Source organism: Canis lupus, chromosome 13 (genome assembly GCF_003254725.2).
Source record: "Canis lupus dingo isolate Sandy chromosome 13, ASM325472v2, whole genome shotgun sequence".
NCBI classification, from domain to species: domain Eukaryota; kingdom Metazoa; phylum Chordata; class Mammalia; order Carnivora; family Canidae; genus Canis; species Canis lupus.
The window spans coordinates 48,703,721-49,235,845 of NC_064255.1; the positions used below are offsets into that span (position 1 = coordinate 48,703,721).

Consider the following 532,125-nt stretch of genomic DNA (forward strand, 5'->3'; position numbering starts at 1 on the left):
GTGTGACTCTTACTACAACCAATTTTAGAACATTTTCATCATCCCCCAAAAGAAGCATACTCACTGAGAGTTACTCACCACTTTCCTCCAACTTTCTTCCTCCAACCATGAAATCTGTTACTATCTCTATAGATTAACCTGTCATACAGGTTAATTTGGTAAAGGTGGAATCATACAGTATGTGGTCCTTTATGTCTGGCTTTTAGTTAGCATAAGATTTTCAAGGTTCATCCATGCAGTAGCATGTATCAGTATTTCATTTCTTTTAATCTCCAAATAGTAGTATTCCATTGTATGGATAAGAGCACATTTTGTTCAATCCATTCATCAGTTGATGGACATTTGTATTGTTTCCACTTTTTGGCCATAATGCTACTATAAATATTCATGTACATTTTTTTTTCATGTACATGTTTTAGAGGGATATGTTTTCATTTCTTGAATGTATACTTTGGATGGAAATTCTGGGTCATGTGATATCTCCATATTTAACATTTTATTTTCTTTTTTTAAAATATTTATTTATTCATGAGACACAGAGAGAGAGAGAGAGAGGCAGAGACACAGGCTCTATGCAGGGAGCCTGACATGGGACTCGATCCCTGGTCTCCAGGATCACACCCTGGGCTGAAGGCAGCGCTAAACCGCTGAGCCACCTGGGCTACACGATATTTAACATTTTAAAGAACTGCCAATTATTTCCTTAAGTGGCTGCACCATTTTATGTCATCACCAGCAATATATGAGGATTCCAGTTTTTCTACATTCTCACCAACACGTTATTATATATTTTTAATTATAGCTATCCTAATAGGTATTTCATTGTGATTTTGATTTGCACATCCCTCTTGGTTAATGGTGTTGAGCATCTTTTCATTTTCTTATTGCCTACTTGCATATCATCATTGGAAAAATATCTATTTAGACCCTTTGCTCATTTTAAAATTAGGATGCTTGCCTTTTTAATTATTGAGTTATACAAGTTCTTTATATGTTCTGTATACAAGTCCCTTTATCAGACATATAATTTTCTTTTTTTAATTGGTTAATTTTTTTTTTGAAGATTTTATTTATTCTTGAGAGACACAGAGAGAGAGAGGCAGAGACACAGGCAGAGGGAGAAGCAAGCTCCTCACAGGAAGCCTGATGCGGGACTCAATCCTGGGACTCCAGGATCATGCCCTGAGCCAAAGGCAGACGCTCAACCGCTGAGCCACCCAGGTGTCCCCAGACATATAATTTTCAAATATATTTTTTCATTCTGTGACTCATATTTTCACTCTCTTGATGGTATCATTTGTAGCACAAAAGTTTTTAATTTCGATGTAGTTTAATTTACTTTTTTGTTGTTGTTGTTGCTTTGTGCTTTTGGATGTCATCTAAGAAACCATCGTCTGACTCAGGAATGTAAAGATTTACTCATGTTTTCTTCTAAGAGTTTTATAATTTTAGCTCTTTCCTTTAGGTTTACAATTCATTTTGAATTAATTTTTGTGAATGGTGTGAGATAGTTGTCCAGCTTCATTCTTTTGCATCTGGATATCCAGTGGTCTCCTTTGCTTTTTTAAATTAGTATTTGCCTTCCTCTATCATCTATCTATATCTATCATCTATTTATTTTTAAAAGATATTACTTATTCATTAATGAGAGACACAGAGAGAGAGGCAGAGACCTACCTAGACAGAGGGAGAAGCAGGTTCCTTGCAGGGAGCCTCGTGCTGCACTCTATTCCCGGACTAGGATCACACCCTGAGCCGAAGGCAGATGCTCAAACTCTGAGCCACGCAGGTGTCCCTGCTTTATTTTTAGATACCATCATAACTTTGTAATTTAGTTGTTATGTATATGAGATCCAACAGTTATCCTCATTTCGTAGATTTGATGAAGTGTCTGAATGACAGACCCATGCATAAAGAGAAAGTACAATGGATAGGATAGGTGTTCTGATTTCTCACCCCATCCCAGGAGCTATTGATTGCCCTCTGAGCCATTTAAATAAGGCCGCCTCACTCACAATAAAAATTCAGAATATGGGGCACCTGGGTGGCTCAGCTGTTGAGCATCTGCCTTCAGCTCAGGTCATTATCCGGGGTCCTAGGATTGAGTCCCACCTTGGGCTCCTCGCAGGGAGTCTGCTTCTCCCTCTGCCTATGTCTCTTTCTTACAGCCTTTCCATAACCCCTAATATAGCAGTTAAGTGGTTAAATATTTTAAAAATTCCCAATGTTCTTCATCTTTTGTGTTATATTATGGTCTCTGAAAATCTGTCTTAACTGAAAGGCAGCTATTTCAAACATTTTTTAAAAGATTTTATTCATTTATTCATGAGAGACAGAGAGAAAGAGGCAGAGACACCGGTAGAGGGAGAAGCAGGCTCCATGCAGGGAGCCCGACGTGGGACTCGATCCCGGGTCTCCAGGATCACACCCTGGGCTGAAGGCAACACTAAACCGCAGAGCGACCCAGGGAAAGGCAGCTATTTCAAAAGTGAAATACTGGGCTGATACCTGGTTTACTGTGTCACACTATTATTACAGCACCAAATGTAGGAACTATGAATGAATGTGTTTGAAAAGTGAAGGAAAAAAACAGAACCTGTTAAAAGTGGTGCCTGACAGCTTTGATTTCTGAGGCCCATGAGACACAAAGCCCAACTAGAAAGCTCTCCTATGAGCATTAAATTCTCTAGGACTCTTTCAATATATTTTTAAAAAGATTTTATTTATTTATTCATGAAAGACACAGAGAGGCAGAGACACGGGCAGAGGGAGAACCAGGCTCCATGCAGGGGGGCTGACAAGTCCCAAGACTCCAGGGTGACGCGCCCCCCCTCCCAAAAGCAGGCGCTAAACGCTGAGCCACCCAGGCGTCCCAACTCTTTCAATATTTGAAGGCTGTATAATTGGGAGTACCTTGCCCTGCAAAATTTTTTTTTTTTTTTATTTATGATAGTCAGAGAGAGAGAGAGAGAGAGAGAGAGGCAGAGACACAGGCAGAGGGAGAAGCAGGCTCCATGCACTGGGAGCCTGATGTGGGATTCGATCCCAGGTCTCCAGGATCACGCCCTGGGCCAAAGGCAGGCGCCAAACCGCTGCGCCACCCAGGGATCCCCTTGCCCTGCAAATTTAGAAGATGGAGATCTACACTTGATTTGTGTACATTTGAGTTTTCATACAGTCTGTTTTCATGTAGTTGGCAAGACTAAATATGTCAAGAAAAAAATCTCAGTTATATGTTCTACACAGATTTAAATTTTGGCTCTGAGAACTTCTAGTGCTACTGGATCAGATCAGAAAGAATTAAAAAAAAAATTCCAGTATAGTTAACATACAACGTTAAATTAGTTTCAGATGTACAATATAGGGGTTCTCAAATCAGAAGACACTCGCTCAGCTCCTGGTAAAATTCTTCTTTATGCTTATTTGGAATGAAGCAGACATCATTTAGAATACGCAAACACTGAACAACTGAATTTTACCTATATTCACAATGTTTATTTAGAAAAACCCAGTTGGGGCAGGCCCGGTGGCTCAGCGGTTTAGCGCCGCCTTCAGCCCAGGATGTGAGCCTGGAGATCCAGGATCGAGTCCCACGTCGGGCTCCCTGCATGGAGCCTGCTTCTCCCTCTGCCTGTGTCTCTCATGAATAAATAAATAAGATCTTAAAAAACAACAACAAAGAAAAGCCCAGTTGGATAAAGCAACATGCACTAGACTCTCTCAGTATCAAAGTTTATTCTTTGAAGTCCTGCAGTTACATCATAACTATTAGTTCTGCTTTTGGCATCAGGAGATGTGACTCAATATTCAGCCCCTATTAGATCACCTGTCATCTTTTGTTACAGGCGTTTTTCCTAAACTTTGTTTCCATTTTCTTTATTAATAACGATACCGCATTATGTTTTAGCGTCTTTGCGGGTCTAGCGAAGGCAAAGATCCCTAGAGACTGATTTCCGAGTTTCACTGAAGCGGCCACAGCGAAACGTATGGAGAAAAAAAAGTCTCAGCGTCTCCAGTTAGGCCACAAAATGAAAAGCGATCCCGATTTTCCTTAAAACATCAAACTTCGGCGCAGCCCCGGTGGCGCAGCGGTTTAGCGCCGCCTGCGGCCCAGGGCGTGACCTTGGAGACCCGGGATCGAGTCCCGCGTCGGGCTCCCTGCGTGGAGCCTGCTCCTCCCTCTGCCTGTGTCTCTGCCTCTCCCTCTCTTTCTCGGTCTCCAATGCATAAATGAATAAAATCATTTATTCTAGTGAATAAAATCTTAAAAAAAAACCCATCAAACTTCGTATTGAATCTCCACACGGATGGGGACAACGATGCCTCGGTGCAGAGGCATCTTCCAGCGCCCGGTGTGGCGGCGTGGGCGCTCCGCGGGGACCTGCGGGGACTTGCCTGTGGCGCCGGCTTCGCGTGCTGCGGGCGACGACCGGCGGGACCCCCCGCGGCGGCAGACCCAGCGCCCAGCGCAGCCGCCGCCGGTGCGGGGCGGGAGCCGTCGGACGCGCGCTTCCCCGCGGCCCGGGCCCGGGGTCTGGGTCGGGGGCGGAGGCGGGCGGGGGCGGGCGGGGCGGCGGCGCGGGTCCGAGCGCCTGAGGCGCCGGCGGAGCACGTGACCACGGCGCGCGGGGCCGGGCGCGCAGTGCCGCGCGGCGGCGGCGGCGGGGAGAGCAATGGAGGCCGCGGCCGCCTGAGGGGCGGGTGCGCTGCCGGGGCTGCTGCGGGGGCTGCCGCTGCCGAGCCGCCGGCGGGGTCGCGTCCGCCCGCCGCGCGCGCGGGGCCGCCGGTCGCCGTCCGGTCGCTGTGGCCGCGGGGGACTCAGGTGAGCGCCCCGTCGGCCCCGCGGCCGCAGCCACACAATGGGGGCAGCGCGCGGGCTTCCCCGCTGCCCTCGCGACCCCCTCCCGCCTCCTCGTCGGCGCCGCGCCCTGGGGCGTGCGGGCTCCGCGGACTGCGGGGCGGGCCCTGCCTGAGGAGCCGGCGCAGGGAGCCCGGGCGGCCGAGCCTGCGGGCGGGCTGCGCCCCGGGAGCTCGCGGAGAGCGCGGGAGCTGGTAACGCCCGCTGCCCGCCCCGCGCCGGGCGCCCTGACCCGGGGGCCGGGGGTCCGGGGGTCCGGGGGTCCCCGCTGCGGCCGGGGCAGCGCGACACCTCGCCGTCTGGGGTCTCGGACGCCGACGGCGCGCAGCCCTCTCCCTCGCCGGAGCTGCCGGGCTTTGTTTAACCTCCGCCAAGCCATTTCGCACAAACTCCGGTCGCCCCGGTTCTGATGAGCCACCACTTTGATGGCCGAGGCAAGACAAAGGTTCTCCCTGTTTGAGGGCTGCGGCCGGGGCGGGGGGCCGCACTCCGCCGCCGCCAGGGCTGTGAAAAGGGCTGTGAAACGCGCTCCGCTTATCTCCCCTCAGGCGCTCCTGGCGATGCTTTCCCCGGTCCTGTGACCGTCCTTCCTCGCCGAGGTCTGCCGGGGTGAGATTGGACCTCCCGACCCCACGGATACGGTAGGTGGGGTATGGCTTTTATGTTCGTGGTTATCGGCAAACCCAAGGGCGGACGTTTACGTTTCGTGTTTGTCGTTCTCAGAAAAAAAAAAAAAGAGGCATCGTGGTAATTTTGTGAATTCTGGATTTTTTGAGAAAGAACGTGTTTTTGAGAAAGGGCGCGTTGACTCAGTAGGTGGAGGGGGGCACCTGGTGACTACGACCGTGTGTTGTGAAATTTTAAGACGGTTTTAGGGGATAATGGCCCGGAAACTGATCTGGGGTAGGTGAGGGAGTGTGAGTATGTTGGGGGTGGTGGGGATGGAGAGGGAGTGGTTAGAATACAAAGGATAAGGCAATTTTAGTAAAGGGTCCTTAGTAAATACCGCGAAGCAAGATTTCAAGTCACCAAGTTGCCAGTACATCTATATTCACCTTTGTCAGAATCACCTATCTTAGTCGTTGCATTATATTTAAAATGGCCAACAGTTACTTGGTGTTGTATGCGACTCAGGAATCCGAATACAACAATCAATTTTGAGTCCTTTTTAAAACGTCAACAAAGGAAATACACCTTCGCCACCGCCTCCTTTATAAGAAACCTGAATCCTAGTTCAAAATTATTCAACAGAAAATTGCCTGTAAGAGAAGAAATTTCAAAGGCAAGTTTTCTAAAAGAACATTTTGGAAAATGCATCTTATGTAGGTGATAGGGTTGCGCTGTAGATTACTTCAACTCAGAAATGGGAAGGGGAAAAAAAAATCATGCTACTAGATTGCCCATTTCCAATATTAAAATGTGTTTTCTTCAAAACCTTATTTTTACAGTCACCTCTGACATCGAGGAACTTTCACGCCAAAGGCTTAGTACTTAGCACTAAAATTGGAGTCAAGAAAATAGTAATATCTACTCACCATACTTAGGCATTTGGTGCAGGAAACAAAAGCTACCACGTAGTTTTTTCTAAACTGTAAAGCACTATAGTAAATGTAAGCTATTTTTGCTGGATGAACTTGTGGCTTACAAAAATTAATTAAAATTAATATGAAGTTCTCCAGGCAAGGGATAGTTTATAGTATTTTTCTGTAGTGTACATTTCTAATTTGGCTTATGGTAGGTGTTCAATAAATAGTTATGGAAAGAATAAATTAATGGAAAATAGAATACAGATGGATAAAACATGCTACAGATTGAATTGGCTTTCTTTTTTTGGTTTAATGAAGAGTTGCTGAAGGCCTACTGTGTGTCAAAACTGTGCAAAATGTTTCCACAGATAGTTTATAAAAGCCTGGTGAGCTTCCTTTTTTGATCATTTTTTGATATATGTTTCTATGAAGAACAGGGCCCATTGGGTGGTATTAATGATCATCTCATATAACTGGGTTGCACAATAAAGCATTTCACTTGTTGTGTATACATATACTTTCTCATAATGGCCTCTGAGAAGGCAGGCCAGATATTATCATTCTTGTTTTGTAGGTGAGGAAATCCAGACACAGTGAGATTAAATGACTTGCCAACTCCTTGCCACTGAAGCAACAATGCCAGGGACAGAGGCTGGATCTCATACCTAGTGTTTTCACCTCTGAATCACACTGTCTTTTTCAAGACATACTATACTCTAGAAAATCACTCTCAAAATAGGCTTCATGAAAAAGTCTAACTTTGGGGACGCCTGGGTGGCTTAGTGGTTGAACACCTGCCTTCGGTTCAGGGCGTGATCCTGGAGTCCCGAGATCGAGTCCCACATTGGGCTCCCTGCATGGAGCCTGCTTCTCTCTCTGCCTGTGTCTCTGTCTCTCTCTCTTTCTTTCTGTGTCTCTCATGAATTAAAAAAAAAAAAATTCTAACTTTTAAATAACTTTTATATAAGGAAAACTTCTATTTTAACAACCTAGTAATTGCTGAAGTGGTTAAATGTGCAAGTTCTAGAGTCAGGTGACTAAATTTGAACTAGCACTGCATCTTTGGCAAGTGACTAGATATCTTCAAGTCTCAGTTTCCTCATCTGTAGAATGGTGGAAGTAATAGTACCTATCTTATAGGGTTTGGGGAAGTATCAAATGAAATCATGTGCATAGCACAATGTCTTGCAAAAACTAAGCATTCACTGTCAACTGATTATCATTATTATACTGTAAAGTAGTGACTTTAGTTATTTTAAAAAGATGTTATTTATTTGAGAGAGTGAGAGCGAGAGAGCGTGTGCAGGTGTGCTAGGGGTCAAGGGAAGGAGCAGAGGGGGAAGGAGAAGGAGAGGGAAAGAATCTCAAGCAGACTCTGCCAAGTGTAGACTCCCAGTCAGGGCTCAGTTGCCAAGCGTAGACTCCCAGTCAGGGCTCAGTCTCATGACCTCGAGATCATGACCCCAGCTGAAACCAAGAGTTCGATGCACAACTGACTGAGCCACCCAGGCGCCTTTAAAACAGTGGCTTTTAGTTTTTTTGCCCAGTAAGAGGTGAATTTTATATTGCCAGTCAGTATACAGACACATTACAAATACGTTAAAAAAATTCATAAATCAATGCTTAGGCTTCCTATGTGGAATGCATTCTTATATTTCTATCTTATTTAAAAATGCTGGTTAAGAATCTCAGATTCATTAATGGTTAGAACCTGAAGTTTGAAAAGCACTAATGTAAGGGATGATCAGGTTAAATGAAAGAAAAATCTGCTATTGAATCTTTATATTTTTCCTTTTAACCATTTATATCATTTGGAATGAATATTAAATCACACTGAAAATGGATTCTTAAATATTTTGTAGTAATTACAGCCGTTTATTGAATATCATGATCTAGGTAGTGTGCTAAGCAGCCTATTTATGTATGTTATCTAATTTAGTGCTCACGACAGCCTGTAATTTGGCCCTGTGTTTCCATTTGATAATTGAGATTAAGACTCAGAGAGGTTTTATTAACTTGCCCAAGGTCATAAAGTTAGTAGAGATGAAGCAAGAATTCATACTGAGTTCTGTTTGACCCCAGAGTTCTCTGCTGTCTTCCCCCCCCACACTCTGTTCCTATGTTCTGTCACAGGTGATTGCTGTAGATGTATCATTCTTTTTGTGTAAATTCTTTTTGTTGTATCAAGAATTTACCTCTTGAGGTACATCTTTGTAGTTTCCTTTGAAAGGACCCACCTGAAGAAAATTTTCTACTTAAAGTAGGAAAGCATATTGGGTAGACTAGTACTTCATTTTGACTTGGCCATTCTTTGATGTAAATATTTTGGAATAGCTTCTCAGGTTTTTACGATAGAGTCAATTAATTGGTCAGTTTTATTGAGCACCCAGAGGCTTAATATGTCTTCAAAAGAGAGATGAAATAGCTGTGTAACCATAAAAAGACTTCATTACAAATGAATGCCAGCTTTTGTTAAGGCACAAAATGAAGACTTAAGAGCTGCAAAGAGTATTTTATAGTATATTGGTTTGTCTCAAAATCATCAGGCAGTAAAAATATTTATTTTGTAAGGTACTTGTAAGGAAGTACAACTAACTGCCCTATTTTAAAAAATTAAAAAAACATTTTTTTTTGTATTTCAGTTCTTTGCAAGTGTTTCTTAATTTCTTTTTTAAAGATTTTATTTATTTATTCATGATAGACTTCGAGAGAGAGAGAGGCAGAGAGACACAGGCAGAGGGAGAAGCAGGCTCCATACTGGCAGCCCGACGTGGGACTCGATCCCGGGACTCCAGGATTGCGCCCTGGGCCAGAGGCAGGCGCTAAACCGCTGAGCCACCCAGGGATCCCCAGTGTTTCTTACTTTTTAGCAGTATTTCAATTTTAATTTTTCTGATTTTTGGGAATTTTTCTCTTCTAAAAATATTGTCAGAAAGAATTAAGGAATGTTTTGAGGGAATATATTTTATAAATAGTACTTAGAATTTACAATAGATGATTTTAAATGACAGTGGAAAAGCAGATTTCACTGTTTCACATTTACATCTTAAAATTCAGACTCTTGCAGTATTTGGTTTGCCTATTACTGTCGACATACAGGAGTGTCTCTTAATAAATAAGATGATTATTAGGTGCTTAAATATATACAAATATGCTCCTGTTTTTACATTATAGTGTCTCTGTGCATGGAGCTTTAAACTATTAACTGTATGTTTAAACACTTTATTTGTTGAATTAGGGTTAGTCTTTTCAGATTTGATAATTTTAAAGTCAGTTTGTCATGATATATTAGACAAAGAACAGCAGTTTCATGGTTTATTTATGTGGTTTGAAAATCCATATGTTTCTCTTCATCAGTCTTCATTTTCTGTTAAGATTAGATAAAAGTGAATTTATTGTTTTATATCAGATTTCATCTTAGGTTAGCCCTCAAAAAATTGTTTTGCCGCTAATGAAATTTGTGTACATTTAGTAAGCTTAGATCTAATGCTTAATTTATTAACTTCTTTTGTTTAATACTCGACCCTTAGTGAAGTGGTATAGTTTGTGTGAGCATCAAGAAACATTCCAGCTATTGAATAGTTGTTGTAATTTGAATACTAAACCTGGTTACCATTACATTTTGTACTATTATTTTTTTCTTAAAGTATAATTGATATAACACGTATATCATATGGTGTACAACATATGGATAGTACTATTCTCAATGTGAAAATTCTTAGAGATAAGAGCACAATCAATTTAGATGTTATACTAGTGGCTTTGAGGCAGATACATATGCATATCGTAGATTTACATTTATGTATGATTTCCACAGATATGAGAAGTGCAAGACTATAAACTCTTAATCTATAAATTGAAAAAATTCTTACATAACTTTGAGAAAATTAAAAAACAGTAAAAACCTTTGAGATGTTGAATGTCTTATAGTTACATGTTATCAGAAACAGTTAAGAAGCTAAATAGCCCAACCATGTGGAATAACTTTTATATTGTAATAAGTTTGCATATGAAAAGGTGATTCCATTTGAAATGTGAAAATTAAAAGCAGGAATATTTTCAATCAGATTTTAAAATCTTCACCAGCTCTTTCAGATGTTTGTAGAGTTTTTCAAAACTGTACTTTAAGGCTTACGGGGAAATTTCAATAAACTTGCTTCTAAAACTTGTGCTACATTAAATATTAGGAGTTTGAGGCAAAGATACAGAAACTGCAGCCCTGAAACACTTTGGGAAATATTTATTTATTTATTTATTTATTTTTTTTTTAATATTTTTTTCTTTATTTATTTATGATAGTCACAGAGAGAGAGAGAGAGAGAGAGAGAGGCAGAGGGAGAAGCAGGCTCCATGCACCGGGAGCCCGATGTGGGATTCGATCCCGGGTCTCCAGGATCGCGCCCTGGGCCAAAGGCAGGCGCCAAACCGCTGCGCCACCCAGGGATCCCCACTTTGGGAAATATTTAAATCAGAAGTGAGTACTCAGCTCATTAGAGACAGGTTGTTAGAATGTAAAACAGGTAGCAGCTGCTAAGAGGAATTATTCCCAGTAACAAGAAGGACAATTTACTAGAAAGGTGTTGGTTTTTTACCAGAGGAGGTAAGAACAATCTACCCAGAGGTCCACTGGCCTCCCTGGGGAGGGATTGGCTGGCACTGTGGGACAAGGGGAACAGTCAGGGAGGGGATGCAATAGAGAAATTTGGTGATTATTTCAATCTGAGATAAGCTGGATTCAGTATATAATCTGTGAAGATTCTTGTTAACCCATGGTTTATAATTGTTAACCCATGGTTTCCTCACAAAGGAGACAGAGAAGGGAAAGGCCATGGTCCTATGATCACTGTTTTTGGAAGAGTCAACATCAGTACACTGAACCCCCTTGACAAAGCCATTTGTGGGCTTAGGTGGAGGTCTAATGTTCTTAGGGAAGCTTGTGACTGATCGAGCAGAGCTAGTAAGACACTGCTGGTGAATTCCAGATTGCTTTAAAGGTTGCATGCAGGATTTTCTTCATTTTGAAAAGTTCTTATTAAATGTAGAGTGACTTTTTCTCTACCAGGGTATTGTGACAGACACAGTGGACTTTCTTGGCACTATTAATGATGCAGCTGCCCAGGCATGTTTGTGATGGGTTAACTGTTTTCTAGAGTTAATGAGGTCAGGGTCACAGGTTCAATTCTTGGGAAGGCCAGTTAGCTTTGCTTTGTTCTCTGATCTCATATTGTACTCTTAACCCAGACTAGCCATCTGGTGAAGGCAGATCATTGATCACAAAGGGACTAATAAACAAGACAGTGTGAGAAGAGCAGCATGACTCTTTCTAGAACAGTGGATATTGAGTAATTAGAGAAACAATCCCAAAGCGTGTGCAAATTGTGTGTCATAGCATTATCTTAATATCTGGAAGATAACATGGTTGTTGATTTTTTTCTTTGCCATTTCTGTTGAAGTCTCATTTTAACAATTGTTTTTTTTTTTTCCTAGTTAGAACTAGATTTTCTAGAAGTCTCATTCATTAAGCAGTTATACACTGTCCTGAATGTTTTTTTTTTTTTTTAAGATTTTATTTATTTATTTACAAGAGACAGAGAGAGAGAGGCAGAGACACAGGCAGAGGGAGAAGCAGGCTCCATGCAAGGATCCCGACGTGGGACTCGATCCTGGGACTCCAGGATCATGCCCTGGGCCAAAGGCAGGCGCTAAACCGCTGAGCCACCCAGGGATCCCCCTGTCCTGAATGTTCTTAACCTCCCTTTAGGTTTATAGGATGATGGCTATGGTAGTGAGAACAGGGTAAGTCTACAAGTAGTAAATTAAACCACCTACTCTGTTGCTTACAGATCCAACTTCACTGAGTTTAACAGGAGAACACTTACAATTTTTCTAAGTCTTTTGTGATGTACGCATCTCTTCTTCCCTTTATTAAAATTACCTATAGTAATGAGAGAAATGCCAAAGATCATTAGATTGTGCAATCTCATGTGGTCCATGTGGCTCTTGAATATTTGAAATGTGGCTTGTCCAAATGGAGATGTGGTGTAGGTTTCAAATACTTGGTATGAAAAAAGAATCTAAAATACTTTATTAATAATTTCAAAATAGACTATGTTGAAATAATATTTTAGCTATGTTAGGTTGAATAAAAACATTATTAAAATTAGTTTTACCTGTTTCTTTTTACTTTTTAAAATGTGCCTACTAGAAAATTTAAAACTATATATACAGCTCACATTTGTGGCTTGCATTCTCTGGGCAGCCGTATTCTAAACCAGCCCCTCATTTTACAGATGAGAAGGCTAAAGTTCAGAGGTTAAGTAACTGAGCTGAGTTCTTTCCGTTGCCTGTAATCTCTTCTTGCTAATAGGTTCGGTGCCCTGGAAGATGGAACTCTTTGAACAATTAGAGGACCATTTAGTGCATGGCAATTATGATTAAATTGCAAGATCTGTGTGTTTGAGTCATTGTATATTAGTGTGAAGCCAATTTGTGTGTGTATGTGAACATGCACATGTGTAGGAGGAGAGTTTGTTTATAATGTTGATGTTTTTTCTCTCATTTTTTTTCTTAAAGATTTTATTTATCCATGAGAGACACAGAGAAGGAAAGAGAAAGAGGGGCAGAGACACAGGCAGAGGCAGAAGCAGGCTCCATGCAGGAAGCCTGACGTGGGACTCGATCCCGGGTCTCCAGGATCAGGCCCTGGGCTGAAGGCGGCGCTAAACTGCTGAGCCACCTGGGCTGCCCTATTTCTTTCACTTTTTTAAAAAGATTTTTTTCATGAGAGACACACAGAGAGAGGCAGAGACATAGGCAGAGGGAGAAGCGGGCTCCTTATGGGAGGGAGCCTGATGTGGGACTCAGTCCCAGGGTCCTGGGATCACAACCTGAGCCAAAGGTGGGTGCTCAACCACTGAGCCACCCAGAATCCCAGTGTAGATGTTTAGATTCAGTTTTAGCTTCCTATCTGGGTCAGAGGCCTTACAGCTTTATTTACTTCTGAGAAAAACACATTAAGATATTAGACATTAACAGTTGTAACTTGGGTGGTAAATAAGGTGGTGCTCATTAAAGAGGTACTTTAATATGTATTTCTTATTACAAAAATTTTGTATAGTTTTGAATGAACCTTAATGGACAAAACAGCAAGATTTTCAGGCTGTATCTCTTCTGGAAGGAAAAGAGCTAAAGTGAAGAGACCTTGCTTACTTAGTCTATGTTCTGAAGAAGGATACATGAGCTATTATTCTCTCTTAATCATGAATGCTCCTGATGTTGCAGCTGAGAAAGAAATAGCCGGAGTTGACTGGTACAAAGCCGTGGCCCCAGAATGTGGGTTTTCTGTCAGTTTTGTGAACATAATGGTCTTTAGTTGGCGATGGTAAAAAGGAAGAAAACCTTAGGACCAAATTTGTTGCCTTTATTATTTCTAGTTGAGATTTTAGTTTTCTCAATCAGCATGGGCAGCTCAAATTAATATCTTAAAGATGTTCACTTTATGCACCTTCAGATCTGGTCTTTCTTTTTGGCCCATACAGTTCTAAGACACTATCAGTTTGTTATCAGTGACCTAATGACCACTAGTGAACAATGACTTTGTGAGGCAGCCTCTAACACTTCAATTAATCTCATCATCCATGCTGGCTAGAAATGTGCAGGAATTTATCTTTTTTTTTTAATTTTTATTTATTTATGATAGTCACAGAGAGAGAGAGAGAGAGAGAGAGGCAGAGACATAGGCAGAGGGAGAAGCAGGCTCCATGCACCGGGAGCCCGATGTGGGATTCGATCCCGGGTCTCCAGGATCGCGCCCTGGGCCAAAGGCAGGTGCTAAACTGCTGCGCCACCCAGGGATCCCCTCTTTTTTTTTTTTTTTTTTTTTAACCATTTTATTTATTTGAGAGGGAGAACACGAGATGGGGAGAGGGAGGGGGAAAAGCAGGCTCCTATCTGAGCAGGAAGCCTGATGTGGAGTTTGATCCCAGGACCCCAGGATCATGACCTGAGCTGAGGGCATATGCTTACCCAGCTGAGCCACCCAGATGCTCCAGGAATTTATCTTTTTAAGTAGGAGTGGTATGGAGGTGAAAGAAGATATGTGATTACTTCCAGAAGATTGGCTAATAAAAATATTTCCTGATTACCATTTTTCTATGTTTTTTGTCTGTAATAAAAACCTAGTTGATTCTGGGTATGGAGAAAGCAAGATAGCAATCTCTTAATGGTTACCATTGAGTAGGCCAAAATAAGTAACAGTGCCCTGTGGTATGAAGTTTAATGAAAAGTATGTTAACCTTAAAAATAAAACTGCCAGTTATTTACCAGCAAAAGATGTGCTTATTTGGGAATAGAGAATTGCAATCTGGGACATGGAAGCTATGGCAGACCCATAGACAAGACTGGAGAACAAAGGAGAGGACTGCTCTTTTATAGGGAAAAGGGGGGCATTGGAGGGCTGTCATAAACTAAGTAAAAGTCCATTGGAATAAACTGGGGGTTGGAAGTAGAGTGGCTCCTCCTTGCCTGAACTGTGACTGCCTCTCACTGGCTGGACTGCTGGGATTGCAAAAATGGTATCCACCTGCGGCATCCCCCTCCCCTTGGGTCTGAAGTTGAATGAGTGCTGGGTGTGAGAGCTCCCCCTGCTGGTCTCATGACTTCCCTCTAAATGAGGTATCCTTTTATTAATTTTCACTAGTACGGGGACCATCCACATCCCATCTAGCCTGAGTCATCGGAAACCCACTTTATCTTATGGCGGCAGATGTATATTGAGTACACATAATATGCTGGGCACCATGGGTAAAACATGAACAAAGGTTGGGGGAGTGCAGATTACTTGAATGTAAAAATATTAATGACTTTGTCTTAGAGTCTAACTTAAGAATGTAGCATTTTTACATTGGGGCAGAACAAATGCATTTTAATTTATATTCTTTTCACCAGCTGATTTCACATGCTGTCATGTTTAATGTCACCTCTAATTTTTATTTTACTATTATTTTAAAAAAGATTTTATTTATTCATGAGAGACACACAGAGAGAGAGATAGGCAGAGACATCTGGCAGAGGGACAGATAAATAGGGACAGGCAGATAAATAGGGACATCTGGCAGAGGGACAATAAATTTTATGTTTATTTCTAAAAATGAGGCATCTTGATATGCTTATCTAAAGGAAAAAAGTGAGAGAACACAACTCTGACAGAGAGGATCCCTAAGATGGTAGAAGGTCAGTGCATAGTAGTGCAGCAGTTCTTCATTAAGACAATACCATCCAGACATCTTGGGAATTTCAAGGATTAGATTGATAGATAGTCTAACAGTATAGTTGTACCTAAAATTTTCTAATTAAATCATTATTTTGAATTATTTTTATGGTGAAATAATTTTGTAGGGAGAAGCAGGCTCCCTACAGAGGGAGAAGGGAGAGGGAGAAGCAGGCTCCATGCAGGGAGCCCGATGTGGGACTTGATCCCGTGACTTCAGGATCATGTCCTGGGCCAAAGACAGGCGGTCAACCAGTGAGCCACCCAGACATCCCTCACCTCTAATTTTTGACATCTATTTTTTTCCTTTGTCATTGGGATAGCCAGTTGGGGTGCCGGATGGGTATTGTTGCATTGGGAGTCATATTGAGCATGGAAGGGTAGCATACTTCCCTGTATTCCTTCCTTTCCCCCCCTGATCCAGCTGTTTATATCAGGCAGTGTAGAATTGCTAGTGAATATAAAAATGAAGAACTGACAGTCTAGTGAAGAAGAAACACAAGGCAAGCTGTAAAGTGTGATATAATAGATCAGAATGCTATGGGAACTCAGAAGGAGTGATTATTCTGGTGAAGAAGGATAGAATAAAGAAAGATGAGGTAGCTTACAGAGGAAGTGATATTTGAGCTGAGTCTGGAAAGATGGGGAGAATTTTGACAGATGGAGAGGGGGTGGAAAGGTAAGCATGAAAGCCATGGTATATTGATGTGGCAAGAACATCTGGCAGAGAAAACAGTGGGAGAGGCAGGACTAGAAAAAGTGGGTCAGGCAAAGTTTGGAGAAATTTGAAAAAGGTAAGGAGTACTGACTTTTTTTAGGCAATGGAGAACTACCAAAAGCAGCGATTGACATAATCGCATTGACTTTGGAAGGATGACTGGGATTTAAGAGGCCTGGTTCTAAGGGCACCTTTCCCTCTAATTAGCCTGGTGACCTTGTGCAAGTCACTTTACTTCTCTGGGCCTCAAATAGTCTTATGTATAAAATAAAAGGGTATGGGGCAAGAATGACCCAATCAGTCCGTAAACAGATACAGTAGTTACCAGGGGCGTGGTCCTTGCCCAGTGCTGTTGTTGATGCTTTAATACAGGAGCAAACACACGGGGCCCCTTGCTATGGAGGTGATGATCCTAGAATGTCATAGGTGCTTTAAAGAAAGTAAAGCTGAGTGAGTGGAGTGAAACGTGGTATTGCTTCTGCTTAAAGTACTTTGAAGAGTACTTTGAAGTAGAAGAGCTGTGGGAATATTTGGAATCTCTTTCAGCTTTCAAATCATAGGTATAATTAAGTGAAAAGCTGTAGGAGTTCAGCTCTCTTCAACATTGATTAAAATCAGTTTCCAGATAGATGTTCTTACAGTTTCGATTAGTTCCACAAATATGGTTATTGCTGGGCAGAATCTTTTAGCACACCATCTTTTAAATAGCTTAAGTACAGCATAATTTCCTTTTAGAAAACAGTTTCTTTGGTGTCCTGAAAAAATGCCCCTCATGTTGGTAATTTGGATGCCACCTCTCTCCCTAGCGCATTCCATCTCAAAACTTGTGGCTTATGGAAAGGGAAGATGCTAACATTTAACCATGTAGATTTAAGGCGGTCATTCAATATATTGAATAGCTCTTCTGAGTTATTTTAATATAAATTAAAATTAAGTGGGAGCTCTGGGACAGCCCTGTTTTAATTAGAGCTGGAATGCATCTTAGGAGACCATTTCTGCCAGTTATAATCATAACAGTGGCATTATGATTTTTTTTTAAAAGAATCATTAATAAGTTAGGTCTATCCTGATGTCTTCCAGGCTTGATGTATAGATCATCCTTGTTGAATCAAGTAAAAGGCTAAAGAATGCAAACATTTTTCTTTGGCCCATAACCTTTTTCTTGGGGATGTGAAGTTGTTGGGCAATAATCATCAGAAGAGTATGCATATAACTGGCTTGTTCTTTAGGAGATACTAGGTTGGGAAATCTGGACTTACTATTTATTGAGGACCGTTAGAGTTTTAAATTGATTTCCCACAAATGATGTCTGCAGCGTTGGGAAGCTGGAGTGGTAGGCTGTACTTTTGAGATGGTGTAAGATGCGATCCCCAACCTGTGCTGACCTGGAATCCAGGCTATGTTGCTTTGTTTCTTTGCCTAGCAATTCAGTGAAACTGGCCCTGCTTGAATTATTTAACTCATTTTATCCTTTAAGATAGTTACAAGGACTTGTTACAGAACTGAATGATTTATAATTTGGGGCTTGCGCATTTATTTTTGTTCTTCATTTTCCCTTTTGCTGAAGATACAAGTACCTTCTGGGTCTTTGGTTCTGCCTGCTGGTTGTTTATAATTCCTGCTCTAGATTACCTCATTCTGCTGGCCCCTGTTGTAATATGATTTGTCTTTTTAAAATTAAATTTCATTAAAATTTTCTCATGCATCCATCTTCCTCAGGATGTTTAGTTGTTTGATATAGAGCCTGAGAAGGAAGGAAAGACCTAAGGAAGAAAGGAAAGAAGGAAGGAAGAAGGAGAGGGAGGAGGGAGAGAGAAAGGGGGATTCTGTTTGGACACAATACTGGTATGTCGGGATCCCCGGGTGGCGCAGCGGTTTAGCGCCTTGGCCCAGGGCGCGATCCTGGAGACCCAGGATCGAATCCCACGTCAGGCTCCCAGTGCATGGAGCCAGCTTCTCCCTCTGCTTGTGTCTCTGCCTCTCTCTCTCTCTGATAGTGTGACTATCATAAATAAATAAAAATTAAAAAAAATACTAGATTAAAAAAATACTATGCCATGTTAGTATGTGATTATTATATTTGAATTTCCAATATTTTTTTCTTCTCAAATGTTTAAGAATATTTTTATTATGGCGAAATATATGTAACATAAAATTTACCATTTTAAACTTAAAAAAAAATATTTTGTTTATTTAATCATGAAAGACACAGAGGAGAGAGGGGAGAAGCAGGCTCCATGCAGGGAGCCAGACATGGGACTCGATCCCGGGTCTCCACAATCATGCTGAAGACGGTGCTAAACTGCTGAGCCACTGGGGCTGCCCCTCATTTTAAACTTAAAAAAAAAAAAGATTTACTTATTCATTTTATTTTTTATTTTTTTAAAGATTTTATTTATTTATTCATGAGAGACAGAGAGAGAGGCAGAGATACAGGCAGAGAGAGAAGCAGGCTCCATGCAGGGAGCCCGACGTGGGACTCAATCCCAGGTCTCCAGGATCACCCCCTGGGCTGAAGGCAGACGCTAAACGGCTGAGCCACCTGGGCTGCCCTACTTACTCATTTTAGAGAGAGAAAGAGTGCAGGCACTGCAGGAGCAGAGGTAGGTGCAGAGGGACAGGAAGAGAAGCAGACTTCCCTCTGAGTGTGGATTCCCAACACCAGGGTGACGTCACAACCCTGAGATCATGACCTGAGCTGAAATAAGAGTGAGGCACTTAACTGAGCCACCCAGGCGCCCCATCATTTTAACCATTTTAAGTATGTAGTTCATTGGTATTAAGTACGCTTAGAATGTTATAGAACCATCTCCATTGTTCATTTCCAGAACTTTTTCACTGTCCCAAGCAGAAACTCTGTACCTGTTAAACAGTAACTCCTCATTCCCCCATCTCCTGATAGCTCTATTCCACTGTTTCTATGAATTTGCCTATCCTAGATACTCCATATAAATGGAATCACACAATATTTGTCCTTTTGTGGCTGATTTACTTCATGCAGTTTAATATTTTAAAGATCTATCCATGTTGAAGCATATATCAGACCTTTATTTCCTTTTGTGGCTGAGCAAAATCATGTTGTATGTATATAACCTATCTTAAAAATATTCATCTGTTGATGGACATTTGGGTTGTTTCTACCTTTGACTATTATGGATAATACTGCTATGGACATTATTGTATACATATCTTTTTGGATTGTTGCTTTCTTTTCTGCTGGATATATACCTAGGAGTAAAATTGTTGGAATCATATGGTAATTTTATGTTTAACTTTTTGAGGACCTGCCATACTATTTTCTGTAATGACTATACCATTTTAAAATCTCACCAGCAATTGCACAAGGGTTCTGATTTCTCCACATCCTCTTGTTATTACTTGTTGTAATAGGTAACACAGATTTCTCTTGTTGTCCAAAGGTCAACATTCCTATGAAACCCTTTGTAAGATGAAACGGCATAAAATGAAGAAACAATTACGATTAATTTACTTGAAAAATATTTTGAGCATTCCTAGACCACAAAAATAACCTCTTAGGTTTTACTGATACCTACACCACCTCTTGCTAACAGATGCACAAAATAAATCATGATGAAGCACAGTTTTACTGATACCTACAACACCTCTTGCTAACAGATGCACAAAATAGATCACGATAAAGCACAGATGCACACAGGCACAGCTCAAAGGAGGCTCGATGCTAAGATGCTGAGTGTAGTGCTTGGAGAAGGAGCTTAGCAGCGCCACTCTCAGGATGGCAGCTCAGGATGTATACTGCCTCTATAATGGCTCACTGCAAAATAGATGCTGAATGCTATTTTTACTTCTTGCCCTTTTTTTTGGTACTGGTTTTCTTTTAATGTCTTTGTCTGGCTTTGGTATCAGGGTTATGCTGGCCTCATAGAATGAGTTAGGAAGTGTTCCCTCTTCAATTCTTTTGAAAACTTTGAGAAGGATTGGTGTTAGTTCTTTACATGTTTGGTAGAATTAATCAGTGAAACTCTCAAGTCCAGGACTCTCCTTTGTTGGGAGATTTTTGCTTTTGTTTTTATTTTTTAATAGATTTTATTTATTTATTCATGGGAGACACAGAGAGAGAGAGAGAGAGAGAGAGAGAGAGAGGCAGAGAGACACAGGCAGAGGAGGAGCAGGCTCCCTGCAAGGAGCCTGATGTGGGACTTGATCCCGGGACTCGAGGATCACGCCCTGGGCCAAAGGCAGGCACCAAACCGTTGAGCCACCCAGGGATCCCTGCTTTTTGGTTTTAAAAAAATATTTTATTTTATTTTATTTTATTTTATTTTATTTTATTTTATTTTATTTTATTTATTTATTTATTTATTTATTTATTTATTTATTCATTCATTCATTCATTCATTCATGAAAGATCTAGAGAGAGGCAGAGATGTAGGCAGAGGAGAAGCAGGCTCCCTCCAGGGAGCCTGATGAGGGGCTTGATCCCAGGACTCCAGGATCACGACCTGAGCCAAAGGCAGATGCTCAACCACTGAGCCACCCAGGTGCCCCTGTTGGGAGACTTTTGATTACTGATACTATTTCCTTACTAGGTCTCTTCAGATTTTTTTCTTTCTTCATGAATTAATCTTAGTAGGATTTGTGTTTTAAGGAATTTGCCCATTTTATGTAGGTTATTGAATTTTTTGGCATACAGTTGTTCATAATACTCTTATAATCCAGTAAAAATGTTTCTTCCTCAAGAAGGATAAACTATAAGACTAATTTGAATTAACTAATTCTGAGCTTGAATTTGTAATTTCTGTTCCCTTTAAAGTAGGACTATGTAGGAGTAATAACGTATGAATTAAAAAGTTTTTGTTTCTGGGATGCCTGAGTGGCTCACCAGTTGAGTGTCTGCCTTTGGCTCAGGTTGTGATCCTGGGGTCCGGGGATCGAGTCCTGCATCGGGCTCCCTGCAGGGAGCCTCCCTCTCCCTCTGCCTCTTCTTGTCTCTGCCTCTCTCTCTCTCTCTCTCTCTCTGTGTGTGTCTCTCATGAATAAATAAAATATTTTTTTAAAAAATAAAAGTTTTTGTTTCTGTGGAATTAGTAATGTCCCCAGTTTCATTTCTGATTTTAGTAATTTTAAGTGTTTTTTTTTTCTTAGTTTATTTAGCTAAAAGTGTGTCAATTTTATTTATCTTTTCAAAGAACCAAATTTTGGTTTCATTTTTTTTCATATTTTCTGCTCTAATTTTAATTTTCTACCTTCTGGTAGCTTTGAGTGTAGTTCTTTTTCTGGTTCTTTAAGTTGTAAAAGTTAAGTTGCCGATTTGAGCTCTTGTTTTTTAATATAAGTGTTTATAGCTATATATTTCTCTTAGCACCTTTTGCTGTACTCCATAAGTTTTGGTGTCTTATGCTTCATTTTCATTTTATTTCTTAAGTATTTTCTAATTTTTCTTATGATTTCTTCTTTGGTCCATTGGTTGTTTAAAAGTGTAGTGTTTAATTTCCACAGTTTTGTGCATTGTTTCCAGTTTTGCTATTGATTTCTAACTTTATCCCATTGTGGTCAGAGAAGGTACCTATTGAACCTATTGAGACTTAATTTGTGGCCTAGCATATGGTCTCTCCTGGAAAATGTCACATGTCTAGTTTTCGCTTCATATATTTTGATGGTCTGTCATTAGATGTGTTTATAATTGTTACATCTTTTTGCTCTATTGAACCTTTTATTAATGTTTAATATCTTTCTTTGTCTCTTGTACTTTGCTGATAAACCCCCATATTCCTTGTTGCTTTTATATATGTATCAACACTAATATTTTATCTGTGGTATTTACCCTTTTCCCCATCATATCTTCTTCTGTGTTAATTGTACATTTTTGTAGTTGTACATTTGTCCTGGTATGTCCATAGCTCATGTTGATGAGAGAAAAACTACCCACTAGCTCAGTCAGTGACCAAATAAGCTTTCTCTCTGGTTATTTCTTTTGGGGATAGGGTTATGTACTATAATTCCATCTATAAGATGTCTTTCATTAAGTCTTCTTTTTGCAACTACTTTATCCAGCTTTCTCAAAAAACTTGCCCGTTTGACCCAAATTATCATTGTTTATAAATCGAAGCTGCAGTAGCGTGCTTGCAGTTTTCATTGTTAAAACAAAGAAAATTGCCTTTACTGCTTTACCCAAACCTATAGTTAGGATAATGGGAAGAAAACACCAATGTACACTTATTGGCTCTTTGAGTCTGGCAAAGACTGCAGTGATTATGTGAAACTGAGTGAGCAAAAAATGTGCAGCACAGATTTTCAGGAAATTGTCTTTACAATGTGCTAGATGGAGGAATAGCATGAGGAGCAAAGATGGAAGATGGAAACCTAACCTCTATAGTTCTTTTTTTAATTGATCAAGATGGGTACATACAAGAGCCCACTTTTTTTTTTTTTTTGCACCTGATCAACTCCAAGTGTGGTCTGCTGTAGAGTTAGCATTGACAAATATGTTGATATCAAAGCAGGAACTATTAATCACATTTTTTTCCACTCCCAGGGTTCCATCTCAGTTAAGAATGGATAAATTTCATGATGGCAGTATTGCACAAATAGATTAAACAAGTATAGATTTTTTTTTTATTTGGCAGTTTTGTCTTTTTATAAGAGAACAAGAGTTGTTCTCAGATGCAGTCAAATCTTCATTTTTGGGGCACTTGAGTGTCTCAGTTGGTTAAATATCTGCCTTCGGCTCAGGTCATGATGCCAGGGTCCTGGGACTGAGCCCATGTCCAGCTCCCTGCTTGGTCTGTTTCTTTCTCCTCCCCCCCCCCCCACTCTTGCTCGCCCCCTCTCTCACTCATTCTCTCTCTCAAATAAGTAAATAAAGTCTTTTTAAAAATCTTTATTTTTAGGGCAGCCTGGGTGGCTCAGTAGTTTAGTGCTGCCTTCATCCCAGGGCGTGATCCTGGAGACCTGGGATCTAGTCCCACATCAGGCTCCCTGCATGGAGCCTGCTTCTCACTCAGCCTGTGTCTTTGCCTCTCTATCTCTCTCTCTCTGTCGCTCATGAATAAATGAATAAAATATTTTAAAAAACCTTCATTTTTAGTTAGTGAAATAGTAACATCATAAAGCTGCAATTTTATAGTTACCAAATTTTTTTAAAAAGATTTTATTTATTTATTTAGAGAGACAGAGAGAGAGAGGCAGAGACATAGGCAGAGGGAGAAGCAGGCTCCACGCAGGGATCCTGATATAGGACTCGATCCAGGACTCCAGGATCACTGGGCCAAAGGCAGGTGCTAAACCGCTGAGCCACCCAGGGGTCCTACCAAATTTTTATATGCATTCACATATGACTTTATAAAACATTTTTAAAAGATTTATTTACTTATTTTAGAGAGAGTGAGCACAAGCAGGGAGAGGGGAGGGGAGGGGGAGAAGAAGACCTTGCTGAGCACAGAGTCCAGAGCCTCATGTGGGGCTCTATCCCAAGACCCTGAGATCACAACCTGAATCAAAAGCAAGAGTCGGATGCTTAACCAACAGAGCTACCCAGGCACCTCTATGACTTTGTTTTTATGCAATCTTATTTATAAATAGTTTCTCAAAATTTAGCATTTGTGTTTGATTGGTTAGAGAATAAGTATCTTCAAAAATGTAATAGGAAAACAAGTATTTCTTCAGAGGATATTTCAGAGTTTTATTGCACTGAGTAATGTTTCAGTGTAAGACAATGAGCCATTTCTGTACCTAGCCTCAGGTTATTGAGTCTTGCAGTATTTTTTGGACTCCTTCCTTCATCCACGACAAATGTGTTAGCATCTGTCTTAGAGCTAAGAATAGTTTAATATAAATTCCATACCACCCACCATATTTGGAACAAGAGAAGAAATAAATAAGGACTTTCCCATTCCCAGTAGGTTGAAACTTCTAGACCCTGACTTCAGCGGATCTTATTTCATCCAACATCTCTAAATATCTCTGTACTATACACAGGGTAGAAACAATATATTTAGGCAATCAGGATTCAAGATCAAGCTATGAACTCGTAGGACACCTCTCTACCTACCAGTATGCTGTGGACTTCTTGCTCTAAATCCTATAGACTGGATCTCCCCTCTCTGATCATAGTCTTCTTGCTTTGAATCCCTTTTCAGGTATTTCAGTCCTCAGTTCTTTTTTTTTTTTTTTTTTAGGATTTTATTTATTTATTTGACAGAGTGTGTTACAAGCAGGAGGAGGGGCTGAGCTAGAGGGAGAAACAGGCTCCTCACTGAGGAAGAAGCTTGATGCAAGAAGCTTGAGGGGGGGGGGGGGGGCGCTGAGTCCTAGGACCCACAATCATGATCTAAACTGAAGGGAAGGCAGATGCTTAACCAACTGAGCCACCCAGGCTCCTCAAGATCTCAGTTCTTCCAACAGACTTTTTTTTTTTTTTTTTTTTTTTTTTTTTAGTGCTTGCTCAGTTGACATTTGGTAGGTGCTGGATAATAATTACTTACATTAGGGCAGTCCAGGTGGCTCAGTGGGTTAGTGCTGCCTTCTGCCCAGGACGTGATCCTGGAGACCTGGGATTGAGTCCCACATCAGGCTACCTGCATGGAGCCTGCTTCTCCCTCTGCCTGTGTCTCTGCCTGTCTCTCTCTCTCATGAATAAATAAATAAAATCTTAAAGAAAAATTACATTAGTATGAATCAGTACACTTTATAAGGTATTTGCATATATGTTATCTCACTTAACCATTATCCATGCTCCTTTTCTTTAGTGTTTCAGAAGAAAAACTTCCCTTTTGCAAAGCTGAACTTTCTAGTTGCTTTTTATCCTCATTACTTCCCATCTTCTCAGAAACTTTTGTTTGAGGTTATCTCCTTTCTGCCACTTGTTCTTTCCCTTCTTGATATAAATAGCCGTAGGCCTGGCGTATTATTAAAAAACAACTCTCTCTTCCTCTCCCTCTGTCTTTCCCCTTGTTCACCTGCTCATTCTTTCTCTCAAATAAATAAATATTAACAAGAAAAGGGGGAGAGGGCATGTTGGATGATTCAGTTTGTTGAGCAACTAACTCTTGGTTACAGCTTAGGTCATGATCTCAGAGTCATGGGATCAAGCCCTTTGTTTGGTTCCCCACTCAGCTGGGAGTCTGCTTGAGATTCTCTCTCTCCTCCTTTTGCCCCTCTCCCCACTCGTGTGTGTGCATGTGCTCTCTCTCCTCTGTCAAATAAATAACTCTTTAATATTTTATTTATTTGACAGAAAAGAGAGAGAGAGTGAGCGCATGAGAGCACAAGCAAGGGGAGAGGGAGAAGCAGACTCCCTGCTGAGCAGGGAGCCCTTTGGGGGGCTGATCCCAGGACCCTGAGATCATGACCTGAGCCAAAGGCAGACCCTTAACCGATTGAGCTAGCCAGGTGCCCCTAAATAAATAAATCTTTCTAAAAAAAAAGAAAAACAAACAGCTACCAGGGCTTACTCTTGGAGATGCTATTCAGTCTTTTTCTCCCACTGGCTTGCTCGCTCACTCACTCACTCACTCACTCACAGGTTTTTCCCAAGTATAGCCTCAAGTATTTACCTTAACTCTTAGCATTTCTACAAATTCCTCATGTTATGTATTCTGGCCTCCAATTCTCCTCTTTTTTTTTTCCCCAAAGATTTTATTTATTTATTCATAGAGACACAGAGAGAGAGAGGCAGAGACACAGGCAGAGGGAGAAGCAGGCTCCATGCAGGGAGCCCGACGCGGGACTCGATCCCAGGTCTCCAGGATCAGACCCTGGGCTGCAGGCAGTGCTAAACCGCTGCGCCACCGGGGCTGCCCTCCAATTCTCCTCTTGAACTGAAACTGCTTTTTACAGATTCACCAAAAGTTCACCCACAACTGAAAAAATGAAGTGACCTTTCTGCAGCCTGTATCTGGACACAGGCTGATCATAGATGTCTGAAGTGACTCTTCACCCTTTAAGACAACAGAAGTCACCTGAGATTTGGCAGTGTGACTCAGAACCACTAGCTATGATTGTTGGGCAGTGAGTTAAGGAGACAAGCCAAAAACAGGGCTATTCAGAGCTGTCAGTCTTTGAGGAAGTTGACGAAGTGCCTCTGGAACCTCTTGAGGTGAGTCTTTATGTTCACACAGGTGACAGGGGGCCATTATTTTCTATGACTCATCACTTTTGTAGTTATGTATTTGTGGGATGAGACCATTGACAAAAGTACCTCTGCTTTTTCCTTATGTCCTTAGGGGTGAGCCCCAACTCCTCTGTAATACCTGCAAATTCTAGTGAGATAAAGTACAGGCTGGTCTATCTTCAAACAGAGTATGTGCTGTCTTGGTTGACTTGTTGGCCTCATACTTTTCAAGGTGCCTTCAGATTGCCTTACAATGCAGAGCAGGGGCTGTGGTTCTCCTCAAACACCAGAAGGCAGCCATGCAGTTGGTTAGTTTTTTTTGTTTTGTTTTTCAAAATTTTTTTTTTAAGATTTTACTTCTTTATTCACGAGAGAGAGAGAGAGAGAGGGAGAGGCAGAGACACAGGCAGAGGGAGAAGCAGGCTCCATGCAGGGAGCCCAATGTGGGACCTGATCCCGGGACTCCAGGATCACACCCTGGGCTGAAGGCGGCGCTAAACCGCTGAGCCACCTGCACTGCCCAGTTGGTTAGTTTTGAATACCTCCTTAAGCAATAAAAAGTCAGACAATGTTATTACCTCCATCTTTAAGTTTTCTTGGGAGCATTGTTAAATATGTCAAATCTGTTTGACACAAGGTTCTGTGTGGGGAATCTTCCACTTCATTTGGGGATCAGTAGTTTAAAATTTTAATTGCAGTCATGATTCCTAACAATGTGGCTAAGAGGGAGATATAGAACAGTAGGAGTGACTCTCCTTGGTAGACAGAATTGCTTGGCTCTGGTCCTATATGCCTGTCTGGAAAACACATGCACACACAAATGCATACACTCACACACACGGCATAGGGAAGGCCTGTTATAGTGCCGTGTGCACTGAAGAAAATAAATAGCTTGTTGAATTATTGCATGAAAATATAAATGAGCATATGAAGACCAGAGGTTCCTGAATGTTATAGGTTACTGGAAAATAGCATAGAGGAGGAAAGAAGATGATGATAGGAAAAAATAGAGGAAAGTAAATGAGTAAGACAGAAGAGTAGAAGTTAGATACATTCAAAAGAAATGTAATGAATAAGTTAAAATTAGTCAAAATGGCACAAAACATCAATCAATAGAACAGGATGGAGAACCCAGAAACAGACTCACAACTATACAGTCAACTAATCTTTGACAAACCAGGAAAGAATATCCAAAGGAAAAAAGTCTCCAACAAATGGTGTTAGAAAAACTGGACAGTAACATGCAGAAGAATGAAACTGGCCCATTTTCTTTATACCACACACAAAAATAAATTCAAAATGGAAGGAAGACCTAAATGTGAGGCAGGAAACCATCAAACCATCAAAATCCTAGAGGAGAACACAGGCAGAAACATCTTTGACATCAGCCATAACAACTTCTTACTACACACATCATTGGAGGCAAGGGTAACAAAAGAAAAAATGAACTAATGGGACCTCATCAAGATAAAAAAGTTTTTGCACCGTGAAGGAAACAGCCAATAAAACTACTAGTAAGGCAGCCTATGGAATGGGAAAAGATCTTTGCAGATGACATAATCTGATAGTGTTAGTATCCAAAGTCCATAAGGAACTTATTGAACTCGAAACCAAAAAAAAACAAATAATCCAGTTAAGAAATGGGTAGAAGACATGAAAAGACACTTCTTTTTCAAAGAAGACATTCAGCTGGCTAACAGACACATGAAAAGATGCTCAATATCTCTCATCATCAAGGAAATACAAATCAAAACCACAACAAGAGATCACCTCACACCTGTCAGAATGGCTAAAATTAATGAGTCAGGAAATGGCAGATGTTGGTTTGGATGCAGAGAAAAGGGAACCCTCTTATATATACTGTTGGTGGGAATGCAAACTGGTGCAAGCCACTCTGTAAAATAGTATGGAGGTTTCTCAAAAAGTTAAAAGTAGAACTACCCTACAACCCATCAATTGCACCACTACTAGGTGTTTACCCAAAGTATGTAAAAATACAGATCGAAAGAGGTACGTGCACCCCAATATTTACAGCAGCAATGTCCACAATAGCTAAATGAGAGAACCCAAATGTCCATCGGTTGATGAATGGATAAAGAAGATGTGGTATGGATATACAATGGAATATTATTCAGCCATCAGAAAGAATGAAATCGTGCCATTTGCAACAATGTAGATGGCGCTCTAGTGCATTATGCTAAGTGAAGTAAGACAGAGAAAGACAAATACCATATGATCTCACTCTGTTTTCTTAAGAAAGAAAATAGATGAACATATGGGAAGGGAGAGAAAAAGGAGAGAGGGAAACAAACCAAGAGACTCTTAACTATAGAGAACAAACAGGGTTGATGGAGGGATGTAGGTGGGGGATGGGCTAGATGGGTGATGTGTATTCTAGAGAGGGCTCTTGTAGTGAACACTGGGTATTGTATGTAAGTGGTGAACCACTGAATTCTACTCCAGAAACCAATATTGCATTGTATGTTAACTAACTAAAATTAAAAAAAAAAATTAGTCAAGACCGTTTAGATGGGGAAAGTTGTATGATAGAATAAGAATTACTTCTATTATATAAGATTATATAAGATGCTTACCTTTTAAGGAAAGAATAGAAGTCTTTAGCTGGGAGCCTCTGTTTCTTTCTTCCTCTTTTTAAAAATATTATATCTGTTTATTCATGAGATATACACAGAGAGAGACCAAGACATAGAGGGAGAATATCTTTAAAAAAACCGAAAAACTCAGGTAAATAGTTCTTCTTTAGAGAAAGGCCAGAGCAGGAGAGTATTTTTTTTAAAGCTGTGTTTTTTAAATATATATATATATATATGTATATATATATACATATATATATATTTAAATATTTTATTTATTCATGAAGAGAGAGAGAGAGAGAGAGAGAGAGAGAGAGGCAGAGGGAGAAGCAGGCTCCATGCAGGAAGCCCGATGTGGGACTCGATCCTGGGACTCCAGGATCAGGCCCTGGGCTGAAGGGGGTGCTAAACCACTGATCCACCCGGGCTGCCCAGGAGAGGAGTATTTATTAGGTGAGAGGGGATGAGTGTCATGGAATAGGAGCCAATTCCCTGCCCTTGCTCAGGTCTGCCATTGGCTACTGATGTGACTTGATTTTTAGAAGAATCTGGCCTGTCTCAGAATGTGCCTTATAATATCTCAAGTTTTTCATCATTTGCTTTATTTCTTTGGTTTTGGTTACCTTTCTCTAAAGGATTCCTCTTAAAAATGCAGTTTTTGGGGATCCCTGGGTGGCGCAGCGGTTTGGCGCCTGCCTTTGGCCCAGGGCGCGATCCTGGAGACCCTGGGATCGAATCCCACGTCGGGCTCCCGGTGCATGGAGCCTGCTTCTCCCTCTGCCTGTGTCTCTGCCTCTCTGTCTCTCTCTGTGTGACTCTCATGAATAAATAAATAAAAATCTTTAAAAAAAAAAATGCAGTTTTTTTTTGGGTTGGGAGTTGTAACCTGTCATTAGTATAATGTATTTAATTAGCATAAATCACTTAACAAAAATAAGTTCTGGTTCTTTTTTTTAACTCTTTTTTTTTTTTTTAAGATTTATTTATTTATTTATTCATGAGAGACACACAGAGAGAGAGGCAGAGACACAAGCAGAGGGAGAAGCAGGCTCCATGCAGGGAGCTGGATGTGGGACTTGATCTGGGACTCCAGGACCAAGCATGGGCTGAAGGCGGCACTAAACCGCTGAGCCACCGGGCTGCCCAAAATAGGTTCTGGTTCTACAGCTCATTGTATGACAAGGCTAAATCTTTCTACCTCATTTCTCAGATCAGATGAATGTACTAGATTCTGTCATTTATTCAGAAATGCTTATTGAGCGACAATTATGTGCTAGAGATAGTTTTAGATCCTGGGAAAACTACCATGAACAAAACAGAGTAAACTTCCTGTCTTGTAGAGCTCACATTCTAGTGCATATGTTGCGGGGGGTGGGAGCAGGCAAACAAACGAATAAGTGAAATACATAGTATTGGGGCATCTGGGTGGCTCAGTGGTTGAGCGTCTGCCTTTGGCTCAGGTTGTGATCCCAGGGTCCTGGGATCAAGTCCTGCATCAGGCTCCCTGCAGGGAGCCTGCTTCTCCCTGTGCCTATGTCTCTGCCTCTCTCTCTGTCTCTCTCATTAATAAGTAAGTAAAATTTTTAAAAAAAGTATATGGTATTTCAGGCCATGGTTCAGGTTTGGAGGAAAAAAAACAGGGAAGGGGGATGGACATATGAGAGTGGGATGATGGTGGTGTTGGCAATTTTAGGGAGGGTGTCAGGGACAGCCTTTCTGAGAAGTTAACATTTGAAGGAGGTGAGGGATCTAGAAACCATGTGGTTATCTGGAGGAGAAGCATTTCAAGCAGAGGGAATAGTAAGTGTCATGGGCCTAAGGCAGAGTCTGCTTCGCATGTCTAAGGGAAAGTGAAGAGTCCCTGTAGCCCTCACTGAGGAAAGGGAGAGAGGAGAAGTAGAAAAGGTCTGAGGAATGTAGGAACAGATTCTGTGGGTTCTTGTGGGCATTGCAAGGGCTTTGACTTTTACTCCAAATGAGACAGGAAGACACTGGATGGATTTAAGCCTCAGAGTGGCATGACTTTAGGGGAGTAAGGGTGTCCATTAGAAGGAGTCCATTAGAAGTTTATTCTAAATGGCTTGGACTGGAGGGATAGTGATGGAAAAGTGTTAGATTCTGGGTATGTTTTCGAGGGAGAGGATATATATGGACACAAGGGAGAAGGCCATGTAAAGGTCGAAGTAGAGATTAGGGTTGTGCCACCACATGTCAAAGAATGCTGTGGTGAGAAGCTAGAAGAGGCAAAGAAGGATCCTCTCCTAGAGCCTTTGTCGGAAGCATGGCCCAGCTGACATCTTGATTTCACATTTCTGGCCTCCAGAATTGAGAGAATGAGTTTCTGTTATTTTAAACCCCCAAGTTTGTGGAGCTTTGTTATGGGACCCCTAGGAAACTAATACAGGTGCCTGTTAGACATCAAAGTGACAATGTTGACATGACAAATGAGTTTGAATTTCAGAAAAAAGATCTGGGTTGGAGATATAAAATTGGTAATCTTTAGTACAGAGCTGATGTTTAAAGCAATGAGAGTAGGGGTGCCTGGTTGGCTCAGTTGGTGGATCATCTTGATCTCAGGGTTGTGAGTTTGAGACCCATGTTGGGTATGGAGGTTAGTAAATAAAATCTTAAAAAAAAACAAAAACAAAAACAAAAAAGAAACGAGAATAGATGAGACTCTCAGGGAGAAAGGGTCTCCAGAAGAGAGTAGGTCCAAGGATTGAGTCCCAGGGTGCTTCTGTGTTCAGAGGTTGGGCAGGTGAAGAGGATTTAGGAAGACCAGCTGGTGAAATCATTCCAGCAGAAGTCTGGAGGAAGCTCTCTTTCTCCCTTTCTGAGTATGAAGGGGAAAAGTGATGAATTACATGAGAGACTTCCTACTTTTAAGGTATCCAGCAAGCTTTTGTTCTGTTCTAACCTCAGATATCTTCCACCAGGGAACATTTTATATTATGGGAAGAAGAAAGGAGATAGAGGACCCTTTATCTTGCTTAAGAAGGAGCTTGAGTAGAAAGCTGCCAGAATTCTGCTGGAGCTGCAGGGAAGCTGTGTCTTTGGTCCTTTTCTCCTCCTACTCTAAAAGAATGTACTCGATCAAAGTAGGAATTAGAATCAATTAGAGAGAGACTCTTTCAAGTAATCATAGCAGGTTGAGAGTAGAAGGGGCTTAATAAATGTAGTAATGTGTGTTCAAGCTCAGCATATAGCTTGACATGTAATGGGTAAGCAACTCATGAAACTATTATTAGTTAATAGCTATTTTTTTTCATCCTAAACTTTCATTTTGCAGATAAGGAAATTGAGACTCAGATGTTCAGGAACCAACAGTGACTCCCTTAATCTACACAGAAAGGAGAAATTAGCAAAGAGTCCTTAGCTTGGCATCCAAGGCCCTCTGCTTTCTGGTTCCAACTCCATGTCTGTTCCAAGTCCTCACCCACCACTCTCTCCTCACCCTGGACTCTGTGGGTCCAGGTATCTCCCTCCCCTCTGTGCATATGTCCTTCCCTCTTGATTCCGTGCCTTTAATCCCTTCCACTTTGCCTGCCAGCCCTTCCTCTCTCCCTTTCCGGTTCCTTGCCCATTTCTATGGCTGTAACACCACCTGTGAATTCTTTCCTGACCTACCTAGCCACCCTACTCTCTTCCTTTTTCTTTTTTTAAAGATTTTATTTATTCATTCATGAGAGACATACAGAGCGAGAGAGGCAGACACATAGGCAGAGGGAGAAGCAGGCTCCATGCAGGGAGCCCGATGTGGGACTCGATCCCGGGACTCCAGTATCATGCCCTGGGTCGAAGGTGGTGCTAAACTGCTGGGCCAGCCAGGCAGCCTCCTTCTTCTTTTTTCTAATTCTCTAGAAGAATTCCCAGGGTACTATTTGGCTGCTGCTTAGCTTCTAGTCTCTCTTATGACATTTCCAGCCTGTGTTGCAGGACAGAGCTTGCTGGGTAAATTCTGAGGGAAGCAGCCCAGGGGCTGTGCAGTATGTGTGTATGTGTGTGTATATACAATGTGTGTTTGTGTACCTTTGGGTTCTTGAGAAGAAGAGAACTGTTTTTCTTCTCTTTTTGTTTGTTTGTTTGTTTTTGGCCTGGCAGCCACTCTGCAGAAGCCCTGCTAACAGAAGTTGTGTGTTGTGTCTGGCATGGCCTGTGGGACATTTTGCTCTCAATTATTACCTTGTAGAAAGTCCTTGTAAGGCTTTAAAAGTTAGATCCCTTTCATAGTATTTGAATTGAAATAGCTAGTGTCATAGCCCTATTTGAACTTCTAAGAATCAAAGAGGTTACTTCTTTTGGTAAGGCTCTTATTCTCCTAAATTTTTTGCACTAGGATAAACTTAGGGTAATCCAGGAAAAGAAAACTCGATTTCTCACAGGAAGATACTGATAATGGTAATGTGTGCCCACAGTAACCAATGTCTTCAGTTGGATGCTTTTTTGCTTCAGGGGCAGACAAATGAATACCAGAGTTTCCTTGGTGACAGTAATGACAGATCAGTCATCTTGTATTTACCTTCCTCCTCTAAAATTGTGTTTGCCTTGTCAATATATGATCTAAGTTGTTTTCCTCTACCTTAATATGTTGTGATTGTAGCGATTACTTTAAGTGCAGGTTGCATTTCTTCCTTTAACTCTGAACAAGTTTCAGGATTGGAATATTTGGGTCCAGATAAAGTATGAACTCTGGCTAAGGTACATAGTGTAAGAAACATAAATTCTGTTTCTGTTTATACTTTCAGTCTCATAAATCATTTTTTTTTACATTTTTAAAATATAAATTCAATTTGCCAACATATAGTATAACACCCAATGCTTATCCCTCCTAGGGTGCTCAAGTGCCCTCCTAGGTGCTCGTCACCCAGTTACCCCATCCCCCCTCCCTACCTCCCCTTCTGCAACCATTTGTTTGTTTCCCAGAGTTAGGAGTCTCTCATGGTTTGTCTCCCTTTCTAATTTTTCCCACTCATTTTCTTTTGTATTCCCTTTCATCATTTCTGATATTCCCCGTATGAGTGAAACCATATGATGATTGTCCTACTCCGATTGACTTACTCAGCATAATACCCTCCAGTTCCATCCACTTTGTTTTTTTTTTTTTTTTTTTTTTTTTTTTATGATAGTCACAGAGAGAGAGAGAGAGGCAGAGACACAGGCAGAGGGAGAAGCAGGCTCCATGCACCGGGAGCCCGACGTGGGACTCGATCCCGGGTCCCCAGGATCGCGCCCTGGGCCAAAGGCAGGCGCCAAACCGCTGCACCACCCAGGGATCCCCTTCCATCCACTTTGAAGCAAATGGTGCGTATTTGTCTTTTCTGATGGTTGAGTAATATTCAGCCATCTGATGTGTATATATAGACCACATCTTCTTTATCCATTCAACTGTCAGAGGACACTGAGGCTCCTTCCACAGTTTGGCTATTGTGGACATTGCTGCTATGAACATTGGGGTGCAGGTGTTTCACTACATTTCACTACTACAATTGCTGAGTCATCGGTAGCTCTATTTTTAACTTCTTGAGGAACCTCCACACAGTTTTCCAGAGTAGCTCTACTAGTTCACATTCCCACCAACAGTGCAAGAGGGTTCCCCTTTCTCCACATCCTCTCCAACATTTGTTGTTTCCTGTCTTGTTAATTTTTGCCATTCTCACTGGTATGAGGTGATATTTCATTGTGGTTTTGATTTGTATTTCCCTGATGGCAAGTGATGTAGAGCATTTTTTCATGGGCTTGTTGGCCATGTGTATGTCTTCTTTGGAGAAATGGCTGTTCCTGTCTACTGCCCATTTCATGACTGGATTGTTTGTTTCTTGGGTGTTGAGTGTTTGATAAATTCTTTATAGATCTTGGATGCTAGCCCTTTATCTGATATGTCATTTGCAGATATCTTCTGTAGGTTGTCTTTTAGTTTTGTTGACTGTTTCTTTCGCTGAGCAGAAGCTTTTTATCTTGATGAAGTCCCAATAGTTCTTAGTGCTTTTGTTTCCCTTGACTTCATAGATGTGTCTTGCAAGTTGCTGTGGCCAAGTTCAAAAAGGTTGTTGCCTGTGTTCTCCTCTAGGATTTTGATGGATTCTTGTCTCACATTTAGACCTTTCAACTATTTTGAGTGTATCTTTGTGTATGGTGTAAGAGAATGGTCCAATTTCATTCTTCTACATGTGGCTGTCCAATTTTCCCAACACCATTTATTGAGGAGACTGTCCTTTTTTCAGTGGATATTCTTTCCTGCTTTGTTGAATGTCCATTGACCATAGAGGATTATTCACCATGACCAAGTGGGATTTATCCCCGGGATGCAAGGGTGCTTCAACACTTGTAAAAACAATCAACGTGATAGATCAATCACATCAATAAGAGAAAATAAAAACAAGAGCCATATGATCCTCTCAATAGATGCAGAGAAAGCATTTGACAAAATACAGCATCCATCCCTGATTAAAACTCTTCAAAGTGTAGGGATAGAGGGAACATTCCTCAATATCTTAAAAGCCATTTATGAAAAGCCTACAGCGAATATCATTCTCAATGGGGAAACACTGAGAGCCTTTCCCGTAAGATCAGGAACATGACAGAGATGTCCACTCTCACCACTGCTATTCAACATATTACTAGGAGTCCCAGCCTCAGCAATCAGACAACAAAAAGAAATAAAAGGCATTCACATTGGCCCAAAAAAAGTCAAACTCCCCCTCTTCACAGATGACATGATGCTGAATATAGAAAACCCAAAAGGATTCCACCCCAAGATTGCTAGAACTCATACAACGATTTCAGCAATGTGGCAGGATACAAAATCAATGCACAGAAATCAGTGGCATTTCTATACACTAACAATGAGATTGAAGAAAGAGAAATTAAGGAGTCAGTCCCATTTACAATTGCACCCAAAAGCATAAGATACCTAGGAATAAACCTAACCAAAGAGGTAAAGAATCTATACCCTAAAAACTACAGAACACTTCTGAAAGAAATTGAGGAAGACGTAAAGAGATGGAAAAACATTCCATGCTCATGGATTGGAAAATAAATATTGTGAAAATGTCAATGTTACCCAGGGCAATTTATACATTCAGTGCAATCCCTGTCAAAATACCATGGAGTTTCTTCACAGAGTTGAAACAAATAATCTTAAGACTTGTATGGAATCAGAAAAGACCTTGAATAGCCAGAGGAATATTGAAAAAGAAAACCAATGCCAGGGTCATCACAATACTGGAATTCAACCTGTATTACAAAGCTGTGAACATCAGCGCAGTATGGCACAGAAACAGACACATAGATTAATGGAACAGAAAAGAGAACCCAGAAATGGACGCTCATAAATCATTTTTAAAAAGATTTTATTTATTTACTTGATAGAACATGAGCAGGGGGAGGGGGCAAAAGGAGAAGGAGAAGCTGACTCCCCACTGAGCAAGAAGCCCAACATAGGGCTTGATCCCAGGACCCTGAGATCATGACCCAAGCCAAAGGCAGATGCTTAACCCTCTAGGCCACCCAGGTACCACCCCTCCGCCATATATCATTTTTATTTAAGGCTTTCTATGTTGCCTTAAAGGTGTTCCATAAAGGTGTTCATTTAAACTCTGAGTAAATGAGTGGATATGTTCTATTTGATAGCATAGCACAGTTGTATTCCCTTGTAGTTTATAACTTGAAGGTAATTCATTTGAAGTTGTTGACATTAATGAAAGATAGTTTATGGAAATGGAGACTTATTTGCTTTAATATAAGTCTTGCTTCATGTATGGTAACAAGTAAGGGCGGAGAAGAAAATTCGCTTATGTTCCACCATGTCATTTCTACTTTTTTTCCTTTTAAATAAAAAAATCCCTAGCTTTTAAAGATTCAATTCATATACTATAACATTCACTCTCTTATTTTTTATTTCTTACAATTTTTTGGAGGGGAAAGAGACAGAACATGGGATGTGGGAGGGGGGAGACAGAAGGACAAAGAGAATCTTTTTTTAAAATTTTTTTTTAAATTTTTATTTATGATAGGCACAGAGAGAGAGAGAGAGAGAGGCAGAGATTTTTTAAATTTTTTTTTAAATTTTCATTTATTTATGATAGGCACAGAGAGAGAGAGAGAGAGAGAGAGGCAGAGACACAGGCAGAGGGAGAAGCAGGCTCCACGCACTGGGAGCCCGACATGGGATTCGATCCCAGGTCCCCAGGATCGCGCCCTGGGCCAAAGGCAGGCGCAAAACCGCTGCGCCACCCAGGGATCCCGACAAAGAGAATCTTAAGCAGGCTCCATGCCCAGCACAGAGCCTGACATGGGCTTAATCTCAAACCCTGAGATCATGACCTGAGCCAAAACTGAAAATGGAGCCACCCAGACACCCCTAATATTCACCCTTTTAAAGAGCACAATTTGGTGGTTTTCAGTGTGTGCACAGGATTGTCTAGTTATTACTATTATCTTATTCCAGACTATCTTCATCACTCCAAGGAGAAACTTTTGGCAGTCATTCCTTGTTACGCTGTCCCTGCAGCCCGTGGTAGCCACTAGTTTACCTTTTTTAATTTTTATTATTTTTTATTTTTTTAATTCATTCATGAGGACCAGAGAGAGGGAGAGAGAAAGAGAGAGAGAGACAGGCAGAGGGAGAAGCAGGCTCCATGCAGGGAGACCGATGTGGGACCTGATCCTGGGACTCCAGGATCATGCCCTGGGCTGAAGGTGGGTGCCAAACCGCTGAGCCACCCAGGGATCCCTTAGTTTACTTTTTATCTCTATGGTTTTACCTATTCTGGTGCTCGCTTCGGCAGCACATATACTAAAATTGGTTTTACCTATTCTGGGCATTTCATACAAATGGAATCATACAATATGTTTTTTTTTTTTTTTTTTTTTTTTTTTGTGACCACTGTTCTCTTTCACTTAGCATATTATTTTTAAGGTTTATCCACATTGTAGCATATATCAGTGCTCTGTTCTGTTTCCTTGCTGAATACTATTCCATCATGAGGATGTATCATATTGTATCGATCTGTTCATCAGTTGATAGATGTTTGAGTTGTTTCCACTTTCTAGCTATTACAAATAAAGATGCAGTGAACATTTGTGTACAAGTTTTTGTATGGGCATATGTTTTCTGTCTAGGAGATATTCCTGAGAGTCAGTTCCTGGACCATGTGATTCATCCTGTTTAATGTTTTGAGGAACCACCTGACTTTTTTCCATAGTGGCTATATACCATTTTTTATTCTCACTAGTGGTACATGAGGGTTCTGATTTCTCCATATTCTTGTTCACACTAATTAGTATTGGTCTTTTTTTTTTTTTTTTAAGATTTTATTTATTTATTCATGAGAGATAAGAGAGAGAGGCAGAGACATAGGTGGAGGGAGAAGCAGGCTTCCTGCAGGAGAGAAATGTCTATGGAGATTCTTTAGTAATTTTATATTTGGTTTTTCAAAAATTGTTTTGTAAGAATTCTTTAGTCCTTTGTGTGTGTTTTTTTTTTTAAAGACTTTATTTATTCATAGAGACAGAGAGAGAGGCAGAGACACAGGCAGAGGGAGAAGCAGGCATCATACAGAGAGCCCGACGCGGGACTCGATCCAAGGTCTCCAGGATCACGCCCCAGGCTGCAGGCGGTGCTAAACCGCTGCACCACCGGGGCTGCCCCTTCTTTAGTTCTTTGACAGATGATTTGCAAATATTTTCTTCTGTGGTGTAGGTTGTCTTCTCACTCTCCTGATGGTGTCCTTTGAAGCACAGAAGTTTTACATTGTGATATAGTTCAGTTTATTTTTTCTTTTGTCATTTGTACTTTTGGTGTCAGAGTTATGAAGGCATTGCCTAATTGTGGTCACAAAGATTTGTTCCTGTGTTTTCTCCCAAGAACTATATAGCTTTAGCTTTTACACTTAGGTGTTTGATCCACTTTAGTTAATTTTTGTGTATGATAGAAGGTAGAGCTTCAACTTCAGTCTTTTACATGTGGATATGCAGTTGTCTGGCACCATTTGTTGAAAAGACTATTCTTTTCGTCAATGAATTGTCTTGACACTCTTGTTGAAAATCAGTTGACCATAAAGGTGAGAGTTTATTTTTGGACTGTCAATTCCATTCCATTGTTCTGTGTTTATTCTTATGCCAGTGCCACGAAGTCTTGATTGATGTGGCTTTATTCTTCTTTTAATACTCACATTACAAAAATGGGCATTTATATTGTATACAGTGGTGTTGTCTTTTATTGGATTAGGTAACACAGCTTGTGGGAAAGGCACAGAACAAACATAGGAGCTATTATCCTTGCAAATCCTTAGGAAGGTGCACCATTGGACATCACCATTTTTCATTGGTTCAAAATAGGAAGTTTTTCACCTATTTCCTTAGTTGAGCACCAGCTGAAGGACTTGGCTTCTATTAAGGGGGTCTGCTATTTGAAGAATACTTACTTTTAAGTGCACCTAGCTGACACAGTTGGTTAAGCATCTGACTTGATGTTAGCTCAAGTCATGGTCTCAGGCTTGTGAGATTGAGCCCCTTGTTGGGCTCCTAGCTCAGCAGGGAGTCTGCTGGAGATTCTCTCTCTCCCTCTCTCTCTGTCCCTCCTCCTGCTCGCTTGTGCACTCTCTCTCTCATCTTAAAAAAAGATTTGTTTGCAATTTGCAATGAAAGATTCATTTTTTTTCTTAAAAAAAATTTGCAAATCATCTGTCAAGGGATTTGTATCTAGAATAAAGAACTCTTAAAAACAATTTTTGAAAATTATTTACCTTTAAACACTAGAGTTTCTGTACATATAGAAATTGAGTCCAAAGCAGGTTCCTATCTCCTTTCTTAAGCCCTCACTGTACATATATACTCACGGACTGGATGGCTGAAGTGCTGACATTACTCATGTCAGTTGTTCCTTTCCCCGCCTTCTATTCTCTTTTGCCTTCTGCCTCTACTTCCCTCTCTTCCTTCCCTTTTCTTCTTTCTCTTTCCTCCTCTTCTCTTCTCCCTTCTCCTTTCTCTCAGTCTACGTTGCTGAGTGGCTGTATCTTCATGTGGCCGTGATGTGACTTATCCAAATTAAAATCTACACAAAATGAGCCAACTCTGTCTCTTACAGTTTTGATTTTCGCAGTTAAAGTAACTTTGGCAAGCAGTCAAACTTTAGGCTATAGTAAATACTTTTAAGGGTTTCAGCTTGCTGGTGGCCGGGCAGCAGAAGTAATGTTTTAACTATCTACTACTCGGGCAGCCTGGGGCAGCCTGGGTGGCTCCGCGGTTTAGCGCCGCTTTCGGCCTGGGGCGTGATCCTGGGGACCTGGGATCGAGTCCCATGTCGGACTCCCTGCATGGAGCCTGCTTTTCCCTCTGCCTGTGTCTCTGCCTCTCTCTCTGCCTCTCTCTCTCTCTCTCTGTATGTCTCTCATTAATAAATAAATAAAATCTTAAAAAAAATCTACTTTTTTTTTTTTAAAGATTTTATTTTTAAGTAATCTCTGCACCCAGCATGGGACTTGAACTCATAACCCCGAGATCAAGAACCTACCTACTGAGCCAGCCAGGTGCCCCAACTATCTAGTGCTCTTAAATATATATATGTGCTGCCAAAGTGAGCACATAGTGCTCTTAAATAAATAAGTCTTCGGACTTGTTTTTTTTTTTTTTTTTTTTTTTTTTTTAGTCCTCGGACTTGTATACACAAAATTAGCCAGTGAGGAATTGTCTGCCCTTCTCTCATCCCACCCACTTCTCTCAGTCTGCCTTTTGGTGACTTCTTTCCTAGTGAATGACCTTGTTCATATATCTTGATTTCACTGAGATGAGGCTCTTTTGAGAGGGGTAGGGTGGGGGGCAGGAGAGTACACAGTGTGACCTCTCAATGCAGCCCTTAGGAACAACTATTAAGCAGTTTTCCATACCTTTAACATTTTTTCTAGAGTTTAATTCCATTTTGTCAGTATTTATTGCGCCAGCATCAGATTACCAAGATCTTCAGGACACTGACCAATGGGAGATGGAAGAACAAATAGAGAATCAAAACAAACAGTATGGAGATACTTCAAAAAGTTAAAAATAGAGCTACCATATGTCCCAGCAATTGCACTACTTGGTATTTACCCAGAAGATACAAACATAGTGATCTGAAGGGGCACATGCACCCCAATGTTTATAGCAGCAAAGTCCACAGTAGCCAGACTATGGAAGGAGCCCAGAAGTCTATCGACAAATGAATGGATAAAGAAGATGTGGTATATATATATATATATATATGTAATATGTACAATGGAGTATTACTTGCCATCAGAAAGAATAAAATCTTGCCATTTGCAGTGATGTGGATAGAACTAGAGGATGTTATACTAAGTGATCTAAGTCAGTCAGAGAAAGACAAATACTATGATTTCACTCATATGTGGAATTTAAGGAAACATAGACCTAGGGGAAGAGAAGGAAAAATAATAAAAACAGGGAGGCAAACTGTATGAGAATCTTTTGTATAGGGAATGAACTGAGGTTACTGGAAGGGAGGTGAGTGGGGGGTGGTGATGAGCATTAAGGAGGAGGGCACTTGATGTTAGGAGCACCGGATATTTTTTTTTTTTTAATTTTTATTTATTTATGATAGTTACACAGAGAGAGAGAGAGAAAGGCAGAGACATAGGCAGAGGGAGAAGCAGGCTCCACGCACCGGGAGCCCGACGTGGGACTCGATCCCGGGTCTCCAAGATCGCGCCCTGGGCCAAAGGCAGGCGCTAAACCACTGCGCCACCCAGGGATCCCAGGAGCACCGGATATTATATGCAGCTAATGAATCACTAAATTCTAACCTTGAAATTAATAATACACTATATGCTAACTAACTTGAATTTAAATAAAATCTAAAAAAAAAATAGTTTGCTATTTTCCTGATTAAAGAGTATAACTTAATCATTGTAAAAAATGTATGAAACTCAGAAAAAGTGTTAACAGAAAAGTAAAACATACATTCTCAGTGAAGGTGATGTTGCCCCCAAGGGGACAAAAATTGTTTTCTTTGGGGGCAGCTAAAATTTTAGATATAACGGATATTTAAATTTTATGAGGGAAGGATGATTAGGAGAAAATGTCTAAAAAAGGCTCATTGGTGGGGGGGGGTGCTTCCTCCTCAAATTCATATGTTGAAGTCCTAACCTCTAATATCTCAGAATGTTAACTGTATTTGGATATAGAGCCTTGTAGAGGTAATTAGGGCAAAAATGAAGTCCTTAGGAGGGCTCCTAATTCAGTACGACTGGTGTCTTTATTAGAAGTGACTAGAACAAAGACAAAAGGAAAGACCATGTGAAGGCACTAGTCTTCAGTTAATTGTATGCTCCACGTGAGCTGAGGGCTCTTTTATTCATTGTTCGGTTTTATAATCTTACTAAGGGCCATTCACAAAGGAATTTACCCTTCCATTTCAATACCCAATTTGAACTTTAAAATTGCTCTATATGGTTATTAGGTATTAAGATTCCTATTATGTAGATGCCTCTGGGCCTTTATCATATTGTTCCCTCTGCCTAGAAAGACCCTTCCTTACGCCTACCCCTTTTCTCTGTTAAAATCTTTCGGGACCTACCTTCCTCCAGGAATCTTTCCTTGACCCTCCAACATGTGTCCTTAGCACTCAGTATTTCCTACGATGGTGCCAACCATACTGTGCTGTGGTTGCCTATTTATTATCTATTTCTTCTACCAGACTGGCAGTACTGTTGAGTCGGGACTCTGCCTTTTATCACTGTATTCCCAGCATCTAGCAGAATGCCAGGATATTTTGTTGATTGATGAATCAGATCATAGAGCTAATAAACTTGAACTTAGTTTAGCATCTAAATTCAGTTCTTTCTCAATTATACCATGCTGCAGCTCTAATAATTCATCTGAGTTATTTGTATAATGAATGGGTGTGGTTTTATCTCTGAATACAGAAGAATGCTGGTGGGTTCTGCCCTCTGCACCATGCTGGAGGCCTCTTTCATATTCTGACGTGGGCGAGTGCGTGCATACACGTGTGTGTGTGTGTCTGTGTGTGTAATGGGTGTGAAGTATACCTTGATTCATTTCCCACAGGATTTTATGTTACCTACCACAGTGAGAAAGCCTCTTGGAAGCCCTTTTCTAGTTTTTCAGTAACTTCTTATTAGAGATTGTGATGCAAGCAGACTCCTTTCTTGAAACTAACAGTTGCTGAAGATGGGTACTGGACACTATGGTATTACAGGAAGTTAACAAAGATGAATCCAAATTATATGTACACCTGGATCTTAGTTGTTTCATTTCTTTTTTTTTTCGCATAGACTTGGATGGTATCAAGTCCTGGGATACAAGGGTAAATAAGAAAGATCTCCACTCACATGGAACATACAATTTATTGAAGACTAGTTATGAAAACAGATGAATTCTATTGCAGTGGGGTAGTGCTGTAGCAGAGATAGGGACAGAATGTTGTGAGGCCTGATGAGCTCGGCAGCTGCTCTTCCTGGCGGTATTTTGGGAAGTCATCATATATGAGCTGTTTTTTTTTTTTTTAAGATTTATTTTTATTTATGATAGACATAGAGAGAGGCAGAGACACAGGCAGAGGGAAAAGCAGGCTCCATGCCGGGAGCCCGACGCAGGACTCGACCCTGGGACTCCAGGATCGCGCCCTGGGCCAAAGGCAGGCGCCAAACTGCTGAGCCACCCAGGGATCCTCTGAGCTGGGTTGTGAAAGGAGAGTAGGAATTTGTCAGATTAAAAGGAGAAAGAAATATACGAAGGCACTAATCTATGGAAAGTTCCGGTCTAAAAATAAATATATATTTAGTAGAGTAGAAAAAGGAATATCTCCAAGTCAGTAGTTGGTGTTTCATGGTTGTGGAGTTATGAGTAGGTTTCTATCTTTCTTTTTCAGAATTAGTTTTAATGTTGTTGTTCTATTGTTTTTATAACAAAATAAAATGAAATAGGAACCTATGATTATTGTAGCAGAGTATTAGAATGAGTTAGTTTATTTCTTATTGCTTGTATTTGTACTTAATTTTAACATCCAGATTAATAAACTAGTAATACCCAATTGACTACATTTTATTAGGTTTTTAGGAGAGGGTGTAGAACAGGATAGCGTTTTGTTCCTTTTTTGATAAACAGAACCCAAGTTTCCTTTCCCCTTGAGTTTCCATTGACTGGGTCTGGGAGGCCAGGATAAGCCTGGTTGGGGGTGGGGGCAGGGTTACCTTTTTTGGCAGTATATGAGGAAAAGGTGTCTATAGCCTTGTTGAGCAGAGGGTTTACTTTGGATACAATTAGAGCGTGTTCAACCTAGAAGGTGAGACAGAAAAGTCTGGCTGGGAGGGATCTGGGAAAGAGCAGATAATTTTAGTTACAAGGGAGGAATCCACAGATGGAACTTCCAGAGGCACTGCAGGTCTAGAGAATGGAGTGAGAAACACTGAGCAGGTGAAGTCAGGCTGTACAGGAAACGAAGTCTGCAGACACTTGGCTGGTGATGGAAGGTTCTTTTATGTGCAGTCCAGCAAGTCTTGCCAGGGCAGGGGAAGCCATTTACAGGTATTGCGCCAGATCCAACTCCAGGCTCTGGAGGTTTTCCCAAAGCAACTTTAGAGTGAGGCTGGGTAGACCTCTCTTCAGTTTACTGATGATTATAGCAGACTTGAAAGGTATATATTAAAGATGTCTCTTTTCTGATTTTATTTGTGGAAGGAGGCTTTTAAAATTATTTTATTTATTTGTTTAAAGATTTTATTTATTCATGAGAGACACAGAGAGAGAGAGAGAGAGAGAGAGACATAGGCAGAGGAAGACGTGGGCTCCCCATGGGGAGCCTGATGTGGCACTCCATCCCAGAACCCCGGGATCACTCCCTGAACAGAAGGCAGATGATCAACCACGGAGCCACCCAGGCATCCCAAAGCACTGTTTTGTAATGACTTATAATTGGTGTTATTAGGTAAGTATTTAATGTTTTAAAATACCTTTCATGGGCAGCCTGAGTGGTTCAGCGATTTAGCGCCGCCTTCAGCCCAGGGCCTGATCCTGGAGACCCGGGATTGAGTCCCGTGTCAGGTTCCCTGAATAAGGCCTGCTTCTCCCTCTGCCTGCGCCTGTGCCTCTCTCTCTGTCTCTCATGAATAAATAAAATCTTAAAATAAATTAAAATACCTTTCATAACTACATTAAAAGAAATGATAGTAAAAACAGGAAGGAATTACCTCCAAGTGGTAGTATTTGCTAGACATATGACCATTCATCTGGCCCATAAAATACTGTTTTTTAATATTTTTTCTTAAATTTAAATTCAATTTGTTAACATATATGCTCATCACATCGTGTGCTCTTAATGCCCATCACCCAGTTATCCCTCAGATATAGTTTAAGCAATTCTAAATCATACATTATTTGTAGGCAGCAAAGTACATTGGATCTGATATTAAACTGCAGCAGATTTTTACTTGTCTTAAGGACTTGCTATGGTATAAGTCCAAAGATCTATGTCACCTCTGCCTAAGAAGTCTTACACAATTTTTAATTTTTTTTTGCAGTGTTACTACAATGCACGCATGTTACTACATGGATGATTAAAGATTCTTGTTTATTAGATACTCTCTGATTATAAACTGTAGAGTGGCTCCTGCTTTCATAGAACCTCTTTTGAACTTGAGTATGGTGCATGCTGTGGTAGATGGTGTTTTCTAGATGAGGTAGTTAGAAAATAGAGGCCCTTCTCTCATCAGATAGTTTCAGTAGCAAAGTCAAAGTGATAAGACTTAAAATATTTACTACCTTTTTTTTTTTTTTTTTACTTTTAAGCAGGCTCCTTGCTAGGCATGGAGCCCAATGTGGGGCTTGAACTCATGATTCTGAGATCAAGACCTGAGCTGAGATCAAGAGTTGGATGCCCAACCCATGGAGGCCACCCAGGAACCCCAGGAATGCTCAGTTGGTTAAGCGTCTGACTCTTGATTTCAGCTCAGATCATAATCTCACGGTTGTGAGATCAAGCCCTGCCTCAAGGTCTGTACAAGACGTGGAACCTGCTTTAGTTTTTCTTTCCCTCTTCATCTGTTTCCCCCTTCCTCTCTCTAAAAAATAAAAAATTTTAGAAAGCACCCATCCTTTAGTGGTCAGTAACCAGCACACCACCCCTTTTTAAAATTTTTTTTTTTTTTTCCTTTTTAAAATTTTTTAAAAAGATTTTATTTATTTATTCATGAGATACACAGAAAGAGGGAGAGAGAGGCAGAGACACAGGCAGAGGGAGAAGCAAACTCCATTCAGGGAGCCCAATGTGGGACTCGATCCTGGGACTCCAGGACCATGCCCTGGGCCTAAAGCAGGCGCCAAACTGCTGAGCTACCCAGGGATCTCCATCACCACACCTTTTAAAACAAAGACAACTGATATGTTCAGAGTAGAGATGTCTTTTTCTAAAAAAAAAAAAAAAAATTTCCTAAAGTGTATCATTTCTCAAGCTATATTAGATCTGTACAGCATTTTCTCTCTTATCCCAGTTATTTCCTTAGATCAAATTAAACACCTGAATGATGTCTTTTGTTCAGATTCTTTGATAGCAACATTTTGTACTTAGCATTACTTTGCCTAAGACCCACCTAGGTGATCTATGGAGAGTGTATCACGTTTATTTTTAATGATCAAGACACTTGTGCATGGTGACAGCTAGAAAAAAAAAATCTCATTGAAATAGAATGCTCAGGTAAAAGGGCTAATTGGTTTTCTGATAAAAGCAGTTTTTGTTTCCTGTCTTTATTCATTCAGCTATAGGAGGTACATGCTTAATACTTGTGGTATAATGATGACATCATGGAAAGTTAAATAATATGTTAATGTAAAGCATCAGTGTAATAGATTTAACAAGACATTGAATCAAATTAATTCATGGAGTCATAAAGGAAAAATATTGTTGTCGGCTAGAGTGGTAAGGGAGAGCTTTGGGAGGACTAGGGTTTTTTTTGTTCATTCATTTATCACATGTTTATTTATTTAATTTTTTTAGAATTTTTTATATATTCATGAGGGAGAGAGAGAGAGAGAGAGAGGCAGAGACACAGGCAGAGGGAGAAGCAGGCCCATGCAGGGAGCCCGACATGAGACTCAATCCCGGGTCTCCAGGATCACACCCTGGGCTGAAAGCGGTGTTAAACCACTGAGCCACCCAGGTTGCCCCATTATCACATGTTTATTGAGAGCTTACTAAATTCTTTCTTGGAACTTTGGGAATACAGCAGTGTTCTTACTAAGTTCTATATGTTCTCTAGAAGTTCTGTAAGTTCTATATGTTGGGAATATAGCAGTGGACAGGATTCAGCAGTTCTCTGCTCTTGAAGTGTTTACATTCTGGTGGGGAGAACAAGACATAAAAAGAAAACATCAGTTTAACAAGAAATATCTGACAATGGCCCTGTAGAACTTTTTTTTTTTTTAAGATTTTTAAATTTATTTATGACAGACACGGGGGTGGGGGGCAGAAACACAGGCAGAGGGAGAGGGAGAAGCAGGCTCCATTCAGGGAGTCTGACTTTGGACTCGATCCCGGGTCTCCAGGATCACACCCCGGGCCAAAGGCAGCGCTAAACTGCTAGGCCACCGGGCTGCCACCTGTAGAACTTTAATACAGAGTGCTAAGATAGCATAGCTTGAGAGGATACTTTAGATTGTTGGCCAATATAGGGTGCTTTAAAGAGGTGACATTAAGCTGAGACCTGAATGATAAGGAACCAGCCATCCTGTGATGTGCATGTTATAAGCAGAGCGGCATCCAGTGCCCAGACCCTTAGGCAGAAAGGAGCTTGATATGTTGGAGGGACAAAAAGATGAGACCAGAAAGGTTGGTAGGAACCAGATGATGTTGGACCTGTGTTTTTTGATGAGTTTGGATTAAATGCTAATTGCAGTGGTAAGCTCTAAGCAAAAGAGGGCCATGAGCTGGGTTTTTTAAATCTTACTTTATTTACATCCAGTTAATTAGAATATAGTGTATCATTAGTTTCAGATGTAGAATTCATTTATTCATCAACTGCATATAGCACCCTGTGCTCATTACATCACGTGCCCTCCTTAATGCCCATCACCCAGTTACCCATCCCCCTACTTAGAGCTGGTTAATTTTTTAAAATTTCATTCTGGATGCTGTGTAAAGAATGGATTTAAGGAAGGCAAGAGCAGAAGCAGAGATACTAATGAGGGACAGCTGTAGAAGTCTAAGCAAAAGACTATGGTGTCTTTTATGAGGAGGGTGGTAGAGGGGAATGCAGTAAAATGGATAAATTTGGGATGTGTTTTGGTATAGAGCCTACAGGACCTGCTAATGCATTTGAAATGGGACATGGGGGAAATAGAAATCAGGGATGACTTCTCAGTTTCTGGTAAGCAACTGGGTAAATGGTGATGAACTTTAAAGAAAGGCTTGGATTTGGAGGGAAAGAGCCAGGAATCTCAGTTACGGAGGTAACAATAGACATGGATTATGAGTAGGCTTTTTGGATTTGGTAAAAACAAAACTTTTATTCAATGCTTCCAAGAACAGAGGACATCAAATTCTACTTGATAAATTGAAAACTGTTATAAAAAAAATAAAATAAAAAAGAAAACTGTTATAAATGTATAGTTTTTCCCCCTACATCATGAGTTGTCAGAAGTAGTAGACCAGAAAGGTTGGGGAAATAAAGAAAGTGGAAAATAGAAACAAGAGGAATAAACAAATGAGGAAGACACAGAGATGGAGAGATACAGAAAGAAAAATTACAGACAAAAAAAAAAAAAGACATTCAAAATTAGAGACGCAAAGGATATGCATATGCACATAGATTCTCTACACTTAGAGCTACAGAGAGATAAAGGAGGCAGTTGTAAAGGAGGTCAGAACATTTTTCTTTTATTGTAATTAACTATAGAAGTGATGCTCAGATACTGGCCAAAAGCAGATGAGACAAAAACCTTTGCAAAAGGAGGAAAATAGCCTTATTTTATCTTATTTTTTTGCTAGAGAGGATCTTGCACCCTGAAATACTTTCAGGATGAAATGGTTTTTATAATTTGTTATTAGTTAAGGGGGCAGGTTGAATAATGATCTGAAAAATATATCAGTGACAAAGCAGAATTTACTTTTGTAAAGAAAAGAGACACTTCAAAGGGGTTCTTTCTCCTTAATGGAAAAAGTAACAAGTTAACTTTCAATTAATGGGTAAAGTTGAGCTATGAGAAGAAACACATAAATACACAGTGAATATATACATACATTCTACATCATACTATACCCTAAACCCATCTAAATTTCTTGATGTAATAAGTAGTTTCCATTTAGACTAGAAAAACACTTTGAGATATTTGTTTGAATATTGTAAATAGGATCTGTATTCATGCTAGATCCATTGTTTATTTTCTTTAAAATTGGTTATTGGTTAAAAATGTGTTTACTAGAAATCCACAGAACTTATAAATGAATCAGTTCAGCAGGGAGATACGAGTAACAAGATATTTTAGGTAAGTGTATTATTAGAAGTCCAAGAAACACACTATGTGTACTATTAGAGGAAATATATTATCAGGACCTCCACTCTGCTTCCCTCCAAAAGGCCAGTGAAGCTCAATCACAAATAATAAAAATAATTGAGAGAGTTTAAGCTATGGAACTACATTGGGTTGAAAAGTCGGGAACTGTGCATGGCTGAGGATTATTTTCTTTCCTTTTTTTTTTTTTTTTTTTTTTTAAGGTAATCTCTACACCCAGTGTGGGTCTCAAACTTATAGTCCTGAGATCAAGAATCTCCTGCTCCAGGGGATCCCTGGGTGGCGCAGCGGTTTGGCGCCTGCCTTTGGCCCAGGGCGCGATCCTGGAGACCCAGGATCGAATCCCACGTCGGGCTCCCGGTGCATGGAGCCTGCTTCTCCCTCTGCCTGTGTCTCTGCCTCTCTCTCTCTCACTGTGTGCCTATCATAAATAAAAAAAAAAAAAAAAAAAAAAAAAAAAAAGAATCTCCTGCTCCACTGACTGAGCCAGTGAGATGCCCCACGATTTTTCTTTTTATCTCTACCCTTTCCTCCTTTTCTCTGTTCCTTCCTCCTTCTCTCTCTCCTTTTCTTTTTTTTTTTTTTTAATATTTTATTTATTTATTCATGAGAGACACACACACACACAGAGAGGTAGAGACACAGGCAGAGGGAGAAGCAGGCTCCATGCCGGGGGCCCTATGTGGGATTCGATCCTGGGTCTCCAGGATCACGCCCTAGGCTGAAGGCTAAACCGCTGAGCCGCTGAGCCACCCATTCTCCTCCTTCTTTTCTTTTTAAAATTCTTATATTTCCTCAAGAGGACATGCAGACGACACTTATTTAAAACATTACACATGGGTTCTGTTATTTATGAATATGTCCCAGTATTTCTGTGAAAAAACTGGACTAGATTTTCTAAAATCTATTAAAATAATACTATGAAACTATCCTCTTTTCTTGGCTTCTTGCCTTTTAGGATATTTATGACAATATTCATAGTACTATTAGCATCAGGGCCAGCTCTACTGGCTTCAGGACAGAAAGAGGCCATGGGCGATGAGAAATGTCTGATGAGATGACTGGGGATATATTAGGATTTATAAAGACAGACAAAATATCAGTACTCATTAGCGAATGAAATTAAATGTCTGCCACAGAGGAGTTCTGTATGAATGGTCATTCAGAATAGAGAGCTACAATAGAAAATAGTCTAGTTTGTTTGTTAGTATGGAAAGTTTTATGCAGGAAGTATTACCGTTTGAGTTTTCCTTAGAAGTTTTGAGGTGAATTTTGATTATTACGCATAACTTGAAAGGTTGGGTGAATGGGTTACATGTGATGAAACTGTGTTATGTATTGAAAGAGAATTTTGATCTGAAATGCCGTTTAAACCACACAGCAGCTGATGCCTATGGATTGCCACATAGCAGTTCAGCTAGGTTTTATATGATAATGGGGGTGGGTAGAGTGGAGTGGAGTGCTGATGCTTTCTTGGCCAAGAACAAGGTATAGTTCCAGACATACCTTCTCTACAAACACCTTTACACAGGTGACAGGAGATTAGATTTTATTTTATTTTATTTTATTTTAGGAGATTAGATTTTAGGAGGCACTTTAAGAGGAAGAGATGAGGGGATCCCTGGGTGGCTCAGCGGTTTGGCGCCTGCCTTTGGCCCAGGTGAGCGATCCTGGAGTTCCAGGATCGAGTCCCATGTCGGGCTCTCGGCATGGAGCCTGCTTCTCCCTGTCTCTGCCTCTCTTTTTCCTCTCTCTATATCAATCAATCATGAATGAATGAATAAATAAACAAATCTTTAAAAAAAAAAGAGGAAGAGAGGAGAGTGGACATGGAGAGTCTGAGAGATGTGTTGCCCATCACTAAATATTTTCCTTCCATTTGATACTACTCAACTAGGAGTCCTTGAAAAATTAGTAGTATTTATTTAGTTTATTTATGTGGCTCTCACGAATACCCTTAACAACTCCCTTTTTACCTTCAAGTGGGAATTACTGCCAGTCTGTATTTGGCTGATGGTCATATCAGCACTAAGTGTGGTGGTTGAGAGAGCTCCCTGGACCCAGAGCCAAGGAAACAATTGTATAAGCTCTCCTGCTAATCAGCTGTGTGCCCTCAAGAAAGCCTCTGCCTTGCTGGGGACCATAGTTTTCATCTATAACAGGAATTGAGAGCCTTTTTTGTAATGTACCAGAAAGTAAGTGTTTTAGGCTTCCCAGGCCACATGGGGTCTCTTGAATATTCTACTATTCTACTTTGGTTTTACTTGTTTGTTATAACCCTTAAAAAAATAAAAACCATTCTTAGCTCTTGGGCCATACAAAAGCAGATTGTGTGCTGGATTTGATTCCCTCGCCTAGGTTGCTGACCCCTGATCTATGTAATAGAAAAGGAGGGGGGAAAATAAAAAGGAAGAATTTGAACTGGCAGTTTTTAGATGTAGGACTGTGAGGAATAGCACACTAAAGAGTAGATTCTGAGAGCAAGCGTTTTTGTTTGCTTGCTTGTTTTTTTGTCATGTATTTTCATGATATAATTTCTCTTGTAATTTTCTTGGTTTTAAATTTGATTCCATTCTTACCTCCCGTTCTTCTGTTCTCCAAATATATTATTACTTACTATTCTGTAGTAGTCATCAAATTTCCTCTTGCATACAGATTGCTAGGAGAAGGAAACAGGTTAGAGGAATGGCTGTCTTTGCAGATGGAGATGTGACCTTTCCCTTACAGAAAGGGAAATGGCCTGTTATATTGCTCCTGGAGGCCTGAGCAAAGACCTGAGTATTAAACAGGCCGACCCCAGCAACTCTGAATTCTGGGAGGGACCTGGGAATGGCAGGGGAAGGCTGGGAGTGAATGTTAAGAAAGACTCCAATTCTTCCTTTCTGATAATGTTGAATGTTTTTACTCACACTTAACCAACAGTCCAAAGCTCTGTTTAGAGTCTCCTTGGCTTATTTTGGAATGTGATGACATTTTGGTTTCCTGGAAGATAACACCCCCAAGAGGGCACTATGGACCACATGCCCCAGAATCCCCCCACAATATATCTGTGTCCTGTGCTCCCTCCTACTTTTCTCCTCTTCTCTGCCCACTTATGTGATTTCCACAGCAGTCAGGAGCTGTCCAGCCACATCGCTTTCCCAACATGTGAGTTTCTCCATTGTGGTTTTTGGCAGGTACAGTTGGTGAATTGCATGTGGTCCAATTATTGACTTCAGCGCTTTGATTCTAGAACCACTTTGAACATTTTCCTTCTATCCTCAGGCAGGCACATTTGACGAGAAAGCCTACACCAAGCTCTACTTTTTCGCCTTCTGTTTACTTCCCTACCACAGTAATTGGGTAATGGCTCCTAACACTCCACAAAAATGCTCTGTCTCTTTTTTCCTTTGGAAGGCTCACTAGTGATTTTGGCACTGATACATGGAATGGACACTTTTTTAATCTTTTCCTGACTGAACATCTTTGTTGCAAGGACACTGTTGGCCATTGGCATACGGTGAAATGCTTTATTACCAGGTTTCTTGGATCCTTCCCTAGCTTTTTGCCACTCCTTTCCCTGCAGCACTGCCCCGGTTTTACCCGTAACCCCTCTGTCCACCCCTCTAATGTTTCAGTTTTTTAGAGTTCCTTCTAAAACTCTCTTCTACATGCTCCATTTATTTTTGAGGTGTTAACTGTCACCTCCATGCTTGTGGCTGTCAAATTTGTAATCCATCTCTACCTTTCCTCTAACTTTACTCTCCTTCATCCTGATGCTTGACAGACATCGTAGAATTCACTTCACATCAAACTTTACCCCAATGCCTTTTTATTATTATTTTTTATTTATTTATTTTTAAAGATTTTATTTATTTATTCATGAGAGACAGAGAGAGAGAGAGAGGCAGAGACACAGGCAGAGGGAGAAGCAGGCTCCATGCAGGGAGCCTGATGTGGGACTCGATCCCAGGTCTCCAGAATCAGGCCCTGGGCTGAAGGCAGCGCTAAACTGCTGAGCCACCCGGGCTGCCCCCCATTGGCTTTTTAAAACCTGAAGTCACTCAGCCAGAAGTGTGAACATCTTCGTAGACCTACATGTTTCTCTATTTTTTTAGAAAAGCTTTTTTTCTTTTTTTAATGATTTTATTTATTTATTCATGAGAGACACACACAGAGAGAGAGGCAGAGACACAGGCAGAGGGAGAAGCAGGCTCCATGCAGGGAACCTGACATGGGACTCGATCGTGGGTCTCCAGGATCACACCCTGGAGGCGCTAAACTGCTGAAGGCGGCGCTAAACCGCTGAGCCACCTGGGCTGCCCTAAAAAAAGCTTTAAGAATTTTTTATGTATTATTTCTTAAAGATTTATTTATTTATTAGAGTGTGTGTGTGTGTGTGTGTGTGTGTGTGTATGGGAGGGGCAGAGGGAGAGAGAAAGAGAGAGAATCTTCAGCAGACTCCCTGCTGAGCACAGATCCCAATCCCAGGACCCTGACATCATGAGCTGAGCCAAAATGAAGAGTCAGATGCTTAACTGCCTGAGACACCCAGGTGTTCCTACCTGTTTCTCTTTTGGTCACTTCCTTCCCCACCTAATCGTTTAGCAAATAATGTTGATTTTATCTCCTAACTGCTTTTCCCCTGTGTCTCTCCTCTCTGCTACCACGTTATTAATTCAGGCTCTCATCCTGCCTTTCTGCTTTTTCTCTAAAATTTTGTTTTTCTTAAATCCGTCCTTCCCTGGGTAGCCATACCGAATATTCAAACCTGTTGCCATGTCACACTCCCTAAAATTCTTCAGTGGCTAACAGAATAAAACCCAAACTCTTTAGCATGATCCAGCTCCTCTACCTCTCCAGACCCGTTTCTTGATAATCTTTGTCCACTTTACCTTCCAGTAATGCCACATTTTTAGAGTTCCTGGAGCAGTACTTGCACTTTCATGTTTCCATGCCTTTCCTTGTTTTGCTCCTTTTGTCCTTGCTAATTTCTATGTGTACTTCAAAACAAAGTTTATATTTGTTCCCACACATTATGCATCCCTTTCTCTTAACCACTTTTATTTTTTATTTTATTTTTTTGATGGTATTAACCACTTTTATTGAAGTGATCTGTTGATAGCTCTGTGTCTGTGGATGGCACTCCTCCAAGACAAAGGAATCCTGTTTGTCCCTCATTGAATCCCAAAGCTTCCCTCTCATTTAGCCCTTATGACAACCCTAGGCAGTTGACATTATTGTGCCTGTTCTATAGATGAAGAAACTAAAGGTCAAAAGAAGCTAAATAAGTATCTTGCTGGGACGCCTGGGTGGCTCAGCGGTTGAGCGTCTCCCTTTGGTTCAGGGTGTGGGCTCCCCACAGGGAGCCTGTTTCTCCCTCTGCCTGTGTCTCTGCCTCTCTCTCTGTTTCTCATGAATAAATAAATAAAATCTTATTAAATAAATAAATAAATAAATAAATATCTTGCCTAATAGCACATAGATAATGTAACAGGAGTGTAAGCGATTCGTCAGTATTTACACAGACTAGCTACACATTCAGAATGAAACAATAACTTGCATTAATTGTAAGCTTAAGAAATACTTTTGCCAACATTATCTTGTGACTTTTTGGACAATGGATAGAACAGTAGGTTTGGCGTTAAAGGCCTAGGTTAATATATTGTTTTGGCCATTTCTAGCCAAACTGATTCATGCCAGGTTACCTCCTCTGAGCTTTGCCTCATCTTACTTAAAGTGGGCATAATAATAATTGAACAAGTACTGCATGTGGAAGTGCTTTGTAAGGGATGTACAAATATGACTTATTAGTTTTTCACTTGAGTTTACATATATGGATACACCTCAGAGAACAGATTCTGGCCAAGTTATCCTTGTTCTTTCATGGTATTTTACCTCAGCCTGTTTACTTATAAATTAGAGAGATTTTCCTTTAGTTGTGAAGAATAAATGAATTAGTGTTTAGTATAACGAGGAGAGTGCAACACTTAGAGTGCCTGGTATAGTTTAGGAGTACAAATGTACAGGCCTTAAAAATCTCCTACCTTAATTTGAAGTAGGATTTCATGTGCCAGATAAATTGGGTCAGTCTGTAAGTGAAAGGAGCTTGTATTGCTCCAGCCACAGAGCTTCTTATCCTGCCTTTTGTTAGCAGTAAACATGATGCTTCCCTCTCCCTCTCTGCTCTGTTGCTGCTTTTGTTACCGGAGGGTTCACTTTGCAGATTTTTTTTCTGAGCCCTATCACTTTTCTTGATAGAATGTCTGCTGTTAAGTTGCCACCTATGGGCATTATTTCCTGTAGGGAACCTAGCCGGTGTGTGTATAAGAATCATTCAGACAAAGTCATTTTGGTGAGAATATTACAGGATTTTATGGTCTGCAACACTGGGTTCCCAGTTGAATTGCTTCAAGTACTTACCTATAAAGGAGAAGGTTTTATTTCATGGGCTGAGTTTCAAGTTATCCTTAATTTGTATAAAAAGTTCTTGATGAGAAGTTTTACATTTACTATGTATCTTCACTTGAAAATTTTATTTAAAAATGGTTTCATTTATTTAACAGAAATACATTGAACGGCACCTATGTGCCAGAAACTACTCTGGTGAGGGGATTGAGTAGAGACACACATTCTCCCTTCCTTGAGTTTATGTAGTAATCTGGAAGGTATACTTTTTTTTTCTCCGTTAAAGTTTAATAGAAACAACAGAAGATCAAAAGTGATGCCCTGCTACTGTACACATCAGTTGGCCTGCCCCATAGCACAGCTCAGGCCATTCTCTCCAGAGGAAGAAAGGCTGGCCTCCCCAAACCCTGCAGGAAAGGCCTGTCTTGTCCCATACCACATCTGCACAGAGTCTAAAGTCTTGTTTTAAGCATGACAGTAGTACAAAAAAAGATTCTGTTTTCATGGATGCCCACTACAGCCCGGCCCTAAAATGGCGAGGCGCTCACTTCTGCTTAGAGAAATATTCTTTGCTCTTCTGGGCATCAGGCTTTATGGTATCACTGCCAGGCTTCCAGCCAGCTGGGCACAATTCCCCATGCTTGTCAGTGAACTGGAAGGCCTGAACCAGTTGCAGAGTCTCATCCACAGAGTGACCAACAGGAAGGTCATTTACAGTGATCTGCCAAAGGATACCTTTATCTATGATAAAGAGGCCCCTGAACAAGATGCCTTCATCAGCCTTTAAGACTCCATACTCCTGAGCAGTGGTATGCTTGGGGTCTGATACCAAGGGAATGTTCATAGGTCCCAGTCCTCCTTGTTTCATGCCAGGTGACAGAAATGAGAATCCACAGAAGCACCAATCACTTGACAGTTGAGTTTCTTAAATTCTTCTGCCCTGTCACAGAAAGCAATGATCTCCGTGGGGCACACCAAGGTGAAGTCAAGAGGATGAAAGAAGAATACGATGTATTTTCCTTTGTAGTCAGACAGGCTGAGGTCTTTGAACTGGCCATCTGGCATAACAGCCGTGGCTTTGAAGTTGGGAGCAGGATGCCCAATTTTGGCATTTCCTGAAGACATCTTGCTATCTGAAGAGAATAAGCGCCGAAGACCAGTCAGAAAGAAGATGCTGGAAGGTATACTTTAAATGAGTAGTTAAATTCACATGTGATGACTATAATGACAAGGGAAATGCAGGGTTCAGGGAAGTTCTAACAGACTGTTGCAGGGTCATCTGCCTCACACCCCATTTCTAGGATCACCGCTTATACCCAGTCATCCACCTACTTATTGTTAAAGCTGACCCAATGATGGGATCATGGTTGATTGGTTCAAAGGTGAGCACCTGTTAAGCTAGGCCAATTACTTCTCCCCCAGGAATTTTTGAAAGGTAACGGAGGTGGGGATCCCTGGGTGGCTCAGCAGTTTAGCGCCTGCCTTCGGCCCAGGGCGTGATCCTGGAGTTCCCGGGATCAAGTCCCGCATCAGGCTCCCTGCATGGAGCCTGCTTCTTTTTCTGCCTGTGTCTCTGCCTCTGTCTTTCTGTGTGTCTCTCATGAATGAATAAATATAATCTTTAAAAAAAAAAAAGAAAAAAAATATAACAACAGAAAATCCAAGGACTTTCTGGATGTCTAAACATGGGAGCTCTTCTGGCAGCCAGAAGGCCTGGAGGAGGGGAAAAAGCCCCCAGTAAGAGCATGGGAGGAAATGAATCTGAAACTCAGAGAGGTATGGAAACCAGAGACAGATAGAAAGTTCTGGCAGCATTTGGGTTGCTGGTTAGAGGTCTTTGTGAGATCCAACCTGGGTACCCAGAATTTTTAAAATAAATTTCCCTTTCTTTTTTTGCTTAAGGTAGTTTGGGTTGAATATCTGTTGTATGACACCAGAGCACATACAGACATGTATGGCTTGGGAACCTAACCCAAATGAAGGAATCAGGGAAAGCCACTTGCAACATATGTTTACACGGTGTTTTATTTCTAGTTAGATTCCCTGGTTAGCCCATAAATGATTGTTTAACCCCTAGTGTAGCTACAATTGATTTTTGTTTCTCCTTAGAATGGATGGATTCATTCATTCATATTGAAGACCTGGTACGTTCTAGGGGCTAGGCATTGGAGAAGTAAAAATATTTACAATGTACTGCCTCTGAGGAGCATTTGCTCTCTACTAAATCTCTTGCCTATGTTGTCATACGCAGACACAGGCTAATCTGTGAAACTAACTTCTATATGATATTATGTCTATGGTAAATGCATTTACTAGTTAGTGGGGAGAAAAATTTGTGCCCTTTAACTATTGCAGTTCATTAACGCAATGAATATTTTTTTGAATACCTTTTTTTTTTTTTTTTTTTTTTTTTAAAAAAGATTTTATTGGAGAGAAAGCACATGAGCAGGGGGAGGAGCAGAGAGAGACACGCTGACTCCCCGTCAAGACCTGAGCCAAAGGCAGATGCTTAGCAGACAGAGCCACACAGGCGTCCCCTAGCCACACTTTAAATACTTTGTTGTCAAGGGCCATTTCTATCACTGCAGAAAGTTCTATCAGACGGTGCTATGTGAGATCTGACAGGAGGGGCAATTCAGTACTTCACAAATCAGGACACAACAGCAGCTCAGCTGAAAGGTCTCACATTTATTACTGAACCAACCTACTGGTATAGAGGCATAGTAACAGAGAAAATCATTCTCTTGATAAGACATGTCTATTGGCCAGGTAGGAAGGATGTTTCCATATTGATAAGATAGGAACATGTGATCTCCATGTGGCTTAAATATGTGTGCCAATTATGTTTGCTATTTCATGATGTGCGATGCTTCCTCACAGACCCAGTTTGGTTCTTCTCCAGTGTCTCCTCTTGGAATTGTACCTGATTTTATTACCAGTTTTCATCCGAATCCACTGGGGAATAGGACGATTCTGCTTTTGTTTCTTGGCCAGGAATCGCTTGATTCTGAAAGTCTTGTGAGAAGACATGGCGATCACAGTCAACCACACGCAACCGGGATGGCGGCGGAAAGGAGAGACTTTTTTTGAATACCTTTTATGTGTCAGGCACTGTTCCAAGCTCTGGAAATAGTGATGAAGAAAAGGTTCTGCTGTTTTGAAGCTTAAATTTTAGTTGGGGGGGATCCCTGGGTGGCGCAGTGGTTTGGCGCCTGCCTTTGGCCCAGGGTGCGATCCTGGAGACCCGGGATCGAATCCCACATCGGGCTCCTGGTGCATGGAGCCTGCTTCTCCCTCTGCCTGTGTCTCTGCCTCTCTCTCTCTCTCTGTGTGTGACTATCGTAAATAAAAAAAAAAAAAATTAAAAAAAAATTTTAGTTGGGGGAGATGGGCAATAAACAGGGAACAAGAGACACCTAGGTGGCTCAGTCAGTTGAGTGTCTGCCTTTGGTTCAGGTCATAATCCCAGGCCCCTGGGATGGAGTTCTGCATCGAGCTGAGCAAGGAGCCTGCTTCTCCCTCTCCTATCTGCTCGTTCTCTCTCTATCTCTGTCTCTCTCAAATAAATAAAATCTTAAAAAAAAAAAAAGAACAAATAAGCAGAAAATTTACTCAATGGCATGTGCCATGAAGAAAAATAAAAGAAGAGCCCCTAAGTGATGTAGCCAGTTAAGCATCTGACTCTTGGTTTTATCTCAGGCCATGATCTTAGGGTTGTGAGATCAAGCCTATGTCAGGCTCTGCACTCAACACGAAGTCTGCTTCAGATTCTTTCTCTCCTTCTCCCCCCATGCCCCACTTGTGCTCTCTTACTCTCTCTCTCTCTTTCTAAAGTAAATAAATCTTTAAGAAGAAAAAAGAGAATGCTGTGGACAAGGGTGACTGAGGAACGGGGCAGTGGAGAGTGACTTAGGGATCAGAGAAGATGTCACTATAGAAGGAGCTTTTCAGCTGAGATGCACCTGACTCAGGGAAAGAAGGGAACAAGGTGCTTCCAGAAATGTGCTTCTCCACCAGCTATGAGATGGGGAGTACTGGGTCCTGAGGAGCAGTCCTTTTGGTATAGGCATGGACTGTCCCAGGTAGAGGCCTGGACTGACAAGTAGCTGTGGGTGGCATTTGAGCACTAAATTGACTGGTCCAAATCAAAATATTCAAGGGTTAAATGTATACTGGATTCTGAAGACTTAGTATGAAAAGAAAAAATAATGTATTATTTAAATATTAATATTGAGTATACAATGAATTGATAATATTTTGACATAATTATATAAAATAAATGATTAAAATAAATTTCATTGGTTCCTTTTACTTTTTTAATGCGACTGCTAGAAAATTCAAAATTGGACCTGTGACTCGTGTTGTTTTTCTGTTGGACAGCACTGGTATGGGTGAATTAGCCAGTGCTTTGGACTTAGACTGATGGAGGTTTGAGTACTTACTGGGGTGTTGTAGTGTTTTGTTTTTTTTTTTAATCAAATTTCTTTTTTTTTTTTTTAAGATTTTATTTAGTTGTCTTTTATTTTTTTTAATTTTTATTTATTTATGATAGTCACAGAGAGAGAGAGAGAGAGAGACAGAGACACAGGCAGAGGGACAAGCAGGCTCCATGCACCGGGAGCCCGACGTGGGATTCGATCCAGGGTCTCCAGGATCGCGCCCTGGGCCAAAGGCAGGCGCCAAACCGCTGCGCCACCCAGGGATCCCTTAAGATTTTATTTATTCATTCATAGAGACACAGGGAGAGAGAGAGAGAGGCAGAGACACAAGCAGAGGGAGAAGCAGGCTCCATGCAGGGACCCGACGTGGGACTCCATCCCCGGTCTCCAGGATCATGCCCTGGGCTGTAGGCAGCGCTAAACAGCTGCGCCATCGGGGCTGCCCTGTTGTAGTGGTTTCTGTTTTTGTTTTGTTTTGTTTTGTTTTGTTTTTTACTGTGGACAGTTTACTTGATTCTCCTCAGTTGGTTTTCATCTATAGTGGAGCTAATCATACTGTCTTGTAGAGTTGTCTTGAGGATTAAATCAGACTTGATAGAGTGTCTTCTGTGTGCCAGGCACTGGGAAGTCATGATGGCCTGATTTAGAAATGTTAGTTCCTTTCCCCACTCTGTGATGTGACATAAGTTAGGCCTGCCTTGTGGTTACTTGAGTTTGTTTGGAACTAAGGAGTGACTGTTGAGAAATTGCTGTACAGGTTTATGACACTATATATATTGATTTGCATTTTTGCCTTATATTTATTCTCATCTTAAAGAGATTACAAATTTAGCCAGGTTGGCCCTGTAGAATTACCTAGGCACACAGAACCTGGCCTCCTGTTTCCTGCCTCCCGGCTAACTATCCTTCCTTTGAATGGCTGTCGTTTTTCTCCACAAGGTAGGTGAGTTCTTCCACTGGAAGCCCTGAAAAGGAATTCTGCTGCCAGATTCCATGCCAAAGTGATGCCTTATCTTCTAAATGTCGTTGATACTCTTGTTCTACAAAAGTGACAATACCAGAATCCTGAAGACCTTGTTTATGCTTCAAGAGATTAGGTAACCAGAAGCCCTTCTGGCCCAAGGCCATGTAAGATAGTGATTGGTTGGAAGAGAATGCTGATGCCTTTTATTTTGGCAGAAACTCAAAGGCTTTTCCTTCCTTGGTGGTCTCTGTTTCTCTGTCAGTAATGGATGCACCTTGCTGGCACGTCCTGGGCTTCGGGTTTGGGACACTGGCAATTAAAATGATTTGGTTCCGATAGGGAAACTTTAAAATGATCTCATTTGGAAGACTGAATGCGGCTTCTTGTTAAGATCGGAAGTCAATTGCATAGCATGGACAAGTTTGCCTAAATTTTAGTTCAAGTGTTATTTATTGACCCTGGTGTTAGAAAAAATGGTTTTCTATCTTTCTTTTTTTAAAGATTTATTTGAGAGAGAGCACATGAGAGTGAGCATGGGGTGGTGAAGGGGCAGAGGGAGAGGGAGAGGGAGAGGGAGAGAATCTTGAGCAGATTCTCCACGAAGCATGGAGCCTCAAACCCAATGTGGGGCTTCATTTCACAACCCTGAGATCATGACCTAAGCTGAAATTATTAAGAGTCGGCTGCTTAACCAACTGAGCCACCCAGGCATCTTGGTGTTTTACTATCTTATTAAATATCTGAGGGATTTGAAAATTGTATTTGGAAAACTATTCTAAATATAGTGAAAACTGTGTTGGCTTATACATATATGTTTTCTTCCACTAATTACTTGCTTCCTTTGAATCCTTGTGTCTCAAATTGCTTACACTATCTTCCCTAACAGGTCTTAATAATGTTTGCAACTCCACTCCATTGGCTACTGCAGTCCTTTGACTGGAAATGTGGGCATAAGAAAATATAGGAGAAATTTATGTATAATAATCTATGCATTTATATTCATTTATATGTATTCCAGAATTCCATATACATTTAACAGAATTCTCTGAAATCTTAAAAATTATATTTCTTGTAACAAAAGCAAAGAAATGTAATTATTTTATGTACCGATTTATATATCCACCAGTAGAGGAAGAGGTACAATTTATCTACATCCTTATCACCATTCATTATTGACAGCTTGCTTGTTGCCCATTTCATGAGAATAAAATGATATTTCTTAGGATTTTTGACCTGTTGGATCTTCCCCTCTGTGAATTTGCTCCGTCATCAGTGTTATTCATTTACCATTTGTGTTTTGGTTTTGTTTTTTGCCTTCGAGTTTCAAGGAAATCTTTATATATTGTGGATCTTCTCTCTGTCAGTTCTTTGTCTTTTAGCTTTGTTCATATTGTCATCAGTCAGGAAGAAGTAAGGAACCCTAACAGTTTCTTCCTTTATGATTGATAGTTTTTTTTTTTTTTTTTTTAAGAAATGGCATAAAGCTAAATGTGAGTTGAGAATGGTATTTTAAACAAGATGTTAAAATAGAACTAATAAAAATATTGATAAATTATATTACATCAGGGATCCCTGGGTGGCGCAGCGGTTTGGCGCCTGCCTTTGACCCAGGGCGCGATCCTGGAGACCTGGGATCGAATCCCACATCGGGCTCCCGATGCATGGAGCCTGCTTCTCCCTCTGCCTGTGTCTCTGCCTCTCTCTCTCTCTCTCTCTCTGTGAGACTATCATATAAAAAAAAATTAAATTATATTACATCAAAGTTTAAAACATAATGTATAGTTTAAATCCTATCATATTCTCATTCTTTCATTCATTCAACAAATATTTATCCTCCACAGTGTGCCAGGAACTTTCCTAGGCTCTGAGGATATAGTTGTGTACAAAAATCCCTATTCTCTTTCACTTCCATTTTGGTCACAGGGTCAAAAATAAATTTAAAATCAAGAACATGCAGTTTAGGCATGCCTGGGTGGCTCAGTAGTTGAGCATCTGCCTTTGGCTCAGGTCATGATCTCAGGGTCCTGGGATTGAGTTCTGCATCGGGCTCCCCTTGAGGAGCCTGCTTCTCCCTCTGCCTATGTCTCTGCGTCTCTCTCTGTGTCTCTTATGAATAAATTTAAAAAAACTTAAAAAGGGGATCCTTGGGTGGCTCAGCGGTTTCGCACCTGCCTTTGGCCCAGGGTGTGGTCCTGGGTCCTGGGATCGAGTCCTGTGTCGGGCTCCCAGCATGGAGCCTACTTCTCCCTCTGCCTGTCTCTCTCTCTCTCTCTCTCTCTCTCTCTCTCTATGTTTATCATAAAAAAAAAAAACCTTAAAAAAAAAAACATGCAGTTTATCAATACTGTCATTATCACAATGGGGAAATATCAATGACTGCCATAGAGAAACAGCAGGGAAGGGGAATATGGGAGTGTTACAGTTATAAATAGAATTGTTAGGGAAGCCTCACTCAGGAGTAATGTTTGGGCAAAGACCTGAAGAAATCAGGGTTGTAGCATGTGGCTGTAATGGGAAAGAGTAAACTAAGCTGAGGACAGAGAGGGTGGAAAGGCTCTGAATTGATGGTGTGCCTGGAATAGCAGGCACTGGGTGGCTGGAGTGGACTTAGGTAGGGGAAATGTAGTGGGAGATGAGGTAACCTAGTACCCTCATGTGAGACCTTGAAGGCCATTGCAAAGACTTTGGCTTTTACCTCAGTGGGATGGAAAGTCGTTGGACGATTCTGACAGAGAATGATATAATCTAACTTTAAGGGTCACTTTGATGTCTGCATGGAGAATAATAGGGGGCAGAGACCAGGTAGGAGGCTCTTGCTTATATAGTTGAAACATAATGGTCTGTTGGAGTGATGAGTAGTAGTCAGATTTTAGATATGTTTTTATATATTTCATATTTTTCAAAGGTAGAACCCAGAAAATTTGATGATGGTTTGGATGTGGGAAGTGAGAGAAAGACAAGAGTCAAGGATGATGCTGAAGTTTTCTGTCTGAGCCATTGGAAGTTTGGAGTTGCTATTTATTGAGATGGGGAAGATTGTGGAAGGAGCAGGTTTGGAGGGGAAGGTCAGAGGTTCAGCTTTGGGCATATTACATTGGAGATGTCTATTAGCTATTCAAGGAGAGTTGGTAGAAGTTGCAAAGGAATATATGAGGTTGGAGTTCAGGGGAGAGAACCAAATTGGAAATAAACATTCAGGAAACATCAGTATATGCTGAATAGTTGGTATTTAAAGGTATGAGACTGGATGAAGTTACCCAGAGAATGAGTATAAATTATGAGAAGAAGAGACTCAAGATCTGAGCCCTGGACTACTTCAATGTTTAGAGGCTTGGGACATGAGGAAGACTCAGCAGAGACTGAGAAAGTCTCCAGTGAGGTAGTGATGAGGAAATTCTGGAGCCAAGATAGTGTTTTGAGAAAAGAAGGAGCAATCCACTGTGTGTGTGATGCTGCTGACAGAAAAAGGATAATAAGGACTGAGAATTGACCATTGGATTTAGCCATATGAAGGTCATTGGCGACATAAGAGCAGTTGAGTGGAATGGTGGTAGAGACAGACTTATTAGAATAGGTTTAAGGGATAGTCGAAGGATCTGAATTGGAGACAGCAAAGAGAGACGGCTTTTTAAATTTTGCTGTAATGTAGAGCAGAGAGATGGGACAGAAGTTATAAATGGAGACAAAGAATTTTTTTTAAGATGGGAAATATAGCCTGTTTATGTTCCAACATATGCCAACTGGATGCTTGAGTGGGAAAATTAATGATGTAGGAAAAGGGGGGAGAATTGGTGGAGCCTGCCCTGTTGAGTGGCTAAGAGTGGATGAAGTCTGATTTACAAAGTGGAGTGGTTAGCCTTAGGAAAATGGAAACATCATTCACAGTAGTAGGAGGGAAGAGAGAATACCATACATGCAGCCAGCTACAGATAGGCAAGTGGATGCAGTGGTGAGAGCTTGTGGAAGTTTTAGAGAAGCGGCATTTTCATTTTTGATCTGATTTTTAGTTGGCAGTTATTTTTATTTATATATTTTTAGGATTTTATTTATTTATTCCTGAGAGACAGAGAGAGAGAGAGAGAGGCAGAGACACAGGCAGAGGGAGAAGCCAGCTCCATGCAGGGAGCCCCACATGGGACTCGATCCCGGGACTTCCCAAGATCATGCCCTGGGCCGAAGGCAGGTGCCAAACCGCTGAGCCACCCAGGGATCCCCTAGTTGGCATTTTAAGGAATGATCTTTGACCCGTTCTTCCCTTAGTTGCTAATATTCTATACATCAACACTTAAATTTCTCTAAAGGAACCCTAAAATAAAATTGTATGTTTGTTTAGTTTTCAAACCATGAATATTTTGCTGGATTTTGCTTATCCTTTAATATATATATATATTTTTTTAGATTTTTAAAAAAGATTTTATGTATTTATTCATGAAAGACACACAGAGACAGAGACACAGGCAGAGAAGCAGGCTCCCCACAGGGAGCCTGATGTGGGACTTGATCCCAGGACCACAGGATTATGCTCTGAGCCAAAGGCAGATGAGCCACCCAAGCATCCCTATATTTTTTAGGTTTAATCAATTAATTTATTTGAGAGAGAAAGAGTGTGTGCACATGTGAGTGGGAGGAGGGGCGGAGGCAGAGAATCTCAAGCAGATTGTATGCTGAGCGTGGAGCCTGATGCAGGGCTTGATCTCATGACTTGGGCCGAAAAACTGGGAGTTGGACACTTAATGACTGAGCCATTCAGGTGCTCCAAAGTATTTTTTAATGGCAAGTCTAATGAACCAAACTTCCAGTTTGAAGTTCTGGTATTTTAAGCTGTGTTTGCACATTGACTTGATGAATGTTCTTTTTTGTTTTGTTTTGTTTTAAGATTTTATTTATTTATTCATGAGAGACACAGAAAGAGAGGCAGAGACATAGGTAGAGGGAGAAGCAGGCTCCCTGTGGGGAACCTGATGTGAGACTCGATCCCGGGACCCTGGGATCATGCCCTGAGCCAAAGGCAGATGCCCAACTGCTGAGCCACCCAGGTGCCCCAATTTGGTGAAAGTTTTATTGCAGCACACACAGAGTACCTAGTAAAGTTACTTCGAAATTAAAGGAAAATTATCTGGCACCTATGTGAAAAAATGTGTGAAACACAAAGAACTTAAGGATTTCTGGTGGAGTGGCACAATAGATTCTGCTATGGACAGGTTGTAAAATCTGCCTTGATTTTTCATATTTTCATAGATGAAATTTTGAAAATTTTTTGAAATTTTAAATTTTCATATATGATGACATAAGTTTAGTGTTAACTTTTTATATATGCATATACTTGTACTATTTTGGTAAAAATGGAAGTAACTATTAGTATGGTCTTAGGAAATTCTACAAAGTGTGATCAACTTCTAAAAATAATATTAATTATTGAGGCTTATTCTGACCTAGTCTATAAGAATAATTTTAATTGTCACAGATTAGAGCTCTTACTTCATTTTTAGTAACTGATATAATTAACACTTCTTCCACTTAATAATAACAAGAACTTAAGGTGTCAACAGGATAATTCCCAGAGGTCAAGAGCTAGTTTCCCAGGAGACCTCCATATTGACACTTGATACTACCACCAATACCTACCTATTCTTTACCAAGGTAAACAATGTGAATTCTCTGCTGAATTTCTGCTCTGTTCGTTACATTAAAAACAGCATTGGTGTAGATTTGGTGAGCATTGATTGAGGAGCGGGTAGCTGTTTACTTTTACTTAAGATATAGGTAATTGTGGACCTCTGTCTGAATCATCAAAATCTGATTTGAGAACTTGGATCTTCATCTTTCAAGAGTATTGTAGGCCCTTTAGAGTCACATAGAAGACTTTGGGGAGGCTGGACTTGTAACCTTCTGCTAATGACTACCTTATTCAAGTACTATTTTTTAAGGCCAGGATCTGACATTAGTGTTTGATAATCTCTGTTTTTCTTTTTCTCTCCTCTTTTTTTTTTTTTAATTTTAATTTTTTTTTCTCTCCTTTATTTTCTTGAATGAATTTGGACCTTGTAAATACCTATTCTTTTGGGACATGCTTTGATGCTGTATTCACCTGCCTTTGGTATGACTTGGTCTAAACCACATTTTATCTAGGTTAAAAATAACAATGTGGCTTAAGAACAGTGTCCTTCAGCTGCCCACATTGGGCATTTTAAGTTTTGGCGTATTAACTGTTCCGAAATGGCCAGTTTCCATGATCCTCAGTGTCCTTTGATGGTTTTGCCCTAATGAGACCTGGCTCTCTTTCCTGTGGCTTACAGGCTCAAGAAAGGAGGCTCTGTGTGGGTTAGCAGACATTGAGACTTTTGCAGGCCAAGCCAACAGAGTTCAATTTGTCACTCACTGGGCTAAATTAAGTGAGCAGCATGCTGGAAATGGGACAGACTGGCCAACTGTGCCTCGTACAATGCCATATGTGTTGCTATAGACTATGGAATGGCGATGTCTGTTGATTAGCAGAGCCTATTGAAGTAAATGCTGAGGAAATCATATGTATGTCATTTTTGGCACCAGATGTTAGTTCGTGGAAACCAGTTGTGTGGTGTTTTTCCAATCAGATTATTTCTAGACAATGAATTTTTGTTAAAAGACAGTTATTTATTTTTAATGTCAGAAAGAATTAACCTTGCTTGAATAGCATACCTAGATATGTAATAATTGATGTACCCAATTTTAAGCAGCCCTAAATACAAATTGTCCATAGGTTAATTATGGAAAAGTGTGACATTTTAGTAACTAGAAGCAAACAGTTATAAAATTAGAACGGTTAACAAATTTAAATTAGTTTAAGTTAGTAGTTTTGCTATCTCTTCCTACAAACCCGTCAGTATGAAGATTTAAAGCTTTTCTATTGTTACGGGTTCAGTTGTGTCCTCAGCAAAGTTCATATGTTGAAATCCTAACTCCTAGTATCTCAGACTGTGACTACTTGGAGATAAGATCTTTACAGAAATAATTAAGTTAAAATGAGGATTTTTCAGTAGACCCTAATCCAACGTGACTAGTATTCTTGTAAGAAGAGAAAAGCTGGACAGAGACATACACAGGTGAGAGGCAACGCGAGGACACAGGAAAAAGATAAGGCATGGTGAGAGGCTTTAGAAGGAACCAGCCCTGTTCCCACCTTGATCTTAGACTACTAGGCTCCACAACTGTGAGAAAATAAAGCCACCCAGTCTGGCGGTACTCTGTTAAAACAGAATTGCAAACTAATACTAATACTGGTGTCAGCAAGAGAATAAAAACATAAAAGATTTTATGGGTCAATAAATAAATGGAAATTTTAAAACCTTAATCTAGATTTCAAATGATCTGAGTGGGGAAACCATTGCATGGGCCTTCTGCTGCCTGGTGTCAGAGCCCCTGCTGAGATGGCAAGTAGTGAGCACAATAGAAAACCATGAGATTTTAGATCTGTAAGGGAAGGACCTTAGATATCATCTGTTGCAACTTCCTTGGTTACAGAGGAGGAAACTAACACTTGAAGCACTGGAGGATTCATCTAGGAGCACATGGTTACTTATTGACATATCCATGCCTGGAACCCAGATCTTTCTGGTTCAAGACCCAACCCCTTTTTTCCTCAAGGTGGTACCTATATGACATCAGGTTCTGCTGTTTTGGCAAATTCGATTTGAGAAACAATGTGTTTTTCTTCTGTTCTTTCTTGTTGATGTTGTTAAGAAAATTTTCCAGTTCAAGGGATCCCTGGGTGGCTCAGCGGTTTGGCCCAGGGTGCAATCCTGGATTCCGGGGATCGAGTCCCGCGTCAGGTTCCCAGCATTGGAGCCTGCTTCTCCCTCCTCCTGTGTTTCTCCCTCTCTCTCTCTCTCTATCATAAATAAATAAATAAATCTTTTTAAAAAAATAATATTTTCCACTTCAAAAAGGTATAAAGAATAACATAATAATTACCTGGGCCTCCACCACCTACTTTAAGCTATTAAAATATTACACATTGAATTAAAGCACCTTCCCTGGTCATATAGCCTTCCCTATCCTTTCGAGGTAACTACTGTCTCAAATTTGTCATTTAGCTTTCCTATGTATCTCTCTGTACTCTTATTAAAATTGAGTGTATTACAAAGCAATATATAGATTCATTGTACAAATATTAAACATATAAAAGGTATGTCAAATATATCCTTCTTAGTTGGTATTCCACTCATTCTTGTATATGAAAGTCAGCTTTCTTCGTATATATTGCTCCACTTCACTCATTTCCACTGCTATATTGTTTTCCATTTTATGAATATACTATATTTCTGTATTCTTTTTGCTGATATTTAGGCTGTTTTTAGTTCCAAAATGCTGCTGCTATGAATATTCTTAAATGTAATTTCCTGTGCATGCGTGTGAAAGCTTATTTAGGATATGTATCTGTGGGTGGAAGTGCTAAGTCATAGGTTGTGTACATTTTCAGTCTTTCCAGATACTGCCAAATTGTTCTGCAAAGTGGTTGCACCAGTTTACATTCCTACTTAGTAGTATGGGTACCCGTTCTTTCACATCCTTGCCAGCCATGATTTTGTGCCAGTCTAATGCATTTTAATTTCCCTCATTATGAATGAATATCAGCATCTCTTTATGTTTATTGGCCACTTGGGTTTTTTTAAGTGTATTTTTTTTTTCTTTTTCTAGTCAGAGTCCTAGAGACAGAATGGGTTTGAGTGGTCCTGGTGTCCATCTCTTCATTTTATAAGTGAGGAAACAGGGGCTAGAGAAATGTAGGGACTAGTTTAAGGTCCCCAAACAAAAATTTGGGGGCTATGCTTCCCTGTCCTCTGTTCTATTTTACCAAATAGTCAAATCATGCATTTGGGTGAATTACCTTTTTGGTTTTGTTAAGAACAGAGTCTAGAGCTAAACTGACTAATCAGAAGAGTTTAATTAGTGAGTATGTGGATTACATATGTGACACTGTTTTATTGGAATTTTCTGAAAACCCAAACCATCATCTCCTTGTTTAAAACCCTTCTGGGTTTCCCATTGCTCCTTGGAAAGTCAAAACTGCTTAGCTCTCTCTGTTGGATTGGGTCCCTCCTGCCTCTTCAGGCTCTTCTGGGTCCCTCCTTGTCTGTTCTCCAGCCAGACTGGCTTTCTTTTGGCTTCACACTTGGCTTCACAACTTGCTGTGCTCCGTTCCTCAGCAGGGCCTGTGTGTTCTCACTCTGCCTGCAGCTCTCTCCCCCACCTTCCCTCCTTCTGGCTCATTCTTGTACAGGTCTCCCATTGTCACTTCCTCAGGGAAGCCTTCCTGAACACTCCCACTAGCCCATATCCCTTCTCAGTGCTCACAAGGCCCAATACCTTTCATAACACTCATCACAGCTGTAGGTTTACACTTATGTGTACAGTTATTAAGGTATCACTTCTTCGTGAGCCCTTAGTCCCAATGAAGTCAGGGACTGTGTTTTGGCTCACCATTCAATCCCTGGCTTTTAGCAGTGTGCCTGACATATGGTTGGAACTCACTAAATATTCGTGGAATAAGTAAATGAGTAAATGGTTCATCTTTAAAAAGCTCATCTTACCTAACTCTCTGGAGGCAAACTGTCTATAGCTGATTGGACTCACCCATTTGCTTCTCAGTATAGCCCTGCGCTACGTTCTTCAGGAAAAGAGCAATACTAAATGGACTGTGTTGAAGATTTATATTCATGACTCAAAGTATATAGCAAGGAGAGAGGAGAGAAAAAGGAAAAAGGAGAATTAGAGCTTGGAAGGAGGAATGCTAGACGAATAGTTGCCTGATCAGAGAGCCTGCAGAATGGGCCATTTGAACTCTCGGAGTTAGGCTGGGTGAACTCCTAATCTAAGAGAGTCTGGACAGTGGTTTGATGGGCCACTTATTAACATAGAAGGGAAAGCTTCTGAATAGATCTTAGCTGGGCCTTTCCTTTGAAGATTCTGGTTTGAAGAACTCAAAATGAGGGTGCACTGTAAGAATAAAAAGCAGTTTTGCTCCCTCTCTCAAACTATTGCTTTTACTTGTACAAGACAAATATGGGTTCTGTATATGACTAATATTTTGTTACCTTAATCCTTAAAGAATAATGTAACTCCTAGCACAGTCCTTTGAGAGTCTGTTTCCAAATAGAAATCTTGCTTTAATTATTAGATTTTTCTTATTCTGTGTCTTTTGTACATCTCAGTATTGTCCAGGATAGAAGAAAAGAGGGGACTTCTTTACCCTTTCCTGAGTATGTCCATAATTCTTAAAACACTACATCTCCATAATTCCTCAATGTTATTCTTTTTTTTTTTTACAGATTTCTTTATTATTTTAGAGAGAGAGCATGAGTGGGGGTGGAGGGGAGGAGAGAGGAGCAAAGGGAGAGGGAGAGGAAGAGAGAATCCCAAGCAGACTCCCTGCTGAGCACGGAGTCCAATGTGGGGCTTGATCTCATGACCCCAAGATCATGACCGGAGCTGAAATAAAGAGTCGGACACTTAACTTATTGTGCCATCCAGGTACCCCACTTCAATGTTATTCTTAATTCACTACGAAAAGAAATAAGTTATTTCTGGATTGTTCACTTAGCAGTAGGTAGCAAGCATATGTTTTCAAGATGTGATAACAAACTCAAATTTTCTGTTTAGTTTTGTTATCTCTTTCTTAGCCAGAGAGTTAAGAACTTCCTTTGTAAATCTTCATTTCCTTCATAGCTGTGAGAAGTCAGGGTTCTCAATGGAACATGCTCCATGAGCTCTATGCTTTCACTAAAGGCAAAGAACAGCTATGGTGTTGCAAGAATGCCAAGTAGGAATATTGAAGCAAATAAGCAAAACTGCCTGTGCCCAAGTAAGTGTAATGTCTTTTGTTATAAAACAGAAGGTATTTGCCTCTAGTACATTATTGATCTTTCAAATGACTCTTTAAGGTAGTTATGAGTGTTCAGTTATTTTTATATTTATTTATTTATTTATTTAATTTATTTTTAAAAAGATTATTTATTCATGAAAGAGAGAGGCAGAGGGAGAAGCAGGCTCCATGCAGGGAGCCCAATGTGGGACTCGATCCTCGGTTTCCAGGATTACGGCCTGAGCCAAAGGCAGGTGCCAAACCGCTGAGCTACCCAGGGATCCCCTATTTTTATTTTTGACAAGGTAACAATAACTGAAACTCTTGAGTTTGGGTTGTTTTGTATGGTAGGAACACAGTGCAAAGTTAAATCTGTTCCCATTTTTAATAAAATAATAAGACTTAGCTGTAATTAAAAGGACCTATTTTGTTTTTTTTTTAATTTATTTTTTATTGGTGTTCCATTTACCAACATACAGAATAACCCCCAGTGCCTGTCACCCATTCACTCCCCCCTTCTACCACCCCTAGTTCTTTTCCCAGAGTTAGCAGTCTTTACGTTCTGTCTCTCTTTCTGATATTTCCCACACATTTCTTCTCCCTTCCCTTATATTCCCTTTCACTATTATTTATGTTCCCCAAATGAATGAGAACATATAATGTTTGTCCTTCTCCGACTGACTTACTTCACTCAGCATAATACCCTCCAGTTCCATCCACATCCAAATAAATGGTGGGTATTTGTCATTTCTAATAGCTGAGTAATATTCCATTGTATACATAGACCACATCTTCTTTATCCACTCATCTTTCGATGGACACCGAGGCTCCTTCCACAGTTTGGCTATTGTGGCCATTGCTGCTATAAACATCGGGGTGTAGGTGTCCCGGCGTTTCATTGCATCTGAATCTTTGGGGTAAATCCCCAACAGTGCAATTGCTGGGTCGTAGGGCAGGTCTATTTTTAACTCTTTGAGGAATCTCCACACAGTTTTCCAGAGTGGCTGCACCAGTTCACATTCCCACCAACAGTGTAAGAGGGTTCCCTTTTCTCCGCAACCTCTCCAACATTTGTTGTTTCCTGCCTTGTTAATTTGCCCCATTCTCACTGGTGTGAGGTGGTATCTCATTGTGGTTTTGATTTGTATTTCCCTGATGGCAAGTGATGCAGAGCATTTTCTCATATGCATGTTGGCCATGTCTATGTCTTCCTCTGTGAGATTTCTGTTCATGTCTTTTGCCCATTTCATGATTGGATTGTTTGTTTCTTTGGTGTTGAGTTTAAGAAGTTCTTTATAGATCTTGGAAACTAGCCCTTTATCTGATAGGTCATTTGCAAATATCTTCTCCCATTCTGTAGGTTGTCTTTTAGTTTTGTTGACTGTATCCTTTGCTGTGCAAAAGCTTCTTATCTTGATGAAGTCCCAATAGTTCATTTTTGCTTTTGTTTCTTTTGCCTTCGTGGATGTATCTTGCAAGAAGTTACTGTGGCCGAGTTCAAAAAGGGTGTTGCCTGTGTTCTCCTCTAGGATTTTGATGGAATCTTGTCTCACATTTAGATCTTTCATCCATTTTGAGTTTATCTTTGTGTATGGTGAAAGAGAGTGGTCCAGTTTCATTCATCTGCATGTGGATGTCCAATTTTCCCAGCACCATTTATTGAAGAGACTTCTTTCTTCCAATGGATAGTCTTTCCTCCTTTATCGAATATTAGTTGACCATAAAGTTCAGGGTCCAATTCTGGGTTCTCTCTTCTGTTCCATTGATCTATGTGTCTGTTTTTGTGCCAGTACCACACTATCTTGATGACCACAGCTTTGTAGTACAACCTGAAATCTGGCATTGTGATGCCCCCAGATATGTTTTTTTTTTTTTTTAAATTCCCCTGGCTATTTGGGGTCTTTTCTGATTCCACACAAATCTTAAAATAATTTGTTCTAACTCTCTGAAGAAAGTCCATGGTATTTTGATAGGGGTTGCATTAAATGTGTATATTGCCCTGGGTAACATTGACATTTTCACAATATTAATTCTGCCAATCCATGAGAATGGAATATTTTTCTATCTCTTTGTGTCTTCCTCAATTTCTTTCAGAAGTGTTCTATAGTTTTGAGGGCATAGATCCTTTACATCTTTGGTTAGGTTTATTCCTAGGTATCTTAGGCTTTTGGGTGCAATTGTAAATGGGATTGACTCCTTAATTTCTCTTTCTTCAGTCTCATTGTTAGTGTATAGAAATGCCACTGATTTCTGGGCATTGATTTTGTATCCAACAAAAATGTCTTTTTGTTGTCTGATTGCTGAGGCTAGGACTTCCAGTACTATGTTGAATAGCAGTGGTGAGAGTGGACATCCCTGTCTTGTTCCTGATCTTAGGGGAAAGGCTCCCAGTGCTTCCCCATTAAGAATGATATTTGCTGTGGGCTTTTCGTAGATGGCTTTTAAGATGTTGAGGAATGTTCCCTCTATCCCTACACTCTGAAGAGTTTTGATCAGAAATGGATGCTGTATTTTGTCAAATGCTTTCTCTGCATCGAATGAGAGGATCATATGGTTCTTGGTTTTTCTCTTGCTGATATGATGAATCACATTGATTGTTTTACGGGTGTTGAACCAGCCTTGTGTCCCAGGGATAAATCCTACTTGGTCATGGTAAATAATTTTCTTAATGTACTGTTGGATCCTATTGGCCAGTATCTTGTTGAGAATTTTTGCATCCATGTTCATCAGGGATATTGGTCTGTAATTCTCCCTTTTGGTGGGGTCTTTGGTTTTGAAATTAAGGTGATGCTGGCCTCATGGAACGAATTTGGAAGTACTCCATCTCTTTCTATCTTTCCAAACAGCTTTAGGAGAATAGGTATGGTTTCTTCTTTAAACGTTTGATAGAATTCCCCTGGGAAGCCCTCTGGCCCTGGACTCTTGTGTCTTGGGAGGTTTTTGATGACTGCTTCAATTTCCTCCCTGGTTATTGGCCTGTTAAGGTTTTCTATTTCTTCCTGTTCCAGTTTTGGTAGTTTGTGGCTTTCCAGGAATGCGTCCATTTCTTCTAGATTGCCTAATTTATTGGCGTATAGTTGTTCATAATATGTTTTTAAAATCGTTTGTATTTCCTTTTGTTGGTAGTGATCTCTCCTTTCTCATTCATGATTTTAATTTGAGTCTTCTCTCTCTTCTTTTTAATAAGGCTGGCTAATGGTTTATCTATCTTATTAATTCTTTCAAAGAACCAACTCCTGGTTCTGTTGATCTGTTCCACAGTTCTTCTGGTCTCGATTTCGTTGAGTTCTGCTCGAATCTTTATTAACTCCCTTCTTCTCTTGGGTGTGGGATCTATTTGCTGTTTTTTCTCTAGCTCCTTTATGTGTAAGGTTAGCTTTTGTATTTGAGTTCTTTCCAGTTTTTGAATGGATGCTTGTATTGCGATGTATTTCCCCCTTAGGACTGCTTTTGCTGCATCCCAATGATTTTGAACGGTTGTATCTTCATTCTCATTAGTTTCCATGAATCTTTTTAATTCTTCCTTAATTTCCTGGTTGACCCTTTCATCTTGTAGCAGGATGGTCCTTAACCTCCACGTGTTTGAGGTCCTTCCAAACTTCTTGTTGTGATTTAGTTCTAATTTCAAGGCATTATGGTCTGAGAATATGCAGGGGACGATCCCAATCTTTTGGTATTGGTTCAGACCCGATTTGTGACCCAGTATGTGGTCTATTCTGGAGAAAGTTCCATGTGCGCTTGAGAAGAATGTGTATTCAGTTGAGTTTGGATGTAAAGTTCTGTAGATATCTGTGAAATCCATCTGGTGTAGTGTATCATTTAAAGCTCTCATTTCTTTAGAGATGTTGTGCTTATTTAGAAGACCTATCCCGGGTAGAAAGAGCTAGATTGAAGTCACCAAGTATAAGTGTATTATTATCTAAGTATTTCCTCACTTTGGTTATTAATTGATTTATATATTTGGCAGCTCCCACATTTGGGGCATATATATTGAGGATTGTTAAGTCCTCTTGTTGGATAGATCCTTTAAGTATGATATAGTGTCCCTCTTCATCTCTCACTACAATCTTCGGGGTAAATTTTAGTTTATCTGATATAAGGATGGTTACCCTTGCTTTCTTTTGAGGACCATTTGAATGGTAAATGGTTCTCCAACCTTTTATTTTCAGGCTGTAGGTGTCCTTCTGTCTAAAATGAGTCTCTTGTAGACAGCAAATGGATGGGTCCTGCTTTTTTATCCAGTCTGAAACCCTGCGCCTTTTGATGGGGTCATTAAGCCCGTTCACGTTCAGAGTTACTATTGAGAGATATGAGTTTAGTGTCATCATGATATCTATTCAGTCCTTGTTTTTGTGGATTGTTCCACTGAACTTCTTCTTAAAGGGGAATTTTAAGAGTCCCCCTTAAAATTTCTTGCAGAGCTGGTTTGGAGGTCACATATTCTTTCAGTTGCTGCCTGTCTTGGAAGCTCTTTCTCTCTCCTTCCATTTTGAATGAGAGCCTTGCTGGATAAAGTATTCTTGGTTGCATGTTCTTCTCATTTAGGACCCTGAATATATCCTGCCAGCCCTTTCTGGCCTGCCAGGTCTCTGTGGAGAGGTCTGCTGTTACGCTAATTCTCCTCCCCATAAAAGTCAGGGATTTCTTGTCTCTTGCTGATTTAAGGATCTTCTCTTTATCTTTGGTATTTGCAAGTTTCACTATTAAATGTTGAGGTGTTGAACGATTTTTATTGATTTTTATGGAGGGATCTCTCTATTTCCTGGATCTGAATGCCTGTTTCCCTTCCCAGATTAGGAAAGTTTTCAGCTAGAATTTGTTCAAATACATATTCTGGCCCTCTGTCCCTTTCGGCACCCTCGGGAACCCCAATTAAACGTAGGTTTTTCTTCCTCAGGCTGTCGTTTATTTCCCTTAATCTATCTTCATGGTCTTTTAATTGTTTGTCTCTTTTTTCCTCAGTTTTCCTCTTTGCCATCAACTTGTCTTCTATGTCACTCACTCGTTCTTCCACCTCGTTAACCCTCGTCGTTAGGACTTCTAGTTTGGATTGCATCTCATTCAATTGATTTTTAATTTATGCCTGATTAGCTCTAAATTCTGCAGTCATGAAGTCTCTTGAGTCCTTTATGCTTTTTTTTTAGAGCCACCAGTAGCTGTATAATAGTGCTTCTGAATTGGCTTTCTGACATTGAATTATAATCCAGATTTTGTAACTCTGTGGGAGAGAGGACTGTTTCTGATTCTTTCTTTTGAGGTGAGGTGTTCCTTCTAGTCATTTTGCTCAGTGAAGAGTGGCCAAAAGCGAGTTGTATTGGGAAAAGGAGAAAAAGAGAGGAGAGAAAGAAGGAAAGAAAAGAGAAAGAGAAAAAAGAAAAAAGGAAGAAAAAAAAAAGAAAGAAAGGAAAAAGGTGGGGGAACGAAACAAATCAAAAAGCAAAACAAAACAAAACAGAAACAAACAAAAAAACCTCGGGGGAGTATCTTCTGATTCTGTGTACTTTAAGTCCCTTGACTTCCCCTGGAACTTGTCCCTCTAGCTGGTCTTCTGGGGGAGGGGCCCGTTGTGCTGATTTTCAGGTGTTAGCACTTGGGGGAGCTGCTCTGCCCACTGCCTGGTGCAGGGCTCAGTGGGGTTGTTTACCCCGTGAGGCCCCAGTAGGACCAACCCCAGTGGCTGCGGCAGGTCTACAGCCCTGGATTCAGCTCCCGCAGGAACTACTCGGTCTGCAGGGCCTGGAGGCTCTGGGGCGGGGCCGCTGATCTGCTCAGCTCGGGGCAGGAGCGTCCTTGCTGTCCTGGGCCCTCCCGGCCTCTGCCTGTCCCGGGGGGAGGCCAGATCCTGGGTTGTGTCCCGGCGCCCAGTGCTCCGGGGCCTGCGCTGTTGGATTCGTGCTCCGGGCTGCGCAGCCCCCTCCACGGAGCCGCCGCCCGAGCCCCTCGAGCTGCTCCCGGAGCTGTACAGCCCCCTCTGCTCGGAGCCTCTTCCTCCGCCCGAGCCCCTCGGAGCTGCTCCCGGCCGCGCAGCCCCCTCCTCACGGTGCCTCTTCCTCAGCCCGAGCCCTCCGAGCTGCTCCGGGTCCCGCCGTGCGCGCTGCAGCCTTTAGGGAGCTCGGCGCACTCTCCTGGGGCGCAGGTGTCTGTTACTGTCCCAGGGAGCCCGAGGGCATCCCCGCCCTCCTGGGTCCTGCTCCAACTCCCTGCGGGCCCCTTTCCGCCTGGGAAGGTTGGTGCAGCTCCTGCTTCTCCGGGACGGGGCTCTCCTGTCCTGGGGACGCTCGCCCCGGCCTCAGCCCGGCTCCTCGCGGGGCCGCTCCCTCTTGGAGGCCTTTTGTTTATTTCTTTTTTCCCCTCTTCCTACCTTGATAGAAGCACGAACTCTTCTCACTGTAGCATTCCAGGTGTTCTCTCTTTAATTCTCAGGCCGAATTCATAGATTTTCAGGAAAATTTGAAGGTTTTCTAGGTGATTTGGTGGGGACAGGTGATTTGGAGACCCTACTCTTCCGCTATCTTGCCCCTCCCCTCCAAAGGACCTATTTTTTGTGATTGTATGAGGGTAAGATGAAATAAATGTGAGTTTTTAGGTTTATTGATTGCTTCCTACGTGATAAGTTCTGTGTTAACTGTTGGCTATTAATTATTATTGTTATAATTATCTGATGCCTTTCAATATTGCAAATTTAGGTTGTCTTTTTCAGTGAAGAGACAGCATCCTCTCTAACTACTAATACCTATATTTCTTTTCTTTTCTTTTTTCTTTCTTTTATTTTGGATATACCTATATTTTCTGTCAAAATTTATCAAGTCTATAGATTTAGCTAGAGCATCATTCTAAATGTGAAATATCTATGATGTTGGATATTTATTAAGCTAATCATACTCCTATCTTTCCATTCTTGATACTCTGCAGTTCCATCCCTGGAAAATCTAATTGCTTCTTCCAGAGCTTTGGCCTAGTACCCTATGTAATCTTTTTGTGACCTTTACCTACAGAATTCTTCTAACCCCAAGCTCTTGTCCTTATTAAAACCTATTTTCTGAAAAGTTGCTGGGTAGGTATTGAAGTTACTATGGTATAGCTTGGTCTCGTTTTGAAGGACTTTCAGACCCAGGTGGAATGGGGTATGGGGTGTTTTTCTGTGGGTAGTGTCCTTTCTGATATACCTTGATGCAGAGACAGAATTGTCCCTTCAAGTTTGGCCTTCTTGGCTTTTTAAAGCTCTTCATAAAAACCCATTTGTTCTCAGGCCACAGTTCCTCAAGCCAAATCTTCCCCATCCTTTAGACTTCTGCTGGAGTTGGGAGAGGCCCTTGGGGTCCTTAGAATTAGAAACCATGAATAGCTAACAAAGCACAGGAGATATGATAAAGGAGATACGAAGTTCATGTCCCACAAGTGGATCCTACTCTATAATGAATTCTAAGACTAAATTCTGGAGACTGCTGTTGTTTAAAAGCACCTCATCCTTGTTGAAGGAGATTTGTACGTTTCTTGACCTTCTGACACTGCCAGTCTTAAGAGTATATTTGGAAAGTTCCAAAGCTGGCTGGATTGATTTATTCTACCTGCACACCTTTTCAGTATGAGCTGTGTGGAAATTTTCTCATCAATCATAAGAAAGCTACTTTATAGTCCACACAGGTCATGTAGTTCCCTAATGCAAATAGCAGGCCGCTTATCTGAACATGGTGAGGGAAATCATTATTCTTTTTCCCTCTCTTTTCTTGGTTCCTCTGTAATAGCTTGGTCTTTGATAATTGGATCTTATTTGGGTTGTGTAAGAACATGAGAATATTTAATGAGCACCACTGAGCTGTGATGGTGGTCCTGGTAGAAAAGACTAATATATATTTACTAGAAAAGCACAAGACGTTTTCAAGCCCAAGCTCTCTGGATTCATCTTTTTTTTTTCTCTGGATTCATCTTAAGGCTGTGCAACTTAGAAGGTGCTTTGGGTGGCACCAGAGATAATTCGTGACACTTGCCAGCCTTGCACATGAACAACCTTTTTTTTTTTTTTTTTTAAAGATTTATTTATTTATTTATTCAGAGAGAGCAAAAGAGAGGCAGAGACACAGGCAGAGAGAGAAGCAGGGTCCATGCGGGGAGCCGGACGTGGGATTCGATCCCGGGTCTCCAGGATCACACCCCGGGCTGCAGGCGGCGCTAAACCGCTGCGCCACCGGGGCTGCCCTGCACATGAACTTCTAATGGAAGCAGGTACATACTGTTGAAAGAGCATTAGTGCCTAACTCAAACTGCCTGGGGTCATATCCTGGGCTGACCACATACTGAATGACCTTGAACAGGTTGTTTGCCTTCTTAGTACCTCTGTTTTTCCCCTGTATGTAATAGAGGCAGTGATAATACTTACTTCAAAGGGCTGTTGTATTTATAATGTGCTTATAACAATGTCTAGCACATATGTACTCAGTAAATTTTAGCTACTGTCATTCCTTTTCTCCTTTTTTCTTGTTTCTACCTGACACATTTCATCCTTTCTTTCCTTCTTTACAGTTCTCCATCTTGTCATTTCTTTAGCTTTTGGACCTGGCAGGGCCCACCAGCTCTGTCAGTCCCAGTGGTCTGTGCAGGGCTACCTCTTGTAGAAATGAGGTGTCTTTCTTTCTGTTTAGTAAGCTTCCAAGTTAAAGTTTCCTTTTTAGGTCACTGGATGGAGATACTCATTCTGCCTTGGGGGAGGTGAACACAATTGGTTGTGCTAGCTGATATAGGGATTTATTGCTGGGAGGCAAGAAGAGAATGTGTTGATTCCAACAAAGAAGTTATTTTAGGCCATGGGTCTCACACATTAGTAAATAAATACTTAACTCTTTAGGAAGGTAACTACAGTTTAGTCTAAGTTAGGATTCAAACATTAGGCAATTGCTAGTTATTGCCAAATTTTTAATCTTATTTAATAAAAGAGACCATAAACACTGTGTATGTAGATCCCCAGACTATGTTAGATCTAAAGATGCTGAGGGTCTTTTTGCTCTGGAAAGGTAATTATTGAAGTTTTCAGAGGGAAAATAACTCTGTTCCGTTTGTTTTAGATGGAGTACATGAAAAACAGGTAACTATTTTAGGCCAGATAGGCTAGTTAGCTTAGTTGTCTGCCTGCTTCCATTTTTTAACTCCAAAGAGAAAGATATATTTATATTTGAGAAACATGGCCTTAACTAAGTGATCAAGATTAACACTACCAATAATACAATATATCAGTACCCCTGATACAATGCACATGAAGGACATAAATCACTTCTCTCGTATTTTTGCCTAAAATGCATAACCTCAATCTAGTCATGAGAAAATATCAGACAAATTCAAATTGAGAAAATACACAAATACAAATAACTCACCAGTACTTATCAAAAGTGTCAAGGTCACCAAGGATAAGGAAAGACTGAGGAGGACCTGTCACAGATTAGAAGAGATCAAGTAGTGGTAACAACTAAATGCACGTGGAATCCTGGATTGGATCCTGAAACAAAAACAGGGTCATTAGGAGAACAACTGGTAGAATTTGAATAAGGTATGTAAATTTAGTTAATATTGTTACGCCACTCCTGATTTCCTGGTTTTGATAATTGTACTGTGGTTTTATAGGTTATTAACATTAAGGAATGGTGAGTAAAAGCTATATATGAATTCTAAAATGTTGGTAACTTTAGGGGTAACTGGGTGGTTCATTCAGTTAAACGTCTGCCTTCGCCTCAGGTCATAATCCCAGGGTCCTGGGATCAAGCCCTGCATGGGGCTCCCTGCTCAGTGCAGAACCTGCTTCTCCCTCTCCTTCTGCCTGCTGCTCCCCACTACATGTGCTGTTTCTCTCTCCCAATAAATAAATAAAATCTTAAAAAAAAGTTTGCAACTTTTATGTAAATTTGAAGTTATTTCAAAGTTAAATATAAAAAAGAAGAAATTAAAATAACATAGGTAAAAATTTTAAATGTAATAAGATTTGGAAGATAAAGTTGAGGAAAACTCCCAGAAAGTACAGAAAAAAGAGAAAAATATAAGAAAATTAGACTGTCAATACTAGAGACCCAACATCCAATCACAGGAAATACACAGAGAAGGAGAAATGGAGGGAAGAAGGTCATCAAAGGTATAATTCAAGATTTCACGGAACTGGAGGACATTAAAAACTTAGCACAACAGATGCAAGTAGATCCACATTGAAGTTTAGGTGTGACATTGCAAAATATTTGGGTTAAAGAGAAGACCTTAAAAGCTTTCAGAGAAAATGGAGAGAATAGGTTGTATACCCAACGTTAAGAATCAAACTGGCATCAAACTTCTCAGCAGCACTGCTGAAACCCATGGGCACAGTAAAGCAGTAGAAAGAATATAGTACGAAAATGAAGCAGTGGCCTTCAGATTCTGAGGGAGGTATTTCTAGCCATCCCCTTTTACCTGAAGTATGCCTATCCCTTTCCCTGGAACCCCCAACCAGGATATTGGAAGCAGAACTCCTGAGCATAGCTGCTCCATCAATTCAGCCCCTGCCCCCTGCCTACCCTCCTCATCCCTGCAATCCTGCTCACCTGCTCCTTTCTGGCTACTTCCTTTTGGTGATACTGTTTTGTATGCCAGAACAGGAAAGAGAAAAAAATAAAGTGAAATCCAATACCCACCCACCCCTCAAATAATTACACCTTCAGTGTATGAGGGTAAAATAAGTATATTTTCATACATTCAGGATTTCACCATTTTTACTTCCTAGCAAATTACTAAAAGAGAATCTTCATCAAAGTAAAGATGTCAAAAAAGAGAGGGACAAATCTGATAAGCAGGAAACAGTAGCTTTAACACAAAAGTGAAGCAAAGGGAATGCACAGGGTGTTGGTGAAGGAAAAATCTCAAAGATGACAACTCTGTTGTTAGCCTAGAGAGCAAAATAGTCCAAATTTGAACAGATCCAAAATCTTCAGGGGCCATGTAACTACAAAGATGAAATCAACAGAATTTGTTATTTAACTCATTAAGAGAAATACAGTTTGTGGAGTATTTTCAAAATAATTGCAGTTATGTACATTCAAAAAATTAAAAACAAGATAGTTGCTGAGGTTGGGGTTAGGGTAGGAAGAGGAGTTGTTCAGGAAAATGTAATCATTAATATAGCATGTGGTCAGCTGGAAATATCATTTATGTAGTAATAATGTAAACATTGAAAATAGAGTCATACAAAATGATAATAACTGTAGTTGGGAGGATGGGAAAGATGGGTGACATCCATAGTAGAAATCTAAAAATAATAGACTTTTATAACTAAAAAATCAAAAGCAGCAATATAACATTGCATTTGGAGATATAGAGATCATTGCCAAAATAAACAATTAAAACATTTTAGTGTGTTTTGCCTCTGGGAAATGGGAAATGGGAAAAATGGGACCAGGAAGGCACTGCTATTTTGTGTAATGAGCCATGTAAAACTATTTGGTTTTTTATTCTTATTTGTATTTTTTTAAGGATTTATTTTTATTTATTTATGATAGACATAGACAGCAAGAGAGAGAGAGAGGCAGAGACACAGGCAGAGGGAGAAGCAGGCTCCATGCCAGGAGCCCGACGCGGAACTCGATCCCAGGACTCCAGGATTGCGCCCTGGGCCAAAGGCAGGCACGAAACCGCTGAGCCACCCAGGGATCCCCTACTATTTGGTTTTTTAAACTACTTGTATATATAACTTTGCGATTAAAGGAAACATAAATATAAAATAGCCACGTTAGTAAAAATAAAAGGAAAACCGAATGCCCAAAAGTAAATTAAAGTATTTGAAAAGTTTAAGATATTTAATTTACCCTAAGAAAATGAAATTTTTATGATCTGGACGTGGTAACTTTGAGTGAAGAAAGAGATAAAAAGTAGCTGAAGGAGTTACTGTTAGAGGAAGCATTAACTTCATATACATGACAGTTTGCCAGTTGTCCTGGTTATCTAAACCTTCTCAAAAACCTTTTGTTTTCTTTGAGAAAAAAGATCCTCAGGAGCTAAAATAGAAATTGCACGAAGACCATATTCCTTAACTCTGTATTTAATACAGTCCTTGACTTTGCCTCACCCCCATTTCTTCTGGCTGGGTAGGAGGCAGGCATGGTGATTATTTGTATCAGATTATTGGCTTTTTAGGTTAGTTTCAATTTCAGTAATTAGGCTCCGTTAATTTTTGGCTTGAAATATGATCACTGGAAGTAGAGGTGTTGCATCTAAGACGAAAAAGTTATCCCAAATAGCATGCCTGTCTAGTTGTCATGTGAAGCCACCGTGAGGTCAGTGGGATCCTAATGTGTACTTTATTTCAGTAGCTTGATTTGATTAACTTAGTCTCTGGATTAATAAAAATTCTTGTTTCTGGGATGCACGGGTGGCTCAGTGGTTGAATGTCTGCCTTTGGCTCAGGGCGTGATCCTGGGGTCCCGGGATCGAGGCCCATATCAGGCTCCCTGCATGGCGCCTGCTTCTCCCTCTGCCTATGTCTCTGCCTCTCTCTTGTTCTGTGTCTCTCATGAATAAATAAATAAAGTCTTTAATAAAAGATTCTTGTTTCTAAACTTAATCTGTTAGTCAAAGCGGCCAAGAAGGAATAAAAAAATTGTTTCTGCTATGTGTTACTTAAAATTTTGGTCTTAATATTTTTGTTTGACAAAACTTACTGTCTTATTGTTCTACTGTCTATTCTAGTGTGTGTTAATAAAAGTATCCGTTATCTTTGGTTGCATTTTCTTTTCTTTTTTTTTTTTTTAAGATTTATTTATTTATTTATGATAGACAGAGAGAGAGAGAGAGAGGCAGAGACACAGGCAGTGGGAGAAGCAGGCTCCATGCCAGGAGCCCGACGTGGGACTCAATCCCGGGACTCCAGGATCGCGTCCTGGGCCAAAGGCAGGTGCTAAACCGCTGAGCCACCTAGGGATCCCTGGTTGCATTTTCTAAATCCCAGAATATCAGGATGACTTTTGGACAAATCATCCTTACTTCCAGGTCTTGGGTAATAATTGGCCATTCTTATCTTACTGGAAAAATTTGATCATATACTCCTTTATTTTTCTAATAAAGCTTTGCTATTATGGAAATATAAGATTGGTGTTGCTATAAAATAAAACTTGTTTAAAAAAATCAAACTGCTCCAGATTCATAGAGTCTTAAGTGTTGGACGATGCTTGAGATAGATGTGGTCCAACCTCACCTCATTTATACTGAGGAAATGGAGATTCAAAAACAAAGTAATGAAGCATAACCCAGGAACCCAGCCTGGGTCATTGACTTTTCAGTCCATTGCCATTTTTACTACCTTCAGTTAGTAATTTTAAGAAGGAAGAGGAAGAAGCCAGGAGAATGCTATTTTTGGACTCTATTCTTGCTAAATGTAAGATTTCACACCTTGAAAATTATTTGATGATAATAATGTAGTCAGAACTACCAAGTTAATTATTTTCATCCCACTGCTCTGTTCCTCTGGTCAGCATTCTCTGGGTTCCACAGTCATTAGAATTCCGAGGTTACTGCTAAGGATACAGTGACCCATTTTCAGAATAAAAAAGATCAGCTAATTTGTCTCCTTGCCAGTCAGTGTTAGGTGTTTACTGCTCCTTGTTTTCTTCTGCCTGCGTTCTTGAATAATTGCTTTAATCAGCAAGCTTAGTCATCTTCTCTGTGTGGTGAAGGTGATAAGAAGTTGTACCAGCCCTATCCAGTAAGAAATAGTAATAAATTTTCTTTCTCATGTGCATATATAGATCTTATCTAGTTCCTTGAGTAATATGACTCCTGTGCTTTGACTCAGGAACATAGCAGTCACATTCTGGTTTCATAATAGCATAGGGGAAAAGGAACTTCTATAAGAAAAAAAAATTTATCTAGAGCCTAAACATGGCAAGATAGACCCCTTACACAATCAGTGTGGATATTATTGTCTTCATTTATATGTGGGTAGACATTCTTGTCTTCATTTTACAGGGGGTAAATAATGGAGCTGTAATTCAATCCCAGATCATTCTAATTTTACTTTCTTCAGCACCATGGTGATCATATAGGATTAGAAAGGGATCTTTGCTTAGTAGATTTCTTAAAAGGATTGGATATTCATAGGCTTTGGTGCAGCAGATTCAGTTCTCATCTTCAACTTTGTCAAACCTCTGCCCTATCTTTTTATAGCCTCCTTTTTGTAAGTAAATGTATGTAATTTAAAAATATGCACAAAACAAAAACACTAACTTGAAAAGATATGTGCACCCCCATGTTCATTGCAGCATCATTTATACATAGACAAGATAAAGAAATAACATAAATGTCCATTGATGGATAAACAGATTATGAAATTGTGGTTTTTATACACAGTGGAATATTACTGAATCGTAAAAGAGAATGAAATCTTGCCATTTACAACAACATGGATGGGACTTAAGAGCATTATGCTAAGTGCAATAAGTTAGGGAAAGACAAATACTGTAGTACTATATGATCTTCCTCATATGTGGAATCTTAAAAGACAAGTTCATAGGTACTGAGAACAGAATGGTGGTTGCCAGAGGCAAGGGGTGGAGGTGGGGTGGGAGAAATGGTTAAACTGGTTTTTTTTTTGTTGTTGTTGTTGTTTACGTATATTGAATAAAAAATTTAAGAAAATTTCTGTACCAGGAGAATAAAAGATGTAAGGTCAAGCCAGTGTGGAAGCTTCTGGGAAAGGTTTTCCTCTGTGATAAATCAAGGAGCCACAAGACTAGAAAATCCTTTCTTACCACCACTCCTTCCTTCCCGTTGGGAAATGGACTTGTGAGGAAGAATGAGATACTTAGAACTTTGGCTGCCATTTTGTGACAAGGCCTCCCCAGTATTCTGGCGAAGGAGGGAGGGGAAGCACAGAAAGAGTCTGAATCCTCAATGACCTTGCTGAGTTCTAAACCAATTCTGAAAACCTAAGACTTTTTGTTATGTAGAGAATGGAATGCATTTATTGCTTAAGCCTCTGTTAATTGGGTTTTCTTTTACCTGTGGTCCAAAGTATTTAAATAATATGGTTTCTTTTTGTAATGATACCTCTCAGAGCGATGACATTTAAAAAAAAATGTTATCTTTAATATGGGCAAAGGATCTGGGTACCTGGGATGGCTTAGGCGTTTAAACATCCGAGTCTTGGTTTTGGCTCATGATCTCGTGGATTGTGGGAATGAGCCCTGAGGTGGGCTCCATGCTCAGCAAGGAGTCGGCTTGAGGATTCTTTCTCTGCCCCTCTTCCCACATGCTCTTGCAGGCACACACTCTCTCCCTCAAATAAATCCCTTTTTAAAAATGGGCTAAAGATCAGTTATTTAGAAACCTCTTTAATCTGGCATGATGTCTTTACCCCTAAGTGTTCCATAAAATACAAAATTACTATATTTGATTGCACCCATAGTCATATGATCTGTGACATATACCATCTCTGCATTTGCATGCTAATTTGATGTTCATAATTTCCATTCACAGACAATATTGCAGAATGGCACTTTGAACCTCTTTCTTCCTCTTTGGTGGTCCATCATCTCCACCCCTACACAAGGTAGAACCGGTTCATTTGCCTGGTAAGTGCAGGGTTAAAAACAAAAAAAATTTTTAAGTGCCATAGTACATATTTTTCCAACTGAGTGGATTTTTAAATTTTAAGATTGCTTTTCCATAAAAATACCAATACTTTATGAATATTGAAACTGTAGCATTTATTTCTATCCAACTGACAGATTTTCATCATTAATGACAGTGAAACATACTTAATACCATTATGATAAAACACATCAACCATTGAGTAATCTTCAACTGAATCATAGAGAACTGCAGAGATCATCTGGCCTACATTCTTTATTTTGTGCGATCCAGATTATCCCTTTCCTTGAGTTCTTTCATTTGCTCATTCATTACTTCGTTCTTTTGTTCAATCCTTCGTTCATTCTTTCCTTCCTTCCTATAATCAGAATACTTATTGAGTATCTAGCACATGCTAAAAACTATATTGGATTCTGAGGATGCAATGATGATTCATTTTTTGACCTCAATGTGCCTATGAATCTGTGGGAAGAAACAGACTCACATGTTGCTGACTGTGATACAATTTTTTTTTTTTTTTTTTTTTGGTGGTGGTACAATTTAATAAGTAGAGTAGTGGAACTATAACTGTGGGAGCTTTGAGGACACATTAGTTCACTCTGACTAAGCATTTTCATCCGTTTCAGTGGATGATTAGGAAACTTTGGGTTTTGTTTTGTTTTTATTCATAGATACTTAGAATGTTTAAAGTAGAAAAAGATCAAGAAGCAGCAGGTTACTTAATATCAACACAGAGGGAAATGATTGCACTCATTTCCCAATCAAGTTCTTTTGTATAGTGACAATTGTATGTACATAATCAGAGAATGAGTTCATTCTGTATTGTATAGTGAATTATTTTTTATTCAACTCAACAAAATACTCTTTATATGGGCCTTTCATTGAAAGATGGAAACAGATTTTTAAAAAATATAGAGCAATATAGACAGGATTTATTAAGTACCTGCCATATGGCCAGAATTATAGTAAGATTGATCACTGTCACCATTATGGTAGCTAACACTTACTGAGTGCTTTCTCTGTGCCACTCACTGTATGAAGCACTTTACATGCCTCATCTAATTCTCACAAACACTGTACATAATGTGGTGGTGACTATGATATTCTTATTGTACAGATAAGGAAACTGAGGTCTGCATATTGTGTAACTTGCCCATAACCACCCAGCTTCTGAGTGGCAGTTAGTACTCTTTCTCAGAGCCCATGCGTAGGAGAGCTGACAACACTGACTCTTGGCCTTTCATCTTGTTTGTGCCTATGCAGTGATCTCCCTGTGGGCTATGTGTTCCAGGCCCCTGGGAGGTTAACATATGCCCTGACCAGAATGTAGAATGGCTTGTTTTGATTGTTCCTGGAGTTATGTGCAGAAGGCCCCCCTTTAGGTAACTAGTAGAGATGGCTGGCACACCTGAGGTGCCACTTTAGAGAAATACCCTCTGACCTCACCACCATGTCCCTTGCCCCATAAAAGTTGTGGATTAAGGTCCGGACGGGGTAGAACAGAGGGCAGAGAACGGCTGCATAGTGCATGGATCATCTGTCACCTTGATTCCCCTGTCGTCAGTCAGTTACCCTGAATGAAACTGCAAACACTAGGGAGTGGCTTGCTCTGGTTTTCTGTCTCAGAGTGCCTTCTCAGTCTGGAGGATACTCTACTGACCCTTCTCTACCTTCTAACATCATGTTCTTAGCAACCTTTCTGGATAAAAGAAAGATAGGGATCTATAGCTTAGGAAAGTTTATACTTTTTTTATCACATGGTAAAATTTTAAGGAATGATGTGAAACTGTATATAATCAAGTTCCATTCTCAGTCTTTTTTCTCTCATATGACATCCTCTCCCTAAGCCGACCTCATCCAGTCCCTTGATTCTAATCCCTGTCTCTCACATGGTGATTTCTAAAACTGTATCAGCAAGCCCCACCTTTCTTAGAACTCCAAACTGCTTTTTCACCTTCTACTGGACGTCAGTATACGGTTGTCCCGTAGACAGACAGTTCATACACAGGGTGTCTAAAGAGAAACTTAAGAGTGGCTCATCTGTCTCTGTACATTCTGTTCCAGAATTCATTAATGGCTTGCCATCTACACCCTTCTTCAAGCATCCAGATGTTGCCCTCCCTTTCTTTCACCATCCTGTAGCTGTCTCTACTCTAATCCATGATTTTCACTGCCCCCAGTCATTTATCTAAAGTATTCTGATTTTAGGATTTTGTGGTAAAATTAATTAAATAGATCTATTGGAGGTGAAACTACTCAAAATGATTGGACTATTTAGATATAAAGAAAAAAAAGTCCATGCTGAATGAACTTTCACTGGTTATATATTTAATTCTGACATGTCTGTCTTGATTTCAAAGTAGTTGAGGTTTAGAGCTTATTTTGAGTTATTCCTTTTTGCTTCTGTAGCATTTGTATGTTTCTCTATGATCTCACTGGTCACATTTTTATAAGTATTTGTTTATATTTATCATTCCATTGAATAGCAGAGACTTTTCTCCTTTGGTTTGGTCTGTGAGGCCCAGCCATCACCAACAAACACACTGCTAGACAGCATGAACATTTACCAGCGTTTGCCAGTCTAAGGAATGAGTCATACAATTTTAAAATCGAAAATTAATCATAAATAGGTTAGGAAAGCATAATTTAATTTTCTAAGTTATCAAATTGTTCTCCATTAGTAAGCATCCAATCAAATAGTTTTAGCAAGTCTTTGCCTTTTTCACATCAATTCACCCAATATGAGTTGTTAAATTTCAGAATATAATTTCTCTGCTTAAAAATTTGAGTGGCTGTGTTACCTACTAATCAAGTAGCCTTTCAACTCTGACTAGAAAGCTCCCATTTATTATTTCATCCTGAAGGATTCTAAAATCTGATGTAAAAATAAGATAGATAATATGTCATAGTAACTAGGTTAATGGTTATAAATGAGCCATGATTCAGTAGCATTAATGCCAGCAATTAGCAGTTTAGTCTTTTTTCCTATTTCTTTTGCGAATGACCATTATCTGATTAGGGCTGTTCTGCCCATTCTAAAATATGTTTGACTTCTAAAACATGTGAATTATCACAGAATAACAGAGATTTGTTTGTGCATTTGGACAGCTAGAACCCGGTGGCAGTCAACACTACTAGTTCTGATACTCATTCTCAAGGTCTTGGGTTTTTTTTTTAACGCTGCAAGTGGAGTTAATTGCAGAACCGAAGAGTATCAAAGACAATAGTGTACTTTGTACATTTAACCTGGGGTTCATCACTTTTTTAACCCCCTGTATACAACATAATTATTTTTGCTAATAACTATTTAATATCAGCAACAATTATTATTTTCTGCATAATGATTATAATATCAGTAAATCTTTCACTGATTATTATATATATATTTATTGATATATATCATGTTTAGTTTACTGATATATTTAGTCTTGAAAAAAGTTAAAAACAAGTTCTGATTTAAAGGATATTATTTATATCCATTAAAATATTTCCTGTATAAAATAAAATCTGCACTTCCCAAACAAAAATATCACACCTGTTCTCACTGTTTCACTGTTCTCGTGCAAGTTAAAAACTTCAAATGGTCACATATATGACAGAAATGAAGCAACGAAAACTCACTTTCTTCATTTTATTATCGTCAGACTATCATTGTCTGTTTGAATCTGCTCTTTAAGTGCAAAAATATTTAGAGGGATCCCTGGGTGGCGCAGCGGTTTGGCGCCTGCCTTTGGCTCAGGGCGCGATCCTGGAGACCCGGGATCGAATCCCACGTCGGGCTCCCGGTGCATGGAGCCTGCTTCTCCCTCTGCTTGTGTCTCTGCCTCTCTCTCTCTCTGTGTGTGTGACTATCATAAATAAATAAAAATTAAAAAAAAATATTTAGAGTGGTAGGCTACACAAACTATGAAGCCAGACTGAGCAATTTGGAACCGTTACAAACTTACTCTGAGAATGCATTGGTGTAGCTCAATCTGCTTCCACACAGGTATAAATGGGTGTTCTCCAAACTAAATTCCACTTGGAGTAAGTGTTTAGTAGAGATACAGATTGTAAAGTGTGCTAATTTGAAGCTTCTATATATATCATTAAAATTTCAGCAGTGACTACAGTAATTGTTTGGAATTTAAACGAACAAAAGATTGGGGGTAGGGAGGAATATTTTATCAGTGACATTGTATTGATTTGCCAATGCATGATGTTAATAAAAAGTGGTCCGGGTTTTGGTCATTTCATCCATATTTTTGGATTTTCTATAGATACCTGGAGTAGACTACTTCCACTGCCCTGCTCTTTTTTTTTTTTTTTTCCACTGCTCTGCTCTTGAGATACTACTCATCAGTCTTGAATTACTGTTGTTTTGATTTCCTACTTATTGTAACCCACCCAGTAAACATACGTTACACCATCTACCTAGGTGGAACCTGAACCAGTGCCTCCAGTGTCTTCCACCACCTTCCCTTCCAACGTTCATTCCCCATCCTCAGCGCATCAGCAGTTTCACCAAATCCTCACTGTCAGAGAAAGAGGCAGGAGGTTGTCCCTCTTTATTATGTTTCAGCTTTATTATATTTCAAAATCTCAACAGTAGGAACAGTTATTGATGAATCAACTTAATTTGTGTTTTCCAGCCCTGCTTATGGTGATGTGACCTTATATTCACAGATGAATATCAGCAATGTACTGCCAGAGGACAGAATACATTTCCAAATAAATTGGTTCACTAAAGGGCAGCTGGGGTGACATCTTGCCGTTTGGCATCTTGGTATCTTTTTTTGTCAATTAATATAAAGGAACATAATGTCTCCTCAAACTGTTATAAGCATAGATTTGTCACAAGCAGATGCCACAACCATTAAATTTTAGGAAATCTGGAATGGTATTAAAGCGTTTAATAGCTATCAAGAGTAAGAGGAGATTTTCAGTGACAGTGGAATGGGAGTCAGATTTCCTTTTAATATGATTGATGAACACTGATAATAATAGCCGACATTTGTTGAATGTTTACTATATATGAGGCACTGTTATAAGTACTTCATAGGTATTCTGAGGCAGGTGCTCTTATTCCCATTTTATAGATGAGGAAACTGAGAGATCAAGCCATTTTCTTTGTATCATACAGCTAGTAAGTGGCAGAGCTGGGATTCCAGTGGGTGATCTGACTCCAGAGACCACACTATTAATCACTACATTCTTGGTGATACTTAAAAGCACTTTGGGTATCACCGAATTCCAGAGACACCAGAAACTAGCAGGTATTCAGTAAATGGTTACTGACATAAAATCAGTTTATACATAGATCCAGAAGCTGGGCAACCATACATCTTAACTGATCATAATTCCTCCATACCTATAACTAATAGAGCTTCTTTACTTAAGAAAAAATTCTTTAATGATGAAAATTTCCAAACATACAAATAGAGAGTGGTAGTATGATGAACCCTTGCAAATACATCACCCAGATTTGACAGTTTTATCAACACATAACCAATCTTAGCACCACCCAGTTGTAATATTTGAAGGCAAATTCCAGACATCATACTATTTTATTCATAAATTCTTCAGTGTGTGTCTTATCAAAAAGAATTCTTAAAAAAAATCTAATCTCAATCATATCATACCTAAAACTTAAAGATAATTAATATCTAATACCTATTCAGTGTTGACATTTTCCTATTTAATAAATGTATTTTTATGGTTGGTTTGTGTGAATCAGAATCCAACTAAGGTTCTTACATTGTGTTTGATACATTTCTTAAGACTCTTAATCTGTGAACACTCCTTTTTTCCCCCCTTCCTCTTACCATTTGTTGAAGAAACATGGTCATATATGTCCTGTAGAAGTTTCTGCATCATCTCACCCTCCTTTTGGTGAAGAAGACTTGCTTTTCATTTCCCTAAAGCCTAGGAAGGGACAGTAGAACAGTTGTAGACTGAGATATCCCTAACTGGAACTACTGGCCACTGGGAAGCAGAAATGGACAACAGCCAGCTTGACAATCCTAGTGTACTGTGTGGGGACCTACTTTTGTGCAGTGATCCTTTTATCTTTTGTGTTCATCTGATAATAAAGAGGCATAATAAGGCACAGGAGTGCCTTCTGAATCCTCAAATAATTGTCAAATGATACTGAATGTATATTAAGTGATACATTCTAATTCTTTGAAAACTGGTAAGTTGACAGATGCTTGAAAAAATTAATTCCCATTAACATGATATCATTTAATTAGAATAGCCAATGCTTTGTTCATTCTTAAAATGTAGATTCAGAGAATGGATACCTTGGTAATAAGGAATATGTCGAGTGATGCTTTGAGACCATGTGAATATCTTAGTCCCCAGTGATTTTTTGCATCCATTGACAATCCTTGCCTAAATCACCTGTTATGTGGGGGTTGTAAAATGGTGGTTTTTCTGATGTTATTTTTTTAAGAGATTTTTTATTTATTTATTTATTTTATTTTATTTATTTTTTTTTTAATTTTTTAAATTTATTTATGATAGTCACACAGAGAGAGAGAGAGAGGCAGAGACATAGGCAGAGGGAGAAGCAGGCTCCATGCACTGGGAGCCTGACGTGGGATTCGATCCCGGGTCTCCAGGATCGCGCCCTGGGCCAAAGGCAGGCGCCAAACCACTGCGCCACCCAGGGATCCCTTATTTATTTATGACAGAGAGTGAGAGAGGCAGAGACACAGGCAGAGGGAGAAACAGGCTCCATGTATGGAGCCTGACATGGGACTCGATCCCGAGACCCCAGGATCACACCCTGGGCTGAAGGCGGCGCTAAACCCTGAACCACCCGGGCTGCCCTTCTTGTTTCTTCTACATTATCAGTTTGCATTCTTCTGTAAAGAAAAGTTTCTCCTGTTTTTCTCTCTTGTCTGTTATTTGCTCTTTCATTATACTGCCTCTCATTCTCTTATCATTTTGTACTCATGGACTTTAAATTTTTAGAGTTTATGATACATTATTCTCATTATTCTTTTTGATGTTCATGTTGCACAAATTTGGCCCTTCAAACCTGTTCCTGTTGACTTTTAACATGGTCCTTTAGTCTTTGGTACTTCCTTGTTTTTTGGCGTAGCAAGATGTCCCAGGGTCACCTTACTATCCTTGCCCCAGACTAAAACTCAATCATTTCCTTAAGGATTCCACCTCTGTTGTGGGTAGTGGTATTTTAACAACCAAGATCTGGGTGTAGGCATTGCTTTTTTTCCATGCGCTTTTTGACATGGCCTGAAGTCTTCAGCTGAGGGTGAAGGAAGGATATCTAGCCTTTGAACCTTGCTGAGAGAATTCCTTAATCTCTTCCAGATCCCTTAGGATTGTTGATAGTTGAATGAATAGTATTTCCAGTTTTTCCATTCTCTGAGGATGAAAATTTGTAGGCTGTTTTCTATTCCAGTTGACTTAAAATTTTACCTACTTTGTTGTTACACAGGAATCATAAAATTATACACTCTTTATAACTTTTTACTTAAAAATTGTCTTCATCAGTGTGTTTACCAATTTTGAAAATCTGCTATAAGTGAATTTTAGCCCTAGAAAAATGCTCATCCACAAAAGTATTTTTTACATAGAATTTTATTGGGTTCTTGTACTTCTAAAGTTCAGTTGTGGGCAGCCCCGGTGGCGCAGCGGTTTAGCGCGGCCTGCAGCCTGGGGTGTGATCCTGGAGACCCAGGATTGAGTCCCACGTCAGGGTCCCTGTATGGAACCTGCTTCTCCCTCTGCAGGGGTCTCTGCCTCTCTCTCTCTCTCTCTCTCTCTGAATAAATGAATAAAAAAATCTTAAAAAAAAAAAAAAAGTTGTCACTATGAAGCCCCACTTATGATCCATCCCAGTTGTGTTTCACCCCTGCTGTGGTATGTATAAAGAAGCTTGAGATCAGTGAAGGTTTAGGTCACTTCCTTAAGGTTACACACTAGCAGAAACAAGACTAGAGCTGAGGATTTTTTGTTTGTTTGTTTTATTCTCATGAAAAATAATTAGTTTACCCCCATTTATTATCTTAGAGTAAGTTCTGGAATGTAGTGAGAAAAGGACCTTCAAATAAAAAGAATGGCCTTATGGAGTGAAAAAAGGAAGAATAAATTTTTATTTTAAGAGCAGGCATCAATTAGAAGCAGGGAACCTGAATTTTCTAGCTTAAAAAGAATAGAATTCTCTGTTATTGAAATCTTTTTTTCTCAAATTCATTTTTCTTGCTTCCTCCGCCCCTGATATTTAACATGAAAAGTGGCTGATGTTTTTGGAGGCAGAGGCTACATACGGTGTTTTGGGAAAGGAGTGAACTGTGAACTTTTCTACCTATAAACTAGAGCTTTCCCTGTTGTACAGCATATGTTACTTTAGACTCTTGTAAGGTAGGTATCTAGGTGTGTCTGCCTGGCTTTATGAAATACTGTTACTGGTTATTGATTGTCTTTTATTAGTGTGTCTCAGTTGCCCATTAGCCATATGTAGTTCTTTGGTTTTATTAAAGTATGGTTCTCTGTAAAAACCCTCTTATTCAGTACACCACTGTGACCTTCAATCTGGTAAGCCTCATTAAATCTCGGCTTTGCTCCAGAGAGCCAAAGCTAGCTCCAAGGCAGCACATATCGAAGCTGTCTGTAGGCTTTGTTTGCACAGAGGGACACTTCTATTACACTGTCCTTGGTATCACAATGGGTGGAAGAGGGAAATGTTACTTTCTTTTCTCCAGGATTTTCTTGTAGTGGAAGAGATTGATTGAGACACAGGCAGGCACTAGAATTTGAGCAAAATAAAATGGGAGTTGTCACTGTGTCCCATCTTATCAATTTTCCCTCATGAGTGTATGGGGGAGCAATGTGGTATGGTACAGAAGGGACTGAAAGTTAACTCACACTGGCTAGATGTAGAGCCTGTAAAATAATAGATGACTTTAATTTATTGCTTTTCATAGAGTATAATGTAGTCTGCAAAGCATAAGCTACAGAGCACTGCGAACACTGATTGCAGAGCTTTTTATCAGGATGAAACAGTTCCTGTTTCTCTTTGTGTGTAAAGGAATCCTTAGTCACTGCTGATTCTGGAATTCTTTAGTCTGGTGCTTAATTAATTTGTTTGCTGGGCAGATCCTTCATGCCATCACTGTACATGCTTCTTAACAAGGGTGATCAGGTCATTTTCTGCTTTTTTTGAGATGCGCCCAAACTAGAAGTAGAAAGTCCATTAGGAACACGTCTCAATTTTTATTATTATGAAATAGATAAATAATAGTTCAAATAGGTATGAAAAATATTGCTTAAATTTCTGTACCTCCCACACAAATGTACTCTTTTACATTAAAAAAAAAATAAAAGACCGTATTTTGTTATAACTGGACAAGGTTAAAGACACTTTAAAATAGATAATAGACTTGGCTATAGTGAATAACCTTGAGTCAACAAGAAAGAATATTTCTGAGGTAAAATTATTTGAACTCATTATTTATTCAGTAGCCAAGAAAATATGTCAAATAGTTATTTTGGGAATCTGTTAAAAAATTAAAAGTATTACTAAATTGTTTTATCTGTTTATGAAACTTTTTCTTTTTTGTCTGAGGAAAACAAGAAACTCAGCCTTACTCAGTTGATAGACCACTGTGGGTTAGATGATAAACTGCTACACTACAACAGAAATGAAGAATTTATGGGTGTTTAATTCATAATTTTTTTCTCTGGAATATTTTTGAGAATGACAAATTTACTTAATACATCTTAAAAGGAAGGTAGAAACCATTAGGGCTTAGAGAAAGGTGTCTTGATGAATGTCAATTTAGGGCACTCTGCTATGTAAAGTAAGTTCTAAAATGAAAATTTAGTATTTTGAATAAATTTGCCAGAGAAAACTTGGCATTTAAAGAAATGTGAAAAAAATTAAATCATGTTTACAAAGTAATTGGGTCATTTCTGGAGGTCAATTTTAATACGTTTTGTTTATTGTGGTAAAAAAGTTTTAGAGTTTTATTTTAAATGTTAAAAATTAGTTCAGTCTGGTGAATGTCTAAACCTAAAGTTGTCTAAAAATGCTGGCCTGTCTCCTCTAAGTTTATGACCCTTGTTTCTATCCATTTACCCCACCTTTCCATCTGAATGGTGTAGCAGGTAATTAAACATATTTATATGTCCAAAAAAGAAAAAAAGGGATCCCTGGGTGGCGCAGCGGTTTAGCGCCTGCCTTTGGCTCAGGGCACGATCCTGGAGACCCGGGATCGAATCCCACGTCAGGCTCCCGGTGCATGGAGCCTGCTTCTCCCTCTGCCTATGTCTCTGCCCCCCCCCCCCCCGTGTGACTATCATAAATAAATTTAAAAAATTAAAAAAAAAAAACGAAAAAAAAACCTTTTTCTTTTTACTTTGTTCATCACAAGTATTATTGGCTTGATTCTGAGGAAACAAAAAGCATTAGAACTGTGTGTTAACTGGCTTTTTGTTGCATGGATTTAGATACTTAGGTGGGGGAAGTGGTGGAGGGAAAGTGCGGGGGGAGTTGGAGTATACATAGATTTACTATTACTTTACAGGTTTTTTTGGCTTATAAGACAAACTCTCCATAAACTTTTTACTTTCTCCCTGGTATACTGCACCATGGGGCTGCTGCCACCAGGGGATGTTGATGTCTAGGAGGGGCTACATGATTCAAACTGGAAGACATCTCAGTGACTCATCATTTTGATAAGCATTGATTGATTGATTGATTGATTATTTATTCATGAGAGACACACAGAGAGAGGCAGAGACATAGGCAGAGAGAGAAGCAGACTTCCTGCAAGGAGCCTGATGTGGGACTCGATTCCAGGACCCCGGGATCATAACCCAAGCCAAAGGCAGATGCTCAACTGCTGAGCCACCCAGACGTCCCATCAATAAGTATTTATTGAACTTAATATGCATCAGGCAGTGTGCTACACCTTGGGGATACAAAGATGAATAAAGCACAAAACCGGCAAAGTGATAAAATTATGCATACAGTTCCATAGAAGGACAAAAACAGAGCTAACTTGATATTATGGAAGATGTCCTGAAGGGAATGTGTGAGTCATACCTTGAGGGATGATTGTGAGTTCTGTTAAAGTAAGGATAGTTTTGCAGATAACGGATTCCAAGAGAACATAACTTATGTAAGTTATGCAACTAATATATGTTTTCCTGTAAAGCTGCAATCATAAATTCAAATTAGAAAGTCCTAATTATTAAAAATAATATTTATTATCTTTAAAATTTTTATTTATTAGAGCACAGGCACACAAGCAGGGAGGGGCAAAGGAGAGGGAGAAGCTGACTTCTTGCTGATTAGGGAGCCTGATATGGGGCTCAATCCCAGGACCCCAAGATTGTGACAAAAACTGAAGGCAGCTGCTTAACCAACTGAGCCACCCAGAGATCCCTAAAAATAATATCTCATATAGAACATGTAGGACTATTATTTGGAGCAAGATTTTAAAAGAATATAAATGTTTTAATATGTTTAATTATCTTTTGGTTAATCTCTTTCTGTTAACAACCAATTTTTAGGCTAATTTGTTTTTAAACCATCTTAAAATTACCCTAAACTTTTTAAGATCAAAATGCAATGGATCCTCCCTTCCCCATCTCTTTTTGTCTATTTTATTTGTTTGTCTATCTATATCTCATTATCTGTCATAATTCAGGAACTCCAGAGAGCTTAGAATAAAAAAAAAAGACTTCATTCTATTTAATTTTCTCACCTGCTAATACATTAGTTTATAATGTACAACAGTTGCACAGTTGTTTTCTTCTGTGCCTGAGACAAAATTGGCTTTCTGCCAATTCAGCTTACACTTTATCCCATGAAGCTACTTTAACCAGGTCACTGTCTCCTTGTTACCAAATCCAGAGGATTCCTCAATCACTTCCTAGTGCACAGCTTGAAAAGATTGTCACTTCTCTGCTTAAGACCATTCCATTTTCTCAATTGCTTTTAGTATGAAGTTTAGACTCTGTAATATGTCCACATCTGACCCCATTTTTACCTCCAGCCTTGTCTCTTACTGCATTTCTCCACCCACTGTCAAGATCCCAAATAATTGATTTTCTTTCAGTTCTTTGAATGAACCATGTTCTTTCTTACCTCTGGGACTTGCTGTCCCCATGTGTTTCTTTTTCTACTCCTGTGCTGGCCAACTATTACTCAGCCTTTAGGCCTGAGTTCAGAACTATGCTTTGTTTTTAAAAAAAACAAAACCTCAACCATGTTTTTAAAAATCCATCCACAGTTTCAGTATCTCTAGTCTAAACAGTCATTCTAACATGTCAAAACTACTCTGAAACCCCACAACTGGTGTTTCTGTTTCTACTCCTGCCCCTCAGCATCATCCATTCTCTGTATAGTCACAAGTGTGAGATCTTAAAAATATAAATCACATTGTGTCGCTTTTATTTAAATCATTCAGTGGCTTAGCATATAATTCAGCTTAGGTGTTTAGGCATTTGACTTGACCATGTCACAATTGCAGATCCTACTCTCATTCTTGCCTACAGATATAAAGTGGGCATCCAGGTGATCCAGTATGTGCTTATATAATTTTTTAGAAAGATTTTATTTATTTATTCATGAGAGAGACACAGAGAGGGTGGGACATAGGCAGAAAGAGAAGCAGGCTCCCAGGGGGGAGCCTGATACAGGACTCGATCCCAGGACCCCAGGATCATGACCTGAGCCAAAGGCAGATGCTCAACCACTGAGCCATCCAGACATTCCTGCTTGTATAATTTTTTAGGAATGTTACTAAAATAAAAATACAAAGCTAAAAAATTCTTACAAGTGGTATTCCACCTTTTGAGGTACCTTTAGTCTTTAAGAAACACTAATTCAAGGGGTGCCTGGGTGGATTGGTCGGTTAAGCGTCCAACTTTGGTTTCATCTCAGGTCATGGTCTCAGGGTCATGGGATTGAGCCTTGTATGGGGCTCTGCGCTTGGCACAAAGTCTGCTGGTGATTATCTCCCTCTCTCTTTCCCTATGTTCCTCCCCCCTGCTCATGCTCTCTCTCCCTCTCTAAAATACATAAATAAAACCTTAAAAAAAAAAAAAAAGAAACAAACAAAAGAAACAACCAACATTAATTCAAGCCTTTCCCTGGAAAGTCTTTTCTGACATCCTTGTACCCTGCCTCCCACTACTCTGGGTGATGAACCTCTTTTTTGTTGTTCTTTCCTTAGGATTTACCGTTTGTTGAAATAACTTCTTAAGCTACTTGAGGAATCCTAGGTGATAGTAATGAAGAACCTGGCTATGAATTTAATTACATTTTAATATATATTTTAAAAATTAAAATTAAAGATAATAGTAATCATATACATTCAGAACATAGTATCTCTGTGTGAAACACAGTATGGTGTTCAGACAATGCTTGGTGCTTATATGAATTTACTGGGATCCTTGGAATAACTCCATCATGTTTCCCATGAATTTAGAACTACTGCAGTAGAGAACTAGCTTAGCTATGGATGTTCTGTACAGACTAGTCACCCAGGGGTGTGCCATTTTGGAGTAGTTAACATCTTCCAGAGAAGCTGCAGTAGAGTGGTAATCATTTGATGGTTGTAGTAAATGTTCTGTTACATATGTAACAATGCCCTTTTCCTGGCCTTTAGTGATGACAGCAATTTCAGGGGCTCTTTTAAAAAATTGGGACCCACCCAAAAGCCACTTAGTAAAGTCTTAATCAGGTTAGATTTTGCAACCTGGATCTGGCAGTGGATTGTTACCTACTCTGAGGGAGATCAGATTCAACATGGACTTTTGGAAGTATTCCGATTTCAAGTAGATTGTAACTTTCGGGATTTGCCCTCTTTCCTGAAGATCCCCATTCATTTACCACTTTAAATTCTACATTTTTTTCTTCAAAACTCCACTCATCCATAAACATCCCTCTTATCCTTCTCTGTTCTGATTAGCTGCACCACAAACTCTCATACTTCCTTACATTCCACTTTATATTGTTCTATAATGGCTTTAGTATCAATCAATCATACTATAGGCCATACTATTTTAGTATTAATCAGTCATACTATAGGGCTTCTAGAGGACAGAAATTTTTTTCCCAAAGGATATGGGATAAGACTGGATAATCAGTAGTCACTTACTAAATACATACTTATTTTTTTAAAAAAATACATACTTATTTAAGTTATTAAGTATGCACTCACTGGGACTTTATTTTTCTTCCTTCCCTTTCTAATCAATTAGCTAACAAATCTAAATCTGAGCATCTAAAATAAATGTATGCTGTAGTGCTGCTAAGCTTCTGAAGGAAGGTCAAGGGACCTCTATGAGGCTGAGATGCACCAATTGCCATTGGCTCTGGATAGCAGAGATCTTGAATGTCTGACCCATTTTGCAATAGCAAACACAGCAGAAAGCTATTGGATGTCTGATTGCCCTTGTAGCTTACACTCTTGCTGAGTCACTATTTCAGAATTCTCTTAGTTTGGCTGGATTCTATTTCCAAGACTTCCTTATATCTGCAATGTGAAAAACCTATTTTTCATTAGAAAATGATCATTTAGAAACAAGAGCAATCAGTGATGATGCAAATTAGATTTTGCCCTTTGTACTGAATACACTAAATAGATTAGTAATTTGTAAGTATGAAAACTCCAAAAGACAAAGTGTGTGTAAAGGAGGAACTTTTATCGTTTTACTGTTATCTACAAAGTAGGTACATATTTGTTGTTATTGATGTTTTGATCTTAGTTATTCTAAAACTAAATAAGATGGCACTTTAATTTTATATTCATCTTCCACATCTCACTCTCCTCCTATCAATCATTCAGCAAACAAATATTTATTAGGTGTGGATATGAATGTGTAAGAGAAAATATAATTGAGTTCAGCAAATATTTATGGAGAATTTATTTTGTGTCAAGCTCCGTGCCAGTGGAAGAGATACAGCATTACTAAGAAGTGACTTCCTGTCTCCTGGAGTTTACAGTCTGCCTAAAAACAAGCAGTAAACAATTAGAAAGGTGATCCAGATCAAAGGTATATAAAAATTAAACTGAATTGATACAAAAGATAAATTTAACATAGCCCCTTCTTTTAAAGAGCTTATAGCTTAAGTGTCAAAAGAGAGAGATACAACTTACTAGAATGACAAGCAGAATAAATATTGTAGAAGTAATAGTAATAGTACTTAGGGACAAAGGCTAGACAATGATAAATTGGGACCTGAAGAATTATAAAAGACTCCATGAATAAGAAGGCACCCCGGAAAGGTAGACATTTCGACAGTCATGTAAAGGACGGTAAGGCATTCTGGATGTTGGTGGTATTAATTAGTCATACCCATCATCCAATCCTGTTGATGGTGGAGGTTAAAATATATTATCAGCCATATTGCCGGATTGAGGAATGTGGCTTGGACATAGGGCCAACATGGGGCCTACAGCATTTCTCCTTTCTCCATGGTTACGAGTGTCAACTCCATTGGAGGCATAACAGCTAGAAAACTGCATGCCACCTTCAAAAAGAGGGTGTGCTATGCCGATGGGCTGGCAACTCTGAGAGAATGGGCTAGTCAGAAGCTGGCTCATACCTGAGTACTGACCTTCTCCCCAGTCAGATTGTTTATCTCTTGAGAGGAGGAAATATAAGAAATGGTAAGCGTGAAAGCTTATTCCTCATTACTTCCTGAATACAGCAGAACTATGGGCAGAAGTGCCCATAGGCTAAGCCAGACACTTGGGGAGAATAGATGAAATCTCCCTATACTTGATAAGAAAACAGACAATTGTAATGGTAAATTGCATGATACAAACAGAAAATTCTACAGAGATCAAAGATGGGGGGGGGCTGTTGAGAGGGGAGAAGGGATATCATCAGATCCTAGAAGGGTCAGGGAAGACTGCCTGGAGAAGGGCTAACTTGAACTGTATCTGTGATTCAGATTGAAAAAACAGATTCACACTGGTTTTTCTTTTCTGAATAGCATGTAAGTACATCAATAGAAAACCGAATTACATGTTTTTTGCTAAAAGACATGGGGCAACTCATGCAGTTTCTTGGAACAGTGCATTATTTGCCTAAGAAAGATCGACTTTGGGAGCTTCAAACCAGTTCCACATAGGAGGGTGCCCAGCTAGCATGAAAAGCAACAAGGAAATGCCAAATGTCCATTTTTAATGCTTTCTCCATCCCCCAGTTAGCGTTGATCAAGTATCTGCTCTATTTCCTGACCCCTTCACCTCCATCTATATTTTTCTGGCAAAGGAAAACAGGTATCTTATTTTAAGTAGTATTTCATGGGGATGCTTGAGTGGCTCAGTTGGTTAAATGTCTGACTTTTGGTTTCGGATCAGGTTGTGATTTCAGGGTCATGAGATTGAGCCTCCCCCAGCGGGCTCTGCACTGGGCATGAAGCCTGCTTGAGATTCTTTCTCTCCTTCTGTCTTTCCTCTCCCCTTTCCCCTTTGCTCACATGCACACACTCTATTTCTCTTAAAATAAAATAGTATTTCATGGATAGGTGCCAACACCATGAAGACAGCCTTCCCATCCTCCTTTAAAAAGATATTATGAGTGGGTTGGGAGTGAGGAAATACAAAATTACGGGTTGAAGGAACAGCAAACAGTTGAATGCTCAAGGTGCTTTTAAACAGTTTTATTGAAGTAAAATTGATGTATAGTATTTAAGGCATGCAATTTGATGAGATTTGACATAAATACAATCTGAAATTTCCCTCTATGTAAGGCCTTAGCCTCCCTCAAATGTTGATATGTCATATTTTCATTTCATTCAATTCAAAACATTTTCTGATTTCCTTGTTGATTTCTTTGTCTCAGGGGGTTATTTAGAAGGGTATTTTTTAGTTTTCAGGTATTTGGATATTTCAGATATCTTTGTCCTCTTAATACCTATTTTTGCTGTGGTCAGAGATCATGCTTTGTATGATTTCAGTGCTTTTAAATTTATTTGGCCTGACTTTTGTGGTCACTTGAGAGGAATATGTTGTATTTTTCTGTCATTGGATCAATGGAGTTAACTAGGTCCAATCAACTAGGCTACTTTGTTGATAATATTGTTCATGTTTTCTGTTGTCTTACGGATTTTCTGTGTACTTGTTCTGTTAATTATTGAAAGAGGTATTGAAATCTCTGATCTAATTGTAAATTTGTCCGTTTCAATACCTTTTCATTTTAATCATTTTTGCTTGTATTTTGAAGCTCTGTTATTAGGTACATAATTATTATTATGAAATGACCCTCCTTATTGTTGGTAATAGTTACTGCTCTGAATTCTACTTTGTCTAATATTAATATAGCCATTCTAGCTTTTTAAAAATTGTTATTGTGGTATATCTTTTCCCATTTTTTTACTTTGTATTTGAAATGAATTTTATTTTTTTTTGTATAGCCTGACAAGCTCTCCTTTTTTATTTAGAATTAATTTGGTTAATGATATGATTAAGTTTAAAGCTACTATCTGTTTTTTGTTTTCACATTTTTTCTTTGTTCTCCTTTTCTTTTTCCTGCCTTTTTGGAGGCAGAATTGAGTTTTTTACAGGGGGTGGGTGGGCAGGACTGAGTATTTTTTTATGGTTCCAATTATTTCCAGTATTGTTGTTATATTTTTTGTGATTGTCCAGAATTTACTGTGTACATCTTTAACTTATCAATACCTCATATACAAGTAATATTATCTCACTTTACATACACTATATGAATCTTACAATAGTATATTTCCACTTTCCCCTACTAACCTTCATTTATTATTGTCCTGTATTTTACTTCTACATGATTTTAGGTTAAAATCATATACTTTATTATTATTGTTGCTTTATTTATTTTATTTTATTTTATTTTATTTTATTTTTTATTATTGTTGCTTTAAATAACTATCTTTTAAAAACATTTTAAAATTAAACAAGTATTTCATACTTAGTCCCATGTTTGCCATTTTTGGCCATCTTCATGCTTTTGTATAGACCCACATTTCTATCTGGCATCACTGTTCATCTACCTAAAGAACTTCCTTTAAAATTTCTTCCTTTAAAATTTGATTGCTGGTGATGAATTTCATTTCACCTTTGTTTTTGAAAGCAATTTTCACTGAATAGAAAATTCTAGGTTAACAGGGTTTCTTTTCCTTTCAGTTTTTACAAATACACTGCTGTTTTCTGTCCTCGACTGAAATCTGTCATTCTTATCTTTATTCTTCTGTATATGCTGTATCTTTTTTCTCTGGCTCTTTAAAGATTTTCCTCTTTTCCACTGGTTTTCAATAATTTGATTTTGTTATACCTTGATATGGTTTTCTTTATATTTCTCATGCCCGAGGATTTGTTTAGCAAAACTTTTCAGCCATTATTTCTCTCTCTTTTTTTTGGGCCATTATTTTTTCAAATAATTTTTCTCTCTTCTCACTTTTATCTTCTCCTTCTGAGACTCCAATTATACATGTTAGGCCACTTAATATTGTCTTACAGCTTAGTGAATTCATTTCCTTCATTTCAGTGATTTTGCAGTCTTCCGTTTTAGAGACTTTTTATTGCTGTGCCTTCACATTTACTCATTTTTTCTAATATACTATCTTATCTGCTGTTAATCTTGCCCAGAGTATTTTATCCTTTAGAAGTTTGATTTGGTCTTCTTTATATCTTCACTTTCTCTCTTTATCATGCTCATACTTTCTTTTACCTTCCAGAACATATGGAGCATATTTTGTATATGTTCAGGTTCAAATAAACAAATTCCCAGGTTATTAGCATTTTTAATAACTTTGTTTACCAAGGGACGCCTGGGTGGCTCAGCGGTTGAGCGTCTGCCTTCGGCTTGGTACAATCCTGAGGTCCAGGATCGAGTCCCATATCAGGCTCCTTGCTGGGAGCCTGCTTCTCCTTCCGCCTATGTCTTTGCCTCTCCCTCTGTGTGTCTCTCATGAATAAATCAATAAAATCTTTAAAAAAACCAACAACTTTGCCAAGTCATTCATCCATGTCATTTCTGGGTTTGTTTCTATTGATTGACTTTTCTTCTGATTATTGGTCATGGTTTTTGCTTATTTGCATATCTGGAAATTTTTATTGGATGCTGGACATTGTGATTTTTATGTTGCTGGATGCTGGATTTTTCTTTAATTCTTTGAAATGGTTTTGGATTTTGTACTAAGATGTAGTACCTGGAGAAGAGTTTGATCTTATGGGAAAGTTGATGTGTTCAAGTTTTTCTGTTGGCCTTTGTTAAGCAAACTGATTTACAGCCTTTGGTCTAGTGCTATATTGTTCCCACTACTCAGGCAATACCCTTCTGAGGATTGTATTCCTTGACCTTATGTTAGAAAGCCTTTCCATTCTGGCTGGTGGGGACATGAACTAATCATGGTCTGTGAACTCTACTTCTTGTGCCCTCTAATCCATGCTTTAGGTAGTTTTTTCACATGAATGTGCCAATCAGTATATAGTCTCTGCTAAAGACTGAAGGATAATTCTCTGCAGATCTTCAGACCTTCTCTGTGTAGCCCTCTCATTTTTATTACCCTGTCCCTGAATTCTAGCTGCCTTGGTTTCTCTTTCAACTCTCATCAGCTCAGACCACGGGGCTGCACCTGGCCTCCTTCCACCTGCATTGTTGGCTCTAAATTCTCTACAGTCAGTAAAGTGTGCTCACCTCTTCTTTACCTTCTGTTAGGGACCTCTGTCCTACACTTCATATATTTTGTCCAAAACTTTTTTCGTTGTCTTAAGCTGAGAAGGAAAATCTGGTCCCACATGGCGACAATTCAGGTAACATTTTAAAGAGTGAAAAAATGGAAACAGCCGTAAAGAGTTTATTTCAGATATTCTTCTTTTTGATTAACTTTGAGGGTAACCAGTTGGGTAGCCTGCTTTCTCCACTGAACTTCAACGGAAAACTTTTGCATTAAGCCTACTTTAGCTGATTAAGCCTTTCCTTTCAATATCTCCCTCAAAGGATTTGACATTCTAGTCTAGGTTTAGGTGACAGTGATCCACAATTGTCCTTGATGACTTTCTCTGAGATTATGATCTTGAGGTTTAAACCATCGATTTAGGAGATAGATAGCATGATGAAGTAATGTTATTAAATCACTGACACTTCAGTTCTCTGATTTTTAATTCAGACTATTTATTAATCTGCACCATGTGACTGCACTTGAACTCTCTGTGGGTAAAAGGACAGTTTATTATTCCTCTATCAAAAGAGTCTGAAACATGAGATTTGAAAAGGTTTGACCCTACTTGATACTAGAAGAGATGCCTGTTCTAATTTTAAACGTTTTAACCTAGAAAACTGAAAATAACTTGCCTTTCCTTTAACAAACAAAGAAAAAACACATTTGATGATTACTGTTTCTCATTCTTTCCCGAAGATGTCTTCCTTTTTCTCAGCAGATTTCAAAAAGCTCTGATTATTTGAGCCTCCAGTAATAAATATAACTTTATAGGTTTCAGAATTAGGCCAATGTATGTAACAGTTCTTCTGATGAAAGGCCTGCTGATGGCATGAAGAAAAGTGCTAGTGAAGTTGTTATGGCATCTATATATCAGTAGGTCCAAATGAAGCTGGAGAAGCCATTCTCAAGTTTGTTTTCACTAAAAGGTACTTCCGTGTACTCAATTACAACTGTCTTTAAGTGATAAAATCTCTTTTCCTCATGTATTGAATTTGTGAAATCACTCCAATATTTACTAATTATCATCTGTCATAATATTACCATCATGCCTCTAAAGCTTTAAGAGCAAGAAAAAAAAAAAACTTTGCTTTACCTTTCTCTCTTCTTTTTGAGTCTGAAAATAAGAGTCCTTTCTGTCTTTCTAGTTTCTCTTTTTCTTGATCACCTGGCAAAGAGCCTTGTTCATTTCACTACATCTCTAGAGGCAAGAATGTAGAGGAGAAAAGTGATTGTCTTTAAACCCTTGTAACTAGAAAGCTTAGAGTGCTTCCTTTGTTTTTGAATAAAGATGAAGTTCTGAAAGGAAGGCTGAGGCCTTGTAGTTGCTCAGCTTTCATCCTGTGTCACAGCCCCGCATCTCTAGCCTGCCTCTGAAGGAACACTTGTGTGAGGAAGAGAAGTGCTTCAGCATGCTGAGGTGATTGACACGTACCTAGAACAGAGCTTATGTCTCTGGGAATACAGTGAATGTGAAAATTCTATAGAAGAGGAGAAAGTAGGTTTTATGTATTTTCCTTTTTTTTTCACAAATAAAACTACATTTATATATTAAAAAAAGACAACAGTTCATAAACGTCCCCACAATTTAAACTCTTTTCCTTTTTTTTATTTTATTTTATTTTATTTTTCTATTCCCTTTCAGTATTTGCCAACCTGCATAATGATTTTGAAGTAAAAATCATAACATAAATAAAACTTGACATTCGAGTTTTTAAAGTCTGCTTTACATATTACAGATTTTGTATGCTTTCAGCAATTTCTTTTGGATTACTGTGTACTCGTTTTGTCTCACTATGTATATCTTTTAAAGTATCATTACCAGAAGACAGAATTAATTTCTCTTTTTATGGGGAAATGTATGTTTTAACTCCTTTTAGCATTTTATGCCTCAGCAATTTTGCCCTTTATCCCTTCTGTCCACAGATACTCGCCAAAGTTAATTTTGACTGATATCTAGAAGATCTAGAAGTCTCTCAGGCACTGTCACTGTGCATCAAATTTACCTTGTTCTTTAGCATTGGTCTAGATTTTTGCTGAAACTACAAATGATTCTGTGTGAATTTGGGAAGCTTTGTTGGCTAATACATACTGCTTAGTTATTAGCATACTCTTTTTGATGTCCCATGCACCACCTATTGTAGTTTCCCTTTCTGTTTGTGTTTTTTAATAACCTCTGTCTCTGAAGCATTCATATGCACATCAGTAAAAAAGAGAAAAATCTTTCTTTAATAAGTGTGATTGATGGAACTTTTCTTTCCTATTGAATTTCTATGTTTCTTATTCCTAATAATATTTTATTAGGCATAAATGTTCCTATATTATATAACTGCTGTGTACACAAACATTACTATTCTCTGAAAATGTGTATTTATAGTCTCAGATAATGAAAGATAAATGAAAAACAATCCTGCATAGCATAGTTAGCATTTCAAAGGGCTAGATCTCTGAAACATCCCATTTTTTCCCTGTCAGCTCTCTTTTATCCACATTTTTATCCCATCCACATTAAGAGTTCATAGTCCTTCTAACAACCACTGTCTTGGCAATAATCCCTTGCTCTTCCATAATGCAAGCCCAGTTAAAAACTAAACCCCGAATAAATCTCAACCTCTTCATGCCTGTTCCCAGGCTCCTGAATTTATCTAGAAAACAAGTCATACAACTAAGCATGAAGGAATGAACGAAAGAAAAGTATTCTTCACTGGTATATAAAAGTTATGGTAGTGGGGCACCTGGGTGGTTCAGTGGATGAGCATCTGCCTTTGGCTCAGGTTGTGATTCTGGAGTCCTGAGATCAAGTACACATCAGGCTCCCTATAGGGAGCCTGCTTCTCCCTCGGCTTATGTCTCTGTGTCTCATGAATAAATAAATAAATAAAATCTTTAAAAAAAAGTTATGGTGGCACAAAATAATTGTTTTAGAAGTCAGACAAAGAGCAGATCATTGTGAATTGTGGGGGGTAATCAGGGAAGGGATGAGATTTAACTTCTCTTCAGTTTTTTGCTATTACTTCTGGGAGCTGCTACCAAGTAAGATTTTGTGAAGAGTTAAACCTAGACATTTAATGACAAAATTAAAATTGTTTAAACTCTCCATACCAGAGATAGACACCAGATTTTTTTGTTTTTTACCAAAGGAAAAAAAATTACTGACTCGACGGAGTGTTTATGCTGGGAGTAATGAGAGACTGAAAGATAAAGTTGGGCCAGTTGATGGAAAGGTCTTGAAATACTGGGCAGAGGACTTTAAGACATACTGGAAATATTTTCTTGTAGTTACCTGTCATCTAACAGTGATTTATCTTCACTAAATCTTTCAAGAAGATTCTCTAGAACTTGGAGTGAGTTTTTTAAATTTTTATTTATATATTTTTAAGATTTTATTTATTTATTCATGAGAGACACACAGAGAGAGGCAGATATACAGGCAGAGGGAGAAGTAGGCTCCATGCAGACAGCTCGACACGGGACTCGATCCTGGGTCTTGGGCTGAAGGTGGCGCTAAACCGCTGAGCCACCTGGGCTGCCCAGTTTTTTTAAAGATAATTCTTTTACACTTTTGATATTTACTTGCGATATATAAGAATTTCGACTTCTCTTGTTTTGAACAAGTTTGCTTTAATACTCTTCACTAATTACGTAGATATTCTTGAGAAATCTGGGGATTATCAAATCTTTTTCCAATTTACCTTTAAAAAAAACAAAAATTTTTATGCTAGATATTTTATATGAGTTGGAAAAGACTTCTAGTCTTTTCTCTCATGATTTTGGCTTTGTTTTCTTGCTTATAAAAGCCTGCTTCTTTCCTCATCGTAACATTTTCTTTTAGTATTCTAACGAGCTTTTAAAATATTTACTCAAAAAAATATTTGCTCCTTTAATATACTTGTATATAAGAACTCATAAAGTAGTCACCTATCTTAGTTTTTCCCAGGTGTTTACTTTATTGTCAGAAGGAAATTTATTTAACCATACATTGTTTCCATGCTAATTTAAAAGTCCAAATGTTACCTATACTAAATTCTAGTAAGTTCAGATCTATTTATGTATTTCTTAGTCTGCCCCCATGATTATTTTTGGATATTCCTGTTCTGGTAACACACCATTGAAATATCAGTGTTAAATTCCATTTACCATATGGTAAGGCAAGCCACGTTTCATTGATTTCCACAATTTCTTTTTTACATATTGTCGATTGATTATTTTATTAGAAGAATATCGGGGGCACCTGGATGCCTCAGTTGGTTAGGCATCTGTCTTCAGCTCAAATCATGATCCCAGGGTATTGAGATCCAGGCCCATACCTGCTCAGTGGGGAATCTCCTTTTCCATTTTACCTTTGTCTCTCTCCCCAGCTCATGCTCGCGCGCTCTCTCTCTCAAATAAATAAATAAAAGTTTTTTAAAAGAGAAGAATATCAGATTATAAAATCCAATTCCAGCTGTAAAAATTTCATTGGCTTGGTTTGACTTGAGTTAGAGATCACTTTGAGGAATTTTTCTTCTTTTAAGGTCTGTATATTTTTTTAAGTTTATTTTTAGGGGTTTTATGTTTTTCATGAATGGTACTTTTTTTTCCTATTGTATTCTTTTTAAGTTTTTTTTTTAATTATTACTTATTTATGATAGTCACAGAGAGAGAGAGAGAGAGAGAGGCAGAGACATAGGCAGAGGGAGAAGCAGGCTCTATGCACCGGGAGCCTGACGTGGGATTCGATCTCGGGTCTCCAGGATCGCGCCCTGGGCCAAAGGCAGGCGCTAAACCGCTTTGCCACCCAGGGATCCCTCCTATTGTATTTTCTAACTAGTTTATGTAACTGGAAAACTTACTAAAATTTGTAATTAGTCCTAAGTAGTATCGAGGTAGATAACTATAAGCTGAAATAATGATAATTTTTGTCTCTTTTTTTCCAGTATTTTTAGTGTTTCTTTTTTTTCTTACTGCCTTGAGCTAAAATGTTTAAAACAGGAATAGCAGCTTTTACAGGCCTCCTGTCTCATTTGTTTTGTCTCTTGATTCATCATTAAGGTTGAATTTTCTATTCTTTTATGATAAATTCTTCATATAAAGTTAATTATCTATCTAATTTAAATTTACTGAGTTCATCATGATAGATTTTGAAATGTATCAAATCTTCTTTATCATCTATCAAAATGATTATATATTTTTCTTTTCAGGTTTCCTAATGTTGGGTCATCCTTGCTGTGTTAGAATAAACCTACCTTGACCATGATGTATTATTCTTTTATTAGACTGCTGGATTTGATTCACTAATATTCTTTTTTTTTTTTTTTGATTCACTAATATTCTAATTTAGATTTTATATCTATACTTATAAATGAGATTGATCTACAGTTTTATTGTGGATGCTATCTTTTTTATCTTTGGTGTCAAAGCTAAACTTCATTTATTCTTCTAATAAACTTCAATATTGAACTTCTGTTATGCCCCTGGAATGTTGTTTGGTACTGGAGATTAAATGGAACTAGATGATAAAATCTCTGCCATCTTGGAGTTGTAGTCTATTGAGGGATGGAGTTAAGGGACCAGGAAATTAAAAGTCAGTGTTGTAAATGCTACAATAAGGAGAGTACATGGCCTATGGGAAAAAATAAGAGGGGCTTCTATTTCAGATTTGAGGAAATCAGAAAATGCTTTCCAGAGGAAGCGTCACTTAAACTGACATTTAAGTAAGAATGTCTACTCAATTGACTTACTTCACTCAGCATAATACCTTCCAGTTCATCCACGTTGAAGCAAATGGTGGGTATTTGTCATTTCTAATGGCTGAGTAATATTCCATTGTATACATAAACCACATCTTCTCTATCCATTCATCTTTCGATGGACACCGAGGCTCCTTCCACAGTTTGGCTATTGTGGGCATTGCTGCTATAAACATCGGGGTGCAGGTGTCCCGGCATTTCATTGCATCTGTATCTTTGGGGTAAATCCCCACCAGTGCAATTGCTGGGTCATAGGGCAGGTCTATTTTTAAATCTTTGAGGAACCTCCACACAGTTTTCCAGAGTGACTGCACCAGTTCACATTCCCACCAACAGTGTAAGAGGGTTCCCTTTTCTCCTCATCCTCTCCCACATTTGTTGTTTCCTGCCTCGTTAATTTGCCCCATTCTCACTGGTGTGAGGTGGTATCTCATTGTGGTTTTGATTTGTATTTCCCTGATGGCAAGTGATGCAGAGCATTTTCTCATGTGCTTCTTGGCCATGTCTATGTCTTCCTCTGTGAGATTTCTGTTCATGTCTTTTGCCCATTTCATGATTGGATTGTTTTGAGTGTTGAGTTTAAGAAGTTCTTTATAGATCTTGGAAATTAGTTTAAGAAGTTCTTTATAGATCTTGGAAATTAGTTTAAGAAGTTCTTTATAGATCTTGGAAATTAGCCCTTTATCTGATAGGTCATTTGCAAATATCTTCTCCTATTCTGTAGGTTGTCTTTTAGTTTTGTTGACTGTATCCTTTGCTGTGCAAAAGCTTCTTATCTTGATGAAGTCCCAATAGTTCATTTTTGCTTTTGTTTCTTTTGCCTTTGTGGATGTATCTTGCAAGAAGTTACTGTGGACAAACATTATATGTTCTCATTCATTTGGGGAATATAAATAATAGTGAAAGGGAATATAAGGGAAGGGAGAAGAAATGTGTGGGACATATCAGAAAGGGAGACAGAACATAAAGACTCTTAACTCTGGGAAATGAACTAGGGGTGGTGGAAGGGGAGGAGGGCAGGGGGTAGGGGTGAATGGGTGACGGGCACTGGGGGGGGCACTTGACGGGATGAGCACTGGGTGTTATTCTGTATGTTGGTAAATTGAACACCAATAAAAAATAAATTTATTAAAAAAAGAAGGAATGTCTACTCAAAAGAGTTAGTGGGGAGTGGAGAGAAGAGTGTCCTTAGGAGATGGAAGAGCCTGTGAGGAAAACCTGAAAGTGAGGGAGAACATGATGCTTCTGAGAAAAAGAAAAATCTTCAGGAGGACTGGAGCAAACGTGGGTGAAGGAGAGGGTTGCGAGATGAGGCTAGAGTGCTTCCCAGAGACCAGAACTTGCAGAGCTTTGTAGAACATGCCCAGAAGTTTAGACTTTCTTCCTAAGATTAATGGGGACCCTTTAAAGGGTTTTAGGCAGAGAAGTGACATGATCGGATTCCTTTATTAGAGGAATCTCACTTGTTGGCTAAGCAGAGAAGCAAGAATGGAGGGAGCCAGGAGGCCAGTTGGAAGGTCATTGTGGTAACCTAGAGAGGGATAAAGGTGGTAAGAACCACAGTAACTGGATGCCAGAGAAGTATAAAGTTCTTTTGTTTTAAAAAGATCTAATAGATTTTGACCGTACTTGGGCTACAGCCAATAAATGGGGTGTTGAATCATACATTTTTGTATTTCTTTCATGATTATTAGATTATTCCTTTTTCTGAACCTTTCTGAGTAAATTTTGGCAATGTGTATTTTTCTTAAAAATCATCCATTTTGTTATATATTTTCAAAAATTTAAGTACAAAGCTTACATGCAATTCTTTTACCATTTTAACCTCACCCATATAGGTTATATTCCATTTCTCATATTCATATTTTTTCATTTATTTTTGATTATACACACCAGAGATTTACCTGTGTCAGCATTTCCCAAATGGGCATTCCATGGGACACTATTAAAAAGAATGCTCACAAGTAAAAAGTGTTTGTGCCTAAATAAATTTGTGAGACTGGATCATACTACTTAAAACAGTTACATGCTTTAGGACTTTTCAGCCTTTAAGATTTATTTATTTGTGAGAGTGGGGAAGAGGCAGAAGGAGAGGAAGAGAGAATCCTCAAGTAGACTCCCTGCTGTGTGGGGAACCCAACAGGGGGCTCGATTCTAGCCCTGAGATCATGACATGAGCCAAAATCAGCAGTAGATTGCTCAACTAATGGAGTCACCCAGGCGCCCCAGGACTTTTCAGTTTTTAATTAACTAGTGTGCATTATGAGTTCTTAAGTGGAAGATTTTTGTTTTTTAAGATTTATTTATTTATTTTAGAGAGACTGCCTGAGTGCAAGTGAGGGGAGGGGCAGAGGGGAAGAATCTCAAGCAGACTTTCTGATGAGCACAGAGCCCAATTTGGGGCTTGATATCCCCAACCCTGAGATCATGACCTGAGCTGAAATTGAGAGAGTTTCAACTGACTGAGGTACCCATGTGTCTCATTATGTGGAAGATTTACAATGTTTTTCAAATATTTTTGCTGCAAAAGATTTTTTCTTCATATTGCACTTATCAGTATCTCCTGGAATGGCTATTCGGTAGAACACTTTGGTGATTTCAAAGAACCAACTCTTAGTTTTATTTATTAATTTCATCTTTGTTTTCTAATTCATTAATGTAAGCTTTTTTTTATGGGTTATTTTTCTCTTCTTTTGATTTGTTACTCTTTTTCTAGTTTCCTAGTGTTAAATGCTTAGCTTATTCATTAGTAGCTTTCAAGGTTATTTTAAAGAACATTTTAAGGCTATTAATTTTCCTCTGTAATGTAGCTGTGATTGCATCCTATAGATTGTAGTATGAACCATCTATTGTTAATTTCTGAATAATCTGTAATTTCAAGTTTGTATTCTGTTTTGACCCAAGAATTAATCAATAAAGTACTTTTTAATATTCAGTGATTAGACTTGCTTGTGATGTTAATTTATAGTTGACTATATATATATATTCAATATTTTATTCTTTTGTAATAGGCATGATCAGAGAATATTTTATCTAATTATAATTTGCCACTCTTTGTTTTCTTCTTGAATTCTTCTGATATATATTTTGCCCAGACCTTTATTTTAAAAATTTCCCTGTGATTTTTTTTTATTTCAGGTATTTCTTGTCACTGATACATGATAAAAAAAATTTAACCCGGGACTTCTGGGTGGCTCAGTGGTTAAGAGCCTGCCTTTGGCTCAGGGCATGATCCTGGAGTCCCAGGATCAAGTCCCACATCAGGCTCCTGGCATGGAGCCTGCTTCTCCTTCTTCCTATGTCTCTACCTCTCTGTCTCTCTGTGTCTTTCATGAATAAATAAATAAAATTAAAAAAAAATTTAACCCATGCTAAGGGCCCTGCTCTTTTATTTATTTATTTGACAGAGAGAGATCGAGCTAGCACAAGAAAGAGGAGCAGCAGGCAGAGGCAGAGGGACAAGCAGACTCACCACTGAGCAGAGAGCCTGACGTGGGATTTAATCCCAGGATCCTCAGATCATGACCTGAGCCAAATGCAGATGCCCAACTGACTGAGCCACCCAGGTGCCCCCAATAGTCCTGCTCTTTTAATAAAGGAACAAAATCATTTACATTGAGGTCCCAATAATATATTTGTTCTTTTCTATCAGCTCTATTGAGATATCACTCATATATAATTAACTCATTCAAAGTTTATATAATTCAATATTTTTAGTATATTCACAGGGTTTTGCAACTATTATCACAATTGTAGAACATTTCATCACCCTGAATAGAAATCCTGTGTCCACTAGCAGTCACTTTCTTTTTTCCCTCAGCATCCCTCTCATCCCTAGTGTGTGTTTTTTTTTTTTTAAGATTTTATTTATTTATTAGAGAGAGAGAGAGAGAGAGAGAACAAGTGGGGAGGAGAGGGAGAACCAGGTTCCCCTGGAGCAGGGAGCCCGATGTGGGACTCAATCCCAAGACCCTGAGATCATGACCTGAGCCAAAGGCAAATGCCTCACCACCCGAGCCACCCAGGCATCCCTCATTCCTAGTCCTAGGCAACTACTAATCTACTTTGTGTCTGTATGGATTTGCCTATTCTGGACATTTTATATAAATGGGATTATATAATGGCTGTCTTTTTAATTAATTAATTTATTAATTAATTAATTTATTTATGATAGAGAGAGAGAGAGAGAGGCAGAGACACAGGTAGAGGGAGAAGCAGGCTCCATGCACCGAGAGCCCGATGTGGGATTCGATCCCGGGTCTCCAGGATCGCGCCCTGGGCCAAAAGCAGGCGCTAAACTGCTGCGCCACCCAGGGATCCCATGGCTGTCTTCTTTAACTTAGTATAACATTTTCAAGCTTAATCCATGTTATAGTATGTATAGAATAGAATAGAATAGAATAGAATATGTATAGAATACTTTATTCATTTTTATTCCTAAACAATATTCCATTATATGGCTATTTCAGGTATTATTTATCCATTCATCAGGGGATGAACATTGTGTTTTTTCCACCTTTTTTTTTTTAAAGATTTTATTTATTCATGAGTGACTCAGACAGAGAGTGAGCATGCCCCATACAGGGTGCCTAATGTGGAATTCAATCCCAGATCTCCAGGATCACGACCTGGGCCAAAGGTGGCACTGAACCACTGAGCCACCCAGGCTGCCCTGTTTCCACTTTTTAACTATTTTGAATAATTCTGCTATGAATATTCATGCACATGTTTTTGTATGGACATGCACAAAAACATTTCTTTTATATACTTAGGAGTGAAATTGCTGGGTGATATGATAACTGTATGTTTAACCTGTTGGGGAAATTACAGACTGTTTTCCAAGTGACTATGCTATTTTACCAGCAATGAGTGAATGAAGGTTGTAATTTCTCCACATCCTCATTCACTCTCCTTATTGCAATTCTTTTTTATTATAGCCACTTGTGTCAACTGAATTGTGTAGTGCCCCCCATCCCCACCGCAGCTCCCCATTCATATGTGGAAGTCCTAACCCCTCATTGTGACTGTATTTGGAAATAGGTCCTTTAAATAGATAATTAAGGTTAAATGAGATCATAAAGATGGGGCCATTACCCAATAGGATTGGTGTCCTTATAAGAAGAGGAAGAGACACCTGGGGTGCCCATTCACATAAAAAGACCATGTGAGATCACAGCAAGGTGGCAGCTATCTGTAAGCCAAAGACAGAGCCTCAGGAGAAAACATACCTACAGTATCTAGATCTTGGACTTTTGGCCTCTAGAACTGTGAGAAAATAAAGTTCTATTGTTTAAGCACCCTCAGTCTGTGATATTTTGTTATGGTAGCCCTAGCAAACTAATAGACCACCCTCGTTGGTAAGAAGTAATATCTCATTGGGGTTTTGGTTTACATTTTCCTAATAGCTAATGATATTGAGCATCCTTTTATATTTCTCATTATCCCTTGCATATTTTATGTCTTCTACTTATTAGGATTTAATGTTGTTCTCTATATTTTATTTCCTATCATTTGCTCAGTTGACTAGGTTCATAAGTTAAATATCCTATTTCAATTATAGTAATGCTTATCCTCAGATTTTTTTTAAAGATTTTATTCATTTATCCACAAGAGACACAGAGAGAGAGAGAGGCAGAGACACAGGCAGAGGGAGAAGCAGGCTCCATGCAGGGAGCCCGATGTGGGACCCGATCCCAGGTCTCCAGGATCACGCCCTGGGCTGCAGACGATGCCAAACCGCTGCGCCACCAGGGCTGCCCTTATCCTCAGATTTTTTTTTTTTTAAGATTTTGTTTATTTATTCATAGAGACAGAGAGAGAGGGAGAGAGAGAGGCAGAGACACAAAGGGAGAAGCAGGCTCCATGCAGGAAGTCTGACGTGGTACTCGAGCCCGGGTCTCCAGGATCACACCCCAGGCTGCAGGCGGCGCTAAACCGCTGTGCCACCAGGGCTTCCCATCCTCAGATTTTATAAATGTATTTAAAAATAATTTTGTCTACGGAAAGAATGAAACAGTGAGACCCTTAGCAATCTTTTTCTCCTCTTCAGTATCACAACTGCCTGCTCTCTTTCCTGTTCACTTGCCAATGCTGCTAATTGATCTCAACTCCATTTCCTATGTCCTAAAACTGATTAGAGTTACTTAGAGGATGATCCTATTGGTGGATCATACTACAAGTTCAGTAGAAAACTCTAGTTTTTAGAGAAGAAATATACAGTTTTCAAACTCTTAAATCCTATTGCTTGAGATTGGTTAATCTTTTTTACTAATACTTTTTTTTTTTAAGATTTTATTTTTAACTAATCTCTACACCCAGTGTTGGACTCAAATTTACAATCCCAAGATCAAGAGTCACATGCTCTACCAGCTGAGCCAGCCAGGTGCCCACTTACCAATACTTTCTAAAAGTTATTTATTATTTATTTATTTATTATTTATTTATTTATTTATTTATTTATTTATTTAAATGTTTTATTTATTTATTCATGAGAGAGAGAGAGAGAGAGGCAGCGACACAGGTAGGGGGAGAAGCAGGCTTCATGCAGGGAGCCCGATGTGGGACTCAATCCCGGGTCTCCAGGGTCACGCCCTGGGCTGAAAGTGGCGCAAAACCGCTGAGCCACCTGGGTAGCCCTTAAAGTTTCTTTTAGATGTTCTATTAAACATCTGTTTGTTTATCTATAAATTTGGAAGTAAAACTTCTGAAAAAACGGATAATGTTTTAGTGAAACAAAATGTAGAGGTTTATTTTTTTTAAGATTTTATTTATTCATGAAAGACAGAGAGAGAGAGAGAGAGAGAGAGAGAGGCAGAGACACAGGTAGAGGGAGAAGAAGCAGGCTCTATGCAGGGAGCCCAATGTGGGACTCGATCCCGGGACTCCAGGATCACGCCCCTAGCTGAAGGTAGGCGCTAAACTGCTGAGCCACCCAGGGATTCCCTAGAGGTTTTATTTTATTTTATTTTATTTTATTTTATTTTATTTTATTTTATTTTATTTTATTTTATATTTTATTTTATTTTATTTTATTTTATTTTTTTATTTTATTTTATTTTATTTTATTTTATTTTATTTTATTTTATTTTATTTTATTTTATTTTATTGGGAGAAAGACATTACATAAGTCCAGAGCCAATAAAATTAAAAGCTATGACTTAAAAATAAATACAATTGGTGTGGGCTGCCTGGATGGCTCACTTTGCTAGGCGTCTGCCTTCAACTCAAGTCATGATCTCAGGGTCTTGGGATCGAGCCCTGCATCAGACTCTCTGCTTGTGCACGATCTCCCTGTCAAATAAATAAATAAACTCTTAAAAAAAAAAAAAAAAACAGTTGATGAGGGGTGCCTGGGTGGCTCATTCGGTTGAGTGTCAGACTCTTGATTTTGCCTCACTCATGATCTCCTCAGGGTTGTAAGACCGAGCCCCATGGCTGGCTTCCTGCCTAATGAAGAGTCTGCTTCGCTCCCTTTCCCTCTGCCACTTTCTCCAATCTTATGTGCTCTCCTTCTCTCTCTAAAATAAATAAATCTTTAAGAAAAATACAATTGGTGAAATTGGCTTAATAAAATTTGTCAAGTATAAAAGTGTGGTTTTCCAAAGCGAGTCTTAATTTTTATAGCTGCATATAATTTCTTCACATGAGCTGTATGTGGAATACTGTCTCAACTCCATTGGTCTTGAGATTGCTGTAATATGCTTATACTCATTCTTGTCAAAGTCATACAAACCTTTTGCCTTTGATTTCAATATAAATGTTTTCCTAGTTCAAATGTCTTTAAAGTCTTTTGTCTGATAATTTAAGCTCAAGCTGTCACCTCTGATTGATGCACTGAAAAATACCTGAGGACATTATACAGCAGTTTATGGTTCCTTTAGAAATAACAGATTGTTGAGCTAGTCAGCAATACTTATCGAGCCTCAATTTTAAGCATTTTACTAAACAGTATGGGAATTATAGAGAAATCTCAGAAGAAGCCCAAATTCTAATAACATATATTGTAAAATAGAGAAAAATCAAAGCAATACTTGAAAGGACATATTAATGGCTAAATTTGCAAGCTTCAACTGAGCCTGAATGAAGTCATGTCCCCATTTGTTAGTGTGGAAATTGGATAATTTATGAAGTTTCAGTTTACACATATATAAAATGGAGAATGTAGTAATGGTACCTGCCTTATAAGCTTGGAAGGTTCAAGTTGGATAAAATATGTATATGTTCTCAATATAGTAGGTGGCAAATAGTAATCTTTCAGTAAACATAAGCAGTTGTTTTTAATAATTTTAAAATTAAGAAATATATATTCAGAAAGTACACAGATGATACATGTACACCTTAACAATGATAAAACGAGCAACATTCTGAAGGCAAGAAATGGAACACTGCCAGCATTCAGAAAGCACCCCTACTCTCAGTGCATCTTCTGCCTCATAACCCTTTCCCTCTCCACCTTCCCTACCTTGAGTTTTAGGATAATTATTTCCTTAAATTTCTTAAATTTTTACTGCCTTAAACCATATAGTTTAGTTTTGTCTGTTTTTGAACTTTGTCAAATGTCTGTATTGCCTTCTTTCATTCCACATTGTGTTTGAGTCCATCCTTGTTGATGAGTGTTGCTCTAATTCATTCATTGTATGATATTTCACTATATAAATATCATAAATAATTTATTGGTTTATTCTACTATGATGAATATTTAAGGTATTTCCATTTTTTGATTCTTAGAAACAGTGCCACATGAACTTGGTTCACACATTTAGGATATTCTGTAGGAATGCAATCTCTGAGTCACAGGGGATGTGTAGCTTCAATTTTATTAAACAATACCAAATTGTTTGTTAACACGATTCTTCCCATTTCACTCTCTCCAACTCAGCATGGAGGTTTCTGATACTTCATATCCTCACAAATACTTGATATTGGTCAGTCTTTTAATGTTTACAATTTGGTATGTTGGTATATTGTTGCAACTCATTGCTTTTTTTTTTTTTTTTTGCAACTCATTTCTTTTAAAAAAAAATCTCAAACTTACAGAAAAATTGCCAGTACAAATATAACCTTCTCTTTCTTGAGCCATTTGAGAATAAATTACTAACGTGATACCCTAACATTCTAGAATACTTTACTTTGTGTTTTCTACAAATGAGAACATTCTTCTTGGTATCTGTAAGGTAACAAAATCATGAAGTTTACGTGATTGCATTGTTACCATCTAATCTACAGATCCTATACAAGTTTTGCTAAGTATCTGAGTCATGTCCTTTAAGATAAAAGAATCCAACTCACCAGCGCTTGGGTGGCTCAGTTCGTTAAGCATCTGCCTTCAGCTCAGGTCATGATCTCAGGGTCCTGGGATCAAGCATCACATCGGGCTTTCTGCTCAGCAGGGAATCTGCTTCTACCTCTCCCTGTGTGCGTGCACACTCTCTCAAATAAACAAATCTTAAAAATAAAAAAACTAGAATCCAGTTCAGATTGTATGTTGCATTTGGTTACTGTGTCCTTCTGGTGTCTAATCTGGAACCATTTCTTAGTCTTTCCTTGATTCTCATGACCTTAATACTTTTAGAGGTTACAGACCAGTTATTTTGTTGAGTATCTCTCAACAATGGTTGTCTGTTGTTTCCTCACAATTAAATTCAAGTTGAGTATCCTCTAGGAATATGACAGGTGATTTTCTATTTCTTCTCATTGTATTATATTCAGTTGTAGATGATTTGGATTCATCCCGTTACTGATGGTGTTAGTTTTAAAAACTTGATTAAGGTGGTGATCACTGAGCTTCTTCTCTATACAATTACTCTTTTCTCTTTCTGTAATATTTCTGAGCCACTGAGAGTCACTTCAAGGAGATTCTGTCTTTTTGACACATCACCCTCTTTCTTCTACTACTTCCTTACCTTCTGGCATCGATTCTCCATGCTGAGTCATCCGCCAGTGGGAACGCCCTCCTCACCTATAGGTGATCACTCCTAAGTTTACTGCTTGCTCAGCTCTCTCTTCTAAATTCCATTCCTATCTATCCAATTCACTACCTGACCTTTCAGTTGGATATCTCAGCGGCATCTTAAATTGTACTTGTTCAAAATAGAATTCTGACTTTACCCATTAAATGTATTCCTCTCCCAGTCACCTTCATCTAATTCAGTTGTAGTAGCAAATTCCTCCTTCCTCAGGCTGGAAACTACCATCAGCCTTTAGCCTTTGCTCTCTTCCTCACCAAACCAAAACTGACAGCTTCAGTCTGTCAGCAGATTTTATACATTCTATTTCCAACATATACTACATGTGTTTCCGTTTTTCTCCAACTCCTCTTGGCTTGCTCTCTCTTTCTTCACTGGTTTCTCCACTTTGACTCTTTCTTCTCTCTAGTCCATTTCCACATTTTATTGATGCAGATTGGATCACAACACTTGCATGCTTAAAACCCTGCAACATCTTCTCTTTCCTTTCAAAATAAAATACAAACCAGTGAAGCTAACTATGGCTTTGCTCAGCACCTCCATTTCATGTTCCTCTTGCTGAAATGTGAAAGCAAGGGAAATGTTCCCTTCTTTCAGCGCCTGAAACATTCTCACCTCTTTTCTACCCCAGAACCTCGCCTGAACAGTTTCTTCTTATTCTTTACCCAGTTGTACTTTCCTTTTCCTCCTCTGGATGAGAAAGGGTAACAGCCTCTTACTTAGATGGGTCTTCCCTGATTACCAGTTAAGTTCATCTCACTCCATGCTTCATTATTTTCTGTTAAAGCACTCTCTTTTCTTCATAATACTTAATGTGATTTGAAGGCATTTGCTTATTTACTTATTGTCTTATTTTTCCTATTAGACTCCAAGCCCATGAGAATAGTGGCTTGTACCCAAAGTACTCACAGTGTAAGAAAGGAACAATAGTTTAGTACTTTTGCCAAAAATGAGCACAGTGCAGTTGCCTAGAAGAGGAAATGCACCCTATGTAAGGTGTACAGAAGATTAAATGCTGTTGTTGATGTAATAGAATAAAATGATTTTTAGAAGCTAATTTTTCTAAAAACTACAAAAGACCGATATAGGAAAACAGAATCAATAAGAATCTATTAAATAACTGTGATAAAATCTGCGTTAATGAATCCTCTTTAAGATGAAAATTAACTTGTCATACAAGCTAATTATAAGGGAGACCTTTGAAAGCCAGTCTCCTCCTGACTTTCGTTTTGTAAATCATTGGCTCCCGTGGAGGATATATATGTAGAGTGGAACAATGAGCTCATCAGAGATGTTCATCATTATCTTTAAGGTTTGTCAGGGGGTGTAGCTACTAGATATAGGAAAAAATAGTAATAAAGAATAGGAAGTAAGTTGCTTTCTTTCTTTCTTTTTTTTTTTAGAGAGAGAGTGCATGCATGGGGAAGGGCAAGGGCAGAGAGAGAGAGAGAGAATCTTAAAGCAGACTCCACACTGAGTGCAGAGTCCACCACTGGGCTTGATCTCACAACCTTGAGACCATGACCTGAGCTGAAATCAAGAGTCAGAAGCTTAACTGACTGAGCCACCCCAGGAACTAAATTATTCACTTTCTGAGAGATGTTTGTAACAATTATTATTATTTTTAAAATTTATTTATTCATAGAGAGAGAGAGAGAGAGGCAGAGACACAGGCTGAGGGAGAAGCAGGCTCCATGCAGGGAGCCCGACATGGGACTCGATCCTGAGTCTCTAGGATCATGCCCCGGGCTGCAGGTGGCGCTGAATCGCTGCGCCACCGGGGCTGCCCTGTTTGTAACAATTAGACACATTCAGATCTGTGGTGAGAAATCTGTTCTGATGATCTGAGATATATACATCTATTGATTTTTTAAAACATTTTTCAAAACTATTTTTTGTTAAAATTGAAATAATAGTAGCTGTTTTAGTCAGCTGTTACGTGGTAACAAATAGTCCCAAAATTTCAGTGGCTTGCAAGAACAGAGGCTCTTTGTTGCCTACATTACTCATCTTTGGCAGATTGGCATTAGATCTGGTACTGCTCCCTGTGTCTTTTTTTTTTTTAAGATTTTATTTATTTATTTTTGGGAGTACGCTCGTGAGCAGGGAGGTGAGGGATAGGGAGAGAGAGAATCTCAAGTAGACTCCCTGCAGAGCCTAGAGCCCAGCATGGGACTTATCCCACTACCCCAAGATCTTGACCTGAGCCAAAACCAAGAGTCAGACACTCAACCAACCGAGTCATTCAGGTGCCCCTCCCAGTGTCTTTTTAATCCATAATCCAGGCTGAAGGAACAGCACTATTTGGGGCATAGTGTACTCATAACAGAAGGAAAAGAGAGCCAATGAAAGCCCACATTGGCTGTTAAGATTTCTGCCCAGACAACGTGTATAGTGTCTATGCGTGTGCTGATGTCCAAGGCCAAGTCCATTGTCAATGGATTGGGGATAAATAATCATGCTACAGGATCCTGCAAATGACATGGCACCAGTGGAGATACCAGAAGATATTTTGGGGACACCTGAGGAACCTAGAAGGGGACTATTTTGGAAACATTAGTACTATGTCCTACACTGGCAAATATTGACTGAATACTATTTTAGGTGCTTTACATTTATTAACTCATTGCATCCCCACAATTATCCTATCAGATAAGTATTATTAATTCTCTTTTACAGATGAAGAAACTGAGGCCCAGGTTCACATAGCTAGTAAATAGCAGAGCCAGGCTTTAAACCCAGGCCATCCAAAACAAAAGACAAACTGTGAAATCATGTAATAAGTGCTTTTAGTGAAGCATGGAAAATGCTGTTCTTTGTATCATTCCTTCTAAGTTGCCATGAAGAGTTACTCTAAAAATTTACTCTACTTGGAGAAAAGGTCCCTGATAAAAAATATCTTTGGAAATCAGACTTTACTGAACTGTGAGTTCTTCAAGAATTGGGAATATGTCTTATTATACCTTTAAATCCTTAGCACCTTACTTGATTCCTAACATTTAGGAGAAGCTTAAGAAATGAATGACTGAAAGAATGACTATCTGTTCTCTGGAAGATTGCCTGAAAGAAATGTCCCCCATCTACTCATTTTTGAACTCCTGAGTCCTATCAGCCAGTCTGCTGGCAAGTAACATTGTTGAATAAAATCACCTTAGTTGCTTAAAGATGTCCTTCATGAAGCTGAGTTTTAATGTTTGTCCTGTTGTTGTGTTTTTTTTTTTTTAATCAAAGGATGGTAAGGGGAAGAAAAAAATCAGTTACTGCATTTAACACAGAAGTTTTGAGGGCAGTGTCTACTGTCTCATTTTAGTGCCCTCTAAATAATGCTCCATCTGAAAATTTCCTTTTAAAATTCAAGGCCAGGAAAACGTTGCTTTCCTGAGGTGTTGTAAGCCTTTTCCTTTCTATTAATGAGAATGATGGGACTAATTGTACCTCTTTTTTTTTTTCATTTTGATGGCTTAGGCCCCAAAATCTAACTTGAAGTTTAATTATGACATGCATATTTGTGCCTTTCATTTCAGTGGTCTTGAATTTCTACTCTTACTTAAGTATTCCCTGTCTGGACTTCAGAATTTCTGTAATATTGTACTGTTCTTTGGTTCTACACGTACTTGCTGAACGCTACCCCAAATTTCAATGGAAGGAGGTAAATTGTAAATAAATACTCACATGCATATATGGATTCTTACAGTCCTAGAAAGAACTCCTAGAAAGGTCTCTAAATGGGTTGTTGACACTTAGTGTGAACAATCTCTCTTCCACAGATCAAGTAGAAATACCAAATGCTGTTTCTCTGTTGTTCCTGTAGGATAAATATGCTCTTTAAAATGTTTGGATTATGCATGTGTAGCTTTCTGAAAATGAGTGGCCTGCTTTTGTGTTCTTTCAGTTTGCTAAAATAGTGCTTTTGCCTGAAAGTCTTGTGGCTCTTACAGAAAATCCTGTAAATAAATTGATGTCTTTTCTAATTCTTTCGAAGGAAAGAACAAAGATCATCCAGCTCTTGCCTTCTTGGGTAAAGGTGGACCTTGTTTGTATTCTGTTACTCTCGAGAAAGGACATTTTGGGGAGTTGTAATCATTTCAGCTCAGTTGGCAATTATTTTATTAGTGTTTTGTAGAAGATGATAAATCTCTGTGTAAGTCTCACAACTTGTCTACTTGATATTTGTTTTAGGGGAAAATTATACCTTATCTTTATGGCCGGCTATCACCTGTGTGATATGTCAACATGGAGAAAGAAGAATGTATATCACAAGGTGACAGCAAACTGCCACATCCATCAGGGTGATGTCACTGAGCTGGCACCACTATCAGTCAATTCTTTAAGGTTTCTGTCTGAATTCTAATTTTGCATTTGGATGGAAGGTGGAGAACTATTCCCAGGACAGAGCCTAGCGCACAACTTCTTTGTCAGCATTGTTACTTGAAGTCCGGAGAGATGCAAGCTTATGCTCTCAGTCCTCTGAACCTGTAAATGCTCTTTTCTCTTTTTTTCCCCAGCTGGCAAAAATTGGATTCTTTCTTCGTATTCAATCCAAAATCATTTTCTCTGTGGAACACTTCCCACCTCCCTTATGCAGAAGTAGTTACATGTTGTATGTGCTGTGAGAGCAGTTATTACTCTTTTTTTTTTAAAGAGTAGTTATTACTCTATAATGTTGCAGTAGCTCATCCCCCTCAGGAAGGTAGTTGCCCTTAAAGTCCTGGTTATAGGGGCACCTTGGTTGCTCAGTCAGTTGAGCATCTGACTCTCAATTTTGACTCAGGTCGTGATCTGTGGCTTGTGATGTGGATCTCTACATCCAACTCCTCACTCAGTAGGGAGTCTGCTTGAGATTCTCTCTCTCCCTCTGCCCCCCTCCCATCTCACACTCTGTCTAAAATAAATAAATAAATCTAAAAAAAAAAAAAAGTCCTGGTTTAAAGTTATCATGAAAAGGAAGAAAAAGTTTTCGTTAGTATCCACAGAGGAGAAAAAAGTTCTGGCACTTAACTTCTGTATCACTAGTACATTTTCTCCTGTTTCTTGAGGGGGGGTCTCTAGGAAAGCTATGCAAAATCTTTCTAGCCATGGTCACATTGTGCAAATATAGTCATCACCAGTGCTATAACTAGTCCCAGGAGCCTCTTCTTCAGCCTGCTAGGTACAGTACTATGTAGTACCTGGCCTTTATCCTTGATTTTAAAAATATTAAAAATAACTTTTATTGGAATTATGCTTTCTATAAAAATTAATGCCTATTTATTATAGAAAATCTAGCAAAAACAGCCGTACTAGAGAACTCACCTAGCTAAGTCACTCTCATTCTTTGATATTTCAACCATCCCATATTTTGAATAGTGAAAGATTTCATACTGTTTTTCTAGCTGCTTTTTAAAGCAAGCTGCTTACAAAGTTCATGTTAACATGAACAGATTCTAGAGAAGACAGGTGCTGCATGGCAGATAATTAGTACATCAGGTAAAAGTGACTGCACTGAATCCATGTTTGAATTCTGCTTTTGTCCATTGTCAGCTATGTGACTTTGGGCAAGCTGCTTAAACCTTGGAGACCTCAGTTTCTTCATCAGTAAAATGAGGACAGTTATACCTGCCTTTCTCAAGCATCATAAAAATAAAATGATTTGATATGCATACGTGTACCTGTTACACAGCATGGGTTTTAGTGTGTTCACCTCTGCTTACCCATCTTACTTCACGCTCAGTACTTTCTGCCCCATGTGCTCCTGCCCTTAGAACCTCCTGCACTTTGTAAAATAGACCAGAATACATGTGAATATTTCTTTAGCCTTTATCCTGAAGATGTGCACTAGAGCAGGAGGAAGACATAGAGGGCTCCAGACGAAGGCTCTGTCTGGGGGGTCTGGATAGGGTTAAGAAAACCACAGAGATATTCCTCGTCCTAAATAAGATCTGTAGTTTTAAAAAAAAATCCATTAATGTCTGTAAGGAAAATAATTAGCTGAAAAATCTTCATTATCCCTGGTAATTGTAATAATTAGTTCTCGGTCTTTGGATTTGTAGGGGTAACTCAGCGGGAGATGTTTGTTTTTATAGGAAGATAACAATAAAGTGATTCTGTCAGGAACGACTAAAATAACATTTTGTTTGTGCATAAATTTACATGTTTTGGCAATGTGTAAAATTAGGAGGGACTGTGGAAAGAAAAAAAAAACGTATCTTCTGGCATTTGGAGATTAGAAAAAAGAGTCACACAGATTGATATAGTTTGGGGCCTGATATTGTTACGTATGCCCACCAGACTCTTCATACTTCTGGCAAATGAAATTTCTTCCTTTTTAAGATCTTAACACCTGTTTTGTGTTTTGGCACATCTCTACTTCTTATTCTTTTAGCTGCTGTTAACCACAGCCTAACCAGAATAGGTGAGGCTACAAATAACTTACTTTATTGAAAAGCACAAATTTGGGTCAGAAGTGTGTAGGTTTAATTTTAATTTTTAAGCTTGGATTTTTAAATTGTATATATTCTGAATTGTATGAATAGTAAATATTGTAAATCTGTAAGTATTGCTCGCTGCAACAAAGATCTTTGCTGCATGTAACTTTTTCCCATATGTTAAGATTACTTCCTAAAGATAAAATCATATATTTTTTTAAATTTATATTTGAGAGAGAGAGTGCACACATGTGTGCGCACACCAGCAGGGGGCAGGGAGGGGCAGAATGAGAAGGAGTAGCAGACTCCCCACTGAGCAGGGAGCCCAATGTGGGGCTTGATCCCAGGACCCTGAGATCATGACCTGAGCTGAAGGCAGACGCTTAACCTACCGAGCCACCCAAGCACCCCAAGATAAAGTCATATTAAGTGGGAAAAACTAGGTTAAAGGAAATAAGTATTTTCTGGCTTAGAATGGAAACCGCCTTTCAATCTGTATTAATTTACATTTCCATTAGCAATACATCAGTCTTTTCAGTCTCCATTTGAATTCTTTGCTTGCTAATTTAATAAGCAAAACATTAAGTCTCATTTTGTTTTATTTCTGTGATTATAAGGTAAGCATTTTTCTGTGTATGTTAATTCATATTTCCTTTTGAAAAAATTATTAATGTTGTTTAATCTTATATCATGAGGTAACACTGTTTCTATATAGATGGGATAGCATTCTTTAATGTTAAAGTCATTCCCTAGGCATCTAGTCCTGATATCCTGGGATTATGTTAGTACAACCTTTGTGCTGATTGTATCCTACTCAGACAGAGTGTAGCTAGGAGCATGGGCTGAGGGAGCAGCTTGGCCTGGGCTTAAACTCAGGTTCTGCTGCTTACTAGCCATGTGTCCTTGGATTTGTGTGTGCTTACTTAACTCTCAGGGCTTTAGTTTCCTCACCTTTAAATGGGGATGATAGGGATCCCTGGGTGACGCAGCGATTTAGCGCCTGCCTTTGGCCCAGGGCGTGATCCTGGAGACCCGGGATCGAATCCCATGTCAGGCTTCTGGTGCATGGAGCCTGTTTCTCCCTCTGCCTATGTCTCTGCCTCTCTCTCTCTCTGTGTGACTATCATAAATAAATAAAAATAAAAAAAAATAATAAATGGGGATGATAATAAGAGCATTTGCCCACTTAGTAGTTGCATGAATTAAATGAGTCAGTCCACATAGCACCTGGCATATTGTGAGCACTCAATAAGTGTGAGCTGTTAGCTGTCCTTTGGAATATAAGCTCCAGGACAGCAGGGATTTGGGTTGTGTTTGCTGCTCTGTTGCTGCTCAGCAAATGGTAGCCTCTCAGTGGATATTCTTGAAATGACTGGCCTCGGAAACATTTCTGAATGCAGTAATACATAAAGTAAGTTGAAGTGGTGGCAGTTGGTGATTTCCATTTTCCCAGGCGGTTTGAGGCAAAGATATGGGTCAGACCAAATGTAGCAGAATGTGATATAATTTTAACTAAATTTAATTCACACCGTGAAACAAGAGCTTCTCAGGCATCTGAAGAATGGCCAGAAACTGCCATTTGGGTCAAGACATTCCAACTGCCTAACTTGTGTTCTCTTTCCTCCCACTTTGAGAGACCAGCCCTGCCCCAGGGTTCTCACGGGGTCTGTCTTTGAGAGTAAACAAATGGAGTGCATTTGACCCAAATCACAATATTAGCTCCTGTTCAGAACTTAACCTGACCAGTAATTTATGGGAACCTCTTAGGCTGATTTATCTTTGTCTGAGGAATTCTCTATAACAGTTTTGGAAAGACTTTTTTTTTTTAAGACTTTATTCACTTATTCATGAGAGCCACAGAGAGAGAGAGAGAGAGAGAGAGAGAGAGAGAGAGAGAGAGAGGGAGAGGCAAAGACACAGGCAGAGGGAGAAGCAGGCTCCATGCAGGGAGCCCAATGTGGGACTCGATCCCAGGATTCCGGGATCATGCTCCAAGCCAAAGGCAGACGCTTAACCACTGAACCACTTGGGCATCCCTGGATAGACTTATTGAGGTCTAATTTACATGCAGTAAACATCACCCTTTGTGAGGTGCAGTTTGGGCCCATGTATCACCACGTTGACAATACCACAGAGTATTAAGACATTTGCATCACTCTGAAGAATTCCCTCACATCCCTTCCTCCTGTTCTGAGCCCCTGGCAACCACCCATCTGAGATACGTCCCAATAGTTCTGCCTTCTCCCAAGTGTCATATGAATGGGATCATATAGGATTTAGCCTTTGTACTTCTTTTACTCAGCATAAAGCTTTTGAGATTCATCCTTGTTGTTGTGCATAGCAGGAGTTCGTTCCTTTTTATTTTTGAGTGTATAATTGTTCAAACAATTTAAAAATTATCTTCTTTACACCCTAAAAGTAATGTCTGGCTCTTCCTGCCTGTTTTTTTATGGAAGCTTCATGAGGGTCAAAATGCCCATGAGATGATACCCTCAAAGAACTTCTATAACTCAGAAAACCTAACAGGAAGATACCGTGGATGTGTAACTTGAGGAGGACACAGTGCAGTGTTTTTGGATTATACAGATTTTTTTCTTTCCCATCATGTTAAAAAAATAAACGTTCAAAAGTTCTTTGGTCCTAAGAGAAAATGTCCTGCAACATAAATTTTAAAAGTGCATCATAAAAATAAAGTGTGTGGCAATCAAATCAGATAAAAATTTCTAGTAATTAACATAAAGGGATTTCTGTATGTTCAAAGAAAAGATTGATTTATTTACTCATCTCCTTTGGAACTGATAAAGACCAAGCATCAATTTAACATTAAAAAAATGACATTTGGGCAGCCCCGGTGGCCCAGCGGTTTAGCGCCACCTTTGGCCTGGTGTTTGATCCTGGAGTCCCGGGGCGAGTCCCACATCGGGCTTCCTGCATAGAGCCTGCTCCTCCCTCTGCCTGTGTCTCTGCCTCTCTCTCTCTCTCTCTCTCTCTCTCTGTCTGTGTCTCTCATGAATAAGTAAAATCTTTAAAAAAAAATTTTTTTTTTAAATAGTAAACCGTGTTGTAAACAGATGTGCTGTTATCTAGGCTTTGTTGTACTATTTCTAGAGAATAGAGTAGATTTAGCATAATTCCTAGGGATCTTAGGATTTTCAGAATGGTAAATGAGCATTGGCTTCAGCTTAAAGTCACCAGCTACATTAGCCTCTGACAAGAGAGTCGGTCTCTCTTTTGAAGCTTTGAAGCCAGACATTGACTTCTCTCCAGCTAGAAGGGTCCTAATTGGCATCTTCCAATAGGAGGCTGTTTTGTCTACACTGAAAACCTGTCGTTTAGTGTAGCCACCTTGATTAATTATCTCAGCTAAATCTTCTGAGTAACTTGCTGCAGCTTCTTTGTCAGCACTTGGCTGCTTCACCTTATACTTTCATTTTTTTTAAATACATTTTATGTATCTTTTTTTTTTAAATTTTTATTTATTTATGATAGTCACACACACATAGAGAGAGAGAGGCAGAGACACAGGCAGAGGGAGAAGCAGGCTCCATGCACCGGGAGCCTGATGTGGGATTCGATCCAGGGTCTCCAGGATCACGCCCTGAGCCAAAGGCAGGTGCTAAACTGCTGCGCCACCCAGGGATCCCTTACTTTCATTTTTTTAATTTAAATTCAACCTGTCAACACATAGTATGTCATTAGTTTCAGATATAGTTTTCAATAATTCATCAGTTGTATATAACACCCCAACGCTCATCACATCATATGCTTTACTTAATGCCCCTCACCAAATTACCCTATCCCTCACTCTCCCCTTCAGCAACCCTCAGTTTGTTTCCCAGAGTTAAGAGTCTCTCATTATTTATTTTCCTCTCTGATTTTTCCCCATTCAGTTTCCCCTCTTCCCTTATGGTCCCTTGTTCTATTTATTTTTTTATATAATATTTATTTATTCATGATAAACACTCACACACACAGAGAGAGAGAGGCAGAGGGAGAAGCAGGCTCCATGCAGGGAGCCCGATGTGGGACTCCATCCCAGGACCCCATCCTGGGACTCCAGGATCACGCCCTGGGCTGAAGGCAGGTGCTGAACCACTGAGCCACCCAGGGATCCCCCCCTTGTTCTATTTTTTGTAGTGTTTTTTATGTTACAGAGATGGATTCTTACCTTAAACCTTATGAATCAACCTCTGCTAACTTCAAACTTTCTTCTGTGTGTTCCTTACCTCTGTCAGCCTTAATAAAACACAAGAGTCAGGACCCTTGCTCTGGATTAGACTTTGGTTTAAGGGAATGTTGTGACTGGCTTGATCTATCCACACCATTCAGAACTTTCTCCATGTTCTGCTGTTTTGCTTCCTTACCATTTGTGTGTGTTCACTGGGGTAGCACTTTTAATTTCCTTCAAGAACGTTTCCTTTATATTCACATCTTGGCCAGCTGGTCCAAGAGGCCTTATGTTTCAGCCTGTTGGTATTTGGCATGCCTTCCTTAATCATTTGTAGCTTTTGATTTAAAGTAAGAGACATGTGACTCTTCCTTTCTCTTGAACACTTACAGGCCTTTGTAGGCTTATTAATTGGCCTCACTTCAATATTGTGTCTCAGGGAATAGGGAGGCTGCAGGAGAGGGAGAGAGTTAGAGGAACAACTGGTTGGTGGAGCAATCAGAACACACACAACATTTATCTATTAAGTTCGCCATCTTATATGGACACAGTTCATGGCTCCCTGAAGCAATTACAATAGTAAGATCAAAGATCACTGATCCCAGGTCACCATAACTAATATAATAACAATGAAAAAGTTTGAATTACCAAAATGTGACAGACATGAAGTGTTGGATAACTGGCACTGATAGTCTTGCTCGACCCAGGGTTGCCACAAACTGTCTATTTGTAAAAAATACAGTATCTGTGAAGCATAGTAAAGCAAAGTGCAATGAAACAAGATATGCCTGTACTCTCAAAATTAAATGATCATTGGGTATCTGTCTCAAAGCTTTAATTTCCATAGTTGGTGAACAGGTGTATAGGTTCATGACCCCTTTCTAGGCTTATCTTTTCATCCATGAACCCTAGATTTTTCTCGAAAAATATAGGAAATTAATAGCCATTTATTCTCCAGCTATCGAGGTACAGTTTATTTCCTAAGATGTGCTTATAAACAGTTACCTTTGAGAAGCTGAAATAAAGCAATAGATGAGTTTACTCATCTGTAATTCAGACAACCAGTAGAAGTATGTATCTGGTGAGCTGCCATACTGCCAAGAATTGAATGAGTTCAGTCTATAATACTCAGGTTTTGTTTGTACTTTCACTGAGCAGCAGAGCAAAAACCCCTCCTTTTCCCCTATTCTCCTTCCTCTGTCCTCCATAATGGAATAACCTCCTGAGGCCAACATCACAAACATAGAGGACCCTTCACTTCTTGGCTTGTCACTCCTATCTATCACATGGTTTCTGATTTGAGTGAAATAATAGTTCCTGGTGGAATCCAATTAGCCATGAAGAGTGAGGCTCTTTGTAGCACTATGCATGTGCTGTTGCTCTGTTGGGAGTGGTGATCATGAATCACTGGTAGTGGGAATGCTAATTGGAAGGTCCAGGAAACATCACATTCTTTTTTTTTTTTTTTTTTTTTCTGTGCTTACTATTTAAAGTAAGAAAGGCTTAGATTTGAGACTCATCCTGGATACTTGTGGGATACAAGGACACTGATTTTCTCAGATCAGGCAATTTGTGAGAGGGGGTGGTAGGTGTAGGTAATAGGAAGGGGTTAGATGGATTAAGTGGGGCCAGGTTTAGTGGGGAGATCTTGAATGACAGGGAGTCATTGAATGTTTTGTAGGAAGGAAGTAACTTAATGCAAGTAGAATTTCCTGAACTAAGCAGGTAATAATGTTTAGTACATAGCAGAGGCTGACTAACTCGATAGTAGGATATTGCAGCAAGTCAGGCATGAATAGATGAAAGCCTGGATTAGGATGGGGACAGAGAGAACAGATTAAAGAGACATTTAAGGAAAGAAAAAAAGATTTTTAAAAAACCAACTAGGCATGGAAAATAATGGAGAATGACTAAGTGAAATGACCGGTGTTAGTCTTAGTAGAACTGTGTTATCATTGCAGCAGGTGAGAAATAGATATTTGATTTGCTTTGAAGATTTATTAAAGAGAGGGAAAAAATTACATGGAGAGTTAGAAGCAACAAGGAAGATACAGTCACTGAAGATACTAAAGAAACAGAAAATTTTAAATTGTGTCTACATAGCATTGTATATTAGGGGGCTGCAGATGGGACAGGGTTGAGTGTCAAGAAATGTAGGTATTGAGCAAAGACTTTTATTTGGGAGTCAGAGGTCATTGTTGAATTTCAGAAATTCAATTTGAGAAGATTGACAACATCAGGAATTATTTGGGGGAGGTTAAGGAGAGAACAGTGCTGAGATGATGGAAAATAAAAGGTATAGACCGCTTGCCTCTGAAATTTAACAGTGAAAGGAAGATGAGAAATGAAAAGTAATAGTAGCAGCAACCTTTCAGATTACCAAAACTTGTCGTTTGGTAAGAAGTATTTCCTGTACAGAGGAATAGTAGAAAATTATAAGATCCAGGAGGGGGTTAGGGGAAGATTTCAACCCTTCAGCCCGACTCTGTGGATAAAGCATCTGTGGAGATGTTCCCGGTGAGCTCATGGCTTTAAATTTCCTTCTTTAATAGCTCCAACCACATAGTGTTGGGCAGGTATTTTGCACCTGTGTGTTCCCAGAAGTTCTGCTGGAACTTAGAAGGCAGAGGAAGTCAGGAGGTGAAGGAGCAAAGTTCCTGTTCTCCTCTTACTAGTGCATGAATGTAAAGAAGAAAGGGAAGGAGGTAATTTATACCCTTTTTTTCCCACCAACCTTATACCATAATTTCATATCCTGCCCAAACTGGAATTTGGGTTTCTTGGCCCAGAGTTCAGATATTCCTAATACTCTGTGCTGTCAGATTGGAGGCCTTGGAGAAGGAAAAGAAGAAGAGTATCACAGTGTGGGTCCTGCTGTCTGCTGGGAGCTGCCCAAAGTGGAGTCCCAGCTACTCTTGCCAACTGCTGTTGAGAATGGGCTGAGAATACGCTGCGCAGAGTGACTGGGTTGTGTCTGCATGCAGAATGGAAGCTGCCCAGGTAGAAACCTAATTCTGCCTGGCCCAAACCAGCAGCATAGTTACTCCCAGGCAGAAACTTTCTTAGTGATTCAGCTGTAGTTTCTCTGTTACAGTCTGTTCTCAAGTGGCAGGTCATAGGCATTATGACTTGCAGAAGTAAGTGAATCCTGGAGATGTGGTCTTGACACCTGGACTGAGAGCTTGAACTACAAGCAACTGACTCTTAGAACTTGCTTATTAGGGTGGACTCCCACAGACGGCAGGTGCTGTGCAACATCCTACTTGTGGCCATGGCAAATGGAAAAAGTCTATTTGTCAACTTGTTCAGAGTAATTTACCTGGACATACTTACTCGGGGCCCACTGAAGGATCCCATTGTTCTTCCCTCTTCCTCTTCTTTATCAGTCCCCAGGGTGTCATACCAAACATATATTGCTTCATTATTGCTCATTTTGTTGTTGTAACTGAAAAAAGAGACCCAGATATAGTTACTCTTGATTCACAAACAAATTGTTAACATTTCAAGTGTTCTGCAGAGTTCCACCTGAGGATACAAGAAAGGAAATGAATAGACATGGGACTAAGTTTCCAAGCCTGAGTGTTCATAGGACAAGTTGTAGATTGCTACCTCAACAGTAAATGGGCTTCCATAGAGCTAGTTTAATTGAACTAGGAATCATAAAATTTATTGGAGTTTCACTGGGCTTCTTTTGCCTAAATGGGAAGGAATTTAAGAGAGGAAAACCAGATTTTGGACCTGGAACCATGCATACAAAATACAGTCAATAGGCATTATTCATGGATTGTATATGTATCAGTTTGCTTGCTAGCTAAAATTTATTTGTAAGCCTAAAATCAATAGTTGGAGCATGTTAGTGGCCATTTGCTGACATGCACAGATCAGTGAAAAATTTTAGTTGCCCAGGATGCATGTTCCCAGCTGAAGTCAGACAAGGCTATATGCTGCCTTCTTTTTTCAGCTCTTGTACTGTTAACAAATATCCTTGTCATGGTCAATTCAATACCATGGTTTGTTTTTGTATTTTTGTGGTCCTTTGTTGGTGGTGGTGGTGGTTGTGCTGTTAAAGATGGCCCCCACACATAGTGTCAACGTGCTGTTGAGTGTTCCCTGCGCGCAAGAAGACTGTGAAGTCCTTTACAGAGAAAAATGTGTTAGGTAAGCCTCAGTCACAAGTTATAGTGCTGTTGACCATGAGTTCAATCTTTTTTTTTTCTTTTTTTTTTTTTTTTATTTATGATAGTCACACACAGAGAGAGAGAGAGAGAGAGAGAGAGAGAGAGAGAGGAGAGAGACAGAGACATAGGCAGAGGGAGAAGCAGGCTCCATGCACCGGGAGCCCGATGTGGGATTCGATCCCAGGTCTCCAGGATCGCGCCCTAGGCCAAAGGCAGGCACTAAACCACTGCCCATCCAGGGATCCTGACCATGAGTTCAATCTTAACAGATCTATAATATATATATTAAATAAGATGTCTTTAAGTAGAAGCTCACATGAAATAAGATTATGTGCATATATTGATTGCTTGATCACAATGTGACCAGAGGCTCTCAGGAACCTAACCCTGTATTTCTCCTAGGAGCAGTGGTTCCATGGTTGCTAATTCAGTATCCACGGCAACTTAGTAGAGCATACCTACATAAATAACGAGAATTGACTGTACACAAAGGGAGTGCTTCCTTTAGAGTAACATATATTTCGCTAATAATGTTGGGTTAATGGTGAATATCAAATGACATTCCAATTGACTAAAGAGAATTATAGCATCATGAGATTTGAGCTGAGCTCCCAAGGCCTACGCAGCACAGGTACTGGCATCACTGGTTGCTGCCCAGGTCCTGGAGCCCTGTGATAGAAGGTGTCTTCTTTAAGAGAAAGGATGAGCTCATTTCAGCATTTGGTCAGTTGTGAGAGGCCCTTTAGAAAGTTTTCTTCAATGATTTCATTTCAGTGTAGTTCTCACTTGCCACCTAAAGGAGGTAAGAGTTGAGAGAAAGAAACATTTCTTAAGGAGTGTCTTTTTTTCCCTTTCTTGCTCTTTTGCTACTTTCTGCCTTTACTGTTTTCTTAGGGAAATCCATGTTGATAATTATTTTTGTTTCTAGCCACCCAGAAAATGGCATTCTGTATTTTACCTGGCCACCCTAAATTGAAGTAAATAGGTCCAGAATCAAGAATTGTGCATGAGAAATTACTAAAAGTTAGCTCTCGGCTGGAGCACGAACTTTGTAAAATTTGAGTCATTTAGGGAGTCATGAGGGACAAAGCTGCAGAGGAGGGCAGAGACCAAGTTATAAAGGACCTTTCATGGTAATACTTAACCACACTGTGGTAATTATTTGGTGGTTTTTTATATTTCTATCAACTGGGGCAAGATGTGCCTTTTCTTTCCTTCCCAAGTCTTTAACACCGTGATTTACAAGCTGTAAATGAAGATTTTTTTCCCCAATGGTTGTTTGCTTATTTATAAATGTTGAATATATGAGTATTTTGAATACCATAAAACATATAGAAAAGTGACATTTTTAAAGGATGAGACAAAGATAAAATATTAAAATTTTTATTTTATTAATAGTACAAAAATTCCTTTTGCTCAATGAGAGTGCATTCATTGAATATATGTCATTACTTTTTGCCTTGTTTTGTCTTGATTTAACACTGTGATATAGACATTTGATGGTATGGTTATAAGTTCATTTATTTTCATAATGTAAGTAGTTAAAAAAGATAATCCATAAAGAGATGTTTCTCCAAATAGAAGAATGACATTGTTAGTTCCACTTGGTAAATCATAATATATGTTTTTCAATTATATCCACCAGCTGTGCCAAAATTTTTGTTTTAATTCGGCTAATGTTTTATTTCCCAATGTTATTCAGTTATTTTTGTTAATTATTATTAAGGTATTACGTTTTTATATTTCTAGCAAAGAGTTTAAGACTCATTAAAATTCATTTGGAAGATTTAGAAAAAATCTGTTTTCAAGCTTTTAAACTATGCAGTTAGGAAGGTTCTTACTGACTACTTGTTCTTTCAGCATTCACATATTCAAATACTAGTGCTAGTAATCATTGTTCGAGACTAGAACAATAAGTACACAACAGACAAAAAATTCCTGCCTTCATTCAGTGGAAAAAGGAGATCAGCAATAAATTGATAAACAAGTAGTTAAAATGTTAGATGGTGAGAAGCATTAAAGAGAAAAAATAAAGGAAGGAAGGGGAATAATGGGGGAGTGCTGGGAATAGTTGCTATTTTAGATAGGGAGGGCAGAGAAAGCCTTGTGGAAAAGTGATGGTTAAGTAAAAACTTGAAGGAAGCAAGGGAAGGTATCTGGGGACATACTCCAGGCAAAGGGAATAGCCAGTGGAAAGCCCTGAGACGAAGTGTCCCTGACCTCTGAGGCACAGCATCATAGGGTCTTGAGTAGATAGAGTAAGTAAACACAAGAGCAGTAGGAAATGATGTCGGTAGGTAATGATAAAAATCATGTAATGACTTGTAGGCATTGTAGGGAATTTGGCTTTTATGCTGAGACATACAGGAAATCATTACATGACTTTGGGTGAATGAGAGGTATGATTTGACTTTGGTGTTAATAAGGTGATTGGCTGCTGGGGGCGTAGTACTGGAGTTGGGCAAGGGAGGTCATCTGGGAAGCTGTAGCCCTGATTTGGGTTGAGAAGATTTTGGTTGAGACTAACATGGTAGTATAGACAGTACGAAGTGATTGTATTCTTGAGGTATTTGGAAGGTAGATCAAACAAAATTAAAAAAAAAAATTTGCTGACATTAATTGTGGGAAGTGTGAGAAAGAGAATTCAGGGATGACTTCTCTAGGTGATGCTTTCATCATATTCAACAACAACAAAATCACCTCATAAAAACCTCTCCAAATACCCATTTTCAAAATATTATTTCTATAGAATAATTTCCTTGAAAAGTAATTATCACTTATTGTTAAAGCATCAACTTTATCAGAAAAATAAATAACAACTGGTTATGGGCAGAATTGCTATTTAGGAATTATTTTTGAAAAAATATTAAACCTGGTTTTTTTTAACATCAAAAATATCTCTTCTGAAGTGGACAGCTGATAGCTGGCATCACTGAAGCAGTCATGATATTTTAGAACACTTGTCTATTTTAAAAGAAAAAAATGTCAGGCAACTTAAAATTTGGTGCAGTGGTAAGCAAATAACCACTGTGCCTCTGGTATAAAAAGTTTTCTTCATCGTTCCCCATGTTATTATAGCATTTTTATAATGATTCTACTAAATTAACTATGCCACTGACATTCTTGGTGCTCTTTTAGATTTAACTTCTTTGCAGTAATGATTTGCCTATGAGTGAGGCAATGAGTGCATTTCTTTCATGTGTGGTATTAACTTTTCCAGGACTCCTTTCTTCACTCAATCAGTGCATATGTGCTCTATAAAACAGTTTTTATTAAAGAAGTCATTTATTAGAACATGTATTTCTTCCACAGTACTCCTTTAGTGGTTCACTAAAAAAAAATAGTTCTTTATGTATTTCATTACTGAGACAGAAACCTCTGTACTTTCATTGAATAGTATGGTAAATTTTGCATGTTGAATAATTTTTGAATATTTACTTCCTCAAATATCCACCAACATTTTCTTCACCTGTTGACTAAGGAATGTATTTGTTTGCCACATTTTATCTGTGCACTACTTAATTATCAATAAATTACTAATGCAAGTGATTGATTTTGCTGTATTATTTAAATCAGTTTTTACAGTGGCAGAACAGATATTTCACAGATGATGTGTGGCTTTTTATCTTTTGTATGAAAATACTTAATACTATGTATTGTATTGAGTATCCCAGTGACAACATCAGTGAAAAATATTTATTTATGTTTACATTCTGGAGACTTAATGTAATTTTATTATTTTTTTATTTCAAGTTTTTATTTAAATTGTAGTTGGTTAGCATATAGAGTAATATTAGTTTCAGGTGTAGAATTTAGTGATTCATCACTTACCTATAACACCCAGGGCTCATCACAAGTGCGCCCTTTAATCTCCATCACCCATTTAGCCCATCGCCTGCCCACCTCCCTCTAGCAACCCTCATTTTGTTCTCGATAGTTAAGAGTCTTATGGTTTGCTTCCCTCTCTTTTTCCCCCTTCCCCTATGTTCATCTGTTTTGTTTCTTAAATTCCACATGAGTGAAATCATATGGTATTTGTCTTTCTCTTTGACTTATTTCACTTAGCTTAATATTTCTAACGCCATCCATGTTGTTGCAAATGGCAAGATTTCATTCTTTTTGATGGCTGAGTCATTTATATTTATGTGTGTGTATGTGTGTGCGCACGCACGTGTGTGTGCACACATACACACCACCTCATGCATTCATCAGTAAATGGGACATTTGGGGTTTTTCCCTTAATTTAGCTGTTGTTGGTAATGCTGCTATAAACATTGGGATACACGTGCCCCTTCAAATCAGTATTTTTGTATCCTTTGGGTAAATACCTAGTAGTGCAAAAGCTGGGTCATAGGGCTGGAGACTTCATTTTAAGATGTCTTTCTAATCACACTGGCTTATCATGTTGTTAATTGACCTTTTAAGGCAGAGTATGCACTAAGAATATAGTTCACTGCTAATAATAGTGGATGTAAATCAGTATTTTAGAAATCATTTCTTTTGATTCACATCTTGGGACTGATGATGTCTTGTCAGATCTTTAGGTCAACATTGTTTTGACCTCATAATGGTGCTGATAAAGAGCTCATGTTTGAGATTCCTGGAACTTTGCAATGTCCCCCTCTTTATTTCTGTTACTCTGAGTTGTCTCTGTAAAAAAATAAAAGCAAAACTCTCATGAACAAAATAGACCTGTGCTTGTCTTTCGGAACAACAATAGAGTAATTAAGGAGACATATTAATCTGTCTGAAATCAACATTGTGGGAAGAAGACTCTTAGGTAATAGAGTTGAGAATGACCAGCTTTGGCTGTTGAGCCTACTGAAGGATTTATTAGTATTACTTGTCTTTTTCAAAGAATCAACTTTTTGCATTTGATGACTTTTTACTTTAAAGTTTGTTGATTTCTGCTCTTATTTTTTATTTACTTCCTCATTCTTTGGATTTATCTGTTCTTTCTCTAATTCCTTGAGATAGACACATAAATGATTGCTTTCTAAACTTTTAAAATATAACTTTAGATGCATTTCACCGTTTTTTATCATTTCTCTATTACGTTAAGTCAAAAATTTTTTCTAATTACCATTGTGATTTCTTCTTTGATCCAATGGTTATTTAGATGTGTACTGCTTAATTGTCAAATACTTAAGGACTCTGGTTATCACTTATATGTTGATTTGTAGCTTAATTGAAGACATACCGTGCTGTCAGTTAATTGGTGAGAGTGCTATGACAATTCAGTTGGGGGTGATAGTCTTCTCAACAAATGTTACTGGAATGAGTGGGAGAAAAGTTAACCTTCTTGCCTTTGGATTACACCACAAACAAAAGTTAATCTGAGATCATAAAGCTAAAACTACAAAACTTCTGAAGAATATTTTTTAGGCTTTTAAGTAGACTTTAAGCAAAGATTGTTAAAGGACACTGAAAGCACTAAGGGTAAAGAAAAAGTGAGAAATCAGAATTCATCAACATTAAACTATTCGGATTATCAAAAAGACAAATTGTAAAGGAAAACCACAGAAGGGAGAAAATATATGTAATACGTATATCTGACAAAGAACTGGTATCAGAATATAAAAAGAGCTGCTGTACATCAGTAATTAAAAAACTATAATTTGGGCAGCCCGGGTGGCTCAGCGGTTTAGTGCCACCTTCAGCCTGGGGCGTGATCCTGGAGACCAGGATCAAGTCCTATGTCAGGTTCCCTGTGGGGAACCTGCTTCTCCCTCTGCCTGTGTCTCTACCTTTCTCTCTGTGTCTCTCATTAATAAATAAATAAAATCTTAAAAAAAAAACAACTACAATTTAAGAAATGGACAAAATACTTAGAACAGATGTTGCATAAAAGAAGATATTTAAAAAGCTACCATTATTAGTCACCAGGGAGTTACAAATCAAAACTTCACACTAGAATGGCTCAAATTGAAAGTCTGCCAACATCGAAGGTTGATGAGGCTGTGTAAACTGGAACTCCTATGTATTACTGATAGGAGTATAAAATGATACGGCCATTTTGGAAAAATATTTACTATTTTCTTATAAAGTTAAACATTCGTCAATTCTGTAACCTAGCAGTTCCACTCCTAGGTGTTTATCCAAGAAAAATGGAAATACATGTTTATAAAAAGGTTTGTACAAGAATATTTATAGCAGTGTTATTTATAATGACCCTAAAATGGAAACTACCAAAGGGCCACTCATAGGGGAATATATTATAAGTTGTAGTATTTTCGTATAAAAGAGTACATTTTGTATGAGTCCATTTGTATGAAGTTTAGAACTAATCTATGGTAAAGAAATGAGAACAGTGTCTTGGGGTTGTGGCAACTGACAAAAAGGGGCATGAAGGAACTTCCTGGAGTGATAGTACGGCTCTATAGGAGCATTTTACTTTAAAAAAGTTATTATTTTTGCGATTTCCTTTGAATCTATATTATGTCAGAATAGTAAGTTCAAAAAAGTACTCTATGGTTTCTATTTGTTGAAATTTCTTGAAACTTACTTTATGACCCACTTTTGATTAATTTCTATAAATGTTTCATGTGTACCTTAAAAGAATATGTAGTCACAGTTGTTAGGTGCAGTCTTCTACATAGGTTATGAAGGCTGAGTTTAATTGTGTTACTCAAATCTTTTGTCTTCTTGTTCTTTGTCTTTTTTTTTTTTTTTCTCTTCTGTGACTTACTGAGAACTATATGTTAAAATATTTTATAGTCTTTATAATTTCAAACACACACATCGCAGTTATTTTAAAGACCATATCCTATGACTCCTCACCTCTGGGTCCTGTTTCATTGTCCATTTCTTTCTTGAACCTATGCCCTGGTGTGCCTGGTTATTGTTGATTGAATGTGGGACATTTTGTATAAGAATCAGATACTGTAGATGGTGGTATCTTTCTCTGTGGGGTTTACTTTTGCTTCTGTTAGGCAGTTAGAGCAGGGCAAACGTCCTTCATCCAATGGAGGACCGAACAGATTTGATACTCAGCTCTGGCACTTTTTTGGTTTGCTCACTTTATGTGCCTCTAAGCAGCTGCTTTCTGCTTGACTTCTCAGCAGTTTTGCCCTGTGTCTCTTACAGATAAGTAGATGTCTTTTTTCTTCTTCATTTTTTTTTTTCTTTTTTTAAAGAGAGAGAGGAAGAGGAGGGGAGGGGCCAAGGGAGAAAGAGAATCTTAAGCAGGCTCCACCCCCCAGCATGGAGCCCAACACGGAGCTGATCTCACAACTCTGAGACCATGACCTGAGCCAAAATCAAGAGTTGAATGACCAACCAACCGACTGAAACACTCAGGTGCCCCAAGATCAGTAGATGTCTTGAAAGGAAAAGCAGCATAGTGATTTGCCTCAGTTTTGTTTCTCTTTTCCTCAAGATATTGGCCTCTCATGTCCTGGTTACCTTGGTAGTACTCCAGTGCCTTCAGACAGGTTTTTAAATACCCAGCTTTCCTAGTTCAGTGGAAAGTTGGTCTGGTACAAACCAGCCCCTTGTAGCCAGAGCTGGGAATCCTTCTCTAAGCCCATACAGTCAACTCCTTGTCAGGGCCAGATACCCATTGTCACCCTGAGATTTGAAAAGATTTCTTTCTGTATCATTGCCCCAGAACATTGTCTTCTTGAGCTATGCAAAAGGCATATTTGAATCTGGGGCTGTCTCCTGGACATTTACACATCCATTCTATTTAAAATCTGCAGTCGCTGTGTGATGGTTTTCACTCTGGCATGTTTGTAAGAGATCCAGCGTGCCCAACCCACAGGGAGCCCATTAACCTAATTAACTCTGTGATTGGTATTTGAATAAAAAGGTTCCTTTGCTACCTCTGGGGGAGGAAACATTCTAATGATTACTGCCTTCAATTCTCTGCTAGGTTGAATTTGTCTTCTAGCTCCTTGAATTTTAGCTAAACTACCATGAAAAATAAATCTGAAAATTCTGTATATAAGAAGGATTGGAAGTCTCAGTATTCATGGATATGATTCTTCCAGTCCCTTCAAAAGTAGAAACAATTTATAAGAAATGCTTTTAAGGCCATAGAATAAATTTAGGCTAAGGAATGCAAGCTTAATATTATTAAACCTAATTTAAAATCTCAGCAAAAACCCACAAAAAAAAACAAAAAAAAAACAAAACCAACAACTCCTGTTGTACTTCTGCCAGAATGGAAAAGAGATTGATTCTGAAGGCTTCCCAAGAGGACTGAAGTTATAAAGCTCTTGATGTTTTGTTTTTTTCTCAACAGTTCGCAAGAGCAGTGATGCCCAGGTTTTCTCAACAATGTACCCCATTTCCTGGCACGCTTACCCACTGATCTCCTTTTTATAAGAAGAAAATTTTGGTGGAGAGTTACCCAGCAAGGAAAGGACGTGTGGCTATTAAGTTAGGTAAGTCGTTTGTTTAGAGGATGAGGAGGAAAGTAGCTTATTGGGTAAGTACTAAATAACATTTTTATATATTGTGAGTGGGACTCTAGAAATGGATAGTATGCATTTCACTGTGAAGTTAAAAGATCCTTGTTACTGATGACCTAATTCTAGATTTAATTCTTAGCTCTTCTTTTAGCAGCTGTATAAACTTGGACATGTCACTTAAATTCTCTGATCCCCTTGTCTTTCATCTATAAGAAAAAATTAATATAAAAAGCTTTTGCAAATGGGAGGATGTAATATTAAAATGTAATTATCACTGTTGTTTTGTAACTACTATAAAATTCTATGAAATAATTAGTGGTCTTGTATCTCATGGTGCTTTTGGACCTTGGAGCTTTGTACTGTGAATTTGGGGGCTTCATCTTGAGTGCCAGTTGTGGGAGACCTTCCCCACCTGCCTCCCCTGTAAGAATACATTATACCATTCTCTTGTGTACAGGTATATGCTACTTTTTAGAAGGTAGCAAGGGATGAAAGTTAAAGTCAAGATCAAAGGAAAGAAAATAACTACCTATATAAGTTGTTATGGCAAGCATTTATATTAAGTGTTTGGATACATTATTTCATTAAATCTGCTACCAAATCTTGTAAGGTGGATGTTATCCATACCATGACATTTTTCCTTAAGAGACAGAATCCCTTAGGGAGTCACTTAGAAGAAGATAAAAACCATCCTGATTTATTAAAATTTGAAAGATATTATTGGATGGTAGGAATCTGAAGTTTTAAATTTTTTCTAATGTTTTACAGTACACATGTATGGCTTCTATAATTATAAAGTGGTTAATTAAAAATAAATAATGGATTTTAAGGAATCTTTGTCAAGCACCTATTATGAACTAGATACTGTTTTAGGTGCTTGTTCATATCAGTGAGCAAAACATGAAGATCCCTGCCCTCATGGCACTTATGTTCTAGCATAGAAAGAGACAGAGGATAAATAATGCATGTAATAGAGAAATAAATTACTAAGCTATTAGAAAACCAATAAGAATATGGAAAAGAGAAAAACAAGAGCTAAGGGGAATTGGGAGTGCTGGGTGGCACTTGGAATACAAATTGAAATGTTAAATGAAACTTCCAAGATCAGCTTCACTGAGAAAGACAGGAAATCAGGAGTTCACCCTGGGCAAGCTCCAGGCAGAGGAAGTAGCCGCTGCAAAGACCCTAAGGAGTGAACATGGTGGGATATTTCAGGCATAGTCAGGAGGCCAGTGAACTGGAGCAGTGTGAACAGGATAATAGTGGGAGGTGGGTTTAGAGAGGCAGTGTCAGCTTTGGAGAAAATAATGTCATTTCCTTAGTTCAAATTCATAAGAAAAGTTACCTGTTTTCTTCCTGCCTACTTGGTTTATTCTATGTGTATTCTTCTTCATTTAAAACACACACACACACACACACACACACACACACACACACAATTATAACTCCACCACTGTATTAGTTTTTTAGGGCTACTCTAACAAAGAACCACAAACCTAGGTGGCTTGAAATCACAGAAATGTATTGTCTCACAATCCTATAGGCTAGGAATCTAAAATCAAGAGAGGGCCATGCTCCCTCTGAGACATGAAGGGGGAATCCTTTCTTACCCCTTCATAGCTTCTGGTGGTGACCATCAATCCTGTCTTTCCTAGGTTTGCTGCTGCATCATTTCAGTCTCTGTCCTCACATGTCATTCTCCGTCTGTGTGTGTGTGTTTGTGTGTTTATCTGTGTGTCTTCGTCTTCACAGTGCTATCTTTCCTTTTCTTAGGATAGCAGGCATACTAGATTCAGGACTCTACTGCAGCATGATCTCCCTTTAACTAATATACTTACAGTGATGCTCTTTCCAAATAAGGTCACATTCTGAGGTACTAATAGGGTAGGATTTCAGTATACCTTTTGGGGGCATAGTTTACCCATAACCATAATGAACAATAGTTGTTACTGTTCCCATCTTATTAGGGGTGAAGCAGCCTCAGAAAGCTTAAGTAGTTTGCCCAAAGTCAGAGTCAGCAGAAGCACTAGGTTAGTGCACTGCTGTGGCAGGGATATGAGATGGAGGTGATAGGGAACTATTATGGCTGAGGACAGGAATTGTGCACACACAACATTGCAGTCCCCATTCAACTCCTGAACCCCAAGATAGCTCACAATTGATGCTCTATCTCAGCATTCCTGTCAAAGGGAAAATAAATGCCCCCTCCATGACCCAACTCCCCATTTTGTGTTTCATTACATAGCATGACACACAGAGGAAACAGATGCTGTTTCCCTATTTTCGGAATTTTTCCCAAAAAATAATACTGTAATTTCTTTGACGTGTAGAACATTTTGTGACGAGACCACATGGGTTTTTCTTACACAACATAGGAAAATATACGGCTGTCTGAGTCAGTTGGCATATTGCAGTCGAATTAGGGGATTCTGAAAGCATTTGATAGATTTTGCTCTCATTATATTTAAAAATTCTTCCTTATTATGAAGCTTGTCTAGCCATTTGTGAGTCTGAAATCAGCATTAGAACTTTATTTCTAGTCTTAGTCTTGAGGGATATACCTGAGAAAAGGAAGGGTACACCAAAAGAGAACTGAACACTTTTTTTTTTTTTTTTTAATTTATGATAGTCACAGAGAGAGAGAGAGAGAGAGGCAGAGACATAGGCAGAGGGAGAAGCAGGCTCCATGCACCGGGAGCCCGATGTGGGACTTGATCCCAGGTCTCCAGGATCGCGCCCTGGGCCAAAGGCAGGCGCTAAACCGCTGCGCCACCCAGGGATCCCCTGAACACTTTTCTGTGAGTCTTAGTAACATCCCTGGGTCAGGCTACATGTGCATGAAGCCAACAAAGGCAATATTCCCAGAGGAATGTCTAGATCTTGGTCAAGGAAAAACAAATCCCAAAGCTAAGTGTTAAGTCTAGGTGGTAAGACAAAGCATGGCTGGAAAAAAGGTCATAAGGTCAAAATCAGAAAAATTAGAGGTATGTTAAGAAGTAGAATGTGAGACATATTGAATGGTTCAGAAAGTTGGTTGGGTGAGGGCTTAGGAGGCTTATTTGTCCATGGCCCTGACTGCATGGTGTGAAGTGAGAAGGAGGAGGTGTCCTGTAGGACTGGGCAATCCCCTACCTGCTTTTAAATAGAGTCATTAGCTATTTCTTATTACATACCCTTGTAGTTTCTTTTCAGGGCCCCTTCTTTTTACCTCTGTTTTCAGTATGATTTTATTCCTCCTAAGTTCTTGGACTTCTCGTTTCACTTAACAGCTGACTGCTTTGGATCTGTGTGTTGAAGCATTCATTCTTCTTAGTATCAGAAAAGGGAAAAACTGCCTCTCTTCCAAAGATGCTTCTGCTCTGTTAAAATCGATTTTCTTTGATCCTGAAAGAGTGTGGCAAGAGTAAGTTCTTCATATTTTCTGCTGAATTAAAAAGACCCATAGTCTTTGTTTGATGTCCCCACCACAGAAGGCCACTCCCCAGAATGCAGCAGTCACCTGGGTCTGGTGTGGAGGAGGAGTGCAGGGTTCATAAACACAGGTGCACCCCTTTGACTGTTGATTATCTAGCCGGCCCTTTGTAACTGCAGATAAGCAGTTGCTGCTCTTGTTACTGCTGCTGCTCGCTAATTGTCAAAGGCCAAGCAAGCCAGGGGTCACTGGTTTTAATTACTTCCCTATTATAGACATTTTGTGAAAATACTAGGCTTTTCACAAGAAAGGCCTAAAGGTGACAAGTATTAGGACGTAGGGTCTGCTTAGTTCCTCTAAGCACTATGAGATGGGAATAAAATCCTCCTTATTTCCCAGTAGCAGTAGATTGTTGAGCAGTGAGAAATACAGAGGCCTTCAATTAGAAAACAATTATAAAACATGTATTTTTTTTTTATTCAGGTGAAATTCACATAGCATAAAATTAGCCATTGTAACAATTTATTTATTATTTGAGAGGGGGAAGAAAGCACACTCATGAGCGGGAGGGGCAGAGGGAGAAGGGGAGAGAATTTGAAGCAGACTCTGCACTGGATGCGAAGCCTGACATGGGGCTCTCTGCCTTACGATCCTGAGATCACCACTTGAACCGAAACTAAGAGTCGGACACTCAGACCAGCTGCACCACCCAGGCACCCTAGAATTAGCCATTTAGAAGTGAACCATTTAGTGGCAGTTAGTACATTCACAATGTTGTGCGACAATCCCAGAACACTTCCATCACCCCCTGAATTAAAGCCCCGTACACATTAAGCAGTTATTGCCCATTTCTCCTTCCCCTCAGCTGCTGACAACCATCCATCATCTTTCTGTCTCTAGGGGTTTACCTATTCTAGCTTTTTAGTATAAATGGAATCATATAAAATGTGATTTTTTTTGTGTGTCTGATAAAACACTTCTTTTTAAGTGCAACAAATGCAAATCATTTGTTTTTTTCAGTCTCCTCTTGTCATAACACTGGGAGAGCTGGGGTGCTGCAGAAGTATTAACATCTCTGTAATTAGGCCCTCACAGAGAAAAACCTCTTCAGGAATACCTGCTTCACTTCCACTGTGGGTGGGTTTCTCCATACAAGATAACTAGCAGTTTAGAATTAAGTCGCCTAATCTGCAAGGATATGAAGAATTCGATTTCGCTTTAGGAAAGAGATCAATTCCTTCTGGCATCCTTTTCCCCCACCTCCAATTTAGGTCCTTGTCTAGTGGTCCGAACACCAATTTATCCCATCATCCAAATGAAGCTGTAATTGATACTTTGGCTTCAGGATAGCTGGAGATTATATTGCTAGCTAAGCAAGAAAGCAGAGTCTTTCCCGCAGGGAATTGAATGATACCAGCTGTGGAAGATGAAAATTTGAGAAATACTTTAGTCTCATCTTTTGAGGAGGTTGATCATCCTGCCACCTCCCTTCTCTTTCTGGTGAAATAGAGGCTGCTCAGGGAGGGCTGTGGGATGCAGACAGCAGAGGCCTGAAATGAGATTCCTCTCTCTGTCTGCCAGACGTAACCCAAGTCGGTTGCACAGATGAAGCCGGCAGAAAAAGGAGCTGGATGGCAAACAAGGTTCTGAGGGGACCAGGATTCCAGTTAAATCCTTTTGTGGAAGCAAAAGAACCTGCTAGTCTAGTGATGCAGAACTCAAGAATTAAATTGGCACAGAGCTAGTGCTTTCAGTAAATGTAACCTCTGTAAGTCTTTTCTGTAGATGCCTTGGGAGCGGGAGGACAGTTAAATGCAGGACAAATTATGGCTTGTTGCCCTCAGATGGTGATTATCATGTATGTATTAGCCAGGTGTGTTTGACACATTGACTGTCTGCTCCAAAATATCTCTTCCCCAGATCTGAGAATACCACCTGTAGAGTAACTGAGGGGTGGGGTGGGGCACTTTTGTTGATTTCCCTCCCTTCTCTCCTTTCCTCCCCCTTCTTTCATCTTTTTCTATCTCCTTCCCTCCATTAACATATATGGAACTTGTTATATGCCAGACACTGTGCTAAGGATATGAACTGTGACCCCGCCATCCCTCCCATTGTCTCCTCTCTAAATGTGTTCTCTTGCAGTTGCCGAGAATAAGTAGTTGTATACTTGTCTGTCTCTCAGAGAAGGAAGTAGCTTCTAAAGCCCAGAGTCCTCGCCTTGGAGCTTTTGAATCTAACATGGCCCAGCAGAACTTTATGGAATTGAATTCAGATATGTAAGCAGATAACTATATAAAATGTGCTTAGTGACATTTGAGAGAGTTCTGCACAGAGTGCTGGGAAACACAAAAGGCAGAGTAAACAACTGCCAAAGGGAGCCACAGGGCCTCCCAGAGGTGTCATTTGAGCTGTCTTGAAAGATGAGAAGGTGTTTTGCCAGACAAACAAGGTGGAGGGCACACAATCTCCAGAGGTCACACCTATGTGAATATGTTTCTTGGGAGGAGCCTGTGATCCTCTAAATCCTGCCCTTTCTTTCTTTAATGAAACTTCAGAAGATTAGTACCTGATTCACCATTCACCACTATCTTTGGATCAAGCCCACAAACAGTGTAGGCATCTCTTCCAGAAAGTGATAAGCCGGTTTCTTTTTCAGGGCTACAAGCCCCTCCCCCACCCAAAATTCCTGTTGAATTCCTTATCTCTAAACTGTCATGTATTTTAATCTTCCTTTTCTTTTCTTTTTTTTTTTTTAAGATTTTATTTATTTATTCATGAAAGACACACAGAGAGAGAGAGAGAGAGAGGCAGAGACATAAGCAGGCTCCATGAAGGGAACCCGACGTGGGACTCGATCCTGGGTCTCCAGGATCAGGCCCTGGGCTGAAGGCGGCGCCAAACCACTGAGCCACTCGGGCTGCCCTAATCTTCCTTTTCTGTGTTGAAATAAATGTTTTTTTTAAAAATCTTTTTCTAAATTAGTTTGAGGGGAGCCAAGAGTTCACTTCGATAATCCTTTCACTGTTTCAACAAACATATGCGGAATGCTTCCACTGCTCTGGAGTCTCAGGTTACAGAGAACAGTGAGATAGTTCTCCCAAGAAGACTAAAACGGACAAGAAGACTAAAACAGGAAGCTAAAGTAACACAGAAATGGTCCTCCTTTAGCATTTATGAAAGCATGGTCTTTTGGGGTTGAGTCCCACATCGGGCTTCCTGCATAGAGCCTTCTTCTCCCTCTGCCTATGTCTTTGCCCCCCCTCACCCCCCTGCCCCCCCCCTCATATGAATAGATAAATAAAATCTTAGAAAAAAAAAAGCATAGTCTTCACACACAGAGTTGGCATTGAAACTTTTTGGAATATATGACTCCAATTCTGAACTGAAGTTTAGAGGTCTAAGGAACAAGAAAGCCATCCTTACCACTAGGAATGCTTACAAGGAAAAGTAAAAAACACCTTTAGTCTAAGCTTTACTGGGTACATATTTTAAGGAGCCTCAGGAAGTCCCATTCCATGCAGAAAGATACCCCAAAGGGAGCATGTAAGATAAAGTTTTGTATTCTATTAAGTATTTGATCACATGTACTTATGTATTTTATTTATTTTTTTAAGTAGGCTCCACACCTAACAAGGACCCCAACATGGGGCCTGAACCCATAACCCTAAGATCAAGACCTGAGCTTGAGATGAAAAGCCTGAGATCAAGAACTACCCAGGCACCCCTATACTTGTATATTTTAAAAACATGCCGGGATCCCTGGGTGGCGCAGCGGTTTGGCGCCTGCCTTTGGCCCGGGGCGCGATCCTGGAGACCCGGGATCGAATCCCACATCGGGCTCCCGGTGCATGGAGCCTGCTTCTCCCTCTGCCTATGTCTCTGCCTCTCTCTCTCTCTCTCTCTCTCTCTCTCTCTCTGTGTGACTATCATAAATAAATAATAAAAAAAAAATTAAAAAAAAAAACATGTCATTTGATGTTCATTTATTTGCTATAAATTTTGGTGTTTTTGTAAGGACTTCAGAATTTTCTGGAACTAGAACCCCAATTTATTATTCTGGTCATAGGTCATATAAGGACATAGCTTACCAGGGCTTGTCTTACTTTCCATAGTAGGGAACAGCTTAGTTCTTGAGTCAGATAATGCCTATAATTGGTAAGGTTGCTCACCTAGGTGCCACCTCTTTAGAATGCCCTCCTTTTCTCTCTTCCCATCAGCCTAGCTGCCCCTAAGACAAATTTATATCCCAGCTCTTCCATAATTCATTCTCTCATACCCCCCACTTCCCAAAAATGATTCATTTTTTTCTTCTAGACTTCCACAAAGCTCATCCTGCCGCCGCCCCACCTGCCACACACACACACACACACACACACACACACACACACACACAGAACCTAACATTTTTCTACCCAGTTTATAGTTTTTGGTAAATGTCATATCACTATGAAATGATAATTTCCTTGGATTCAGGAATATTTTGATTTTTCTTTATATCTCATCCCTTTTTCCCTCATTCCAGTACCTGTCACAATGTAAAGCTATAATGGATATTCAATAATAATCCACTGAAGTGGCATCAGGGGATGAATTTCAATCTAGATAAATGAATGTCTGCATCCCTTCTGGGATGCCATCATCCATAGTATAAATTCTTAAACTATTGTTTTCCAAAGTAGATTCCAGTTAAATAGTCCTTAAGATATCTATGATTAAATATTTTTGGGGGAAAGTCTAGTATAAACAAAGTTAAACAGGATTCTGTATTGTAGGACTTCTCAAATTGTAGACACCAAGAGGGAGATACAGTGAATAACGTTTCCCCAAATTATTTGACCACAGAAACCTTGATAATTTTCTCAGGATATATATTAGTTTCCTATTGCTGTTATCAAACAAATTACCTTGAAGTTAGTGGCTAAAAATGATGCAAGTTTATCATCTTAAAGTTCTGGAGGTCAGAGGTCTAAAATGAGGTAGTAGGGCAGTGTTCCTTTTGGATGCCCAAGGGGAGAATCCCTTTCCATGCTTTTTCTAGCTTCTAGAGACTGCCCACCTTCCTTGGCCTGTGGCTTCTTCCTCCCATCCTCAAAGCCAGCAGTGTAGTGTAGGGGTGGAAAAATGTTTCCTTCTAGGTTCTTTGGCTGGTTTAATAACTAAATGGACATAAGATATTAACAGGAAAAAAATTTGATTTCATACATATAGGAGCCCCCTAAAAATATGAGACTCAAAGAAGTAACCTGAGCAAGAAGCTTCTGTACCTCTTAGACAAATAATAAATTTGTGATAAATTGACAACAAAAAGATTTGGGTTTGGGGGTACTAAATTAGTGAAAAAGTAACAAAGTTTATTTATATAGCCTCTTGGCCCTAATTTGCCTCTCTAGTAATAAGAGTAGTAAGGATGCCTTCCATCTTCCTGGTACAGGGAGGGTACCTTTTGCATGAGAGATTTATGTTTTGCTTTCGGGGGGGGGAGACAGAAGAGTCAAGCATGTCCTTCTTGCACTGGCTGTCCCCCAAGTAACTTGGCATGGGGGCGCCCTGCTCAGCGGGGAGTCTGCCTCTCCCTCTCTCTCTCTCTCTCCCCCCAGCCCCGCGCACTCAGTGTGCTCTCTCTCTCAAATAAATAAAGTCTTTAAAAGAAATAAAAGAAAGTGGCCATCTCTGGAGGGCCATCATTCTACGACCTCATGACATTCATTCTATAATAGCACTATTGCATTTAGAGGAATAAGCCTTTAATCCCTCAATGGAAATCTGTGTGAAATACCACAACCATAATTTACAACACTATTTCTAAGGGAGAATGAATTCTCAGTTGTGATACAAAAAATTCACATCTGTGATCCACAACCATGGATAAACTAGGAACTCTTTGTGTAGTAACCACAGCAGACTCATCATAGCCTTCCAGCACACAAATCTGCTTGAGCAAACATCAAAGATGAAACCTATATGAGGTTAATAATGTGAAGACTTATGGGGAGAGATTGACCATGAGGAAGAGTAGAGAAATGAAATGAGAGATGAAGAGAGAGATGACTGAGGAATAGAAAAATGACTTGAAGTCTGACGTGTCATGTTTTAAAAACTTTGGGAAGAAAGAAACAAACATTGTCCTATGCAAAGGAAAATAAGTAACCTAAGGAAGATACTTGATTTCAAATAGGTAGAATGAGAAGACTTTTTCTGATCTCAAAAACATGAACCTTTTCTTACAAAATACAGGCATATGAGAGATCTTTGAAATTCCACATAGAATTATGATAACAGACATTAGGGAGAAGTGTTTTAGGATTGACTCATATCAGCCTCCCTTCACCCTCTGCAGGCAACACTCTCAAAGACTGAGTTCCTCCAGGGCAGGAACAATGTCTGATTAATCTTTGAGGCCTAGCCCTAGCATGTACTTTGGCAGAATCCTGTAATGTTTGTCAGGCACCAAGTAGAATGATCACAGAGATAGTTCCTACTTGCGTATCACAGCAGTATTCATATGGAGGAAATTATGGGTTGTTTTTTTTTTTTTTTTTCATTTGGAGGAAATTATGTTTGAAAAAAAAAAAAAGGCCAAAAAAACAAAAACTGAGGCACCGGGGTGGCTCAGTAAGTTAAGCATCTGGCTCTTGATTTTGGCTCAAGTCATGAGATGGAACCCCATGTGGAGCCTGCTTCAGATTCTCTATCTCAATAAAACAAAACAAAACAAAACAAAAACAAAAAAACTGACACGAGAAAGGGTATATTAGAAAAGAGACAAAAAAAAAAAAGAAAAGAGACATAAAAAGTATAATATGTTATGATTTTCATAGGACATGTCTAGAGATTTTCTTCATTCCCAAATTGTTCATTTTACTACAGCAGGTAATTTCCCCCCAAATCAGGTACATTATGAATAGAAAAGAAATGGATTGAGATGTTGCTATTATTAAAATCATTCTTCAATTAAATTGCAAATTGTTACTTATTGTATGGCCATTATTGTATCCATAATCTAAGGGAACCCCTTGCAAATAACCAAATTGGCAAGCTACTAAATCAAAGAATGCTTATAGCCAACTGTTTTATTTAGAAGATCAAGAAGAAAAGTGTATTTTTTTTTTTTTATATTCCAGTACTGGAGCATTCTCTATCTTGCCTCTGTTGAAATTATAGATTTTTTTTTTAGGACAGATTATGATTTGTGCTTCTTTTTCTGTTCCCGGTTTGTATAGTTCAATATTGTAGGCTTCATTGGCACTTAATAAATAGTTGATAGACTTGGGTTAAATGGAAAAATATACCAATATGAGCACAGTAAAAGTCAGTGCAGGTAGGCATAAAATAGAGACACATTCTTATGTAGAGTGAATGATATTGATACATTTTCCTAGCTCTTGGCTAACTTTCCACCATCAGATGGGTAGATTGTAAAAGACAAATTCATAGGCAATACTTTGCAGTATACAGTAACAGAAGATCCTACAAAAGAAAACAGGTAACTGATTTCAGCCTAATCCAACAGAGGACATTTGTAAGTCAGGCCAAGAAAATTGCATTCTAAAGCAATATTGTGGTATTTACAGCAGTATGACAGCAGCAGTAACAAAAAAGTAGTGAAGCTTCAAAATAGCCAGTTCTTAAGTGACAATGGGATTTAAGATTACCACTAACAAAGTAATTAAGCTAAGGAAGCAGCTAAGAGATACATAAAAAGAATCTAAATTGAATAAGAAACCACGAATACTATAGTTTATGTTTTAGAAATAGATGAAAAATGAAAAATAAAACCAGGGGAAGTAGGGCTAGTTCTCTGAAAGTGTTTGGATCCTCCAGTGGTTCAAGTGTAAATGCAGGGATGACATTTATATTGAGATTGTGTTAATTGTCATAGCAATAAATTCAATAGATTAAGAAGGGGTGGGAGTAATAAATTTAGGAATTTTTAAAGGAAGAGACTTTTGTTGTAGTGTTGATAAAAGTATAAGAAAAGTATTCAGTTTATTTAGTTTCATGTTTCTACTTGAGATTTTTCATGAGTGATGTGATTCCTTTAAAAAAATAAGACCTAGGAAAGGAACAACTCAAGAAAAGTATTATTTTGAGTTTCAAATATGATGATGCAGAAGTAGGGAGGATATATAGCTTGCTTAATAGAGCCATGTGCCAGGATATAGGATTTTCAGGGCATAGAGGGGAGCATAGTCAAAACATGGCTATAAACATGTAGGAAAAAGATACACAAATGCTTCATGGCAAAATGTTGCAAGAAAACAGATAAAAGCTGTACAAATTACAAAGATAAAAAGTTTAGCAGTGCCTACGTGGCTTGGTAGGTTAAGCATCTGACTCTTGATCTTGGCTCAAGTCTATGTCAGAATTGTGAGTTCAGGCCCTACATTGGGCTCCATGCTGGGCATGAAATGTACTTAAAAAAGTATTAATAAGAAAAAATAAGTTTAAAGTTTACAGAAATGCAGAGAAATTTCTACTTTAAAATGTCGTTGGTATTTGAAAAAATATAAGAAAGGTAGATAAAAGGTATTATTAAGACAGCTAGGAACATGGATGCCAAAAGAACCTATGGGCATAGTTAGAAAAGCACATGGAACTTAATTCTTCTAAAGGAATACAATTTGAAATAGAAATTTATTATACCTGGCAAAGCAGGAGGGTAAAACTTGACCTTTTTATAAATTTAAATGTTTCAAGAATTATTTTTGCCTTAGTTTGTCAGTCCAGGATAATTTTTTTCCTAATGAACAACCTCTGTGAGTGAATATTTACAAAATATGTTGAGCTACTTGGAAAATAATGTGGGAACAAAAGAAAACATCACCATGATTATTGTTACATTTTATAAACCTATTATTCTCCTAGCTTAAAAACATTACAAGAAATTAGACTATAATAACAGAATACAAATTTTTGGATATTAGAGGGCATTTTGAAGCAGAAGAGATTAAGATGTGAGAGGGTTGTAAATTTGGCAAGATAGTGTTTTCTTCTTTATAGTTTGGGAATTATGTAATTTCATGTAGTGTAAACACTGACTCCATTAACACTGAAAGGGAAAACATCCATGAACTAATCCTACCTTTCCTTTTCAGGTATGAGGAGTGCAGTAAATTTCTCGCTCTTGACAGGGGTCAGAAGTTTGATGGAGACTGTAATTCTGTGAATTTTTATAGACTGTGAAATGCAATAATAATTTCAGTGTTTTATTACAGGTATCAGTTTGTTTCCTCCATCTATGTCATTTTATTACAAATTATATGCATCAGTATGATGAAGGTAATGTGTTTTCTTTCACTGAAGTGGAAGACACAGAGCAGAATTGATAATACAAGTGTGGGGCACTTTTTTTTTTTTTTTTTACAATTTCATAAGCTTTGTGCTCACAGATTGCATGCTATACTTTTTATTACAGTAACATTTAACAAAATCATGGCCATGGAGGAAATTAAACTTACACAGAATGTCCCTAATGAGGCTCTGGGTGCTGTTGTTTCAGGTATGGTACAGAGTGGTTACTCTGAGTGGCAAATTAAAGAGACAAAAGCCATCTTTTCCTTGTTGCTTTTAGTGTACAAAATTACTTGGATTTAACCATAAATTACTTGTACAATAACCTCAACTGTCTGGGACACAGCAAAGCAAAGGCAGCTCAAACAGATCCCATTCATCCTCTAAACTCCTAGGGGAGCTTCTTAGGCTTTTGATTGACACCTAATGATTCTCTTGACACATATAATTCTATCCGGCTTGATTATTTAATCTCCTATTTCACAGGCACAAAAAGCATACATTTCAAAGGAGAGGGAATTATGAGAATCAGACTCACCAACCTAGTAAGAAGTAACAATGAAACACATAATAGGAGCAGAATACTTATTTTAAAATAGGGCCAAAAATGTTTTAAGGCAGAAGGGCACTGATAAGAACAGACCATCTTGAGTACTTCCCTTAAGACACCATTTTATTGCATCTGAGCCTTATAGTAGTGGCACTGAGACCCCAAAAACAGTTTACGTTCTGTTCATGTATAATTTACCATAGAGAAATTTCTGTTTAAAATGCTTTTATTTTTGAAAATGTTGATACTGAAAGGGATAGCATTTACTTAACCTCATCCTTCAGTAAAACCATATAAATAAGAATTATCGTCTTATATTGCATCGAATAAGCCCCAAAATACATCTATTTTTACTACTAGTGATAAGAATATTTTGATTTTAAACTCCCATTTCAGTTTTTTTCCCCCAAAATTCCTTCAAATGACTTACATGGAAACCAACAATGATTGGATTTACCCCACCCTTTCTTGGTGGAGATAAAAAGAATCTGTGTTTATTAATTCATCCTTGCTGGTTGATTTCCTGAGGGTTATGTATTTTTGTTTTGTTTTATTTTATCTGGAGCAGTTTCTCTCCTTTAAAAAATAGGTTTAAAATAGCTTGTTTGGATGTTACAAACTTTCTTCTTTGGGAAAGTAGAAATCAAAATTAAGATAAATGAGAGCTTTGGAAGACATTCTGCATTATCTCTGCACTGAACTTCTCTTCTTCCTCCCCCCTCTCCTTCAATAACACAGACCCTCTGGCCAGTATGACTTATCAGTGTGTGAGAGCCTGGGCCCAGAATAATTTTCTGTGACTCATGTTATAAAGGTTTTTACTATATCCCTAAGGGGGCTTACAAAGAAGTCTATTAGGCCTTCCTAGTTCCTTATTGTTTAGGGTGAATGTTTGGGGGGTGTGGGAAAATGTTTTTCTTTTTTTCTTGATTATGTGGCTTCCTTGACAAATTAGAAATCACAGCTTTATTTTGCTGTGTGGTTCATCTGTATAGTTCTGTGATTATAAAGTTGATTTCTCAAGTATCTCTTATCCAAACCCCAAGTACACCAGGTTTCATTTTAAGCTATTGTTTCTTTGAATCATGAGAAATTGTGTTATCCATTGACCATGAGCCTCAAATAGTAGGTAGGAAAAGGCACCAGAACAAATCTGTGTTATTGTAGGTCTTTGACATTAGAAGTTGGCTCTGGCATTTAATCAGGGAAGAAGCAGATGCATAATGATCTATCTCATTCCTACTCCCCTAGGATACAGCAAGGTATTTGTCTTTTAGATGGGTAGGAGGTAGCATTTAATTCAGAAACAGGAAAAAATGGTCTGCGCTGAACTGCTTTGTACCTGTGAAGATGTAGATAGAACCTTCAAAAGCAGAGCTCTCATTTTCTACTTAATGGGAGTTTATTATCTATATTGTGCCAGGTACTGTGCTCTGTGTGACTTCACAAGTAACATTTTTCTTAGAGCCATACCCATGTCCTTTTAGTGCCCATAGGATAGAATAAGAAAATTTGTTTCTTCCCCATGCTGACTTCAAAAAAAAAAAAAAAAAAAAAAAAGCCAGAGAGAGGATTTGTACCCTTACAATTGAAGGGGAAAATAAAAGGCATAGAGAAAATAATATACTTTAAAGTGAGACCAAAGTATTAACCTTAGGTTACTAGTTTTTGTTTTGATGAATGGTGATTTGATGAGTGATTCAAATTTAATGAAACCCCAGCAGCCATAGGTCACTTAAGTTCAGTCAAAACTTTCCTTTTTCATTCATCAGGTGGATTCCTTTGTACTTTTTCAGCTTCTGAGTTATTATTTGTTTGCATTTTCTTGGGCTCCTTTTTACCTCTTTGAAAATAAAGTAGCTGTTTGGGGAGGTCAGTCCCCACAGCTTGATCTATAGAAATCAAAACAAATCCTTCAGATTGTCTCTAGTCACAGACCCTCCTCCTAAATTACACTGTCACAGGAAGAGGATCTGAAAACGCAGCCACTTGAATGAGATATAGCTCCCCAAAAAACTTATATCAACATACCAAATTGAAGGAAGAAATGTGAAATTTTGTGACAAATATTGTTTAGATCTTGTTTCATGTTTTTAGCAGTACTATGATTTAGGTGTGAGGTAGGCTTGGCTAGAAAGAACCTAACATTTCCTAATGCCCTTAGTTTGAAATCTAACCAGTATTCAAGGATTTCTCCTAAGGATTTCTCAAGTTTTCTTTCAGTAAAAGGCATTCTCCTATCTGAGCTTCCAAGAGCAGATTTTACAATACTTGGAGTTAATTTAAACTTGTAAGATCCTAAGTTGGGGGTAGTGGCTTTTTCCATACTCTAGACTGCCATACACAGAAATATTCTTTTATTTCCATTCATTATTTGGGCATAAAAATGGATCTTATTTTATATATCATTTTGAAGAACAGAAACATTAAAAAAACGGGATCCCTGGGTGGTGCAACAGTTTGGCGCCTGCTTTTGGCCCAGGGCGCGATCCTGGAGACCCGGGATCGAATCCCACGACGGGCTCCCGGTGCATGGAGCCTGCTTCTCCCTCTGCCTGTATCTCTGCCTCTCTCTCTCTCTCTGTGACTATCATAAATAAATAAAATTAAAAAAAAAAAAGAAACATTAAAAAACACTCAGAAATCTATTTTTACCAAATTCATAATAGAACAGTTCCACTTGTACCTTGATGATTACTATGGCTTCTTGTTTAGCACTTTAGATGTAGTATTTGTTAAGTTCTCTTTTTTTGGCTCAGCCTTCATATAGAAAGTTCTAAAAGAATACCTAGCCCCCAGACAGCTCTTGTCCATTATAGTACACTGGTGATAAATGGAATCAATTTATTCCTGGTGGCTTTTTAATTAACCTAGAACTTATTTTTTTATAATTTTTTTTATTTATTTATGATAGTCACACAGAGAGAGAGAGAGAGAGAGAGGCAGAGACATAGGCAGAGGGAGAAGCAGGCTCCATGCACCGGGAGCCCGACGTGGGATTCGATCCCGGGTCTCCAGGATCGTGCCCTGGGCCAAAGGCAGGCGCTAAACCGCTGCGCCACCCAGGGATCCCTAGAACTTATTTTTTTTTTATATGAAACAGTTCAACACAAAGAAATTTTCATTAATCATCAGCTGGGACTCCAGAAGCTGAGCCAGAATAGAAAGAAAAAGAATGAATATCTCTACCATACTGTCTCTCTCAATATTAATATTATTAATTCTACTATGCATAGTGGGAGCATAGATCACTCTACACAGGCTCAATAAGTTGCCTTAGGATCAAAGTCACCCAGAAGTTTTTGAATATGCTGACACAAATTTCATTGGTACTTTAAGAAGCCACATTCAACTGCTTATCAAATATTATTGCCAAGAACAAGGGGTTGCAAAGAGATTTGTCCATGCTGTAGCTTTTATATATTCTACTGCCTTCCAGAATTTTTAACAAAATTAGTGGAAAATTAACAAAGACTGCATCATAGTATTTTCTTAAAATATACTTTATTTTTTAGAGCAGTTTTAGTTTTATAGCAAAATTAAACAAGCACAGAGTTCCCATATATTGTCTGCCCCTACAATGCAGTATTTTAACTTCAAAATTTTACTTTTATGAAGATCACGACTTTATTGAGAAATAATAATACATATATCATCACATTTAGCTTTTTAAGGTATACAGTTCTGTGTTTTAGTATATTCATGGAGTTGTGCAGCCACAACCACCCTAATTTCAGAATTAAAACTTATTCTTAAATGATAAAATTAAAATACCATTTAGAAAATTTAAGAAAAAAATAACTCCCAAACTCACCATTCTAACCAAAACATTTCTCATTTTTTGTAAATTTTATTCTTTTTTTTTAAACATCCAGATATTTTTACAAAGGATGATGACTATTCTGTACAGTTGTTTAAAATTTTTCTGGTGAGAGTAGATGGCTCTGTCTCTTTAAGGCTGCTCACGGTGTGATGAAGTGTGCTGTGATTCTTACTGCTGTGTGTACACATGAAATTATTCCAACAAAGAAAATAACTTCATGGCTGTGTATGCTGTGGTGTGTTGCTTTCCACTAAGCCATCTCTTGGTATTTGAACATTCCGGAGCACTATTAAAGCTTTATACTTTTGGTCATTAGTAGCTGGTAGACATCTTTTATTCTTTCGTGCTAGGATGTGAGAATAAAAGATAAATTAACTAATGAGGCTAGTGTCTTCTTGGATGCTGCTGTCCCCTCAGTCTAAGGGCAGCCTCAGCACTGGGCATTGTGAAGAAGTAACTGAGCTAGCATCAGTGGGGGTACTGAGCAATGAGTATATAAAAGTGAACAACAAGAGAAAGATAGAGAAACGTAGGCATGGATATGAACACATTTACAGAAGTTTCACAAGTGGCCAAAAATTATATGAAAAGATGTTCTGGGATGTGAATGAAAACACTTCTTTTAGAATCAGGTTAAGAACATTTAAAAAACATTGGTAATGTTATATGCATTAAAGGATGTGAGAAATGGGATACTCATATGCTGTGAGAGTATAATTGATCAATCTTTTAAGAGGCTAATTTGATAGGGTTTATTAAGATTTAAAATGTCCTCTTTTTTTTTAAGATTTTATTTATTTATTCATGAGAGACACAGAAACAGAGAGAGAGAGGCAGAGACACAGGCAGAGGGAGAAGCAGGCTCCATGCAGAGAGCCCAACGTGGGAATCGATCCCGGGTCTCCAGGATCACGCCCTAGGCTGAAGGTGGCGCTAAACCTCTGCCACCGGGCTGCCCTGAAATGTCCTTTTTAATTGGAGAATAACACTCTTAAGAATTTTGCAGAAGTAGGGGTGCCTGGGTGGCTTAGTCGGTTAAGTGTCTGACTGTTGGTCTCAGCTCAAGTCTTGATCTCAGGGTTATGAGTTTGAACCCCACTTTGTGCTCCATATTGGCCATGGAGCCTACTTAAAAAAAAATTTACAGAAGTAATAGCATTATATATAAAAATACATGTGCAGAAATTTTCATTGAAGCCATATTTGCGGTAGCAAGAAACTATGCTCAGCAATAGGAAAATTGACTAAATAAATCATGGTTCAGACAGCCATTAAAAAGAACAAGGTTCATAGGTGTGTGTGTATGCTGCCCATTGTAGATGTGCAATGATATATGTGGAAAAAAATGAAAATTTTATAATCTCCCTTTTATTTAAAAGAAGTGTATTCTCACCTGGCAGTGGCAGTAGGCCCTGGGTGCACTGTCATTACTGGTCCATGGATTACAGGTGGGCCTAGTCAGTAGCTTCTTGAAGTCCCTTTGTCTCTTCACCCCCAAGTCCAGAATTGCATAGTAAACTGTGTTCCCAGAGGCTGCAGCATTGAGTGGTTTCCAAATCCTCAGCTTTACTATGCCACCTTTATCTTAAGGAATAGCTACTTAATTTGTGGGGTCCTGTACAAAATGAAAACGTGGGGCCACTTGTTCAAAAACTAAGAATTTTAAAACGGCACAAGCAAAACATTAGAACAAGCACTGGGGTCTTTGGGACCATACAGGTTATATGCCCACAACACTTACCTCCTAACCCAGGGGTACCCTATTACTGAAAGAGTGTGCATAGATAGTATCCCCAATTCTTCTTCTCTTTTTGAGATCATCTGGTACTTAATTCCATACAGGGCTATAGACCTTCTAATTCTTGAAACAAAACTGCTCTTTGAGCTGAAATCAAGAGTAACATTTAACCAACTGAGCCACTTAGGCGCCCCTGAAAAGACGTTTTTTAATGTGTGCATCACACTTAGAATGGGAGTACCCAGAGATGATAATAACTTCAAGGGATGGTTAGAATTTGATCTTATATACCATCTTAGTAAGGGGACAATAAATATTTAGAGATCTGACAAGGCAAAGGAAAGGGGCTTTGAATTTCCAGGGGTGACAAATTGTGGGAAGGCAAAATATATGGAGAAATTAATGAAAGATAAAAGCTAGATAGATTCTTCTGGTGCCATCTCCAGGCTGATAAGGATCTAAATTGTCTCCAGTACTTAACTTTTGTCCTTCTTGGTAGAGAGGGGGAGGATAGGATGATACCTTTGTAAATGTATGTTAAATGTATGTCCTCGGTCTAGGCAAATAAAGGCAGGGCAGAGAGCTTTTCTTGTATCTTCTGCTCAATTGCCTTCAGCTCAAAATAATCCATATACTAAAGAGGCATATGCTGAAATGGCATTATCTACTATCCTACAGTTTCCTCTCTGGGCAGATGCAACCCCATGGGCCCATGATTCAAAACCTTGTGCATATTCAAAAAAGCTGCCCTCCTTCCGGCAGACACAGCTCTATGCCAGAGCACCTGGCCTGGCACTTAATGAGTGGTAGGCAAGCTGGGGTTCATTCACTTCTAGCATACTTGGCTGAACATCCTCATGCAGGGGGTATCCTGCATCATCCTACAGTCACCTTGCCTGGGGGACAGCCTGGCTGGTCCTTTGATGCAGTGGCAAGATAGATAAGCTAGAGTGTCCTTTCTTTTGCTTTTTAAAAATTTATTTATTTGAGAGAGTATGCATGGGGTGGAAGGGCAGAGGGAGAGCACGTCTCAAGCAGACTCCATGCTGAGCAGAGTCCAATGCGGGGCTCAGTCCCACAACCCTGAGATCATGACCTGAGCCAAAACCAAGAGTCAGATGTTCAACCTACTGCACCACCCAGGCGCCCTTGTCCTTTCTTCTTGATACAATAATCGAAATCCCTTGATTTGGGGTCCTTGAGTACCTAAGCTTCTCTGGTTTACACTTTAGGCTGTAGCTCTTGGCCCTTTTTTGGGTTGTTTTTGCTTTTATATATTTAAAATTCCTTTTCTTATGATTTAAATGGTTTATTATTGGGATAGGGCAGTCCATCTCCCCAGCTTCACTGAATGAGATGTTTTAGTAGTAGGCAAACATCCATTAGACTCTTCTTCCATCATTCTAAATTGGTGAGGTTTTAGGTCTCACTTCTTAAGTGAGATGAAACATGTTTAAACAAGGAAAAATTTCAATGAAATATACCAAGAGAAAAGTGAGTCATTGTGATCCTTATAGTCTTGTGATTATTGGCTACCTTTGCCTGGGAATAAGCCAGGAAAAGGTGAGGATTGAGGTAAATAAGGTCAGGTCCTAAGAAGGTTTTTTAAAATGGGTGCTGACATTAAAAATTAGGAAATTAGATTCTCTTCCTTTCCCATACCCACCAGAAATAAATAATGCACATACCAAGAGTTATGGGAGATGGAATCTGTTCTTATTCACCTTTGAAAATTTTGTATTTGTTCTTACCATGAAATTACAGTAGGGTAACAGAAGGGCCATGCTGAGTTGCTATACAACTGTCTTACCTTGGTATCCAGACTGCAGTAGTACCAAGGAATGGTTTAAAGTGGGTCAGAGACTATGGCAATGTACTTTATAAGAGCCTAAATCATCCAGAACCAATGACTAAGCTCCCATTTCTTTTTTAAACTCTTTATTACCTGTGTAAATGTTTTGTTTGTATGCATTTCTCTGTGTGGAGTATAAGCATGGATGTGTTTGAGTGTTCAGGTGTGTGTGTGTGTGTGTGCATGTCTGTGCACATGTTAGGAAAAGAGCTGGAAGTTAAAATAAGTTCAGTACTCATTATAGAAAAACATACTTTATTTATTTACTAGTGTAGATCCTCAGATTTGTTTCAGATTTGTTTGCCATTTCTGATGGCAAAGAGGGTCTATGGTTTTGAAACAGAGTTCAGTATTCCTGTGGCTCAGTATTGTAGGAACTTCCATATGAAATATTCCATATGATCAGATTTATATGCAAAGATAGATGTGTGCTTGCTCACCCTTTCTCTCCATAAATGCAAAATTTATTGGCATATGAGATTCTTACCCCTGGAAATATTTAAAGCAGATTGGAGGAAAATTGTCTTTGATTTTTATTTGAAAGCAAAACTTCCTTTTACCCTTCCATATTGCTTTGTTCCTGATAAAAGAATTGGTTCACTAGGTTAGCATGAATTAATAGGTGCTTATTTTACCAGTCAGGTTATATAAGCTTGACCACAAAGAGCAGTACCAAAATAACAGTAACTCAAATACAATAGAAATTTATTTCTATCTCTTGTAACAACCTAGGGGTAGACACCTCAGCACAATATGGTGACTCTTTGCATAAAGATGTCTGGGACCTAAGTTCTTTCTTGTTCCTTGGCCAACCCTAATGTGCGTTCTCCACCCATTTAGGCACACATCCTGGAAGTTCACTGTATCCCATTACCCAGAACTTAGCTGTAGACTTTTTAGCAGATAGCCAGGTATCCCACTAAAAATGGAGCTTAACATTTTATTAAGGAACTGGAGAATGGATACTGGGATGTAGCTGTCCCTCACTGTCACATTTGTCTTTGAATCATGCTCTCTGCTCATCACATTTTCAACCCAGAGCAGTTCTTATATGACATAATTAGCTTATTAAGCAGTTAGACATAAAAATTTGACTTTAATTGCAAATAGCTTCAGTTATCACAAGTCAATTTTGATTATTTACTAGTGGTTTCCAGTGGTACTATGTTAAAAAAGATTGTAGAGCTGTATTTGTGCTGAGCAGAAAAATAATGACATGATCAATAAGTGATACCTACCCTTAGCGCACAGGATAGGAGAATAATATCATGTGTTAGCTTTAGTCTTAATCCAGAGAACAGCTCCTATAACATCATAGAGTTCATCATATGTGGCACTGTTAGATATGTGTTATTTTTTTCCCCAGTGATTCATTCCACTGCCAGCAAGCAAGGGTGTAAAATGGGGGAATGGGCTGGGACTTTATGTATAGTGGAAATACCACTTACTAGTGGAAAGGAAGATTGAATTGAATGACCAATTGAAATAAATTTTTAGAACACACAGGTAAACCTTAGAGTGCCCAGAAAGCTGCCGTTATATGATCATATTCAGGGAAGAAAGGGTGAAAAATAGATTGGTAAGAGTCAATTAATTTTCTCCTTGCTCTGAACTTGTTTATATGCCTAAATTAGGTGTTTAAAATACAGTATATGTACTGCCTTGTTTTGCATTCTCTCTTTGTATCTTATCTCTTTAACCAGACTTAGCTCTTAAGAAACAAGTCTAAATGTGACACCCCTCTGTGTCCCTGACAGTTTCTAGCACATTGTACACAAAGAGGGAACACAGTAGATATTTGTTGATTGCTGGATTGCATGATGATCTAGTTAGCAGGGTTTCTTTTTTGTATTCAAGGAGTTTTCTCACTGCACAAGCATTACTATCCTCAATTTATCTTTCGGACACTGAGGTTGAAGGTGACTAAGTGAATTGTACCATTCTTCCGGTAGTTCGGAATGCATTATTGATTAGTAACAGAATTGACTAGCATAAATGGCAGTTGAGGATTTTCTTCCCCTCTTTCACCTGTGTTTTTCTGGCAGAAGTGAAGGACAATATTCAAGCTTCTCCAAGAACTGCATGATAAATAATTGCTGGATAAATTAATAGTCTCGTCTAGATGAGAGCAAAACAAGGGGCCAGATCTGGCTGTCCTGATTTTGCTTTCCTTGTTCAGGCCACTGGCGGGAGTCACCCTTGTTCTTGGTTCAGGTCCCAGCTCCTCCCTTTCTTGTCTGTAACTGTGGGTGAGTCATGGCAACCTTGCTGGCCCTCCTTTTTCCGATTGTAAAAGAGAGATGAGTCTCTACCAGATGATGACTTAGAGCGCCTCTGACTTCTGGGATGGAGGACCCTCTGGAAACATAGGGCATTGTTGTTGCTATGCTCTTTGCATGATAACTCATCTTCTTTTCTCGCCTCAACCAAATTTCCTGCTGAGGTAAGTAATGTGGAGTGGGGTTTTTTCTTTTAGCTCTTATTTCCTTTTGTGTATGTCTGGCCTTGTAAATGTGGTGAATAAATGCTATTATTATAACCCTTTTTGACAGCTCTGTAATTGTAATTCATTCTGAGCATCTTTTTAAGACAATGATGTGTATTGAAGATGCAGCTGTTCAATCTCATCTGCTTAAATTGACAGGAATTGTTGCAATCGTAGTCCCAGCAACTGTGGGAACTTCTGATCTATTCAAAGCCAAATAGAGGGATACACTCTGTGTGTGTGTGCATGCATGTGTATGTGTGTGGGGGAGAGGGGGCGGGCATGCACACATGCTTGCGGCCACTCTCCCCTAGTTTGGAAAAAGTGTCAGTGTGGTATTTAGAGAAGCATCATTTAAAATTGGCCTTTGCATAAATATGTAAATTATTCTGAAGTGGAAAAACTCTTGGATTTGTTTTCTGTGGTGAGCTAAGCTATATACCTTCTGTTAGCATTAAGAGGTAGTCCCTGTGTTAACCTGAAGTTGATTCCTGCCAGCATTGGCTGGGGGTTATTAGAATCCCTTTGGTCATCAGTTGTTGTTTTAGTTTGTTAGGGCTGCCATAAGAGAGTACCATGTACTAGTGGTTTACACAACAGAAAGTGAAAACAAATCAAGAACCAGAAATTCATTTCTTCATAGTTCTGGAGACTAGAAGTCCAAATCAAGGTGTTGGCAGGATTGAATCCTTCAGAAAGCTCTGAAAGAGAATCTGCTTCATTTCTCTCCCCAGAATCGAAGGTTCTGGTAGCCTCAGGTGTTCTCCGGCTAGTACAATATTCTCTCTGTGTTTTCAGATTATCTTCCCTCTCTATCTGCCTCTCTCCAGATTTCCCCTTTTTATAAGGACATGGATTAGGGCCCACCCTAATGACCTCATTTTAATGTGATGATTCTGTAAAGACCCTGTCTCTGAATAAGTTCACATTCTGAAGTCCTGGGGGTTAGGACTCCAAAGTATTCTGGGAGGGACAAAGTTTGATTCATAACAGATGTCTACTTGAATATGCAGGAATTTTCTTCTTATTGTGGCTACAAATAATTTGTTCCCCAAAAGGCTTTTGGATGATTGCAGGAAGATTCTCACTGGAAATATTTATCTTATACTGATAACTGTTCCTTTCACTTACTTTGGGCTATAACACAGAGCAATGAAATCTGCCATCTTTCTTGATACTTGGCAAGTAGTTGTAGTGGAGCCTAGTCTGCCTTATGACCTTTACTGCCCTGAATGCAACTTACTCATGTTATGAGAGAGATATAATACCAGGTCACTTCAGAACTAGATGAACTAAGGATGAATTCATCTAACTGAAGATGAATAGCTCCCCCCAAGTCCAGCTCTCTGCCCACCCTGCCTCTACCTCTTTGACTCCTGTTGCAAAGGGAGTTTTAATAATTCAATACAGTGCTCCTGGTACCAGAAAATTCCTTTGTTTGAGGATTCTGGTGGGCTTGCCCATAGTCTGTTAGGAAACAGAAATTTGAAAACTGTATCTAAGAGTAAGGGGAAAAAAATGAAAGGAATGGAGATAGTTCGATATGATAGAAATAACAGTGAACTGAATATTAGGAAAACAAGACTCTGATCAAGGTTCTGCAGGTAACTACGATGATCTTGGACAAATAAGTTCATCTCTCTGTCTCTCACATACCTTCCAGCTCAGTCATGTGATCCCAGGGTTGCCACAGGGTAAGAAGAGGTTCTTAGTAATGATTTAGGTCAGTGCTTAAATGTTGTGTTTGGTGAAATTTTAAATGGTGTTGGGTCAGAGATTGAGCATAACCTGTGAAAACATAAATGACTTTTAGGTGCACTGAAGCTTGCAGTATGATAACACTGCAGGTAAGTAAAAAGGAAGAAGAGGGAAGTAAAATTAGGGCAGTTTGGTTGTAAGAAATATGGGAAAGGAGACCAAAAGATTACATTTGAGTAAAAGAAAAAAGGAGTAAAAGCCCTCAGACACCTACCTGTGGGTGGGGCCTGCAGCCACTTGTCTGGAGGGCCACCTCCACTCCAGCACTTTGATTAGCACCCACGCCTTTTCTTTATCAATGCTCAGCAGTATTTCTATAGCCATATACTTGTTCATCAGGTCAAATATCCTATACATGCAAGGAAAAAAAGTAGTAAAATTGAAGGTTTCCCTTGCTTTCTGGGAGATTAGCACAGGGATCTAATTAGGAGTGTGTGTGATTTCTGGTATCTGTCCTTATGACTCTTGATTCTCCATTAACAAGCTCTTCAGCTTCACTCTCCTCCCTAAGAAACTAGACAGTGGAGTTTTAGTTGGTATATGCCTAGGGGAAAGTTGTTCCTATTTGAAGGAGTCACATAGCCTGCTGGAGCCTGTTGGACGAAGGGCACAAGCTTCACTGCCACTCTCAATGTGTTGTGTGAGTAATACAGGATGTTGATTTCAAGAACCATCTGGATTGAAGACAAGACAATAAATTCATTTCAGTGAACTAGTAATTTTTTTTTTACAAGCCTGGCTTTTGATTCTCTTTTGGAATCCCATTCTTTGAATTTAGGATCATTGGAGAAGGAGTTGGGGTGGCTGTAAGGCATGATAATTCACTTATTAAGTACTGGCTAGACCAAATAATAGTAGTGGCCAGCTGTGACATGCACTATCTTATTTGAACAAAGGACTCTGTGAGCCTGATGGAAGGGGGAAATTAGTTCTGCTAGGGGAGCATGGTCCCTGCAAGTTCTGCTTGGGGGAAGTAAGGGCAGCCATCCTAAAGTTGGAGCATGTTAGCTGGGTCTTAGCTGGAGAAGAGAAGACACGAGTTAGAGGCAGGGAGATTACCATGGACAGAGAAAAAAGTGATTTATTCAGAATCCAATCAGTAATCCAGTGTGTTTGGGGTTTAGGATTTGTAGGGAAAAGTTACAAGGCAAACCCTTGGAAAAGGGGTAGGTTAAAGGTAGACTATGAAAGATGTTGAATGTTGTGCCATGCTAGGGAGTTGAACTTGATCCAGTAGGTAAGAGAGAGACACTGAAAGTTTTTTGTTTAATTGAGGTTTAATTGACATCTAACATTATATTAGTTTCAGGTGTACAGGATGATTCCATATTTGTATATGTTGGAAAATGATTACTATAATAAGTCTAACATTTGCACCATATATAGTTACAGATTATTTTCTTGTGATAAAAACTTTTAAGATCTCTCTTAGCAACTTTCAAATATGCAACCACAGTATTATTAATTTTTTTTTAAAGATTTTATTTTTAGACCACATGTGCATGAGAGAGAGAGAAAAAGCAAGCAAGCACGCATGTGCTCACAGGGGCAGAGGGAGAGGGAGAAGCAGACTCCCTGCTGAGCAGGGAGCCCAATGCAGGGATCAGTCCCAAGACCCGGGGATCATGACCCGAACTGAAGGCAGACACTAAACCAACTGAGCCACCCACGCTCTCCACAATACAGTATTAACTATAGTCACAATGCTGTACATTATGTCCCCATAGCTTATTCGTTTTATAACTGGAAGTTACCTTTTAATCCCCTTCACCCATATCCCCATCCCCTCTCCGCTGACACCTCTGGCAACCACAAGTCTGTTCTCTGTAAGAGCTCAGTTTTTTGGAATTTTATTTCACTTAGGAAAATGCTCTCAGGATCCATCCATGTTGTTCCAGATGGCGAGATTTCGTTCTTTTTAATGGCTGAATATTTCATTGTATCCATATATATTACATTTTCTTTCTACACTCATCAGTCAGTGGACACTTAGGTTGTTTCCATGTCTTGGCTATTAAAATAATGCTGCAGTGAACACGGAGGTGCAGATATCTTTTTGACTTAGTGTTTCATTTTTTTCAGATAGATACCAAGACGTAAAATTGCTGGATCATGTGGTAGTTCTTTTTTTGGGGGGGGTGGAGGGTAGTTCTATTTTTTAATTTTTTAGGAAACCTCCAAAAGTTTTTAAACATGATTAGATCTGCATTTTAGGAAGATCATTGCAATGTTTAGGAAGATATTCTAACAGCCCCATGGAGTATGGATTGGAATGTGCAAGACTGCAATCAGGAAAATGAATTTGGAAACTATTGGAATATTCCAGTGAAAAAAGCAAGACACATTACCTTAATTCAGGTGCTCATTATCTCTTGCTTGCTGTTAACTTCTACAGAAACTTCTGCTTGGGAGCTTTTATCATGGTCATATCAAGGTGAAGAGCTGCTGTCCTTTTTTTTTTTTTTTTTTAAGTTCACTGGTACTTTTAATTTTGTTTTCTTTCTCTAATTTTTAAATAGGTGACAGATTTCCAAAGGTCAAAAATTCGAGTTTAGAAAGTATAAAGAAGTCTTCTTCCCATCTCATCCCTAATGCCAATTTTTCCCTCCTTAAGATACCACTGTTTTTAGTTTTATACGAATCTCTTTAGAGATTTTTAATATGTATACAAGAAAATATTAATCTATAGTTTTTCCTTCCATATATTTTTTAAAGATTTTATTTATTTATTCATGGGAGGCACAGAGAGGCAGAGACATCGGCAGAGGGAGCAAACTCCCTATGTGGAGTTTGATGTGGGACTCAATCCCAGAACTCTGGGATCACAACCTGAGCCACCCAGAAGTCCCTCTTTCCTTCCTTCTAACAAATATGTATGCAGACATACTATTCTTACATTTTTCACTGGAGTATTATACTCTGAATGTCCTGAGTCTCAGAATGTCCCATAATATGGATTTTACAGATTCATCCCTGCAGTGTAGTTTCTGTGTTCTTCTGTTTCTTTAAATTGGTCATTGGATCAAGGCCGGACTATCAGATTTAAGTAGTTGTTTGTTTGTTTTGTTTTTGAAGACTACTTCATAGGAGTCCTTCCACCAGGGGGCAGATAATATCAGGTTCTCATTTTTTGTGTGTGGCTTCTTGTGCTTCCTTGGTTACATATTTAGCATTTTAATTTTTGCTCAGCTTGGAGTTTGATTTGGGGTATTGTGTGAATATTGGTTCTAAATTTATCTTTTTCCAGTTGGCTGTCAAGCTATACAAACAACATATATTGAATGGTTCCCCCCTGATTTAAGATGCCATTTTAAATTAATTAAATTCCAAAATGTATTTGGATTGATTTTCTGAACTTTCTGTTCTCATCTGAATCTGTGTATTCATGCAATAGTTTCATGCTGTTTTAATTATTGAGAGTCTGTAAAACATCTTAATATCTGGTAGGACTATCTGGTTTTGCCTTATTACTCTCCTCTTCAGAGATTTTCCTACTATTTTTACTGGAATTGCATTTGACTTCTAGATGAAGTTCAAGAGAATGATGTCACATTTTTCTGTCCAAGACCATGGTGTGCCTTTCCATTTGGTCCCTTGCTTGTCCCTTAGAAGTGTCTTGAAGTTTTCTTCCTATATTCCTTCATTTTCCTAGTAACTTTACTCCTTGGGATTTTGTTGTTTTGGCTGTTACTATAGTTGAGATCTTTTCATCTATTATATCTTTAGTTTACTGTTTCTGAAAGCCTTATTCATACTCCATCAGACTTACTGAATAATGTTCAGTTTTAGTAGTTTTTTAGGCGACTTTCTTGGGTTTTTCATCGTATCATCTATAAGTAGTGATGGTTTAACCTACTCTTTTCCAGTCTTTTATTCATCATTCCTTTCCATTGTGTTGATTAAACCTCCCACTTCTTTAATCCTGATTCAAACCTGTTTTTTTCCTCAGTTGCTAGTACTGTTTTATCATATATTTGCTTTTGTCTTAAACCGAGTTTTTTCTTCATTACCTGACAGCAGATGACATACAGGTTTCCTTTGCCCTGGAGCTGAAAGCCAGGTATCCTTAAAGTTGGTATCAGATTTGGTTTATTAAGTGTCAGAGGATATACACCTTAGGCCATAAAATATCAGTCTTCCCCTTAGGCACATTCTTATTCTTGTAAGATAAATAGCTCTTCATTTGTGATCTTCTCTCAACATTGTAATTTTTTTTGAATAAAAACAACTTGAGTGGGTATTAATCTTCTTTATCTTTCTCCTCTTGATCTTCTTTTCTCTTCCCTCTTTGTCCCCGCCTTCCTCAACCCTTTCCTTCTTTCTTCCCGTTTATTTCTCTCTTCTCTCTCTTCCATCTTTCTCTTGTTCCAGGTACCCTTTATTTTTTGTATTATATTTGATTTTGAGTCATGAGGTGATTAAATTCTCCTTAGAAAGGAAAAATCTTACAGCTAGATTTACCCTTTATCAGGTAGAAATATTTAGGACTTTCCTTTAGTTCATCATTGTTAAATGGAGACAATTCTCTTCCTCTTTCTCTGCCCCTGCCCCAGCCCCCTGCCCCGTGTGAGAGTATGCATACTATCCCTCCTATAATAAATATAGCTTAAAAAAAAAAATATATATATATATATATATATTATTTTTTTAATGATTTGGTGAACTAAACTAGACCAGACTGCTGTCATTTCAATGCTTGTGTTTCCCCAAGATTTGTATGTTGAAATTCTAATGCCTAAGGTGATGGTGTTAGAGGGTGGGGCCTTTGGGAGGTGACAAGGTCATGAAAGCAAAGCTTTCCTGAATGGGATTAATGCTTTTATAGAAGACACTCGAGAGAGCTCCCTGGCCCCCTCCACCATGTGAGGACATAATAGGAAGTCTGGAGTCCAGAAGAGGGCCCTCACTGGACCGTGCTGGCACCTGATCTCCAACTTCCAGCCTCCAGAACTGTGAGAAATAAATTTCTATAGTTTATAAGCCACCCAGTCTATGCTATTTTGTTATAGCAGCCTAAATGGGCTAAGACACAAACCATCCCATTAAATCAGCACTTTTTTTTTTAATCTAGGAATTTCAGCATGAGATTGTTAGTGCATTTATTTATTTATTTTTAAAGATTTATTTATTTATTTATTCATTCATTCATTCATTCATTCATTCATTCATGATAGACATAGAGAGAGGCAGAGACACAGGCAGAGGGAGAAGCAGGCTCCATGCCGGGAGCCTGACGTGGAACTCGATCCCCGGACTCCAGGATTGTGCCCTGGGCCAAAGGCAGACGCCAAACCGCTAAGCCACCCAGGGATCCCCGAGATTGTTAGTGCATTTAGACCACTTTCCAGTTCTAGCATTCTCCTGTAGGAGGGCTGCTGAGAATGCAAAGAGAAAAGCAGGTACAAGAACTACAAAATCAGCTTTCTTAGCTCTTTTGTGTTAGCTCAATTAACCTCCATTCTTTAGTGGCCCTAGAGGACTATAATGTAACAAATTTCATTATGATGATTCTGAGTCAGCAAAAAATGGTTAAAATGTGTTTAATATACTCTGTTCCAATGACAAAATTTATGATGAAATACATTCAAGAAAGGATTCCACTAAAAATGATAAACATAATGTGAAGGATATACTTTTGTTAACTCAAAAAATCTACTGCTTCCTTATAGTCAGATAAGCAAGTTGTTGCTGTAATTACTTTACCTGACTGTCATACACTGACAACTCATTCTCTGCCTGCCCTAACATTTCTTTTTTTTTTTTTTTTGCCCTAACATTTCTCATGAACATGAGCATTAGTAAATAATCTTAGATAGACATAGTACACAGGTGCCAGGAAATTTCAGTCCTAGGAGATAAGAGTAGGTAAAATAATCTCAGCTTCACATATAAATACATTAAGAATGATCAAGTGATGGGGTTATAGACCAAAGCAATGGATTGTCAGTAACAGAAAGAAATGTTCTGGCCTCCCTGAATCTGTGGACATCTTCTGAGTCTCCCTTGCCATAGATTGCTTTGTGATCTCTATAAAAAGCGGAACCAGATTTTATAGCAGAGGTGGGCAAACTTCTTTAAAGGGCCAGATAGTGAGTATTTTAGGCTTTGCCGCAGCAGCGACTCAACTCCATCTTTGTAGTACAAAAGTAGCCATAGGCAGGGCTTAAAAAAATGCATGTGCCTGTGTTCCAATAACACTTTATTTACAAAAGCAAATGTGGGCTGGGCATTGTCTTAGAGAATTACCTGGATTTTAAAAATATACTTCTATATCCCATGATCAGCGGCAGGTGTCTTATATATATCATACCTACCAATTGTCCTCCAGAAGGTAACTTTTTTAGGTCAGAGCTCACACTCTTTCTCTTTTCCTCTCTTCCTTTCCCTCTCTCTGTCTCTTAGGAGCAATTTAATGTCCACCTAGAGCTCATTCCTGGCCCACTATTGAAGCTAGTCTTCTTTCTCAAGTAGGACATGTATATGGAGCATCAGATCAGCCTTGCTGCTTGTTCAGCTTTCATTGTATACCTAGTTTCAGGAGGTAGCTCCCTACCTTGGAGCCCTCCTGGTACCTCGGTTCCTTTAAGACTGAAACTCTGCCTTATTTTCCTAACCCTAGTCATCTTGATGACCATGCCCTCCTATGATGCTAGGTACAGCACTGAAACAAAAACAAAAATCATCTGTTTTTGCTATTGAGTGCCTCCTCTGTGCTAGATACTAGTACATGTTCATGAGTAAAGGTATATTATATCATGCTTTACCACTGAAGGATTTGGTCTTTAACAGGAACAAAATTTCAACACATTGAACAAATATAAAATAACTGATGTGTTGGGATCCCTGAGTGGCTCAGCGGTTTAGCGCCTGCCTTTGGTCCAGGGCGAGATCCTAGATTCCTGGGATTGAGTCCCGCGTCGGGCTCCCAGCATGGAGCCTGCTTCTTCCTCTGCCTGTGTCTCTGCCTCTCTCTCTCTCTCTCTCTCTCTCTATGTCTATCATGAATAAATAAAAAATCTTAAAAAAAGAATAAATAACTGATGTGGTGTAACAAATAACTTAACAGTTATGGTTTACTGCAAATTATATTGAATATAATGAAATGTCAAAACGTGCGGTTCAGACATAAATTGCTTTTAGTGGAAGATTATATCTGTCAGACATTTGTGCTGAGCCTTGAAGGCTGTATAGAATTTGGTGGAATGAAAAGGAAAAAAGGATATTCTGGGTGAGGGTATTGTTTTTGAGCAAGCAGCTAGTGTGTATTGGACAGAAGTGTGAGAGAAGGTTAAACAGGAGAAGGCACCAGATAGGGAGGAAGTGAAAAGCCACATGGAGGCTGTGGTGGTATTTATCAAAAGGACATTAGGAAACATCGGATAGTGTTATATGTGTTTTAGTAGAAAGTAAGGTGTAATAGAAGAATGATGGACTAAAAACTTGAAGTTTGAGGTTCTTTTTTTTTTTTTTAAGATTTTATTTATTCATGAGAGACAGAGAGAGAGAGAGAGAGAGAGAGAGAGAGAGAGGCAGAGACACAGGTGGAGGGAGAAGCAGGCTCCATGCAGGGAACCCGATGTGGGACTTGATTCGGGGTCTCCAGGATCACGCCCTGGGCTGAAGGCAGTGCTAAACCGCTGAGCCACCTGGGCTGCGCGAAGTTCAAGGTTCTTGTTTCACCTGGTCACTTATTAACCATGAGATCTTGGAGTCATCACTCACAATCTTACAGCATAATTTTCTTTTTTAACTTAAATTTCAGTGAACATACAGTGCAATATTTGTTTCTGGAATAGAATTCAGTGATTCATCACTTATATGTAACACCCAGTGCTCACCACAACAAATGCCCTCTTTTTTTTTTTTTTAATTTATTTTTTAAAAAAGATTTGAGAGAGAGAAAGTGAGTACACAAGTGAGCATGTGTGAGAGCAGAGGAAGGGCAGAGGGAGAGGCAGAGAGAGAGAATCTCAAGCAAACTCCACACTGGACATGGAGCCTGATGTGGGACTTGATTTCACGACCCTGAGATCATGACCTCCACTGTAATCAAGAGTCAGTCAGTTGAGCCACCAAGGCACCCCACAAATGCCTTCTTTAATACCCATTACCCATCTACCTCCCTCCATCAATCCTCAGTTTGTTCTCTATTGTTAAGAGTCTTATGGTTTAGGGGTGCCTGGGCTCGGTTGGTTAAGTGGCCAACTCTTCATCTCAGGGTCATGAGTTCAAGCCCTCCATGCTCACCATGGAGCCTACTTTATAAAAGAAAAAAGAAGAGTCTCTTATGGTTTGTTTCCCTCTCCCCTTTTTTTCCTTTTTCCCCTCCCCATATGTTCACCTGTTTTCTTTCTTAAATTCCACTTATGAGTGACATCATGTGGTATTTGTCTTTCTTTGACTTATTACACTTAGTATAATATACTCTAGCTCCATCCACATCATTGCAAATAGCAAAATATTCTTTTTGATGGCTGAGTAATATTCCGTGGTATATATATACCACATCTTCTTTATCCATTCATCAGTTGATGGACATTTGGCTTTTCTTCATAGTTTGCTTATTGTTAATAATGTGGAGCATAAGTTTCTTTATCTAAGTCCAGTGGCAAGTACACATCACAGAGATGTCATGAGGGTAAAATGAGAAAATAGATGTGAAAAATACTTTGAAAGTCATAAAGTCTTCTACAAATGTCAGAAATTATGATAACATTATGACAGTGGTGACACAGGAAGAATAAGCTTGCAAGTGTGACCAAATGAATTATAATGGGAGAAACTACACACAGGACAAGCTTATTCAGTAGCTTGTGAATCGACAGAGGAGGACTTGTGCTATGCTGTGTGTGTGGACTACCAGTGGAGGAAATAACTTCAACACAATAAAAAATCCACAACAAAACTTCACTGAACATATGCCCTGATCCTTTCTTACTGATACAAATGCCACCTCATGATGATCATCATATGCACCAATTCTAAAAGTATTGCACCCTATTTTATGAATATAGGGAAGGCTGCCTTTTTATAAACTCAGCTTGGGGTAAGACACATACCAGAATTTGGAAGTTCATTTTCATCCCTCTTGCATCCATTGATGCCCCTGCTCTGTGATTCCATTCTGGATTTTTAATTCTGTCTCTCCAGTACTCAGTTCCTTCATAATGATGGAAAAACAACTACAGGGAAACACTTTGAGCAGTTACTGCCAGCACTAAAAATCTCTTTTGGAAAAAAGAAAAACATGTCCTTGTGTTTGCTCCTGCACTGGGGGTTTACAGCTTATAATTTCTTCATATCTCTTATCTTCCCTTTAAAGCCTGAAAATAGTCTGCTTCCCTTCCCATCTGTTCACCACATTAATTGCTCTGGGCAGGAAGAAGTTTCTTCAGTCTTAAGACTTTTTCCTGCTTTTGGTTTTTAAGTCCATTACATACGCAGCTGCTTTATTATTTAAGTTCTTAATCTACCCCTTACTGGTACTGGGAAATGTCCTTGGTGTCACTGAGGAGGCTAGGCATGGAGACTGAGATGATCCTTAGCTCCTTTTATAAAAAGCATGTATAGCATTTTCTATATATAATTAACTTTGGGTAATAATCTGGCCTTTTCCAATTGAATAGCTATTGAATATCAATTCTTTGATTTAAAAAAAAAAAAAAGATGTTCTGAGCACTGCTGTCTGTCTGTGCTGGCCTGGGTGGGAGACATAGGGGTGTAGAAATTGTTACTGTGTTTGGAGAGTATCAGGTCCACTTGAAAAGCAGTGATGTGTTGGAAAACATTAGACTCCAAATCAGAAAATTTGATTCTGTAGCTAACATGCTTTATGGCCTTGCTTCAGCTTCTTTTTCCAGAAAATGAATGGATTGAATTGGATCAGTGGTTTTTAAACAGTATCTTAAAGATTCTTGACATTTCAAACCTATTCACTTTAGAGGACTCAGCAGACAGGGCTCTGATTCCCAAGCCTCTTTAAAATGCTCCCAGTGTCTCACTTGTATATATTAAGTTTGATGTGAAATTTCAAATAAAGGCTTCCAGAGCCAAAAATATTTGAAAGCAAGTAGACCAGAGGAGTCCTATCATTTTTTCCAATTCTGATTTTCTGTGAGTCTAAGACTTTGCCACAAAGTATAAGAAAAGAACATATAAACATGGGCTAGGTAGGTGACATAGAATTCTGTATTAATCATTCAACAATCCTTCACAAAATTCCTTGCAGATTGGAGAATGTCATAGCTTCTGAACATCATACCTGTCTTCTCTTTGGTACTCTGTGGGTTTGGATCAAAATGTATATGAGAGGTAATATGCTCAATAGTCCTAGAAAATAGAGAAAAGTTGAAAAGAAATTGCTGATAGATACTCCCCTTAGAAACAGTCACTTTTACATTTCTGATTTGTTTTCCTTCCAGGTCATTTTCCTGTGTGCCATGATAGTTTAACATAGTTTTTGGGGGTTCCTGGATGGCTCAGTCAGTAGGACATGTGACTCTTGATCTCAGGGTCATGAGTTTGAGCCCTACATTGGGCACAGAGTTTACTTTAAAAATTTTTGAAAAATTAAAAAAACAGAAAACCCCATGTAGTTTTGAATATATATAGTTTTATATCCTGGCTTTTTGTTTAATTTTAGAGTGTAAAGTTTTTCTCAAGTGCTATTTCTGTCCTTTTTTTGAATGATATTAAAACTCCCATTGCCTGTCTTCTAGAGCTGAATGTATGCATACCCTAGGAACCAGCAGCTCTACTCTTAACTAAGTATCTAACAGATATGCATGCATATATTCACTGGAACACCTGTTCTGAAATGTTATAGGAGTAATACTAATAGTTGCCTCAAACCAGAAACTACTAGGATGCCTATATGTTGAAATAAATATGTGGATTCATACAAACAATGCAAAACAGCAGTAATAATTAACAATCCACAACTAGGCCCAAAGCCAGTCACAAAACAGAGCATGCTCCATGATTCCATTAAAAAGTATAGGAAAAACTGGGACACCTGGGTGGCTCAGTCAATTAAGTGTCCAACTCTTTTTTTTTTTTTAGAATTTTATTCATTTATTCATGAGGGGGGGCCGCCGGGGCAGAGACACAGGCAGAGGTAGAAAGAAGCAGGCTCCATGCAGGGAGCCTGACGCAGGACTCAATCCTGGGTCCCCAGGACCATGCCCTGGGCCAAAGGCAGCACCAAACCGCTGAGCCACCCGGGCTGCCCGAAGTGTCCAACTCTTGATCTCAGCCCAGGTCTTGATCTCACAGTTGTAAGTTCAAGCCCTGCTTTGGCCTCCACGCTGGATGGCGAGTCTACTTAAAATATATAAGAAAAACCTATCTGTGCTATTTTAAATCAGTATCTGTGCTATTACAAGTCAGCTTAAGAAAAACTTCTAGATGCTGCTATTCTTTGATATCTTGATCTGGGTGCTGGTTGCACATCAAGCTGTACACTTAAGATATGTCCACTTTTTGTATATATATATTGTACTTTAAAAATTTGAAAGAACCCCTATAGGGCACCTGGGTGGCTCAGTCAAATATCCAACTCTTGGTTTCTGCCCAGGTCATGATCTTAGGGTTGTGGAATTGAGCCCCCAAGTCAGGCTCTGCACTCAGTGCAATCTGCTCCAGATTCTCTCTCCCTCTCTCTCAAATAAATAAATAAAATCTTAAAAAAAAAAAAAAAGGAAAGAGTTTCTATAGTTTTCTAAATTATACATGATTCAGTATAATAGTAAAGTGCTGTTGAGTACCTTAAGGATTTGATCATATTTCACTCATAAAAGTAGAATTGAATCTCTTATGAATCCATTTATTAAGCTACCCCTTGGATATACTTCAGTGTACTTCTCCATTATAGTACCTACCACACTATAATTTTCTACTTCTTTTTCCCCCATTAGACCAAAAGTTTGCTGGAGGCAGGAACTTTTTTTAAATTTAATTTTAATTTATTTATTTACTTATTTATTGAGAGAGAACACTAGCAGTGGGGGGGCAGGGGCAGAAGAAGAGGGAGAGAGAGAATCTCAAGCAGGCTCCATGCGGGGCTCGATCTCACAATCCTGAGATCATGACCAGAGTTAAAATCGAGTCAGATGCTTAACTGACTAAGCCACCCAAACACCCCTTAATTTTATTTTTAATTGAAGTATAATTGACACACAATATTATACTAGTTTCACATATACAACATAGTGATTTGACAATTACATACATTGTGCAGTGCTTTCCATGATGAAGTGTAGTTATTGTCTGTCAACCTACAAAGTTATTGTCACCTTACAATATTATTGCCTATATTCTTTATGCTATACTTCTCATTCCTGTGAATTATTTATTTTATACCCCTTAATCCCTTTAAATTTGTACCTCTTAATCCCCTTTATCTATTTTGTTCATTCTACCACCCTCATCCCTTCTTGGCAACTACCAGTTTGTTCTCTGTATTTTTGAGTCTGTCTCTGTTTTGTTTTTTAGATTCCACATGTAAGTGAAATTGCATAGTCAGTCTCTGTCTGACTTATTTCACTTAGCTTAATGTCCTTTAGGTCCATCCATGTTGTTGCAAATGGCAAGATTTTATTTTTGATGGCTGAGTAATTCTCTCTCTCTCTCTCTCTCTCTCTCTCTCTATATATATATATATATATATATCACTTTTTTATTCATTCATCTGTTGATGGACACTCATCTGTTGATGCTCTATATTTTGGGTATTGTAAATAATGTTGCAGTAAACATAGGGGTGCATGTGTCTTTCTGAAATACTTTAGGTAAATAGCCATGGAATTATTAGATTGTACGGTATTTTTACTTTTAATTTCCTTAGGAACTTCCATACTGTTTTCTATAGTGGCTGCAACAATTTGTTTCCACCTACAGTGTACAAGGGTTCTTTTTTTCTCTGCATTCTTGCCAATATCTGTTACTTCTTATCTTTTTGATACTAGTCTTTCTGACTGTTGTGAGGTGATAACTCATTGTGATTTTGATTTGGCTTCCTTGATGATTAGTGATGTTGAGCATCTTCTCATGTGTCTCTTGACCACCTATATATGTCTGTCCTCTTTGGAAAATGTCAGGTCATCTGCCCATGTTTTAATTTGGACTATTTTGAGTTTTTGGTGTCAAGTTTTATAAGTTCTTTGTATATTTTGGATAGTAATCCCTTATCAGATTTATCATTTGCAGATATCTTCTATTTAGTAGGTTGCCTTTTCATTTTGTTGATGGTTTCCTTTACTGTGCAAACACTTTTTAGTTTGATATGGTCCCAATAGTTTATTTTTGTTTTCATTTCCCTTGCCTGAGGTGATATAAAGACAAATATTGGGATCCCTGGGTGGCGCAGCGGTTTAGCGCCTGCCTTTGGCCCAGGGCACGATCCTGGGGACCCGGGATCAAATCCCACATCGGGCTCCCGGAGCATGGAGCCTGCTTCTCCCTCTGTCTATGTCTCTGCCTCTCTCTCTCTCTCTCTCTCTCTGTGTGACTATCATAAATAAATAAAAATAAAAAAAAAAGACAAATATTGCTAAAGCTGATGTCCAATAAATTATTACCTTTATTTTCTTTTAGGAGTTTTATGGTTTCAAGTTTCGCATTTAGGTCTTTCATCAATTTTGGGTTTATTTTTATGCAATGTGTAAAAGAGTGGTCCAGTTTCATTCTTTTGCATGTAGCTTTCCAGTTTTCCCAGCACCATTTATTGAAGAGACTGTCTTTTCCCTATTGTATATTTTTACCTCTTTTGTAATAGATTAATTGACCATATAAGTGTGGGTTTATTTCTGGGCTCTTTCATTGCACTGATAAATCTATTGTTGTGCCAGTGACTGCTTTCATTACTAGAACTATGTAATATATTTTGAAATCTGGAATTGTGATACCTTGTGCTTTGTTCTTTTTCCCAAGATTGCTTTGGTATTTGGGATCTTTTGTGGTTCCATACAAATTTGTGATTGTTCTAGTTCTGTAAAAAATACCATTGGAATTTTTTTAAAAAGATTTATTTATTTATTCATGATAGAGAGAGAGGCAGAGACACAGGCAGAGGGAGAAGCAGGCTCCATGCTGGGAGCTCGACGTGGGATTTGATCCTGGGACTCCAGGATTGCTCCCTGGGCCAAAGGCAGGTGCCAAACCGCTGAGCCACCCAGGGATCCCCATACCATTGGAATTTTGATAATTATTGCATTGAATCTATAGATTGCTTTGGGTAGTATGGACTTTTTAACGATATTAATTTGTACAATCCAGAACATGGCATATTTTTCCATTTATTTTTGTTGTCTTCAGTTTCTTACAGTTTTCAGGATACAGGTCTTTCACCTCCTTGGTTAAATTTATTCCTAGGCATTTTATTCTTTTTAATGCAATTGTAAATAAGATTGTTTTCTTAATTTCTCTTTCTGCTGTTTTCTTGCATAGACATGTAACAGATCTCTATATATTGATTTTGTGCCATGTTTACTGAATTTATTTATTTATTTTTTAAAGATTTCATTTATTCATGAGAGACACACAGAGAGAGAGAAAGAGAGACAGAGACACAGGCAGAGGGAGAAGCAAGCCCCATGCAGGAAGGCCGCTGCGGGACTAGATCCCGGGTCTCCAGGACCACACCCTGGGCCGAAGGCAGGCGCTAAACCGCTGCACCATCCAGGGATCCCCATGTTTACTGAATTTATTTATCAGTTCTTATAGTTTTTTGGTGGAGTCATTAAGGTTTTCTATATATAGTATCATGTCATTTACAAATAGTGACAGTTTTACTCCTTCCTTACCAATGTGATGCCTTTTTCTTTCCTCTTGTCTAATTGTTTTTGCTAAGACTTCTAGTAGCTTTTTGAATAATAGTCATAATACTGGACATCTTTGTCTTGTTTCTGATCTTAGAGGAAAAGCTTTTAGCTTTTCACTATTGAGTATCTATGAATTTTTCATATAAGGCCTTTCTTATGTTGACATATGTTCTCAACTCTAAGCCCACTTTGTTGAGAGTTTTTTTTATCATGAGTGGGTATTGAAGTTTGTCACATGCTTTTTATGTATCTATTGAGATGTTTATATGATATTTATCTTTTATTTTGTTAATGTGGTATATCCCAGTGATTGATTTATGAATATTGAGACATCCTTGCATCCCTGGAATAAATCCAACCTTTTATCATGGATGACACTTATAATGTATCACTGAATTTGGCTTGCTAATATTTTGAACATACATATCAATGTTCATCCAGGGAAATTTGGCTATAATATTATTTTTTTGTGGTCCCTTTGGTTTGTTGTCAAGATAATGTGGGCCTCAAAGAATGAATTTGGAAGCATTCCTTTCTCTACTATTTTTTAGAATAGTTTGAGAAGAATAGGTATTAACTCTTCTTTAGATGTTTGGTTTAATTCATTTGTGAAGCCATCTAATCCTGGACTTTTGTTTGTTGGGAGTTTTTTTTATTACTGGTCCAATTTCATTATTAGTAATTGGTCTCTTCATATTTTCTATTTATTCCTGATTCAGTTTTAGAAAACTGTATGTTTCTAGTTTATCCATTTTTTCTAAGTTGTTTGTTTTGGTGGCATATAATTTTTCATAGTAGTCTCTTTACTCTTTTTTCCGTGATATCGGATGTAACTTCTCTTTCATTTCTTTTTTTTTTTTTTTTAAGATTTTATTTATCTATTCATGAGAAGCACAGAGAGAGAGAGAGAGAGAAGCAGAAACACAGGCAGAGGGAGAAGGAGGCTCCATGCAGGGAGCCCAATGTGGGACTCGATCCCGGATCCCGAGCGGCTTGGGTCCCGCTCCAAGCCAAAGGCAGGTGCTCAACCACTGAGCCACCCATGTGTTCCTTCTCTTTCATTTCTGATTTTATTTATTTGCATATTCTCTCTCTCTCTCTCTCTTTCTCATTTTTGATGAGTCTGGCTAAAGATTTACCAATTTTGTTGATCTTTTCAAAGAACTAGCTCCTGATTTAATTGATCTGTTCTATTGTGTTTTTATTTTATTTTATTTTTTTATTTTATTTTTTTAAATTTTTATTTATTTATGATAGTCACAGAGAGAGAGAGAGAAAGAGGCAGAGACACAGGCAGAGGGAGAAAGAAGCAGGCTCCATGCACCGGGAGCCCGATGTGGGACTCGATCCCGGGTCTCCAGGATCACGCCCTGGGCCAAAGGCAGGCACCAGACCGCTGCTCCACCCAGGGATCCCCTATTGTGTTTTTAGTTTCTATTTCATTTATTTTGTTTCTGAGCTTTATGATTTCTTTTCTTTTACTACTCACTTGGGTTTTGTTTGTCTTTTTTCTAGTTCCTTTTGGTGTGAGGTTAAGTTGTTTGAGATTTTTTTGTTTGTTTCTTGAGGTAGGTCTGTAACACTATATATTTCACTCTTTTTTTTTTTAAGATTTATTTATTTATTTATGATAGACACAGAGAGAGAGAGAGCGAGAGAGGCAGAGACACAGGCAGAGGGAGAAGCAGGCTCCATGCTAGGAGCCTGATGCAGGACTCGATCCCGGGACTCCAGGATCGCGCCCTGGGCCAAAGGCAGGCGCCAAACTGCTGAGCCACCCAGCAATCTCCCTATACTTCACTCTTAAAACAGCTTTTGCTGCATCCCAAAGATTCTGAACTGCTATGTTTCATTTTCATTTATCTCCATATATTTTTTATGTCCTCTTTGATTTCTGCATTGACCCCTGGTTGTTTAGTAGCATGTCATTTAGCCTTCACATGTTTGCATTTTTTCCAGTTTTTTTTCCTTATAATTAATTCTAGTTTCATAACCTTGTGGTTGGAAAAGATGCTTGATATGATTTTAATCTTCTTAAATTTATTGAAATTTGCTTTATGGCATAACTTGTGATCTCAAAGAATATTCCATGTGTACCTGAAAAGAATCTGTATTCTGTTTTGGTAAGGAATGTTCTATATATGTCTGTTAAATCTATCTGGTCTAATGTGTTGTTCAAAGCCAGTATCCTTATTGATTTTGTCTGGATGATCTATCCATTGATAGAAGATACAAGTGGGGTGCTAAAGTTCCCTACTGGCACTGTAATACTGTCAATTTATCCCCTTTCTATCTGTTAATATTGCTTTATATATTTTTTAGGTGCTCCCATTGTTGGGTGCATAGATACATAAAAATGTTATATCTTGTTGGATTGACCCCTTTATCAATACATAAATCTGTTCTTTGTTTCCTGCTATAGTGTTTGCTTTCGAGTCCATTTTGTCTGATAAACAAGTATTGCTACCCTAGCTTTTTTTTTTTTTTTTTGCTTGTAAAAATCTCTTTATATCTCTTCATTTTCAATGTCTATTTGTCCTTAGATCTGAATTGAATCTCTTGTGGGCAGTATATAGATGAGTCTTGTTTTTTTTATCCATTCAGTCACTCTGTGTCTTTTGATTGGGTCATTTAGTGTATTTACATTTAAATTATTGACTGCCATTTGTTTAATTATTTTCTGGGGCTATTTTGGTAGTTATTCTTTCTTCCTTTCTTCTTTTTTCCCTTGAGCTTTGATGACTTTTATTCTCTTTATTCCTTTCTCTTTATGTTTTGGGTATCCTATTACAGGTTTTTTGGTTTGTGGTTGCCATGGGGTTCACATATAGCATCCTGTGTATATAGCAGTCTGCATTAAGCTGATGGTCACTTAAGTTCAAACACATTCTGGAAGTACTACATTTTTACTACTCCCCTCAATGTTTTATGTGAATGACATAATACTTTACATTTTTAAATTTTGTGTATCTCTTAACTAATTTTTATAGATATAATTCATGTTACTACTTATGTTTCTAATCTTCATATAGCTTTATAAATGATCTACTACCTTTATTGTATGTTTACTTTTACCAATGAAATTTTTTTCTTTCAGAATTTTCATGAACTAATAATTTTCTTACTTCTAGCTATAGCCTTCCTTTTTTTTTTTTTCTTTTTTCTTTTTTCTTGAAGGAGTTCTTTTAACATTTTTTGTAAGGCCAGTTTACTGGTAATGAACTCCTTTAACTTTTTTTCCCTTGTCCTTGAAACTCTATTTCTCCTTCAGTTCTTCTTCTTTTTTTTTAAGTAAGCTTCACTCTGCGTGTGGAGCACAACACAGGGCTTGAACTCACAACCCTGAGATCAAGGCCTGAGCTGAGATCAAGAGTCAGATGCTTAACTGACTGAACCACTCAGGTACCCTTCTCCTTCAATTCTTATTGATAACTTGCCAAGTAGAATTTTTTTGGTTATAGTTTTTTTTTTTCCCTTTCAGTATTTTGACTATATTGTTCCATTTCCTTCTAGATTGGAAAGTTTTCTCTGAAAAACTCAGCTGATAGCCTTATGGAATTTCCTTCCTATTTACCTGTTTGTTTCTCTCTTGCTGCTTTTATGAATCTTTCTTCATCTTTAACTTTTGACATTTTAATTATGTGTCTTGATGTGGACCGGCTTGGGTTCATCTTGTTTGGTACTCTTTGCTTGGACTTAGATGTAGGTTTCCTTCCCCAGGTTAGGAAATTTTTCAGCTAATATTTCTTCGTATAAATTTTCTGCCTCTTTTTCTCTCTTCTTCTTCTGGGACCCCTATAATGTGAATGTACATATATTTGATATTGTCCCAGAGATTTATTAGCCTTTTCTTACTAAATTTTATTTTTTTCCCCACTATTCAACTTGGGTACTTTCCACTACCCTGTCTTCCAGCTTGGTAATTCTTTCTTCTACATCTTCTGATCTGTTGTTGATTTACTCTAGTGTATTTTTTCATTTCAACTATTGTATCATTGAGTTGTGATTAGTTCTGGTTTTTTAAGTTTTTATTTAAGTAATCTCTACACCCAATATGGGGTTCAAACTCAAAACTCCAGGATCAAGAGTCACATGCTCTTCTGACTGAGCCAGCTAGGTGTCCCTAATTCTTTTTAATATTTTCTATCTTTGTTGAAGTTTTCACTGAGTTTATCCACTCCTCTCTCAAGTCTGGTAAGTATCTTTATGACCATTACTTTGAACTCTTTATCAGGTAGATGGCTTATCTCCGTTTTGTTTAGTTTTTCTTTTTCTTGAAATTTGTCTTGTTCTTTCCTTGGAACATATTCTTCTGTCTCTTCATTTTTTTTTCAGTTTTTGTTCCTATAAATTAGGTGGAACAGCTACTGTTCCCAGTCTCAAATGAGTGGCCTTGTGTAGGAATGTGTTCTGTGTAGATTGCATGTGTCTGGCAACTTTGGTTGGCTGACTAGAGCTGGACTAGGCAGGGCTAAGAGATCCTGACATACCCTATATCCAAGCCACCCTAGGAAGACTGCTAGAGCTGGAGTTAGTGTGGGCTGATGCAATTTGTGCAGGGAGGGATAGCTAGGGTGGGTACTGGCAGAGTGTTGTCTGATGTGGGCTTAGAGGCCCAGGGCTTACTGTGGTAGCCCTATCAGGCTGTCTAGAGCACCTAATTCTACTCCCCTCTGTGTTTTTAAAGGAGGAGAAGATAATAAGGTGGTGCTCAGCAGAGCCTTTGACCCTGGAGACAGTGAGAGTTCCAGGAGTTTTCCTACTGTTTGGTAGATGCTCTACATTTGTAGGTGGATTTTCCTCTACTTATAGTTTCTCTTTAAACCACTGTTTTGTTTTGTTTTTTTCTTTTGTTTTTTGCCGTGTCCCAGGTCAGTTGAATCTGTGCTTGGCCCCTCAATGATATTCTTCCCTTTTGTGGGTTGTAGGGTAAGGGTCGTATTCCTACCATTACCTTGTCTCCATTTCTCTTGCTCTTTTCTTTGTGATCCCTCTGTATTGTGTAGAAACTGTTTAATCAGCCCTCTGTTCTCTTCAGGAGGCATTGCTGTATATGTAGGCAGAGACTCAGTGTGTCCATGAGAAGAGATGAGTTCAGGATGTTCCTTTGCTGCAATCTTGGGCCCCCAATTTCTGAAACATTGTCTTATATCCTTAGGACCTAGTGGGTACTCAAGTACTTACTGAGTGCACAGAATGAATAGTTCTTATGAGGAAGATAAGACTGTGAATAGGGACACTGTCCTGAGCTCCTGGTAGACATTCTCCTGTTTTATTTATGATCTGCCAAATTGATACCCTCCTTCAGAATTTGCACACATTTTATACAGGGAATAGCTATAGCTAAAGAAATATCCTCTTAAAAAAAAAAAAGAAATATCCTCTAAACCACACTAAAAACAATGATGTAAGAACTATAGTTAGAATCCTGTTAGAGGAGCACTCTACCTTATCCTTCGATAATCTTTTGTTTCTTGAATCAGATCATCCACTAATTATGTATGACTGGATTATATCATCTGCCTTTACATTGGTAATGTTAATCAGTATGGTCCCTATATCAATTAACTTAAATTCAACTTAAAAAAATATAGGAAAATAAGGGAGAAAAAGGAAAAAAAGAAAAATATCTTTCTTATATACCTAGGAAAAAACATTAGTGAATAATAATATAGCATGCTGGGAATATAAAACCAACACTGGAATCTCATAAGAGGCCTAGCCAAGCCACCACGTAAGCTACACAAATGACAACAGCAACATACATAACCACATCTTACATTAAGATGATAAAGTGCCAGAATGTTCAGTACAAATAGAAATTCATCTATTTGTACTGAAATTCATCTATTTCATTCCTTACTGTATTGTAAGGAATGAAAATGGCTAATAAGCAAATAAACAATACAAAAATGAGACTCATTAATAGATAAATATTAGCAAATTGAAACAAGGGTGAACATTTTTACCTACAAATCAGCAGTTGATTTATATGCATAAATAATGATATGGTAGAGATAAATATAGTATCTCTTACCAATTGGCATTTTTCTGGAGTAAAATTTGCCACTGTATAAAACAGTATTAAAATCTGTTCTTTGACCCAGAAATTTTGTTTTTTATACTTTATATTCAAGCATCTGTAAAATTGAGGTTTCAGTGATTAATTCACTATAGAACATTTACTGCATAAACACTGTATCTCAAAAAAAAAAAAAAACACTGTATCTCATAAATACCTAAGGATACACAAAGAAATTAGTAAGTATAATGGTATTTATTATACCTAGAGTAGTCAGATTCATAGACAGAAAGTAGACTAGTGGTTGCCAGGGCCTGCAAGGGAGATGGGAATGGGGAATTTCCATTTAATAGGTACAGAATTTCATTTTGAGATAATGAAGAGATTCTAGAGGTGAATGGTGGTAATGGTTGTACCATAATGTGAAGGTGCTTATGCCACTGGACTGTACACTGAGGTATGGTTAAAATGTAAATTTGATCTTACATGTATTTTACCATAATGAAGAATATATAGTAGATGTGCAATAAATGTTTTTTGAATGCATAAATTGTTTAAGAATCAAGGGATTTGATAGGGTGAAGAAAAGGTAGGGGCAAAGGTGACTATAAGATTTAAAGATGTAAATGGTGCCATAGGTAGAAATGGTAGGGATGTTGATTGATTTGCTTTCATGACATAATTATATATGACATATATATTATATATGTCTCATATATATGATTATGATATGATATATATGTATCATATATGATAATTATATATGACATATATGACTATATTTATATTCATATATGTATATATGAATATATATGCATGTATATATTTATGGATCACAAATATATATGACTGAAGTAGAAAAGTTTTTGTGGACAATTAGAACTTAGAAGATAAAGGCTGAAAATACAAACTTAGAAATTATCGTAGAGGTAATATTAAAGTGAAGGGAGCCCTCTGATTTCCTCCTAAGCACTACATAGGGGATTAAGCACATAATGCCCTCTGCTTTGCCCTCTGATCTGATTCATACGTTAGAGTCCTATTCTGTTTAAGGGCATGTTTCCAACAATTCATTGACATTTGTACACTTATGATAAAATTGACTTTTCAAGGTGTCTGCAAACTGTAGATTTTGAAATAATTAAAATGCCTCCCCTTACTTTCACTTGATAGAAAAAACGAAAGATTATGTTCTTGAAAAAATACAATGGGAATAGGGGTAGAAAGATTGTAAAAGCTCTTATTAATTCATAGCTGACCAGATGCTGTGAAGCAATAAATCTCAAGGTATTTGTCAAGTCAAGGCTTTCATCAAAGACAGATGGGATATCTAAAGCCGGAGCTGCCTGGATTTGCATAAACCAAAAGTTTGTTTATTAACAATGAAATATTATGGAACTTAGAAACTTGCATTTTGTGAGATGTCTATAGGAAGATTATTTTGAAGGTTACTTTTATTTCCTTGAAGGAACAAGAAATAGATTAGCATGTTTTATAATGCTATAGACTCATATACCAGCTCACATCTCCACCAGTAAAGCTAAGTTCTTTGAGGATTGGAATTGCTTTTTTGAACAAAGGTATCAGGCAAACCCCCTTGTCCAAACCACTTGTTTAGAACTCACAATGGCACAGATACACAGTCTCTCTGGACAGTGGCAGCAAAGTAATAATTTGTTTGTACTTCAAGTGCTCAGTGTAGAAAAAATAGTCTTGTGCAGGTCAGTCTCTTCCACCACGCCCACACCCACAAATGCTAATCATTGACAGTGTACTGAGCTTTTAAGACAAAGGTCTAAGCAGCCATAAAGAAAAGATTGTTAGATTTGACATAAAACATTTAAGACTTTCGTGCTGCAAAATATGCCGTGAGAAAAGTTTAATGGCAAACAGAAAAAATACTTGCAGCATATGACAAGTGATTTGTATCCTAAATATATGAAAAGTATATAACATTGAGACAGGTTTCCACCCATGAGAGAAAGACGGAGGGAGGAAGAGAGAAAATATGTTGCTGGTAAGGGTGCACAGAAATTGTTGGAGGGAATATGAATTGCTGTATCCCTTTTGGAAAGTAATCTAACAATGTATATTAAAATTTACTGACCTAGGAAGCCTACTGTTTAGAATTTATGTTATAGAAATAGAAGCATCAGTGCCTGAAGATATATGAACCAAGACATTTATTTTAACATTGCTTGTAGTGATAGAAAAGAAAAATCTGGAACAACTTGAATACCCATCTATGGGAGAAAAATTTGAATAAATTATGGTAAGCTGTTAGGTAGAATGAGTTAAATCCAAATCTGTTACCTGGAGAAATATGATATGATATACATAATCTGTGGTAATTATGAGATGAAAAAGCAAATTGCAGAGTAATTTATAGAGTAAAATTTTTGTTAAAAAGAGAAAAACCCATATGCTTTAATGTCTTTGTACATATGAATAAATAAATAAATAAATAAAGGAGAGCTGGGCATGAACCAATGATGAATATTCATGAACCAATGAATATGAATGCTAACCTAGTTTTTACGTTAGAGGTCCATTTATTTGCACATAAGGTGCTATAAAAAATTATAGGAAAAATGGACCTTAGGTGCAAAGAGTTAGATTAATTATAATTTTTGATTCATGACTTACTATCTTGTCAGTAAATGCATCACTTTTTGTGTTGCTGCCTTGTGATTGATTGTATGAATATAAAATATTTAATCAGTTCCCAGTTGCTGAACATTTTAGATGGTTTAAAAACGTTTGGTTTTATTAATAATGATCTATAGCTATTTTGGGGTATTTTTTAAAAAGATTTTTATTTATTTATGAGGGAGCGGGGGCAGAGACACAGGCACAGGGAAGAGCAGGCTCCATGCAGGGAGCCTGATGTGGGACTTGATCCCGGGTCTCCAGATCAGGCCCTGGGCTGAAGGCAGCGCTAAACTCCTGAGCCACCTGAGCTGCCCTTTTTTTTTTTTTTTTTTAAAGATTTTTATTTACTTATTAAGATTTTTATTTATTTATGAGAGAGAGAGAGAGAGAGTATTTTTGTGTATTTTCTAAATATTTTCTTAGCACAGATTTCTAGAACTGAAACTGCTAGGTTAAAAGATAGCTGTATCTCTATGTATTTCTATCTATCAATATACATATAAATATAGATATAGATATCTTTTAACCCAGCAGTGTATATAATGTTCTACTTCTCTATTGCTACATAGCCAACTACCCCAAAACGTAGTACTTCTTTTTTAAAAAAGATATTTATTTATTTGAGAGATAAAGAGAGACAGCAAGAGAGAACAGGAGCAGAGTAGGGAGTGAGAGGGAGAAGCAGGCTCCCCATTGAACAGGGAGCACAATGTGGGGCTTGATCCCAAGACCCTGGGATCACAACCTGAGCCAAAGGCAGCTGCTTAACCGACTGAGCCCCCAGATGCCCCACCAAAACTTAGTACTTCTAACAACACTTATTTTACTCATGAATCTGTTAGACTAAGCCTATCTTACTTAGGATAGCTTATTTTTGTTCCACTTGACATGGGCTAGGTTGGCACTAGGGTGGGAGGCTGGAATCTTTGAAGCCTCTTTTACTCGTGTGATGCTATGGCTGGGAAGAGTCAGCTAGTTGGGAGCTGGCACAACTTGGACTCCTTAGATGCCATTCTCTATTTGTATGTGGTCTTTCTACCATGTTGATTTGGAGGTAGCTAGACTTCTTCCGTGCAGCTTAGGGCTTCCTAATAGAGTGCCCAGTGGAAGCAATGTCGCCTTTTCTAACTTAGCCTTGGAAGCCAGGCACTATCACTTCTACTCTACAGAACTGCCCAGGGCACATAGACTCCCACCTCTCAATGAAGGTGCATCCACATCACATTATAGGAAGAGCAGATGGGATTATGGATTATATATTGGTGTGGCTGTCTTTGAAAAATATAATCTGCATCATACTTTGTAAGACTTTTGATACATATTGCTAAATAGCTACTCCAAATAAGGTACAATGATGAAAATGATTTTTCTTGAAACTGCTAAATAAGGATATCTTTTTCCATCTTTACCAATCTCATCTGAAAAGTTACTATCTCATTTTTTAATTTACTTTTTTGGTTACTCCTGAAGTTTGTTGGCCATTTGTGTGTGTGTGTGCGTGCGCGCGTGCACACTGCTGGTTCACATCTTTTGCAGAAATAATATAATCCAGTATCTGAAATTTGAATTAGAGTCTTAGAAAGCAAATAGTTCATACCTATCCTTTTACCGATAGGGAGACTGAGTCACAAGAACCCCAAGTTCAAAGTTCTGTAAACTCAAGCAAAGCTTATGTCAGGTAATTCAGTACTTTGAATAGATACTACACACTTTGGGTAGATGGAGCAGTGATTCAAAATAATTTGTCATTGGGAACTGTAGTGGATGGGAAGTAACGTTCTGATAGAAGTTTTATAATAAGGAAGCCTGTCTCTGTAAAGAGGATCCTAACCATATAGTACCCTTAGAGAAGCATTTAGTAGTACTCCAAGTATATCCCCAACAAAACTGTATATGATTAACAAATGCCTTTTTGCTTCTACTTGCTCAGCAGTGAATCAAGCGATGCATTGTATCCTATATATACAGTGGTGCAGAGAACAGATTCTCTGCCTTCATGGAGCCTTTTCTCCCCTGGTAGTGATGGACATTAAACAGTGAAATAAATATAAAACTGTAAGTTGCAATGAGTGTTGTGAAGAAAAGCATAGGGTGCGTGAGAGCACAGAGTTGGGGGTCTGTTTAAATATCCTTCAGAAAGAGACATTTCAGTTGAAACCTGCAAAATGAGTAGGAGGTATCTAGGCAAAAGTTAGGATTTTCACTAAGGAAGCAAAAACCCAAAGAAAGGAGGAAATGTGTGTTTGAGGAACCAAAAGGAAACCAGTGTGACCCCAGGAGAGTGAGCAAAGATGAGATTGGTGAGGCAGGCAAGGCCAGAGTAGGTGAGCCAATAATAAAGATTCTGGACCTTATTGGACTTACCTTGTTAAAAGATCCTTTAGCTACTGAAGGATCAACTTTTAAAGGATCAACCTTTAGCTACTCAACTCTGCTGAGAAAGGACTGGAGGTAGCTAAATGTGTGTAAGTGGATTACAGTCATCCAGCCAAAAACGAGAGTGTCTTGATCAGGTGTGCTGATGTGGATAGGCAAAATTTTGACAAATATTTTAAGGTAGGAGTTATTGGACTTCTGTTTCACATTTCAATACTACCCTTAATTCATTACATTTTGCAGGATGATGATGTGTTCAGCCTTTTTCTTAGTGTCCTTGTCTCATTCCATCTCTAATATGTCAAAGTGGCTTCAGTATGGTCACATGACTATCCTGAGTGAAATGTGGTTTTCTGATGTGATACTCCACTAGGCGAGGAAGGAAAAGACACCTTAGAAGATGTTAGAAGTTTTCTGATTCCTCTTTGGCTTCTTATCACTTCCTGAAGCAAGGGAGAAACAGCATGATGAAGACCTAGGGTTTCTCAGTGGAATAGAATTGAGTGAGTTTAGAGCAGTTTAGAGGGAAATGGGAATGATATCTAAGTCCTTTGTTTTTCAGATTTTATGTTTCTGATGGTTGTATCAAAACCTATTTTATCTGCTGCAGTCCTCTGAGAAAGAAATTCTTTGTCAGAAAAGTTGCTTTCCACACATCTTTGGCTAGCACCCTTATTTAATTCAATTGATTCAGATCCACAAACACCTATGTAGAACCTACTATGTATCAGACACTGTGTTGCACTGACATCATCCCCTTTATCCCTCACCACAGCCCTGTGAGATAGGTATCATCATGCTCAATTTACAGATGTGGAAATTGACCTTTAATGTAAAAAGTCAATATCTACTTTCTGTTTTCATCAAAGAATGACAGAGAGAACCATCAACACATCCCTTTCCCCCAAGTTTAGCCAAAATGAGCAATGACCTAAATGCCATCTAAATGCATTTAAGCAGAACTGAACCTGGAGCAAATTCAAGTCATCTTAACAGCTTAAAAAATAAAGAAATTTAGAAATAAGATGGATACTGTCAGACAAAATGGACCATTGTGGAAAAACCAACTAAGCCACCATCAGGGTCAATTAGCATGCAGCTTTAGGATATCTTGGACCTCACCCCCACCCCTTGCTCCAGTCTCCTAATGTGTTAAGAACACTAGACCAAAATAAAAGGCCTCATGTTATAATTACCTCAGAACTTACAGACTTCTGGAATACAAACACTTTATAAAGGACAGATGGCCATCAGCTGTGCTGATGTTTATGTGTGAAATAAATCGGATGAAAGTCGCGAGAAATTTTTAAACCTACAACTCCATAAGGGGAGGAAAACTTTTTCCTTCTTCCCTTCTACATTCTTTGGCTGGTCTTGTAATTAAATTGACATAAGCAAATTAACAAGAGAAAAGCAAAATCAATTTGGTACATATGGGAACCTATATAAATATGAGATTCAAACAATGACCAAAACATGCAGCATTTATATCTTTCAGACAAAGAAACAACAAATCTGGTGAAGAATTGAAGGAAATAAAAAGACAGAGAAGTTTGAAGTTTGGGCTTGGGGTAATAAATTAGTGAGGGAGTAACAAGTTTTGTTTATATAGTCTTCATGGCCTTGAATTCCCTATCTCTGGTGATAAGGATGCTTTCTGCCTACTTGTTAAAGAAAGCATACCTTTCACATGGGAGATTTATTTCCTGCTCTCAGGAAGACAAAGGATAGTCAGAGTGTCATTCTTTTTTTTTTTTTTTTAATTTTATTTATTTATTTATTTATGAAAGTCACACATAGAGAGAGAGGCAGAGACACAGGCAGAGGGAGAGGGAGAAGCAGGCTCCATGCACCGGGAGTCCGACGTGGGATTCGATCCCGGGTCTCCAGGATCGCGCCCTGGGCCAAAGGCAGGCGCCAAACCGCTGCGCCACCCAGGGATCCCCAGAGTGTCATTCTTGCACTGGCTGTTTCTTAAGTAACTTTAATTCGAAATCATCAGTATGCCAAAGCAGCGTATTTTGCTCCCCTTCAACTCTTACTATAGAACTTTTTTAAAGCAATTAAATTCTGGGTATTTTAATTTCATTCATTTTTTAATTATTCATCCATGTATATGACCCAGGCATATATTAGGTTCTAAGAATACAGAACTGTACAGCATTATATTCATTTGTTAAATATGTATACCAAAGGTATATGAATAACATCATTCCCAACCTTAAGAAATGGTAAAGATTGGCAAGGGTATGGAAATAAATACCCTGATTAGAGATAGGCCAGAGATCTACCATAGCGTGTGATGATTGGGGAGGGGAGGACCTACACAGACTAGGTTGGGGAAGTAGGGTAACCCCAAGAGAGATTTCCTGGAGGAATAAATCAACTACACAAAAACATCACTACAGTTGAGCTCAGTATGTGTGTTTTATGTTTTACTCTGCCTCTTTCCTTTGCCAGCTGGGTCTCATAATTAAATTGACATATGGTTGGAAATCAACCTCAATCTTAAGCAGGGTGTGTAGGTGGCTGAGCTCAGTCACAGAGTTGCCCTTCCATTTGGCTGTGCCTCATCTTTAAAAAGAAGATTCTTACATTTTGTCTTCTTCTCCTTCAGCCCATTCCTCTGCATCTCGGAAACCTGTTCATACGGTGCCCACCTCCCACAAGAGTTCCATTAGTGCAGCCATGATTAAGTCTGTCTGCACATCCACCATGGCTTGGGAGACATCCTGCCGCACTGTCAGCATGATAAATGGATCTACATCATGGCAGCTGTGGTGGATGAAAGCAGTAAAGGAGCTCAGATCTTCCAGTTAGCAGTTCAGCCTACAAGTCTGTATTGGAGTCATTGCTGTTCTCTTCCATGTATCTGGTTGACATATGGAGAAGGGCAGACCATCACCCACAATGCTCACAAAGTTTTCCTACCCTCAGTGGTTCTTCTCTCCAAAGTGACTACTCATTATAAGGCTTTTGTGTTTTCTGGGTCCATCAACTCCCATCTTTAACCTGGGTGGATTTCTGACCATTAAAGCCAAAGAGCCTTGTAAAACAAATACTCAAAGAACAAATTTATGCATCTTTTTGTCCAGCCAGCAATTCAGTGGCTTAATTTCCAAGGTAAATTTTTATTTCTGAAGTTTTATTTAATTGAGGCTTATAGAAAACATTTTCTGTGCTTGGCTCAGTTAATATTGAGTCACTAAGGGAAAGAGTGAATAAAAGTAACCAAGGTAAATTATCTCTCTCGATTCCTCTTTCCTTGATTTCACTGAAGAACTTTTATATCCAACTGGAAATTAGCATTTCCCTTATTCATTCAATAAGTGAATATATAACTAGCAACTGCTATGTTCCAGGCATGGTTTATAGATGCTAGGAATGTGAAGATAAATAAGACATGACCTTTGTCCTCCAGCAGCTCAAAGTATAGTGGGAGAGACTAACAAATAAACCAGTGATTATAATATAATAAATGCTATTTATGGGGGAACACTGGATGCTGTGAAATACACAGGTGCAGCACCTGATCAGTCTTTGGGAGAGCCTAGGAGGTAGTCAAGGAAGGCTTCTCATAGGAGCTGACAACCGAAATGAGTCTTGAAGGATCAGTGTGAGTTGGTCAGAGAAAGGAGCTGAAGAGGGCATGTTGTGTACATGTTGTAACAGCACAAATGAGAAAAGACAGTCTAGGAGCACCTGGGTGGCTGTCTGTTGTGTCTGCCTTCACCTCAGGTCATGATCTCAGAATCCTGGGATTGATCCCCGTATCTGGGCTCCCTACTCAGAGGGAAGTCTACTTCTCCCTCTCCCTCTGTGTCTTCTTTCTCTCTCGCTCTCTGTTAAGTAAATAAATTAAAAATATTTTTTTTTAAAGGCTAATTCTTTCATGCCAAATTAAAAGTTTTTATATTAAGTTTTATTCCCCAAAATTATCTTTCAGAATAAATAGAGTTGCCTTATATTTGGGTCTTTATTTTTTTTTTTTTATTTGGGTCTTTAAAACCCTCTTACACTATAGGGCACTCTTTTACATTATTCTGAACCACAAACGATTGTTTAAGAAAGGCACAATAACCTGGAATTACCTCTGTCAGTGCTGGTTTATATCCTTATAGAAGTCATTTGACAAAAGAAGCAAAGAAATTCAATATAGATTTACTGTAAGTATGGGAGGTGGTGGGAAATGACTTCACAACTGTAAGTCTTAGATATCCTTGCAAATAAGCCTTTTAAAGATCACTTTAAAATGAAATGCAATTAGTGGTTACTTTGTGGAGATCGTGAATATATACCCACAGGATGAATGGAAAAATAAAACTCTTCTTATTTTAAGCAAATGGACATTTGTGGCTTGAGATAAAATTTCCAGTGATAACATCATGTACAGACAAAAAAATATCCATTTTCAAGGTAATAAAGCCATTTTCACTTGCTTCTTTTTCAAATCCCCTAAACAATAAAGAGAACAAGAAACAGAAATTCAGACTTCCATCTTTGACGATGCTAGGAGATAGATTTAACCCTGAACTGGAATTTATGAAGACTAACAAGTGGCAGAGAAATGGGAAGGGAAGAGCAAGTTCAACTCTAAGTTCTCGCCATGCAGGCATTCAAGGAATCCCTGAAAAGCTCAGAAATAAAGGTATTAGGGACCACAGGAGATAGGGGCCGGGTGGGAGAGCAAGAGGGTGGCTTTTAGGAGAAAGTCTGTCCAAAAGCAGTCTCTCCCAGCTCCCATTCCACACAGACAATTAACTACGCCTCCTCTACCTCCAGGACATCAACCAGAGGGCCACCAGACTCCGAGATGTCAGGCAGAGAGGAGGTAGGAGTGAAAAGCCCTAATTTGTGCACTTGACGGTGATTACCAGTAGCCTGGATATGCCAAGCTACTGATTCACTCCTAGAGAAAATGAATTATCCTGGAGAAAAATCTGGAGGTACTGACATCTGAGAGTCCCTTTGTATCAACAGACCCCTCCTGAGTTTTGGCAAGGAGCATGGCTGTCTAGAGACTACATTTTCTGGGCTCCTTTACAGGGAGGTTTAACCACTAACTAAATTCTTATCAGCAGCTTGAGCAGCAGCTTTTAGCTCACTTAAGAGAAAATTTGCCTGTCCTCCTCTTTTCCCTCACTCCTTCCAAGGGTAGGATGTGAATGTGCTGCTGAGGCCACCCCAGCCATGTGGGCAAGGGAGAGACTCTGGGGGATGGTGGAGCAGCAAGGCAGAAAGAGCAACAGCTTGTCCAGCACTAACCATCAACTGTGGAATGTTAAAAGAGAAAGAAAAGAACTCCTTGACTTCTTTGAGCCACTGTATTTGGGGACCTCTTTGTTGTAGCAACTTAGCCTGTAACCTTCTAATACATTATGTATGTTAAAAACAACAAAAGAGACCAACGTCTCCTTTTGCCCAAATACTCTATAGTGAAGCCTACCAGTGCATATCATGTGCCAGCTTCAAAACAACTTTTTAGCACCTCATTATTAAATATGAATGGACAGCTAAGAAGCACTAGACACTTGATTAAAGAAACCAGCATGAAAGGCAGAAACCAGAGTGAAGAAACAGGAAAAGGGAACTCAGAGGAATCAGAAACAATGCAAGGAGCCAAAGAAAACTTCAAAGAAAACAGTTAAATCCTCAGTGGGTTAAGAGAAAGAAACTGTCTACGTGAAAAAAGAGTAAGATGCTATTCATTCAGAGAGTAAGAATGAACTCTTGGAATTTAATCATTTAGGAAGCAGGTAGTTCAACAAAAGTGTTGGACGATGAAATTAGAGATTTCCTAGAAGGTAAAATTAAAAAAAAAAAAAACAACAATGGTCAGTGGTGAGCAAAAATAAAAAAAATGTAGATTATTAAGTCCAACATATTACTAACATGTTTCAGAAAGATTGAGAGAGAAAATAGTGAAGGGGACTATCAAAGAAATTATCAAAACCAATGTGTCTCCCATCCAAGTACTAACCAGGCTCGACCGTACTTAGCTTCTGAGATCAGACGAGATTGGCACGTTCAGGGTGGTATGGCCATAGACTCAAAACCAATTGGTGTATCACTGATTTATAAAATGTCCGAAATGAATAATACAGTATTTTCAGATTAATGTATTTAATTAAATAAATGCATTAAGTTAATATAACATTGTAAGAACACATTTGACTATTTTTCAACTATATCCCTAAAATGTTACACATGTAAATAGGCCAGGAAGTCTTGGCCAAGATTTCTTGGCTGGGGTTAGGAAGGCAATCTTATTGAGAAAATGAGAGAGTGCCTGAGATTCAGGATCACCTTATATTTGATATGTTCTGGAAACTCTAGAGCATTCTTAGGGGAAAAACGTAGAGCATGAAAGAGAGAGATTGCTCTGGCTCCTATTAAAATTTATACAGCATTGGTTTCCCAAAACTAAGAAGGGAGTTCATATGCTGGCCATGATGTTAGAGCCTAATAGTGATTGCCAGATTTCTGACATGAGTACCTCAGTACCATAAGCTTATGGTGACATTTCCTGAAGTAATCATAAGATGTTACATGTTTAGGAAATATTATGATAGTTTTCGTTTTAGACATACTGAGGTTTGAGGTATCTTTGGGGCATCCAAATAGAGGTCCATTCTATAGATCTGAAAAACAAATGGTTTTAATTAGCTTTTTACTTTTTAAAAAATTACTGTAGGGATCCCTAGGTGGCGCAGCGGTTTAGCGCCTGCCTTTGGCCCAGGGCGCGATCCTGGGGATCCAGGATCGAATCCCACGTCAGGCTCCCGGTGCATGGAGCCTGCTTCTCCCTCTGCCTGTGTCTCTGCCTCTCTCTCTCTCTGTGTGACTATCATAAATAAATAAAAGTTTAAAAAAAAAAAAGGAAAAAAAATTACTGTGGAACTGAAATTCAGCTAGTATACATTGGTGTGGTTGTGTTGATTGCTAAAATTTTGAAAATCTTTGTACTCATTGGTGAATGGTCACTTCTCCTAAAACCTCAAATGCCATCCTTGCCCACACCCTGGCTGTTCTGTCCCATTTGTTCATCTTTACACATTACTACCCCACAGTCCAGCAACCAGAAGGTTAACACCTGGCCCAGAAGTGGGCCTCTAAAACCATGTTCCAGCTCCACAGCTGTCCTGTCTGGTCTAATTGTTAAAGTTTTTAATTTAATTCATACTCATAGCTCATGAAGGCTGAACTCCTTTCCCACATATCAACGTTCTTAGTTTGTGTCATGACCTTCCACAAATCTGATCCCCACATCTGGTAGCACTTCTCTCAAGTCTCCTCCACTCCTGCCAGTCTGAACTGCTCATTGCTCCCTGACTCCCTACATTTTCCCATCTTCATTTCTTTGTGCTCACTACTCAAAAACTTTTCTCTGATTTCTGAACATTCTATGTTCAGAATAAATTCATCCTTCAAGGTTAGTCCATTTTTCCCTTCTACTAGCAAGACTTACTCATTTAGAAGTGATAATTCTCTCCTCAAAATAACCATCCCTTTCCCATGGAACAACGTATCACTTCCTCTCTTATATTAGAGATAACTTACTACTTCCTATAAAGTCTTTTTTTTTAAATCATGGAAAGGCAACAAAAATTGTTGAGTAAATGAGAGTGTAAGTTAGTTTGCTTGCTTATTTATTTATTTATTTATTTATTTATTTATTTATTTATGATTGTATTTATTTATTCATGAGAGACACAGAGAAAGAGGCAGAAACATAGACAGAGAGAGAAGCAGGCTCCCCGCAGGGAACCCAATGCAGAACTCAATCCCAGGACCTCGGGATCATGACCTGAGCCAAAGGCAGACCCTCAACCACTGAGCCACCCAGGTGTCCAGAAAGTGTGAGTTTAAAGAACTCCTTGCCAGTCGTCATTGGTGTGTAGTTGCTGGCAGTTTCACCATTTCTTTAGAATGTCTATGTAGAATAATCTCAGACTCCCACTCCCCTCCAAAATCTCCCTGAGTCTGTTTTCTATAATTCAATATTTGGTTACATGTCAAAAAACAAAAGTAAACCACAACAACCAAAAACCAACAGATGCAGAAATGTTTGCTGATTTTCTGAACTAAAGTTTTTAGTACATTCAAGGTGTGTTTTGGTCATCTGTCTCTAATGTAAAACAGTGATAGTAATTTTCCATTTTCTGCACTTAATTAATCGTTCAGAAATGCTAGAGCAGAGCTTTTCTAAGGAGTGTTGCACTGTTTGCTGCAGCAAATCAAGTTCCTATTGTGACACTGGCAGCAGAAGATGAGTCATTGCTTTGGCTGGCACGAAGTGTTTCCTGGAGTCAGACACAAGAGCAGAATACCTAATGGTTACCTTGCTACCTATAATCTCTCTCTAACACTCACTCTCCTGTTGCCCTTCACAGAAGTCAAGTAAAAATCAAATTTCCAGTGTTTGATTGAAGTAGCAAATAATTTGCACTTAAGATCGTTGGTATAAAAAAAAAAAAAAAAGGTCGTTGGTATATATAGACAAATATATTTTCTTGGCATACATCTAATTCATTTTTCTCTTCCTTTTTTTTTTTTTAAAGAATTCAGGCAAAATATAGGCCAGGATGTGTTTCTCATGTGGTACCTCAGTCTGTTTTACCCTGGGGTGGTGTTTAGCATTTGTTCTGTGTAGATACTGATGGAGAGGAGGATACATGGAGGCATTAGCCAGGACCTGAGACAGCACTTGCCAGCCCCAGCCTGCTGGCCCAAGCACCCAGCCAGAGCTCACATCTGCACTGCAGTTCTCCACAAATCTTTATGTTTTCAGATATAGGGGAAATGGAACTTCCTTGAGATGTCATTTTCCTATCCTCTGAACCCAGAAAATGCTAAATATAACTAAGCAACTAATCTCTCTCATCTCCCTTACTTTTTCACTGGTATCTTTTAATGAGATTACATATCTTCACCTGGGGCAAATGTGAGAGGTGAATGTAAATAAAATTAGCTGATGTACAAATGATGTCACGGTCAGGAAGGAAAGTGCGCGCAGTAGCACGGAGGGCACTATGCTGTTTCACACATGCTTCTCAGGGCGACTGTTAGGAGCAGAATCCTGAGTAGAATACTCCATTGGCCATTTTCTCCTTACTGGAATTAGAATTATGTCAAACACCAAATCAATGGTACCTGTACCTAACCTGAGTCATACTGTAAAATTTTTACCATAACATAGTAAATGCCCTACTGGCCCCTGCATCCCCTGTGTTGCAGTGTCTCTGACTGGGATAAGCTACCAGATAGAAGAGTCTCATATGTTTAATTGGGAAACTTTAGTTGGCCCAGAAGGTAAGTGTATGAGATGTGAAGGAAAGGCCCTGGACTTGTCCTGATCTGGGAAATGGAAGAGAAAGGCAACCAACATTAACTCTAATGCCATCGCAGTATAACCTCCAGCTTTTTACACAGTGTGTCACCAACTTTATACAATGGTGTATTTTCCAGTCACTTACTATTAGTGAGGTACCTAAGTTCTCCAAAATGTTAGAGTGCATTCAGAGTTAGCACTCTGTAGATGATTCCCACTTACCTGCATTTTAATAAGCTTTGTTGAATGGGAGATGAAAGGGTGCATTATTGCTAGGGCAGAGGTGTTACACATAATCTAAGCTTTGTGCTCTATACCATCATCCATCATGGAGGTTATGGGGAAAGTGAGGCTAAAACCCACTATGGCGTGAGCCCCTTTGTGAACTATGTCTTCTCTTTCTTCCTTGTAAGAGTTGGGACCCAGATATAGTCAGTATCTTTTGAAGCTCTTAATTCTCTCTTACTAGATCCTTCTTATTCACTCAAGCACTATTCCACAGATAGCCTTTTCTAACCTGGCTTATTTCTGTGTTGTGAGTGATTAACATAGCAGCCACTTTTCCAGCTATATGATCTGGCCGTCACTGAGTGGCCGCTGACAGTAACTTGAGAATCTGAAGAAAAGCTCATTTTCAGAGTTACGTGAGGGACCTCAGCTCCCTTCCTCTTTCCCCATAGATGAAAGCCTTCCAGTTAGTAGCTGGGAGGGGAATGCTCACTAGAAAGTTGTGACACTTGGGAGAAGATTTTACATGGGATGCTTCATACTTACTGCATTCCGCGGTGTTTTATCAAGACAAAAAATATGAAAGAGTGCATTCTACAAGGCAGAGGATAATTCGAGATGGTATCCCCCTCCAATAAAGAAGTAAATGAATAAAACATCACAGCAGCACCAGAATGTAGAATTAATCTTTCAAGTGGCAGGGTTATGGGGTCCTGTTAGAGAATACTCTGTTTATTGTCCTTGTATAGGCTCTATTGCAGACAGACCAGGAGCATGATTTGTTTCCCACTGAAAAGTTGGGAGCATCATGGAGGATGGCACAGTGCAATTTGTTCTCAGAGCTTCTTTCACTCAGGTTATTAGAGAGTATTTCTTGGAATAACTTGTCCTGAGTCAGAGCTGGCATCTTACTCTGCACATTTGAGGGATCTAGTTTTGCTTATACATGAAAGACTCTATGTTTTAAACTTTTGGCAATTAATATGCACACTTTGAGTGAACTAGTACTACATCCTGGTCAGAAGTATTTATTAGGTGTCTCTTTGCTCCTACCACAATTAGGTAGATCACATAAGGGATGCAAGGAAGCAGAGGACACTGCCCTCCTGGAGCTGACAGACAGCCTACTTGTTTAGATAGCATAAGCTGTCTGTTGCCTATTGAGAGGCACTAAATTTTACTACAACACCAGGCACCTACCTTCACAGTTCTGCTAAAGCCTCCACCTCCACAAAGTCCTCTTGGATTGTGTTGGAGGAATGAAGATTCCTCTTGGAATGTGACTGTTTGCTCTTTACCCCAGAGCCCTGCAGCATACCTACAGAGTCCAGTGACATTATCAGGATATAGGTTGGTTTCTAGCCTGCCCAGAAAAAGGAAGAATGCTGCCTCTCATGGTTCTTTGAACTCTAATTTTAAATTGTATATGTATCTATTACTGTCTGTGTATCTGGTATATAATATTACTTATTTATATGTTTGTCTAGAATTGTGGGCAGCTGGAAAAGAGGGTTAACATTATTTTCTTGCTCTCTAGAATACTCCTGCATGGAGTGAGATTTACTTCTTCTGGGATTGGGGTAAAACAGAATAAGCACCTTATTTACATCTTCTGAGTAAACCTATATTACTCTGAAAACTAACTAAAGCTCCTAAACTTTTGTATTATGTACTTCCTTACATTCTTTTTTCTTCTTCTTTCTCTTCTTTTGCTTCCATATTTCCCACTCTTCTTCCTCATCTCTTTTTCTAAGAGATGCCACATAAAGGTCAATATGTATCTATTTATTAATTCAGTGAATTTCTTAATACTCAGTACCAGCACTGTAATAGCTAATGTTTCTTGAGTACTAAGTGCCAGATATTCTGCAAAATGCTTTATATGCAGTACTTAATTTAATCAGTAAGCTTCATATTACTATTATCCCTATTTTATAGACAAGAAAACAGAAAATTAAGAGATTATGGAGCTTGCTCAAAGTCTTTTTTTTTTTTTTAAAGATTTTATTTATTCATGAGAGACACAGAGAGAGGGGCAGAGACACAGGCAGAGAGAGAAGCAGGCTCCATGCAGGGAGCCTGATGTGGGACTCGATCCCGGGACTCCAGGACTACGCCCTGGACCAAAGGCAGAAGCTACGCTGAGCCATCCAGGGATCCTCTCACTCAAAGTCTTATAAACAGTAAGTGAATTGAGACTCAAACCCTTCAGAGGCCATTTGCTTCATATACAGTGAGGTCTCAGTCATGTGACATCTCCAAGACACACTTTTGGAATGCAGCAGAATGATTAAGAATGTGGGATTTGGAATTAGACTCAGTTTGAATCTCTCAGCAATGCCACATATTAGCCTTATTAATACTGGCCAAATAATTTTACCTCTCCAAGACTCCCCTTCCTCACCTATAAATGTGGAAAATAGTAACTTACAGAGTGCTTGTGATATTATTACATGTAAAACTTCAAGGTTTACATGTAAACTTTGGCACATAGCCAAAGTTTAATAAAGTTTGCTAGAATTATTATTTATGGGGAAAAAAATAGCATCTGCCCTTTCTGCTATAAACTTCATTTGATTACAAACATATTTTGAAATATTTTTCATTGTCCTCAGTTACCATTGGGAATTTACCATTAATAAATGTGTCTAAATATTTCTTGAATCTGTTCATGTCCTCATTCTGTGTTGTTCTTTTTTTTTTTTGAGTTTTCATTCTAATCCAGTTTGTTAACATACCGTGTAATATTAGTTTCAGGTGTATAATATAGTGATCCAGCACTTCTCCGGTGTTCCTTACAAGTGCCCTCCTTAATCCCCTTCACTTATTTCCCTATTCCCCCAAGTATCTTACCCCTCCTGGTAACCATTAGTTTGTTCTCTGTAGTTAACAGTCTGTTTCTTGGTTTGCTTCTCTTTCTCCCCCCTCACTTTGTTTTATTTCTTAAATTTCTCATCTGAGTGAAAGCATATGGTATTTGTCCTTCTCTAACTGACTTTGCTTAGCATAGTTGTATCCCATGTTGTTAGCAAATGGCAAGATTTCATTCTTTTTCATGGCTGAATAATATTCCTGTGTGTGTGTATGTATCATATCTTCTTTTTCCATTCATCAATTGATGGATATTTAGGCTACCTCCGTAATTTAGCTATTGTAAATAATGTTGCTATAAACAGAGGTGCATGTATCCCTTTGAACGTCTTGTGCAGTTCTGGAAGTTAGTAACAGGTTCTAAAATTTCCTACATGTTGTATAAGGGAACATAATATAGTGCTTCCAACTTATGGTACCAGAATGATCTTCAGTCTTCTGCCTAAAACCCTTTTGTTTCATCAGTACTTTGGATATTGGTCTCGGAAAGGAATCTGTGAAAAACTTATGGAGAAGAATGGAATATTCTGCACCAGTCTGTCTTCTGACCTCAGTGCCTGTCTCTCTATATGGCTAGAGATCAGGCTCAGAATACAGAGACCTGGTTTCTTTACTCTTGACATCTGACCTTGTTCAGCTAACAGCTTCTCCAGTCTGATGTGGAAAGCAGGTAGTGACTTCACCATCACGCCCAACTCCTTGAAATTGTTATATAAAAGGCACTTGAAAAATACCAAATAATGTGATTCAGCAGAAATGAATCTGGTACATACAGATTTTATTTCCTGCATGAAATTGTATATTTCAGTAATTTTCTGTAAAAGGCAAAACATATACAAAAGTAAAGCATAGTACTTTTTTAAAGTTATGCCCCAAATTATGAGTTTTTAAGTTATGCCCAAACCAAGCTCAGCAGGCACAGAATCTCAAATTTAATAAAGCTCTCTTCTTTAACTAAAAAGTAGGAGGTTCTGTTCAACCCTGAGATAGTTTCAGTACTTGAGAAACAAAAAGATCAAAGCCTAAGTTGAAATTTCAACAGTATGCACACATCAGCTCTGGCTTTAGTAGCTCATCTTCCTTTAGCCAAAGTGACTCCCCATATACAGTGGCTTGTGTTGACAAATAGTTGTTGACTGTAGGCATCTAAATGTCTAACTTACTGGGACGTGTGGCAATTTTTCTTGATTAGTGTTTCTCAAATATTTATGACTTGATCTAAAGAAAGAAATATGTTTTATGTCAGAACATATGTATGTATAAGGCCATGTATACAAACATACATATATAAAAACTAGAAACAAGTTTCATGAAATAGAGCTCACTCTTTTGTATTCCACATTATTCCCTTCTTTTCTTTTCTACTTAGTTTTAAAGGACTCAGGACTTTTAAAGGCAGCCCTGGTGGCTCAGCGGTTTAGTGCCGCCTTTAGCCCAGGGCATGATCCTGGAGACCCGGGATCGAGTCCCACGTCAGGCTCTCTGCATGGAGCCTGCTTCTACCTCTGCCTGTGTCTCTGCTTCTCTCTCTCTGTGTATCTGTCATGAATAAATAAATAAAATCTTAAAAATAAATAAAGGACTCATGGTCATGGCTCACTAAATGGGTTGTTGTCTATTATTTGAAAGACGCTGGCCTGAGGATTCACCTTGGTCCAAACATTGTTGGGCTTCACATGCCCTCAAGGGAAGATTCTACAACCTCTTCAGCTCATCCCCAATGTACCACCTTCCTGACCACCAACACTATCACTAAAACCCTTTGGACCTTCAGGTAGAGAGGGCCCCAGGGAGTTTTCTCCTAGTAAGACTCCAGCTTTTTCTCACAGGAGGCCAGAATCTTGAAAACTTTGTGAATTTTGAAAAGCAACTTACTCTCCTAAATTTTGAGTACTAGCAGGTGTCAGAAACTGAAGAATTCCTGTGATATGCCAGTTCATTGCTCAGTACACAGTAGGACTGCAGTATTTGTCCATTAGTCATGGTCTGGGATCTGCACTGAATAAACATCATGGAATAGGGCTCTTGTGGAGGTAACATTGATCTGTGCTGGATAGAAGAGTACTGCTTCTCTGTAGACGGCAGAGTTTAGTAGACAGTGTATAAAATTGTAGGGTTATTAGGTAGAGTAAGAGTCCAGGTAGGGCATAGATTCTTGAATATACAAGATACCAAGAAAATCAGATAGGGATTCTGCTTAGATTTGAGGCTCACACTTTAGTCACTTTTCTTAGAAAACTTCACTGAATCAGACCTCAGGATGGCGATGGGGTGATGGAGGTTGGGGGTTCAAATTCTAGGTTCCTTCTCCATCAGTGTTGTCATTCCTAATATAGGGACCTGGATCCTGACACAAAGAGAAGGAATGATGATTGTCCTCTTTTACCAACTTGGAAACTATGTTATTGCTTCTCCCAAGCCCCAAATGTCATTAATTTTCCTAAATAAACATGGTAACAAAAGCAGCATCATTTAGAGACAAGCCAGGAGTAGACATTTTTCTTTTTAATCCTTAGGATGAGCTTTATTGCCAGCACCCTCTGGTGAGGTTCCGCGACTCGGGGACAGGAGAGTCAGGGAAGTTGCTGAGTAGACAAAATATAATGAATATAATTTTTTTTTAAAGATTTTATTCATAGAGAGACAGCTAGAGAGAGAGAGGCAGAGACACAGGCAGAGAGAGAAGCAGGCACCATGCAGGGAGCCCGATGCGGGACTCGATCCCGGGTCTCCAGGATCACGCCCCAGGCCGCAGGTGGTGCTAAACCGCTGCGCCACCGGGGCTGCCCCTATAATGAATATAATTAATAGATAATTTATGGAAAGAGTTACAAATTTTATGAGTTAGAATATATTCAAACTTGCCTTGCTTTTCAAGGAAACAGTTCATAGAATTTTGGAATTGGGCAGGGGACCTTAGGTAGTATATGACTCTGTCACTTCATTTTGTGGATGTGGAAGCTGAGGTCCCAAGAAGCTAGCAAATGGCAAAGGTGACTAAATAAGCCCAAATCAGAAGATATTTGCAAATGACATATCAGATAAAGGGCTAGTATCCAAGCTCTATAAAGAACTTACTAAACTCGACAGCAAAGAAACAAACAATCCAGTCAAGAAATGGGCAAAAGACATGAACAGAAATTTCACAGAGGAAGACATAGACATGGCCAAAAAGCACATGAGAAAACGCTCCGCATCACTTGCCATCAGGGAAATACAAATCAAAACCACAATGAGATACCACCTCACACCAGTGGGAATGGTGAAAATTAACAAGACAGGAAAACAAATGTCGGAGAGGATGTGAAGAAAGGGGAACCCTCTTGCACTATTGGTGGGAATGTGAACTGGTACGGCCACTCTGGAAAACTGTGTGGAGGTTCCTCAAAGAGTTAAAAATAGAATTGCCCTACAGCCCAGCAATTGCACTGCTGAGGATTTACCCCAAAGATACAGATGCAGTGAAACGCCAGGACACCTGCACCCCAATGTTTATAGCAGCAATGTCCACAATAGCCAAACTGTGGAAGGAGCCTCGGTGTCCATCAAAAGATGAATGGATAAAGAAGATGTGGACTATGTATACAATGGAATGTAACTCAGTCATTAGAAATGATAAATACCCACCATTTGCTTCGACGTGGGTGGAATTGGAGGGTATTATGCTGAGTGAAGTAAATCAATCAGGACAAACATTCTATGGTCTCATTCATTTGGGGAATATAAAAATTAGTGAAAGGGAATAAAGGGGAAAGGAGAGAAAATGAGTGGGAAATCTCAGTGAGGGTGACAGAACATGAGAGACACCTAACTGGGAAACAAGGGATGGTGGAAAAGGAGGTGGGCGGGGCGTTGGGGTGACTGGGTGACAGGCACTGAGGGGAGCACTTGACGGGATGAGCACTGGGTGATATATGTTGGCAAATTGAACTCCAATTAAAATAAGCCCAGATCTTCGAGACTCGGGAGCTCATTTCCCCATATTCACACAACATCTTGAGGTGAAGAGCATTTCTCCTTTGGGAAGAAACAGTAAACAAAAATGTCAGTTTTAGCCATTGTTGGACTTGGTGATGCTAAAACAGACATAAACAGAAAAGCAGCAATATTTGCCCAGAGGGGCTGCCTTTAGGTAACAAAACTCAAGCCACAACGTTTGTGGTTTAGGAGTGACCGTTGTAAAGTGTCCTGATGGTAGTTGTGGAGCTCCTTTGACTCCTTGAAGTGACTCATTTCAGACAGTGAGTTAGTTGCATGACAAACATTTGCATTTCTAAGACACTTGTCACTACAGAACCTAGATTGCCTCACAAAAGTGATTCCCAACCATGAAAGGAGAAAGGGCAGCTTTGGTTTTCTCCCCTACTCCCACATCACACAGACCTGGTAGTCAGAAAGACGTTACATCCAAGATACAGGTGAAAATTTAAATCATTGACCCTTGTAATCGCAGAATTGGGTTGCCATTCTACCAATGTCTAGTGCATGAATTAATGGAAAAATCCTACAAAACTGGTAGTGGTATCTTTTTTAAAATTTCTCCCTAGAATGGAGCAGTGCCAGAGTAAATCTGTTACCTGTCTGAGCTATTGACCAAGAGTTAGTCTGGGAAGGAGAAATCCAGGGGGGAGGACAGTGATTCTCAAAGAAATGTGTCATCCCTGCCTAGTGCTCTCCAGTGAGAACTGAATAAGGAGCAAATGAAATAAACTTAGCATCAGCACAAGAGAATGGGGTTCAGATCAAGGAAGAATAGCTTGACAGGACTACTTGACACAATCTGGAACACTGAGACAGACTCGAATTTTTAAAAATCTTTTAAGAAAATATTTCTTTCTGTTCTCAGAAATGATAACAGAGCAGCTCTACCCTTAGGCACAGAGGACCAGGTGAGTTCTTATTCCTTTCTTAGACCATCTGAACACTCAACAGTTTCATTCTGCTACTCCTGGGATCTGTCTTTCATAGGTCATCTATGCAAGCCACAAACACCTTGCCTGATGGTTCTACAACACTTTAATGTCACTTTGACCTTGGTCCACTTGCTGCTGGTACCATCAGGAGTTTCAGCTAAGCTTATTAAGAACTGATGCTCACATAGTAGAACTAGGGACTTCTATCCTTTATCTCTAAGAACATTTATATATTCAGTCATGGTTTGAGAATTTGACCCCAAACTTACCTTCTATCCAGCAGGAACTAAGATTACACCTGCCAGTAGGTTAAAAAAAATTATTAGTGAATCAAATCCTCCTGAAATCTGTAACTAAATAATTATTGCACAAACCTTTATTGAGTCTCTGTATTATCAATAATTACAATTTTTGTCATGATTTCCAGCTGTCTAACCACTGAGCTCATTTACAGTTATAGCCACCCAAGTTACTAAATGTCCTCTACTTGACAGTCCTCAACATTACATTCTTCAGAGCTTAGTTCTGGTTTATCAGTGCCACCCAGCTTTCAATTTAATGAAGGTATTTATGCAAGGGCACATAGACTTTGAAACTAGTTCAGGGGTACCTCACTGAGATACTGAGTCTTTTAAAAATGAGCTTGTTTTTCAAAGAAATCACTAATACAAAATGATATTACAGAGGCTAAAAACTTATAAACATGGTGATAGGACCAGCTGAGCAGGATGTAGCAGTTACTCTAGACAAAGTGGGAAGACATCTTCATGCCAGAAAATGGGAAATAAATCCCACTGAAATTCAGGGGCCTTTCATGTTAGCAAAACTGCTAGCGGTCTACTGGTCTGGAGCATGTTGTGATATCTCCCCTAAGGTGAAAGAGAAATTGTTGCATCTGGCCTGTCCAACCACCAAAAAGAGGCACAACACCTAGTAGGTATCTTTGGTTTTGGGAAGCAGCCTATTCCTCTTTTGCGTGTGGCCACTTACTGAGTGATCAAAGATCTGCTAATTTTGAGTAATGCCTAGAACAAGAGAAGGTTCTGTAACAGGTCCAGGCTGCCATGAAAACTGCTCTGCCATTTGGTCCAGCAGATCCAGAGGTGCTTGAACGTCACTGACAGAGAGGGATACTATTTGAAGCCTTTGGCAGGCTCTATATGAGTCACAGCAAACACTCAGGATTTGGGGATAGAACTCTACTATCCTCTGCAGATAACTCTAGGTCTTTTGAGAAACAGCTTTTGGCTTAATAGACACTAAACATTTCACCTTGCACCATCAAATTATCATGTGACCTGAGCTGCCCATCATGAACTGGGTGTTGCCTAACCTACCAAGTCATAAAGCTGGGTGTGCACAGTATTCCATTATCAAAAGGAAGTAGAATATGCAAGACAGGCTCGAGCAGGCCCAAAAGGCACAAGTAAGTTACATGAGGAAGTGGCCTAATTACCTACAGTCCCCATTCCTGCTACACTGCCTTCTTTCTCACATTCTGTACCTACAACCTCATGGGGAGATCTCTATGACTAGTTAACTGAGAAAAAGAAAACTTAGTCCTGGTTTATGGATAGTTTTGCATAATATTGAGGCACCATTCAAAAGCTGTAATTCTGTAGCCCTATTCTGGGACAGCCGCCAAAGGACAGTGAAGGGGAATCCTCCCAGTGGACAGAATTTCAATCAGTATATCTGATTGTTTTGTTTATAAGAAAAAATGGCCAAAGGTACAAGTCTATAAAACAGTTCATAGGTAGTAGCCAGTGGTTTAGATAGTCAGAGATTTGGAAGGATTATTATTAGAAAATTGGTGACAAAGAGGTCTCTGGAAGAAGTATGTAGGTAGACATCTCTGAATGGGCAAGGATTTCAGGATATTCGTGTCCCATGTGAACACTAACTAAAGGATGACCTCAGGAGGATTTTAATAATGAAGTGCATTGGATGACACATTTTGGGAGTATCTATCAGCCTCTTTCCCCATCTGTTTGTCAGTGGGCCTGTGGATACAATAGTGACAAGGATAGAAGTTATGCATGAGGTCAGCAACACTGATTTCCACCAGCCAAGCCAACAGAGACCTACACTGAGTCCCCAATATGACACCATGCCCTGGAATGAACAGCTACCTACCTGGTACAGATTCATTAGACTGGACCACTTCCATCATGGAAGGAGCAACACTTTGTTCTTATTAGAACAGACACTTATTCTGGATACAGATTCACCTTTTTTTGCACACAGTGCTTCTGCCAAAACTGTCATCTGTGGACTTATGAATACCTTATCTGCTGTAATGGTATTTGACACAGACATCACTTCTGATCAAGGAGCTTGATAGGCCTATGCTCATGGAATTCCCTGGTCCTACCATGTTCCCATCCTCCTGAAGTGGCTGGCTTGATAAATTGGTGGAATAGCCTTTAGAAGACTCAAGTTACAGTACCAGCTAAGTGGCAATACTAGGGCTGGGACTCTCACAGCCAGGCTTCATGGGTCTAGGAATAAAGGAGTAGAAGTAGAAATGGTCACTATTACTCCTAGTAACCTCCTAGGAAAATTTTCATTTGCTATCCCCTTGACCTAAGGTTCTACTTGTCTAGAGTTCTTAGTTATGGTGGGAGGAATGCTTCCACAGGGGACATACAGTGATTCCATTGAACTGAGACTGTCACCCAGCCTCAGGGGCTCCTCATGACTCTGAGTGAACAGGTAAAGAAGGGGGTAACTGTACTGGCCAGAGTGATTGATCCTGACTACCAACAAAAAAATTGGGCTGCAATTGCATAATAGAGGTAATAAGGAAGAGTATGTCTGGAATATAGATGTTTTATGGCATCTCCTAGTACTCCCGGGTCCTCTGGAGTAATAGAAAACTACAACAGCCCAGTTCAGGACAGCTAATGGCCCAGGTTCTTCAGGAATGTAGTGTCCCCTTACCATCCAGAGAACCTAGCCAACCGAGTTCCTTGCCAAGGACATGAGGAATGTGGAATGGGTAGTGGAACAAGACGGCTCCAGAGATTACATAGAAAGACTACATACATGTATTCATGTAAACATGCATATGCATATAAAGAAAGCTATGACCACATGACCAGTTGCCAAAACAAGGACCCATAGTATGGGTATTTCTTCCATATCTTGTAATGAATATGGTTGTATATATATATTAACCAAATATTTTTGTTTTCTTCCCTTTCCTCTCCTTATCCTTTAATGTAAGATACATTAATAATAGCATTATACCTCAGTATGTAGTTATAGGAGAAGTGTGAATATTACTCAAGGACTTTGCATCCTCTTCTAGGGAGCAAGTTAGTGTGTTTTCAAATGTATGTGGGATATTGGTATCATGTTAGTGGAAGTATGGCTTTGTTACTGACTTTATTTGGAAATTAAATATGGTTAAAGGAGATGTATATGGTTGCCAGGTTGACAAAGGATGAAGTGTGATGATTATTTTTTTAAAGATTTTTTTTGTGTGTGTGTAGAGAGTGCTTGCCTGAGCAGGGAAAGTGATAGAGGGAAAGGAAGAATCTCAAGGAGACTCCCCCAGAGCACTCAGTGTGATGCAGGGCTGCATCTCACTACCCTGATTTCACAAAATGAGCCGAAATCGAGAGTGGGAAACTTAACCACTGAGCCATTCCTTTGTGTCCCAGAGTGTGATGATCATTTTGATGTGTTAATTTGTCCCTAGTTGTTTAATCAAACACAAATACTGTTTAATTGAACTATTGCTGTGAAGGTATTTTAGAGATATAATGAAAGTCCATAATTCATCGATTTAAAATAAGGGAGATTATTCAAGATAATCTGAGGGGGGATACCTGAGTGGCTCAGTGGTTGAGCATCTGCCTTTGGCTCAGGGCATGATCCTGGGGTCCTGGTATTGAGTCCCTCATCAGGCTCCCCTCAGGGAGCCTGCTTCTCCATCTGCCTATGTCTCTGCCTCTCTCTGTGTGTCTCTCATGAATAAATAAATCTTAAAAAAAAAAAAGATAATCTGAGTGAGCCTGAATCAATAAATTGAAAGGCCTTGGGTCACCTGGGTGGCTCAGGCAGTTAAGTGTCTGACTCTTGATTTTGGCTCAGGTCACAATCTCAGGGTTGTGAGATGGAGTGCTGTGCTAGGCTCTGTGCTGGGTGAAGAGGCTGCTTGGGATTCTCTCTCTCCATCTTAATAGATAGACAGGCCTTAAAAATAGGACTGAGCCTTCCCTGAGAGAAGAAATTCCATCTGTGAACAGCAGTTGTAGTCTGTGCTCTTGAATTCTAGCCTTCCTTCTTAAGGACTTGCCCTGTGCATTTCAGACTTGCTTAGCCAGCCACCACCTGGTATAAGACAATTCCTTGCAGTAAATCCTTTAATATATCTTACACATGTGCATGCACGTTTCTACCTCTATCTCCTACTGGTTCTGTTTCTCTGATTAAACCCTGATCAATACAGCCTCTGATGTCCCTAAAACTTTTGTCCTACTACACTAAATATGTGGGGTAAAGTAGCAAGCAACTCCCACTTGCCAATTTTTTCCACTCAAAGTCAGCCTGATTTTTTGTATTCACAGCACTCTTTGAAACTCAAGTGGCACAATTTGGCAGTGAAAAGAACCAGCACCCACACATATTCTAGCGTGTGGGAGAAATGTGTCCAGACACAGATTTCACATTAGCAATCATATCTGCCTCTGTTACTATTTCTAAATATCATTTCGTTTTACTTGTGAATTGTTGTAAGACATATCAAAGGACGTTCTGAGACAGACCAATGGGAAAAACAGAAAACTATAAATTGATGTGGTTTTGAGAAATAATAGGCCCCAAAAAACTGCCAAATTGTTGTCATTTTGATAGTCCCTTACCTAGATCTGGGTTAAGTACAGACATAATTCAGTAGGTTTTGTGTAGGTATTTACAGTCAGTGCTGCTGTTATGTGACCTAAACATTGCCCAAAATCAACATGTTATGCAAAATTATAAAATGAAAACCAAGTCTATTGGGAAAAATAGGATATTTAACACAACACACGAAAAATTTATCAATGACATATTTTATTTTATTTTATTTTCAATGACATATTTTAAAAGAATAGGACCCTACTAAAAGAAATAGTTGTTTTCCACATATTAAATTATAATGAAATATGTAAATACTATAATAAATATGTAAGCCTTGAAAAAGACCTGAAGTTTGCTTGTGGACTAGCACATTAGAAGGGCTGCAGCTTGTGAGGTAGGGGAAGGCAGGTTATCAAATTGGACAGCAGCTGCAATGCCACATGTGTTGTATGAATGCATCTTCTGACACAAGGAGCAACGTGGGGTAACTGGTAGGTATTTGAGGGGTGTGCATGTGTGCATTTTGCTACATATCTCACTTTAACTGGGTGAAATTATCTGTATTCACCTCATGTTTCTCATGGGTGAGGTACCCTAGGTCAATCACGCTTGAACACATTTGCATTGTCAAAACAAGTACTTTTAATATACTACATAAAGAGATCACCATCCTTTATCTGCATTTTCAAAATCTCAAACTTCTTTGGAAGTTTGGCACAGGTGTATATATTAGCAAAACTTAAAATGAATAAAGGTGTTTTTCAGAAATCCTACATTTGATTATGAATTGTCACAGACCCCCTGGGGTCTAAATACACCCTTATACAATCTGAAAAATTCTGATTTCTAAAACACATCTACTCTGAAGGAGATAGGGAATAGTAGGTACGTTTTATTGAGTGCTCCAGGCATCATGATGGGCGCTGTAGATGTAGAATAAACAAGGTTCAGTCCCTGTACCCAGGGAACTTGCAGTCTAGGAGCTATAGCATGCTCTGTGGTATTGTAGTAGATGTCTGTGCATGCACAAATGGAGAACAGAGGAGAGAGTCATTCTTTCTGGCCAGAGAGTGTAAGGACATCTATCCAAGGAACATGACACCTGGAATGTGCTTGGGGTAACAGTTGGGAATTCTCTAGGCAAAGGCAGAGAGGTATTCCTCACATGCCCTTTCCTTTATGTGTATCTGTTTTCCTAATCTCTTTATAAGGACACCAGTATATTTGAATAGGGCCCACCTAATGACCTCCGTTTATCTTAATTAGCTCTTTAAAGACTCTATCTCCAATACAGTCATATTCTGAGGTACTTGGGGGTTAGGACTTTAACGTATGAATTTTGAGTGGACACAGTTCAGCAGTTAGGTTCATAACATACAGTGGCACAAAAGAAGGGTGAACAAAGCACACGGAAGCCAGAGGAAGGTGTGGTCAATTACTATTTGGCTTAGTGACTTGGGAAAGGCTTCAAGGACATAGGTCTTGAAAAATGAATAGAACCTCATCAAATTGAGAAGGAAAAAGATGATATTTTTGTCTGAGGAAATAGCAAATCCAAACCTTAGGCCCACCTCAGATCTACACCATATGCCATAGCCTGTGTCCAGGACTTGGTATTCCCTGATATGGGCCAGTCACCACCTGCTCTGTTTGTGCCCCCTGACTTGTGAAAGCCAGTCACTACCATCTGTGGACCTCTCACCATTTGTTCTAGCCACCCCTGCCCTCTTATAAAAGAACATTATTGATCTTGTCTCTTCATTTTCTGAAAAAGCACAGCAGTAAATATCTGCTTCCCCCTGTGCTTCCCCAGAAAAAGAAACAACTCTTCCTTCTTCCCTCATGTAACTTGACAGCCACCATTGATACCCCTTCCCTCCTCTCTAGAAGGAGAATCTCAGTCCTTAGCCTTTTTATGATATGACACTGGAGGGTGCTGCCTACCTGACATGTTGCCAACTCCTTAGTCAGAATGTACTGGGAAACTGGACACAGTAAAAAGGTGATAACTACCAAGTGCTTGTGTATCACTGTACTTCTAGTGATTTTTTTTTTTTTTTCAAGAGAGGGAGAGAGAATCTTAAGCAGTCTCCATGCCCAGAGTGGGAACCCAACATGGGGCTTGATCTCACAACCCTGAGATCATGACCCAAGCCGAAATCAAGAGTCAGATGCTTAAGTAACTGAGCTGCCCAAGTGCCCCTCTAGTAATCTTTTTTAACTGAACAGTTTCCTCTCAAAAATACTCTGATGTTCCAGAGCCAAAAAAAGATGTTGTGAAATTACCTTTATTTTTTTTTAAGATTTTATTTATTTATTCATGAGAGACACGGAGACAGAGAGAGAGGCAGAGACACAGGCAGAGGGAGAAGCAGGCTCCATACAGGGAGCCCGATGTGTGGGACTCGATCCTGGGTCTCCAGGATCACACCCCGGGCTGAAGGCAGCTCTAAACCACTAAGCCACAGGGGCTTCCCGTGAAATTACCTTTAAATTAGATTACAGGATTCAGACAGTTGTTGTGTACTGTGTCCTAACATACACTGTTTACTTACATGAGTGAAATCAGAACTTTACATAAATATTAGGCTTAATTAACCAAAATGTTTCAGTTAACTCACTTGAGTTTACTGAGCAGTGCACTGTAGATTGTAGGGGAGGTGTGTGTACGAAATATATGGTACCTACAGAAAATAAATGATTTTTGAGAGAGGATTGCCTGGCTGGCTTAGTTAGTAAAGCATGTGGCTTTTGATCTCAGGTTATAAGTTTGAGCCCTGTGTTGGGTGTGAAGGTAACTTAAAAATTAAATTAAAAAGAGATTTTTGAAGGAAATAATAAAGTGATTCCCAGGGTATCTTCAGAGGAACACTTACTCATGACCAATATCAGAAAATGAACTCTGGGAAGCACTGCATATTCTCTCCTCTTTTGGAAAGCAGTAATGATACCAGCATATTAAAGACTCTGAAAGGTCTCATAGTAAAGAAACATATTTAACTTTATTTTACATGGATTCTCAAATGTACTGGTCTTTGAATAAGAACCTGGTACCAACCACAGAGCACATTCTGAGAAACTCCAAACCAAGGCGCTTATGATGCTTAAAATGAACTACAATAGGAAATTCTGTTTCTCACTTGGAAGCATACTATATAAATCCAATACAGATAAATTGCACATTTTTATTGTTTTAGGTTTAGAAATGAAAATGTAAGAATTGCATCTTTATGACAAATGGAAAATGAAGCAGATTTGCTTGACTTGCCCAGTGATTTTTAATTTTTAGAATATTCTATATAAACTAGCAATTATGATGATGCAGCCATCAAATGGCATGTAATTATATCCATGAAATAATGGATAATGTGCACTCTTTTAAACTGATAAGAACAGATACTACACTTGATCTTAGCCAAAAGGCCGAGAAGCGATGTGCACTCTTTTAAATGAAAAAAAATTCCCTAAAGTAATTATTGGATGATGAAAATAAATTAATTCAATGCAGTACTTAAAGAATGAAAATTACTGTGATCCCTGAAGCAATCTTTATGCATATATAGATTCTTTCATGTGAAAAATTGCAACAGAAAATTGCTGAAATATTAAGAAAATATAGCACCCACTGTCTTTTCTATAATAAATTCAATCTTATAACTTAAGACCGTAAATTAAAAAAAAAAAAAAAAGACAGTAAATGTACAGAGAGGCTGGTAAGCAGATGTTTTATGGCTAGTAAGAGATGGGATCAGAATTCAGGCCATGTATTCTTTGTCTCTAGGGCCCACACACTTAACCCTTAACTAGCTGCAGCCAGTAAAAAACAAATTTTAGTAGGAATTCCTTCTCTCTTCCCTTCCCCTTACCCCATACCAGCCACCCAGTGAAAGCAGATTTGTGTTACTAAATTCTAAAATGCAGGCGTTTCCGTAGTGTAGGGGTTATCACGTTCGCCTCACTAAATTCTAAAATGCCATCTCAAATACAGTAATGTTGGATATGACTTTGCTAAACTACTTACACTTCTAATGTATGGCAGTTGTATTTTGGAATATTTCACACTACCATTGCAGAAGTGCTTTACTACATTGTCAAAATTGCTTTGATCTTTTAGACCCTATCTGTACAAAAATTTTCACAGTAAGGGTTGGTGTTACCTATGAAGAAGATAGCTGCTGGTGATAACCATACACTTAATCCAGTTGATTCTATGGAGACAGGGTATCCCCCAAATCATAAACTGATCACAAAATAGTTAATTTAATGACTATTTGTAGACATATGCTCAGGATTTCATAATGGTTGTTGTGCCATAGATTTGCAAATATTTCATAAAATTTAGTTACTTTTTTGATGCAAGAGATCTTATACCAAACTTTGAGAGTAAAACTGGGGAACTGAATAAGTATAACTCCCTCTCTGATTTATTATTATTATTATTTTTTAAAGATTTTATTTATTTATTCATAGAGACACAGCTAGAGAGAGAGAGAGAGAGGCAGAGACACAGGCAGAGGGAGAAGCAAGCACCATGCAGGGAGCCTGATGTGGGACTCGATCCCGGGTCTCCAGGATCACACCCCGGGCTGCAGGCGGCGCCAAACCGCTGCGCCACTGGGGCTGCCCCCTCTCTGATTTATAAGATTTCATTTCCTATTAACGTTGCTTAGTTATGATTTGGTGTCAGAATGTAGGGTGGGCCTAAATGTAATTACTGAGTCTTTTAATAAAATTAATCCTGGAAAATTAATTAATTGTCCCAATCAATAATAAAATAATCATACAAACAAATATTTAAACTGTATTTCAGATGAAAAATATTTCTGACAGGAAATATTTTAGGGGATGCCTGGGTGGCTCAGTGGTTGAGTGTCTGCATTCTGCTCAGCACGTGATCCCAGAGTTCCAAGATCGAGTACCACATCAGGCTCCCTGCGAGGAGCCTGCTTCTCCCTCTCCTGTGTCTCTCTCTGTGTCTCTCATTAATAAATAAAATCTTAAAAAAAAGAAAAAGGAAATGTATTTTGGAAATGAGAAGGGGGAAAATTTATTTTTTATTTTTGAAAATTATTTTTTATAACTCAGATGTGACCAAACACTAAGACTCTGGAGTATACTTGTAAGTTTCTGCATTCTCACTCCTCCTCTGAAGAGAAATTGATGTTCTTAGGCCTAGAATCTCTTTTTCTCATGGTAAGAAGGATTGGTTGTTGGATGGATAGTTCAGATAGGTTTTACTGTTCTTTTACCTTTCCCATAATAACTAAGGCATTAAAAAAAAATAAGGCATTGCTAAAATGGCCTTTCTGGAGTAATCCTTGAGAAATATGCTCACATTTGGACTTTGACACATCTTCCTAGATAATGTGTGTGTACTCATACAAGTGATTGCCCATATAATGTGCAGGACAGAGTGCCTGGTTCACAAGGCACTCAAATGGGGCCAGCTTTACAGACGAAGCGCCTGAGGGAGGCCATTCTGTGCTTGCATGAAGCCTATCAAGTTCACCTCCCAGCTAAGGCTTCCATACCCTGGTGTCCTCCCCAAGGCTGTCTTTATCCCATCCTTAACTTTGTATTCAGTTCCTTCCGGGTTCTCTTCACTCACTTGCTCTCCCCCAACAATATGATCAATGCAGACTAATTTTATATGGTGGCTGCCACCATTCTGAACACTGAAGCAATACAAAAAATACATATCAGCCTCCTTGGCTGACTGTATAGACCACCCATTAGTGAAATGCGCAAGTCACCTGTTGTTACTGTAAGAAACTGTGGTTTATCTAGTAAATTAGTAGTTATAGTTAACTCCCTTGGTTCCAACTCAACTGAAGACCACCAAATCCACCTTGACTTCAGAGCAAGTGTTGATTTGTTTCCCCATCAATAAACTCTGACATGATCTAAAATTATCTACTTAGCTAAAAAGCTAGGTTTGTGGGTCCAGACTGGGGATAATGATTTCATAACTGATACTTTTAGAATTTTGCTATGGTCTTTTAGAATATTTCTGATTAGAGAATTAAGGACTAGATATTTCTGTAGTGGGGAAAAAGGCAATCAATATGAAAGGAAAAAGGAAAAGTTTCACCTCAAAAATAAGTAAAATGTAGCACAAATTACTCTTTGACCATATATAATAATGCTGCCAAATCAAGAAATCAGGTGTCATTTGCATATTTTGAGCTTTGGACAGTCATAGAGAAAATAATTCATTTATTTCATCAGTCAGTGCCAAAGACCAACTATATAATATAATGATACTTGTAGTGTCTTATAGAATACTTTAAAATTTTTAATTGACTCATTTTATATAAGGTTAGCTCTTTTAACACTTGATGTTCTTTGATGGTCTTCAGAGACTATTGATTATAATTTTAAAAAATTATTTATTGATGGGAACCAGAAGTAGGTGTCATGAAAATCTCTGGCTTATTTTCCTGAATTAAATAACCACTGAAAACAAGCAGTCTGAAATCAAACCCTCCCATTTGTATTGTTTGTTTTTACCATTTTTAAGTGGTTTTTTTTTTTTTTTAGATTTTATTTATTTATTCATGAGAGACAGAGAGAGAGAGGCAGAGACATAGGCAGAGGGAGAAGCAGGCTCAGAAGCAGGCTCCCTGGGGGAGCCCCATGCAAGCCTCGATCCTGGGACCCTGGGATCACGCCCTGAGCCAAAGGCAACCACTGAGCCACCCAGACGTCCCACCATTTTTAAGTGTTATGATTTCAATTGTATTGCACACACTTCTTGTCTTTTAAATAAACATAATGAAAAGAATTTAACTCTGGTTTGAGGACTGCATAGCTGGCACAGAACATTGTGGATGGGAGGCATCTGATACAAGTGCCCTTTCCTCTTAAGTGTGATATAATTCATTACTGTTTCAGGGGCCACTGAGGTTGGAAGGTCTGTTTGCACCTATAGTAAGGATCCCAGACTGTTGTCTTTTTGTGGTTGGCAACTGTTTTGTGTGCTTTCTCAGTGTTTTATGTTACAGTTTAGGGCAGAGAGGTTTAAACCACTTTTTCTGGGCAGCCCCAGTGGCCCAGCAGTTTAGTGCCGCCGGTTCAGCCCCGGGGTGTGATCCTGGAGACTCGGGATCGAGTCCTACGTCAGGCTCCCTGCACGGAGCCTCCTTCTCTCTCTCTCTGTCTCTCTCTCTGTCTTGAATAAATAAATAAATCTTAAAAAAAATAATAAACCACTTTTTCTGTGCTTCAGACTTGGTCTCAGGAAGGCCAGAACTGAAGATCACTAAAAGAAATGAGATGATTACCTTGCACATCTTGAACCTCATTTTTATACGCCGATTTTTCTCTGGCCAGCAGAGGTCCAGGGTATCTGATACTCAGATGCAGACTCATACCTAGGTGTTTTGTGCAGGTACTTTTCCATATGCTTTGCAAGCTTCCATCTTTTCTTTTCCCTCAGAGCTCTTGACTCCAGCTTCAGAGACACATTTCCCCTGACATAGACAAGTTAGTTCATCTGTCTGTGCCTGAGGATCCTCTTCTGTAACATGGGGATGTTAATAGTATCAACCTCATACGGTCATTGTGAGGATTAACTAAATTAATACTTGGAAAGTTCTTGAAGCAGGGGTGCATGTTAAGGGTTAAGTAATTAAAAATAAGATGACCACTGGGTGACTGGCTTCTTAAAGAAAAGGAAGGCCCTGAAGAGATGCTGCTTCTGGTACAGTGTGATACACACTTTCTTTCCTGAGGTAGGAGCGGAGTGATGTGGATGGATTTGTGATTGAAGAAGCAGAACTGAACGGTATAAACTAAAATATCTGTTGGAAATGCTGGCACTGAGCCCTGGGTCCTGACTGGATGAAGTAATATATGGAGAGACGTTCATAGCAACTCTTTTGGGACTCTTTGTAGTGGATTTTAAGAGGAGAAAAGAGAAATAAACTGGAAATACATAGAGGTGGAGGGAATTGGGGGCAAAGCTTATGCCAAGAGTTAGCAGTTACCTTCCGTATCTGACAATGGCTAAAACAGGGTGATTCTCAGGGGAGTGTGTGTGTGTGTGTGTGTGTGTGTGTGTGTGTATACACACACGCACACACATGCACAAAGTTATATACGTAAAGGTATATACATTTTTTTAAGCACCTGTCTGACTTAACATATTTTCTCAGCTTCTTCTGTGGAGAAGGGCACTGGCCATCTGCTTTGTTAAAGAAAGCAGGCACCACCTTTGTGTAGCATGTGCCCGGGGGTGCTGTGCGGCCACTGTGATGCTTGGGACCCCTCCGTGTTGACCCAGGTGCTTTTTTGGGAGCCTGGTGGCAAAAGCCTTTCCATGCCCTTGGCTTGTCTCTGCCTGACTGTGCCCAGACAGGGGCTGGCCCTGCCGTTGCTGGCACAGGGCTTGGTCGCTCACTCACTCTGATGGCTGCCCTTTGCCCCAGCTCCCTTGGCCAGAGGCAGCTCACTTGTAATTTGCTCTCAGGCTCAGAGGTGCAGCTCTGTCAAACTGCAGCATATGTTTATCTTCTAATCCACAGACAAGAAGAAAGGAGGTAAATTCCAGCCTTTTAAGAAGTTGTTTGGCAGAAGGAAAAAGAAAGACACTTTGTTGTCCCAGGAGGTGTCAACAGGGACTAAGATTCGCTCTTCCCGGAGTGTCAGCAATGGGACCTTCTCTTCAGATGAGGAGACCCTGGAAGACAATCTAAGGTAACAATTCATACTCCACCCACCCCCACCCTCCAGATCTTTGGCAGAGTCCCAAGGTGGAGAATGGGATTCCAGAGGAGGCAAGGGTGGAATCACAGCTGTGTTGTATCTATGGGAAGGTGGAAGACGTGGGGTACTTTGTGCATTCTGTGTGGAGAAGTCACCGTAGCAGGGGGATCAGCAATGAATCTGACCCCATTTTCCAGGAGAGCACAGGGATCTGCACCTTCATTTTGCTGCCCTCACTGGTGGTAGAGGCAACACCCCCACTGCATTGGCTCAGCAAGTTAACCTGGATAGAAGGAGACTGCATTCCCGTGTCCTGTTGCTTGACATAGAGAAAGGGTGGTCACAGATTAGGTGGGACATCCACGTTGAGAACACAGACTGCTCAGGCACTGAGTGGTCACCCTTCATACCTCTGGCAATCTCTAGCAGCTTCTGGAACCTGTCACGGAACTTGTAACTTCTACTCATTGTTTTCTTTTTCTTTTTTCTTTAAAGGCTTGTTTATTTATTTGAGAGAAATAAAGATTTATTTATTTGAGAGGGAGGGAGAGGGGCAGAGGGGAGACAGAATCGCAGGTGGTCTCCAGCTGAGTGTAGAACCCACTGGGGGCTCTGTCCTACCACCCAGGGATCACCGGCTGAGCCAAAACCAAGAGCCTGACAGAGGCTTACCCAACTGAGCCACCAGGGCACCCCCTGCTCTTTGTTTTCTGTTTCTCCGTCTCTCCCTCTTGCTTCCCTCTTCACCCCTTCCCTTTCTCCTTCCCTCCCTCTCTCCTTCCCTTCTTCATCTTCCTTCCCTCTCCCTCTCTTTCTTTCTGAGACCACAGGCTATAAATCTGGCCATGACAGTGTCAAGAACTCAGAAAAGCAGGGTCAGGAGGTACTTTCTCACCTGAGTGCTGGGAATTGAAATCGGAGTCAGAGATGGTTCAACTCTGCTACTGATGGCTTAAAGTCAGCTCCTCTGAGTAGCGTCTTCCCGTGACGTGATCTGATTAGTTTACCCTTGCCAGTATTCCCCCAGCGTCATGCACCTGGCTCCAGCAGAGAACTTGTCACTTTCTATGGAAATTACTGATTTGCTGGTCTGTCTCTCTCATTTGACTGCCAGTTCCATGAAGTCAGGGACCAGGTTTTATTCGGTCTTGTATTAGGTGCTCCAAAAACGTTTCCTGTGAATGCCTGGCACAGTACGAGTTTCCCTAATACACATGGAAGGAATTGACAATGTCATCTGTGATGGTTTTTCTATGATTCAAGGATGAGAACAAAAACATCCTCTGTGTTGTGTGTCAGTAAGTAAATTGTAATAAACACTGCCGTTGAGCATAACTTACAGACTTCTTAGGCAAGCAGGAAACATGAAACTGCAGTGCTCAGCCACCGCATTTGTGGGTCCTGACTAATACTGACTCTTCCTTCACAGGCCTGTATTTGTTTTCCATTATCTTTAGTAAGAAAACTGAAGGAAATTATTTTACTGAAAGAAGAACACAGCTAGCACTGAATTCATCCAGTTGTTGGAATCTCAGTTATGTACTGATGTATGCTTGAGTATTGTTCAGTATGAATGTTTTGATTTTACTTCAGTTTATTTGGTTGTAAAACAGGAATGCAAACCCTTTTGCCTCAGAGTATCAGAATGAGGTGTACAAATAACTAAAATGTGACGAACTAGTAGTTGAATGCGAATGAAGTTGAGTCTAGAAAGTTCTCCTTTAAAAGGACTGTTCTGTGAAAACACAGCCTGTCCTTTTTATGATTTTGCCAAATCCCTGATTGCTTACTGAATGACTTTGGACCTTTAGAGGAGCCTGGATCCTGGGGGTTCTCTTCTCCTCTAAGTTCTATTCCATCTACTCCCTTGGAGTTTTCCATAGGTTTTAAGTTGTACAAAGCCTTGGAATTCCATAGGGGTTCAAACAGCTACATTTTTATAAAATACAGGTAAACATTCCCTGTCCTTGTTATTGGCTTTTGTTAATAAACCTATATTTTTGAGACATACACTATATTTTAATTATTTAATACTTATTTTTATAATAAAAGAAGCTGGAAGGATAAGCTTTGGGTAAAGAGTTTTTTAAAATGTCTCCTTAAATATTTTTTTAAGATTTTATTTATTTAAAAAAAAAAGATTTTATTTGTTTATTCATGAGAGACAGAGAGAGAGAGGCAGAGACACAGAGGAAAAAGCAGGCTCCATACAGGGAGCCCGATGTGCAACTCGATCCCGGGGGACTCCAGCATCATGCCCTGGGCCAAATGCAGGCGCTAAACCGCTGAGCCACCCAAGGATCCCTTATTTTTTAAATTAAAAAGACAAGAAAGGGATCCCTGGGTGGCGCAGCAGTTTAGCGCCTGCCTTTGGCCCAGGGCGCGATCCTGGAGACCCGGGATCGAATCCCACGTTGGGCTCCCGGTGCATGGAGCCTGCTTCGCCCTCTGCCTATGTCTCTGCCTCTCTCTGTCTCTCTCTGTGTGGCTATCATTAAATAAATAAATAAATAAATAAATAAATAAATAAATAATAAATAATAAAAATAAAAAAACAAGAAACAGGAGTCATTTAAAATATGTTTCCTTTTTCTTCTTAGAAATTGACAGTTGCAAAATAACTCCACCTGCAAAATAAACCCTATATCCATTGCTTACCGTATAGCTGAATTTCTGATTATTCACCCCCTTTACAGATGGAGAAAATGAAAGATGCTGTTTCCAACACTTCCTTTTTTTTTTAACTAAAGTATAATTAATGTGTTTCCAATAATTTTTATTTTCCACTTACTGCTCAATTAATAATCATGTTACTTTAGATTGTATAATGATTCACAAAATCTCTGTGCATTTTATTTGCTATCTCCACGATGGACAGCTCTCATTGAAACACAAACCTCAAAATTCTGCTGGCACCGTCTTGGGTGGAGGTTCCATGGAGGCAGATTTCAGCCCAGGGTGAGGGAGAATTTCCTAAGTACTAGAGCTGCCTAAAACGGGAGGCTGGGTATGTGCCAGCAAGGGTTTGGACTGATGAAGGGAAATTCTGCATTGGGTGAGAATTTAAAGGAGTTGAACTTTAATACGCTGTCAAACTCCAAGAATCTGTTATTCTAGAAGTGTCTCCATGGCCAAAAATAGCTCATTATTGATCTTCCTCCTGCCTGAAATTTCTCATTTCCTTTGAGCTTTCTGTTCTTTCGCTAGGTTATAAGCCTTTTTTCTCCTTGGCTGCTGCTTTTAAATTATACATACCTGCGGGGAAAGCAAAATAGTAAAACATGTTCAGTTTTTAACAATTTAAGACTTCCTTTATTAATTAAATATAACTAAAATTGTATTTCCCCAAATGTGTTGAATTTAAAAAGGGGAAGAGGGTCAGCTTGGAAAATAGGTTTGGGGAATTCTTGGCCAAAACAAATTAAATAGGATCCTTTACATAAGACTTTTCAGAGCTTTTACTATGCTAATGTGCCCTGGGAATCTCTGAGAAGGGAGATGCAGTATGGAACATTTCCAAGACTCCTTTAACCACAAACCTTTTTTTTTCACAGAGAACATCCAATGGCATATTATTAAAGCCACCACTTGTTGAGCTTAATGCAGTGTGTTTTGCATAGGTGAACTCATAGTGCCACACTATGAGATTGATGTTATTATCCTCATTTCTTTCTTCCAGAAATTGAAATTCTAAAAAATTGAGATATAATTGACATATACCGTGTTTCAGGTTTACAACATAATGATTTATTATTTTGTATATATTGCAAGATGATCACCACAATCTGTTACCATACAAAAGTTACAAAAAATTTTTTTTCTTGAGAACTTTTTTTTTTTAAGATTTTATTTATTTATTCATGAGAGATGCAGAGAGAGAGAGGCAGAGACACAGGCAGAGGGAGAAGCAGGCTCCATGCAGGGAGCCCGACATGGGACTCGATCCCGGAACCCTGGGATCACGCCCTGGGCCAGAGGCAGATGCTCAACTGCTGAGCCACCCAGTCATCCTCCTGATGAGAACTTTTAAGATTTATCTTCTTAGCAACTTTCAAGTACATGATACTGATAATATATACAATGCATAGAATAATATATATCATACAATATAAATAATTGTATTATTAACCATAGTCACCATGCTGTACATCTCCATGACCTATTTGATAACTGGAAATTTGTACCCCTTCACCTTTTTCACCCACTCTTCAACCTCCTCCCCTCTGGCAACCATCAATCTGTTTCTGTATTTAATAGTTTTGTTTTGCATGTTCATTTGTTGTAGTTTTTAGATTCCATGTATTAGTGAGATCATACTATATTTCTTCTCTGACTTAGCATAATACCCTCAAGGTATGTTCATGTTATCACAAATGGCGAGATTTCATTTTTTATGGCTAAATAATATTCCTGTGTGTGTGTGTTTAACATCTTCTTCGTCCGTTCATCCATTTATGGACATTTAGGTTGTTTCTGTATCTTGGCTAGTCTAAATAATGCTGCAGTAGACAAGACGTGCATGTATCTTTTCAAAATAGTGTTTTTGTTTTCTTTAGATAAATACCAGTAGTGAGGACACCTCGGTGGCTCAGTTGGTTAAGCATCTGTCTTTGGCTCAGGTCATGATCTCGAGGTCCTAGGATCAAGCCCTGCATCGGGCTCCCTGCTAGGTGGAGAGTCTGCTTCTCCCTCTGCCTCTGCCCCACACTTGTGCTCACTGTCTCTCTCTCAAACAAATAAATAAAAGCTTTTAAAAATTAATTAATTAATTTAAAATAAATAAATAAATAAATAAATAAATGCATACTAGTAGTGGAATTGCTGGATCACATGGTAGTTCTATTTTTATAATTTTTGTGGAACCTCCAGACTGTTTTCCATGGTTGCTACACCAATTTATATTTTGACCCACCAGTGCAGAAGGGTTCGTTCCCTTTTCTTCACATCCTCGCCAACACTTGTTATTTCTTGTCTTTTTGGTGATGGCCATTCTAACATTCATAGCTCATTGTGGTTTTGATTTGTGTTTCCCTGATTAGTGTTGGCTAGTATCTTTTTATGTGACTGATGGCCATCTTTATGTTTTCTTTGGGAAAATGTTCAGATCCTTTGCCCATTTTTTAATCATACTGTTTTTTTGTTATTGAGTTGTAGGAGTTCTATATATTTTGGATATTAACCCCTTTTCAGATATATGGTACGCAAATATCTTCTCCCAATCAGTAGGTTGCTTTTTCATATTGTCAGTGGTTACCTTTGCTGTGCAGAAGCTTTGTAGTTTGATGTAGTCCCACTTGGTTATTTTTTATTTTGTTGTGCTTACCTTTAGAGTCAGATCTAAAAAATCATCACTAAGACTGATATCCATGAGCTTATTGCCTGTTTTCTTCTAGTTTTATGGTTTCAGGTCTTACATTCAAGTCTTTAATCCATTTTGAGTTATTTTTGTACATGGTATAAGATAGTCGTCTAATTTCCTTCTTTTGCATGTGGCTATCCAGTTTTCTGTACACCATTTATTTAAGAGACTGTCCTTCCCCCATTATATATTCTTACCGCCTTTGTTGTAAATTAACCATTTACATAGGTGTTTATTTCTGGGCTTTCTCTTCTGTACCATTGATCCATAAATCTCTTTTTATGCTGATACCATAATGTCTTGATTACTGCAGTTTTATAACGTAGTTTGGAATCAGGGATTGTGGTATCTCCAACTTTGTTCTTGTTTCTCAAGATTGTTTTGGCTATTTGGGGTCTTTTGTGGTTCCATATGTTTAGGAATGTTTGTTCTATTTCTGTGAAAAAAACCATTGGGATTTTGATAAGGATTGCATTGAATCTGTAGGTTTGGGTGGTATGGACATTTTAACAGTTCTTCCAATCCATGAGCACAGAATATCATTGTTTATGTCTTCATTTTCTTTTAGCAATGTCTTATAGTTTTCAGTGCACAGGTCTTTCACTTCCTTGGTTAAATTTATTCCTGGGTATCTTTTTTTTGGATGCAATTGTAAATGGGATTATTTTCTTAATTCTCTTTCTGATAGTTCATTGTTAGTATACAAAAGTGCAACAGATTTTTATATATTGATTTTGTATCCTGCAACTTTATCGAATTCATTTATCAGTTCTTTTTTTTTTTTTTTTCATTTATCAGTTCTAATAGATTTTTTTGGTGGAGTCTTTAGGGTTTTCCATATATAAAATCATATCCACAGATAATGACAGTTTTACTTCTTCCTTTCCAATTTGAACGCCTTTTATTTCTTTTTCCTGTCTAATTGCCCTGGCTGGGACTTTCAGTAGTAGGCTGAATAAAAGTGGCAAGAGTAGACATTCTTACCTTGTTCCTGACACTATTGCAGTTTCAAAGATAAGAAAACTATGGCTAGATAGTGACTTGCTGATAAGTTCCTGAGTCAGTAATTAAGCAGTAAAGAGTTCATTCTTCACCATCCACTGTTCTGCCTCTCAAGAGGCCTCAGCCTTCTAGTCCCATGGCCCTGAGTTGTTCTACTGGTCCTGAGTCATCAGGCTCAGGTGTCTTCCTGCCTTAGCTGCCCTCCCCTCCTTAGGCTCTGCTACTCACTAGGACTCCACTTGTCCTGCTTCCAGCTTCTACCTCACACCCAGCATTTACCATTTCATTTCAGCTACAGCTCTTTAGAGTAAATTTCAGCTATAAGCACATTCAGAACCGAAGGGGCTTTTGGAAGGGGGAGCTCACTCTGGGACTAGAGCAGTTAAGAAAGGGTTCAGGAATGAGGAGGCCTTGAACTGGCTCCAAACGATGGACAGGACTTAGAATGGCTAATGGAAAGGCATGAACATTTCAGATCTGGAATGGCATGAGTAGACTCACATATAAGAATGAATGTGGCAAATAGAATAGGAGGGAACTTTCCAAGTCACTGTGTGTGGCCATTGTTACCCTAACACCACAACCAGGTGAAAGCATCACAAAAAAGAAGCCTAGAGACCAATATCCCTTATGAATATAGACATAAAAATCTTCAACAGAATACTATCAAACTGAATCAAGCAACGTATACAAAGGATTCTACACCATGATCAAGCAGGATTTATCCAAAGAGTGTAAGGTTAATTTAACATACGTAATCAATCAATGTAATATACCATATTAAATAAAGGACAAAGACCACATCATCATCTCAGTAGATGCATAGAAAGTTTTTGACAAAGTCCAACACACTTTCATGATAAAAACTCTCAAAACTAGGACTAACATAGAATGTCTTTAACTTGAGGAAGTACAGCTACAAAAAATTCACAGCTAATATTATACTTAATGGTGAAAGAATGGATGTGTTCCCATTAAGATCAGGAACAAGACAATAATGTCTATTCGATACTGTACTGTAGATTATAGCTAGGATAATTAGGCAAGAAAAAAAAATAAAAAGCATCAGTCTTAAAAAGGAAGAAGTAGATGCACCTGGATGACTCACTTAAGTGCCCAACTCTTGATTTCAGCTCAGGTTATGATCTCAGGGTCATGGGATCGAGTCCCACGTTGGCTCTGCACTCAGTGTGAAGTGTGCTTAAGAGTCTCTCTTTCCAAAAAAAAAAAAAAAAGTCTCTCTTTCCCTCTACCCTTCCTCCCACTCACACACTCTCTTTCAAAATAAATAAAATCTTTTTTTAAAAAGGGAAAAAATAAAACTATTTGCAGATGCCATGATCTTATATATATAAAAATCCTAAAGAATCCACAAGAAACCTACTAAACTAATAAACCAAGTTGAACAAAGCTGCAGAATACAAGATTGGAATTTTTGTGTTTCAGCTATATTTCAGTACACTAACAATGAACAATCTGAAAATGAACTTAGGAAAGTAATTCCATTTACAATAGCATCAAAGGAATAAAATAGTAATAAATTTTTAAAAAATATTTATTTATTTATTTTTTAAGATTTTATTTATTTGTTCATGAGAGACAGAGAGAGAGGCAGAGACAGAAGCAGGCTCCATGCCGGGAGCCCGATGTGGGACTTGATCCTGGGTCTCCAGGATCACGCCCTGAGCCAAAGGCAGGCGCTAAACCGCTGAGCCACCCAGGGATCCCCAGTAATAAATTTTTATAAAAGAAATACAAAGGGTGCCTGGCTGGCTCAGTCAGAAGAGCATGAGTTCAGGGTTATTAATTGAAGCCCCGTGTTGGGTATATAGATTACTAAAAAGAAAATAAACTAAAAAAATAATAACAACAGTAAATGGTATTGGGAAAATAGGACAGCCAAGTACAGAAGAATGAAACTAGACCATTCTCTTACACCATACACAAAGATAAACTTAAAATGGTTGAAAGATCTAAATGTGAGACAAGAATCCATCAAAATCCTAGAAGAGAACACAGGCAACAACCTTTTTTTTTTTTTTTTAACATTTTTATTTATTTATTCATGGAAGACACAGCAAGAGAGAGAAGCAGAGACATAGGCTGAGGGAAGAGCAGGCTCCCTGCAAGGAGCCCGATGTGGGACTCGATCCCGGATCCCAGTATCACACTCTGGGCCAAGGGCAGATGCCCAACTGCTGAGCCACCCAGGTATCCCAGCAACAACCTTTTTGAATCTGGCCACAGCAACTGCTTGCAAGATACATCTATGAAGGCAAGGGAAACAAAAGCAAAAATGAGCTATTGGAACTTAATCAAGATATAAAGATTCTGCACAGCAGAAGAAACAGTCAACAAAACTAAAGGACAACCTACAGAATGGGAGAAGATATTTGCAAATGACATATCAGATAAAGGGTTAGTATCCAAGATCTATACAGAACTTATTGAACTCAACACCCAAGAAACAAACAATCCAGTCATGAAATGGGCAGAAGACGGGAACAGCCATTTCTCCAAAGAAGACCTACACGTGGCCAACAAGCACATAAAAAAATGCTCCACATCACTGCTATCAGGGAAATACAAATCAAAACCACAATAAGATCCCACCTCACGCCAGTGAGAATGGTGAAAATTAACAAGACAAGAAACAACCAATGTTGGAGAGGATGTGGAGAAAGGGGAGCCCTCTTGCACTGTTGGTGGGAATGTGAGCTGGTACAGCCATTCTGGAAAACAGTATAGAGGTTCCTCAAGAAGTTAAAAATAGAGCTACCCTACAACCCAGCAATTACAGTACTGGATATTTACGCCAAAGATACTGATGTAATGAAATGCCGGGACACCTGCACCCCAATGTTCATAGCAGTAATGTCCACAATAGCCAAACTGTGGAAGGAGCCACGATGTCTTTCGACAGATGAATGGATAAAGATGTGGTATGTGTGTGTGTGTATATATATATATACATACACACATACACACATATTCCATTATATGTATATATATATGTGTACATACAATGGAATATTAGTCAGCCATCAGAAGAGACGAATACCCACCATTTGCTTCAACATGGTTGGAACTGGAGTGAAGTAAGTCAGTCGGAGGACAATCATCTTATGGTTTCACTCATATGTGGAATATGAGAAATAGTAAAAAGGATTGTAAGAGAAAGGAAGGGAACTGAGTGGGAAAAATTAGAGAGGGGGACAAACCATGAGAGACTCCTAACTCTGGGAAACAAAGGGTTGCAGAAGGGGCAGTGGGCAGGGGGATGGGGTAACTGGGTGATGGGCTCAGAAAAGGGCATTTGATGGGATGAGCACTGGGTGTTATACTATATGCTGGCAAATCGAACTTAAATAAAAACAAATTTAAAAAACAGTAAAAAAATAAACAAAAGATTTGTACACTGAAAATGATAAAACACCATTGAAAGAATTTAAAAAAATCTAAATAGATGGGAAGACTTCCTCATTCATGGATTGGAAAAGTTAATATTATTATGATGGCAATTCCCCCCGAATTGATCTATAGATTCAGTGCAATTCCTATCAGAATCGCAACTGACTCTTTGGCAGAAATTGGCAAACAGGTTCTAAAATTCATATGGGAATGCAAGGGACCAAAGTAACCAAAACAATCTTCGAGGGCTCATGCTTCTCAAGTTTAAATCTTATTACAAAGCTACTTTAACCTATGCGGTGTTGTACTGGCATATGGGTACATAGGTCAATGGAATTTAAATGAGAGTACAAATGTAAACCCTCACATTTGTGATCAGATGATTGTCACCACATTTGCCAAGCAATTCAGTGGGTAAAGAATAATCTTTCTCAATAAGTGGTGCTGGGACAATTGAATAGTCAGCCACATGCCACAGAATGAAGTTGGACTCCTTCACTATTCACAAAAGTGAATTCAAAATAGATTACATACTAAATGTAAAGTCTAAAACTATAAAATTCTTAAATGAAAAGAATGAAGTTGGACTCCTTCACTATTCACAAAAGTGAATTAGAAATAGATTACATACTAAATGTAGAATCTAAAACTATAAAATTCTTAAATGAAAACAAAGGAGCCAGTGTTCATGATTAGTGATTTCTAGATACCAAAAGCACAGGTGACAAAAGAAAAAATTGGTAAATTGGGCTTCATTAAAACTTTTGTGCTACAAACAATGCCATCAAAAAATGAAAAGACAATCCACAGAGTGGAAGAAAACATTTGCAAATCATAAATCGGGTAAGAGACATCTTCAGAATAGATAAAGAACTCTTAAAACTTAGTAATAAGATGATCACAACAATTTTATTTTTTAAAAGATTTTATTTATTTGAGAGAGAGAACAAGTGGGTGGAAGCTCAGATTGAGAGAGGGAGAAGCAGAGTCCCCACTGAGCATGGAGCCTGATGAGGGGCTCTATCCCAGGACCCTGGGATCATGACCTGAGCTGAAGGTGGACACTTAACTGACTGAGCCACTCAGGCACCACAACCAAAACAATTTTAAATGGGTAAACTATTTGAATAGACATGTCTCCAAAGAAGATAAAGAAGGTCCATTATGTATGAAAACATACTCATTCAACATCATTAGTTATCAGGGAAATGCAAATCAAAACCACAATGAGATATCACTTCATGCTAGTAGGAAGGTTATAATAAAAAAAAGACAGGCAGTAACATATGTTGGTAAGAATGTAGAGAAATTGGAATCCTTATATGTTGTTGATGGTAATGTAAAATGGTACAGCCATTGTTTGACAGTTCCTCAAAATGTTAAACATAGAGTTACCATATGACCCAGAATTCCAATCCTAGGTATATATCCATGAGAAATGAAAACACATGTATGTCTACACAAAAACTTGTATACAAATGTTCATAGCAGCATTATTCTTAATAGCCAAAAAGTTGAAGCAAGCCAAAAGTCCATCAAAAGATGAATGGATAAGGGTACCTGACTGGCTCAGTCAGTAGAGCATGTGACCTTGGTCTGGAGTCTTGAGTTCAAGTCCATGTTGGCATGAAGCTTACTTAAAAAAAAGAAGATGAATGGATAAATACAATGGGTTGTATATCCATACAATGGAATATTATTTGGGAATTAAAAAAAGAATGAAGTACTGATACATAATGTGACATGGATAAACTTTGAAAACATTATGCTCAGTGAAAGAAGAGGGTTAGAAAATACCACCTATTGTATGATTCCATTTATTTGAATGTTTCAAATAGGCACATTCATGCAAATAGAAAGATTAGTGGTTGCCAGGCATGGGGTGGGTAGGAGGGTGGCTGTTAATGGGTATGGGGTTTCTTTTTGGGATGATAAAAACTAAGGTGGTGGTGATAATTGCTCAGTTTCTTGCATATACTAAAAAACAATGGAAATCATTGACTATACTATAAATCGTTGAATTCATCCTTTGAAAGGATGAATTTTATAGTATGTGAATTATATCCAATAAAGATTTTGTTTTAAAGTAATGAATGTGGCATTGATGAGGTCATACCTGGCTGAGGCGATAAGCTCATACTGGCAGGGGAGATTCAGGGCTTATTCTTCTCTCATAAATCCCTAAAATAGGAGATAGAAATGTGGGGCAAAACAGAAAAGGATAATTTTGAAGTAGGACATCACTGCAGAGTAGAGTAGGCTGGCTTGGAAGGAGAAGCAGTGGCACACATTCACTCCAGGGTATTGAACGCCCTGCTCTGAGGGAAGCAGTTGGCTCAAAGGGACAGAGGACATGAGGAAAGAGCCACAGGTCATGTTTGAGACTGCCTCTTGAAAACAGTTGCCTGTGCCTTTTAGGAAACATAGAGCTGTCCCTTTGGCCACGTACATGTGAGTCTACAAGAAAAGTGATTACAGACATCAAGGGAATGGGCACCGTCAGAAAGTAAGGCCGCACAAATGTTACCATGACAAAACTGTTAGAGTCCGCAGTATTACCCAGGATGCTATAGGTCCTGTTGGACAAGATTCTTGTCAAGAGAATTCATATATATACATTGACCATATTAAACCCTCTACTAGCCCAGATAGCTTTCTGAAATGTGTGAAGGAAAATGGTCATAAAAAGAAGGAAGCAAAAGAGAAAAGTACTTGGGTTCCAGTGCCGGCTTGCTCCACCCAGGAAAGCACAAACTTTTCTAGAACCAGTGGAAAGGAACCTGAGCTGTTAGAATCCTTTCCTTTGAATTCCTGGCATGATACGCACTTAAAAATAAAAAAGATATCTGGACTATAAAAAGAAGAAAAAATTGCGTATGGTTGACCTCATGCAGACACACACACACACACACACACATACACACCCCAATATTAAAAGTCTAAGGTAATTTTTAGTCCTAATCCAATACCTTCACTTTACAAATAGGAACACTGAGTCTTGAAGTAATCTTATTAGTGTGGTGCTGTTGGTGTTAGAGGTGTGAATACAATCCAAGCCAGCCAATTTTACATACAGTAGTCCTTTTATCTAGAACAATCCCATCTCCCATCTCCACTTGCTTCACCCAGCTCATTACTCTTTATCCTGTGGCTTTTGCGCAAATATGCCTTCCTCGAGGAATAAGCTTGCTCTGGACTCCCTCAGCCTAGATCAGGCCTTCCTGCCATTGTTCTCACAGTTTACCTTTCTATAAGGGCAGGCCTGCGTGTGCATTCACTGTATTTCCAGCCTCTAGAACTATGCCTGGTACATAGCAGTTGTTCAGATTGTTCGTTTACTGAATGTACAAATACTGCTCTTTTTTTGCCATGCTGACTCTTCCCACTGTACGTTCAATGTTCCTCTATTTCATCCTTCGGTTTCCCACCACGGTAAAGAGTATCACTGTCCCCTTGACCCACTGGGAAAAGAATATTACGCAGTGTAGTAAGACAACATGTCATCAGTGAGATTGCAGTGGAGCTTAGGCTCCCTGGTTACCATGTGGTACCTTAGATCACTCGGCCTTGCTGCTTTTCAGGTGAAGTCAGAAAAGACTTAGGTGACTTGATCAGTTATACTCCACCCTTAGGAACCTGGGATGTGCTGATTGAACAGGAACCAGAAAAGAGGGACAAGACCATTAAATGAATGAAATTTAGGGACTAAATGGGAGAAGAAATGGATCTGAGCTGAGTAAGTCTAGAGGGAATGAAGGTTGATGAATCTGCAGTTACTGGTGATATGGTATGTGGGAGAGCAACAGAGCGGGAGCCAGGGTCTCTTGTGCATGCAGTTGCTTTCACTCATGAGCTGTTTGATCTTAAGCCGCCCGTTCATCTTTTAGATGGATGTGTTCTCTCCCCAGCTTATAATGAGAAAGAAAGAAAGAGAGAGAAAGAGAGAGAGAGAGAGAGAGAAAGAAAAGAAAAGAAAAGAAAAGAAAAGAAAAGAAAAGAAAAGAAAGAAAAGAAGAAAGAAAAACCATTATCCGCTATAAAATCCCAGTTTGCAAATGCAGGGTAATATTATTACTGAGATAAAGAGGGTGTTGATACTAGTTTTCTATTTCCAGAGCATAGACCAAGACTAAATTGATTCAGCAGGTGACTAGAGAAGTTTCTGAAAACATCTTTCTTCAGGTGGAGAAACTGAGAAGTGAAACAGACAGCATGCAGACCCGTGGAGTCCTTCCAGAATTTTACAGGCAGGTTAGACAATTGCTCATCCTATGTGCTGGAGACACAGGATTGAGCCCAGGGGCTGGAGTAAATGATCCTTTGACTTCCAGTTCTAAGAGTGTGTGTTTTAAGATTCCAAAATTCCCTCCTCTTCCTTGATTTTTTTTTTAACCTATCCTGTCTTTGTTGTAATTCTTAGGTGATTGGTGCTCCATAGCTTGTTGAGCACCATCTGTCTTCATAGGATACCAAAGTCTGGGATGAGCCTCCAAGATGCCACACAAAATATAATCTGATTCCAGTCTCTTCCAGCAGCTCTAGTTTATTTGATGAGGGTACTTAATTGCTCTTTAGCATTTCATTTGAATGAGGCTCACGGATCTGTTTAGAAGAAAACTGCTGATCAATTGCAATTGCCCCCTGTTGTCATGGAAACAAGCTGCCATGGGACTATAATTATATTTCCTTATTTCTGAAGTGAATCCCTAATCATTTCTATGGTAATTACCCAATATCTGTGGTCCCAAATTACATGATGCTTATCAAAAAAAAAAAAAACAAAGAATAAGGAGTAGGGGGACTGGCCTGAGACATGTGTTAACTGTGCAGCTGCAGAAAGTCCTCTCCTTTTTTGGGTGGGGTGAATTTCCCTGTGTAGGCTCATACTCCAAGGTTAGATGATGTCATGGCATCTTAGAATGTGGCCAGTGTGAAGAGTAGTTGCTAGAAGGCTGTATCAGGTAGGATGGTTTCAGCTGTAACAAAAAACACAATTGGTATCTTCAACTTAGGTAAAGAAATATATTACCTAACGTACCCGGAAGTCTGGAGGACTTGTCAAGTTTCAAAGTCCATTAATGAAGCAGCCCAACAACAGCATCGAGATCTAGGCTGATTCCTTCCTAGCTCATCTTCAGCAAGTAGGCTTTGGTCCTCAGGTTTATCCCTTTATAGCCCCAAGGTGGCTGCCAGGTGTCACATGTTGTTCCAGCTGTTACATGCAGACGACAAAGACTGGGGAAGAAAGAGGACCTTCCCTGTCTTGTGTCATGTTTTGTGGATGAGGAGAGCTTTCCCAGAAACCCTTCCTCCAGAACACTTTCCCTCACTTTGTATTGTTCCTTTCAGTTTGTCATGAGGTGTCTCTGCTTTTTTAAAAAAATTTATTTAATTATTCATGAAATACAGAGAGAGGCAGAGACATAGGCAGAGGGAGAAGCAGGCTCCTTGCAGGGAGCTCGATGTGGGACTCAACCCCAGGACCCCAGGATCAGGCCCTGAGCCAAAGGCAGACACTCAACCGCTGAGCCACCCAGGCATCCCAACGAAGTGACTCTTCTTGACACCTGCTGTCCCTAGCACCAAGTGCACATGGGTGAGGGATGGAGTAGCATGACTACAGGGCCAACGACAAGAAAGTCTTGCTTTCCTTCTCACATTCTCTTTCTCTCTCTCTCTCTCTCTCACCCTCCTCCCCCCCACCTCTGCATCTGGTGGCCTAAGTTCCAGGCCGTGGTCCCATCATGTGCCCGCTGTCTGATCTCTCCCACTTTAGTAAATAAGCATGGGCACAAGGCACTGCACCTGGGCTTGGGCATCCCAGTAGCATGGGAGACAGCATTGCTGGCTCTCAGGCAGCAGCACATGCTACCAGGAAGAAAGCCAGCTTCTTGCAAAAGCAGAGTCAGAACCCCAGAGTGCTTTTCCAATGACTTGTCCATCCAGCTGGGCTAAATTGGAAAGGAGAATCAAGACACAGGATCAGAAGCATGGTGTGGTGGCTGTTTCTTTTCCCAACAGTTTTTTTCCCCCCAGTTTTTTCCCCCCAGGGAATCAAGTTTATCTGTGTGTACCTCTAATAGGACATAGCACCTGCTTCCTGTGACAGAAGCCAAAGGGCCAGATCCTCCACTTTCCTCCACCTGCAGCCTGACATGAGCGTGTGACCCACCTGGCCATTTGGTCTTTCTCTCCTGGACTTTGGCTTGCTCAAGGATGTAAGGAGCACAACTGTGGCAACAGCCTGTAACCAGGCTCTTCCTGTGGTGTGGCAGCAGCTGTGGTTCCTGACGCTGGGACCTCTACAGTTCTAACTCCTGTCTTTTTCTAAGCTTTGACTCTAGCTTCTTTTGTTCTTTGAACGCCCACCATTCTTCCAGTAAATTTTCTTTTGGTTAAGTGCAACCAAGTTAATTTCTTTTGCTTGCAACCGAGAACTATAACTGATAGAGGATAAAACCAGGAAAACTAGGTGAGAGAGAGTTTGACGCAGAAGGTAGGAAGCAAAACCTGGAGCAGATTGAAAAGAAGACCCAGAAGAACCTTTTAAAGATGCTGAATGTCCTCCTGACTTGCCCACCCATTGGCTTCTCAGAGTTCCACAGTGGCCTGCACCTGCTGTACCTAAAAAATGCCCATGCTCTGAAAATACACCTCCTCCGCACATCAACGCATTTGCCTCAAGCTTTCCATTCCCTTAGTGACCTACACATCTGGTAAACTAACTATTCTACAATATTAATCATTTACTCTTCTGTTGAAAAATTTACTACATATTTTATCATATAAAGCACTGTGGGAGGAACAAAGACAACAGATATGATCCCTGCCCTCAGGCAGCTCCTAGTACTGTGGTGGGGATAAGGTAACACCATTATTGTTGGAATCACGTCTCTGTAGCACTCTACAATATGCACAACACTTTTATTTTCTCTCTCATTTAAAGCATGATTATAGTAACCATAACATAAAACAGTAAGAGATATGTGCATAGGCCTTTCAGAGGAAAAGACTCCTTTCCTCCAGGCTGCAGGAGGGGCTGTGTGGGGTCGGTATGATTTCAGCTAGACTTTGAAGGATGAGTAGGGCCTGAACCGAGAGACTGGCACTGGGCAGTCCATGGAGGGGAAGAACCCAGAGAGGATGTTTGGGGAATGGTGTGATTTGCCTTACAGGGTGTTTGAAGTAGGGTGACACTTTTGTAAGTGCTTACACTATTCTCAGTGCTTTACATGTCATAATTCATTTAATCCTAACAGAAGCTTCATGAGGTATAGGTCCTCTTATCCTCTCCATTCACTGATAGGGAAATTGAGACACCTAGAGATTTAGTGACTTGCACAAGGCCATTCCGCTGGTAAGTGGGAGAACTAGGTTTGAGTAGTAGGCACACTGGCTCGAGTCTGAGCACGCACTTCCTACACTCCATGATCTCCATTTCATAGAGCCGAGGCATTTGGGGCCTGTTGTGCAGAGCTTTAAGTGCCAGCAAGCATTGCAGCTTCATCTGGTAAGATTTTAGCAAAAGGGAACTGCTGGAAGTTTCTGAGCTGGCAAATTAACTGCTTTAAGGTTACTGCAGAGTTTGAGAGGAAGCGGTATTGGAGAGGACTTCAGTTGGAGATCATTTACAGATATCAATCATATTCCAACAGGCTGGAGGTAAAACCAGGGTAACAGTGACAATTATACAGCTGCCATCAGTGTTCTGAGGTCTCCCTCACACGTGCTTTTATGTGTTTGAGACAAATCCTTGAGCCTCCACTGTCCACCTAGATTGGAGGTAAGGAAGGGCACCATGCCAGCAGCTTTCCTCCAGTGGTCCAGGAAAACAAAAGTTCTTCATAATTGCAGAGATTTTAGAAGTCTGAAGTAGTTTTAAAATTAAAAATAATTTAAAAAGCTTCTCCTGAGCAAAGGTTAAATGTGCAAACTTTATATTATTTTTGACATGGTTATTAGCATAATCATCCAATTCTGGGTATTATAGCAGAGTGGGACAGTCCATTCAGGCCTCAGCTGAGTTTTCTGAAATCTTTGACAACTTTAAGTGTAGAAATGGGCCCTTCCAAACAGCCCTGTAATTTGGCCTATGTGCTGCCAAAGTGTGCCCAAGAGTACTATATTATTTATTCTTAAAAAGCCTTCTAGAGCTTCTGGGTAGAATAGTGAGTCCAGCTGACTCTGGGTAAATAAAAGAGAAGGAGGTAGAGTTGGGGAACAGCAGTGTGTCTTTCTTTCTCTCTTTCTCTTTCTTTCTCTCTCTTTGACTTAGATCAAAGGGCTTAAACGTAATAAGATGTGGGTAGAACAGGACTGCCTAAGCCACTCCAAGCCTGTCTCAGTGCTAATAATCTATTACAAGCCCCTGGTCTCCAGTTAGTAGTCCTGTTCATGGTGTTTAAACTTCCTGGGGTACTTGAGATCAGGATGCAGCCCTAGGGGCCGTTGCTCTGTGACTCCGATACTATGATCAGCATTTCAAGCATTGCACCTCCAAATTTCCCATGATTTTAGGCAAATGTCAAGAAATCCTTCTTCCTCCCTCTCCTCCTCCTCCTTTTTTTTTCTTCTTTTGTCCTGTAAAGTCTACTAATCTTTATAGAAAATGACTATTTAGTTTGGGTAGAGGATATGAAAGTAATGTCAGATCTTTGGTGTGAAATGAGGACATAGGGCATACCTACATATCTTTCAGCCATATGTATACAAAGTTATAAGTCATGATGCTATACTTACACATTTTTTAAAATCTTGCTTAAGGGCAGCCCGGGTGGCTCAGCGGTTTAGAGCCACCTTCAGCCCAGGGCCTGATCCTGGAGACCCGGGATCGAGTCCCACGTCGGGCTTGCCTGTCTCTGTCTGTGTCTCTGCCTCTCTCTCTCTCTCTCTCTCTCATGAATAAATAAATAAAATCTTAAAAAAAAATCTTGCTTAATACCAGTGTTCATAGCAGCATTATTCACATTGGCCAAAAGGTAGAAACAAAATGCTCATCCATAGATGAATGGGTAAACAAAATGTTGTATTCCACGTCTAGTAGAATATTATTTAATCTTAAATGATGAAATTCTGACACATGCTACATGGATGAACCTTGAAGACGCCAAGCTAAGTAAAATAAAAGCCAGACACAAAAGGACAAATGTATGATTCCACTTATATGAAGTGCCTGGAATAGTCAAATTCATAGGCATAGAAAGGAGAATAATGGGGCACCATTATTGGTTGGTTAGCCATCCAACTCTTGATTTTGGCTCAGGTCATGATCTTGGGGCCATGGGATTGAGCCCCTCATTGTGCTGTATACTGAGCATGGAGTCTGCTTGGATTCTCTCTTCCTCTCCCTGTGTCCCTACCCCCAGTGCTCGCTCTCTTGAATAAATATTAAAAAGAAGAAAGGAAGGGGAATAGTGGTTACCCAGGGGATGGGGAAGGGGAGATGGATAGTTACTGTTGAATGGGGATAGTTTCAGTTTGAAATAGTGAAAAGTTCTAGAGACAGATGCAGTGATAATTGTGAATGTACTTAATGCCACTGAACTGTGCATTTAAAAATAGCTAAAACAACAGATTTTAAGTATATTTTACTATAACAAAAAATCTCAGTCACTATTTTATAAATACAAAAAATACACAGATGCTGGGATCTCATTTGGTGTTCACAGATATGGTATTTAAGCAATAAAATTGGCTCACCTTCTTTTGTGTAAGATTTGTAGTCGTGGGTGAATTGAGTGTCTCTTAACATTACTTTGTTGTCATAGTCTAGCAGCTGTTGTTCACATAGCATCTTTGTTCCCAAAGAAATCCGAACATCTACAAGCACCATGTTAAAATAGAAAGTTCGTCAGCTGTGACTCAGGAGCCTGAGTTCTGGTTTCAGTTCTGTCTTGGTCAAGTCTGTCTCTCACCTTCTGGGACCTCAGCTTCTCTTGTCCAAAAGGAGTCTGGTCATGGACCCTGTGATCACAGGAGGGCCTGTGAACAGTGACTGTTGGAAGGACTGCCATCTGTTACTGTGGATGGTGCCCTGGATTAGCAGCTCCCCCTCCAGCTGCTGGTTCCCTTGGAGAGACCCACTGGAGATGTGGAGAGCAGCAGCCTGAGCCTCCAGGCAGCAGTGGTGGAGGAGCACAGGCAGGCAGAGTGGAGTGCAGGCTTGGAGTAGGTCTTGGAGCTCGGGATTTTCAGTCTTCCCCATTGATTTACACATTGTTTTTGAAGGATTTCTGAGTGTGAAAGGACAGATGGTGGTTTTCATTAGGGTCTAATGCACTGTAGTTTTTCCCTAACCTGGACCTGACCTCACTTTATAAGATCATACAGCACAGAGTCTGAGGGGCGATAGTAACAAAGAAATAGGAAACAGAGGAGTTTTGTGGGAAACACTGATGACTTTGGTTGCATTGATGTTGAGTTTGCAGGCAGTGGGACAGCCAAGTAGCAGGGTCCACTGCATAGCTGGAGACATGCGGGGAGACGAGAGTGTCGTGTTGGAGTCACATAGACCATTTTTAAAAGTGATTGTTAAAACCAGAAGAGTAGTTTCAGGCTGTTCTACCATCTGTGCCTTTGAAAAGATAACCATAGAAGTCAGCAAAGAGTGGAGGGGAAAGACCAAAAGCTGGTCTCTATGGGCTGATTGGAGGCCTCTGATTAGATGTTTGAAATTTGAACCTTTCTACCAATAACAATAACATCAGTACAACAGCAACAAAGCCATGACAGAGATACAGAAATGAGAGTTATGACATCTCAGCCATGCTCTCTGGCCATAGAGCCCCAGGAACTTCTGCTGCCTGAACCTCCCAAGTCCAAAGGGACCATTTTTCTGACCTCTATAAGGCATGGCTGTGCTTCTTCCCTGAACTAATGAAGACTTCCTGTGAGATCAGTGTTACTATAAATTTCCCAAGTGGGCCTCTTTTTCTTTCCTTCTAGAGTTTGTTTTTACTACAGGTGCTTTGCATTGGAATTTAGATCTTATTTAAATTTAAAGGAGTGTTAAACATATTGACAATCCTTCATTTAGAAGTTAAAAATCTAGGGGATTTTAGGGGCAGCCCAGGTGGCTCAGTGGTTTAGCACCGCCCTCAGCCCAGGGTGTGATTCTGGAGACCTGGGATGGAGTCCCGGATCGGGCTCCCTACACGGAGCCTACTTCTCCCTCTGCCTGTGTCTCTGCCTCTCTCTCGCTCTGTGACTCTCATGAATAAATAAATAAAATCTTTAAAAAGAAAATCGAGGGGGTTTTAAAGGGCTTTATACATCTCTTCTCTTGATCAAGAGGCTGCTCTGTGTTCTTGGCATGGGAAGAGAAGGTTCCCACACAGGGTGACCCCTTTTTTTTTCCATTTAAGAACGTAAAGCCTGAGGGAAAGTTGTGGCCCCTGCCTCTAGGTTCACTCATAATAAAAGGAAAGGGAGAATTGGCCTGCTTCACAATCAGTTGTGAAAGATCTTTAAATGTCAAGAATAAAGAAGTCCAGGTGAACTCGCTAAGGTACAATTTGTGCTAAATTCCCCCTCCACCTCCCAGTCATGTAATTCCTAGTTCCCAGCTGGTAACCACAATGATTCCACCAAGCTCTTCGTAAGAACATAGTTTCAAGCTGAGATCTCTACACGTGGCCTTTTCAGTTTGAATTCCAGCCCTTCTTCAAATTCTGGAACTCTGGGCAGTATTTTTACCTAGTCTTTGTCTTAGCTTCCGCTTCAAAGAAAAGGAAATAATTTACCTTGTAGAGTTGTTTGAAATCAGAACTGTTAACTATGATTATCAAAGATTTAAAATTATACAAATTGCCAAGAATTTAATGTTAATTTGCATTATGTAAAATGAAATATTTAGAAGAGAGTGTTCGTTCATGTAACTAATAAACCAATTACCATTCACCTCCACTGTTGCTTCTCAGAGCTTTAAAATAGGATAAAAACTAGATCTAAGAAGAAAAAGGTAGAAATGTTTTTAGTCACTTTGAAAAGTAATTCTCTTAAGAGTAATGGCCTTAAAAATGAGTAGATTCTGACAAAGGTAGAAACTTCATAAATATCAAAAAGTTATTTAATCACTTCTACTTATGGCTGTGATGAAGTAGCTTGTAGCAAATCAGTGCTCCCACCAAGAACAACTAGAAATGCAGATAGAATATTAAAACAAAGACTTCTGTTTGAAGGCATCAGATTGCTGCTAGTGCACCAGAATTGAACAGTGAGATACTGGAGAGAATAGAAGTCCACTGAGTTGAGCCCAACTTTCTGCATATAGCTTCTCCCCTGTGGGCATTAATTGACCCTTCGTGGAGGACAGGAGACCAAGAAGCCTGAGCATTGCTGCCAAGAGGAAGAGAAGACAGCAGAGTTGTAGGCAATCTCCTGGAGCCTAGAATACAAAAACTGGAGTTTGCAGCTGCTGAAATAGCCAGGACTGGAGGGAATTAAAATCCCCAAGAGAAGAGAAACTCCGAAGAATGAGTCTAAATCTAGGCAATAGTTTTCCTTTTGATGAATTTGTTGATAAAGCTGCACAGGGATGGAGACTGGAAGGCAGGTCAGAGTTGTAGATGGTCTGTGATGTTGAAAAGATGAAAATTGGGGTTTGAAGCCTACCAAGGAGGGGGACCTTAGGAAGTAGCCTAGGCTGTCAGTTGAGATGACAACAGGAGGTCTATACCCTAGAAGTGGAGACAGAGCAGAGGTAGTCTGAGCCTTACAAAGATTGTTAATTAGCCATGATCAGGTCAGTCCTTGATTGGATTAAGGTGCTCTGCTCCTCCACATGACTAGCAGATTGGGTGGATCCTCTCTGGAAGGAGAGAACCCAGCTCTACAGTGTTCCATTCTTGATATATAGAATTCAATCGGGATGCCTGGGTGGCTCAGCAGTTGAGCATCTGCCTTAGGCTCAGGGTGTGATCCCAGTATCCGGGATCGAGTCCCACATCAGGCTCCGCAGGGAGCCTGCTTCTCCCTCTGCCTGTGTCTCTGCCTCTCTCTCTCTCTCTCTCTGTGTGTGTGTGTGTCTCTCATGAATAAATAAATAAAATCTTAAAAAAAGAATTCAATAAAAAAAATTAACAGGCAGTTGAGAAACAGACTATGAGAAAAAATAATGGAAGTAGACCCAAAGATGATAAAAATACTGGGAGTTTCAGATATTTAAATAATTGTGATTAATACAGTCAGTAAAATAGTTGGCAAGATAAAGAATTTTACCAGAGAACTGGAATCTACTAAAAAGAATCAAATGGAAATTATAGATAGGAAAAACACTACTGAAAGTAAACGCTCAATAGATAGTTTTAACAGCAGATTAGATTCAGCTAAAGAGAATTAAGGAGCTGAAGGTTAGGTCAGCAGAAAAATCCATACTAACTCATATTGAGTAAAAAGAATTGACAGATATGGAAAACAGCATAAGGACATCTGGTTCATGGGGAGGCATTCTAACACCAGAGAATCAGAGGAGGAATAAATGAAAAAAGGGGTAGAAGTGATATTTGATGGAATAATGGCTGAGAATTTTCCAGAACTGGTGAAAGCCACCAAGCAACAGGTTTAGGAAGTATGATGTATCTCCAACTAGATAAATTAGAGGAAATTCACACTAGCTTGTGTAAAACTGCTGTAAACCAATGCAGAGAGAAGAATCTTCATATCAACTATAAAAAAAAGATGATAGATTGCCTGTCTTTTCAGAAGCAGTGATATAGCCTTTAAAAACTCTATAGGAGGGATCCCTGGGTGGCACAGCGGTTTGGCGCCTGCCTTTGGCCCAGGGCGCGATCCTGGTGACCCAGGATCGAATCCCACGTCGGGCTCCCGGTGCATGGAGCCTGCTTCTCCCTCTGCCTGTGTCTCTGCCCCTCTCTCTCTCTCTCTCTCTCTCTGTGTGACTATCATGAATAAATAAATAAAATCTTTAAAAAAAAAATAAAAATAAAATAAAAACTCTATAGGAAAAAAAAACTATAGGAAAAAAAAAACTATAGGTTACAGCATAACTTAATGGTAAAATATTGAATGCATTTTTGCTTAGTTTGAGAACATAACAAAGTCCACCATCACAATTCTCTTCAACTTTGTATGAAGTTCCTAGATAATGCTATGTGACAAAAAAGAAAAGAGAAAAAGGGTGGGGGGGAGGGAGGGAAGAAAGAAGGAAAGAAGGATTTAAAGTAAAGAAAACTGCTTTTTGTCACAGGCAACCTGATTGTGTAAATAGAAAATCCAAAATAATCAAATTATTATAATTAATAAATTTAGCTAAGTCTAGTTTTAAGAACAATATGTAAAGAACAATTGTAATTTAATATTCCACCAATAAACAATTAGAAAATAAAAATTTGAAGCTATACCATTTAGTCTTCTCAGAAACATCAATATATGGGAATAAATCTATCAAAATATGTATAAGACCTCTACACACAAAACTACAAAATACTGAGAGAAAGTAAGTGGAATCTAAACAAATGAAGGGCTGATATTCATGGATTATAAGATCAAATATTGTGAAGATGTTAGTTATCCCAAAACTTATCCGTAGATCTAATATCATCACAAAAGCAATTCTAGGAGTGTGTTGAAGTGTGTATGTATGTAAATTTATGCAGAAATGCTAAGATAAGAATAGCCATTTTGACCCAAAAAAAATCAGAGATGGAGAGGTTAAACTACTATTTACCGAGACTCGTTAAAAAGCTGTAGTAATTAAGACAGTGTGGGATTATTGCTGTAAAAAATAGACAAGTAGACCAATGGGGACGAGGCCAGAGACAGATCCACATATATACAGTCACTTAGTTTATTGCAAGTCACCCAGTGTTTTCAAGTCTTAATCACCTCTTCTGTAAATAGGCTTCATAATAGTGCCTACCACATAAAGTTGAAATATGACATTTTACTGAAGAGGTTAACACATGCAAGAGACACAGCAAGTGTCTGATAAAATTTAGCCAGTATTAATATTACCATTGTGACTGCCACTATTATCGTAATTATTACAATTGCTATTGTTACTGTTCATTTTCTGTTTTTCAGTATAATCATCTGGAAGTGGGGAATGGGTAGACATTAAATAGTGGTTTAAGCAAGCAACATTTGACGCAACACAACCTACCTGGAAAAAGAATGGGACCAGGGAGATAAAGTTCATGATTCAGTCAAAGTTGACTTAGAAACTGGAATGGGACTTGGCCTAGCATCAGGGTAATGTGGCCACACAACCATAGTAAACATTTATTAAGTAAACATTTACTAAGCTTCAAACTAGGTTTGTATATATATGTGTTTGTAAGAGTATTTGAAAGCATGTGTATGTGTATAAGCCACTTGTAAAAACACTGTGTAGAAATGCAGTCAGTTAGCAATTCTCGCATCTGAATCATAGCCAGGGGTCTGAGAGAGAAGTTTAGACAGAATATTAAAAGATCTGATTCTATAACTTTATTTTTTTTATTCCATAACTTTAAATGGAAAATTTATTTTATAGCCTCTTTTGGGTAAACCTGGATGTTCATTTTGTAACATAGGTCACAGAGTCTCTGCAGACAGGGAGATAATGATGTATTTAATTCTTTTCATATTCATTTCCTAAACAATGCCTCATATTTCATAAAATGAGTTGCTGTATAGTATCTGGTGTTATGTAGCTGAAAGCTTACCAGTTCTTCCAGTCAGTTAGTATCTCGAATCCTCCCATATTCCAGCCCACGTGGCATTTCCCCTCCTGCTGGCCCAGCTACACCCTATTTCATTCACAAGAGAAGACTCTAAGACATGCTACTGCTTTAAAACCCTTCAGCTGTCTGGTGAGAAATTGTACTCAGCAGCTCTGAATTCATTTTCTCATTTTACTACTACTTTTTGGATGACTTTAGATAGAGTTATTTACCCCTGAGTTTCATCTGCAACGAGGGTTGGGGCCGAAATAATGAAAGTAAAACCTCTTGGCACAGTGTTTCACTGAGGTGAGGGTTGGTGTGGCTATTACTATTATTGACAAAGATCTTCCAGCCAGGAGGCTCGTATCCAAGTCTTGTTTCTAAACCGCATGTGCTTTTTTACCATGCTGCCTGTAATTTGGCAAGTGAGAAGATGGGCCTTGGTACTCAGTCTTCCTCACTCCATCTAGATTGGGTTAGGACCCCACCCACTGCTTGTCTGTAACTCAGTTTAGAACCACCAGCTGGAGCGCCTTTCCCCCAGTGCTGGCACATGGTCACTGGTAAAACCTCAAGGTGGGACCCCTTTTTAAGGAAGGGAGAGGGAGAAGTGCTTTCTCACCCCCGGGAGTCGGCCCTGTGCCTGGATCATGGAAATGCGCCTGCCTTGCCTTACAGAGTGTGATGCTGCCCAGCCCCATGAGAGGCTTGGCATGGATTCCTTCCCAGAGAGCGGTTAGTGTCCCCCACGCAGTAAGCAGTGGTTGGTTTCCGCTGCTTCCTCTTCCCTCCTGCAGTTCACCCCTTCAGGCGGGAGTCCAGACTCCTGGACGTAAACCCTTCAACTGGAAAGTGCTTGTTGTTGGGTACCTACCCCTTATGAGCTGCTCACTGCACACGAGGCTCATCAGAGTTGCCCTAACACACGTGTCTCTTAGGAGTCCAGCCCGAGACGCTATACCTGTAGGCCCTGTCAGCAGTTCTCATCTTTGTCAAGTCTTTGTTTGAGATGTACGTATCTTTCTAACAATTTGATTGTAATCTGAAAGAATCTGGCCTCTAACTTCTAGATATGCATGTTACATAAAAAGCTCTGGTTGACAGGGCCTCCTGGGCAAAAACCAACAGTGGCAGCACATCAGGACCTGGGCTTCTCCAGTGAGAATTCCTGCCGGGCGCCGTGTACTGGGTCCTCTGCAGATCAGTAGCTGTCTCTGAGTTCTCTCATTGAGCCGCTCTAAAACATCGTGCTGGCGACATGCTGCTTTATTCTGGGAGACCCTTTCTTCTGCCCAGCTATTTGGCTGACCCCCAGCAAAAAAGGACACAGTGCCGGAAGTGCTTTCTGAACGAGACTGGGGTTGTGGGGGGAGTCCCCTAAATCAGGAGGAACAGGAAACTGAATTGCCAAAAGAAACATTATCATCCTAATAAAATGAAGCCCATGATTTGCATTCCAGGTCCTTCAACTATTCTATGGGAACCCGGGCATTTTCCCATGACAGTATTTTTATCCCTGATGGGGGAGCAGAAAGTGAGCAGACAGTTCAAGCAATGTCACAGGACAACATCCTGGGCAAAGTCAAAACTCTTCAGGTAAGACAGCTGGAGATTGGAAAGTCAGAGCCGTAGGAGGGGGCCCAGCTGTGGCGGGAAGTGGGGAAATCCCTAGAGTGACCTTGAGTAAGGGATCCGGAGATCCATGGGTAGCTTCTGGTCAGGATGTTTGCTTTCTCAACTCTGCCTCTGTTCGCTGGAAGCCTGCTGTCAACCTTGTCACCATCGTACCTGCCTATATAACAGCCCCACTCCTTTTCTGTCAACCTGTTCCCTCATTTTTAACTGCGTATCACGAGGGCAGGTACCCAAGAGAAGCTGCTGGATTTGGGGGGTAGGGGAGAGTTGGAAAAGTAACCATGAAATGTTGCCCATAATCCCTGAGCACGGGGTTGACTATTGGCAGAGGCCATGCCGCATATCCGTACTTGGACGGTGAACGGAGGGATGCTCTATTATTTGCTATGTTCTTAAATCTGGCTCCCCCTGAGCCACCCTGTCTTGGAGGAATGCCAGGAAGCTCCCAAACCTCCCTCCTGCTGCAGAATCGGGCAGTTGTCCTCCATAAAATCGACTCAGGTGGTAACTCCTGATAATGAAAATATAATAAAATAATGATTCACTAAATGTGACTGAGATAATGGGAAATCTAGGGAAAGCAAAAGGAGCAAGTACACCTGGGATCCGACCACATAGGTTTGCCTGCTAGCCTAGTAGAATTCACTCACCCGAGAGAAGTGCCTCAGCAAGCACTTCTCCGAGATGGGAAGGCTTGGAGGCCATCCAAATTATGAACGGGGGACTCTGGTTTGCTGGTTTCCATCTGTCTCTAAGTCTACAATAACGAATGTATAAATGAATGAATGAGGGGGGGAGGAACAGCTGGCTTGAGTAGCTGCCAATACAATGAAGCATTATACTCAAAGGAAATTTTCTATTTTCTTGAAATGTTCTTGTTTCTACTGAGCATTAGCTATGCATTTTGTGACCTGTGTTTGGTTACATGTCCGCACACACTCAGCTGAATATAGCATATGGCAGGCGGGGAAATAGCAAACACCCTGGAAACAGACCGAACTTGCCTGGATCTTCAGCCCTCCTGCCAAGCACTACCCAGGGCCACCGTCCTGCCTTCAGGGCTAACCTCGGCCCTTCCTTCAGATTCCAGCATGTCCTACCCAGGCTCTGCTCTTAGTTCTTGCTAAGAACTTGCTAAGAAAAAGCAAGCTGTCACTTCTCATAGGTTGGAGAAGAGGAAGGGGTGGTGATCGCCGCAGAAAACCTTGGGCCCCTCCCCACCTTACCTTTCCTTCTTGAAGTCTTTTGATTTCTGGACCATTTTTCTTAAGTTCTGAGGCCCTGGCTCATAATACGCCCTTTCCAAGAGAAGTGACGTCCAGAGTTCAGTCCATGAAACAGCTGGATTTTATGAGGGCTTTCAAGGAGTTTTTTAAAGATTAGATAATAGTGTGTTGTCTTAAATGATGTCTGTGCTAACATCACACTGCATGCCACTGCCTTTCTGGGAAGTGGGTTTGGAGTTGTAAAAAATATGTAATTCTGCACTGTTGCAACTCGGTAAAAATATGTGTCAGTTATTCCTAATAACACTGCAAGGCGCAAGTTTAAAGAATCTGATCTCACAATTAAGATGTAAGCCAACTTCCCTGAAGCAACAATTCTATTAATAACAAGAAAAATATGAGTAAATAACTAATCTGAGTGCTCTCTTTTGGACAATATCTACTCATACAAGGTCTGCCTAATGTTGCTTCTGTCTGTGTACTCACAGTCTTCCTTACAGCTCCATCATTATATTTTTTAAAAAAATAAAGAGACTTTACTCTTTGAGGAGGGAAACGGGGACTGTTATCATAGAAAGTGTGATTTTTGGAGTGACATTAAGATATAACTGTATCACCCCCAAAAGACTGTGCTTTATTTTTCAGTCGACTAAGCAGTATGTTCCTGGTAAGTCATAGAAATAGTAGTTAACTTTATTAACTTGCATGAATGCTTTGCATTTTTCATGACAACGTTATGCTGGTATTGATGCTTAGTAAGCAGCATAAAAGACCACCCCCTCGTAGACTCCAGCATGGAATGAGGGTGTTTAGTTATGTCAGAGGCATGTATGTTTTTTATGTCCAAAATTGTGTTTGTCTATGTATGTGTGTTTATTAAAAACAGAGAGGAGTAATGGACACCTATTTGATGGTAGACATCCTGGCAGGCTGATTAGCCACTATTATTAAGACATTTTTTTGAAATGAGATTTGTATCATAATGCCATGGGGTGGGGGGAGGCCATTTTCCTCTGGTCTGAGAAACTTCTCAGCCCTTGGAAAACCCCAGAACAGTGAGTGCACTGACTGTGTTGGGAAAGGTTGCCCTCTAGTGTCCACACGTGGTCAGCCCAGCCCGCCAGCCATACCTTGCACTGCAGCGGTCTGGAACCTCTCTGAGTGCAGGATGGCTAAATTCAGCATGAATAATAAGCCTACACTTTTCCAAATCAAGTCAGTCTATCACTGGGCGAAATTTCTGTGGCAGATGATTGAACCTTTACAAGAAAAATTACTCTCTTTTTTCCCCCCGAGTATTAAAAAAATACATGTTTGTAGGGAGAACAAACTTTAATATACAGGATAGTTATAGGGACAAAGCCAACAGTGGCGCCCCTTTCAAAGACCCTACACACAACCATCAGTTGTTCACGGCCAGTGGGTGAAATAAAAAATCTGTGCCAGTTCCCCCACCACCACCTGGCCGTGTGGCTTCCAGTGCAGTCTTTATACCTCCCTGACCCTCAGTGTCCCCATCTGAAAAATAAGGGGATGAATATGATGGATGACCTGGCCCACCTCCAGTTCTTAAAGTCTGCCATCTATATGGAATCACTCCTCACTTGCCATAGCACAGAGCAGTTTGGTGAGCTTCACGCTTCTGTGCACTTGGACCTCAGTGACCTTGAGGTTCCTTACAGCTGCCCAGGTGAGGGGTCAGGGAGGTGCCTACTTATTTCAGGTCAGACCCAGTTGTGTAACAACTGATGATGACACTCAGGCGGGAACATCACGGTCCAAGCCTGCAGGTGATACTTAGAATTATGCCACACCCTTGTCAGGAAGAGCTAACTCTGTTAGTCCATGGATTATTCAGCTCAGGAGGGAAAGCCTCCATTTTCAGTAGCCCCTGGCTCCTGCTGAGCTGGATCTCACTTAAAAATGCCAAAGTCTCATATATTTGAGGATTTTTGACACCTCCTGCAGCTGTCAAGGACACAGAGAAGAAATACCCGCTCTTAGCCACTTCTGCATAGAGCAGATGTCTTTAAATCTACATGCTTTTTCTTCCGCCTCTCTTTAAAAATTCATTTTAACTGTGGGCATATCTGTAGTTGACTCAGAAGACAGCAACTTTATTTTTCCTCTGCTTTGTTCTCACAGACATGGTCTGTGAAAAATCTGGGGGAACCTAAATACTGGCAGCGTGAGAGCTGCAGAATATGATGTGCTTGGAATTCCCACACCATAGGAAAAAAGACTCATAAATATGGATGTGCATTCCTATAACATCATTCTCTGGCATTCCATATTACAACAAAATGGCCCAATTTGAATGAATAAAATATAGTCCCTTTTAGCTCACATTCCAGTCCCAACAGTAACCCCATTCACAGCCACAGGCAGCACTGACGGTCAGCGTAGGCACAGCGTTCTCCCCTCCTCTCTGGCTGTAAGTGCAGTGTATCCGAAGAGCCCCCGGGTAGTAGGTGGAAGGGAGGGAGTGGTCCTAGTTGACGAGGGTAAGCTCCCTCTGAACCATCTGGTTTTCAGTGATTCCTAATATCATGACAATGCCTGAATGCGGGCAGAATGAAAGTCACAAAAGAAAGTCACACTGATCCCTCTATTTAAGTAACATGACACCCGAGATTGCCAAATGGGTTTCAGGAGTCACCTTTTAATTGTCAGTAAATCACACAGTGTCTTGACAACCCTGTCTCTTTTGAGTCAGCTGAAGGAAGCATTTGGAGCAGGAACCACAGGTGAGGGAAAACATGCAGGTGCAGGAGCCTCGGCCTTGACAACCTGAGGATCAGTCACCATAGCCTTGAACCCTAAGTCCTAACCCTGGTGTACTTCTGCAGTCTCATCCCTGACAGCTGCAGGTGTGTCTAGGAAGACAGTCCTTTGTCTGGACAGAGAGGCTGCAGCCCGATCCCCGAAAGCAGCCAGCGTTTCTGTGATGACCAGGGTCCTCCCCTCCTCCATTCCCCTCAGCTCACAGCCACTAGCCTGAATTTATTTTTTCTAGAGGGATTTTAAATCAGCGGCTTTACAGAAACGCACATTGTTATTCTCAAAGGCAACAGCATTGTGTTTCTTTTGCCAGGATGAACATCTCTGTGACATAAATCATCCCTTTGATATGCACACGTTCTCATTCCCTCCCGCCACCTCTTCTTCCCTCCCTTTCTCTCCACCCTCAGCTGTCACACCTGCCGCCAGGCCCATGGCCACACCCCTGCACCCTCCTCCCTGCTCAGCCTCTGCCCCTGCACCCTTCTCTCATCCCGCCTCTTTGATTTCATTCTCTGCTTCAGTTCTCAGCGCCACCCTCTCCACTTCCCTGCTCCATCCCGTGTGCCTTATTTCTCCTGTTCTTATTCCCTCCATTTCCTCCTGCCATTGTCTCGTAGCTCTTCCACTGCTCACCACGACACCCATCCCACCTTGGAGCTTATTTCCACTTAGACTGCGATTACATCGTGTCATATGCTTGTTTGTCTCTTAAGCATCAGGGGGGGAGCAACATCAGTATTCTAAAAAGTGCCCTAAAGAAGAAAAATATTAGCATATTCATTCTTTTTTTGTGTGTGATGGTGGCAAAAAGTCCTAACCGAATGGCATTAGAGTGTTAGGCCAGGTTCTCCTTGGAAGCTCGTTAAAGAATATTCTGTGATAACTAGAAGAAATACCCTCATCTTAGTGGTTCAGGAGCACTGAGAGAGGGTAGCCGCTGACAACGGAGTCTCCGTCTACAGGGATTTAGAACACTCTCTAGCTCTTGGCCAGTACTCCCAGAGCAGGGATAACTGGTAAACCAAAGGCTGGGCTGGGAGTCTCCGAGGGACCTGCTAGGGCTTTCACTAGGACACAGGAACCAACCATGCCACCTCTTCTGCCCAGGTCCCTGTTCCTCTCCCACAGGTCAGCAGAGTGAGCTGGGCTTGTGACTTTGTTACACCATGTCCTCTTGTCTATCTCCATCGGCTGCTCTAACCGTGCCTGCTTATTGATCTGCATAGCGTAGATACTAACTGCCGCTTCCTGCTAAACTCGTTTTGAGAAGACACCCTTTTGCAGCCTTCTCTTCCCAGAAGCCCTTTCAGGCTGCTCAGGCTGTACTTCACTGGCTGAACTCGGGGCTTTGGATGTGTGTTCCTCCCCTGTGGCACCAGGGGAGCCAGGCTCAGGCTGAATAGCAGATCAAATACAAGTCCTCTGTCTTTCTGTGCTCCTGACTTGGCATGCTGGGGGGTGCCCTGGGGTGCGGGGAGGGGAGTCTTGGGCTCATCTCTTCCATGTCTCTGCAGTCTCACCGTCTGCCATGCAAGGCTGAGAGGGAGCTGGGCACAGGTGGGTGGATTTAGTACCCTTGAGTTCAGAAGGGGCATTTCCCTCAAAGGATTCCCCTGCCAGGGAACTTCGGCAAGGTATTAAAATTGCCACATCATCTCTTTATTTCTGCCCCTAAAAGAAGAAAGAAGCACAATGTCAAATTTGTGAGAACTTGTGGAATGCAATGCAAATAACACTGAGATGGTTTTAGGAGACCTGGATTCAAATCACTTTGTGGCCACTCATTCTTTCCATAAGCTTGAGCCAGTCACCTCTCACCACTAACCTCTGACATTTTTAATAAAATGAGGGTGTTGGACTATGTGATTGCTAAGGCTCTTTGCAGCTCTATGGGCATAAAAAGACTATGCAGCTCAAGTACCTAGATCTAGAGCAGTAGCTCTTAGCCACAAGCAGTTTTATCCCCACAGTGGATATTGGGCAACTTACAGAGACATTTTTGGTTGTCTCGATGGGGAAGGAATTGCTACTGGCATCTAGTGCCTAGAGGCGAGGGTGCTGTAAACATTTTACAATGCTCAGGACATCTCCCCACGACAAAAAATTATCTGGCCTAAAGTGTCAGTAGTGCTGAGGTTGAGAAACCCTGCTGCCGATGAAAGCAGGAGCTTCTACAGATTTAATTCAGTGGTCTTGCAGGTGGCCACGGCATAGCCTTTTTTCTTTCTGAATGTTGTTCATTTTCTCTGCCACAGCCCATTAAATATTTTGCCCTTTCTTTAATATTTATATATATTTTTTCTTCTTCAGAGAATATATTTCTTTTCTAATCTGGCTTTTCTCGAATTCTAAACACTACTTCTCTTCTAATTTCTACCCTGTTTCCATCCCCCCACACACACCCTTCTCGCTACCTGCCGCCTATAACAAATCCCTTCGTGGCCCTTCCCTTCTGCCTACTCTCTGTCCCTTCCCCGTGGTCCCTTCTGTCCCACAGTTCACAGCGCCTAGCTGCAGCAAGGCAAAAAGAAGCCCCTGTGGCAGGACAAAATTATTCCTGTGCCTTCCGTGATTTCTGCATTGATCACGGAAAGACTTGCCAGCCCTGGGGCTTCCCTCACCTTGGTGCCCACTGGGACTGGAACATGGTATTCAAGCTAGGGGCTGGTGAGGAAGGTGGCTAACGCATATTCAAGGAGAATGTCTCCAAAACATTTCCTCCAGTGGTTCCTACATTTCATGTGACTATTTTCTATACAATGTTTATACTTTGAAGACTTTTTTATGAATAAATGTATAGGTTAATCAGAACATTTTTGTCATAATGTGTATCCCAACTTTTGGTTCAGAAATATGGACTCTCTACCCCCTGGATAATGTTGGCATTTCCATGAAAGAGGTGGCTGGATGAAAAAGCTCATGGCTTGAAGGTGGGAAAGGAAAAGAAAGGAAACAGGACAACAAATTCACTTATTACAGGACTGCATCGTGGCTTACTGGCATGGTATTTAGTCTAGAAAGGTGCACAGAACATGCCTCAGTGCCTACTAGATATGCTGGGGCATCTGGTTGCACTTGTTATGAACTGCTTCACTGCTTCAGAACATCTTTCTTTTGTCTGTCTCCAGCGACAGTTGAGCAAAAACATCAAGTTTGGGCAGCCACCACCCAATGCCATTCCCATGAAGAAGGCAGACAGTGGTGAGGCTAGCTTAGAAGAGGATCTGTTCCTGACCAGTCCCATGGAAATTGTGACTCAGGAGGATATCATTCTCTCAGACACCGAGAACAAAGTAAGGCTCCTCCAGGAAATGACTTGATTGCTAAGGGAGGGGAGGATGTCGGGTAGTGGACAGGGGCATCCAATAGCTTTTGGGGCGCAGTGCAGGGAATATGTGAGAGAAGCTTCTCTGATGAGTGGCCCTGGGCCGGAGGGCACTTCCTGGTCAGTCGCCACTGGGAGAGGCGGCTGGGCCTGGGGAAGTGGAAACATGCCCTTGGCATTCACTCCTCACAGCATCTGCCACTTCCTCAAGACTCAGGGTGGCCCACCTCTCCTGGGAAGCCTTACCCAGCCTTACCCCCCAGCCGTGCTATCTCCTCTGTACCTTCATTGCACCAACTCCGTGCTTCTTACACATCCGTACTCTCCACATCTGCGTAATTGTTCTCCCTCTGTCTCTAAATGTTGACTTCCTTGAGCACAAACTGGATCTTACACATCTCTGTCTCCCCAGGACTTAGTTAGTGCTTACTTAGTAGCACGGAGTAATTACTTGTCAAAGTGGAGTCATTTAAAGGGAAATGAGAAAAGAAAGAAGTAGGTGCTTAGGGAGACAGAATGATCAAACAGGCCAGCTTGAAGTCTACTTAATGAGGGAAGAAAGTCACATTCGTCCAGCATTGTCCTATCTGAATTCAGTCTTGATACTTGGAAAGAAACCCCGTGAGCATATCCCAGAATGAGAGTCCTTCCAGCAGCAGAAGGGATATCCTCAGGCATCTAGTGGGGAAGGAGGGAAGGCCTCGCCAGCAGCTGGAGCAGGGAGCTCTCTAGGTGAGGCACAGAATCTTCCAGTCTCAACAGAAAGCATCTTCGGTACTCTGCCTGCCAAGGCACCTGAAATTACGCTGGATGTTATTAAAATGGATGTGCCCCAAGAAGTCATGCTTATGGCCAGCTAATAGGTCATAAGGGCAGTAACAAAGAGAAGTGATTTGCAAAGCAAAGTGAGGAAGGAAAGAGCAGGCCGTTCCCCACTGTTGCCCACCTCTGTCCGGCCCGAAGACTCCTGGTTCCCAGACATGTGGGTGGTGGGCGGTGTGGTGGGTAAAGTAGGATGGGGCCCATCCCTCCACTAGGTCCAGCCTCTGCAGTGCTAGGCGGCAGCAACAGCCACCAGCCTTAATGCAGAGATTTCCCAAGGACTGAGCAATGTCCTCACTGTTACTGAGGAGCTCATAAGTGCCAGGGACTGTGGCCTGAGGGAGAAGGAGGCGCTACCCCAGCTGCGGGTATTACAGAGGTGAGTCAGATTAGTCACATGGCAAGTCAACAGAGATAAATACAATAACTTATTTATATAATAAATGTAATATATATAATAACTCTGGATCAAGAAAAATGCACAGAAAGTAAAACAGAGCGATGGAAAAGTGAGTAACAAGGTGGGCCAGGGGTTGTTCTTTAGATAAGGTCAGCAGCCAGAGTGACCTGGAGGTGGGGGCTGTGTTCCAGGTGGAGGGAAGAGCAAGTACAGAGGCCCAAAGATGGGGCTGACGGCTGACGGTGTCCCAAAAGAAATCAGGTCGGTGTGGCTGGCCCGACCCTGGAGGGGGCAAAGGGAGGATATAGCGAGACATAGAGGCCAGATTGTATAGACCACAGGAAAAGGGTGAATTCTATTCTGAGAATAACAGAAGCCTCTGAGTATATTAAGCAGGATGCTGACATAATCTAACTTGTATTTTCTTTTTTTTTTTTTTTTCTTAATTTTTTTTGGGGGAAAGAGAGCATGAGCAATGGGGGAGGGACAGAGGGAGAAGAGAGAGAGAATCCCAAGCAGTCTCCACACTCAGCTCAATGCCGAGCCTGACTCTGGGCTCAGTCCCACCACCGTGAGATCATTGACTTGAGCTGAAACCAAGAGTCGATGCCCAACCAACTGAGCCACCCAGGCATCCCTGATTTGTGTTTTCTAAAGATGCTTCTAAGTGTGGTGCAGAAAACAGGCTGAGATAGGACAAGCTGACACTATTGCTCTGGGAGGGACGATAACAGCTGTTTGCAGATCTTGGCCATGCACAGTAGAAGGTATGGTGGGCCATCAGAAAGGTGCAGGTGATGTGGTGTGGGGTGTGGGCATTCCTGGGGCAGGTGAGCAGCTGGGCTGGGATCTTCAGCCTTTCTCTTCTTCCTCCTATCCTGAGGTCTTTTTCTCCTCTGGTCATCCACCTTCTCAGCCCAGTCGTTTGCACACAGCATCGCTAGGTCCTTTTCTTCTCACAGAGAAGAGGTCTGGCATAGAGTGGGGAGGTCCAGCAGGCAAAGGGGGTGGAAGGCAGCGAGCACAGCCAAACCTCGGAGGTTGCAGGCCGAGTGCGACACCCTCCTGCTTCCCAGGTGGGGTGGCTAGGGGGTGGCACCTGGCGTCTCTGAGAGGTGGGGAAACACATCAAAGACTGAGCTTAGAGACTGCCTGGATGGAAGTGTGCCGAACCAGGAAAAGAAGAAAGTGTACACTCTGTGCCTCAGGAGTCCTTGTCTGGACATTAGCAAGGTCCCCACCATGCCTCCTGCCGACTCCCTGAAGCCAGCTGCAGCCTTTTCCACCCGCGGCGGTGTCTGGTTGTCTGCCCAGAACCCACTGTTCCGGCGTTTGACTCGAGTGCTCTCTTTCCTGTTCCAGCCCAGTGATACGCCAAGTTCTCGGAGTCCTCTGAATCTGCCTGGCACCAGAAGTGAGATGGAAGAGAAGGTAATAGGATTTGAACTTATGTATTTAGTTTCTTTATTTCAACTTCCATTTCCGCCCCCCCCCCCCTTTATTCAATCTGCTGTCTCATTTTTCCAATCATAAATGCTGCCTTCACCCCTTACCTTAAATCCCTTCAGAACGGAACCAGTGGTAGAGGTTAGAGCATCTGTTTCCAAAGCAGTGCACCTGCTGGGACTGACCCCTGCCCTGAAAAACAGCCCCCTCCCAACACGTGCATATTTGAGCACAGAGACGCTGGTCATTTTCCTAAATGTGCCGGGTACTTCAGGACACTGTTCAGCCATTGAAAAAGACTTTGCAGAACACCTGGAGGTACACAGGTCTGTAAGGAAAAGAGTCTCCTTCTATTTAGAGATTTAAAAAAAGAAAAGAAAAAAGACCTTGGCATGTCTCTACTTGTGTGTATTTTTGCTTTTTAACTATTCTATGTTCTGTTGAAACTGGGGCCTGGGCCTGCAGGTGTCCAGGAAACTCTGGGGGGCCTGTGTGCCCCTCTCCTGTAGAGGCCAGTCAACTGCCATGAGCAGTCTCCACTTGCACAGGGGTCCAGGCATACCCCCAGGGTCTGGTACAGTGAGCAGAGTAGGTCCCAGAATCTTTTGAAGGGCGGATGGCTCAAGACCGTGCCACCATCCAGAGAGTGAAGCAGCCCAGCTGGAATAAACCAGAAACGAAGCTTTGCATTTAAATCTCAGCTTCAGATCCTTCTCTGTGCCCCTAGTCTATCACATTGGGCTCTAACGTCTTTTATTCATGCATCTAATAGGGGATGGAAATAAATGTTTGATTCATCTCTTTTCAACAGGAGTTCAGAATATGATACCTTTTATAAAGATAACAATAAATAAATAAAAGCTAGGAGCCCAAAGGCTGGGATTATTTTGCCTTACTTCTGTGCTGCTTATTGTAAGTTTATTTACTGAGCATCCATTTGGCCTTGGACCTGGCTTGGTCCTTTATCTTCTGCATAAATATGGAAGGTAATTTTAAAAAGCAAAGCTGTCAGCTAAGCCCCACTGGGTCTGCATGTATAGCATGAGTGCCAGCACATGAACCCTGGCCTCGCCAGGGCTGCCCCCGCGCCAGGGAGCTGCGGGCAGCGCAGCCAGGGCCGTGAGTGCCCCCTGCCGCACGCAGGCGGGTGGAGCTGGGAGCCCTCACCTGGCTGCCTGCCCGGGAATGCTCAGTAGTTACAGGGGTGCCCTCTGGGTGCAGGCTGAGCTGTGGTCTCTCTGACCTCTCTAAATATGTACAGTTTGTTGAGGCTGCGCATCTGCATTACGGTGCTGCAGTTCATCCTGTGAGGGACTGCCCTTGCCCCTGTGCGGCACGTTTCTGCCCGCCCTTTTTCCACCTGGGGGCCTCCCCCTTTCAGTTGCTTGGGGCACTCGACTCAGGGCTCTGTGGCTTTGGAGTGATTGTGCTAGAACATTTTTGTGGGTAGCAGTTTTGTGCTAGAACATTTTTGTGGGTAGCAATTTCATGGCCTAGGTATAGATGATAGATATACTTTGTTGTTGTTCTTTCATTCCTCCAAAAAATATTTATTGAGCACTTGCCAAATGAGATTTGCTACTTGGGCATAAAGGAGAATGAAAAGATGAAAAAGACACGTTCCCTGACTCAAAGGGCTAAGGTAGAAGCTGAGGGACGTTTGCAGGTGTCTGATGCCGTGTCTTAGATGATAGAGTCCTCAACATAGAGATGAGCTAATCCAGGGCTCAGCAAACTATGTCTTATTTTAGGCTTTGTGGCCATAAAGTCCAACCAGGCTACTCTCCTGCCTCTTCCTTTGTAGCACAAAAGCAACAGAAGACAACGGACCATGGGTATGGCTGTGTGCTGGCAAAAGTTTATTTACCAAAATAGGCTGTGGGCAGGATTGGGCCCCCTGGCTAAGTTTTGTCAACCACCCCATCTAATCTAACCTTCCCCACGTATTATTCAGAGCAGGAAAATTAGTCCCTGAAAGGTTATATAACCTTTATGAGTTAATGCAAATGTCACTGGCCAAATAAAAAGTCAGAGTCTTCTTTTAATTCCCAAAGCAAAAAAAATAAAATAAAAAATAAAAATAAAAATTCCCAAAGCAGTGCTCACTTCGCTGTCCCAGTGAGCCCTGTTTGCTTGAAGTGGTCCCTGGGCCGGGCCAGGCAAGGTGCAGTCTCTAGCAAGTGCTGCCGCTCTGGGATTCCTCACACATTGTTCTGATCTGGGCTGTGTGGTTTAATCTCCATACAGGTGGCTCCAGTTAAACCGTCTCGGCCAAAAAGGCACTTCTCTTCTGCTGGAACCATCGAAAGTGTCAACCTAGATGCCATCCCCCTGGCCATCGCTCGCCTGGACAACAGTGCTGCCAAGCACAAATTGTCCGTTAAGCCAAAAAACCAGAGGGTGTCAAAGAAGCACAGGCGACTTGCCAGGGTATGTAGAGCCCTTCCAGGCTGACCGGGCAGATGCCCTTGCTTGCTTTTTTGCCAAAGGAGGTGGTGCTGGGAGGGGCCAGTAGAAGGACCTAGGTCTCTCCCATCAGGGACCTGGTGTGTTGCAGTGAACAAGGGCCAGCAGGCCCATTTCCTTTCCATCGCCCCTTCTAACATGCTGTCTGCCTGGGGGCTGGTGGACCTCAGAATGAGAGGCTGCCCTTTGAGGGCCTCTTGAACACTTTGTACTTGGTTTGCCACAGAAAGGTGACCCAGCTCTCCTGCTATGGCTTAGCCAAAGGTTCTTCAGTGTGACAAGGGTGGACTTTATTTCCTCATCGTTCTAATGCTGGGCTATTGGTTTTCCTACGATTCATTTGTACTGAGCAAAAGGAATGTGAGAATGACCAATAAAGGGGCTACTGAGTAAACACGAAGGTGATGTGTTTTCCTCCACCCTTGCAATTACTCCTGGTGTGCTGGCCTGGGTTTACCTAGCTCTATACTTAGGAACAGCGGCCCCTTCTTTTGAGATGAAGAGGGCCACCGACATTGTGATAGGGTGGGAAGTGGTTGCCTGTGCCAAAGGCAAAGGCTAATTCTTTTTTCCTTACCAACATTAGGATCGACCAAATGAACAAGGTGGCCTTCCACGTCAGCTGTCCCTCGACCAGAACGGACACTCTGGAGAAGACAAGCCAATTTGGCACGAAGAGGAACCAGAGCTGCTGGAGTCCGAAGAAGAAAAGAGATGCCAAGAAGAATACTGGCTAGAACTTGAGGCCAAGTGCAAACGGCAAAAGGCCGAGGCAGCAGAGAGGAGACGTCTGGAAGAGCAGAGACTCCAGGCCCTGGAGAGGAGGCTTTGGGAAGAGAATAGAAGACAAGAGCTCTTGGAGGAGGAAGGAGAGGACAGGGAGGGAGAGGAGACAGAACTACAGCTGGAGGCAGAAGAGGGGCAGGGCAAAGAGGAGAAGCAGAGACTCAAAGAGCAAGGTGGCCAAGGCCAAGAGTGGAGAGAGCAAGAGGAAGGAAGGCACCTGGAGGCCCAAGAACAGGCGGTGTGGAGAGGGCAGGAGGCTGAGAGGCAGCGGCAGTTAGAAGAGCAAAGAGAGTTGAAGGAGCTCAGGAGGCAGGAGGAGCTGGAGGAGCAGCAGAGGCAGGAAGCCGAGAAGCAGCAGCAGGAGTTGGAGCAGCGGCAAAGGGAGGAGCAGCAGAGGCTGGAAGAGGAGCAGCGGCAAAGGGAGGAGCAGCGTAGGCTGGAAGAGGAGCATTGGCAGAGGGAGGAGCAGCAGAGGCTGGAAGAGGAGCAGCGGCGAAGGGAGGAGGAGGAGCAGCGGCGGCGTGAGGAGCAGCAGAGGCTGGAAGAGGAGCAACGGAGGCGGGACGAGGAACAGCGGCAAAGGGAGGAGCAGCTGCTTTTGGAAGAGGAGCAGCGGCGGCTGGAGGAGGAGCAGAGGGAAAGGGAGGAGCAGCGGCGGGAGGAGGAGGAGGAGGAGGAGGCGGCCACGGCGGCGGTGGCGGCGGCAGAGAGAAGGGCGGAGCTGGGAAAGCGGGAGGAGGTGGAGGTGCCCCGGCGGCCGGAAGCGGAGGCCGCCCGAGGGCACGAGGAGAAGCGGCCGCAGCCGGAGGAGCTGAGGGGCTCGAGGAGCGCGCTGCACGTGGACTCTGCAGAGAAGCCCGGGAAACGCGAGCACCTGAAGCTCGAGAAGCAAGGAGAAAACTCTGAGGAATCAAGGGTTTGCGAGAAGCAGAGCCGGGAGGCCGAGCCGTCCGGGGAGCAGCAGGCGCAGCGCGGGGGTCTTCCGGGGCACGGCCGTCGGGCACCGCAGGGCATGAGACCCGAAAGCGGCCCGCAGCCTCCGCAGAAGCCGGAGGCGCCCGTGGAAGAGACGCCGGCCCCCGGGGGGAAGAAGGAAGCTGCCGCGCCGGAGACCGACCGGAAGGTGGAGGAACTGCGCTGGCAGGAGGTGGATGAGCGGCAGACCATGCCCAGGCCCTACACCTTCCAGGTGTCGTCGGGAGGGAAACAGATTCTCTTCCCCAAAGTCAATTTGAGCCCGGTGACGCCCGTGAAAGAGGCGGGGCCCGCCCCTGCTGCCCACGAGCCCGGGACCCCCAGGCCCAGCCCAGCGCCCCCCGCCCTGCCCTCCTCCCTCAGCGTCCCCCACACGGCCATCCTGGTCACCGGAGCGCAGCTGTGCGGCCCGGCCGTCAACCTGAGCCAGATCAAGGACACGGCGTGCAAGTCTCTCCTGGGCTTGTCGGAAGAGAAGAGGCGCGCGGATGGCCCCGGCCCGGAGCAGCCGCCCCGAGCCGCCGAGCCGCGGGCGGGCAGCGGGAAGGCCCGCGCCCCGGAGTCCGCGGCCGCAGGGGCCGCGCTGGCCGAGTGGGCGTCCATCCGGTCCCGAATCCTGAGGGGCGCCGAGACTGAGCGGCGCGGCGACGGGGGCCCGTGCCGGCCGGCGGAGGAGCCGCCGCCCCGGGCCCGGTGGGATTCCCGCGGGAGCCTCCGGAAGACGCCGCCGCTGAACGCCAAGTTCTCCATTAAGCCCGCTTGGCAGAAATTCTCCGACGGCGGCGCCGAGACCTCCCGACGGAACGCGGAGGCCGAGGGCGGTAGGAGGCGGCCCGCGCCGTGGCCCGGGGACGCGTCGGGGCCGCAGCCCCCGGCTACTGGCGAGCGCCCCCGGGGCGCAGACGGGCCCGAGCCCGACGCCACGGAGGGATGCAAATTTGCCAAAGACCTCCCGTCCTTCCTGGTTCCGAGCCCTCCGTACCCGCCGCAGAAAGCGGGGGCCCCCGCGGAGGCCGGCGCCGCGCCGGACGGGGAGCCCACCGGGGCCGGGGGCAGGCCGGACCCCGCGGCGCCTGGCCAGGAGGAGAAGGCCTCGCCCTTTGGAATAAAATTGCGAAGGACCAACTACTCCTTGCGCTTCCACTGCGACCAACAGACCGAACAGAAGAAGAAGAAAAGGCACAGCAGCACCGGGGACAGTGCGGAGGGCGGGCCGCCGGCGGGCAGCGCGCCGGGAGAGGAGACGGCGGGCGCGGCCCCCACGCCCGGCCCGGCGCCGCCCGCAGCCTGGAAGGACCCTGCCGACCGGCCGGCCAGCAGGGGGCCCGCGGCGCCCAAGCCCGCCCTGGCGCCCAAGCCGGCCGGCCAGACGCCCCCGTCCTCCCCGCTCGCCAAGCTCAGCCGGCCCTACCTGGTGGAGCTGCTGGCGCGCCGGCCGGGGAGGCCGGAGCCCGAGGCCGCCGAGCCGGGCAGGGAGGCTCGGGAGAGCAGCGCCCCCTGGCCGCCGTCGCCGCCGCCCGCCGAGAGGAGGAAGGCGCCCCGGCGGGCCGACGAGGAAGCGGCGGACCCCGAGAGGAAGCCCGCGCGGCCCGAGAAGCCTCCCCAGACCCCCGAGGCCGCGAGGAAAGGTACGTGGGGGACACGGACCGCCTCGCCTGCCCGGCGCGCCCGCTGCGCCCGCTGTGCCCCGGGTGGCAAGTTCAGGTGCCGCACGGACCGCCGCGCTGCCGGGTGACCCGGAACGTGGAATGCGGCCCCCGTGCACGCGCTTGCCCGCAGTCCCGGGCCCGAGCAGGGACGCACGGGAGGCTGGGCTCGTCTCGGGGCCGTAGTGGCACCAAGGTGCATCGGCCTGAGGAGCTTCCAGGTGGATGATTGGCTTCGGCTGGGTTTTGTGCAAAATGCTCCGCACGTGCCTCCCGGTGCCGGCAGCTTGCGGCGCGAGGCCTCCTACCGAGGAGCTGGCGCGGGCCTCGCTGCCGCTGCCCCTCCGGCGTCTCCAGCCGGGCCGCGGTCAGGGCTGTGGTCACCTGCGTTGGCTTCGGGGCCCTTGAGAATCTTCATCTATTGCTTTTTCTTTCCTGTTTTGTAGAGTCGGAGGTAAAGTTGGGTCCTAGTCCAGGAAGTTGCATTCCTCAGAGAAATTCTTCCCGAGGTGTTTTAGGAAGCCCGCAGGCCTCTCTGGGTTAACCGTTTAGGAAGCTTCCTGCGGAGGCCGGAGCTGCTTCCCCAGCAGCGCCGGCTTGGTTACTTGCCTCGCAGAAGGAAGGTCCGCCGTCCTTTTTAACCACGCCTCAGACGGACCGCGTGTCGACCAGCAGTTTCCAGACCCTTTCTCCCTCATTTCCGTCGGTCCTGCTGATGAGCCCACTTTCAACCTTTTGTTTGCATTTTCGTTTTTACGTCCGTCCGTGCTCGGGTCTGTGCTGGGGTAGCCGAGGGGAGTCCCGCAGACCCGGTAAGAGCCGCCCCTTAGTTCCCTGTCACCTTGTGGGGCTCATGCTCGCCAGCCCCATTGGCTCTCAGAGCTGGGCGTTTTGTGGGCCTGTCAGGTAGAAGCCTTAAAAGTTGGGGCACCAGATGTGGAGTCCAAACCCTTTGTTCCTCAAGGAGGAGCCAGGACTTGTGAGTTCCCTGCTTCCCAGTTGTGGGTTGCTGCACAGGAGGGTGGGTTTATGGTGAGCTTGTGCCTCAGCCTCCTCAGCCCCTTCCACATGGGGTTTTCCTCTTTCACCCAGCGTGTAGGAATTGCTGGGCTAGCTTTTGGATTTATTTTAAAGGGATTTGTTGCTGTGTAGCTGTATATTGGGTGTGTCCATGGGAGGAGAGGAGTTCAGGAAACTTCTATGTTGCCATCTTGAACTGGAGCCCAATTTTTAGTCTTAACATTAGTGTTTGTCATTAGATTTTATTGTCTCGTCAAAGTCCTTCAGTCTGGGGGACTCCATCCCTCTCCTTAGCTTCTCTCCAAAGAAATAACTCTGTTGTGCTTCTTACTCTTAGAGAAGTCCCTTTGATTATTAAAATTTTCTACCAAAAACCGTTACTGTCTTCTCTCCAAGTATCTAGATTCTGGGCTGTCAGGCTCTGCTGATTGAATTGGTCTTTGTTAGAAAAGAAGCGTGAGAGCGAGGTCCATAGGCCCTGTTGGTGTTGCCAGAGACCGCTGGCATTTTCCCACCTCATTCGAGGCCAGGCTGACCAATGCGTCTGACCGAACACCCCCATCAGCAGAAAAATGTTAAGCCTGGGTCTCCAGTTTCATTTGTGAAGTGTGTACCGGTGGTGCCGTCATTAGCTAAAGCCCCCACAGCACCATATACATTTAGGGCAAAGGTCCCTGAAACAGGGGTGGACATAAGTCTATGTTGCAAATCACGGTGCTACCTTTTCTTTTCCTTGGCCAAGTCCTCCTCCGACCAGCCGCCTTCATAAAGTGACAGGCAAAGAGCTTGTCAGCTCCGCTAGTTCTTCTGTTTGTGTTCTTAGTAGCCTCGCCGTGGGCCGCAAGCACACACTGAGGACAGCGCTTGGTGTCCTCCTGCCTAGTCCTCCTGCCTCGCTGCGCTTGGTGCTTCCAACTTCCCCCGGGGGTCTGTAAATACACGTTCGTTCTGTATGGCCTTCTGGTATTTAGGCTGAGTGAGGATGTCAGTGCCAATCTAAATATTAAATATTAGAAAAGCTTGATTTCAATTTTTCTTTTCAGATTTACAGATATATCAGAAATTCTAACTTTTTCTTCCTTTAGCCCCTGAATTGCCTTGCACATACTCCCCTCTTTTTTTGGTGGACCACTGCTTTATTTATTTATTTTTTAAGGACTCTATTTTTGTTGAGAGAGAAACCATGAGTGAGCACAAGCTGGGTAAGGAGCAGGGATCCCCTGCTAACCTGGGAGCCCCATATGGGGGGGCTCGACCCCTGGACTCCAGGATAATGACCTGAGTCAAAGGCAGACCCTTAACCCTCTGAGCCACCCAGGGACCACTGCTTTAGAAAGAGATTCCAAACCCCAAAGCCGAGGCTGGTGAGGTCCAGTCCATAGGCTGAGCCACTGGGAGGGCTTTGACTCTGAATCCACCCACAGTGGGAATTAAAATAACAGTGGTAATCCCCGTTTGTCCTCTAGAGGTCATCTCATTCTGAAATTCCTACCTCCTTAAGGCAGCCCTTTGTCCAAGTACTTACCTGCGGCAGCAGTGGCTGAAGCCCTGGAAAGGCCAGCTCTTGTCCCCAGAACCTGAAGGGGAGAGAATCTGAATGGGCTCTGGTTCCCCTTGTCCACTGAGTTTAGAATGAGAGAGAATAGGTTTAAATAAATGTTTTACCCCTGCTTCTTCCACCTCAACTCTGATTTTTCTGTGACCTTGTGGTAGCTCTCTGAGCCAGTCCCAAGTAGGTGATCTAGAACTTTATTTTAGGATGTGAGAGTCGAGTCATTATTTGTTGAAGGCCTTTGGGTAACCCGGGCTGAAGTTCAGACAGGATCCCCATTTTACCATCCTAAAAGGTTTTTTATTTGTTGATCCCCAGGTACAAACCAGACTTGTTAGGCCTTTACATGTATTGTGTTACAGCCTTTTTAAAGTCTGGTCATAACTCTAAAATATGCTATTCAAGCCACCGTTCTAAGGAAACTAAAATTGGGCTAGTGATTTACCGTTGTCTTTTTTTATTTTTTTTTAAAGATTTATTTATTTATGATAGAGAGAGAGAGGCAGAGACACCGGTAGAGGGAGAAACAGGCTCCGTGCCGGAGCCTGATGCAGGACTCGATCCTGGGACTCCAGGATCATGCCCTGGGCCAAAGGCAGGAGCCAAACGGCTGAGCCACCCAGGGATCCCCTGATTTACCCTTTTAAATTAAAAAAAAAAAAAAAAAAAACAGGCAATCATACTTTAAAGGTATTTTGACTCTGTGATAAAACACAGTTCAAAATTGTCTGGAAACTGGCCAGCTGTTTTAATGACCTTCAGATGGAATGTTTAGTGTAGGATTCCTTTCACATAATAGCTTTAAATAGAAATCATTTTGATCTTGGCAATTTGATTTTTCAGGTATTTTACACACAGGTGTCACATTGCCCTGGAGTAAAAGACAAACAAACAAACAAAACTTTAGTTCCCATGTATCTAAAGCTTCTCGGTTAAGCTTAATGCTTGCATGTGGTGAATACAGTTGACCCTTAAACATTGTGAGGGTTAGGGGCGCCAACTTCCTGCACAGTCTTAAATCCTTGTATAACCTTTGACTCCCCAAAAACTAAACTCTTAGCCTACAATTGACTGATAGCCTTACTGATAATGTAAACAGTGGATTAACTCATATTTTACATATTTATATGTATTATACTGTATTCTTAAAGTAAGCTAGAGAAAAAATGTTAAGAAAACCGTAAGAGAAAATACATTTACAGTTACTGTACTGTGTTTATTTTTAAAAATCCACACATAAATAGACTTGCACAGTTCAAACCCATGTTTTCAAATGTCAGCTGTATTTTTTAGATTTTTTTTGGTTAAAGATTAATTAAAAATACCTTTCAGATTTTTTTAATACTTCTGAAAAAATGCTGGTTTTCTTTACTGTGAGAGATCCCACCTGAATCTTTATTTGTGATGATTAGGGATCGTGTAATGACCAAGAGTCATTACAAATAGGAATTCTCAGGGCAACTGGGTGGCTCAGTTGGATGTCTGCCTTCAGCTCAGGTCATGATCTCAGGGTCCCGGGATAGAGCCCCACATTGGGCTCCCTGCTTAGGGGTGGAGTCTGCTTCTCTCTCTCCCTTTCCCTCCACCGTGCGTGCGCGCTCTCTCTCTCAGGTAAATAAAATCTTAAATAGGAATTCTCTTTGTGCAGTGTCATAGATCTAAAAGTATAGAAAATCAGAATCTGCCCCTTTTTGGTGCTTGAATTCTTAATTTGATTTTACTTTGGTTCTTTCTCCTCAATGTAAAGTCAAGTTGAGGGCAGTCCAGGTGGCTCAGCGGTTTAGCGCCGCCTTCACCCCAGGATGTGACCCTGGAGACCTGGGATCGAGTCCCACGTCGGGCTCCCTGCATGGAGCCTGCTTCTCCCTCTGCCTGTGTCTCTCTCTCTCTCTCTCTCTCTCTCTCTCTCTCTCTCTCTCTCTGTGTGTGTGTATCATGAATAAATAAAATATTAAAAAAAGGTCAAGTTGACTTAGAGCCCTGGTTGGTAAGGTTCTGGATCATCAAAGGGTAAACTTCTAGTGGATTTCAAAAAGAACAGGACTATAGTGAGCCCTTTTCCTTTGGCATAGTAAAGGATTCAGTGCCAGAATAATTCTCTCTCCAAAAGGACATAATTTTTCCTTGAGGGGAAAACAAGGGGGTGATTTTCATAGACCTAAATGGTAAAGAACAAGTCACTTTGTAGAGCCACTTTTGCCAAGCACTGTTCTAAATGTCCTGACCCAGGATCTCTTCATCTTCGGGGCAGCCTGATGAGGCATGTCACATGCCATTATTGTCTCTACTTTGTGGGTTAGAAAACTGTAGGGAAGTTAAGTAGCTTTTGTTTGACGTGAGGTCAAACCTGTAGCTGCTCAGTTTAAAAGTCTAGTTACTCAACCTCTGATACCAACCACCTGTGAAGCGTGTTTACCCCCGTTGCATAGGTGAGGCCATCACCCGCAAGAAAAGCACAGACTGGAAGGCAGAAGTCCTAGGTTCCAGCTTCAGCCTGTACACTTAACTGCCAGGTGGCCTTGGGCAGGGCACTGGGTGGCTGCGGACACTCATGCCTCCTGCCTGTCGGGGGAGAGCATTCGACCCAAATCACAGTTTCCTTCCGCATTCCTCACAGCCCTGCTCCCCCCCCCACCCCCAGCAGCCTCACTAAGTAGAGCAGTATCCCTTTTACCTCTTTCATACATTGGGGTTCCATGTAGGATGTTTGGGGGCAAGGGGTTTAATAAACAATAAGAATAACAAATCAAATAACAGCCTGGGTCCCCTGTAGGCCTGAGATTTTCTGACACAGGAGATCTTATTTTGAAGGAAGGAAAATGCTTCTGTGTCTGTTGATCAGATATGTGACCTCCCCACCGAGGGAAGTCGCTCAGGCATCAGAGCACAGTTCGTGTCAGGAAAGGCAGCTGAATAGTTCGTATCACAAGTGTTGGGGGGGAAGTGAGCAGCCTCACTGCAAACCTGCTGTTGCTCTTGCGGGTTCTGATCACAGAACGTGATCGTGGCTCGTGGAGGTTGTGGCTCTCCACGCCACCAGACAGCCCTTGGTTCTGATGCCGGCTACCTGGAGACAGCATCAGGCCCCACAGGTTAAGGACTCAGTCCTGCAAGACGGTCCCCACATCAGATGCCATTCCCAAATCCAGGCCATCGCCTGTGCTTCTGATTCACCTAAATCAGAGATTCCCACGACCTCCTCCTTAGGTTCAGTTAACTTGCGAGAGTGGCTCCCAGAACTCGGGGAAACATTTTACTTGCCAGGTAACCAGGATGTAACTCAGGAACAGGCAGATGGAAATGATACAGAAGGGCACGGTATGGGGAACGGCATGGAGCTTCTGTGCCCTCAGAGCACACCTCTCCCCTCAAATCTCCATGTGCTCACCAAGCAGAAACGCCCCAACCCCTATCCTTTTGGGTTTTGTGGAGGCTTTGTTACGTAGGCGGAACTGATTAAATCCTCAGACACTGGCGACTAAACTCAATCTCTGGTCCCTCTCCCCTCCACAGAGGTGGAGAGGGTGGGGGGTGGCGTTGCTAACAAAAGATCCAGTTCATCTAAGTCACATGGTTGGCTCCTCTGGCAACCAGCCCCATCCTTAGGGGTGGTCCCAAAGCCATCTCCTTAACAGAACCAGAGACACCTTATGCTCTCATGCTCTCGATCACTTAGGAAATTCCAAGGGTTTTAGGAGCTCTGTGCTCTAGAAATGGGCACAAAGACCAAATACATATTTCTCTTTTCATTTTTTTAAAGTTTATTTAATCTCTACACCTAGTGTGGGGCTTAAACACATGACTCCCAAGATCAAGAGCCATATGCTCCACTGACTGACCCAGCCAGGTGTCCCCAAATATATTTCTTCTAAATCACAGTATCAGGGCACCTGGGTGGCTCAGTTGGTTAAGCATCTGCCTTTGGCTCAGGTCATGGTCCCGGCGTCCTGGGAAGGAGCTGGGTGTCAGGCTTCCTGCTCACTGGGGAGCCTGCTTCTCCCTCCCCCCTGCTGGTGCTCGTTCTCAAATAGATAAAATCCTTTTAGAAAAGGGGAAGGGCGCTTGGGTGGCTCAGTCAGCTAAGTGTCTGAGTCTTGATTTCCGCTCAGGTCATGATCTATGCTCAGCACAGTCTGCTTGTCCCTCTCCCTCTGCTTTCTTATCTAAAACAAAATCTTTAGGGGATCCCTGGGTGGCTCAGTGGTTTGGCGCCTGCCATCAGCATAGGGCATGATCCTGGAGTCCTGGGATCGAGTCCCACAGTGGGCTCCATGCATGGAGCCTGCTTCTCCCCCTGCCTGTGTCTCTGCCTCTCTCCCTCCCTCCCTCTCTCTCTCTCTCTCTCTGTCTCTCATGAATGAATTAAAACATCTTTAAAAAAATAAAACAAAATCTTTAAAAAAAATAATAATTGCAACATCACGTCTCTTTTTCCACAGAAAAGCCGGTCCTTCAGAGCAGGCACTCTTTAGATGGCTCCAAACTTGCGGAGAAGGTTGAAACCGCGCAGCCGCTGTGGATAACGTTAGCGCTGCAGAAGCAGAAGGGGTTTCGGGAGCAGCAAGCAACTCGAGAGGAGAGGAAGCAAGCCAGGGAGGCCAAACAGGCAGAAAAGCTCTCCAAAGAGAATGTGAGTAGCCTGGTCTTCAGCTTGAACTCTGCCTTCCCCGAGTTTGGCTCTTTTAGGTCACGAGGATTTAAAAATAAATAAATGAAGCTAGCTGGGAGTCGGGAAGAAATACTTAGCGCAGAGCAATAGATTGACCACCGTTAAGCCCGGGAAGTGTTCTCAGTGATTTTGCCTGGTCTCCACGTGCTCTTCGGTCAACCTGACTTGGTAGACTGCATGACCCCTAGCAGCCGTCCCCCTCTGCCGTGGTTACGGGAGGAGTTGGGGAAATCCAGAGTCTTGCTCTGTGGCCCTGGCTTTCTGTGGCCCAGTCTGTTCAGTGGGCCTCTCCTCGGGAAGCAGTTTCTCCTCTTTGAGACCTTCGTACTGAAGTGCTCCGTGCTTCCAGGTGGAGTCCAGCCGCCCCTGAGGAGCAGGGCTTGGGGGCTGGCAGGCAGAGGCCCCAAGGCCTTGCAGAGCCAGCCTTCCCATGACCTTCAGTAGAAAGCACACTTGTCCTGCCTCTCTGCCCACCAGGTCAGTGTCAGCCTGCAGCCCGGGAGCAGCGGTGTCAGCAGAGCCGGGGCCCTGCACAAGCCCACCACCCAACTGGAAGAGAAGAAGCCGGAGACTGCTGCGTCCAGGCTTGAGCGCAGAGAACAGCTGAAAAAGGCCAACACTCTTCCTACGTCCGTAACAGGTAGGGAATGGCCCCTGCATCACCATGGTTACAGGCTTGTCTTTTCATAGCTGCTCTACATCCTGAGTGTGAGCACAAGCACAGCCTGTGAGGCCCTTGCCTCTCAGCCCTGCAAGTCCACTTGTCCATCTGACAGAGATCACCAGGAACTCCCCACCATCATGGTGTGAGGGTATGTGGTTGTCACCCTGCAGCGAGCGGGGAGACCTCAGATTTGGAGCATTTGAGTTTTCATGGGGTAGATCCTCCCACCGTGGCCAGTTTCAAGCTACCAGTGTGGTATCAACTGGTCCCCTAAATTCCTGAGTGTCGAATAAGCCCTCTCCACGCCCTACTGCCTCTAGTCCCAGCAAAATGAGGTTTATTAACTTGCTCCTGCAAGGGAGCCAATACACCATAGGAATCACCTAAAGAAAGGAAAAGGCAAGATTATAATAGGATTTGGGGGGAAGGGTGAAGTTTAGGTTAAAATTTAAGTGGAATGGGCAGCCCCGGTGACGCAGTGGTTTAGCACCACCTGCAGCCCAGGGCGTGATCCCGGAGACCCAGGACTGAGTCCCACATTGGGCTCCCTGCATGGAGTCTGCTTCTCCCTCTGCCTGTGTCTCTGCCTCTCTTTCTCTGTGTCTCTATAAATAAATAAAATAAAAAATCTTAAAAAATTTTTTAAGTGGAATGGGGTCTTCGCAGTTTCCAAGCAAAGCAGGGATTGTATATAAAGGGGTTGATTTCAAACCTGAGCCGAAAAGTGGACTCAGGGTCCCATTTCCTTTGACACTCAGAAGTGAAATGCGTGGAAGCTGCATCTGAAAAGCCCTACTTGGAGCTCTGCACCCAGGTTGGAAATGGAAGCTGCTTCTCTGAATCAGTGACCCACGTGGCTCAGATACTCCAGGCAAAAGTGGGACAGTCTCTACTCACTGATGGGATTTCAAATGACAAGTTTCTGACTAGCATGACTTTAGAGAGCAGGGTTTTTCAGCTGAGTCCTTAATATTAATTAACAGCAGTGTTTCCTATTCATGACACACAAGACATTTTAAAAAAATTCTTTATTGTTAAAGTCATCCAGTAATGTTTCTAGCTGTTTCCTTGATAGACATCACTTGGAGGATGGCCAGAAGTCAGAAAGAGCTTCCTCCCATCTGTTTTCTGTTCTGGGTAACCTGTTCCCTAGAGGTCACCCCCCCCCCCCACACACACACACACATGTTTTATGCCTTTGTTACCTGCTGGCTTATAGGATGGAAATAGAAGTTTCACCACTAAAGCCATATATACTGTTTTGGTGAGGAGAAAAAGAAAACTTCTATTTGAAAACCACCTTGGAGCACTGCATAATTTCTCAAGAACCTCCATGGGCAAAATTTCATTTGATCTTACACCGAAGAATTGAGGATTCTAAACATATGTGTGTCACAGAGATCATTCTTTCTAAATAAAATTCCAGTCAGAGATCACACCTTTCTCTGCCAGACTTCTGTGGAAGTACCAGAGTTAATGCAGTGCAGAGCGGCTACAGCTCAGTAAAGCAAACCTTTGTTTTGAAGCATTTGTCTTTTCCATCAGTATTTCTTGAGTTCTGTTTCTGTGCAGGCCATTGCCATGGGCACTAAATAAGACTCAGAGATAAGCCCAGATCCCTCACCTTAGAGGCCCCTAAGGTCTAGTAAAGAAAGTGTTAGAATTGTGAGACAAGCTTGGAAGTGGGGAGAGCTGGCAGGGGGAGCCAAGGGCCTCAAGAGTCGGGGAGGGGGAGCGCCCAGGGCACCCTTGGAGAGGGTAACTTTTGACCTCACCTGTTCAATAAATTCAGACTGCTGGTTTGATCTCCTGGTTGTATAACGAGAATCACAGAACTTACCTTGTATTTCTTATCATGTAGGTATAGCTTCTGTGCAGAAAAAATTAGGCTTCTAGAAACTCTGAAATTAAAAGGAGCTGCACTATACTTCTGCATGCAACAGTTCTGATCACGTCGCTTTCTTTCTGTAATTCTTCTCACTAAAGATGCCCAGTGATTCACTGGGTTTTCCTTACTGAATCTTGTACTTCTAATACATCAGAATGTGGCTGTGACTTACTCTTATCCTTTTCCTTCAAAACGCAATCCAGTGGAGATCTCTGATTCAGCTCCCCCCACGCCGCTGGTGAAAGAAGTCACAAAGAGGTTCTCAACCCCAGATGCTGCCCCCGTGTCAACAGAACCAGCCTGGCTGGCTTTGGCCAAAAGGAAAGCCAAGGCCTGGAGCGACTGTCCACAGATCATTAAGTAGAATGACTTTTATCCACTCCTGTTGCCATTTATTGGCTCTTCTCTTGCCCATGTTATTTATTTTTTATAGGAGGTAAAGAAACCAAGCTAGGGAAAAGCAGCATGTTTTTATAGGCTCTAAAATAATGTTTAGAAACTGAATCAGTGGCGTTCCTTGTAAAGAGTGTATTTCCACAATCCTAGGTCCTGGTGTCTTGAGCTCCTCCTCGTTCTCAAGAGAAAATTCCATCCGAGGGACCACATGAAGCAAAATCTCCAAACTAAGAACTTCTCACAAGAGCCTACCATGCCCCTTCCACAGCCTTTGCACACACACCCACACACACCATTTAGAACATGACTCTTGTCAATCTTTGTAATGGTTTTTTGATTCTCCGATTTTTTTTACCTGGAACATTTACCCTACCGTATGTTTGGTAGTTTCTTTCCTTTTCTACCATAATGGAGAAAGAGAGGGTCATATAAACAAGAATGCCCATGCTCCTGAATGCAGTAAGTGCGAGTCGTAAGTTAAGTCTGGCGGCCAGCTCTGCCCATGTCTGCTTTTCTGAATTCTCCTTGATCCAGAACTGTAACGCGGAAAGTCAGTTCTCACTCCCATGACACTGTTGTCCCACAGGTCCTGTCGTACCAGTTCTCTCCCTTAAGGACGTGTTAAACATTTGGCCCCGTTGGCTCCTAGGGAACATTTTTATTTTAGGATCATGAAGAAAGGAAGCTACAGATTCTCTTTCCATCTCTAAGAATCTAAATGCAGTGGTTAAGATGTCCTGGCTCCATCTCGGTCCTGCCCACCAAACTAGATCCTGTGAGTCTGGGTCAGGAAAGTCTGTTTTGGCAAAACTCTTCAGACGAATTTCTGATCCGTTCCAAAGGAGAACCTTGAGATACACTGCTTCCAGTGTCATCTAGCTTTTAAAACCCTGAGGGGGGGGTTCATTTCACCCAAAGAAGAAAAGTGGGAGGAAAGTAAAACCAATCCCCCCAAACCAGATATTACAAAGTAAGAGAGGCTACTCACATTGACTATCTCCGAATATTCCCTTAGGTCTTTAAGGAAAATTAACAGGAAGCCAAGATTTGGAGCCTTTGTAGTAAGGACTTCTGTGGAAAGTTTCTTTCTTTACTGTAATCGAGTGATTTCATATTTATCGAGTTGAATGTTATTCAATAGCATTTATAGTTTTGAGCATTCACCTTGCTACCTTTAAAAAACAGCTCAGAGTCTTAAGTGGCCTTGCTATCCCACACATACCTGTGGTCCAAAGAAGGGGACATGGCAATTTAAAAGCATGAAGCATAGACCACCAGCAAACCTACACGTTGCCAATACTAACTTCTTAGATTCTGACTCCACAGTAGAAGTACATGTCCTTTGCCCAGCGCATGGGGAATTGCATTCCTTTTTCCTCTCCTGCAAAAACACATTTTATCCATCATTATCTTCCTTTATGCTGAGCTCATTTGACAGGCAATGTATTGTTATTCTGTCATTCACCATAAAGAAAGCATTTCTTTCTGGAATGACGGCTCAGCCTCATGGTAGCAGCTGTCAGGTGTGGTCAAGCAGATAGTTGTACTCTTGCAAGTTGGATCTAATATTCTCTTTACTAGACCTTCAGACTGTTAAGAATCAGTGTAACTTTAATCATTTTTATTCCTGTGGGAAGCAGTTACTATTCCACTGCATGTTTTCCATACTGCTGTTCATTTATAAATCAAACACGTAGGCATTTGTTAGTTTTCAGTGATTTCATTACTAACATAACACACTTTTTAATGGGAATCTTTCCACCTAGAACCCTGGTATTATAGTGCTATGATAATTCTTCTGAGCTTTTCCTTTCATTCTGTCAACTTTGGGTAATACCACAGTAAGGGTGGAGAACAGGGGAAGAAATCAGGTCATTGATGAAGAATCCTAGATGAGTCCACCACTACTGGCTCACATACCACTGAGCACATAACAAAGTAGGAAGAAATACCTCAGTTACAAAGTTTATATTAAAGTCTTCAAAAATAAAAGAGTACACTGAGGAAAGGACAGTCACAGCACTTCCAGCAACTTCTAAAGGGTACATGTTCAATATTTCATGTAAAATGACTCCAAATTTGCACTAAATACCAATGAAGTGTTATTTTGCTTTAGTTGTGTTGCAGTCTTTTCTGATCAACAAACTATGGGGGAAATTCTGTAAAAAGAAAAGACTTTTTTTTTTAAATGAATGATTGCTATGTTAAATTTTTTTTTTTAACTTAAACATACACTTCTCTTGGCAAAGATAACAAATTAACCTCTGTTCATAAATTTGTATATTAACTAGTTTTTTGTTTACTTTTTTAATTTTTCAAGTGCAATTGTTTCTTACGCATTACAATTAAATTATCATTTTAGCCAGTTATCAGCAAATTATAGTATGTATTGTCTCTTCTTGTGACATTTAGTTTAATTGCTTATTTTAAAGCAGAAATATTAGTTACAAGTGTCTTGCGATATTTTTACCAATAATAAAACTAAGTAGAGACAACAATGAAAAATATCTTAGTGTGATTTTAATATTATTTTGAGATTTTTGGTTGTATAAAGTTTTAATGTAAAATGTCCATTATTGAAGGAAAGTGATCTTTCAATAAAAAATACCTGTAAGATCTTCAGCACATATGGAATTTCCTTTTCAGGTTGAAGCTTTTGCTAATTTCAATAACTATCCACAAGCAAGCTCATACATAACTTTTGTTAAGAAAAATTACAAGGGATTTTATGTGCTACCTTGTATTTTTTACTAGGTGTTTTAGAGAAAAAAATTTAGTGGCAAATAAAATGTTTATCTCAATTCTAAATTGGAATTGAATGGTATGCATCTCAGAGAAAATATTACACAGCCGCCTTGCTCCACATGTGGGCTCTAGAACTGTAGCACTGGCTGGGGCTGGAAGCTTGTGAGAAAGGCAACGTGGGGCCCAGGCCAGACTTATTGCTGACTCACAGGTCTCCCCTAGGGTAAAAGTGAGTGATGGGAGTGAGGCCCTCACGCTGGGTGCCACAAAACTAAGATAAATCCTGTTCTAATGCAGTATCTTTTAAAAAATACAAATGAGTACTTGGGGGCACTTGTCTCAGTTGGCAGAGCATATGACTTGATTCGGGAACTGCTGAGTTCAAGCCTGAGATTACCTAATTGGGCACAGAGAGTAACCTAATAAAATTATTTAAAATTTTGATATTTGTTCACAGTGGAATTTGTACTCAAGACAAGGATCAGTATTACTGATTTTTCTTTTGGCCTCAGGATCTATTATGGCTCAGCAAAGCACCCTTTCAGCCTCTTGGAATGTGCATTTGATTTTAGCAAGAGCTGCAGGTGGTTAATACACATATTAAGGTTTAAGCAGCACTGATATAAGACTTGACAGATGTGTTCTTTTTGGCCAATCTGTACCTCAAGTCCCCTTTCTAGGTGTGGGAGCTCTCCCACCTCATGGGTCTTGCACTCCCCCTCCCACCACCACAGACGAAATGCCTGATACATGCTTTGCTGTACTCTCTCATGGGCATGGATCCTTTTTCACTTAAAACTGGAAGAGGCTCTGAATTGATCTCCCAACTCAACTCTGTGTGGAAGTCTGGCAGTGGGAGGGAACAGGGTCCAACGTTTGTTAGTGATTTGAGCATTTAGAGCTTCAAGAAAAGCAGATGTGTCTTCCCCAGGCCAAAGTCATGGTGATTTCAAGCATTCATTATTCCTGGGCTGTATAGCTCTGGCCCTTGTCACAATTCGCCAAGCTATTCGGTATATTTTTTTTTTAGAAAATTCTTTTCTCCTTAAAATAGCCTAAGTTGACTTCTATAGCTTGCAGCTAAGAACTTTGGCATGTTTGATATTTGGGACTTTATTTGAGGCATAAATGAACAAATGAAATTGATACCACAGTTGACTGTAGAGATAAAGGGCAGGTAAGCATTAGGATACATTTTTGTTACTTGTGCTTTAGCATGAGTGTCTGGGGTGTAATATGCCCTAAATAGTAGTTATTAGTACTACTAGTGGCTAAAGCTTTGGGGTGCCTGGGTGGTTCAGTTGGTCAAGCATCTACCTTCGGCTCAGGTCATGATCTCTACTACTACTACCTAAAACTTACTTCCTTAACATACTACCCTAAAATTTAGTGGCTTAAAATGACTGCCATTTTTATTATTTCTTAGGACTCTGTGGGTGAGAAATTAAATGGTACCAGGATAGCCTGAACAGCTGGGGTGGGCTGGAATGCTGGGAGCCAAATGTCTGGGTTTCACCTGTCCCTGTTATCTGGCCTCCTCAGTTTTTTTAGTGTAGTGTCAGGGCCACTCCCTTACCACATGGCCTCTCCATCTGGCTGCCAGACTCTATGTCTGGGATCGCATGAAAGCAGACGCTGCCAGGCCTTCCTAAAGCCTGGGGCTCAGAAGCAACATTCATGTCACCTCCACTACATTCTACTGGTTAAGGTAAATCATGGACTAAGCTCAGGTACCAGAGGAGGAGAATGCATAAAGGGCATGACTACTGGGGGGAGATGGTAGTTCACTGGGGGCAACTTCATGCCAGGCAAATGCAGGTTGATGCAAAGTGCTATGGGACTGGAGGAGCAGCTCTAGCCCAAAACCATATATACACATTCTGAGAAATAGGATACTTCCAAGTATATAGACTTTTTTTTCCTTCCTGGTTTCTGTTGTTTCCTACCACCAAGCCAATGAACAAAAGACATACAACCACGAAGTCCAGTAAATTGAGAAATATAGATAAAAAATATTCATCAAGGTTTATAAATCAAAAATTGAAAAAAAGAGGGTAAATCAACTTCAAACTCTACTATAGAAGCGATATATATAGATAGAATTCAATATTGGTGTTTTGTTCATTTAAAAATACTAAATAAGAAACCTAATTTGATAAAAAGATCCTTTGAAAACCCTTTGTTATGAATCTCACTGTAAAGAAGTAAATGATGGGACACCTGGGTGGCTCAGTGGTTAAGCACATCTGCCTTCAGCTCAGGGCATGGTCCTGGAGTCCCAAGATCGAGTCCCACCATCAGGTTCCCTGAATGGAGCCTGCTTCTCCCTCTGCCTGTGTCTCTGTCTCTTTCTGTCTCTCTCATGAATAAATAAGTAAAATCTTTAAAAAAATAAAGAAATGGTACATAACATCATAAACTAAGTTTTTAACCCCCAAGTGTATTCTGATATCTTTTTCACAGAAGTCTATTAAAAAAAGAAAAAAACTCAAAGTAGAATATCTGTAGCCTAATTAAAAGAAAGTACAACTAAATAAATTGATGTTTTTGTTCTATAATTCCTCTTAAAAGCATTTGTTAAAAAAAAAAGCATTTGTTGCTCCTACAGAAAGTAAAATATGATCATTCTCCAATAAAGTATAATAAACAAGTTTCTTAGGCAAAATATAATCTTTCGTATAAAAAAGACTATCCAAATGCTCTATAATGATATTTTCAGACATCTCAGATAACCTAATAAGGACTGAACTTGATTATATTTGATAGCCACCCAATAAATCCAGACAATAAACATAATTATTTCTACATCCAATAATAAGCATTGATTCCCAGACCACAGGAGAAGAGAAAACTTCCCCAGGAAGTTCATACACACTTTGCAATCGTCCACTCTTAGATTCCAAGATCCACAGTTTCCCATCAGTAGATGCTGCTGCCAGCAACATTTCATCACCACCTTCTTGGTAATGGAAAGCAAATGGTGTTGCATACACCTGTGAAGTAGTTTCAAATTTCCACTGGAGGTGACCTTTCATATTACAACAGTAGATAAAGCAATCATGGGAACCAAAAAATATTTCTTGCTCTGATGCTGAGGTACATGGGGATGAAAAGATTGGTTCGCTGGTAGAGAACTGCCAAACCTGAAGGATGACAAAAAAGGCCAAAATAATTTATTAGTTTCAGTTCTCCTGTATAAATATAAGCAGTGTAGGCTACCGAAATGGTAACTACACACACACACTGAGGAACTAATAGTTCTTCTGAAAAGTAGCATTCTCAAAGTAGACCTCTGTCCCAGTGGTAAAGTCTAGGACAAAGTACATGAGTGTTATTACACGAGTCACTGCCATGCATGATATAATAAAGTTAATTTTGAACCCCATTCATGAAAGAGCTACTATTACTATGTTTAATGATGCAAAGTTCAAAGACAGAATTGCACTCAGTTTTCAATGTTTATCTTATTAGAAACTGTTCCTTATTCTCTTCTCCTAATGTAAGGAGAAGGAAGTAAGTGGACTAAAAGGAAGAGTTCATGTGCAATAATTCAAATTAAAGGTTTAAACAAAAAGCTAGGAGTTCTGTCTCTGTCCTGTGGATATATATACTATTTGCTTATTTTAAAGCTACCACAGCGGTGCCTGGGTGGTTCAGTGGTTGAGGATCTGCCTTTGGCTTGGGTTGTGATCCTGGGGTTCTGGGATCGAGTCCCGTATCAGGCTCCCCACGGGGAGCCTGCTTCTCCCTCTGCCCACGTCTCTACCTTTCTCTCTGTGTCTCTTGTGAATAATCTTTAAAAATGAAATAAGTGGCAGTCAGCTGTTGATACAGAGGTGGAGATTATGCTCCCAACAAAAAAGATCTAATATCACCCAGAAACAGCCTCCCTGCCAGTCATGAAGAGGGACCTCCATGCAATGCAATTTGGGTTGTGCAACCTATTTTAGTTTTCATAGAAAAAGCAGGGGTTTCAAAACCTTCAAAGAAGTCATAATAAAATTAGCTAAAAGCTGGTAAAGTTTTTAAAATTAGAGGGGGGCATGGCACAAGTGTAACAATGTTTGGGTAGAATCTTCAATCTACTATACTATCATTCAAAAATTAAGAAACCCATGGCTTGACAATTAAAATCAAACCAATTTTCAACACAATGAGTTGAATGATGATGTTTAAAATTTTACTTTAGTTGTCACCAATTCCTATGATTTGGAGGAAGATATGTAAAATAGAACCAGAAACTTTTCACCTGTTCTCCAGAGTGGGTAAAGCAGAGTAGGTTCCCATCCACGCAGCCAATACAAACATACTGTAGGCAACACCGTGGAGAAGAAAAGAGGGGTTTTCCACAGGAATGTTTCCAAACTCTGTTCCCAGTGGCCTGCCATGGGTAAAAGCAATTGACAGCATTTAAATCATTCTACTAATCAATTACCCTTTCTAAAACTCAAATCTCCCAGAGGCAAAGCTTTAAACATCAGAAAAAGCTGTAATGGTAAACTGATACCATAAATGAAGCTGGTATACACACACAGCTATAAAATTAATTGGTGTTCTTTATGAGAGCAGAGATAAAAACTTACAGTAAAGCCAGGAAATAATTATTACATGAGATCTATCCTTAAACCATTTTAAGTTCTAATATGACTGAGAAATTCCTGCCAATTAAAAAAATTGATAAACGATATACATAGAACTTCTATTTTCTCATTTTTCTAGACTTCATGCTAATCATTTTTAATGAGTTTGGGTTCAGTGAGAGCTGAACTATGTCTAATTAAAAACTACTTCAACTTTTCAGAATTCAAAGCAAAAATAAAACATTTAAAAAACAGGTAATGAAATCAATACATATTTTATGCCTACAGGATTTATAGCCAGTAACAGTCCTCCCAGTGTAGCCACATATAAATGATGTGGAATCAGGCTCAAACAAGGGGAAGAAAAGACAGTTCCTCCACATTGTGACTTCCAAACACACTTCTTTTTCTGCAAATAAGAAAGCAAATTAATTGGATTCTGTTGGTGGTTAACAAATTCACTTGTCCTAGTCCTCATGATATTACATCTATTTAGTTAATGTACCTAATTTATTTTTAGTATAAAAGTAATACAGCCTCCTCGTAGAGATTCAAGTTAGTATAAATAAGACAAGGACCTGGTGCCTGGGTGACTCAGTCGGTTAAGCATCTGACTTCAGCTCAGGTCATGATCTCAGGGTTCTGGGATCCAGCCCTGTGTCAGAGCCTGCTTCTCCCACTCCCTTTACTCCTCCCCCCAATCCCCCCTCCCTTGTGCGCTCTCTCAAATAAAATCTTAAAAAAAAAAAAAAAAGGACCACCCACAGATAACCACTGTTAATAGTTTAACATTTTCCCTTTTGATCTTTTTGGGACATACACAGTTTAATACAGTTGAGATCATTCTGAATATATACTTGATATATATTAATATATATTTAGCTCAATTTGGTAAAACTCTTTAGATATTACTTTAAGGCCTCATCTGAACATAAAATAATTTCTCTACCTTATCACTGAAAATTATTTGGAACTAATTTCTTGGTATTATGAACTTAGAAATAGACATCTTGGTGTATAGATTTGTCCATGTTTCTGATAACTTTGCCAGGATAGAATCCTAGAAGAATTTTAGTGAATCAAAGGATATGAAGTTACCTTTGGCCAAACTGTTTTCCTGAGAGGCTTCACTAGTTACAACCTCCCTCTACTCTCAGCAGCATTTACCATACCATTCTGATCTAATACTGTGTGATGAAGAAACAGTTCAAATTTTCATTCCTTTGATTATTAAAGGTATGAAACATTTAAATATATTTACTAGGCATTTCTTCTTTGGGGTCTCTTATGTGTATATCTCTTGTTTATTTTTCTATCTGGGTCTTTATAATTTGTGTTTGTTCTTTATTTCCATTTATTCTTATCAATGATTTTTAACCATCACATTTGCTTCAAATTACTTACCCAACTTATCAGGTCTTACTGATATTTTCCCTTGTGATTAGTTTCTATTGTCAAGATAGTAATTCTAAGTTCTTTATATTTAAAAACTCTGAGTAGAAAATTTATTTGTGAAAATCTGGTAAGGAAGTTAAAAATGTCTTAAGATATTAAGACTGTTAATTAACTCATTCTTCCCAGACCACACTGCTAAACTTAGGAAATAGTTAATACTTGCTCCCTTACTCAAGAGCACCTGACAGTTTCACACTCTTCTGAGCTTATGATAAACTGATGAGGTGAATTCTCACATAAATATCCAAAGCATATGAATGCTGGTCATGAGATCCAATGTAAAGGAGTCCTGTGGTTGGATCCATGGTTGCTGAGCTTTTGACAGCATCCTCAGTACTAAACATCCAGTATTTTTCTCCACTATTACTTTTCAGAACATAAACTAATCCATTATAACAGCCTGTTGGGAAACAAAATATAAAAGATGAGATTTAAATACATCACTGGACAAAAAATTCTTTAGCCTAAATCATGACAATTTATATTCAGTGCTCTTCATGTATATGTCTGTGTTCAGCTCAGATTTAAATTACAGCAATGTAAAGCAGAAACCGAACAGTAATCACTTGTAAAAAATAAAACTTACTTAGTAGGCATACCTTATTTTAAAATACCATATAGTGCTTCACTACTGAGAAAACCATGAAGCACACTTCAATAGAGAGGCTTTGATAGACCCAGAATCAAAGCTCTTCATGGCCATCCTTGGGCAAATCATTCAGCATCACTGAGCCTCAGATTATTTTTCTGCTGCATGTGGATAGATCTACTCCAATGTTGTTATGATAATTAAGATAATATAGATAAATACCCAGTGCATAGGTGTTCAAGAAATGCTAACATTAACAATAGCCAACATGTACTGAGCCTTTGCTGTGTAAAGTGTTCTAAGAATTTTACATCTATTAATTCATATAATAGCACTTGCTTCACTGTGAGGATTACATCTGCATTTTACAGATGACAAAAGGAAGCACAGAGAGATTAAGTTACTAGAGCAAAACTATTCAGCTGACTTGTGGCAGAGCCAGAATTTGAATCTAAGAAGTCAAGCTCCAGAGCCTATGCACTTAACTAGTACAGGAGTTCGCTTTTCCCAAACTGCTGCAATAGATGAGAAGGTAGGGCAGGAGTCCTTGACTTGTGCAGCCAGAGTAACCCAGGGGGAGATAGGGGTGCTCAAAACCTACAAAGTGAAGATCACTCAAATTCCCTGCAGTACATGTCAATCAGAGGAAGCTGACTTTGGGCACTGGCCCACCACTCCTAGATGGCTTTGGAGGCCCTATTCCAGAGTAACTGTCTTGCTGTTTTCTTTCGAGCAGTTACTCTTAGTTGCAAGAAAGTGGCCTGCTGGGCAGCCCGGGGGGCTCAGCGGTTTAGCGCCGCCTTCAGCCCAGGACCTGATCCTGGAGACCCGGGATCGAGTCCCACGTCAGGCTCCCTGCCTGGATCCTGCTTCTCCCTCTGCCTGTGTCTCTGCTGCTCTCTCTCTCTATCTATCTCTCATTAATAAATAACCAAATAAATCTTTAAAAAAAAAAAAAAGAAAGAAAGGAAAGAAAGAGGCCTGCTTAGTGATGGTGAAGAAAAATGTCCTCCTACACAGTGCAGTACCCCAGGACTCAGCTGGGTAATGAAAAATCACTTTCAGTTCAGTTCATTTCCAGAAGAAAATCTTTGTGACCTTGGGTTAGGCAAAAATTTCTTGGATAAGACATCAAAAGTATGATCCATAAAAGAAAATAAATAATAAACTGGACTTTATTAAAACTGAGAACTCCTCTTCAAAAGATATTATGTTAATGAAAGTAAGGAAAAACAAGCCACAGACTAGGAGAAACTATGCAAAACACATATCTGGTAAGGGACTTGCATGCAGAATACATAATATTCTCAGAGCCCAATAAGAAAACAAACATGACAATAAAAAACTGGACAAAAGATCTGAAGAGACACGTCATAAAAGACACAGATGGCAATTAAGTTCATAAAAAGAAACATCATTTGTCACCAGGGAAATGCAAATTAAAGCCATAATGAAATACCATACCATTAACAATCTGAATGGTTAAAATAAAAAATCTCCCTCTGCCTGTGTCTCTGCCTCTGCCTCTCTCTCTCTCTCTCTCTCTGTGAGTGTCTCTCATGAATAAATTAAAAAATCTTAAAAAGAAAATAAAAGGGATGCCTGGGTGGCTCAGCGGTTTAGTGCCGCCTTCAGCCTAGGGTGTGATCCTGGAGTCCTGGGATCGAGTACCGCATTGGGCTCCCCACATGGAGCCTGCTTCTCCCTCTGCCTGTGTGTCCCTCATGAATAAATTAAAAATCTTAAAAAAAATAAAATAAATTTTCAAATCCACCACACCAGGTGTTATAACAAGGATGTGAAACAGCTGGACCTCTCATATACTGATGGTGGGAATGCAAAGTGGTTCTGTCAACTTGGAAAATATTTTGGCCATTTTTTACAAACTTAAAACTATGCTTATTGTACATTTTCCACCTCCTAGGTACTGACCCAAGTGAAATAAAAACTTATATTCACACAAAATCCTGTTCACAAATGCTTATAGCAGTCTTATTCAAAATTATCAAAAACTGGGGGGGGGGGGGCAAAAAACTGGAAATAACCCACATGTGAATGGACAAACTATGGTACATCCACACAACAGAATACTCACCAATAAAAAAAAAAAAAAAAAAAAACCTCTTGGGGTGCCTGGGTGGCTCAGTCAGTCGAAAGTCCCACTCTTGATTTCAACTCAGCTCATGATCTCAGGGTTGTGAGAGTGAGCCCCCTGTTGGGCTCTACTCTGGGCATGAAGCCTCCTTAAGATTCTCTCTCTCCCTCTGCCCTCCACCCCCTGCTAGCATGAGCCCTCTCTCATTCTTAAAAAAATTTAAGAAAGGAACAAACCTCTTGATATATGCAATATGGATGAATCTCAAACACATGCTAAGTAAGAGAAGTCAGACTCAAAAACAAAAACTAGAAAAAGCAAAACTAGAGAGACAGAAAACAGATCAGTGGTGCCTTGAGTTAGGAATAGGAGGAAGGAGGACTACAAACTGATACAGAAACTTTTGAGTAATGAACCCTTGATTGTGCTAGTGGAAACATGACAGTACAAATCTGTCAAAACACAGAACTATAAAGAGGGTAAGTTTTATTGTATATAGGGACACCTGGGTGGCTCTGCAGTTAGGCATTTGCCTTCAGCTCAAGGCATGATCTTGGGGTCCCAGGATCAAGTACCACATCGAGCTCCCTGTATGGGGCCTGCTTCTCCCTCTGCCTGTGTCTCTGCCTCTGTGACTCTCATGAATGGATAAATAAAATCTTAGAAAAAAAAAGTTTTATTGTATATAAATTATATATATTTTTAAAGATTTTATTTATTCATGAAAGACACAGAGATAGAGACATAGGCAGAGGGAGAAGCAGGCTCTCCACGAGGAGCCTGATGCAGGACTCGATCCCAGGACCCAAGGATGACAACCTGAGACAAAGGAAGATGCTCAACCACTGAGCCACCCAGGTGCCCCTATAAATTACATCTTAATTAAAAAATGTTGGGGTACCTGGGTGGCTTAGTCAGTTAAGCACCCGACTTCAGCTCAGGTCATCATCTCAGGGTCCTAGGATCCAGCCTTGTGTCAGGCTCCCCCCTCAGTGGGGAGTCTGCTTGTCCCTCTGCCCCTCCCCCTGCTTGTGTTTTCTCTCAAATAAATAAAATCTTAAAAAAAAAAAAAGTTTGAAATCCTAAGTGACCACCATGTGCCACAGGCCTTTACAGACACTCTGGTTACAAACAGTAACTTCAGTGAGCTGGCTTTCACGGATGGGAATTACACATGCTCACGCACACGTATCACCGAAAGTTCCTGGTAGATTTTTCAAAATGTATGTGAGCGAAAAGGAAGGATCAAACTCAGATTCAAGTAGATCCCAGCTAGGATATCGTAAGTAGGGAGACATAGTCCTAAGCACTCAGCATAGATTTGGACAAGCAGATAAAGTAAAACTTAATGCAGTGGATGGAGTAAAAAGAATGGTAGCCAAGGAAAGGCATTACACCTAGACCCCATATTCTAAGTAGAGTAAAAATCACCTATACCTTTAATGAAACTAAAAAGCAGCTAGTGGCTAACCCTTAATGAGGCTGTATCTAGCAACATACTAAGGATTCATAAGCAATTATCTCACTTCATCTTCTCAAAAGCTCTATGATGTATGTGGAATTTAAGAAACAAAACAAGGGCAGCCCCGGTGGCCCAGCAGTTTGGCGCCGCCTTTGGCCGGGATGTGATCCTGGAGACCCGGGATCGAGTCCCATATCAGGCTCCCTGCATGGGGCCTGCTTCTGTCTCTGTGTCTCTGCCTCTCTCTGTCTGTCATGAATGAATGAATGAATGAATGAATGAATGAATGAATAAATAAATAAATAAATAAATAAATAAATAAATAAATAAAACCTTTAAAACAAAAACAAAACGAAACAAGAGGCGCCTAGGTGGCTCAGTCAGTTGGGTGTCTGCCTTCAGCTCAGGTCATGATCCCAGAGTCCTGGGATAGAGTCCTGTGCTGGGCGACTTGCTCAGCAGGATGTCTGCTTCTCCCTCTGCTCCTACCCCTGGCTCATGTTCTCTCTTACTCACTTTCTGTCTTTCAAAATAAATAAATCTTAAATGAGAAACCAGGGGAAAAAAGAGACACACCAAGAAACAGATCCTTACATGAGGTGTTCTAGAGGTTTAGCAACTTATCAAAGTTCACAGAGCTGATAACAGTTCAAATTCAAATCCCAAAGCCCACAATGAATTAGCACATGGGTATTATTCTTTAATAGCCAAACCTACCATACATAAGGTTTTAAATTTAACTTGCTCCTACTAGCATTATTGTATGGTAATTGTTTAACTCTAAAACCTCAAATTCAGAAACTTACCCACTACAATAAAGTTTCCACACTTAGATATACACGCTGAAGATTCAATTCGATCTTCCAAAATCTGTTCCCATTTCACCTTCCCAGAGTAAAGGTCAAGTGCCATCATTCTATGAGAATGGGAGCCAATGTACACAGTTGCAGACGACTCATCAACAGCTGGGATTACAACTAGAGGTGAAGCATCCACACATTTGCCTGTGTCTGACCTCCACCTCACATGTAGCTCCATTTTCTTGGCTGCTGTCCCATATGTTCCCTCTTCAGAAACTTTTGCAGTACAGGATGGATCTTTTGACTTCCCAATAAGAGCTGGAGGATTTAAGCTTTTCACATTTTGAATATTAGTCTGTGAAATTAAATCAGAAGATTGGGCTGAAGAGCAAAGTCCTAACTTAGTTAAAAACTTACTGTTCAGTGACAAAATCTGACTCCCTCTGCTCACTGTAGTAAAAGCAGTTAGCTCATTGTCATAGTTTAAAGTCATGACAGATTTCTGATGTAAAGATTTTCCACTGGTTTCTTCTTGATAAATGTCGCTGAATTTTCTTTTTGTGGCATAATTCTTGCTAAATACCAGATCTTCATCTGGAAACACTGTTTGAAGGACATGATTGTAAATCTCTAAAATGGAACTGCTAAGAATAATTTCCAGAAGCCCAGGTACTGATGTGCCAACTAGTTTTTCAATCTCATTGAGGAGCCGTATGGACTTTAAGGAATCTCCACCACTATTTAAGAAGAGTGACTCATCAGAAACCTTCAAAGGATCTTCGGAGAGATTCAGAATAGACTACAGATGAGAAAAGGGAGAAATATGGTGAAGTAAAGGTCTAAAACCAAAACAATTCAACAATTTATAGGTAATCTATATAGCATAGTACTTACAATAATGATATGAACAAAAAACAAAATAAATATTTTTAATAATCAAAATTAAAGTTATTTTCTTTAAAGGGGTCTATTACTATGCTACCAATTTGTCATAAACTCACTCTAAAACTACAAGTTATATCTCCTTTTAGAGCACTTTTCCCTACCCATAAAATAGCGAGTAGAATTTTTAAAATATGATTTACTAATTATAAAGTCCACAAAATACCAATATCTGATATTTCTTTAAATGGGAACATATTTATCTTCATTTGCTTCACTAAATCAAAATTATTTTCCAAGAATCTAACAATTAAGTGAATAAGACTTTTAACAAGATACCTTTATTTTCAGACCAGACTATACAATTACATTCTCTTTTCAGAACCCTTCAGAAAGCTACACATTTTATCTAAGAAAAACTATACTGACCTATGGTTGTAATATATACATATTTCAAAATAAATTTTTTAAATTGTTTGCTATACACACTTCTATATATACAAACAGTCCCCAACTTACAATGATTTGACTTAGGTTGGTTTTTGTTTTAAGTAGGCTTCATGCCCAGCATGGAGCCCAATGCAGGGCTTGAACTGATGACCCTGAGATTAAGACCTGAGCCTAAATCAAGAGTGGGATGCTTAACTGACTGAGCCACCCAAGCACCCCTCCTTAAGACTTTTTAACATCACAATGGTGTGAAAACAATACACATTCAGTGGAAACTACTTCAAATTCTGATCTTTTTCCAGTCAAGCAACATGCATTATATCAAGATGCTGGGCAGGAACAGCAAACCACAGCTCCCAGTCAGCCATGTGATCACAAGAGTAAACAACTGATACACTTTAATCATTCTGTACCCATACAACCATTCTGTTTTTCACTTTCAGTATAGTATTCAATAAATTACTTGAGATATTCAACAATTTGTTATAAAATAGGCTTTGTGTCAGTGTTGGGCAACTCTCAGTCTGCCCAACACTGTAAGCTAATGTAAGTGTTCTGAGTACATTTAAGGTAGGCTAAATCAAGCTATTCTATAGGTGTATTAAATGCATTTTGATTATGAAATTTTCAACTTACAATGGGTTTATCTGAATGCAACGCCATCATAAGTTGAGGAAGATCTCTATAAATAAATTCAATTAAGCAGAAACATTTATGCTGCAAGGTCTTCAGGAATAATGACATAGCCCGTATACCACAGATTGTAGTATACAGCAAAATTTGGCCATTTTCTCAACTCTGATAAGCAATGCACTCCACTGACCTATTAGGGAAAAGTTATGTCACAATGGGTCTTGTCTACCTGTGCATTTCATGTGTACTTCACTTCCAATAAATTTCTTTATGGAGAACTTAATCTTACAGTAGAGAACCTAATCCTTATTTTAATACAAATTGATTAAACAAAGGTATATTACTTAACATTTAGTCATCAATAACATTCTTGAAAACTTTATCAGCCTCATTAGGATGTTAACAGTCCCAAAAGATATAATATGACCTCTTTATAATAACAAATTTGTATCTTAAAAGTTGTACCTTCCACAAATACTGTAATTTTTCCCAAAGTTCCTCTTTTCCATTGAGTTTGCACTCAGGCTTCAAGTTTAAATATATCTTGTTTAACTCTGAAACATCAATTTTGCCTTAAAAGAGAAATAATTTTAAAATTTCAGCTTAACTCTATCTTCATCAGTCATAATAATACACTCATTTTTCAATGTAAAAGTTTGAAATCATATAGAATAGTTTGTGAAAGATAATCAATTCTAAATAAAGTAGTCCTATGCTACCAAGAATGTGGTGGGTAATAAGAAACGAAGAGCTAATGTTTATCTTAAAAAGTTAAATGGCCCTACTAATAACTGAGCAATTACTACATGTTGATGTAAATATGAAAGATGAAACTGAGAAGGCAATATGGTCATTAAGAACACACGTTTTGAAACCAAAAAGTCTTAGAATTTCAACTCTACCACTAATCAGCAATGTAATTTTGTGAAAATTACTTAACCTGTTTAATAAGCCTTAGTTTCCATAGCTATAAATGAGACTACTACTACTCACAGGATTTTCTAGGGATAAAATGAGTTAGTTATACAAAGCATTGAACAGAGGGTCCACTACAAAATATCCTAATATTACTTAGAGTAATAAGGAATTAAAAGGCCTTTAAACTAGTTATGAATGGAATTAATAATCACTTGGTACCAAAACATATCTGCTTAAAATGATTTTACCATGAGATGTAAATGGTAGAGAATCAATCAACACCAGTTCATCTGGGATTGCATGACTTGGAAGATGTTTCTGCAGTTCTTTAAAGATGTATTCCTTTACTAAGTCATTTTTGGACACCATGAACAGAATTAATTTTTCCTGATTATACCATGTAACTGCACAAGACTCCACTTGCTGAAGTCCTTCAGCAACCTATGAGAGAGATCATCCCAATTTGTCAGAGGACATTTTTTTTATTATTAAGTCTTTCTTAGCTTTATTAAGGTATAGTTGATATAAAAAAAATTACATACATTTCATGTACTATCTTGATGACTTTGGGACATATGCATACACTCATGATGCCATCACAACCAAGTACTAAACATATCCTCACATCAAAATAAATGAGTAATTCTTGTACAATATTAAAATATATATATACAAAGTTTAAAAACTAAAGCAGGGACTCCTGGGTGGCTCCGCGGTTAAGCATCTGCCTTTGGCTCAGGGCGTGATCCTGGAGCCCCAAGATTGAGGCCCTCGTTGGGCTCCCTGCAGGGAGCTTGTTTTTCCCTCTGCTTGTGTCTCTGCCTCTCTGTCAGAGGATATTTAAAAGCAAACTTCCCAAATGCTCAAACTTCTCATGTCTGAAATCAACACAGTCAAATTAAATTGTAAAATAACTAGAAACTTAAAAAAATTGATTGCTACTATCACTATTACCAGTGCACCGGGTTCTTCATGTTTTTCAAAAATAATTGCTCCTTGAGCAAAGTAAACCATTATTTCCACAGTTCTCAAAATCCATTCTGTCACTTATTTAAAAAAACAACTCTAGGGATGCCTGAGTGGCTGAGAGGTTGAGCATCTGCCTTTGGCTCAGGGCGTGATCCTGGAGTCCCGGGATCAAGTTCCACGTCATGCCTGCTTCTCCCTCTGCCTGTGTCTCTCATGAATAAATAAATAAATCTTTAAAAAACAAAAACCTCTTCATGCTGGGAATAAGGGGCACACTGAATAACCCACATCTTTTATTGTAATGCATCATTAATGCAAAAAAATCTTAGGCTTAAACAATACTAATAGAGAATGCTGGCACAGAAAATTGGTGGTGGCTACCTCTAATACCTACATATGTTGGTAGAATACTTAATATTTAAATAGTTCTACCTGTTGCACAAGTTCAATGTTAAGACGTTTGCCATGTCGTTTTATTTGACTGTCCTTTCGTCCCAAGAAAAACATCTCTCCATCTTTCACCATCACCAAGTCTCCTGTGGCTCGCATTGTGCCAAGTGGTACTGTCATTTCATCATCAAGAAAACATACTCTATTTCTGCCACCTTCACAAGAATAAACACCAACATTATAAAAAAATAAATCCATGGAAAATATATTAAAAACCATCAAATCAAGAACATCTTCAAAAGTTGTTACTAAGTTTCACATTTTGAATATTCATATTCATATTTAAGTGTTACCTGATAAAATAAATACAATAACCTCAGTAAAATAGAGGAATAAAACAAAATTTCTAAAAACATATGTTATTTAAAAAATTCTTAAGAATAGTAATTAAAGAGAATTTTGGCTATAAGTACAAAATACATTTTCTAAATTCCTTTTTATATTCCTTAAGGGTATCAAATATTGTTATCTGAAATAATTATGGTAATATATTAAATGCTTCATGACTGTGAGAATGAGATTAAAAATTATCACTGAAAAAGAGTACTGGACATAAGGCAAATTGATGAAAGAATAAAATTAACATCAGATTTCTTTTTCAAGGGAAAAAAAAAGGTTTGCCCAATCAGCAAATGTAAAACAACCTAAAAATACTTGGCCATGGCCTTCTTGAATTGTGAATCCATCAGTATCTCTGACTTCAACTACTGTTCCAAGCAGTGGAAATCCCAGGGGTACAGGCAATTCACATCTATGAAAACACAACCCAAACCACATTAAAATTTTTCATTTGAATAGAATATTTTCCAATGTATTTAAATCACATCATACCAAATAAAGAAAAAAAAAAGTTTTGGTTATATTGTAATTCAAAGACTGCCAAGAGGAAAAGGTTAGGTGGAAAAGTTATCCTAGGTTATTTATTCCTGTTTAGTCACTAAAAAGTTATAGCAGGATCTGCAGCACCAGGTATAAGAGAGGTTCTGGACCCTCAGCTTAAAATTCTAGATAAAACAGGGGGGCCTGGGTGGCTCAGTTGGTTAAGCAACTGATGCTTGATTTTGGGTCATGATCTCAGGGTTGTGAGACTGGGCTCTGCACTGGGCATTGAACATGCTTAAGATTCTCTCCCAAGGTGCCTGGGTGGCTCACTTAAGCATCTGCCTTCAGCTCAGGTCATGATCCCAGGGTCCTGAGATGGAGCCCAGCATTGGGCTCCCTGCTCAGGGGCAGGGGCCTGCTTCTCCCTCTCCCTCTGCCCCCCACCCCTCATGCTCTCTCTCTCAAAATCTTAAAAAAAAATTCTCTTACCCTTCCCCTGTGCCTTCCTTCTTGCTCTAAAAAAATAAAATTCTAGATAAAGTACTGTTTCTAAAATTACTACTGCAGTGCCTATCAAAAACATTATTAGTGTTAATGTTACGATACTAGAAAAATAGTTTTTTTGTAGTCTGTTTAGCAATTGAAATCCTTACTTCAAAGTAGAATTAAGAAACTTCTCTGGAATCCTGTGAAAAGTTGCCCAACTTGATACCTCTGTGATACCATATACATTAAATATTTGTGTTTTATTGTCTACTCCTCTCCAGCTTTTGAGAACAGTCAATGATGGAAATGCTTCACCACCAAGGGCTAATATTCGAAGAGAAGTACTGGCTGATAAAACGGTTGACTTGATAAGCTGAGATCCAAATCTTCTAAGCAATGTTGGTGTTGCCTGTGAATACATTAAAGATACTCCCTTCACCTCTTTAAAAAAGTAAATACTGTAATAATTAGTTCAATAATTAGACACCCACATGGAAATTAAGGCCGTGTTTATCAAATTGTTAAGTAATTTTGGAAATCTACTGAGGCAGCATTACCTTCTTACCGTGGATATCAATTTTGCTTTAGCAAAAAAACTTAAAAATATTAGTTATGTTTCACTGGATAGTTTAGACAAAATAGTTTAAAGACAAAAAGGACAAAATAGATCAAATCCGTTCATATTTCCTTTCCCATCATCTCCATGTAGAAAAATGTAAATAAAGGTGTAAACCTGTTCCTAACAATATGAAAAAAGATCTTTTAAAAACAGCTCTGGTGGGAGTCCCTGGCTGGCTCAGAGGTTTAGCACCTGCCTTCAGCCCAGGGTGTGATCCTGGAGACCCGGTATCAAGTCCCACGTTGGGCTCCCTGCAAGGAGCCTGCTTCTCCCTCTGCCTGTGTCTCTCTACCTCTCTCTTTCTGTGTCTCTCATGAATAAATAAATCTTTTATTTATTTTTTTTTTTTTAAGATTTTATTTATTTATTTATTCATGAAAGACTGAGAGCGCCAGAGACAAAGGCAGAGGGAGAAGCAGGCTGCATGCACCGGTAGCCTGATGTGGGACTCGATCCCGGGTCTCCAGGATCGCGCCCTGGGCCAAAGGCAGGCGCCAAACCGCTGCGCCACCCAGGGATCCCTAAATAAATCTTTTAAAAAAATAAATAAATAAATAAAAACAGCTCTGGTGAAGTATTTAATTGACATACAATAAACTGTACATATTTAAAGCATACAGTATAAATTGAGATACAGATATATAGATAAAAATCAATGAAAACTATCACCATACTCTAAATAATGAATATATTCTTCAGCCCTAAAATTACCTATTTCCCATCAACTGGACCTTTCCAGACAACCACTGATCTATTTCCTAATGATTAGCTGGCATTTTCCAGAATTTTATGAAAACAGAATCACACAACACATTGTTTTTTTATGTCAGTTTTTTTTTTTTTTTAAGATTTTATTTATTTATTCATGGGGGCGGGGGGACAGAGACACAGGCAGATGGAGAAGCAGGCTCCATGCAGGGAGCCCGATGTAGGACTCAATCCCGGGTCTCCTGGATCAGACCCTGGGCTGAAGGCAGTTCTAAACCGCTGAGCCACCTGGGCTGCCAACACATTCTGTTTTGACCTGACTTCTTTTACTCCATATAAATACTTTGTGACTCACCTAAGTTGTACTTATCAATTCCCTTTGTCCGTTTTGTCTCAGCTCAGGCTTATATATAACAAAATAGCACAGACTAGGTAGGTTACAAACAACAGAAATTTACTTCTAACAGTTCTGGGGCTTTAAGTCCAAGATCGGGATGCCAGCATGGCCGGGCTCTGGTAAAAGCCCTCTTTCAAGGTGAAAGACTGCCAACTTGTTTTATTCACCCGGTTAGAAGGGGCTAGGGAACTCTGTTAGGGTCTCTTCCTAGAGCACTAAGCCCATTCATGAAAGCATTCCCAAGGGCCACATCTCCTAATACTATTACATTGTTCATTAGGATTTTAACAAATGAATGTGGCAGGGGGGAGCACAAACACTCAGACCACAGGACTCTATTGCTGAGTAGTAGTCCATTGTACAGATCAGGACTAAGGTTCACATTTCCATATAAAATTTAGGATCAATTGTCAATTTCTACCCAAAAAAAGTCTACTAGGATTTTTTTTTTAATTTTTATTTATTTATGATAGTCACAGAGAGAGAGAGAGAGAGGCAGAGACACAGGCAGAGGGAGAAGCAGGCTCCATGCACCGGGAGCCCCACGTGGGATTCGATCCTGGGTCACCAGGATTGCACCCTGGGCCAAAGGCAGGCGCTAAACTGCTGCGCCACCCAGGGATCCCTCTACTAGGATTTTTATAGGAACTGTGTTTAAATTATAGATCTTGACAATATTAAGACTTCAATCCATAAACACGAAATGTCTGAGGGGTGCTTGGATGGCTCAGTCGGTTGAGGGTCTGCCTTTGGCAGGTCACGGTCTTGGGGTCCTGGGACGGAGCCCCTCATCAGGCTATCTGGCTCAGCAGGGAATCTGCTTCTCCTTCCCACTCCACTCCTGCCCCCAGCTTGCTCTCTCTCCTGCTCAAATAAAATATTTTAAAACATGAAATTCGGGATCCCTGGGTGGCGCAGTGGTTTAGCGCCTGCCTTTGGCCCAGGGCGCGATCCTGGAGACCCGGGATCGAATCCCACGTCAGGCTCCCGGTGCATGGAGCCTGCTTCTCCCTCTGCCTGTGTCTCTGCCTCTCTCTCTCTCTCTCTCTGTGACTATCATAAATAAATAAAAATTAAAAAAAAAAATTAAAAAAAAAAAACAAAAAAACATGAAATTCTTTTTATTGAGCTCTTTAACTTCTATCAGTAATGTGTTGGGTGTTTTTTTTTTTTTTCCTTATTGCACTGCCTAGAACAACGAGAGTAATAATGAAGAGAAGTGACAAAAGCAAACATCCTTGTCTTGTTTCCAATTTAAGGGCGAAAGCATGTAGTCTTTCACCAAATAGGATGTTACAGTTTTTTGTAGATGCCTTTCATATTGGGGAAGTTCTTCTATTCCTACTTAAGGTTTTTTTTCCTTCATCACAAGTGTTGGATTTTGCCAATACATCTGCATCTGTTGAGATAATATATGTCACATAAATAATGGACAGGCAGAAGGCATAATTATCAGTGGATTTTTGGATGTTAAACCAAATGTGCATTCCTGGGATAAATGCTAATTGGTCACATTTTAAATTTATGGTAACTTGTTTGGTGGTTAAGAATATGATCTACCCTAGAAAATGTTCAACGTGGGATGCCTGTGGGTGGCTCAGTGGTTGAGCATCTGCCTTTGGCTCAGGTTGTGATCCTGGAGACCCAGGATCGAGTCCCACCGTCGGGCTCCCTGCATGGAGCCTGCTTCTCCCTCAGCCTGCATCTCTGCTTCTCTCTCTTGTGCGGTCTCTCATGAATAAATAAGTAAAATCTTAAAAAAAAAAGTTCAATGTGCTTGCAAAGAATATGTATTCTGTATTTATTGGATGCTGTGTTCTATAAACAGAATTTGGCTGATAATGTTGTTCAAGTGTTCTATAGTATATGTTCTGATTTCTGTCTAGCTTTTCATTCAATTGTTAAAAGTAGGGTATTAAAATTTCAAACTATTGGGTTGCCTAATTCTCATTTCAGTCCTGTCCATTTTTGCTTCATGTATCTGCAGTCTCTATTTTTAGGTGGATATACATTTATAATCATTACATCTTCTTGATAACACAATGTACTCCTTGATATCCTGACCATATCACTATGAAATCTTCTTGTTGCTTGTTAGCTTGTTTCTTTGTTACTAACTAGCCTGGATTAAATCTATAAATCTGTCTTCCTAGTGATGTGTGCCACTAATATCATTGCTCAGTTGTTCTTTTAGATATGTATTTTTTTTAAAAATCATTTGAGAGACAGTAGGACCCAGGGGGTGGGAGGCAGAAAGAGAGGGAGAAGCAGACTCCCCACTGAGCAGGAAGCCCAATGCAGGGCTTGATTCCAGGACCCAAAGATCATGACCTGAGCTGAAAACAGATCTTAACCATCTGACCCACCCAGGTGCTCCTTAAAAATGAAAACAAGGGATCCCTGGGTGGCGCAGCGGTTTGGCGCCTGCCTTTGGCCCAGGGCGTGATCCTGGAGACCCGGGATCGAATCCCACATCGGGCTTCCGGTACATGGAGCCTGCTTCTCCCTCTGCCTGTGTCTCTGCCTCTCTCTCTTTCTCTCTCTGTGACTATCATAAATAAATAAAAATTAAAAAAAAAAAAAGAAAACAAGAATATATATTTAAGGGACACCTGGGCTCAGCAGTTAAGTCTGCTTTCGGCTCAGCAGTTAAGTCTGCTTTCGGCTCAGGGCATGATCCTGGAGTGCCAGGATCAAGTCCCACATCAGGCTCCCTCCATGGAGCCTGCTTCTCCCTCTGCCTGTGTCTCTGCCTCTCTCATGAATAAATAAAATCTTAAAATATATATTACATATATATTTTTTTAAATCTTAAAATATATATTATATATGTATATATATAATATGTATATATTTATATACAGATATACATGTATACACACACACACACATATATATAAGTCTTACTTCCTACAGGTCACCATGTGTCTGTCTGCTTAGCTCAGCAGTCAAGCAACAACTGCACTGTCCACAGAGATGGATTATATGTACAGATAGATGAGCTCAAAGTTTAGGCCATTTTCAAGCCTAATGCAGCTTTTGTTTTCCATGGGTCCTTCTGGGTCTCTAGGGCACATGCACATAGGCTCAAGGTCAGCCAGGAATCTACTTGGGCTCTCTGATCTGATCACAAATGCAGCCTTAGCCAGAATGTGCTATCCCTATCACCAACAACCTCAAACCAGAAGAGTTTTCAGCCCTTCGTGCTGGCCCACTTCAACATTTCCACAGACAGGTTTTTGAGCATGGACATAACCAGCACTCCAAACTGATTAAATGCCCTGAAACAGGCCTTGACAGAAAAGTCTGTTTTGACTGAGCTGGGGAAGCAGGGAGAGCAGCTAGAATGCCACACATTCCATGTTTATGCAAAACTCAACAATTATAAAGACACACACTTTTCAGGTAGTTGTATGCCTTTGATTGATTTCCAAAGTGTTAACGTAGTTGCTTTTGTCAATTTTGTCCAGCTTTATAGTTGCTCCTCAGGGAGAGGCTCTGCCAATCTCTTATTTGATCATAGAATATTTCCACATGAATCAAGACTTTTAAATGGTTTCTTTCAATAAAAGCTAGAAGCAGCCCTAATGGACAACTTGAATTTTAATTCAAAAAGATGATTTAAAGTCTTGGTTTGCCAAAAATATTTAAATAGGATAACCCCACATCCCAGTACGAAATATTATTCCAGATTCCTGCTAGCAATTTAGCACCTCCATTCACTCTCAAGATTCTGGGTTTTTGGTAATAAATTATATTGGCCACCTTATTTACCAGGCATTCTAAATCCAGTTAACTGTTCCATCAAGTTTTATCATGAGGAAACTCTTGCCAAAAATGAGATGTTCTGGGGTGCCTCAGTTGATTGGGCACCTGACTCCTCGTTTCAACTCAGGTTGTGATCTCAGGGTCCTGAGAGAGAGCCCTACATTGAGCTCAGCACTCAGCACACAGTTTGCTTGTTCCTCTCCCTCTTGCTCCTCCTCCTGCATGCACATGTGCGTACTCTTTTTCTCATAAATAAATAAAATCTTAAAAAAAATGTTCTGGCCTAATTTCTGGTGCTAAAGATAATCTCAACTTTGAACTCTACATATAAATGCACAGCTATGAACATTCATCAAGATAAGGCATGGTAACACTTCAGATACTCATAAACTGAAATGACAAAATTTAGTGGCAGAATGTTAGTATACTTTGTTACCAAATCATCCTAGTCATAGAAAAAAGAGCTCAGTAAATTAACAGAAAAAACATGGAATGTTAAGGTTCCTTCTAAAATTTCTAAGGAAAAATTCATATAAAAATGAAACACTATTATGGTGACATTTTGTAGCTAGAAACCTGAGATTTTGCTCTAATTAAATGGTTTCACTTTCAAAGGGCATCAAGTTTAATATAAAGTTGTCACCCAGGGATCCCTGGGTGGCGCAGTGGTTTGGCGCCTGCCTTTGGCCCAGGGCGCGATCCTGGAGACCCGGGATCGAATCCCACATCGGGCTCCCGGTGCATGGAGCCTGCTTCTCCCTCTGCCTATGTCTCTGCCTCTCTCTCTCTCTTTCTCTCTCTCTCTGTGTGTGACTATCATAAATAAATAAAAATTTTAAAAAATAAAATAAAATAAAGTTGTCACCCAGAATATTGGGGGGAAAAAAACAAAAAACAAAACTCAAATGCATTTTAGGTTTCTAAAAAGCTAAAAAGTAGACCTTTCTTTCTGAAAGGTCCTTATTCCTGAAATAAAGTATAGGCTTTAACTTCCTCAAAAGCTCAGTGCACTTCATTTTGGGGCTTTTCTCCTCCACAGTAAATCAAGATGTTCTATTTTTTTGTAATTTTTAAAACTTCAGTAAAGCATGTATTCTCTTTTAAGCTTTTAAGATCCTTGCTTAATGTCCAATTGGGTTTTTAGGTAAGGTTATTTTTTGTAAATATAATCTATACAGGAAGCTCTTTTCTTAAAGTATAATATATAATACATAGGCAAAAAGGCAAAAATTCTTGATGACTTACATATCACTTGATAAGAAATTTGACTTTGGAAGGAAAAGATGAACCCTAACAACAAATGTCTCATTATGAGACATGTAAAAAAACCAACAAAACTGAATCTATCTTTAGCCCTCCATATTGTTCATGTCAGTGGTTTAATGTTCATGTCGGTGGCTAGGTGTTACAGGCTCTTTGGAAATTAATATACGTATCTTAGAAATGCACACTGAGGCCAGGGTGGGGGAGAGGGAGGCTTGCTTTAGCCCTCCATAAATTTGGTCAAGATAACACAGCCTCTCCCCTTTGTGACAGATATCTTTGTATCTTTAATTTTTTTTTTTAAGATTTTGTTTATTTATTCATGAGAGACACAGAGAGAGAGAGGCAGAGACATAGGCAGAGGGAAAAGCAGGCTCTATGCAGGGAGCCCGATATGGGACTCGATTCCAGGTCTCCAGGATCACGCCCTGGGCCAAAGGCAGACGCTCAACCGCTGAGCCACCCAGGCGTCCCTAATTCTCTTTAATATCTTTAACCACTTGTAATATATTAACGCTTGTATACCAGTCATATACTTTCAGATACATATTTTTTAAATCTTTAAAAGTGACAAACCTAAATATTTGTTTCTATAAGTTTATGTAAAATATACTGATATAAAAAGTCAGAAAATCTAAATTCCTAACTAATTATAATTTAACTTACTTAAACTAAGTTTGTGTTTTTCACTACATGCTAAAGCTTAAGATAGGAGGGCCAGCATAACCCAACAGATGTGAGTGAAGGTCAACTTCCTCCAGTTATTATTGTACAAGATAGACAGTAAAATAATTTTCTAGACAGAATTAACTGATTTTTTTTCATTCTCAAGCAAATTAAGTGATATCAGGAAACAACCTTTAATAATCTAACTAGATTATCATTAATCCATTGGGGGGAAAAATACAGGAATACAGGAATACAAAATATTCTTTAAAACATTTAAAATATTAAATAAAAGACAAAGCATTTCATTTGCCCTGAAATGTACCTGCAAAATAGTTACTCTGTGATGGGAAAAGAGAACAGCAGCTAATTTTGATGGAAGCATTTTGACAGATGTTGGTACAATTAGCAGACAGGCACCACTTGATAGAGCAACAAATATTTCCACAACGGAAGGATCAAAGGTCAGAGGTGAAGCCAGAAACAAAACATCTTCCTGTGTGATCTCGAAAAGTACCCTAAAACACAACAGAATGCAGTTATAAGAAACGTCTAACATTTGGTAATCACATATCCTAAAAAATTATTTATGACCATAAGTTTAGTTTCTAGATGTTGGCCAGATTTTTACTGTTTCTCGTAGGTTAACAAAAATGGTACTCCTAGTTCTAGAACTCTTCTTTATAAAAAGAAGGATTAAAGGCCATTTGAAGCAGGGTGCCTGGGTGGCTCAGTCCCTTAAGCATCTACTTCAACTCAGGTCATGATTCCAGGGTCCTGGCATCGAGTCCCCCCACATCGGGCTCCCTGCTCAGTGGGGAGCCTGCTTTTCCCTCTGCCTGCCACTTCCCTTGCTTGTGCTACCTCTGTCAAATATTTTTTTTAAAAAAGCCATTTAAAGCAATATCCACTTCCTACTGTGATATATTTTATCATCTGTGATGGCTTTCTGATGAGTAAGTGTGGCTGGATTGAACCAGAGTCCCCAGAATTTCTAGTATGTTTTCCATTAGGGTAGAAAACAAGGGACACACTCTCTCAAGAGCTGAAGGACAAAAGGGAAGCAGCTGCCATTTAGTAGAACACACATCTCTCTGTTATTCCAACCATTAACCTAGGTGCTGCTGTGAAGGGATTTTGTAGACAGAGTCTCTAATTAGGGGACTTTAATCAAAAGGGAGATTATCCTGGAATACTGGAGATTACTCAACTGGAAGGACTTTTAAAGAACATTTAGGCATTCTCTGAAAAAGAGACTCATCCCTTCCCCCTAGATCTTCTTTCCTGACTTGCCTGTGAACAAGCACATGCCTATGGGGTTCCAGCCTCCTCATGATCATCTCTTAGTATTTACTCTATAGACGTCAGTGTTGCTTAGCCAGCACCCACAAACATAAGTGAGTCCTCATATATCCTCCTGGTTCTGCTTTACTGGTAGAATCTTGATTTATTCTACCCTAATATATAATGATGCTTAGTAGAGACCTCTGATTTCCTTGTCCCCACTATTTGGCATTTTCTCTCAACAGCTGAACAAAGAGCTGAATGTATGTAGTTAGGATATTACCAAGTATTAGTCAGTGTTAAGCCTGCAGAATTCCTCATTTTCAACACAAAAAACCCACTCTATCTAAAAGGCAGGGATTACCTTAACTTCAAAAGATCTTCAAGTATAATATTGTGGTACCAACTTAAGAAGCCCAGAGTTAGTATGAAGATTACTTTAAGCTGAGGACATTTTGGATTTAACAGATGCGGAAAGAAGCCTTCTTAGAGCTTCCTTTATATGACTAATTGTAAAAACTTCTGGAAAATGAAATTGCCATAAATTCCTTCTTCAGAGTGACTTTTATTCCCAGGACAGAAACCAAGAATGAACCTACTATAAATCCCCTCTGCGAGTGACTTTTATGGCCCTGAAAGTAAGCCAAAAGGGGATTTTAAACAGGTAAATAGATTTCAATAAATTCAAGCACTACCAGCAATCAAGAAATTCCTATTCTTTGGGACACCTGGATGGCTCCCAGGTCGTGATCCTGGGGTCCTGGAATAGAGTCTTGCATCTTATTCCCCACGGGGAGCCTGCTTCTCCCTCTGCCCATGTTTCTGTCTCTATAGGTCTCTCCTGAATAAATAAAATCTAAAAAAAAAAAAAAAAAAAAAATCCTATACTTTAAATTAGCCCTTTACCCCTCACCGGGTAGATACTTGCTCCTACTTACACATAATTCCTGCCTCTGTCAGCCCAGAGCCTCTCCCATTCCACCATATTCCAAATCTACTCCACTCTCTTCAAGTTCCCTGCATCTCTATCCCACCTCACCTCTCAAAGTCTTAACGTATGACTTTGCCTTCTGCATAGGAAAGTCATAATTCATCTTAAATAGATTTAATTATCTTAAATCTAGCTTCATCATGCTAAATTTAAGATAATCATAAAGAGTGTAAAATACCTCACTAATTTTCATATTGATTTCATATTGATATTTTAGAGATATTGAATTAAATAAGATATTGTTAAATTTTCTCTACTCTCTTTGTACTTTTTTTTGAGAGAGAGAGCAGAGGGACAGAGGGAGAGGGAGAGAAAGAATCTTAAGGAGGCTCCAACGACCAGCAGAGAGCCTGACAGGGAGCTCGATCTCACGACCCTGAGAGCATGACCTGAACTGAACTCAAGAGTTGGATGCTTAACTGACCCATTTCTTTGTACTTATAAAATGTGGTTGTTAGCAAGTTTTAATTATATAAAACTTAAAATGACGTAAAAATACGTATTTGTCTAAGTTTCTATATTTGTTTCTGTTTCCTCTTGATCTCCTAAGACTACTCTCCTTTGGTTCCCTTTCTGTTTCCTTCTTTCCTCTCAAATGAGAGTCAACTACATAGAGATTCCTCATCTGCCAATGAGCAAACCAAACTTTACAATACTATAGGAATGAACTTAATGAAATGCAAACCTTTTTACATATACTGGATTTAAGTGCGAAATTCTTCAACAGGGCATACCAGACTCCTGCCCTCTCAGGTCACACGGCTCCTGCCTTCCCACTCCTTCCTCAGCTCTCATATACCCTAGAAACCCAAACTCCTTTCTTCCAGATCTCTGCTGTACCTCTGCCAGGTATATACTTTCTTCCTCTTAATAATTAAGAAACAAAGCTTCAACCATATTATTTGTTTGCTCCCTATTTGATCCAGGTCTGGATCAGAGAAATGAAGTCCAAACTAGCAAAGAACTAAAGTTCAGATATAGCCACAACAAAAGACCTAATTACTTGTGACTATCAATTTAGGAACAAAGGTTTTAAAACCCAGAGGCATCCAGGTGGCTCAGTCAGTTAAAGCATCTGACTCTTAATTTTGGCTCAGGTCACCATCTCAGTGTCTTGAAATTGAGCCCCGCATCAGGCTCCACACTTAGCAGAGTTGGCTTGAGATTATCTCTCTCTCCTTCCTGCTTGTGTGCACACACATTCTCTCTCAACTAAGTCAATCTTAAAAAAAAAAAAAAAAAGTTATAAAGAGATTAAAATTTTTCCCTTGGGGTACCTGGCTGGCTCAATTGGTACAGCATGCAACTCTTAATCTTGGGGTGGTGAGATCAAGCCCCATGTTAGGGATAGAGTTTACTTAAAGAAAAATTTTTTCCCCTTTAAAATACAAATTTTGAAGAAGGATTTGAAGGACAAAACTCACCGAAAATGTTGGATGTTTGGCACTATACATGCATGAGGGACTCTGACAATCTTAGGGATCCCTGTAGTGCCTGATGTATGGAGAACATATGCCAAGCAATTCTTTTGCCTCACATCCATACGCTCTTCTGTCTTTTCTGCATTGCTGTTCTCAGAATTTGTGCTGTTTGCCATTTTCTCTTTTTCATAATTCTGTTTTCTGTCATTTAGCATCAAGCTCGCTTCAGCATTTTTCCAGTGAAGTCTGAAGAGTACTAGGTCATTATATTCCTTAGGTGTATCATAATTCAATAATGTTTCATAGGAAGATTTGAATTTCTGTTACACAGGGAACAAAGTTCACGATATTAATATGTAAAAACTTTTTTTTTTTACACAGAAGTAATACAAAATATTCATTTACTTCTTCAATATGGTTTTGAGTACTTCTATATAACTAGAGATTAAAAAAATAAATCAGAGGGACGCCTGGATGGCTCAGCAGTTGAGCGTCTGCCTTCAGCTAGGGCAGGATCCTAGGTCTGAGGATTGAGTTGAGTCCGGCACCAGGCTCCCTGCAAGGGGCCTGCTTCTCCCTCTGTCTATGTTTCTGCCTCCTCTGTGTATCTCTCATGAATAAATAAAATATTTTAAAAATAAATAAATAAATTAGAAACTTGCAAGAATACAGTGCTATCCTTACTTTCAAGGTCACCTTCAAAATAAAAAAAAGACACAAAAACAACTGCAGGGCAATGTGATAATTGTGACAGTGAATATGTTTCAAACGTCAATGGGAACAGAGAAGACTGAATTTACCTCTGCCTGGAAGGTCTGAGATTGCTACATCACATGTAATATTTGCATTTTAAGTAGCTTTTGTCCAAATAAAGGAGTGCTTTATTAGGCAAATAGCTAATGCAGAGTATATGATAGTGAGAAAGCCAGTGTTAATGGAGAATGTTAGGCATTCCAATAAGTTGAAGAACTGGGGGAGAGGGAGAAAGTAAGTAGTGTTGTTAATAGGAGAGGAGACACTATCCTTAATAACTCTGTATACTCCATACTAAGGGGTATAGGGCAGCCCGGGTGGCTCAGCAGTTTAGTGCCGCCTTCAGCGCAGGGCCTGATCCTGGAGACCCGGAATCGAGTCCCACGTCGGACTCCCTGCATGAAGCTTGCTTCTCCCTCTGCCTGTGTCTCTGCCTCTTTCTCTCTCTCTCTCATATGAATAAATAAATAAAATCTTAAAAAAAAATACTAAGGGGTTTACAACTTAACCTAAACAATAAGATCCAGTTGAAGGTGGCAATAGCATAGGTAGACTTTACTCCATCAAGGATAGACTGATAAGACTTTTGATAAGTGAGGGTCTTCTAACGAACCTTTTGCAACAAGTGAGATAGGCTATGTAGGCCCGAACTAGTCTGCTGCAACAAAGAGTGGACAAAAAGAGCCTAAGAGCAAGAATCAATAGGGCTGCAGAACTTTCTGGATACAGAGTGAGCCTAAGAAGATTGCTGAGTTTCTGGCTCAGTTATTTGGTAGATGGAAACAAATTAATACAGATTTACTTTAGATAAAAAGATGCTAAATTCAATTTTTACATGCTTACAAGTAGGTTCCCTTGAATATACCTTTTCAGGTTGATAAAGAAATTTAATGAAACATTACATTTCAAATTACTATAAGTGAGATGAATAAGAGAAAAATAAGAGGAGAGAAATGAGAAAAAGGTCACAACACAGGAGCCTATATTGTTTTTGTTCGTTATGTGTATATTAAGGGTCCGGTATGGTATCTTATAATATTAAAAAAAAAAATGGAGGACCTATATAATATATATTTTTAAGACTTAGTTCAAAACCATCTTTTCCTATTAAAATTTTCTCATCTCGGGCAGCCCCAGTGGCACAGCGGTTTGGCGTCGCCTGCGGCCTGGGGTGTGATCCTGGAAACCCAGGATCGAGTCCCATATCGGGCTCCCTGCATGGAGCCTGCTTCTCCCTCTGTCTGTGTCTCTGCCTCTCTCTCTCTCTCTATGAATAAATTAAAAAAAATGTTTTCTCATCTCTACTATGTTACATTTACTTCCCTTAGCACAATATCACACTATGTAGAATTTACAGATTCAGGATTATGGTCTTTTTCTAACCACAGCTGACCCTTGAACAACACAAGGGTTATTAGAGGCACCAACCCTAATATCCATGAATAACTCTTGATGCCCCCAAAACTTTACTAATAGCATACAGCTGACCAGAAACCTTACTGAGGACATAAAGTCAATTAATCTATACTTTGAATATTACAAGTATTATATTCTATATTCATATTTTAACATAAGCTAGACAAATAAAATGTTAAAAAAAACTGTAAGGAAGATTCCCTAACCTGGGAAGTGAAAGAGATATCCAAGTTCAGAAAGCACAAAGAGTTCTAATCAAGGTAAACCCACGGAGGTCTACACCATAACATACTGAAATGTAAATGTTTGCAGCAGCTAAACAACATGCTAGTGAACAACCAATGGGTCAACAAAGATATCAAAGAAGAAATAAAAATAAAAAAATACATGGAGACAAATGAAAACAACAGTCTAAAACCTTTAAGATGCACCAAAATCAGTTCTGAGAGAATTTATAGTGATGCTGGATTACCTCAAGAAACAAGAAAAAAATCAAACAATCTAATCTTACACCTAAAGGAACTAGAAAAGGAACAAAGCAAGCCCAAGGTTAACGGAAGGAAATAAAGATCAAAACAGAAACAAATGAAACAGACTAAAAAGATCCATGAATAGAAAAGATCCATGAAACCAAGAGACAGTTTTTGAAAAGACAAAAGTGATAAATCTTTAGCCAGACTCACAAAAACAAAAACCTGAATAAACACTAAATGCAAAAAAATTTTTTTTAAAGACCCTACAAAAAAAACTGCTGGACAACATAACATCCCTGATGAACATGGATACAAAAATCCTCAAGATACTAGCAAATCTAATTCAACAATACATTAAAAGGATCATTCACCATAATCAAATGTGATTTATTCCAAGGACACAAGAATGGTCCAATATTCACAAATCAATGTAATAAACCACATTAACAAACTGGATAAAAATCACATCCTTTTGAGATGCCTGGGTGGCTCAGCAGTTAAGCGCCTACCTTCAGCTCAGGGCGTGATCCTGGAGCCCCGGGATTGAATCCCACATCAGGCTTCCTGCATGGAGCCTGCTTCTCCCTCTGTCTATGTCTCTGCCTCTCTCTTTCTGTGTCTCTCATGAATAAATTTTAAAAAAAAATTTATTTGCATCCTCTCAATAGATGCAGAAAAAGCATTTGACAAAATTCAACATCGTTCATGATAAAAACTCCCAGGGACACCTGGGTGGCTCAGCAGTTGAGCATCCTGTCTTTGGCTCAGGGCATGATTCCTGTGGTCCTGGGATCGAGTCCTCCATTGGGCTCCCTGCAGGGAGCCTGCTTCTCCCTCTGCCTCTGCCTCTGTCTCTCTCATGAATAAATAAATAAAATCTTTAAAACAAACCAAAAAAAACCTCCCAAAGAGAGGGAACATGCCTCAACATAATAAAGGCCATACTCAATGGTGAAAAATAGATTTTCCTCCAAGATCAGGAACAAGACAAGGATACCCACTCACTTTTATTTAACATGGTATTGAAAGTCCTAGCCACAGCAATAAGAGGGGAAAGAAAAAAGACATCTAAACTGGTAAGAAAAAAATTAAATTGTTACTATTTACAGATGACATGATACTAATAGAAAACCCTAAAGACTTCATCAAAAAACTAAGTAATAAATGAATTCAGTAAAGTTGCAGAATACAAAATTAACATACAGAAACTTGTTGCATACCTATATACTAACAAGGAAGTAGCAGAATAAAGAAATAATCCCATTTACAATTATATCAATAATAAAATACCTATTAATAAATTTAAGGTGGTAAAAACTGTACTAAAAAACTGTAAGACACTGATGAAAGAAAGTGAAGATAACATAAACGAAAAGTATTTCATGGTCAATGATTGGAAGAATATTGTTAAAACATCCATATCATGCAAAGAAATCTACAGATTCAAAGCAATCTCTTTGCACTGATTGCAATGATTTAAAATACCATTTTTTTTCTGATCTAGAACAAAGAATCCTAAAATTTGTATAGAACCATAAAAGACAAAAAAAAAAAAAAAAAAAACCATAAAAGACCCCAAATAGCTAAAGCAATCTTAGGAAAGAAGAAAGCCAGAGGTATCACAATGCCAGTTTCAAAATATACTACAAAACTTTAGTAATCAAACAGTATGGTATTGGCACAAAAACAGACAACAGATCAACAGAACAGAGTCCAGAAAGAAACACATGCTTACATGGTCAATTAATCTACAACACAAGAGGCAAGAATATGCAATTAGGAAAAGAGTCTCTTCAATAAATGGTGCTGGGAAAACTGGACAGTTAAATTCAAAAGTATAAAACTGGGCCACTCTCTAACACCACACACAAATATAAACCCAATGTGGACTAAAGACCTAAATGTGAGATCTGACACCATTAAACTCTTAGAAAAAAACACAGAACATCATCACCTTGACATCATCCTAGCACATTTTGCTAGATACATCTCCTCAAGCAAGAAAAACAAAAGCAAATTACTGGGACACCAGCAAAATAAAAAAGACTTTGCACAGAGAAGTAAACCATCAACAAAACAAAAGGGCAACCTACTAAATGGGAGAAGATGATATATCTGATAAGGGGTTAATATCCAAAATATATGAAGAACTTATCCAATTCAACACACACAAAAATAAACAAAAACCAAAACGAATAATCCAATTAAAATATAGGCAGAGGAACTGAATAGACATTTCTAAAGCTGACTTACAAATGGTGAACAGACATGTGAAAGATGCTCAACATCAGTAATCATCAGGGAAATGCAAATCAAAACCACAATGAGCTATCACTTCATATCTGTCAGAATGTCTAGAATTAAAAAGACAAGAAATAGAGAGATGCCTGGGTGGCTCACCAGTTGAGCATCTGTCTTTTGTTCAGGGAGTGATTCCGGGGTCCAGGATCAAGTCCCGCATTGGGCTCCTTGCAGGGAGCCTGCTTCTCCTTCTGCTTCTCTCTGTGTCTCTCATGAATAAATAAATAAAATCTTTTTAAAAAAAATTTTTTTAAAGATATAGGCATTGGTGAGGATGTAGAGGAAAAAAGGAACCCCCTCACACAATGTTGGTAAAAATGTAAACTGGTGCAGTCACTGTGGCAAACGGTATGGAGGTTCCTCAAAAATGCCATAGGACCCAGTGATTCTACTACTGGGTATTTATTTTATTTTATTTTATTTTTAAAATATTTTATTTATTCATGAGAGACACAGAGAGAGAGAAAGGCAGAGACACAGGCAGAGGGAGAAGCAGGCTCCATGCAGGGAGCCTGACGCGGGACTCGATCCCGGGTCTCCAGGATCAGGCCCTGGGCTGAAGGAGGCACTAAACTGCTGAGCCACCCGGGCTGCCCACTACTGGGTATTTAACCAAAGAAAATGAAAACAATAATTCAAGAAGATATACGCATTCCTGTTTATTGCAGCACTATTTACAGTACACAAGATATGGAAGCAACCTGGTCCAATAAATAAATGGATAAAGATGCTGTGATGTACGTACGTACATACACACAAACACCCTTCAACTGAAAGATAAACGTAGCACATAAATTTAAACACACTTACATTAATTTGCTGTTTTTCAACAAGAATATAACTTAGATTACATTTTTTCATGAAATGAGTTGATAATGCTGGTGGTGAATCTGGATCAATAGGAGCATAAGCAGCAGGGACTTGGAGAATTCTAAAGAAACAGTACAGAGTCAGCAAAGAAGATCTGTTGAAAATGATCTTTAAGTATTTCTATTTCTCTATGCGCTTTACTACTGAATCAGAAATGCCAAATGTTTTTGATGACCCCATCTTTATAGTTATTTTTATTTTGTCTTTTAAGACAGAATACCTATCATTAAATTTCTATCACTTAACTTACAGAAATCCAAGATTTTTTTAAAGCTAATGTATTACAGTAGAATATACTTGGTTAATGCTACTACTAAAATACCAAACAGGTAGCAGAGTCATTTCTTCATCTAACTAGGATAACATAAGCTAAATACCCACATATAACTTACTAGTATGCAGATTAATACAATCTGTATACTAAAAGACATCTCGACAAAACCAGGATACCTTAAAGGGGAGGGGACAACTTTAAAATTCATTTTTAAGTGGCAATAAGATGCAAAATCAGTTAGCTGTTTTAACTAAAAGTACTTTGAGGTAGGGAGACCTGGCTGGCTCAGTTGGTAGAGTATATGACTCTTGATCTTGTGGTTGTGGATTCAAGCCCCACTTTGGGTGTATAGATTATCTCAAAATAAAATCTAAAAAAAACAAGTTCTTTGAAGACAACAGATTTTTGTAGTAATTCTCAATAAAATTTTGTCAATGATTGGATAAAAGGGAAACTAACTTTTTTTTTTTTGCTTTACATTTATACAACTAACCTACTAACACACATCCTATGGGATGAATATCAACTTCTAATTCTTTAGCAGCCTTGATTTCTTGCAGAACCCTACGACGTAAGTCATGATATAAGGATAATATTCTAGAACAGCTTAATAATGAACATTTTGCAAATGACTGTTTGAATTAGCGTCTTCTGCAGTTCACTGCTCAATTTTTATGAACCATCACCCAAAACGCTCATTCATTCATTCATTCACTTACTGAATACTTGAGTACCTAAAACTTCTGTCTCAGGAGGAAAAAAAAGTCACATTATTTCTGAAATAATTGTTTTCATTGATATAAGAACAGAATTTATGACTGTTTTCTTTTGGTAGACAAATGAAACCCATGTATTTTGGAGATATTTAAATATTCTATTAGTAAAAGCTTCTTGGCTCTCCTATGTAAGTTCAGATTAATTAACTTAAAATGATTAAAAATAATCTTGGGGAAATATGAACTCATTTAGCCTAAAACTGAACAAGCAATACATAAAGATACAATAGTAAAAATAACAGTAAGTTACAACATATTCTATATATTAAAGAATTATATTAGGCTAGAAAACAATTTAATATTAAAAGAATTACCCTAAAATCCAAGAGGGTAAGTTTATTCCGGGATGGCAGTAGAGACCAACTTCCTGAATTTCTTGAAAGTCACAGTGTAGGAGTAGAAAATTTGATAATTCTGAAGCAGCATTCACCACAGTCTTATAGGTGTAATAAACTGGAGGCTGGTTGTTACACTCATCAAAACATACAGCTATTTTATCTGAATAAATGGAGGCAGCCTGATGCACCAATTCCTGAAGAGTCATTTCACTGAAGTTTCTCTAAACATCATTGGTAGCAGAGAACTCTACCTATATACAAAAATATGGGGACAGGGAGTTTTAGGGAACCTGGTAGGGTGAGAAAGGGAGAAAGAAAATTCTATACAAATCATTCCTCACAAAAACAACTATATCAAAAACAATCTCTGAACCTAGGAATTGTCTATGGTGAGAACAAGGAGGATGAAAATTAATCTGATACCATTGACCTAACACTGGGTCAAAGCTGGAAGAAAATTTGGGGAAAGAGCAGTATGAACAAAACATGAGGAGACTGAAACAGGTAAAAATGTGGTCTCTCTCAACCGTCCACAATGTGAAAAAAAATACAAAAAATTAACCAATAAAACTAAATTTAAAGCACTATATGCTTAATTTTTTCATCTTTCTTTCATTATTGTCCCAGATTAAGATAAGTGGTTAAAATCCTGCACAATATCTTTGCAAAGACTAATGCGAATAAACTGTGCTTTTAGGAAATGAACTTAGGGAAGATTAAATAAACCTTAGGTAGAAAAAGGGAAAAACTATCTAAATCCATCCAATTTTAACCCAATAATATGAACTATATTATTTATTATGACACTTCAGGTCACATCAAGTCACATTTATAATTCTTGAGGAACTTATTTTTAAAATGCCAATAAATTGGGCAGCCCTGGTGGCTCAACAGGTTAGCGCCGCCTTCAGCCCAGGGCGTGATCCTGGAGTCCCCGGACAGAGTCCCTTGTTGGGCTTCCTGCATGGAGCCTGCTTCTCCCTCTGCCTGTGTCTCTGCCTCTCTCTCTCTCTAATGAATAAATGAATAAAATCTTAAAAAAAAGTAAAAATAAGATGCCAGTAAATTCATTTAAACTATAGTTTTACAACTCCAGACAGCACTGTATCAATGCAATATTCTCTGAACTTCTCAAAAATATAAAAGATTTTAAACAGTATTTCATCAAAAAAAAAAAAAACCAACAAAACCCAAAAAACTTTAGGGATCATTGTTTTAGAAGAAATAACAGCTAGTATTTCCTTGAGAATAAAGGTGATTTTTTTCCTTCTGTGAACTCTTTTCCAGATTTCAAGTAACCTATTTTAAGTTTTATTTGTTCATACGTATTTGAGCTGATTTCATGTATTCAAAATTAAATCTTACAGATGAAAGTTAATTTATATGAATTAGAAAAAATATTCCTAAAGAGCAAAATGAACCAACTATTGAGACTCATAGGTTTGAAAATGTTAGGATTTCTAAATATAAAGTTTAAAAATATAACTTTAATACAGTATTTTTAGTAAGCATTTCCACATTCTTTTATGATGTACAAGATTAAAATTTTAAACTTTTCCTCCTACACATAAATGATCATTATATAAAGAAGATGGTCCATAGCACACATTAATTATGCCAAACGAGTTTATCAGAGGAGGTATAGTCAGTGCAGAAGGAGATCTTCTGCTATTCTTTCTATGACAATAGATTGTTTACACTATAGTAAAGCATTTTCACAAAAATGTTAGTGTAGGTGTCCCCAAAAATGCATTTTTTTTCAAAAATGCATTTTTTAATGCAAAAAACAATTACAGCAGTTAGTTTTTCACAAGGACATTCTGTTTACTATATTCCAAAATACCTGACATCAAAAGGGCAAGATTATAAGGTGAACTTAAATGACATTTTTATAACAAATTGCAACACTCACTACATATGTTCATGTTTTTCTACTTTTAACTACCAGTTTCCGAGCAGTTGCTACAGAGACTTAAGGCAAGATCTATTGTGTAAGGTTTTTATTTTTTATTTTTTATTTTTTAAAGATTTTGTTTATTTATTCATGAGAGACACAGAGAGAGAGAGGCAGAGACACAGGGGGAGAAGCAGGCTCCATGCAGGGAGCCCGACATGGGTGGGGCTCCATCCCAGGTCTCCAGGATCACGGCCTGGGTCAAAGGCAGCGCCAAACCGCTGAGCCAGCGGGGTTGCCCGGGTTTTTATTTTCCTTAACAATCACAAATCCATCCTCTCCAATAAATACTATATTAAAAAAAACCAAAAAAAAAAACAAAAAAACCAAGACCTTGGTCACCCAATAAGTATCTTCTGAGACCTCATAAAGAGGGGGGGAAGCAAAACAGGAAAAAAAAAAAAAAAAAGAAAAACTGGCAAGCTGATTTTATACGTAATGGAATCATTAAGTTAAAAATAGTCAAAAATAAAAATAAAAAATAAAGATACTCGCTACTTCATTTACAGCAGCAGGGGCCATGTATTTAGTCCTCAAAGCGCTTACAAGTGTCAACAAATTCTAGGGCTGGGGGGCGGGGCCCTCTCCCTAGGTTACCAGTTAAAGACAGTTAGATAACCTAGACACTTTATTTTGCCGTATCCACGGGCTTAATTTACATCATACAACTTCATTTAATAACAATGCCCTTGGGACACCTGGGTGGCTCAGCGGTTTGGCGCCTGCCTTTGGCCCAGGGCGTGATCCTGGGGTTCCGGGGTCGAGGCCCGCATCGGGCTCCCCGCATGGAGCCTCCTCCTCCTCTGCCTGTGTCTCTGCCGCTCTGTGTGTAGGTCTCTCATGAATGAATAAATAAAATAACAATGCACCTTAGAGCTCCCCCAAAACACGTTTTCATTTGCGCTTCCAAACCACAGCAGGCTGGTCTCTCAGAATGAAGGGGCAGAGGGTCCGAGGCTGAGGAGCTCTGAAGAAATCACACACGTCAGGTTAGTCTTGGCTCGACACCACCTGCCGGAGGCCACTGACCTACCTCGGAGGCGAGGCGGTGGCGGTGGCCCCGAGGCCTCACCCTCCTTCACCTCCCTCACACAGGCCGCCGCGGGATACCGCCTCCCGCGAGACTCACTCGGAAGGCGTGAGGGTCGCGGCAGAAGCCTGAGCCCGTCTGGACCGTCCAGCAGCCCGACCCCGGGATCTCTCCACACACACACACACACACACACACACACACACACGCGTGAGAGACGCAGCCGCTCTCCCGGGGGGGTGGGGGGAAGCGTGCCCACCGCGCGGGCCGCCGGGACGTAAGAGGCGCGCTCTTGCGTAGTGTTTGCGTCGCCGCGGTGACGTCAGCTCGCGCGATCGGCGGCAGCCACTGTGCCCCGCCCCCTCCCGAGGGGACCGAGCGGGCCTGCGAGGAGAGCAGGTCATGTTTTCGCTCCAGGCACCTGTTGGGGTCACGCTGGGCTCGTGACAGCGTTTGCAAAGACTGTGGAGCTGCCCAGCTTGGTGTCGCGCCCTTTCATACTTGCCAAGATACTTAGGTTCAGAGCCGCAGTCTCTCCTTGTCCGCGAAGTGGAGAGAAAGACACTGTCTAGGATTGTGAAGGAAGAGGAAATAGTGAACTACCACAGTAGGTGGATTTTTTTAAAAAGCTTTTTTTTTTTTTAAGATTTATTTATTTATTCATGATAGAGAGAGAAAGAGAGAGAGAGAGAGAGAGGCAGAGACCACAGGCAGCTGGAGGAGCAGGCTCCATGCAGGGAGCCTGACGCGGGACTCGATCCCGAGGCTCCAGGGTCACGCCCTGGGCTGAAGGCAGCGCTAAACCGTTGAGCCACCCACGGATCCCCAATAGTGTTATTTTAAAGGTACTCTGCAACAGCACAGAGGAAATGATCAGTTTTTTATTTTTTTGCTGAAGAACTGAGGAAACAGCCCAGTATTGACACCTATATATGAAAAGTCATGGGACATCCTCCTGTCCTTAGGTATCAGTGGCAAGAAACCAGCATTAATCCAAGCAAAGAGATAGCTACATGGCAGTTTCACCCGGTTGTACCACAGGCTACTTAAACTATCGTCTTTTTTCTGGAGGCCTGGGTTCCCCAAACATGTTTCTGTATTTGAGAATGACACTATCATCCACCTTGCTGGTAGAGAAACCTAGATGCCACCCCACACACACACACTTTTTCTTTACCCTCCTCTAGCCAACTAGACCCTAGGTCTCCAGTCCCCAATCTCAAAGTCTAGCTGATTACATCAAAATCACCCGTGGTGATGTTAATCTGATTCCTGTCTCCACAGGTTCTGAACTAGTTTTCTACTGAGGGGCCTACAATCCGCATTTTAAAAATGTTCTTGGGGATCCCTGGGTGGCGCAGCGGTTTAGCGCCTGCCTTTGGCCCAGGGCGCGATCCTGGAGACCCGGGATCGAATCCCACGTCGGGCTCCTGGTGCATGGAGCCTGCTTCTCCTTCTACCTGTGTCTCTGCCTCTCTCTCTCTCTCTCTCTCTCTGTGACTATCATAAATAAATAAAAATTAAAAAATTTAATAAATAAATAAATAAAAAATAAAAATGTTCTTGGGGCACCTGGGTGGCTCAGTCAGGTAAGTGTCTGCCTTTGACTAAGGTCATAAACTCAGGTGTCTGGATTGAATCCCTGAGTCCAGCTCCCTGCTCCGTGGGGAGTCTGCTTCTCCCACTGCCTCTCCTCCCTACTCATGCATGAGCCTCTGTCTCTCAAATAAAAATTTTTATTTTTTTAATATTTATTTATTTATTCATGAGACACGGCGGGGGGTGGGGGGGGAGAGAGAGAGAGAGAGGCAGAGACACAGGCAGAGGGAGAAGCAGGCCCCATGCAGGGAGCCCGACATGGGACTCGATCCCGGGTCTCCAGGATCAGGCCCCAGGCTGAAGGCTGCACCGAACCGCTGAGCCACCTGGGCTGCCCATAAAAATCTTTTAAAAAAATGCTCTTGTCTTCATTTCCACAACTACGACCCTTAGTTCAAGTCCTCTTGGTCAACTTTTCCCTAAAGCTTATCCAGTCTCCCTCAGCTTCAACTCTAAATTGCTGCCAGAGTGAAGGTTTTTTTTTTTTTTTAAGATTTTATTTAGTTATTAATGAGAGAGAGAGAGAGGCAGAGACACAGGCAGAGGGAGAAGCAGGCTCCATGCAGGGAGCCCGATGTGGGACTCGACCCCACGTCTCCAGGATCATACCCTGGGCTGAAGGCGGCGCTAAACCGCTGAGCCACCACCCAGGGATCCCCAAGACACCATTTTTAACTCATAATCCAGAGTGATCATTCTAAAACATACACCAGATTAATCATAGCATTCTCCGGCTTACGATCTCCTCATTGCCTACATGACATTCAGACTTTTTACCAAGGTAGACAAGATGCTTCATTATCTTTAGAACCCTCTGTCACAGTGGACCACTGCTTCCCTACCCTTCACATTCGTCATACCTTGTCCTGGAAGCTACAGCTATGAGGAGACCCTAGTAAAACTTCTGAGCATACCAAACCTTTATCAAATTTCGACACCTGTGTTCCGGCTGGATCTCAGGCCGAATTACCTTTTCTTCTTCCCATGTCTGCTTGATGAACATTTACCCCCCCTTACGAAAACACAGCTTAAATATCACCTCCTTGAAGCCTTTGTTCAAGCCTTGTAATAGAATTTACCCATCCTCTTCCACCGTCCCATGAACCTAGCATACTATTGGGAGGGACACTCTGCCATGGCCCTTAATGTCTTTGTGAATTCTTGCTAGGTATACCCAAAACAAGAGGTTTTGATTGGTCTTTATTCAGGTCATTTCTCAGGGTTTTGGGGGGTGACAGATCTTCAGAGCTGAGTTAATGTCTTTCCCTAGGAGCAGGCTTGCTTCCATTTACTTTAAAAGGAAATCCCCCCAACTCAGTATTCCTTTCCTGTAACACAACCCACTGCATGGGCAGACATCCATTTCTGCCTGACTCCCCGTCTCCTCAATGAGACTTGGGGAGCATGGGAAACTTGACAAATGAAGCTCTGGCCACTGCTTTTGTCATGAGTAGTAGATTTCTCTTTGATCCAGAATGTGTCTACTACCATGGAACAGTAACAGATTAGCATATTAGCTTTTCAGTAGGCTACAAACGTAGGTCATTCCCCCATGGTGACTTATACTTCTCATAGAACCTGACAACAGCGGCATGATTTCTAAGTTTTACTTCTTATACTAATTAGTTAAGTACTTTGAAAGCAGAGTTGCACATCTTATGACCAGAACTTTGCAGATCCCTTGAACATTTATTGGTGCTAATTTCACTGCTTCTCTTCACCTAATCCCCCACACCTTTTGTTGTCATTTGTTTTAGAAATAAAAATGATTTGAAACTCGATTTTGAGTATTCTTGACCCTACCTCCAACATGTGGGCTTCCCATCCACCAATTAACTGAGGAACAGCCAGTTGTAAGAAATGCAGAGCATGGAGCTACCATGCTCTTCAAGCATACCATTCACTTCAAATCTCCGTGTCACCACCCAGGAAGCTCTCCAAACTCTAGCCTTCTGAGTTTTTATCTTAGGCTTAATGATGAGGGATCGATTGAATTATTGGCCATTATCTGTTGATTCAACTTGTAGCTCTTCTCCCCTCCCTGAAAGTCAGGGAGGTGGGGCAGAAAATTCAACCCCTAATCACACATGAGTTCCCCTGGCAACTAGCCCGTTTTTTTTGTTTTTGTTTTTTTTTTTATGATAGTCACAGAGAGAGAGAGAGAGAGAGAGAGAGAGGCAGAGACACAGGCAGAGGGAGAAGCAGGCTCCATGCACCGGGAGCCTGATGTGGGATTCGATCCCAGGTCTCCAAGATCGCGCCCTGAGCCAAAGGCAGGCGCCAAACCGCTGCGCCACCCAGGGATCCCTAGCCCCTGTTCTTAGGTGTTTTCAGAAAGTCATCTCATTAATATAAACAGGTGTGGTTGAAAGGAGTTGGTTATGAATATCAAGACACTTTTATTAGAGGAAAACCAAAAAACACTCAAATACAGAGAACAAATGGTTACCAGAGGGGTGGTGGTGGGGTGGGGGATGAATGAAATAGGTGAAGAGGATTAAGGAGGGCACTTATCCTAATGAGCACTGAGTAACATATGAAACTGTTGAATCACTATGTTGTACACCTGCAACTAATACCACTGTGTGTTGACTATACTGGAATTTTTTAAAAACACACCTTTACTGCTCTTACCGCTTAGGAAATACCAAGGACTTTAGGATATCTGGGCTAGAAATAAGACAAAGACCAAATATATATGTGTGTGTGTGTGTGTGTGTGTGTGTATATATATATAGATTTTTAAAGATTTTTATTTATTGAGAGACCCAGGGAGAGAGGCAGAGACACAGGCAGAGGGAGAAGCAGGCTCCATGCAGGGAGCCCGACATGGGACTCCATCCTGGGTCTCCAGGATCACGCCCTAGGCCAAAGGCAGGCACTAAACTGCTGAGCCACCCAAGGATCCCCTCCTTTTGGGCCTCTTTTGTGCAGTCATTTTCCATTTTGTCACAGTACAAGGAATTCAGTATTATGGGAGATCCTAAGGACTTCCAAAAAAGTTTAAGAAGCATTGGTTCCTTCCATCTAACAACTTATCAGCTATATTAAAATCTATGCACACAAAAAAAGTGCTTTTACATTGCATACTGTAGCTTAGTCTAAAATGTCTAAGGGGAAAAAAGGTGATCATGGAGGAAAAAGGTACTGGAAAAAAGTAAACTTCAAACCTGAGGGCGGGAGCACTAAAACCAAAATACATGTATTATTTATAGAAAATGTTTTCTGTTTTAATCTTTTCTTTTTAAACAAGGACTCATACTTTTAAAAAAACCACATCTGTTTAGCAAAAAAAAAAAAAAAAGTTGAGAACTTTTAATTTATTTTAAGGACTGCAAATGCCAGTGTAATTTTTTAATTTGCAGTTTCTGTAAACAACTTGTATAATAGAAAAGCAGAGAAATAAATTTCCCTCCCCTTCAGATGCACCTCACGTTTGTTTTAAAGCATAGTAGTTAGTCCAGATTTAAGAAGGTTTGGGGTGAATAAGGTAAGAAAGATTTTTTTTTTTTTTTGGCATCAAATCTTTCTGCCTGCCTCTCAGCTTGCTTCAGAAAATTAAAAAAAAATCACAATAGTAATCAAAACATACGTAACCTTGGAACAGAAGGAAATGCTGTGGACCAGAGAACTCCAAGAATTGTTTTAAAAATTTTAAAAAAAAGTGCTACCCTGGGAAAAGTACTCTTAATACTTTTGAAATCTTTAGAGCAACTTTAAGGCTTGTAAATATATAGAACAGGGATCCCTGGGTGGCGCAGCGGTTTGGCGCCTGCCTTTGGCCCAGGGCGTGATCCTGGAGACCCGGGATCGAATCCCACATTAGGCTCCCGGTGCATGGAGCCTGCTTCTCCCTCTGCCTGTGTCTCTGCCTCCCTCTCTCTCTGTGTGACTATCATAAATAAATAAAAAATTAAAAAAAAATAAAAATAAAAAAGTAAATATATAGAACAAATATTAAAAAAAAACAAAGAAATTGACTTAATACTATTTCTTTTCACTTTCAAAGACAAACATCGCAAGTTTAAAAAAAAATTTAAAAAAATAAAATCTCTAAGGGGCACGCAGGTTTTCCTGAGTGGCTTGGATTTTCGTTTTGACTTAAGAAACAAGAAGGCAATTTTCCTTAGGAGTTGACCAGGCTCTATTTGATATCCAAAGAAAGAAGGCATGAGAAGTCATGCCCTATGGCAAGACTTTCAGAGGCAAGAACATAAATGCATATATTATATTTTGTTTTAAGTTGGGACTTGGTATGTTTATTTTTTAAAATAGCTATATTTTAGAACAGTTTTAGGTTCACAACAAAATTGAGCATAACTACAGAGTTCTTACAAACCCCTGTCCACACATATGCACAGTCTCCTCCATTAACAACATCCCCCACCAGAATAGTACATTTGTTTCAACTGATAAACCTACATGGACATATCATTATCATCCAAAGTCTATAATTTACATTAAGGTTTACTCCTCTTGGTGTTGTATACTATGTGTTTTAACAAATACATAATGACATGTATCCACCATTATAGTTATCACACAGAGTAGTTTCACTGTCCTAAAATTCCTCTGTGCCCCTCCTATTCATCCCTTCCTCCCCGCCAACCCCTGGCAACCTCTGACGTCTCCAGTTTTGTCTTTTCCAGAATGGCACATAGTTGGACTCACAGAGTATGTAGCTTTCACAGATTGCTGCTTTCACTTGATAATATACATTGAAGTTCCCTCTGTGTCTTTCAATGGTTTAATAGCTTATTTCTTTTTATGACTGAATATTATGTCTGGATGTACCACTGTTAATTGATTTACCTACTTTAAATTGATTTAAAAAAATTCTGGGGCACCTGGGTGGCTCAGTGGTTGAGCGTCTGCCTTTGGCTCAGGTTGTAATCCCGGGGTCCTGGGACAGAGTCCCGCATCGGGATCCCTGCAGGGAGCCTGCTTCTCCCTCTGCCTATGTCTCTGTCTTTGTGTCTCTCATGAATAAATAAAATCTTAAATAAATTCCCCTAACACACACTTTTTAGAAACCAAAGCCACCTCTTCTGTGACACTCCCTATTCCCACTAGTATTTCTGCAGAACTTACTACTATTATACTGCTTACTTAGCATTACATCTCAAATAACTTTATGTGTCCTTCCTACTCAGCCAGGAGTTTTGCTCTGTTCATAAGCAATGGCCTATTTATTGAAATGTCTGGATCAGAGAAATAAGATCTGACTAGTTGGTGCCAAGAATGGAGCCTAGATGTAACTATTACTGTGCTATTCATCATAATGGACTAACTAAAGGTCATTATTTAAAAAAAAAAAAAGCACACACATTTAAATATACCTATTACATATATTTGTCACCAACGCATCACAATGAAGTCACAAAAAAAGTAGGCTTACTTTAATTCACAACAGTATAGATCCTGTGAAAACACATTTTTCATCTTTGTGATTTTCAATACTCTGCTTATTTTAATTTAAAGCAGTTTAACAACATTTGAGATTAAATGTAAAAACCTGTAATTTCATTCAGACTTTAGAAACTTGGGAAATAAAAGGTCATGATGGAGAAACATTAAGAAATTTGTAGAATTACCAAACTCACAGTACCACATTCCTTTATAAAAGCATCTCGATAAAACAAAAAACAATGGGAGACAAAAAGTATGGAAAACACAGAAGTCAAATAAGAGATTTTGGTTTAGTACTTTCCCTGAGTCTCTTGTTTTTACAATTCAAATACAAGTGAGGCCAATTCAAAATTGACTCACAGGTCTTGCCTCCTCCACGCTGATATGAGGAATACATTTAAGACAAGAGGCTATACACTCAAATGGTCCCAGGGCTGTATTCAAATGCCAATTTGCTTATGTCACTGCTACAGGGTTATCTGAACTGCTGCTGCCTGCTGCACATGGGCGTAAAGAGCTGTCAAGATTTTATCTTGGCCTGCCATAATATAACATGTGAGACTTATACCAAATGAAGACAGAAGATTTCAAATATTAATAAATATTAATTTTCTAAATGGATTTGGACACTATGTACATCAAATTAAGGTAACTCAACACAGAAACACTTTTATGTTTTAAAAAATCTTACATGAACAGGAATTGGGGTAAGTCATTTTACAATTTTAAATCTCAGATGTTATATAAGAAAACATTTTTTAAAAACTCTGTCTGTTAAATCCCAATAAAACAAAGTAGAAAAAGGTGGTAAGGTGATGCTTAGAATTAGATGGGCATACTAATTCCAAAATAGTTGTCACCTTGATTCCTAAACAAAATTGGCCCCTACAAATGTTTTTACTTGATTATTTAATCACAAGTATGTATATGTATTTATACATATATGTATATATTTTTGCAAATGATCAAGCACTTCATTAAAAGAAAATATAATAAGGATAAAAGGGTTGTTAGAATCTAAAAATTTGTTTTTACTTCAAATGTACTAGGTTACTTGCTGGACTTATACTATACGGGTACTAAGTAGTATGAATCATACTTTATAGTCAAATGTAGGAAAACACCTTCCACAGACATGTTTTTACAATAATTCTTGGGACATCTCAAAGACTTGGCAAAGCACTGCTAAACTGTATGTCTCCCTTCATCATAATGAAATCTCAATTTCAGAATAACAGCCAACATTTCAAAAACTAAAAATCATGCACTATCTTAAAATTGAGGGGTGAAACGATGGCTCTAACCACCAAAAGTATGACACTTTTTCATATTCCTATTAATTATTTAATCTTGTAATGTAAGTACCCCATTGCACAGGCGGGAAAAGTGAGGCACAAAAAGGCATATATTTGTTGTTCTTGTTTTAAGATTTGTTAGAGAAGCCAAGATCAAAACCACACAGAACTCCAGGAGTCTGACACTTTTGGGATATAATGGATTCAAGGTTTGCATGAAATGTTATATTTAACTCATGTCCTGTTTGCATCACACCATCTTAGTCCAACCTCTTATAAACTCTTTAAAGCGTGGAACTGGCAAATGCCACTTATCCCCTATCTTCTCTGACGGGGTGAAAAAGGCTAGCCAAGGCTTGTATGTTAAAAATAAAGAACAAAAAAACAAAAGAAACACCAATGTTGTAGTATTACATACTATTAGAAAAGTTCAATTATGAAAATATTCCACAACTGAATTTCAGTAACTTTCAAGAAACATTCCACAAAATTCTCAAGAATCTGTGGGAAGGTAATAGTGCCTGGCAAGCCTCACTGTAAAACAAAAATTTACTTATTCTTTGCATTATTGTTGCTGATGTGAAATTAAATGTCTATGATTTCAGAACCGGTAGCCTCAAAGTACTAAACTACTAAATAAAACTGAAAGGATCATCCAAATTCCTAGATAACACCAAAATATTTACCTAGGATTGTTAATGAAAGCATAGCACTTTGGTACTCTTTTCAGAAAAGAAATCAAAACTTTTAAAGGTAAACATAAGCATGTGGCATTTTACATGGTTTCAAGGGAGTAACAGTAAATTGAGAGGGTGTCAACCACCACTAAAACTTCTTGACCAACTCTTTATCTTGAAAAATCCTGACCCTACCAGCTACCATTCCAATTCCACAGGGTATTTTCCAGTGAGACAAGCTGTACAATGACCATTCTTTTCAAAGCATTCCAGACCATTCCCATTCTCTTGAATCATAATATCCTGCTTTTCCACTTTTTGTTTTTTAAACTTTATCCCTTCTTGTACAGATGAAACCAGTCCTCCCACTGACAGATATATAACACTGTTTGCTCCTATAAGGAGAAAGAGAGAAAAAGGAAAAGATCATTACACTTCCTTTGAAAAGGATGATCTGCCTCAAAAGATAGCAGTTACAAACAGAAAAACTCAAGCCAGGATAAAAATTTCTCCTTTAGCTTCTTTAAAAAGAGGATGGTGGAGGGAGTAAGCAGTAAAAACTCTGGGCCTTTATCATTTTTTTAAAATATGAAATTGGAATTAAGGTAGAATAGAATTTAAAATAACAGTGAAGGTTTCAAACATGGAATGAATTCAGAAGGCTTCAGGAGTTCATTCTCTTGATTACAAAAATAGACTTTCAAGTCAGGAAAATCTGGGTACAAATTTAAGTTCAAGGTCACTTACTTTCCCAAGGCTAATTTTTCATCTATAAGGGAAACATAGCCTAACTGCAGAGTATCTGTGATATTATTATAATAATATAGATATCTTCCTGGCACAGAGTAAGTGTTCACAATAAGGTATCAATTGGGTGATATTCAAAATATTTAAGTGGTAAGGCACAGGCATGTCAAAAGAAACACAAGCCATAATCAACCAGTGTCGAGGTACCAAGGTATACTGGCTAAACATCTGTGTGACATTTAAATAGTTTATCTCATCTAATTTGAAAAACAAATGTCTTATCCAGGATAACCTAGATCACGAAGTCTGCTGACTTCATTATTAAAAATAACCCTACACTAAAAAAAAAAAAAAAAAAAAAAATAACCCTACACTAGTTTTCACTTTTCAATTTGTACCCACATCCAAACTATTTTATTACAATCTGTGGTAAAGTTTTTGTTTTTCTTGGGATCTGATCTTTGGAAGGCTTTAACTGATATGCTTACAGTTCTCTCTACCTGAAAAGCCTTTCTTCCTTTCACCTGACCTTGGCCTACGTCTCTAATATAACACTTACCCTGGTGTCTACAGACACCAGGCACTCTCATTATTCAGAATACTGTTGAATATCTGCTCAACATGTCATACAACACATATTTTTAACAAATACTGGACATTTTTTTATTACAACTGTAAAGACTGATAAGCTTTGGATTTTCTCTGTTAATAAAGTTTACAAAAATTTTAATACCTACCCAGATATTTTGCAAGATGTTCAAATTCAGGTTTATTGGCAATAAGCTCTTCTTTTGTTGGTATGTTTATTCCCATAAAGCATGGATATCTAACTGGTGGTGAAGCCACTCTAATGTGTACCTTAGAGAGAAATCATTTCACACATTACTTTCACATTCATTTTAAGAATAATTGTGCAAGGGGCACCTGGGTGGCTCAATTGGTTAGGAAGGAGTCCAACTCTTGATTTTTTTTTTTTTTTTTCCAACTCTTGATTTTGGCTCAGGTCTGGTCTCAGGGTTGTCAGCCCCAAATCAGATTCCACACTTAGCTTAAGACTCCCTCACACACACACTCTCTCTCAAAAATAAAAAATAAAAATCTAAGAATTCTAAGGAGATTATCGTAATCATGAAAATAAGTCATTAAAAAGCTGGAAACTCATAATCACAATTACCTCTAAAAAAAAAAAAAAGATTTATTTTAGAGAGAGAGAGGGCACACGAGCACAGGAGCAGGAGGAGCAAAAAGAGAGGGAAAGAGTCCCAAGCAGACTCCACACTGAGCACAGAACCCAACACAGAGCTTGGTCTCATGACCCTGAGACTATGACCTGAGTGGAAACCAAGAGTCAGACTCTGTCTGAACTTACTGCACCACCCAGGCGTCCCTCATAATCATAATTATCTGTAAGGCTTTCTAGAAAGACTGTCACTGCTTTCCATGCCACTTTCTCCTACAAGAGATTTTATTTTTAAATCCATTCAACTATTGTAAGTGATATCTCACTTCTGTAATTTGAATTACTGAGATATTTAGAGTTAGCATAAGCTTTAAGATTTAAAAACATAACCCAGTGTGGCAAATGTATTGCAATAGGATTTGTTCTGCATCTTCAAAAAGAGAAATGCTCTAAAAACAAAAAGCATTCTATTTTGTGGATTTAGTTTTTAAAAATAATTTTATAGGGGCAGCCCGGGTGGCTCAGCAGTGTAGCTAGCACTGCCTTCGGCCCAGGGTGTGATCCTGGAGACCTGGGATCGAGTCCCACGTCGGGTTCCCTGCATGGAGCCCGCTTCTCCCTCTGCCTTTGTCTCTGCCTCTCTCTCTCTCTCTCTCTGTGTCTCTATGAATAAATGAATAAAATCTTTAAAAAAATAAATTGCGATTTTTATGCCAGTATAATATTATTAATTATTGATGCTTTAGGATATATTTAATATTACTTACCTCTTTTGCACCAGATTCTTTGAGCAATTTGATTATGGGTGAGATGGTATTGCCTCGTACAATTGAATCATCTACAAGAACAATTCTTTTGCCTTTAAAGTTGTCCGACAATACTCCAAATTTTTTTGCAACACCAAGTTGTCTTAACCTCATGTTTGGTTGAATGAAGGTTCTTCCTACATACCGGTTTTTACATAGCACTTCCACATATGGAAGCCCACACTAATAGACAAGAAATAAAAGGACAATGAGCTGCATTAAATAGAGAACTCTAGGTTCCTATTTTCTCTAGGTCATGCTTCCGTTATAACATATAAGCAAACATTTTAAATTGCTATTCTGAAGTCTCCAACAACAGATTACAGTTTTCTTTCACTATTGAAACTGCAGAGAAAAAAAGGCAAAAAGGAAAATCATTCATATACTCAGTGGGAAAACCAATTCCTTTTGCCAGAAGTTACAAAGCTTCTCTCTTAAATATTATTTCTCTGTCTTGGAAGAGAATACTAAACATGTGAAGACATGACAAATAATAAATCACTGTCAGAAAAATTCACAGCAACTAAAAATTATCAGCAAAAAATGAATTAAACCCATAATGCAAAGGATATGCTTTTTGAGGGCACAGGAAGTGATTTAGCCATCTTCCAATGTAATACTAATCTAAAATGTATGCATATTTTTCTTTTAAAAACTAATAAACTTTTCAACATACTGAATGCTGAGTAGGACACCCCAAGATCACTATAGTTATGTAATCTAAGTGCTTATGAAAAATGAAATTAAGCATAGTACTAAAAACATTACATAAAAAAAGAATTAAAAAAGGCGTGCCTGGGTGGCGCAGTCAACCAATGGGCATTTGATCTCAGCTCAGGTCTTAATCTCAGGGATGTGAATTCAAGCCCCATGGTAAGCTCCACACTGGGCATGGAGCCCACTTAAAATAAATAAATAAATTTTAAAACATTACACAAAATGAATATAAATGGCTTTATTATCACCCATACTAAATAGGGCACAGATATACCTGTGGTTACTGAGGGCACTTCATGAAATAGATTTTAATAATAAGTAAATATTACCACTAAATTATATATATTCAGGATGTTATCTTTTTTTTTTTTTTTTTTTTTTTTTTTTTTTTTAAATTTTTATTTATTTGTGATAGTCACACACACAGAGAGAGAGAGAGAGAGAGAGAGAGGTAGAGACACAGGCAGAGGGAGAAGCAGGCTCCATGCACCGGGAGCCCGACGTGGGATTCGATCCCGGGTCTCCAGGATCACGCCCCGGGCCAAAGGCAGGCGCTAAACCGCTGCGCCACCCAGGGATCCCGGATGTTATCTTTTTAAATGAAGGGGATCATGCTGCTAAACTTTGGGTGGACTCCACTAAAACAGCATCACTGAATGAAAAGGCTGGAAAAGTAATTCTTGTAAAGGATCCAACATTTTCTTTTTCCTTGTCATATATTGATAAGTTTCTTGTTATATATACAAGGATTTCTAACGTCAGTGCTACAAGAATATTTCCCTGCATGTCAAGAGAAAATACCTTTCCTGCGTAACCAAGAGCAGCAGGTGTAGCAGATTCCGGAACAGTGCTAACCAAATCTGCATCCACAGGTGCTTCAATTGCCAGCTGCTGACCACAACGATACCTTACTGTGTAAACCATTTGGTCTGGAATGTTTGGAAAAGGAAATGGATTATTTTTACTTAACATGATATTATTCTAAGAAAATTAGCTTGTTAGATCACTATACACTGAGTATAAAAAGTAAAGTAAAACATATAAAACAACTAAAGTAATAAAGTGGGGCATTCACTATTCCAAAAAAAAAAAAAAACAAAACAAAACCAAAAAAACAACTGGCCTTAATACACATCTGAAATCATAATCTTTACTCCTAAAAGGAAAACAAAATTTAGGACTCAAATGAATGCAAATATAGTGACCATCTGACTTGTAGGTTTAGTCCCATATCCACAACATATAGCAATGTGCCTCCAAAGAGGTAAGCCTTCAAACCAAGACTGCCACATTTTAGTGAGATAAATGACACTTATATAAACAGTTAAAGATATTTTATTTACCTTCAAATATACTATCTGGTCTTGCAAAATAAACATATTCAAAGATACAAAAAGCCATCGGGTTTCCTTCAGACCTTGGTATAATATCAAGAGTTTGGACACTACGTTTTGTTATTTCCACAATTTCTCCAGGCAAGACTTCACGGTAGTATCTTGGGAAACAGTGTTAAAGAAAGAAGACTTAACTACGAAGTACACACAGAGTCCCTTCCCTTATAAAGGAAAAGTGATTCAGTTTAAGAGATAGCTTAATAAACAAGTAATATTCCTCCAGCAATAAATCTAGTATGTATATATATTACCCCTAAATTCTAATTCTGAATTAAAAAAAAAAAAGCCCTAAGTTTTACTGAGTTTTAGTAGAAGTTAAAGAGAACATTTTTATTCTTGCGTAAATTTTTTGATCATAACTACTCCTTCTGGAGGAGATCTTCCTTTCTAAAATATGTCTCATGGTATTGTGAAAACAAGATGCCAGTTTCAGAATTAGAAGGTATCACTGGAGCATTAAAAGTCAGTGCAACTGCTAAATACAATGTACAAAAGAAACTGTATTTATGGATTTGTCTTCTTACAGACAACAGAAAGAAAATTTTTATGTAAAAAAATTTTTTTACTGATGTGGAAAAAGTAAATATATTGAGTGAAACAAAACTTACTTTGCGCCAATTGATAAAAAGCTACAAGATTCTGAAGATACCACCCATCCTTCTGTTTCTGAAGACTTTTTCTCTGTAAATCACAAAGCAATATAGTTAAAGGATTCAAGAAATTTTACAAGAGACTACCTATTTCAAAAGAACAGTTAACACAAAATAAATTTAAAAAAAAATTCTATGACTTTAAGAGCATATGGATCTAACTACCTAGAATTTAAATAAGTTTGAAAAGAAAAAAAGCCATTGATCTTCATTTGACTCGAGCCAAGATAAAATTAATGATACCGGGATCCCTGGGTGGCGCAGTGGTTTGGCGCCTGCCTTTGACCCAGGGCGCGATCCTGGAGACCCGGGATCGAATCCCATGTTGGGCTCCCGGTGCATGGAGCCTGCTTCTCCCTCTGCCTGTGTCTCTGCCTCTCCCTCTCTCTGTGTGACTATCATAAATAAATTAAAAAAAAAAAAATTAATGATACCAAAATTTTTTCAAAATCTGATTTTACAGCTCCAATAGGCATCAAATAAGTACTGAAGTCATACTATGATCAAATGAAAAAGCTGATCAAAGGATATGAATAGGTAATTCAGACAAGACAAAACAGGAATGTCTCATTAAATTTTTAAAAATGGCTCATACTCAAGGAAATGTACCTTAAAAACTCTCATATTTTTCTTTTTTACTTAGTTCCTTCTCATTCATAAGCTTCCTTTATCTAATGAATTGAGGGTGTGCCACCAGTAGGACAATGACATGGAAAAGCACTATGAAATTATATTTCTTCTGAAGTGTATTTATTACCTTTATCATTTATATCAGATACAGGAATAAGACTTCCAATGCATAGAGGACGATTTCCATAAGGATCTCGTACTGCATAAATAACATCTCTGTGCATTATAAGCAGGGAATATGCTGTGGGTGCTTCCTTCATTAAGTTCTTAATCCTAGAATTAAATAATTGAATGAATAATTTCAGTTATAAACACATGCAAGGCAGCGCTCGTTACCAGACCTGTGAGATTAACCTAGTTTTACAATTACCTTGCTACCCAATCTGGGGTACCATCTTGTTCCTGAGGAGGTGTATATGCCAGTAACTGGGTAATCATTTCGCTATCAGAACTTGTTGACAAACCAATACCATGCCGCAGAAGCTATTAAGAATGGAGAAAAGTGTAATCATTAGAGGGAAAGCTCCACCTGACCCTTCTTCACCCAACAGCCCACCATTATACAAAGAGGTCAGGTATTGTGTAAATTTTCAGTTATGAAAATCCTGCACTCTACTAATGATGTGTATATAGTAATGGAGAATCACTGCTGGAGGCAATGGGAAGAAGTTTCTGAAGATTTTGTGATTTTCTTTTTTTTAAAAGATTTTATTTATTTATATGAAAGACAACGAGAGAGCACAAGCAGGGGGAAAGGCAGAAGGAGAGGGAGAAGCAGGCTCCCCACTAAGCAGGGAGCCCTATGTGGGGCTCGATGCCAGTACCCTGGGATCATGACCTGAGCTAAAAAGGCAGACGCTTACCTGACTGAGCCCCTCTCTGAAGGTTTTTAAGGAAGGAAAAAGTGTTCTAGGAAGTATATAGAATAGCTTTTGAAAACTAAGTTTGAAAAAAAAAAAAAAAAATGAAAACTAAGTTTGAAGGAACGTAGACCTGCAATAAAGGTGGGGGTAGTAGAGAAGGCACAAGAATTTGGAATTGTGATTCTAACATTTTAAGCCCTTGACAATCCTAATAGGACACATTCCCTTAAAAGTAGCACACTACAGTGAGGCCTCTCAAGCCAGGTTTATCGGTGGTAGTGCTGGTAGCTACCCACCTCCACTGATCATCACTTACAGAACAGAGGAAAGGAATTAGCCATACTGAACAATTAAACACATAAGATGTAATAAAATTGGTTGAGCACTCTCCTGATGATTTTAAGGTTCTGAGCAAGACTGCCCAGGATAAGAACATCCCCATTAAGATGTACAGGCTGAGTTTAAACTCATACTATAGAACAGTTTTAGTAAGCAGCTAAATACGTAGAAGTAAAATCCGGCATCTAGGTAAGGGGTTATGTCTACAAAGAATGAGCTAGGTATTGTTCAGAATTGAACTTTTAATGGTTACTGTAAGTGTCATCACTTGTTTGTGTTTTTGTTTTGTTTTGTTTTGTTTTGTTTTTTAGTAATTTTCACTTCATGTTTATACTTTTTCTGATTGTATAAATTAAAAAATTCTCTTTTCACTTGGGGGAAGAAAAATATTTCAATATCATTATAATACCAAAGCCTAAGAAAAGGGCAGAAGAAAGCTCTGGGAAATAACTAAAGCTAGAATTGAAAATAAAAGGATAAAAAAAAAAAAGAAAAAGAAAAGAAAAAAGGATAATGAGTGGTATGGGAAGCATGGTTCTAAATATATTTTCACCCACTAAAATTCACCATTGTTTGACTTCTGTCACTACTTATCCTATATAAAATGCCTAGTTCTAGAATGCTAAGGAGATAATTGTGTGTATGTGTGGTAGAACCATCCTGTTAATGAATACCACCTGAGATTTCTTTTTATTTGCAAGGTTACCAGATCAAGATTATCAGAATCCAGGGAACCAAAAGAAATTTGGCATCAATAAATGAATGGCAAGAATGGAAAATTAAGCTATCAGAAATATAAAGATATGAAGTAATTAAAAAAAAAGATGACATAAAAACAAAAAAGATAAAAAAAGTTAAAAAAATTTAAAAAAAGATGACATGATGACAAAGGTATAGGCACAAAGTAACACAGAATGCTCCAAATAACATACTATGAACAAAAGAGAACATAATTAAACTCTTTTGCCCTTCCCAAGTGGTTTCCTATAATTGTTTCCAAATTATTTTTTCTTGTATTTGTTATCTTCAAGTTTATATATTCCATTTTCTTCTTAAGCTTTGAACATAAGGACAAAGCTGAAGGGTTACGAAGAGTCAATAAACCCTAAGTTTTCTGTTTCTTTTCTTTCTTTTATTTTTTTATTTATCTATTCATGAGAGGCACAAAGAGGCAGAGATACACACAGATAGAGGGAGAAGCAGGCTCCCTGCAGAGAGCCCAATGTGGGACTTGATCCTGGGACTCCAGGATCACACCCTGGGATGAAGGCAGACGCTCAACCGCTGAGCCACCCAGGCATCCCAAATTTTTCTGTTTCTAACGACAACCATAAATTAACTTTTCCAAATCTCCAAAGCAGTACACGAGAATCACCTTATGCAGACTGACCACCCTTCCAACCCCAGACTCTGGGGTGCTATTTTAGAGTCTGTAATTTTAACAAATACTTCAGGTAATTCTAACACAGTTGTCCTTTGTTATGTAACAAAGGTGTTATGTAACAGGTGGCAACAATTAGAAAATATCCTGCACCAAGATCCCCGAAAAATTCATTTCATTAATTTATCCTAATGAAAAAATGCACTTAAAAACTTACCTTTTTCCTTAATTGAGCAGCATTTACCAATTCGCCATTATGTGCCACAGCTATTTTCCCATGAAGTGTTTCAACAACAAAGGGCTGACAATTTTCTAATTCACAGTTTCCTGTAGTGGCGTATCTTGTGTGTCCGATTCCAAGGTTTGAAATATATAATTTCTTCAAATTGTCTTGAGTAAAGACATGATTTACAAGACCCATTCCCTTGCAAAGTCAAAGTAAAAACTCATCTTAGAAAAGAAAAAAAACAACAACAACAGACTTGTGGCCCTAGTGAGCAAAGGCATTTATAAGCTTCTGCTCAGGCAATCCCAAATTAGACAATGCACTTCCACTTAATTCCCTTGTGCTCCAAATTCTAGTCTTAAATAAAGACTAACCTAATTTTAAAAAACCATAAAACCTCTTTTTGGGAAAAATTTTGGGGTGAAATTCACATAACATACAATTAACCGTTTTAAGGTAAACAATTCAATAGCATTTAATACATTCATAATGTTGAAGTGCTTGTTTTATGAGATACTTTTCATTAAAACATTGAAGAACAGATGTACTAAACAATACAATTTGTCAAATATAATCAATTGCATTTTAAAAATTCAAAGCATGTTAAAATATTTAAGTAACTGGCCTGTTTCAAGGAGTCAGTCTAGCAAACTATCAGGTGAAAAGAAATGCACTCTCATATGATAAACTGAAATGGCTGATCCAGAGTATGACTTTTATATGCATATTATTCAAATTTCCGTCCCCCACCAACATACTAGTTATCATCTAGCTATTGTTATCGTTATTATTGACATTTCATTATGTTCAAATATACCTTGTGTGTTTTGAATGTTGGTACTGAATTCCCATCGCTGGTCACAATACCAGCACTCTCCTGACCCCTGTGAATATAAAAAGGCATCAACTGTTAAATTTAAATTTACCACACTGATAAGCTTCTTTATGAAGCATTACTTTTTTCAAGAGCCACCAGGAGGTGACAACACATTACATGCTAGTGCTACTTCTATTCATGATGATAGGACTAGCAATAGCAGCAGATAATATTGAGTTCTAACTAACATGCCAGGCACTGTCCTAAGCATTTACACGAATGATCTAACTTATTACACTCTCACAACAATCTTTTGAAATAGATACTATGATTGTTATTCCCATTTTACAGATAAGGACACTAAAGAAACAGAAGTTAAGTAACTTGCCAAATGTCAAACAGAAAGTGGTAGCATAGCCAGGATGAGAACATAATCTGAGGCTAGAGAACTTGAGCTTCTGATACTATGTGACCTCTAAATGAAGTTGAGTATGTAGATAAAAATGTAAATCTCCAAATAAATTAGCAGGTAAAATGCTTAGTTGTGGGTACTAGAATCATGAACAAAATTCATTTATTTCTGAGGTTTTTGCTTTGCTTTTCTGCACTTACCACTATTTTTCCCCCAAAAGGTATCTATCACTTTAGTTACCACACACACACACAAAAATAAATGCTGCTTCTAAAAACCCTAAGCTGATCAGGTACTTGTATTTCATTTCCTATGTCAGTATTTTTAGGTGACTGATATAGAGAAGAAAGCAAAAGCTAAGTTAGAGGTAGCATAACACACAATATGACTTCAGGGGATCTGTACTACTGTGGAGTATCAAGTGATAAAATAAAGGTTCCAAATGTTCCACAATTTTTAGTAGTTCCGAACAAATGCTACAAATATTAAATGTTTATTAGCAAATTTTTGTTCCAAAGTATATCAGGGTAGAAATAAAAAGTAAACCTCTAATATATGTATGTATGCATTAAAATTGATATATTGACTTATTTGGCAAATTGGATCTTTTTCTAAATTACACACTGTAGTTGTTTTTTAGGCATTTTAATAAGAAAAACTACATTAAGTATACCAGCAAAGCAAAAATCTAAAAAAATTATAAATTTACTAAATTATCAATACATTATATAAATATGCATAACACTATATACCCTACACATCTGAATCATTTGTGACATAGGATTTCTTTAGTGAAATGATGTGGTCTTTACTGTTAACCTATGCTAGAAGACAAAATGATTTGTATTAGAGGGGGGAAAAATCAGTGTTAGCTATAAATCTTAGGGCAGAAAGAACCTCTGCTAACCACTTCTAAATTAATTTCTAAAAAATCAACAATCTTTGGTAAACTAGAGTAAATTATGTAAGAAAAGAAATTTAAAAACGGTTTTCCCTCCTGTTCATCTCAAGGTAATTTTCCCTTAAGCTGAAATGAAAAACGTTAGGAATCATTTAGGTCTAGGCTTCTTTAATCACAAAGCCTGCTTATTTGGCAGTTTCTCAAGTTACTCCCCTCAGGCAGCTTGAGCCAGTTAAACTAGATCTTTTCAGCTCTTTGGAGCTTATTGACAACCAGCCGTCTGGTTTCCTAGGAAACAAAACCTTGGCTAGAAATAGTGAATCATTTCCAGGTCACTTTCAACATGGAGAGTGGAGCAGGAAAGCACTGGACTGAAGAAGAGGTTAAAGCTTTGCTAAGTGTCTGGGCAGAAAAAAATATACGAAAACAACTTTATGGAACACTAAGAAATAAAGGAATATTTATTTACATTGCTAAAAGGCTGCAAGCACTAGGAGTATACAGAGATTGGAAACAGTGCCGGGCAAAGTACAAAAATCTCAAATATGAATACAGAACAGTTAAATATGCTCATAACTCTGGAGACAGCTCTAAAACTATGAAGTTCTTCCATGATTTGGATGCGATCCTGCAGTATGAACCTGCCACACAATTAACAGAGGAAGATGCAAATGGCAGGTGCCTGGCAACGCTGAGCCAAAGTACAGCTTCAGAGACCACTGAAGGTAAAAAGAAAAAGTAGCATTATTTTGTTTTTACCTAACAAACTATAAGAGTACAGGATTTCTGAGTCCATATGATAAAACATAGTCTGGAATATCATGTTGAGAAAAACAACTGGCCTGTTATGCTATTTTGCACAAGGTAAAAATTTTTAAAAGATTAAATACCTCCACTTTTTAAATCTGTGATACTGAAAAACACATTAAAATAACATTAACCACTTAAAAAAGATAATAGCATTAACCACTAACGCCAACTGCTCCTTAAGCATGCCTGGTATGTTTTTTGGAAAATGGATTGGGTTTTGAAAATATTTTAGATTTAAAAAAAATTTTAAGAGTGGCAAAAGGAAAAAAAAACAATACATTTCTCCACTGTTGCTTCTCCACATCTCCAAACAAGACAGAACTTTCTGCTCTGTATTTATGTTCCCATTTTCTTAATTTATCAATAAAAGCACTGAAATACTAGGAACTAATAAATTCTTCATTACTCATTTGGAAGAAAGCTCCATTTTAACAATAAGCAAAACAAAAACAGATTGGCTAGATTAAATGATTTATGATTAAATGATTCAGATATTAAAATAAGGTTCTTGACCTGCTGTGTTGTTAAGCCTGAACTATTTACATAGAATTTGCTAGGTCTGTGGAAGCCAAATGTATCACTAGGGAAAGCTGGAAAAACAGTGGCAATAAGGAGATTTCTCCCATAGCCAAAGTCTTTACAGATGCAATTTTAAGAACAGAGTTGTTCAATTCAAAATCTCTGAATACCTACTGCCTGCAAAGTGCTGAGCTATATGCTCATGCAGTCAGTGATGTGTAACACCTCAGAAAGGAGGACACAATGAATAAATGTAACAGCCAGAAGAAAATGGTTACAGTGGTAGAATAAAGATACCAAATGAGAAAGGGAAGTAACATGATAGAAGTTAAAGCTCTGTTAATTAGGTTAATGAGGTTACTCTGAACTTCGAGTTTATAAAGCTCAATAATAAATCATTTGGTAAAAAATCCACTCCACTTAACATACTCCCTTTACATTTCTGATACCAAATTCTGAAGCTTTGCAGTCATTGTCAAGTTAAATAGCAGTAACATTATTTTATTCAATTAATCATCCTGCACTCTCCATTATTTGAATGCTTTTAATATTGATTAATGATAAGTAAATCATACAGCTTCTGAAAAGCTTTGGTTTTAACCATAGGTTGGTATTGGTATAATGAAGATGTGGGTGCTCTGTCTTCACTTTTTTTTGCCATTTTTGTGTCTCTGTGTCTCCTCCACTCCTCCCCCCTCCTACTCACCCCGTGCACGTCTGTTTCTGTCTTTCTCCTCTGTGTGTGTGTCTATTCTCCACTTAACAGGATTTCCTTCTAATTTAGATACCCCCTTGGCTCCAAATTCCCCACTTTCACTTATAAGCAGAGGGCCCATAATTACCACTTAACCTTAGGGTATGTTTAAGGTATCTCAAACCCCAAATTCTAAAACTATACTCTTCCTTCATTCAGGACTGATCCTCCTACAAATTACTTACACCTTACTATCACTGTATGTCCAATCACTTACAGAAACATTTGAGATGCCTTTGACCTTTGGTCAGTCACTAAGCCCTCAAAAAAAAAAAAAAATCTACTGACATGTTTCATAAGTTTTTCTCTGTTCCATTCTCATTACCACCATGCAGAACTTCATCTATCACATGGAATGTAAGATAACCTCTTAACTGGTCTCCCTACTTTTCAGTCCCTTCCCACAGATCATCCACAATGCCACTGGTTGTTGTTCTTTAAACTTTTTAAATTATACAATTATAAGCACATTAGCATTCTGTTTACTTTTTTTATTTTTTTAAAGAATTTATTTATTCATTCATGAGAGAGAGACACACACACACAGAGGCAGAGACACAGGCAGAGGGAGAAGCAGGCCCCCTGCAGGGAGCCTGATGTGGGACTCGATCAAGGGGCCTCTAGGATCATGCCCTGGGCCAAAGGCGGTGCTAAACCGCTGAGCCACCTGGGCTGCCCCATTCTGTTTATTTTAGTAATAATCCTTGTATTTTACCCAGAATTAATTATAATTCAGGATTAAATATACTTAATGATTCCATAATTTTTAAGTGAGTGCATATCAGAGTTTATTTTGGCCCCCTAGAGAAATGTGCTACAATCAATACCTTTTGTCCATATTTAACATTACTACTTTAGGAGAGACTATCAGAAGTTCAGTTATTGGTCAGAAAGGGTATGATTACTTTGAAACACTTAAAAAAAAAAAAACCTGCTTTCCAAAAGAATTGTTTTTTATTAATAGTGAGACTGTCCCTTTTATAGAGAACCTTGTCATATCAGATCATAGGGAGGGGTTAAAGTGGGAGAGAGACTTTCCTAATTTAACAAATAATAAAGTATGCTAATTCAGTAACTTATTTTGCATTTGTCTAATTACTAGTGATATCGAACAGTTTTCTATATATTTTACAAAAAACTGTTCATGTCAACTGAGGTCTTAGAAATTGCACGATCCCTTTTGCCTTACAATTTTGGTTGATTTTTTATTTGACCTATAGAATCCAAGTTTTTAATGCAATCAAACAGTCTTTTCTAAGGCTTAGAAAGCACTCCTTTCTCCAGGTCTGATTCATTTATAATGTCTTCTGGTTTTTCTATGGCGGAACCAGCAAAATTTTTATTGGTGTATGATAAACTGAAGAAGGGAAGAAAATGAATGTGCCTTTTCCACTGTTGGGATCAACCTCATGCAAGTGGTAAGGACAGAGGATCTGGTTCCCTCCGTTAGGCAGCAGGTAGTCTGACTAAGCCTTGGCAAAGAACTCAAATACAAACTCTTAAGAGACTTCATGTTCTGGAAATTATAATCATCCTCAACCTCAGAATACCTTTGACCTACTGCTACCGCAGAATCATTCCTTCGGTGACCAAATTTCCACTCTATTTCCCTCCTCTTACTTGATACAGATGCAGAGATAATGAGTTAAGAGTTTCAGTTTAAAACCTCCAGCACATGCATGAGGCTCCTTCATATAATTTTGGGATCAATCTAAGAAAAAATTACACCTGAATCAGCTGGGAAGAGAGCTTTTCTTTTTTACTCTGACCTGTATGTTTAGCATCGGCTATTTTCAACAAACATAAAACTAGGAGAAAAAACAAATAAACAAACATAAAAGTAGGCCCTAAATCAGATAATAGAATAGCAAACTCTCTCCCCTCTTTCCTTACTGTTCTCATCATGAAGCTCACATGTTAAATTAACCAGGTATATCATATTTTCTTTTTTTATATCATATTTTCTTAAAGAGAATTCTTAAATAAAAATTCTTATGTAACTACAGACTTTCATTTTCCATATTCCCATCTACATGCCATTTGAAAACAGTAGTACCTCCCTTATTTTTCATGTTATTCTATTTTAAAATAGAAATCCCTAATATAATCTTTAAGATGACAAACATTCCTTTTCTTATTTTTTTAAGATTTTTTTTTTTATTATTTATTCAGAGAGAGAGAGAGAGAGAGAGAGAGAGAGGCAGAGACACAAGCAGAGGGAGAAGCAGTCTCCACGAAGGGAGCCTGATGCGGGACTCGGATCCTGGGTCTCCAGGACCACACCCCGGGCTGCAGGTGGCGCTAAACTGCTGTGCCACCAGGGCTGCCCTTTTTCTTACTTTTTAATGGAATGCCTCCAAATAGTGAATTGTAATTTTAAATGTTCATGCCATTGAAATCATAACTAACATTTGCTCTCCTAATGTAAAGTAAAATAGAATGGTATTTGTTACTCAGTAAAACAATATTGAAAAAACATGGAAATGATAGATGAATAACTCTGATTCAGAAAGTTACAAAAAAGTAATCAAAACCTACTTAACTACCCTATCTCATGATCAGTTTCAGCCTCGTTATAATTATGATTCATCTTCACATGTGCCAACTGAATCCAAAATTCTATATGCTGGGTTCCTTTGAAAGATATATTTTAGTTTTTCCTATTACCCTCCTCATTTGATTACTTTAAAAGTAGTCTGTGCCTCATTTTATAAAAAATAAAACCAGGAGGTCAAGGGGGGCCATTTTCATTTTTCAAGGTTGGCATGGTTCTTTTAAATGGCACATTCCTTGGTCCATTTAAGCATAACTTAGATAAATTTCTGGAAAGTTTAGTATGTACCAATTAGCTAATTATAAAAGATACATATAAATTTTAGCTATTTGACCATATACCAATTAAAGAAGATTTTCTGATTATCTCATTATGAAACCTCTGTCTTACATTGATTGCTACTATCAAGTGCCTGTTATGTTAAAGTACTTAAAGCACAAAATAATGAAGACACCTCACTTTTTTTTTTTTTTTTTTTTTAAAAGAGAGAGCATGAGCATGGAGGAGGGGTCAGGAGGGGAAGAGACAGAGAGAGACAGTGATAGAGAATCTTAAGTAGGCTCCATGTTCAGCACAGAGCCCAGCCCAGGACTTGATCTCATGATCCTGAGATCATAATCTGAGCCAAAATCAAAAATCAGAAACTTAACTGAACTACCCAGGCACCCCAAGAAAAATCTTCATTTATTTTTTTATTTTTATTTTTTTAGATCTTCATTTAAAAAATATAATTCATTGAATACGAACCACAATCATCTCTAGAAACATAAAATTAGCAAATAAATCTAGTGGAAGTTCAAAATTAACCATGTGAATGGAAGAAATTAAATTTTTCTGTATTATAAATGTATATTTAAACTATTTTATACTGTTTTATTACAATCTATGTCTAACACAAATTTATAATCCTTCATATCAAATTCAGCTCAAGCTATTAGCATTCTCAGTCATATTAATTCAATTTTTATCTTCCTTAGAACTTATTCTAAAAGGAATTCTGTTCTCTTTCTAGGTAAAATGTCAGTTACATTAGAAGATAAGGAAGATATCTCAGGAAATCCTTTACTTTTGGTTTCTCATATCAGACCAATGGAACTAGGTACAGTATTGTGGGTCAAAAAATACAATGAAACTGATCAAATTCCAAATTGGAAAGTTAGGTTGGTTTCTGAGAAAATGGCTGATTTTCCGGATAAAAACACTTAGGATTATCTTGTCCGCCCCCCGCCCCCCCCCCCCCGCCGCTTTTTTTTTTTTATCAGTCTATACTAAAAAAAAAAAAAAAAATTCATTTCTAAAATAAATGATTTCTTTAACAAAATGTAAACTGCCTGTATTATTGGCCTTCAAATTCCCAACCTTTATTCTTTAAACATAATAGGGAATACAGTGGTCAAAATTATACATAATAGGTGCTTAATATTTAATGAACATGTTACTTTAGCACTCCTGAGGTCTAATACAAACAACTCTACAACTGAAAGTAAATAATATCAAATCAATGAGGTCAGGGATGGTTTTATTCACCCAGAGTCCAAACAAATCACCATTTTGCTTCTAAATTTTTACTGAAGGTTGTTAATCCAAGTGGAAAAATAATGTGCCTCTTCCAACCCTTTACTCGTGAATAGTTTTGGTTCTCAGCCATGACTGCCCATTTGAACCACAAACTGGGGATGCAAGGTGGGGGTAACAGCAAAGTAGTGATTTACAAAAGCTCCCCAGCAGATACTGATATGTATCCAATGGAAATCACCAAATTAAGAGATAAATTGCTCCCACCTATCCTATCACAAAACAAAAAACAAATAAAAATTACCCTTAATGAGCCATTTTCTAATTGTATTACTTTCTACAAATAATACAAAATTACTCAACATTCACTATATACTGATATACATACCACATATCAAAGGAATGGGATGAAGAGTAAGAGAAATATAGAGAAAAAAGATGATCAAAATGTGACTAATTAAAAACACAACTTTTTTAAGGCCAGTCACTGTCGTGGTAAGAAATAGACTCAGGTTCTGTATTTCATTTCCTCATTAGTTTCAGAGAAAAGCTAAGGTTTTCCATCTCCCATGGAGAAAATTTCCTTCCTTACTAAGGTTGCATCCAATTACTTATCTTATGTATATAACCTATATATGTATCTCTTTCCTCCCCACCTGATACAGGTAACTCCACATCAATTATGGAACCCCCTAATAATCCAACTTTTATTCCAACCATAGCAAATGAAGGAGGAAAACACTGGACTGTGCCAGAAGTTAGGGCTCTAATTGGCATCTGGTCTGATATAAATATACAACAACAACTGGAAGGAACAGTGAGAAATAAAAGGATATTTGAACAAATTGCTGCCAAGCTTCAGAAATCTGGAATAGAGAGAGACTGGAAACAGTGCAGAACAAAGTACAAAAACTTAAAACATGAATACAAGACTGTAAGAATGGCTCAAGACCAAGGCATAACTAAGAGTATGAAATTTTTTACTGAGTTGGATGCTATTCTGGGATACAATAAAAGAGAAAAATCACAAGAACACAAATTCCAAGATGAAGAACAAGCCACACGATGTGCCAATGTAAAAACAGAAGAGAAACAGTCAGGTAGGAAGGCAAAGAAAAGTAACCTGAACATTAGGCCAAATCCTATAAAAATGTTAGTAACCCAAAAACATGAATATAGTTTAAGTTAAATAGGTTTCACTAAATACTATTCAACAAGCTAATTGTTGAATTTATCATGAACAATTTAATGTATATTCAATCTCTTCCAGAACCCAGACAATAGTACAAAGTCATACATAAGGATGAAATAAAATTGGATTTCCACAAGTTTAAAAATAGACCAATTTTAGTAAAGTAAAACTGCAACTCTAAATGGCAGAAGTTAAAGCAAGTTTTCATATTAATTGTGGTTAAATTGTGAGTGAACAGAAAAAGAGCATTAAAGAACTTAGGAAAAAAAAAGACCCCATGAGAATGACTTTGAAGTCTAAGTTCTTCTGGGACACTTCATAAAGTTCTTTAATAAAAAGTTTAACACAAAGGACTGAGATATATTACACACAAAGATAGGACAGCATGACATAAATGAGTTCTAGACCAGGAGTCAGGAAATCAAAGTTCTAGCTCAGTCTTTCTGGAATCTTGAACCAGGTGTCTCCTCTAGACTTGACAAAATGTTCTTAAAGACCTCTACTAACCATAAAGTTTCTAGATATTAATATCTGCCGTAAACAATGCAGTCCTAATTCTTAGAGTATGAATACGTATCTAGGGGAAACGGAGGCAATGACAGAGGATTGAGAAATGGTGGCAAGAAGGCCTGAAATATTTTGCTGGCAGAGAAGAAACTGGTCTGCTTGAGAACTATCCACCTATCCCATTGAAATTAAAATGACAACCACAGTATTCAGCATGAGGTTCACTTTAGTGGAGCTTGATCTCAGGACCCTGACCTGAGCCAAAGGCAGATAGATGCTTAACTGACTGAGCCACCCAGGCACCCCTATCACGCTCACTTTAAAAGAGAAAATAACATTAGAGTTTAAAACACTATGCTGAAGTGAATAAAACCAAACCACCATCTATCCCACTATATTCACAGTCATTGCTGGAGATGCAGCAGAAGATGACTTTGTCAGTGATACATCAGAAGACCTAAGAGACAGAGATGTAAAACAAAGTCCTGGTACAGGTAAAATAATATTTTTTTGGTTTTATGTATGTGAAAAAATATGTAAGATGTTATTATATGATGTTGCTATAGACTGAACTGTGTCACCTCTAAAGTCGTATCAACAGATATAAGAGCATTTGGAGATGGGGCCTTCATGAGATAATTAGGTTTGGAGGTCATGAGGTTGGGGACCTTATGATGGGTTTTAGATTTAATTATATTTTATGTATAATGTATAATAAAAAAGATGCTATAATAACTAAGATTTTATAATAACACATACAAGGTTATAACACTGTATATGAAGAGTAATACTCATATTTACAAAATACAGAAATGGAAGGTGAAAACTGCTAATGACAGTAACATTCCTTATAGCTGTGGTTTTCAAAGTATAGCAGCATTAGTATCATCTGGGAACTTTGGCATGCTCAAGTTTGAGAAACACTGTCCTATGGTACTAATGGCGTGAAGGAAAGTAAGTGCTTCCTATATGGTGGTTTGCCTTTTACATAAACCAAAATGAGTGATGGGTGATCACCAGGCCCTCAAGCAAAAGCTGAGCTAGTCATCACAGACCTCACACATAGTCTTTCAGTTCAAAGCTTAGAAAAATGTAAAGAATCATGCTGATTAACAAACCAGGTAATCAAATTCCTCACACTCTTGGCAAACTTCTTTGTCTGACTTATCAGATATGACAAATTAAAAGCCCAGTGGGAGAAAGGAGAGCTGCTAGAATGGTGAAAGGTGAAAGCGGAGAAATTAAGGGGACTAATTCGATAGGAACATGCAGCTGACTAGGGGTATGATATGATAATACAGGTAAACAAAAATCTGTGCTCCTAAGGTTTCTCAGGGCATCAGAGCATTGACCCTTGTCATTAAAAATAAAGTTAAAAAAAAAAAAAAGTTGGGATCCCTGGGTGGCGCAGTGGTTTAGCGCCTGCCTTTGGCCCAGGGCGCGATCCTGGAGATCCGGGATCGAGTCCCACGTCATGCTCCCGGTGCATGGAGCCTGCTTCTCCCTCTGCCTGTGTCTCTGCCTCTCTCTCTCTCACTGTGTGCCTATCATAAAAAAAAAAAAAAAAAAAAAAAAAAAGTTAAGGGACGCATGGCTCAGCGGTTGAGCGCCTGCCCTGAGGGATTCAGGATCAAATCCCTCATCGGGCTCCTTGAGGGAAGCCTTCTTCTCCCTCTGCCTGTATCTCTGCCTGTCTCTCATGAATAAATATAAAATCTTAAGCTAAAAAAAAGTTAAAATCAGATAGATTTAATAAGATATATTTCCATGGAAAAAATTAAGAACTTTAGCATTCAGAAGATTTTAGCTTGTTACTCCTCTGGGCTCACTTAAGTACAACACCTCAAGATCCTTTTTTGTATGTGAAAGGAAAACATTAAGTCAGATATATTATTAAACTGGCAGGATTTTAAAAAAACTGTCTGGTATGTTTATATGTTTCATATTTTCTAAATATAAAATGGGAAATATTTAGTCATTCTAGAAACTAAGGTATTTTAAACTTCCATATGAAAATAAAAGCAAAGATATAAACCTACAAGAATCCCAACAGCTAAATACATAGGAAAAGAAACTGATCTTTAAAAAAAAAAAAAAAGATTTTATTTATTCATGAGAGACAGAGAGAGAGAGAGGCAGAGACCCAGGCAGAGGGAGAAGCAGGCTCCATGCAGGGAACCTGATGCAGGACTCAATCCCAGGTCTCCAGGAGCCTGCCCTGGGCCGCTAAACCGCTGAGCCACTGGGGCTGCCCCAGAAACTGATCTTTTAAACAGATTTTACCTTTATGTAATCTTTACATCCAGTGTGGGGCTCGAACTCAACACCCCAAGATCAAGAGTTGCATGCTCCACCAACTGGGCCACCTCCTAGAGTTAGCAAAAAAATCTAAGTACTTCAGTCATACCTGCAATATAAACTATTGAGTCACAAATCACCACTCTACTATGTTGTATTGAGGTATGGATATTTTTCCTGAAGATGGCTTCAGGGAAAAAATTCACATCAAATATTCTTTCTTAAAACAAAACAAAACACAGGGGGCACCTGGGTGGCTCAGTGGTTGAGCATCTGTCTTTGGCTCAGGTTGTGATCCCAGGGTCCTGGGATTGAGTCGTATATCTCCCTCTGCCTATGTCTCTGCCTCTCTCTGTGTCTCTCTCATAAACAAATAAATAAAATCTTTACAACAAAAAAACCAAAGTCACTGGTTGGCTCACTAGGTTAAGTCCCACTCTTGATCTCAACTCAAGGTCATGAGTTCAAGCCCCACATTGGGCTTGGAGCCTTATTTTTTTTTTTTTTTTAAGATTTGGGGATCCCTGGGTGGCTCAGTGGTTTGGCGCCTGCCTTTGGCCCAGGGCGTGATCCTGGAGTCCCGAGATCGAGTCCCGAGTCAGGCGCCTGGCATGGAGCCTGCTTCTCCCTCTGCCTCTCTCTCCCCCCCACCCCGTCTCTCGTGAATAAATAAATAAAATCTTTTATTTTATTTTATTTATAAAATTTTTGAGAGAGAGAGAGGGAGGCAGAGAGAGGCAGAGACAGGCAGAGGGAGAAGCAGGCTCCATGCAGGGATCCCGGGTCTTCAAGATCACACCCTGGGCTGAAGGTGGCGCTAAACCGCTGAGCTACCAGGGCTGCCCCCTTGGAGCCTACTTAAAAAATAAACAGAAACAATAAAGTGATGAACATTCATGTAAAAATAGGTAGAGGTTATTTCATTTTGATTTTATATTTTTACTAATGAACTACTGGAATCTGAGTTCCTATTGCCCCATATTGTTAACATTGATACTTGGTCATGAAACTGGTCTCCCAAAAGTAAATTTTTCCTCATCTTAAATGTATGCTAGAAGATTCTTTTTTTCAAATAAAAACCTAACTAGAGCTGTGAACTCCTTGGAGTCTAGATAACTAATTAGTTCCCAATTTAGAACTCCTGGGGATTCTGGTCTAGCGTAGGTTATAGGATGGGTTCAAGCAATATATTTTTATAACAGACCATCAAGCACAGTAAGGGTTGAAAATAACAGGTTGTTGTATTTAGAGAGTAGAGGCTAGCAGAGGGCTGAAGAAACTAAAACATAAAATCCAATTTGATTCCATTTAGGGAAGACAATTTAGCCAATTTCAATTATCACTTTAAAAAATGCATGACTAATGCAATATGAAATAAGTTAATCACTGGGAAGAATCACAGAACTCCTGAGCTATGCCTACCTATTACAATAAGTAAAAAGTAGGGGATCCCTGGGTGGCTCAGCGGTTTAACACCTGCCTTCAGCCCAGGGCATGATCCTGGAGTCCCAGGATCGAGCCCCACATCAGGCTCCCTGCATGGAGCCTGCTTCTCCCTCTGCCTGTGTCTCTGCCTCTCTCTCTCTCTCTCTGTCTCTCATGAATAAATACAATCTTTAAAAAAAAAAAAAAAAGTAAAAAGTAATAACCCATGAAAATTGAATAACTAATTCTTTGGATCTAAAATTCTTCTCGGGCACCTGGATAGCTTAGTGGTTGAGTGTCTACCTTTGGCTCAGGTCGTGATCCTGGGGTCCTGGGATTCAGTCCTGCATCAGGCTCTCTGGAGGGAGCATGCTTTTCCCTCTGCTTAGGTCTGTGTCTCTCATGAATAAATAAATTTTTAAAAAATAATAAAAAGTTAAAAATAAATTCTTCTCCCCACCTGAGGCATAAGCAAGAGATGATAAAAGGAATCAGAAAGTTCTACTGTCTAAACAGGAAATGTTTGACAGTCTTGTCAGTTACCTGTCTCTTCTGAGTAAACCTAAAATTAACTTAATTCATCTCTAGTATCAGTTGATATTTACACGAGGTGGAATACTTCAGTATTCTCGCAAGTCACTGCTTTTTAGTATTGGCAGTCAAAGGTAGATCAATTTTAGTTCTGAGGGGTGGAGACAGGCAAATATATCCTATTGGAGGTTATTCTTACCAGCCTAAAAATCACAAAACTATTCTTTTAAAAATAGTCTTAAAGAATTTTCTTTGGTTGGTAAAATATATTTCCAAAATTAAAATAGTCACTATCCCCACAATTTCACAAAAATTAACAATGTGATGGCCAGCAGAGGGCACTAAACTATCTATTGTTAGTATCTCAGAGGCCATGCCAGGTTTTTTTGGTTTCTCAAATTCATATATTTCTCCAATTCATTTATTTTGGTTTATTTATAATAAGCCAAAATTGGAAATAATTTTAAAAGAAAATAAACAGTTTTGTAGATTTTGCATTTAACTTGGATAATCTTAGCAGCTAATGCATTTTCATCACATGAATCATAATACTGAGAACTTTTACATTTTTAATCCAGTAGAAAATCCAAATAAAGATTTGATTTTTAAAATTTCAAAAACCCAAAAATTACAAATGTAAAATAAAGTTCAAACTTAGGTAAGCCAATAAACTTAAATACAGGCAACTTGATAATGATAAAAGTGTTGGCTTTTCTAATTCCTGTTTATATTTTCACAAACTCTTTAAGAAGCTCTAACATGGGATCTCTGGGTGGCGCAGCGGTTTGGTGCCTGCCTTTGGCCCAGGGCGTGATCCTGGAGACCCAGGATCGAATCCCACGTCGGGCTCCTGGTGCATGGAGCCTGCTTCTCCCTCTGCCTGTGTCTCTGTCTCTCTGTCTCTGTCTCTGTCTCTCTCTCTCTATGACTATCGTAAATAAATTTAAAAAAAAAATTAAAAAAAAAAAAAGAAAAAAAAAAGAGGCTCTAACATAATAAAAAATACAGAGGTGCCTGGCTGACTTAAGTCAGTAGAGCACATGGCCCTTGATCTCAGGGTTGTAAATTCAAGTCCCACGTTGGATGCAGAGATAGTTTTAAAATAATATCTCAAAAAAGAACATAAAAAAATAAAGAATACATAAATCTGGTCTTTGTATCCAGTTCTTGACACAGAGTTTCAAAAACCTTAGGAATTTCCAGTGGCAGAAGATTTCTTATTTTTAATGAGCTGATTCAAAGTGGGTTTCTAGATAGCTTCAGGATAAGACTGGTCACCATAAAGACCAACTTTGTGATTAAGAGGCTTGGGATTTTAGGCCAGTCTGATCTCTAACAGGGAAATTAAGTCTGAAGACTGAATTCAGTCATGTGGCCAATGATTTAATTGATCATGCCATAATCAATCATGTCAATAAAAACTGGCTTAGAAGAGCTTCCTGGTTAGTGAACACACTGATGTGCTGGAAAATTGAAGGCCCTAATTCCACAGGGAGAGGGCATGGAGGTCCTGCATCTAGGACCCTCCCAGACCTTATTCTATGTGGATGGATCTTCAATTTGGTTGTTTCTGAGTTCTATTTTTAATAATAAAACTGTATTCTAAGTATAGGGCTTTCCTAAGTTCTATGAGTTGTTCAGCAAATGATCAAACCTGAGGGGGTCATGGCCAGAATGAACAGGTCATGGCCTGAATTTGTAGCCAGTCAGCTGAAAGGTGGCTAGCTAGCATCTGAAGTAAAGGCAGCTGTATGGACGAATGAGCCCTTGAAGCTTCAGAGTCTAATTCTAATTCTAGTGGTGAGCGTCAGAAATGAATTGCAGTATACCAGTTGGGAGAGAAATCTAACAGAAACTAAATGCTTACCTTTCCTTAAAATATGCTAAATTTAGGATTTCCACACCACTACCCTCCAATATGACATCTTATTTTCTAGGACTAACTATAGATCACCAAATCTCTAAATATTTCTATCTCCCAGAAGGAGGACATGTGCCTGAGCCTAAAACTAATGGTTTTAGTCACATAGGTAGAATGTTATAAATTCAGATTCTGCTGAAATAAGGTTTGCCAAAGTTTACCTTGGAGTGCTCTTCACTGAGGTAAGGGTGGGTGGAGGGCTTGGGCATGGAAGGAGGTAAGTCTAGTTATAAAAAGCAACCAGAGGGATCCTTATGGTGTTGAAACCTTGGAGTACCTTGACCTTGATGGTGGAGACATGAACCTACAAGCTAATAAAATTATCATAGAATGTAATACAAATATATATATACTCACAATGAGTACAAGGAAAACAGGAACTCTGAATCAGAGTAGTGAACTCTATCAACGTCAATATCCTTGATTTAGTAGTATATTACAGGTTTAACAAAATGTTACCATTCGAGAAAACTGGGCCAAGTGCAAATGGGATCTCTTATTTCTAAAAACTGCATTTGAATCTACAATTATCTCAATAAAAACTTCAATTTTTGGGCAGCCCGGGTAGCTCAGCAGTTTAGTGCCACCTTCAGCCCAGGGTGTGTGATCCTGGAGACCTGAGATCGAGTCCCACGTTGGCTCCCTGCATGGAGTCTGCTTCTCCTTCTGCCTGTCTGTCTCTCTCCCTCTCCTCTGTGTCTCTCATGAATAAATAAACAAAATCTTAAAAAAAAATTTCAATTTTTGCCCTATGTGGCTCCAAAGTACAACCTGTCATTTAAGATACTGATATTGCTAAAAGCTAAATTTTGTTCTAGTCTCACTGTGCAAACCTGTCCTTAAGGTAAGATCTGGTCCTATCCTAATTAAATCTCCACATACCTATGGCTGCATAGGCTTATGGGTTTCCTAACCACCTCATCTTTTCCCTCACTGTTCTACTAATCATAACCACTGTGTAGTTTTATATAGTTAAAAAAAAAAACTTTTTAAGATTTTTATTTATTTATTCGTGAGAGAGAGAGAGAGAGAGAGAGGCAGAGACACAGGTAGAGGGAGAAGCAGGTTCCATGCAGGGAGCCCGACGTGGGACTCAATCCCAGGTCTCCAGGATCATGCTCTGGGCAGAAGGCGGCGCCATACTGCTAAGCCACTGGGGCTGCCCAGTTCCATATAGTTTTATAATAATCATTACAAGCAACTACACAGACATGAGTAATACAGAATATATTTTTTAAGAGTTTATTTATTCATGAGAGAGGCAGAGACAGAAGCAGAGGGAGAAGCAGGCAGGGAGGCCGATGCGGGACTCGATCCCTGGACCAGAATCACACCCTGAGCTGAAGGCATATGCTCAACCACTGAGCCACCCAGGCGTCCGAACACAGAATTTTTTTTTTTAAGATTTTATTTATTTATGAGACACGGGGGGGAGGGAGGGAGGGAGGGAGAGAGGGAGAGAGAGAGAGAGAGAGAGAGAGAGAGAGAGAGAGAGGCAGAGACACAGGCAGAGGGAGAAGCAGGCTTCCTCCAAGGAGCCCCCTGTGGGACTTGATCCCGGATCTCGAGATCATGCCCTGAGCCAAAGGCAGATGCTCAACTGCTGAGCCTCCCAGGTGTCCCAACACAGAATATTTTTTTAAGAAATAATGTCCTGGGGCACCTGGGTGGCACAGTCGGTTAAGCATCCGACTCTTGGTTTCAGCTTGGGCCTGATTCCAGCTAGATTCCAGCTAGATTCCAGCATCAAAACTGTAACCTAAGGGCACCTGGGTGGCACACTCAGTTAAGCTTCTGACTCTTGGTTTTGGCTCAGGTTGTGATCTCAGGGTTGTGAGATCAAGCTGCACCTTGGGCTCCACCCTCAGTGTAGAGTTGGCTTGAGTTTCTCTCTCCCTCTCCCTCTGCCCCTTTCTCTCTCTCTCAAATAAATAAGTAAATCTTAAAAAAAAAAAAAGAAAAAAGAAAAAAAAGGTCCCACTGTATAGGAAATGTACAGGAGTGAAAGAATCCTATCATAGCACTGCAATACTTCAACACAGCAATCCAACATATGCATGAGAAAGAGCTTTCCCCAAACAGCGAAGAGCTGACTTATAAACATTCTATACATACAATACTACACCACAATAAATACATGTTATATTTATCAAGCTAAGTACCATGAGTTCCTCAAAATGTTTATTACCTGTCTTCTCTTAACAGCTCATAATGAAAATTGCCAAGACCACTTAATCTTAAGGTCTTGTATAGATATATTGCAGTTAGGATCATTCTCAGTTACGTGAGGATCAAATGAAAGAGATCTGAAAGCTTTTTGCAAACATTATAATGTAACAAAAATGTTACAAAACTGAGTCTAAAAGTGCTATCATATTCATTTCCCAAATAGAGTATACTGTGCCTTGGGGCTTTCTTTTTTTTTTGTAAGATTTTATTTATTTATTCATTATAGACAGAGAGACAGTGAGAGAGGCAGAGACACAGGCAGAGGGAGAAGCAGGCTCCACGCAGGGAGCCCAACGTGGCACTTGATCCTGGGACCCCAGAATCACACCCCGGGCTGCAGGCGGCGCCAAACCGCTGCGCCACTGGGGCTACCCTACACAAAGGCATTTTAAAATTCTGTTAGAGATGACAACTGTTCTTGGCTGTGAGGTTATAGTTTGTTTTTTAAAAAAGATTGATTGATTGATTTGAGAGAGTAGGAGGAGGGGCAGAGGGAAAGGGAGAAAAAGTCTCAAGCAGACTCCATACTGAGGGCAGAGCCCCATATGGGGCTCGATTGCATGACCCTGAGATCACTACCTAAAACTGAGCCAAAACCGAGAGTCGGACACTCAACTGTCTGTGCCACCCAGGTGCCCCTAGGTTAGTTTTGATGCTGGAATCCAGCTTTACTCGTTTCTCAGTATAATCTTCAATTGCAAAAGTAAATTTGAGTTCTGTGAACTCTTTGTTTTCTGACAGAGGAAGACACCGTAAGTACAGCCTCAGAAGAGGTGGGCAGCCCCATGGCACCACAAAGTATCACTGGGTCAGGTATAGGGTCTAAATTGTTGAATTAAAATTTTTTTCAGGGGTGCCTGGGTGGCTCATTTGGTTGAGCATCAGACTCTTGATCTCAGCTCAAGTCTTGATCTCAGAATTGTGAGTTTTAAGCCCTGCGTTGGGCTCCACACTGGGCGTGGAAACTACTTCAAAAAAGAAAAAAATCTTTTAAGCTAATATATACCAGTTTAAGTAGTTACACCAAGACTCTCCATATTTGTAAACATCCAGTGAAGATTATCTATTGATGAAAAGTTGAATTATTCTTACCAATTTTGGAGATTAGTATACCTTATTTTTTAAATATCTTATTTGAATATGAACACATGAAGAAATTTTGACCCTGACATTGAAATGCTGTAATTCTCAATGCTTTATGTCAATCCAGTTTGTTTTAAATGAATGATATTCAAATACAAGATTTATCTCTAAGTTTGTATAATTGTAAATCACATTGATTTATAGGTAATTATATTCCTTTAGAAGATGCTAAAAATCATTTACAGATTGTGACAGTGAGCGACACAGAGGCTGGAAAACACTGGTGTGACAATGAGGTCAGAGCGCTTATACACATATGGTCTGATGAAAAAATTAAGCAAATGCTTGAAAGGGCCACAAGAAACAAAGAAATATTTGAGGAAATTGCCAGAAGACTAATGCAGTTTGGAATAGACAGAGACTGGAAACAATGTCGTACCAAATACAAAAATTTAAAATATGAATACAGAGTTTTACAAAAGAAAAATGGCAACCCTCAAAGAAAAATGAGATTTTATGAAGAAGTTGACTGCATCCTAAGAGGACCAACTCTCAGAACTGCCAAATGGAAACATGGTAACCTTGAAACTGACTTTTTAAAATAAAAATTCTATTAACCTTTTTCTTTGCATTGTAACATAGCAAGAAATTCCTCAAAAATAAAATCCTTATACTAATGTATATTCAAATGACCCAAAAATTTATTATAAAGCACATACCTCATTTAAGAATTTCAATTTCCTTCCAAACCTTGTACCAAAACATTCCAAATTCTTAAGCTCATCCTTCTTTATCTGTACAACCACTTAAATGCACTTACTTTAGTGCATCCGAATGCCTGAAGATGAATCTATTTTAAATGTCATATAATGATTCTTTTCCTGTGTTCTTTTGTTTTAAGAATTATTTGAAGGTCATACCAAAAACCCAAGAACTTCGAGCATGAAAAGAAAAGCACACGAAGATGGTAAGAGCCCGAGAAATGCCAAGTTTTGGCACTGAAAAAAACTTGTTGCTTTTTCCTGATAAGAAATATTTTTTCCCTGTCCTTGACATATTAGACTAAACATACTGTTTATAAGCTGTGAGAGCAAAAAAATGCTGAGTAATGATTTCTTTCATAGCTCATTAAGAGTAAAAGTAACAGAATAAATGGAAACTTTCCCAGAGTCAGAAATTTCTGCACAACTGTCCATTCATCAGGAGTCTTTAAATTACAATTTATAGCGATTGCTATCAGAAGACTGGGATAGAAAAGGAAAAAAAAAAAAAAACCCACAAAGTAATAAGTTCTGAATTTTAGTTTTCCCCAAAGGTAGTTAGCAATAGGTGCAAAATTTTAGCAATCCTACAAATAAGTCAACCTAATTATGTGAGCTATTAATTCCAAAATGACTCATTACAGATGTCAGAAAAGATAACACAATGTAGTTTAGCAAACAGAACAATAGAAATGCAGAACAGAAGAAAAAGCAATGATCTGAAACTCAGAAAACCTGAGTCCTAGTCTCTCTCCGACTCTAATAACAACAGAGCAAATCACTGCATCTTTCTGGATCTAGTAATTAATTTAAGCATTTTATAGTTTTTTTAAATTTTTTATTTATTTATGATAGTCACACACACACACACACACAGAGAGAGAGAGAGAGAGAGAGAGACATAGGCAGAGGGAGAAGCAGGCTCCATGCACCTGGAGCCCAACATGGGATTCGATCCCGGGTCTCCAGGATCGCGCCCTGGGCCAAAGGCAGGCGCGAAACCGCTGTGCCACCCAGGGATTCCTATAGGTTTTTAATCTATCAAATTCTTTTGTGTAAACAAAATAGTTGAAGAGCTGAATTTTTACAAAGTGAACATACCCATGTAACTCCACTCAAATCAAGATACAAAACATTATACCAGCACCCTTCAGACCTCCCAGTCATAATCATCTTCCTAAACTCTATAAAGGTTATCATTATCCTGACTTCTATCACCATAGATTAAATTTGGAATCATGTAAGATATTCTTACTTTTTTGGGATCTGTTCTTTAATGTCAAGCTTCTTTCAATCAGCATTGAGATTCATCCATGATTTTACTTGTAGTAGGAGCTTGCTCTTTTTCACTGCTGTAGAATATTCCGTTATATAAATATATGTACCATTACCTTCTTTATCCATTCCACTGTTGGACATTTCCATTGTTTCCAGATGGGGACTATTACAAATAATGCTATAAAAATTCTTGTGCATGTCTTCCAGTAAACATATGTATGCATTTCTGTAGAGTATAAATCCAAGAGTGGGATGGAGGGTCATAGGGTATGCATATATCCAGGTTCAGTTCTAAGTACTTTACATATATTAATGCATTTAACTTCCTACCACAACTCTATGATGTAGGTGCTAGCATTATGCCCAATTTATAGAGGAGAAAGTGGAGGCATAGAAGTCTGTGCTGTTGAGCCAGCTGGCTAACACTGCCTCCCTATGAGGTCCAGGGGCCGTATCTGCCCTGTGCAGTACAGTATTCCTAGTACTGACCACAGTGCCTTATGTATACAAATAGGAGCTACAGGTACTTTTTGAATAAGTATTAGATAATAACAGCAATCTCCCTATCCCCAACAACCCTTACTATATCTCAAGTTAGAGGAAAATTTTACTCTCCATTTTTGGACCTAAAGTGCAAGTCAGAAGAGCTGCCCCAACCTTTGTCTTCTCTTAGTGTCCTCTAGTATATATACTATTGAAAAGGAAAATTGCTAAGGACTAACCACACAAAAGTATCATCCCCAACCCACTAGATTTCGCCCACTGAACCTTTAAATACCTAAGTCTAGCCCAACAGATGAGAAAACAGACTCAGAAGTGAAGAGGCTTGCTGCCCAAAATCAAACTGATGTTACTAGGAAATCTAGGACAGATTTCAAGTCTTATGTTAAAGAGCTATTTCCAATATTGACCAGAATGCAAAGCATTCGTACTTTGAAACTCTTTTGGGGACAGATAAATTCTGCTTCAAGATAATGCAAAAAACAAAGTTGTAAATAATAGCGATAACCAGAAGAACTGAAAACACTTAGGATTTAAAACTGAGAATCATTAAATCACAAAAGTAATTGAATTAAAGGCTTTCCGAACAATTAGCAAAGACAGTTTTAACATAAGTCACTTCCCCAACCAACAATATATAAAAACACTATAGAAATGGGACATATTTGGTCATTCTACTAAAAGATGAAAATCAAAATAAAGTTATCCTCAGCCTTAAATTTGGCAACTCAAAGCAAGTTCTTTGACAACCTATTCCTGTATTTCTCACATGCCTTTCTCACAAGTCTTTCTTACAAGTGCCTTTCTAGTGATAATGTTATATACTCTGTTTATAGGACCAGTACCTGTATCTCTTAAGAAAACTGTTCCTGAGATCATTGCAAATACGTTTCCTCAAAGCGTAACAGAACGAAAGGATTCTACAGAATGTTTCTACAGACAGAAGACCCCCTACATGATCCAACTTCATCAGGTAAATCTCGAAATTTTTAGAAGTATGAAAATGTACATCAGTTGTAGGGTTCAATTCCTAACCCCGGGAAATGATAATTCACTTTCAGGGTAGGCATTTTCATCTCCTAATTAACCAAGGAAAGGCTAACTATTCAATTCATGGGATAAATCGATGTAATTTTAGTAATTCCTTTTATGGAATCTTCATAATATGTCCATGTCATTCTAGTCTCAAAAAAACGTGCCTGTGGTTTAAACATGAAGATTTCTGATCTACAAAGGTGTGTGTGGTTTGTTCAGAACTCTGCCAACCACTGAACCAAAGTTTTTAGGACTGAAAAAGCAAGTGGTGATTATATGAATCTGTCATGAACAGTTTGCATCTAAAGAGCTCATAGAAATGAAAATGTTAAACTCCCCTTGAAAGAAAGCAGAGCTACGGAATAAATCTCCAAATAGCCAGGACTACTAGAAAGATGTACTTCTGAATGAACCCGTCTGGATTAAGTATCCAGTGCATGACTATCTAGTAACTGATAGTTCTGTTTGTATTTACATGAAACACATAAAACTTTCAGGTACTGTACTATCTCTAAGGTTTTAAAATCATATTATACCTAAGACAAAAACAGAACCAAATACAATGCAAAAGTGATAGCAATCTCACCTTCCAGATTCCATGCTTATAGCAAGATAACATGAGACAAATTCCTTCATCAAAAAAGGAAAAAAAAAAAAACAAAAACATAAATGAATCTTGTTACTGGGTTTTGTTTGTTTTTAAATTTATTCATGACAGACACAGAGAGAGGCAGAGACACAGGCAGAGGGAGAAGCAAGCTCCATGTAGGGAGCCCGATATGGGACTCATGAGACTCTATCCCGGAACTCCCGGATCACACCCTGAGCCGAAGGCAGATGCTCAACTGCTGAGCCACCCAGGCCATCCCAGAATCTTGTTACTGTTATTTTAAAGCTAAGTAGTAAGTGGAAGGAGGTGAGGAGGTAGAGACTTCTGCAACAGACTACCACTTGCCAATGTACAGTGTATTTAACTCTACTGTATATTATGCCATAACAACCTATCTAGGCGACCAGTTTTAACATTCTTTGATTCAATGCCATAGAAAAACATTAGTTTTTAATTTCTGAACCCTGCAGACTCTTTCAGAGATTTTATCTCAGATACATTAGGGAGTTTCGCCATTCTTCCAATCAGATCAGTTCCTCTGAAGGGTGAGGACTTAAGCTAATTTAAAATTTTCAACTGGAAGAGAACCAGCCTTCTCAATGCACCTAATAATTCTATGCCTACACAAGGAAAATCTTAATTAGTTTTCCATAAATACATTTGTTACCCAGAAACTATTGGGTACCTTGCTCCTGTTATTGAAAACATCACAAGGTCAATTTTCATAACCAGTTTAACAAAGACTTATTTGGGCAGATGAACAGCCTCAGAGAATCCATTTATTATTGCTCTATTATCATATAATTAATTTTTATTGCTCTTCCCTTGTACTGTCTAATCACGTAATTCTTTCACACAAAAGCAACAGAAAAGTGCATATAGTTAGGATTCTAGTTGTATTCATTAAAACAAAAACAAACGCTTTTCTTCCAGCACATATTTAAAAGAGAATCTCAAGATCTTCTTCCCTTCACAGAATATCCAAAATAACTTATCCTAAGAATGTTATAAACAAATGTTCTGAAGCACCATAAGCAGGTTTCAGTTTTTCCTTGGATTACATATCTATCTTCTCAAAAAATGTTCAGTATTTTAAAACAAGATTTCTATTAAGGTCAACCCACAACTATCCAGGATTAGAGTCCTCCAAGTTAAAAATACTCTTTTTGATTCAACCCAGACTCTAAGTTACTCTCAGCTCTTAATAAAGGAGGAGTATGTAAGATGTGAAAACTAAAGTTAACTGCGGCCCTGAAAAGATCAAAAAGACTACTTGCAATCCAAGTTTGGTGAGGAAAAGCAAATCATTTGGAACGCATTTATACATATATATACATATTGCTGATAAATATTTCTGCCAAGTTCCTTAAACTGTTCTAAAAGTTACTGCTGCAGTACTGCCTTATGAAAACTTTGTAATACTTTCAGTGAAAATGTCAAACCTACGTTTGTATCAAATGCCAGGTAATAAGGAATGGAAAGATCACAGAAGACAAGCTATTTTTTTTTTTTAACTCAAAGGGATCTACCAAATTTTCCAAAAAAACCAGCATGTACTTGTCATACAGGAACTGCTCCCCTTTCCCTCTCTTAAAGAAGAGACTTACTTTTTTTGGCATCTTCTTACTACAACCTTTTCCTTCGTTACCTGAAACCCGTGAATCTTTTGCAGATGCGCTATTTCCGGTGACTGGTTTATTTTCAGTTGGTCTGCGATCTACAACCAGGAGTTCCTTCTGAATACCAACTAGCTCGGTTTCCCAGGGTTTGAACTCCAGAATTCCTAAGTCCTCATAGCTGGGACTGCATTCACATCTACAATTTGCTCAACAGCTAGCTCTGCCCCTGCAAACAAAAGCCTGTGGTGGTCGAAGGCTCCGCGGGAACACCTCAAGGTGCTGTAGGTCCTGGAACCAGCAGCCACCCCCACACAAACCTTCACAAAAAAAAAGCAGCTCCGGGTTCTGCAAGATTAAAACAGGCAAGCAGCGGGAGAAGTCCCGACCCGGCCGAGCCTGGCGAACCGGAGCCTTACAAATTGGCCAGACTCACGAGGAGCGCACACACGGGAGAGCCCCTACAGACCATTAAGGGGGGAGGAGAAGCAAGTTCAGGGATGCAAGGTGGTGCCCGCGCACGCCTCGGCCACCTCGTCGATGCCACAAGCGGTTATCGACCCAGGTAATAGAGGTCGGCCTCCCTGCCCTCAGGCGCACGGGAGATCGCTAACTCGGGCCGCGGGAAACGGCTGGGGCTGAAGGAGAGAGAAACACACGCGCCGCCACCCCCACCCCTCAGCCGGTTGCTCACCGGTGCTGCAGCCCCACGAGTCCCAGAGTGATCACATGCGGCACATCTAGCTGCGTGGGCCACTCTCCTGAGGCGATGCACCCGAATACGCCACATTCCTCTCGCATTCCCGACTCCTCCAGCTCCATGTCGCTGCCGAAAGCACGTGGAGAGACCTGCCGCCGCGGCGGGGGCCTGAGCACCAACCAGCTGCCGCTCGGCCCGTACGCCTCAGAGGCTCGCTTCCTTCCCAGCAGCTCGACCCTCGCTACTGCGGCGGCGCGCGCTTTCCCAAAGTAAGCGTGATTAGCTCGGCCCCGCCGGCCGCCCTGCCCCGCCCCCTCAGGATCCACCAGTGAGCGAGGAGGGAGGGAGCGGCCCCGCGACCGGGAGGCGGAGTCGCAGGCCCCCGGGTGGAGCTAACCCTCCGCCGGGACTAGACTTTTTTTTTCCGCACGTGGAACCCTCCGTTATTTTCGAACAGCCCAGACTGGGGTGAGGAGAGTAGTAGGGCCAACGTCATTTCTCCGCCCTTTGTATGCCCCTCCTCACCTGCTTTCCCCGGGCCATCACCACTTGGTACGCTCCAACCTATGAGCCGCTCCCGCTGCGGAGAAGGGGCCGGTCGGCGAGCCTCGGTAGACTCGGGAGGGGCCGCCGCCGCGCGCCACTTTCCGCCGCTTCTGGAACGGCGCCCGCGCCAGTGCGCCTGCGCGGCGGGAAGCCTTTTTGTGTGTGTGTGTGTGTGTGTGTGTGTGTGGCGGGGGGGGGGCGGGTAGAATCCCCGAATCGAAGTTGCTCCCGGGCGGCGGAGGCATCCGGGGCGCCGTCGCGGCCGTGTTGCCAGCGGGGAGCGCGCGGGCGGGCGTCCCGGAGTACTAGGCCCGCCGGGGGTGTGTCTGCAGCGCCTCCCTTCCCCGCCGCGGGGGCCTCTCTGACCACTCCTCTTTTCCAGAGCCTCGCCTCTCCTCCCGGCGCGTCCCCTGCCCCCAGCCCACGCGGGATAATGGCGACGGCGGAGGGTGAGTATCCCGCGTCCCCCGGCGTCTGCGGGGGCTCCCTGCCGCCCGCGGTCTTCCCGCCCCTGCACCCCCGCGAGCCTGGAGCTGGCGGACCCGGCGCCGACCGGTGCGCGCCCCGCGGCCCTCGGGGCGGCCTCCTCCGGGCCTGGGCCTGGGCCTGGGCTCCGCGCCGCCGCCTCCCGCCCTGGGCCCCGGGGCGGGCGGACACGTGGGCCGGGCGCCGCCGCGCCGGGCGGAGGAAACACGGCGCTCCCGGGCCTCTCCAGAAACGCTCGGACCTGGCTCTCGGTTGGGGGAAGAAACCAAGTAGAGGAAGGAGGGTGATTAGAAAGAGAAATGGCCGAGCGCTGGAGAGGTGCCTCAGTAGGTATTGCAAAAGCAATCGCGGGAACGCGTGTTGAGTCTTCAAAGTCTTGCTTTTCCTAATAGCCCGCTATTTCCGGAAAGTTAGTAGTTGAATCTATTGAAAAATTTCCTTTTTTTTTTTGGTCCAGATTTTGTGGGTGTGTTTGTCTTTTGATGCCGTAATGACTTTGAAGAGCTCCAAAAGCCCCAAGCAAAAAGTTGCCGTGATTCACTTTGCATTTATCCTATTAACATAACAATTTTATCTACGAGTGATAGGTCCTCAGGGAAGATCGTTTGTGACATTTTGCCGATAAAACTTCCCCCACACACACGCCCGATTTCTAAATTTACGGTGAACCAAATTGCTTGTGTTCACTGGTTAGTACGTTGTCTTCCACGCAGAAAAATTGGATTCAACTAAAAATTGATGGACTAAACGAAACGATCCAAATGATAACGAGTAACAACTCTATAAAATCCAGGCGTTAGACTACAATTTTTCCTTCTATACATCTACACTGGTAAAATCTAACTGGCAGGTTTATATTTCTAAAATGTCACTTTTATGATTTCTAAATGGCGCTTCCTCCCTGAAAAATGTTCAGGGGCAACCCAAGAGCTATTAAAATCCAGTCTGAAGCCCCTTTCACCTCCTGCATGCTGCTTCCTTTCTATGTCTACAACCCTTTGATTTTTTTTTAATTTATTTATTTATTTATTTATGATAGTCACACAGAGAGAGAGAGAGAGGCAGAGGGAGAAGCAGGCTCCATGCACCGGAGCCCGATGTGGGATTCGATCCCGGGTCTCCAGGATTGCGCCCTGGGCCAAAGGCAGGCGCCAGACCGCTGCGCCACCCAGGGATCCCAGCCCTTTGATATTTTCTATCTTGTAAAATCCTAAGCTTACATCCCATTCAGGGTGATACATCAGGTTTGTTCATCTGTGTTCATTTATGTTGTGTGTTGTAAAACAGTGCTACTTAATGGAAATATAATATGAAACTATATGTAACTTTGTATCCTAGTAGTCACATTTTAAGAGGTAAAAAGAACCAGGTAAAATGAATTTTAATACATTTTATTTAACCTAGTATATCCAAAATAGTATCGTTTCAGCAAGTAATCAGTATTTTTATATGTGACATTTTGCATCCTTTTTTTTTTTTCCATCTTGAAATCCATTGTGTATTTTACACTTAACTCACATCTCAATTTGGAGTAGCCACATTTCGAATATTTCATAGCCAGAGGTGGCTAGTGGCTACCTTATTGGGAGGGCACAGTCCTAATCTTCTTACTCCTCTCTATGGAAGTCCTATACTTTTCAAGAGTATTAAATTTCGATTCCATGAATTAGTCTTGTAACAAATCTCTCCTATGATTGTTTATGGTTTTTTTCTACCCATTAATTGAAATTCATACCCTGCTTAACAACTAGTAATAAATACTGATTCAACTTAATTGAGGAGGGACAGTAGGTATGCACTTTCTTTTGCCCAAAGCTGACCTAGGGAACATCTTTGATTTTATCCCCATGTTGAGCCAGTGGTTCTTAAAAACTTTTACCTTTTAAATATCTTGAGCCTTTTTCCACTGCTTTCCTTAGACCAGGACATTTCTTGGCCTTCACTGCTGCAGCAGCATCTTAACTGGTATTTCAGTCTCTGGTTTTCATCTATCCACCCTTTCTTCATTGCATTTTCCACACAGCAGCCACAATCTTTTTAATACAGAAATCTGTCATTTTGCTAAAATGCTTAAAAGCCACATGGTTGTTCTTAGGATAAAATCTAAACATTGTCAACACAATGTATGAAGCCTGAAGGATGAATAGTAAAATTCAAGGGAAGGAAACAGTGTTTGGACCTAGGGAAAGTATGTCAAAAGCCTGGAAGTGGGATACAGAAATTCAGTTACAGAAGTTTAGAGTTCTGGAAAGGGAATAGAGAAATCTAGAGTTGGAGCCCTAAACTGAGACTCTAATTTGAGGAGCCTTTTACAGCTTGTGAGTCAGAACGGTACAACAGGATGGGAATTCCTCCTTTAGGTACCCTGCAGCAGTAACTATTACAATTCAGTAACTGGTTTGATTAATGGTTACCTCCACTAGGTGGTGATCTATCAACTGCTCAGTTCTCCTGCCATCCTTTCTGTTCTGTAGCTGCTGTCCTCCTCTGCCCTCCTCTGCCCAACAGCAGTATACATAAACACAGTGCTCCAACCATTCTTTTTTTTTTTTTTAAAGACTTTATTGTTATTCATGAAACACACACAGAGAGAGAAAGGGGCAGAGGCACAGGCAGAGGAAGAAGCAGGCTCCATGCGGGGGACCCGATGTGGGACTGGATCTGGATCCTGGAACTCCTAGGCCAAAGGCAGGCACTAAACTGCTGAGCCACCCAGGGATTCCCATGCTCCAACCATTCTATAGTCCTGCCATGCACTCTTTCCCCATGGTCTTTTTTTCACCACCACTACCAACCCCTTTCCCTCTTCTGGCTAAATGTTTATCCTTCCTCAGATCTCAACCTAAACCTCACTTTGTTCCAGACTTCCTTCTCTGGTGTCTAGACTAGGTTGGGTAGGCCTGCTATGAACCTGTGATCTGTGTCTGTACTTCTCACATCTTATTATGATATCCTGTTTAATTTCAGCTTCCCTCAGACTCCTGTTGCCTGAGAGTAGGAATTCTGTCTTGTTTATTGGTATATCCCTAGTATACCTGGCACATGGACATTAAAAAATGCCAATACTGAGAATGAGTCCATGATCTGGGAGCATGAGGGGTGATTTCTCCCCTTGGAAATTTTAAGTCCTTAAACTTCTGTATCTCTCATCTTCATCTAAATCATTCTTTCAGATGACCAGTCTACCTTTTTATAGGTCTGTGACCTGCATCAAATTGGGTTCCCTTGTCCTTACTTCCTCACAGTGTCTCACATCTGTTAGTATGGAGGAAGGATTAACACTGGGGGATAGGGGAGAAAGATCAAGAAATAGAGGTACTTGGAAATTGACTAACCTCAGTGGGAAGTGGTGCCTCCTCTTGCACTTCAAAAATCAAGAAACCCTTCTGGCTGAACTTTCCCATTTTGCCTGCCATGCCAAGCAAAAGTCACAAAAAATAAAGTATTTTTTCATCTACAAGCTAGTTTAATTATTGTATTGTGAACATATAAAAATGCAAATACTATTTGTAGGTTACATTAATTTAAATTAGTTCTACTTTAGTTCTGCTGTGAGAGAAGGGTTGATAGTAGAAAGAGCAAAGAATAATCATCTCAGAAGACAGAGGATATTGTCTAGCTCTGCCATTTCCTATCTGCAGGGCCTCTACCTTTTTGATACTTAGTTTTCTAATCTTGATACAGTTGTCCCTTGAACAGCTTGGGTTTGATCTGCACTGGTCCACTTACACTTGGATTTTTTTTTTTTTTTCTGATAAATACCACACAGAACTGCAAAAATATTTTCTCTTAAGATTTTATTATTTTCTCTAGTTTATTGTAAGAATACAGCGTAAGATAGATATAATTTAGAAAATTGTGTTAATTGGCCATTTAATGTTATCAGCAAGCTTTCTGATCAACAGTAGGCTATTAAGTTTTTAGGGAGTAAAAGTTACATGCAGATTTTCAACCCTAAACCCCACGTAGTTCAAGAGTCAACTCTATTTATGTGATTACAGTTTGTCTCAAAATTATGTGAATCAAATATGAAGCCTGTGAAAATACTTTGAGTATAAGATTCTATGCAGATGAATGAATTTTTACTAACATTATTCCTTAACTATTCTGTATGTTCTGTGCTTGATCATTCTAGGTAACTTAAGTCTCAGAAAACTTTTTTCTGAAATCTGATGTCTCCCATTTTATTTCCACAGTACTGAATATTGGTAAAAAACTCTATGAGGGTAAAACAAAAGAAGTCTATGAATTGCTCGATAGTCCAGGAAAAGTCCTCCTGCAGTCCAAGGACCAGATTACAGCAGGAAATGCAGCCAGAAAGAATCACCTGGAAGGAAAAGCTGCAATCTCAAATAAAACTACCAGTTGTATTTTTCAGTTGTTAAAGGAAGCAGGTAAGTGGCTCTCTCAATAACTTCCCTTTTCATGTTCTCCCTCACACACACACACCTATTGGTCCTTTCATAGAGAAATGGCGTTATTTGGATTAACAACGTGTTGACCACCTTTTCAGCTATTAATGTAAAAGCAGGTAAGTGGCTCTCCCCCCCCCCCCCATAGTCTCCTCCCTTTTGAGTGCATACACACACAGAGCATACTCTGATCTCTTTCATGGGGAGATGACATTACTTGCATCGAGAACATGTCCTTTGAGGATGTCTCAAAAGCTAAGGTTACTTAAACCAGGAACTCATAAATTTTACTATAGCACTTTAATTTGGAATTAGTAAGTGGTATCATTTAGTTAAGGCCTCCTAATATTTTGCCACAGTTTTTATCTGGCATGCATATCTTCTCTGTAACTTTGTCTTCTAGGAAGATGTCCTAGGAGAGACTCACCTATAAAGGAGGCCCATTCTCGGATTAGGCAGCTTTAATTGAAGAATTGAAATTTGGTACCTGTAATTCTATATTCTTTGCTCTGCTCCTTAGAGATAAGACAAAATTTCAAATCCCTTTTCCAGCTGAAAGCCCTGAAAAGTATTTGAAGGTTGCCACCACACCTTCTCATTGTGCCCCAAGTGAGGGAGGGGTTTGAACTAGAATCCAGGATCTCCAGGGTTACCCCCTACTCTGAAACTGAAAGAAGACTATTTCCTATAGATACAAAAACATGAGATCAGAACATTCTTTGGAAGGCACTGGAGTAAAGAAAGGGGAATGAAATAATGGACCTTTCTGCAGGGATTCAGACAGTGCTGATTTGTCTGTAGTATATGATATCTCAGCTAAGAAAAGATTTAAGCTCTTTTCTTCCAGCGGAAGACTTCATTGTCTTGGATCATTCAACCTTTGAAGGCTCTAGTTCCTTATCTATAAAATAAAAGCTTTGTTTTTACAATCCCAGTTCTAATTTTATAATTTAATAATTTTGTCTCCTTTTACTACCCAGTTGCCCTTTTCATTGCTTAGAATTTCCTGTAAGCATTACAGTCCTACCCTGTTTTATTGCACTTTATTGTGTTTCGTGGATATTGCCTTTTATTTTTTCTTTTTAACAAAGGTTTGTGGCAAACCTGCCTCTGCACTGAAAAACTCTGTTGGTGCCATTTTTCCAACAGCATTTGTTCTTTTCATATTGCTAGCACATTTTGGTAATTCTCTCAATATTTTAACTTTCTCATTATTAGATTTGTTATGGTGAACTATGATCAGTGATCACAACTTGCTGAAAGCTCAGATGATAGCATTTTTTAACAATGAAGAATTTTTTAACATAAAATATATCCTTTTTTAGATACCATACTATCACACACTTAGTAGACCACAGTATAGTATAAATATAACTTGTATGTGCACTGGGAAACCAAAAAATTAATTTGATGTATTGTGGTAGTGTGGAACCGAACCCACAATTATTCAAGGTATGTCCATAATCTCTCTTAAATTAATCTTTTTGAATCCCAAAGGGGAATTTAATACCTTTATTTCCAGTCAAGATAGATATACCTGCTTACCACAAAATAACAAGGTGATTCAAGTTAAGTCAATTCTGTTTTTGCCTCTTTCCTAGTTTTCTGTTGAACACTTTTTAAGTCAATATAGGAAAAAAATGGTTAATTGCCAACTTAATTTGTCATCCACATCATAAATCCCTCTATATAGAAAGTATGTTAGAAGTTTAAAGGACTACCCACAGTTCCTAAGTAATAAGATTTTAGGATTTCTTTTTTTTAAGATTTTATTTATTTATTCATGAGAGACACACAGAGAGAGGGGCAGACACACAGGCAAAGGGAAAAGCAGGCCCCTGCAAGGAGCCTGCTGTGGGACTTGAACCTGGGAATCTGGGATCACGCCCTGAGGCAGATGCTCAACCGCTGAGCCACCCAGGTGTCCCAGATTTTAGGATTTTTATTTCAAGGCTTCCTTGATTGGTGGTTTCTCAGTAACTGAGTAAATTTCTATAGAGAGCATCAAACTAATTTTATATTCGTTTTGCAATACAGATAAGTGATCCATTTTAAACTTGCCAAGTTATCTCATTTTCCCTGTACATATTACAATTTTAGAAAGTTTTTTAATACTATAAATTGTTAACAATAAAAAAATTAGCTCGTGCATACGCATAGTAGTTACACATAGCTATCTGGTTTTATATATACTTTGTGTGTATTTATTTATCTATTTATTTATTTACCTTTAAGTAATGGAAGATATGTACAGGCCCAAGTTTTTATTTGCTTATTCAGTGTACTTTCTAGGGCTTAACAAAAAGTAAATTAAGGTAACCCAAATTATCTGTCCAGAAGTTTCCCAGTTTTGACTCTGAAAGTCCTACATCTGAGAAAGCTGAGAAAGTTTGTCATCCTAGGTGAAGTAATCCAACAATTATCTTTAAACTACTGTATTTGGCACACTTAACTAAAACTTAACTTGGTTCACAAGAAATGTTGAAAGTATTTTTCAGGTTTTGTACACTGAAATTAAGGAAAACTTAAGTTTTTAAAAATCCCTAGATTTGATTGGTTGAGTGATTGATTGATTTTTTAAAGATTTTATTTATTCATGAGAGACACAGAGAGGCAGAGGCACAGAGGGAGGAGCATGCTTCTCACAGGGAGCCTGATACGGGACTCAGTCCCTGGACTGGGATCATACCTGAGCTGAAGGCATGCTCAACCACTGACCCACCTAGATGTCCCCTTAGATTTGTTTTAGAAGACAGATTAGGAATTCTTTTGCCTTATTGAATTTTTACTTGCCGATAGATCAATAAATGGTGTGCCTAGCTGACCACCAAAGGACTATTTAAAATTGCTTTCTTTATAATCAAGATTATATTCCTAATTAAGCTATTTCTAGAAGTTAGAATGGGAAGAGCACCAAATGAGATCTGGTAAATCAGGATTCTAGTTTTTTTCCTTTTTTTTTCTTTTCTTTTTTTTATTTTATTTTTATAAATTTATTTTTTATTGGTGTTCATGGATTCTAGTTTTTTTCATTGTCAATCATAAGCAAACTTTAAAATACTATACAAATAATAGATACAAGACATACTGTTTTTTTTTCTTTTTCTTTTTTTTTTTTTTAAGATTTATTTATTTATTCATTCAGAGAGAGCGAGAGAGAGGCAGAGACACAGGCAGAGAAGCAGGCTCCATGCAGGAAGCCCAATGTGGGACTTGATCCCAGGTCTCCAGGATCACACCCCGGGCTGCAGGTGGCGCTAAACCGCTGCACCACCGGGGCTGCCCGACATACTGTTTTTCCATGGAAATAATATTATAGGTGCTACACCTGAGTTATGAAATGTGTGGATTTGGTCTCAATACTTTACATCAAAACCTAGCCTTTTAAGTCTCAATTCTCCCACAGAAACCTGTAATTACATTTAGGGGTTAGTAGTGATAATGGGTAGAAGTCCTGCAGTTGCTAAAACAAAGATGAGGAGCCCGGCAGCCTTAACACATGAGGGGACGGGACATGTGGGCTGATTAGCTATCAGATACAGCCATTGTAATTTAGAGTAGGAAGTGACATTTGCTTAGCAATCTTGATAGGAGTCTTAAATTTTGTAAGCAGTGAGAGGTGAGGAGGGTTCTTTAGCTCATCCCCCCCCCCCCCCCCCCCCCCCGTGACATTTGCTAATATGATTAGCACGTGTGTTAGAAGCAGTCATTATATCATCTAAACTGAATCTTTTCTTTTTGAAGCAGTTTTTTTCCTGTGCTGGATCATTACTGTAAATTGATTCTGTGCTTTTGGTTCTTAGATGTAAGGAAGAGTTTTCTTCTGAGTAAAAGTAACTTTTTTAGATTTAAATAGGTTTGGATACTAGTCTTTCAAGCTTAGTAGACAAATAAACAAATATGACAAAGACCTTAAAAGGGAGAACTCTTGAAGCCAGGCATATAATTATCACCTATATAATTCAGGATTGATTTAAATCATTTGCCTATCCATAAGCATGAGCCCAATCATTCTTTAAGGGTTAAAATGACCATTTATTCTCACTGTTATTCTTTGCCAGAGTTCTTGTTCATGTAGCATATAACAGTTCCCTGTTTCACATAAATCTTACTGGTCAAATCCAAAGGGAGTACAGAGAATACAATACAGGTTTTGAAACTGGTCTAGGTTAGGATCCCTGGGTGGCTCAGCAGTTTAGTGCCTGCCTTTGGCCCAGGGCGTGATCCCAGAGTCCTGGGATTGAGTCCTACATCAGGCTCCCTGCATGGAGCCTGCTTCTCCCTCTGCCTTGTGTCTCTGCCTCTCTCTCTCTCTCTCTTTCTCTCTCTCTCTCTCATGAATAAATAAATAAAATCTTTAAAAAAAAAAAAAAAAAAAAAAACTGGTCCAGGCACCATTACTGATTGGCAACATGACCCAGCTTTTCATATTACTTGTTTGAGCCTGTTTCTTTCATTGTAAAATGTAATAATACCTACCAGAACAATGTTATGTGTGGTTACATGACATAACACATAAAACAACACAGTGCAAGTCTTACATAAATGTAGATTCCCTCATGTAGGGAAATATATATGTGTAGGTGTGTGTATGATCAAAGATTCTTGATCATTTTCTAATAAGAAAAAATTAATCTTAGAAGATGAGACTGGGATTGGAAGTACTAACATTGCAGCCTGAAGGTGAACATTATTATGTTGAACCCATGCAAGTTTCCAGATATTTTAATTCACGTTAATTCTGTTGTATTACTTTGTACTGTGATATACTAACACTTCTTGGAGAGGCAGTATAGCATAGTGGTTAAGTGGGTAGCCCAGAGTTCAAATAGTGTTGGTTGGAAACTGCTTTATCTAATACTAGCTGACATAAGTACTATGCCTTTGTCCTTATCTATTTTGTTGGATATTTGTCATATTATCTACCTTCTCAGGTATTATGAGGATTAAACAAATGAAAACAAATTTATGATGTTTGACCTAAGGTAGGTCTTGCTACTTTTTAAAATTAAATTGTGTTGGGGCATCTGACTGGCTCAGTCAGTAGAGCATGTGACTCTTAATCTCAGGGTCTTGAGTTCAGGCCCCACATTGGGCATAGAGTGTACTTAAAAAACTTTTTTTGTTAATTGTGATAAAATAAACATAACAAAATTTGTCATTTTAACCATCTTACGGTGTAAATCCAGTGGCATTAGTTATCTATTGCCAGAACTTTTTTATCATCTTACACAGAAACTCTGGCCCCTTAAATAAAACTCTCCATTCTCCCTTCCCAGCTCTGGTAACCTCTATTCTACTTTCTGATTATGAATTTGCCTATTTTACGTACATCATATTAGTGGATTTATACTGTATTTGTCCTTTTATTTCACTTAGTGTAATGTTTTCTTGTATTTTTTTTTTTTAAGATTTTATTTATTCATGAGAGACAGAGAGAGGCAGACACAGGCAGAGGGAGAAGTAGGCTCCATGCAGGGATCTCCGGGTCTCCAGGATCAGGCCCTGGGCTGAAGGTGGCACTAAACCACTGAGCCACCCGGACTGCCCTAGTGTAATGTTTTCAAGGTTTATCCATGTTGTAGCATGTATCAGAGTTTTATTTCTTCTCAAAATGACTGAATAACAATTCATTTTATGTATATATTATATTTTGGCTATCTTTTCATCTGTTTATTTATGGACATTTGAGTTATTCCCCCTCCCCCCCTTTTTTTAAGATTTTTTATTTTTTTTTTAATTTTTATTTATTTATGATAGTTAGAGAGAGAGAGGCAGAGACACAGGCAGAGAGAGGGAGAAGCAGGCTCCATGCACCAGGAGCCCGACGTGGGACTTGATCCTGGGTCTCCGGGATCACGCCCTGGGCCAAAGGCAGGCGCCAAACCGCTGCGCCACCCAGGGATCCCATGCGCCACCCAGGGATCCCTAAGATTTTTATTAATTTCAGAGAGAATGCAGAGAGAGAGAAAGCATGGGTGGGGGGTAGAGGGAGCAGGCTCCCGCTGAGCAGGGAGCCCCATGTGGGGTTTGATCCCAGGACCCTGGGATCATGACCTGAGCTGAAGGCAGACACTTAACTGAGCCACCCAGGTACTGCTTTTTCCCCCCCTTTTTGTTTTTATTTTTGTTTTCCCCTATTGTAAATTGTGCTGTTGTGAACGTTGGTGTACAAGTATCTATTTGAGTCCCTGCTTTCAATTCTTTACTACCTTTTCTAGAAGTGTTACTGCATGGCACACAAATACTGTAGCATTAACATGATTAAAACGTCTTCTGGAAACCTGTATAGGTTAACATAATAATGCTCATCTTCAGGCTGCAGTGTTAGTACTTGGAATACCTAGAAGTAGAATTGCTGGATCATATAGTTCATGATATATCATAACTATGATCAGAGAAATTATTTTCCAAAGCCCCTAAATAAAACAGCTCCCATCACTAGCTAGCTTTTTATCTTGGTTTTCCAGTAACAGTTTGAGTCAAATAGAAGGGAAAGGAAGAACAAGTGTTTTCTTTGCTCTTCACCAAATTGGCCACTATGTTCCTGCTGTCACCTGTTGGATATGTTTTCAGGGATTATTTTCTTCAAATATAAGAGAAAAGGGTGATCTAAAACTTAGGGCTGTATCTGATTGTGATAAGTAGACTGATATTTTATTTTATAAGGCTCATTTAATACTGGACTGTAAAATGTGAAAATCATATAACCAAATTTGGTTTAAAGATAATTTAGCATCACTTAAATGAGTTACATGCTTTATGCAAAGTTAGGTAAGCTGTAGCAGAAGTTACTCAATAGGTATTTTTTGAATGTATGAAAAAATGAATGGTAAAGACATTCATTATGTCTTGCCATAATGCCAGGCAACATTAAAATGAAATATTCCTAAATATTTTGGTAAGCATTAAGCTTATCAATATTAAGCATATTAATAATTTTTCTACTTGTACTTTTTAAAAAATTATTTTTGATAGTGTCATTTAGGGATAATGCATTTGGCTAGATAAAGTTTTTTCATTTGTTTTTTGTAAATAGTAGTTTATTATACCTCAGGTCTACCTTTTTAAATACAATTTTAATGCTTTTTTAAAAAACTTTTTATCAATATATAGGTATCAAAACTGCTTTCACCAGAATGTGTGGGGAGACAGCTTTCATTGCACCTAAATGTGAGATGATTCCAATTGAATGGGTTTGTAGAAGAATAGCAACTGGTTCTTTTCTCAAAAGAAATCCTGGTGTCAAAGAAGGATATAAATTTTACCCACCTAAAGTGGAGCTGTTTTTCAAGGTAATTATTTTATGCTTCTGTGTCTTACTATAATATAGCAACAAATGTAATTTCAAAGTCAAAAAAGATTTAATGTTATTAAAATCTTTTTTAAAATTTTTGAAAAATGCAGTTATTAGGAAGAAAAATAATTCAGAAATTTTTTAAATTCTTCATTAAAGAGTTTGAAGTAAAAGCAAATACAAGGGATCTTTTTATATTCAGATACAGAAAAACTATTACTGATGTGTCTTACAAGCAAAACCACCAAAGATGTAGGAATCAGTTGTTAAAAATTTGTATTGGTTTTCTTTATTGAAACTCCTTGTCTCTTTTCCTCTTTGTTTATGCATAGTTCCAAAGTCAGAAGTAATGTTTCTGTAGCATTTTTTTTCCTTTATTTTTTTTTTTAATATTTTTTTTATTTATGCATGAGAGACACAGAGAAAGGCAAAGACACAGGCAGAAGGAGAAACAGGCTCCCCAGAGGGAGCCTGATAATGGGACCCAATCCCAGGACCCCGGGATCATTACCTGAGCCAAAGGCAGACACTCAACCACTAAGCCACCTGGGCGCCCCTAAGATTTTATTTATTTATTGAGAGAAAAAGAAAGAGGGAGAAAGTGAACAAATGAGCATGTACACGGAGGGGGGCGGGGTTGTGGAGCAGATGGGGAGGGAGAGGAAGGGGAAAACAATCCCAAGCAGACTCTATGCTGGCAGGGAACCAGCCAGACATGAGGGCCCTGAGATCATGACCTGAGCTAGAACCAAAAGTTGGATGCTGAATCAACTGAGCACCCACTTGTACCTTATGTAGCATTTTTAAACAGTGAGCTGAAATTGCCTCTCAGCCTTTTAGCCTAGATCAAGTGTAATCAGTAAATTGCACACCTTAAAATGTTTATATAATACAAATCTAGAATTCATAAAAGAAAAATTTCAGGGGCACCTGGGTGGCTCATCAGTTAAGCATTTGCCTGTGATTCAGGTCATGATCTTAGAGTCCTGGAATTGAACCCCACATCGGGCTCCCTGCTCAGTGGGGAGCCTGCTTCTCCCTTTCCTCCCTACTTGTGCTTTTTCTCACTATCTCTGTCTCTTTCTCTCAAATAAATGAATAAAACCTGAAATGAAAAGAATTTTTCATGTGAAATTGGGACACTACTTAGAATAACATGAAAGTTATTTTTTTTTTTACTAATGGCTTAATATGAAGTCTCTTGAATTATCAAATAATATCCTTAAACACTTGTAGTCTTATATAAATTCTTATTAAAAATGAGATCAAGGGACGCCTGGGTGGCTCAGTGGTTGAGCATCTGTCTGCCTTTGGCTCAAGGCATGATCCTGGTCCCGGGACTGAGTCCCACGTCGGGTTCCCTGCGAGGAGCCTACTTTTCCCTGTGTCTTTGCCTCTCTCTCTGTATCCCTCATGAATAAATAAATAAAATCTTTTAAGAAATAAAATAAAAATGAGGTCAAGAGTAGTGCCTGCCTGGCTCAGTCAGTAGAGCATGTGACTTGTGATCGCAAGATTGTGAGTTCAAGCCCCACGTTGGGTGTAGAAATTATTTAAAATCTTTAAAAAAAGGAAAAAGATTGGGAGATTATGAAAATTGCTTTCTGGAAAGATTTAGTGAGCTAAAATGTGGTTTGGTCTTCTTACTATCTGTTGACTCATGAAGAAAACATTAAAATCACAAACTTACTTAGTTTATATAAAGAGAGCAAATTATTTCAAATACTTCATCACCTAGAATAAGTTACTGAATATCTTGAATTTTAAAGTAGCTATTAAAACTAGACAAATTTAAAACAATTGTGAATTAAGGGGCATTTTTTTTTTAATTTTTATTTATTTATGATAGTCACACAGAGAGAGAGGCAGAGACACAGGCAGAGGGAGAAGCAGGCTCCATGCACCGGGAGCCCGATGTGGGATTCGATCCTGGGTCTCCAGGATCGTGCCCTGGGCCAAAGGCAGGCGCTAAACCGCTGCGCCACCCAGGGATAAGGGGCATTTTAATAAAAAAAGTTTTTAGAGAAAATATTTCTGAGGAATTCATGGTCAAGGGAAAAAGGGCTTCAGTTTATCTCAAAAGTTCAAAATTTTCATATTTAAAGTAATTGTACTCCTATACTTTATTTTCAGGATGATGCCAATAATGATCCACAGTGGTCTGAAGAACAGCTAATTGCTGCAAAATTTTGCTTTGCTGGACTTGTTATAGGCCAGACTGAAGTGGATATCATGAGTCATGCTACACAGGCTATTTTTGAAATACTGGAGAAATCCTGGTTGCCCCAAAACTGTACACTGGTTGATATGAAGGTACAAATAAAATGGAATTTTGAGAGGAAAGATTATAACTGATAAATGTCGTTAGTTGTAGAGTTTTGAAAACTTTTCTTTGGTGATGTGCTATTTCTAGATTGAATTTGGTGTTGATGTAACCACCAAAGAAATTGTTCTTGCTGATGTTATTGATAATGATTCCTGGAGACTCTGGCCATCAGGAGATCGAAGCCAACAGAAAGACAAACAGGTAATGCTTCAGGATTTTTTTTTTATTCTTTGCAAGATCAGGCTGGGATAGAGGTGAATAGAAAGATGGGGGGAAAGAAAAGGCAGTTATTGTTCCATATGATAAGAACCTGAGTTGATTGCTGTTTACCCTTAAAGATAAATATCTCGGGATCACTGAGTGGCTCAATGGTTTGGCGCTGCCTTCGGACCAGGGCATGATCCTGGGGTCCCGGGATTGAGTCCCACATTGGGCTCCCTGCATGGAGCCTGCTTCTCCCTCTGCCTGTGTCTCTGCCTCTCTCTCTCTCTCTCTCCCTCCCTCTCTCTCTCTTTCTCCCTCCTCTCTCATGAATAAATAAATAAAATCTTAAAAAAAAAAGATAAACGTCTCTTATACTTTCTATATCCTGAGAAAAAAATAGGAACAATACTTTACAAAACAGATTTCTCATATATTATGACCATCACACAGAGCAGGTGTCATCCTTCTTTGGTCATCCTCTAAGGTACTGAGAGGATGATTGCTATCTTCCTAATTATAAGAATGAGTGGCGATCTGGAACTCTGTCCCAAGTGTGGTGGATCTTATCAGATTCCATTTCTGCTCTGTCCTATGAAAACGAAATTAGAACAGATATTCTGTACACTATGTAAGAATTGCGCAAGGCACTTAATCGTAGTTGCTAGTGTAGAAAGCACTTATCCTTAAATGAATGAACTTTTTCTAGTCTAATTCAGGAAAAGGATTTATAGGTTTACATAGATTTTTAGATATATTCCTTGCTATGCAAGCTTTTCATAATCTACCCCAAACTCCAAAATCAAATAATTTCAGTTAGCAAGAATATTATTAATAGAATATCTGTATTCTAAACTTTCTACCTTATTATTTTCTAGTCATATCGTGACCTCAAGGAAGTAACTCCAGAAGGGCTCCAGATGGTGAAGAAAAATTTTGAGTGGGTTGCAGAAAGAGTAGAGGTAAAACTTTTATAATAAACCCATGGTGTTCTGTATTTTTCTCCAAGATCTTGCTTCTAAAAGGAAAATAAGGGCACCTGGGTGGCTCAGTCTGTTGAGTATCATGCTATTGATTTCAGCTCGAGTCATGATCTCAGGATATTAGGATCATGGATTTGAACCCCACCTCAGGCTTGGCGTTTGATATGGAGTCTGCTTAAGATTCTTTCTTCATCTCCCTCTGCCCCTCCCCTGCTTGCCAACTCTCTCTCCAAATAAATAAATAAAATCTTTTTTCTTTTTTAAAAGGAAAGTAAAAGTGAGATGGTGCAGTTTTCTTTTTTCCAGTGGGTTTTTTAAAATTAATATTTATTGTAGAATGTGTGTGCAAGTGGGAGGAGGGGCAGAGGGAGAGAGAGAATCCTTAAGCAGACTCCCCATTGAGCACAGATATAGGGCCCACCAAGCGCCCTTTTCTCCAGTAGTTTTTGTTTTTAAAGGAGCACTTTTAAGAAATGTACCACCTGGGATCCCTGTGGCGCAGCGGTTTGGCGCCTGCCTTTGGCCCAGGGCGCGATCCTGGAGATCCGGGATCGAATCCCACGTCGGGCTCCCGGTGCATGGAGCCTGCTTCTCCCTCTGCCTGTGTCTCTCTCTCTCTCTCTCTCTCTCTCTCTCTGTGACTATCATAAATAAATAAAAATGTAAAAAAAAAAAAAAAAGAAATGTACCACCTAAACTGTTCTCAATAACATATTGAAACCCTCTGCTGTTGAACTGGCCAGTATACTCCCAAATTCTATTGGGGAAACCTAGAATCCTTGTCTTCTCCCTGCCCCTTACATTTCCTACCCACCTTGCCACTGCTATTCAGAGTTCTACTAGCATGGGTTTCAGAAGTAGAGTTCAGAATTAGAACTCCATGTGACATTAAAATGTTACTTTAAGACTTATGGTAAAAAAAAAAAAAAAGATTGATGGTATTATCAGGGTGCCGGGTGGCTCAGTTGGTTAAGTGTCCAACTCTTCATTTTGGCTCAGGTCATGATCTCAGGGTCCTGGGATCAAGCCCCAAGTCAGGCTCTGTGCTCAGTGGGGTATCTACTTAAGATTCTTTCTCCCACTCTGCTTGCTCCTGTGTGTGTGTGTGTGTGTGCGCGCACACACACACATATGCATGCTTGCTATCTCTCTCAAATCTTTTTTTTTTTTTTAAGATTTAGGGTATTACAATCACTGTAATTCCATGGAAATTGAATGGGATTTGCAGTTATCCAAGGGTCACAGCCAGTTTTCAAAACATCATTTCCATGGAAACAAGCATTTTGAATTTTAAGCAACTAACTTTATTTTTATTTTTTATTTTTTTAAGATTTTATTTATTCATGAGAGACACACACAGAGAGAGAGAGAGGCAGAGATGCAGAGACACAGGCAGAGGGAGAAGCAGGCTCCATGCGGGGAGCCTGACGTTGGACTTGATCCAGGTCTCTAGGATCAGGCCCTGGGCTGAAGGCGGCACTAAACCGCCGAGCCACCCGGGCTTCCCTAAGCAACTAACTTTAAAGGTTTATGATATAATCTCTTTATTTTGGCTCATTATGCCTTAAAGTCTCCATTAAACGCAATGTACTAAAAATCTGAGGATGAGGGATGCCTGAGTGGCTCCGTGGTTGAGCATCTGCCTTTAGCTCAGGTCATCCCGGGGTCCTAGGATTGAGTCCTGGATCAGGCTCCCTGGATGGAGTCTGCTTCTCCCTCTATGTCTCTGCCTCTCTCTGTGTGTCTCTCATGAATAAATAAGATGTTTTAAAAAAAAAATCTTAGGATGAAATATTTTATATTACAGCTTTCTGAAATTAATTAGGAGTGATTCTTTGCCTTTTATTTATAATAGCTTATATAATATAAAATATAATCTATCTGATGAAAATCTTTTTAGATCTTAATTATGAAGACTGCTTTTTTTATATAAAGGTTATTATGAAAAATAAATACTCTATCGTTTTATCCTGTTTGTGTCTGTCTTGAATTTGGTCTATTAAATATTCTCTCCAGTTGTAATTTTACTCTCCTCTAGCTCTGTAAACTGATTATTATTCTTGTGGTATTCATTTCTGTATTTATCCATTTTGCCATCTTCTTTTGCATATCCATGTTTTTCCTTTCCAGTTACTTCTAAAATCAGAAAGTCAGTGCAGAGTTGTAGTACTGATGGGCTCAACTTCTGATCTCAGTCACTGTGAAAAAATCCAAAAGGCTTGTGGAAATTTTGGCATTCCATGTGAGCTTCGGGTAACATCTGCCCATAAAGGACCAGATGAAACTCTGAGGATTAAAGCAGAGTATGAAGGTAAATGTCACATAACTAGAGCATTTCAGGAAGTTCTTCTGATTTTGCCAATAAATCTTGTTTTTTGACTAATAATGCTGAAAAAGAATTGGCCACATTTTCAAGGGGAAAAATGACAGTCTAGGCTTTCATGATACTCACTTCCAAAGAGTGTAAGGTGCTTTAGGCACTTATAAAAGAATGGCTCAGGGAGAAAGAATTGAAAATGCAACCTGCGTGCACCTGAAAATCATACAACATTGTGTGTCGATGACATTCAGGTTTTATTCAGGTTTTTTAAAAAATATATCAAAAATAGGGGCACCTCGGTGGCTCAGTCAGTTAAGCATCTGCCTTTGGCTCAGATCACGATCCCAGTGACCTGGGATCAAGCCCCCCCTCCCGCCCCCCACAAGATCCCTGCTTCTCAAGGGGCTTGCCTCTCAGACCTCTCCCCCTGCCTGCCACTCAACCTGCTTGTGCTTTCTCTCTGTCAAATAAATAAAATCTTTAAAAAAAAGTCAAAAAAAATAAAAGAGTAGAGGCCCCCACCCACCAAGAAAAAGTGAGACATAATTGTCTACAACAATTTTAGTTGAGGTAGTAGGTCCTTACAAATATTTATAATGATCAGCCTTTCCTAAAAGGTAGTTAGACATAAAACTAAGGAATAATTTTATAATTTAGTATACAAAAGAAATGCCTTGGGACACCTGGGTGGCCCAATGTTGAGCATCTGCCTTTAACCAGGGTATGATCCCGAGGTCTGGGGATTGAGTCCCACATCGGGTTCCCCATAGGGAGCCTGCTTCTCCCTCTGCCTGTGTCTCTCCCTCTTTCTGTGTGTGTCTCAATAAAAAAGGGGGCAGCCCCGGTGGTGCAGCGGTTTAGTGCTGCCTGCAGCCCACGGTGTGATCCTGGAGACCCGGGATCGAGTCCCACATCAGGCTCCTTGCATGGAGCCTGCTTCTCCCTCTGCCTGTGTCTCTGCCTCTCTCTCTGTGTTTCTCATGAATAAATAAATTAAAAAATCTTTAAAAAATATAGAGAAATATAAAAAAAATTTTGTTAAAAAAATAAATAAAAATAAATAAATAAAGTCCTTTTCAATAGATAAATACATACATACATACACACCTTGATGGGATAGTATCGATCTAAAATAATGGAGTCCTACAGACATAACTAAATGTTTCTCAACTGGGAAAAATGTTGATTTTTTTCTAAAGATAGTTATTACAGGAACATATTAAGGTTTGGGAACGGGGCAGGGAACTGGGATAAGTTCTTAGACCTCTTTTAAGTTAATGAAAGCCTGAACTCTTTCCTCAGAAAAGTAAAAATAAATACAATTTTGGATTCCAGGTTAGGAATCTCTGTGGTAAGAAACAAAGGAATAACATAAATATATCAAAGAATGAAATGTTTAAGAGTTATGTTAGAAAATGTATTGAGGGGTCTTAAATATTTGGGTACTGTATTACTGAATTTGCCTGCCTTCTTTCAAATGTGCTCCTGAACCTTGAGTCTCCATTAACAAGGTCTTTCTCTACCCTGTTGATTGAAAGACACCAGGACGGACACTGGTTCAAGTGGTATCATTCTTTATTTCGGTGAGCCAGGCCTTTGAGCCATTCCCTCAATGGCACGCTGGTACCCTGTTTGTACTATAAACCTCAAAGATGGCCAGACCTATTCTTGCTACTTCGTTACTTGCTCCTTTGATATAATAGATGGCAAAGTGAAACGTATATTGTCTTATTTATGCTTTTTCGGGAGACTGCTAATAAAGGAACTGAAGGTGTTAAGATATACAGGATTTTGTTTTAATCTAACTTAAAATTTCCTTTCAATTCAATTACAAACGTGTAATTTCCCTAGGGGATGGCATTCCTACTGTATTTGTGGCAGTGGCAGGCAGAAGCAATGGTTTGGGTCCAGTGATGTCTGGCAACACTGCATACCCAGTTATCAGCTGCCCTCCACTCACTCCAGACTGGGGAGCTCAGGATGTGTGGTCTTCTCTTCGACTACCCAGCGGTAAGATACATTCAGTTTTTAAAAATTGTTTATTAAAGAGGTGGCTGAGTGGTTGAGTGTCTGCCTTTGATCAGGGTGTGATCCTGGGGTCTGGGGATCAAGTCCCACGTTGGGCTCCCTGCAGGGAGCCTGCTTCTCCCTCTGCCTGTGTCTCTGCCTCTCTGTGTGTGTGTGTCTCTCATGAATAAATAAATAAAATCTTAAAAAAGGTAATAATACAGGGATGCCTAGGTGACTCAGTTAAATATCTGACTCTTGGTTTCGGCTCAGGTCATGATCTCAGGGTCATGAGGTTGAGCTCCATGTGGAGCTCTGTGAAGAGTGTTGAGCCTGCTTGGGATTCTCTCTCTCCCTTAGCACCACCCCCTGTTCTGGCTGGCTTTCTCTCAAAAAAAAAAAAAAAAAAAGTTATTTTCCTTGCAAAATTTCAAACATGCAAAATAGTAGAATAACAGTGAAATCTACATGTACCCCTTGTTCAGCTTCAACATTTAACATCTTATTACATCTGTAGCCCTTTCTGCTGGATTATTTCCAAGTCTATCTTAGACAAAGCATTTTATACTTAAATATGCTTCTTCTAAGCAGTAAGAACTCTAGTTTTTAAATCATAATCATGATACCATATTCACACTTACACAAATTAATGGTAATTTCTTAAAATCTTCAGATTTTCAGTTAGTGTTCAAGTTTTCCTGATCATCATTTTTTATAGTTGTTCAAGATCTAACACAGTCCTTAACATTGCATTTAGTTGCTGTCTCTCCTAAGTCTCTTTCAGTCCTCCTTTTTTTCCCTTTCATTTATCCTATAGAATTTTCTACATTTTGGATTTAGCTGATTACATTTCTGAATGTTGTTTAACATGCTTTTCCATCCTCTATATTTTCTATAAACTAGTGGTGAGATGTGTAGATAGATCAAGTTCGATTTGGGTTTTTCTCCCCAAGAATATATCATTCATGGTTTTGAGTTTTTAAAAGTAAATGTGATTATGTTATGTCTGTAAAGGAAATGAAATTTTGGGACACCTGGGTGGTTCAGCAGGTTGAGCATCTGCCTTCATCCAGGACGTGATCCCAGAGTCCCGGGATTGAGTCCCGCATCAGGCTCCCTGCATGGAGCCTGCTTCTCCCTCTGCCTGTGTCTCTGCCTCTCTCTCTGAATAAATAAAATCTTTTAACAAAAAAAAAAAAAAAAAGAAATGAAGTTTTATTTCTATAAATTAGAGATCAGAATAAATAACACACAAGGACGTTTTATCAATTGGCTGAGCAGAATCTCCTAGAATAACAATATTGTGATAGTCTCATCATAGTCCAAGATAATGATTTGATCTACAAGTCCTGAGAGTCTATATTGTTTCAGTAAGATTTGATTGTTTGTTAAATGCTAAACTTTATTTTATTGTAAATCTGCTCTTGTTATGTGTCAAATATGTTAAGTACTTGAGCCCTCTAATCTGTTCCAGTATAGACCGGCTTCTCTCTAGGCCAACTGTACTGCCATTGCCTTAGGATTTCTCTTTACCATCATCCTGGACGTCCATTTTGCCCTTCTCTAGTCTTGGATCTCCTATTGCCTAGGTCGGATGTCTTCCCCTTTCTTTGTTAACTCCTTAATTTGTTGGAGAGCATTCTTAGTGAACTTCCTGAGGAGGAGGTATATAGATGGTAAACTTTTTGAGAACTCCTGTATCTAAAATGTTTTTATCATAGCCTCATACTCAATAATTTAGGAATGGTATTCTAGATTGCAAATTATTTTCCTTTACAATTTTGAAGGAATTACTCCATTGTCTTCTGTCTTCTAGAGTTACTGAGAACTCCACTGCCTTTCTACCACACTGATTCTAGGTTATTTACGAATTTTGTTTCTTTCTGGAAACTTTTAGCATCTTTTTCTATCCATTTTTCTTAAATTTCACAAAGATGGGCGGCCCGGGTGACTCAGCACTTTAGTGCCCCCTTCTCCCCAGGGCCTGATCCTGGAGACCTGGGATTGAGTCCCTCGTCAGACTCCCTGCATGGAGCCTGCTTCTCCTTCTGCCTGTGTCTCTGCCTCTCTCTGTGTCTCTCATTAATAAATAAAATCTTTAAAAAAATAATTTCACAAAGATGTGTCTTGATGATTATTTTCATCTTGGGCTTTCAGTGGGCTCTTTAAATCTGGAACGCTGATTTTTTAGTCCTGGGAAATTTTCTATGATTTTTTTAATACTTTACTTCCTCCTCCATTTTCTCTTTTCTCATTTTCTGATTTACTATCCAAATTTGGAACTTTTTGTTTCTGTTTTTTCTTATTGAGTTCTATTGAGTTTTTCATTCTAGATATGGCATTTTTAATTTGTAAGAGCTGTTTTCTGTTCTCTAGCCACCCTCCCCCCCCCCCCCCCCCCCGCCTTCCTTTTCGTGTTTAATCTTTGCAATAACATCTTTTTAAGTCTCAGAAATTATGCTTACTTTCACATTAGTTCCTTTTCTCCTTGGTTATCCTTGGCTGTTTGTTGCATATGATAAAACACCAGTTCGAAGGTCTATGCAAGTGGATGATCTCAAGGTGGTGAGACTGAGCCCTGCATCAGGCTCTGTGTTCAGCTAGGAGTCTGCTTGAGATTCTCCCTCTGCCTGTCTCCCACATACATGTCCACATGCTCACTCACTCCCTCTCTCAAAATAAATAAATCTTAAAAAAAAAATGGCTCCACTGTGGGGTGATCTAGTAGGGTTATTCTTTGAATAATCTCTCACATCAGTGTCATTTGATCTTTTCTCATGTATGACTAGAATTACCCAAAGAATCTTTGTAGTCTCAGTCTGCTACCTAGAGGAATAAACCTGACTATCCGAATTCTGGAATCTGGGGATCTTAACATCAGCCTGTGTAAAACTTAATCCCGTTTTCGCTATGGCATTCCTTGTCTCAGCTGTGCCTAGTGCCCTCCAGTCCACAGAAGTCTGAACTAAAATCTGTTTTACCTTCACAAAAATTTAAGACTCTGCTATGGTATAGAAGGGGCAATTGCTTAGGTGCATAGAATAGATCTGATGGCCTAACTGCTTCTTGACTTTTAGCCAGTCTCCCTTTTTTTAGCCCCATTTTTACCCCCCACTTCTCCCTTCAAAAGTATCTGGTGCCACTAATTCCCTAACCTTTTGCATGGCTTTTTTAACATTGGTCACTTTGCTTCTCATCTTTCTTCAGTTTAGGATAAAATTTTCTTGATCTACTAAGTTAGTAGATCCATTTCCTTTACAGCTGACAAAAAGTTATTGCTGTTATCATTTTGTGCTTTTATTTTATTATTTTTTTTTTTTTTAAGATTTATTTATTCTTGAGACATACACACAGAGAGGCAGAGACACAGGCAGAGAGAGAAGCAGGCTCCATGCAGGGAACCCAATGTGGGACTCGATCCCAGGACTCCAGAATCACAACCTGAGCCAAAGGGAGGCGCTCAACCACTGAGCCACCCAGGCATCCCTATGTCTATTTTCTTTATTCCCTTTACTGCTGTTTTTATTTTTCTTTATTTTTTTAAAGCTGTGGTAGATATTTTTAATTCAAGTATAGAAAAAATAGGATACCATTACTAAAAATATTTTTACAGCTGGACATATTTGGTTTTTTTGTTGTTTTTAAAGATTTTATTTATTCATGAGAGAGACACAGAGAGAGAGAGGTAGAGACAGGCAGAGGAAGAAGTAGGCTCCATGTAGGGAGCCCGAAGTGGAACTCGATCCTGGGTCTCCGGGATCAACCGCTGAGCCGCCCAGGTGTCCCACAGCTGAACATATTTGATTTAGAATCAAAAAACATATTGAACAAACTTTTTAGTATAACATTCAGCTACTTACTACTGTTTTTATACAGTTTCAGGGACACACCTTGTGATTAATCCACCTTGATTAGTCATCTTTAGCTGGACATATGATTGTATCAACTTCTCTAGTTAGAAATTACTATGGCTATAAATGAAAATGTAATTAAATTTATGTCAGGAATAGTACAGGTATTATCAGTGGAGTTTAGAAAAGGGAGAATAAGATGAGCAAGAATTTGGCAGTTTTTCTCTCTAGAGAATGGGAATATGGAAGATTTGTACATTCTGATCACTAGAATTGGTATAATCTTTTGAGGAAGAGTTTTACACTGCCCTTTGAAAATCCTGAAAACTGTTTCTCTTTCTCTTATGGCATCACTAGATAACCTAATTCTTTGCTAATTAAGCTTTCCTGATGTCAGAAAGGGAGCCCTGAGCAGTAGGCACAGGTCTTTTTTAGTTACTAGAGTAGAACTCTGTACCTAGAATACTACTACTATAACAGTTGACATTCATTGAGTATTTACTATGCACCAGGCACTGCCCCAAGCACTTTATCTATATTAACTTGTTGAATGCTCACATAAGATAGCTACTACTTATCACTCCCGTCTTAATAGATAAGGATATTAATGTTAACATGAAGTACATTGAGCAATGTCACATAAGTGTTGGAGCTGCATAAATTGATTTATTAATACAAACTAATAAATTGGCCTTGTGATTTATGCTTGATTTTAGGGCAGTGAGGGGTCAAAGAGCCTGATGAATTCCAAGAATATTGGAAAAATGAAGCTTTTGGATCTATAAGCTAGTTAGTACTTCACTCAAGTGACACATACAATAGTACCATCCCATAACAGAAAGTCTGCCTGAGTAAATTATGTGGCCCCCAAGGAAGTTACTTTCTTAGATCTTATAAATACTGAATTTACTTATAACTTGATGTTTCATAAAATTATCTTTAGGTTTAAGGTTTTTTACTGCTTAAAGTTGTTAGAATAGTTAAAGTGTAAGGACAAAAGTGGCAGCTAGAAAATTATTTTTAAAAAAATTAACGTACCTCAGGTTTGTCCAAGAACAAGTGCTTCTTTCCACTTGATCCTTGTTTTATTTCTGTTGCCTTTCTCTAGGAATTTAAGGGTTTACTGTATGTGAAAAAAACTTTGAAAAAGGTGAATTTCTTTGCAGATGAATCAGTGAAAAGAATGATAGATGATACATATAAAATACCTGTTCATGGTAGAGAAATACTACCTACCTCTTAATAATCACTTTACCACTCCATGAAAACTTATTCCACAGATCCTATTTTAAACAAGGATGATACAGTAGCGTTTTATTGTTTGTAGTTAACAGGACTTTTCTGAGTATGAAATAGTTTACTAAGGGCCCCTGCCTGGCTCAATTGATATAGTATGTGACTCTTGATCTTGGAGTCATGAGTTTGAGCCCATGTTGGATGTAGAGATTACTTTAAAAGAATCTACTAAGTGCTATTTTCATTATTAACTGACAGATTAAAATTCTTTTCTTTTCTGAACCAATAGGTCTTGGCTGTTCGACCATACTTTCCCCAGAAGGATCAGCTCAGTTTGCTGCTCAGATATTTGGATTAAACAACCATTTGGTATGGGCTAAACTTCGAGCAAGTATATTGAACACATGGATTTCCTTGAAAGAGGCTGACAAGAAAATCCGAAAGGGCAATTTATAAAACATCATTGCTTTTTTTTTTTTTTTTTGGTAGAAAAACTATACATTTCTTATTTAGTTTCAGAAAAAAATCAAGATGAAAAGTTTTTAAATCAATCAAAATAATAAAATTTACTAGTGAATAAACGCTTCTCCAGATTCATGGATCAGTAGACTAAATGGACATATTTACTAGTATTTCTTTAGAGGAAGTGAAATTATTAGAAAGACACTTAAAATCTCTTAGCTACTAAAAGGTCACTGTAAAAAAAATAAAAGGTCACTGTTAGGTAGTTAACATAATCAGATATATTTCTTAAATGCTAATAATGTCGTACCTATTACAGAGCTCTAAAGTTACTTGACCTTCTGTATCTCCGCCCATAAGTTTTAAAAAGTTAAAATGCTTAAATCTTAGAGTGATAAGAGCAATATAATCCTTTTACATTATGATCTTTATAAAATCCTAAGGGCGTGGTATTTTATTTGCAGTCAACATCTCAGAATAGATGTGTATTTATAGCTATAGACAGATGCTGTTTTGCTTTGCTTTTGTTTTTTGTTTAAGAAAAATTGAGATTGGTGTTGGGGGTAGGAAAGACACATGGAAATAAGATGAAGGGATACTGTCAAAGCCATGGATAAGGGACTTTTCTGAGAACTTATCTGATAAATGTCAGGGCAGTTTTCCATGGAAAAAAAGTAGAGTCAGCTTTGTCATTCCAAATGAAAGATTTAGTAAATCTTACTTAGCTGTAATAGGTACCTCTGTGGATCATAAAATTATTTTAATTCTGATAATACATGTTTTAGCCAAACTAACAATCCTCAGCCTACCATGATTTTCCAAAATTGGAATCTCCTAGTTGATAACCATACTAGTTTCTTACAACAATAGAAGTTTGGGCAGGGTACCCAGTAAGATTCACCTCTAAAGGAGTAGTTGTTACTGAGAGGTGTTAAAGTTTATCATCAATCTATAAACTGTTTGGAAATCACGGTTACATTATGCAGATAGATCACTAAACTTTAATCTGAATGTCTGTGAACCCCTTAAACTTCCATGTAAAATTTTATATATATGTTCATTTTATAGAAAGCAATCAGAGACACCTGGGTAGCTCAGTGGTTGAGCATCTGCCTTTGGTTCAGGTCATGGTCCTGGGGTCTCGGGATTGAGTCCTACATCAGGCTCCCTATAGGGAGTCTGCTTCTCCCTCTGCCTATGTCTCTGCCTCTCTCTGTGTCTCTCATGAATAAATAAAATTTTTTTTAAAAATCTATTTACTAGAGCTTCATTTTCACATTCTCCGTGAAGCCTTCCCAAATCCCTTCTAACTACAGTGGCTACTTACAGTTCTTTGTTGGATTAGAAGCTGCAAAAGAGGAGAAAATAAAAGCTTACACTTTATTTCCTCACATTGCCTTTTGCTGTGATGTGCTATGCCTAGCAGCCTTCTAGAGATGGGAGAATTGTAAAAATAACGTACTGCTTCATTCTTAGTTCACAAGAACACTTAAAAAGAGATGATTTTAACATCTTTAAACTTTGGCTTTGTGGCCTCTGAATAGTTATTGACTGCAATTTCAGTTCTTCTATCCCTCCCTAGCAAAACTCCACCTGCTTTAGTGCAGTACAGAAGTTTCAAACACCAATTTAGATAAGTGGATAAGACCATTTCAATGGTCATTATCAATTTTAGAGTATATCTCCAGTAGTGTCTTTTCAGTAATACCAGAGTAAATACTTGTTTGAAAGTACTTTAACTGTTACATTAACTTGTATAGAACTACCTAGTTTGGGGGATCCCTGGGTGGCGCAGCGGTTTGGCGCCTGCCTTTGGCCCAGGGCGCGATCCTGGAGACCCAGGATCGAATCCCACGTCGGGCTCCCGGTGCATGGAGCCTGCTTCTCCCTCTGCCTATGTCTCTGCCTCTCTCTCTCTCTCTCTCTCTCTCTGACTATCATAAATAAATTAAAAAAAAAAAAAAAAAAAAGAACTACCTAGTTTGCCATCTGGGTGATTATACTTTCTTGGGGGCTTGTAGGTAAACAAACTGAGGAGGAAAAATTTGTCCAAGTAATATAGTACTTTGTATCATAAAGGCATGCTTACAATTGCTGTTGCTTTAAAGCCTTCTGAAATGTAAACACTGTAGCCAAATAAAAGACAAGTTGTGTGAAGCTTTATTCATTCATATATTCATGAGATACATACTTTGCCTGGTTTTATTTGAGGCCCTAAGATAACAGTACTGAACAGAAACAAGGCCCCCACTGTCAAAAAAATCTTATTGAGGATAACAAACCATAAAAGATGTATTAGGTAGAATTAGGGAAGTATAAGTGCATGTGAAGAATAACCAAAGTGATAGGATAGTGCTGGAGATAAGAGTAAGGTTTTTGCAGACAGCAGAGCAATGATGTAAAAGAGTGAGCCATGCAGAAATGTGGGGAAATGGGCAGCCCCAGTGGCTCAGTGGTTTAGCGCTGCCTTCAGCCCGGGGCCTGATCCTGGAGACGGGGGATCGAGTCCCATGTCGGGCTCTCTACATGGAGCCTGCTTCTCCCTCTGCCTGTCTCTGCCTCTTTCTCTGTGTCTCTCATGAACAAATAAATCTTGAAAGAAAGAGGAAGGAAGGAAGGAAGGAAGGAAGGAAGGAAGGAAGGAAGGAAGGAAGGAAGGAAGGAAGGAAGGAAGAAAAGAAAGAAAGAAAAGAAAGAAAAAGAAAAAGAAAAAGAAAGAAAGGAAAGAAAGAAAAGGAAGGAAGGAAGGAAGGAAGGAAGGAAAGAAAGAAAGAAAGAAAGAAAGAAAGAAAGAAAGAAAGAAAGAAGAAAGAGAAAGAAAGAAAGAAAAGAAAGAAAGAAAAGAAAGAAAGAAAGAAAAGAAAGAAAAGAAAGAAAAGAAAGAAAGAAAGAAGAAAGAAAGAAAGAAAGAAAGTGTGGGGAAATAACCAGACTAAGGAAGCAGGAGGTAAAACAGCTCTGCCTTTTTGAGGACCTGCAAATACTACCCTGATACTGTTAAGAGAATTGAGTCAACATATGTAAAGTATATCCTGATACCTGAATACATTATGTAATATCCCTTTGGCAGACTATAGAAGTTGGTATGAGTGAAACTGATTCACCATAAAATCCACCTCAAATTTAATATTCCCTTCAGCTGATTTCATTTCTGAACATAGGGGAGAAGGGCAGGGAATCAGCATAATGTGGCTTATCCAGAGTTCTTCAACCCACAGTTCTTGGGCAGCCAGAGTGAAATTGTTTTAGTGGTGCTTTTTTGCATTTAACTCCCCATGATCTCAAATTACTTGAGACTGAGTTGTTCATCTAGCATTGTGGTACAGTGAAAATAACAGTAGAATGGAAATGAAAAGATTTACCTGGGTACATCATTCTGAGCTTTAGTGGTTGTTTTTGTTTTTGTTTTTTTTAGCTTTAGTTCTTATCTGTAAAGTAGGACTAAATATTTCTCCTGCCTGTTTTTTTCAAAACATACATTGTCTAATATGGAGTAAGTGATCAAGGATTCTGAGTACACAAGGGAGGAAGAAATTAAAACAAGTACACATTGTGAACAAAAAGGAAGGTAGGTCTCTAACTCTTTGCACTCTATTCTCAATCCCTCTTACCTTAATTTTCATTGAATTTATTACCACTGAACACAGTGTGTATTTATTGCCTACCTCTTCCAAGTAGAAAATAAATTCCATGAGTACACGGAGTTCTTTTTGTTAATTATATCCCTAGGGAGCAGTATAATGCTGGACACCAACACAAAGCATTCAGTAAATATTTGTTGAATGAATAAATGTGCAAATTCCCATAGGTAGGGCAACATGGAACCACACGTAACTAATGTTAGAGGAGTATTACATGCAGGGGACTAAGGAGTGAATAACAAAAGATCTATGTGGGCTGGGGAGGTTGGAAAGCAGAGGCCATACCATCAAGGATCTTCCAGGATAGATAGGCTTTTGGATTTCATCCTGAGGGTACGAAAATGGCATCAGATAAAATGTTTACAAAAAGATCGCTCTGGAAGACTCCTCTCAAAAATGGCAGATAAAACCCACATTTTTATATCCTGTTTGCCACAAAACCTGATGAAAATGACTTAAGAAATAGAAACATGGGAATCTATACCGGAATTCTGAGGAACTTCTGGAAGCTACATAGTATGAGACCAGACTGATGCAAAACCCAAAACCGAATCCTTTTATAATGTTCTGAGAAGAGAATCACTTGACTAAAGTTGTCGTTCTTCACCTTGGGTAGGGTGGGGTGAGGCAGGGTAGGGCTGTTGCATGAAAACACCATTGGAGAATCCAAGGAAAGCTACAAAAACTTTTCTTTGAAAAATACACGCAAAATTTTGGGTATATCAGATGTCACTGGGAACTCCCTTAACCTGAAATCTAGGCATAGTTTGTAATGTGTGACAGTTTCACAGTCAAGGGAAGTCTGTAATGCTTTCCACGATTTTTACTAATTCACAGAGATCATATTCTCCAGAGATAGAGTTCACTAGACCAGTAGTTCTATTTTAACATACCATATTGAACAGACATGAAAGTGCCAGGCACCACTGGTCAACAACCACAAATTGGACATACCTTCTACCCTGAAGAAACTGAGATTAGAGAAAAAATTAGCAAAAACTCATGCTAAAAAGTTGAGTACCAACTATGTGCCAGGCAGTGGCTAGATCCTAGGGTACTGCAGTGAATAAACGTAAATAAGGTCCCTGGCCTCATGGAAATGATAGTCCATATCATTTCCGATGGGCTTCGGATCCCTGGGTGGCGCAGCGGTTTAGCGCCTGCCTTTGGCCAGGGGCGCGATCCTGGAAATCCGGGATCGAATCCCACATCGGGCTCCCGGTGCATGGAGCCTGCTTCTCCCTCTGCCTGTGTCTCTGCCTCTCTCTCTGTGTGTGACTATCATAAATAAAAATTAAAAAAAAAAAAAAAAGAGATGGGCTTCAAATGGTGGGTGCTCAGAAGTGCTGAGCTATATTAGAAAATAAAGAGGCAGGCAGCCCGGGTGGCTCAGTGGTTTAGCGCCGCCCTCGGCCCAGGGCCTGAAGATCCCGGATCAAGTCCCATGTCGGGCTCCCTGCATGGAGCCTGTTTCTCCCCCTGCCTGTGTCTCTGCCTCTCATGTGTGTGTATCTCATGAGTAAATTTTTTTTAAAATCTTTTAAAAAAAGAAAGTTATGGGGCGTGCTACCTCGTCTGCAAGGTCAAAGTAACTTTTTAAAATCTGGAGAAATACTGAAGACTAAGAAGAATAGGATGTGGGGGAAAGAAGGGAAAGTAGCAGGAGTTAGTAGGATCTTGACAATGAGTCTGCGGAGTAGGCTTTCAACAGATGTCCTGTCGTTCTCAAGAGTACTCAACAGGTACTCTTCTGACAAACCTATCTTGATATTTAAGCTCTTACAAAAACTCCAAACCTATGGCTATGTATTACTTGAACTCCTGTAAATGCCAGGATGCATGAAGTATCTGTTATCCCCCAGAACAACAGTAATACTTTCCCTATTTTGGGCAGCCCGGGTGGCTCAGCGGTTTAGCGCCTCCTTCGGCCCAGGGCGTGATCCTGGGGACCTGGGATCGCGTCCCACGTCGGGCTCCCAGCATGGAACCTGCTTCTGTCTCCACCTCTCTCTGTCTCTCTCATGAATAAGTAAAATCTTAAAAACAAAAAAACAAAAACCTTTCCCTGTTTTACAGTCGGGAAACCTGGGACTCTGATAAACAATTTGCTCACCGTCCAACACCTAGTGAGTCCCAGAGCCAGGAACTGAGCCCGGGCACTCTCACCCCTTACACGTCAATATCCTTTGGCCTATCCTTTGGCCGCGTTGCTGACTGTTCCAGAACTGGAGCCCAGAGAGCAGCGGCGGGTGGAGGGGTGGGTTCATCGAACGTGTTTTGCACTTGTGGGTTCTTTTTATCTTCTCTGCCAGAATTTTCCTCAGACCCAATCCCAGGTCTTTCTAATCATCTTTCAAGATCCTTTTCAAATACAATTCCTTTAGGAAGTATTCTCCAGCAGCAAAGAGAAGCCGTCTCTCTCCGTACTGCTTCACAGGCCTCCCTCAGGTTTCCAGTTAGTATTGTACCATCCCACAGACCGCCGGTCAGCTCCGCCTCGTGGGACGAGGGTGCTGCTTCGCCGGCAGGGCTAGTCCCGGAAACGCAGGCGGCTTTGAGCCAAAACCGTTTGGTGAACCCCTTCTCGGCCCCTTGCCGTAGTCCTACACCTCGTTCCTTCAGATCGGCTGGGGTAAGACGTATCGCCTCTATCCATGCAAACTTCGAGGAAAGAAACTAAGACCGCAAGCTCCGACACCACTTGAGGGACGAGGGCGCTTCCGACTCGAAAACGCTTAGCAACCACGGGCTTCCTCCGCCGCTGGGCCGCCGCCGGGATCCTCTTCCGGGGCAGAGGTCGTCCCGCCCCTCCCCGCGTCTCCTCCAAGATGGCGAGCGGCGGCAGCGGGGGGGTGTCGGTGCCTGCGCTCTGGAGTGAAGTGAACCGTTATGGCCAGAACGGCGACTTCACGCGCGCTCTCAAGACGGTCAACAAGAGTAAGTGTCGAGGCGGGCGCTGGGGCGGCCCCCGGCCGCAGGAAGCATGCGGCCGCCTCGGGGCGCGCGCGACCACCGCCGAGTAGACGCGGGGGTGGAAGATCCCGCCGCCCGCCGGCACCGGGGCCCGAACACACGGCGCGCGTGAGCCGCAGCCCCTCCGCTCCACCTGACCGGGCCTGGGGCCAGGGCTGCCTAGAGCCACGTGTACTTCCCTCTTTACCCACCGCGGGAAGCGACGGTGGAATTTAAAGAGACCGCAACCCCATGCGCCTCTTTCAAACTGTTTTCTCGTCTCCTCCGTTTTTACTCCTTATTTCGCGGATATCTCACGTCGCCGCCTCTTCTCTTTTCCTTTTAGAGGAGTGATCAAGACAGTGTTGCTGAGGGAGCTTTTTCTCTTCGGCCGCCTCGGAGGGAGGAACCTGCTTAGGGACACGTAGTTGAGAAGCTGATGCTAACGAGGTGGAAGCTGCTGTGTAGACTCCGGGGAGAGGGGAAGGGGCTGGATCCGGATGTTAGGCCTGTCACTCTCATAGATACACTCTCTCTCCGGTGTCATCAGATCAGAAGATGTGTGTGTGTGTGTGTGTGTGTGTGTGTGTGTGTGTGTGTGTGTGTGAAAGCAGTGACATTCGCAATAACGTGGCAAGAAAAGTTTGGCCTGGTTTGGTTTGGTTTGGTTTGGTTTTGACCCCTGATAATCTCGAGTCAACTGCCTTTGGTGTGAAGTTTACTCCTTGCATTCATTTATCCTTTACTGTGTAACTGCCATAGGGCCATGCTCTTTAGTGCTCTCTGTCCTGCCGAATTCTTCTTTACCGAACATGCAGCCTATATTTGGTAGATTCGAAAAAGTGATTACCGAGACCGGGTTTGGCTGTTTAAGGCAGTAATAACATACAAAGTGTGTCAGTAGCATACAGGATTGTATAAATAATTTTCAGTATCCTATTGTTCACGTAAAGAAGTAGTGATTGTGCCACAGTGCACTTGGGTGATTTCAGACATTAAGGAAAATAGCTACTTACTGGAGTTCATTTGATTCCTAAACTTGTTTTGAATTAACTTTTAGCCTTTAGCTAAACCTGCAACCAGTATCATTCAGTAGCAGTGTAGTAAGTATTTTGCAGGAATTATGTATTTATTTATTTATTTATTTTTAATTATTGTTTTTTTTTTTAATTTATGAGAGAGAGAGGCAGAGACACAGGCAGAGGGAGAAGCAGGCTCCATGCACCGGGAGCCCGACGTGGGATTCGATCCCGGGTCTCCAGGATCGCGCCCTGGGCCAAAGGCAGGCGCTAAACCGCTGCGCCACCCAGGGATCCCTTGCAGGAATTATTTAATCAGCACTTTTTTTCCCCCGATTTATCAATATATATTTTCTTAATTGGGAAAGATTCATTATGACTCTTACATAGAATTGGGTTCCTAATGTTCCCCAGGGGTAAAGGGAATGATTGTGGTCATTTTGACACTGAACAGCTGTTTAGCTTTGAAACTTTGCCGCCTGAGTCCTTCCCTGTCTTCTGACGGTTGTCTTAGATGAAAGGGGAAATTTTGAATGGTTTTTGAAAATACTGCCAGCAAGATAAGTTGCATTCGTATACTTCACAGCTTATGGATTTTTCTAAAGTATTCTTATTTAATCTTAATAACTTTCATACTCGTTTTGCAGATCAAAAAACTGACATTTGGCAGTGAAATGATTTGCCCGAGACCTAAAGACAGTAATGACAAGCTTATGCTCAAACCTAAGTCATTTGCTTCCAAATTCTACGTGAATTTTTTTTTTCTCTGTGAACTAATGAAATAATGTAGGATGTAGCATGTGTCCTAAGGTGGAAAAGCTGGATAAAATAGCTTCTCTTTTCTTTATTTCATTATTTTAAAAAAATTGGGGGTGGGGGAATCCCTGGGTGGCTCAGCTGTTCAGGGCGTGATCCTGGAGTCCCAGGATTGAGCCTCGCGTCGGGTTCCCTGCATGGAGCCTGCTTCTCCCTCTGCCTGTGTCTCTGCCTCTCTCTCTCCCCCCCCCCTCATGAATAAATAAATAAAATCTTAAAAAAAAAAAAGTTTTTGTTTGTTTGGTTTTTTTGGTACATGCATCTAGGGAATCTATCTCATTGGAAATCTTACTAATTTGTAACTGTCTTTTTGCCACTTCTTAAGTTAAAAATGAAGATCAGTCTTTTTTTTTTTTTAACATTTCAACTAATTGTTGTTGCTGCAATAAAATGTAAATGTCCCTTCTTGTTCTCTAGTACTGCAGATCAACAAGGATGATGTAACTGCCTTACACTGTAAAGTGGTATGCCTTATCCAAAATGGAAGTTTCAAGGAAGCCTTGAATGTCATCAATACTCATACTAAAGTGTTGGCCAAGTAAGTGATTTAGTTAGTTGTTTGTGCAGTTATTAGAAATATGGCTACCATCGCTATAACCATTTCCATGTTTTTTTCCCTTCACTATTCAGTGATTTTTTAATCACTTTTTTTCCATTTTTGCTTAGCAATAGTATCTTTGTTCTTTTCTGCCTTAGGGAGCCTTTTTCTTTATCTGTCTTTCCTTGGAACCACTAAGAAGCAGGTAAACTACTGAAGGATATGGGGCATAATGAATTCTTGGAGGCCATAAGAACAACTCAGAAGCTTAATTTAAAAAGAAAAGTAAAAAGGCAGAGGGACTAGAACATGTAGGGTAGGGATATATAAGTAGAACCTTTAGGATGGTGTGGCAATCTTAGCCTGATCTCTGTGCCTACCTCCTTTGAGAATTGTTGAGGTAGGATTTTAGGCCAAGATTGTTCAGTGTCAGAGTTCTTTAGCAGTCTTTAGAATATATAACATTTGTTGTTGTTCATCTTTTTCACTTATTTCATTTATTATTTCATGAAATGTGAATTTATATTCTAAATTGTTACTGTAATTTGATTTTTCTTTACAGTCATGCCTAAACCCCCGAAGAAATGTGTATAAAATAAAGTTTTTTTGCAGCATATTTACTCTTTTGTGAAATTCTGGTTTATAAAGCAGTGTACAGTTGACCATTGAACATCTCAGGAGTTAGGGGCACCAATCCTCCACACAGTCGAAAATCTCTGTATAAGTTTCAACTCCTCAGAAACTGTACTGGGAGCCTACTATTGACTGGAGGCCTGACAGATGACATAAACATATTTCTATATGCATTATGTACTGTATTAAAGTAAGCTAGAGGAAAGAAAATGATACTAAGAAAATCATAAGAAAGAGAAAATACATCTAAGATAGTATATCATATTAAAAAAACTACATACAAGTGGACTCATGCAGTTCAAATCCATGCTCACAGGTCAACAACTATATAGTATGCTTTTTGTATAAGAAAAGGAGGATATAAGAATTTATATGTGGGGGCACCTGGGTAGCTCTGTGGTTGAGCATCTGCCTTTGGCTCAGGTGGTGATCCCAGGATCCTGGGATTGAGTGCCGCATCAGGCTCCCTGCAGGGAGCCTGCTTCTCCCTCTGCCTGTGCCTCTGCCTCTTTCCCTGTCTCTCTCATGAATAAATAAATAAAATCTTTAAAAAAATTTATATGTGTATTTTCCTGTATTTGCAAAAATAAACATTAGCTGGAGAAACTGAATAAAAATAGTCATTTGTAGGAGGTAAAGGGGAGTGGGGTAGATGTGAATAACAATGGGAGTAAAACTTAGAGTTCTAGGTCTTTTTGATTTTGGAGTAGTTTGAGCCATATTTATACAGATAGATTGAAAATCATTTAAACCTTTACTGAAAAGGGATACCTGGGTGGCTCAGTCTGTTAGTATCTGCCTTCTGCTCAGGTCATGTTCCCAGGGTCCTAGAATCAAGTCTCCCTGTCGAGCTCCCTGCCAGGTGGGGAGTCTGCCCCTAGGTCTCTTTCTGCCCCTCCTTCTGCTTGTGTGCATGTGTGCTTTCTCTCTTTCTCTCTCAAATAAATAAAATATTTTTTAACAAACCCACTTTACTAAAAATAAAAGAAGTAAAAGGGATTCTGCTTTCTAGTAAACATATTTATACTACCATATGTTGAATTTTGGTCATTTTGTGACATAGGTAGATTTGCAAATAATTTTTAGGCTAGTAAATAAAAGGTATTGTCATTTTGCTTGATAAATATTTTCCTCATGAATTATGGTTAAAACTCCAAAATGAGTATCAACTGTCACATTAATGTAGATGAGTTAAGTCAGTATAAATAGGTAGTGATTTTGTAGTTGTGTGTTTACCAGTAGTTTGGTTGGTTTCAAGTACTATGTTTTTTTAAGATCTTAGTTACCTTTTCTTTGCTATTCATTTGATTCTTGAACACATTTAAAGCAGCTTTATATGGCTTATTATTTAATTAGTAGATTTAAGAAACTTCTGTAATAACCCATTTAAAATAGTGTTCAGGAGTGTCTGGCTGGCTCAGTCGGTGAAGCACACAACTCTTGATCTTGGGGTTGTGAGTTCGAGTCCCACGTTGGGTGAGGAGATTACTGAAAAACAAAACCTTGAAAAAAATAAAATAGTGTTCAGGTTGTTTTTCTATCTAAGACAATTAGTTATTTAGCTGATTCATTATTTCATTCTTAAATGTTTGTTTCAAAAGTCCAGTAATTTTAAGACTATCCACAAAAGCAAGAGAAACAAGGGAAATGGATGTAATATTTTCTCTGCCACTTGTGAACTAATTTTCAGGCATTGCTAAACTTTGTCAGTTTCCTTATCTGTTGTTAATGGAGGTTAAATGACTTAATATAAGTCAGGTGCTTACAGCAGCATCCAGCATATAGTGTGTGCTCTGCAGTGTTAGCTAATGATCAGATACTGGTTTTTTTCTTTTGCAGTAACTCGCTTTCTTTTGAGAAGGCATATTGTGAGTACAGGCTGAACAGAATTGAGAATGCCTTGAAGACAATAGAAAGTGCCAATCAGCAGACAGACAAACTAAAGGAGCTTTATGGACAAGTGGTAATTACTGCTTTAAAATACCTGTTGACAATCATCCTCGGTGAGCATGACTGTACCTATAAGGAGCAGGGATGAGGAACCTCAGCCCATCCTGATGCTCCACAAAACTTGCCACCAAACCAATTCTTGAGGTTTGAACATATTCCCTCTTCTTGATCTTCACACAAACAGTTGCATATGTAGTATTCTATGAATAAATTACTCCTTCAGGGTAATTAGAAACTTAAAAACATCCTATGAAATTTTGACTTTTTCGTTGGAAAGATGAAGGCCAGTGGGTTATATTTACACAGTTTTGAAATTGTATTTCTTTCTAGTTTTAAACACATTTTGTTTAAGGTTAAAATAAAGTAAATAATGATAAGAATTTGGATGACTTCAGCTACTTTGAAATCCATAAAAATATTTTATTCTGAAAGAGTTGGAGGCATATAAGTAAGCCTAAGGTAAAAATAGAGCTATTAATGATGAGAGTACAGAAATGTTTTATTAGAACTAGCAAAACCCTCTCAAAGATTTTTAAAATGTCAGTAAGAGCAATTAATGAATTAAATGTATTCTCAAGAGATAGTAGGAGTTTTAACAATACATACTGGTTGGAGAAAGATTTGAACAAGTTCATGGATTATAAGTTTATAAAGAACTTTTAAAGTAAGCTTGGGAAATTTAGGGTAAATTCCAAATTTAAGGCAAATTTTGAGATTGATGAAGGGTACCAGTCCCTGTCATATATAGCTGACTTGACATAATATACCAAGAGTGACAGTTCTTACTGCCCTTTGAGAACAACTTGAATGAAATAAGCAGGAATTATGTTTTGTGTACTTGACACTAACCCTATACTAGCTGGTTTCTGGGAAAGAGAAAATAAGATTAAATACTGCAAACTCCTAGGAAATATTAAGTCCTTTTGTTAACATCTAGTTTTGTTCCCGTTCACTGGGGCTTAATAATCATTTTATGGATAGGAAAATTTTTTCATTGTAAGTCAGATTTAGGGCAGCCCAGGTGGCTAAGATGTTTAGCACCGCCTTCAGACCAGGGCGTGATCCCGGAGACCCATCCCTGCTTCTACCTCTGCCTGTGTCTCTGCCTGTCTCTCATTCTGTGTCTCTCATGAATAAATAAATAAATCTTTAAAAAAAAAAACAAAAACAAAAAAAAAAACTCAGGTTTAGCTAACAGCATGATTTCTTTGGAAAGATTTTCTTTCACAACTCACATAGGCACTTACCTAACCTAAAAAAGGAGGTAAATACAATGACTTTTCTATCTGAATCATGACCACAAATCTAGTGGAGATTCATTTATTGCAAGTTTTTGAAAGTATTAGTAGCACACAGAACTAATTGAAAATTTGTAAAGAAAAACCTGTTGATTGCCCATATCATGCTGAATTAGATTTCCTACTTAGTGATTCAAAAAAGGGTTTGTATGATGTCTTCTCCTCTGATCTTTTACTTGCTATCTTTCTCCCTAGTTATACCGGTTAGAACGCTATGATGAATGCTTAGCAGTATATAGAGATCTCGTCCGAAACTCCCAAGATGATTATGATGAAGAGAGAAAGACAAACCTTTCAGCAGTTGTTGCAGCTCAAAGCAATTGGGAAAAAGTGGTTCCAGTGAGTATCTCTGTATATCCGCACAGCTATAAAACAGTATTCTTGTCTAGTGTCTGACTGGTATTTTGCTCCATGACAGGAAAACTTGGGCCTCCAAGAAGGCACACATGAACTATGCTACAATGCTGCATGTGCACTGATAGGACAAGGCCAGCTGAGCCAGGCAATGAAAATCCTACAAAAAGCTGAAGGTTGGAAGTTTATTAAAATTCTGTGTAATTGTAATGTGCATATAGCTTAAAACAGTATTTCCAGAAACTGCATTTGATTTTTGTGAGGTTTATTAACAGAAATTACTGATTCAGTGGGAATTTCTCACAATTCATCTCATCTTTCTCTTAGCATTTTAACATGTCTCTCCCCTATTTCTATCTAATCCCTAAGCCAGAGTACTTGTCCATTTTCATCCACACCAGACCTTAATTTTTTGAAGGCTTTTTAATAAGTTGCTATGAATATTAAATGTAAATTGAGTTAATGTCAAGCATTTACAGCAGTACAGGGCATATAATATAAGCATCTAATAAATATTGGTAATTATTAAACTGGTACTCAAATATAGTGATAATTTGCTGTGCCTATGTGTGTATGTGCATGCATACACATACATTATTTATATTGATAACACTATTCAAGCACAGTTTAACTCCATATAGTATGTTTTCATATACAACATTTACATGCTTTGAAGCTTTTAATTAAGAAAAAAGAAAACTAGTCTTACTAGCTTATGTCTGGTTTTAACTCTAAGAACATATAAACTTTTCTTCTGCATACATATGTTCCTGGAATACAGGGATATAGTGATATAGGGACTGTGGTGATGGTGAGGAGGAAAAAAAGGTGAAGCAGGGTCAATTCTAAATGTTGAAGGTTAAAATAAAAACAAGTTAGGGCAGCCCAGGTGGCTCAGCGGTTTAGTGCCGTCTTCAGTCCAGGATCACATGCAGGATGTGATCCTGGAGACTCAGGATCGAGTCCCACATCAGGTTCCCTGCATGGAGCCTGCTTCTTCCTCTGTCTGTTTCTCTGCCTCTCTCTCTCTATCTCTGTGTGTGTGTCTCGTGAATAAATAAATAAAAATCTTTTTAAAAAAAGAAAAGAGCATTGTGAGAAGAAAAATATGTTTGAGAATTATAATAGCTTGATTATACCCAGTGTTGACAGTAATATGGAAAAGGACACTCTTATACACAGAAGTTTTGAGTATAAAAGTAATACCAACTTTACATTGGGCAGTTTGGTGATGTGTGGCATATTTTAAAATTTGCATACCCTTTGATCCAAGGATTTCATTTTAAGGAAATAAAGTAATTAATAATTAGATAAATGAAATTAATTGTAAGGAAATACTTAAATTCATATATATTTTTATGAATGGTAATTAAAGGGATGGTCATAAGAAAAAAATGGAAACATGAGTTTCTGCCCTATAAGAGGATTGGCTAAGTTTTGCCATTACCACAAAATAGATTGCCATACAGTCATTTAAAATAAAAATGTAGATCTAGGGGCTCCTAGGTGGCTCAGTTGGTTAAGGGTCCTATTCTTGGTTTTGGCTCAGATCATGATCTCATGGTTTGTGGGATCCAGCCCTGCATGGACTCCATGCCTAGTGAGGAGTCTGCTTCTCTCCTCCCTTTCTCCTTCCCTCCCTCCCTCCCTGCATGGACTCCATGCCTAGTGAGGAGTCTGCTTCTCTCCTCCCTTTCTCCTTCCCTCCCTCCCTTCCTCCCTGTCTCTTTCTGAAATAAATAAATCTTTTTTTTTAAAGAGAGCCTTGATTAAAAATATAATAATAATGTAGATCTGTATTTATTATAACATTAAGATGTCCAAAATATATTAAATGGAGAAGAGAGGCTTCATGGCACTTTCATTTCTAAAGCAAATGTGCATTTGCATTTAAAAATAGTAATGGAGGGATCCCTGGGTGGCGCAGCGGTTTGGCGCCTGCCTTTGGCCCAGGGCGCGATCCTGGAGACCCCGGGATCGAATCCCACGTCGGGCTCCCGGTGCATGGAGCCTGCTTCTCCCTCTGCCTGTGTCTCTGCCTCTCTCTCTCTCTCTGCCTCTCATGAATAAATAAAATCTTAAAAAAAAGAATAATAATAATGGAAATGCTAACAGTGGTTATCTCTTGATGGTGGGATTATTGTCTTTGTTTTACTACTTTTTTGTCATTGAGTTTTTGCAATCAACATTTTATTTTATTTATTCATTCATGAGAGAGGCAGAGATTACAAATGAAAGAAAAATGCCAGAGAACTAGAATGGTCAGGGACTGGAAGTATTTATGTAACGTAATTGATGCTAATAATTTCCAAATTTGCTTATTATTAAAATTATCTTGAGATCTTCTGCCTAAAAATTTAATTCTTTTTTTTTTTTTTAAGATTTTATTCATGAGAGATACAGAGGCAGAGACATAGGCAGAGGGAGAAGCAGGCTGCATGCTGGGAGCCCAGTGTGGGACTCCATCCTGGGACTCCAGGATTGCACCCTGGGCCAAAGGCAGGCGCTAAACTGCTGAGCCACCCAGGCATCCCAAGAATTTAATTCTTACTTCTCAGAATGGTGAAAAAAATGGGAATTACCCTGCAATATTAATTTTAAAATCATTTTTTCCTATAGATCTTTGCCGCCGTTCATTATCAGAAGATTCTGTAAGTATTCTACTGTCGTTAAACCCAAATTTTACACTTCTAATATAAATTTATAGGGTGTTATTTATTGACTTGTTGAGATAGATGATGATTTATTAAATGTAAATCATAGTAAAAATCTTCTTGATCCTTATTTGATGGAGTCTCAGGCTGGGAAATTACAATACCAGAATTTTTATATGCCTTATACATTTTATTTTAAATTTATATTAATATAAATTTATTCTCTAATTTAGATGTACGGCTCAGGTCTTTGAATATGGGTCCTTTCATAGAATTTCATGCATATTTCTTAAATGAACCACATAATCCAGCAGTCTTGATTTCCAATTGCCTTAAAGACACTTGTGAAGTAGTGTCATTACAAAATCCTTATACTTGTTACCCTTTTCACCAATATTTTATTGTTTTCTGGCTCACACCTGTTTACACAGTAATTTACTTTTGGAATCACCTTTATCTGATTCCCAAATTTTAACAAACTGACTCTAAGGGAAGTTTTCTGAAAATTTATGTTGTCTATAAGATTGTGTATCTTTGGAATGTTTGGAATACTTGAAAGATATGGAGATCAATTTTTGGAGCATTTACAAGGGAAAAAAGTTTCTTTTTCTACTTAGGATGGGACTGAGGAAGACCCACAGGCAGAACTGGCCATCATTCATGGGCAGATGGCTTATATTCTGCAGCTTCAAGGTCGTACAGAGGAGGCGTTGCAACTTTATAATCAGATAATAAAACTAAAGTAAGTTATTAATACGAAGTGCCTTTTATAGGGGATGAAGTCTCTTTTTAAAGGTTTGTTTCTTTTTGACTGTTGCTTATTGTTCACAGGCCAACAGATGTGGGATTGCTAGCAGTGATTGCAAATAACATCATTACTATTAACAAGGTATGGGATATCCATGGCTTTCTTACATTTTACATTGAAAACATATTACCTCCGTTTCTTTCTAGGTTGACTTCTTTTTTCCCTGACACAGTCCAATTGTAGCAAAATTACAATCACAATTTAACTTTCATAATGATGATTCTGTAAGCTATGTTCAAGTAATAAAACTTTTTTGCAGTTACAGGCTCTGGACTATCTTACCCTTTTCCCAGTTTCTGATAATATCGAGAATCTATATATTGAAAAATAAATTGTTTGTGGACTTCTAAACTAAGCATGTGTATGTTTTAAATGTCTTTTTCACCTAGTGATCCTGAATACAAGTTTCCTATATATAATTTTTTTCTTTCCAGTGGTTTTCATTTTGGGGGAGGGGAGACATGGACAGATTCTCTTTCTCTACCCACCTCCAAACCACATGTAAAATATTACAAGTATATATAAATGATCCTAAAGAATACTATACTAGTAAAATTAACCAACATTTAGAACATTGTTTTAATGGAAGAACATCTGAAGTTCAGATTTGAAATTCAATTCAGTAGAAAATAAGAAAAGTTAACATTTGATTTCTTTTGATAAGCTGTCTGATTTTTCAAGTGCCATCTTATTTCATCTTCTGAATTATATTTTTAGGTGGTAGTACTTATCTCTAATTTGTAGGAATATAATCTGAAGCTGGAAGGAGTTAAGTAATTTATATAAAGTCACAGCCTGTTAGACGTAGAACTTTGATTCAGATTCTAGTCTCTGACTCCTTCATGGCACCTCTCTCCTCTTACAGCAGAAATTCAGATGGTCCCCAGAGATGAGATAATAGCATTAGAGACTAGTAGTTATAGGATGTTGCAGGCCATTGGCATAGTTTAGTTTTCCAAAAATTGATTCTGGTGTTTAAATCTTAGCAGCATTATATACCTGCATGTGTTTATGAATTATTTGAAATGCGGGCAGCCCCCGTGGCGCAACGGTTTAGCGCCACCTGCAGCCCCGGGCGTGATCCTGGAGACCCTGGATGGAGTCCCACGTCAGGCTCCCTGCATGGAGTCTGCTTCTCCCTCTGCCTGTGTCTCTGTCTCTCTCTCTCTGTCTCTATGAATAAATAAATAAAATCTTTAAAAAAAAATGAATTATTTGAAATGCCAGTGAGGATAAATTCTTTTTACCTGATAAAATTATGAAGGACAGCATGTGAAACACAAAATATCTTAATCTTTTGTAATTATATACAGAAATTTTTTTAGTTAACGGACTTTTTATTCAAAATAGTGCTGAATGCAATAGATCAAAAGAAATGTGAAACTCAATCATTACATCATTTAAAAATCACATAAGTAATCAAATAAATTTACATGGTTAAATTTTTTACTTTTTAACTGCCATTATTGATGAAAGAAAAGATCTCTGGGCTGGCAAATTTGTAGCTCACCCTTGAAGAAGGGTTACAGTTTGAAGGTATAAACAGCATAAGCAAGTGAACATATGGAGAAATACTTATGACTTGTGGAAAGAAAGTGAGAAAATAGAAGTTAGAGGATACATATATGCTAGCTATTTAAAAACTTTTTAAAGTTACATTAAATGATGCCAAGGTATGGGAGGCCTTGAAAAATCAAATTTTTGAGTAAAAGCTGAAGTTTAAGAGAAGATAGCAAAGTTTAAAAGAAGTCTGGTAGTGGCATGGATGATGAAGTATTAAAATAGTACAGAGGAGAACCAACTAGAAATCTGGTTTCTTAAGAATTGATTTATATGAAAGTCAGTTTTCTCATGCACATTAAAATAAATTTACATTGGTTTGGAGCTTCACACTCAGGAAAAGTGATACCTATTTTAGATTCCTTCGTCTTCAAACTAGTAGAAGGCCTGGTTTAAAAAGCATGGGGTATCACTTATTTGCAAATAAATATGGTATTTAACAAAGCTAGAAGGCTATGCACACAGTAGACATTCAGATGCTCCTTTTGTCCTCAAGATGCATGTAATTTGTCTTCCTAGAAAAGTAAGTGACGTTCTATAATTCTAACAAGACTTTTTAAAGGCAGATAACACTGTTTGCTGCACACAGAAGTTTGAGAAATTGAGCTTCTGCTTAGGTGAGAAGAACCTTAAGGAAAAGAAAAACATAAAAGAAAAACAGCTATGTTACATTTGCATTTTTTACTAAAAATGGTTTCAAAAGAGTTGTGAACTTATTTCTGAATTTTAATGATTTGTTTACATAATGACTGTTTGAAAAAGGAAAGAATTTCCTCATTTGTCATCTGAATTTTAATGGGCATAGTTTGTAGATTGCAGATTTCTTTGTATCTTTGTAGTCCTAATTTCCACTGTAAGATTCGTTCTGTCTGTGAGTACTTTTCTTCAAAACTCAAAACAAGTAGTTAATAGTGGAAGGATAAATCAAAAGAAAACTAAGAACCCAAGACAAATTTACATGCGTCTCAGGGGTTTAAACAATCTAACCAGGTAGATGCATTATCTTCCAAGCTTTCTTGTGTACAAAATAACTAAATGGAAGAGGAATAAAGCCCTCAAGTGTTAAGAGTTGAAGTCTGAGATTGTTGTTAATAGCAGATGAACTTTTCTTTGTCAGGACCAAAATGTCTTTGACTCCAAGAAGAAAGTGAAATTAACCAACGCAGAAGGAGTAGAGTTTAAGCTTTCTAAGAAACAACTGCAAGCTATAGAATTTAACAAAGCTTTACTTGCTATGTACACAAATCAGGTAGGTAACAAACCTCTCATTGCCCTAGCTAAACCTTTTGGAGTATGGTATAAGGCATAATGGAAGTATCAGTACAATCTATGTATGCTTCTTGTCTTACACCGGTGTATTTTTTAGAATGTCCTATATCGTAGATTTTATTTATTAAACAAGCAATTTGCCCAATTCTTTGTAAAAGTCTACAGCTGGAAGAGAATACTATTCATACTTGTAAATGAGGTACTGTTCTCATTATCATATTTCTAATGTCTCTGAATTAAAGTGGAAATGATCAAAGATGTTGACTGTGATTATAGGTTAAGATTTGTCTTTCGTTTTAGTTTGTACATAATTACTCAAGTTACAAATGCTAAAGAGGTCAATTCTAATTCTAATATGCATTAATTCTATAAAGATTTCAAACTCTTCCATAGCAGAGGTTTTCAGTGGGAGAGCGAAAGGCAGCAACATTTTTATTATTTAGAACTAAGCCAGGTTATTTTTGAATACTTTAGCAAGAAATACCTATGCATTTTGTTGCTTTTAAGCACAGGCTGATACTTGTATTTTCTTTTTTTAAACAAAACTGTGGAATATAAGCATCCAAATTAGTATTTAGAACTAGTCCTTTCCAGGGTGCCTGGATGCTGAATTGGTTACATGTCCAACTCTTAATTTCAGCTCAGGTCATGAGCTCAGAGTTGTGAGATCGAGCCCAGTGTTGGGCGTCAGGCTCCAAGCTGGGCATGGAGCCTGCTTAAGATTCTCTCTGATCTTCTGCACACTCCCTCACCCTGCCCTGAGAACTAGTTCTTTCCTAAATGCTTTTGTAACTTCTAGCTTAAATTTAGTAAATGAAAATCTTTTCTTATAGGAAAAAAATTGAGAATAGATCATAGAAACCACTTCTTTTACCCCAGATAGTTCTTCACTTGCTATTGTCTTTCAGCTGAGTTTCCTTCCTTTTCCACCCCCATCCTTTTCTTTTTGGTCATTCACTTCATTTCATTTCATTAATTTAATTAACCAGCTTATTTTTGTTGTCGGGGGGCGGGTGGAATGCTATTTTCTAGGCAGAACAGTGCCGCAAAATATCTGCCAGTTTACAGTCCCAAAGTCCTGAGCATCTCCTGCCTGTATTAATCCAAGCTGCCCAGCTCTGCCGTGAAAAGCAGCACACAAAAGCAATAGAACTGCTTCAGGTAAAGGAATTATTTGAATGTTTCATGAAGTGTTATGTAGCATCCTTGTTTCATTTTCATTATAGTAGCCTGCAAACTTGTAAATAAACGGGAAAACTAATAGGTAACATACCACTAGACAAATTCCAAATGTCACTTGGTTAATTCCTGAGCTACAGCTTTGTTTTTTGTAAGTTTGCATTATGGGGCGCCTGAGTAGCTCAGTCGGTTGAGTGTTCAACTCTTGATCTCAGCTCAGTTCTTGATTTCAGGATGGTGAGTTCAGGCCCTGTGTTGGGCTCCACATTGTGCCTGGAGCCTACTTTAAAAAAAAAAAGTTTGGATTAGTAAATGGTTGCCATAAACCCTGAAGAATGCTTTTCACTTGGAGATCAATTTAGCATGAGTTAGTTTGTTTTAGGTTTATAATGTCAGAATATGCTTAACTTCTTTTTTCAATAATGTATTTTCCAATGAATCCTAATCCAAAACCTCAATTACAGAGATAGTGACTTGGTTTTTATCCTAAATCAGCTGTTACATTACATGTTTGAAATTCCTGAGGGTACTGTACTCTGGAAAGTTGAACATGATAAAATTAGAACCATCCTGAAGGGCAAAGTTGCCTAGCAAGAATTCTCAGTAAGGAGGCAGCATCTGAGTATCTTATTTAAACAGACAAAACTGTGTAATATTAATTGTTATTTCTCTATTAATGACTTCCTGGAACTTGATATTATTACACTTCCAGAGCATAATTTTAAAAAATGGATATCAAATAAGTAGATATCCAATACAATTTTTCCAGAATTGAAATTTTGGACCTGAAACCAGACCTTTACCAGAACTGAAACCAGAACTTTAATTTAACCAGACCTGAAACCAGAACTTTAATTTTTAAAACTGGATTTTAAATTTTATGTAGAAATGATCATTGAAATGTGTGCAGTTGTGTAAATTGAGATTTTTCTTTTCTCCAACTAAAAACACTTTAGGAATTTTCAGATCAGCATCCAGAAAATGCAGCTGAAATTAAGCTGACCATGGCACAGCTGAAAATTTCCCAAGGTATTAATAGTTATTTCATCATGGTTAAAATATTTAATGGAAACATGGTTGAAATGTTTCTGAAGTAGTTGTGAGTTATGTGGTTTTAAAAATTTTGCATAATGAAGCATAATCATTGATGTTTCAAACAGCTTTTGCTCGGGTTATTCTTAAATTTTTGGAACAATTCTCAATCTCTGCCTTGAAAGTAATTAGAAGCAAAGAAATCCTATGTTTCAAAAGACCATACTTAAACTTCGTGGATATGTTCAATGTAGAAATGCTCATTATCTGTCACTTGAAAGTATTTGCATGAAAGAAGGGTTACTTTGCATTTAGTTTTCTTAGCCGATTATACTTTGTTTATAGTTTATGACCCACATCCTCGGAGAAGAGGCAGGGAAAACTGACATTTTTTAATCCTACAGAAAACTTGACTAGTATTTTTTGTCCATGATTTGAACCAGCCTTGAATGATTATCTAGAGCTGTGTTGTCTGTATTTGGTACCACTTTCACATGTAGCTATTTTAGGTTTAAAATTAAATGAAATTTTAAAAATCATTTCTTCATTTGTGGTAGCCACATTTCAGAGGCTTCATAACCACATGTGGCTAGTTGAACAACATAGATAAAGACATTTTTATCATAAAAAGTTCTGTCTCTGGCATAGACCACGCATTCTCGATATAGGGGTGGGATGGGGATCATTTGTTTGGGGGGTGGCCAAAAAAAATTACAGATATTATGATGGCTAAAATGAAAATTCCACGGGTAAAGATGAGAATAGTTGACAACTAGAGGGAAAAAAAAAGTCTTACAAGATTCCCTTAGTGTTTAGTGATAAAAACAAAGTTGAGAAACATTGTTGGTCTTGGTACCTGGCTGGCTTAGTTGGTAGAGCATGCAACTCTTGATCTCAGGTTTGTGAGTTTGAGCCCCAGAGCATAAAGAGAACTTAAATAAAAAAGAAAGAAAGAAACATTGTTGTTCCCCATTATCTATTCTCACATTTCCTTACCTTCCTCCCTTATTTCTTTTTCCTTTTCCCACTTCTCCTTTTTCTTGCTTTTCCCCTTATTTTCTTTCCTTATCCAGTTTTCAGTTTATTTTTGAGAGGATTATTTATCATACTAAAATTACTAAGAGCTGTCATTGATTTCTATTTTGTTTTTAAAGATTCTGAAAGGTTACATTACTGATATGTACAATGAGTAGAAAGTATTTTAACACAGTAGGAAATTTTCCATTGCACTCATATGTGTAGTAACATGTTTCAAGGTCTTTAGGATAGGATGTCCTTTAAGTTAGAATTTGAAAAATGTTGAAATAGAACTCAGCAGACTTGGTGGGAGTTGCAAGACTCCTTTCCTATAGCATCTCTGCCATTAACTTTCTTTGTGGGTGTAAGCAAGGTATATAGTGTTTCTTAGGATTCATTTTCTTTATGTATGTGTAAGAAGAATAAATAGAGCACATTATCCCCAAGATCCCAAAGTTTGGGTATTTAGAGATATTACAAAATGTGACTTAAATTTCTTATTTTTTTTATAATAATAATGCTTTCTTCTGTGTGATAATGATATTTTTAATCTCTCAAGGCAATATATCCAAAGCATGTCTAATATTGAGAAGCATAGAAGAGTTAAAGCATAAACCAGGCATGGTGAGTTTATAACCAAAATATTTTAAGACTAAAAAAGTAGTAGAATAACAGTCTATTGGTATGTTTAATGTTTCTTTGTATTTAATTTCTTTTTAATTCATACTATAGGAGTAGTAGGTAAAATAGGTTACTTATCTGCTCTACATTTAATGGCATTTTGTGTTCTGCTTTGCATTGATTCATTATTTAGGCAAATATACCAAGTACTATTTAGGCCTCATATTATCACTAAAACCCAACCTTAAATAACCTAAGACCTATATAGGGAATTTCTTATCTTAATTATTGTATCATGTCTTCAGTGTGGTATCTTGAGTTAAAATAGTTTAGTGATAGTGGTGGCCAAACAATTTAGTTTTTGTTATGTGATGATTCAAGCTTTGCAGGTTTAGACCACTGATAACAGCTATGAAAGCATCTATTTCTAAGTAGAGGCTAATGCTGTCGTTGGTGGTATTTACATTTATCGAACAGGGACTTTTATTCATGTCTGTATCCTCTAACACAGCTTATTTACAGTTGGCTCTTAGTAAATGTGTAACAGTATTATGGTAGTGCTTTCTCTTTTGAAGTTTCATATTTAAAGATTGGACTACAGTTCTTCAGTATTAGAATCAAATATAGATGTTTCTGATATTTCATATCTGGCCTTTTATTACCTTTCAAGAAAATTATTCACTTCATCAGTGTTAAATTTATTGGTATAAAAGTTATTCAGGTATGTCCTGTTTATCCCTTTAATATCTGTAGAACCTGTCTCATTCATGAAACTGTTTATTCAGGGCTTCTTTTTTGTTTTCTAATCAGTTTAGCCAGAGATTCATCAGTTTTATTGATTTTTCTCAAAGATCCAGCTTCTTGTTTCTGTTTCTTTCTGTCCTCATCTCATGTTGCTACTCCCATTCTCACTCCATTCTAGCCACATGGGTCTCCCTGCAGCCCTTCCAACACACTAGCCAAGGCTTTCACTGGCTTTTTTTAGCTCAGGCCAGATAGAACTTATCATGGAAGTTTACCCATGCTGATGTGTACCTCACTGATCATACATTGGAAGTTGCAACAGTGTTTTAGTATATAAACTAATTTTCTAAGCACTCATTCTCAACTATTATACTTACCTTGCTACACACTAGTGGTCAACTGGCACTGGTTTAAGAGGAAAGTTATATTTTATAGATAACTACACTTTGTATTTGGGAACCACTGTTGTATATGGTATTTTCTAGTGATTATGGTCTAGAAAGATAATAAATTTTATGATGAATTTGGTACTGGCAGAGAGCCTAACAACCTTTATATACTTTTTTTTTTTTTTCCAGTTTTTTTCATTTTCAAAAAACTTACTGTGGGAGAAAAGGGGGAATTTTATTCATTAATTTATACTTTTCGCTGGTTAGGTATCTGCATTAGTGACCATGTACAGCCATGAAGAGGATATTGATAGTGCCATTGAGGTCTTCACACAAGCTATCCAGTGGTATCAAAACCATCAGGTAAACAAATGGAGTAAATTGTTATGAGGGCATGTTTTTACATGAAAATAAAAAACTGCAGTAGTGAACTCAAGTTACAAAAATTGAAGTATTCCAAGTTGCTGTTTAAAGAATGGAATACTGTTGGATTGTCAAATTAATCTTTAAAGTATAGTATACCAGATCCAGGTAAATTTATTAGAAATAAGAATTATTTTAAAATGGAGGAAAAAAAGCTCAGTTATGGTTTTGAAGTCCTTTCTAGTTTGTTATGTTGGTGTATAATCTCAAAAAATAATAATACATGAGTGCATATAGGAGTACTCATCTTGGGCAGCCCCGGTGGCGCAGTGATTTAGCGCCGCCTGCAGCCCGGGGTGTGATCCTGGAGACCCTGCATGGAGCCCGCCCCTCTCTCTCTCTCTCTCTGAATGAATAAATAAATTTTTAAAAAGAGTACTCATCTTTAGTGGCTAGAGAGCTCATGGATGGTACTAAGTGGTGGAACAATAAATACATGCAATAATTGTATCTCATGTTTCCATGGAATAGGAACATCTTCATTTTTTCCAGTATGGGTCTTTATAAGTTGGCAATATCCAACAGTAATCCACTGTTAGTTTCAAGGTCTATATGTGGCATTTATACTGTTGGCACTATTAGCAGTGTTGGGATATCAGTGTTTGGAGACATACTGTATTGATTTTGAGAACTATGGTGACATATCTTTAAGATTTGATTATGAAAAAATATTTCTAGTTGTAGATAATCTAAAAAGAGATAGATTGTGTTCCAAATTCATAAATTGGTCATCATTTGTATAATTTGTCTACCTCCCTCCCCGTATGTTTTTGTGATTTTTATTGTTTCATGCATTCAGTAAAACTTTGAGGAATTTAATGGATAGGGCCATCTTAAAGATCTAATGAATATGGTAACTTCACGAACTTGGTAGATATCTACCTTAAAGGTTTTTTTTCCTTTTATTGAACCTTTAGCCCAAATCTTCTGCTCATTTGTCCTTGATAAGAGAAGCTGCAAACTTCAAACTCAAATATGGGCGGAAGAAAGAGGCAATTAGTGACCTAGAACAGCTATGGAAGTAAGTTCTGAAAGGTAGAGATGTAAAAATGCAAATTTATTGCTGTTATTTGACACAAGGAATTATTTTGCTTATTTATGTTACTTTTTCCAGTTTTATAAACCATTCATTAACTTTCTTTCATTCTTTTTTTAGACAAAATCCAAAAGATATTCACACCCTGGCGCAGCTTATTTCTGCTTACTCACTTGTAGATCCTGAGAAGGCAAAAGCGTATCCTTTTGATTATTCTTCCAGACAGCTCCCAAGTAGTGTGCTAGATCCCTTCCAATACCTATTTTGGCCACGGCTTTTTCTGTTGTAAATTTCAACAGACGGAACACTTTTCTAACTAGTAAGATCAAAAATGAGAATTTATTGATTAACATGACTGAAAAATACAGTAATAGATCCATCTTGGAGCACAGTTTGATTGTTCCAGAAGCAAAAATGAGGTCAACAGGATGCAGCTTATATCAGGTTCAAGTACAGCAGCAAAAAAGAAAAAAAGCATATTTTATTTGGGTAGTTGTGAAAGATTCTGAAATGTCTTTTTGATTGAACTCTCTTAGGTCGCATACCCATCTCAAACATTTACTGAAAATAAGAGATTCAGTGTCCTGATTGGCTGAGTTTGAATCATGTGCTACTTCAGTCAGGGTGTGCTCCCAAATGCAACATGGAGTGGTAGATGTTAAGCAACCACAAGTCAAAACCTTTGTAGTGAGCAAATCTATGTTTGATAGTTGTTTTGGAATAGAGATTTTATTAAGCCCCCATTTCAAAGCACAGCACCAACTTAAGGAATAAATGATTAGATTATGGCTCCTTTATTTAGATATATAATATATAATTGACTTTATCATCTGATTTGTTATTCTATAGAAGATTTAAGAAAATTTTATACTTTTGACAAAAGACATAAAGAGTTTTTCTTTTGGCAGACATATATGTGTGTATATATTATGTTCCTGAACTCCTGTTTGATCCCAGCCTTAGTAAACACCTGCCCTCATCAGATAGTATGTCTCTAAAAGTAGATGTCGAGGCTCTTGAAAATTCTCCTGGTGCTACTTACATTCGGAAAAAGGGTGGAAAAGTTGCTGGAGATAGTCAACCAAAGGAACAAGGGTAATATTTTCATTGTAACATTCACTAATGTGGACTTCAAATTACATAAGGAATGAAAAATACATTCTCCGAAAATACCTTGTGAATAAAGTTTAGTCCCCCTTGTTTCTTTTCCCCTTCTTTTTTGCTAAACCCAGTTAGTCCTCATCCTGTTTACCACCTCCCCCCATCCCACACCAAATTAACCTTTGGTATTGAGTGTATATCCTTCAGGATCTTCTTTGTGATTACACACAAAGGTGATTTAGAAATATTTTCCTTGGATTGGTGTATTTTTTGTTTTTTTGCAGAAGAGGGTTATATTGTACTTATCCACCTTGCTTTCATTTACTAAGTCGTGGAGATTTCTCCATATTCTTTTTTTTTTTTTTTTTCTTTTAAAGATTTTAACTTAACTAGAGAGAGAGAGTGAGCATGAACAGGGGGAGGGGTAGAGGGAGAAGCAAACTCACCACTGAACCCAATGCCAGGCTCTATCCCAGGGCCCTGGGATCATGACCTGAGTTGAAAGCAGATGCTTAACAGACTGAACCACCCAGGCGCCCCTTCTCCATATTCTTAGCATAGACAGATTTCATTCTTTTTATGCATAGTATTCCATTAGCTGAATGTCCTCTGCTTTATTTACCTGTAAGTGTTTATGTACATTTAGTACATCATCTAGTAATTCTATACCAGTTAAGATGAGGTTTGCTGATTTGGAGGAAAGATTAACTGCCTTCGTTAACTTAAAAAAAGGTCAGATTCTGATTCTTATTCTCCCACCTGGCCATCTTAGAAATACAGTGGAGGCCTACTCAGTGAAATGTTTAAGATTCTATGAATAAAGACTTGGGATGAATAGAGAATGGAAGAAATATAACCCTTCCCCAAATTTGTGGTTTTTATGGTTTTTCACTATTTTCTCCTTTTTTGAATGCCTTTTGAAGTGTAAAATTTTTTCCTAACTTAAAAAAAAATACCAGCAATAGTATATGAGTAACTTCATTATGAACTCTGGTAAAAAAAAAACAAAAAACATTGTCATCATCATAACAGATTTTTAAATGAAGAATTGGAGTCTCAAAGATACTACCTTGTTCCAAATTCCATTTCATCATATGAGTCTCACCCACTTCAAGCCTTATCAAGAAACCCAAAATGAAAAATTCAGGCCAAATCTTAAGGGGATTTTCAAATAATACCTGTTTAAAGATTTCCTTTTTTCTTTTCTTTCTTTTCTTTTCTTTCTTTTCTTTTCTTTTCTTTTCTTTTCTTTTCTTTTCTTTTCTTTCTTTTCTTTTCCTTCCCTTCTTTCCTTCCTTCTTCCTTCTTTCCTTACTCCATTCCTTCCTTAGAAAGTAGGTTCCGGGGATCCCTGGGTGGCGCAGCGGTTTGGCGCCTGCCTTTAGCCCAGGGCGCGATCCTGGAGACCTGGGATCGAATCCCACGTCAGGCTCCTGGTGCATGGAGCCTGCTTCTCCCTCTGCCTGTGTCTCTGCCTCTCTCTCTCTCTCTCTCTGTGATTATCATAAATAAATAAAAATTAAAAAAAAAAAAAAAAAAGTAGGTTCCACGCTCAGCATGGAGCCCAGTATAGAACTTGAACTCATAACCCTGAATTTAAGACCTGAGCTAAGACCAAGAGTTGGGTACCTAACTGATTACCATCCAAGCACTCCCTATTTAAATATTTTCAGTATTTTTTTCCTTATCCAAAATAGAGTTGAGTAATTAGTAAGAATATAGTTCTTTTCTAATCTTTTAGTCTTCTCTTTTTCATTAGCCAATTATTAAGGCATTGACCTTTAGGCTTTTAAATTTCAGCATGTTATTTTCATTAGGCATTATTAAAGCCTTTTATGATAACTTTTGGATACAAAGGCTTAGTTTTTTTTGTTTTTGTGGGTTTTTTTTTTTTTTTTTTAAGATTTTATTTTAAGTAATCTTTATACCCAACATGGGGCTTGAATTCACAATGCTGAGATCAGGAGTAACATGACTGAGCCAGCCAAGCACCCCATAGGTTTAGTTTCTTTTGAAGATACACTGTGTCTCTGACAAAAAATAAGTCATGATCCTTGCCCTTTAAAGAACCTAAGTCTAGCTAAAAGAACCTAAGTCTAGCGGAAGGAAATATTGTAGTAATTGCAATAAAGGATGCGTGTTCTGTGATTGTGTGGGGCCTAGAGGAGTACCCCAGAGAGCATAGTCCTTCCTGAGGACAGTCAGGGGTAGGAAATCACCTCATGGAGGAATGGAGGAGGGGGTAGTGTTGACTCTTGAGAGGGATGAATTAGGCAAAGCGTGAGCAAGGGCAAAGGAGTAAGAAATGGCAAAGAAGCTTTGAGAAATTATAGACGTGGCTGTAGAGTGATTTGTAGAGAGACAATTTAGAAGATCATTGAATAATCTGGATGGAAGATGAAGCTCTAAAATTAGATACTTGTGTTGTGCCTCTTACTCTTCAGGATACCCTGAAAGAACTTGCACAATTGAATGACTCAGTAGAATGAATTTTTTTTTTTAAGATTTTTTTTTTTTTTTTAAGACTTTATTCATCAGAGAGAGAGAGAGAGAGAGAGGCAGAGACACAGGCAGAGGGAGAAACAGGCTCCATGCAGGGAGCCTGACTTGGGACTCGATTCCAGGTCTCCAGGTTCAGGCCCTGGGCTGAAGGTGGTGCTAAACCACTGAGCCACCTGGGCTGCCTGGTAGAATGAATTTTTGACAGATATTGTTGCTCTCATCTTTTTAGCTTGCTGTTTCTTGTAGTTTCCATAGAGGTGAGGTATATCATGTATGATTATGTATAGAGATATTTTTTTGGTCTTTGTCTTATAGCCATCAGAGTACTTAATTATTTTGAAGTGTTTTCTTGATTTCTTATGCTCCTTTTGGCACCCCTCCTTTTGTTGTTAGTGTACTTAATAAAGATTTTACTTAAGTTCAGTAAACTCACCAGGTTTAAGATTTGAAAGATAAAAACCTATAAAGTTAAAGCTTCCTCCCATCCATGTGTGCTCTCCTCTCTCTAAGGTCACAACCAATGTTGTCTCACATATGGTCCCAGAGATACTCTTTGCTATCTGCTCTCTAGTTTTGCCAAACATGTAACTTAATGTAGTATTGTAGATTTTCATGCTTGTGCAGATTTCTTATCTTTTTACATAGACTTAATGTGTGGCCATGTAAATGGTATCTGTTTTCTGAAAACATAGCTAACCGTCTTTTTTTAAACCACTTTCCAAGAACTGTAGTTTGTGAAGTTTGATTAAACTTAACCAGTATTAATATCCCAGCAAGTTTATTAACTTCGGTGAGACAGTGCCAAATCTTAAATGCCTTTATGATAAAGTGCCCAGCTCATTCTTTTGTACATGTTTAATGCTGTATAAATATTTTATGATGATGGTAATGATTTTTCTTTTTTTCTTTCTTTCTTTTTTTTTTTTTTTTTTTTGCAGACAGGGAGATTTGAAAAAGAAGAAGAAAAAAAAGAAGGGTAAAGATTTTTTTCCTTTTTTTTATCTTTAGAGTTTACAAGATAAAAGCTTGAGTTTAGGCCAGTATAAAAATCTTCAGACCTAAAAATACTGCTCCTTTTCTGTCTTTGAATACTGACTTTTGTCTTGACTATAGCTAATACTTAGGGTGTTTTTTTTTTTTTTTTACTTTAAAGAGTCCAACTCTAGAGACTGATTGCCTGAATTCAAATTGTTGCTGTAATTACATTGCTCTTTTGCTGTGACTGTGAACAGATTACTTAATATACCTGCCTGAATTTTTCATTTTTAAAATGGAATGTGTTATTATATTCCTCATAGGATTAAATGAGATACTGCATGTAAAAAGATCTCAGAATGATGCCTAGCACACATTAAGCCTTTATACGTTAGGGTGCTTTCAGCTACAAACTAAACTCCATCAAACTGGTTATTTATGAAAATGGCAGTGTAGAGGAAAGGTTAACTGATCTAGAAGTTGTAGTCTTTGTTTTTCTGTTTACAAAACTGAATCCCATTAGAATCATTGTTTGTTAAAAGGGTCAGGGCTTTTTTTTTTTAAGATTTATTTTAGAGAGCACATGGTGGGTGGGATGTCGGATCGGAGGGAGAGGGCAGAGTACCAAGCAGACTCCATGCTGAGTGCGGAGCCCAACACAGGGTTCAGTCTCAAGACCCCACGCTGAAACCAAAAGTTGGATGCTCAGTCAACTGCACCATCCAGGTCCCCCTGGAGCTTGTCATTTATATCCAACAGTTCAAAAAAGGCCTTTCTGCAGTTGTCATGTCTTTCCCAATAATCTCATGGGCCAGCATAGGTCATTAGGTCAATGTCCAACGTGAACCATTAACCAAGGGAATGCCATGCATTGATTAGCTTAGGCTGTGTTCTTAATTCCTGGCAAGAGTGGGCAGGATTACTGTGTTTGACTTCAACTAGTCAGAAGTTATCCCCGGAGCCACCTACCTGTTCCTGAGTCTGGGAAGTCTGTGGTGTAAATCAGATTCATTCTTCCTGTCTCTTTCCTTCTTTCCTTCCTTTACTTTTTTTAAGTAGGCTGCATGCCCAACATGGGGCTCAGACTCACAAACCTGAGATTGAGTCACATGCTAAGTTGTTTTATGTTGTTTTATGTATTAGTAATACTGCAAGGGAACAGCTATTAACTATAGGTAGCAGTAATCTGCAGTATCACTCTTTTCTTTCTTTTTTTCCCCAGAAGAGTATTTTTTAAAACTTACAAGTGATACATGCTCATTCTAAAAACAAACAAAATCTATATCTATAAAATGGCATAAAGCATGTAAAATTCCTTACCCAAAAATTCATGCTCCCAGAGAATTACAATTTAACTTTTTTGTATATAGAAACTTTTTTTAAAAAAAAGATTTTATTTATTCACGAGAGACAGAGAGAGGCAGAGACACAGGCAGAGGGAGAAGCAGGCTTCATACAGGGAGCCCGATGTGGGATCCAATCCTGGGCCTCCAGTATCATCACACCCTGGGCCGAAGGCAATGCTAAACCGCTGAGCCACCCAGGCTGCCCTAGAAACATTTATTATACATGTACATGCTCAGTCAATAAAGGTTTTTACAAAATTGAATGAACAGTGTCTTCAGGGTAATTTGTTTTATTTTATTTTAAAAGATTTTGCTTATTTATTCATGAGAGACACAGAGAGAGAGGCAGAGACATAGGCAGAGGGAGAAGCAAGCCCCCTGCGGGGAGCCCAATGTGGGACTTGATCCCAGGACCCTGGGATAACGACCTGAGCCGAAGGCAGATGCTCAACCACTAAGCCACCCAGGCATTCCAGGATAATTTGTTTTAATCTTCTACTTTAGATCATATTGCACAGACATTTTTCCAAATTATTAAATATAGATGTACTTTTTAACCTATAGCTATAGCTTCCTATAGTGTGGGCATACTGTAAAGATTTATTTTAGAGGGGATCCCTGGGTGGCTCAGCGGTTTAGCGCCTGCCTTCAGCCCAGGGTGTGATCCTGGAGTTCCGGGATTGAGTCCCACATCAGGCTCCCTGCATGGAGCCTGCTTCTCCCTCTACCTGTGCCTCTGCCTCTCTCTCTCTGTGTCTGTCATGAATAAATAAATAAAATCTTAAAAAAAAAAAAATTATTTTAGTGCATGAGTAGGGGGAGGGGCAGAGAGAGACAGAGAAGCAGACTCCCCACTCTGCATGGAACCTGATTCAGGGCTCAATCCCATGACCTTTAAATCATGACCTGAGCCAACATCAAGAGTTGGACACTCAACCGCCTGAGCCACCTTATATGTAACTTTGTGTCTTATAGATATCTGCAGGATAAATTTCTGAAGGTATAAATTTTGAATGAACTGTCAAATTGCTCTCTACAAAGGCTGTACGTTACACCTCTGCCATAGTGTTTGAGTGTTTCTCACTATCCCATCAATACTATTACTGCTTTTAATATTTGTTAGCTTGATAGAATTTTATTACCTTTTTCATTTCTAATTAGTGAGGTGGAACATTTTTTCACATGATTAAGGACTTCTGTTTCTCCTGGCTTACCCTAATTACAGCAATGCCCATTTTCCTTTGCATTATTTATCTATTGATTTTCAAGATCTCCTTCTATATTAAGAATAGCAGTCCACCCGATTACATAGTGTGCAAATATTTTTTGTTATTTCTCTTAAAAATGTATCTCTTATCAAATGATATTAAACATTTTTTATATAGGGACACCTGACTGACTCAGAAGAGCATATGACTCTTGATCTTAGGGTTGTGAGTTTGGGCCTCACTTTAAGTGCAGAGATTACTTAAAAATAAATGAAACTTTAAAAAGGTTTTTTTTTTTTTTTTTAAGATTTTATTTATTTGAGAAAAAGTGCCTGAGTGATGAGTGGGTGGGTGGGTGTGGAGGAGCAGCAGATTCCCCACTGAGCAGGTAGCCTGATGCAGGACTCAGTCCCAAGACCTTGGGATCATGACCTGGGCAGACACTTAACTGACTGAACTACCCAGCCACCACACCCCGCCCTCCCCCCAGTTTTTTTTTTAATAGATACATCTGTAAAGTCTTCCTTTATGGCTTCTGAATTTTGTATCATGCTTATTAATAAGGCCTTTTCCTGGCTATATTATACAAATAAAACATTCTCAGATGAACTTATTTCAGTTTTAATGTTACTTATTCGCAGTCCTGGACACATTTTTTAAGCAAACTATCTTGAAAACGTTATCTCATTTCTTTATTGCTTGTTACACAGGAAAACTACCTAAAAATTATGACCCAAAGGTGACCCCAGATCCAGAAAGATGGCTACCAATGCGAGAACGTTCTTACTACCGGGGAAGAAAGAAGGGAAAAAAGAAGGATCAGATTGGAAAAGGGACCCAGGGAGCAACTGCAGGAGCTTCATCTGAACTGTAAGTCATTGCTCCTCAAATGCAGTCCCTCGGGAGCATAGGTCAATTCTTTCTCAGATGGACTCAGGATCATTAGTAAGAATTTTTAAAATGTATTTTAGCTGTAAGGAATATAGTCAGATATCTTTTTTTTTTTATAGTCAGATATCTTTAACAAATGTTTTGCAATGCTTATGTAAAAGAAAATGTGTTTCTGGTTTGATTATATTGTTAATACTAGGTATTAGAATATAATTAGTCTTCAAAAGGAAGCTAAATACACGGAGTCATTCAACAGAATAAACAGATAAACATACTATAAGATGACGAGAAAGAAGTATTAAAGATGTTACTGAAGTCATTTTTACATTATAGGATTCTAAATCATTTAAATTTTTTTCCTATGCTTTCTAAAAATTGGCATGAACCATATATTACTATTTCCTTAATTATAAAGCAGTTAAAATTGTATTCAAAAGAAAAAATTGATAGCAAGTCGAAGAGCCCACTTTAAAAGAAATAGAGTATGTGTGGGAGATTGTTAGGAGTAGGAAGTGAAAGCCACATATATACGTTTTTATAGCCTTTTCCTTTGTTGAATATATGAATGACCAACACTTTCCTGATCTGATGGTTTCAGGGATGCCAGTAAAACTGTGAGCAGCCCACCGACCTCCCCAAGACCTGGCAGTGCAGCAACAGCATCTGCATCTACAAGTAATATCATACCCCCAAGACACCAGAAACCTGCAGGGGCTCCAGCAACAAAAAAGAAACAGCAACAGAAAAAGAAGAAAGGTGGAAAAGGTGGCTGGTGATTAAAGCATTCTTGTTTTCAGGCTATTTTTAGTCTCGCTGACACTAGGAACACAATAAAGGTAACACAGTAAGAAGCACAGAGCTACTCCCCTCTCCCATCCCCCCGTTTTCATGAAATTATTTTCTTGCACATCCCCCAGGAAAACATCTTCCTCAAACTCTGTCTAGTCAGACTTGGCCTACTTTACCATCCAGCTTTGCACAAATGATAAGGACTCAAAATTGGGCATTTTTCCACCTTGATCTCTGTTGCATTCTTTCTCTTTGTGTGCTGTGATCTGGTGTTTTTTTTTCAGTTTCACAAACAATGCATGTTATCCAGAGTTTCCTAGGATCTAAACAGAAACTACTTCGGTTTCAACTAGAGTCTGAAGATACTTGTTCATATCAAATCCCACTTTAAATTATGTCTTAGGAGGCCTTAGGAGACTGAAAGTGGAATCTTCTGAGCATTCCAAATAGCTGCTTAGAGATATCATGTGATAAAAAGGGACCTTATTACACGCTGGTGTTCTTCACTTCATTACATGAATGACCACAGGAAAACTAAAGTAAATGTCATCAGTTTTAACCATACATCCTGTCATGTGATCCTGGAGTATGGGATACCGAATACACATACTATATAAATAGTAATGAAATGTGTGTGTGTCATATATACACACATATACACATATATATGAATTAGGACTCCTCTGCACCCCGTTTTGTTTTCAGATTATGATAACATTATGCTGATTTAGCATTAAAGAACTCAAGGAAAATGTAGCAGTGTTGCAAGAAGTTGACTCTGAGACCCAGTGTTCTGAGGTCAGATGGGTTTGGAGTGTCTCAATCAGAAAGATTTCATGGCCCTGTCAAGAGCATGAACATTGACTTCTGAGGTAGAGGGGAAACCCTCCAGAGTTCAATAGTGGGCATTATTAGAACTTAACAGAACTGTTTGGCCCCATTAACAGATACTAAAATGACTCGCCTTCATCATTTGGGGTACAACTATTCATTACCCTTCTCAAAGTAATGAAGTATTGTACATTCAGTCTGGTGTCAGTGTTGCTCTGGTCTTCTTGCTTGCAAGCCACTTTCCCATTGAACAGCTCTGAGACAGACATGCTGGGATGCCCACCCTTGTTAGTATTCATTTTGTACTGCCCAAGATAGCATTGAATTTAGACTTTAAGTATTTCCTTGTGATCATATTACTTCATCCTTGTTAATAAAGTGCTGCTGTGTTGGACTCTGAACATATCTATCGAAACTTCTTCAAAGATATATTTTAAAAAGCTTTCTTCCTTTACAAGAGTAGGAAATGTGGTGCTGCCTTTCTGTTGAGCATAATCAGAATCTGCAGTAACATATAAATGAGACCCTCAGATATGAATGGTTTATTATGGCATAATACTTTTTGAGAATTATCTTTTGGTAAGAGTGATATACTTAATCCTTCTGAATATATACCCCATTACAGGAATAATTGTTCATAAATTTGTTATTCAAGATTCCATTAAATTTCTGTGGTGAAGGATAATCATTTTTGGGTTAACTGAGCTATAGAATTTTGGTGAAAGTTACCCATCATTGAAAACTTTGACCCAAGGCACCAAGAGTGAAATACATTTCTCTATTTGGTCATTGTAATTGCTAGCCATTGTTATTACCAGTCATTACTAAGCAACTGAGACCTCAGTTTAAGTCATAATTGTCAAATGAAGTATAAACATCTACATTAATTTTCTAGTAACTATTTCTTTTGGACAGATCTTTAATCAATGACATATATACTGTGTGTGTGTGTGTGTGTGTGTGTGTGTGTGTGTGTGTGTGGTACATTTATAAAAGCCAATATGGATACATCTATTCACTGTGGTACATTTTAAAATAAAATATTCTAGCAGTGAGTATGGATTAAGGTGTTTTGGGTGTTGGCATCTTACTGGGGACTTACTTGGTATACCTAAGAATTTTTTAGGCGGAATATCTAAAATTGCTTCTTGCCCCTCCTGCAGAGCTACAAAACTAATCTGATGGGACTAAGAGAAATTAGTTGTAATTTCACTGACAATTCGTGATGTTTATATGTGTCTATAAACAAATTGAGGAGTAAACAATTTTTAAGTTAGTATAAGCACAGCATTTTCAAGGCTGCTTGTAAACTTAGATCACTCGAAAGTCTATTTGAACAGTGGATCTGATGAGGAAAGTCTGTTTATTGCATTAAGATAATTTCCTTAGATTGTGAAATATATTCTTGAGTGCAGTTTAACAAAATAATAAAAAGAATTATCCATAACAATAAAAATAAACATCCATACACTTAACCAGTTTAAGAAGTGTCACACCACCTTTGAAAAGCTCCGTGGGTACCTGACATGAGAACATTGGGTGGTGACCATTTTGTTTAGCTGTAGTTTTAATACCCAGCATTACTAGGATCCGTGTTACGGGTCGACTGCTGATTTAATCTCCAGGTAATCTTTGTTTAAGCTACATGTAGCGGGAATTTAAGATAAGGCAACCGTTCCAGTTTTCTCTTTCCTTAAGGCTCCTGGATAACAGCCTCTAGGCTCTCCTAATGCGTTAACACTAGACGGAGGGCGGGAGGATAGCCAACGCTACTGGCCGGGAGAGGCGGGGGTCCGTGTTGCGGGATCCCAGAGGACGGGGGACGCCCTGGACCTTGGCTCAAGGGTTCTTCCCGTGGGAGGCAGGTGGGCCGGCGGCTTTGGGATGATGTGGGAGAGGTGAGCCGCCAGGACCTGGGCCGGCCTCGGAGGCCTGAGACACCGCGACCGACCCCAGGGGATCGTGCCGTAGTGCGACCTCCCGAGGAAGTGTCGCCTTGGGCGCTTTTCCCGGCCCGGGAGGTGAGCCCCGCGGGGCTCTCCCGCCTCCCCGGCGGCTGCCCCCCGCCATTCCCGGGGTCGGCGCTTCCTCTAGCCCCGCCCCCGCCCCCGCCCCGGATTCGGCGAGCCTGCGGCGCCGCAGCCCCCGCTAGCGGGCGGGAGATGCCCGGCGGCAGCCCTGGGAGGGGCCTCGCCGCCTAGTGACCGCGGGCCTGTCTGCGCCGCGGGGCCCTACGTCTCCGCCCGCGTCCGCCGCGGGGTCACACCTGCCGGGACCCAGGGCCCGTCCCCCGCGCGCGGGCGCGCCCTCGGAGGGAAGGGAGTTAGGGCGGTAAGGATGGAGAAGGGGAAGAAGAAGGGGAAGGAGCCGGAGAAAGAGAAAATTCGGGAAAAAGGAAAGGAGGAGAAAAAGAAGGAGGTGGAGAAGGAGAAAGTGAAGGGAAAAGAAAAGGAAAGGGGGAGAGACAAAGGGAAGGGGGAGAAAAGTAACGGTAAAGAGGAGGAAAAGAGGAAAGAGCGGGAGACGGTGAAAGAGAAGGAGCATCCTAAGGGGACAACAGAGGAGACCGAGAAGGACAACGGCGCCTTGGCGAGGCCCCCGCTGGAGCCGCCGGTAAGGGACCGGCGCCGGCCGCGCGGGAGGGAAGCGGTGTCCCCGGAGGATGGCAGCGGCGGTGCCCGGCCAGCTCGGCCAGCTCGGCGGGACCCGCGCCAGCGCCTTCCCCGGCCCCCCGCCCTGCCCTCACCCCGCGCCCCCCGCCCGCCCCGAGGCGCCCCCCGCAGCCCGAGGCGCACGCCTGCTCGGTCTGAGCCCCTTCCCGACACTGCGTCCCGGGGCACGACCGGCAGGGTTCCGGGGTTCGTGCGCTGTGTTTTGGGGCCGGACCTCCTCCGGGGTCACTGCTTCCATTGTTTATCGGACCAGCAGCGCCCAGAGGAGTGGTCGCCAGGTTATAGCGGAGACGCCTCGGAAACCAGGCCCCGCGATCACAAAAAGATACCTATTGTACTACTTACACGAGGTGCCCAGAGCGGTCAGAATCGCGTGGAGTAGAACTGGTGGTTGCTGGAGGCTGAGGGTGGGGTGGGGGTGGGGAGAATGGGGGAATTAGTGACTACAGAGTTTCTTACAAGATGAAAAGTCGTGGAGATGGATGGGGGTGGTGGTTGCACAGCGTTGTGAATGTATCTAATACCACTGAATTGTATGCTTAATAATGAGTAAGATAGTAAATTTTATACTATGTGTATTTTACCAGAGTTAAAAAATTGAGGGGGTGAAGGATAAAAAGGGAAAAAACGGACATTGTTTGGATCAACTTAATAGGCTTCTTGCTCCTGGTGTTCCTGAGCTCACAGCTGCTTTCAGGTTCTAAACAATTTGAATTATTAACTCCTATTTGATCTCTGATAAAACACAGATTATTATAGATCCAGGTATCATTAAAAGAATGACTTTTGACAGGGAACATTGGTGTTCAAAATCACAAATTGTGTCAGGACTTTTGGCTTAACCATAATCCTAGTTTTTCTTAAGAGATGAGAAAATGTATTTTAGCCTGCGTGTTGCTAAAAAAATTAAGTAAAATGACAAACATCAGTGACTGTGGAATTTCTATATAGGCTAGAGTAGGGACAGCCATGTGGTTGGAAAGAGTAAGGAACGGTTTTTACTCATATTTCATAGGATCTTAGATACCATTATTTTATTACCACTGAGAAAAAAACAGGCTGCCAATCAAACTATGACATACTTGGGTAGCTCAGTCGGTTAAGCATCTGACTCTTAATTTTGGCTTGGGTCATGATCTCAGGATTCTGAGATCAAGTCCACCTGGGGCTCCCAGCTCAAGGGGAGTCTGCTTGAGATTCTCTCTCCCTCTCCCTCTGCCACTCCCTCCACCCTTGCTCTCACAAGTGCATTGTCTCTCTCTCTCTCTCTCTCTCTCTCTCTCTCAAAAATGACGCACCATGAATTGTAAAATCCTCATTTCAGAGATGTTAAAATAGGGGGAGGAGTGCATCTTGGAGTTGATGAAATATGTTGGGGTAGCCTTGAGTGGAGCCATTGGTGGAGACAGTAAGGAGGGGATAAGACGTGGACCTTACAGCCATTTTAAGTCATTCTATGAAGTATTCTCTGTCCATCAAGTTACTCTTCCTCACCATCACACTCCCAGAAGGACACTATAACATCTAGATGCAGATGGGAGGACATGGGGATGGAGATAGGAAATAACTATAGAACTACCATTTGGTTTAAGAGGCATTAAGAACTCCCAAAACAAACATGTACTTTTTCTAATTCTGTTATTCATGAAACAGTTTTCATAAATCACATTCTCTATATAAGACCCTATTAGACCAGACCTTCAAACGTCTTACTTTCACATAGATCTTCTTTTCTTTTCTTTTTTTTTTTTTTTTTAAGATTTTATTTGTTTATTCATAGAGACACAGCTAGAGAAAGAGAGGCAGAGACCCAGGCAGAGGGAGAAGCAGGCACCATGCAGGGAGCCTGATGTGGGACTCCATCCCAGGTCTCCAGGATCACGCCCTGGGCTGCAGGTGGTGCTAAACCACTGCACCACCAGGGCTGCGCTAGATCTTATTTTCAAAAAAAGAAAATGTGGGACAGTGAAAAAAAATTCATTTTTTGCCAGAAACCCAGTCTAAGTCTCATGTCAGCATTTAGTGTTCAAGTATAAATGTAAATGATTATTGTTATTTCTAAACCAATGTCGAAGACAATTGTGTTTTGTGCATGAGAAACATCTTCAATAGGCAGTTTGGGAAGTAGAATTCTTTTTTAAAAGATTTTATTTATTCATTCATGAGATACACAGAGAGAGAGGCAGAGACATAAGCAGAGGGAGAAGCAGGTTTCCCATGGGGAGCCCGATGTGGGACTTGATACAGGGACTCTGGGATCACAATCCAAGCCAAAGGCAGACGCTCAACAACTAAGCCACCCAGGTTCCCGGGCAGTAGAATTTAATTCCTGTGGCAAACCTGACTAATGTATTGTTGGTCATTTGTTACTGTTCATATTAAATTTTGCACACTAAAAGCCACCTTTCTGAGTACTCTGAACTTTTCATACCAGCCCAGCTTTCTTGTCTCTCAATCACCTGTCATAAAAATTTCTAGTTCTAGTATGTTGATGGAATGCTTCTTTTTAAAGCTTATGTCAAGTTCAACAGATTTAACATCAGGTTCTAAAATAAGTGTTCATTTGTGATTGGAACCGATTTAACAATTTCTGTAACCTTAGCCCTTTTCATTTAATCATGATATTTATATTAAAAAATATACAAGGGGAATCTTGCCCTAAAATCTTTTAATCTAGTTAGTGATCTAATTGGCAAAAGAAAACAGATCAATAATATGAGACCTTAGATGCTTACATGCTGAATGGCATAGTTAGTACTTGAACCTTAGAAGTCCCAAGATCCCAAACAAAAAACTAAATTCTGGTGCAATCCCCAGTGGATATAAACTCAAGAAGCAAAGTGAAGTCTGAAAATTGATCCTGTAATCTATGGTACCTCCTATGACATATATATATAGACTATATATAAAGCCTATATTTGACTGATTATCACCTCTCTAGTTGGAGGATGGAGGGGTGCGGTATGATTAATACCACATAACTAATGGTTGATTATAAAATACAAACTGGATCTATTAAGTTTTTTTTAAGTGAGCTCTATGCCCAATGTGGGGCTTGAACTCATGACCCCAAAAGCAAGAGTCCCATGCTCTACTAACTGAGCTAGCCAGGTGCCCCTAGACATGTTAAATATCTCATGAAGTTTTGCTCTGGTTTTGTGAAGTTTTGCTCTGGTTTACAATTCCACAATTATTATTGTGTCCTAACACAGGCAAGCCCACTGCCAGGAGCCAGAAGCCAGGAAAACAAGGCCCTGGTTGCATAGGTTTATTGATTTGCCTTTTGTTTTCACAGGAGAAGAATAAGCAGATCCTTGTGTTGGGCCTGGATGGAGCAGGAAAGACCAGTGTTCTCCACTCTCTAGCTTTAAACAGAGTCCAGCACAGTGTGGCACCCACCCAAGGTTTCAACGCAGTATGCATTAACACTGAAGATAGCCAAATGGAGTTCCTGGAGAGTAAGCCCTCCTTCTCATTAGTAACAGGAGAGGGGCTCATCTTGTTATACCATAATGCAGAAATACTATTAGCAACATTGCACCCTTATGACAAAGTGACACTGAGTCAGGTTTCCCTACACTTTTGAATGCATATATAGTTTAATAGAGCAGTGTGGAGGAAATAACCCTCTATTCTTATTTCCTCCTTTTTACAGTGCTGGCATAAAAGGGAGCTAGCTGCAAGAAAGGCTGTAAGCACTCCCACCTATAATAGCCTCTCTCTTCCCTTACTACCTCCAATAAACATTCAATCTAAGTAAATACAGCATATTTCTATAAATAAGCCCCAAACCTCTTTTTGTAACCAGAGGGCAGCCCAGACGTCTCTACACTAAAGTAATTCTGGAGTTGTCATCTTTCTAAATACTGCTCTTCCCCAAAGTTGCATTAGATTCTGTTCTCTTTACACTCTCTCCTTGGATGATTTTATCGATCCTTATTGGCCTTAAATACCATCAATATGCTAATGACTTCCAAATTTATCTGTCCAGCCAAATATCAGCTGACATCTTCATCTGGGTATCTAATTGGCCTCTCAAACCTAAAATACTCAAAATGTTTCATTTATCTCCATATCTGTTCCTTTCCCTATAATCTACTGGTCAGTAAAGGGCTCCTCATGTTACTCAAGCCAGAAAACTATGAGTCACCCTTGATTTCTTCTTTTGCACCCCCACCTCCACTACACAAACAAAACACTATGAATTTTTCTACCTCTAAAACAAATCTTAGATTCATTAATTATATTCTTATATACTGTACCTATTTGAGTTAAAACCTATACCATCTCTCACTTAGATTACTGCAATCACCTTTTTATTTTTGCTTTCATCCAATTAAAAAAAGAAAATATGGGCAGATAATTTGGTAAATGTGTAGGCAAATCTTTCAGCTAACAACATTATTAGGAATAGAGGTTTTAATTTGTTCAGAAGATGTAGAATAAATAATAATTTTAACCAAATAGCTAAGAAAATAGTCTCAAAATATAAAAAGTGAAAAGAAAAGAAGGAAGGAATGAAGGAATGAAAAGAAAGGAAGAATCCAGCTTGGGGAAACAAATGGACATATCTACCATTGGAGTGAGAGATTTCAACATATTGTCAATTATTAATAGAATCAAAGAGGAAAAAAATCAGCAAAGATACACAGAATCTGAACAAAAGCAACAAGTTTCACCCAGTGGACAATATAAGATTACCCTCTTAGACAATTTTAGTTACATCCCAAAGCTAAAATACATGTGTTCTCAAATACTCATGGAACACTTACCAAAAATGACCACCTAGTGGACCATACACCAAGTCTTCAATTTTTTAGAGAAGGGGCATCATACAAACCATGTTGTTTGACTACATTGTAGTTAAGTTAGAAGTTAATAACAAAAAGGTAAAAACCCCTATATGAGTGAAATGTCATGTGTCACAAAAAAAATGAGGAACAACTCAAATGTTCATTCATCCTTAAACTAAATATATTAAAACTATATGACTTAGATTATACAACATTCTTTTAAAAAGTTAATAACACAAAATACTTTTTAGGGAATTAGCCTAGTTCTGTAAAAAGGAAACAAAGGACAGGCAAATCAAGACCCTTTCCTGGTAGTATTTTAAATGTTTTGTTTAAATTCCTAAAATAGTGGTCTTGAAAATTTTCTGTAAAGGGTTAGGTAGCACTAATTTAGGCTTTGGGGACCACATGGTCTCTATGCAACTACTAAACTCTGTTGTAATATGGAAGTGGCCATAGACAATATGCGAACAAGTCCATATGTCTGTGTTCTGATAAAACTTTATGTTGTAGACACTGAAATCCAAATGCAATATGATGTTCACATGCCATGGAATTTACTCTTTCTTTTTTCCCTGAAAAATCCATTCTTTGTCCATGGGCTACAAAAACAGGCAGCGGGCCAGATTTAGACTGTGGGCCATGGGTTACCAACCTCTGGTCTAGGAGAAAAATAAAAACTCAGTTCATTGTGTATATGTTATTATCATTGCCAGTAAGTTTCTTCTGGGAAGAATCAGCAAAATGAAATAACCTAAAGGCATTTTTTTCTGAGGCAAGTATTCCTTAATGCCTACAGGATCATATTAACTCTTAGTGCAATGTTAACAGGATAAATTAGTTCTGGGATTTTGACAAAGGAAAACGACTGTGCAAGTGAGGCTGGCCAGTGAATTCAGTCCATTTCAAATTTATTTTAGAGAAAGATGTGTTTTAACCCACCACCTTGAATTATTTTAGTAACCTACTCCCATTTTCTGAGCTTAATGGATAGACAGCGGCCCACATGGCCAATGTGTGTTACAGACCAGAAGGTGAGTGTCTAGTGTCTTTATGCTGATCCTTTGTGTTCCAGAATGATTACACCACTTACGGAGGGTAGATATTTCTGCCAGCCAATTTCCCCAGTAGCATGTCTCCAGTCATTCTCAGAATTGGATACACTCTAACACAGTGGTATTTTACCAGAACACCTGTCCGGTGTTTGGAAGTTATCTAAAAGTGCCTTTCCTGCCTCCTTAGTGGATGCTTCTACAATGTTTTTGGTGTCTTCTTTCTCTACTCTTCTCTGTAGTTGGTGGCAGTGAACCTTTCCGTTCTTATTGGGAAATGTACCTGTCCAGAGGATTGCTGCTGATCTTTGTGGTGGATTCAGCAGATCACAACAGATTGCCTGAAGCTAAGAAACACCTTCATCAATTAATTGGAACAAACCCAATCCTTCCTCTGGTTGTGTTTGCAAACAAACAGGTAAAAATCTGTGCAAATATAAGTTGTACTCAATAGTTTTATAATTAATAAAGAAATGTCTACCTCTAATACCTAGATATTTAACAATATGCAATACATTCAGTTTAGTTTATACTTGTTAGATCTACTGAATTATAAACTCCCTGAGAATAAAGACCATTATTCATCTTTGTGTCCCTTATAATACCTGGTATACTGAACCAGCATAGTAGAAATTCAACAAATACATGTTGAATTTAATTCAATAAACATTTACTGATGGTTGAATTGATTTCAATAAAATATTTGAGTGTCTACCATATGTAAAGAAATAGTTTGTTTTAGATCAGTTAACCTGACCTGAATTTATTTCACACACATAAACAATATTAAACAACCATGGAGAAATTGGAACCTGTAGTGTCATTGGGAATGTATAATGGTGCAGCCACTTTAGAAGACAGTATGGCAGTTCCTTAAAAAACTAAAATTAGAACTCCCATATGATCCAGCAATTCCACGTCTAGGTATATACTCAACAGATTTGAAAGCAGGAACTCATATTGATACTCCTACATCCATGTTCACAGTAGAATTATTCATGATAGCCACAAGGTAGAAGCAACCCAAGTGTCCCTCCATGGATGAATGGATAAACAAAACATGATATATACATACCATGGGATATCATTCAGCCTTAAAAAAGGACATTCTGACACATGCTTATAATATGGATAACCTTGAGGACATTATGCTAAGTGAAATAAGCCAGTAATGAAATAACAAGTATTGTATGATTCTACATTTATGAGGTACTGGAGTAGTCAAATTCATAGAGACAGTGAATTAGAGGTTACCAGGGAATGGAAGGAGAGGAGAAGGAGGAGTCATTGTTTAATGGGTACAAAGTTTATATTGGTGATGGTTGCCTTGGGGGAAGGAGGGCAGCCCAGGTGGCTCAGCGGTTTAGGGCCACCTTCAGCCCAGGGCATGATCCTGGAGACCCAGGATCAAGTCCCACGTCATGCTCCCTGCATAGAGCCTGCTTCTCCCTCTGCCTGTGTCTCTGCCGCTCTCTCTCTCTCTGTGTCTCTTGTGAATAAATAAATAAAATCCTTAAAAAAAAAAAATTGGGGGAAGGAGAAATGGGAGTTATTTTGTTGGTATAAAGTTTCAGTTTTGCAAGATGAAGACTTCTGGAGGTAGATGGTTGCACAATACTGTGAATATACTGAACCATACACTCATGTATAATGTGAATATACTGAACCGTAAACTCATCATGGTTAAGGTGGTAAATTTTGTTTGTGTATTTTGCCACAATAAAAAATTAAAAAAACAAAACGTTTATAACATTGTGATATTAAAGCCCCTCTTTCAGTTGCTAAGATTGCCAATCATTAGGGAACTTTATTCTTCCACTACTTCTAAGGGAGAATGTTTATGGCTGTAAATTAAGTAATTACAAATGATGACTTAAAAGAGGGCGTATATTACAGTCCAGAATAGAAGCTAGTCCAGCAGATTATATTTATTTTTTTTAACTTGTATTTATTTATGATAGTCACAGAGAGAGAGAGAGAGAGGCAGAGGGAGAAGCAGGCTCCATGCACCGGGAGCCCGACGTGGGATTCGATCCCGGGTCTCCAGGATCATGCCGGGCCAAAGGCAGGCACTAAACCGCTGCGCCACTCAGGGATCCCTTTTTTTTTTTTTTTAAACTTTTATTTATTTATGATAGTCACAGAGAGAGAGAGAGAGGCAGAGGGAGAAGCAGAGCAGATTATATTTAAAATAAGGGCTGGAGCTTTTGTTTTGTTTTTTGTTTTGTTTTAAACTGGAACATTTTAAATACAAAAAACTACAAAGACCATGGTACATGTAAGTGAGCTGTATAGTATTCCATTGCATGAATATACCACAATTTTAATGTTTTCTTGCTGGGTATTTTGGTTTTTTTTTTTTTTTAATATTTAGTATTTTTTTATTTATTTTTATTTTTTATTGGTGTTCCATTTACCAACATACAGAATAACCCCCAGTGCCCGTCACCCATTCACTCCCACCCCCTGCCCTCCTCCCCTTCTACCACCCCTACTTCATTTCCCAGAGTTAGCAGTCTTTACGTTCTGTCTCCCTTTCTGATATTTCCCACACATTTCTTCTCCCTTCCCTTATATTCCCTTTCAGTATTATTTATATTCCCCAAATGAATGAGAACATATAATGTTTGTCCTTCTCTGACTTACTTCACTCAGCATAATACCCTCCAGTTCCATCCACGTTGAAGCAAATGGTGGGTATTTGTCATTTCTAATAGCTGAGTAATATCCCATTGTATACATAAACCACATCTTCTCTATCCATTCATCTTTCGATGTACACCGGGGCTCCTTCCACAGTTTGGCTATTGTGGACATTGCTGCTATAAACATCGGCGTGCAGGTGTCCCGGCATTTCATTGCATCTGTATCTTTGGGGTAAATCCCCAACAGTGCAATTGCTGGGTCGTAGGGCAGGTCTATTTTTAACTCTTTGAGGAACCTCCACACAGTTTTCCAGAGTGGCTGCACCAGTTCACATTCCCACCAACAGTGTAAGAGGGTTCCCTTTTCTCCGCATCCCCTCCAACATTTGTGGTTTCCTGCCTTGTTAATTTTCCTCATTCTCACTGGTGTGAGGTGGTATCTCATTGTGGTTTTGATTTGTATTTCCCTGATGGCAAGTGATGCAGAGCATTTTCTCATATGCATGTTGGCCATGTCTATGTCTTCCTCTGTGAGATTTCTCTTCATGTCTTTTGCCCATTTCATGATTGGATTGTTTCTTTGGTGTTGAGTTTAATAAGTTCTTTATAGATCTTGGAAACTAGCCCTTTATCTGATATGTCATTTGCAAATATCTTCTCCCATTCTGTAGGTTGTCTTTTAGTTTTGTTGACTGTATCCTTTGCTGTGCAAAAGCTTCTTATTTTGATGAAGTCCCAATAGTTCATTTTTGCTTTTGTTTCTTTTGCCTTCGTGGATGTATCTTGCAAGAAGTTACTGTGGCCGAGTTCAAAAAGGGTGTTGCCTGTGTTCTTCTCTAGGATTTTGATGGAATCTTGTCTCACATTTAGATCTTTCATCCATTTTGAGTATCTTTGTGTATGGTGAAAGAGAGTGGTCTAGTTTCATTCTTCTGCATGTGGATGTCCAATTTTCCCAGCACCATTTATTGAAGAGACTGTCTTTCTTCCAATGGATAGTCTTTATTAGTTGACCATAAAGTTCAGGGTCCACTTCTGGGTTCTCTCTTCTGTTCCATTGATCTATGTGTCTGTTTTTGTGCCAGTACCAATGGATAGTCTTTATTAGTTGACCATAAAGTTCAGGGTCCACTTCTGGGTTCTCTCTTCTGTTCCATTGATCTATGTGTCTGTTTTTGTGCCAGTACCACACTGTCTTGATGACCACAGCTTTGTAGTACAACCTGAAATCTGGCATTGTGATGCCCCCAGATAATGGTTTTCTTTTTTAAAATTCCCCTGGCTATTCGGGGTCTTTTCTGATTCCACACAAATCTTAAAATAATTTGTTCTAACTCTCTGAAGAAAGTCCATGGTATTTTGATAGGGATTGCATTAAACGTGTATATTGCCCTGGGTAACATTGACATTTTCACAATATTAATTCTGCCAATCCATGAGCATGGAATATTTTTCCATCTCTTTGTGTCTTCCTCCATTTCTTTCAGAAGTGTTCTATAGTTTTGAGCGTATAGATCCTTTACATCTTTGGTTAGGTTTATTCCTAGGTATCTTATGCTTTTGCGTGCAATTGTAAATGGGATTGACTCCTTAATTTCTCTTTCTTCAGTCTCATTGTTAGTGTATAGAAATGCCACTGACTTCTGGGCATTGATTTTGTATCCTGCCACGCTGCCAAATTGCTGTATGAGTTCTAGCAATCTTGGGGTGGAGACTTTTGGGTTTTCTATGTAGAGTATCATGTCATCGGCGAAGAGGGAGAGTTTGACTTCTTTTTTGCCAATTTGAATGCCTTTAATGTCTTTTTGTTGTCTGATTGCTGAGGCTAGGACTTCCAGTACTATGTTGAATAGCAGTGGTGAGAGTGGACATCCCTGTCTTATTCCTGATCTTAGGGGAAAGGCTCCCAGTGCTTCCCCATTGAGAAGGATATTTGCTGTGGGCTTTTCATAGATGGCTTTTAAGATGTTGAGGAATGTTCCCTCTATCCCTACACTCTGAAGAGTTTTGATCAGAAATGGATGCTGTATTTTGTCAAATGCTTTCTCTGCATCTAATGAGAGGATCATATGGTTCTTGGTTTTTCTCTTGCTGATATGATGAATCACATTGATTGTTTTACGGGTGTTGAACCAGCCTTGTGTCCCAGGGATAAATCCTACTTGGTCATGGTGAATAATTTTCTTAATGTACTTTTGGATCCTATTGGCCAGTATCTTGTTGAGAATTTTTGCATCCATGTTCATCAGGGATATTGGTCTGTAATTCTCCTTTTTGGTGAGGTCTTTGTCTGGTTTTGGAATTAAGGTGATGCTGGCCTCATAGAACAAATTTGGAAGTACTCCATCTCTTTCTATCTTTCCAAACAGCTTTAGTAGAATAGGTATGGTCTCTTCTTTAAACGTTTGATAGAATTCCCCTGGGAAGCCATCTGGCCCTGGACTTTTGTGTCTTGGGAAGTTTTTGATGACTGCTTCAATTTCCTCCCTGTTTATTGGCCTGTTCAGGTTCTCTATTTCTTCCTGTTCCAGTTTTGGTAGTTTGTGGCTTTCCAGGAATGCGTCCATTTCTTCTAGATTGCCTAATTTATTGGCGTATAGCTGTTCATAATATGTTTTTAAAATCGTTTGTATTTCCTTGGTGTTGGTAGTGATCTCTCCTTTCTCATTCATGATTTTATTAATTTGAGTCTTCTCTCTCTTCTTTTTAATAAGGCTGGCTAATGGTTTATCGATCTTATTAATTCTTTCAAAGAACCAACTCCTGGTTCTGTTGATCTGTTCCACAGTTCTTCTGGTCTCGATTTCGCTGAGTTCTGCTCGAATCTTTATTAACTCTCTTCTTCTCCTGGGTGTAGGATCTATTTTCTGTTTTTTCTCTAGCTCCTTTATGTGTAAGGTTAGCTTTTGTATTTGAGTTCTTTCCAGTTTTTGAATGGATGCTTGTATTGCGATGTATTTCCCCCTTAGGACTGCTTTTGCTGCATCCCAAAGATTTTGAATAGTTGTATCTTCATTCTCATTAGTTTCCATGAATCTTTTTAATTCTTCCTTAATTTCCTGGTTGACCCTTTCATCTTTTAGCAGGATGGTCCTTAACCTCCACGTGTTTGAGGTCCTTCCAAACTTCTTGTTGTGATTTAGTTCTAATTTCAAGGCATTATGGTCTGAGAATATGCAGGGGACGATCCCAATCTTTTGGTATCGGTTCAGACCTGATTTGTGTCCCAGTATGTGGTCTATTCTGGAGAAAGTTCCATGTGCGCTTGAGAAGAATGTGTATTCAGTTGAGTTTGGATGTAAAGTTCTGTAGATATCTGTGAAATCCATCTGGTGTAGTGTATCATTTAAAGCTCTCGTTTCTTTGGAGATGTTGTGCTTAGAAGACCTATCGAGTATAGAAAGAGCTAGATTGAAGTCACCAAGTATAAATGTATTATTATCTAAGTATTTCTTCACTTTGGTTAATAATTGATTTATATATTTGGCAGTTCCCACATTCGGGGCATATATATTGAGGATTGTTAAGTCCTCTTATTGGATAGATCCTTTAAGTATGATATAGTGTCCCTCTTCATCTCTCACTACAGTCTTCGGGGTAAATTTTAGTTTATCTGATATAAGGATGGCTACCCCTGCTTTCTTTTGAGGACCATTCAAATGGTAAATGGTTCTCCAACCTTTTATTTTCAGGTTGTAGGCGTCCTTCTGTCTAAAATGAGTCTCTTGTAGACAGCAAATGGATGGGTCCTTCTTTTTTATCCAGTCTGAAACCCTGCGCCTTTTGATGGGGTCATTAAGCCCGTTCACGTTCAGAGTTACTATTGAGAGATTTGCTGGGTATTTTGGATTATTTCCAATCGTTTGTTGTCATAAACAGTGCTACAGTGAACCTTCATGTATGTGTCTCTTTGTAGATGTGTCTCAACATTTCTCTAGTGCATACATCTAAAAGAGGAATTGCTAGGTTTTCAGATTTGTACATATTCAGTTTTTTTTTTTAAAGATTTTATTTGTTTTTTTTTTTAAGATTTTATTTATTTATTTATTCATGAAAGACTGGGAGACAGAGAGCGCCAGAGACAAAGGCAGAGGGAGAAGCAGGCTCCATGCACCGGTAGCCTGATGTGGGATTCGATCCCGGGTCTCCAGGATCGCGCCCTGGGCCAAAGGCAGGCGCCAAACCGCTGCGCCACCCAGGGATCCCTACATATTCAGTTTTACTAGATCTTACTAAGTTGCTTTCCAAAGATATTGCACCAATTTATTTTTCCACCAACGAATATGACAGATTTTTGCAGCTCCACATCCTTCTCAATACTTGATATTGTCCAACTTTTTCATTTTCGCCAATCTAATAGAGCTAAAATTTTAGCCCATTATTCTAATTTGCATTTCCTTAATTATTAGTGAGCTGGAACCTTTTTTCAGGTGTGCATTGGTTATTAGTTTCAAATTCATTTCTTTCTTTGAAACTAATTTCCACATCTGTGAATTATCTTTTATTTATTTACTTATTTTTAGAATGAGAGAGGAAGCATGAGAGAGGAGGAAAGGGCAGGGGAGAGGGAGAGAGAATCTCAGGCAGGCTCCATGCCCAGTGCAGAGCCTGATGTCAGGCTCAATCCCACAACCACAAGATCATGCATGACCCGAGCAGAAATCAAGAGTCAGTTGCTCAACTGACTGAGCCACCCAGGTGCCCCTGTGAATTGTCTTTCAATATCTTTTCCCAAATTTCGTTTAGAGTGTTTATTTTTTCCTATTTGAGTTGTAGAGGTCTTTATCTTTTGAAAGAAATAATCCTTTGTTGTTTATATGCATTACGAATATCTTCTTCAGCAACTTGTTGGCTATTATTTTACTTTGCTTATGGTTCTCTTCTTTATATACAGCTTTCCATTTATTTTTTTAAACACCACATTTTTAAAATTTTATTTAATTCCAGTGTAGTTAACATTACTTTCATGTATATAATATAGTGATTCAGTAGTTCCATATATTACTCAGTGCTTGTCAAGGTAAGTATACTCTTAATCCTTTCACCCATTTCACCCATTCCTCCCCACTCACCTCCCATCTGGTAACTGTTTGTTCTTTATAATTAAGAGTTTGTTTTTTGGTATGTCTCTTTTTCTGTTTTTTTTTTTGTTTGTTTGTTTTCTTTTGTATCTTAAATTTTCCATGGAGTGAAATCATATGGTATTTGTCTTTCTCTGACTGTGTGTATGTGTGTGTGTGTGCACGTGCGCACACACCGACCACATCTTTAACCATTTTTGATGGATACTTGGGTTGCTTCCATAGTTGGACAACTGTAAATAATGCTTCAATAAACATAAAGGTGCATGTGTCCCTTTGAATTAGTGTTTTCTTATTCTTTTGGAAAATACCCAGTAGCATGATTACTAGTCATAGGGTAATTTTATTTTTTTTAAAAGTAAACCTTACACCCCGTGTGAAGTTTGAACTCACAACCTTGAGATCAAAGATTGCATGCTCTACTGACTGAGCCAGCCAGGCATTCCTAAAATGAATCTCTTGTAGGCAGCATATATATAGGTCTCAGGCTTTTTTGGTTTGGGGGTTTTTGTTTTTGTTTTTGTTTTTTTGAAAGGGAAGGGAGGAGGGGCAGGAGGAGAAAGAATCTTAAGCAGGCTCCATGCCTAGTCTGGACCCCTATGCAGGGCTGCTTCTCTCAACCCTGAGATCATGACCTGAGCCAAAATCAAGAGTTGGATGCTTAACTGAGCTACTCAGGCGTGCATGGGTCTTGTTTTTTAATCCATTCTGCCACTCTGTGTCTTTTGATCAGAGCATATAGTCCATTTATGTTCAAAGTAATGATAGGTATGTATTTTTTGCCATTTTGTTACTTGTTTTGTGGTTGTTTTTGTAGTTCTCTGATCTCTTATTCTCACATGGTTTGCTGGCTTTTTTTTTTTAGTGATATACTTCCTTTCCTTTCTCTGTATTCTTTGCAGTATCTAAGATTTTATTTTTTATTTTATTTATTTATTCATGATAGACATATATAGAGAGAGGCAGAGACACAGGTAGAGGGAGAAGCAGGCTCCATGCCGGGAGCCCGACACGGGACTCGATCCCGGGACCCCAGGATCGTGCCCTGGGCCAAAGGCAGGCACCAAACCGCTGAGCCACCCAGGGATCCCCTTTTTTGCAGTATCTATTACTGGTTTTTGATTTGTGGTTACAATTAGGTTTGTATATAGCATCTACACATAGCAGTCTGTATTAAATTGATGGTTACTTAAGTTTGAAACCATTCTTTCCTCCTCTCCCCCATGGATCCACGTTTAGGTATATGGTGTCATACTTTACATCCTTTTATTTTGTGAGTCCCTTGACTGATTTTTACAAATCTACTTATTTGTATTTCTTTTGTGCTTCCTGCTTATCTTACTCTTACTTACTTTCCTTTCCACTCAAAGAATCCCCTTTAACATTTCTTGTAGGGCTCTATTCTGAATGATAGGTTTGTTGGATAGAATACTCTTGGTTGTAGATATTTTTCTTTCAGCCCTTTGAATATATCCTGCCACTCTCTTCTGGCCTGCAAAGTTTCTGCTGATAGCCTTATGAGATTTCTTTTGTATGTAACTGTCTTCTTTTCTCTTGCTGCTTTTAAAATTCTGCATCACTAGAAAACAATCACTGTGTTTCTTGGTTGATTTTGTTGGGGGATCTCTGTGCCTCCTAGATCTGGCTATCTGTTTCCTGGCTTAAATTAGGGAAATCTTCAGCTGTTATTTCTTTAAATAAATTTTTTTGTCCTCTCTTCACTATGTGCTTCTTCTAATAAGATCCCTATAATGTGAATGTTATTACCTTTGATGAAGTCTCTGAGTTCCCTACATCTGATCTCATTTTGCACATTTTTCTCACCTGTATAGTTTTCCATTTTTAATAGTCTACTTTATCAGTGCCTTCTATTGTAATTTGTATCTCTTATCTTCCTCATATTAATTAAACAGAGCCATTTGGTGTCTCATTTATAGCTTTTAAAAGTCATCTTACTGTTTTTACTCTTGTTGGAGTGATGACCTCTATTCTATAAATGCACAATATGCAAATATGAGATAAACATACTATTTATACATGATGTGCTTTTTTTAAAAACCACATTGACTTTTACTTTTTTTTTTTAAGTAAATTCTACCCAATGCGGGGCTCAAACTCATGACCCTGTGATCAAGGGTTGCATCCTCTATGACTGAGCCAGCCAGACCCCTCTATCCCCAATGTGCTTTTATCACTACAAGGAACCTCTCTTTTTATCCAGCATTCTCCTCATTTTTTTCCTCTCCAATAAGTGAATTTATTACTTTCAGACATTGTCCACATATTACTGGATCCATTAACACTGTTTAAAGTCACTGTAGACTCTAAGAGTAAATGAATTCTGATCTTAGGCAATATATTGGGATGACCAACACCTTGAATTATCAACTGCAGCCAGATACCACCAGAAACATTTTTCTAGATATGTCTGAGGCAAGGGAAACAAGACAAAAATAAACTATTGGGACTACATAAAAATAAAAAGCTACTGCACAGCAAAGGAATCCATCAACAAAACCAAAAGGCAAGGGATGCCTTGGTGGCTCAGTCGGTTAAGCATCTGCCTTTGGCTCAGATCATGATCCTGGGGTCCTGGGATTGAGCTGCATGTTGGGTTCCCTGCTGAGCAGAGAACCTGCTTCTCTCTCTGCCCCTCCCCCCTGCTCATGATCTCTCTCACTATCTCTCTCTCTCAAATAAAATCTTTTTTAAAAAAAGGTAAATACTGATTGGGAAAAGATATCCGGCAATGATATATATTTGATAAGGACTTAATATCCAAAATATGTAAGGAACTTACACAACTCAACATTAAAAAAACAAGTAGTCCAATTAAAAATAGGCAGAAGACATGACCAGACATTTCTCCAAAGAAGGCTTACAGATGGCCAAGAGACACATGAAAAAGATGCTCAACACACCACTAATCATCAGGAAAATGCAAATCAAAACCAAAGTGAGATCTCTGTCACCTCACACTTGTCAAAATGGCTAGAATCAGAAAGACAAGAAATAAGTGTTGGTGAGGGTGTGAAAACAGGACACTTGTGCATTGTTGGTGGGAAAGTAAATTGGTACAGGCACTGTGGAAAACAGTATGGTGGGTCCTCACAAAATTAAAAACAGAAATAGTGTGTGATCCAGTTATTCCACTACTGAGTATTTACTCAAAACTAAAACACCAATTCAAAAGGCATATGCACCCCTGTGTTTATTGCAGCATTATTTACAATAGCCAAGATGTGGAAGCAACCCAAAAGCCCATTAACAGATAAATTGGGTAAAGAAGATGTAGTATATTTACATATATTGGAATATTATTCACCGTAAAAAAAGAATGAGATCTTACCATTTGTGACAACATGGGTGGACCTAGAGGGTATTATGCTAAGTGAAATGAGTCAGACAAAGACAAATACCATCTGATTCCATATATAAATGGAATGTAGATAACAAAAGAACAAACAAAAAGCAGAAATAGACCCATAAATATAGAGAACAAATTGATGGTTGCCAGAGAAGAGAGTGGTAAGGGAATGGGCAAAAAAGAGTGAGGGGGGAATAGGAGATATAGGCTTCCAGTTATGGAATGAATAGTCACAAGGATGAAAGGTATAGCACAGGGAATATAATCATTGGTATTGTAATAGCATTGTATGGTGACAGATGGTAACTACACTTGTGGTGAGCATAGAATGACATTGAGTTGTCAAATTATTATGTTGTATGTCTAAAACTAATGTAACATTGTGTGTCAACTATATTTCATTTAAAAAATCCTACTGAATATGATTTTGGATAAATAAAATAGAAATGGAAAAATGAAAACAGAAGCAGATTGACTACAGTGTTTAGAAAACTAATTAAGGTATTAGAGTGGGGATCCCTGGGTGGCGCAGCGGTTTGGCGCCTGCCTTTGGCCCAGGGCGTGATCCTGGAGACCCGGGATCGAATCCCACGTCGGGCTCCCGGTGCATGGAGCCTGCTTCTCCCTCTGCCTGTGTCTCTGCCTCTCTCTCTCTCTCCTCTGTGACTATCATGAATAAATAAATAAAAAAAAAATCTTAAAAAAAAAAAAAAAAAAAAAAGGTATTAGAGTGGATTAAATTCATTCCAAAAATTCTTTTTTGATGACAGCTCATAACTCCTGGTATAATTCTGCTGCCCTTTTTCTTTTTCTTTTGTAAGTTCTATACCCTATATGGGGCTCAAACTCACAACCCCAAGATCAAGAGTTGCATGCTCTACCAACTAAGCCAGCCAGGTGCCCCATTGCTGGTATAATTCTGATTAAAATTTTTATATTCAGACGACCACTGGAGTCATAATAATGGGGTCACAATATCCTCCACATTAAAATGGAGGTGGGATCATTGAGAGCAATAAATGAGAGTAAAAAATATATCTATCCAAAAGGATTGCAAAATAACCAGCTTTGTCCTATCCTTTTCTATTCTGGGTGAAGGATCTTGAAGCAGCCTATCGTATTACAGATATCCATGAAGCTTTGGCATTGTCTGAGGTCGGAAATGACAGGAAGATGTTCTTGTTTGGAACCCAAGTGACTGAGAATGGCTCAGAAATCCCTTCTGTCATGCAAGATGCCAAAGACTTGATTGCACACCTGGCTGCAGATATGCAGTGACCAAGCCCAGGCCCACTGTGCAGTTCTTGATCTAAATGTCACCAGGGAGTGTTGAATTACAGGTTTGAAGCCAAAGGTTTCTGCTGTCAAATAAAAAATAAGCCATTTCCTATTTTCTTAATGCGTGACATATATACAAAGATAATGTTAATTGATTAAGAGCCTATGTTCAGATTTTGAACTTTAAAAATATTGGTAAAATAATATATTTGGGGGATTTGAATTTTCATCAACAAAATTAAAGTGAACATTAAGCATTCAAAGCATTTGTAGTTTTTCAATGACATGAGATTTATATTAAAATATTTTAATAAACTACCTCTTTTCAAGTAAAAATCTAGGTGTTCTTCCTTAAGATTTATTTAACACTGTAAGGAAAGAAATATCAAGATAAAGCAATGAGAAAAGTAAGCAGTATCGGACGATTATGGAAATATGAATTAATGGCATTTAGATACAGGAAAGACTTCTCTTTTAGGAGCCTGATACACTAGAATAGGAACACTTGGAGATTTTATTTTTAAAAACTTGGCATTTTGTTTTTATACAAAGATAAGCTTTCTTCACCAGAATTTTTTTAAAGATAAGGCAGATGACTGTTTATTTCATCTATTTCTTTTTTTTTTTTTTTTTTTTTTTTTTTTCATCTATTTCTTTTTAAGATTTTATTTATTTATTCATGACAGAAAGAGAGAGAGGCAGAGAGAGAAGCAGGCTCCACGCAAAGAGCCCAATGTGGGACTTGATCCTGGGACTTCAGGATCAAATCCTGAGCCGAAGGCAGACGCTCAACTGCTGAGCCACGCAGGCATCCCCACCAGAAATATTTTATGATAACTCTATTTACCTACAAACATGATTAAAATTCAACTTTTATCCTTAGCGTCTTGTCTTGATTTAAAAAACAAACAGGGCAGCCCCAGTGGCGCAGCGGTTTAGCGCCACCTGCAGCCACAGGACATGATCCTGGAGACCTGGGATGGAGTCCCACGTCTGGCTCCCTGCATGGAGCCCGCTTCTCCCTCTGCCTGTGTTTCTGCCTTTTTCTCTGTGTGTGTCTCTATGAATAAATAAATAAAATCTTAAAAAAAATAAAATAAAAAAACAAACAAAAGGACTTCATTTTCTAGTCAACATGTAAGAAGCTCAGAAGCTGCCACTCCATTCTGATGACAAGTGAAAAGCTAAACAGACTGAAAAATAAACAACTCTTCTAGGAGAACACAAGGCAAACTGCTACTCCCAAGATTGAAGAGACCAACAAGAGAATACAGAGAATAACAACTTATTGGAACAGAGCTTCATGAGTGGAAACCAACTGTAGGAACCAGTGCCAGGGTAAGAAAACCAGAACTGTAATTGACAAATTGCTGGAGACTCAGATGGATAACTGCGTAAAAACCCCAGGGGATCCAGTCATAGTGGGGTCCCTACAATTTTGTGATATTTATCTTCAGGAGCTTGATGAGATTCCTGCAGCAAATATCAGAGAGAAATCCCCTGGTGCTTCCAGAGGAGGGAAAAGGGAAGCATTCTGAGATATACTAAAGCATTCTGTTTTTTTGTTTTGTTTGTTTAAAGATTTTATTTATTCATGAGAATACACACACAGAGAGAGAGGCAGAGACACAGGCAGAGGGAGAAGCAGGCTCCATGCAGGGAGCCTGACGCGGGACTCGATCCCAGGTATCCAGGATCACACCCTGGGCTGCCCAGCACTCTGTTTTTATTAACAAGGCCTACCTTCAGGGAAAACTAGTTAACCAGAACCTAACCTGCTGGGGTATTATCAAACCCTAACCTAGGGAAGAGAAATACCCAACTCCAGCCCATTCCAGTCATCTTGTCCCACATAAGGAAAGACATAAACAAAAACATGCATGTGAAGTTCACAGTCCAGAGGCACAGGCTCACTGAAAGACTGAGAACAATCATAGAACTATAGAACACTTCTCCCCCCACACCTTATGACATTACTAAAGGTCTGTTTATAGCGGTTTCTTTTCCTTAGTACATCATTTTTGGCTATCAAGGAAAATTACAAGACATACTATAAGCCACTGGGTGGCTCAATTGGTTGAGTGTCTGACTCTTGATTTCAGCTTGGGTCTTGATCTTGTGGTTGTGAGATGAAGGCCCGTGTTGGGCTCTGCACTGGGCATGCAGCCCACTTAATACAAAACACAAACAAAAGAACAACCACACAGACATCAGAACCATATTCAGCATCAGAACCATACTCCAGTATGCAGAGATGTTGGGATTATCAAAACAGGAAGTTAAAACAACTTGATGATTAATGTGATTAATGTGCCAAGAGCTCTAATGGATAGAGTAGATAGCATACAAAATCAGATGGGCAATGTAAGCAGAGATGAAAATTTTAAGAAAGAACCAACAGGAAATCCTAAAGATTAAAAAAACAAAACATTGTAACAGAGATCAAGAATACCTTTGATGAGCTTATTAGTAGACTATACACATCTGAGGAAAAAAATCTCTGAGTTTGAGGATATCTCCATAGAAACTTCCAAAACTGAAAAGCAAGACTAGACTGGTGAAAAAAAAAAAAAAAAAAAAAAAAAAAAAACAGAATATCCAGGGACCATAGGATAACAACAAAAGATGTAAAATGCATGTAATGTGAATACCAGAAGAAGAAGACAGGAAAAAAAGAAATAGAAGAAATATTGGGAAAAATAATGACTCTGCAGATTTCCCTAAATTAATGTCAGATACCAAACCACAGATTCCAGAAGCTCAGAGACCACCAATCAGGTTAAATGGTCAAAAAACTACACATAGGCATAACATTTTTGAGTTACAGAAAATTAAAGATATGAAAAAAAATCCTGAAAGAAGTCAGAGGAAAAAAATACCTTACTTATAGAGAAACAAAGATTAAGAATTACATCTGACTTCTCAGTAACCACGCAAGTAAGAAGAGAGTGAGTAAAACATTTAAAATGTTGAGAGGAAAAACCCACCAACCTAGAATTCTGTACTTTATGAAATTATCCTTCAAAAGTAAAGGAGAAAGACTTTCTCATATAAATGAAAATCTAGTGAATTTGTTGCCAATAGACTTGCCTTGCAAGAAATGTTAAAAGAAGTTCTTCAGAGAGAAGGAAAATTGTACAGGTCAGAAATTCAGATCTACTTAAAGGAAGAGTATAGGAAAAGAAATAAGTGAAGGTAAAATTAAAACTTTTATTTTTAAACTTTTTTAAAGATTTATTTATTTGAGATGGAGAGAGAACACAAGCAGAGGGAGGGGCAGAGGAAGGGAGAAAGAGATTCCTCACTGAACAGGGAGCTCAACATGGGGCCCTATCTCAGGATTTCAGGATTATGGGCTCAATCTCAGGACTTTGGGATCATGACCTGAGCCAAAGGCAGACACTTAACAGGCTGAGTCGGGTGCTCCTATTTTTTTTATTCTTAATCTCCTAGAGAACAGTTTCTTCAGAATAATAATAGCAACTATTTTCAACTATGTGTATATGTATATATATATATACTTATGTATAAGTGAATACATATGTAGAACACATAATATACACATATATTATACATATACATATAACACATGCAGACATATGTAATGCATACAAATGTGTATAATACATACATATATAATGTATGATTCTTATGTGTTGCATATTTATACTTTTTTAAAAAGATTTTATTTATTCATTCATGAGAAACACACACAGAGAGAGAGAGAGACATAGTCAGAGGGAGAAGCAGACTTCCTGCAGGGAGCCCAACGTGGGACTTGATCCCAGGATCCTGGGATCACGCCCTGAGCCGAAGGCAGATGCTCAACTACTGAGCCACCCAGGCATCCCACATTTATACTTATGTATATAAAAAATGAATGACAGCAATAATACAAGGGGTGGGAAAGGAAGAATTAGGATTATTTTGTTACAAGATACTTCTACTACCTATGAAGCAATATAGTGTTTGTTATTTAAAAGTGGATTTGAATTGGCTGTAAATGTATACTGCAAACTCTAGAGCATCCACTAAAAAAAGTAAAAGAAGTAAACTGATGTACTAAGAAAGGAGAGAAAATGGAATCATGTAAAACGCTCAATTAAAACCACAAAAGGCAGAAAGAGTGGAGGACAAAAATAGAAACAAAGAAAGAAGGCAACAAATAGAAAACTAACAGATAATAGTGGCTATTAATCCAATTATATCAATAATCACTTGACTGTCAATGGTCTAAAAGCACCAGTTAGAAGATAGATATTGTCAGAGTGGATCAAAAATCAAGACCCAACTATATGTTGCCTATAATAAACCTACTTTAAATATAAGGACATACAGATTAAAAACAAATGGATGAAGAATGATATACCATGCTAACACCAATTGAAAGAAAGCAGGACTAGTTATATTAATCTTAGAGCAGATTTTAGAGTGAGGAAAGATATCAAGGATAAAGAGGGAAATTATATAATGACAAAGGGATCAACTCTTCAAGAAGATATCACAATTCATATGTATGCACTTAACAACAGTGTGTCAAAGTACATGAGACAAAAACAGAACTTCAAGGAAAAATTGATGAATCTGCTATTATAGTTGGAGACTTCAGCACCTTCTAACAGAAATGGACAGATCCAGGGAGCAGAAAATTAATGAAGACATAGTTGAAATCAGCAACACCATCAATAAACTGGATATAATGAATAACTATAGAGTACTCTATCCAACAAAAACAGCATACACATTTTCTCAAACTCACATGGAATATTCTCCAAGGTAAACCACATTGTGGGCCATAAAACACTCTTTAGCAAACTTTAAAAAAAATTTTTTTAACCATATCTAGTTTTAGGCCACAGTGGAATTAAGTTAGAAATCAATAATGAAGATAGCTGGAAAATCCCCCAAATACTTAGAGATTAAACAACACAATTCTAAATAACACATGGGTCAAAGAAAAACTCTCAAGAGAAATTTTAGAGTATTTTGAACTAAATGAAAATGAAAACACAGGTTATTGGGGATCCCTGGATGGCTCAGCGGTTCAGCGCCTGCCTTTGGCCCAGGGCCTGATCCTGGAGTCCCAGGATCGAGTCCCGCATCGGGCTCCTGGCATGGAGCCTGCTTCTCCCTCTGTCTGTGTCTCTGCCTCTCTCTCTCTCTCTCTCTATGTCTATCATGAATAAATAAATAAAACTAAAAAAAAAAAAACACAGGTTATCAAAACTAGTGGGATGCAGCAAAAGTAGTGCTTAGAAGGAATTTTTTGCATTGAATGCATAGATTAAAAAAGAAGAAAGTTCTAAAATCAATCATCTAAATTTTCACCTTAAGAAACTAGAAAAGCAAATTGAACCCAAAGTAAGCAGAAGAAAAACAATATAAGCAACAGCAGAAATCAACGAAATTGAAAACAGAAAATTAATAGATAAAATTAAAGAGGGGCACTTGGGTGGCTCAGTTGGTTAAGCCAACTTAACTCCAACTCTTATCTCAGGTCTTGATTTTAGCTCAGGTCTTGATCTCAGGGTCATGAGTTCAAGCCCCATATTGGACTCCATGCTGAGCATGGAGCCTACTTTAAAAAGATAGATAAAAGAAAACCAAAGTTGGTTTTTTAAAAAGATATATAAAATTGACAAGTCTATAGCCAGGTTAAGAAAAAAGAGAAGGGACACATAAGTAATAACATAAATGTAAGAGGGACATCATTACAGATCTCACAAATATTAAAAGGATAATAAAGGAATACTATTAACAACTTTATGCTCACAATCTGACAACCTAGGGAAAAGTGGATCAATTCCTTGGAAGAGACAATCTCCCCAAACTTACACATGAAGAAATAGACAATCTGAATAGATCTATACCTATTTAAGAAATTAATTCAACAATTAATGACCTTCCAAAACAGAAAGTACAAAGCCCATATGGGTTCACAGGTGAATTCTACAAAAAGTTTAAGGAAGAAATTATATCAGTTCTCTACAGAAGTAATACTACCTAACTCGTTTTGTGAGGCCAGCATTACCCTAATACCAAAACAAAGACATTACAAGAAAACCACAAACCAATAGATACAAAAGTGGTCTACAAAATATTAGCAAGTTTAATCCAGCAATGTGTAAGTATAGTTATACACCACAACCAAGTGGGAATCATTCCAAGTATGCAAAGGTGGTTTAACATTTAAATATCAGGGGTTCCTGGCTGGCTGAGTTGGTTAAGTGTCTTCCTTTGGCTCAGGTCATGATCCCAGAGTCCTGGGATCAAGCCCCAAATTGGGCTCCCTGCTCAATGGGGAGTTTGCATCTCCCTCTGCCCCTCCCTCTGCTCATCGTGTCTCTCTCTCTCTGTCTCAAATAAATAAATAAAATATATATTTAAAAACATTTAATTCAATTCATACAATCCATCACATCAATACTCTAAAAAAGAAAAAAAAATCAATACACTATCAATAGAGGCAGAGAAAGCATTTGACAAAATTCAACACTCACAATGAAAACTCCTAGTAAACTAGGAAAATAGGGGAATTTCTGTAACTTGATAAAAATTAAAAAATCTATGAAAAGCTATAGCTAACATCATACCTATTGCTGAGAAACTTGAAGCTCTCCCACTAAGATCAGGAACAAAGCAAAGATGTTCCCCTCAACACTGCTTTTCAACATCATACTGGAAGTCCTAACTAATGCAATAAGACAAGAAGAGTAAATAAAAGGTATACAGATTGAGAAGAATATAAAATTGTCTTTGTTTACAAATGACATGATCATCTACATAAAACCTTGGAATCAGGGATGCCTGGGTGGCTCAGCAGTTAAGCACCTACCTTCGGCTCAGGACGTGATCCTGGAGTCCCGGGATTGAGTCCCACATTGGGTTCCCTGCATTGAACCTGCTTCTCCCTCTGCCTATGTCTCTGCCTCTCTCTCTCTATGCCTCTCATGAATAAATAAATAAAAATCTTTAAAAAAATTGGAATCAGCAAAATAACTTCTGGATCTCATGAGCAATCATATCAGGGTTGCCAGATACAAGGTTAACACACATAAGTCAATTGCTTCCCTATATATCAGTAATGAATTAGTAGAATTTGAAATTAGAAATGCAATACCAGGGCAGCCCGGGTGGTTCAGTGGTTTAGCACCGCCTTCAGCCCAGGGTGTGATCCTGGAAACCCGGGATCGAATCCCACGTCAGGCTCCCTACATGGAGCCTGCTTCTCCCTCTGCCTGTGTCTCTGCTTCTCTCTCTGTTTCTCTCATGAATAAATAAAATCTTTTTAAAAAATGCAATACCATTTGTATTAGCACCCCCTCAAAAATGAAATACATAGGTATTAAATCTGACAAAATATTTACAAGATCTATGTGAGGAAAGCTACAAAACTTCAATGAATGATATCAAAGAAGAACTAAATAAATAGAGATATTCCATGTTCATGAATAGGATGAATCAATGTTGTCAAAATGTCAGTTCTTCCCAACTTGATCTATTGATTCATTGCAATCCCAATTAAAGTCCCAGCACGTTATTTTATGGATATAGACAAACCAATTCTAAAGTTTATATGGAGAGGCAAAAGACCTAGAAATGTCAACATGATATTGAAGTAGAATAAAGTTAAAGGACAGATGCCACTGACTTTGAAACTTACCATAAAGCTATTGTAATCAGGACAGTGCAATATTAGTGACAGATAGACAAATAGATCAATGAACCAGAACAGAGAACCCAGAAATATACCCCTATAAATATAGTCAACTGATCCTTGACAAAGAATCAAAGGCAATACATCAGAGCAAACGTGGCCTTTTCAACAAATGGTACTAGAATCACTGGACAAACATATCCAAAAAATGAATTTAGGCTCAGAGCTTATGACCTTGACAAAAATTAACTCAAAATGGATTACAGACCTAAGTGTAAAATGCAAAACTATAAAACTCCTAGAAAATAACAAGGAGAATCCTTAGATGGTCTTTGTTATGGTGGTGACTTTCTAAATACAACACCAAAGGTACAATCCATGAAAAACAAAATTGAAAAGCTGAGCTTCAATTTTAGTATATGTGCTGCCGAAGCGAGCACAAAAGCTGAGCTTCATTAAAATTAAAACTTTCTGCTCTGCAAAAGACACTATCAAGAGAATGAGAGGACAAGCCACAGACTGGGAGAATATATTTACACAAGAAACATCTGATAAAGGACTATTATCCAAAATATTCGGGATCCCTGGGTGGCTCAGCAGTTTGGTGCCTGCCTTTGGCCCAGGGCGCGATCCTGGAGTCCCGGGATTGAGTCCCACATCAGGCTCCCGGCATGGAGCCTGCTTCTCCCTCTGCCTGTGTGCGTCTCTGTGTGTGTGTGTGTGTGTGTGTGTGTGTGTCTATCATAAATAAATAAATCTTTAAAAAAATATTCAGAGAACTCTTCAGACTCAACAATCATAACACAAACAACCCAATTAAAAAATGGGCCAAAGACCTTAACAGACACCTCACCAAAGAAGATACACAGATGGCAAATAAGCACATGAGAAGATGCTCCACATCATATTCTGTTAGGGAAATGCAAGTTAAAACAATAGTCGAATACAACCATACACCTATTAGAATGGCCAACATCCAGAACACTGACAATGTCAAATGCTGATGGGGGATGTGGAGTAACAGGAATTCTCCATTCATTGTTGGTGAGAATACAGAATGGTACAACTACTTTGGAAGACAATTTGGCAGTTTCTTACAAAACTAAACATATTCTTACCACATGATTACACTCCTTGGCATCTATCCAAAGGAGTTGAGAATTTATGTTCACATAAATACCTTCATATGGATGTTTATAGAAGTTTTATTCATAATTACTAAAACCTGGAAGCAACCAAAATGTCCTTCAGTAGGTGAATGGATAAATAAACTGTGGTGCATCCAAACAATGGAATGTTATTCAGAGCTGAAAAGAAATGAACTATTCAGTGATGAAAAGATATTGAGGAACCTTAAATGCATATTACTAAATGAAAGATGCTAATCCAAAAGGACTGACTATACGTTGTATGATTCCAACTATATGACATTCTAGGAAAAGCAAAACCATGGAGACAGTAAGATCAGTGGTTGCCAGATGGGGGAGGGGAGAGGATGAATGGGTGGAGCACAGAAGATTTTTATGACAGTGAAACTACTTTGTGTGACATAATAATGATGAATATATGTCATTATACATTTGTCTAAACCCATGGAATGAATATACAACAGCAAGAGGGAACTCTAATGTAAACTATGGACTTCGAGTGATAATGTGTCAGTGTAGGTTCATCAATGGGAAAAAATATCCCATTGTACCAGGGGATACTGATAATGAGGGAGGTTATGTGCAAATGGGGATATATAGGGATTCTCTCTATGTTCTGCTCAATTTTGCTGTGAACCTACAACTGCTTTAAAAATAGTCTATATTGGGTACCTGGATGGCCCAGTGGTTGAGCGTCTGCCTTTGGCTCAGGTCATGATCCTGGGGTCCTCCAATTGAGTCTCACATAGGAGGACCTGCTGGGAGCCTGCTTCTCCCTCTTCCTATGTCTCTGCCTCTCTCTCTGTGTCTCTCATGAATAAATAAAATCTTTTAAAAAATAATCTATATTATAGGAAAGGGAAGAGGACCAACATGATATTAATGCAGGAATTTACTTTCCTGTTTCAAGAATTGAAGGGGGAGAGCTCCAGCCTTCCAGGACAAGAAGGAAGTGAGGAGAGATGATAAAATTGCTTAAGTGCCTAGGACCAATAATGAGAATCAGCACATCACAAGGAGCTTTCCAACTTCCAGGTTGCCAAAAGCCAGGCCTGATGGATCCTTCCCCAGGAGTGGACCAGGTCCTAAAGCAGGGCTGTTCCCTCCCCTAAACTGAGGCCTCCCACCTGACAGGCTGTATACACCCATGTGATCCATTAGAGGGTCAGTGTGGTCAGTGGAATGGAGTTAGGGGAGCCCCCTCCTTGGCAGGATTTCCTCCACCTTCACATGCTGGACACAGTCAGCTCCTGCACTGATGATTCCTCCAATCTAAAGAATATTGGGACACCAAGAAATTTGGAACTTTCTTTCTCATTACTTAAGGTTTGGGTTTCCTCCTATTAGTAGTGATAATGAGACTAATCTTTTACTTAAATTGAATTTTCATGAACCTACCTTTTCCTACAGTGTTTTGGAGTTTGGGTTTTGTGTGTGTGTGTGTGTGTGTGTGTGTGTGTGTGTGTGTGTGTTTAAAGACTCTATTTATTCGTGAGAGACACAGAAAGAAAGCCAGAGACATAGGCAGAGGGAGAATCAGACTCCATGCAGGGAGCCCGATGTGGGACTTGATCCTGGGACTCTAGGATCACGCCCTAAGCTGAAGGCAGACACTTAACCACTGAGCCATCAGGCGTCCCCCCATACAGTGTTTTGTAAATATTATTTGTGTGTTAAACTTAAGTGAACCATTTATATTATGTGTTAAAATATTGCATTGAAGTTGTATAAATATATTCAATTTAGCAATAACAACTTTTAGTAACCAAAAAAATTAAAATAAGTAAAAATAATCTATATTAGAAAAAAACACCTAAGCATACTGAGTTTTAAAAAAAAGATTTGAAAGGAGGATCTGTTCTGCAAATCCTCCCTTTTATAATTTGGCATCTGTGGCAAAATAAAAAAAAAAATTAGTGAGGATGATTAGCCCCTTTGAATGTTAGCACATAGCCTCAACTATCAAGTAGTGGGTTGAAATGGAATATGCTTGAACTTAGGCATACATGTGCAAAATGTTAATTGCCCTCCGAGAGATGAGATGTTAGAGTGTGATACTTGAAGGTTGCTGGCTTTCTCACGTTCAGAGCTGCAGAATAATGTTGAACAGTATCATATCACAACAGCCACTTGGGGTTCTAATGTCAGTCAGACCTTCTTTTATCTGTCTTATGGAAATTGAATCATACAATATTTCAGGATTGTCAGAAACCCTGGATTTTAGCCTCTGCCCTAAAAATTGCCAAATAATGGCCTTTGGACAAATCCAAACCTAACAGAGGCTAGCAGGACCAAGAGATGGAGAGACATCCTTGTTGTCCTTGAACTCCTGAAATCTGCCCATGCCTAGATTTCCCAGTATAATGAGTCCTCCAACCCCTCAATGCCCTTTTTGGGCACACACAAATTTAAGTTCAATTTCTATCATTTTTAACTGCAAGAGTTCTGGTACATAGTTGGTGCTCAACAAATGTTGACTTAATAATTGAAGAGACAGATCCACTCCATGTGCTAACAAAATTTCTGAGCCTGGAATGCTGGCAGCGGTCACTATTCTAGGGTAATGAATGCCACCTATGAGGCTTCTTGGGAAAGCTGGCAGCCAGGCAGCCTGTTTGACAACACGCCAACCTGTCTTGGCTGAGTGCCATTTCATTAGAAACCCCTGTGACATGTACGTCCCTTACTAGCCTGAGAGCATCTCAAGTCCCAGCTTTAATTATCCCCAGTATCAAACAGCCACCATGATGTTGGCACTCAACAGCTCTTCACTGAGGGAAAATCTCCAGCCACAACACTTACTATCAAAATGCAAAAGCTAGAATCAGAATGTGAGAAAAACAAGACTGAATAGAGTTATCATTCCTGATCCTAAAAGCTTTTGGCATCACTTCTGAAGTAGGTGTCCAGGAAATAATATATATCCCTGACTACCTTAGAAAACAAGGAAAAGACAGAATCAGAGTTTAGGGCTGGAAGTAGTCTGCATTTGATTTAATCTTTTTCCAGAGTGAAGACCAAGTAAGATACCATGTGGTTAAGGGATTTGTCCAAAGGTCATTATTTGGTGATCTTTAGGGCAGAGGCTGAAATCCGGGGTTTCTAACAATCCTGAAATACTGTATGATCCAATTTCCATAAGACAGAAGAGGGAAGGGGTTGTCAAAAACAAGGCTATAAAAGTTCTGGTATATTGTATTTTAAAGATATCACATGGGGGATCCCTGGATGGCTCAGCGGTTAAGCATCTGCCTTTGGCCCAGGGCGTAGTTCTGGAGTCCAGGGATAGAGTCCCACATCGGGCTCCCCGCATGGAGCCTGTTTCTCTCTCTGCCTATGTCTCTGCCTCTCTCTCTGTGTCTCTCATGAATAAATAAAATCCTTATAAATATCACATGTAACAAATTAATGTTCTCAACACACACACATATGGTACCAAGAGTTGTGCTGTTCACAAGATAATTACAGGGTTTATAAAATCACTTATAGAGCACAATGATTTACAGCGCACTTCAGTAGACAGTGTGCCCTGTAACAAGACACAGGTTGTAGATGAATTATTCTTGTAATCCTGTGTCTGTCACTGTGTGTAGAACTTCGTGTGAAGAAAACTTTTAAAAAAATCTAAATTCAGGGGCAGCCCGGGTGGCTCAGCGGTTGAGCGCCTGCCTTCGGCCCAGGGCCTGATCCTGGAGACCTGGAATCGAGTCCCATGTCAGGCTCCCTGCAAGGAGCCTGCTTCTTCCCCTGCCTGTGTCTCTGCCTTTCTCTGTCTCTCATTAATAAATAAATTTTTTTAAAAAATCTAAATTCGAGATTTTTAAAAAATATTAGATTGGGCCCAAATGACACACTGGTGTCGCCCATCTCGCACACGCACCTTATGACTGCTGTGCATTTACTAGAAACTGATGGAAATCAATCTTAGTGACGGAGGCCTTAGAATATTATCCCTCGCAGTATGATTGGGAAACAAAGGCCCGTGGAGAACCCGCGCCACAGAGCCTCTGAACCTATCAGGGACCTGGCACGGCTGTCCCAGTGGTGCCGTAACTAGAATGGAAACTGCTGTTGTCCCCAAGGCCTCCGCAGCGGAAAGCACTCCGGGGTCCTCGCCCTCCGCTGAAGGAGCAGCTGGTCAGGGGCCCGCCAGCTTCTCTCCGCCCGCGGGCGCGCGTCGCCTTAGCAACAGAGGAAGCGCAGCGAGGCTGGGGGCGGGGCTTCGGGGCGGGGGCGGGGCCGCGGGGGCGGGGCCGCGGGGGCGGGGCCGCGGGGCTATGGGGCGGGGCGCGCGCAGCCAAGCACCCCCCGCCCCCGGTCCAGCAGACAGCTCGCAGCGAGCCTGCCCCGCACGAGGATCCGCGCAGCGCGCAGCGGGAGCTTCTGGGACGTCAATGGAGAAACAATTTTCAGGCTCACCTGCGTTTTCAGATGGGCATGACACGTCGGAAATATCCACTGCCTCCGAACCCCTTCAGAAGCCCTTTGTGCTCAGGCTCCTAGACGTGCACAGCAAGTCTGAGGGGCCCGAGGAGCCGGAGGAGGAGGCCCGCAAGCAGAGCCAGGGAGACCGATACAACGAGTGTGAGGAGTCCAAGGAGACATCTGAACTGCACCGTCCCTGTGAGCCCCACAAGCCTTATGAGCCCTGCAAGCGCTATAAGCCCCACAAGGCCTCTCAGTCGCACGAGCCCTATGAGCTCCCGGAGTCCCACAAAGCCTACGAGCCCCATGCACCCCGCCAGCCGCGTAAACCCAGAGAGCCCCAGGCTCCCCACGAGTCCCGCAAGCCCAGTGGAGCCGAGCTGCTTCCCGGCGCTGCCGTGGTGGTCTCGCCTTCTCTGGTGACCAGGTTCCCGCCACGGGTTCTGCGATATTCCCCGAGCGGTAGGTGTCGGGGCCCTTCCCAAGGCACTGAGGGTCCTAATGTGAATGGTGCATGCAAGAGCTCCCTTTGTTTTAAAGAAGGGTAATTTTTGTGTCATTTACCTGCTGCTTTGTAGTCATCTATCTTTGGACCGTGTGGGACTCTGACAATGAAATTGAATATCTTCACTCTCTCCTCCCTTTACCTGATGACCTCCTAGCTGTCTTTGATTATTCATTGTAACTTTTTATTATTTATTTATTTATTTATTTATTTATTTATTTAAATTTTTTATTTATTTATGATAGTCACAGAGAGAGAGAGAGAGAGAGAGGCAGAGACACAGGCAGAGGGAGAAGCAGGCTCCATGCACCGGGAGCCCGACGTGGGATTCGATCCCGGGTCTCCAGGATCGCACCCTGGGCCAAAGGCAGGCGCCAATCCGCTGCGCCACCCAGGGATCCCTCATTGTAACTTTTTTAAAAAGATAGATTGATTAACTAATTAATTAGAATGAGCAGGGGAGAGGGAGAGAATCTCAACCAGACTTTCACCCCCAGCATGGAGCCCTGACGAGTCTGGATCCCACCACCCTGAGATCATGACCTGAGCTGAAATCAAGAGTCAGAGGCCCAACCCAGGCACCCCCACTGTAACTCCTTTTTGAAGCTTGCTTTTTCTTTCTTTCTTTTTTTAAATTTTATTTATTTGAGAGTGAGAGTGTGGGGGAAAGGCAGAGAGAATCTGAAGCAGACTTCATATTGAGCACAGAGCCGGATATGTGGCTCTACCTCACAACTGGGAGATCATGACCTCAGCCAAATTGAAGAGTCTGACCCCCTTAACCCACTGAGCCGTCTAGGGACGCCCCTTGAAGCTCTTCTTAATTCTTCTCTACAGTCATTGCATTTTCTCTGGGCTGCCACTGAACAGTACCTCTATTATAACACTTAAGATGTATTACATCATTATCTCTCTCCCTAATTCAAGGGAGAGATCCTTGAAGGGAGGATATCTTTGTCAGTGTTTGGCACATGGTGGCACCCAATAAATGCTAGCTATTACATTATTAAAGTGGTAGTAACAAAATATTAATTGAGCAGGAATTCAAAGTGTACACTTTACTAAATGTTTGCAGTCCTCACCAAGTTTACAAGGTACCTTATAGGGCTAATGGGTCTTGGGTATAAACACCCCTTGCCCTAATCACACTGGTTCACTTACGACTTTTCATTGATGACCCTACTCAAAACAATTATTTGTCCACGTTAGGCTTCCAGTCCCTCAGCTGACCACTTTTAATCTCATGTTCTCCTTGACTCCTCTTTATCAGCTTCCGTTCTATGGTTTGTCAGTGGCTCACTTACATTTTCCACCACCCTGTTGACTCTTTGGCTATCCACCAAACTTCCCCAAGCTTTTAAAACACCAACGCTGGTTAACTTAACCATCCATCCTCTGCCTACACCTGAGCAGCTGACTCTTGCTGTACAATATCACACAATCATATGGTTTCTTTTATTTCAATTTCATGATCACACATTTTAATTTGTCGCTTGATACTTCCTAGCAAGCTCACTTTAAGTTAGTTCTCTTAATCTCTGAGAAAATGACTGTCCTCTTTTCCCTCCTCTAAATGTTACACTTTTGACTCCTAAACAGCTGAAGACTTTGTCTCACACTTTATTGAGCAAATAGAAGCCACCACTCACGAGCTATCTTTTTTCTTACCACTAATCTATTGCCTTACCCAAACTATACCTGTGGATTCTTTTTCCATATTTCAAAGAATTGTGCCTTTCTCTATGAAAAGCAAAATCCTCCACTTGTGCTTTGGATTCTCCTCTTGTCTCCCAAAGAATTTTGTTCTTGCCATAATCCCCCCTCTCTCCTACAGAATTAATTTTCCATTTCTTTTTTTTCCCAAGGTTTTATTTATTTATTCATGAGAGACACACACACACAGAGGCAAGAAACAGGCAGAGGGAGAAGCTGGCTCCCTGCGGGGAGCCCAATGTGAGATTTAATCCCAGGATTCCAGGATCACGACCTGAGCCAAAGGCAGATGCTCAACCACTGAGGCACTCCGGTGCCCTAATTTCTCCGTTTCTAATAAATCAGTCCCATAAATGATCACATATATCTATGAACATATACTCAAGAACCTTTCATCTTGAGAAAAGCCTTAACCCCATGCCTTCTTCAGACCCCTCCTTTTCCCACCATAGCTATCATTTTTCTGTTCTCCTTTCATTGCAGAACTTGTCCAAAAAGTTGTCTATACTCACTGACTCCATTTTCCCACTCATTGTTCTCTCCTCAACCCACCTAGTTAGGCTTCTTTTCCCTCCACTCCACTGAAACTCCTATAATTTACTGCCTTTCTGTCTACTGCCAACTCTGTTACCATGCATGGGGATTTCAGTATCCATTGGATGATTCACTTGGCTTCCCGGTTCTTTGACCTCCTCACTTTGAATAATGGCATCCTTCACCCCATCTTAGGCATTTACTTCTCTAACCTTTGTAATGTCAATTGCTGTACCATTTCCAAAATTTCTATATCAAGCACTCTAATCTCTAACCATGTCATATCTTTCAGGCTCACCCATTCCCCCTTGTACCCCCTTTATCAATTCTTCAGCATCAAAAGGACCTCTAACCTACTGAGGTTATTAACCTTTCATTATATATCATTACCTTTTTTTTAAAAAAATTTTTTATTTGAGAGTGAGAGAGAGCAGAAGGAAGGAGTAGAGGGAGAGGGAAAAACAGATACCCCGCTGAACAGGGAGCCCAATGCAGGGCTCTTTCCAGGGCACTGGGATAATGATCTGAACTGAAGGCAAGACCCTTAACTGACTGAGACACTCAAGTGCCCCTATATCACTACCTTTGTTCTCTGTCTCCCTTTATTTACTTGATAGTCCACGGTCTGCTAATGGAATCACTCCCTTGCAAATATCCTTACTTCCCTTGCTTCCTCCTCTACCATTCTTGCCAGTTAAGTCCAGTTCTTGCCTTCACTTGAAAAACAATGATGAGAAAAACAAACAACTCTGCTGACTGATTTTAAATTAATGATCTTGAAATTCAAGTGGGCTCTTAATGCTGCTTGGCAAACATACTACATTTCCCCTGTCAATTCATTTTCCAACATGGAATCTACTAAATTACTAGCATCTGTACATATATATGTTGCCTTTTCTCCTGTTAATAATGGATGAACTGTCTTTATTCCTATTAAATGCCATTCTCTCAACCTGTATGTTGGATCCCATCCTATCTAACTTTAAGCTCTTCTAAAATTATTCCCTCTCTCTCTTGCTTCATTTTATTCTGTTGGATGACTCATCACATGAACATGCAGCAATAACTTCCATCATAAAAAAAAAAAAAAACAACTCTCCCTTAATCCTATGTACCCCTCCAGGTACCAGTCCTATTTCTCTGTTACTCCTTAAAGAAAAATTCCTCCAAACAGTTATCTCCATAGCTTCACTTCCCATTCTCTTTAGAACCAATGTAAACATTCATCTCCTCTAGTTGGATGGAGTTGCTTTTGTTGAGGTCATAATGACCTCTGCCTTGCCAAAGTCAATGGTTAATTCTTCATCCTCATCTTACTCATTTGACACATTCATGGTCGCTTTTTCTTGGAAGTCCTTCTTTACTTGCCTTCATCGTCATCCTATCTCATCATTTGTTCCCAGCTCAGTTTTCTTAGCTAGATCCTTCTTCTCTTCTCAGCCTCTAGGTTGAAATGAGTGATGACTGTTTTCTCAGATTCATTAGAACTTTCCTTGTTACATGGGCAATGTCATCAGTTACATGGATTTAACTGAATGCTGCTATTTTCTCAAATTTCTCCTTTGAGTTCTAGAGTTTTATCATCAATTGTCTATTTAATATCTCTACTTGAGTATCTAGTAGGCATGTAAAATTGAAGGTATTCATAACTGAACTCTTATTTCCACACTCAAATTTGCTCTTCCTTCATTGTTTTCATTTCTGCAAATGGTACCACCACTCATTCATCTAGTGCTAGGATCAAAAACCTTGAAGTCATTCTTGACACCTGTTTTTCTCTTACACTCAGCCTCCAAACCATTGGCAAACCTCAATTTTGAGATATATCATGACTGACCATTTAACATCTTCATCATCTTTGTAAGCCACTATCATCTCTTCCTTGATCCACTACAGTAGCTTTCATCTTGCTCTTTGTTCCACTCTTGCCCCATTCCTCTCCCCCACTCCCAGTTTATTGTTCATATAGTGGTCATGGGTCTGAGAACTTAAATTTTACTCAACTCTCCTCTCATCTCTCCAGAGGGGTTTCTCATCTCACATAGTTTGTAATCTAAAGTACTTAGCAGGCCTGCAAGGCCCTACATGATCTGGCTCCCACCTGCCTCCCCAACCAAATATCCCACCATCTCTGTTCTCCAACCGTGTAGGCCCACCTCACAGTCATTTCATTTGACTTTTCCTCTGCCAGGACACACTTCCCTCAAGTGTTTATCATCTTATGAAGAGATCACTCTGTCAAAAATAACTCTTTGGCCTGCTTATTTGCTTTCAAGTACTTGTCTTATTGACTGTACAATACTTTGTGTCTATTTATTTGCTGTTTATATTAAGCTCTCAGAGGGCAAAACCTTTGTCTTAGCTACTGTTTCATCCTCAGTGCCTCAAGAAGTGCCTAGAGCAAGTTTGGACTTAGCAATTATTGTTGAATGAAAGATTTCTTCATTCAGCCTCTGTATCACCAAGTCCAGTGATTCCTTCTCTATCCTTAGGGTTGTTAAGAAAATTGAGTTAATATCTATAAAGCATTTAGAGCAGATTGTGGTACTAGTATTTAGTAGATGTTAGCCATTATTAGTAGTGATGTTAGTATTATCTTATTTGACCAGTGGGCAGCATTTAATACAATTGACCACACCCTTCTTGAAACATATATGTCTTTCTCTTGGCCTCTGTGACACCACAATCCTCCATTTTATCACCTATGTGACTGCTTGCTCTTGGGCTCATTTGCTGAGCCCTCCCTATTTTCCTGAACTCTAAAGACCTCCAACCTGACCCATTTTCATTTCTTTTTTTTTCCTTCCTTTTCCCTCCCAGGCTGTGATATGTACACTTATGGCTTTAAATAGCATGTCTATACTGCTGCCTCCTAAATTTATATATTCCAGCCCTACTCTCTTTCCTGAGTCCCACACTCATGTATTGAACTGCGTACTGGACATCTCCGTTTGGATATATATCATAGGCATCACAAATATAATATACTTTGATATAGAAGTCTTGATTTTTTTTTCTCCCAGTCTTGTTCCTCCCTCCCTCCTCCAACTGAATGTTTCCAGAAAATAGCAAACAGATTACAGGGGAAACAAGGGTAGAAGCAGGGAGACTACTTGAGCAGCTCATGTAGAAATCCAGGTGAGAAATGGCCATAATTGGGATGAGGGTGTAGCAATGGAAATAAATAAATTCAGGAGATAGAAAAACTAATAGCTTGCATTGGATGCATTTCATTTGAAGGTGAAGGAAGAGGAGTCAGGGAGAAATAGTTTTTCTTTGGCTTGATCAAACTGGACACTATTTCATAAAGTAAGGATGCCACCCTTAATATTTAATCTTGCCTGTGGCTTCCCATTCCTCTTAGGATAAACCAAACCTTTGCAGAGGCCTCTAAAGTTCCATGGGCCCTCTGACCTCACTCCCTTCCACTCCCTCCTGCTTACTCTGTCCCCATCGTACTGGCTTCTTTCTGTTCTCTAAAAGGCCAATCTCCTACTTGCCCCTGCTTCACAACCCGTGTTTGTGGTTTCCTCTCCTTAGATGCTTATTATTTTCTGGGATTGTCTCGTGATTAATTCCTATTCAGGTCACAGTCTAGATTTTTATTTAATTTTGTTTTGTTTTTTCTTTTTAAATATCTATCATCTTTCCAAGTTTTTATTTAAATTCGTTAGGGCAGCCCGGTGGCTCAGCGGCTTAGCGCCGCCTTTGGCCCAGGGCGTGATCCTGAAGACCCCGGATCGAGTCCCACATCAGGCTCCCTGCATGGAGCCTGCTTCTCCCTCTGCCTGTGTCTCTGCCTCTCTCTCTCTGTGTGTGTCTCTCATGAATAAATAAATAAAATCTTAAAAAAAAATAAATTCGTTAGTTATGGGGAACCTGGCTGGCTCAGTTGGTGGAGCATATGACTCTTGATCTCTGGGTTGTGAGTTTGAGCCCCACATTGGGTGTAGAGATTACTTAAATTTTCTTTAATCTTAAAAAAATAAACTCCAGTTAGTTAACATACAGTGTAATATTAGTTGCAGGTGTAGAATTTAGTGATTCATTATTACATACATACACCAGGTGCTCATCACAAGTGCTCTCCTTAATCCCTATCACCTATTTAACTTGTCTCCTGCCCACCTCCCCTCCAGTTTGTTCTTTATAGCTAAGAGTCTGTTTTATGGTTTTCCTCTCTCTCTCCACTCCATGTTCATTTGTTTTGTTTCTCAAATTCCACATAGGAGTGAAATATGGTATTTGTTTTTTGCTGCCAGTCCACATTTTTAAAAGGTGGGAAAGCCCAGATCTTAGGGACCCTTCCCTGTCCATGATGCCTAAAGTACCCCCTGCCCCCCCCCCGCCCCCCCCCCCCCCCCCCCCCCCGCCGCCGAAGTAGCTTGATGATGAGACTCTCTCAAAAGTTCTCAGACTCTGCTTTAAAGAATACTACTTAAAGCTTCTTATCTGGGCAGCCCTGGTGGCGCAGCGGTTTAGCGCCGCCTACAGACTGGGGTGTGATCCTGGGGACCCAGGATGGAGTCCCGCATCAGGCTTCCTGTATGGAGCCTGCTTCTCCCTCTGCCTGTGTCTCTGCCTCTCTCTCTCTCTCTCTCTCTCTGTCTCTATGAATAAATAAAATCTTTTTTAAAAAACTTATCTTCTCAATTTATTTTCTAGATTTTATATTTTCCTTGTTAAAAATCCTATCTTTACATTACTTCCCCTAGTAAAGCTTAATACGCAGCCAGCATATTTATATAATATTTACATAAAATAATGTAAATATTGGGAAATATTTAGTCAGCATGTCACCATGCTTCTGTTCACTTAGTAAGATTCCTTTATCCAACAAACATTTGCTGAGCATCTACTAAGGCACTCATTGTGTCTTGTGGGGCTGTAAAGATGACTGAGACATGGTGGTCAGGTTGTGTGCATAGTTTTAAAACTTAGAGAATGGAGCCTATCATCTATCTCCTTACTAATGTATCATCACCTAATCATTGGTGTCGCTGTTAAAATTTATTGAGCACTTACTATGTTCTGGGTGTAGACTATGAACCATAGATGAGTAAGACAAGGATCCCATCCTTAAAGGACTGTCAGTGTGGTTGGGAGGCTGAATACATCCCTAACAATAACATATCCATAGAGCGTACAAAGTAAAGTGGATTGGAGTATCCCACAGGACAGTCGCATCATTTTTCTGAGTCGAATGGCAATAGTAACCTCTATTTTTAATGGAGAAGAAAGGCTCAGAAAAAAGTAGGACCAAAGTAATAATTTAATCACTTAACTAAAATAGGATGAAATAGAGATTAAATATTTAATCTAAAATATACAGAGCTCAGAGTACTTAATTCGGATTTTATCAATTGATTGCTTGCTTGATTGGGCTCCACGCCCAGTGTGGAGCCCAATGCAGGGCTTGAATTCATGACCCTTAGATCAAGACCTGGGCTGAGATCAAGATGTGCTTAACTGACTGAGCCACCCTGGTGCCCCTTAATTTGGATTTATTTGTAAGGGATTAGGGAAGTGATTTAAAAGAAAGACTCTCAGGCAAGTGTGGGAGTATAGAGGGAAATTATATTGAGTAAACTTTTTTAAAGTTAAAACTTTTTTGAAATCTTTAAGACATTTACATGATTAAAAAACCAAAACAATCTTAAAAGACTACAAAGAAATGTCACCTTCCCACCCTGTCCCCTCTTTCCCTTTTACAAGTAACCACTTTTATTCATTTTTATGCATCTTTATATAAATACGAGAAAATACTACACAAGCTTATGTGTGTCTTCCTCTTAAGAAAGAGTAGCACATGCTATACTTCTCTTCATTCTTCACTTGATGGTATATCTTCTCATATAACTGCATAAAGGGTTTCCTCATTTTTTTAAAAAGCAGATGCCTCATGTTTTATTACATAATTGTGCTGCTACTAGTTTAACACCTCATTTGCTTTCATTGCCGCTACAAGCAATGCTGTAATAGATAAACCTGTACATGGTGTCATTTAGTACATGTCATACAGCTATATCTGTGGAATAAATTTCCAGACGTGGGATACTGGAGGGCAAACACATCTAGAACTTTGATTTAACAAAATGGCTTTCTATTTAACTTCTTTGGAAGTTGATGCATTTTGTACTCCCAATGAAAGTGGCAATGGAAATGTCTGTTCTCACAGCCTCATTATTATAGTGTATAGTTGAACTTCTGGCTTTTTGAAAATCTAATTGATGAAAAACTAGTATGTCATTAACTTTTAATTTGCATTTATCTTATTAATGACATTAAACATCTTTTTAGATTTTTATTTTTTCATCTCCTTTTCTATTTTCCTTTTGATTTGCTAGGTATTTTTTTACTTACAAGGAGATTAGCCCTTTGGGATATGTTTGACCTGTTTTTTTTTTTTTTTCTGTTTTGTGGGTGGTCTCCTTGTCTTTGCTTGTTTTGGCTTCATTTTGTTTTGCCACAAAAATATTTTTATAGTAAAATTTATCTCAATTGTTTTTTTATGGATTCTTCTATGAAATCATAATTAGAAAGGCCTTCTTCCACTTCTAGGTTTTGAAAGAATTACTTTTGTATTTTCTTTTATAATTTTTAAAAAACATTTAAATCTTTGATCTGGTAAGAATTCATCCTGATGTTGGGTGAGAGTTATAAACCCAGCTTTCTTAGCAGTTGTCTATCCAAGCTGCCAGTGCTGTCTTCACATAGATGAAATCGGCTAAAAAGAAACATGAAAAATAGATTTGAAACTTGAGAAAAAGGGTCACAAGAGTGTAGGTGTGAGAAGAGGCACAGCTTAATAGTTAACTTGAGGATGTAATGGTTTTGAGCTCTAGTTTGCACAGAAGTCCCTGATTTCTGTTGTTGTTGTTATTTAACCAATTGAGCGGGACTTGTCCTTTTTATGCCTCTACCTTCTCAACCTCAAGCAAAACCATTTCCCATGCTCTTCTATCTCTTGACCGATGACCCTGAGCTAAGGCAGTGAGGAGCACATTGCAAGGGAGGCATGCCTAGGAGAGGAACAAGAAGAATGAACAGTAGTAATGGATCACATTATTACACATACACACATTATTACATCATATCAAAAAACATCTCACTGTTTGTTTACATATCATACCCAATATAGAAATAGACTGCTTCATGACCAATCTCCAAAACAACAGTGCACATACAACAAGCACAAATTTTACTTCAAAAAGGCTTAAAGTAGATTTTACTGAAGTATCCTACAGGGAACTATACCATCTAACAGAGCAAAACCTGCTAAAAATGCTCTTGAGGAAATGCTCTTGCTAAGTCCCAATCCTCATGACTGCTAATCTCCAAAAATACCTTTCCTATTTCTCTCAAGCCCCAGCTTGCCTCTCTCTTACCCTCCCTTCTTGTGCTTCTAGAGCTATTCTGAGAACTGCTCCCTGCCTTTTCTTTGTAGCTCAGTGGTACCCCATTTAGTACAATCCAGGACTAGAGGCTGAACATCTTAAACATGGGCTTCTGAGGAGTCAGGGTAAAGGGCGAAGTGGAGAACAGTTATACTTGGACATTTCATCCTTGTCATGTTACAAAATAAAACGCTTTACGTGTGCTTGCAGGGGGACTCCCAGTGAACAATGCTCATCACTGCCATCAGGGAAGAACAGGTTTAATCATGCTCTCTCCCAGCAGATGGCAGCCTTCTCCATCAAATGGCTTGGATCATCACCCCCGCCCCCCCCCCCCCGCCCTTTTTTTTTTTTTTTTTTTTTTTTTAGCTGTAGGTGGCAACCTGAGTGATGTGGCTTGTGTGCTACAGAATAAAATACATTTATAGGGTTTACTGTAGCCAAAACATTCTGATTATCTCTTAGAGGGAGCTGGTGTTCATCATTATGCTGAAAATTCTTTAAGGGCTTCCTCCTGGTAGCCTTTAAATAAAAGTCAAACTCCTCCTGGGTTCAATGGGATCTGGCCCAATCCTAAATCCTGTTGCCTTCTCCCTTGTTCCCTTCCCTCCAGCCACCCTGACCAACTGTTTTCCTTTGTCTTTTGCTTGATTTCACTTCAGGGCCTTTACACTTGCCCTCTCCTCTGCCTGAAATGCTTTTCCTCTCTCTCCTGGTTACAGCCAGGATTTGGTTTCAGCCTGATTCCAGAGCTAGAAGTCTTACCCATTAAATAATATTGTGGTAGAGCCCAAACTTGTCTGCTTTGAAAAATACCAATGCCCGTGTTCCACCTCCAAAGAGTGTGGATTTAATTGGCCTAAGGTGTGACCTGGGCCCCATAATTTTTTTTAAAAGATCCACAGGTGATTCTAATGTGCAGACAAGTTTGGTTACCATTGTAACCGTGCTTTGCTTGGGACATTAGCTAACAATAGCCACCTGAGAACTATTCTATCCCACCAATTGGTAAGATAACATCAAAAGCATTTCTAAAATAAAAGAGTGCAAGGGCTGCCTAGGTGGTTCAGTATGTTAAATGTCTGGCTCTTGATTTTGGCTCAGGTCATGATCTCAGGATCATGAGATGGAGCCTGCTTAAGATTCTCTCTCTCTCTCTCTCCCTTTGACTTCTCCCTTCTCCCTCTCTTAAAAAAAAAAAAAAAAAAAAGAGTGCAAGCCCTACTTGTGGCAGAAACTACCATGAAAGGGCAATAGGAAAAGTGTTATTCATTCATATTATCAGTATTTGTAGAAGTGTTTTTAGGATTGGTTCAATATTATACTGACTTTCTGACCTGTGTATACAAGACTGGGAACCAAGCTTGGTGATACATGAAAAGTCCACAGAATAAGTGCTTCATCTGTCATGGGTGATGGCATGCTGGGCACAAGGGGCTTATTTGTAGCCTACTCCCCACTCTTCCATGGGTCTGAGTCAGTTTAGCCTTAAAAAGTAGAGTAATAGATGGGGCGCCTGGGTGGCCCAGTCAGTTGGGCATCCAACTCTTGATTTCAGCCCAGGTCATGATCTTAGGGTCATGAGATCAGGCTCCATATAGGGCTCCACATTGGGCTCTGTGCTCAGCAGTGAGTCTGCTTCTCTCTCTCTCTCTCTCTGCCCCTCCACCCACTCATGTTCTCTCTGTCTCTAAAATCCATCTTTTTAAAAAGTAGAGTAATAGAAAATATCCCAATTCAAAAATTCCATTTGCTACTTTTTTTTTTTTTTAACTTTGTAACCTATCTCCTACTATGCTATAAATTCCTTGAGAAGTGAATATGTCTTACTCATTTTTGTCCTCTCAATGCTGGAGAGATATGCTCCATGCTGCACGGAGTAGAAACACAATCAATACTGGGTTGCTGTGTTTCGTGCATTGCTCCCACGTTGATACATTAAAAGTTGTACTAATAATTCTGATTATCATTCATCTACTATATGCAGGGTACTTTATATATATGTCACTAATCTTTATACAGACATACCTATTACCCTCCTATCTGAGAAGGGAAACTGAGTCTCAGAGAAGTTAAGCAGTTTGCCCAAGGTGGTATGGCTGAGTAACAGAACTGGGGTTTGAGCCATGTCTGTCTGATGCCAGAACACACCCACTTTCCTTTACCCAAAATACTTCAGAGGGTAGGAAATGGTACTTCAGAACTCTCAGATGTGATTAAAAACTCTCAAGAAAAACCTGAATCAATCTGTTCTTATGAGGTCTATTTTAATAGGCCTTTTCATAACATGGTTTGTATGATCTCCTGCATTTTCCCACATTTAGCAAAGAAACTAAACATGATTTTTTTTTTTATGCAGGCTCCACATCCAGTGTGGAGTCCATGGGGGGCCTGAACTCACAATCCTGAGATTAAGACCTGAGCCAAGATTAAGAGATGGACACCTCGCTGACTGAGCCACCCAGACACCTTGAAACATGATTTTTTTTTAAAAGATTTCATTTATTTATTTGAGAGAGGGAGCACGTACATGAGCAGGGACACTGAGTGAGAAGCCTGACACAGGGCTGGATCCCAGGACCCTGAGATCATGATCAGAGCTGAAGTCAGATGCTCAACTGACTGAGCCACCCAGGCACCCCCAAAACATGATTTTTAATTTGCTTAATCATTTCTTCTGTTTTGGACATTTCAGGTATATCCAATTTCCCACTGATACTGCAATGAACATTTTTGTGCCTATATTTTTGCCTATGCTTGGAATAATTTCTTTGGGGTACATTTCTACAAGTAGAATTAGATTAGGGAATCTAAGCCTTGCTGATTTCTACTGCCAAATTATTTTTCAAAAGGCGTACCAGTTTAGATTTCCACCAGCAGTACACAAGAGTACTCATCTTATCTTACCTGTCTAATTTCATTGTCCTCTGCAAAATATTTTTGCTAATTTTATTTTTTTAAAAAAGTCATTCTTTACTTACATTAGTTTTGATTATAAGCAAGCGCAAATTTTTCCTTTAATTTATATATGCATGTATTTTTATAAGTCTCTATATCTTCATATATGAATTCAGTTTCTGTCCTTTGTCCTTTTAACTTTTGACACATACCTTGGTGTTTTTCTTATTCATCTATACTTTTATAATCTTCAAGTATTAAGACTATTAACCCTTTGTCATGTTTGTTGCCAGATATTTTCATTTCTTCTTCAAGTTTTAATTTTGGGCACATAGAGGTTTTAAGCTTTAAATCTTTTAATCTATTTATATTTTTCCTGTATATCTTTTGTCACCTTTAAGTCAGACTAAAATATATTTAAGTAGGTATTTTCTTATTTTTCTTTTAATTTAATTAAAAAATATTTAACTCCTCGATATACCTGTGATTTATTTTGGTACATGATGTGACATATGTAATTTAGCCATTCCCCTAGATAGTTATTTTTCAGTCTCTTTTTATATTGATTTGTGATTCAATCTTCATTATATCTTTGATTCTTATTGAATCTAATGTTTGCTTTTACTTTTCTTTTTATAGATCCTTTTCCCTATGGCATTACAACAAAATGGTAAGACTATAGATAAAATACTATTCTCCCAGGCTCTAACTAGCTGATGGGGTAGATTCAATCTGGGGCATCTGAAAGGAAAGCCTATCGTGGGGGTTCCTTGGTCATAAAGCTGTTTTCTAATGGCAGTTCCTACGTAAATAGGAAACGAGAAGTAAAGTGACTAAGAAGTGAGATGGGGGAAGAAGATTGAGATTTAGAACTCTCCTTAGATTCACTCAGTGTTTTATTTATTTGTTAAATACTAGGTGTATGCTACATGCTAGGTCTGAACCTTTAAGGGATTTGGGATGCTGTGTTGACAATCTCATGTCACAGATTGTGTGAAACTCCAGGTCAATATATCCCAATCTCCCCTCATCTCTATTTCAAGTACAGTAGCTAATGAAGTTTCAAGAAAGTGGTCTTTATGGAAAAAAGAACTGTATATACAGTACACAAAATAGAAAATTGTTTCTTTCTCTTTGTTTGGCTAAGATAGAGTTAGAAGAAGTAACAGAGTAGAATCATTAAACAGAAATACCAAAGATTAATATCAATGGCTCATATAGATGGGAAGTAAATAATAATAATTTTATTTGTATACATTCTTTTAATAAAAGGTTAAATCATTCATATTTATTGTTACTATTTAACATTTGTGTTTATTGCTATTATTTAGAGTTTTTTGGACTTTTTTTTTTGGTTAATTTTCCCTATCCTTGAGATAGGGAGAGATCTCTTTCTCATTTTGAAAGATATATTTATTTGAGAGAGAGGGAGAGAGAGAGTGAGTGGTGGGGAGGGACAGAAGGAGAGAGAGAGAATCTCAAGCAAACTCTTTGCTGAGCTTGGAACCCCATACTGGCCTTAATCCAAAGACCATGAGATTGTTACCTGAGCCGAAACCAAGAATCCAGTGCTCAACTGACTGAGCCACCAGGCTAGAGTTTTTTGGATTTCTTATTTGCTACTCTTTCTAGTTTTTTTGTTTTCCCCTCAACGCTTTCAGGCAGTAAATACTACCACCTTTTTTTTTAAATATAAATTTATTTTTTATTGGTGTTCAATTTGCCAACATATAGAATAACACTCAGTGCTCATCCTGTCAAGTGCCCACCTCAGTGCCAGTCACCCAGTCACCCCCACCCACCTCCCCTTAAATACTACCACCTTATCTTTATGTAATACTTTGCAGTCAAAAAAATTTTCTTTTCTCTTATAAGACTCCTGAGGAGTTGATAGGGCAGATATAATCAACGAGATTTTACTGAGAAAAAAATGAAATTCAGGGAAATCATGACACTTTCCCAGGGTTGTGTGGTGGCTGAGAATTGGTAGAACTAACATTTACTGAGTATTACCAAGTACCCGCTTAAAATACCACATCACTTCAAATAAATGTATGCTGGGTGAGCAAACTCTCCCATGGCTAAATAGACAGTGAAATAGCTTATACCCAATATGCTTTTATACTTTAAGAAAAGACTGTGAAGAGAATGGTTTTTAAGAAAATATTTTTGCTCTTCTTTGCACCCTTGCTTTTGTTTGGCTGGTTAATTTGGCTTGATTCGATGAGGAAACTGTGCTATCTATTATTTATCCCTGTCCCCATCGTCAAAAAATTCTCATTAAAAAAATATGCTGTGCCTGATTGTTATGAAAGAAAATATTTTCTGAATATAAACAACATAGTTATATGCAAAAGAGCATTGTGACTGAAGGAGAGAATTGTTTGTTTTCCCCCATCAGTTCAGACATGCAATTGTTTCCAAATTATTGCTATATGAAGGTATATTTATTGTTCTGCATCCAAGGTAAGGATTTTAAAAACTTTTTGAGCTATTGGTGAACTATAGGAGACTAATAATCAATGAACCCATGGGAGAACAATGTAATCCTCATTTTTAAAAAAAATGTGCTTTCAAGAGTGAAAATCCTTCAGCCACATTCTTTTGTTTCTGCATAGGACCATGACTACACATTGTGAGGTAATGCAAGGCTTGAAAGAAGGGGGAAGACTGTGTTAAGACAAAGGGATAGAATGGAGATGTAGCTGTGGTGACATAATGTACAAGATGTGAGTTAAGAGGACAGGTGTTAGTCAGACTTCCACACAGAATTAGCAAATGTTAATGAGATTATTTCCAACTGAAATAACAACCCAAATAAAGTGTCTACAGGAAATAACTAAGAAACTGTCATTGGTTTATAAAATGATATATTAAAAAAACATTTACCCAGTGAAGAAAACGTAGCAAGGAAAACGTTGGCTCGGAAGTGATGACAGAAGCCAGAAGTTCCCTTGTTTTAAAAGATTAATGTATATAAGATGTTTTGTCCGTAGCTCTGGCTTTCTTTTTCCTCCACATAGCCATCCTCCCCAGAAAGCTGGCTCAGGCTCTCTCGGCAAGGCTCATGTGGTGCTTACATGATGAAGCCCTTCTTCTATTGAATAAGGATGTAGGTGGGTTGTTTTGTTTTGTTTTGCCGGTGAACAATATCTTCATTATTTCTAGATATTAACAGGCATAACTTGGGGGTTGCATCATATCAATTATGTGACTGATCCCAAATATTTTACCACCAAAAAATATTTTGATATCTCTACCCACAACCACAATCTCATGTTTTGAAAGATTTTGTTGTTGTTGTTCACAAAACAAATGACATTTGTTCTTTTTTTTTTTTCATTTTTTAAAAATTAAAGGTAGATCTATGTATTAATCAGAGTTTCTTATCAGTATGAAGTCACATAGAGATTATATAATTCAGAAACAAAGTTGGTATTTGGGGTAGCCTCTACAGCCTGAATGTGGATGCCATTTGACCTTTTGAAATATTCTAAAGGTTGTGGACTCCCAGTATTTTCTTCGTTAATCCCTTAAGAGTTTGAGAACTTCGGGCTGGGAACTTGTGAGTTAAGCAGCCAGCAGAGTCCTGAGGGACAAAACGCAGATAGGTTAACTGCAATAGTAAAAGGGGAAATTAGAAGACTCCAGAGTATTAGACATTGGAGAAAAAGGAGCATGGAGGTGAGGTACCTCTCTTAGTAATTTTAAACCTGTATTTTATCTAGAAACCTATTCAAGTGATAAAGGATTACCAATAATTCCATGATTTTCCTTTATAAGACACTTAAACTAAGATTTTATTTTATTTTATTTAGTTTTTAAAGATTTATTTATTTTAGAGAGAGTACCTGTGTCTGCACACCTGCACACATGGGGCGCGGACAGAGGGAGATAATCTTGAAGTAGATTCCCCTCAGCATGGAGCACTACACAGGACTCAATCTCCTGACCCATTAGATCATAACCTGAGCCAAACCAAGTGTCAGAAGCTCATGTGACTGAACCACCCAGGTGCCCCTAAGTTTATATTTTAAACAATTAAATACCAATTCAATTCATATCAGTTAGCATTTGCTGAGCTTTTACTACATACAAGGTGTCATACTAGGTGTTGTGGGTGGGAAAAGAAAACGGAACTAACATTTATTGAATACCCACTCCCTAGTTAGAAGTTGGTAGGCATGCAACCGTTTGAGATGGTTAGAGTTATTTTCGTTTATAGATGAGGCTAAACACTCTGGCCTCCTGTTATTTTTCTGGGGCACACTTCTGTCCCAGGGCCTTTGCTCTTCTAATTAATCATTGGAATGGAAAGATCTTCCCTTGAAAAATCTGTATAGCTAGTCATTGTTCAAATATAACCTGACCAGCAATGCCTTCTTTGACCACTCTACTTAAAATTGCAACCCTTTCCCCACCCCATACTCCTTAAAACTCAGAGAATTAAGTAACTTGCCCAAATATAAGAAAATGGCTCTTCATTTTAAAATAATAAAACCCCAGAATCTCCAGTGTTGTTGCTGGGATAATCATTTCTTAGATGAGCAGAATTGTTGGACCTAGGGTCCACATCCCCAATATTGGTTGCTACCAGCACCACACTGTCCTCAGGGGACCTGTCCCTCTGTTAACACCGTGGCCTGGCTTGTGTACATAGAATCCCTACTTACATTACTCCCCTAGCTTAGCTAAGGCACGGCATTAAGGGGCAAGTAAGTTGTAGCCTAAAGGCTGAAGCAGAGCAAATGCATTAGACAGAGGAACATAAATAAATAATCTGATTGAAGGATTTTATCCTACTTGCCTCCTCCCACTTTTCTCAAAGGAGCTTCATGAGGTATCAGTTGCTATTTAATTAGGGAAGCCATGTCTTTTACATAAGGATTTGCCCCATGCTGTGTCAGACCTGAATCCTACCTGACACCAAGGCCAGGGCTTATTTTAAAGCAAGGACCCCACTAAAAAAGAGAACTACAGGCTGATATCCCTGATGAACATGGATGCAAAAATTCCCAATAATATACTAGCAAATGGAATCCAACAACACATTAAAAGATTCGTTCACCACAATCAAGTGGGATTTATTCCTGGGCTTCAAGGGTGGTTTAATATTCACAAATCAATCAACATGATACACCACATTAATGTAAGATCCACAGTCAGGAAGAGGACTGGGATGTTAATTCTCAACACTGGTATTTAACATGGTACTGGAAGTCCTAGCCTCAGCAATCAGATATCAAAAAGAAAAGACATCCAGATCAGCAAGGAAGAAGTCAAACTTTTCACTATTTGCAGATGATATGATACCCAGGTAGAAAACCTGAAAGACTCCACCAAAGAACTGCTAGAACCAATATATGAATTCAGCAAAGTTATAGGATATAAAATCAACATACAGAAATCTATTGCATTTCTATACACCAATAATGAAGCAGCAGAAAGAAAAATCAAGGAATTGATCCCACAATTGCACTGAAAACCATAAGATACCTAGCAATAAACCTAACCAAACAGGTAAAAGTCTGTACTCTGCAAACGATAAAACACTTGTGAAAGAAATTGAAGATGACTCAAGGAAAAGGAAAAAGATTTCATGCTCATGGATTGGAAGAACAAATATTGTTAAAATGTCTATACTACCTAAAGCAATTACAAATTTAATGCAATCTCTATCAAAATACCACCAGCATTTTTCACAGAGCTAGAACAAATAATCCTAAAATGTATATGGAAACACAAAAGATTCCGAATAGCCAAAGCAATCTAGAAAAAGCAAAGCAAAGGTGGAAGCATCATAATTACAGACTTCAAGTTATATTACAAAGCTGTAGTGATCAAGAGAATATGGTACTGGAACAAAAATAGACACATAGATCAATGGTACAGAATAGAGAACCCAGAAGTGGACCCAGAACTCTGTGGTCAACTAATCTTCAACAAAGCAGGAAAGAATATCCAGTGGAAAAAAGACAATCTCTTCAATAAATGGTGTCGGGCAAACTGGACAGCAACATGCAGAAGAATAAAACTGGACCACTTTCTTACATCATACACAAAAATAAATTCAAAATGGATTAAAGGCCTAACTGTGGGTCAGAAAACCATCAAAATCCTAGAGGATAACACAAGCAGTAACCTCTTTGACATCAGCTGTAACAACTTCTTACTAAATCTGTCTTCTGAGGCAAGGGAAACAAAAGCAAAAATGAATTATTGGGACTTCATCAAGATAAAAAGCTTCTGAACGGTGAAGGAAACAAAACTAAAAGGCAACTTTCAGAATGGGAGAAGATATTTTTGCAAATGACATATTTAATATAGAGTTAATATATAAAATCTATAAAGAACTTACCAAATTCAACACTCAAAAACAAATAACCCAGTTAAAAAAATGGGCAGAAATAATGAATGGACAATTTTTCCAAAGAAGACATACAGATGGCTAACAGACACATGAAAAGATGCTCAACATCACTCACCATCAGGGAAATACAAATTAAAACTACAATGAGATATCACCTCACACCAGTCAGAATGGCTAAAAATAACAACTCAGGAAACAACAGATGTTGGTGAGGATGCAGAGAAAGGGGAACTCTCTTGCACTGTTGGTGGGAATGCAAACTGGTGCAGCCACTCTGGAAACCAGCATAGAGGTTCCTCAAAAAGTTAAAAATAGAACTACTCCATTACCAGCAATTGTACTACTAGATATTTACCTAAAGGATACAAAAATACTGACTCAAAGGGATACATGCCCCCTGATGTTTGCTGCAGCATTATCTACAATAGCCAAATTATGGAGAGAACACAAATGTCCATCCACTGATGAATGGGTAAAGAAGATATGGTATGTGTATAAATAATATATATATATATATATATATATATATATATATATATATCAGAATATTACTCAGCCATCAAAAAGAATGAAATCTTGGGAGGAGAGGAGAGTTAAGATGATGGAGTAGTAGGGGGACCCTGGGTTTGCCTCATCCTTTGAATACAGCTAGATCAACATCATATCATTTTGAACAACTAGGAAACTGATCTAAGGATTAAGATAATCACATAATTAGAGGGAGGGAACGTAGCAAATGTGAGATTTGGAGTCATGAATTGGGAGAAAGAAAAGCTGCAGTGCCACAGAGGGAAGGAAACCCTTTTCTTGGAGAGAAGACAGGGAGAGAGGAAATGAGAGAGCAGCACGTAGGGCTTGCACAAGACATCATGGTGTGGGGATCTCCTGGGTCACACTGGCAGAGAATGCTCCTTTTCCTGGAGTACATTTAGAAGAGAGTATATTGCCTCTGCAAGGACAAAAGACCCAGTGGGCACCACTGATTGGCTGTTCAACAGTAGGGCACAGAGGTGTGGGCAGAGAGCAGATAACCTGGTCCCAGCTTTTCACTGTGCTTCACCATTAACTCCAGGCACCTGTGCAGCTGTGCAACTGATTTTCTGGGACAGAGTGGTGCTGGGCACAGCACCAAGAAGCTCTTCTCTGGGGGAGGGGAGCAGGTCTGCTCCTTGCTGTGTCCTTTAAGATTTGGAATTTTGAATCCTAGCTGCAGGCCAGAGATAAACCCAGGAGAACTGTGGTGCTGAGTGTGCCAGGAGCCCAGGCAGACAGGTTGAGCATAGGAATCTGATGGAAGCCTGGGACATAGGAGGGGAGATTATTCACTTTTCTTGTAAGGACCCCCTGAACAGCCTTGGGCACCAGTTCCCATGAGATGAGAGGGATAAAAGGGTGGGGAGATGCCATCTTCCACCTCTGCCCACTGGCATGATTGGACTTCAGTGAGCAACACAGTGCTCCCAGTGGAGGCTGGAGCTGCTCACATCAAACTGCACCCTTCAGGGACACTTTTCCTAGGACAGGTCTGACTATGAGCCAGTGTAGTGGACTTTTCCCCTAGAGGAGCAACACGGCACCCCATCCGCCTCACCATCTACTGAGGCTACTGATCAGAGTTACTCCAAAGTGTCAGCTTCAGTTCTGGTGGAAATAGCACCAGGCCTTTCTCCCCCCTCTTTTTTCTTTGAAATTAGGCCTATAGTTTTTTGTTCATTTGTTTGTTTCCTTTTCTCATTTTTTTTTCTTTTCTTTTCTCATTTTTTGGATCAGCCTCCTTTATTTTTCTTTTTTCCTTCTTTCTTTTTTCTTTGGAATCAAGTTTATAGTTTTTTGTTTGCTTTTTTGTTCCTTTTCCTTTACTCTTTTCTTGGATCAGGTTTTTCATATTTTATTTTATTTTATTATTATTTTTTAAATCAGGCTCATTTTAACAAACAGATCAAAGCACACCTAGTTAAAGTTCCAAAAACTCCCCTTGGCAAGCAAGGAGGAACTTTGCAAAGCACTGGTCCGTGGGAAAGAGCAGGCAAAATGCAACAGCAGAGTGTACACAGCATGCACCAGAAACACTTCCTGAAGTGCCAGGCCCTGGATAGTGTATGACCCCTTCTTAATATAGCTTTGCTCTTGGGAGCAGGAAACATAACAAGCTTTCATAAGATCCAAAAGACAGAAACAGATAAAATGACAAGACAGAGGAATTCTCTCTCAAAAAAGACAAGAAGAAATTTTAGCAGGTATTTGCTCAAAACAGATATAAGTAATATACCTGAATAAGAATTTAGGACAGCAGTCATAAGAATGGACTTGAAAGAAGCATAGAAGACACCAGAGAAACCGTGTGTCAGAGACTAGTCAGGCTGGAATAAAAAATACTATAACTGAGATGCAAAACTGTCTGGATGTAATCACAATGAAGATGGAAGAAACAGAGGAATGAATGGGTGGTATAGAAGATAAAATTATGGAAAATAAGCTGAAAAGAAGAGGGAAAGGATACTATTAAATCATGAATATAGACTTCGGAAACTCAGTAATTCCATAAAGTGCAATAATATTTGTATTGTAGGAGTCCCAGAAGAAGAGTAGGAAAAAGGGACAGAAGGCCTATTTAAACATGGTATAGCTGATGACTTCCCAGTCTGGGGAAGGAAACAGGCATTCAAGTCCAAGAGACTCAAAATCAACAAAAGCAGGCAACCAAGACATACCAAAAATCAACAAAAGCAGGCAACCAAGACATACCATAATGAAACTTGCAAAATATAAAAAGAATGAAAGCTTGCCATTTGCAATGATATAGTTGGAGCTAGAGAGTATTATGCTAAGCAAAATAAGTCAGTCAGGGAAAGACAAATACCATATGATTTTCCTCATATGTGGAATTTGAGAAATAAGACAAATGAACACAGTGGGGAAAAAGAGAGGAAAACCATAAAACACTCTTAATTATAGAGAGCAAATGGAGTTGCTGGAGGGGTGGTGGGTGGGGGATGAGTTAAATAGGTGATGAGGATTAGGGAGTACACTTGTGATGAGCCCCTGCTATTGTATGTAAGTGATAAATCACTAAATGTTATACCTGAAACTAATATTGCACTGCATGTTAACTAACTCGAATTTAAATAAAAACTTGAAACTAAAAAAAAAAAATAAAGTCTATCAAGAGTTCAGACAAATTTTAGGGAGAATGCTTTTCCTTTTTGTATCTAGAAGCACTTACCTTGAATAATTTTCCTGACCTCTTGCCTTATTATCCCTTAATTAGACTCCGGGATGAAGGGGGGTGGGTAGGAATGACTTCTGTTTGATGGAGTTGGGAGAGAGAACTGACCCCTTGAAGGTCCTATTTCTTTGAGACCTGCCTATCTATAGTGAATGATCTTTGTGATCAGCTTTCTTTATATATCAAACTTAGCCCTTGCAGGGGGAGGCTTGCCGTTTGAGGGACAAGTTCAATTCAGGGATGTCAGGAATCCACACTAGTCTCTTCAAAACCATTTCACCAGGGGCACCTGGGTGGCTCAGTGGTTGAGCATCTGCCTTTGGCTCAGGTCATGATCCTGGGATTGAGTTTTGCATCAGGCTCCTAAAAAGAGAGCCTTTTTCTCCCTCTCCCTGTGTCTCTGCCTCTCTCTGTGTGTCTCTCATAAATAAATAATTACATACCTACATACATACGAGAAAGTATTTTTATTCAATTTATCTGACTACTGTACCTATTTTTCAGTTAGTTCCTACCTGTGGGCAATAAAGGGTTGTTATTTATTGGGCCCTTCAAACTCCAAGCAATCCAAGCAAGTACCTATATAATTACAATATAAATTATAGTAATACAGGTGGCATATTAATCTGCACAGGATAAGCAATGCTGCAGTAACAAATAAGATACAAAACTCTTAATGACTTAATGCAAGAAAAGGTTATTTTTCCCTTGTGTCACAGTCCAGTGTGAGATGGCTGGCCTCTTCTGTCTTTTAGCTGTGCCATCTGGAATATGTGGCTTCCAGAGTTACTGCAACAGGAGAAGAGGGAAATGGAGGAAGCACACTAGCTCTTAAGCTTTTAGCTTGCCCTGGAAGTGATATTCAATACTTCTGCTGAAGTAAGACAGAACTATTCACATGGCTCTAAACAACTGAAGGGATGGGCACCAGGGTGGCTCAGCTGATGAAGTATCTGACTCTTGATTTCAGCTCAGGTCATGATCCCAGGTTTGTGAGATTGAGCCCCATATGGGGGCATGGAGCCTGCTTAAGTTCTCTCTGTCTCTCTCCCTCTGCTCCTCCCTTCTCCCTCTCTAAATAAATAAGTTAAAAAAAAAAAAAAGAACTGAAAGGAGGCTTGGAAATGTGGAGGAACACAACACATAGACACCTGGTGAGTGCAAACTGTCTGCTATAGGTAGGTTCAGAACAATCAGAGAAGGTTCAAAGGAGCAAAGTAGGGAAGAAAGGGATTGAGTGGTACTCAAAGCATATTTTGTCTATTTCATAGTTTTCCTAAAACCAACTGTCTGAAATTTATCTGTGCAGTTGCTTCAGAATCCAGTGCCATCAGGCCATTTACAAATTCACTTAATATGAGAAATGAGAATTTTACCCATTAACTGTGCATTTTATCTGGGGTCTTCTGGAGACAAGTTGCTCTTGGTTTTATTGCATATTTATTGTCTTTGTTTCACTATGTTCTATATTATTCATGATTCTAGAAGTGAGAATTTTGGGTCCGCAATATTTTTGAATACTTTGCGCTTTTAGTACTCTTCAAATCCTATCAAACAGAGCTTTGTGTCCCCGCTTCCCAAGATGGGATTTGTTTGAGTAAGAGCTATCCAAATATAACCATACTTGTTAAACATTCTCTCTGAATTAATCAGCTGGTTTTTGTTAGTTTTTTTTCTAGGAAGAGAATCCGAGATCTTTCTAGGCCTAAAAAACAATGGGGAGCCCCAGATAGGTAAGGCAACATTACAGTCTTCTTTGTGAGGATAATGTTCCTTAAATTAAATAGGTAAGTATTATTCTAACTTGTCCACTAACCTTGCATCTCAGGTTTATCCACTCTTTGCTCAACTGAATCCACGGAATCAATATTGTCCCCTCAGTTAAGTCAACACATGGAAGACTAACCCTAAGTCGTAGTTCTCAAATTAGTCTGCAATGGAATCACCTGGAGACCTATAAAACACTGAGACCTGAACCCAATCCCCAGAAATCCTGATTTATTTGGTCTGGAGTCCAGTCTAGACTTTAGGAGTTTTAAAAGTTCCCCAGATAATTCTAAAAAGTAGACAGATTTGAAAACTACTTTGAAACTCTTCTGTCTATCCTTAGAGTTCAACTTTGTTGCTCCTAATGTACTGTCTCTAAACCTCTGCCTAAAGCACACCTGTTCTCTGGATCTCCAACCAGTAGGACACACTGACCATCCTTGGCCACAGAACCCCCCTTTCCTTCTTTGGCTTCTGAATAGAGCCTTAATTTTTTCCTTTTTCTCTGACACCCTATTGCTTTAAAAAATACTTTAATTTTTATTTTTTTAAAGATTAATTATTTATTCATGAGAGAGAGAGAGAGAGAGAGAGGCAGAGATAGAGACAGAGGGAGAAGCAGGCTCCATGCAGAGAGCCCAATGTGGGACTCAATCCCAGGATTCCAGGATCACATCCTGAGCCTAAGGCAGACGCTTAACCGCTGAGCCACCCAAGTGTCCTTACACTTTATTTTTAAAAAAGTTTTAGGCTTACAGAAAAACTGGCCAGAAGTACAAAATTTCTGTATCACTACCCACTCCTATTGCTTACCCCAATCTTAACATCTTGTATTAGTGTGATATATCTGTTACAATTCATGAAGAAATATTGACACTTTATTCACTAAAGTCTGTAGTTTACATTAGAGTTCACTTTTTGTGTTGTTAACTCTATGGATTTTGACAAATTCTTGTCATGTGTTTGCCATTATAGTATTACGTCAAATAGTTTCACTGCCCTAAAAATTACCTGTGCTCTATCGATTCATCTCTTTCTCTCTGTGCTCACATCTCCAAACCCTGGAAACCATTGATCTTTTTATTATATCTACAGTTTTGCCTTTTCCAGAATGTCATATAGTTAAAATGATATAGTATATAGCCTTTTCATATCAGCTTCTTTGATTTAACAATATACATTTAAGGTTCCTCCATGTCTTTTCATTGTTTGGGAGCTCATTCTTTTTAGCACCGACTAATATTCCATTGTCTGGTTGTACCACAGTTTGCTTATCCATTCATCTATTGAAGGGTATATTGTTTGCTTCCACTTTTTGGAAATTATGAATAAAAATGGTATAAACATTGATGTGCAGGTTTTCATGTAGATAAAAGTTTTCAACCTATTTGGGTAGATACCCAGGAATGCAATTTCTGGATCACATGGTAAGAATCTGTTTAGCTTTGTAAGAAATTGCTAAACATCTTCTAAAGTGTCCAACAATCCCACCATCAATGAATAAAGTAGGTCCTATTGTTCTACATCCTCACCAGCATTTGGTGTTTTATATTTTAGCCATTCTAAAGATGTATAATGGTATCTCTCATTGTTTTAATTTGTAATTCTCTAATGACATGATGCTGAGCATATTTCATATGCTTATATACCATCTGCATATCTTTTTTGGTGAAATGTGTGTTCATCTCTTTCGCCCACTTTTTGTTTGGGTGTTTGTTTTTTACTGTTGAAATGGAAGTGTTCTTTGTATATTTTGAATACCAATCTTTTATCAGATGCTATAGACTGTTTATATCCCCTTAAAATTAATACATTGAAACCTAATTCCCAATATGATGGTATTAGGAAGTAAGGCCTTTGGGATGTGATTAAGTCATGAGGATGGAGCTCCCATGAATGGGATTAATGTCCTTATGAAAGAGACCTCAGAGAACTCCCTTGCTCCTCAGCAATGTGGGAACACAGCAAGAAGATGCCTGACTATGAGCCAGAGAGCAAGTTCTCACTAGGCACCAAATCCACTGACACTTTGATCTTGGACTTCCCAACTCCCAGAATTGTGAGAAATAGGTTTTTGTTGTTTATAAGACATCCTATCTATGGTATTAGTATTGTAACCTTACAATATTATAAGATTATTAGGCATCAGATATGTGTCTTGCAAATATTTTCTCCTAGTCTGTGACTCATTTTTTCATTCTCTTAGCAGTTTCTTTTGCAGAGCAAAAGTTTTAATTTTAATGAAATTCAACTTATTGATTTTTTCTTTCCTGGATCATACTTTGGTCATATTTAAAAATGAATTGCTAAATTGGAGGTCACCTAGAGTTTCTTTATGTTACCTTCTGGAAGTTGCATAATTTTGCATTTAGATCTATGATACATTTCAAGTTAATTTTATAATATAATATAATAACATTATTTCTTTCCTGCATTGTTGTAATAGCCCTTAAATTATATCACAATGGCTCTCTTAGAAAGGCATGGTCCCTTTGATGGCATGGAGAATTAGAGTCAAGAAGGTTGGTTTGGGGCTATTACAATAATGCAGGAGAGAAATAATGAAGTCTTTGTCCCAGGAGAGTGGCTTTCAGGGTTCTAAGAAAGGTTAGGGTCAAGATAGAGATAGATAGAACTTAGTGACAAATGTAGAGCCTGAGGAAGAGGAGGAGTCAAATTGATTTTTAGGTTTCTGCTTTTTAGAAATAAGGTGGAAAATGTTATTATAACTGCCAAAAGAAATGCAAGAGGGGGAAAGGTTTGGGAGGAAGGTACATTTGGTCATGTGAGATGTTTTTGAGACATCTAGAATTTGGAAATATAAATTTAAGTCAGGAGATGATTGAGAATTCTTGGAGATACTATTTTGGAAACATCAGTATTTAGTATTTTTTTTTTTTTAAGATTTGTTTATTTTAGAGAGAAAGAAAGCATGAGGGGGAGGTGCAGAGGGAGGAGGGAATCCCAAGCAGACTCTCCACTGAGTTTGGAGACCAGCATGGGCTCAATTCCATGGCCCTGAGATCATGACTTGAGCTGAAATCAAGAGTCAGACATTTAACCCACTGAGCCACCCAGGTGCCCCTTTGGTGATAATTAAGAAAAAAAATCTCGAGGAATAGGGAAACTTTTGGCACATGCCACTGTTTAAGATATAAAAGAGACACTACCTAAGGAAACTGAGGAGTAAGCAAGAGAGAATAGAAGAAGATAGATGTTAGCTGAACTTATTGTGATCATTTCACAATATATGTAAATCAAATCATCATGCTGTATGCCTTAATCTGACATAGTGATGTATACCAATTATTTCTCAGTAAAACGAAAAGAGAGAGTGGGGGGAGGGAAGGAGAGAGGGAGAGAGAGAGAGCATGAATGAGAGAGAGAACCAGGAAAGCCAAGGAAGAAAATTATTAAAAGAAAAATGGAGGGGCGGCAAGGGTGGCACAGTTGTTTGAACATCTGACTCTTGGTTTTAGTTCAGGTCATGATCTCAAGGTTGAGGGATTGAGCCCTGGGTTGGGCCCCTGTGCTCAGTACAGGGTCTCATTCAGATTCTTTCTTCCTCTCCGTTTGCCCCTCCTGGCTTGTGCGTACATTCTCTCTATCTCAAATGAAAAAATAAAATAAAGAAAGAGAGTGAGAGAAAGAAAGAAAGGAAGAAAGAAAGAAAGACAAAGGAAGACAAAGAAAGAAAAAGGGAACCTATGAGGATACATTCAAAGAATCTGTAGTTGGCCAGACTGACAAAGAAAGATTAAAGACTGCCTCAAAAATCTTCAAGTACATAAAGCAGCTTATAGAAATGAAAGCTAAATAAATGTTATAATAGGAGAGGGTGTAAGAATTTCAGAACAATAACACTCTGGAAATAGACTAATGAAAGCTGTTTTTTGTTTTCTGGTTCTGGAAATACGTAAGACTAGGGACTTCACTGTTCAGAAAAGGGACTGAACACACAACTCTCAAGAACTTTACTAGGTCCCTTATTCTAGAATTCTAGGAGTGTGATTGTGTCAGACATTGTTATATCTCACAGATCCATTAAACAGGTATAATATGGGTAAAAACTGTATGCTTTGGGGTCAAATCCTCATTATGGACCATAGAAGATTAAATATTTATTTCCCTGATATTGTTAGCTATATAACAGCTAAACATAGGTGATTTTTCAATGCTGTCAGAGTAGAGTGAAGAGTCATCTGCATAATATGTTACTTTGACATGTCGGTTAGTTTCCTGACTTTCTGATGAACATTACTTTTCTCGACTGTATAATCTCTGCTTTTTCTCATCCCCACTGATCCTTTCCTTCTAACTTACTTTGAGCTGGCTCTCCTTTCTTTTACATAGTTCCCAATACTTTTAGTTTATATTATGTATTTTCTAGTTTTTATGGCCAAGATTTTCAAGTGGATAATGATCCCATGAGGGTTCAGTCTCTAATCAGGACCATCTCATAAGGGTTCAGTTCCTCATCAGGACCATATATTATGGACTGATATAATTACTGTGTCTAAAGTACCTTTTGTTTTGCATTTGCAGCAATAAATACAAAACAAATATACATTGGTTGAATGTTTAACAACTTAAATTTGAACTGCACAGGTCCGTTTATACCCAGATTTTTTTTTAATAAATAGAGTACAGTACTTAAAAGTATTTTCTCTTCCTTGTGATTCTTAATAACATTTTCTTTGCTCTGGATTATTTTATTGTAAGAATACAGCATATAATACATATACAAAAATAAGTGTTCATTGACTGAGTAAGGCTTCTGATCAACAGGTTTTTAATAGTTAAGTTTTTGGGGAGTCAAAAGTTATATGCAGATTTTCAACTGCATGGGGTCAGTGCCCCTAACTCCTCATTGTTTAAGAGTCAGCTGTATATATGTCACCTCTGCTTCCTAATCCCTGACTCCCTTAGCCTTTCTCCACCAGAGTTTTAGTATTTACCTTAAGAAGCTCTACACTTCTATTGGTGGTGTTTTTCTATTACCACTGATATTTTCTTGGCCAAGTCCCATCATCTTTTGTTTTTTTCAGTTTCCATTCTTGATGTCTAAGTTATAATTGATGCTTTCTGATATATTTAATGCATCTTGTTTTGAAATCTTCTTCTCCCATTCCATGGTGTTCTTACCTCTATTGACAGTCTTCTCTTTTGGAAACAGTTACTATCTTCCCCCAATCTCACTCCCACTCTGTCATTCATCACCTGAGACCTTAATTTTTTTGCTGCAGCCTCTTCTTTTCCCTGCGGTCATACTCTCCTCTCTTCTACTCTGTTTTACATCACCATCAGGTGAGTCCCCAGTTTTCACCCTTTTTTCATTCATCAGATTGTGATGGAGTACCTGTCATGTAAAGCACTAAACTATCCTAGTGAGAAATCTTCAAAAGATTAAGTCATGCTCCTTCCCGTGGATGAACTTACAGGCTGGAGTTGCAGGTGCTTCTTGTAAAAATTGTGAAGGATCTTGGGCAGCCCGGGTGGCTCAGTGGTTTGGCGCCTGCCTTCGGCCCGGGGCATGGTCCTGGAGACCGGGATTGAGTCCTGCGTCTGGCTCCCTGCATGGAGCCTGCTTCTCCCTCTGCCTGTGTCTCTGCCTCTCTCCCTCTCTGTGTCTCTCATGAATAAATAAATAAAATCTTTAAAAAAAAATTGTGGAGGAGCTTATAAGCTACAGTAAGGAGTTGGGACTCCATTAAAAAGCCAATGGAAATCTTTAAAGAGTATTAAGCAAGATTCTTTTTTTTGTTGTTGTTTTTGTTTTTGTTTTTGTTTTTTTTTTTTTTTTTAAGCAAGATTCTTTTGATCAGATTGGAGTTTAGAAAGATCACTCTGTCAGTGTTGTGGACAAAGGATGAGGATGATGAGATCTGGACAAGGAAAGTAACAACAGGCATAGGGAGAAGTGGACAAATTTAAGCCATATTTAGGAAATGGAATCAGCAGAATGTAGAGGATGGGAATATTAATTCATTAATTAATCTTTCTAATGGTGACTCTGGCTGATGGTTGCAAAGTAGAGAAATAAATGCATACAAAAATATAAACAAAGTTTAAAAAACAGTGCCTTTTAAACAGTTAAGCTCAACAAATAAACAATTTCAGTTATATACAAAGTTAGGTACCGATGTACCTTCTTCTGACTGGTACCGATGTACCTTCTTCTGACTCCTTTCGCCTTTCCTACGCATTGTAGCAATGTTACCTACTTATTTCCCAACATGCTTCTGTCCAAACATGCCTTGATCAATACTTGATTATTCTCTTTTCTCACGGTTACCCCAACATGGAATGTACCTTATTTCTGGCAGTCTGTGCCTTTCACTTTCTTCTGTGAAGACTTTCAAGTGAATCCCACACTGATTCTCCTTTTCTCTTCACCCTCTGCTCAGTGATCATGCCTATTTTACAGACTAAAAGATCTGATGTCACTAAGCACTTAGCCCAGTGGCTGGCTCACAATATTTCACTAATGGGAGCTATTAATTTTACCCTGATACTATTTTATTTTCTGACCCCCTGGTACAGGGCTTCACCCACAACAGGAGCTCAGTGCCAGGTACATGGCATGCCTGTTTTATGTTGAGCTGGTTATAAATTATAGTGCTAATTATACAATGTCAGAAACAGAACTCTAATAGATTCATTTTTGATCACCATGTTTTAGGACAGTAGGTAAAACAGTCCTTTTATTTTTATCTTAACTACATAAGTAGTTGATCTCTTTCTGATGACTGGAAATTGTTAAATTCTGTAATAGAGATAGCTCTGGAAGTGAAGTAAAATCAATGTGGACGCCATCAAGATCCATTTCTAAGATGTCCATTAGTAGTGAATTCCTTACCATTTGATTTTTCTGCTTTTTAACAGAAGACTGTTTTGGGGGAATCAAGATCCTATTTGCCCTATCGCCCATATTGCTTTGAAGGCTCACCTGACCAAAAGACTTGAGGACCTTGCCCATCCCAAAGAAATCTCCCACCGATATGTACCTAACAGGTTAGTGTTTGCATGTTATCAGGTTACATTATTAGGAATCCCTAGGGAAAATGAACACAGAACCCAACACTTTTATCTCAAAGCCATAAATGATCCAATCTGTAGTAAAAAATTATTGAGGATTAGCGATTCCATATATTTCCTAACCTGATGCTACAATAAAATTTTTCCGGAGAAAAATTACTATTTAGCAATTGCAAATTTGTTTTATATCTTACAATGTTTTGGCTTACTAGGATTTTGAGGGTTTTTTTAAAAAAGATTTTATTTATTTATTAGAGAGTGAGAGCAAGTAGGGAGAGGGGCAGAGGGAGAGGGAAAGAGAGAATCTCAATGCTGAGCACAGAGCTCCATATGGGGTTTGATCCCATGGCCTGAGATCATGACTGGAGCCAAAATCAAGAGTTGGGCACTCAACTGACTGAGTCACCAGGTGCTCACTGAATTTTTAACAAAGCGGCAGTATTACACTGGGTTATGTGCCATACATAACATTGCTGTGCATGAACTATTTATGCATGCACCTTCTCGTGGATTTTGTATATCACCATGGGCTTAGCATGAGTTAATTACTACATGTAAAGGTAAAAATATTGTTAAGACAAAAAAAATACTGTTAAGACTTTTGATACCCATTGCCAATTTGCTTTTAGTGCATGTTTGTTGAATGACTAGGCTTTCTGCTGGTTGGTTCTTTGAGGAAACACTGTGGAGGGGGGGAAGGGGATGAGCACAAGTAGTGAAGGAGGTTAAAGTAACAAGAAAAAGGCACAGATGCCATTATTTATCTGAAGTTTGGTTTCCAAGATAATTTAGATGGCCATCTCTCGATCTCTTTTTGATATACGACTTCAGTCAAAAATCAACAAACTTTTCAGGAAGTGGGTAGATAGTAAAATTTACCACAAAGTCTCCGTTTGCAACAACACAACTCCACTATTGTGGCAGGAAGCAGCCATAGACGTTCTGAAAACTCATTATGTCTGTGTTCCAATAAAACTTTAGAATTTTTTCATCTATTTTTATGAGGGGTATTAGTCTGGATTGTTTACAATGGTGTCTTTGTGGCAATGTCTTTGTTTCTTGTAATGTCTTTACTTGCTTTTGGTAATGCTGTTATCATGGAATCAATTGGAAAATATATAGAATTGGCATTTCTTGTTTATGTATTTCATAGAATCCACAATGAAGTCATCTGGGTCTGGAGTTTTTGATGGGAAGGTTTTGTTTTGTTTCTTTTTAAATTTTTTATTTCAATTCCATTAATTAATTATTTACCTATGATTTTTTTTTTAAGATTTTTTTAAAAATTTATTCATGAGAGACACAGAGAGAGGCAGAGACACAGGCAGAGGGAGAAGCAGGCTCCATGCGGGGAGCCAGACATGGGACTCGATCTCGATCTCGAGTCTCCAGGATCACACCCTGAGCTGAAGGCGGTACTAAACTGCTGGGCCACCCAGGCTGCCCCTTTTAATTCTATTTAATTAACATATACTATATTGTTAGTTTCAGAGGTAGAACTTAGTGATTCTTCAGTTACGTATAACACTCAGTGCTCATTACTTCAAGTTCCCCCCTTACTGCCCATCACCCAATTATACCTCACCCACCCACTCTCAGTTTGTTTCCTGTAGTTAAGAGTCTCTTATGGTTTGCCTCCCTCTCTGTTTTCCTCTTATTTTATTTTTCCTTCTCTTCCCCTATGTTTTGTTTCTTAAATTCCACATATGGGTGAAATCATACAGTATTTGTTTTTCTGTGACTGACTTATTTCATCTAGCATAATACCCTCTAGTTTAGTGGGGTTTTTTAAAGATTTATTTATTTATTTATGATAGACAGAGAGAGACAGAGAGAGGCAGAGACACAGGAGGAGGGAGAAGCAGGCTCCGTGCCGGGAGTCCGACCCTGGGCCAAAGGCAGGCGCAAAACCGCTGAGCCACCCAGGGATCCCTAGTTTAGGTTTTTAACTATAAATTCAATTTAATAGATATAGGGCTGTTATGAATTTGTCAAAATAACACTTGTTAAGTGGAGCATGGGCCCACAGTTCAACAATAGACCATAACAGAAATTGAAAGAGAGAAGTTTATTACTCATAGATTGTAGAAGTACCTGGCATGTCTCAAGGAGTCACATGTGGAGGTTAAAGATGAGTGCAAAGAGAGACAGGAACTGCGGCACATTTCTTATTAGGATCTGCAGGTGGAGACCAAGGCCAGATTGGCCAATTCAAACAAAAGAGCAGAGTTTTGGTAAGCTCCTTGGGACTCATATCTAAAGGATACATAAGGAAAGGAAGGCATTGGGAGTCAGGAGACTGTTGGTTACAGGGCTATTGGCAAATTCATATCAGGAATGTACATTTACTTATGACTCTGTGGACTGTTATCTAGGGCATGTGCTTGTGAGATGGGCTAAGGTCAGTTTAAAGGTCCCTGGAGGCTGCTTGGTCAAAAAAAATGGGTGCTGAGGCAGCAAGACCATGGAATACTTAGTAAACTCTTGACAAGGGCTATTCAGATTATATCTTTCTGAATGAGTACTGGTAGTGTGTGTCTTTCAAACTATTTATCTATTTCACCTAAATTTTAAAATTTATTGGCATGAAGTTGTTCATATAGCCTTTTATTTTCCTTTTAATATCTGTGAAAGCGCTAGTGATTGTATCTGAGAGACTAAGAAAGTATTTGGTTTTAAAAACAGCAAGTTTTCCCTTTGCATTAGTCATTTTTTGGTCTATTTAAAAGAATGCAATTTATTACAGAAAACTAATGTTTTGGAATAGGATGTTAGAAGCCAGCTGAAACTTGATGGCTGCAACCATTTCTGATTTCTCCCCATAGCTCAGCAGCAAAGGGGTAAACTGTCATACCTCCTCTAGGCCTAGAGCTGGGGGTCAGCGTTGGAAATTACAATCTTTGGAATTCATACTCATTTTACTTCATTCTTTTTCTCTTCTATGACTTGCAGGGCTCAATATTACTACAGCTGTGGTAGAGACTCTGTAATCTGGGAGATCCCTTCTCCTGCACTGTTTAGCCAACCTTCCAAAAGGATCCAGAAGCTGGCACTGCCCAACAGATTCAAGAAAGAATATCTAATAAATAGGTAATCTATAAATTCTAACCTAATTTGGTTAAATCTCACAATATTTTTCTTATTTTAGTGTATACAGTTTCATAAACTAGAAGTTCACTTGTGTTTCAAAGGATCAGGAGTCAAAACTCAAATGTGTGCAGTAATTGTAAGTAATCAGAGGGTTATCACCAGTAATTACATTTTGGGGGGTTTGTTTGTTTAGAGAGAGAGAGAGACAGCATGCATGAGCAGGGAGGGCAGGACAGAGGAAGAAGGAGAGAGAATCTCATGCAGGCTCCATGAGCCTGACTCAGGGCTCAGTCTTATGACCCTGAGTTCATGACCTGAGCTGAAATCAAGAGTTGGATGTTAACCAACTGAGCCACCCGGGTACCCCACCTGTAATTATATATTTTTTTAAATTTTTATTTATTTATGATAGTCACAGAGAGAGAGAGAGAGAGAGAGAGAGAGAGAGAGGCAGAGACATAGGCAGAGGGAGAAACAGGCTCCATGCACCGGGAGCCTGACGCGGGACTCGATCCCAGGTCTCCAGGATCGGGCCCTGGGCCAAAGGCAGGCGCTAAACCGCTGCGCCACCCAGGGATCCCCTGTAATTATATTTGATTCAAACTGTGGTGAAGCTAAAATTCACACTGAACTTACCATTGTCAGCCAATTAAAAGGAAATACGAAAATGAAACATTACAAGTTTTTGCAATTTGTAGAACTTGATGTTTCTCTTCGGTTTCTATGACTTTCCAAATGTTTTTCCTTTTGCTTTGAATGCTGAATTTCTCTTTGTCTTCAAAGGACAGCCTAGGTGATACTTCCACATGGAACCAAAATTGTGATGTGATTCTTGGAAAAATGTTAAGTGCATTAATGGAATATGTATCATGTACAATTATAGGGAGATGATAGTACTACTGTATAGTACTTTAGTCAAGACACATTAAGTGTATGTGTCCACTTATGGATGTTATACCTTAAGAAACTGATAATAGGGCAGCCCTCGTGGCTAGGTGGTTTAGCGCCACCTTCAGCCCAGGGCGTGATCCTGGAGACCCAGGATTGAGTCCCGTGTCGGGCTCCCTGCATGGAGCCTGCTTCTCTCCCTCTGCCTGTGTCTCTGTCTCTCTCTCTTTCTGATAAATAAATAAATAAAATATTTAAAAAAAAGAAACTGATAATAAACTTGATACTATTCAGAAGGAGCTGAATGAAATGATGAGGCCTCTGTAAACTATGTTACATGAAAAATAATTAAGAGAAATGACATGTTTAGCTTAGAGAAGAGAGTGAGGAAGGATGTGGAGAAATTGAAACCCTCATCTATTGCTGGTTGGAATATAATGGTGCAGCTTAATTGGAAAACCACTTTTTAGCTCCTTGAATGTTAAGAATAGAGTTATATGATCAGCATTCTACTTCTAGGCATGTACTCAAGAGAATTAAAAGCATACGCTCACACAAAAACTTGTACATGAATATTCATAGCAGCATTTCATAATTGCCAAAAAGTGGAAACAATGCAAATGTTCATCATGGATGAATGGATAAACAAAATACAGTAAATCATATGATGGGATATTATTCAGCCATAAAAAAGAATGATGTGCTGATACATGAATCTTGAAAATATGCTAAGTGAAGGAAGCCAGACACAAAAGGTTACATATTTATATGACTCCATTTATTTGAAAATTTCAGAATATACAAATTCATAGAGACAGAAAGTAGATTAGTGGTTCTGGGGGCACAAGGTGGGGGAATGAAGAAATAGAGAGGGACTATTAATCAGTATGGGGTTTCTCTTCAGGATGATGAAAACATTCTGAATTTAGATAGTGACAGTAGCTATACAACCTTGTGAATATGCCAAAACCCCTGAATTGTACACTTTAAAATTATATACATTAATTCTGTGGCTAGTTGTGTATCTATTGTATTTTACTTAAAATTTTTATTTATTTATTTTACAGAGAGAGAGCACAAGCAGGGGGACAGTAGGCAGAGGGAGTGGGAGAAGCAGGCTCCCCCTGGAGCAGAGAACCTGACATGGAGCTTAATCCTGGGGATCATGACCTGAGCTAAAGGCAGATGCTTAACCAACTGAGCCATGCAGGCACCCCAATTGTGTAACAATTTTTAAAAACTAACAGACTACCCTTAGAGGGTAATCATATATTTATTTGTGAAATTTTTTTTTCATATTAGGTTTGTAGGTTTGTTGGTTGATAGGTTTTTGTACCAGGAAAGGAATATGTGGGGAACAGCCTATGAAAATTGGCCAAATTGCTGGGAATTATGACCAGCACTATCTCAAACTGCATTGCAGAGGAAACTGGCTATCACAGAGGGGTCCTTGGTAGTGACTGGAATTTTTATCTCAGAGATTTCATATAAGGTTTAGGTAGGAAGTGAAGTGCTAGCTAGCTAGCTAGCTACTTATTTATTTATTTATTTATTTATTTATTTATTTATTTATCTATCTATCTATCTATCTATCTATTTAAGATTTTATTTATTTATTCATGAGAGACACAGAGAGAAAGAGAGGCAGAGAGACACAGGCAGAGGGAGAAGCAGGCTTCATGCAGGGAGCCCGACATGGCACTCAATCCGGGTTCTCCAGGATCTTGCCCTGGACTGAAGGCCGCCTTCAGCGCTAAACTGCTGAGCCACTCAGGCTGCCCGTGAAATGCTTTTTAAACTGCAAATCTCAGCCTGTCAGTGGATCATGAAATTGATTCTAGGTTTGTTTTTTTTTTTTTTTAATGAAATCAAATGGAATTTTAAAAACCAGAATGCCTTGCTCAGGGCAAGCATTGTTTCATGATAATTTTGTTTCAGACAACATACACAGACGCACACACACACACACACTCACAGATTTACATATACTGTATCACAATATAACTTCTTACCATGAATCATAGTAAAAAATTTTTTTGGAAATACCAATCTGGTGGAAAAAACACTAATGATTCTGGGAAAAGAGTTTTCTAAGATAGGAAGAAATATACATAATTGATCAGAGATTGAATATAACAATGAAAAAGTATGGTTCTTTTTCCTCCAATAATTATAATATTTCATGTTCTATTTGCATATAGGTCCTACAGTGAGTACTTATCAAGAGATGCTCTTCAAAGCTCTGATCCTTCTCCCCGGATATTACAACTCTCAATAGCCAAAGCCACAAATCCAAACTATGTTCCTCCAAAAAGGGTAAGTGGGTCTATGTGAAAGAAACAGTTCCTGATTGATTTTGTAGCAACATGTTTATAAGTGTAACATACTTTCCTTTTATTTCTGGGTGTATTTTCCTTTTTCTCCCTATTTATTTTCCCCTTTCATCAAATGAACTTTTTTGACTACCTGCTCTATGCCTACTGTGTCACCTAGGATTTGATCAGAGAAGCAGAACAACAATGTAGAATTAGACCTTAAGCAATTATGGAAGCTGATAGAGAAGTTCATGGAAGGCTGTTTTGGCAGTTGGAACTTGGGTCTGGTTATAAATCTAGAAGCAATGAGAGATAGTAAGGGTAGGTCAGCAGTTACCTGGAAGGTATCTACTTCAGGGAAACGTATTACAGGTTCTTCAGGCAAGAGAACTCTAACCTCCTCAAGCAGGAGGTTGTTTTTTTCATTTATTTTTTTTAAATTTCATTTCATTTCATTTACCAACATATGGTATAATACCCAGTACTCATCATATCACATGCTCTCCTGTTAAGAGCTCCCATCACCCAGCTAGGTTATCCTCCCTTGCTTCCCCTTCAGCAACTCTCAGTTTGTTTCCCAGAGTTAAGAGTCTCTCAAGGTTTGTCTTCCTCTCTGATTTTTCCCCGTTCAGTTCCCCCTCCTTCCCTTATGGTCCTTTTCACTATTTCTTATATTCTACATATGTGTAAAACCGTGTGATAATTGTCATTCTTTGATTGACTTATTTCACTTAGCATTATACTTTCCAGTTCCACCCACGTCGATGTGAATGGTAGGTACTCATCCTTTCTGATGGCTGAGTAATATTCCATTGCGTGTGTGTGTGTGTGTGTGTGTGTGTGTGTGTGTATCACATCTTTATCCATTCATCTGTTGAAGGACATCTCAGCTCCTTCCACAGTTTGGCTATTGTGGACATTGCTGCTATGAACATTGGGGTGCAGGTGCTCCTTTGTTTTACTATATCTGTATCTTTGGGATAAATACCCAGTAGTGCAATTCCTGGGTCGTATGATAACTTTATTTTTAACTTCTTGAGGAACCTCCATATTGTTTTCCAAAATGGCTGTACCAGCTTGCATTACCACCAACAGTTTAAGAGGGTTCGGGAAGGGCTGATTGTATTGGTAAGGAAGGCTCAGCAGTATTTAAGGGTTTAAAGTCCCCAGCTTTGTTTGAATCTGCGCATATATCCCCATTCCAATTTTCAAGGTCCTATTCCTTCCCAATCATTGTTCTAACTTTAAAATTGCTCTAATTAACAAATTTGGTAATTCCATTTGCACTGTAATTTACCCATGAACAGAATTAGATTGTGAATTTGGTTTTCAGAATATTCAGCACTATAACCATAGAATATAAGGATTTATTTTAGGGACATTACAGAAAACTTTCTTGTCCCTTCCTTACTCAGATACTAAGGTGGAAATTTAAAGGCCTGAGCCAGTCATTTCTTAACTCACTTTCTCTAGTGCACTTAGAAAAAAACAACTAATCCCATTATACCTCTTTATTTCACTAAAATAATTTCTGGCAGCAGCTGCTTGGTCACCAAAGTCTTGCTTTCTGTTTTGCCACTGCATACTATGGACTACCAGTAGTGTTTTTCTTTTTAGTTACTGCCAATAGAATCATTAATACCTTTAAATCCAATTGGCTCAGAAAACAAATTCCAGGTAATCTAGAACCAATACAGAGAATCAATTCTTAAAGTGGCAATTTGGTTATCTGTTGCTTCATACCAAAGCAACGGATACCTCAAACTTAGTAGTATAAAACAACAAGCATTTCATTATACTCAAGCATTTAAGAGTTAGAACTCTCAGCTGAGATATCTCTAATTACTTGTCTGTCTGAAATGGTAGGGGGTTGAAAGTTCCTTTATACCTTAGTGAGCCAGAGCTGCTGTAACAAAATGCCTGAGACTGGGTGGCTTGAAAGACATTTATTCTTCACAATTCTGGAGACTGAGAAGTCCAAGATCAGGGTACCACCAGACTCTTTTCTTGATGAAGGTTCTCTTCCTTCATCTTGCAGACAGCCATCGTCTTGCTGTGTGCTCACATGCCTTCTTCTTTGGGTGTGCACAGAGGAGTTCTTATCTCTCTTCTTATAAGGGCATCAATCCCACTATGAGGGTTCTACCCTCAAGACCTCATCCAAACCTAATTACCAAACGCCCCACCTCCTGATATTATCACATTGAGGGTTAGGACTTCAACATATGAATTTGAGGGGAACATAAATAGTCTATCCATAACAACATCTGTATGTGGTACCTTGGCTGATATGACCTAAAGGCTAGACTCATTTGGGAATATTCACAGAAGCACCTTCATGGGATTTGGAACATACCTCATGTATTCCTTTTCTGCCCACAGTTAAAACCTTATTTTGTTTCCAATTATTGACTATATTCCCTCTCGAAGTCTTGTGGTAAGTTTTGAGTTTGAATACTAGTAATTTAAATAGAAGTCCATGTAATTTGAACACACTTCCATAATTAAGATAGTAAGGAATGACTTGGGGGATTAGGACAGCATTGTCTATGGAGAATGTGGTTCTTTCTGTCTTTCTTCTTCTTGGCTTTGATTTCTTTTTCTTATCTGTTCCAGTTAGAAGAGAACCACGTTAGATCTGTGATAACATGAGTCCCAGTTTCCAAAGGGCCAAACTAGTTAAGAACAAAGCAGAGCTCTCCCCTTTATAGTGTTCTCATGTTCCTCCCCATCTTTAGTTTAACAGTTAAAGAAAGATGGAAATTGATCCTTTCGGCCATGATCATGGGTTACTGAAGATTCTCATTCTTTCTGCTTGATTTGCTGAGAAGTCTGGTCCAGAGGTCAGACAGTTCTTCATAATCTTGATGGAGATGATGTTTATTATTTGATATTACAGATACTATTTTATTTTTCTCCCCTAGATTGAAACCAAGATTTCAGTTTCTGCCCTGACTGCTGTTGCAACTCCAAGAATTGTAGACCTTGCTCATCCAAGGATCAAGATAGAGGGTCTGTGCTTTGAAAGAGAAAGAAGTGAACTGCCCATCCGTCCTGTAAGCCACCATTGCCTTGGCATCCTTCACTTCACTTTCTAGTTGTTCCTAGGGTGCTATTTTGCTGCTATAGGGCACAGGTCAAAGTCACTGGGAAAGATAATCTTGGAAGAGTGGTCAGTGGCATGAAGGAAGACCTAGATATGTAGAGAGACTGGGGATAGAAGGCGAAGAATATGGGCTTTGGAATCAGTAAGAGCTGGGTTCAAATTCCAGCCTTACCAGTAGCTCTGTGATGTTGTGAATGTTTCTGCTTATTTATTTATTCAAGTATTTGAATGCCCACTGTGTGCCAGATACCATTTCCAGTAAACAAGATGAAGACAAAAAATAAGTAAACAGATAAGATCATGTTAGGTAGGAATAAGTGCTATGAAGAAAATAAAAAAGGAAATGATTGACTATGGGTGAGGGTGGAGAATAAGCTACATTGTATATAGTAGTCAGGGAAAACCTCTCTAAGGAAGGGATATTTGGTATGAAATCTGAGTGACAAGAGGAATTAGCTAAGAGAGATCCTGAGAAAAGAAGTCTTAAAGAAGAGATGGCCTTGAAGTTGGGTGGAACAAGGTGAACAAAGAGATGATAAAGTTAACAGTTCCCACTTAGAGGACTGTTGTGATTTGAAATAATAGATAAGACTTTGGTGCTCAGCACAGAGCCTGGCAAATTCTGTGGCTTCCCTCTCTCTTCCTCCTTGACATTCCCTTCCATTCATTGTAGTGCTCAATCCCAGCTGGGTTTTCAATAAATATTTAATGACCATGTTGCCAAGGAGGCTGAATAAATTTTACCCTGTTTCTAAAAACTGAGGATATGATATGGAATTCTGTTAGGAAAGAAAACTAGTCTGGGAATCACAACCCCTCAGGAGAGCATTTTGAGTTTGCTAAAATGACTTGCCTTGTGACCTGTGGACAAATCACTTTATTTTCCGTTTTTTTTTTGTATATAAAATGGGGATTAGTTACCTTTCTTTAGTTGCTAGAATTGTTTGGGAATTTATAAAAAAATCTTTTAAAAAAGTGATACCACTGCAGAAAATCGTACTCTTAGAACCCAAAACAGGTCTATACCAGTGCAAAATAGTACTTTCAGGGCTACCGAGGGGGTGTTTATTATCCATTGTGGTTCTTTTGAGTGAGAATTTAAGAGAGAGAACAGGAGCTATATGTCATCCTTCCAGTTTTACCAACAAAGGCAACCTGGCAGATGCGATTTTCAAAGTAAGACCAGGGGAAGTTGATCAGTCAATCAACATATGTTCAGCACCAGTTGTGCACTTATTCTAGCTTTTGGCAAACATGTACTTCTTTCAAGAAGTTCGTATTCTAATGGGGAGAAGCAGACAATAAACACACCAACAAAGAGATAAGTGAGCAAAGTGAGGTGTTGGTAAGTGCTAAAAGAAGATTAAATAAGTAGGGGGGTTATTAGAAAGAATGATGTATCTTGGATGGTGAGGGATGATGTCCTTGAGAATGTGATATTTGAGTCTAGAGACTTGAATCATGAAGAGGCAGCCATGACAAGGTTGAGGAAAGAGGATTTTAAGCAGAAATAGCAGGTAAAAATGTCCCAAGGTGGAAAGAGCTGGGCCAGAAGGACCTTATGTAGCAAGGATCATCGTGATCAAGGTGAGGAAGGGAGGGAGATGAGGTCAGAGGAATAGGATAGCAGTCAGATCATGTAGCGCCTTCTAGGCCATAGTAAGGAGTCTAAATGTTATTCATAGCCAAATGGGAAAACCTCTAGAAGGTTTTAAACTCCAAGAGTGATATAATCTGACTTGGACTTCAGAAAGTACATACCTCATAGGGTTATTATGATGATTAGGTGGGAATAATTTAGGTGCCCCACTTAGAACACTGTCTGGCTCATGGAATACACTCATTAAAATACTCATTCTCTCCTCCAGTAATTGGTATATGAAGGCTAGATTGTACAGAGCAAAAATGGAAGCAGAGAGACCAGTGAGGAGTCTGCTGCAGTAATCCAGAAGAGGATCCGTGTTCCATAGTGATTCAATTAGGCCATAGTTGTAGAGAGGGAGATGTGAAAATTGGGATATATTTTTGCATCTTTTTGTTTCCACTATAGATATCCCACGCTGCCTTGCTATGCAAACCTAGCCCTCGAATAATAGCTCTAGCTAAGGCCAAGCCTCTTCATCAAGATTATCTACCTATCCGTGATGCCCACTGGCCAGTATCTTATGCTGCTATCCATTGCAAAATATCTCCTAGAATTCAAGAACTAGCTAATCCAAATACAAGGTATGTCAATTTATGGCTAAGATTGGGACAGGAAAGCTAGGGGTGCTAGGGAGAGGGAAAAATTAACCTAGTAAGACCAATGAAAAGAATTATAGAAATACAAGAAATTTTCAAAAACATCTCATTTGTAACATTACTTGTAATAAATCTATGGACTTAACACAAATATAAGGCAGCAGTTAAAGGGTTAGTGGACTAGTTTTGAAACTTAGATCTAGGAAACAACCTTGTAAGGATGGATATAGGATTATTTAACATATTGTAAAGTGAAACAAATTACGTAAGAGCATAAAACCTGTTCTAGTTTATGTAAGAAAATAGATAGGTGCCATATATTTGCTTGCACGTGCCTATAATATTTCAGAAGACTATGCAAGAAGGTAGTAACAATGCTTACTTTTGGAGGCCTGAGGGAACTGGAATGGGAAGAAGATTTATTTTTTTTCTAAATATGCTTTTGTATTTTTCCATGTTTTTGCATCATGTACATGCATTATCTATTTGAAATAAATAATACATTCAACAAAGAAGAAATGGCTTCTAATTCCTGTTTACTTTTTAGAAGATTTCTTAACCTGCCTGAACACCAGGTCATTTTGTTTCCTTCTTGAGATAATGCCTAATCCCCCTTTTTAAGCATCATTAGGAAAACCTAGGAGAGGGTATCCCTGGGTGGCACAGCGGTTTGGCGCCTGCCTTTGGCCCAGGGCGCGATCCTGGAGACCCAGGATCGAATCCCACATCGGGCTCCCGGTGCATGGAGGCTGCTTCTCCCTCTGCCTGTGTCTCTGCCTCTCTCTCTCTCTGTGTGACTATCATAAATAAATAAAATAATTAAAAAAAAATTAAAAGTAGGTTTACTTAAAAAAAAAAAGGAAAACCTAGTAGAGACCTGGAAAAGTCATAGAAATCTTCAGCTCAGGGAACAGGGAAATATGTTCATTTTTATATAATAAAATATTTTTAAATGTTTATGATGTGTTTGCCTTTAAAAGAAAGTTCAACAGCAGTGAACTGAAGCTCATTCTCTGTTCATTGACAAAGGAAAGGGAAAAAGTAAGATCAAGTACTCAGGGTCTACACCAGTGGCAAAGTTATTATTTGGTGGTAAGATGCTAAGAGTGGAAACTTCAAAATTTTGATTTAAGTCCCCCAGAGGACTACTGGGTGTGTTTTAACATTGCCAAATTATTGAAAAAATTTTCCAGAATTAACTTTCAGTGGAAAGAGCAAAGGTTTTGGAATCTGATGGATACACAAATCTGGATTTGACTACAGGTCATTTTTATAACTTCTCTGAGCCTTCATGTCCTTATCTGTACAGTGGGAGACATAACGTCTGTTTCATGGGGGGCTTATGAAAAACCAACACAGAATAATATCCTACAGCCTAACACAGAGTGGATGGTTGAGAAAAATGTTAGTTCCATTTTCTGTTCATCTGTTTTCAGGTCGCATTCTTTTCTCCCCATTTCAGGTCTCCTGTGCATATTGTATACTACGATCCAGATGTCTTTAAAGTCAAGCCAGCTGCTTTGAAAACACAGTGTACTCCAAGGATCCAAGAATTGGCAGAACCTATTGTGCGTTAAAAACAGAAAGCCACATCAGTCAGACTCTAGTTATATATCTAGAAAACATTAGGTGACTTAGTTCCCTATACTGGTCCCATCACTCTGTATTCCCCTATCTCTCCAAAACCCGTATGAGGCCCCCAGGAAACACCAGTTCCTGCTATTACCTGTAGTCATGTCCTTAGCAAGGTTTGGGGACTCGAGCATGTAATAAAATGAAACTGAGGGGGCCTGACTTTTCCTTACTATCTCTCCCCATGAGCATCGAGACCATCTCATTGCTCTGACTGACCTGAAGAAACACTCTTCCTTATGTTTGCTGGGCTTCTTTTTCTTTTCCTGGAGAGATCTATATTCCCCAGCAGCTGGTCTCTGCTCAGTCCCTGCTCTAATAAGTCCTGAGAATTGAAGTAATTCTTTGTGTTACTTTTCCAACCCCCCCTCCCTAACTGAGAAATAACATCGAAATGGTGAAGCCTTTTGGGATAACTTGAAATGCTTTTTATAATCTTTAGATTAAATTTAGAGAACAGGTTACTTTAAATAATCACCTCTGCACCAATCTCTGTCCCTTCACTCACATTGGGTCATTTATCATGAGTGACAGAAAAAGTGAGGCATTTGGTAAGCATTATAATTCTCTGTCAAATTGCATCTGCTCAGAGTTTTTCAAATTTAGTTGTTTTATTCTCTCCACGGATCAGTATTTTACAAATGAAACTTTTATGACATATCTAGATTTACATGAAAATGAACTTATCTGAAAGCCAGTTTTACAGATGGATAAGTTCTATCTCCAATGCTTTGTATTAAGGAGATAATTAGTGTTATGGAGAGGCAATATTATATAGTAGTTTTGAGCCTGTGTTTTGGCATCAGGCAGACCTGGCTTAGTCTCCCTCATGGATCATTTGCCAGGTATGTGATTTTGAACAAATTTTCTCACCCTCCCCTCCTCCACCCTGTGACTGTTTCTTTACGTGTAAAATGGGTTCCTGCTGTGTTATTATAAAGATTAAATAAAATTCCAGGGGTACCTGGGTGGCTCAGTGAGTTAGGCATCCACTTGTGATTTCGACTGAGGTCATGATCTCAAGGTTGAGATGGAGTTGGAAGTCCCTCTCTGTACTCAGTGGGGAGTCTGTTTCGGATTCTCTCTCTGCCCCTCCCCCCCTCTAGAAATAAATAAATCCTTAAAAAAAATAAAATTGTGTAATAAAGTATGAATTAGAAAAATTTGTTTAAAAATGTAGTTCCTGGGGATCCCTGGGTGGCTCAGCGGTTTAGTGCCTGCCTTTGGCCTAGGGTGTGATCCTGGAGTCCCGGGATTGAGTCCCACATCAGGCTCCCTGCATGAAGCCTGCTTCTCCCTCTGCCTGTGTCTCTGCCTCTCTCTCTCTCTGTGTCTCTCATAAATAAATAAATAAATAAATAAATAAATAAATAAATAAAATCTTTTTAAAAAATGTAGTTCCTTTGCTTCTAAGGAGGGTGTAGCATAGTTCATATCAATGAGAAAATAAAGATCTTTATGGCTTGATTCATACATTAAATGAATGTTTGTTGAGTGTTTTTGCTTTGCCAGGCACTGTGCCAGGCATCGGAGATAATCATACTAACCCAAACAGATATGGGCTGTGCTCTCATGGACTATTCAGCCAATGGAAGAGATGGATGTAATTCAAACTTTCACAAATAAATATAAAATTACAACGGTGGCAAAGTGCCATGACAGAGAGGTTAAAGTGCTATGAAATAACAGTATAGAGAATTTTGACTCCCTTGGGAAGGCAAAGGAAGACTTATTTAATGAAGGGACTATTGGGCTAGAATCTAAAAATGGAGTAGGGGGCAGCCCGGGGGGCTCAGCAGTTTAGCACTGCCTTCAGCCCAGGGCGTGATCCTGGAGACCCAGTATTGAGTCCCACGTCGGGCTCCCTGCATGGAGCCTGCTTCTCCCTCTGCCTGTGCCTCTGCCTCTCTCTCTGTATCTCTCATGATTGAGTAGTTAAAATCTTAAAAATAAATAAATAAAATAAAAACTGAGTAGGGTTAACTAACCAAATGGATGGAAAGTCAGTCCAGGTAGTGGGAACATGTGTTTAGTGAACATTGGTTGATTTGAGGGCCATCTTGCATCCATTTCCCCTCCTTCTTATAAGAACTCCTAATTTTCTTTTTGAGAATTACTTGGTCTTTCTTACTTAGAGCTTGATTGGTATTTTTTTTAAAGATTTTATTTACTGATTTGAGAGAGAGAGAGTCCACACAAGGAGTGGGTAAAAAGCAGAGGGAGAGGGAGAAGCAGACTCCCCACTGAGCAGGAAGCCCAATACAGGACTCCATCCCATGGACCCTGAGATCATAACCTGAGCAGAAGGCAGACACTTAACCAACTGAGTGACCTAAGTGCCCCTGGGGCTTTGGATCTTATGCAGAGTGGTGCAGGAGGTTGGAGGTATAGTTGGAGCCAATATTGCTAAGCAGTTGTGCTCTGATGGGACTTCATTTTTCACCTAGCCACCTGTATCCCTGGAGCTACTCTAGCCCTTCACCTATTCCTTTGACTCAGGAGCTGCCCACAGCCTTCTAGTAAATCCTATGGCTCCTATGGCAGGTGGACAGATGTGTTGGGGACTGGAAAAAAAAAAAAAGTTTGGCTCAAAAAGAGAGGTAAAAAGGGGTTACATGATGCAAGAGGAAGCAGAAGGATGGGAGCCAGACCATACAGGGCCCTGGAGGTCATGTTGAAGACTTTAGTCTTTATCCTAAAACCCATGAAAGTTGTCAGAGTAATTTAAGGATAGGGATAATGTAATCAGGATTGCCTTTTGAAAAAAATGTCCTTGACAAATAAATTGGGGAGGAGACAATAGAAGTAGATAAACTAGGTTAGGAGGCTATTTAATAGATCAGACACAAGATGAAAATAGTTTTGTGGTACCATAGTGCAAATAGAAAGAAGTGACAAGGGGCCCTTGAGTGATCCCAGGGTCCTGGGATTGAGTCCTGCATTGGACTCCTCACAGGGAGCCTGCGTCTCCCTCTGCCTATGTCTCTGCCCCTCTCTCTGTGTCTCTCACAGAGAACAAATAAAATCTTAAAAAAAAAAAAAAAAAGTGGCAAACTTGAGAGAGATTTGAGGAAGTGAATTTTTATAAAATTTGTTGATGGGTTGGATGTGGTGTGGGAAAGAGGGAAGCATTTAAGATAATTCCTGGATTTCTAAATTAAGAAATAAGAAGAGTCTGACTATAAAAATGGACAATGGCCTGGCCATATATGATGACAGAACTCTGACTCACAACCTTTACAATGACTGCCAGGTCAGGAATCTAAACCATAACCTCTGTAGCAATTAGCCCAGAAGGGTTAGGATCTGGTCAGTGGTCCTTACTGGTACCTATTTTTGCCCCCACTTCCAAGTCAGGGCCAGCCAGAGAAAGCCAAATATACTCCCTAAGCCAGTCACACAGGATGCCCTATTTCTAGTTAGCACATCTCCAACTGCCCCGTGCCAGCAGTCTTTTTTTTTTTTTTTTGCCAGCAGTCTTTAATCAGAGCATACCCAAAGCTTCCTCCATGTCTGCTCTAAAGATTTAACACTCCTCTGCCTTTGAGTCTCTGCCAACCGCAAGTAATGATGGCTGACTCACAATAGAAGCTCTAAATAAATAGCCTGGTGTGTCCTCATTTGGGTAATCTTTATTTCCACAATTTATCCCTTCACTGGAGAGGACCAGAAGAGGAGAGTAGAGCAGCATGTGTTCTGTTCTGGACACTTAGATTAGAGGATACCTTTGAGATAGCTCAAAGGAGATGCCAGGTGCAGGGCTATATTATGACTTGCATGGCTCCTAGGCACTTTTGCCTTTCTGGGTTCTTCCTTAAAATAATATTAAAAATTACATTTTATGACTGCTTTGGTATAAAGATGGACATATTAATATCATGTATTAAAATATTTTTAACTAAAATTTGATTTTCCCTTCTCATTTAAAACTACAGCATTTTTGTGAGCTCCTAAAAATACAATGAGCTGTAGGCATTGGGCCTACCTACGTTGTCCAGTAAGACAGCTGGCCCTGTTCAGGTAGGTAATCCATATATGGATCTGTGTTGCTGCGAGTAGACCTGTCTGCTGAAGATTAACACTTGCAAGTCATCTCTGTCAGGTGTGATTAAAACCCAGGGGTGGGGCGTGAGAGAAGAGGGACCAAGAAGGTGTGAAAACCGACTTGATATTTGCTGATATTAAGGGATTGCTATTAATTACACTTAGGAGGGTATTGGTATGAGGGTTTTGCTTTCAAAAGCAGCTCTTTTAGAGGTGCGTGCTGAAATACTTGTGTATTGTGGGGTATTTGGAGTTTGCTTTGAAATAATCCCAACAAGGGAGTGGATGCGAGTGTGAGTTGATGGTTGAAACTAAGTGATAGGAACATAGGGTTCATTATAGTATTCTCATTTCTATTTGATGTGCCTCAAGCTTTCCATAATAAAGTGCAAAGTGGAAGGGGAACAGAGATGGACAGTTACAGGTCTCAGCAAAGGCTGGGGAGCAGGATGCTGGACAATGCAAAGCTTCCCCAACACAGTACTTTCAGTCAGGTCCGCTTTGTTTCCAAAGGTTCAGTGTACATGAGAGACACCTAACCCTGGGAAACGAACAGAGGGTGGTAGTGGGGGAGGTGGGCGAGGGGTTGGGGTGGCTGGGTGATGGGCACTGGGGGGGGCACTGGATGGGATGAGCACTGGGTGTTATGCTATATGTTGGCAAATTGAACTTCAATAAAAAAAATATACAAAAAAAAGGAGACTCTTAATCACAGGAAACAAACTGAGGGTCGCCGGAGGGGAGGTGATGGGGGGAATGGGGCCACTGGGGGATGGGCATGAAGGAGGGCATGGGATGTGACGAGCACTGGGTGTCATATAAGACTGACGAATCACCGACTTCTACCTCTGAAACTAATAATACACTATATGTTAATTAACTGAATTTAAATAAAATTTAAAAATTAAAAACAAAACAAAACAAGCAAACCCACAAAGGTTCCGTGTAAAGGCTGTTTAAAGGGGGAAATCAATGCAACTTGTCTGTATCCCACATCCAGGCACAGTGTGGAGAAATAGCATGAACAAAATGGTGAGTTAATTTATAATTTGGTGGCAGTAGGACTGTGGGCTTACAACCCACGAGGAATAAGGTAATATAAGACAAACTGGTACTCTCACCCAAATCCAGGGGAATGGGAGGGACTCAGGACTTTCACCACACTAAGGGTACCATAGGGTTTTCAAGTTAGTTCTCTTTGAATGTTCAAAGGTCAGCATGCTTCTGTTGACCTCTGGGTTACAAAGGCTTGACGCTTGAGACGTGCGTAAGTGGGGAGGAGAAAAAAAACTAAGTGGGAAGAAATTAAAGACTTGTTCGTTAACCTGGACTTGGTTGAAGGAAGGAAAATGGTGACATAAATGTTAAATTTCTTCCAGCAGTCAGGGAGAGAGGGGGTGGAGGAGGCCCAGGAAGGAGGCTTCACCAAATAGTAGCTATGCAACCTGGTACAAATTATTTAGCTTTTCCTTGACAAGGGGCTAATAGTGTTTACTGTTAGGATTTGAAAGTTTCCAATAAATTACACCCTTCCCTTCCCTCCCTTAGTTCAGAAACCATTGAGAAACCCAGGCAGATGGAGTTCAAAATAATTCATTTACCAAGGATAAAGCCATTTGGAGATGATTTTGGTAAACCAAATGGCTTTGCTAATATACCCCTTCTTCTGAATTGAATTGAAAACCCTCCACAGGGTAACCCTGTCCCCCAGAACCAGACAGAATGTACCATGCCTATGGCTCTGAGGTCTCAAGAAGGAAGAAATGCACTCCTTCTCCTAGATTCACACAGGTAGGAGGAAATAGGGCTGGGTGAGGGCAGAAGCAGGGGGAGTTCTTTTCTGGAGAATTTTGCCTCCACATGGAAGCAGGAGCACTGGGAAAGAAATGTTCATCTGTAACACCCACCTCATTGGGTTCTTGTGAAGTACTGATCCAGTACATAGGAAATGCGTTTTGTTTTCTTAACCATTATTAATGGATTTTTTTCTTTTTTTTAAAGATTTTATTTATTCATGAGAGACACACAGAGAGAGGCAGAGACGTAGGCAGAGGGAGAAGTAGGCTCCCTGAGGGAAGCCGGATGTGGGACTCGATCCGGGGACCTGGGATCACGACCTGAGCCAAAGGCAGATGCTCAATCACTGAGCCACCCCGGTGCCCCTTAGTAGCGGGTATTAAGAAGCTTCTCCTGTCTTCCTGGATAGTGCAGTGAAACGCAGTCCTCTTGAGAGGTGGAGGCTGCTTCCCCTCCCCTGGAGTCCGGGCTGGCCTGTGACTTGCTTAGAGCCAGCAAATGAGGCAGAGGTGACATGGTAGGACTTCCAAGCCCAGGCCTCCAGAAGTCTTGTGACTTCCCACACCTGCCATCTTGGACGCTGCCCTGGGACTGCCTGGGAAGAAACCCAGCCTCCCTGAGAGACCCGCCGGGGAGCCTCAGCCCTGTCAGGCCTCGCCTCTGGGCCTCCTCCCGCTCACCCTCTGCTGAGTGCACCCACGTGAGGCAGCCAGGGGGCCCAGCGGGAGAACTGCTCGGCAAATCTACAGAATTGTCAGAAAGGAAAAAAAAAAGGTTATTGTTTTAAAACAACTATGTTTTGGGTCGGTTTGTTATTCAGCAATGGTTAACTGAAGCAGGTAATAAGCTGTTGGAGCATCAGACTGGCGCCAAGGGGGTGGGGAGGGCCAAGGGGTTCGCACTGCAGCTGGCTGATTGCCCCAGGTTCGGGAGCATGTCCTTGCTCTTGTTTATGCTAATGCGCAGGCAGACGTTTCTCCCTCAGATGTTCTGAGCCTCTTGATCAACTTGTGTGATGACCTGCAACCCACAGCGGACCTGAGCTTGGGTGCCCCGCAGTTGGCCGGGAGGAACCTGTGTGAACTGAGGCAGAGCGGTGTGTTGGTTGCTGACGTAATCCCACCTTACTTAATTCCCCACTTCTCCGTCAGGAGGGTTTTGCCTCCCAAGACCTAGCTGAGGAGGTCCTGGCCCATGGCCTCCCTCAGCAGCAGAGACATACCACAGGCAGTGAGGAGACAGATGGAGCCTGAGGATACATGTTCTTTCCTGATTTGCGCTGGTTTTTCTTTTCCTTGTGGGTGGAGCTGCCAGATGGGAAACTCCTCCACCCCAAAGTTATTTTATTCAGAGAGCTAGTAAGTGGCGGGTCCAGGGTTTAAATCCTGCCATTCTTCTTCCAGAAAGTACACTCCCAACCAACAAGTCTATACTTCGTCCCTGTGTACTGGAAATCATACGATACAGTCACTGATTCCTTCTCCACAGTCAGTGGTCAACCATGTGGTAAAGATCCCAAAGAAGCCAGAACTCAAAATGACCGCGTAGCAGCACGCATCTGCGGCTCTCTGGCCCTCTGTTGCCAAGGTGCGGCCTGCTAGAACTTCCAGGAAGTTGAGCATCCTGGGCTGGATTGCAAGACAGGGCAGGCATAAGACTGGGGACGGAGAATGGTGGTTGTGTGAAGTAAGGGAGCAGAAAGAAGTCAAGCGGGGAGCAAAGTCACCCCAGGATACCAGGGACACAATGGTGGCAGTCAGGCAGCCACTCTGAGTAAAGGGTCAGAGTGGCTGTGGCTCAGGGCAGGCGGACATCAAGGCAAAGCAATAATGGACCCCAGTTATTTGTGGAACGATTTAAGCAGGTGGGGGTGCCTCAGGGTTTAGAGAGTATAAAAGCACCACAGTCCCGGCTCCAGCAAGCTTAAAGCACAGCCTCACTCAGGAAATCATTTTGAGTTCTGGCTTCTTTGGGATCTTTACCACATGGTTGACCACTGGTGGAGAAAGAATCAGTGACTGTATCATATGATTTCAAATACACAGGGAGGAAGTATAGACTTGTGGCTGGGAGTGTACTTTCCGGAAGAAGAATGGCAGGATTTATAAACCCTGGACCCACCCCTTACTAGCTCTGTGTCTTTGGATAAAATAACTAACCTCCCTGGGTCTCAATTTCCTCACTTGTAAAATGGGGGTAAGGATTAGTACAGTCAAATATTTCCACCCAAAGCACCACCAGAGAGCTTGTGAACAAAGCAAAGCTGAATTTATAGCTTACGTAAGATAAGGGAGATCGCTGCCTTCATAGAATGTTAGCAGCATCTAGTAAGGAAAGGGCGGCGATGAGGTATTCATGAGTTTTGGGATCCATTAGGATTGGGCAATGGATCAATAGACCCATGCAAGGCAAGAATTTCTGAAAGAGCCTTTGAGAATTGATGAGACTAGTGGAATACTTTCAGGTCAATAACAAAGTTATTTGCAACTTCATCGTTTTAGGCAAGAGTTTCCTAAAGCTATATTATTGAAGGTAGCAGCATAGTAAAAGCCATGTTAATGTACAAACTAAACTGTGTTGGGATATAGGCACACCTCAGAGATATTGTCGCTTTGGTTCTGGACCCCCCCCCCAAATAAAGTGAATATTGCAATAAAAAGAGACAATTTTTTTTTAGTTTCCCAGTACACATAAAAGTTAGGTTTATACCAAACTGTATCTATTAACTGTGCAATAGCATTTATGTCTAAAAATCACTGTATCTATTTTTTTTTAAGATTTTATTTATTTCCTTGAGAGCAAGAGAGAGAGCATGAGTGGGGTGGTGGGGGAGAGTCAGAGGCAGAGGGAGAAGCAGACTCCCTGCTGAGCAGGGAGCCCAACAGCAACTTGGGGCTTGATCCCAGGACCCTGGGATCATGACCTGAGCCAAAGGCAGCCTAACGGACTGAGCCGCCCAAGCACTCCTACACTGTACATATCTTTTTTTTTTTTAAGATTTTATTTATTTATTTATTCATTCATTCATTCATTCATTCATTCATTCATTCATTCATTCATGAGAGACACAGAGAGAGAGAGGCAGAGACACAGGCAGAGGGAGAAGCAGGCTCCATGCATGGAGCCCGATGTGGGACTCGATCCCAGGACCAGGGATCACCACTTGAGCCAAAGGCAGACGCTCAGCCATTGAACCACCCAGGTGCCCCATCTGCTTGGGTCTTGATCCGAGGGTTGTGAGTTCAACTCCCACATTGGGTTCCATGTGGATGTGGAGCCTACTTAAAAAACAAAACAAAACAAAACTTTATTAAAAATTATTGCTAAAAAATATTAAGCATCTTCTCAGCTTTCAGTGAGTTACAATCTTTCTGCTGTGGAGGTTTTGCCTTAATGTTGAGTGCTACTGACTGATGGGGGTTTGGGTTGCTGAAGTTTGGGGTGGCTGTGGCAATTGCTTAAAATAAGAAAATGATGAAGTTGCTACATCAATTGCCTTCCTTTTACAAATGATTTATCTGTATCACATGATGCTGTTTGACAGCATTTTACTCATAGTAGAACTTCTCTCAACATTGGAATCAATCCTCTCAAACCCTGCTGCTGCTTTCTAAGTTTATGTAATATCCTAAATCCTTTACTGTCATTTCAACAGTCTTCACAGTATCTTCACCAAGAGAAGATTCCCTCTCAAGATACCACTTTCTTTGTTCATTCATGAGAAGCAACCCCTCATCTGTTCATGTTTTGTCATGAGATTGCAGCAATTCAGTCCCATCTTAGGCCCCACTTCTCATTCTAGTTCTCTTGTTATTCCCACCACATCTGCAGTTATTTCCTCCACTGAAGTCTTGAACCCCTCAAAGCCCTCCATGAAGGTCAGAATCAACTTCTTCCAAACTCCTACTCAGGTTGATATTTGGACCTCTGCCCATGAATCACAAATGTTCTTAATGGCATCTAGAATGGAGAATCCTTTCCAGAGGTTTTCAATTTGCCTAGATCCATCAGATGAATCACTATCTGTGACTGCTATAGCCTTATGAAATGCATTTCTTCAGCAATAAGACTTGAAATAAGACTCACAATGACTCCTAGATCCATGGGCTCACAAATGGATGTTGTGTTAGCAGGCATGAAAACAACATTAATCTCATTGTCCATCTTCATCAGAGCTCTTGGGTGACCAGATGTATTGTCAATAAGCAGTAATATTTTCAAAGGAATCTCTTTTTCTGATCATTAGGTCTCAACAGGGGGCTTAAATATTCAGTAAACCATGTTGGAAACAGGTGTGCTGTCATCCAAGCTTTGCTGTTCCATTTATAGAGCACAGGCCAAGTTGATTTAGTATAATTCTTTTTATTTTTTAAAGATTTTATTTATTCATGAGAGACAGAGAGAGAGGCAGGGACACAGGCAGAGGGAGAAGCAGGTTCCCTGCAGGGAACCTGACGCAGTACCAGATCCCAGGACCCTGGGATCACGACCCAAGCCAAAGGCAGATGCTCAACCATTGAGCCACCCAGGCATCCCAATTCAGTATAATTCTTAAAGGCCCTAGAACTTTTGAAATGGTAAGTGAGCATTGGCTTCAATTTAAAGCTATCAGCTACATCAGCCCCCAACAAAAGCCAGTTCTTTGAAGCTTTGAAGCCAGGCATTGACTTCTCCTCTTTGACTAGTAAATCCTAGATAACATCTTCTTCCAATATAAGGTTGTTTCATCTACATCAATAATCTGTTGTTTATTCTAGCCACCTTCATTCACTCTCTTAGCTGGATCTTCTAGGTAACTAGCTACAGTTTCTATATCAGCACTTGCTGCTTCACCTTGAACTTTTTATTATACAAACAGCTTATTTATTTCTTTAAGATTTTTATTTATTTGAGACAGAGAGAGTGAAAGACAGCACAAGCAAGGTGAAGGGCAGTGGGAGAAGCAGACTCCTGACTGAGCAGGGAGCCTGATGTGGGGCTCCATCCAAGGACCCTGGGATCATGACCCAAGTTGAAGGCAGATGCTTAACTGAGCGCTACCCAGGGTCCCTAAAAACTGCTTCTTTCTTTAAACTTCACGAATCAACCTCTACTACCTTCAAATTTTTCTTCTGTGGCTTCTTCACCTCTCTCAGGCTTCACAGAATTGACAAGAGTCAGGGCCACACTCTGGATTAGGCTTTGGTTTAAGGGAATGTTGTGGTCGGTTTGATCTTCTGTCCAGACCACTCACACTTTCTCCATACCAGCAATAAGGCTATTTTGCTTTCTTGTCAGTTGTGTGTTCACTGGAGTAACATTTTAATTCCCTTCAAGAACTTTTTCTTTGCAAAAAAAAAAACAAAAAAAACAAAAAACTTTTTCTTTGCATTCACAACTTGACTGGTGAAAGAGGCCTAACTTTTGGCCTATTGACTTTCCACACACAGTCCTTACTAAGCTTAATCATTCCTAGCTTTTGATTTAAAGTGAGAGATACGTGACTCTTCTTTCTCTTGAATGCTTCAAAGCCATTATAGGGTTGTTAATAGACCTAATTTCATTATTGTTGTGTCTCAGGGAATAAGGAGGCCTGAGGGGAGGGAGAGAAACTGGGGAATGGCTGGTAGGTAGAACAGTCAGGACACACCAACATTTTTGGTTAAGTTTGCCATCCTATGTATATGGGCATGGTTCATGGTGCCTGGAGCAATTATAATAGTGACATCAAAGATAATTGATCACAAATCATCCATAGCAAATTTAATAATAATGAAAAAGTTTGAAATATTGTGAATATTAACAAAATGTGACACAGAGACACAAAGTGAGCAAGTGTTGTTGGAAAAATGGCACCAATAGACTTGCTCAGGGTTGCCACAAACCTTCAACTGATGAAAAACAATATTTGCAAAGCTCAGTAAAGTGAAGCTCAATAAAAGGAGGTATGCCTGTATATGGGAAAATTCTACTTTCCACTCAATTTTTCTGAAAACCTAAAACTGCCCGCCAAATTACAGTGTATTAACTAAAGATAAAAAGCAAATGGGGGGATCCCTGGGTGGCGCAGCGGTTTGGCGCCTGCCTTTGGCCCAGGGCGCGATCCTGGAGACCCGGGATCAAATCCCACGTCGGGCTCCCGGTGCATGGAGCCTGCTTCTCCCTCTGCCTGTGTCTCTGCCTCTCTCTCTCTCTCTGTGACTATCATAAATAAATAAAAATTAAAAAAAAAAAAAAAAAGCAAATGGGTGGAAGAGGAGGTTGCCGCATGGTAGGTACATTCTTGGGGAAATCTTGAATCATCCAACACAAATCAGGCTAAAACATGCTTTTGGTTCTTCATTTACTTTGCATAAAGGTGCATTGTTTATTTTGCAAGGGCATAAAAGAACAAAATGAGAGCAATAGAATGTCTCGCACCTGTTGCCAAAATAAGCTTTCTCATTAGGTTGACAATCACGAACATTAATCAATCTACTTTGGTGAAGTCAATCTCAGCCTTATAGGAAAGGTTCCAAATCTCCCTCAGTTTATTCAGTAAATAAAGGCTGTATCTTAGTGATTCTTATTAAAGGATTCACCACATCAACAAGCATACTTGAAGGTGTTAACAAAGTGCTTTATTGTTACTATCTCATTGATCAGCAATCCCTCATTTAACTTCATCATCAGAACACACAGCTTTTGCTCAGGAGGGAACCAGCTCCTTAACGCCCTCTCTGCTGTGGAAGTTTGGTAATTGAGGAGAATTCAAACTCTGTTCTCCATGGCCAAGACTCTAATCTCCCCTAGCCCTGGGACCAGTCACACAGCCTTCTCCCTCAGGCCACTCACCTCCTTCTCTGCCTTGAATCAAGGACATAAACTCAGGTCTGTGTAAAATATGCTTTTCTTCTCTGTAACTCAGTTTGCTTTCTCACCTTGAGCCTTGTTCCACTGAGCTGATGGAAAAAACAGCCTCACATCTTTCTGGGTTTCCAGGAGCCTCCCCAGTGCCAAGATGTTGAGTGGTGTGGCTTGAGGGTGGGGTGGGGACGGTCCTCTGGGCTTGGTCCACACAGCTACTGCCAAGACTTGTCATCCCTTCTCCATATGTTCCCTGTAGGTCCTCCAGCTTTCTGCTGCTTTTCTGATGTGACGGGGATAAAGGAGTCTCCGGCAGGGCTGCCTTTGATCCTGCCTGCCTGGACACAGCCATTTTCTCTGGGATTTTCTTTCCTTAGTAGTAACTATTTTGCAAAGCCAGACACAGGTCCTTTCTGCTTTCTTGTCAGTTGTGTGGAATCCATGAACTCTTATTTTTGCCCCTTTACTCCCACCTACAAAGAAACCTTTCCAGTCTGGGGATGACACAGACTCTCTTTAATCTCCCCCACAATGCCCCACCCCAAGGATTCCCTAAGGGCTTAATCTTTTGGAAGGAGGAGCAACATTACTTTCAAACTGTTTTGTCTTTTCTCCCTTGCTACACATCCTTCCCCCTAGGCAATAAGTCTGGAGCCTATCAGGATGGAAGGAATAGAATGAGCCCTACAGAGAGGAAAAGGAAGAAATATTATTTGGCTACATATTTAATTTGTATGTAGGTCTTACTTCCCCTAGTATATTTTAAGTGACCTGATGGTATGAATTGTTTTCTTGTATCCTCCACAATATCTGTGGAGAGAGAAGTTGTGTGCTCTGACAACCTCTGGTCATTCTTCCTTATTAAGCCTGGCCTGTTTTGAGGAATGTTCTGGAGCTATCCTATAGGGTCGTGACAGTCACATCCCTGATGTTAAATCACAAGACTTCCCTTCTCTATTGTTGCCAACAATTATATTTTTGGTCACCTTTGGAGATATTGGTTATATCTGAACACAGTTCACCAGAATGAATGGAATTTTAAAACTTTTTTATCAAGTGGGAAAGTTTTGGTCCAAATTATTAAATAGATGGGAATATAAATCATCATATTACTATTACTGTGTGTGGGATGGGGAGGGAAGAGGCACAGGAAGAGACTTAATATATTGAGTCTCCTACCCCAAAAATGCCACTCAAAAAAAATTTTTTTAAAGATTTTACTTATTCATGAGAGACACACAGAGAGAAAGAGGCAGAGACACAGTTAGAGGGAGAAGCAGGCTCCATGCAAGGAGCCTGACATGGGACTCCATCCTTGGTCTTCAGGATCACACCCTGGGCTAAAGACAGCGCTAAACCACTGAACCACCCCGGCTGCCCGACTCAAAATTTTCACATTGTATGCTCCTTTAAGCTGAGGTGTCAAAGACCTATCTTAAAATGTAAACGTGCTACTTGGTGATGGTCTTAGATGACCTTGGTAGTTACTCAGCAGAGCACAAACCCTGAAGGGTGGCCTGACAGTGTAAGGCAAGTTCTTTTATAAGACATAAGACAGGTAAGTTTTGATGGAAAAGGGTGAAAATTGGAAAAGGCAAAGGCCATTGTCTCCCATGGGTGATTGGAATTAGAAATGACATATGAAAGCAGCTCGAAACCAGGACTAAAGTTCATAAGTTTGTTCAGGACACATAGGCCCGATTTCTACGGCAAGGTGGTTGTATGAGCCTATCAATTTGCTTTTATGTGAGTTGTCCAATGACAGCTTTTTTCATTCTCCACTCTACCCAGTAGGGGTATTTAGCTCCCCGGGCTGGGTGGCCGGAGTCCCAGGGCCTCAGGTGGGTGGCTCACCACTGGAAGGTGCCATGCTGACTGAGAAGGGAGAATGAACTTTGCTCTGGCTGCCCAGCCTTTCACCAGTTCTCTCCGGCTTCCACCAGACAGGGCTGAGGGTATTGACCTAGCCCCCTGCAGGCCTAAGCCTTGTCAAGGCCATTAACTCTTTCATTCTAAACCTTCTATACCTCTAGTGTTCCCTCCCTAAAGAAGGGTCCATACTGCCACAGCTAGATCACAAGCTATTTTGAAGTCGAGCCTTCTGTTGTGTGCTGAAAATGGAGAACTGGGTACTTGGAGCCATCACCTTCCCCTCTCCAATTCCCATTGAAGTGACTCTGGGGTGATTCTCTGATCCCTAAAGCAGCTAAAAGCAGCTAAGAAGGCTCTGCTGGGACATCTCACAATGAGGTGAGCTTACACACTTCTGGCTTTGCACCTCTCAAAAGCAAGGAAGGCAAAGACCCCCTACTGAAACCCCTGCCTGACCCTGAAGCTGAGTTCAATTCTAAGCTGCCTACAGACTCAGGGGGCGATTGTACTGTATATGAGGCTGGAGTACACGGCCCCTGGGACTCTGCTACCGTGCTGGATCCCCGGCCATCTATCTAGTGAAGCAGGTCCAGGGGTATTCATTCCTGTACCCCCATTTCCAGCCCTGCATCTGCCACCTCAGAACCACTCAGTCAATGTTTACTGTCATGAAATGAAAGTGCATTTAGTCCACATTTCTAGAACCTGATTCTACTTTACCAGGCTTTTTAACATCCCCAAATAATTCTCTGGCTCTTAAAAAGATCAATTAATTCTATTACTTGACTCAAAAGATTCAAATTCTTTGCCTCTGCTTTTCTTATTGCTCTCCACTCCTCCCGAGCAGTAAGGAGTTCAAGGTACAAAGGAGTAGAAAGTGAAGGGAAAGGCCCCTTCTTAATTGCAGACCAGACACTCATGTGCTTTTATGGAATAAGTATTTTGTACCAGGACTGGACAACATAGCGGATTCCTTATGAGAGAAGATGAAAGGAATGACAGTTGGCCAGGACAGGAATGCCAAAGGTTCTCTCTTCCCTCTGGCCAGCAGCTAAGCTCCTTGGAGCAAAACAACCCTCTGTCTGGGATTTGTGTTAGATGTGACCCTGCCATGGCTTTTCCCCCAGACAGTGTAAGGCAAGTTCTTTTATTATTATGCTTGTTTAGACTCAGCTAAATCCATGCACAAGACCCCTTAGGTTGCTGCTACTGTTTTGGAATTTTCTGGGCTTTGAAGACAGTCTATGGCCTACTTATGAATTACAGAATCTCAAATTCTTGGTAAAGTTTTCAGCCACTAACCCCCACAGCTCCCAATTGTTGGTGCAAATACAATGACTTAATTTAAGTAGAAGTGGATTATATAAACCTGTAGGAGATTCCAAATGATTGCTATTTGACCTTGTGGTATATATGTGGCAGCCCTATTTTCTCTCTTTCCTTTCTTTCCTTCCTTCGTTCTTATTTAACTTTTTTTTTAAAGATTTATTTATTTATTTATGATAGACATAGAGAGAAAGAGAGAGAGGCAGAGACACAGGCAGAGGGAGAAGCAGGCTCCATGCCGGGAGCCCGACATGGTACTCGATCCCGGGACTCCAGGATCGCACCCTGGGCCAAAGGCAGGCGCTAAACCACTGAGCCACCCAGGGGTCCCCTTATTTAACTTTTTAAAAAAGATTTTATTTATTTTTTTGAGAGAGAGTGAGAGAAAGCACACAAGCAGGAGGAGTGGCAGGCAGAGGGAGAAAGAGAAGCAGGCTCCCCGCTCAGCAAGGAGCCAAATGTGGGGCTCAAACCCAGGATACTGGGATCATGACTGTGCTGAAGGCAGATTCTCAACTGACTGAGCCATGCAGGTGCACCTCTTTTTTCTTTTTTAAAATTTTTATTTATTCATTTGAGACAGAGAGAGAGAGAGAGAGAAAGAGTTCAAGGGGAAGGAGCAGAGGGAAAGGAGCAAACAGACTCCATGTTGAGCACAGAACCCAATGCAGGGCTCGATCTCACGATGCTGAGATCATGACCTGAGCTTAAATCAAGAGTCAGATGCTTAACCGACTGAGCCACCCAGGTACCCCTGTAGCTCTATTTTCTGAACCCCAAAGAGGACACATTCAGGTCATCAGAAATATTTGAAATCAAGACTGCCCTGGAAGCAAGAGATATAGTCACTTTATGTATGTTGTATATTATTTAGAGTACTAAGTCATTTCTCTAACCTTGTCTTGCTTAGACAAATAGTATAATTACTTGCATTCTGTAACCTCACTTTAGTTTGAAGGTAGCAAAAACAGCTGTGGGAGGGAAAGCAGGGAAGAGAGAAAATGGTTCAGATGTTCTGAATGAGCATTTCAGAGATATGGGCTCTGTTGAGCTGAAACTAGTTATGTATAGTTTATTATTTCTAGTATGTATATCATATATTATATGATAATATATTATCATATATTAAATATATTTGGTTGGAAATCCCTTTAGTAAATAAGACACTTGTGCAGCAATGGCTCAGTGACTACTATTTTGCTAACCATCTGAATTCCATTCATTTTACCTTTGGGGCAGGAGTGCTTTGCTGCTTGGGCATTAGTTTAATAATTTCTCTCTTGCCTTTGCAAAAAGTCCTTGTATGAGGTGTCTATTGCTGTGTAACAAACTATGCCAAAACTCAGTGGCTTAAAATAAGTATTTATCAGCTCAGTGTCTGTGAGTCTGGAATCTGGGTGCAGCTTAGTTGGATGATTTAGTTCCTTACTGGCTATTGGCCCTTCCCTCAGTTTTTTAGCATGTGGGCCTGTCCAGAGAGCAGCTCACAACATAGCAGCAGCCTCCCTCAGAGTAAATAAGAGTGTGAGCAAAAAAGAGAGACAGATGTTATAGTCTTTTTGTAATCAAATCTTGGAAGTGATATCCCATGCCTTAGGGTCTTGCCTGCAGTCGAGGGAAGGGGATTTCACAACAGCATGAATATCAAGTGATAGGGATCACTGGAGCCATCTTAGATGCTGCCTACCACAGCTAAAGAGGAAAAAAATGACCATTTTATTTGCAATCAAAATTATATGGCCTAGATATGACACAAAATACACAAAGAAAAGGTAGGTGAATTGGATGTCATCAAAATTGAAAACTTTCATGCATCAACAAAGTGAAAAGACAACCCAAGGAATGGGAGAAAAAAATTGCAAACCATATATGTGATAGGGTGTAGTATCCAGAATATATAGAGTTCTTAAAACTCAACAATAAAAAGACAAATAATCCTAAATAAAAATATGCAAAAGATTTAAATAGACATTTCTCAAAAGAAGGTATACAGGGGATCCCTGGGTGGCTCAGCAATTTAGCGCCTGCCTTTGGCCCAGGGTGTGATCTTGGAGTCCCACATCAGGCTCCATGCATGGATCCTGCTTCTCCCTCTGCCTGTGTCTCTGCCTCTCTCTCTGCATCTCTCATGAATAAATAAATAAAATCTTAAAAAAAAGAAGGTATACATATGGTCAATAAGTACATGAAAAGATGCTCAACATCATTTTTTTAAAGATTTTTTTTTTTTTTTATTCATGAGAGACAAGAGAGAGAGACAGTAGGGCAGAGACACAGGCAAAGGGAGAAGCAGGCCCCATGCAGAGAACCCAATGCGGAACTCGATCCCAGGACTCCAGGATCATGCCCTGAGCCAAAGGCAGGTGCTAAACCGCTGAACCACCCAGGGATCCCCAACATCATTAATCATTAGGAAAATGCAAATCAAAATCACAATGAATTCCACTCCATCATATTATGTTTATAAAAAATGGAAAATAACAAGTTTTAGCAAGGATAGGGAAAAACTGGAATCCTTCTACACTGTTGGTGTAGAACAGTGTAGCTACTATGGTGGTTCCTCAAAAAAGTTAAATATAGCATTCCTACATCACCCAACCATGCTACTCCCAGGTATATACCCAAGAAAAATGAAACTACACATTTGCAAAAACAAACAATAAACCTTGTATGTAAATGCTCATAGCCACATTATTCATAAGAGCCAAAAAGTAAAAATAATGGAAATGCCCATCAGTTGATGAATGGAAAAACAAAATGTGTTTTATCCATACAATGGAATATTATTCAGCCATAAAAAGGGAATGAGGTACTAGTGTGTGCTATAACATGGATGAACTTTGAAAACATTATAATGAGTGAAAAAAGCCTGGTACAAAAGGCCACATATTATATGATTCCATTTAGGTGAAGTGTCTAGGATAGGTAAATCCATGAAAACAGAAAATAGATTGTTTGCTGGGGGAAACACTGATGGAAGGGGGAAGAGGCACTGACCGCTAATCGGTACCAAGGTTCTTTTGGGGGGTGATGGAAATGTTCTGAAATTATACAGTGGTCTGGTTGCATAACTCTGAAAACCACTGAACTATAAGCACTAAAGCAATGAATTTTCTATGTGCATTTTATCTCAATAAAAAATCTTCCTCTAGATTACTATGACCCACAGCAACAAGTATTTATTGAATGTTTGGTAGCCTGCTAGGGTCTAGAACCTAGACTGTTGGTTTTTCAACCTCAGCTGCACAGTAAAATCATGTGGGAGACCTAAAACATCCTGATGCTCAGGTGATACCCCAGAGAAATTCAGTCCGAATCTCCACGGTGGGATCCAGACCTCAGGGTTTCCAAAACTCCATACATGATTCCAATGTGTAACCAAGGTTGAGATCCCACAGCCTGGAGAACCATGGCTCCTCAGCAAGCTGGGCTCACTCAAGAAGTGACTGGTCTCCCGCTCTATTTCTTTCCACTAATGGTAATTAGCAAAGAAAGCTGCATGGTCCTCAAGGACAGACTCCTCTTCCAAGTCAAGATAGTTCCTTAATCTCTCCTCTAATTCACTGCTGTTTTCCTTTCTGTGGGTGACTCGGAATGTTCAGTACTTCAAAAAGAACACATTTCATGCTTTACAGTTTTTTTTCTTCACTTTGGGTTAGGTTGCTGTGATTCAACTGTGGGCAGAGCATCATTTGTTCCACTTTGGAACAAAAGTTGGATTCTGTCCAAATGGGTTGGCACTTCTGCTCTGAAAAATCTGGATTTTATAGTTTGTGAAGTTCTGAACAAAAAATTAAGATGCAAGGAGATAGAAATGTGAAGATTTTTATACTGGGCCTTTTCTCACTCTTTTGTACTTTTTATCTAACTGTAGCACTCAGGTTTATTTAACCATCTTTAATCTTGGCCTTCTAAAGTCCCAGCATTTGGTGTTCTAAATCCTCTGCTGCTAGCAGATCACCAAGTTGCTTTGGCATCACATTCACTCTGTGTGGCAAAACTATCTGGGCTTGTGTCCCAAATCACAGCGGTGCTAATTAAATCCACTGACCAGAGTATTAACATTTTTTTTTCATTCATCCCCAGAAGCTGGAGGCAATTTGTGAAGAAGACATTGGTGAAGAAATAAAAATTAGAAAATGTAAAAGAACTATTAAAAAAGGATCAGCAACAGCTACTTTTTAGGTTATAAAAGCACTAAGAAACATCGTTTAGAACTATTAAAAAAGGATCAGCAACAGCTACTTTTTAGGTTAGGTTTAGCTACCAAGCCTGTGCTGTTCTAGCTAGTAACCTACTCTTGTGGTGGGTGATGACAGTAAGCATACAGGATCAGCCTTGGCGCCACACATGGCAATAGCATTGAGAGGAAACTCTAGAAGAGAAACTAAGGAGAGACTGACAACTTCAGGAAACTTCTGGTAAGTAAAATTGCAGAGGCCTGTGGAGTGCAGGAAGGGTAGACCAGAAAGGGTAGGGAAGTGGGAGCTGCAGACATGTGGATCTGCTTCGTGAGAGCTGTGGAAATCAGCTATCTTTCTAGAATTGAATTAAATAAAGTAGAATGCACATGTCTTAATATAGCTGAGTGATTTTTTATGTATATATAAATCTATGAAACCACTGGCCAAATCAATATTTAGAATATTTCCCTCTTCCCAGAAAATATTCTTATAATGCTTCCAGGTCAATCGTCCCCACCTCTCACTCAGAAGTTGCCCTGTTCTTATTTATATCACTATAGATTAGTTTTGCCTATTCTCGAATTTCATATGAATGGAATTATACAGCATGTATTGGTTTGTGTATGGCTTCTGTTGCATAGGATAATGTTTTGGGGGTCTATGCATACTGTTATGTGTATCTGTAGTTTGTTCTTTTGACATTGCTGAGTAGTATTTCATGATATAAATATGCCATAATGCTTATCCATTGTCCTGTTAATGAATATTTGAGTTGTTTAGTTTGGGTCTATTATGAATGAAGCTGCTATGAACATTGGTATACATGCCTTTTTTGTGGACAAAACATTCATTTTTCTTGGGGGCTGTATCTAGGAATAGAATTGGTGGGAGATAGGTCAGTTATATGTTTAACTTTAGCAGACACTGCCAGAAGGTTTTTTCCAAAGTGGTTGTATCATTTTTCACTCACTGACAGTGAGAATTCCAATGGTCAGTTTTGAGATGAAAGAGCAGTCAGCAAACTACCTTAACCTGAGCCAAACTCCTGGCAGCATGACATTTGCAAGGATCTATAAGATAGGGAACCAGCAATGCTTTGCAGCTGAGGGATGAATGAAAAATAATAAAAACAGAGGCCAGGGAGGGCACCTGTAACTGTCCCATCTGGATCAGTGCCAGCAGGAAGGAAACCCTGCAGCTATTTTGGGGTCTTTTCCTAGCATGGACATTAGCTAGTTAAAGGAATTTGATGGAATGGGAGATGCTAAAATTCTTTCCAAATAATAATGAAAAACAATAATACAAAAAAGAAAAAGCAGGGTAGGTAGTAGCAATATTTCTCATAGTTCACTGAGCAGGAGAGCTGGTTAAAAACAGAATTTACACTCTTAAGGAGACACTGCAAGTGATATTGGTGTTTCAAAAAGCACTAAGAAACATCGTTTAGAGGTTCAACAATGCTTGCACATACTGTGTGCTGGGGATAGCAGCAAGAATATTCCCATCTAACTTGAATTTAGGTTGGAGCACCTTGTTGACATGGTCCTTTTGATCTTTACATGTTTTGAGTTTCCTTTAAAGCACATAAATATTGAGGAAAAGCTTCCACTGTTCCCCCTTTTTCTCAGGGGGCGGAAGATGGGAGGGTTCTTCTTCCCTGGTGATGCAGTTTCAAAAGCAACAGGCAGCTTTTTCTCTCCCTTTCTTGCTGTCAAGGAGGACAATCACCTCGGGTAACCCCATCCCCCTTTTAAAGGGATTTACTGTTAGTTTCAATGTTGAGCTATGAGGAGCTACAAAAAATTACCGTGATAACACTACAAAGTTAAAACAATTTTGGCACCTAGTAGCTACTTGATTACATTTATTTCATTTAAAAATCCACTTAGTGCCAGTGATGTGACAGGCACTATTTTAGGGCAAGGAATACCCATATAAAGTACATATAAAATGCATGCAAAAAGTGGGAGACAAACAACCCTCCACTCGAGCTAGCTGAAACCCTGTCAAAGCTGTCTTCCTCTTCCCACATCAGGTTGACTTTCTGCTGCCATGGCCACTGGAGGCCCTTTGTTGGCCAATGGCCCCTCTTCAGCCACCTGACTCGCCGCAGACAACCCCCCTCTGCCGACCACAGCCCGCTTCACCTACCTCTGAAGCCAAACAAAAAAAAAACCAAGATGGAAGAGACTTTCCTTTCCTTTCCTTTCCTTTCCTTTCCTTTCCTTTCCTTTCCTTTCCTTTCCTTTCCTTTCCTTTCCTTTCCTTTCCTTTCCTTTCCTTTCCTTTCCTTTCCTTTCCTTTCCTTCTTTCCTTTCCTTTCCTTTCCTTTCCTTTCCTTTCCTTTCCTTTCCTTTCCTTTCCTTTCCTTTCCTTTCCTTTCCTTTCCTTTCCTTTCCCCTTCCTTCCTTCCTTCCTTCCTTCCTTCCTTCCTTCCTTCCTTCCTTCCTTCCTTCCTTCCTTCCTTTCCTTCCTTTCTTTCTTTCTTTCTTTCTTTCTTTCTTTCTTTCTTTCTTTCTTTCTTTCCTTACTTTTTGACTTCTATTTTAAAGAGATTTTCATCCTAATGGGGAATTGTATTAATCAGGGGTGGAGGGCAACATGTAATAAAAGCGAGGGCACGTGCACCCTTGCTTCTCAGTCATTTAGCACAGTAAGAAACCATGTTCTTCAGCATCTCATCCCAGTCCAATTCATGTTGGTAAGAGGACAGATATTCTGCTCTAGGCAGTCCTACCAGGTCCCAAGCTCCTTCCATACTCCTCCCACAGAGCCCCCCCCTCCATTCAGCCAGCAGATGGAAGGAGAGAGCCAGGAGATTGCTGGCTAGGTTCTACAGCCAAGCCTACAAGTGGCTCACACCACTCTACCCACATTGCATTGACCAGACTGAGTCAATGGTCACACCCAACTGCAAAGGAGATTGGGAAATGTAGCTGAGTGGAAAAGGAAAGAAAAGAAAACCGACTTTGGTGAACCCATAAAAGCTCTACTGCAGGGGTGACAAACAGGAAGCATAATCTGGTGTGGTAAGTGCTGTACTATGGGGAGGTAGACAGTGCTTGGTAATATACAGGAAATACACAAAACCCAATCTGGGTTTAGGCAAAGAGAGAATACGCTGAAGGAAATGATGCACAAGCTGGGGCAAAAAAATAGAAGATTAGTATCTTTTTACAATATGGTAACTTGTCTGCTAATGAGGTACCTTCTTGCATGAGTAATTTATTTAAATCCAAAAACATTTTTTTCCCCAAAGTAACTCTTAGAAAATAATAAGCCCTTTCCTGGGTGGCTTTCATTCTCTGTTTTAAGAAGAAATAGCCTAATGTGGCATTTGCTATTGGGTGACTGCCCAGGAGCCACTCATTCCATCTTCCTTGATAAGAATATGCCAATTTTTTTGAGCCATCAAGTGACAATTTGTGCTAGGAACATGGATTCTAGGAGATGGACTGTAATTAGTCTAAGGCAACCATGGTAATCCAATTCATCTTTCATTCATTCAACAAATATTTAATGAGCTCCTGCTTGCTAAGTGCTAACTATTTTACCAATTATAGGCATGTGGTGGATGGAGCATGTGGCCCAATTCTAGATAATGAGAGGTGGAGGGAAGACCATTGGGGGTTCTGGGAAAAGACTTTCCTCCCTGATAAAGTAAAATGAGAGTTATCTAAAGAGAAAACCAGGGTTTTTCCCTCTTGCATTTGGAGGGTATTATGTGGGATGTGATGCTTGGAACTGGAGCAGTGTCTTGCAACCACAAGAAGATAGAGAAGAGATCCCAGAGAGGATAACCCAGAGCTCTGGCCTAGTTAGGCAGCTGAATGAGGCAAACCTGGAATCACCTACCTGTTTTTATATGAGACAATAGAAAGCCTGATAAGTCACAGTGTGAAGCATTTAAACAAATATACATGCTTTTGTTGGCATTGTCTGTTTTGGGGTAGAATGGGGAAATATTTTAAAGAATAGTTAAGAATCTCATTTTTTCATTTTCTTCTCAGCTGTGTTGTTTGACCATAGAGGAGTTTCTATCCCAGATATATTTATTGATAAAAATCATCTTCCACGGGGCATCTAGGTAGTTCAGAGAGTTAAACGTCCAGCTCTTGATATTGGCTCAGGTCAGGATCTCAGAGTTGTGAGATTGAGGCCTCCATCAAGTTCTCACTGGTATGGAGCCTGCCTGCTTAGGAGTCTTTCTTTTCCTCTCCCTCTGCCTGTCCCTGGACCCTCTGTGCTGTAGCCCTCTCTCTCTGTCAAAAAAAAAAAAAAAAAAAAAAAGGAACAAGAAAGAAAAAATCACCTTCCGTGATCTTATTGGCTCCTCTTCCTTTGGCCACTGAGGATGCTCCATTGGAAGCAGATGTGTTTGGAAGCAAAGCCACATTTTCTTCTAGGTCCCCTACTTTGTGCCCTTTGGGGAGCACTCCCAAATGAAAGGGTTTTTTGTTTTGTTTTTCTATTTTGTTTTTGTCGTTGTTGTTTGGTTTTTTATATTTTTTTTATTTTTATTTATTTATGATAGTCACAGAGAGAGAGAGAGAGAGAGAGAGAGAGAGAGAGAGAGAGAGAGGAGAGACATAGGCAGAGGGAGAAGCAGGCTCCATGCACCGGGAGCCCGACGTGGGACTCGATCCCGGGTCTCCAGGATCGCGCCCTGGGCCAAAGGCAGGCGCTAAACCACTGCGCCACTCAGGGATCCCTGGTTTTGGTTTTTTAATGTAGAAGAGGCAGGTCCTCATTTGATGATGATGAACTTGACAGGCAGATTCCTCCCTCCCTTCCTTCCTTTGCCTCTTTCTTTCCTTCCTTCCTTTTTCCTCTCTTTCTCTTCATCACTCTCTCCCTCCCCTTCTTGCTCTCATTCTCTCTCTCTTTCTTCTCTCACCATGGAATGAGTTGGGCTGCAAACTGTATTTTGTGGCCTATGGGATTTTTGGAGACTCCCTGAATCTTGTTCAAACAGAAACCTGGCAAACTGCATCCTAATTCAGAGCTTCCTGGCTGAACTCAATGGAACTCCAGCTAAGGAATTAAGTTGGTAAGCCATTGATATTTGAAATGAATAATGGAGATTTGGGGGGATAAGCTTTAATTTTGGAATAAGTATGTCAGATAGCTTCTTGCTAGAATAATTTGGGATAGGGCCACAAATATTTAAGATGCCACTTGGTTTCTCACCATGTTGATGAGGCCAGTAATGGTAATTTCCCTTGCATAGTGAAATTTGGGTGCTAATGCCTGTTTGCTTTGATTATTACATCTTTGATCCAAAAGATCATCATCATCCTTTTGAGACTTTCATGTCTGTCCATTTTTTAATGTCATTGGTTGTTTTGACTAATAGCTATAATTCGAGGGAGAATGATTATATTGGTCAGGATACTGACAGGAAATAGATGGCAGAGGTAATTGCCAATGATTAGTGAAAGGCTCTACAAAGACGTGAGAGTATTAAGGAAAACCAACAAGGGATAGTGAAACGTTAAGGCTAATAACAATTACTATTTCTAGGCTTGGAATGGATCAAGGGGAGGGAGATGTTACTGGAAACCAGAGAGATCAATAATTTAGGGGAGGGTCTCCTGCCAGAAGCTATGGCGTTGGCCAGAAGAATATAGTCACTGTCAAACTATGACTCTGGATAGACATCAACAGGGCAAAAAAACACTGACATTACTCTTATCCTATGATCTTCCTGCTAGTCAGTATCATTGAATAAATCAATCAGTAGTCAGAAGGAAGGGAGTTTGGTTGAGGCGATCTGTAAAGGTCACCCTCCTTGGCCACAGAATAGAGTAAAAAAGGGTGGAGAATGGCTCTGAAAGAACAAATAGGATTATCCATTTGTGTAAAAAAAAAAAGGATTATCCATTTGTGTGCCTTCA

At 39.5% G+C, this 532,125-nt stretch overlaps 7 protein-coding genes, 1 long non-coding RNA gene and 2 pseudogenes across 34 annotated transcripts; 4 read left to right on the forward strand and 6 right to left on the reverse strand.

Moving 5' to 3' along the window:
* The first annotated feature begins 4,686 nt into the window (after nucleotides 1-4,686).
* Nucleotides 4,687-393,021, forward strand: LOC112652356 (bifunctional phosphoribosylaminoimidazole carboxylase/phosphoribosylaminoimidazole succinocarboxamide synthetase). Of its 19 annotated transcripts, XM_049093243.1 has the most exons (28): nucleotides 4,705-4,822; nucleotides 5,407-5,499; nucleotides 87,673-87,767; nucleotides 116,586-116,744; nucleotides 146,139-146,280; nucleotides 227,802-227,973; nucleotides 254,880-255,015; nucleotides 262,193-262,357; nucleotides 264,974-265,042; nucleotides 267,305-267,487; nucleotides 268,110-270,912; nucleotides 277,942-278,132; nucleotides 278,649-278,811; nucleotides 347,450-347,536; nucleotides 348,618-349,052; nucleotides 350,056-350,145; nucleotides 359,343-359,714; nucleotides 360,040-360,105; nucleotides 362,515-362,651; nucleotides 366,568-366,634; nucleotides 370,868-371,065; nucleotides 378,200-378,378; nucleotides 380,514-380,693; nucleotides 380,794-380,907; nucleotides 381,786-381,869; nucleotides 384,021-384,201; nucleotides 386,062-386,220; nucleotides 391,594-393,021. In XM_049093243.1, exons 7-28 carry the CDS (start codon nucleotides 254,896-254,898, stop codon nucleotides 391,758-391,760), a joined length of 6,210 nt encoding a protein of 2,069 aa, XP_048949200.1. In that variant the 5' UTR covers nucleotides 4,705-4,822; nucleotides 5,407-5,499; nucleotides 87,673-87,767; nucleotides 116,586-116,744; nucleotides 146,139-146,280; nucleotides 227,802-227,973; nucleotides 254,880-254,895; the 3' UTR covers nucleotides 391,761-393,021. The 19 variants fall into 19 exon arrangements, with proteins under 19 accessions (XP_035564109.2, XP_048949200.1, XP_048949199.1 ...); XM_049093242.1 differs by lacking the exon at nucleotides 116,586-116,744; XM_049093246.1 differs by lacking the exon at nucleotides 116,586-116,744 and having other exon boundaries at nucleotides 348,675-349,052.
* On the reverse strand, nucleotides 55,845-122,623 carry LOC112652359 (peroxiredoxin-1-like; annotated as a pseudogene).
* On the reverse strand, nucleotides 58,629-59,033 carry LOC125752386 (60S ribosomal protein L39). The gene has a single exon (XM_049093263.1). The coding sequence runs from the start codon at nucleotides 58,983-58,985 to the stop codon at nucleotides 58,830-58,832; it is 156 nt and encodes a 51-aa protein (XP_048949220.1). The 5' UTR covers nucleotides 58,986-59,033; the 3' UTR covers nucleotides 58,629-58,829.
* Nucleotides 222,548-222,711, reverse strand: LOC112652387 (U2 spliceosomal RNA; annotated as a pseudogene).
* Nucleotides 286,602-322,025, reverse strand: AASDH (aminoadipate-semialdehyde dehydrogenase). 4 transcript variants are annotated; one of them, XM_035708543.2, is made up of 15 exons: nucleotides 321,857-322,025; nucleotides 318,750-319,024; nucleotides 317,326-317,446; nucleotides 311,576-311,892; nucleotides 308,202-308,394; nucleotides 300,623-300,864; nucleotides 299,792-299,898; nucleotides 299,130-299,302; nucleotides 297,977-298,169; nucleotides 297,276-297,382; nucleotides 294,852-295,644; nucleotides 290,136-290,299; nucleotides 288,731-288,853; nucleotides 288,114-288,245; nucleotides 286,602-287,007 (listed from the first exon to the last, which is right to left on the reverse strand). In XM_035708543.2, exons 2-15 carry the CDS (start codon nucleotides 318,977-318,979, stop codon nucleotides 286,618-286,620), a joined length of 3,285 nt encoding a protein of 1,094 aa, XP_035564436.2. In that variant the 5' UTR covers nucleotides 318,980-319,024; nucleotides 321,857-322,025; the 3' UTR covers nucleotides 286,602-286,617. The 4 variants fall into 4 exon arrangements, with proteins under 4 accessions (XP_035564436.2, XP_048949216.1, XP_048949217.1 ...); XM_049093259.1 differs by having other exon boundaries at nucleotides 318,750-319,020; nucleotides 321,757-321,947; XM_049093260.1 differs by lacking the exons at nucleotides 297,276-297,382; nucleotides 297,977-298,169 and having other exon boundaries at nucleotides 318,750-319,020; nucleotides 321,757-321,948.
* PPAT (phosphoribosyl pyrophosphate amidotransferase) lies at nucleotides 328,685-366,293 on the reverse strand. 3 transcript variants are annotated; one of them, XM_025435900.3, is made up of 11 exons: nucleotides 366,165-366,293; nucleotides 340,488-340,554; nucleotides 339,662-339,868; nucleotides 337,232-337,344; nucleotides 336,989-337,134; nucleotides 336,190-336,262; nucleotides 335,531-335,682; nucleotides 334,989-335,116; nucleotides 333,432-333,653; nucleotides 332,222-332,342; nucleotides 328,685-331,132 (listed from the first exon to the last, which is right to left on the reverse strand). In XM_025435900.3, the coding sequence occupies exons 3-11, from the start codon at nucleotides 339,863-339,865 to the stop codon at nucleotides 330,936-330,938; spliced, it is 1,356 nt and encodes a 451-aa protein (XP_025291685.1). In that variant the 5' UTR covers nucleotides 339,866-339,868; nucleotides 340,488-340,554; nucleotides 366,165-366,293; the 3' UTR covers nucleotides 328,685-330,935. The 3 variants fall into 3 exon arrangements, with proteins under 3 accessions (XP_025291685.1, XP_025291682.1, XP_025291683.1); XM_025435897.3 differs by lacking the exon at nucleotides 366,165-366,293 and adding an exon at nucleotides 365,634-365,923; XM_025435898.3 differs by lacking the exon at nucleotides 366,165-366,293 and adding an exon at nucleotides 359,858-359,880.
* On the reverse strand, nucleotides 389,513-391,597 carry LOC125752388 (uncharacterized). Its single transcript, XR_007401811.1, has 2 exons — nucleotides 391,107-391,597; nucleotides 389,513-390,007 (listed from the first exon to the last, which is right to left on the reverse strand). It is a non-coding gene; the product is annotated as an uncharacterized LOC125752388 (long non-coding RNA).
* A 5,163-nt stretch (nucleotides 393,022-398,184) lies between the features above and the next one.
* On the forward strand, nucleotides 398,185-427,743 carry SRP72 (signal recognition particle 72). Its single transcript, XM_025435535.3, has 19 exons — nucleotides 398,185-398,344; nucleotides 400,612-400,732; nucleotides 403,205-403,328; nucleotides 404,809-404,952; nucleotides 405,032-405,143; nucleotides 407,587-407,618; nucleotides 408,239-408,363; nucleotides 408,453-408,510; nucleotides 411,107-411,238; nucleotides 412,291-412,419; nucleotides 413,394-413,466; nucleotides 415,046-415,110; nucleotides 416,508-416,603; nucleotides 417,581-417,684; nucleotides 417,820-417,897; nucleotides 418,657-418,794; nucleotides 422,241-422,278; nucleotides 425,542-425,701; nucleotides 426,321-427,743. Exons 1-19 carry the CDS (start codon nucleotides 398,236-398,238, stop codon nucleotides 426,496-426,498), a joined length of 2,016 nt encoding a protein of 671 aa, XP_025291320.1. The 5' UTR covers nucleotides 398,185-398,235; the 3' UTR covers nucleotides 426,499-427,743.
* Nucleotides 427,744-429,494: 1,751 nt separating this feature from the next.
* ARL9 (ADP ribosylation factor like GTPase 9) lies at nucleotides 429,495-448,342 on the forward strand. 3 transcript variants are annotated; one of them, XM_025435537.3, is made up of 4 exons: nucleotides 429,495-429,955; nucleotides 433,310-433,472; nucleotides 436,102-436,277; nucleotides 448,051-448,342. In XM_025435537.3, the coding sequence occupies exons 1-4, from the start codon at nucleotides 429,680-429,682 to the stop codon at nucleotides 448,228-448,230; spliced, it is 795 nt and encodes a 264-aa protein (XP_025291322.1). In that variant the 5' UTR covers nucleotides 429,495-429,679; the 3' UTR covers nucleotides 448,231-448,342. The 3 variants fall into 3 exon arrangements, with proteins under 3 accessions (XP_025291322.1, XP_048949219.1, XP_025291323.1); XM_049093262.1 differs by having other exon boundaries at nucleotides 429,541-429,673; XM_025435538.3 differs by lacking the exon at nucleotides 429,495-429,955 and adding an exon at nucleotides 430,211-430,364.
* A 12,695-nt stretch (nucleotides 448,343-461,037) lies between these two features.
* THEGL (theg spermatid protein like) lies at nucleotides 461,038-508,787 on the forward strand. Of its 2 annotated transcripts, none has more exons than XM_025435776.3 (10): nucleotides 461,038-461,172; nucleotides 461,467-461,922; nucleotides 475,147-475,177; nucleotides 485,783-485,836; nucleotides 492,756-492,884; nucleotides 495,861-495,998; nucleotides 499,088-499,202; nucleotides 502,126-502,257; nucleotides 504,358-504,533; nucleotides 506,011-508,787. In XM_025435776.3, the coding sequence occupies exons 1-10, from the start codon at nucleotides 461,094-461,096 to the stop codon at nucleotides 506,123-506,125; spliced, it is 1,425 nt and encodes a 474-aa protein (XP_025291561.1). In that variant the 5' UTR covers nucleotides 461,038-461,093; the 3' UTR covers nucleotides 506,126-508,787. The 2 variants fall into 2 exon arrangements, with proteins under 2 accessions (XP_025291561.1, XP_025291560.1); XM_025435775.3 differs by having other exon boundaries at nucleotides 461,040-461,172; nucleotides 485,771-485,836.
* Nucleotides 508,788-532,125: the final 23,338 nt, after the last annotated feature.

What these genes read in the sequence shown, in the direction of transcription:
- LOC125752386 (XM_049093263.1), bottom strand. Translation starts at nt 58,985, where the DNA reads ATGTCTTCTCACAAGACTTTCAGAATCAAGCGATTCCTGGCCAAGAAA.
- LOC112652356 (XM_049093243.1), top strand. Translation starts at nt 254,896, where the DNA reads ATGGGAACCCGGGCATTTTCCCATGACAGTATTTTTATCCCTGATGGG. An exon ending in ACATGATCCAACTTCATCAG is followed by an intron (nt 362,652 to 366,567) that starts GTAAATCTCGAA and finishes CCTCTTTTCCAG; the next exon opens with AGCCTCGCCTCTCCTCCCGG. An exon ending in GTACACTGGTTGATATGAAG is followed by an intron (nt 380,694 to 380,793) that starts GTACAAATAAAA and finishes TGCTATTTCTAG; the next exon opens with ATTGAATTTGGTGTTGATGT.
- AASDH (XM_035708543.2), bottom strand. Translation starts at nt 318,979, where the DNA reads ATGACTCTTCAGGAATTGGTGCATCAGGCTGCCTCCATTTATTCAGAT. An exon ending in ACAGAGTAACTATTTTGCAG is followed by an intron (nt 300,865 to 308,201) that starts GTACATTTCAGG and finishes ATGTATTCACAG; the next exon opens with GCAACACCAACATTGCTTAG. An exon ending in TCTACCATTTACATCTCATG is followed by an intron (nt 297,383 to 297,976) that starts GTAAAATCATTT and finishes TTCTCTTTTAAG; the next exon opens with GCAAAATTGATGTTTCAGAG.
- PPAT (XM_025435897.3), bottom strand. Translation starts at nt 365,761, where the DNA reads ATGGAGCTGGAGGAGTCGGGAATGCGAGAGGAATGTGGCGTATTCGGG. An exon ending in TTTTTATCAATTGGCGCAAA is followed by an intron (nt 335,683 to 336,189) that starts GTAAGTTTTGTT and finishes CTGTTTCCCAAG; the next exon opens with ATACTACCGTGAAGTCTTGC. An exon ending in ACCAGATAGTATATTTGAAG is followed by an intron (nt 335,117 to 335,530) that starts GTAAATAAAATA and finishes CAAACATTCCAG; the next exon opens with ACCAAATGGTTTACACAGTA.
- SRP72 (XM_025435535.3), top strand. Translation starts at nt 398,236, where the DNA reads ATGGCGAGCGGCGGCAGCGGGGGGGTGTCGGTGCCTGCGCTCTGGAGT. An exon ending in ATTGGGAAAAAGTGGTTCCA is followed by an intron (nt 404,953 to 405,031) that starts GTGAGTATCTCT and finishes GCTCCATGACAG; the next exon opens with GAAAACTTGGGCCTCCAAGA. An exon ending in AGTGGTATCAAAACCATCAG is followed by an intron (nt 416,604 to 417,580) that starts GTAAACAAATGG and finishes TTGAACCTTTAG; the next exon opens with CCCAAATCTTCTGCTCATTT.
- ARL9 (XM_025435537.3), top strand. Translation starts at nt 429,680, where the DNA reads ATGGAGAAGGGGAAGAAGAAGGGGAAGGAGCCGGAGAAAGAGAAAATT. An exon ending in GGCCCCCGCTGGAGCCGCCG is followed by an intron (nt 429,956 to 433,309) that starts GTAAGGGACCGG and finishes TTGTTTTCACAG; the next exon opens with GAGAAGAATAAGCAGATCCT. An exon ending in CCAAATGGAGTTCCTGGAGA is followed by an intron (nt 433,473 to 436,101) that starts GTAAGCCCTCCT and finishes TCTTCTCTGTAG; the next exon opens with TTGGTGGCAGTGAACCTTTC.
- THEGL (XM_025435775.3), top strand. Translation starts at nt 461,094, where the DNA reads ATGGAAACTGCTGTTGTCCCCAAGGCCTCCGCAGCGGAAAGCACTCCG. An exon ending in CTCCGCTGAAGGAGCAGCTG is followed by an intron (nt 461,173 to 461,466) that starts GTCAGGGGCCCG and finishes CTGCGTTTTCAG; the next exon opens with ATGGGCATGACACGTCGGAA. An exon ending in TATGGCATTACAACAAAATG is followed by an intron (nt 475,178 to 485,770) that starts GTAAGACTATAG and finishes GGTTTTTGTTAG; the next exon opens with TTTTTTTTCTAGGAAGAGAA.